The following is a 538831-nucleotide window of genomic DNA, read 5'->3' as shown; positions in this document are numbered from 1 at the left end:
GTCAATCACAAGGTAGCAGACTAGCTTTCGAAGCTTTTGGTTTTAGCGGGCTCAGCTAGTTTTATTACATTTTGCCAGCACAACCAACATTGCAGAGGATGCTGGGATGGGGTGGAGGAACAGATAGGGTTAATACTACCATCGGCAGAGCCTGCAACCCTAACCTTTGTATTGTGCTCATGGTATTATATGCAAAGTGCCTCAATGTCTATAGCAGAAGAGAGGATGGTGCCAGGTAGCGTTCCTACAAACAGTGCTGAGCCCGTTGTCAGCAACTTCCAACACAGATCCACCGGGTGCAGATCGGAGTACCCTCATAGAGGTGACTAACCCTGCATCTCCGCCCGCAGCACTGACCGGAGGCACCTCCTGCAGCATAACCTTGTTGTAGCATCCAGAGCAGTGCTGGCGTAACTGCTCATCTCTGCATCAGCCCCAGACACGGGTGCCGGACGGGGTCCCGACAGTCATGATCCCGACTGTTAAAACACTGACGACCGTCGGCTACTCTCCCTCGTGGGGGTCCACGACCCCCATAGAGGGAGAATAGAATAGGTGGCAAGCATAGCGAGCCACCGTGCCCGCAGCGTGGTGAGCCGGCAAGGGGCTTTGTTGTGCTGGCCACGCTGTCTGAGTCCGGCCAGTCGGGATCCCTATACCACACCCCCAGACACGATCATTCTAGAGGAACATTTCACAATGCAGTCTGGGAGCAAGACTGCGGAAGCACTTTCTGTGTTCCAAAGAAGCATTGCAATTAACCTTCACCAGGCAGCCCCCAGGAGCTCAGCTCCCCTGCCCGGGCAGCCCCCTTCCCCGTGCTCAGCGCCCGGGCAGCCCCACAGTGCAGTATGTAGTTACACAATAGCAGGGAGATGTAAAGCAATGTCAGGAGTTAGTTACGCTGTAGATATGGAATGACGTCTGCAGTACAACAATATCAAGATTTTAACTCTGGGTAACATTGCCAGTGGCAACAGAATACATGGGACGCCTCATACATCCTTGTATTTTACATATATAATAGTAGCAATACACTTGGCATACTCAGTACTGCTATACCTTCTGTTATGCTGCCACACTATAGACCACCTTCCATCCAATTAGTTGGGCTGATAATTTGGTCCTGTATTAGAGCAAATGACAATCAGCAATTTGCTCACAAAACCCATGAAACCTGGACAAACCCATTAAAAATCAAATAGATGCTGTGCGACGGCTGGACAGCCACAGCCCCTCACCTGTGCGACGGCTGGACAGCCACAGCACCTCCCCTGTGCGACGGCTGGACAGCCACAGCCCCTCCCCTGTGCGACGGCTGGACAGCCACAGCCCCTCCCCTGTGCGACGGCTGGACAGCCACAGCCCCTCCCCTGTGCGACGGCTGGACAGCCCCAGCCCCTCACCTGTGCGACGGCTGGACAGCCACAGCCCCTCACCTGTGCGACAGTTGGACAGCCACAGCCCCTCACCTGTGCGCCAACTGGACAGCCACAGCCCCTCACCTGTGCGACAGCTGGACAGCCACAGCCCCTCACCTGTGCGCCAACTGGACAGCCACAGCCCCTCACCTGTGCGACGGCTGGACAGCCACAGCCCCTCACTTGTGCGACGGCTGGACAGCCACAGCCCCTCACCTGTGCGACAGCTGGACAGCCACAGCCCCTCACCTGTGCGCCAACTGGACAGCCCCAGCCCCTCACCTGTGCGACGGCTGGACAGCCACAGCCCCTCACCTGTGCGACGGCTGGACAGCCACAGCCCCTCACCTGTGCGATGGCTGGACAGCCACAACCCCTCACCTGTGCGACGGCTGGATAGCCACAGCCCCTCACCTGTGCGACGGCTGGACAGCCACAGCCCCTCACCTGTGCGACGGCTGGACAGCCACTCACCTGTGCGCCGACTGGACAGCCACGGCCCCTCACCTGTGCGACGGCTGGACAGCCACGGCCCCTCACCTGTGCGACGGCTGGACAGCCACGGCCCCTCTCCTGTGCGACGGCTGGACAGCCACGGCCCCTCACCTGTGCGACGGCTGGACAGCCACGGCCCCTCACCTGTGCGACGGCTGGACAGCCACGGCCCCTCACCTGTGCGACGGCTGGACAGCCACGGCCCCTCACCTGTGCGACGGCTGGACAGCCACGGCCCCTCACCTGTGCGACGGCTGGACAGCCACGGCCCCTCACCTGTGCGACGGCTGGACAGCCACGGCCCCTCACCTGTGCGACGGCTGGACAGCCACGGCCCCTCACCTGTGCGCCGACTGGACAGCCACAGCCCCTCACCTGTGCGCCGACTGGACAGCCACAGCCCCTCACCTGTGCGACGACTGGACAGCCACAGCCCCTCACCTGTGCGACGACTGGACAGCCACAGCCCCTCACCTGTGCGACGACTGGACAGCCACAGCCCCTCACCTGTGCGACGGCTGGACAGCCACAGCCCCTCACCTGTGCGGCGGCTGGACAGCCACAGCCCCTCCCCTGTGCGACGACTGGACAGCCACAGCCCCTCACCTGTTTGGCATACACTCCACGGCGTGCTGCCCATGATGGTATGGGAAGATTAGCCTGTTGGTAGGCTAGATGAATTGCCATGCAGATCCAGCGAGCGAACGTCTGCTTGTTCACTGGCCAACCCTTTTTGTGGAAACCATGGAGCACAGTGGGCCTTATTCTAATCCACTCTTTCTGACAAAATCCTTCTTAGATGGGCAAAACCATGTGCACTGCAGGTGGGGCAGATGTTACTTGTGCAGAGATAATTAGATTTGGGTGGGATTTACTTCAAAGTGAGATCTATATTGCAGTGTAAAAATAAAGCAGCCAGTATTTACCCTGCACAGAAACAAAATAACTCACCCAAATCTAATTCTGTCTGCACATGTTACATCTGCCCCCCCTGCAGTGTACATGGTTTTGTCCGTCTAAGAAGGATTTTGTCAGAAAGAGTGGATTAGAATAACCCCCAGAGTCTGATGTTCTGACAGAAGCATTACGGTCCAGACAAATGGTCAGAGTCCTGACCACATCCAGCAAACGTTCCTCAGCAGAGAGATCCTCCAAGTTGAACACTGGAACCACTATCTCCTGATTGACGTGGAATTTGGAGACTACCTTCGGCAGGTGCGATGACCTGGTCCGTAACACCGCCCTATCTGGATGGAATATAAGGAACGGCGTTCTGCAAGAGAGACCCGACAAATCAGACACCCGTCTAGCAGATGCGATTGCCAAAAGCAATTGCGTTTTAGCAGTGAGCCACTTATAATCCACTGTTTGTAGTGGTTCGAAAGGAGACTTAGCCAGAGCCTGTAATACCAGGGACAATCCCATGGTGTTGTAGGAGGGACAGATGGCGGTTGAATACGTGTAACGCCCTGGAGGAATGTACGTATATCTGGAAGGAATGCTATCTTTCTTTGGAACCAAACAGATAATGACGAAATATGCACTTTAAGAGAGGCTAGTCATAAACCAATCTAGGAAAAATACCAGTGGGCGCCTTATGCACACAAATAGAACAATTTATTGAATGGACATATCATATAAAAAATTAAAACTAATTGGACACAGAATATACACACAGAAAAAATTAATTAATTATAAGATAAGCATAAAAAGGTTAAAAAACATGTGCAATAATAAAGTGCTGATTCAGTGTGGTATATAGTTACCAAGTCCCGGTAGGTGTTTTTCATATGCGCATATGAAGCCAGGTACTAGTGTCCCGATGTAGAAGGTAAAAATACCAGCTCTCTGTGGGAGTGAATGAATATTGTAGGATCTCACCACAGGGTTTTTGTAATCCACAAAGGATGTTCCTTACAGGGCTTTGTAGCAGCAGACAAAATTGCAGAGTCGATGCAGTCAACCCTTTTTGTGTCGATGGAGACGACAGCCGCAAATCTAACTTGCAGGTAAGATATCTTCAGCAGATCCCAGTTCGGGTAGATAACTGCGCCAATCCGCCACACGCCTAACAGTGTTAGATGGTAACAGAGCAGCTGCACCGGCCAGCGAGCCAAGTGCAAGCCGCTGGACACTATGGCGGGCGGAGACTTCCTTGTATATGGGTCTCGTGCGCTCTGCTGAGATCGTAGCAGCCGTGTGCCGCAAGGTGGTAGGGTGGCTGTGTGTCGTCTTCAGGGACACTCCGCTGTTGCGCTTGTGAGGTAGTGACAGGGACTGAGGTGTACTGAATGTCGTGGAGCTCAAATGAATGAGAAGTTCCTCCAGGTCCACTGTCTCAATGGCGGCAACAGGGATTCCTATTCAAGACGCGTTTCGCCGCGCTACAGCAGCTTTTTCAATTGAAAGAGAGGGAAGGGGCCACAGTTAAGTTGCAAGTATAAGGAGAAAAATGAGGGGGAAACAAGTACATTTACAGAGGAGAAAATCCTAATAGGACTATCAAAACTGAAATTGGATAAATCAATGGGGCCAAATGGGATACATCCAAGGATACTAAAACCATTAAACATGGGTCCTCAAACTGCGGCCCTCCAGATGTTGTGAAACTACAAATCCCAGCATGCCTTGCCACAGTTTTGCTATAGGGAGTGTTAAAACTGTGGCAAGGCATGCTGGAATTTGTAGTTTCACAACATCTGGAGGGCCGCAGTTTGAGGACCCATGCATTAACAGAATTATTCAACCAGTCACTAGCTACTGGAGTAATCACAGAGGAATGGAAAACAGTGAATATAGTCCACTGCACAGAAGTGGAAGCAAGGAAGAGGTAAGAAACTATCAACCAGTGAGCCTTACATCAGTAGTAGGGAAATTGATGGAAACACTCTTAAAACAAAGGGTTGTAGAATATCTCAAAACCCAAAACTTACAGGATCCGAAACAGCATGGGTTTACTGGGGGAAGATCATGTCACCGCGTTTCAAACAAAATTGTCCTCTCTCAAGCAGGGACCCATGGACAGTGGACCCATCACCAGAGCTAAAATCTACATTCAGCATCCAGGGACGCCGGTGGTTTTTCCATCAAACTGTTTTTGTCTACAGTTCTTGTGGACAATTTATTCTGGTGAGAGTCCATTGTGTGCACCCATATAGAATTTTTAGATTGTATTTTAATCTAATAAAATGGTATTTCACTATTGGAGGCATACTTCCATCTTTCTCCACATGTTGAATCATCTCCAAGGGAAAGAGGATCGTTTCTGGAGTTTCATTCCTCCCCCCATTCAGCCTTAAAATAAGTGGACAACTATATAGGGTACGGTTCCCAATTTGGGAATTCTTATTTTGGTCCATATATAATGTTATGGTATTACACTATGTATGGTCTCTTTTACATGTATATTGAGAGATACCAGTAAAACTTTATTGGACAGAGACAAATTGATAGTGAGGAGTGCCTGAAAACTGTCAGTATATTTTTTCTTTGAGTACATGTTTTATATGTGTGGTGGCATATTAACTGTATAGTTCTAGGCTGCCCTCAGTGCATTAATCTATTCCTAAAACCAAATCTCACATAGTACAAGGGAAAGGTGCCACGGGGCAACCGGGGGGACAAAGGGAGGCTGGATATGCAAGACACCCTGCAGGAACGTGGGGACATCCGGCAACAGCGACAACCGTCGTTGGAACAAGATGGACAAGGCTGAAACTTGAACCTTCGAGGAAGATAGGCACAACCCAGCCTCCAGACCATTCTGTAAGAAAGACAGAATCCGAGCTAGGCAGTAAGTCCGACAACAAAAAAAGTAAGCCTGCCAAATGCGATGATAAGCCCCTGCTGATGAAAGTCCAGGTGTAGACACGGACCCTGGGAGAGAAGGTTCGGGCGTAACGGAAGACGACTCACAGGGGCCACCGACAAGGCCTGTAGATCTGAGAACCAGACTCGCCTGGGCCAATGTGGAGCCACCAGGATCAACATGCCCCCTTCAGTTTTTGAATCACTCGCAGACGGAGGGAGAATGGTGGGAAAGCATACATTAGTGTGAACTGCCACGGGGCGGACAGAGCGTCCACCATGATGGCGCCTGGGTTGTGAGACCAGGACCCGTACAGAGGGACTTTGTGGTTGTGGCGAGAAGCCATCAGGTCCACCTCGGGTAAGCCCCACTGTCACCTGGAACACCTGCGGCTGGAGGGCGCATTTAAAGTCTGATGGCTGCGAGTGCCGCCCTGGTGGTTGATATAAGCCACCGTTGTCGCATTGTCTGACTGGACCTGCACCGGGCCACCTCTCAGCCAGGGTTCCGACAAGCAAAGTGCCCGGAAGACTGCCCTCAGTTCAAGGACATTGGTCGGAAGCTGGGCCTCTGGGGTAGACCAAAGGCCTTGGAATGACCTCTGGAAATTGACCGCTCCCCAACCGCGGAGGCTGGCATGGTGAGGAGGGTCCACTGGTGGATCCAGAATGGCCTCCCCACATTGAGGTTCTGGTCCAAGAGCCACCAGGAGAGTGATAAGGTTATCACCTGAGACCAGCGAGTGCGTAGGATCCTGACCACTTGGAGAGGACTGGAAAGTAACCCGGCGCCGTGGAGCAAGGGTGGACTGTAGGAAATCACTTTTAGAAACTGCCACCGTAGCAACCATCTTGTCCAGTTCTGGACCAAATAAGAGGGAACTCTCGAAGAGAAGGGCCTCCAGGGCTTTTTTAGAGTCTGTGTCTGCTTTCCAGGAGCGTAGCCATAGGGATCTGTGTGCAGCCACCCTGGAGGAGAGTGTGTCGGAATCAAGAGCCGCCTCGCTCAAGTAGAGTGCAGCCTGATGCACAAAGTTTATAGTAGGTAGCAGACTTCCTGCTGGTGCCCCCTCAGTCACCCCTGCCGCAAGGACAGCTGTCCATTTAGTGAGAGCATTAGCCACCCAGGCTGATGCCAGGGCAGGCCTGCCAGCTGCCCCAGCCGTGGTGTAAATAAGCTTCAGGAAGTTTTCCAACTTCCGATCAGCTTGGTCCTTGAGGGACGCTGTAGGAATGGTTCATTTCCAAGGGCCCCTATTCTTCTGGGACAGGGGGTAGAGGGAGGAAAATAATTTGTTCGCAACAAACCTCCATAAATAGCCTTAGTAAGGTTATCTGATTTGGAAAACAAGACCAAATTACGCTTAGGGTGTTTGAATATAGGGCCCAAATCAGTAGGCGGTTCAGCATGGTCGTCTAACTGAAGGACCTCTTTCACCGCTGTAACCAGGGCCGGCACATCAAGACAATATGGGAGGTCCTCTCTATCACAGGTGTCCCCTTCGTCAATTGCCTCAACAACCTCCTCTAAATAATCCTCATCTTGATAGTCTTCCTCCTCTGTGTCAGTGTCATGCAGGCGGGGCCCGGCTGTTTTGACTAAAGCCCTGCATCTATCTACAGGCAGTGAACCCGCCCGTGGGCATCCAATGCTGGGGGGACTCCACCCGCTGCAGATGAGGACATTACGGGCAGCTGAGACTTTATCCACTAGCTGCACCATCACCTGTACGAGAGATGCGTCCCAAGCAGGCTCCTGTCAGGAGGCCGTAGGCAGCGACACTGCATTGTAGCAGCTTGCGCATAAGCTGTCCTGTAAATAGTCCTGGGGAGATAGGACCGCATAACAGGCTGTGCATGACAGCAATGCTGGGACCTCCACCCTCTAACGATTAGGGCTCAATTCCATCAATCGGGATCCAATTCCGACCGATTGGATGCAGATTATATGTAGATTGGGCATGTTTACATCCAATTCCGATCCCAATCCAATGCACGTCCCCGCTGTCGTTTTACAGATCCTACCTGCTGCAGATAGGATCTGTAAAAGATCCATTCAACTGGATACAGATCGGATTGGGATCAGATTGGATGCAGATCGTGTGCTCCAACAGATCGTGCGACCATCACACAATCTGCTAACAATCAGGATCGTTCTGGTGTGTACGGGGCCCAAGACTTGCCTCTGTTGCACAGAATTAGGGAATTACAGGAGGGCTATATGGTACAGCATAACAGGCAGGTAAAGTGTTACACACCACAACAGGCAAGCATATAAAGGCATACAATGAAATAAAGAAAATGGCTATGGCTGGCTGGAGCACAAAAACTGTAACCTGTGTCCCACAGGAGAGGTACAGGAGACTTGCCCAAGTGTCCTGGCAGTGAAGGAGTGGAACCCTGGGTGGCTGAGCTCCTCCGTGTCCCTCCTCACGTGCATCCAGGAATGTCAGTGGCGGGAACTCTGTGCAGAGCACAGTTCCCTGCCTACTGTCCCTGGGGGAGGGGCTGGTGTGGGTGGAGCCTCCTGCCCCTGCTAACAAATGGGCACCAGAAAAAGCGTCCACACAAACAAGCAGTGGACCAGTGGTCTGCTTGCTAGCTCAGTCAGCGGTCCCCCCCCCCCCCCCTTGCCGGCTTGTAGAGGTCCCCGGTAGCAGCTGTGGCTCCCCAGTGCAGGTCCCCACCCACAAGTGGCAACGCATCTCTGGGTGATAGACACCCAGTGCTGCCCCTCTGTCACTGACCTATAGTAAGTGTAAAATCAGAATAAAAATAAATAGTGAAGTTAGGCTGCTAAATTAGAGCCCCTCTAGTGGGTGCATCTGGCTCCTGCCAGCAGTGGAAGTTTAACCTCTAGGGTGCTGGATGCTCTCTCCACTCCCCGTTGTAATGCCTGTGGCCCCTGACATCTTCCGAAGGTCTTTTTATTATTCTAATCATTTTTTAAAGTCAAAACTCTGGAGTAAAAAGTCTATAGCAGGTGAGGCTGTGCCTCCCCTGGCCACCTGTTATCAAAACTCAGTGAATCTCCAGCAGTGTATATTGCCGGCATGTACCCCATGCCTCATATTGTGTGCAAATCTAGCTCTGGCACTTGCCAGTGACTCCTCAGCCATTACCTTACCAAACGTCCCTGACTCAGTGATAGCAGCTAGGTACCAGGCTTGTACATACCAACACACCTGCATCCATCCTGCTCCTAACTGCAGTGCCAGGTTACAAAGACTTTCCTCATACACCGGGAAGCAATATAAGTGATGCTGGGGTATTTACGAACCATCCCAAGTGATTGCTATTCTCAGACACACACCACCACCCCTCCCAAGCACAACACAGAGCTGGGGTATCAGGAAATGCTTTATTTGAAGTGCTAAGAATGGAGGTTGGTGAAGTGGAATCAGATCTTGTTGAAAGCAGCGATGTCCATTGATTGTACGTAATCATCGAAGGCTGTGATCAACTCCTCTAGGTGGTCTGTGCTAACCTTGTCATCTTCCACTATGCTTTGGATCTGCAGCTTCTTGATGCCGTACCCAACCGGAACAAGCTTGGCTAGTAGCAAGAACAGGGTTACAGTTAGATGCAATCTGTATACGATGTGCAGTTCCAGACAGCAGACCATCAGGACACTCGCAGAGTCTGTGCATTAGAACAGTGGTTCCCAACCCTGGTCCTCAAGTACCCCCAACAGTGCACGTTTCGCAGGTCTCCACAAAGAATCACAAGTGCTGTAATTAGCTCCACCTGTGGATCTAATCAAATGTGCCTGAATAATGAGTGCACCTGCTCGGTGACCTGGAAAACGTGCACTGTTGGGGGGTACTTGAGGACCAGGGTTGGGAACCACTGCATTAGAACACAGGTTCTCCAAGTCGGTCCTCAGGACCCCACACAGTGCATATTTTGCAGGTCTCCTCACAGAATAAAGTAAAATAAGCTCCACCCATGGATCTTAAGATGTGTCAGTCAGTAATGAGTGCACTTGTCAGGTGACCTGGAATCCGTGAACTGTGTGGGGTCCTCAGGAAAGGGTTTAAGAACCCCTGCATTAGATCACATGGCACCATAAGGGCGCACAGACTCTACATTAGATCACATGGCTCCATAAGGGCGCACAGACTCTGCACATTAGATCACATGGCTCCATAAGGGTGCGCAGGACTATGAGCATTGTTGGGCACCAGGGTGCACTGTTCTGTACCCCTAGGTTTCTGGCTACACCATACAAGATAAAACCCTTTCCAGAGATCAGTGCTTAGACCAAGCCCGGCCACGGCCCTCGCCATTTCAGGCTGAAACCATTTCCTTCTACAAAAAGCTATATTAGTGTGGCAGTCAGAACACAGATATCCATCAGGGTAATCAGCCGAAAGATGGTGATCGGTTTTATTCATCAGCAAAGCCACAGTGTCCAGCAGGTAGAACAGGAGACACTTACATGAGCCCCACAACAAGCCGTCCATCTGAATACTACGGACACACTCCTCCAGTTTCGCCATGTCAGTTTCATCGTCCCACGGCTTCACGTCCAGAAGGATGGACGACTTCGCAATAAGTGTCGGTTCTGCCAGACAAACAATCAGATCAAACAGACTAATCATAAGCGTTATGCTGCGCAGCACTATACCGGCGTTATACGAAATGCGCTAACGTGTTACCAATTATTACATAACCCGGAAACTGCCATCCTCACATTATACAGCCAGAGCGCGCCATCCTCACATTATACATTATACAGCCAGAGCGCGCCATCCTCACATTATACAGCCAGAGCGCGCCATCCTCACATTATACAGCCAGAGCGCGCCATCCTCACATTATACAGCCAGAGCCCGCCATCCTCACATTATACAGCCAGAGCCCGCCATCCTCACATTATACAGCCAGAGCGCGCCATCCTCACATTATACAGCCAGAGCGCGCCATCCTCACATTATACAGCCAGAGCCCGCCATCCTCACATTATACAGCCAGAGCGCGCCATCCTCACATTATACAGCCAGAGCGCGCCATCCTCACATTATACAGCCAGAGCGCGCCATCCTCACATTATACAGCCAGAGCGCGCCATCCTCACATTATACAGCCAGAGCGCGCCATCCTCACATTATACAGCCAGAGCGCGCCATCCTCACATTATACAGCCAGAGCGCGCCATCCTCACATTATACAGCCAGAGCGCACCATCCTCACATTATACAGCCAGAGCGCGCCATCCTCACATTATATATATTATACAGCCAGAAACCGTCAGAGACAGCCCCCATTGTGAGGAGACCGCCTTCATTACTGTATATAGCCAGAGACAGCCCCCATTGTGAGGAGACAGCCATCATTACTGTACATAGCCAGAGACGACAGCGTATACATAGAAACTGTCGGTGCTACAGACCACCCCCATTCCGAGGAGCGGAGAAGAGGCTGCCACACACATTTCTGTACCACAGGAGGAATGCTGGGACGGCCACACTGTCAGCCCCAGACCAGTATCTGTGGACAAGACGGACAGCAGAACATGCAGCCAGCACTTACTCTTAGATTTCTTCGATGCGTATTGGGCCAAGCGTTCCTCTCGGATTCTCTTGGAGTCTTCACTTTCCTACATGAGAAATAAGAGTCAGGACAGCGACAAATATCCGTCATATAGAACCTATATAGATCTCAGGCCAGCTGGTGCGTTCAGAGAAGAACATATACATCACGTATCAGCCGAAAGATGGTGATTAGTTCAATCATCATAACCAGCCTGGCAGGACAGGGAAGTGCTCAGACTATAATGGTTGCCGTGGCCATGTGTCTGACTGTGGCACACACACACTTCCAGAGCATTCTACATCGGAAGGATTACCACAGCGATGCCCCTCCCACACAGCCTCGAAGATTAGATTCACTCAACTGCGATTGCCCATGCACAAGGCAACAAAATGTAGTTTAGCACCAATCAGATTACAGGACATGGCAAATAGTCTTATAATACAAAACAAAAATCAGCAAAAAGTAGAATTCCACAGCAAAACCTTTTAATGTCCTGGTAGTACACAGGTAAAGCTGTGAGTGGACTGGGCTGCCTGAAGGGAAGGGGCTGGGCATGCTCCTCAGACCGAGCAGGGTAGAACTAGGAAAGCAGACTGGGCTCTGTCACTGCTCTCTCTGCAGCCACTGTACGGCAGGTCCCTCACTGCTCTGCTTCCATATAAATGAATTAGCCCAGTGTGGGGGGAGTGCAGCCACTGAAAGGTGAAGGGGGGCTGGTCCTCCAATAAACTGTAGTACCCCAGTCCCACCCTGCCTGGGACACAGCTGGGGGTACTGAAATGAGGTTGACCAGACCCCCAAACCAGCCAAGACCACATTCTGCTTCCTTCCCCCAATAATCTAGTCACAAAGAACCATAACCTGGCCACAGTGTGGACTTGGCACCGGGGATTGTTGAGCCCTGAGATAGGACCAGACAGCCTTGCGGTACCTCTATGTTATTGTAAGGGTCGGTCCTGACAACACCCCGGGGTCTGTTAGAACATCCATAATCCAATTGCAGATGGGCCCATTAAATGCCCAGATCCCCGGGTGTGACAACTAAGCCATTTCACACTGGGCAACCCTGGTCCTTGCTTTGTGTGAAAGTTTACCCTGGTCTGACCCAGGACAGTCAGCAGTGGGAAATGGCCTGGAGGTGCTCATGACCAGAGGTTGGGCAGAGACTGGATTCACAGACCGCATACACATGTTTCGGCATCATTTGCAATAGATCATAGAGGTGGCAGCACTCAGAACGGGGGGATATTTATCAAAGCTTAGAGGAAGTGGAGAGTGATAAAGTACGGGGGGATATTTATCAAAGCTTAGAGGAAGTGGAGAGTGATAAAGTACCAATCACAGCCTGTAACATGGCAGCTACAAGCCAATTGGTTGGATCTTTGAGGGGATCTTCCCTAATCCCAAACATCATTTATGGGACACATCATTGGCTAACAGGCCTTACCTCCTCCTCATCAGAGCCAAACAAGTCAATGTCATCATCATCCTCCTCCTTTGCAGCTTTGGCAGAACGGTCTGTTGTGTCCTCAATATTCACCGGGCCATATTTCCCCAGAGGCTTCTTCACACCGGGCAGACTGCAAGCACAGGTCAGTAGCCATTAGTGATGGGGGAACCTGGTCCTACAGCTGGGCCCAAATATCCCCAATAGCCATGGTCTAGGACGGGCCTCAAGGCACACCAACAGTCCAGGCTTCAGCACAGATGGTTTCATCAGAAGCACTCAGGTACTAATTACGTCACCTGTGCTCAAGCCTGGATATTACCAAAACCTGTAGGTGTGCCTTGAGTACCGTGGTTGGGAATACCTGGTCTAGGACAAAGCCTCATTAGGAATCACCACGCTAAGGATCATCAGCCAGTGATCACCGCCACAATAACCCTGCGCTTATCCCGGCGCAGTAACCAAACATCGCCCATCTGCAAGAGGCGAAGCGCAGTATGAACCACCGCGGAGAATAGACCTGCGCAGTGTCTCCACGCCATTATCAGTGTCCAGCAATACACACATTCCCAGCCAGATCACTACGCCCCACCCCAGCATCTGGTTACATATTGCGCCCAGCCACCAAGATCCATTCCCAAGGCCACATGCCGGTGAGTTCAGACAGGAACATATACATCACTTATCAGCCGAAAGATGGTGATTAGGTTCAATCATCATTATCACCAGCCTGCGGTGCCACCCTGTGCCCTGACCTGTAACACATGCACTTACCTGGCTTTCTGCTTCTCGTAGGACTTAATGTGATTGTACCAGCGGAGCGCGTGGAACATCTCTGCAGGGGGAGCGCTAGCGAGCGCCTCAAATACAGCGACATCCGCCTGGGAGGGGACATACCTGGAACACAAGACGTCAGTCAGTGAGAGTGTACCGGGCCCACGGAATGCCAGTCAGTCAGTGAGAGCGTACCGGGCCCACGGAACGCCAGTCAGTCAGTGAGAGCGTACCGGGCCCACGGAACGCCAGTCAGTCAGTCAGTGAGAGTGTACCGGGCCCACGGAACACAAGACGCCAGTCAGTGAGTGTGTACCGGGCCCACGAGACACCAGTCAGTGTGTGCACCGGACCCATGCCACGTTAGAGGATACTACTATTAGCCTTTACTACATGGGATAAACCCAGGTTGTGTATACACACACACTGGCCTATTCTGCCACCACTGAGCCCAACTACCACCACCTGTACTACAGGAAATATCGGGCTAGAAGGCACCTTGCACTATAGTTACAGCAGCTGGTGCTACAGGAGACCCCCATGCAGCCAGGAACTATAGTTACAGCAGCTGGTGCTACAGGAGACCCCATGCAGCCAGGTACTATAGTTACAGCAGCTGGTGCTACAGGAGACCCCCATGCAGCCAGGTACTTTAGTTACAGCAGCTGGTGCTACAGGAGACCCCCATGCAGCCAGGTACTATAGTTACAGCAGCTGGTGCTACAGGAGACCCCCATGCAGCCAGGTACTATAGTTACAGCAGCTGGTGCTATAGGTGACCCCCAGGCTAGGAGGCAGCCAGGTACTATAGTTACAGCAGCTGGTGTTAGGAGACCCCCAGGCTAGGAGGCAGCCAGGTACTATAGTTACAGCAGCTGGTGCTATAGGTGAACCGCAGGCTAGGAGGCAGCCAGGTACTATAGTTACAGCAGCTGGTGCTATATGAGACCCCCATGCAGCCATGTACTATAGTTACAGCAGCTGGTGCTATAGGTGACCCCCAGGCTAGGAGGCAGCCAGGTGCTATAGTTACAGCAGCTGGTGATATATGAGACCCCCATGCAGCCAGGTGCTATAGTTACAGCAGCTGGTGCTATAGGTGACCCCCAGGCTAGGAGGCAGCCAGGTGCTATAGTTACAGCAGCTGGTGATATGAGACCCCCAGGCTAGGAGGCAGCCAGGTACTATAGTTTCAGCAGCTGGTGCTATAGGTGACCCCCAGGCTAGGAGGCAGCCAGGTACTATAGTTTCAGCAGCTGGTGATATATGAGACCCCCATGCAGCCAGGTGCTATAGTTACAGCAGCTGGTGCTATAGGTGACCCCCAGGCTAGGAGGCAGCCAGGTGCTATAGTTACAGCAGCTGGTGATATATGAGACCCCCAGGCTAGGAGGCAGCCAGGTACTATAGTTTCAGCAGCTGGTGCTATAGGTGACCCCCAGGCTAGGAGGCAGCCAGGTACTATAGTTTCAGCAGCTGGTGTTAGGAGACCCCAGGCACACGGGCAGTAGCCGGTAGTACATGGCCCTATACATACTATACTGCACCCGCGGCCATTGCACCGCCAGCCCGAGAGGGGGCACTGCGGGGCCGGGTGTATGTGCTAGGCCCCCGCCACGTGTCCCCGGCCTCCCCGCACATACAAGTGACACACGGCGGGTAACCCCGGGAATAATGAATGAATGACCCCCTCCCCCCAGGGTGGTAGTGAGGAGACACCCGGCACTGACCCCTCGATGTAGCTCTTGTCGGCCAGGAACTCGTTGAGCACTTTCAGGCCGGAGGCGGATCTCAGATCTCCGAAACCCATAGTGATGGCGGCTGCAGTGAGGGTGAGAGAGAGCGATGGGGCCTGGGCAGCGGCTCTTATACCCGTGACGTCTGACAAGGGCGGAGCCACACACGGGCGGAGGCCGCGGCCGCCATCTTTACTGAGGGCATATATTCCTGATGACCTTCAATTTACTTACTGCCGCTTTTCTGTCCTGTAATCCCGCAGTGTACCGGGGCGACTGAATAGCGGATTTACCGAATATTCCGTGCAGTGTCCGACTACGAGCCCCTCAACCGTAACCTCCGGGAATTACCGAACAGTCTCCGAACCGCGCAACCGCGTCCTCCGGAAATTGCCGAATGCTCTCCGGACCGCACAGCAGCCATCTCCGGAAATTGCCGAATGCTTTCCGGACCGCACAGCTGCCATCTCCGGAAATTGCCGAATGCTCTCCGAGTAGCGCAGCCGCCACCTCCGGAAATAACCGAATCCGCCATATTAGCAGAGGGAGAGAATAAGTGACTCGGTGTGCGGTGTAGGAGGCCGAATACCGGATCTGCCCGGAGGAAGGCCAGCGGGTGAGTCATGGGAGACCGGGCTGCCTTGTGGTCGCCTCTGTGTGCGGTGCGTAGCCGGGTGCCCTGGGAGGGTGCTGGGGGCACAGGGTGACTCTCGTGCCCTTGACCGTCGGGAACGAGCTGCGGCGGCGCTGGCCCTTATTCCCCAGTATCTCCCGATCTCCGACCCCGCTCCTCATACACCTGTCACTGCTATGGCGCACACATACTCCGCAGCGCTGTACAGAGACACCAGCCTGGCCCATGGAGCTTACACTCTATCCCCTGTCACACACACTGCCGGGCTGTTACTATTACTTCCATCAGTCACTGCTATGGCGCACACATACTCCGCAGCGCTGTACAGACACCAGCCTGGCCCAGGGAGCTTACACTCTATCCCCTGTCACACATACTGCCGGGCTGTTACTATTACTACCATCAGTCACTGCTATGGCGCACACATACTCCGCAGCGCTGTACAGAGACACCAGCCTGGCCCAGGGAGCTTACACTCTATCCCCTGTCACACACACTGCCGGGCTGTTACTATTACTACCATCAGTCACTGCTATGGCGCACACATACTCCGCAGCGCTGTACAGAGACACCAGCCTGGCCCAGGGAGCTTACACTCTATCCTCTGTCACACACACTGCCGGGCTGTTACTATTACTACCATCAGTCACTGCTATGGCGCACACATACTCCGCAGCGCTGTACAGAGACACCAGCCTGGCCCAGGGAGCTTACACTCTATCCCCTGTCACACACACTGCCGGGCTGTTACTATTACTACCATCAGTCACTGCTATGGCGCACACATACTCCGCAGCGCTGTACAGAGACACCAGCCTAGCCCATGGAGCTTACACTCTATCCCCTGTCACACACACTGCTGGGCTGTTACTATTACTCCCATCAGTCACTGCTATGGCGCACACATACTCCGCAGCGCTGTACAGACACCAGCCTGGCCCAGGGAGCTTACACTCTATCCCCTGTCACACATACTGCCGGGCTGTTACTATTACTCCCATCGGTCAGCTATGGCGCACACATACTCCGCAGCGCTGTACAGACACCAGCCTGGCCTAGGGAGCTTACACTCTATCCTCTGTCACACACACTGCCGGGCTGTTACTATTACTCCCATCAGTCACTGCTATGGCGCACACATACTCCGCAGCGCTGTACATAGACACCAGCCTGGCCCAGGGAGCTTACACTCTATCCCCTGTCACACACACTGCCGGGCTGTTACTATTACTCCCATCAGTCACTGCTATGGCGCACACATACTCCGCAGCGCTGTACAGAGACACCAGCCTGGCCCATGGAGCTTACACTCTATCCCCTGTCACACACACTGCCGGGCTGTTACTATTACTCCCATCGGTCACTGCTATGGCGCACACATACTCCGCAGCGCTGTACAGAGACACCAGCCTGGCCCAGGGAGCTTACACTCTATCCCCTGTCACACACACTGCCGGGCTGTTACTGTTACTCCCATCGGTCACTGCTATGGCGCACACATACTCCGCAGCGCTGTACAGAGACACCAGCCTGGCCCAGGGAGCTTACACTCTATCCCCTGTCACACACACTGCCGGGCTGTTACTATTACTCCCATCAGTCACTGCTATGGCGCACACATACTCCGCAGCGCTGTACAGAGACACCAGCCTGGCCCAGGGAGCTTACACTCTATCCCCTGTCACACACACTGCCGGGCTGTTACTATTACTACCATCAGTCACTGCTATGGCGCACACATACTCCGCAGCGCTGTACAGAGACACCAGCCTGGCCCAGGGAGCTTACACTCTATCCTCTGTCACACACACTGCCGGGCTGTTACTATTACTCCCATCAGTCACTGCTATGGCGCACACATACTCCGCAGCGCTGTACAGAGACACCAGCCTGGCCCAGGGAGCTTACACTCTATCCCCTGTCACACACACTGCCGGGCTGTTACTATTACTCCCATCAGTCACTGCTATGGCGCACACATACTCCGCAGCGCTGTACAGAGACACCAGCCTGGCCCAGGGAGCTTACACTCTATCCTCTGTCACACACACTGCCGGGCTGTTACTATTACTCCCATCAGTCACTGCTATGGCGCACACATACTCCGCAGCGCTGTACAGAGACACCAGCCTGGCCCAGGGAGCTTACACTCTATCCCCTGTCACACACACTGCCGGGCTGTTACTATTACTCCCATCAGTCACTGTTATGGCGCACACATACTCCGCAGCGCTGTACAGAGACACCAGCCTGGCCCAGGGAGCTTACACTCTATCCCCTGTCACACACACTGCCGGGCTGTTACTATTACTCCCATCGGTCACTGCTATGGCGCACACATACTCCGCAGCGCTGTACAGAGGCACCAGCCTGGCCCAGGGAGCTTACACTCTATCCCCTGTCACGCACACTGCCGGGCTGTTACTATTACTCCCATCAGTCACTGCTATGGCGCACACATACTCCGCAGCGCTGTACAGAGGCACCAGCCTGGCCCAGGGAGCTTACACTCTATCCTCTGTCACGCACACTGCCGGGCTGTTACTATTACTACCATCAGTCACTGTTATGGCGCACACATACTCCGCAGCGCTGTACAGAGGCACCAGCCTGGCCCAGGGAGCTTACACTCTATCCTCTGTCACGCACACTGCCGGACTGTTACTATTACTCCCATCAGTCACTGTTATGGCGCACACATACTCCGCAGCGCTGTACAGAGGCACCAGCCTGGCCCAGGGAGCTTACACTCTATCCTCTGTCACGCACACTGCCGGGCTGTTACTATTACTTCCATCAGTCACTGTTATGGCGCACACATACTCCGCAGCGCTGTACAGAGACACCAGCCTGGCCCAGGGAGCTTACACTCTATCCTCTGTCACACACACTGCCGGGCTGTTACTATTACTCCCATCAGTCACTGCTATGGCGCACACATACTCCGCAGCGCTGTACGGAGATACCAGCCTGGCCAAGGGAGCTTACACTCTATTCCCTGTCACACACACTCTCGGGCTGTTACTATTTCTCCCATCAGTCACTGCTATGGTGCACACATACTCCTCAGCGCTGTACAGAGACACCAGCCTGGCCCAGGGAACTTACACTCTATATTCCCTGTTGGAGTAACCCATGGAAGCACATTCACACACTGGCTGCACATACAAACTCCACACAGATGTGGCTAGTGTCAGGCATGGCATGGATCTCACCAGTGGACTGGAGACCTCTAGAGCGATGGTGGACCATGCCATCTGATAGCCTCTTGCAACTCACTGAGATCTGTAGGTGTATGATCTTGGGTGCTACTGGGCATCTCCACCACCTCAATACTCGGATGGGTTCATGTCAGAAGAACATGGTGGCCACACCATTCATCAGAACTCTTCAGGATGCTCCTCAGGCTAGTTCTGGACAGCTTGGGGCTGATGCCACCATGCATTATCCTGCTGGAATATTCCATAGCTGGGAGGAACATGAAGTCCATGTGGGGCTGCAAGTGGTTATCAAGCACCGTAATGTAGTGGTTACTGGTCTATGACGCGTTCCAGCAGACCCATCCTATGCCCCGTGCACACACCCTTATGGAACCACCACCAGCCTGCATGGTGCCTTGTTGACAACTAGGGTCCGTGGCATTTGGTGTCTGTGCCACACCAGAACCCTACCATAACCTGTAGTAACTGGAACCCCAACTCATCGCAATTGACCTGCTGGCCGTGGGTCTGGTGCCTCCTGCACTGACCTGCTGGCCGTGGGTCTGGTGCCTCCTGCACTGACCTGCTGGCCGTGGGTCTGGTGCCTCCCGCACTGACCTGCTGGCCGTGGGTCTGGTGCCTCCCGCATTGACCTGTGTGACCGTGGGTCTGGTGCCTCCTGCACTCACCTGCTGGCCGTGAGTCTGGTGCCTCCCGCACTGACCTGCTGGCCGTGGGTCTGGTGCCTCCCGCACTGACCTGTGTGGCCGTGGGTCTGGTGCCTCCCGCACTGACCTGTGTGGCCGTGGGTCTGGTGCCTCCCGCATTGACCTGTGTGGCCGTGGGTCTGGTGCCTCCCGCATTGACCTGTGTGGCCGTGGGTCTGGTGCCTCCCGCATTGACCTGTGTGACCGTGGGTCTGGTGCCTCCTGCACTGACCTGCTGGCCGTGGGTCTGGTGCCTCCTGCACTGACCTGCTGGCCGTGGGTCTGGTGCCTCCTGCACTGACCTGCTGGCCGTGGGTCTGGTGCCTCCCGCATTGACCTGTGTGACCGTGGGTCTGGTGCCTCCTGCACTGACATGCTGGCCGTGGGTCTGGTGCCTCCTGCACTTAGGGGTAGATGTATGATGCAGTGGTAATGGATGAGAACTGATAAAGTGTCTGGTACATTATCACCGGCCAATCAGCTCCTGATTGCCCCTTTTTATACCCAGCCTTTATCTTAACAGTCAGGAGCTGATTGGCTGGTGGTAAAGTATCAGAAACTTTATCACTTCTCCTCCCTTACCACCGCTTCATACATCTACCCCTCTGTTCTGGCCAGACGCTGCTGGTCAACAACATCAACGCACCTGTGGTCAGCCACTGTGCTGTCCACGGTGGGTAGTATAGCCTCCATGAGGAATTCCCATACACACGTTACATGTAGATGGCAGACAATAGCATGTCTGCACTAATTTCCGTCAGTCGGTGCCCCTATAAATCCCCATTTATGCCCTCATACGTCACATCGCCTTACAGTGCTCAGACTAACTCACCAGATTACAATTGACGCCGATCCAGCCAGTTCCAAGACATACAGTGGCGCCCCCTACCATCATCTTTCCATACTGCTATCCCATGACTTTTGGCACGTCAGTGTGTATAACATGATCTAGTATACAGCATTATATACTGTAACGCTGGAGGACGTACGCTCCTGTTTTATCATGTAATGTTCAGTAAGAAACCGATGCATGGGGACGACCAGGACGATTCTTCTCTGTGTGTAAATGATATTCTGTATATTTTCAGCGCCATGCTGCGATTTCCTGCTGTTCAGAGGGCTCTTGTACATGCCAGCCGCGCCGCCCAGGGGAATGGTGAGTATGGCTCATAGCGGATTACATGCATTCATCCTCCGTATAGTCATTCGCTCCTCAATAATAAACACCCCTCCGGAACATGCCGCCTCTATAGGACTAACGTTTACTTCTTATTAATAATATCTTCTGTTTATAATGTGCCACAAAGTGTATGTGTCTCTATCAATCAGAAAGCTAACGCTGCTTCTCGCATCTGTGGGGGAATTGAAGTGTGGCGTGCGCCAGGGGCCACAAGATGGCACCTGACATCTGTAAAGGCCCCCATCCACTAGTGCGAGGTATCACATGTGGTACTCAGTGATCTCATCCGGCAGCTTCCACGGGACAGGATCGCATGAGATACATTGTATGCAAAACAGCCAAATACAATGTGTCTCATGCAATCCTAGCATGAGACCCTACCACCAGTATTCATGGCAGTCTGTCAGATCTGCGATTGAGATGAATGGTGCATGGGAACGCGCCTTACATTGCAATCGCAGGAAAAGGACGTGTCCCTTTTTATGCGATCCATCACAGCAATGCATCAGGATTCGCATAAAACTGTCCGTATGGCACTAGTGGATGGAGGTCTTTATTATGTTCAGGCGCAGCTGCTGGCTGATACTAATGTTAGGATGTTCTGCCATTTTCCAAGCTGGTAATTACTTATGTATTCATGTATCTTTAATGTTGTGGCGCTCACTGGTAGTGCTACATCTGTTTATATCTAAATTGCAGTAATGCATCTATCTATAGTTAAATTGCAGTGCTGCATCTATAGCTAAATTTATATATCTATTTATCTATCTATTTATCTACAGCTAATTTGCACTGCTGCATATATTTATATCTAACATGCAGTGCTGTATCTATTTATTCTTCGGGACACGTCAGGGGCCACAGGGTTAACGCTGGGTAGTGGCGTGTGGAGAGAGCATTCCAGCACCAGAAAGGTTAAACTTTTTCCTGCCTCCCAGGCAAACCAGGCTCCTCCCCTCCTCTACCCCACCTCCAGGCCAGGAAGCTCAGTTTGTTTGGTGCTGGCAGCAGTCAACATGCACCTTTACAGAGGGGCTGCAAGCAGCCCTACTTCTTTATCTGCATTTTCCCCATCAGGCCAGAACATCGTTGTTGGTTTCTGAGGTTTTCACTGCAAAAGCCTCACTTTCAGTTTCAGGCTCTGCCTTACGGATTACCTACCGCCCTTCGGGTGTGTACGAAGGTTGTGGCAGTGATGGGCAGCAGGCATCGTACCCAGGGAGTCCGGATACTTCTGCACCTGTATGACCTGTTGTTTCTGGCACACCTAGCAGAAGTTCTCCAGGACCACCTGGCCACAGTGGTGACTGTCCTCTTAACCTCTCGGCTGGTTCATCAATTGGTCCAATTCGTTCATGCCTCCAGCTCAGTCTATTCTCCATCTGGGAGTCTGGTTAGATACAAACACATCAAGGTATCTACCTGCCAGAGGAACACCGAGGGACAGTGCAATCCCACGTCCGACTTCTTCTCTCCCTTAGACGGGTGTCAGTGCATGCCTGCACTAGGGTCCTAGGTTCGATGGTATTGACCTTCGACAAGACGGAATATGCCCAGTGGGTGATCCTCACCAAGTGGTCGGGATCCTACCAGAACATCCGGTCTGATGATAGCCTTAAACACGTCTCTTGCTTTACTGGTGGCTTCTAGGCCAGAGCCTGGGAAGACCATTTTGGATCCACCAGCGGACCCCTGGCTGGGAGGTCGCCCTCTGCATGTCCAGTCAGACAATGCAACAATGGTGCATTATATCAACCACCAGGGCGGCACTCGCCGCCTCCCCCCATTTTGCTCCTCTAGTGAGTGACCGCAAGTTGGAGGTGAAGGGCGGAACTATGAGCCTGGTGGCTCCACATTGTCCCAGAAGGTTCTGGTTCTCGGCCCTGTCAATGTCCCCTCTGATCCGTCTACCTCTACATCCAGACCTGCTCTCGCAGAGACCGTGTCTCCACCCAGTTTACAGCGTCTGATTTTGACTGGGTGGCTGTTGCGACCACCCTGTTAAGGGCCAGAGGCTTTAACTCAAGAGTAATCTCAACATTACTCAGGGCAGGCAAACCTTCTTCGGCAGGGGCTTACCATCACATCTGGCGGGCTTACTTTTCCTGATGTTGTGCTCGCCACTTCAATCCCAGGATTTACCGCCTGGCCAGGATTTTGTCCTTCTCACAGAAGAGCCTGGAGGCTGGGTTGCACTTCTCGGGTTTCGGCTTTGTCAATCTTGTTCCATAGGAAGTTGGCGTGTTGCCAGCTGTCCGCACGTTCCTGCAGGGCATCCTACATATCCAGCCTACCTATGTTCCCCCGGAACCCTTGTGGGTCCTTTCCCAGGTACTCGCTGCTCTTCAGACCCCACTGTTTGAGCCCTTATGGTTAGTGGACCTTTGTTGACTCACTTGGAAGACTGTTTTCTTGTTGGTGATTGCTTTGGCCAGGAGGGTGTCTGACCCTCAAGCCCTGTCCTGTGGGTCACCAAGAACCGCTCCGATCTTCCACTGGTTGGGCGGTTCTTTAAACCATTCCTACTCGCCTCCCTGCGGTGGTGTCCAGGTTTCACGTCAACCCCAGGAAATTGTGGTTCTGACTTGTCGAGGGCCGGATTCTTCTCCTAAATGGTCCTCCTTGGTTGTCGTCCGTGCATTGCACATCTACAGTACGTGCGCCACACAAAGTCTTTTCGCAAATCTGACGCTCTCTCTTTGTCCTCTATTGGTTTCAATAGAAAGGTTGGCCTGCTACTAAGCAGACGATTGCTCGCTGGATTCGCACATTCATCCAGCAGGCATACTTGGGCGCCTCCCTCCCGGTTCCTGCGGGGGTATAGTCACATTCCACTGGGTCTTTGGTGGCGTCTTGGGCTGTTCGGGGCGGTGCAACAGCTGAGCAAAGTTGCAGGGTGGCGACTTGGTCTTCATCCAATAATTTCTTGTGCTTTTACACATTTGATAAGTTTGCCTCCCAGAACTTGGCTTTTGGCCAGAGTATATGTGCAACAGCACAGGTGCGTTCCCACCCATAGGTGGCTGCTTTAGGACGCCCCAGCATTTGCTCTGTGGCCCCTGACGTGTCCTGAAGAATAAAATAAGATTTAGGTCTTACCTGTTAAATCTCTTTTTTTTTTTCGAGGAGGTCAGGGGCCACAGGGATCCCTGCCTGCTCTAGTTATGTTTACGCTAAAGGTTTGGTTACATAATTCCCTGTTGGGTGTAGTAACCCGTGTTCAAAATATGCTTCTGTATGATGTTTCTCTTCCTTCTCTCGTCTCCGGCCTTGGCTTGTTAAAAACTGAGCTTCTTTGCTTGGAGGCGGGGTAGAGTAGGGGAGGAGCCTGGTGTGCCTGGGAGGCAGGAAGAAGTATTCTGGCAACCTTTCGGGTGCTGGAATGCTCTCTCTCCCACTCACTACCCACTGTTGGCCCTGTGGCTCCTGACGTCCTCGAAGAAAGAGATTTAACAGGTAAGACATAATTTTATATCTAAACTGCTGTGCTGCATCTATTTATTTCTAAATAGCAGTGCAAGCTTTCACTTTCCACGTAGGCATTTCCTTTTCACGCACAGGTAATGGCATCCTCATAGGTTCAGATGATGCAAGGGTTGTTTTTGTGACTATGTTCTTCCATTATGCTGTATATATGATCTCTCTTTGTGTTTTAGTCCGGACGGCAAGCACTGCGGCAAGCAATTTGTTGGAGGTATTTGTGGATGGGAAGCCAATAATGGTGGAGCCTGGCACCACAGTGCTACAGGTACAGTTGTGCAGTTACATGAGCAGCTGCTGTTCGCTAGGAGTGTACATAACAGAATACAGGAGCGGAGATCGCTGCGGGTCACATGGGCCCGCCGCACATTACATGTACCGTGCACAGGAGCGGGGATCGCTGCTGGTCACATGGGCCACCGTACATTACACGTACAGTGCTCAGGAGCGGGGATCGCTGCTGGTCACATGGGCCACCGTACATTACACGTACAGTGCTCAGGAGCGGGGATTGCTGCTGGTCACATGGGCCACCGTACATTACACGTACCGTGCGCAGGAGCGGGGATCGCTGCTGGTCACATGGCCCGCCGTACATTACGCGTACCGTGCGCAGGAGCGGGGATCGCTGCTGGTCACATGGGCCACCGTACATTTCACGTACCGTGCGCAGGGGCGGGGATAGCTGTTGGTCACATGGGCCAGCCGTACATTACACGTACCGTGCGCAGGAGCGGGGATCGCTGCTGGTCACATGGGCCGCCGTACATTACACGTACCGTGCGCGGGAGCGGGGATCGCTGCTGGTCACATGGCCAGCCGTACATTACACGTACCGTGCGCGGGAGCGGGGATCGCTGCTGGTCACATGGCCAGCCGTACATTACACGTACCGTGCGCGGGAGCGGGGATCGCTGCTGGTCACATGGGCCGCCGTACATTACACGTACCCTGCGCGGGAGCGGTGATCGCTGCTGGTCACATGGGCCGCCGTACATTACACGTACCGTGCGCGGGAGCGGGGATCGCTGCTGGTCACATGGCCCGCCTTACATTACACGTACCGTGCGCGGGAGCGGGGATCGCTGCTGGTCAAATGGCCAGCCGTACATTACACGTACCGTGCGCGGGAGCGGGGATCGCTGCTGGTCAAATGGCCAGCCGTACATTACACGTACCGTGCGCGGGAGCGGGGATCGCTGCTGGTCAAATGGCCAGCCGTACATTACACGTACCGTGCGCGGGAGCGGGGATCGCTGCTGGTCACATGGCCAGCCGTACATTACACGTACCGTGCGCAGGAGCGGGGATCGCTGCTGGTCACATGGCCCGCCGTACATTACACGTACCGTGCGCAGGAGCGGGGATCGCTGCTGGTCACATGGCCCGCCGTACATTACACGTACCGTGCGCAGGAGCGGGGATCGCTGCTGGTCACATGGCCCGCCGTACATTACACGTACCGTGCGCAGGAGCGGGGATCGCTGCTGGTCACATGGCCCGCCGTACATTACACGTACCGTGCGAAGGAGCGGGGATCGCTGCTGGTCACATGGCCCGCCGTACATTACACGTACCGTGCGCAGGAGCGGCGATCGCTGCTGGTCACATGGCCCGCCGTACATTACACGTACCGTGCGCAGGAGCGGGGATCGCTGCTGGTCACATGGGCCAGCCGTACATTACACGTACCGTGCGCAGGAGCGGGGATCGCTGCTGGTCACATGGGCCCGCCGTACATTACAAGTACCGTGCGCAGGAGCGGAGATCGCTGCTGGTCACATGGCCCGCCGTACATTACACGTACCGTGCGCAGGAGCGGGGATCGCTGCTGGTCACATGGCCCGCCGTACATTACACGTACCGTGTGAAGGAGCGGGGATCCCATCGCACGTTAGCCTTGTGATGCATTGTAGATCCCATCATACAATAGGAACCTGCACTTCAATAAATGTTTGTGACATGCTGCAGATTTGTAACCTATGCAGTTTTTCCCTCACTCACAGGCGTGTGAAAAGGTGGGCGTGCAAATCCCGCGCTTCTGTTACCACGATCGGCTGTCGGTAGCTGGGAACTGTCGGATGTGCCTTGTGGAAATAGAGAAGGCCCCCAAGGTATGTAGCCCACCTGTGCACCAGTTATTGCTCTGATCTGTGATGTACTAGAAACTGCACTACGTAATTAGGAATTGGGGACAAAACTGACTGATTATTTAACTAAATGAATCCTTTATTAACATCACAACCCAACCCCTAGAGTCTTGTGCTGTATGTGTCAGTGGTGCACCCCCGAGTTGTAATACGTTTAATTAGGAAAAAGGAGAAAAAATAAACTCTGGTGGGGTGCACGCTTGATCCCCAAAATAAGATTACTGTAATGAAAATATGACATTATTTTTAATCATTTTTTTTAATGCTGTGTGTGTAATAATCTGAATTTAAACCATTGATTGTGAGGCTTTAAGGTTCAAAATTACTTCCAAATATCAAATTATACTTTTAATTGAATTGCCTAAATCCCTGCAAATTTATATTTTTTTATTAAAGGACTGGTATATTAGTTTTCTATTTATCAATAATTACCAAACTGACCATCATATCTCCTTAATATCAATACACCGTTGACATTATAGGTGTGTTACTCAATCAATTTGAGAAGGATTTCATCATAGGTATAAAAAAAAAAAACTTAAGAAAAAACAAACAAAGTATGTACAATATTTCCATATATCCAATTATACCACTCGCTTCTCACAATTATTATGCCTAATGCACCTGCAATTAGGGTGGCCAATCCCGGGATCGGGATCCCGGGATTTGGCCCCTAAAATGCTGGGATTTCAATCCCGGGATTGGAGTCTAATGCCGGCCAGCGTCTGAGCGTGTGCTCATACACTCCCCGGCTTCTCCCTTCCCCGGCAGTACATCCCTGCGCAGCGTGACGAGTACAGAGGTCACGCTGCGCAGGCCAAGCAGCTGCACAGAGCCAGTGTGGCTCTGTGCAGCATGCGTTTGCCCCTGCCCGCCAACCCGGCTGGCTCCCCAGAAGCCCGCCCCCCCCCCCCCCACCCCTGGCTCGCTGCCCGCCCCGCTAGCCGCTACCCGCCCATCCACCCACCCTCCAGGCCGGCTCCCCGCCCATCCATCCGGCCGGCTCCCCTAATGCCCGCCAACCCACCCGGCTGCCTGGCTCCACAGACACCCGGCCGGCTGCCCACCCACACACCCGGCCGCACCGCACCCCAGCCCACATGTAAGTAAATATGCGGGGCGGCCGGGGTGCGTTTTTTAAATTAGGGAAGCCAATCCCGGGATTAGGCATTTTTCAATCCCGAAATCCGGGATTGAAAAAATGCTCCGGGATTGGCTTCCCTACCTGCAATGCTTCGCCTGTGTGGTAATATTGTGCTGACTTCACTATGCTCACAAGGTAACAATTTGCAACACTATGAAGGCAAGTTTCACAAAGTAGCTGTTTAGCTGAATGCTTAGAAAATATAGGATTCTCTGAAGGGAAGTGGTTACAATGAGTTATCTACCCACTGTCACTTTAAATGTGGATCAATTTCACTGCATATCAAATTCAGACAATTATACAAGAGATATAGAGAGCGCTTTTTTATCACCTAATAGAACTTCCACCAATAGGAGTCATAAATAGTACAGTAATACAATACAATACAATGTGTAATCTTAAAACCAGAATGCTTTATTTGTGTTTCGAGAACCACATCTGGACATTGTATCCCTTTCGGAAATGTAGTATCAGTAACCCGACGCGTTTCGTCTTTTATAAAGACTTCATCAGGGGTTTTACACTAGTTATGATTTCAAACGCTTAAACATGCGTGTAACACCTTCAAGGTTGGTAGGTTGTGATACCCTTCCCCTCAGTAGGGCAGATTCCAAATATCAGATGTTACCCAAGTGGGGTAAAATATGTGCGAGGTGTCCACAACCTTCTTTGTGCCGCTATTACGGGTGCAGTAGCATGATGTTTAAATTTATAGGGACCATCCCATCTATAGGGAACTGTCAGCCAAATCTGTGCAGTGAAGTTGGCCTGGTTCGCAGTATCTGATCCACAGTATCAGATGTTCAATTGTAGAGTGGATATGACACGTATGGGTATCAGCTATAAATAGCTCAATTTCTGGTCTAAGTGCAAAGTGCTGGACAAGGCTGTCTGCAGATAAAAAAAAAAAAAAAATATATATATATATATATATATATATATATATATATATATATATATATATATATATATATATTTATACCAGTCCTTTAATAACATTAATATAAATTCTCAGGGATTTAGGCAATTCAATTAAATGTATAATTTGATATTTGTAAGTAATTTTGAACCTTAAAGCCTCACAATCAATGGTTTAAATTAGATGATCACATACACAGCATTACAAAAATATAAAAAATAATAATTTCATTATTACAGTAATCTTATTTTGGGGATCAAGTGTGCACCCCACCCGAGTTTCTTTTTTCCTGATCTGTGATGTAACCAGACGCGGTTCTGTCCTCCGTGACTCTTCTCTGCCATGTGATTGCTTATCGCTCAGGGGTCTGGGTTCTGGAATAGCTTCCATCAGTGTCACCCTGATAGCGGGAATGCCCATCTCCTATTGCACAGTGTAATACTGGAACGTATGCAAATAAAGAAATGAAAAGCTCTATAACGCCTTCTGCTTTCACAGCCTGTTGCTGCTTGTGCTATGCCAGTGATGAAAGGGTGGAATATACTGACAGACTCGGAGAAAACCAAAAAAGCCAGGTACAATAAGTTACAAGAAGTAATGCCAATGTCAATATAATCTACATCCGTGATTTTCAACCTTTTTACCTTGCGGCACACTAAATAAGATTTTTAAATTGCCAAGGCACACCATGAGATCCCCACAGGGCAAAACGCCAAACCTATTGGCCCCCATATAAAACAATCACACTGGGCCCCACAGTTAACAAAAATAAAATACATTGGCCCTTTACATGAAAAGAGGGGGCCAGTAAATAACAGTTGAACTGGTGGTGGCTGTAAACTGGTTTGGGCATCTCTAGATCTGGGGGCACACTATTGCCACGGCACAGTGGTTGAAAAACATCAGCAGGTACATGCACACAATGAGCGATGGCGGGGTGTTGCTGGGCCATGCTGCATTCCACAGCATCCCCAGATTTGAGCTGCAGGTACAGACGGGATAGGGAAAGGGTGATGTCGCTAGCAGGCTGTGGCAGAGCGCATTACCAGCCATGTAGCGGGTATAGAGGAAGTGTGATGTCGCTAGCGAGCTGTGGGAGCGCGCATTGCCAGCCATGTAGCGGATATAGGGGAGGGTGGTGTTGGTAGCGAGTGGCGGGAGCGCGCATTGCCAGCCATGTAGAGGGTATAGAGGAAGGGTGATGTTGGTAGCGAGTGGCGGGAGCGTGCATTGCCAGCCATGTAGAGGGTATAGAGAAAGGGTGATGTTGGTAGCGAGCGGTGGGAGCGTGCATTGCCAGCCATGTAGCGGGTATAGGGAAAGGGTGATGTCGCTAGCGGGCCGTGGGAGCGCGCATTGCTAGCCATGTAGCGGGTATAGGGAAAGGTGATGTTGGTAGCGAGCGGTGGGAGCGCGCATTGCCAGCCATGTAGCGGGTATAGAGGAAGGGTGATGTTGGTAGCGAGTGGTGGGAGCGTGCATTGCCAGCCATGTAGCGGGTATAGAGGAAAGGTGATGTTGGTAGCGAGCGGTGGAAGCGTGCATTGCCAGCCATGTAGAGGGTATAGAGGAAGGGTGATGTTGCTAGCAAGCGGTGGGAGCGTGCATTGCCAGCCATGTAGCGGGTATAGAGGAAGGGTGATGTTGGTAGCGAGTGGCGGGAGTGTGCATTGCCAGCCATGTAGCGGGTATAGAGGAAGGGTGATGTTGGTAGCGAGTGGCGGGAGCGTGCATTGCCAGCCATGTAGCGGGTATAGAGGAAGGGTGATGTTGGTAGCGAGTGGCGGGAGCGTGCATTGCCAGCCATGTAGCGGGTATAGAGGAAGGGTGATGTTGGTAGCGAGCGGCGGGAGCGCGCATTGCCAGCCATGTAGCGGGTATAGAGGAAAGGTGATGTTGGTAGCGAGCGGTGGGAGTGTGCATTGCCAGCCATGTAGAGGGTATAGAGGAAGGGTGATGTTGCTAGCGGGCTGTGGGAGCGCGCATTGCCAGCCATGTAGCGGGTATAGAGGAAGGGTGATGTTGGTAGCGAGTGGCGGGAGCGCGCATTGCCAGCCATGTAGAGGGTATAGAGGAAGGGTGATGTTGGTAGCGAGCGGCGGGCGCGCGCAATGCCCCAGCCATGTAGCGGGTATAGAGAAAGGGTGATGTTGCTAGCGAGTGGTGGGAGCGCGCATTGCCAGCCATGTAGAGGGTATAGAGGAAAGGTGATGTTGGTAGCGAGCGGTGGGAGCGTGCATTGCCAGCCATGTAGAGGGTATAGAGGAAGGGTGATGTTGGTAGCGAGCGGCGGGAGCGCGCATTGCCAGCCATGTAGCGGGCATAGAGGAAGGGTGATGTTGGTAGCGAGTGGCGGGAGCGCGCATTGCCAGCCATGTAGCGGGCATAGAGGAAGGGTGATGTTGGTAGCGAGCGGTGGGAGCGCGCATTGCCAGCCATGTAGAGGGTATAGAGGAAAGGTGATGTTGGTAGCGAGCGGTGGGAGCGTGCATTGCCAGCCATGTAGAGGGTATAGAGGAAGGGTGATGTTGGTAGCGAGCGGCGGGCGCGCGCATTGCCCCAGCCATGTAGCGGGTATAGAGAAAGGGTGATGTTGCTAGCGAGCGGTGGGAGCGCGCATTGCCAGCCATGTAGAGGGTATAGAGGAAAGGTGATGTTGGTAGCGAGCGGTGGGAGCGTGCATTGCCAGCCATGTAGAGGGTATAGAGGAAGGGTGATGTTGGTAGCGAGCGGCGGGAGCGCGCATTGCCAGCCATGTAGCGGGCATAGAGGAAGGGTGATGTTGGTAGCGAGTGGCGGGAGCGCGCATTGCCAGCCATGTAGCGGGCATAGAGGAAGGGTGATGTTGGTAGCGAGTGGCGGGAGCGTGCATTGCCAGCCATGTAGAGGGTATAAAGGAAGGGTGATGTTGGTAGCGAGCGGTGGGAGCGTGCATTGCCAGCCATGTAGCGGGTATAGAGGAAGGGTGATGTTGGTAGCGAGTGGCGGGCGCGCGCATTGCCAGCCATGTTGCGGGTTGAGAGGAAGGTTGATGTTGCTAGCGGGCTTTGGGAGCGCGAATTGCCAGCCATGTAGCGGTTATAGAGGAAGGGTGATGTTGCTAGCGAGCGGTGGGAGCGCGCATTGCCAGCCATGTAGAGGGTATAGAGGAAGGGTGATGTTGCTAGCGGGCTGTGGGAGCGCGAATTGCCAGCCATGTAGCGGGTATAGAGGAAGGGTGATGTTGGTAGCGAGCGGCGGGAGCGTGCATTGCCAGCCATGTAGAGGGTATAGAGGAAGGGTGATGTTGCTAGCGAGCGGTGGGAGCGTGCATTGCCAGCCATGTAGCGGGTATAGAGGAAGGGTGATGTTGGTAGCGAGTGGCGGGAGCGCGCATTGCCAGCCATGTAGCGGGTTTAGAGGAAGGGTGATGTTGCTAACGGGCTGTGGGAGCGCGAATTGCCAGCCATGTAGCGGGTATAGAGGAAGGGTGATGTTGCTAGCGAGCGGTGGGAGCGCGCATTGCCAGCCATGTAGCGGGTATAGAGGAAGGGTGATGTTGCTAGCGAGCGGTGGGAGCGCGCATTGCCAGCCATGTAGCGGGTATAGAGGAAGGGTGATGTTGCTAGCGGGCTGTGGGAGCGCGAATTTCCAGCCATGTAGCGGGAAAAAAGGAAGGTTGATGTTGCTAGCGGGCTGTGGGAGCGCGAATTTCCAGCCATGTAGCGGGTATAGAGGAAGGTTGATGTTGCTAGCGGGCTGTGGGAGCGCGAATTGCCAGCCATGTAGCGGGTATAGAGGAAGGTTGATGTTGCTAGCGGGCTGTGGGAGCGCGAATTGCCAGCCATGTAGCAGGTATAGAGGAAGGGTGATGTTGGTAGCGAGTGGTGGGAGCGTGCATTGCCAGCCATGTAGCGGGTATAGGGGAAGGGTGATGTTGGTAGCGAGTGGCGGGAGCGCGCATTGCCAGCCATGTAGAGGGTATAGAGGAAGGGTGATGTTGGTAGCGAGTGGCGGGAGCGCGCATTGCCAGCCATGTAGCGGGTATAGGGGAAGGGTGATGTTGGTAGCGAGTGGCGGGAGCGCGCATTGCCAGCCATGTTGCGGGTATAGAGGAAGGGTGATGTTGGTAGCGAGTGGTGGTAGCGCGCATTGCCAGCCATGTTGCGGGTATAGAGGAAGGGTGATGTTGGTAGCAAGTGGCGGTAGCGCTCATTGCCAGCCATGTTGCGGGTATAGAGGAAGGGTGATGTTGGTAGCGAGTGGCGGGAGCGCGCATTGCCAGCCATGTTGCGGGTATAGGGGAAGGGTGATGTTGGTAGCGAGTGGCGGGAGCGCGCATTGCCAGCCATGTAGCGGGTATAGAGGAAGGGTGATGTTGGTAGCGAGTGGCGGGAGCACGTGTTGCCAGTATCCTCCCTCTTCTACCTATACGTCACACAACGCTGAAATGCAGCTCCTCACTCCTGGGCATGCTGGTGTTTGTAGTTGCAGGTTATCCAAGCTGTCCGGGTTGTGTTGTATGTTTGCATTAGACCCTTGTTAGCGATGGTGTCCTGGTAGAACAGACGTCTGTGTGGTTGTGTCAGGAGTTACAAGGAAATAACTCACCGGCCTAGCCTTGGTCTCACCTGATGGAGGCAGCACTTTCCGATGTGTGACGACAAATACACACGCTTTGTATCCATCCAGACCTAGCGGTCGCAGTTATGTGTAGGCCACTTACAGGGGGTTATTCAGACCTGATCACAAAGCTGCTTTTTTTTTTTTTTTTAATGGACAAAACCATGCTGCACTGCAGGTGGGTCAGATCTAACATATGCAGAGAGACCTGGGTAACACCATGCTGCACTGCAGGTGGGGCAGATGTTACATATGCAGAGAGACCTGGGTAACACCATGCTGCACTGCAGGTGGGGCAGATGTAACGTGCAGAGAGAGTTAGATTTGGTGAGCCGCTTGCGATGAGGTGTGAATAACCCCCCTATGCATAGGCTGCAATTCAACATCTGTGGAGCGGTGATTACATCAATGTTTGTCAGCCACTACTGAGCCCACGTTACAGTGTGCCCCCATGACCCGGGCATTCCTGTATTGGCTGGAAGCTGTTACCAGGCACAGTAAGGTCCCAGTTATCTCTGTGATATTGCCTATTACTGCAGTCTGATTGTGTTACCTCCTGTTGTATCTCTTAGGGAAGGCGTAATGGAGTTCCTGCTTGCGAATCACCCATTGGACTGCCCTATCTGTGATCAAGGAGGAGAATGTGATTTACAGGTAGAGCAATGTGTATCTGATCTGTAATATATGTGCCCGGTTATACGCGGCCTGGTTTATGACGCCGCTAGGCCAGTGCGTGCCCGGTTATACGCGGCCTGGTTTATGACGCCGCTAGGCCGGTGCGTGCCGGATTATACGCGGTCTGGTATATGACGCCGCTAGGCCGGTGCGTGCCAGGTTACACACGGCCTGGTCTATGACCCCGCTAGGCCGGCGTGTGCAGGGGTTATACGCAGCCTGGTATATGACCCCGCTAGGCCGGTGCGTGCCAGGTTATACGCGGCCTGGTATATGACCCCGCTAGGCCGGTGTGTGCAGGGGTTATACGCGGCCTGGTATATGACCCCGCTAGGCCGGTGCGTGCCAGGTTATACGCGGCCTGGTATATGACCCCGCTAGGCCGGTGCGTGCCGGGTTATACGCGGTCTGGTATATGACGCCGCTAGGCCGGTGCATGCCAGGTTACACACGGCCTGGTCTATGACCCCGCTAGGCCGGCGTGTGCAGGGGTTATACGTGGCCTGGTATATGACCCCGCTAGGCCGGTGCGTGCCGGGTTATACGCGGCCTGGTATATGACCCCGCTAGGCCGGTGTGTGTCAGGCTATACGCAGGACGGTTGTAGTATTACCACACCAGCGTGCCCACCGTGTACATGAATGGAAGGAACTCCGTACTCAGAGTATATACTCTAGTATACACTGTCCGGTACCTTCTCCAAGTAACTATATGGATTCCCATGATTACAGTCATTGCATATAAACGTGGCTGATATCCGGCCACGGAAGGATAAGTACAGCCAGTTCCTGTTCATAGCTTCTGCCGTGGCCAACCCTTTTCCGTGGCTTTGATACATTCTCTTCTGCAGGACCAGTCCATGATGTTCGGCAGCGACAGGAGCCGCTTTACAGAGGGAAAACGGGCCGTGGAGGACAAGAACATCGGGCCGCTGGTGAAAACCATTATGACCCGCTGCATACAGTGCACCCGATGTATTCGGTAAATGTTATTACTGCGATGTTCTGCAGCTGTAGGGTAAATGTTATTACTGCGATGTTCTGCAGCTGTAGGGTAAATGTGGGCAGATGGATGTTATGGGATGAGCCTTCTGTATGTACATAGTGGGCAGCACATCTGTCATCGCTCTCTCCTGCTAAGCTCATTGGCCGGAGCGGTCCAGAGAGGAATCCATATTACCGTAGTGGTGCTGACCATTCTCTGGGGCAGGCGCGCTGTTGGACCCAAGGTGGCCATAATTGGTCTCTTATTGCGTCCGTGGAAGTAAACACGCATATTGGCATGTATGTAGAGTAGTGCGCGTCACGGTACGCAGCTGTCCGCGCTTGGCTTTGTAACCGTCACCTGCATATTTGCACCAGCGTTGTGCAAATGGTTGGATGTATAATGAGCGCCGTTTAACATGTGCAGAGAGCATTAGATTTCGGAGGGGTTTGAACATCATACTGATATCTATATTGCAGTGTAAAAATAAAGCAGCCGGTATTTCTCCTTCATCCACTAGGTGTCACTGGAGTTACAGTGGGGAATAGAAGGCGACCACGGGGACTTTAAATATTAAACAGTGTGGATAGCTCTTCCCCTTCTACCCTCATCCCCCAAGGCAGTCTTATATTGTGCCCTGCAGGAGCTGGTCACATTTATTAGCCCTCTTGGGTTTTAATTTTCTTTTTCTTACATTTTTTGACACTGAGGTGCTGCCGGGGGTCTCTATCGACACTGCGTGCAGCGCGCACCAGAGTACCCACTGCTGTAACCACCGTTACAGTGAGGACCGGACACCGTTGCGCGCAGCACGTGTCGCGGTCCTCCACTTGCTTGTCCACCGCTGGGCAGTGGTTAGTATACCCTGGCTCCCAGCTAAAAGGAAGTCCACACTAAAAAGGCAGCATTTTAGGCAGGCATTCAAACAGGCGCCATTGTAAAGGCTTTTGCTACCAGGTGCCCCAGTGGTTCCTCTAGCGGTGGCCATTTTCCAAAGCACATAGCCTTTCCTTTGTATTTCTTACTATCTTATACTAACCTGTCCGGAGGCACTTCTATATAGGTGACCTGCAGGAAGTGTAACTCTAAGGGGGTTATTCTGGTTCTGGTTATTCTGCACTGCAGGTGGGGCAGATGTAACATGTGCAGTTACATTTGGGTGGGTTTTATACTTCAAACGGATATCTATGTTGCAGCTTAAAAATAAAGCAGCCAGTATTTACCCTGCACAGAAACCATAAAACACCCAAATCTCACTCTCTGCACATGTTACATCTACCCCACCCGCAGTGCATATGGATTTGTCCATTAGAGAGTGATTGTGCCTTTCCGAGTGAATCAGAATAACCCCCTAAGTAGGGATGGCCATCGTTGCCATTGCCATCGATGGCAATTCTGCAACTGGCCATCGATGGTGCTAAACTATGCAATGGCTGACCATCAATATTTTTACATATCGATGGTCATCCATTGTGTTTGATTGGCCTGTGGGCCAATGAAAACACAGGGGCGGGGCTTCGCAGGTGTCAGGGGGTGGAGCTATGCTCAGTGTCCCGGCACTTTGAAAAAAATAAAAGAAATCAAAACATCGTTTTGCTGTTCCATCGATGGAGGGAAACTATCTGGTTCTCCCCCCATCGATGGCAAAAGTATTCGACATCGGCAATGAACCATCGATTATTTCGAATGGTCGATGGCCATCCCTACCCCTAAGTTCTGAGGGAGCTCTGCTCTGTGACACATGTGCAGCGGCCCCTCCTGTAACTTCACACCTCATGCTGAAGGAGCCCCGCTCTGTGACACATGTGCAGCGGCCCCTCCTGTAACTTCACACCTCATGCTGAGGGAGCCCTGCTCTGTGACACATGTGCAGCGGCCCCTCCTGTAACTTCACACCTCATGCTGAGGGAGCCCTGCTCTGTGACACATGTGCAGCGGCCCCTCCTGTAACTTCACACCTCATGCTGAGGGAGCTCTGCTCTGTGACACATGTGCAGCGGCCCCTCCTGTAACTTCACACCTCATGCTGAAGGAGCTCTGCTCTGTGACACATGTGCAGCGGCCCCTCCTGTAACTTCACACCTCATGCTGAAGGAGCCCTGCTCTGTGACACATGTGCAGCGGCCCCTCCTGTAACTTCACACCTCATGCTGAGGGAGCTCTGCTCTGTGACACATGTGCAGCGGCCCCTCCTGTAACTTCACACCTCATGCTGAAGGAGCCCTGCTCTGTGACACATGTGCAGCGGCCCCTCCTGTAACTTCACACCTCATGCTGAGGGAGCCCTGCTCTGTGACACATGTGCAGCGGCCCCTCCTGTAAGTTCACACCTCATGCTGAGGGAGCCCTGTTCTGTGACCATGTGCAGCGGCCCCTCCTGTAACTTCACACCTCATGCTGAGGGAGCCCTGCTCTGTGACACATGTGCAGCGGCCCCTCCTGTAACTTCACACCTCATGCTGAGGGAGCCCTGCTCTGTAACACATGTGCAGCGGCCCCTTCTATAAGTTCCCTCCTCATGCTGAGGGAGCCCTGCTCTGTGACACATGTGCAGCGGCCCCTCCTGTAACTTCACACCTCATGCTGAGGGAGCCCCCTCTGTGACACATGTGCAACGGCCCTTCCTGTAACTTCACACCTCATGCTGAGGGAGCCCCGCTCTGTGACACATGTGCAGCGGCCCGTCCTGTAACTTCACACCTCATGCTGAGGGAGCCCTGCTCTGTGACACATGTGCAGCGGCCCCTCCTGTAACTTCACTTCTCATGCTGAAGGAGCCCTGCTCTGTGACACATGTGCAGCGGCCCGTCCTGTAACTTCACACCTCATGCTGAGGGAGCCCTGCTCTGTGACATGTGCAGCGGCCCGTCCTGTAACTTCACACCCCATGCTGAGGGAGCCCTGCTCTGTGACGCATGTGCAGCGGCCCCTCCTGTAACTTCACACCTCATGCTGAGGGAGCCCTGCTCTGTGACACATGTGCAGCGGCCCCTCCTGTAACTTCACACCTCATGCTGAGGGAGCCCCGCTCTGTGACGCATGTGCAGCGGCCCGTCCTGTAACTTCACACCTCATGCTGAGGGAGCCCTGCTCTGTGACACATGTGCAGCGGCCCCTCCTGTAACTTCACACCTCATGCTGAGGGAGCCCCGCTCTGTGACACATGTGCAGCGGCCCACACTGTTTAATATTTAAAGTGCCCATGCTCCTTGTGGTCGCCTTCTATTCACCACGGTAAAGCTCCAGTGCCCCCTGTGGACTCTGAGAAAAGGATTTAATGGAAGTACGAAATCTTGTTTTACCCTGGACAGAAACAAAATAACTCGCTCAAATGTAAGTCTGCACCTGTTACATCTGCCCCACCTGCAGTGCAGCATGGTTTTTCCATTAGAGAGAGAATTTGCCTTTGCGAGTGAACCAGAATCAGGCCCATCCAGTCCATGATGTATATGTGTGTGTCCCTTCCAATGGAAACGATTTTCCTATATCTGGGACTACTCTCTTTTTGGGCATTTGCATATCATCTCCTGGGATTTACAGCATCCCTCTGCTGCGGTGTGTCGGGCACGCACATGCCATCCTGCGCATGTAGAGGAGGGTATCTATGTATAAGGTGGATCCCCCCCGTTCTGCAGTTATGTACATGTATTGTGATGAACCTCATACTTCCTAATCTGTGCTGCCCCAGGTTCGCCAGTGAAGTTGCCGGAGTTGACGACCTGGGAACGACTGGCAGAGGAAACGAAATGCAGGTTGGCACTTACATAGAGAAAATGTTCATGTCTGAACTGTCCGGGAACGTTATAGACCTTTGCCCAGTGGGGGCATTAACGTCCAAACCTTACGCTTTCACTGCTCGGCCATGGGAAACCCGGTACGTACATGTGTGGAGACAATTGGCTGTGGGGTCTGTCCCTGATGGAAGCCAAGTACACGTAACACTGTCATTTACCTCTGTGCACAGGAAGACAGAATCCATCGATGTTCTGGACGCTCTGGGAAGTAACATTGTGGTTAGCACACGGGGTGGAGAGGTGATGAGGATTTTGCCTAAAATGCACGAGGACATCAATGAGGAATGGATCTCCGATAAGACCAGGTATGTGTACCGCCGACACTGACGGTCCGGATGTTCTCTCCCCTGTGTTACAGTCGTGTCTGGGAACCGCAAAGTGCTGTCATTTCCTGTTATCAGAAGACTCATTTCTGTTGTGATGACTTGTTATGTATTAAGTGAAGGTTTCTGTCTGCGCAGATTTGCATATGACGGCCTGAAGCGCCAGAGACTGACGCAGCCGATGGTCAGGGATAATAACGGCTACCTGGTGCACGCCGCCTGGGAAGATGTGTTCAGTCACGTGGCTGGTGTGGTAAGGATCTGCACGAATCGGGTTTCCTGGGAACAGGGGCCATAATAAAACCTAAGGGGGGGGGGGGGGGTATGGGGTGATGCCGGGAGGATTGTGCATCAGTCTGCCGATACGGTGATATACAGAGGTCACTGCTCTATAATATACGTCTGTCATTCTTCTGCTCCAGCTGCAGTCTGCTCACGGTAACGATATAGCCGCCATTGCTGGGGGTCTGGTGGATGCGGAGGCGCTTGTAGCCCTAAAAGACCTGCTGAACAGTCTGAATTCCGATTCTCTTTGCACTGAAGAAGTCTTCCCGAATTCTGGAGCCGGGTAAGGTTCTGCATATAGTGAAACGTCCTATCTGGGGGACGCTGCAGACTGGGGGTGAAAGGGCTGAGGAGGAGGCGCTAAGTCCGGCAGTGACATGTTCCTTTCCCCACCGCAGCACAGACCTGCGCTCTAACTACCTGCTGAACTCGCGGATTGCTGGGGTGGAGGAGGCGGACGTTCTGCTGCTTATTGGTGCCAACCCACGCTACGAAGCTCCTCTATTTAACACAAGGATTCGCAAAAGGTTTGTGTCTCTGAGAACATCCACCTTCCACCTATTACTATGTATTAATCTGCCATTGTGGCCCAAGTTCCTTCTCCCAGGGTCCTATCTGCACCAGTAGTGACCAGGACAGGTGGCTCTGTGTGATGTCTATGAAGATTCCGGGAGGTGGTTAGTAGTGCATGCGAAAGCGCTCCAGTCATTAGGGGTGTTATGGGCGTATTCCTCCGGCTGCATTCACAGGCGCACCTATAGGAAGCCGTGGTCAGACAGAGACTATCTGCCATAGGGCTATACAAGTGTCAGCGGTGGTACAAGTATTACAACGTCAGTGGTGGTACCAGTATTACAGCGTCAGTGGTGGTACCAGTATTACAGCGTCAGTGGTGGTACCAGTATTACAGCGTCAGTGGTGGTAGCAGTATCACAGCGTCAGCGGTGGTAGCAGTATCACAGCGTCAGCGGTGGTAGCAGTATTACAGCGTCAGTGGTGGTAGCAGTATTACAGCGTCAGTGGTGGTAGCAGTATTACAACGTCAGTGGTGGTAGCAGTATTACAGCGTCAGTGGTGGTACCAGTATTACAGCGTCAGTGGTGGTAGCAGTATCACAGCGTCAGCGGTGGTAGCAGTATCACAGCGTCAGCGGTGGTAGCAGTATTACAGCGTCAGTGGTGGTAGCAGTATTACAGCGTCAGTGGTGGTAGCAGTATTACAGCGTCAGCGGTGGTAGCAGTATTACAGCGTCAGCGGTGGTAGCAGTATTACAGCGTCAGCGGTGGTAGCAGTATTACAGCGTCAGCGGTGGTAGCAGTATTACAGCGTCAGCGGTGGTAGCAGTATTACAGCGTCAGCGGTGGTAGCAGTATTACAGCGTCAGCGGTGGTAGCAGTATTACAGCGTCAGCGGTGGTAGCAGTATTACAGCGTCAGCGGTGGTAGCAGTATTACAGCGTCAGCGGTGGTAGCAGTATTACAGCGTCAGCGGTGGTAGCAGTATTACAGCGTCAGCGGTGGTAGCAGTATTACAGCGTCAGCGGTGGTAGCAGTATCACAGCGTCAGCGGTGGTAGCAGTATCACAGCGGCAGCGGTGGTAGCAGTATCACAGCGGCAGCGGTGGTAGCAGTATCACAGCGGCAGCGGTGGTAGCAGTATCGCAGCGGTGGTAGCAGTATCACAGCGTCAGCGGTGGTAGCAGTATCACAGCGTCAGCGGTGGTAGCAGTATCACAGCGTCAGCGGTGGTAGCAGTATCACAGCGTCAGCGGTGGTAGCAGTATCACAGCGTCAGCGGTGGTAGCAGTATCACAGCGTCAGCGGTGGTAGCAGTATCACAGCGGCAGCGGTGGTAGCAGTATCACAGCGGCAGCGGTGGTAGCAGTATCGCAGCGGTGGTAGCAGTATCGCAGCGGCAGCGGTGGTAGCAGTATCACAGCGTCAGCGGTGGTGGCAGTATCACAGCGTCAGCGGTGGTGGCAGTATCACAGCGTCAGCGGTGGTGGCAGTATCACAGCGTCAGCGGTGGTGGCAGTATCACAGCGTCAGCGGTGGTGGCAGTATCACAGCGTCAGCGGTGGTGGCAGTATCACAGCGTCAGCGGTGGTGGCAGTATTACAGCGTGGGGCCTCTCAGGCTTCACACATTTGGCTGCACGGATCTACCTCCGACAGATGATGCCGCATGTGAGAATCAGGCCCAGAATGTACAGGACTATCAAAAGGGTGACCGATGCACTGTGGCGTATATATCTTCTGCCCCCAGTCCCTGGTCCCCTGTCCTGGGGTATTTCCCCTGTGTATAGTCACCCTGTGACCACCTACAGGAACTGATCGTGTCCTTACATTATATATGAGACGTCTATATCTTCTGTCCCTGTCCTGGGGTATATCCCCTGTGTATAGTCACCCTGTGGCCACCTGCAGGAACTGATCGTGTCCTTACATTATATATGAGACGTCTATATCTTCTGTCCCTGTCCTGGGGTATATCCCCTGTGTATAGTCACCCTGTGACCACCTACAGGAACTGATCGTGTCCTTACATTATGTATGAGACGTCTATATCTTCTGTCTCTGTCCTGGGGTATATCCCCTGTGTATAGTCACCCTGTGACCACCTGCAGGAACTGATCATGTCCTCCTTCTGTTTAGTTGGCTGCACAATGACCTCCAGGTTGCTGTGGTGGGAAGCGCTGTGGATCTGACCTACACCTATGATCATTTGGGAGACTCTCCTCAGATAATTAAGGATATTGCATCAGGAAATCACCCGTTCAGTAAGGTGAGCCGCGCTCTATCACTCTGGTGGTGAAACGCTAACTCCCAGGCGCATTAACCATCGCGTTTTAGATTTATTCTATTTCCACTAGACGACTCTTATTTTCTGGGTGAATTATTAGACTGTAATGGGGGAATCCATTCTTACACGATAAAAATCACAAATTGTTTATAAAAAGAAAACAAATTGGACAAATAAGGGACCATAAAAGAGGTCATTGGGAGAACTCTCCAAGTTTTGACGATCTGACTCCACCATAGGCGCCCCTTTCTGCCAGTCAGACAGAGAGGCTGTGATTGGGTAACAGCGGAGGTCCTGGGAGGGGCTACATTGCGGGAAGACGAAACCTTGTTACGAATGCCTCGGTGGCCACAATAACGGGCTCCTGCTATATACTATATAGAGGCACAAAAACACCTGTTCTGTTATTGTAGGTTCTCAGCCAAGCCAAGAAGCCCATGGTCGTGGTGGGTAGTGGTGCCCTACAGCGCAAGGATGGGGCAGCTCTTCATGCTGCTGTGTCTGTTATTGCCCAAAATGCCAGGAACAGCAGCGGTGTCGCCGAGGAATGGAAAGTGCTGAATATTCTGCATAGGTAAGCGTTTCACCATATCTGCTGAGATTGTAAGCTCTTGTGGGCAGGAGGTCTCTCCAAGTCTAAAGGTCCCCATACATCAAGTCGGACCTACAGTAATTTCCCAGAGCTCCCTCGGCAGCTGCCCCGGAGAGCTCGCTTTATCCCATGTAATTCCCGTGGAGCTGCGGGGACAGGAGGTCCGGGCTGTGGGTGCAGTGTCGCAAGCAGTCCGCAGTGTTGGGGAAGCGCTGAGCGGACACTGCAGACAGTAGCGGCAGAATGGGAAAATAGGCCTGCCGCAGATTGGCTGAGAGAGAGCTCAGTGGTGGGACAACGAGACCGCTAATTGGCTGAGAGTGCGATTTTTGTTCATCTTTAAAAATCGCATCAAATCGCACATTTTGTGTTACATTCGCAAATGTAATAGGGTGCGATTTTTGGCTGGCAATTTCACTTCACATGCGATTTTGAGCGATTTTTGGTAATGGTAAAGTGCGATTTTTTAGTCATGAAAATGTGTGAATTCGATAAAATGTGCGATTTTGTGTAAAAAATAAATAAAAAAACATGCGTGACTGGGGACAAAAAATCTGGGGGTGCCCCGTATTTTGAAACAGCACCGGGCTCCAACAGCTCGAGGTGTCCTGCCACAGCCAGGGGCCACGCTTTACATTAGGTCCCCCGGCTGTACCATGAGCACCGTGACTGGTCAGCCTTGGACAGTGTACCTGGGCGCCGGCCTGATAGGGTTAAATCATTCATACATAACATTGCTTTATACAGGTGAATTGCAAATGCCAGCATGCAGGGCATTAATGGGCCCGCTGTGACTTGTAGTCCACCTGTAAAAAGAATGTTAAAATAAAGCGCACACACACACACACACACACACACAAAAGTACTTTGTTACACACACACACACACAGAAAAGTACTTTGTTACACACACACACACACACAAAAGTACTTTGTTACACACACACAGAAAAGTACTTTGTTACACACACACACAGAGAAAAGTACTTTGTTACACACACACACACAGAAAAGTACTTTGTTACACACAAACACACCTCACTTTTACACCAATATACTTACCGCACCAGGGTCCAGCGCTGCCTCCCTCCTCCAGAGCCGGCTCCCCCCTCACTGACAGCGGGGTGAGCCGGCTTCCTGCTGTGCTGGTAACAGCTTATATAGCGCTATATAGGCTGTTAGCGTGGTTGGCTCGATGCGTCTCTCTTACCGCGAATCGCACCCTATTACATGTGCGATTTTCGGAAACGGGCGATTTCAGCCGTTTTTTACCAGAAATCGCACGTCTACAAAATCACCCATTTTACATGGGGTGTCAAACACATCCGATTTGGGCCGATTTCATCAGTCTGAATCGAGGGCAATCATCCCAAATCGGATAAGTGTATGTGGGGCCGTTAGGACGAAGATGGGATCTTATTATGAACAACAAGACTCCTTGGGACACCTTGTGGAAGCGATGTCCCTCCTTGTTGGGCACCACAGAACATTGCTTCTTGCCATGGTGCCAGTTTTCAGGGAGCTGCAGTATTATAAGCGTATGGTAACCCCGCGTTATGCCTCCAACAGAGTCGCCAGTCAGGTCGCTGCCCTAGATCTTGGATATAAACCTGGGGTGGACGCTGTGCGGAAAAACCCTCCAAAGGTTCTCTATCTCCTGGGTGCAGATGCCGGCTGTATTACCCGTCAGGATCTACCCAAAGACTGCTTCGTTATCTACCAGGGTGAGTCTCTCTGTGGGTGGCGCCCGTGTCTCTGTGTGTGTGTTTGTGTGTCTCTGTGGGTGGCGCCCGTGTCTCTGTGTGTGTGTTTGTGTGTCTCTGTGGGTGGCGCCCGTGTCTCTCTCTGTGTGTGTAGCGGGCGTGTTTGTGTGGCGTGCGGGTTTCTGTGTGACATGTGTCCCTGTGCTGGTGTGCCTTTGTATGGCTTTTGTCCCTGTGCCAAGGGCGCAACTACCATAGGTGCAATGGATGCAGCTACTATGGGGCCCAGAGCTGAAGGGGGCCCATCTTTACTGTACTCATAATGTTTTCTATATACATTTATCACCATTAGTTGGTACATAGGGGCCCTTACAAACTTTTGCTATGGGGCCTACTAATTTCTAGGTACGGGTCTGCTCTGTGCTGGCGTGTCCCTGTGTGACGCGTGTCCCTGTGTGACGCGTGTCCCTGTGCGGTGTGTCTTTGTATGGTGTGTGTGTGTCCCTGCGCGGTGTGTCTTTGTATGGTGTGTGTCTCTGTATGACGTGTGTCCCTGTGAGGTGTGTCTCTGTATGACGTGTGTCCCTGTGAGGTGTGTCTTTGTATGATGTGTGTCCCTGCGCGGTGTGTCTCTGTATGGTGTGTGTGTGTCCCTGCGCGGTGTGTGTCCCTGCGCGGTGTGTGTCCCTGCGCGGTGTGTGTGTCCCTGCGCGGTGTGTGTCCCTGCGCGGTGTGTGTCCCTGCGCGGTGTGTGTCCCTGCGCGGTGTGTGTCCCTGCGCGGTGTGTGTCCCTGCGCGGTGTGTGTCCCTGCGCGGTGTGTGTCCCTGCGCGGTGTGTCTCTGTATGGTGTGTGTCCTTTGCAGTGTGTCTCTGTATGGTGTGTGTCTCTGTATGGTGTGTGTCTCTGCGCGGTGTGTCTTTGTATGGTGTGTGTCTCTGTATGAGGTGTGTCTCTGTATGAGGTGTGTGTCCCTGCGCGGTGTGGCTTTGTATGGTGTGTGTCCTGTGCGGTGTGTCTCTGTATGACGTGTGTCCCTGTGAGGTGTGTCTTTGTATGGTGTGTGTTCTGTGCGGTGTGTCCCTGCGCGGTGTGTCCCTGTGCGGTGTGTGTCCTGTGAGGTGTGTCTCTGTATGAGGTGTGTCCCTGTGCGGTGTGTCCCTGTGCGGTGTGTGTCCTGTGAGGTGTGTCTCTGTATGAGGTGTGTCTTTGTATGGTGTGTGTCCCTGCGCGGTGTGTCTCTGTATGAGGTGTGTCTCTGTATGAGGTGTGTGTCCCTGTGCGGTGTGTAGTCTCATACACCATATACAGACGGAGCCTCTCTTCGATTACGCCAGCTCGCCATGGTGAGGGTTTTAGTGCGACACTTTTCTTGTACTTTTACGTGCGTGGATGCACACCATACAATATCCATGCAATCCATATCGCCACCGCTCGGTGGCTAATTCTCCACCAATCTAACGGCGGTGGATTGATATACAGATGGAACCGCGCCATTCGCCAAGAACGAGACGCACTTGCATAGAGCCATCCTCATCTAGCCCTTTAATAGGATGAAGTGAGCCAGAGCTGTTGGACGTAATCCTATGCTAGTCCCCTACGGTATTGTAGGGGATTAGCTCGTTCGCCTCATTTCCGTGAACATCCAACTGTACTGTACAAGCTTGGTCAAATGGGGCGTGTAGTGTCCCAGCCCCCTAGGCAGATAATCATTTTTGGGCATTATGGCCCCATCTGCATGGGATCACTCTTTATATTGACTCATGAGCAGTGTCTGCTATCACCAGGTGGCATAGGCTAGTGGATAACTGCGCTGGGAACCAGTGTTCCATTACGGTGTCAAATGTAAAAATAATTTTTATTGAAACATTTATGAAAGTTATATGTAATAAAACTAGGCACACACAAAACAACTGTTTTCTTAAAACCCTTTTGGTGCGACTCCATGTTTAGTACTACAGTATATGCATTACTCGCGGTGTCTGTATAGCGCCTTCCCCAGCCAGATTGACTGAATCTACCCCACCTACAGGCCAGGTGCAGCCAACATGCACCTCAGAGAGGGGCTGCGAAGCAGCCTTGCTACTTTTTAAATCTTTAATCTTCTTTTTTATTAAATTCTATTTTATTACACTGACAAGGAGTCGGTGACAGGGCAGCAGCGCTGCTGCTCCATCACCTGTGCCCCGCAGCTTCCAGAGACCGCAGCCGCGACCGGACACCAACAAATGCGTCCTGTAATGCAGGCCTATCCCCAATTGATTACATACACAAGGGTTTATGCCAAAGCGGTCACAATGCGCAGGCGCCGCACACAGCTACACCCTCCTCTCAGTCCCTTACTCAGCTGATGGCGCAGCTAGTAGATAAGCTCTCCTCTGCACCACCCCTGCAGCCTGGTGGGCCATCCTTATCCTTGCTGTTAGCCCTCCCTGTGGTGGAGCCCCCTTGAGTGTGTGCTTTGTCTGCCTCTGTCCAGGGTATCCAGTAGTCTTTACAGGGTAGGACTGACAATCGCAAGGCTCCGGTCAATGCGACCCCTCCCTTCCCACCCCTCCTCCATCAGGGTACTGATTCGGAGGCGGATGACACGGAGGAGGAGGGACAGGGATGATGATGATGACGACCCAGCCAGGGAGGACTTCTCATCACGCATTGGTTACGGCGGTAAAAGATGTCCTAAATTTACAGGACCCCGCTGACCGACTAGGTCCTCCGGCCCTACTTTTAAGCGGACCCTGGCTGTATTCCCTAAGTCTAAGGACTTGGAGGATACCCTCTCGGAGGCCTGGGAGATACCTAATCGGAAGTTTGCGCTCCCCTAAGAGGTTTGCCACCCTTTATCCCCTCCCTCAGGAAGACCGGGTCCACTGGGAAACATGATCCTCTACTCCCTATTCCAACTGCGTCCCTTAAGGACTCAGCAGACCACAAGTTAGAGAACTTGTTAAAACTTATTTATACCACTTCAGAGGCAGTGACCAGGTCTGCCCTGGCTTTAGGCTTGGGTGTCTAAGGCCATGGTGGGATGGATTACCACCTTCGCAGCTACTTCTGCAGAGGGTGGGGGGGGGGGGGTGCAGATGGCATGTTGCCTACTATTGACATTATGCATCATCTGTTTGGGAGAGGCTGCACTGGATGTGTCTCTGTGGCTAGGCTCCTGGAAGGCGGACTCTGACTCTAAGGAAACCCTAGAAGCACTTCCCTTTGGGTCAAAAATGGACAAAATTGTGGATACGGTGGCTGCGTCCAAGGCAGCTTTCCTACCGTCCACCCCTACTCCACATCCCCATGTGACCTTCCAGTCCCTTTGTTTCCAGGGCAGGGGTAGGGGAGGGTCCTCCAAGGGCAAGCATCCTGCGACCTGATTTTAAGCCAGAGGATAAGCCTTCAGCATGACGGGGCGGCGCTCCTCCTGGGGGTTCTCGGGTGGGGGGGGTCGCCTGCTGTGGTTCTCAGACATCTGGCAGGAATCCACAACAGATGCATGGGTTCAGGATGTGGTCTTCCACGGCTACTCCATAACCTTTTGGCATCGTCCACCAGCTCATTCTTTTCCATGAGTTCCAGCCTCTTCTTGGTTCGGAAGCCCATTCCGCCCCATCCTTCATTTAAAACAGCTCAACAAATTTGTCTGAGTCCCAGAATTCAGGATTAAAACCTTACGTTCCATAGTTCTGGTTGTAAAGCCAGGGGACTACATGGCGTTCCTGGACATCCAAGATGCGTAGTCCATCAGACTAAAACATTGACGATTTCTGCGGTTTGCACTGCAGGTCCCGTTTCAGGCTCCGCCTTTCGGCCTGTCCGTGGCACCTCGGGTGTTTGCGAAAGGTCATAGCAGTGATGTGCAGCAGGCTGCACAATCAGGGTATCCGGATGCTGCCGTATCTGGACGACCTGTTGATCCTGGCTCAGTCGCCGGAGGTTCTCCAGGCTCCTTTGGCCATGGTGGTGACAGTGCTGGAACGTAATGGCTGGATGATAAATTGGCCCAAATCCATCATGCTTCCAGCACAATCCATGAACCATGTAGGTGCCCAGTTGGATACGGTTTGTCAGCGGATATATCTGCCAGAGGACCTTTGCGGGACTCTGCAGTACCGGGTCCAGCATCTTCTCGCTTTCTTAGGCGGTTATTCATTCATGCCTGCATGAGGGTCTTGGGCTCCATGGTATCGGCCTTCGACATGGCGGAGTAAGCATAGTTCCACTCGTGCCCTCTGCAGTGGGAGAGTTTCCCCAAATGGTCAGGATCCTACTCCAATATCCGGTCCTACCTGATAGTCTTGTCACCAGCTGCATGGATCAGGAAGCTGTCTCCTTGCTCATTTGCTTCTATCTACATAAATGTTTATATGTTTTTTTAGAAGTCTGTCTCCAGCTTAGATAAGTTTTATTTTATTTTATTTTATTATGTTTACCATGGGATTTTTATGTTGTGTAAGTGTTATTTAGCTAAGGCATTCACCATGTGACTCCACAGCTGGAGCACCAGCCATATTGAACACCGTATAAATATGGATCTTGTGGCAGCAATAGAACACCTTTGAAAAAGCCAGTTCAACTGGCGAAACGCGTCAGTCTGCCATTGACCAGCCTCTCCCTGGCATATGCCAGTCCACTGACTATTTCACAGCTGACTATTTACCAATCCTGGACCAGACCTACCAATCTCCATCATTAGGATCCTCTGAGCAATCTACCTTTTTTGGCTTCAAGATCCCCCTCTACTCCGAAGAGAAATCTCCACTCCAGGAAACTCCTTTCCTACAACCAGCACCCAGCGAGTGAGGATCTACAAATAGTGAGTGTTAGAGATTTGCCTCTGAGGGCATCCATCACAACCACAGGTCACTGTAGGAACGGGACTCTGGTACACACAACCTTTTCTTTATTACTGTGAGAAACTGGACATGACGGTACCATTTAATTCAGCCCAGTATTACATACATTTCTGCTATTATTGATGCCTTGCAAATGCTTATTTTTAGTATTTATAAATATTTTTAATTGTGTTTTAGAATTATGAATTTAATTAATGTTTTTAATATTATCCCATGGTATACAGTTTAATTTAATCTCTCCTCAATTTAGCGCTGTGTCATCCTATTTGCCTTCCATTTTTCTTGAGTGGGACGGACTATCCCATTTTTTTACAGCAGCTGGGAATTTCACCCATATTAGCACCTGGTCTTTCCCCTAGGGGTTATTTGTTGTTCGGCCGCACGGATCTCCCTGTCCTGATGGCTTCTAGACCAGAACCTCACAGCGGGGAGACTTGTTGTTTTTTTTTTTTTAGTTCACCAGTGGACTTGCCAACGATCTTTCCAGGGATTATGGAATGCACAAGAATTTTGGCTGTCGATCAGTGTCCTCGAACTGAGGACAATCTTATGGGCCCTCAGCCTGGGAGAACCTTGGCTCTGAGGTCACGCTGTGCAGTGGACCTGCAGTTGGACAATGCAACGTCGCTGGTTTATCTCAACCACCAGGGGGGCACTTGGAGTCTACTGTAGAGATCTCCCACATCTTTCAGTGGTCCAAGGGGAAGATCCCTGCTCTCTCTGCGATCTTTATCTCAATCGGGAGGCGGACTTTCTGAGCCGTCAGACTCTGGATGCCGGCGAATGGGCTCACCATCTGGAGATGTTCCAGATGTTGGTACACCATTGGGGCAGACCCAAGGTGGACTTGATGGCATCACGCCACAACCACAAGGTCACGCTATACGGGTTCAGGTCTCAAGATCCAAGGGCTTGCATGGTGGACACCCTGTCAGCCCTGTGGCCATTTGCTCTGATGTATGCCTTTCCCCCGATCTCGCTCCTCCTCCGAGTAATCCGCAAGCTGAAAGCGGAATGGAGCACATCGATCCTGGTGGCTCCACATTGGCCCAGACGGATCTGGTTCTCTAATCTGAAGGTGCTATCAGTAACCCCTCCGATCCTTCTACCTCTATGTCCAGACCTGCTCACTCAAGGTCTGTGTCTACATCCGAACCTGCAGCGTCTGGCTTTGACAGAGTGGCTGTTGAGACCTCCTTGTTAAGAGCCAAAGGCTTTATCTCATGGGTCATATCAACTATGCTCAAGGCCCGCAAGCCTTCTTCAGCTGGTGCTTACCATCGCATCTGGCGGGCTTACTTTTTCTGGTGTCGGACTCACCATTTTATTCCCAAGAGTTACCGCCTGGCCAGGATTCTGTTGATCTTGTAGAAGGGTTTGGAGGCTTGATTGCGCTTGTCTTCTATAAAAGTACAAGTTTCATCTCTATCCATCCTGTTCCGCAGGAGGTTGGCATTATTGCAGGATCTCAGCACCTTCATGCAGGGTGTCTTGTGTATCCAACCTCTCTTTGTTCCCTTGGTTGCTCTATGGAATCTTTCACTGTTCCTCAGGGCTCTTCAGGGTCCCCGTTTGATACATTATAGTCCGTGGATCTTTGTTGGCTTACCTGGAAAAGTTTTTCCTGTTTTCATTCAATTGCTTCGGCCCGGGGGGTGTCTGACCTGTCGGCCCTGTCCTGTCAGTCACCTTTCCTAATCTTTTAACCTGACAGGGTGGTTTTGTGACCCGTTCCTTTACACCTCCCCATAGTGGTGTCTATATGTCATGCCAACCAGAAGATTGAGGTCCCTGCCTCTTGGCAACTGGATGTCTTCCCTAGAAGTGGTCCGTGCTTTGTGCATCTATGTGCGTCGCACTAATGTAGGGTACACACCAGGACGACCACCGTCGTTCACGACCGATAGACGACCATGGAACGATTTCCCTTGGACTTCCCGGGAGCTCCCAGGCAGTCCCCAGCAAACGATTAGCAAAAATTGTGGTTTTTTGGCGGAACGATCTAGATCCGATCCCGATGCGCCCGCGATGGTCGTTAAGACGGTCGGATCGCTGGTTTTTGTTTTTTTGCAAGAACACCTGCGACCGTCGTCAGATTGGCCTTTGAAATTTAAATGAAGGGGCTGGACTAGCAGAGGGGATAGGAATAGCAGCAGCCATTTTAAACCAGTGTATTTCTGCTTTGTTACTAGTGAGGCTTGGTTTATACCTGCTGAACGCTGGACATAGCTATTTACACATTACTTTGTTTTGCCTGCCATTACAAAGTGTCTTTTAACCCTGCACTATGGAGAATGCAGTGATGGGTAGTCACCAGCAACAGTACCTGCTCTATTATGCAGTGTTGAAGCTCAGACGTCAGAGAGCCCAGCGCAGGAGAGAAAGATCATGCTGGACAAAGCAGTGGCTACTTCAGCGTCAGACTCGTTCGCACATGCCACTGCTCAGGGACATCAGGGAGAATAACCCAGACGATTTTCGTAACTTCTTGAGGATGGATGATGCCACATTCCAGGAATTGCTGCGTCTGGTGACTCCCCACATCGAGAAGCAGGATACCAAGTATCGCATGGCTATCCCTGCTGAGGAACGGCTGGTGGTGACCCTGAGGTTTCTGGCGACAGGACGGTCTCTTGCTGACCTAAAGTTTGGATCCCTCATCTCCCCGCAAGCTTTGGGCCTCATCATCCCGGAGACCTGCAAAGCCATTGTGAAGGTGCTGCAGTACCAGTATTGCAAGGTAAGGATGAAATATACACTGTACACTTTATTGTGCAAACAAAATATTTTTATTTATAATTTAGGCCTAGGACAGAAACAGGTTTTTTAGGCCTTTCATGGTTAAAACATGTAAAATAGTAAATAGATTGTGTCAACACAAATATATTATAATACCATATATAAAAGATATTGTACAAAAACACACACTATATATAAAGATTTAAGTATGTATGACCCAGTTTAAACTTTCCCAATAAGTACGGGCTACTGTGTGGCAGAGGATGTCTGCCGCAGATAAGTAAAGGCTGCGGCCCACATGGCGCATGGCGCAGATGCAATGGTCCCGGCCCCATTGATGTGCGCCATACGCCATGTGAGCAGTGGCCATCACATACCTGCAGCTGAGACCATGTCTGCCGCACAGTACCCCATACTATTGGCAAAGACAAAAGGGCAATAAATGGAGTTTGCTATCCAGATTGAGGATAATCCTGTTCTCCCTCTGGTAATGCAGGTACAGGTAGCAGCATATAAATAAACAAAAAAAACACACTCTGGTAACTTCTGGAACATGCCCTTACAACAGTAGGGATAAGGTACTGTGCGGCAGAGGATGTCTGCTGCAGATATGTAAAGGCTGCGGCCCGCATGGCGCAGATGCAATGGTCCTGGCCCCATTGATGTGCGCCATACGCCATGTGAGCAGTGGCCATCACATACCTGCAGCTGAGACCATGTCTGCCGCACAGTACCCCATACTATTGGCAAAGACAAAAGGGCAATAAATGGAGTTTGCTATCCAGATTGAGGATAATCCTGTTCTCCCTCTGGTAATGCAGGTACAGGTAGCAGCATATAAATAAACAAAAAAAACACACTCTGGTAACTTCTGGAACATGCCCTTACAACAGTAGGGATAAGGTACTGTGCGGCAGAGGATGTCTGCTGCAGATATGTAAAGGCTGCGGACCACATGGCGCATGGCGCAGATGCAATGGTCCCGGCCCCATTGATGTGCGCCATACGCCATGTGAGCAGTGGCCATCACATACCTGCAGCTGAGACCATGTCTGCCGCACAGTACCCCATACTATTGGCAAAGAAAAAAGGGCAATAAATGGAGTTTGCTATCCAGATTGAGGAGAATCCTGTTCTCCCTCTGGTAATGCAGGTACAGGTAGCAGCATATAAATAAACAAAAAAAACACACTCTGGTAACTTCTGGAACATGCCCTTACAACAGTAGGGATAAGGTACTGTGTGGCAGAGGATGTCTGCTGCAGATATGTAAAGGCTGCGGCCCACATGGCGCATGGCGCAGATGCAATGGTCCCGGCCCCATTGATGTGCGCCATACGCCATGTGAGCAGTGGCCATCACATACCTGCAGCTGAGACCATGTCTGCCGCACAGTACCCCATACTATTGGCAAAGAAAAAAGGGCAATAAATGGAGTTTGCTATCCAGATTGAGGAGAATCCTGTTCTCCCTCTGGTAATGCAGGTACAGGTAGCAGCATATAAATAAACAAAAATACACACTGTGGCCCTTGTGTGGCAGAGGATGTCTGCTGCAGATATGTAAAGGCTGCGGCCCACATGGCGCATGGCGCAGATGCAATGGTCCCGGCCCCATTGATGTGCGCCATACGCCATGTGAGCAGTGGCCATCACATACCTGCAGCTGAGACCATGTCGATGGTAAATGATAAAGTAGCCTATTTTTTAAGACAGATCCTCAAAAACAGGACACTCTGGATCTTCTATCAGTAAAGAACTGTAGAATTGACGGTACTGGGGGGGTTTAGAAGGCTGTGTAGGTGTTGACTGGGTATGTGTTGGAATTGTGCTCGACTGGCCTGCTACGGTGGCAGGCGGAGTAGGCACTGGTGATTCTAATGACAGTGGTGTGTCTGGTGCACTACCAATGCCAACTATTTTAGTGCCACTGTTGAGATACCCTAAACTGCCATTATACACCAACTCCATGCATAACTTTTCAAAAGTAAGTTGCTGGTCAGGAGCCATGTTGCGAACACACTCTGCCACATAAGTGAAGTAGTTGTCATGTTTGTCGGGGTTTCTTTGCAGGACTTGATGTGCCCGCATCATAAATTCTTCATGTGCCGCTGCTTCTCCTTTTTTTCCTTTGCCACGCATTTTTTTGGCACGGGGGAGTGGTGGAGTGGGTTCCAGGGTGGGTGGCGGAGTGCGTGCCGGAGTAGGAACTTCGTTCGATGTGCATGCATTCTCAGATAGGACAGATAGGTCTGGGGTTGCAGGTGGGTAGTCACCAAGCTGTAAAAAAATTGAACATGTTTACTAATCAATTCTATTTACTTCTAATTTCAGTTCCCTACCAGCGTGAATGAATGGAAAGTCATCGCAGAGGAGTTTGAACAGCGATGGAACTTCCCAAATTGCGGTGGAGCCATTGATGGCAAACATGTCCGCATAGCCCAGCCTATCAATAGTGGTTCCTACTATTTTAATTACAAGGGCTATTTTAGCATTGTACTAATGGCTGTTGTTAATGCGAACTATGAGTTTATCTTCCTGGATGTAGGAAGGAATGGCCGTGCATCGGATGGTGGCACTTTCAAGGACACAAAGTTCTACGAAAGGCTCATAGCGAACACCCTTCACTTGCCGTCTGTCCAGGAAACTAAACAGGGGCTTAACTTTGTTTTTGTGGCTGACGAGGCTTTTGGCCTGCACGAGCATGTCATGAAGCCATATGCGCAAAGGGGGTTGAACCATGACAAAAGGATCTTTAACTACAGGCTATCCAGGGCACGGCGTGTTGTGGAAAATGCTTTTGGCATCCTGGCAAGCCGGTTTCGCATTTTCCACACTGCCATTAACCTGAGGGTGGACAAAATTGACTGGGTTGTCACGGCGTGCTGTGTCCTGCACAATTTGCTCCGCAGAAAAGCCACACAGCAAAGGGCTACAGGCACAGCACTCCAAGAAGACCAAGAACTGCCAGAGGAGGTAGTGCAGATATCCTCCTTGCAAACCCCAACACAACACTACACAGGGAGTGCACGAGCCAAACAGGTGAGGGAACAGTACATGGCCTACTTTAATGGGGAGGGCGCTGTGGATTGGCAGGAGGAATCAATTAGATAGCCAAAAAAATAGACTCACCGATGCAGACTGCGAATTCTCCTCCTCCTCCTGCGCCGTGACTTCTTGGTTTTCATGTTCTACCATAAGGACTACTCCTGTCCTCATCGACTCCTGGCTGAGGGTGAATGTCAACCGGTCATAGTACCAGAGCGATGTTTGATACATCTCGTCGACTCCAGCACCAGACTTCTTTGCAGCCTCCATCTTCTTGTGTTCCTTTAAGAACACCGTGCGCATATTCTGGATGCGTTTCCTCACCCATTCAACATTGGCCTCTGGGTGAAATGGAAGACTGTAGCGTGCCAACTCCTCCAAGGCTTGGTTTCTTTTCATTTTGTTTGAATACTCCTTGGATTTTGTTCGCCACAGGCATTCGTGTGAACGATATTTTTCAATAAACCCTTCAAGAAACTCTTGTTCCTTTGCGTTGGACATTGGGACTGTAAAAAGATAAAACCATTTTAGTTGTTATAGTTATACCCATGTTTTGTTTCATATTTAAATTTTTATAGTTATAGTTACCAGTTTACCTAGTTCTTATGTTTTAAGTATTTAAAATGTTAATAAACTTTTATGAAAACCACTATACATTTTATTGTGCAGATTGCTATTCACACACACAGGTGAATGGGGCCTAGCAGAGAGGAGTGCATGGAATACTGCAATGGTGGACAATGGTTTATGTATATATATCTATATATACACAAACACACACACACACAGGTGAATGGGGCCTAGCAGAGAGGAGTGCATGGAATACTGCAATGGTGGACAATGGTTTATGTATATATATCTATATATACACAAACACACGCACACAGGTGAATGGGGCCTAGCAGAGAGGAGTGCATGGAATACTGCAATGGTGGACAATGGTTTATGTATATATATCTATATATACACAAACACACACACACACAGGTGAATGGGGCCTAGCAGAGAGGAGTGCATGGAATACTGCAATGGTGGACAATGGTTTATGTATATATATCTATATATACACAAACACACGCACACAGGTGAATGGGGCCTAGCAGAGAGGAGTGCATGGAATACTGCAATGGTGGACAATGGTTTATGTATATATATCTATATATACACAAACACACACACACAGGTGAATGGGGCCTAGCAGAGAGGAGTGCATGGAATACTGCAATGGTGGACAATGGTTTATGTATATATATCTATATATACACAAACACACACACACACACACACAGGTGAATGGGGCCTAGCAGAGAGGAGTGCTTGGAATACTGCAATGGTGGACATTGGTTATATGTATACACACACACATGGGGCCCACCCAAAAAAACAAAAGTGACATGGTCGGGTGCACGGTTGCCAAACCAGTGCTTTATACACACTATATACATTGGTGGCAACAGTGGGCATGCATAGAAGAGCATTGGGAGTGCAAACATACCAGGTTGTTGTTCTGGGAGATGAGACAAGAAGGAGAGTCCAACTGCTGCGCCAGCGCTGTTTGCTATGTGGAAAAACATGGCGCCGGGGGAGTGTTTAGGAAATGCCACTCAAATAGGCTGGATCAAACGACGGACGCACCGACGGACGGACGACGGAGGCGGCAAAAAACACTCACGATCTGCATACGATTGACGGTCGGTCGGCCTGGGATTGACGGATCCTACCTGCAGCACGTAGGACCAAAGATGCGACCAAACGAGCGGCGTGAACGCGCATTGGATCGGAATCGGATCAAATAAATGGCAAAAACACACGATAGTACACACAATCTGCATACAACCGGTCGGAATCGGATCTAAATTGACAGAATCGTGCCCTAGTCGTCCTGGTGTGTACCCAGCATAAGACAGAAATCAGTCTCTCTTTGTTCTCTATGGATTTCAAAAAAGAGGTTGGCCTGCTACTAAGGAGCTGGCTTAGATCTGTCATCAAGCAGGTTCCTGCCGGGGTCCGAGCTCATTCCACGAGGTCTGTGGGTGTGTCTTGGGCTGTTAGGGGCGGTGCAACAGCTGAGCAATTTTGCAAGGCGGCGACTTTGTCGTCCACCAATACCTTTCTGCTCTTCTACGCATTTGATACTTTTGCCTCCCAGGACTGCATTTTGGCCAGAGTGTACTGGCTGCGGCAAAGGCGCGTCCCCACCCTTAGGTGGCTGCTTTAGGAAGTCCCAGCGTTAGCCCTGTGTGGCCACTGACGTGTCCCGAATTATAAAACAAGTTTTATGTCTTGCTTGTTAAATTGCTTTCTTTGAGGATGTCAGGGGCCACTGGGATCCCTCCCTGTTGCACCTGCTTTAGTTGTGGGTTCCTCAGTTGAGTGACCTCACATGTTCAGAATGTGTTTGTGTGGTGGTTCTCTTCCTTCTGTTGTCTCCTGCCCTGACTTGTTAAAACCTGAGCTTCCTGGCCTGGAGGTGGGGTAGAGGAGGGGAGGAGCCTCCCTGCCTGGGAGGCAGCAAGAAGTTTAACCTTTCTGGTGCTGGAATGCTCTCTCACCACTCAAACTACCCAGCATTTGCCCTGTGGCCCCTGACATCCTCGAAGAATGAGATTTAACAGGTAAGACATGAATCTTGTTTTGTGTTCCAGTAGACTACTCTTTTCACGAAGGAGGAGGTTGGCGTGAATGCTAAGAAAGGGCCAGTACAACATTCAGTCAGTGTTGCTGGGGGAAGCCGCTATGGTATACTGTACATCTAAAGTAGAGAAAACATAGAGCACTACTCAGCACATGGAGACGCACGGAAAGCTTTTTAGGGAAGCAGGATTTTTCGTGTGTGCCTAGTTATATTAAATATAAGCCTAAATGTGTTAATAAAATAAAAATAGGCTTCAGGCTCTTACCAGCGTTGTGTATTTGCTCCGGGTAATAGAACCTCTTGGTTCCGGTGATTCTTATATTCGCTGGTGATTACAGTTAGGGGCATCACAGCTGTGGTCTGGACTCAGCTCTTTAACACATCATTGTTTACATCAAGGTCACCATGGAGACGTCGGAGCACCAATGGCAGACGTGATTCTACCAGGAGCTGCTTACACTGAGAAGTCTGCTACCTACGTCAACACGGAAGGCCGAGCCCAGAGGACATATGTTGCAGTGAGCCCACCTGGAATGGCGAGAGAGGACTGGAAAATCATCCGCGCCCTATCTGAGGTACTTTGCGGGGTCCGTGCTAACCTATCCGAGGTACTTTGTGGGAGGTCTCTGCTAACCTATCCGAGGTACTTTGTGGGGTCTGTGCTAACCTATCCGAGGTACTTTTTGGGGTCTCTGCTAACCTATCCGAGGTGCTCTGTGGGGGTCTGTGCTAACCTATCCGAGGTACTTTGTGGGTCTCTGCTAACCTATCCAAGGTACTTTGTGGGGTCTGTGCTAACCTATCCAAGGTGCTCTGTGGGAGGTCTCTGCTAACCTATCCGAGGTACTTTGTGGGAGGTCTCTGCTAACCTATCCGAGGTACTTTGTGGGAGGTCTCTGCTAACCTATCTGAGGTACTTTGTGGGAGGTCTCTGCTAACCTATCCGAGGTACTTTGTGGGAGGTCTCTGCTAACCTATCTGAGGTACTTTGTGGGTCTCTGCTAACCTATCCGAGGTGTTCTTGGGGGGGTCTCTGCTAACCTATCCGAGGTGTTCTGGGGGGGGGGGGGGGTCGCTGCTAACCTATCCGAGGTGTTCTTGGGGGGTCTCTGCTAACCTATCCGCTGTTCTCTGGGGGGGGTCTCTGCAAACCTATCTTAGGTATTCTGTCCCACGCGCTAATGTGTATAATGCAGAACGGGCCCCACGCGCTAATGTGTATAATGCAGAACGGGCCCCACGCGCTAATGTGTATAATGCAGAACGTGCCCCACGCGCTAATGTGTATAATGCAGAACGGGCCCCACGCGCTAATGTGTATAATGCAGAACGGGCCCCACGCGCTAATGTGTATAATGCAGAACGGGCCCCACGCGCTAATGTGTATAATGCAGAACGGGCCCCACGCGCTAATGTGTATAATGCAGAACGGGCCCCACGCGCTAATGTGTATAATGCAGAACGGGCCCCACGCGCTAATGTGTATAATGCAGAACGGGCCCCACGCGCTAATGTGTATAATGCAGAACGGGCCCCACGCACTGTGGATAATGCAGAACGGGCCCCACGCGCTGTGGATAATGCACAATGTTTATACTGCACCAATGTCCCCCAAATCTCCTTATGCTGTGCGGTTTCTGCTGCTGACGTGGGAGCCGGATGTGATGTGTGGGACCCCGGGGGCCCAGCTGTGCCACCTATTGTATATATGTTAGTGTAAGAGCTATCGCCTGTGTTGTGAGTCAGATGTCGCATTCTATGGTATTTCCCCCCTCTGTATTTGGCGTACAGTTGACTAGTTCAGCGCTAGCCGCCATTTTTCGGTTCGCCAGTATGGAGGGAAATAACTCTATTGCTTGTGTGGGTGGTACAGTGATTGGCTTCACGCTAGGTTGGATGCCAGTTACTGGGCTGTGGGATTTCTGTGTTCCTGGATGTGTGGTAGGGATACAGGGAAGTGTCATATTAATCGTCTCCCCCTTACAGATAGTAGGGGTAACGCTTCCATATGATGATGAGGACGGGGTGAGGAAGAGGTTACAGGAGGTGTCTCCAAACCTTGTCCGCTATGATGATGTGGAACAAGCAAATTATTTCAAGCAAGCGGCAGAGCTGTCGAAGGTACGATTCTAGCCCCTCCCCGGCCGCCGACACAGCCGTCCACCCTCCAGGTGTAATGCTCATTTGCTCTGATTTCAGCTTGCTAACCAGCAGATGCTGACGGACCCGCTGATCGCTCCGCAGCTGAGCATTAAGGATTTCTATATGACAGGTTGGCTGCACTTTCATGGTTTACATTTGTCACTTAGTTATTTTGTGCTTTGATAAATAAACCTGTGTGATATATACATATAGTAACCGGCTATGGCGGATCGTTCCGGCACCAGGGACTTGGCTACAAGTAGAAATATAACCCCAATCTTCTCTTGTTACATATTACGCCTGGCACGTGGGGTTAGAGGTCTATCGGGTGACCCCCTTATCTAGTGCTGCAGTAACCCGGGTCATGGCTTAGGGCTGATTGGCTGTGCCTGCAGAGGTCCGCCCCAAGGGAGTGTCTGAGTGACGTCCAGGGCAGGCAAAGGGTCGATGTAGATGGGTCTGACCTGGGAATAACCTGGGTCCAAGGTGCTGTGTAAACCGTGTCTGACCTGGGGATTTGGTGATTAAGTGATATCAGGTGGATTTTCTATACAATCCTTCAGATCACCCCACCTGCAGCCGAGCGGTTTTCCTATTTCACCTTCTCACTATCTGGTATCGGGAGCGTGCAAACCCGCAGAACCCCAACATTGGGCGTGAAGTATGTAGGTCTGTTACCTCACTAAACCTTGCGCCAGCTTAATTCCCCCCTAAATGTAGACCTGTGACCTTGGGCAATGGGTGTATAATGGTAGTTAGTTACCTTTGTATTACAATGCAGTGCAACATAAATAATATAATAAATGATCTGCTGTAGACTGAAGCCTCAGCTGGTTCATGTGGGCGGAGTTATGAAATGAGACGCATATTTGCATATTCCTGCCTTTAATGAATACTAACCTCTATAATCCCTCCGCAGATCCCATAACGCGTGCGTCGCAGACCATGGCCAAGTGCGTGAAGGCCGTCACTGAGGGCGCACAAGCTGTAGACGAACCCTCCATCTGCTGATACTGGTTTCCAGCAGGACCCTGAAGATCTGTATTCTGTTTGCTGCTGGATTATTTCAGGAATATAAGTAATCTTCCTGCGCTGTGGCTGTGATGCCCGCGTCTGCGCAATTCTGAGTGCCCGCTTTGTATCGGCTTGTGTGGAGGCACCTGTGATGGTTACTGTACCTTTAATGAATACTTACCACCCAGTCACGTGTGTACAGACTACTTGGAATCTTATTAAATGGTTTATTCCGTTTGCGCCTTATGTACATTCTCTATGGCTGACGTCTGCCGGTCATGTGTTTCCATAGGGTCCATGTAAATCCTGAGACTGCCCCATCGCGAGTGGATCTGCAGCAAAGTCTCACTCTGTTCTTGTACAGTCACATAAAGTCCAATTTCTACAGGTAATGAATGGGCGCGCCGCGTCCCATGTGGGCTCGCCGCGTCCTTTGGGCTTTCTCCGCGTATGCGGCCCAATCATCATTTTCTATTGCCGTATTTACATGTAAATACCAACTTCGACCCAATAATAGTAACACAAGAAATCTGCTTCTAGATTGGAGAAAATGGCACAAGATGCGACTTCTATAGAAGATTGGAGGTTGCTATGGGCAACCAATCAGGATTATGGGCCTGATTCTGGTTGGTTTGCAAAATCAAACTCCTCCTTTAATGGACAAACCATGCTGCACTGCAGGTGGGGCAGATGTAACAGGTGCAGATAGTTACATTTGGGTGAGTTATTTTGTTCCTGTGCAGGGTATATATTGACTGCTTTATTCTTACACAGCAATTATAGATTTCAGTTTGAACACACCCCGCCTAAATCTAATTATCTCTGTACAAGTTACATATGCCCCACCTGCAGTGCTATGGGAACGTCCCACCTATAACAGAACTGCCATCTTAGTAAATAAACACCTCAGAATGGGAGGAGTTAAGGTTTATATGTAGGCTCACCATACAATCCCTTTATACTGGGACACTCCTGCATTACACAGGTTCTGGGGCTGGCTGACTACATGCCACATAACCTGTGTAATGATATACGATATAAGGCACAGTACGGTAGACTGATATATATATGGGGATCAGCAGCGATTCTCGCTGAGTATAAATAGAATTCCCAGCTGTCCATTTGTATTGCCGGACGTCACCTGGCTCTTATCATGCTTGCCTACCCAAAATGTTTCTGCCAATGCCGGCAGTGTTCTCGGCGTACGGAGAGATGGCGGGGGAAGGACGGCTATGTCACCAGGCAAACACTTTCCATGTCCGAGCTATTTACACCGGAGGAGATTAAGAGGGAACACGATCACTGTGCAGAAATAAATGAGTGGTCCGTGCCAATGGACTCCGTGCCAACCCGTTCTATATATTGGTCCCCGCAGAGGTACAAGGTCACCCGTTGTGGCTGGAGCTCAGAGAAAGGTGTAACTAGAATACAGTGTAGTGTGACAGGAGCCAGAGCGGAAAAGTGCAATAGATTTGGGATGTGCTCTCGCTTAACTTTAAACATGTCAGCTATTGGCCTTTATATGCCACAGTTACCCTGCGTACAGAACAGCCCCGTGGTTTGTGCAGGTGTTTGCTGCTGAATGAGGCCCCTCCGTCTCTATTCTGGTGCTGCTAAAAACTCTCGAGTCCCCCTGGTGGTTTCAGGAGGAACCTAAGATGATGCAAAGCTCATCATTCCTCTGCTTGTCCGTACACCCTGGGCACCCTGTGACCCTTCCAGAGCTGCCCCCAATCTGCACCTTTCACTGCGACTCTTCCCTGACCATTACCTGGAAGCAGACCAGGCGCACCTCCGAGTCACATGGAACCGCTTGTCCCTAATTCTGCTGCGCTGGGTTGTTGCTAGAGTACTTGTCTGTTACGTTTCATTAAGCATTGTCTCTAGATTGTAAGTTCTTTGGGCCAGGAAGCCTCAGATTCCCACTTGTGTTTGACATGAGATTTACTATTAATCGTCCTTCTCTTGTCTGTAACATTGACAGTATATAGAGTCGGGCTGTTACATTGAGTGGTGTAAGTGCTGTGTACTCTGGCGGCACAGTATATGGAGTCGGGCTGTAACATTGAGTGGTGTAAGTGCTGTGTACTCTGGCGGCACAGTATATAGGTTCGGGCTGTAACATTGAGTGGTGTAAGTGCTATGTACTCTGGCGGCACAGTATATAGGTTCGGGCTGTAACATTGAGTGGTGTAAGTGCTGTGTACTCTGGCGGCACAGTATATAGGTTCGGGCTGTAACATTGAGTGGTGTAAGTGCTGTGTACTCTGTCGGCACAGTATATGGAGTCGGGCTGTAACATTGAGTGGTGTAAGTGCTGTGTACTCTGGCGGCACAGTATATGGAGTCGGGCTGTAACATTGAGTGGTGTAAGTGCTGTGTACTCTGGCGGCACAGTATATAGAGTCGGGCTGTAAATGGCCAGATCAGCGCATAGTGCGGGACATCTGCTGTGACTGATTGTGGGAGGATCAGGTACACAGAGACGTTATTACCAAGCTGACACCCTTTATCTGCATGTGATTGGTCCCATGTAAGATTCCCGCTGCGTTCCGTGCCCATTGCACTGATGTAACAAGTATTCCCTCACGCACTGTACATAACTGCGCAAATCCGCCCAATCTCTCCTGGTAGAGGGATTAGTGTCGCACGTTACATGAGCGTCACTTGTGTCAAACAAGTATGTTACACACCTTCTGGTCTTCATTTTTGTTGTTTTTGGAGGAGGGGGTGAAATGTGGAAACCTGACCCTACAGCATGATCCGTTAGTGTACGGTACTGGAGGAGCATGCACAATTACCGGTAAGCATTGCCTATATTTCTTCTTCCTACTTCATGGCAGCCTTTACAATGGGTTAACCCCTTCTTCCCAAGTATATTGGGGGGGGGATCTTAGAATGCACACCCAAGATACATGAGGTGCTATCATGCTGGGACTTGTAGTTCTGCAAAGAAAAATACATGGTGCAGATGCACACTCCATATTATTAATCAATAATAGAGGCTCTTGGTATATTAATTGGCCAAGAAATATTTGCCCACCAACCAGCTTCACGGTGGCCTCATTTCTGGTGGGTCCCTAATACTAAGTTTGAATCTGGGGCGCGGAACCCCGAAAAGGTTGGCATAGGCCGGTCACCCCAGGGCAGCGCACAAGTGAAAAACTAAGCTAAAGGTATAGACAGGTAGATTTTTCCTAGGATCCTTCTCCTCTTCCTCCTTCCTACATAAGCCAGCTCCTCCCTCTCCTCCCTTAGTCTTTTTCCTGTCTCCTCTGTTTAGACAGGTAGTCTAGTGTTAGTTTTTTTTTTTTTTTTGCGTACTTACGGCTGGCTGGTTTGCAGTCGTCCCTGGGCAGCAGGGGAATGGCAGAGCCTTGTATTCCCCTCATCTGGTATGGGCCGGCGGCGATACCTGAACAGGAAAGGCGCCGAAGCCTTAATGCAAGCACTATGGGCTGGAAGTGTGTTGGCGTCCCCCGCATGTTAGTTCCACAGCGTCTTGTGGCACACGGGAAGCGGCGTCCTGCCCGGCGGACGCGGCGCAATGAGGTCACGCTGCGTTCCAGGCGTGGCGCTATGACACTCAGCGTCCTGTGATGACTTCCGGCTGTGCTTCTGTATAGAAGCCGGAAGTCGGGTGCACGCTGCGCTGGCAGCAACTATATATATATATATATATATATATATATATATATATATATATATATATATATATATATCGCTGGTTTTTATACTAGCATGGCGTTTTCCGTGGATAGGAGTGAGATCGCTATATGAATACTATGGAAGAATCCTCTCAGAAGTTACCGACATTGCTGCCCAGGTAGGTCCTCACAGAGGACTGGTTATTAGCAAAAGAGTTTTTTCTATGATAGTTAGTAAGGGTTTTCTATTTCTTTATTTGTAGTGTGCCTCCTGCACCTAGGAAGAAGCTGTGAAAGAAGAGAATTGTGACTAAAGGCCGCCATACACTATGCGATTTGGCCCCGATTTCACCCGATCCAGATGGATCGGGCAGTGAAATCGGACCAAATCGCAGGTTTTGACACCCGGTCCGACCCGATGCGCGGTCCCGTGCGCATCGGGTCAGAGTCGGGACGTCGGACCGGCTGCACATAAGATGTGCAGCCGTGGGGACTCTGAGGACGCCGGCGAGGGAGGGGGGCGGCAGGGGGAGCCGGAGCAGGGAGCTGTCATGCTCCGTCCGGGTGGGGGGGGACACGCCGCTAGTAGTGCGGACGCTGCGGGGGACACAGGCGGCAGTGACATAGAGCCGGGCGGGGGGAGCCGGGAGCTGTCAGCACTGAAAAAAAAGCCCATACAATGAATGAGCAGCCTGTGATTGGCTGAGTGCTCTCTCAGCCTGTCAGCAATTGGCTGAGAGAGCGCTCAGCCAATCACAGGCTGTCCATTCATTGTATGGGCTTTTTTTTTTTTTCAGTACTGACAGCTCCCGGCTCCCCCCGCCCGGCTCTATGTTACTGCCGCCTGTGTCCCCCGCAGCGTCCGCACTACTAGCAGCGTGCGTCCGTCCCCCCAGCCGCCTTGCAGCATCCCCCGCCCGCCACCTCGATGTCCCCGGCCCCCCTGCTCGCTCCACATTGCAGCTCCCCGGGAGTTGCAAATGATACATCGCATGCGATGTATCATTTGCAAAACTTGGCACATCAAGTGCCAAATTGTGTGTCCCCCTCCCGGGGAGCTGCAGGAGGAAATCAGGTCCGACTTGTCCTTAGGACAAGTCGGACTAATGTATGGGGGCCTTTAGTCATGTTTATCATGTGATAAGGTGTTATCTGGAGATGCAGAAGAGGCATTATGTGTGGATTGTTCAAAGCAGGGAGATGCAGAACCGTCAGTGTCAGATCAGTTAAATAACATGATGGATTGGATGAAAAGGAATTTTGTATCTAAAGAAGAGTTTAATAACAAAAGGTCTAGGTCACAGACTAGCCTTAGCTATGATGAAGACGTAGCGCAAAACTTCTCTGATGATGATGATTCTTGTGTTTCTTGTGTGTGGAATCTGGAGAATTGGTCGAGGAGGACCGTCATTTCGATTTGGAAGTGGTGGAATTAGTCCTAAAGAACTTATATAAAGCATTAAATTATAAAGAGCCTGTCAAGTCAGAAAGTGATGCGTTGTTTGAAGATAGAGGAAAGAAGAAAAGGTGTTTTCCGGTGCACAAGGTTGTAAAAGATTATTATAATGAAAGAATGGCTCAATACGCATAAGAGAGTGGGTACGTTTAAGAGGGTACACCGTATGTATCCGGTACAGGATGAGGAATTCCTAAAATGGTGTGCCATCCCAAAGGTAGACGCAGCGGTAGCTGAACTATCTAATAGAACAACTATTCCACTAGAGGACGGTGCATCACTAAAGGATCCAATGGATAAAAGAATGGAGAATGCATTCAAAAGGCTGCATTTAGCAAGTTCCATATCCATGAAGTCTGGAGTTGCAGTTGCATCAATATCCAGAGCCCTTACATTGTGGTGTGGAGCATTACAGGATGACCTTCAGGAGAAAACTCCTAAGGATCAGATCATAAAAAAGTTAACGCACATACAAATGGCCGTCGAATACATGTGTGAGGCCTCATTAGATGTTATTGACTACGCAGCGAAAGCTGTTACATCAGGAGTTGTGGCTAGAAGAGCTTTGTGGCTTAGGGCCTGGGCGGCGGACTCCCATTCCAAAAAAAGATTGGCGATGTTACCCTATGAAGGCTCATTTTTATTTGGTACCAAGTTGGATGCCATGATACAGAGAATGTCTGGGGGAAAGTCAGTCAGGCTCCCACAGGACAAGAGAGGAAAATTTGGGAATGTGTACCCAAGACAGAGCTTCAGACAAGCGAGGTCATATAGACCAGGTCGCCCTTACAGGGACAGATGTGCTCCAGCAACCTCCAGAGCATTTTTTCGTCAGTCAGCTAGAAGAGGTTTTCAGAAGCAATGACTGTCCAGCCCCCATGGAATCCCTACCAGTAGCAGGGAGATTACAAATTTGTAAATATTTGGACCCAGTCGGTTCAAGACAAATGGGTTATAAACGTAATAAAAGAAGGATATCCGTTAAAATTCCTTACAAGGCCAAGAATGGGCCAGTTTTTGGTTTCAAGACTTCCAGTATCCAGAGAGGAGAAAGAAGCTTTAAAGGAAAGTTTAAAGGGATTGGTAGACAAGAGCAGTCGAGAAAGTCCCTCTGTCAGAAGAAGGTTCAGGGTTTTATTCCTGGTTGTTCGTCATAAAGAAGGTGTCCGAAGGAGTCCGAACTATTCTAGATTTGAGGAAACTAAACAAACATGTGGAAGAAAAAATTCCATATGGAAACGTCAAAAACAATCCTTATGTGTCTAAGGCAAAAAGATTATCTAGTATCCATAGATTTAAAGGATGCCTATTTCCATGTTCCCATTCGAGAAGCAGACATCTGAGATTTTGTATCTGGAAAGATCACTTCCAATTCACACGTTTGCCGTTCGGCCTGACATCATCACCAAGAGTGTTCGCGAAAGTTCTGGTAACCCTTATAGCATGTCTCAGAAGAAAAGGCATCATGATTTGGGCCTATTTGATCGATTTGCTAATATCAGGTCGATTTAAAAGAAGAAGCAGTAAAAGCATCAGAACAAGTGATACAATTTCTACAAGATCACGGTTGGCTCATAAATTGGGACAAAAGTCATTTAGTGCCGTCACAAAGTATACAGTTTCTAGGGATAAAATAGACACAATTAAATTCAAAATATCGTTATCCGGAAGAAGGTGCGAGAAAATTCAGGAATTACTTCAAGTGGTCCAGTCAAGTCGGAGACAGTCAAAGACTAAGGGAGGAGCTGGCTTATGTAGAAAGGAGGAAGAGGAGGATGATCCTAGGAAAAATATACCTGTCTATACTTGGGGAAGAAGGGGTTAACCCATTGTAAAGGCTGCCATGGTCTCGGCCATCGACATCGTACCTTGGGCAAGGTGGAAAATGAGGCCGTACCAGTGGGCTCTTCTAAAATATTTAAGAGGTCAGTTTGACATGAACAAACTAATAGAAATTCCTTGTTCAGTAAAATAATCACTTCTATGGTGGGAAAGCGATCGCCTGAGTCAAAGAACTTCTTCGTTACTAAGTCCCCAGTTCAAGGTCATCACAACGGATGCGAGCGCAAGAGGATGGGGAGCACATTTCTTGAACAAAAACTGTCAAGGGTTGTGGTCCCCACAAGAAGCAGAATGTTCGTCCGATCTGATAGTATTAAGGGCAGTATGCCGTGTGATCGAAAGTTTTCAGGAAGAAATCAGTGGGGCACATCTTCGTATCTTTTCAGACAACGTTACTACGGTAACGTACATCAACCGTCAAGGGGGTACAAGGAGTGCATCACTAATGTTAGAAGTAAAGAATATCATGGATTGGGCCAAGGACAACTTACTCTCAATATCAGCTCTTCATGTCCCAGGGAAGAAAAATCAGGTAGTGGACTTCCCGAGTCAAAACAGCATCATTCCAGGAGAATGTGAATTGGACAATGTGGTTTTTCAGAGTATAGTGGATCGATTCGGACAACTCGAAATAGATCTAATTGCGACTTACATGAACAAGAAACTTCCCCGTTTCTTTTCAAACTTACATGAACAAGAAACTCCCCCCCCCGTTTGCATTTTTCCACAGAATATTGAAGAAAGTCAGATGCGAACAAGCAGAAGTCATTATTGTCCTTCCATACTGGCCGAGACTGGCCTGGTTTCCGGTAGTGGAGAGCATGTCGGTGACATCCCCATTCGTGTTGCCCCTGATACCCAACCTCCTGAAGCAGGGACCAGTGTATTATCAAGAACCCGGAGGAATTACATTTAATGGCTTGGAGATTGAGAGGCAGATTCTGAAGAATAAGAATTTGTCATCGGCAGTAATCAACATCCTCCTGCAAGCAAGGAAGAAGGTGTCGTCAAGTATTTATTACAGAGTTTGGAGAATTTTTGCAGAATGGGCGAAAGACAAGTGTGATTTCTTGAAAGCTGGGATTCCTTATGTATTGAGATTCCTTTGTGATGGTTTTCACAGAGGTCTAGCAGTGGGGGAAGCGGTCAATTAGAATAAACTTAGGTCTACAGTCATTAGGTAGACCCCACTAAGTCGACTGGCAGGAAGGTCGACATGGGCCAAGGTCGACATGACTTAATTTCGAATTTGCATAAAGGTCGACATGAGGAAGGTCAACTGGTCATAAGGTCGACATGGGGTTTTTCAGTTTTTTGAGCCGACATGTGCCAACAATCGGTATTTCATGCCCTACCATCCACTAGGGCGTGGAGGAGGTTATTAAAGCTGTGGCGAGCGAAGCGAGCCACCGTGCCCGATGCATAGCGAGCGATGCGAGGTTCCGATTCTCATTGCCAACTGTGTCCATGTCGACACTCGGATAAAAAAAAAACCAGTAAAAAACCCATGTCGACCTTATGACCAGTCGACCTTCCTCATGTTGACCTTTATGCAAATTCGACCTTAAGTCATGTCGACCTTCCATTCAGTCGACCTAATGGGGTCGACCTAATGACTGTAGACCTAAGTTCATTCTGACAGATGTACCGATTCCAGCAGTGGCTACTTTAAAGGTCCATATCTCTGCACTAAGCGTCCTATTGGACATGAGACTTGCGGATCACGGGTTAATAAAACAATTCTGTCAAGCTATCAAGAGACTACGTCCAAGGATAAATTCAATTGTCCCTCAATGGGATCTTAATTTGGTATTGAATGCTCTCATGTTACCCCCATTCGAGCCTATGGATAGATGTAAATTAAAATTTCTAATGCTGACACTTGATTTTATAAAATTTTTTGCTAAGTAGTCTTGTTTTATACTATATATATAATTTTTGTCTTTTTATTGTTGACCTAAGCTAATTTTATTGGTATAAGAATGAGTTGTAAACATGACAAGCATACCATTAGGTGAGAGTGCACTTATGGTGCCAATTATTAATTGATTGACTCCAACTGTGTTCGATCGTTGATCGGGGCAGGAGGGAGGATAAAAGAGGTTACTGACTGTCGCTAGGCCAGCCCTCTGACGAAGTCGATGACGAAACGCGTTGGGGCGTGGCCTAGCGACGTCACTACTAAGAAAGGAGCAGCGAGTGTTGACCGGCTCCCTATCTCTGGTGCCTTGCACCCTGTCTACGTTCTATGTACTGCGGTTGTCGATACCGCTCATTCTGGTACGTTCACCCATCCCCTTTTTATGTATTGTTATACCCAATAAACACAATTTCTTTAAAAGCATACTGCACTATGAAGCACCTGTTTTCAAAGTTCTTCTAGATTCCCGACCTGCTTGGACCCAGGAAAAACACCAGTTTGGTGGAAAACAGTGCGGCCGGATCACAAAAGATCTGAGTGCTATTTATACCGAGTGGGAGATTATCCATTGGACTGTGATCTTACATTTGGATTGTGATCACACAGACATTGGGACGGTATTTACTTCATCCCCAAGGGACTATATACTTTTTGCGCATCGTTTTTTTTGTATATATATATATATCGATTCGGCACTCTATACTCCAATATACACCAGACCCCGGGTGCCGAGACAAATGAGTCAGATAATGGAAGAAGACTCGTCACTCCAAGGGAATTTTTCAGCCAATATATTAGGGCAAAATGCAAATATCAGGTGCACAGGTACAGATAGCCAACGTTTCAATACATAGGTATTGTTCTCAAGGCGCCATGTGCCCTGTTCAACTAGACAACAAACAAATACAAAGCCTGCACAGCGGCGGGACCACATATATACACTCACCAGCTCAGCCCGGGCCAATTCCACACGCAATGGTGTGCCATCCCAAAGGTAGACGCAGCGGTAGCTGAACTATCTAATAGAACAACTATTCCACTAGAGGACGGTGCATCACTAAAGGATCCAATGGATAAAAGAATGGAGAATGCATTCAAAAGGCTGCATTTAGCAAGTTCCATATCCATGAAGTCTGGAGTTGCAGTTGCATCAATATCCAGAGCCCTTACATTGTGGTGTGGAGCATTACAGGATGACCTTCAGGAGAAAACTCCTAAGGATCAGATCATAAAAAAGTTAACGCACATACAAATGGCCGTCGAATACATGTGTGAGGCCTCATTAGATGTTATTGACTACGCAGCGAAAGCTGTTACATCAGGAGTTGTGGCTAGAAGAGCTTTGTGGCTTAGGGCCTGGGCGGCGGACTCCCATTCCAAAAAAAGATTGGCGATGTTACCCTATGAAGGCTCATTTTTATTTGGTACCAAGTTGGATGCCATGATACAGAGAATGTCTGGGGGAAAGTCAGTCAGGCTCCCACAGGACAAGAGAGGAAAATTTGGGAATGTGTACCCAAGACAGAGCTTCAGACAAGCGAGGTCATATAGACCAGGTCGCCCTTACAGGGACAGATGTGCTCCAGCAACCTCCAGAGCATTTTTTCGTCAGTCAGCTAGAAGAGGTTTTCAGAAGCAATGACTGTCCAGCCCCCATGGAATCCCTACCAGTAGCAGGGAGATTACAAATTTGTAAATATTTGGACCCAGTCGGTTCAAGACAAATGGGTTATAAACGTAATAAAAGAAGGATATCCGTTAAAATTCCTTACAAGGCCAAGAATGGGCCAGTTTTTGGTTTCAAGACTTCCAGTATCCAGAGAGGAGAAAGAAGCTTTAAAGGAAAGTTTAAAGGGATTGGTAGACAAGAGCAGTCGAGAAAGTCCCTCTGTCAGAAGAAGGTTCAGGGTTTTATTCCTGGTTGTTCGTCATAAAGAAGGTGTCCGAAGGAGTCCGAACTATTCTAGATTTGAGGAAACTAAACAAACATGTGGAAGAAAAAATTCCATATGGAAACGTCAAAAACAATCCTTATGTGTCTAAGGCAAAAAGATTATCTAGTATCCATAGATTTAAAGGATGCCTATTTCCATGTTCCCATTCGAGAAGCAGACATCTGAGATTTTGTATCTGGAAAGATCACTTCCAATTCACACGTTTGCCGTTCGGCCTGACATCATCACCAAGAGTGTTCGCGAAAGTTCTGGTAACCCTTATAGCATGTCTCAGAAGAAAAGGCATCATGATTTGGGCCTATTTGATCGATTTGCTAATATCAGGTCGATTTAAAAGAAGAAGCAGTAAAAGCATCAGAACAAGTGATACAATTTCTACAAGATCACGGTTGGCTCATAAATTGGGACAAAAGTCATTTAGTGCCGTCACAAAGTATACAGTTTCTAGGGATAAAATAGACACAATTAAATTCAAAATATCGTTATCCGGAAGAAGGTGCGAGAAAATTCAGGAATTACTTCAAGTGGTCCAGTCAAGTCGGAGACAGTCAAAGACTAAGGGAGGAGCTGGCTTATGTAGAAAGGAGGAAGAGGAGGATGATCCTAGGAAAAATATACCTGTCTATACTTGGGGAAGAAGGGGTTAACCCATTGTAAAGGCTGCCATGGTCTCGGCCATCGACATCGTACCTTGGGCAAGGTGGAAAATGAGGCCGTACCAGTGGGCTCTTCTAAAATATTTAAGAGGTCAGTTTGACATGAACAAACTAATAGAAATTCCTTGTTCAGTAAAATAATCACTTCTATGGTGGGAAAGCGATCGCCTGAGTCAAAGAACTTCTTCGTTACTAAGTCTCCAGTTCAAGGTCATCACAACGGATGCGAGCGCAAGAGGATGGGGAGCACATTTCTTGAACAAAAACTGTCAAGGGTTGTGGTCCCCACAAGAAGCAGAATGTTCGTCCGATCTGATAGTATTAAGGGCAGTATGCCGTGTGATCGAAAGTTTTCAGGAAGAAATCAGTGGGGCACATCTTCGTATCTTTTCAGACAACGTTACTACGGTAACGTACATCAACCGTCAAGGGGGTACAAGGAGTGCATCACTAATGTTAGAAGTAAAGAATATCATGGATTGGGCCAAGGACAACTTACTCTCAATATCAGCTCTTCATGTCCCAGGGAAGAAAAATCAGGTAGTGGACTTCCCGAGTCAAAACAGCATCATTCCAGGAGAATGTGAATTGGACAATGTGGTTTTTCAGAGTATAGTGGATCGATTCGGACAACTCGAAATAGATCTAATTGCGACTTACATGAACAAGAAACTTCCCCGTTTCTTTTCAAACTTACATGAACAAGAAACTCCCCCCCCCGTTTGCATTTTTCCACAGAATATTGAAGAAAGTCAGATGCGAACAAGCAGAAGTCATTATTGTCCTTCCATACTGGCCGAGACTGGCCTGGTTTCCGGTAGTGGAGAGCATGTCGGTGACATCCCCATTCGTGTTGCCCCTGATACCCAACCTCCTGAAGCAGGGACCAGTGTATTATCAAGAACCCGGAGGAATTACATTTAATGGCTTGGAGATTGAGAGGCAGATTCTGAAGAATAAGAATTTGTCATCGGCAGTAATCAACATCCTCCTGCAAGCAAGGAAGAAGGTGTCGTCAAGTATTTATTACAGAGTTTGGAGAATTTTTGCAGAATGGGCGAAAGACAAGTGTGATTTCTTGAAAGCTGGGATTCCTTATGTATTGAGATTCCTTTGTGATGGTTTTCACAGAGGTCTAGCAGTGGGGGAAGCGGTCAATTAGAATAAACTTAGGTCTACAGTCATTAGGTAGACCCCACTAAGTCGACTGGCAGGAAGGTCGACATGGGCCAAGGTCGACATGACTTAATTTCGAATTTGCATAAAGGTCGACATGAGGAAGGTCAACTGGTCATAAGGTCGACATGGGGTTTTTCAGTTTTTTGAGCCGACATGTGCCAACAATCGGTATTTCATGCCCTACCATCCACTAGGGCGTGGAGGAGGTTATTAAAGCTGTGGCGAGCGAAGCGAGCCACCGTGCCCGATGCATAGCGAGCGATGCGAGGTTCCGATTCTCATTGCCAACTGTGTCCATGTCGACACTCGGATAAAAAAAAAACCAGTAAAAAACCCATGTCGACCTTATGACCAGTCGACCTTCCTCATGTTGACCTTTATGCAAATTCGACCTTAAGTCATGTCGACCTTCCATTCAGTCGACCTAATGGGGTCGACCTAATGACTGTAGACCTAAGTTCATTCTGACAGATGTACCGATTCCAGCAGTGGCTACTTTAAAGGTCCATATCTCTGCACTAAGCGTCCTATTGGACATGAGACTTGCGGATCACGGGTTAATAAAACAATTCTGTCAAGCTATCAAGAGACTACGTCCAAGGATAAATTCAATTGTCCCTCAATGGGATCTTAATTTGGTATTGAATGCTCTCATGTTACCCCCATTCGAGCCTATGGATAGATGTAAATTAAAATTTCTAATGCTGACACTTGATTTTATAAAATTTTTTGCTAAGTAGTCTTGTTTTATACTATATATATAATTTTTGTCTTTTTATTGTTGACCTAAGCTAATTTTATTGGTATAAGAATGAGTTGTAAACATGACAAGCATACCATTAGGTGAGAGTGCACTTATGGTGCCAATTATTAATTGATTGACTCCAACTGTGTTCGATCGTTGATCGGGGCAGGAGGGAGGATAAAAGAGGTTACTGACTGTCGCTAGGCCAGCCCTCTGACGAAGTCGATGACGAAACGCGTTGGGGCGTGGCCTAGCGACGTCACTACTAAGAAAGGAGCAGCGAGTGTTGACCGGCTCCCTATCTCTGGTGCCTTGCACCCTGTCTACGTTCTATGTACTGCGGTTGTCGATACCGCTCATTCTGGTACGTTCACCCATCCCCTTTTTATGTATTGTTATACCCAATAAACACAATTTCTTTAAAAGCATACTGCACTATGAAGCACCTGTTTTCAAAGTTCTTCTAGATTCCCGACCTGCTTGGACCCAGGAAAAACACCAGTTTGGTGGAAAACAGTGCGGCCGGATCACAAAAGATCTGAGTGCTATTTATACCGAGTGGGAGATTATCCATTGGACTGTGATCTTACATTTGGATTGTGATCACACAGACATTGGGACGGTATTTACTTCATCCCCAAGGGACTATATACTTTTTGCGCATCGTTTTTTTTGTATATATATATATATCGATTCGGCACTCTATACTCCAATATACACCAGACCCCGGGTGCCGAGACAAATGAGTCAGATAATGGAAGAAGACTCGTCACTCCAAGGGAATTTTTCAGCCAATATATTAGGGCAAAATGCAAATATCAGGTGCACAGGTACAGATAGCCAACGTTTCAATACATAGGTATTGTTCTCAAGGCGCCATGTGCCCTGTTCAACTAGACAACAAACAAATACAAAGCCTGCACAGCGGCGGGACCACATATATACACTCACCAGCTCAGCCCGGGCCAATTCCACACGCCGGCTGCATGACACGTTCCGTCTCCCTCCGGAGAACGGGGCGCCTCCTGCTGACGTCATCGCGTACCCGCTGCTAGGCAACGCTGCGGGACAAGACGCGTCACCGACGTGGGACTAGCCCACCAGTGCTGTAGCCAATGGGAACAGAATACACGTGCATAATGATGTATACAAAACAAATGAACCACAAACAACAATAAACATGTAACATATAAGAAATGACAGTTGAACTGGACGCAGACCGCTGAGGCTGCTGACTAAGCTGAATGGAATTTAAAGAAAAATGTTCCAATTGAGTCTATCGTTCAGTCCATGGGGTTTTACAGTCTGTAACTTGTGAATCCATTTGGATTCCAGTTTTAAGAGTTGACCATCACGATCACCACCCCTCAGGGATACAGGTATATGGTCAATCAGAATGAATTTAATATCAGACACTCCGTGATTTGCCTCCAGGCAATGTCTGGCCACAGGTTGGTCAGATTTTTTGCTTAGCCGTGCACTGTTGATAGCGGAGCGATGCAGAGCCATACGCTCCCTTGCAGTGCGGATGGTCTTTCCTACATAGCATAAGTTGCATGGGCAAAAAAGCAAATAGATGACGTGTGTGGTCTGGCATGTTAACACATGACGGATTTTGAACACCTGATCATTATGAGGGTGCTTGAAGGTTTTACATACAACGAGATTTTTACAAGTGGTGCATTTGATGCACCGGTAGCATCCAGGGGCTTTGCGTGGCTCCTAGCTTATTAACATCTTCATGTTCAGAGAAGAACATGACAAATTCTTGGACGTCCCTGACTTTAACCAATATGTATCATCATATGTCCGCTTCATCGATGATGTGTTCTTTATGTGGACTGGCCCTGTCACATATCTGACCAATTATGTTGCTAACATCAACTCTAGCCCCTCTCCCATAAAATACACAATTAATGTGCAGGAGAAGTGTATCAATTTTCTGGATGTTTTGGTGAAACAAGATGGATGTCATATCAGTACTGAAGTCTACTGTAAACCTACGGATCGGAATATGCTTCTTTTGTCATCAAGCCACCATCCCCCACCCCTCAAAAAGGGTTTACCCAAATCGCAACTTATGCGGGTTGTACGTATTTCCAGCTCTCCGGATGCAGCTATAGAGAGCACCAACCGAGTTGTGCAGCGGTTCGCGCAGAGAGGCTACAATATGAGGGCTCTCAGACAAACCCAATCTGAGGTCCTGGCTACACCAAGAGAAACCCTCCTGCAACCTAACATCAAACCCCATACCCAATTACTTCCTTGGAAACAACGATATTCTACTTCAAGCCCTGTGGTGCAGAGAGCCACGAATGCCCTGTGGCCCATAGTTAAGTCTGACAGGTCACTGCCAGGCCTCCAACAGCTTAAACCCATGGCTTGCTATACCAGGGGGCACAATATTAAAGATCTTGTTATGCGCACGGACATCACCGGCATTGGCTCTAACACCACTACCACCTTTCTACGCAAAGCCCCTGGATGCTACCGGTGCATCAAATGCACCACTTGTAAAAATCTCGTTGTATGTAAAACCTTCAAGCACCCTCATAATGATCAGGTGTTCAAAATCCGTCATGTGTTAACATGCCAGACCACATTTGCCCATGCAACTTATGCTATGTAGGAAAGACCATCCGCACTGCAAGGGAGTGTATGGCTCTGCATCGCTCCGCTATCAACAGTGCACGGCTAAGCAAAAAATCTGACCAACCTGTGGCCAGACATTGCCTGGAGGCAAATCACGGAGTGTCTGATATTAAATTCATTCTGATTGACCATATACCTGTATCCCTGAGGGGTGGTGATCGTGATGGTCAACTCTTAAAACTGGAATCCAAATGGATTCACAAGTTACAGACTGTAAAACCCCATGGACTGAACGATAGACTCAATTGGAACATTTTTCTTTAAATTCCATTCAGTTTAGTCGGCAGCCTCAGCGGTCTGCGTCCAGTCCAACTGTCATTTCTTATATGTTACATGTTCATTGTTGTTTGTGGTTCGTTTGTTTTGTATACATCATTATGCACGTGTATTCTGTTCCCATTGGCTACAGCACTGGTGGGCTAGTCCCACGTCGGTGACGCGTCTTGTCCCGCAGTGTTGCCTAGCAGCGGGTACGCGATGACGTCAGCAGGAGGCGCCCCGTTCTCCGGAGGGAGACGGAACGTGTCATGCAGCCGGCGTGTGGAATTGGCCCGGGCTGAGCTGGTGAGTGTATATATGTGGTCCCGCCGCCGTGCGGGCTTTGTATTTGTTTGTTGTCTAGTAGAACAGGGCACATGGCGCCTTGAGAACAATACCTATGTATTGAAACGTTGGCTATCTGTACCTGTGCACCTGATATTTGCATTTTGCCCTAATATATTGGCTGAAAAATTCCCTTGGAGTGACGAGTCTTCTTCCATTATCTATATATAGATAGAGCGATATATATATATATATATATATATATATATATATATATATATATATATATATATATATATATATATATATATATAGAGCAACAAGCCAATACAAGAACGTCACTCGTTCAATAAGGCAACAAGCCCACGAAAGCCAGGTAACTACCTGCAGCAGAAAAAATCTGCACTGAGGCGGGCGCCCAGTATCCCATATGGACTACGAGAAAAGGATTAGGTACTTATCTAATATCTGGACTCCCGTTTTTCTTATGAGACCGCGTCCCCCCGCGGGGCTCGCTGCGCTCACCACGCTTCGGGCACGGTGGCTCGCTGCGCTCGCCACACTATATAAAATCAACTCCATGCGTAGTTGGATAGTAGGTGTATGAAAAAATGGGGTGCATTTAACATGGGAGTCCAGATAATACATAAGTACCAAGGATTTACCGGTAGGTATTTAAAATCCTATTTTCTCTAACGTCCTATGGGATACTGGGGTTCAATACTAGGGGGAGGTCCCAAAGCCACCAGAACAGGCGGGAACGTGCGGAGACTGCTCTAACACCGCTTGCCCAAACTGGGAATCCTCCCTGGCCAGGGCATCAAATTTGTAGAACTTTTCAAACGTATGCTGCCCCGACCAAGTAGCAGCTCTGCAAAGCTGTAAGGCCGAGACTCCTCGAGCAGCCGCCCAGGAAGTCCCTACCGACCTTGTCGAATGCGCCTTCAATGAGGATGGAATCGTCAATCCAGCCATCCCATAGGCATGTTGGATAGTGATACGTATCCAATGGGCTATAGTCTGTTTTGATGCTGGAGCACCCTTCTTCTGTGCATCATAGAGCACAAACAGACCATCCGTCTTCCGGAACCTAGAGGTTCGCCTCACATAGACCTTCAAGGCATGAACAACAGCCAAAGAGGCAGGAATCTCTGGATGAGCCGAACTGGCCGGGACCACAATTGGTTGGTTAAGGTGGAAGGCCGACACAACCTCAGGCAGGAAATGCGGCTTAGTCCTCAACTCCACCCTGTCGCCATGAAAAGCCAAGTAAGGGCTCTTGCAAGAAAGGGCTCCAAGTTCGGATACCCTTCTGGCTGAAGCCAAGGCCAGCAGGACCACAGTCTTCCACGTAAGATACCGTAAATCTGCCTGATCCAATGGTTCAAACCAGGACTGTAAAAAGGATAAAACTACATCGAAGTCCCATGGCGCAGTGGGCGGCACAAAAGGGGGGTTGAATTCTTAGTACCCCTTGAAGAAAAGTCTGGACCTAAGGTAAGGATGCCAGTTTTCTCTGAAAAAAGGCCAAGACATGGACCTTTAAGGACCCTAGCCTAAGCTCCAAGTCCAAACCTTCTTGAAGAAACCGCAAGAAATTGCCCAGTTTAAACACCGCCGGTGGCAGGTCCTTTTCCTCACACCAGGCCACATATCTTCTCCAAATGTGATGATAGTGGGAGTCCGTCAACGGTTTCCTGGCTTGGGTCATGGTAGATATGACCATGGAATCCAGGCCCTTGTGTCTCAGGATCCGCCTCTCAACCTCCAGGCCGTTAAACGAAGCCGAGGTAAGTCCTGATAGCCGAACGGCCCTTGAAGAAGATCTTCCCTGAGAGGCAGACGCCAAGGGTCTTCCACCAGCATGGCCTGAAGATCCCCGTACCAGGCTCGCCGAGGCCAATCCGGTGCCACCAGGATTGCCTCTGCTCTTTGGTTTCTGATTCTTTTAACACCTTCGCCAGCAGCAGAAGCGGAGGGAAGAGATATACCAGCCGGTATTCCCAAGGCCAAGTTAGGGCATCCACTGCTTCCGCACAAGGATCCCTTGTCCGAGAGCAGTACCTGGAGACCTTGTGGTTCCTTCGAGAGGCCATGAGATCTATCTGTAGGGTCCCCCACAGACCTACAATGGCATCAAACTCCTCTTGATGTAGTTCCCATTCCCCGGGATGGAGGTCGTGGCGGCTGAGAAAATCCGCCTCCCAGTTGTCCACCCCCGGTATGAATATGGCGGACAACGCCAGAACGTTGTGTTCCGCCAAAGAGATGATCCTGGCAGCTTCTCTCATGCATGACATGCTCCTTGTTCCTCCCTGACGGTTTATGTAGGCGACCATGGTTGCATTGTCGGACTGTATCTGCACAGCCCTGCCCTGGAGCATGGAAGCAGCCGTCAACAGGGCGTAGTAAACCGCCTTCAATTCCAACCTGTTGATATGCAACTTGGCTTCCAACGGAGACCATCTGCCCTGAAGATGCACTCCTTGAACCACCGCTCCCCATCCTCTCAGACTGGCATCCGTGGTCAACAGAAGCCAATCCTGGATCTGAAAGCAACGGTCGGCTAGTAGATTTGTCGAATCTAGCCACCATTGGCCATCTTGTTTGTGCAGAAAGTATTATCATTCTGTGCATCTGGCAGGGACACCCCCTGACCACTTTGTCAGGATATCCAGCTGGAAAGTCCTGGTGTGGAATCTGGCATACTGTATGGCCTCGAATGAGGCCACCATCTTGCCCAACAGCCATAAGCAGAGGTGGACTGACACCTGTGAGCCTGCCAACACTTCCACCACCAACTGCTGAATCGCAGCCACCTTCTCCAGCGGGAGGAATGTCTTTTGCTCCGCTGTGTCCAGGATCATGCCATGCCGCTGGGACCAGGGATGATTTCTTTCGGTTCAAAATCCACCCGTGGTCCAAAAGAATCATCCTGGTCAGTTGGATTGCACTGCACAAGGCCCCTGCCGACCCCGCCATGATTAGCAGGTGGTCGAGGTATGGAATCACATTCACTCGATGCTGCCAGAGAAGGGAATTCATTTCTGCCATAATCTTCGTGAAGATGCGCAGAGCCGTGGACAGGCCGAAAGGCAACGCCCGGAACTGATAATGTTCCTTTCCCAGCACAAACCGCAAAAACATTTGGTGTGGGGGCCAAATGGGGACGTGCCGATAGGCGCCCCTGACATCTATGGAAGCCAGGAACTTCCCTGGTTCGAGACTGGCAATGACTGAATGGAGGGACTCCATTATGAATTTGAACACCCGGAGGTACGGGTTCAAAGCTTTCAGGTTCAGAATGGGCCTCACTGGCCCATCTGGCTTGGGCACCAGGAAGAGGTTTGAATAGTAACCCTGCCCCTGTAGTGGAACTGGCAGGATTACTTTGGACTGAAACAGTCCCTGGATTGCCCCTTGCAGGAGAATCCGGTCCTCTGCAGAGGCGGGGAAGGTCGACTTGAAGTACCTTCTGGGAGGGGTTCTGTCGAACTCCAGCTTGTAGCCCTGTGAAATAAGACTCCTTGCCCAGGAATCTAGGCACGAGGCATCCCACACCTGGCTGAAGTGCGACAGACGACCCCCCACCTCGAGAGCATCCCGCGGTGGGGAGACCCCGTCATGCCGACGGTTTGGAGGCGGCTGCAGTGGCAGCTCGGTCCTGTGCGCCAGAGGGGTTAGGCTTCCTGAACTTACCTCTTCCGCCTCTGTTGGCATTGGATGCACCTCTGGCCCTGGAGCGGAAACGAGTCTCAGGAAAGGACTGCTGGGTAGGAGAGGTAAATGGACGCTTTGGTGCAGGAGGGGCTGATGGAAGGAAAGTGGACTTACCCGCCGTAGCTTTGGAAATCCACTCATCCAGCTCACTCCCAAATAGTCTTTCCCCGGAGAAGGGAATACTCTCAACACTACGTTTTGAGGCCATGTCCGCTACCCACTGTCGCAGCCACAGGGCCCTTCGGGCTGAGACAGCCATGGCAGAATTGCGGGCATTAATGGCCCCCAATTCCTTCTGAGCCTCGCTGAGCCTTAGCTGTGTCCTGAATGTGACGCAGCTTTTCACCTAACTGCGCCACCGACCTATCCCCCAGCAAACCCTCCTGGATCGGGGCCGACCAAGTGTGAATAGCCTTAGCCATCCAACAACTGGCCAGTACGGGACGTTGAGAGGCCCCACTAGCCGTATACATAGACTTGAGTGTGGTCTCAAGTCTCCTGTCAGCCCCGTCCTTAAGGGTGAAGACACCCGGGACCGGGAGCAATACCTTTTTAGAAAGGCGTGAGACGGAGGAGTCCACAACAGGAGGCTCCTCCCACAATTTTCTACCTGCAGGGTCAAAAGGATACGCATTTGCAAACCTCTTTGTTAGTTGGAACCTCTTCTCAGGGTTCTTCCAGGCATTTTTTAAAACACCCTCTAATTCCGCCTGCTCCGGAAAACACACAGATTGTTTCTTTTGTGTCATAAAGAAGGAGTCGCCCTCCGTGACCTCCTCCAGAGGGAGCTCTAAAACCTCCCTAATGGCTCTGATCAAGGGTTCAGGGCCATGGACTGGTGCCTGTTCCTGTACAGGTTCCTGATCCTGCACCTCCTCCCCCTCATCAAGGATATCATCCTCATCTGTATCGGGGGCCACAGCCGACAATGGCCTTTTCTGAGGCTGGCTGGACTGGCTGGGAAAGGGGGTGATAATGTCCACCCTAGCTGACAGGATGGCTAAGTCCTTCTGCACCCTCTGAGTCTGCTGTGTATTAGCAGCCAGCTGGGATGAGACTGGATTGAGCAGCATTTTAATGCTGCTGGCCCATGGTCTCCCTGTGACACCCCACTGTATTGTGGGGGCACACCACTAGCCGGAGGGGTAGTCTCACTGGGCTGTGGAGACATACACGGTTCACAGGTAACCTGGGACTGAGGCAGGGATAAACTTGGTGCTGCATACCATGCAGGTCAATGTCTTCACCATTGTGAAGCTGGACCCTCAGCCACTCCACACACACACACACACACACACAGTCTTGTAAGTGTGTAATACAGAGGTTATGTGTTAAGCAGTTAAACAATCTTAACTAGCCAGTGTGGAAGAAAACAGAGCTACTTGGGAACCAGTGCACCCTGCAACCCGAGCTCACAGATTTGAGAGAGCTGGTTTGTACAGTAAAAACACAGTGATTCTATATTCATAAAAAACACAGTGTCATACAAGTATACATAAGCTAGGCAATGCAATGCAAGCGTTATATAGCGCTATAACTTGCTGTCTCTGCCGGCAGAAAGATCCAAGATCTACTCCACCGATGAGGAGCTGTAATGGCGACCTCTGCATGCAGGAAGAAGCAGGAAGTATGTTAAGGCGCACCCAGCAGAGCCTGGTCCTGCTCTGAGCTAAGCCCCGCCCCCAACACGGAGCTGGCGCTGTTAGCAATACAAAGCTGGCGTTATAGACTATATCTGTCCCTTTTGAAAAAACCAGATACTGCCATAGCCCTGGTGGTCCAGCGGCTATCTGTACATACCAGTAAATATATTAAAGATGGGGGGTTCGCGCGGTACCTGCGCGAGGTCTGCCGCTACTGCCTCCGCCACTTGTAATCTTCAGACCTTGCCAGGGGTGTGCGGCAGCTGGGGGGTTCTGCTCGCCCCAGCGCAATGCTGTGCGGTGACAGAAAACCCCACTCAGGACAAAGTCCTGCAGCAGGGCAGCTCTGCGCCTGAAGAGGCCGGTGACTGACCCTTCCCCTGGCACCCTCGAAGCAGGACTGCTGCCTAGGTCTATCAGCAGTGCCCCAAAATAACAAACTAAAACAAATTGTTGAAAAATCTCTCTGGAGTTCCCAGAAGTGCAGCCTCTCCTGAGGCACATTTTTCTAAACTGACTAGTGGAGGAGGAGATAGAGGGAGGAGCCAGTGCACCCACAGTGAAAGATCTTATGTGCCTGTCTCTCCTGTGGAGGATCTCTATCCCCATAGTATTGAACCCCAGTATCCCATAGGACGTTAGAGAAATACGTGCTAATACATAAGGAAGACATCCTCCCATGACCATAAATCCTGTGCCCACCTAGAGGGTGATGGTTGTATACAGTCCAGAGTTCAGGCTGTGTGAACTACATGTCCCAGTATGCCCCGAGCACCAAACTTTGGGCGTTATTCAGACCTGATCGCTAAGCTGATGATTTGAAGAGCCCTGCGTTCAGGTAGACGCCAAATGAAAACCTGACCTGTGCAAGCCGCATGCTCACCATGTAATGATTCTCCAGTGTGTGCAGTATGTGTGTAGCCCAGGACTTACTCAGCGGCTGTGATAGTTCCGCCCCTGATCACCCTGATTCTGACATCACATGACTTCCCCTTACACACCTGGCCAGGCCTGCATATTACCTTACACTCCCAGATAACAGCCGCTCACCATGTAATGATTCCCCAGTGTGTGCAGTCTGTGTGTAGCCCAGGACTTACTCAGCGGCTGTGATAGAATCAGGCTGATCGGGGGCGGAGCTGATGTCACATGACTTCCCCTCACACACCTGGCCATGCCCTTCATTATCCCTGACACTCCCAGATAACAGCCGCTCACCATATAATGATTCCCCAGTGTGTGCAGTGTGTATGTAGCCCAGGACTTACTCAACGGCTGTGATAGAATCAGGCTGATCAGGGGCGGAGCTGATGTCACATGACTTCCTTTATAACACCTGGCCAAGCCTACATTATCCCTGACACTCCCAGATAACAGCCGCTCACCATGTAATGATTCCCCAGTGTGCACAGTCTGTGTGTAGCCTAGGACTTACTCAGATGCTGCGGCAGAGTCAGTCCGATCGGGGGCGGAGCTGACATCACATGACTTCCCCTCACATACCTGGCCACTCCTGCATTATCCCTGACACTCCCAGATAACAGCCGCTCACCATGTAATGATTCCCCAGTGTGCGCAGTATGTGCGTAGCCCAGGACTTACTCAGCGGCTGTGATAGAATCAGGCTGATCAGGGGCGGAGCTGAGGTCACATGACTTCCTCTAACACCTAGCCACGCCTGCATATTCCCTGACACTCCCAGATAACAGCCGCTCACCATGTAATGATTTCCCAGTGTGTCCAGTGTATGCGTAGCCCAGGACTTACTCAGCAGCTGTGACAGAATCAGGCTGATCGAGGGTGGAGCTGTTTTCACATGACTTCCCCTCATATACCTGGCCACGCCTGCGTATTACCTGACACTCCCATATAACAGCTGCTCACCCTGTAATGATTCTCCAGTGTGTGCAGTCTGTGCGTAGCCCAGGACTTACTCAGCGGCTACGAGAGAATCAGGCTGATCGGGGGCAGAGCTGGCGTCACATGACTTCCCCTCACACACCTGGCCACGCCTGCATTATCCCTGACACTCCCAGATAACAGCTGCTCCCCATGTAATGGTTCCCAGTGTGTGCAGTCTGTGTGTAGCCCAGGACTTACTCAGCGGCTGTGATAGAATCAGGCTGATCGGGGGGCGGAGCCGATGTCACATGACTTCCCCTCACACACCTGGCCACGCCTGCATATTACCTGACACTCCCAGATCACAGCCGCTCACCATGTAATGATTCCCCAGTGTGTGCAGTGTGTGCGTAGCCCAGGACTTACTCAGCGGCTGTGATAGAATCAGGGTGATCGGGGGCGGAACTGATGTCACATGACTTCCCCCTCATACACCTGGCCACACCTGCGTATTACCTGACACTCCCAGATAACAGCCGCTCACCATGTAATGATTCCCCAGTGTGTGCAGTGTGTGTGTAGCCCAGGACTTACTCAGCGGCTGTAATAGAATCAGGCTGATGGGGGGCGGAGCTGATGTCACATGACTTCCCCTCACACACCTGGCCACGCCTGCATTATCCCTGACACTCCCAGAAAATGGCCCGTTACCATCACAAACGCCGGCTTCCTGTCAATCAAGTTGCAAACGGACAGCAATTGAAAATTTATCGCAGGATGGTCTTGCGCATGCATATTATTAATTGTACGCATGCGTGCTCTATCGATTATAACCCAGCCTGTGAATTTGCAGCTGTTTCATCAGGTCTGAATAACCCCCTTTATATTAGCAGGAATGATGGCATTCAGAAACAATGAGCCTAATTCAGACCTGATGTAATGAGCCACCATAGAGCGTCTGCTGCGCCCAGCTGTCACCAGATCAATGTATAGTGGAGCACAAAGGGCCATTATCATGTAAATGAGGGTTCCAGGTCAATCCCCGTCCCTGGTGTCTTCTGTACGTTTGCAAAGTGACATCTGCCCGACACCTGGCGTCAATGTCACCGATTCCAGCTGGACAGTAACCCAAAACACAGGTCTCAGCACAGCCCGTCATGTGCAGCACCAGAGCCAACTCCACCTGCACCCTCTGTATAAGGATCATTATTACTTGCTGTATACTACATTATATCTATCCTGCTGCCGCCACAGCACAGCCCGTCATGTGCAGCACCACAGGCAACTCCACCTGCACCCTCTGTATAAGGAGCATTATTACTAATAGCTGTATAATACATTATTATATCTATCCTGCTGCAGCCACAGCACAACCCGTCATGTGCAGCACCACAGGCAACTCCACCTGCATCCTCTGTATAAGGAGTATTTTTACTAATAGCTGTATAATACATTATTATATCTATCCTGCTGCAGCCACAGCACAGCCCGTCATGTGCAGCACACAGGCAGCTCCACCTGCACCCTCTGTATAAGGAGCATTATTACTAGATGTATACTACATTATTATATATATCCTGCTGCAGCCATAGCACAGCCCGTCATGTGCAGCACCACAGGCAGCTCCACCTGCACCCTCTGTATAAGGAGCATTATTACTAATAGCTGTATAATACATTATTATATCTATCCTGCTGCAGCCACAGCACAACCCGTCATGTGCAGCACCACAGGCAACTCCACCTGCATCCTCTGTATAAGGAGCATTATTACTAATAGCTGTATACTACATTATTATATCTATCCTGCTGCAGCCACAGCACAGCCCGTCATGTGCAGCACCACAGGCAACTCCACCTGCACCATCTGTATAAGGAGCATTATTACTAGTAGCTGTATACTACATTATTATATCTATCCTGCTGCAGCCACAGCACAGCCCGTCATGTGCAGCACCACAGTCAACTCCACCTGCACCCTCTGTATAAGGAGCATTATTACTAATAGCTGTATAATACATTATATCTATCCTGCTGCAGCCACAGCACAACCCATCATGTGCAGCACCACAGGCAACTCCACCTGCATCCTCTGTATAAGGAGCAATAATACTAGTAGCTGTATACTACATTATTATATCTATCCTGCTGCAGCCACAGCACAGCCCGTCATGTGCAGCACCACAGGCAACTCCACCTGCACCCTCTGTATAAGGAGCATTATTACTAGTAGCTGTATACTACATTATTATATCTATCCTGCTGCAGCCACAGCACAGACCGTCATGTGCAGCACCACAGGCAACTCCACCTGCACCCTCTGTATAAGGAGCATTATTACTAATAGCTGTATAATACATTATTATATCTATCCTGCTGCAGCCACAGCACAACCCGTCATGTGCAGCACCACAGGCAACTCCACCTGCATCCTCTGTATAAGGAGCATTATTACTAATAGCTGTATACTACATTATTACATCTATCCTGCTGCAGCCACAGCACAGCCCGTCATGTGCAGCACCACAGGCAACTCCACCTGCACCATCTGTATAAGGAGCATTATTACTAGTAGCTGTATACTACATTATTATATCTATCCTGCTGCAGCCACAGCACAGCCCGTCATGTGCAGCACCACAGACAGCTCCACCTGCACCCTCTGTATAAGGAGCATTATTACTAGCTGTATAATACATTATTATATCTATCCTGCTGCAGCCACAGCACAGCCCGTCATGTGCAGCACCACAGGAAACTCCACCTGCATCCTCTGTATAAGGAGCATTATTACTAGTAGCTGTATACTACATTATTATATCTATCCTGCTGCAGCCACAGCACAGCCCGTCATGTGCAGCACCACAGGCAGCTCCACCTGCATCCTCTGTATAAGGAGCATTATTACTAATAGCTGTATACTACATTATTATATCTATCCTGCTGCAGCCCCAGCGCAGTCCGTCATGTGCAGCACCACAGGCAGCTCCACCTGCACCATCTGTATAAGGAGCATTATTACTAGCTGTATACTACATTATTATATCTATCCTGCTGCAGCCACAGCACAGCCGTCATTTGCAGCACCACAGGCAACTACACCTGCATCCTCTGTATAAGGAGCATTATTACTAGTAGCTGTATGCTACGTTATATCTATCATGCTGCAGCCACATCACAGACCGCCATGTGCAGCACCACAGTCAACTCCACCTGCACCCTCTGTATAAGGAGCATTATTACTAATAGCTGTATAATACATTATATCTATCCTACTGCAGCCACAGCACAACCCGTCATGTGCAGCACCACAGGCAACTCCACCTGCACCCTCTGTATAAGGAGCATTATTACTAGTAGCTGTATACTACATTATTATATATATCCTGCTGCAGCCACAGCACAGACCGTCATGTGCAGCACCACAGGCAACTCCACCTGCATCCTCTGTATAAGGAGCATTATTACTAGCTGTATACTACATTATTATATCTATCCTGCTGCAGCCACAGCACAGCCCGTCGTGCAGCACCACAGGCAACTCCACCTGCACCCTCTGTATAAGGAGCATTATTACTAGTAGCTGTATAATACATTATTATATCTAGCCTGCTGCAGCCACAGCATAGCCCATCATGTGCAGCATCACAGGCAACTCCACCTGCACCCTCTGTATAAGGAGCATTTTACTAGCTGTATACTACATTATTATATCTATCCTGCTGCAGCCACAGCACAGCCCGTCATATGCAGCACCACAGGCAGCTCCACCTGCATCCTCTGTATAAGGAACATTATTAATAGTAGCTGTATACTACATTATTAAATCTATCCTGCTGCAGCCACAGTACAGCCCGTCATGTGCAGCACCACAGGCAACTCCACCTGCACTGTATGTATAAGGAGAATTATTACTAGCTGCATACTACATTATTATATCTATCCTGCTGCAGCCACAGCACAGCCCGTCATGTGCCGCACCACAGGCAGCTCCACCTGCACCCTCTGTATAAGGAGCATTATTACTAGTAGCTGTATAGTACATTATTATATCTATCCTGCTGCAGCCACAGCACAGCCCGTCATGTGCAGCACCACAGGCAGCTCCACCTGCACCCTCTGTATAAGGAGCATTATTACTAGCTGTATACTACATTATTATATCTATCCTCCTGCAGCCCCAGCACAGCCCGTCATGTGCAGCACCACAGGCAACTCCACCTGCACCCTCTGTATAAGGAGCATTATTACTAGTAGCTGTATAATACATTATTATATCTATCCTGCTGCAGCCACAGCACAGCCCGTCATGTGCAGCACCACAGGCAGTTCCACCTGCACCCTCTGTATAAGGAGCATTATTACTAGTAGCTGTATAGTACATTATTATATCTATCCTGCTGCAGCCACAGCACAACCCGTCATGTGCAGCACCACAGGCAACTCCACCTGCACCCTCTGTATAAGGAGCATTATTACTAGTAGCTGTATACTACATTATTATATATATCCTGCTGCAGCCACAGCACAGACCGTCATGTGCAGCACCACAGGCAACTCCACCTGCATCCTCTGTATAAGGAGCATTATTACTAGCTGTATACTACATTATTATATCTATCCTGCTGCAGCCACAGCACAGCCCGTCGTGCAGCACCACAGGCAACTCCACCTGCACCCTCTGTATAAGGAGCATTATTACTAGTAGCTGTATACTACATTATTATATCTATCCTCCTGCAGCCCCAGCACAGCCCTGCATGTGCAGCACCACAGGCAACTCCACCTGCACCCTCTGTATAAGGAGCATTATTACTAGTAGCTGTATAATACATTATTATATCTATCCTGCTGCAGCCACAGCACAGCCCGTCATGTGCAGCACCACAGGCAGTTCCACCTGCACCCTCTGTATAAGGAGCATTATTACTAGTAGCTGTATAGTACATTATTATATCTATCCTGCTGCAGCCACAGCACAACCCGTCATGTGCAGCACCACAGGCAACTCCACCTGCACCCTCTGTATAAGGAGCATTATTACTAGTAGCTGTATACTACATTATTATATATATCCTGCTGCAGCCACAGCACAGACCGTCATGTGCAGCACCACAGGCAACTCCACCTGCATCCTCTGTATAAGGAGCATTATTACTAGCTGTATACTACATTATTATATCTATCCTGCTGCAGCCACAGCACAGCCCGTCGTGCAGCACCACAGGCAACTCCACCTGCACCCTCTGTATAAGGAGCATTATTACTAGTAGCTGTATAATACATTATTATATCTAGCCTGCTGCAGCCACAGCATAGCCCATCATGTGCAGCATCACAGGCAACTCCACCTGCACCCTCTGTATAAGGAGCATTTTACTAGCTGTATACTACATTATTATATCTATCCTGCTGCAGCCACAGCACAGCCCGTCATATGCAGCACCACAGGCAGCTCCACCTGCATCCTCTGTATAAGGAACATTATTAATAGTAGCTGTATACTACATTATTAAATCTATCCTGCTGCAGCCACAGTACAGCCCGTCATGTGCAGCACCACAGGCAACTCCACCTGCACTGTATGTATAAGGAGAATTATTACTAGCTGCATACTACATTATTATATCTATCCTGCTGCAGCCACAGCACAGCCCGTCATGTGCCGCACCACAGGCAGCTCCACCTGCACCCTCTGTATAAGGAGCATTATTACTAGTAGCTGTATAGTACATTATTATATCTATCCTGCTGCAGCCACAGCACAGCCCGTCATGTGCAGCACCACAGGCAGCTCCACCTGCACCCTCTGTATAAGGAGCATTATTACTAGCTGTATACTACATTATTATATCTATCCTCCTGCAGCCCCAGCACAGCCCGTCATGTGCAGCACCACAGGCAACTCCACCTGCACCCTCTGTATAAGGAGCATTATTACTAGTAGCTGTATAATACATTATTATATCTATCCTGCTGCAGCCACAGCACAGCCCGTCATGTGCAGCACCACAGGCAGTTCCACCTGCACCCTCTGTATAAGGAGCATTATTACTAGTAGCTGTATAGTACATTATTATATCTATCCTGCTGCAGCCACAGCACAGCCCGTCATGTGCAGCACCACAGGCAGCTCCACCTGCACCCTCTGTATAAGGAGCATTATTACTAGCTGTATACTACATTATTATATCTATCCTCCTGCAGCCCCAGCACAGCCCGTCATGTGCAGCACCACAGGCAACTCCACCTGCACCCTCTGTATAAGGAGCATTATTACTAGTATCTGTATAATACATTATTATATCTATCCTGCTGCAGCCACAGCACAGCCCGTCATGTGCAGCACCACAGGCAACTCCACCTGCATCCTCTGTATAAGGAGCATTATTACTAGTAGCTGTATACTACATTATTATATCTATCCTGCTGCAGCCACAGCACAACCCGTCATGTGCAGCACCACAGGCAGCTCCACCTGCATCCTCTGTATAAGGAGCATTATTACTAATAGCTGTATACTACATTATTATATCTATCCTGCTGCAGCCCCAGCACAGTCCGTCATGTGCAGCACCACAGGCAACTCCACCTGCATCCTCTGTATAAGGAGCATTATTACTAGTAGCTGTATACTACATTATATCTATCCTGCTGCAGTCACAGCACAGACCGTCATGTGCAGCACCACAGGCAACTCCACCTGCATCCTCTGTATAAGGAGCATTATTACTAGTAGCTGTATAATACATTCTTATATCTATCCTGCTGCAGCCCCAGCGCAGTCCGTCATGTGCAGCACCACAGTCAACTCCACCTGCACCCTCTGTATAAGGAGCATTATTACTAGTAGCTGTATAATACATTATTATATCTATCCTGCTGCAGCCACAGCACAACCCGTCATGTGCAGCACCATAGGCAGCTCCACCTGCATCCTCTGTATAAGGAGCATTATTACTAGCTGTATACTACATTATTATATATATCCTGCTGCAGCCACAGCACAGCCCGTCATGTGCAGCACCACAGGCAACTCGGCCTGCACCCTCTGTATAAGGAGCATTAATACTAGTAGCTGTATACTACATTATTATATCTATCCTGCTGCAGCCACAGCACAGCCCGTCATGTGCAGCACAACAGGCAGCTCCACCTGCACCATCTGTATAAGGAGCATTATTACTAGTAGCTGTATACTACATTATTATATATATATATCCTGCTGCAGCCACAGCACAGCCCGTCATGTGCAGCACCACAGGCAACTCCACCTGCATCCTCTGTATAAGGAGCATTATTACTAGTAGCTGTATACTACATTATTATATATATCCTGCTGCAGCCACAGCACAGTCCGTCATGTGCAGCACCACAGGCAACTCCACCTGCATCCTCTGTATAAGGAGCATTATTACTAGTAGCTGTATACTACATTATTATATATATATATCCTGCTGCAGCCACAGCACAGCCCGTCATGTGCAGCACCACAGGCAGCTCCACCTGCACCCTCTGTATAAGGAGCATTATTACTAGTAGCTGTATAATACATTATTATATCTATCCTGCTGCAGCCACAGCACAGCCCGTCATGTGCCGCACCATAGGCAGCTCCACCTGCATCCTCTGTATAAGGAGCATTATTACTAGCTGTATACTACATTATTATATATATCCTGCTGCAGCCACAGCACAGCCCGTCATGTGCAGCACCACAGGCAACTCGGCCTGCACCCTCTGTATAAGGAGCATTAATACTAGTAGCTGTATACTACATTATTATATCTATCCTGCTGCAGCCACAGCACAGCCCGTCATGTGCAGCACAACAGGCAGCTCCACCTGCACCATCTGTATAAGGAGCATTATTACTAGTAGCTGTATACTACATTATTATATATATATCCTGCTGCAGCCACAGCACAGCCCGTCATGTGCAGCACCACAGGCAACTCCACCTGCATCCTCTGTATAAGGAGCATTATTACTAGTAGCTGTATACTACATTATTATATATATCCTGCTGCAGCCACAGCACAGTCCGTCATGTGCAGCACCACAGGCAACTCCACCTGCATCCTCTGTATAAGGAGCATTATTACTAGTAGCTGTATACTACATTATTATATATATATATCCTGCTGCAGCCACAGCACAGCCCGTCATGTGCAGCACCACAGGCAGCTCCACCTGCACCCTCTGTATAAGGAGCATTATTACTAGTAGCTGTATAATACATTATTATATATATCCTGCTGCAGCCACAGCACAGCCCGTCATGTGCAGCACCACATGCAACTCCACCTGCATCCTCTGTATAAGAAGCATTATTACTAGCAGCATAATACATTATTATATATATCCTGCTGCAGCCACAGCACAGCCCGTCATGTGCAGCACCACATGCAACTCCACCTGCATCCTCTGTATAAGAAGCATTATTACTAGCAGCATAATACATTATTATATATATCCTGCTGCAGCCACAGCACAGCCCGTCATGTGCAGCACCACAGCCAGCTCCACCTGCACAATCTGTATAAGGAGCATTATTACTAGCTGTATACTACATTATTATATCTATCCTGCTGCAGCCACAGCACAGCCCGTCATGTGCAGCACCACATGCAACTCCACCTGCATCCTCTGTATAAGAAGCATTATTACTAGCAGCATAATACATTATTATATATATCCTGCTGCAGCCACAGCACAGCCCGTCATGTGCAGCACCACATGCAACTCCACCTGCATCCTCTGTATAAGAAGCATTATTACTAGCAGCATAATACATTATTATATATATCCTGCTGCAGCCACAGCACAGCCCGTCATGTGCAGCACCACAGCCAGCTCCACCTGCACAATCTGTATAAGGAGCATTAGTACTAGCTGTATACTACATTATTATATCTATCCTGCTGCAGCCACAGCACAGCCCGTCATGTGCAGCATCACAGGCAACTCCACCTGCACCCTCTGTATAAGGAGCATTATTACTAGTAGCTGTATAATACATTCTTATATCTATCCTGCTGCAGCCCCAGCACAGTCCGTCATGTGCAGCACCACAGGCAGCTCCACCTGCACCCTCTGTATAAGGAGCATTATTACTAGTAGCTGTATAGTACATTATTATATCTATCCTGCTGCAGCCACAGCACAGCCCGTCATGTGCAGCACCACATGCAACTCCACCTGCATCCTCTGTATAAGGAGCATTATTACTAGCTGCATACTACATTATTATATATATATCCTGCTGCAGCCACAGCACAGCCTGTCATATGCAGCACCACAGGCAGCTCCACCTGCACCCTCTGTATAAGGAGCATTATTACTAGCTGTATAATACATTATTATATATATCCTGCTGCAGCCACAGCACAGCCCGTCATGTGCAGCACCACAGGCAGCTCCACCTGCACCCTCTGTATAAGGAGCATTATTACTAGCTGTATACTACATTATTATATTTATCCTGCTGCAGCCACAGCACAGCCCGTCATGTGCAGCACCACAGGCAACTCCACCTGCACCCTCTGTATAAGGAGCATTATTACTAGCTGTATACTACATTATTATATATATCCTGCTGCAGCCACAGCACAGCCCGTCATGTGCAGCACCACAGGCAACTCCACCTGCACCCTCTGTATAAGGAGCATTATTACTAGTAGCTGTATACTACATTATTATATCTATCCTGCTGCAGCCACAGCACAGCCCGTCATGTGCAGCACCACAGTCAACTCCAGGTGATTCATCGCGCCCTACGGGCGCACTTCACACCAGCGTAAGGGGCTGCGCCCCCTTAATTTGTGAACATTTGAGAAATATGGTTAGAATTGTATGTAAGATGCCTGTACTGCAACTTGAGTTATAGGTGAAATGTGTTAAATAGAGAGCATATGATGTGGAAGGGGGTGTGTATTGTTTTGTTTAATTAAAAAGCGGTTACAGAGTAAGATGTACATTATAGTGGATGGTACAGTAACATTTGTGGGTGTGTGGGGGGGGGTGTTGTTTAGGTGTGTGTGTGTGTGTGTGACACCCTGCTTCCACTTTGCTGCGAATCGCGGGAGTGGGTGCCCGCAAATTGCGGGAGTCCCACGAATCAGGGGGGGGGGGGGTGTCGTGGGTGTCCCTCGAATCGCGGGAGGGGGGGTCGCGGGGGGGTGCCGTGAATCGCGTGGGGGGGTGTGCGCGGGATGCCCACGAATTGCAGGGGGGTCATCGAATTTGCCTGGCAGCATGGGGAGGCAGAGGGTGTCTGGCACTGTGGGCTGGTTCTCTGTCACTATGGGCCTTATTTTGGTTCACTCTTTCTGACAAAATCATTCTTACATGGACAAAACCATGTGCACTGCAGGGGGCAGATGTAAAATGTGCAGAGAGAATTAGATTTGGGTGAGTTATTTTGTTTCTGTGAAGGGAAAATACTGGCTGCTTTATTTTTACACTGCAATATAGATCTCTGTTTGAAGTAAAACCCTATGGGCCTTATTTTGGTTCATTCTTTCTGACAAAATCCTTCTTAGATGGACAAAACCATGTGCACTGCAGGGGGGGCAGATGTAACATGTGCAGAGAGAATTAGATTTGGGTGAGTAATTTTGTTTCTGTGCAGGGAAAATACTGACTGCTTTATTTTTACACTGCAATATAGATCTCACTTTGAAGTAAAACCCCACCCAAATCTAATTCTCTCTGCACGTTACATCTGCCCACCTGCAGTGCACATGGTTTTGCCCATCTAAGAAGGATTTTGTCAGAAAGAATGAACCAAAATAAGGCCCATAGTGTGTGGGCGGAGTCAGAGGCTCCACCCAGCGTTATAGACACACTCACACATTGAGTGACAGATGTAGCCAAATATATGAGATTGTGGGAGCTGTAGGGTTTCTGAATGAGACAGAAGTTGTATCCCAGTGGGATTGTTATGGAGACACAGTGGGAGTGGGATGATTGTGGTACATAACTGCTCAGACCTTAATTTGCATTGACTGTAGCTGTAACTGTGGCCTGGAGCTGGAATGTAGTGGAAGCAGGGTTTCACATCTGGGGTTGACTCTGGCCTGGAGTGTAGTGGAAGCGGGGTGTCACATCTGAGGGGTGACTCTGGCCTGGAGTGTAGTGGAAGCGGGGTGTCACATCTGAGGGGTGACTCTGGCCTGGAATGTAGTGGAATCGGGGTGTCACAGCTGAGGGGTGACTCTGGCCTGGAGTGTAGTGGAAGCGGGGTGTCACATCTGAGGGGTGACTCTGGCCTGGAGTGTAGTGGAAGCGGGGTGTCACATCTGAGGGGAGACTCTGGCCTGGAATGTAGTGGAAGCGGGGTGTCACATCTGAGGGGTGACTCTGGCCTGGAATTTAGTGGAAGCGGGGTGTCACATCTGAGGGGTGACTCTGACCTGGAATGTAGTGGAAGCGGAGTGTCACATCTGGGGGTGACTCTGGCCTGGAATGTAGTGGAAGCGGAGTGTCACATCTGAGGGGTGACTCTGGCCTGGAATGTAGTGGAATCGGAGTGTCACATCTGAGGGGTGACTCTGGCCTGGAATGTATTGTAAGAGGGGTGTCACATCTGAGGGGTGACTCTGGCCTGGACTGTATTGTAAGAGGGGTGTCACATCTGAGGGGTGACTCTGACCTGGAATGAAGTGGAAACAGGGTGTCACAGCTGAGGGGTGACTCTGGCCTGGAATGAAGTGGAAGCAGGGTGTCACATCTGAGGGGTGACTCTGGCCTGGAATGTAGTGGAAGCGGGGTGTCACATCTGAGGTGTGACTCTGCTCTGGAATGTAGTGGAAGCAGGGTGTCACATCTGAGGGGTGACTCTGGCCTGGAATGTAGTGGAAGCGGGGTGTCACATCTGGGGGTGACTCTGGCCTGGAACGTAGTGGAAGCGGAGTGTCACGTCTGAGGGGTGACTCTGGCCTGGAATGTAGTGGAAGCGGAAGGTCACATCTGGGGGTGACTCTGGCCTGGAATGTAGTGGAATCGGAGTGTCACATCTGAGGGGTGACTCTGGCCTGGAATGTATTGTAAGAGGGGTGTCACATCTGAGGGGTGACTCTGGCCTGGAATGTAGTGGAAGCAGGTGTCACGTCTGAGGGGTGACTCTGGCCTGGAATGTAGTGGAAGCGAGGTGTCACATCTGAGGGGTGACTGGCCTGGAATGTAGTGGAAGCGGGGTGTCACATCTGAGGGGTGACTTTGGTCTCGAATGTAGTGGAAGCGGGGTGTCACATCTGAGGGGTGACTCTGGCCTGGAATGAAGTGGAAGCAGGTTGTCACATCTGAGGGGTGACTCTGGCCTAGAATGTAGTGGAAGTGGGTGTCACATCTGAGGCGTGACTCTGGCCTGTAATGTAGTGGAAGCGGGGTGTCACATCTGAGGTATGACTCTGGCCTGGAATGTAGTGGAAGCGGGGTGTCACATCTGAGGGGTGACTTTTACCTGGAGCTGGAATGTAGTGGAAGCAGGGTGTCACATCTGAGGGGTGATTCTGACCTGGAATGTAGTGGAAGCGGGGTGTCACATCTGGGGGTGACTCTGGCCTGGAGTGTAGTGCAAGTGGGGTGTCACATCTGAGGGGTGACTGACCTGGAATGAAGTGGAAGCAGGGTGTCACATCTGAGGGGTGACTCTGGCCTGGAATGTAGTGGAAGCGGGTGTCACATCTGAGGGGTGACTCTGGCCTGGAATGAAGTGGAAGCAGGGTGTCACATCTGAGGGGTGACTCTGGCCTGGAATGTAGTGGAATCGGGGTGTCACATCTGAGGGGTGACTCTGACCTGGAATGAAGTGGAAGCAGGGTGTCACAGCTGAGGGGTGACTCTGGCCTGGAATGAAGTGGAAGCAGGATGTCACATCTGAGGGGTGACTCTGGCCTGGAATTTAGTGGAAGCGGGGTGTCACATCTGAGGGGTGACTGGCCTGGAATGAAGTGGAAGCAGGGTGTCACATCTGAGGGGTGACTCTGGCCTGGAATTTAGTGGAAGCGGGGTGTCACATCTGAGGGGTGACTCTGGCCTGGAATTTAGTGGAAGGGGAGTGTCACATCTGAGGGGTGACTGACCTGGAATGTAGTGGAAGCGGGGTGTCACATCTGAGGGGTGACTCTGACCTGGAATGTAGTGGAAGCGGGGTGTCACTTCTGAGGGGTGACTCTGGCCTGGAATGTAGTGGAATGGGAGTGTCACATCTGAGTGGTGACTCTGACCTGGAATGTAGTGGAAGTGGGGTGTCACATCTGGGGGTGACTGGCCTGGAATGTAGTGGAAGCGGAGTGTCACGTCTGAGGGGTGACTCTGGCCTGCAATGTAGTGGAAGCGAAGGGTCACATTTGGGAATGACTCTGGCCTGGAATGTAGTGGAAGCGGGGTGTCACATCTGAGGGGTGACTCTGGCCTGGAATGTAGTGGAAGCAGATGTCACGTCTGAGGGGTGACTCTGGCCTGGAATGTAGTGGAAGCGGGGTGTCACATCTGAGGGGTAAATCTGGCCTGGAATGTAGTGTAAGCGGGGTGTCACATCTGAGGAGTGACTCTGGCCTGGAATGTAGTGGAAGCGGGGTGTCACATCTGGGGGGTGACTCTGGCCTGGAATGTAGTGGAAGCGGGGTGTCACATCTGAGGGGTGACTGGCCTGGAATGTAGTGGAAGCGGGGTGTCACATCTGAGGGGTGACTTTGGTCTCGAATGTAGTGGAAGCGGGGTGTCACATCTGAGGTGTGACTCTGGCCTGGAATGTAGTGGAAGCGGGGTGTCACATCTGAGGGGTGACTTTGGTCTCGAATGTAGTGGAAGCGGGGTGTCACATCTGAGGTGTGACTCTGGCCTGGAATGTAGTGGAAGCGGGGTGTCACATCTGAGGGGTGACTTTTACCTGGAGCTGGAATGTAGTGGAAGCAGGGTGTCACATCTGAGGGGTGATTCTGGCCTGGAATGTAGTGGAAGCGGGGTGTCACATCTGGGGGTGACTCTGGCCTGGAGTGTAGTGCAAGTGGGGTGTCACATCTGAGGGGTGACTGACCTGGAATGAAGTGGAAGCAGGGTGTCAAATCTGAGGGGTGACTCTGGCCTGGAATGTAGTGGAAGCGGGTGTCACATCTGAGGGGTGACTCTGGCCTGGAATGAAGTGGAAGCAGGGTGTCACATCTGAGGGGTGACTCTGGCCTGGAATGTAGTGGAATCGGGGTGTCACATCTGAGGGGTGACTCTGACCTGGAATGAAGTGGAAGCAGGGTGTCACAGCTGAGGGGTGACTCTGGCCTGGAATAAAGTGGAAGCAGGATGTCACATCTGAGGGGTGACTCTGGCCTGGAATTTAGTGGAAGCGGGGTGTCACATCTGAGGGGTGACTCTGGCCTGGAATAAAGTGGAAGCAGGGTGTCACATCTGAGGGGTGACTCTGGCCTGGAATTTAGTGGAAGGGGAGTGTCACATCTGAGGGGTGACTCTGACCTGGAATGTAGTGGAAGCGGGGTGTCACATCTGAGGGGTGACTCTGACCTGGAATGTAGTGGAATGGGAGTGTCACATCTGAGTGGTGACTCTGACCTGGAATGTAGTGGAAGTGGGGTGTCACATCTGGGGGTGACTGGCCTGGAATGTAGTGGAAGCGGAGTGTCACGTCTGAGGGGTGACTCTGGCCTGGAATGTAGTGGAAGCGAAGGGTCACATCTGGGAATGACTCTGGCCTGGAATGTAGTGGAAGCGGGGTGTCACATCTGAGGGGTGACTCTGGCCTGGAATGTAGTGGAAGCAGACGTCACGTCTGAGGGGTGACTCTGGCCTGGAATGTAGTGGAAGCGGGGTGTCACATCTGAGGGGTAAATCTGGCCCGGAATGTAGTGTAAGCGGGGTGTCACATCTGAGGGGTGACTCTGGCCTGGAATGTAGTGGAAGCGGGGTGTCACATCTGGGGGTGACTCTGGCCTGGAATGTAGTGGAAGCGGAGTGTCACATCTGAGGAGTGAGTCTGGCCTGGAATGTAGTGGAAGCGGAGGGTCACATCTGGGGGTGACTCTGGCCTGGAATTTAGTGGAAGCGGGGTTTCACATCTGAGGGGTGACTCTGGCCTGGAATGTAGTGGAAGCAGATGTCACGTCTGAGGGGTGACTCTGGCCTGGAATGTAGTGGAAGCGGGGTGTCACATTTGAGGGGTGAATCTGGCCTGGAATGTAGTGGAATCGGGGTGTCACATCTGAGGGGTGACTCTGGCCTGGAACTTCCCATGTATGTGCCCGCTGCCCATCACCCTGGCTGTACATGAGGGGGGCCAGTTATAGTACAGGTATAAGTGTGATGTGGGCATGAGGGGGCAGCATGGTGATGTGTGCCCTTACCTGGTGCCAGTCACAGGGTGAGGTAAGGTGTGCCCACTGCCCATCGCCCTGGCTGTACATGAGGGGGAGGGCAGTTATAGTATAGGAATAAGTGTGATGTGGGTATGAGGGGGGCAGCACGGTGATGTGTGCCCTTACCTGGTGTCAGTCACAGTGTGAGGTAAGGTGTGCCCGCTGCCCATCGCCCTGGCTGTACATGGGGGGGGGGGCAGTTATAGTACAGGTATAAGTGTGATGTGGGCATGAGGGGGGCAGCTATTGTACAGGTATAAGTGTGATGTGGGCATGAGGGGGCAGCATGGTGATGTGTGCCCTTACCTGGTGCCAGTCACAGGGTGAGGTAAGGTGTGCCCACTGCCCATCGCCCTGGCTGTACATGAGGGGGAGGGCAGTTATAGTATAGGAATAAGTGTGATGTGGGTATGAGGGGGGCAGCACGGTGACGTGTGCCCTCACCTGGTGCTAGTCACAGGGTGAGGTAAGGTGTGCCCACTGCCCATCGCCCTGGCTGTACATGAGGGGGGGGGGAGGTATAGTATAGGTATAAGTGTGACGTGGGCATGAGGGGGGCAGCATGGTGATGTGTGCCCTTACCTGGTGTCAGTCACATGGTGAGGTAAGGTGTGCTCGCTGCCCATTGCTCTGGCTGTACATGTGGGCAGATATAGTACAGGTATAAGTATGATGTGGGCATGAGGGGGGCAGCACGGTGATGTGTGTCTGTGCCCGTACCCGGTGCCAGTCACAGCAGGGCACACTGCCGTGTTGCGGACGGTTACGGGAGCGGCCTCGGTGCTATGGCCCCGGTAATGGTGTGGTAGGAGGCAGCTGGTGCCCAGCCTAACCCCGGTGCCGCCGCCGCTGCCCCGGCGTCACCGCCCCTCCCCCGCCCGCCTGCCGGTGATCGTGCAGCAGCAGCAGCAGCAGCACAGGGGGGGTCTGTGCGGGGAGGAGGAGACCAGAGAGGCGGCGGCAGCAGCAGCAGCACCCCCCGGTCCTGAGCAGCCGGTTGGGGAGGTTCCTGCCATCTGACAGCCACACAGAGGAGGGGGGAGACAGGGGAGAGGAGGGGAAAGCAGCACTGGCAGCTTGGAGAGGTAAGCGGACAGCACAGGGCCTGCGCCGCATCCCCGGCCTACAGTTGGGCATTAGGGCCGGCGTGCGGTGCGCCTCGGGCGGGCGCGCGGGGTACGGGAGCCCGGGGATGCGGAGGCCTCAGTAGGCCGGAGATAGCGGTTCCGTTCCTTCATCGCCCTGCGCCCAGCGGGAGTACGTGCGATACATGTGAGGGGCTCGGTGGGGAGCGGGGGCCCCGGTGTGAGGACCGGCTGCTGCCCGTGGCCCTGACCGGCGGCCGGCTAATGTCACCCCTCAGCTGCCGCCTCCCAAAGCCCTTCCCCTGCTCTGTGTGTTACATGTGTGTGTGTGTGTGTGTCTGTGTGTATATATATAATAACACACACCTTGCATTGCCCTGCTGCTCACCTCGGGCCCCTGTGGCCCCCAGCTGTCACAGCCTGTACTGCCCCAGCACATACAGTAGGTGACAGGAAGTCAACTTTTAATGTGATTTTAAATGCATTTATGCCACTATTATTTGATGGCATGATATATGTGCAATGTGTGTGTGCATGTGTGTGTATATGTGTGTATGTATATATATATATATATATATATGTGTGTATGCTGACTCCCCCTCCATGGCAGCTACAGTACATGGTGTGTTGTCACTTGTTCCTGATCATCATACATTTATTATCTATGTTCAACATAAAATGTTACACTGCTGGTATTGTGTGTGTGTGTAGATGTCACACCTGTATTCTTGCTGCGGTGTGTATAATAGTGTCAGATGGGGAGTACAGGATGGGACCTGGTGTCTATATGACAGGTACTGTGCTGCCATGGTTATCGGGTGGGGGGGGGGTGCATAGATGTCACGCTGGTGTTCTGGCTGCGGTGTGTATAATAGTGTCAGATGGGGGGTACAGGATGGGTCCTGGTGTCTATGTGACAGGTAATGTGCTGCCAGGGTTATAGGGGGGTGTATAGATGTCACACAGTGTTCTGGCTGCGGTGTGTATAATAGTGTCAGATGGGGGTACAGGATGGGTCCTGGTGTCTGTGTGACAGGTACTGTGCCGCCATGGTTATCGGGTGGGGGGGTGCATAGATGTCACGCTGGTGTTCTGGCTACGGTGTGTATAATAGTGTCAGATGGGGGGTACAGGATGGGACCTGGTGTCTATGTGACAGGTACTGTGCTGCCAGGGATATAGGGGGGTGTATAGATGTCACACTGGTGTTCTGGCTGCGGTGTGTATAATAGTGTCAGATGGGGGTACAGGATGAGTCCTGGTGTCTGCGTGACAGGTACTGTGCTGCCATGGTTATCGGGTGGGGGGGGTGCATAGATGTCACACAGTGTTCTGGCTGCGGTGTGTATAATAGTGTCAGATGGGGGTACAGGATGGGTCCTGGTGTCTGTGTGACAGGTACTGTGCTGCCATGGTTATCGGGTGGGGGGTGCATAGATGTCACGCTGGTGTTCTGGCTGCGGTGTGTATAATAGTGTCAGATGGGGGGTACAGGATGGGTCCTGGTGTCTGTGTGACAGGTACTGTACTGCCAGGGTTATAGGGGGGTGTATAGATGTCACGCAGTGTTCTGGCTGCCGTGTGTGTGTGTGTGTGTGTGTGTGTGTGTGTGTATAAGTGAATTGGCACACTGGTAACCTTGCTGAATAGTACAGGTTTTCCATGGATTGAGAGCATAATAATGACTATAATAATAATAATAATAATAATAATAATGATATTTATATAGCACTTTTCTCCCAATAGGACTCAAAGTGCTTCACACATTGTCTTTACAGCTCGAAATACAAAACAAGCTTAACAGTAGATGTCAGTAAAATGCTTGGGTAAATAAGTATGTCTTTAGTCTATTTTTAAAGGATTCTATAGTGGGCGCTTCTCGCACTGTGCGAGGAAGAGAGTTCCACAGAGTTGGAGCAGCAAAGTTGAAAGCTCGACCCCCAGATGAATTCAGGGAGATTCTGGGTACTGTTAGTAGTCCTTCTTCAGTGGATCGTAGTAATCGAGTAGGACAGTAGGGGATCAGCAGCTGTTGCAGGTATCTTGGGCCCTGGTCATGTAGAGCCTTGAAAGTGAGTAAGCCAATCTTGAAAACGATTCGCCATTTTACAGGTAGCCAGTGAAGGGCGTAGAGAATGGGAGTTATGTGGCAGGAGCGGGGCTGGTTAGTTAATAGTCTGGCGGCTGCATTTTGTACCAGCTGCAAGCGGTGCAATTCTTTTGCTGGAAGACCCAGGTAGAGAGCATTGCAGTAGTCTAGTCGTGATGATATAAATGCATGTATGACTTTAGGAAGGTCTTCTGAGGGAATTAAATGCTTGATTCTGGCTATGTTTCTCAGATGAAAGAATGAGGATTTGATTGTGGCTGACACCTGATGTTTAAGTGTCAGGCCATTATCCAGGACAACACCAAGATTCCGCACATGATCAGAGTTTTTTAGTGCTGTGCCATGGGGAACCAGTACTAGTGAGTGAAGGTTTATTCGGTACTTGTTTCCTAGCACTGCGCCCGTCGGGTCCCATCGCATACCATTAGTTAAGGTAGGTGATGGGACCCGATCTGACCCAATATAAAGGTTTTTAGAGGTTATTGTACAATTTTAAGATCGTATCGCATCGCATGCGATGCGACGCCATTAGACCCGATTTCACATTGTACAGCCCTGATGGCTGATTATTATGTTAAATGCACCCATAGACCCGATTTGTAATTGTACACCCACCTTGATGGTTAATTACTATGTCAAATGCCCCCCCATTGTTAACGCCACCCCAATATCAACGCCAACCCGAACCGTGGCGAGCGCAGCGGTACGCGTCCTCCGACCTTTTCATACCCCCACTATCCACGTTGGAGTGGAGTTGAATTTAGATAGCGGAATACATGTGAAGTAATCCACGTCCCCTCACTGCGCTCGCCACGCTTCGGGCTTGGTGGCTCGCTGCGCTCGCCACACTAGTAATTACCCATCAGAGTGGGTGTACGATTAACAATCAGGTCTGGGGGTGCATTTCATATAGGAATCAGCCATCAGGGTGGCTGTACAATTAAAAATCGGGTCGCATGCGATGCGACCCGATCTGATAGACCCGATGCCATAAGATTAAAATCGGTGGTGCTGTGCTAGGAAACAAGTACCGTTTATTCTTTTGAGGCCTTTTTAATCCGCTACCTATCTACCTGGTGCTTCACATAAGGAATTTCACACACTGCGTCACACTAGCAGGGTATTCTTAACACTGCTGAACCCTAATTGGAGAAATTGTTACCCCCGATGAAGTATTTTTAAAAGACGAAACACGTTGGGTTACATTATGACCTCACGCATATCAGATCTTTGAGAGGTTGTCAGTGCGCCAATTCACTATTTGTGTTGTATAATCTATGCTTTTTCCTCACCTTCAGGGAAATCTAGTGAATAGGCTGCCTACAATTGGATTAGCATGTCTTGGAATAATGTTGTGTGATACATCTATCTGTAATAGAGTTGAATCTGCGCTCTCAGTGTTGCACCAACAACAAGCAGCTAGTATATGTTCTTTTTATTTATTTATTTATTAACAGTGTCTTATATAGCGCACACAAATTACGCAGCGCTTTACAGAGCATAGTTATAATCAAAAACACATAACAAATTACAGTACAAGACAGTTTAGGACAAGTACATGGTTAATATGGATAGTTGCATCAGGGGACAGGACACTGAAGCAATCATCAGGGTGGCAGTGGTTTATATATTCTAAGAAAGGCACATGAGGAGAGAGGGCCCTGCTCGTGAGACCTTACATTCTAAAGGGGAGGGTTAGACAGACAGGGGTGACACAGAAGGGGGAGAAGTGGGCATAAACAGTAGGTTAGGGTGAGAGATGGTCAGGTTTTATGCAGGAGAGTGGGAAGATGTTCTTGCTGCAGATCTGATCTGTGTGCAGCTGAGCTGATGGCAGAGGGTTGCACTGTGGTTAGTATTGCTCACTATATTGGGGCAGGTGTACTAAGGCTTTGAGAGAGATAAATTACCAATCAATCGGCTCCCTAACATGGCAGCTAGAAGGTGATTGGTTGGCTTAGTACATAGACCTCACAGTCTCTTCTGATTGCGCCATGGAGATTATGTTGTATAAGTGCCGTTTATTGGCTGGAGTGACTAATGATGTCATTAGTAATTTCCTATGACCTGCGCTGTACAGCAGCTGAATACACATTGTATAATTATCAGTTCTATCTGTGCCAGGAGCGGCAGGTAACAGCCCTCTTCCAGGACGGATCTCAGTAACTAATGGTCCCCTCTAGGTTCTCCCCCTAGCGTACAGGTCACTACACATCGTATATAAGGCTGTGACGTCACTGTGCACAGCGTATATAAGGCTGTGACGTCACTGTGCACAGCGTATATAAGGCTGTGACGTCACTGTGCACAGCGTATATAAGGCTGTGACGTCACTGTGCACAGCGTATATAAGGCTGTGACGTCACTGTGCACAGCGTATATAAGGCTGTGACGTCACTGCGCACAGCGTATATAAGGCTGTGACGTCACTGCGCACAGCGTATATAAGGCTGTGACGTCACTGCGCACAGCGTATATAAGGCTGTGACGTCACTGCGCACAGCGTATATAAGGCTGTGACGTCACTGCGCACAGCGTATATAAGGCTGTGACGTCACTGCGCACAGCGTATATAAGGCTGTGACGTCACTGCGCACAGCGTATATAAGGCTGTGACGTCACTGCGCACAGCGTATATAAGGCTGTGACGTCACTGCGCACAGCGTATATAAGGCTGTGACGTCACTGCGCACAGCGTATATAAGGCTGTGACGTCACTGCGCACAGCGTATATAAGGCTGTGACGTCACTGCGCACAGCGTATATAAGGCTGTGACGTCACTGCGCACAGCGTATATAAGGCTGTGACGTCACTGCGCACAGCGTATATAAGGCTGTGACGTCACTGCGCACAGCGTATATAAGGCTGTGACGTCACTGCGCACAGCGTATATAAGGCTGTGACGTCACTGCGCACAGCGTATATAAGGCTGTGACGTCACTGCGCACAGCGTATATAAGGCTGTGACGTCACTGCGCACAGCGTATATAAGGCTGTGACGTCACTGCGCACAGCGTATATAAGGCTGTGACGTCACTGCGCACAGCGTATATAAGGCTGTGACGTCACTGCGCACAGCGTATATAAGGCTGTGACGTCACTGCGCACAGCGTATATAAGGCTGTGACGTCACTGCGCACAGCGTATATAAGGCTGTGACGTCACTGCGCACAGCGTATATAAGGCTGTGACGTCACTGCGCACAGCGTATATATGGCTGTGACGTCACTGCGCACAGCGTATATAAGGCTGTGACGTCACTGCGCACAGCGTATATATGGCTGTGACGTCACTGCGCACAGCGTATATAAGGCTGTGACGTCACTGCGCACAGCGTATATAAGGCTGTGACGTCACTGCGCACAGCGTATATAAGGCTGTGACGTCACTGCGCACAGCGTATATAAGGCTGTGACGTCACTGCGCACAGCGTATATAAGGCTGTGACGTCACTGCGCACAGCGTATATAAGGCTGTGACGTCACTGCGCACAGCGTATATAAGGCTGTGACGTCACTGCGCACAGCGTATATAAGGCTGTGACGTCACTGCGCACAGCGTATATAAGGCTGTGACGTCACTGCGCACAGCGTATATAAGGCTGTGACGTCACTGCGCACAGCGTATATAAGGCTGTGACGTCACTGCGCACAGCGTATATAAGGCTGTGACGTCACTGTGTATAGTAGTAATAAGGCTGTGACGTCACTGTGTATAGGTGCTTCTGCCTCCCTGTGTATGGCAGCATTATGTTAGGAGCCTCCTATAACTGCTCGGTATTGTGGGTAACCCTCTTGTCTTGTATCGTGACTGCGCACAGCGTATATAAGGCTGTGACGTCACTGTGTATAGTAGTAATAAGGCTGTGACGTCACTGTGTATAGTAGTAATAAGGCTGTGACGTCACTGCGCACAGCGTATATAAGGCTGTGACGTCACTGCGCACAGCGTATATAAGGCTGTGACGTCACTGTGCACAGCGTATATAAGGCTGTGACGTCACTGTGTATAGTAGTAATAAGGCTGTGACGTCACTGTGTATAGGTGCTTCTGCCTCCCTGTGTATGGCAGCATTATGTTAGGAGCCTCCTATAACTGCTCGGTATTGTGGGTAACCCTCTTGTCTTGTATCGTGACGTTACGGCCAGGTCGCATGCGCAAATGTCTACTTATATTATTAAAAGTTTGGGCAGATCACTGCTTTGCGCCAAGCAAACATCCCATATTATGCGCCAGGTGTCACTGCAATGCCAGGTGGCACATATATCAGCCAATTACAGAAGTGCCCATGTCACAGGGTTCCCAGAGAAAACCGGCAGAGCGAGAGATGCCGGCAGAGCGAGAGATGCCGGCAGAGCGAGAGATGCTCCATCCCGGGATAGTATAGCGTCGCTGATCCCGCCCTTAGCGGTAACTGTAGTTTTCTGATTCAGAGATGTGCGTAAACCTGGCGCCGGGCAGCATTCTGCCAAGCTGGGATTTGTAGGCCATCGTCTGCATCTTCCCACGCAGGTTTTCTGGTTCTGGACCTGTGGACATCCTACGTGACCTGACGGCTACTGTGATGATGGATGTCCACGCTAGTGGCTCACAGCAGTGCACAGGAGGCGTACTGCATCATTAACCGCAGCTGCTGCTCCGCGCACATGGCTTGTGGTCGTATGGCCAGCTTAGCCCTCTGTCCAGAACATTGCACACATGGGGTGACATTTAATAGGATGCGATTTTATTGCATTTTCCGAAATTGCACCATATCACACTTTATAAAATTGCATTATTCTGAATTCACGTATTTAGAGGTGCGACAGTGTGATGAGATGTGCACATCCCGTGCTTTTAGTACTAGACTGCATCGTATATATAGTGCTAAAAGTACGGAGTTTATCGCACCGTGTATGGGCACCTTAATGAGATGCGAATTTGCAGCAAAAAATGCAATAATGTGCAATTTTTAGTCATTACGGACATGTGTGACTTGGGGGACATGTGCGTGTGGTTTTTTTTTTAAACTGCGTGAGGTCCCCCCTCCTGAGCATAAACAGCCCCTCATTGAGCCGGACCTGGTTTAAAAAATACATGTGTGAAAAATACTGTCTTTCCCCCATATTTTGGAACCAGCACCGCGCTCCAACAGCCCGCGATGCCATCCCACAGCTGGGGACACTTTTTACATAAGGTCCTCCGGCCGTATCATGCTCACCGTGGCTGGTCAGCCCTGGACGGGGTACCTGGGAGAGTGGTTCCCGAATCCACCCCCAGTCTTCCCCTGTCGTGGGCTGATACGCGTGAAAAGTGAAATAAAAATCATTGCTTTTTACAGGTGAACTACAAATCCAAGAGGGCCTATTTATGCCCCGCATGCTGAGACTAATGTGGGGAGGCCTGCTGGGACTTGTAGTTCACCTGCAAAAAAACAATGTTGTTTTTTTTTTTACACTTTTATGCGTATCAGCCCAGCATCCACAGCCCTAGACGGGTGGACCCTTTTATTGGGGGGGTCCTCACTCTCCCAGGTCAGGTACCCCGTCCAGGGCTGATCAGCCAAGGTGAGCATGATACGGCCGGGGAACCGTATGTAAAAAGTGTCCCCGCCTGTGGCATTACATCACATGCTGTTGGAGCCCAGGACCGGTTTAACCAGGACCGGTCCAAGAGTCCGAGGCTGGTTTCAGAAATATGATGGGACCCCTATGCTTTTTGTCCCCCGTATTTTTGGAACCAGGTCCGGCTCAATGAACCCGGGGCTGGTTATGCTCATGAGGGGGGGGTGGGGGGGGGGGGACTCCATGCTGTTTTTTTATTTCATTTAACTTTGACCCATATTTTTACACAGAACCCTGCACAGATCTCAGTGATCTGTGCATGGTTCTGTCAAATTCATCTGTCAGAACCTGGTCTATTTGTTTGGTGATTTTTAGTAATGTTTACCAAAAATCGCATCCCATTATATTTGCGAGTTGTATACTTTATAATTGGAAAACATCTGGATGTGAATTGAAGTGTGACTAAAAATCGCCAGGCCAGAATGTGCGAATTCGCAGCAAAAAGTGTGATTTTTTTTCCTGTAATTCGCATCCTATAAAATGTGCTCTTTTTGGAAAAAGTGCGAAAATATCCGTTTTGTCACAATATCAGACCTTCTTTAATCTCCCTTCTGTGTGTCTCTGCTGTACATGGAAGCCTAATTATTGCTTCTCATTATCTATATATCCAGTGTTCATAAATCAAAGGTCAGAGGTGTGAGGTCAAGGGGCAATCAGTGATGGCTTTAATTGGGGGAGGGAGGGATGCAGCTGCTGGACATAAGAGTCTCACTGCCATAATGTGCACAGTTACTACAATACATCCTTTTATAATCCTTATGCAGTGATGGTACCTGTAGTTCACCAGTCTACCCTGACATTGCAGCGTTATCTGCGCTGCTTACCTTCCCAGACAGCTGTGTGGCCTCAGTGTGTGTTCCTGCAACTGTCTGACACAAAGCTCTAGCAGCACTTAGTCGGCTATTGAATGTAGGCATCCTAGTGTAAAGCCTGGAGGTAACAAAGGAAGGGTGCTTGCATCTGACTCTCAAGTGTCAGAGAGCTGCAGATGCCCTTTCTGTCCTTCTGTTGTAGGACAAACCAGCAAATCCTGCCTCATCTGCTGCAGCAGAATCTCCACCTGGGATGCTTTCTTTGTACCGCACAGAAACTTCCTGCCACCTTCTGCTTAGTGACCATGGTCATTTTCAGGATCCTTTCTGCTGTAATACCTACGGCGTGTGGCAAGAGGCTGTGAGTGGCCACAAGGACAGGTCAGGAGGCTGCGAGTGGCCACAAGGACAGGGCAGTAGGCTGCGAGTGGCCACAAGGACAGGGCAGGAGGCTGCGAGTGGCCACAAGGACAGGGCAGGAGGCTGCGAGTGGCCACAAGGACACCCCCCCACACACACACAAATACTAACCGCTTCCCCCATACATGTCTCACCTCATTACATCTATACATCTATACATACATACATACATACATGGCTCACCTCATTACATCTCTACATACATACATGCATGCATACATACATACATACATGTGTTGCCTCATTACACCTCTACATACATACATACATGGCTCACCTCATTACATCTATATATACATACATACATACATACATACATACATGTGTTGCCTCATTACACCTCTACCTACATACATACAAACATACTATACATACATACATGGCTCACCTCATTACATCTGTACATACATACATGTCCCACCTCATTACACCTCTACATACAGTATGTATATATGTATGTATATATATATATATATATATATATATATATATATATATATATATATATATATATAGATATAGATATATATCTATATATATCTATATATATATATATATATATCTATATGTTCCTTGGCACTCTGCATCCAATACTGGGAGTGAGTGACTGTACTCCTGGTGCCACTCTTAGGGTTAGAAGACTCACATCTATCGTACAACATCATGAAGACACTCAGGAGACTCGCAATTAGGTGAATAAATTGTAAAAAAAACTCACTATTTATTGTCAGTCAATAAATAAATATATATGTAAATACATGATTACTCATTAGAGGGGGTTGCACGGTTTCCCAACACTTTTCAAGTGAAATTAGGATTTTCTTACTAACCTTAGGGGACCTTCTCATTGAGTGGGACCTTCTCACAGAATAGCAAAAAGGCTGCATTGGCCAATGAAAGCGTCCCTTTCGTGTGTGTGATCATTATGCCCAGCACACATGTGGTTATTCTGTGTTGTCCTGTTTATTGTAACTCTTCATGTTCCCATAGGTCACCTCTTGGAACAATCCTGCGTGGAGGTGTCCTTGGGGGGGCGCATCACCGGTAACGCAGATAAGATGCATAAGGTTTAAAATCAGGTAAGCAGCGATGAGAGGGCATCAGTGTCCTATTGTGTACAGGGTTATTCCACAGGACCAGGTCCCCGCACAATCAGGCATATGTTAACTCAAACCATTGTCCTCTCTGTTTCTCCAGCTGATGTTCACCCGGCGCAGAGTCACGTGATGTATGAAGGCAAACACATACACTTCTCTGAGGTAGATAATAAGCCCCTATGCTCCTACAGCCCCAAACTCTGCAAGCAGAGAAGACTCAACGGCTACGCCTTCTGTATCCGACACGTTCTGGAGGACAAGACCGCCCCCTTCAAGCAATGTGAATATGTGGCCAAGTACAACAGCCAGCGCTGCACTAATCCCATCCCCAAGTCGGAGGACCGTAGGTACGTGTCACGCTGACTGCTGCTGGCAGACATGTCCTGCATGGGGGGGTGGATGGTGGAATAGGTTCTCAGAGTTGCCAAGATAAGGCAAGCTCCTTTATCTCAGAACTCGCCAGTCTATCAAGTAGATTTGTAATGTCCCATTTATCCAAAGCTGTCCAAAGCCGAAGTATGGTCCACACAGGGACCTCACTCAAGGCTGGTATGTAGAATAAGGCAGCAAAGGTCCGACCGACAGAACGGGAACCACTGGGTCACCTCTGTGTTTATTAGGAAAAGTAAGATTTTATAGATATTGAAAGTCAGGCTTTCCTGACCAGTATAATATCCCACAATAGAAGGGCTGAAGTGCTGTAGGCCATGTTATCTGGATTGCCCCTTGATTCCTGTTTCCTTCTATCCCTAGGTACTGCAACAGTCACCTACAAGTACTTGGCTTTATTCCCAAAAAGGAAAGGAAGAAAAAGAATGAAGCACTGGAGGAAGTGAAGGCCAGATCTCAGATGGAAACCGTGGCCTTTAGCCTCACCGTGCCCACCCTGGCCCTGAAGATGCCCAATGGACTAGACGGTATGTCCCTTTCTCCTCCCGGAGCCAGGCTCCCTCTCCACTACCTGGACACGGACTTAGAGGACTCTTTCACTTTTGAGGAAGAGGAGGAAGATCTGCGTAAAGGTGCCTCGATAAAGAAGAAGCTGCAGAGCAAGTTGGCCCAGAACCGCCAGCGGCAGAAAGAGACAGAGATTATAAAAGTTCATCATGAGCACTTTAGCCCTCACCCTGCACCTTCCCAGCTGCAACCTCTGTCGCTACAAGAGCAGCACATGCTGGTACAACCGGTGCCGACGTCGCTGAAATCTGCTGGCGTAACACAGAACATGGCCTGTACGTCACCTCAACCTCAAAATACCAGCTTACCAGTACAGGGAGCGTCGCCGGTAACGCACACACTAGCACAAATCCGGAATCTGTCTAATAAAAGACCTCTACCTGCCCCGTCACACCCGGACCGGATTCAGGTGACAGCCAGAGCCTTACCAACGTACTCGTCCTGTGTGAACCGCCTGCAGAGACTGATGACTCTGTGCACACAGAAACACCAGCTGGATAAAGATCTCTTTCCACATTTGGGTAAGTCCCCAGACCTGACTGTGTTCTCCGCATGTTTCCCATCTGTGTGCACATTGTAAATACGGGTACAGAACCGTAACTCGACCGCAAGGGCTGCTGCAAGTCTTCCAGGTGGAACTGGGAGTAATGATACAATTATATTGAAGAGTTTGATGGTGGCCATACACTGTGCGATATCACCGGGCGATGCGATGCGCGCTCCCGTGGGCATCGCATCGCACAGTGTATGGGCACATACTTTTCGTACTGCCCGCCCATCGCACCGTGTATGGGCACCTTTACATTCGGGAGGAAAGTGTATTTTCTGTTTTTGCATGTAGGCCACACCCCACCTTCACGTTACAGTGCACCTGCAGTGGTTTTGCCCAGTTGATCCCATGAATCAGGCCCTCAGTACATTAGCCTGTGTACCGCTCAGTATAGAATGCACATTGGCTGTGGGCTTCTTCCAACCAATCACGACGCCTCTGTGTCACTGAATTCTCACCATTTATTATACTGGGAAAGGGTTCTCCTTGGTGCAGGATGTCTTGCTATGAATCCTACCTATCACTTCTCATTGCTCAGTTGCGCTGATGCCCATGATATCAGTAATGCCACCCTGTGGTAGTCAGATAGATATTGGGTATACAGTGTGTGTGTGTGTGTGTGTGTGTGTGTGTGTGTGTGTGTGTGTGTGTTACCTGCTGTGTCATGATGCTGCTATAACAGTGGGACAGTTATCATCATTATGTTATCATTCTGGAAACATATCATTTGGTTTAAATCCTCACTCATTTCTCCAACTGTCTCTCTGCTGTCTACTCCTGGATGACCCAGCGCTTTTTTAGACTTAAAATATCAAAGACTAAGCTGACATCTTCCCACCCTCCAGCATAAAACCCGACCATCGCTTATCCTTACCTACTGTTTATGCTCACTTCTTTCCCTTCTGTGTCACCCCTGTCTGTCTAACCCTCCCCTTTAGAATGTAAGCTCTCGCGAGCAGGGCCCTCTCTCCTCATGTGCCTTTCTTAGAATATATAAACCACGGCCACCCTGATGATTGCTTCCTGTCCCCTGATGCACTGTCCATATTCACCATGTACTTGTCCTAAACTGTCTTGTCCTGTAAGTTGTTATGTGTTTTTGATTATAACTATGCTCTGTAAAGCGCTGCGTAATTTGTGTGCGCTATATAAGAAACTGTTAATACATAAATAAATGTGTTTGGGCATGGGAATGAAATAGTATTTCCCCACATCCGCCACTAGGTGGTGCCCAACCGAGCAATTCAAGCAAGTGCAAGAAGACATTTCAGCTTGAGTCCCCATAGGTGGTGGGCTCAAATGTGTGTGTTAAATAACAAATTTGAGCATCCAACCGTCGACTTTTGCGTTGCACCCAGCACTTTGGTTGGGTTAGCTATTTCCGCAGCTAAAATTGTTCTGTCAGGGCACAATCAGTGCGCTAAAATCCTTATTTTAAATTGTTCATCTGCATCGCACCATTGTTACTCTGTGTTCCGATGCTGCAGAATTGGAGCAGAGTATCATCCGCTCCCATACTTCCTGTCTTGGGAAGATCTCCGCCTTGTTACTTTGTGTTCCGATGCTGCAGAATTGGAGCAGACTATCACCCTCTCTCCTGCTTTGTGTCTTGGGAAGATCTCCACCTTGTTACTTTGTGTTCTAATGCTGCAGAATTGGAGCAGAGTATCATCCGCTCCCATACTTCCTGTCTCAGGAAGATCTCCGCCTTGTTACTTTGTGTTCCGATGCTCCCAAACTTCTTGTCTTGGGAAGATCTCCGCCTTGTTACTTTGTGTTCCGATGCTGCAGAATTGGAGCAGAGTGTCACCCGCTCTCCTGCTTTTTGTGTCTTGGGAAGATCTCTGCCTTGTTACTTTGTGTTCCGATGCTGCAGAATTGGTGCAGAGTATCACCCGCTCCCATACTTCCTGTCTTGGGAAGATCTCCGCCTTGTTACTTTGTGTTCCGATGCTGCAGAATTGGAGCAGACTACCACCCTCTCTCCTGCTTTGTGTCTTGGGAAGATCTCCACCTTGTTACTTTGTGTTCTAATGCTGCAGAATTGGAGCAGAGTATCATCCGCTCCCATACTTCCTGTCTCAGGAAGATCTCCGCCTTGTTACTTTGTGTTCCAATGCTGCAGAATTGGAGCAGAGTGTCACCCGCTCCCATACTTCCTGTCTCGGGAAGATCTCCGCCTTGTTACTTTGTGTTCTGATGCTGCAGAATTGTAGCAGAGTATCACCCACTCCCATACTTACTGTCTTGGGAAGAGCTCCGCCTTGTTACTTTGTGTTCCGATGCTCCCAAACTTCTTGTTTTGGGAAGATCTCCGCCTTGTTACTTTGTGTTCCGATGCTGCAGAATTGGAGCAGAGTGTCACCCGCTCTCCTGCTTTGTGTCTTGGGAAGATCTCTGCCTTGTTACTTTGTGTTCCGATGCTGTAGAATTGGAGCAGAGTATCACCCACTCTCCTGCTTTGTGTCTTGGGAAGATCTCCGCCTTGTTACTTTGTGTTCCGATGCTCCCAAACTTCTTGTTTTGGGAAGATCTCCGCCTTGTTACTTTGTGTTCCGATGCTGCAGAATTGGAGCAGAGTGTCACCCGCTCTCCTGCTTTGTGTCTTGGGAAGATCTCCGCCTTGTAACTTTTGTGTTCCGATGCTGTAGAATTGGAGCAGAGTATCACCCACTCTCCTGCTTTGTGTCTTGGGAAGATCTCCGCCTTGTTACTTTGTGTTCCGAATGCTGCAGAATTGGAGCAGAGTATCACCCGCTCTCCTGCTTCCTGTCTTGGGAAGATCTCCACCTTGTTACTTTGTGTTCCGATGCTGCAGAATTGGAGCAGAGTATCACCCACTCTCCTGCTTTGTGTCTTGGGAAGATCTCCGCCTTGTTACTTTGTGTTCCGATGCTGCAGAATTGGAGCAGAGTATCACCCGCACTCCTGCTTCCTGTCTTGGGAAGATCTCCACCTTGTTACTTTGTGTTCCGATGCTGCAGATTGGAGCAGAGTGTCACCCGCTCTCCTGCTTCCTGTCTTGGGAAGATCTCCGCCTTGTTACTTTGTGTTCCGATGCTGGAGAATTGGAGCAGAGTATCACCCGTTCTCCTGCTTCCTGTCTCTGGAAGATCATGCCCATGCAACAAACAGTACATAGGGAGAACGATCAGACCCCTCAAAACAAGAATGTATGAGCACATTCGTAATATTAAAAAAGGACTGGAACAACATAGTCTGTCACAACATTTCAATGAAACACACAATAGAGACCCCACAGGGATGACGTTCACCGCTATCACCCAAGTCCCACACAATTGGAGAGGGGGGGACTACTTCAAAAAAATAAACAAAGAAGAACTTAGGTGGATATACAAATTACAAACAATGAAACCCAAAGGACACAACATCGACTTTAATATAAGTGACGTGGTATAGATCAAGCACACCGCACTCTAGAGTGCACACCTATAAATATCTATCTTACATCCACATGTATATCTACACCTGTATACATATATATATATATATATTTTTTTTTTTACTATGCATCTCTCTTGTTTTATATATATAATTTTTAGTATTCAGCAATCATGTACTACTTACCATTCATTATCTATTTAGCATTTATTATTTATTTATTCATTTAGTTTACTCATTTCATTTACATTTCATTATCAAATGTATCATTCCCCCGCTATTATGGTTCATACCAATTCTATACTTAGTCCTTAAAACCTCCCCCATGCCAACTTTCATATAGTCACTTCCATCCCTAATCAACCTTTTCCATAGAATATACGATTCCCTTCATCAATCTACATACATTAAGATTGATGAATACAGCACTCCAACCCTAGCACTCCTGCCACAGCCACTCTCCTGAGAGTAACGGTAGAGACCTCACGTCGATGTCAGCCACTCTCTAATAATATACCAACATGCTGACACCTATAAATACAAGATTGGTTCACCCAACAACAGGAGTCGACACAGTCGACATGCACAAGCGGGTCTACCCGGTAAACCCCGCAAACAGAATACAGCTGGACAGTTCATGGTCTAGACGAGCGTAACAGCACAACAGCTGACAGGCAATAACCCCGCCCACCGGAGAATCCACAACCAATAGCTGAACAATAGGGCGGGTAGAAATACAGGAGCACCGTAGACCAAACCGCATCCTTGACAAAGGCACAAACGTGCCGAAACGCGTTGGACACTAGGACACTAGTCCTGCACCTACCCATCACCACATAAGTCTCCTCCAGGAGGAGTTGAGCGCACACCGCGACGGGACCCGCGACACCCCGGGTGACGCCGTCAAGCCGAACCCGGAAGTGCCCTTAGGAACTGAAGCAACGGTGTGGATCACACTGCCGGCTATCGCGTGGAAGTGAGGACGCCGGCGAACACCTAAGGAGAAGACGCGGATTCCATCCCCTGCAGGCAGCAAGTTCAGGTATCGGGTAAGTGCACGGTGCACCACCGGAGGGTTAGGGACGCCAGCCCCCGGTACCACCATACACTTGCCTTGACCACCAAGACTTTCTTTCCCCGCAAGTGACTTCCGTTGAGACCAGAGGTCTGCCAGCGCCCATTCAAAACCCTGATCTGCCTCCTGCAAAACCCTTTCCAAGCACCATCGTTAACAACAGACCCCGTGCATTGCCCAACCACGGAGGTCTGCTGAAAAACCTGACCAAGCTCCGCATCTAGGGAGAAACAACCCAAAACCCAATCTGCAGAAGACACGCAAGTGAGATCTGCAGCTTTGGAGGTCCCTGTGACAACCTATACAACAGTGAGATCTACCCCACCCCCAATCGATCCCGCACCCCTTAAGAGTGAATGCACAATTTTAAGTGTTCAATAAAATATTTGTTCACAATACAAACAGTTTTGCATTACATTATTGCTTAAAGTAACAAGAGGTCCACAATATTAAATCTACCAGCGAGTGCGCAATTCAACGAAATTGCAGTCTGGAAGATCTCCGCCTTGTTACTTTGTGTTCCGATGCTGCAGAATTGGAGCAGAGTATCACCCGCTCCCATACTTCCTGTCTTGGGAAGATCTCCGTCTTGTTACTTTGTGTTCCGATGCTGTAGAATTGGAGCAGAGTATCACCCACTCTCCTGCTTTGTGTCTTGGGAAGATCTCCGCCTTGTTACTTTGTGTTCCGATGCTGCAGAATTGGAGCAGAGTATCACCCGTTCTCCTGCTTCCTGTCTATGGAAGATCTCCGCCTTGTTACTTTGTGTTCCGATGCTGCAGAATTGGAGCAGAGTATCACCCGCTCTCCTGCTTTGTGTCTTGGGAAGATCTCCGCCTTGTTACTTTGTGTTCCGATGCTGCAGAATTGGAGCAGAGTATCTCCTGCTTTGTGTCTTGGGAAGATCTCCGCCTTGTTACTTTGTGTTCCGATGCTGCAGAATTGGAGCAGAATGTCACCCGCTCTCCTGCTTCCTTTCTTGGGAAGATCTCCGCCTTGTTACTTTGTGTTCCGATGCTGCAGAATTGGAGCAGAGTGTCACCCGTTCTCCTGCTTCCTGTCTTGGGAAGAGCTCCGCCTTGTTACTTTGGGACAGAATTCGGAGCCGCACCCAGGACAGCAGTATTGTAAACCAGGTGCAAAGTGCACCTAGACTTGCCCCGTAATGTGTCCCTATCACTGCCATCAGTGAGTATGGTGCAGGATCCTACCAGAATATTGTTGGCGTGTCTGATAAATATCCCTGCTTTACTTGCAGCTAGAGACTTATGTTTGTTTGGGATGCGGTCATTTGGTCTACTGCATTATGGTCGAATCCATTAGGTCGACATGGGAAAAGGTCGACATGATTCTAGTTCGAAAGGTCATTAGTTCGACAGGTCATTAGTTCGACAAGGTCATTAGTTCGACATTGTCTATGTCGACATTCACAAGGTCGACATGGAGTTTTTCACTGTTTTTTTGAGCCAACATGTGCCGACAGGCGGTATTTCATGCCCTACCATCCACTAGGGCGTGGTGGGAGAATAAAATAGTGTGCCGAGCGTAGCGAGGCACCGTGCCCAAAGCATAGCGAGCGATGCGAGGGGATGCAGTGCACTTTAAACTGTGTCCATGTCGACTGTGTTGACATTCAGGTAAAAAAACAGTGAAAAACCCCATGTCGACCTTGTGAATGTCGACATAGAAAATGTCGAACTAATGACCTGTCGAACTAATGACCTTTCGACCTAGAATCATGTCGACCTTTTCCCATGTCGACCTAGATTCATGTCGACCTTTTAGCATGTCGACCTAATGGATTCGACCTAATGACTTTCTACCATAATGCAATAGACCAAATGATCCCAACCCATTTGTTTCTACTATTTGGTGACATCTTGTGGCCTCTGGCAGTACTGCAGTTCTGTTTTCTGGGTCCCATTAAAATGACCTAACCACAACCTGTGCACCTTTCCCTCACATGTTCCATTGTATGTCATACACTGCAGTAATACTATGCGCACTGGGTGTCAGGTAAGGCAATTCTCACTGGTCGGTCAGGTCCCTACAGGGGAGCAGTGTCTTCTTCCCGCTGGGTATCCTCTGCTCCGCTCTCCCCCATGTGCCCCTCGTCTTCTCCCCGCTGGGTATACTTGGCTCCACTCTCCCCTGTGTGCCCCTCGTCTTCTTCCCGCTGGGTATCCTCTTCTCCGCTCTCCCCCATGTGCCCCTCATCTGCTCCCTGCTGGGTATCCCCAACTCTGCTCTCCCCGTGTGCCCCTCGCCTCGTCTTCTCCCAACTGGGTATCCTCTTCTCCGCTCTCCCCTGTGTGCCCCTCGTCTTCTCCCCGCTGGGTATCCCCAGCTCTGCTCTCCCCCGTGTGCCCCTCGCCTCGTCTTCTCCCCACTGGGTATCCTCTTCTCCGCTCTCCCCTGTCTGCCCCTCGTCTTCTTCCTGCTGGGTATCCTCTTCTCCGCTCTCCCCCCCCCCCCCATGTGCCCCTCGTCTTCTCCCCGCTGGCTATCCTTGGCTCCGCTCTCCCCCGTGTGCCCATCATCTTCTCCCCGCTGGGTGTCCTCTCCCCCGTGTCCCTCGTCTTCTCCCCACTCGGTATACTCGGCTCCGCTCTCCCCCCCGTGTGCCCTTGTCTTCTCCCCGCTGGGTATACTATGCCCCGCTCTCCACTTTCTCATCGCTGTATATTCTCCTCATAATGTTACCTATCCCTGCACATATTCTTGTGTATAGAACCTGCCAGAGCTGTAGAAAGCCGGTACCATTCCATGTGAGCATGTACACTAAAGGTGCCCACACACGCACCGATCCCGGCGGTGCGATGCTATGCGATGGGGTGCGCGCTCCCGCGGCACCTCATCACACAGTACAAAAAGTATGTGCTGCACATACTTTTTGTACTAGCTTTCTATCGCATCACATGCACATCGCATGCACAAGGCATACGATGCGATGCGATGTGTGCTAGTTAAGCACAGAACGCACGCCGGGATCGATGCGTCTGTGGGCACCTTAACTTACATATATCCATCAGGGGTGGTCACATTGCAGCTCTGATCTCCTCTCTGTCTTCTTCTCCCCAGGGCTGGACTGGTCAGAAGACAGCAGCGAGGAACAAGATGATTCTGATCAAACATCTCCGTACAGCCTTGCGTGCTCATTCCGGGAGAGTCTGCATTATGACTGCAAAAAGTATGCGACATGTCCCAGCTCAGCGTAGGAAGACCAAACCTGGCATTGCAAACGTATATTGTATCCCAGACTCTGCCTTATCAGTAGTCTATGGACTGACCGTCACACATGGATAACTGCTAGTAGGGCGTGTCCTGTCTAGCGTTAGGCTGTAGTGGGGCGTGTCCTGTCTAGCGTTAGGCTGTAGTGGGGCGTGCCCTGACTAGCGTAAGGCTGTAGTGGGGCGTGTCCTGACTAGCGTTAGGCTGTAGTGGGGCGTGTCCTAACTAGCGTTAGGCTGTAGTGGGGCGTGTCCTGACTAGCGTTAGGCTGTAGTGGGGCGTGTCCTAACTAGCGTTAGGCTGTAGTGGGGCGTGTCCTGACTAGCGTTAGGCTGTAGTGGGGCGTGGCCTGACTAGCGTTAGGCTGTAGTGGGGCGTGTCCTGACTAGCGTTAGGCTGTAGTGGGGCGTGTCCTGACTAGCGTTAGGCTGTAGTGGGGCGTGTCCTGACTAGCGTTAGGCTGTAGTGGGGCGTGTCCTGACTAGCGTTAGGCTGTAGTGGGGCGTGTCCTGACTAGCGTTTGGCTGTAGTGGGGCGTGTCCTGACTAGCGTTTGGCTGTAGTGGGGCGTGTCCTGACTAGCGTTTGGCTGTAGTGGGGCGTGTCCTGACTAGCGTTTGGCTGTAGTGGGGCGTGTCCTGACTAGCGTTTGGCTGTAGTGGGGCGTGTCCTGACTAGCGTTTGGCTGTAGTGGGGCGTGTCCTGACTAGCGTTTGGCTGTAGTGGGGCGTGTCCTGACTAGCGTTTGGCTGTAGTGGGGCGTGTCCTGACTAGCGTTTGGCTGTAGTGGGGCGTGTCCTGACTAGCCTTAGGCTGTAGTGGGGCGTGTCCTGACTAGCCTTAGGCTGTAGTGGGGCGTGTCCTGACTAGCCTTAGGCTGTAGTGGGGCGTGTCCTGACTAGCCTTAGGCTGTAGTGGGGCGTGTCCTGACTAGCCTTAGGCTGTAGTGGGGCGTGTCCTGACTAGCCTTAGGCTGTAGTGGGGCGTGTCCTGACTAGCCTTAGGCTGTAGTGGGGCGTGTCCTGACTAGCCTTAGGCTGTAGTGGGGCGTGTCCTGACTAGCCTTAGCCTATAGGTTGTGACACGGATCCTCTAGGTTTCTCCGTGCCATATACTGATAGCAGATCTTTTTTAGATCATTTTGGACAATCTAGTTTACAATTGGACACCCTTATAACATGCATGTACTGGCACTGGGGGGGGGTGACAAGTGGGTTAACCTGCCCATCGCTTTTTATGTTGCAGGGTTGTTAATCTCCTGCCCTCAGATACATATTTTGGAACATTACACAATAATCCTTACAGCAATTTACACAGGTATTACCCCAATTACTGCATCGAATGGATTCCTTGGGGGTGATCAAATTAGCCCCGATATTGGGCACTTATCTGGGAATATGCTTTTTGTGCCTCAATCACGTGAAGTATAATCCCCCTATCCAGCCTTCATAGCCGGGATCCCAGATCCCTATGTGTTTTCACCCAAAAACAGAATAAAAAAAACAGGCTACAATTGAATGACCAGCGGGATAATATCACAGTAATAACCATTTATTTTGGGTGACAAAATTGTTGTATTTAATTTCCATCCCCCCTAAATGTATCATCTGTTATTTGTTACAGTAGGAGTACCGGATTAGGAATAACTGGACCATACCTGTGCCAGCTGTATGTAATCTCTAGCTGAAGTCGCTCTTCATCCGCTAATACATAATAAGCAGATGAATCATGTCCTGCGGCACAATGCCTAGTACTGCTCCGTAGTGTGTTAGCTGTGGGCACAGAGCTGACGCTGCCCGTTTTGCCATGTGTGTGATTGCAGGTATGACGCGGAAATAGCGCACAGCAGGAGCTCCAGGGTTGCACAACTTTGCACTTACTTTCAACAAAAATACAAGCACCTCTGCCGCCTGGAGCGGGCGGACTCCTGCCAGAAGAAATACCGCCACACATTCCGGAGAGCGTTGCAGAAAGCCGCCAGCAGTGAGCCTGAGTGTACCGGGCAGATGATGCAAGATCTTCACCGGGCTGCACGCATGGGGACCAGGTGCGGGGATACTGCTGTACTACTGTACTGTATGCACTTACATGTAATGTGCACTGGGGGATATGTGCCGCTCTGACAGCCGCCCAGCGTGTGTGTGTGCGCATTGGGACCAGGTGCGGGGATACTGCTGTACTACTGTACTGTATGCACTTACATGTAATGTGCCCTGAGGGGCTATGTGCCGCTCCGACAGCCGCCCAGCGTGTGTGTGTGTGTGTGTGTGTGTGCGCATGAGGACCAGGTGCGGGGATACTGTTGTACTACTGTACTGTATGCACTTACATGTAATGTGCCTTGGGGGGTTATGAGCCGCTCTGACAGCCGCCCGGCGTGTGTGTGTGCGCATTGGGACCAGGTGCGGGGATACTGCTGTACTACTGTACTGTATACACTTACATGTAATGTGCCCTGGGGGATGGGGTTATGTGCCGCTCCGACAGCCGCCCGGCGTGTGTGTGTGTGCGCATGAGGACCAGGTGCGGGGTTACTGCTGTACTACTGTACTGTATGCACTTACATGTAATGTGCCCTGGGGGGTTATGTGCCGCTCTGACAGTCGCCCGGCGTGTGTGTGTGTGCGCATGAGGACCAGGTGCGGGGATACTGCTGTACTACTGTACTGTATACACTTACATGTAATGTGCCCTGGGGGGTTATGTGCCGCTCTGACAGCCGCCCGGCGTGTGTGTGTGTGCTCATGGGGACCAGGTCTGTTTTTATCTGTGTAAATCGTTACCATGTTGACCTAATGACCCTGTCAACCTTTTACAGCAGTTGACCGATGCCATGTCGGCCCTATGGAGTCATCCAATGCCTCACACCCCGGTCCTCTGTATACCACGGCCACTTATCCCTGCTTTGTAGTAAATGCGGAGATAACCTGCAGAATAAGGGAACGAGCCTGATGTGATCACATGTTATTACCGTGTTCTCTCCTTGTATGTTGTATTGACCAGCTGTGTGTTCTGTCGTTTCAGTTACCGACCCATTCAGCCAGAACTCAGAGAAACGGCACCAACGCTCTGCAGTGCAACTGTGCGGAGCGCAGCGTGTGCAAACAGAGCACTCCCGTACACCCGGCACTGCTTCCAGCGTATCCTTCCCAATAGAGGGGGCTGCAGAGAGGGATGGACCCTAACGTAGTTCTGTGTGAGCTGAGCCGCGGGCAGAACGGTGACTAGTGTCCTTCATATATATCCTACAACCGTCCTATCCCTGGCATTCTTACTGGTTCCCTTAGATGGGTGACCCTGTTACCAGACTGAACGCCGCAGGAATACCAGAAGAGAAATTAGATTTGTTTATAATGAGGAGCCTCCAATGCTGGTATAATCCAATTAGCCCCCAATGCCAGCAGGCATCAGGGGGTGTCTTTCCAGGCTCTGAGTACTGGATCCGATATGGTCTCCTGCCCAGCACCCGTTTGCTCTTTCTGCTGCTTAGTCCTCCGCTGATGTGTTTGGGTCATGTATATTTGCCATTGGCTGTGGGGAGCTGTCTATTGCCGTAACTAACCAATCATGTTTATTTTACTGATCACATGGTCCTTGGGAACTATGAAGCGGGATGCTGAGCACATGCACTGGAATGTGGAACCTCTGGAGCACATCATTCTTTGTTGTGCACTGGTTACCACATGAAAGGGCCTCTCCTAGTTTAACCATAGCGCTACTTAGTGCTCCCATTTCTTCTCATTCCCACAACGGTTTTCCTAGGAAAAACTCCCTATATTTGTTATGTGTGCTGAGCAGTAGGTATCCCCTGGTACGCCCCTCTCTAACCCACGCCTTGCCTGTATGACCCTACAGCAGCCACTGTGTACTCTAGGGTGACGCCCCTTTCAGAGTGTTTCCGTGGCGGACCACCCATCCATCATCCCTTGGGACATTGCTTATACACAGGACCTCTTGGTGACTTATACTAATAGTCACTGTATTTATCTAGGGCTGGTTCTCCACTAGGACTCAAAGTGCTGAACAGATGGAATGAATTTAATACAGGACAGGAACAACACTGAGGTCATAAGAGCTTTTCAGAAACAATACTTAAGGGAATTAAGGAAATGCTTCTGTAAACAGGAAAGTCTTGAGCCTGTTTTTGAATGATTCTGGAATGGGGAAGTGAGTTCCATAGAGTCGGAGCCGCATGGCTAGAAGCCTGTAACCCCCCCTCCCAAAAAAACAAAAACAAAGTGAATTACAGGTGATTCTAGGTACTGCTAAGAGTCCTTCATGTACAGATGGCAGTCCTCGGCTAGGACGGTATGGAATCAGATGCTGCTTCATGTACAGATGGCAGTCCTCGGCTAGGACGGTATGGAATCAGAGAGTCCTTCATGTACAGATGGCAGTCCTCGGCTAGTACGGTATGGAATCAGAGAGTCCTTCATGTACAGATGGCAGTCCTCGGCTAGGACGGTATGGAATCAGAGAGTCCTTCATGTACAGATGGCAGTCCTCGGCTAGGACGGTATGGAATCAGAGAGTCCTTCATGTACAGATGGCAGTCCTCGGCTAGGACGGTATGGAATCAGAGAGTCCTTCATGTACAGATGGCAGTCCTCGGCTAGGACGGTATGGAATCAGAGAGTCCTTCATGTACAGATGGCAGTCCTCGGCTAGGACGGTATGGAATCAGAGAGTCCTTCAAGTACAGGTGGCAGTCCTCGGCTAGGACGGTATGGAATCAGAGAGTCCTTCATGTACAGGTGGCAGTCCTCGGCTAGGACGGTATGGAATCAGAGAGTCCTTCATGTACAGGTGGCAGTCCTCGGCTAGGACGGTATGGAATCAGAGAGTTCTTCATGTACAGATGGCAGTCCTCGGCTAGGACGGTATGGAATCAGAGAGTTCTTCATGTACAGATGGCAGTCCTCAGCTAGGACGGTATGGAATCAGAGAGTCCTTCATGTACAGATGGCAGTCCTCGGCTAGGACGGTATGGAATCAGAGAGTCCTTCATGTACAGATGGCAGTCCTCGGCTAGGACGGTATGGAATCAGAGAGTCCTTCATGTACAGGTGGCAGTCCTCGGCTAGGACGGTATGGAATCAGAGAGTCCTTCATGTACAGGTGGCAGTCCTCGGCTAGGACGGTATGGAATCAGAGAGTCCTTCATGTACAGGTGGCAGTCCTCGGCTAGGACGGTATGGAATCAGAGAGTCCTTCATGTACAGGTGGCAGTCCTCGGCTAGGACGGTATGGAATCAGAGAGTCCTTCATGTACAGATGGCAGTCCTCGGCTAGGACGGTATGGAATCAGAGAGTCCTTCATGTACAGATGGCAGTCCTCGGCTAGGACGGTATGGAATCAGAGAGTCCTTCATGTACAGATGGCAGTCCTCGGCTAGGACGGTATGGAATCAGAGAGTCCTTCATGTACAGATGGCAGTCCTCGGCTAGGACGGTATGGAATCAGAGAGTCCTTCATGTACAGATGGCAGTCCTCGGCTAGGACGGTATGGAATCAGAGAGTCCTTCATGTACAGATGGCAGTCCTCGGCTAGGACGGTATGGAATCAGAGAGTCCTTCATGTACAGGTGGCAGTCCTCGGCTAGGACGGTATGGAATCAGAGAGTCCTTCATGTACAGGTGGCAGTCCTCGGCTAGGACGGTATGGAATCAGAGAGTCCTTCATGTACAGGTGGCAGTCCTCGGCTAGGACGGTATGGAATCAGAGAGTCCTTCATGTACATGTGGCAGTCCTCGGCTAGGACGGTATGAAATCAGAGAGTCCTTCATGTACAGGTGGCAGTCCTCGGCTAGGACGGTATGGAATCAGAGAGTCCTTCATGTACAGGTGGCAGTCCTCGGCTAGGACGGTATGGAATCAGGGAGTCCTTCATGTACAGATGGCAGTCCTCGGCTAGGACGGTATGGAATCAGAGAGTCCTTCATGTACAGGTGGCAGTCCTCGGCTAGGACGGTATGGAATCAGAGAGTCCTTCATGTACAGGTGGCAGCCCTCGGCTAGGACGGTATGGAATCAGAGAGTCCTTCATGTACAGATGGCAGTCCTCGGCTAGGACGGTATGGAATCAGAAGCTGCTTCATGTACAGATGGCAGTCCTCGGCTAGGACGGTATGGAATCAGAGAGTCCTTCATGTACAGATGGCAGTCCTGGGCTAGGACGGTATGGAATCAGAAGCTGCTTCATGTACAGATGGCAGTCCTCGGCTAGGACGGTATGGAATCAGAAGCTGCTTCATGTACAGATGGCAGTCCTCGGCTAGGACGCGATTGAGTCCTTCATGTACAGATGGCAGTCCTCGGCTAGGACGGTATGGAATCAGAGAGTCCTTCATGTACAGGAGGCAGTCCTCGGCTAGGACGGTATGGAATCAGAGAGTCCTTTATGTACAGGTGGCAGTCCTCGGCTAGGATGGTATAGAATCAGAGAGTCCTTCATGTACAGATGGCAGTCCTCGGCTAGGACAGTATGGAATCAGAAGCTGCTTTAGGGCCTTGGTCATGTAAGGTCCTGTGGTAACAGTTCACAATTCCCCTCTATCACCACCTGCAATAATCTGTTCTCTTCCAGATAGTGCTTCAGAGTCTTGTGAGAATGTGTTGGGGTCTGCGGATTAAAGGGAAAGCGCAGTACATGTGGGAGACTTAGTGGGTAATATACTATAGGGATGATGATGATGATACACTATTCATGTACTTCTCTGCAGGGTGTCTGTTTGTTGGCTTTTGTTTTGCTGTTGTACCTAGTGGGTACAAGGGGGGAAATGTAATGTATGAGGATAATTCAGTAAATAATGGAACAAGACCTCTCATTGTGTAAATGTATTCAGCTCGTACATATATACATATAGGGTTACATACTGTAGTCCCGTTCCAGCAGCACATAGAGGCATCTATTCCGGCACAGTAGAAATCCGTGTCAGCGCCTGGCACAGGACGGGACAGCTGCCGACCTTATCTGTCTCCCACCCAGCTGCTTTATTGGTCCAGAGAGATGGAAATACTTAGTGCCAGGTCAGGATGTTGGGCGGATGAACTTGCTTGGCCAGCCGTACCGCTGCTCATCCACAATATCTGTCCTACCATTATCAAAGGCCGTGCACCAAGCCTATTTCCGTCACATGACAGTATCGCCGTATACTTCCACAAGCTGGAGATGATTGTCAGCTGTGGATGTACCCTCTGACCGGACCACCAGTGTGTGACCACGTTTCCATCATCGTGCACCTGCCGAGGAACATTAGACATGTGAGTGGCCGGTACCACCCTCGTTTCGTCTGTGCTAATATGGCAATCATCGGGGTCCTTTTACATGAAGTACGGTCCAGATGAGGCGGAATTACCCAATTCACAGCGGTGGCAGATTTTAAACCCCTCACCCCCCAACGCACATACCTCCAGGGGCTTCTGCCGTGGGTATTTGCTTCTGCCACTGGTGCTTCGGCCATGGGTGATTGCTTTTGTCATTGGGGCTTCTGCCATTTGTGCTTTTGCCGGGGGTGAGTGCTTTTGCCGCCGGTGAGTGCTTTTGCCGCCGGTGAGTGCTTTTGCCGCCGGTGAGTGCTTCTGCATCTTCATTTAGAGTGGTAACAATCTGCTGTATGTGTAGTAATCTGTGTTATCCATAACCGCTCGGCAGATATCCTGTCCAACAGCTCTCAGCAGCTTTTCACCAGCTGCACAGCCAAGTTTGCAGACGGGCAGCAGTGCTCCGTTCCCGTATTTGACATCACACATCAGACGCCTCTTTGTGAAGAACATGCCAAGAAGATGGTAAGCAAGATTACTGAATCTTCCGGTGTGAGTGCATGCCCACCTGTCCTAGACTCGATCATCATTATTTTGGCCCCAATATATTTGTACATGTTAAATCTAGAGGAATGTTCTTCTATGTGACAGGTGGTAACACATATATCAGAGTCTCATCCCTCTCATGTCTCTATCAGGATAATTTCCTCAGAGGGGACAATTCACGTAAACTTCAACACCAGCAACAGAGGAAACCCAGAAAAAAGACTAAGCCCCCTGCGCTTACCAAAAAACACAAGAAAAAGAGGAGGCGGGGTCCCAGAAGGCCGCAGAAACCCATTCCACCCGCAGTGCCCCAAGGCAACCTTTGCATGCCCAGCAGCCTGTCACTGCCAGTAGCGGTCGCCAACATAAGGTCAGTATTGGGAGTGCATATCGGCGGAGAGCGGGACCAGTAGACCACCAGCATTTCTCTTCTCTCTGGGCTAAATAACATTATCAATACTAGAAATACGGTTTTCCCACCGCTGCCACCTTTACATTCCCGCTCCCTGTGTTCCTACCTCTGCCCCGCCTTTACATTCCCGCTCCCTGTGTTCCTACTTCTGCCGCCTTTAAATTCCCGCTCCCTGTGTTCCTACCTCTGCCCCGCCTTTACATTCCCGCTCCCTGTGTTCCTACCTCTGCCGCATTTACATTCCCGCTCCCTGTGTTCCTACCTCTGCCGCATTTACATTCCCGCTCCCTGTGTTCCCACCTCTGCCCCGCCTTTACATTCCCGCTCCCTGTGTTCCCACCTCTGCCCCACCTTTACATTCCCGCTCCCTGTGTTCCCACCTCTGCCCCGCCTTTACATTCCCGCTCCCTGTGTTCCTACCTCTGCTGCCTTTACATTCCTTCTCCCTGTGTTCCTACCTCTGCCCCGCCTTTACATTCCCTCTCCCTGTGTTCCTACCTCTGCCCCGCCTTTACATTCCCGCTCCCTGTGTTCCTACCTCTGCTGCCTTTACATTCCCTCTCCCTGTGTTCCCACCTCTGCTTTGCCTTTACATTCCCTCTCCCTGTGTTCCCACCTCTGCCGCCTTTACATTCCCTCTCCCTGTGTTCCCACCTCTGCCCCGCCTTTACATTCCCTCTCCCTGTGTTCCCACCTCTGCTTTGCCTTTACATTCCCTCTCCCTGTGTTCCCACCTCTGCTTTGCCTTTACATTCCCTCTCCCTGTGTTCCCACCTCTGCCGCCTTTACATTCCCTCTCCCTGTGTTCCCACCTCTGCCGCCTTTACATTCCCTCTCCCTGTGTTCCCAACTCTGCCGCCTTTACATTCCCTCTCCCTGTGTTCCCACCTCTGCCGCCTTTACATTCCCTCTCCCTGTGTTCCCACCTCTGCCGCCTTTACATTCCCTCTCCCTGTGTTCCCACCTCTGCCCTGCCTTTACATTCCCTCTCCCTGTGTTCCCACCTCTGCCCTGCCTTTACATTCCCGCTCCATGTGTTCCCACCTCTGCAGCCTTTACATTCCCTCTCCCTGTGTTCCCACCTCTGCCCCGCCTTTACATTCCCTCTCCCTGTGTTCCCACCTCTGCCCGCCTTTACATTCCCTCTCCCTGTGTTCCCACCTCTGCCCCGCCTTTAAATTACCACTCCATTTTCCCACCTTTGCCCTGCCTTTACATTCCCACTCCCTGTGTTCCCACCTCTGCCCCACCTTTACATTCCCGCTCTGTGTTCCCACCTCTGCCCCGCCTTTACATTCCCACTCCATGTTCCCACCACTGCCCCGCCTTTACATTCCCGCTCCCTGTGTTCCCACCTGTGCCCTGCCTTTACATTCCCGCTCCCTGTGTTCCCACCTCTGCACCGCCTTTACATTCCCGCTCCCTGTGTTTCCACCTCTACATTCCCTCTCCCTGTGTTCCCACCTCTGCCCTGCCTTTACATTCCCTCTCCCTGTGTTCCCACCTCTGCCCTGCCTTTACATTCCCTCTCCCTGTGTTCCCACCTCTGCCCTGCCTTTACATTCCCGCTCCCTGTGTTCCCACCTCTGCCGCCTTTACATTCCCGCTCCCTGTGTTCCCACCTCTGCCCCGCCTTTACATTCCCTCTCCCTGTGTTCCCACCTCTGCCCGCCTTTACATTCCCTCTCCCTGTGTTCCCACCTCTGCCCCGCCTTTAAATTACCACTCCATTTTCCCACCTTTGCCCCGCCTTTACATTCCCGCTCCCTGTGTTCCCACCTCTGCCCCACCTTTACATTCCCACTCCATGTTCCCACCACTGCCCCGCCTTTACATTCCCGCTCCCTGTGTTCCCACCTGTGCCCCGCCTTTACATTCCCGCTCCCTGTGTTCCCACCTCTGCACCGCCTTTACATTCCCGCTCCCTGTGTTCCCACCGCTGCCCCGCCTTTACATTCCCGCTCCCTGTGTTCCCACCGCTGCCCCGCCTTTACATTCCCACTCTACGTGTTCCCACCGCTGCCCCGCCTTTACATTCCCGCTCCCTGTGTTCCCACCTCTGCCCCGCCTTTACATTCCCGCTCCCTGTGTTCCCACCTCTGCCCCGCCTTTACATTCCCGCTCCCTGTGTTCCCACCTCTGTGAAAAAAATATATATTTTTAGATGCAAATGTTGGCTAACCTGCTTTGGAAATCCCACCGCCTCCACCCATGACTAATTAGGCATATGTACATTTTCAATTAGCTTAACTGGGGAAATTATTACATGTTATTGTGCTTACAAAATGTATGGCCTCAGATGTATTTTAAATGTGAACAAACCATTTGACACGAGCGTCCAGTACTTTGCTTCCGTCCATTTACAGCCTCCAATGTGTTCTTGCTAATGAGTGGGGTCCTGCAATGTCCTGCCACTCTTGATGTACTTTTCTCAGTTGGCTGTTTGACAGAAATGGCGCGATCGCGGCGAGCAGGGAGCACTGGCGTCTCTAATTGCAGTGTGCATTTCTCAGGGTGAAGTGTGTGAGTGTAATGATGCTACTTTGCCTTTTGCACACACTCCTAATTGAATTTCCCCTGTGTAGTGATGAAGGGCTATAAATGGATATCACACTCCTAGTACATTATGTAAAGTGCTTGGGATACAGTGTGAGATTGTCCTGTATTGGCGTGTAGCATCCTTCAGGTCGTTATTGGTTCTTGGTGGATGGATGTAGACCTCCGTTGCCAGATGCTTTTCATGAAGCAGACAATGATTGTGTTCTGCAAGAAATGATCCGCGAGTGATGCGATACCTTGGAAATTGGATAGAAAAGTGTATCATGCGAAGGCTCATATCTTGATAATATCATATTCATAACCAGTTGAAATGAAATGAAGCTGTATTTAAGGCACTTTTACATTATGTACTAACAGTTTCAATAGCATTTAGCATTTTATTGTCACCTGTCATTTTCATTAACCTCTAGGGAGATTTGTGTGTGTGTGTGTGTGTGGGGGGGGGGGGGGGGGAATGTCATCATCTAAAGCTACTTTCTGGATAGTTAGCAAGCCAAGTTTCCCATTACACTTTCATTCAGTTATTTGTGGTTGTGAAGTTCCCTGTGGGCATGTAAGGCTAATACTGTACCTAAGGGCATTAGGGCTCGTTTGCTTGCGGACAATCCTTAATTACCCGGTGACTAGGTAAGTAAGTAAATTTTATTGATATAGCGCACTTTCTCCAACAGGACTCAAGGCGCTTTACAGACATTAAAAATAACAATGCACATACTGCAATACAAAGGGTTATCAGTACAAGGAACAGGCAACAATGGCAGTACAGATGTACATCACACATACAGATATGCACAAGACGCATTCTAATAAGGGACATGGACATGGGGAACATATTTACCGAGCTGTGCAGTACCCAGGCAGCCATTCAGCGGCGCCACATGGTGATTATGTACTCTAATGAGGGACACAGACATGGGGAACATATAATTACTGAGCTGTGCAGCACCCAGGCAGCCAATCAGCGGCACCACATGGTGATTGCACAAAAGAACAGTACAGGGTACACAGAACTAGTCATAACACAAAGCACAATTCTTAGTACACAATACAGCTGAGATATAAGGAAGTGAATGAGAATAGATGCAGGTATAGATTGTAGATGAGTAAGAGAGCTGTGAGAACAGAAGGGAGGAGGTAATATTTCCGCTTTACCCTACCGCAATCTTTCTTGAATGGAGTGTGGACAGTTAGGACATACCGCTCCGTACAGTACCGTGGAGATGTTTATAGTCACTAGGAAAAGGTTGGACCAATTAGCGTACACTAAGCCTGGCTAGTCCCTACCAAGTAATCCAAGGGATATCTGATGGGGTTGTGGGATACATGACCTGTGTGGAATATTGAGCCATAGAGGGACAATCCGATTATCGTTGGGCCTGAAGGTCGCAGCCTAAATCTTCCCAGCTTCTTAATAAATGCTGAAAAGGTGAAGCCGTGAGAATTTCTATGTCATTATGTTTTGCAGGAGTCCATCCACACCAGAGCTCAGCGCAGAAGAACTACCTGATGACATCACTAGTGACATCACAGACATTCCTCATGATTTGGAACTAAATCAGGAAGATTTTTCTGATGTCCTCCCGCGTTTGCCTGATGATCTCCAAGACTTTGATTTCTTTGAAGGTGCCGTTGTGTTCTTTATTATCGGCTCCATGCCAATAGTCACTGTTTGTTGCCCTGTGTTTGGTTATCTCAACAACTAGTTACACAGATTGAAATTTTAACTTATGGGCCCCATACATCAGCAATCACAATTTATGGATTTCCAGATACAGGGATTTTTTGGCCAGATAAATGGATTTTACAATCTATCTGACTTTGCCCACACATTACAGATTTATTTCAGTGATCGGCAGATTTTTCCATCTAAAGATTGCATCTTCATATCTGGAAATTGCCCCAATCAATTGTCATTTCAGCTGTTCATAATGTAAATAGATGAAGACGACAAATTGGGAATGTCCACACATATAAAAAAGATCCGCAGATACAGATGGGGCAGGTCCCATCCTTGCTGGCGGGTCGCCAGAACGTACGCGCTGGCGACCCGCCAGCAGCCACGCCAGCGAGGAGACTGAGACGCGCAAACCCTGTCCGTCTCCTCCTCCGGGAGACGGACAGGGTTAGGGGGGGTGCGGGCATGCGGCGGGGACCCCGGGTTACCGCCGGCAAGGCGGCGGGGACCCGGGGGAACGGATGGAAGCGCCGTCGGAAGGGGACGCGCGCGCCGCTCGTGCGCGCGCGTCCCCTTCTCACCATCGCCATGGCGCTGGCGGGGGATGGCGGCTGGCGACGCCAGCGCCATCCCCTGCCAAGATGGGAGAAGACCCATCTGTAATACCAGATTATTAAACATGTTTAAAAACCTGATTAAGCAATCGATTGGCGATTTTGATTGGGATTGCCAAAACGGGGAGCCCACACATCTAAAATTAATTGTGGCAATCCTCTCCATATCTGAAAATTGTCACAATTAATTGCTGATGTATGGGGCCCTTCACGCAAACATTTGTGTGGGGTTTTTCTTAATGTTAAAACGCAATGTTTTTAATGTGGGTTTTTTTGCAGCCGTTGACAGGTGGTTGTATATCTGGTAGCAGGGTGTAAGTGTTACGTTAACTAAAGATATTTTGAAGACCAGGTAACAGATTAATGGTCCAAGACCGGTACACCATCGATAATCCGGCACCCTTGTTTCCAGTGCTGTGTTGTATGATCCATTCTTCCAGATTATCGGTGGTATTTGCCGCCCCCCTTATGCCTAAAAAACTGAATCTCCCTCCATCTGAATCCCTCCCACAACAACTGACCCTTCCTGCATACTAGCCCACCCCGTAGCACCAAAATCTCCCTCAGCCCGCAGCATAACCCACCCCAAAGACTCCAGATCACGTGCCGGATCATCGATGTTGTACTTGTACAGGCAGAATCATTAACTACTCATTGTTCTCATTTATCTTTGTACGCTCTATTACGAAGACATTTAATATCCGCATAGTTTCTGTTCTGAGCCCTTAAGCAAGTCTAGCTAATGCAGTGGTTCCTTTTGCAGAACACCGTGCCCCAGCGTCTCGTCTGTTTCTCACGGCACCTCTAGGCTGAGTGTTTCCTACTGATTAATGATGTAACATCTGCTTTAACCTCTTTCTTGTAGGTAAGAACGGAGAACTTCTCCCTACTACCGAGGAAGCTGAGGAGTTGGAGAGGGCCCTTCAAGCAGTCACATCTCTGGAATGCCTGAGTTCCATAGTGGTGCTGGCCCAAAGTGACAGCGCTACTAGTCAGGACCTCTCCGAACGTGGAATACCGTCATTCTCTGCAGGTTCTGGAGGCCCGGATATCCAGTCGCTGGGCCGCGGAGATCACACGGACCTCGGGGAGCTGCTGAATGGGCGTATGGTTCATGAAAACTTTACCAGTCTGGAACTGGACGAAAACCTCCTTGGTCGCGCCACCTTGTCTGGACCTTCTGCCCCTCTGAGCGGACATATTCAGAGGCAGTTCTCATCCTCCGTCAATATTGGCCTTACTTCTGCCACTCTGATAAGCCACAGCTCGCTTGAAGAGAGGCCTTTCACGGGTACATATCATGGATTACATGACAGCAGCCATGCTTCCCAGAGGCCTCTACCTGCAGAGATTCTGAGCAAAGCAGAAAATGTAATCACCTCAAAGCAGCAATACGGCAGCGACCATTCGCATTCGTCTCCCCATGGAAGCCATTATGACAGCGAGCATGTGCCGTCACCGTATAGCGACCAAATGACGTCCCCGCATGCCACTGCCTTTGGCGAAGGCTTATCCGTTACCTTTTCTTCAGAGGGTCCCATTATTACACAGCACTTGCTCACCACCCAGATGGAGGTACCTCTAAGTGGGGTGTTAAATCCCCGAACTCGCTGGGGAAACCTTCCTGTGAACCTTAGTGACCCATCCGCATTCAGCACCTTCATCAGCTCCGACGGGCACCTGCTCTCCACGTCCCTGTCCACCCCTCAAGCTGTCTCTCATTCGGAGGCTGCGCAGCCTACCTTCTCCACTGTGACCCCTAACAGCTCCAACATGCTTCCGGGGTTACCGCAGACCAGTTTCAGCGGCCTGAGCCCCCCACCCTCAGAACTCATGGATTCTACATCTCCCAAACAACAGCTCCCTCAGTTTATTGCAGCCTTTGGCCATCAGCTGACTTCTCATAGTGGCATCCCCAAAGACCTGCAACCTAGCCATAGCTCAATTGCTCCTCCTGCAGGATTCGCTGTCACAGGTGCCACCGCTATTAGTACCAACTCCTCCTCCCCTTTCACAAAACCCAACTGATCACCGCGAGATGTCGTCTGGGGAATGCTCCTTGTGTTACTCTCACCACGTTCCCCTGAGATATTCTTTTGTTCACTTTGATGATGGGATTTTGGGGAGGGGGGGGGGGGGGGGGTAGGTTGTCCTCTGCGGTGTCCTCCTTGTGCTTTGATAGCACTGGTGCTCCTATTATCCTTGTTTGTTGGCTTCCCCCATCCTCTCCCAGGAATGGCGTTGGGTCCTTACACGTGTACCGCGTGACTTCCGATGCCTCATTTCTGTGTGTTCTGACCCCACATAGTGTATATTTATAGGTCGGTGTGTGCAGGCAGGAAGTGTGCAATACCTGACACTTGTGTGTAATGCAGGATGATCCTAGAGATGAAGCTAATCTTCTATTGTATTGTGTGCATGTATGTATGTGCCTGTATGTATGTGCGTGTGTGTTCTAGAGTATGGAAAAGTTCCACGGATCAGGCTTTGGGGAGGGGGAGGCATCAGCAGAAATCTTGTTCCATATTTTGCAATTCCATGTTTTTTTTCTTTTGGGCTTTTCACTTTATTCTGTGATGGTCACGTGAGCTAAACCATCGCGGTGACAATTCGGATATTGAGGACTCCGGTGATTGGCGAGTAATGTTCTCCATTATGGTACACCTTTGTATTTGTCTCCCCTATCTGGATATTGCGTATCGGCCCTCGATGATTTGTGGTAAATAAGATAATCATGCTACTGATTGTGTTGAACTAATCTTTGCAAGAACTGCATCATGGTAGGTGATTTGGCCCTTTGTAGCTGGGGGTTATGCATGTGGGTAGAGGGGTGGGGGGATTTATATATGGAAGGGGCAGGAGCCTGGGGCATTTGGGCTGCTTTCTGTCGCAGACATCTGTGATCACCAGTTTGTATTCAGCAACCTAATTCCATTGCTTATTGTAGGAACAGCGGTCTTGTACAGACTGTATTATGTGTATAGTTTGTGTCTCACATTGTCCCCTGGATGGTTTATATTACAGAGCTGCTTTTATAAAGACCCCAGTGGAAGATCAACATCAGATCTTTCCAGCCTAGCAGAGTAATCAGTACGGCGAGCCCCCTATACATAGGCAGCAGAGTAATCAGTACGGCGAGCCCCCTATACATAGGCAGCAGAGTAATCTGTACGGCGAGCCCCCTATACATAGGCAGCAGAGTAATCTGTACAGCGAGCCCCCTATACATAGGCAGCAGAGTAATCAGTACAGCGAGCCCCCTATACATATGCAGCAGAGTAATCTGTACAGCGAGCCCCCTATACATAGGCAGCAGATTAATCAGTAAGGCGAGCCCCTATACATAGGCAGCAGAGTAATCAGTACAGCGAGCCCCCTATACATAGGCAGCAGAGTAATCAGTACGGCGAGCCCCCTATACATAGGCAGCAGAGTAATCTGTACGGCGAGCCCCCTATATATAGGCAGCAGAGTAATCAGTACGGCGAGCCCCCTATACATAGGCAGCAGAGTAATCAGTACGGCGAGCCCCCTATACATAGGCAGCAGTGTAATCTGTATGGCGAGCCCCTATACATAGGCAGCAGAGTAATCTGTACAGCGAGCCCCCTATACATAGGCAGCAGAGTAATCAGTACGGCGAGCCCCTATACATAGGCAGCAGTGTAATCTGTACGGCGAGCCCCTATACATAGGCAGCAGTGTAATCTGTACAGCGAGCCCCCTATACATAGGCAGCAGAGTAATCAGTACAGCGAGCCCCCTATACATAGGCAGCAGAGTAATCAGTACAGCGAGCCCCCTATACATAGGCAGCAGAGTAATCAGTACGGCGAGCCCCCTATACATAGGCAGCAGAGTAATCTGTACGGCGAGCCCCCTATACATAGGCAGCAGTGTAATCTGTACAGCGAGCCCCTATACATAGGCAGCAGGGTAATCTGTACAGCGAGCCCCCTATACATAGGCAGCAGAGTAATCAGTACAGCGAGCCCCCTATACATAGGCAGCAGAGTAATCAGTACGGCGAGCCCCCTATACATAGGCAGCAGACTAATCTGTACGGCGAGCCCCTATACATAGGCAGCAGAGTAATCAGTACGGCAAGCCCCCTATACATAGGCAGCAGTGTAATCTGTACAGCGAGCCCCTATACATAGGCAGCAGAGTAATCAGTACGGCAAGCCCCCTATACATAGGCAGCAGAGTAATCTGTACGGCGAGCCCCCTATACATAGGCAGCAGAGTAATCAGTACGGCGAGCCCCCTATACATAGGCAGCAGAGTAATCTGTACGGCGAGCCCCCTATACATAGGCAGCAGTGTAATCTGTACAGCGAGCCCCTATACATAGGCAGCAGAGTAATCTGTACACCGAGCCCCTATACATAGGCAGCAGTGTAATCTGTACAGCGAGCCCCTACACTTGGCTTTTCTATGTGGCTGCCTTGTTTTCTGCCTGATCCGTTTATTTGGTTTGTGCCAGAAAAAATAGAATCTGTGCAGGAAGCCACAGCCAGACATTATGTGCCGTGGCAGAGCCACGTACTACCAGGGCAGTTTATTTAATAGCAAGAGGTAATAACCGCTTGGGCATTTGGGTTTGCAGGCATGTTCCGGATTATGCTGTGACCATTCATTGGCTATGGCCAGTCCTCCTTTAGTCATGTGCGGCTAGAAGTGATCATTGTTCTGCGACGGTCAGTTATACGGGGAATCGGCTACCCTGGTAAAGAAGGGGCGGGTGGCCAGATGCAGGTGGCATGGGGGCGGGTGGCCAGATGCAGGTGGCATGGGGGTGGGTGCCCAGATGCAGGTGGCATGGCAATGTTTCCTTCTTGGGTGGCTTTTCCTGGTTATCAGGGACTCTGTATTGCTATTAAAGGGACCAGACTCCGCAGTGCTCTAGACCGTGTTTGTACCAATGTTCTTGTGTCATCACATTCCCGATGCACAGGCAATAGGCGCACATATGCCCGAGTGACGTAGTCTTACCCACATCTATGCTACCAGCTACAACTGGATTGTTATTGGGTGTCACATAGACAGCTCAGTGAGAACGTGTCCATGCAGTCCTGGGCATAAGGGAAACGCTATATACCAATTTGGTGATTGGAAGTTATTGAATGGGTAAATACATAAATATACCCCAATTAGCCCAAACATTTTCTTTTATTTAATAATGGGGTATAATACTATAGTGATGCCCTCCTTGTGACCGTTACTGTCCCCATCTATATAGTGGTGCCTGTACTCAGAGACCTTTGTAGGTTATGTACCCATGGTAGTAGTGCAGCTTATAGGATTCCCAGGTCTTATGGAAAGGAGGAAAAAAAAGTTGTTGTGTTTTGTACAAATATGTAGATGTGACCAAAAAGAAATCCCCCCCCCCCCCCTACTGGCCAAACTTTACCTCTGATGTCATGTTCCCTCCTATTGGCCGAGCTTTTCTTCTTATGTCATGCCCCCCTCCTGACCCCACTGGCCAAACTTTACCTCTGATGTCATGTTCCCTCCTACTGGCCTAGATTTCCCTCTGATGTCATGTTCCCTCCTACTGGCCGAGCTTTCCTTCTTATCTCATGCCCCCCTCCCGACCCCACTAGCCAAACTTTCCCTCTGATGTTGTGTACCCCACTACAGGCCGAGCTATTCTTCTGATGTTATGGTCCCTCCTACTGGCCGAGCTTTCCTTCTGATGACATGTACCCCCCCCCCCCCCCCCCCCCCCCTACTGGCCGAGCTTTCCTTCTGATGTCATGTTCCATCCTACTGGCCAAGCTTTCTCGTTGATGTCATCTTTCCCCCTATTGGCTGAGCTTTCCTTATGATGTCATGTTCCATCCTACAGGTCGAGCTTTCCTTCTGATGACATGTACCCCCCCTTACTGGCCGAGCTTTCCTTATGATATCATGTTTCCCTCTATTTGCAGAGCTTTCCCTCCTTGATGTTCATATTGCGTTCTCTCGGCTAAATATTGGTGGATGTAAGGAATGTATGGAGGTTGACCAGTTGGTGTTGCAATCTCATTTGCTGTGCATATAGCACTGTGGCTTTTACACCTTAGTCAGTGGATATAAAATCCTCATTGGCAGATATTCACAATTTCATATTCTCAATATGAAAAGTGCGACTGCAGCAGCCAATTAATGAAATGTTATTTGTTTTTTTACTTTAAAATAAAAATTGCAAATTGAAATAATTTATTGAATTAACCTCTACTGTAGAATGAATTGATATCGACCCTCCTTTACTGTACTGTCGGACGTCCAATGTCCTCCCGTATGAACCCATCTGAATTATCATGGTTTGGTAGTTTTTACATATATATTGAGCGGATGTTATACTGTTATATCGAACACTTGATGTGTTTTTCCTCTATGATAACATTGTCTTTCCCGTCTGTAAGCGATAACGGAGTTAGCGGTTCGTAACAAAGACTAACAGAAATGTACTTGGACAAATGCCCCAAGAAACCAATAGGAATCTGTCTTCTATGAGTAGTGAAAAATTATGAAATCCTTTAATTGATTTGTACTTCAGTGAAAATTAAATAATTTTTAAAGGCTCTTGCAGATATTGTCCTCTAGCAGGCAGGACCTAATGGCGTCCAGCAATGCAGGCAGGAGTTAATGGCGTCCAGCAATGCAGGCAGGAGTTAATGGTGTCCAGCAATGCAGGCAGGACCTAATGGTGTCCAGCAATGCAGGCAGGACCTAATGGCGTCCAGCAATGCAGGCAGGACCTAATGGCGTCCAGCAATGCAGGCAGGACCTAATGGCGTCCAGCAATGCAGGCAGGACCTAATGGCGTCCAGCAATGCAGGCAGGACCTAATGGCGTCCAGCAATGCAGGCAGGACCTAATGGCGTCCAGCAATGCAGGCAGGACCTAATGGCTTCCAGCAATGCAGGCAGGACCTAATGGCGTCCAGCAATGCTGGCAGGACCTAATGGCGTCCAGCAATGCTGGCAGGACCTAATGGCGTCCAGCAATGCAGGCAGGACCTAATGGCGTCCAGCAATGCAGGCAGGACCTAATGGCGTCCAGCAATGCAGGCAGGACCTAATGGCGTCCAGCAATGCAGGCAGGACCTAATGGCGTCCAGCAATGCAGGCAGGACCTAATGGCGTCCAGCAATGCAGGCAGGACCTAATGGCGTCCAGCAATGCAGGCAGGACCTAATGGCGTCCAGCAATGCAGGCAGGACCTAATGGCGTCCAGCAATGCAGGCAGGACCTAATGGCGTCCAGCAAGGCAGGCAGGACCTAATGGCGTCCAGCAAGGCAGGCAGGACCTAATGGCGTCCAGCAAGGCAGGCAGGACCTAATGGCGTCCAGCAATGCAGGCAGGACCTAATGGCGTCCAGCAATGCAGGCAGGACCTAATGGCGTCCAGCAATGCAGGCAGGACCTAATGGCGTCCTCTGTTCCTGCCCTCCATACTGCTCCCTGGCTAAGGGAGCTATGTTACTGCGCCAGCCAACTTGCAGACAGTGTAGATTTACGAAGGTTTTAAGTGGTGCTGTTGTACACTTTGGGGTCGATCCTATTCATTGTGAGGGGTGCGAGGTGCCATTGCTGTGGCGTGATTTTGCACCCTTCGCAGGGTGGTTTCAGCCTGAATTCGCACAAAATAGCTCACTGTAAAGTGTGGTCGCTGCGCAATGATTAGCACTCGCAAAATGGATCTCAATTAATAGGATAGATCCCTGGTATCTTTGTGCAGGTGGAAGGTACCGAGGATGAGCTCCCACAACACAGGAACATCGCTATAGACATTTTTTCTCTTAAATTAGCAGCTCAGGAAAAGGGATCTAAACATTGTACTCTTACATACATACATACATACATACATACATACATACATACATACATACATACATACTAACATACACACACAGTCAAAAGTTTTGTTTTTATTACCCCAGTTAGTGTAGTGTGACCCCCCTCCCACCGCGCTCTACACCAGTTAGTGTAGTGTGACCTATCGCTCTGCACCAGTTAGTGTAGTGTGACCCCCCTCCCACCACGCTCTACACCAGTTAGTGTAGTGTGACCCCTCCCTCTGCTCCCACCGCGCTCTGCACCAGTTAGTGTAGTGTGACCCCTCGCTCTGCTCCCACCATGCTCTGCACCAGTTAGTGTAGTGTGACCCCTCGCTCCGCTCCCACCACGCTCTGCACCAGTTAGTGTAGTGTGACCCCCTCGCTCTGCTCCCACCGCGCTCTGCACCAGTTAGTGTAGTGTGACCCCCTCCCACCGCACTCTACACCAGTTAGTGTAGTGTGACCCCCTCCCACCGCGCTCTGCACCAGTTAGTGTAGTGTGACCCCTCGCTCTGCTCCCACCGCGCTCTGCACCAGTTAGTGTAGTGTGACCCCTCGCTCCGCTCCCACCACACTCTGCACCAGTTAGTGTAGTGTGATCCCTCGCTCTGCTCCCACCGCGCTCTGCACCAGTTTGTGTAGTGTGACCCCCTCCCACCTCGCTCTACACCAGTTAGTGTAGTGTGACCCCCTCCCACCGCGCTCTGCACGTTAGTGTAGTGTGACCCCTCGCTCCGCTCCCACCGCGCTCTGCACCAGTTAGTGTAGTGTGACCCCTCGCTCCGCTCCCACAGCGCTCTGCACCAGTTAGTGTAGTGTGACCCCCTCGCTCCACTCCCACCGCGCTCTGCACCAGTTAGTGTAGTGTGACCGCTCCGCTCCCACCGCGCTCTGCACCAGTTAGTGTAGTGTGACCCCTCGCTCCGCTCCCACTGCGCTCTGCACCAGTTACTTTTACCAATCATATACCACGTGGATGCTGAATGATGAAGCTTTTTTTATTGACTATTGTACCTGTCCACCGTAAGTCCTGTCGATCTATTGACCATGGTGAAATAATACATGTTGACCATGTCTGCCTTTTTAAGGACGTCCTATCATCCGCATATCATTTTCCAATGTAAATCGTGATATTTATGAGAATATCCCATGATCAGTTCTATGTGCCAGATACACAGGGAATGTGGCAGTGCGCAGGGTAAACCATGTTACATCTGAGTGCTGTCTTTGTAGTGGGTCTGTCACATCTGTAGCTCTCGCTTTGCACCACCCATGTTTTCTGTTGCTCTGACATGATAGGTTTATGCTGCCACCTCCTTTTAATAAATATATACATTGTATAATGAATTGAAAAGTTTAAGTGAACGGATCTCATTTTAAGTGTTCTTGTGAATAGTACTGGTAAATACATTTTGTAGAGAAGATCTATATATATATATAGAGAGAGAGTGTAAGAGAACCTAAATCCTGTGTAAACCAGGTGGGTAGTTCCAAAACAAAGCAAACCTAAAGTGAATAAGTTTTATCTGCGTCTGGAATAAACATCCACGTGATTAACGTTTTATTTGTCCTCTTTGTGGAAACGTTGCATTATCAAAGCCTTTTCCAAAATGAGGACTGCAGCACTAACCTGGAGTACGCCTTCATTTCTGTCCCAATTCATCGGCACCAGAGGAGAACTGTGCACCATAGCAGTGAGTTACTGGTTTGGTCAGAATCCCTCGGTCTGCTGTTCTGACTCGCAGCTCGATGTTTGCAGGATGTTGCTGGGTACAGCGCCGAGCTGCCGGGATGTGACTGGGTACAGCGCCGAGCTGCCGGGATGTGACTGGGTACAGTGCCGAGCTGCCGGGATGTGATTGGGTACAGCGCTGAGCTGCCATGATGTGGCTGGGTTGCGGTATTATAGTATAACAATGTTCTGCCTCTTCCTAGGGTTTTGGAGGTCCAACGTTTGTGCCCCAGTAGCTGCTGTAGAATTTGGTGTCTCTCAGGGAATCCCCTTGGTGGAAACCAGGGCAGTTACTATGTTCAAAAAATCTTTGAATGAATTTTCCTATGGCGTGCCTGTGTGTGTGTTGTGTGTGTGTGTGATTGTGTGTCTGTTGTGTGTGTGTGTGTGGCGGTTGTCTGTGGTTGTCACTCCATTCAGTTTTTCAGGTTAACTTCCTATATTGTTTTTTTAATCTTGTCAGTTTTAATGTTTTATTTAAGGATGTCCCCTTCTATGTTCCCCTGTCTTGAACTTTCTGAATACCTAAATTAGATTTTAAGAGAAAAAAGATATATTAATTTATGCTAACATTGCCTCGTAAATTATACATTTTATACTAAAGCTGTATTGAGTGTATTGAATTATGTTGCATTTGTGTATTTGATAACTATATTAAAATATCTATAAACAAGCTTTTTATTTTACTTTTGAGATATATAAAGAAAAAAAAAAAAAAACTTTTTACACTGGAGTTGCGGTATTGCCGTGTCATTGTGTAACGTCCTCCTTGCTACCGTGCAGATCTGTTGGGGGAGGGAGTCTGCCCTCTCTGCTATGCTGGGATATACAGCTCATTGCTATTAGGAGTTTAGTTTCTATATAGACAGATACAGTTCCAGGTACATGTAATCTTGGAGCTCAGGGAAGATGTATTGTTGTCCCAGCTGACATGGGGGAGAGATATCAAGTGTATAGAGGACTTCTAGCAACTAGTCAGGTGCTACCTATATACAGTATTTATCAAATACATGCTATAACATGGTAGCGTCTGATGGGTTGTTATGGGCAATGTATACACCTGTAGTCTTTATGTTTGAAGCATCTCTCTTAAAATTAGAAATATATTGATAATTTGATTTAAAAAAGTGATCCATTTTCACCCGAAGCTCCAACCATTTAAAATGTGTGTGTGTGTGTGTATGTACAGTATGTGGGTGTGTGTGTGTGTATATTATATATTATGAAAAAGGAGAGATATAGAAGTGCGGTCTTATATTTTCACCAGAAATAGTACACAATAGTAAAATCAAATATGTGTATAATTAACATCAGTAAAAAAAAAAAAAAATTTCCTCAGATTGGTGATTCTCATAAGATTTCAATATTTGATCCAACTCCTGACTTAAAAAAGCAGAAATGACCCTACGCGTTTCGTCCGATGAGGACTTCTTCAGGGGTGACCAGGATCAAATTGGATAATGTAAAAAGACTAATTCTCCTTGATGGTTATAAATGATGTATGGGATATACGGACATCAAACTATGGAGTATAGTGTTTGGTCATATAGAATGATGTAGCTTTTGTAGAAACCAGATGTCAAGACCGGCTTTAGATACTGATTAAACAGCTGACGACTGATGTTTCTTCACAGCACCAGTCAGAGCTGAATGTACCATTAAGTACTAGTGCGGTCAGCTGTTTAATCAGTATCTAAAGCTAGTCTTGACATCTGGTTGCTAGAAAAGATACATCATTCTATATGACCAAATACTATACTCCATAGTTTGATGTCCGTATATCCCATACCTCATTTATAACCATCAAGGAGAATTAGTCTTTTTACATAATCCAGTTTGATCCTGGTCACCTCTGAAGAAGTCCTCATCGGACGAAACGCGTAGGGTCATTTCTGCTGTTTTAAGTCAGGAGTTGGATCAAATATTGAAATCTTATGAGAATCACCAATCTGAGGAAAATTTTTTTTTTTTTACTGATAATACACAAATTTGATTTTACTATTGTGTACTATTTCTGGTGAAAATATAAGAGCGGACTTCTATATCTCTCCTTTTTCCATTTCTATCCTATTATTTTGTAGCCCAAGAGTTATTAGAGACTACTTTTAATGTGTGTGTGTGTGTGTGTGTGTGTGTGTGTGTGTGTGTAAAGTGGTGCTAATTTGTGTGTAAATTCATTGTGCAACAAATTCTAGATGTGCCAAATCCTGACATATCCAACATGGCCTCAGTGTGAGATTCCACTTCCCCAGATCTCTTATAAAGTAACCTAATAGAGAGGTGTTTATGACCACTACTTCTTAGGTACCACAGAAGGCTGCTGTAACACCATACAAGTGTCTGGGGTACAGACTAGAAGGGGCTCCTGTAGCTTACTGCTCCTATACCTCCCACAAAGGGAGCAGGAGATGGATTTACTTAAAGCATTGATCCCACATACAAGATTTGTTGATTTGAACAGCAAGTTAATTACATTTTTCAAGCATGCGTTGGGTAGTTCATTCCCTAGGCTTTCCTCCTATACATTTTCATTTGCCAATAAATTTGATATACAGTACAAACAGAATTGCATGGCAGAGAGGAGGTGGAGGCTGTCACAGTTCAGATAGAGCTCAGAGGGGTGTTGCAAAGCATATCTGCTTGCTATATTATGTGCCATGTGACACTGGTTGCCATGGTAATCCAGAATCCTAAATCCTTAATAGTAGGAAAATGGTAAACATTACATTCTTATATACTCCCATTTTTGTCTCGGGATTGCTGCTTTAAGATTTAAATGAGAATTGCAATCTGAGAGACCAATAATGCAAATGATTTTTACTAAAGGATTCTGTATGTGCCATTGTAATTTGGTTTTATTTATCGAATGTCAGCGGGAAAGGAAAATCCTGTTTATTATTATCCGGCGAAAGGATCGGCCTTTCTGATTTGGTGTCTGATCTCATAGCTGCATGGTAGCAAGGATGTAATAATGGGTATGTGTAACACGTTTCTGTGATGATTGGCATGTTATCCCTTCAATGCCAGTTGTAGCCCGCTGCACCCTTCTTCTTTTTTTTTTTTTTGCTGTGCATCTGGGCACCCCTGGGAACACGCGGCTGGTGAACATGTAGGTTTATGTGCTGATACTTTGACTTCTAGTAGAAAACTAATTGGCTTACAGTCTTTAAACAAATTGTCAATTATATTTTGATGTAACCTCTTAACTGTTAGTGTCCAGTGGATTTTCTTTTCTGTTCATATAAACCTTTATGTGCGCGTATTATTGCCATCGGTTGCTGTTGTATGACTTAAGACAGAAAATCAAAGCACCTATTACACAATGGCAGAAACAAGCAAAAACAAAATCCTTCATTTCAGACTCCGGACCACTGATGCTTCAGTCTGGTTACCCCCTGGCATTGCTTTAAGCAGTGTTGGCGTATGTCAGTCTTGCAATGAATAATTGAGGAAGCTTTGAATATTGGGGGCCAACGTGGTGACTGGTGAGACCCAAGTATAACCAATGGAGTCTAATACCATACCAGTTCGATGCCAGTGGGTAAGGACCCTAGGTCCACTAAAAGTCATGGTGCATATATTGTCTTGTGTTCCATTCATTTTATAATGTGGGTTTGTGGTGTTTTTAAGCATTTTGAATGGTTCACCTCCATTCTGCTTGAATTGGCATATTAACATTGTTTTCTAAGAAGGCAAATTGCTTGCATCCGATTGCGTTCTGCGCTCCTGGTGTAAAACGCTGTTCTGCATTTCACCATCTGCACTCATGGCAATGTAGAGACAATGACTATGAATGGGGTCCTCCTTCCACCTAAAGCGCCTGCCTGCACAAGGAAATATACCGTATCCTTCCCGTAGACAGCTTTGTCATGCAAGTTACTCAGCATTTCACAACTATCCTGGCAGCGAATGTAACCGCTTTCCATTTCAATGAAAACAATTTGCATACAAAAAAGAATCTTTTGTTATCTGGTCTTTTGTTTGTTTAAGGGTTTTGTATACAGAAGTTTACATTTTTATGTATATTTTTTCTTGTGTAAGAAATAAAGGAAAATGGGTAAGAAAAAAAAAAAAACAATCCCCAATGTAATATGTGTATAAACATGTGTATTATCTGTATATAGTGTGACAAAATGATTCTTTTCTTTTTGGATGTATTAATAAATCTTGCTGTGAAGTTACATCGGCTTGAGTTGGTGTCAAACATGCATTAAGCACTGGAACTGGATTAGGCATGTGCAGTAGTGACCTCTAGGAACACACAAAGCAGGGTCACGGCCAGACCCTAGCCACGCCGAGAGGTTCTGTCTGGCCCCTGGGTCTTCCCCAGAGGTAGGTTATCTGTAGCCGGGAACCCGCAGGTGGCGGCAATAGGAGCAAAGTGATATACAAGCTGAGGAATGGCCACAATTGGGACAGCAATAACCCCGGCATAGCCATGGGTCCTAATATACTGCCACCAAATGTTGTACATAGTGAGCTGGAAATAGGAGATGCAGATTGTCTTTTGGGACCACGGGCGACTGTTGGTAACATGGCGGAAAGTTGTGAGCCATTGCCAGCCACGGTTGGTTCGGTTATAATAATTCTCCAGCTGCAGTTTATAAAGGGCTGCTTAACCCTTCGTATTGCACAGGAACAAGAAAAAAAGAAAAACTGCGCTAGATGGATTTAAATATTAATTTATGTTAATTTATTCAAAGTATCATTCACTGGCCAGTGAGAACATATAAAAAAATGTTCAATGGTAAAATATTTGGACGGTGCACTTAGCACTAGACAGACGAAGATGAAGATTATCCTAAAACAGGCATGCCCAAAGTCAGGCCCGGGGGCCAATTGCGGCCCATCCTGTCATTTCAAGTGGCCCACAGCGGGCAGAGCATCAGATGTGGGAAGCACAGCACAGGACACTAAAGGTGAGCGAGCGCGCCTTTTACTTGCTGTCTGCTGCAGTGAGGAGGTGTCGGCCGTCACAGTCAGATGTGTTTTGGGTCCTACCCCTGCTGCTGCACTTGAGTATCACCCTACTGTACAATCACAGTGACAGCAGTGTTTGGGGAGGGGGGCAGCAAGAGGGAAGCTTGCTCCTGTAACAATGGAGAGCGGAGGAGGGCGGAAGCGGGAGCCCAAGCATCTCCTGTCCTTCCAGTGCCTGCAGGGGCAGGCTGGGGGACATGCAGTGAATGGGGGCAGAGTGGGGTACATAGTAAATGGGGGTCATACAGTCAATGTGAGTCATACAGTGAAGAAGGATCAGGCTTGGGGACATACAATGAATGGAGGCACTGATGGACATTAAGAGAAGGGGGGCAGGCTGGGGGACAGGGTGAATGGGTGCAGAGTGGGGAACATACAGTGAATGGGGGACATACAGTGAATGGGGGCAGGCTGGGGGAAATACAGTGAAGGGGCAGGCTGGGGGACATAGAGTGAGTGGGAGACCATTCTGATGTGATTAATGATTCAAAGAACGTCAGGCTGAATGGTCGGCCCCCACACATTTACACTTCACCAAATCTGGCCCTCGTCGCAAAAAGTTTGGACACCCCTGTCCTAAAAGGACCATACTAACTGACTTGTTAATTCTAATGACAACAGCACTAAAGACTGTCTAACAAAAAGGACTACTAATGTGACCGACTCCAACAGCGTTCCACCTATACTAATATTATATAGGACTTTTCTGTTAAAAGTTGTTTGTCTGTGTCTAGTGCTAATTGCACCGTCCAAATATTTTACCATTGAAAACATTCTTTGGTACTTGTTTCCTAGCACGGCGCCCGTCGTGGGTCATCGCATGCCTTAAGTTAATGTATGCGATGGACGCGACCGACACGATTTTTGGGCTATTTTTAGCATTTTCCCCGACAATTAAAAAATCACGTCCATCGCATGCCTTAACTTAAGGTATGCAATGTGACGACGCGATTTAACATTGACTGCGCTCGCCACACTTTATAAAATCAACTCCACGCCTACGTGGATAGTGGGGGTATGAAAAGGTCGGAGGACACGTATTCAATGTTAAATTACTATGTAAAATCAGGTCCATTGTATGCCATTATAATGGCATACAATGCGACCGATGCGATGGACCCGATTTTACATAGGGAACAATGTTAAATGTGCCAATGGACCCGATTTTTCATTGTATACCCACCCTGATGGGTAATTTGTATGTAAAATGCCCGTCATCGTTAACGCCACCCCACGATGAACGCCAACCCGAAGCGTGGCGAGCCCACGAGGGGCGGCGGTACACATACTCCGACCTTTTCATACCTCCACTATCCACGTCGGCGTGGAGTTGATTTTATATAGTGTGGCGAGCGCAGGGAGGGGATGCGTAATACCTGTGAAGTTATGCGCGGGGCTCGCTGCGCTCGCAACACTTCGGGTTCGCTGCGCTCGCCACACTTTATAAAATCAACTCCACGCCTACGTCGATAGTGGGGGTATGAAAAGGTCGGAGGACACGTACCGCGCCCCTCGCGGGCTCGCTGCGCTCGCCACGCTTTGGGTTGGCGTTAATCGTGGGGTGGCGTTAACAATGGGGGGGGGGGGCATTTGACCCATCAGGGTAGGGAAACAATGAAAATTGGGGCCTGGGGGGCATTTAACATTGGGGCCAATGTAAAATCGGGTCTCAGGGACCATTTTACATTGGTTCCAATGTAAAAAATTGCGTCGATCGCTTCACATGCGATTTCGTTGCATGCGATGCGATCGACGCAATTTTTTAACACCCGATGGATACAATTTTTATCGCTGGAGCCGTGCTAGGAAACCAGTACCAATTCTTTTTATATGTTCTCACTGGCTAGTGAATGATATTTTGAATACATTAGCACATCGGCTTAACTATAGCACCGCAGCCCCCGCGCGCAGGGGGGGGGGGGGGCTGCGGTGCTATAGTTAAACCCCCCCAATCCCCCGCAGACTTAACCTATCTCGCTGGTCCTGGTGGCTCCGTTCTTCTGCTGAGGACCACCACAAAATGGCCATTCCATATAGCCATATAGCACACAGTTCTCTGAAACTGTCTGCTGTATGGGGGCGGCCATTTTGTGGTGGTCCTCAGAAGAAGAACGGAGCCGCCGGGACCAGCGCAATAGGTAAGGCTGTGGGGGATTGAGGGGGGTTTGCATGGGCGGAGGGGGGGCGCCCAAAACTTAGCTACGCCACTGCATTAGCATATGATTAAATCTGTCTAGCGCAGTTTTTTTCTTGTTCCTGTGCAATAGGAAGGGTTTATAAACTGCAGCTGGAGAAACCTCAGCAGGAACCAAGCGCCTGACTTTGGTGAGATTGTCTCCATGTGATCAGTAGCCGATTTTGTTTTTACATTGTAACCCTTGTAATCATGCATCTGATTGGTCCATTTTGTTAGCTGTCAAACTTCAAATACTTGTATCCTTATTATAATCCTTGCTATAAGGTTCACGATCATCATTGTGGTGAGTGGTCTCTGGAGGTGACCACTTTATAGGCCACGTGGTGGAGAAGCCCTAGAGCTGTCCGAAATGTGAGAAATTCCCAAAATCCCAGAATTGTTAGTACATGCGTAGTTGCATACATATATCTGTTTCGCAATCTGATATATACTGTAGGCCTGTTTATTATTCGCTACCTATGGTCACTATGCAGTAACAGACCCAAATCGCTGATGGTGATATAATGTCATTGCAAATATGTGTTACCCAGTGCAACCAATCCGATTCTACCTATCATTGCATGTACTGTACTAGATATGAGAGCTGGAATGTGATTGGATGTTATGAGTCACCAACAGAAGAGCTCTCGCACCAGTATGGGGACAAGTGTAGTCCTAAGATCCTCAACTCCGTATTACTGTGTGTCTATATATAGTTCTAATATCGAGGACTGGGAGGTGCTCGAGGACTGGAAGTATAACCTTGAACACCCAGCAAGACGAGCGCTCTTCTAGGTGCACTGAGGACTGGGAGGTGCTCGAGGACTGGAAGTATAACCTAGAACACCCAGCAAGACGAGCGCTCTTCTAGGTGCACTGAGGACTGGGAGGTGCTCGAGGACTGGAAGTATAACCTAGAACACCCAGCAAGATGAGCGCTCTTCTAGGTGCACTGAGGACTGGGAGGTGCTCGAGGACTGGAAGTATAACCTAGAACACCCAGCAAGACGAGCGCTCTTCTAGGTGCACTGAGGACTGAAAACGTACAGTCAGAAAATAGAACTTATTGTTTCATAAAACTAGTAATGTCCTGGTGACCTATCTAAAGAATATATAGAAAGTGATCTAATATATACAGATATGGATCAGCTAAGCACAGCCACATAGGGTAGAAAGCCCTTAATATAAGAGAATAGATTTCAGTGTGTCCTTGCTGGGTATGTAAAACAAACAAATGTCACTGTAATATATTATGGCATCATATGTACTACAAGAAATCTGTGTATAATAAATTCTGTGTGACACACCCCGAGCCGCACCATTCAATACCCAGGAGATCGTCCTATGGGTGGAAGCTTAACAAACAAGTTATACATTGTAACATACAAATCCCTGCAGGGAACTAATACAGGTTGAGTATCCCTTAACCAAATATCCGTTATCCAAGTTATTCCGAAAACCACAGTCTCCAACTATTACTGAGGACATGATCTGTAACTGGCACTAAATATGTGTAAGAAAACGATTGCTTGGTACATACCTGAGAGAGGACCAAACTTTGTTTCATGCACAAATAAAATATATTTGTGTGTATTTCATGTGTTCGATGTTATACATACAACATAAATGCAAGATACCTCATTCAAATAAAAAATCCAAAATATGGAATAATCCTTTATCTAAATTTCTTCTGGTCCTGAGCATTTTGGATACTTAGCCTGTACTGAGCTGAAATTCTGCTGGCCACAGATTTTTTGAATCCCTATGAATATAAATGGCAATAAATTCTGAACATATGTGGATCCAAACTAAAGGCTGTCTGTACGGTCACACTGGGCGACTTTGAGCTGAAAGCCGCCCAGTGTGTACGGAGCAGCGATGAGCGCTGAATCGCGTTCCTGTATTATCACTGGCCTGGCCGCTTATCTGCTGGTATTACCAGCATATGCGCAATGGGGTGGAGGGCTTTCCGTGGTGGCCATAATATAGGCAGTGGCCCTATACGATTTTAAAACACTTTTTCATTCCCTTTCTATCACTATCTATATATTTTTTATATATTTATATAGTAAAAGTTCTATTTTCTGACTATTTTTTTCAATCCTCAGTGCACCTACAGAGCGCTTTCTTTTCTGTTGTTGGGTGTTCTAGGTTACACCTATACTAGTTCTCTTTTATCCATGCTTTCAACTGCTACTTTTTAGGTACAGCCGACTATACTTCTATACACCCCCAGTCCCTATATGATCCTACCTCCAATCTGTCTTCACAGCTCCCTCTCTGCAAGTTTGAATCACATCAGTGCCTGTGCAAAAATTGATTTCACTTTCTGTTATGACATCTTTTAGCACACAGAGGAGTAATTTAGTCCATCAAATGGCCTCTAGTGGTCAGTAGGCAATACTTCACCTCATAGAGGTATAGAAGTACTTTCCTTGTGACTTACCTCTCCCTCTTGTTGCCTGGAAGTCTGCTCAGCACACAAGCTGCCATACATTCAGTGTAAGCACAGGACGGTGCTGTGGCTGCTGTTCCTCCTCTGTGTGTCCAGTCTGCCGGTTCCTTATTGCAGCAGTTATCTGTCCTAGCAGACCTGTATCTGAACTATAGAGATCATAAGGGTACTTCTTGTCTAACGCTGCGCCCCAGGTTCCTCCATTTTTGGCTACTGGCCACCGCCATGTTGCCAGTGATCAGCTGATGTCTATTCCTCCAACCACGGACTTCTGTCGTTGTTTTCCACAGCCGTGAGGTAGGGGAATAAACAGCAAGCCCTTGGGCCCAGCAAGCTGCTCAGACTAACATTGCAGTAACGATCCTAGGCTCGAGCACTGCTGTAGTCCACCTGCTTTCCAAGGGCATCTGCTGGTGTTTAGCCAAACTCTCTAGTTCCAAGTGTATTCTGCCTCAGTGGTGTAACAGTAGCCCCGCAGATCCCATGGTGGCAGGGGTTGGGATCATTTGGTGTACAGCATGTTGGTCGACATGGGTCTAGGTCAACAGTCAAAAGGTCGACATGGGGTTTTTCACCTTTTTTTTACCCAAATGTCGACACAGTGTGCACCGCATCCCCTCGCAATGCTTCGGGCACGGTGCCTCGCTGCGCTCGGTACACTATTTTATTCTCCCACCGCACCCTAGTGGATGGTAGAGCATGAAATACCCATTGTCGGCGGCTCAAAAAACAGTGAAAACCCCATGTCGACCTAATGACCTGTTGACCTTGACCCATGTTGACCTAGAACCATGTCGACCTAATGGTGTAGACCTAGTGCTTGTGGACCATCATGCGGTAGACCAAATGACCAATCCCAGTGGCAGGGAGGTGCTAAGAAAGTGTGGGAGCCGGAGGTCTGCGGGGCTATGGTTACGCCGCTGGGACCTGCTGCGTCTGCGGTCCCGGCTCTCCTCCTAGCTCCTGCTGCTAATGAAAACTGACACTCACAAAATGGTTGCCCCCATACAGCAGACCATTTTTTAGAAGTGACTATACCAGCACCAAGGAGGTGAATCTGTTTATATACACCAGACCAGCTACTCAGCAATACTGTTATCAGGACCCGTGGACTCTAGAGATAGCTGCTACACGAGTGCTCACAGGCACCAGCAGCTGGGAGGACATGGACAGCTGACATCACCATAAAGGTCTGTGTGATATTCTGGTACCTGCAAATTGTCTGGCCAGAGCTTTTATTAACACTACCTGTCTGTGGAATAAATCCAATGCATTGGGACTGCAGTACAACTAATCCAGATAGTTGGCAGATAATACAGAGCCAACCGGAGTCGCTGCTTTCATGCTGTACTAACTTATACCCCTTTTAGACCCAAACGCCGGGTCGCACCCGGATTTTTGGACCCTGGTTGAAGCCGGGTGCGACCCGGCGTTTAGGGGCATTTACACCGGACGGGCTTGAACGCCCGCACCCCCCTCCCGCCCCTTCCCGGCGCTTGAAGATGACAGCGCGATGTCATCTTCAAGCGCCGATCGACGCCGCCGTACCCGGAACGCTGCTGGGGGCGGCCCAGCACTAAGGTAAGCTGCTAGGCTGCCCCCAGTCCCCGCGCGCACCCCCCCCCCCCACCATTGGACAGGAGGTGAATGGATGCCGCACACAGGCATCCGTTCACCTCCCTCCCCCGCCACCGCTGCTGTCTGCAGAGTATAGCAGACAGCAGCGCCGGCTGTCAGTGTCAGACTGACAATCCCGTCCAACCTGCGGACGCTGCGGTCCGCAGGTTGGACGTTCCCCATTCATGTAAATGGGAGCCGGGTCATCCGACCCGGCGTTCCCATTTACACCGCCCTCTACCCAGGTCCTAGCCGTTTTCTACCCAGGTCAGGACCTGGGTAGAAGTCCCGTGTAAAGGGACACGGCGTTAGGGATTTACACCGCCGAAGATCCGGGTCTGACCCGCCGCTGACCCGGATTTTTCGGCGGTGTAAAAGGGGTATTACTGGACACTGGGCCTTATTCAGATCTGAGCTCAGTACAAATTTGTTCGGAAAAAGGGCAAAACCATGTGCACTGCAGGTGGGGTAGATGTAACACGTGCAGAGAGAGTTATAGTGTGTACACACGGTAAGATATGCCTTCCGATGACGATATAGTCAACATCGTGTCGGCATCGCGATCTCGATGCGCGTTCACGTATCGTAAGACAGATAGTCCTGGCTGCATTGACTATATGGTGCAGATCTCAAAATTGTGCCACTGCAGGCATGCCGTGTGTTGCAAATCCCGATACGATCTGATCGTATCAGGACTCGCATAGCACGGCATATCTCACCGTGTGTACACACCATAAGATTTGGGTGAGTTATTCTGTTTCTGTGCAGGGTAAATACTGGCTGCATTATTTTTACACTGCAATTTTAGATTTCAGTTTCAGCACACCCCACTCAAATGTAACTCTCTCTGCACAAGTAACATCTGCCCCACCTGCAGTGCACATGGTTTTGCCGGTAGTATCTGGGCTGCCGATTTTGTGATTGTATGCCTTACCTTAAGGCATACAATCAGATGCGATGCGATTCGATGCGATTTTGCATAGGATTCAATGTTAAGAAGGTCCTGTTCATTTCCCCACTATCCAAGTGGGCATAGAGTTGATTTTATATAGCGTGGCGAGCGCAGCGAGCCACCGAGCCCGAAGCGTGGCGAGCGAACGCATATTTCTTAAAAAGTATTCTGTGTCCCCTCGCGGGGCTCGCCACGCTTCGGGCTCGGTGGCTCGCTACGCTCGCCACAGGTTTATATCCAACTCCATGCCCACTTGGATAGTGGGGAAAGGAAAAGGACCCCTTTTTCCCATTGAATTCTATGTTAAAATGGACTCAGACCATTTTAACATTGAATCCTATGGAAAAATCTTGACCATCGCATACGATGCGATCCGATCCGATTTCTAAATCGGACGCCCAGATACTACATAAGTACCGTTTTGCCCATTTTCTCAAAGAAATTGTACTGAGCTCAGATCTGAACAAGGCCCATTGTTCTAATATTAACAAAATGCAAAAATGCTACTATCACTAACAGAATACTAACTAATGAGCTGGCCTGCTCCTACAGATTTCGTTATAGATTTTGTATATTTTATTTAATATTATTTATGTATAATTTATTAAGTGTTTATTGTTTCCATATGTGTGCATTTACAAAAATATAACTTGTATCCCCAGAGCAGCCAGATCTTTTTTGAGGATGCTAAAAGAGGTGGTGGCTGCCTTCTCTAGCATCCTTAAAAATGGTCTGCTATTAGGGGCAGCCATTTTGTGACGGTCAATTTTTATTAGCAGGAGTTCGAGGAGCACCGGGACCACAGACAAGACCAGCGGCAGACGCAGCATGCGGAGGGGTAAGGCAGGGTTGTGGAGGGTCAACTCTACTTTGGAGGAGGGGGGGGGGGGGGGGTGCTGCATCAGGGAGGATGCCACACTCCTACTTACTGGGTTTAGCCCAGTTCCAATGTATCCTTTACAGATTGAGCTCAGCAGGATTGGATAGTGCTGTAGAAATACACAGCATTCGATGGAACACTGAACTATGGTGCCACACTCTAACAGGCAGGAAACGAGCAATGAATAGTGGCCAGGGAGAGACTTGTATATGTTTTCCTGGCTGCTGATTGGATACTTGAGTTATGCACTGACCAAAATATTCTTATTACTCGGAACAGTCTCCTCAATGCTTCATCCCCCTGTCCCACCGCTACCCTTCTCTGTCCTGGTCACTGCCTGGTGTAACTGGCCACTCTGTGGCTGCTGGGACTTCCTGTGACTTGGTGTGTGCGTTGGGCATGATTGTGGCATGGCAAGGGGTGATGGTAGACTGCGCTTCCTAGTCCCCACATCCACCCCGGTGTGTGCAGGGCTGGCAACAGAACTCTTGGGGCCCCAAGAGATATAAGTGTATGGGGCCCCAAGAGGTCCTTACCTTACCCTGCGACCTGTGCCCTGTCACACTGACATACTCCCTCAGCCTGCGACCTGTGCCCTGTCACACTGACACCCTCCCTCACCCTGCGGCCTGCGCTCTGTTACAATGACATGCTCCTTTACCCTGTGGCCTAGACTCTACCCCACTGATGCACACCCTCACCCTGCAGTCTATCACACTGACGCTCTCCCATACCATGCGACTTGCACTATAGTAACATGATGCGGTCCCAACCCAGTGGCCTGCCCTCTATCACACTGACGCATTCTTCATCCCACAGCCTGCGCTCTATCACACTAATGTCCTCCCTCACCCTACAACCCACAGCACTGCCCTTTACTCATAATGACCCTCACCATGACAGAGTTACCCACCTCCCAATGGTACACACTTACCCACCCTCCCCTGAGACGCAATTACCCACTTCCTATTGTACACAGTTAAATCCCCTTCCATGTAACCCACAGTTCCCTCCCTCCACAGCCATGAGACAGTTAAATTTTACACGGAGACTCACACAGTGATGATGGCCTGAACCTCTGCTGTACACTGCTGCTCAGCGCTCCAGGGGAAGTTTGGGTAGTCAGCTCAGTTTCGTTGGGGGCAGTATACATAGCATCTTCCAGCACCTTCTGTCTATGTCAGCGCCGCAGCTCCCCCTGCCTCCTCCAGCCAGCCAGTGGTCACAGCGCCGGCTCTGTGTAAGTGGCGGCAGGGAACTGCTGTCCGGTGGCTGGGAGGAGACTTTCCCCTGCCACTGTATCCCAGCATCCAGCTCCCGCTGTGGACCTCCCCTCCTCTCGGCCGCAATTGCGGAGGAACACGCACCTCCGGTACTCCCAGGCAAGCTCTGCGGCCAATCAGTAAGTGTTTACGGGGCAGACTAAATCTGCACCTGGTCCCCGGGGGCCCCTCTGACCCTCGAGGCCCATCACAGGGGTCCCCGTTGACCCCCCCCTGTCGCCGGGCCTGGGTGTGTGTATGTATATGTATATGTGTATATATATATATATATATATATATATATATATATATATATATATATATATATATATATATATATATATACTAAAAGAAGAGAGGAGAGCGCTCCATAGTGCAATATCATAAAACTTTTATTTTTAAGAACATGGTATTTCTTCAAGAAAAGGCAGGTATATAATAACGTACCACAATAAGCGGTATACCACCGCAAGATATTCGCGTAGAACGTGTATACTCAACACAAATGTAGGAGAGGTTACACTCGGGCTTTTCAGCTTCTAGACACGGCTGGTGGACAGACTGCAACGCTCTCCTCTCTTCTTTTAGTGTTTCTACACCTGTGAAATTCAGGTGATTGAGAGCTGCCAGGACAACTGAGATTCCTTCGGTGCAAACAAGCTGAAAATGTGGGACTTTACTTATCTGTCCTCATTGTGTGGATAATTTCGACAATATCCACAGCCTTCAGGTTTTTCAATTGATTGCGCACTTATTTTCCCTTGCTATATATATATATATATATATATATATATATATATATATATATCCTATTGTGGCATGGACAAGGCAAATCACCAAGAGCCTGGGGCACAATGGGTAGAGCTGGGGTAACTGCAAATGTGGGGGTGCTTGGGCAATATACAGAGATGGGGTAACTGCATATGTGGATGTTGGAGGATCCTGGGGCAATAGGCAGAGCTGGGGTAACTGCACATGTGGATGTTGGAGGATCCTGGGGCAATAGGCAGAGCTGGGGTAACTGCACATGTGGATGTTGGAGGATCCTGGGGCAATAGGCAGAGCTGGGGTAACTGCACATGTGGATGTTGGAGGATCCTGGGGCAATAGGCAGAGCTGGGGTAACTGCACATGTGGATGTTGGAGGATCCTGGGGCAGAACTTCACTCTCACGGTGAAGAAACCTCTTCTTAATTCCATATGAAATTTTGTCTCTTTAATTCTTAGTGCATGCCCACGCGTCCTAAGTACCAGTGCATGCCCACGCGTCCTAAGTACCAGTGCATGCCCACGCGTCCTAAGTACCAGTGCATGCCCACGCGTCCTAAGTACCAGTGCATGCCCACGCGTCCTAAGTACCAGTGCATGCCCACGCGTCCTAAGTACCAGTGCATGCCCACGCGTCCTAAGTACCAGTGCATGCCCACGCGTCCTAAGTACCAGTGCATGCCCACGCGTCCTAAGTACGGCCCTGTTACTGAATAAGTCATCTCCAAGCTCCTTATGATTTCCCCTCCTGTCTATGAACATACTGATTATATCACCTCTCAGTCTACGTTTTTCAAGTGAATACATGTTCAGCCTGGTAGCCTATCTTTATAATCTAAGACCCCTTATTAATTTAGTTGCCCTTCTCTACACCAATTCCAGTTCATTTATGTCTTTTTTAAGGTGAGTGCCCAGAACTAAATGAGGCCTTACCAACGATTTCTAAAGTGGTACTATCACATGGGCATCTCTTTACCCGGTTGCAACTGTCCCAGTCCTGGTACCTGGGCACCGGATTGGTGACTATTAATGCAAATATCTGCGTGAACTGCTTAAAAACCAGTTCTGATAGCCCTGCTGTTAATTGTTCCTTTTGCATCTTGTTGTCTGGAGCTTCTTTCATTTTGAACATTGTCTGTTTTTACGTCTGTTGTTTTATTTGTATTAAGACTGGCTGCACTCCTTCTTTTGCATATTTTGGAGCATCATATCCATCAGATGCGGCTTGATTGTTGATGTGAAAGCATGATGGAACTACGCATGTGACAATGGAAGTATAACCTTATGTTTTTATCTACCACCCCTTTATAAGATTGCTAATTACAATTCTTTTCTCCACTTGGGGCGCCATTTGAAGCTATATTTCTCCTTTTCTGTTCACACTGCAAGTTTAACTAAGTCATTTGCGGTGCCTCCACATCCCCTTCTGAGTTAATTACCTTGCTCAGTTTTGTGTCATCTGCAAAAATTGCAATTCTACTTTGCAGGCCATCACCTATATCGTTTATGTAGGACCCAATACTGGACCCTGTGGGACACCACTTTCTACCTTTCTCCAGTTTGAAAATTTCCCATTAACCACTACTCTTCCTGATCGTCTAATCCAGTAGTTCCCAAACTTTTTGAATCACGGCACCCCGGAGTATCTTTTTTTTTCTTTTTTCACGGCGCCCCTAGGATAAAAAAGTTTGGTATTGAGAAATTTAGAAAACAATATTATATAAATTGTATTTATATGTCATCCTTAGGTTTAATTATGAGGTGAGGGACAGGATTCACTTATGTTTGTTCACATAGTTTATGATTTACAGCCACGAGCACTGGTTTTGACTATTTCAATGACTATAAATAATTTGCATTGCTCCTGAACCACTAACTCGAGGCACCCCTGCAAGGGTCCAGAGCAGTGTTTCCTCTAAGCTGTGCGCACGTTCGCGCGCACACAACTCAACGAGTGTGCACACAGACATTACAACAGAGCAGCAGTGGTCCCTTTTTGCAGTTGTGGACTCAATTAATGTGTGTTTCACCCATTAACTACATTGTGTGCTGTGTTTTGAATATTTAAATGTTTAATATCATTTTGAAGTAAAGTTAACACAAATGCTGAACGTCATTTTCCAGTTATATATAAGCGACGCACAAAAATTTTAATTTCCTTCCAATGTTGCACAGCCAAAATCTTTTGCCACACACAGCCTTCGTAAAATTAGAGGGAACATTGGTCCAGAGGCACCCCAGGGTGCCTAGGCACACAGTTTGGGAACCACTGGTCTAATCAATTATTTATCCAAGTACAAATTTTCTTTCCCCATCCCTATTTCACCTACTTTCCATAACAGCCTCCTATGTGGTGCCTTGTCAAATGCCTTTGCAAAATCAAGAAGGATTACATCCACTGATTTCCGTAAGTCCACATTCGTGCTGACCTATTCATAGAAACTAATTAGGTTTGTCTGGCATGATCTATTTTTAATGAACCTATGCTTTGCCTTACATATTACCTTGTTTTGTTCTAAGAAGTCATGAATGCCATCTAAATCATAACTGCACATGTGGATGTTGGGGAATCCTGGGGAAATAGGCACAGCTGGGGTAACTGCAGATGTGGATCTTGGGGGATCCTGGGGCAATAGGCACAGCTGGGGTAACTGCACATGTGGATATTTGGGGATACTGTTGCAATAGGCAGAGCTGAGGTAACTGCACATGTGACCAATATCAGGTGTTCTCCCAGGAAGTCACTATGGAGCCACGCTGACCTTAATTTTGGTCCCTATGTGCATATCAAGGTTTCTTTGCATCCAAACATACTTCATCCACTAGGATAGTTTACCCACTTTAGGGTTAATCCCTATTTTCACATAAAGGTATCTTTATACTTCATTTGTCTTCACACATGATAAATGGCTCACATAAGGAAACGTACAGACCTGGGAATATAACGCTATGTGCACATACAGGTTTCTTTGGGCCGAGTGTGGTATGGAGGTCCGAGACCGACAGTCAGTATCCTGACATCATAATACTGACTGCCGGTGCTCCCACAGGGAAGTGAGTGCAAAGAAGTCCCTTACAGTCTCCTTGTGCTCACCACGCTGGACCGCCAGGGAGGAATAGCCCCTGCCAGTCGGGATTCTGATGTTGGAGTACTGACTGTTTTAATCCTGACTATTGGGCAATCATCTGGCATCCCTTTGGACCCGAGCCCTTGTCCACACCAAGAAATCAACACATCCAATTCTCCATAAAAAAGGGGGCTTTATTCTTGAAAATTTTCCATAAAATAAAACATTCTTAAAGCAGAAAGACGGCCTCCACAGGTAGGACCAATACAAAGCTCAACAGTATTATTATTTATTTACAGTTTCGGTACTTGTGTATTATCTGGGCGCCCTATTTTTTTTATCGCACCTTAAAATCGCGTTGTATCGCATCGCATACAATCATATTGCATGCGATGCAATGCGATTTGATGCAATTTTTATATGTACAAGCACCCAGATGCCTGTTTTATATGTTGAATGGCCCCCCAGACCCCATTTTTAATTGTATACCCACCCTGATGGCTAAATGCCCCCCATTGTTAACGCCACCCCACTATCAACGCCCACCCGAAGCGTGGCGAGCGCAGCGGTAAGCGTCCTCCAACCTTTTCATACCCCCACTATCCACGTCGGCGTGGAGTTGATTTTATATAGTGTGGCGAGCGCAGCGAGCCACCGAGCCCGAAGCGCGGCAAGCGCAGTGAATTACATGTGAAGTAATACGCGTCCCCTCGCTGCGCTCGCCACACTATGTGAAAATTCAACTCCACGCCGACGTGGATAGTGGGGGTATGAAAAGGTCGGAGGACGCGTACCGCTGCGCTCGGCACACTTCGTGTTGGCATTGATAGTCGGGTGGTGTTAACAATGGGGGGCATTTAGCCATCAGGGTGGGTATACAATTAAAAATGGGTTCAGATTCCGCTATAGCGTCTTCTGTAGAACAGCAGTTTCCGTTAGTTTCTTATATAGCGCAGCAGATTCCGTTACAGCATCTTATATAGCGCAGCAGATTCCGTTAGTGTCTTATATAGCACAGCAGATTCCGTTACAGTGTCTTATATAGCGCAGCAGATTCCGTTACAGTGTCTTATATAGCGCAGCAGATTCCGTTACAGTGTCTTATATAGCGCAGCAGATTCCGTTACAGTGTCTTATATAGCGCAGCAGATTCCATTACAGTGTATTATATAGCGCAGCAGATTCCGTTACAGGGTCTTATATAGCGCAGCAGATTCCGTTACAGTGTCTAATATATCGCCGCAGATTCCGTTACAGTGTCTTATGTAGCGCAGCAGATTCAGTTACAGCATCTTATAGAGCGCAGCAGATTCCGTTACAGTGTCTAATATAGCGCAGCAGATTCCGTTACAGTGTCTTATATAGCGCAGCAGATTCCGTTACCCATATAATAGGGAAGGGACTATAACTCTAGAAACCATATTCTAGGGCAGGGACTATAGCTCTAGAAGCGATATTCTAGGGAAGTGCTATATGTCTATAAGTAAGGAATAGGATTGGCAGGGTACCTCGGACGTGGCATCTGATGCTTCACTGTAGGTCTGGTCATCTTCAGCCTGGCTTGTCGCATCACCTGTGCTAGCCTATTTTTTTATTTTTATTTTTTATATATATATTTTTTTTTTTAATTTTATTTTATTTTTAATAATTTTTTTCCACTCCATATTTTATTTTTATTTCTAATAATTTTTTCCATTCCATATTTTCTATTTCATTTTTCTATTTTCCATATATTCTCCCCATATTTTTCCCCTTTTTTATGATTGATCTTCCATTTCACATAATTTAATAACAATTTTTTCCATTCATAATTGCCAAGTAAGTCTTATCCATTTTTCCCATTTTTAGACAATAAAAGGACTCAATCCTATGTTGATCATCTATTCAAATTCCCGTCCATATAAAACAGTCAGGATTAAAGACAACAAAATTCTCTCTCCAAAGAGAACGGATGTGACGTGTCGACTCCGATGCTAAAGACATCATCCACAGCGGTGAATTCCCTTCCGCCCATAGATGAAGCCGGCACGGACAACCGGATGTGACGTATCGTCAGTGCCGCTACAACAAACTTCCGGCAGCGGCTAATAAACTTCTGACAGCGCCGCAAACTACGAAACCACCGTCTGACTGCTGGGGAAACCTATTTGATTTATAGTTACATCCAGGGAGGTGGCATAACATTTGGGAAACCTAAGAAACCTTTTACAAGTGTTTTTTAATACCTATAATTTTCCGTCCATTCTACTTCCGGGTCACGCAAGTCGGAACCGGAAATAGAATACAGCATAAATACGTGATTGTGAAATACACTAGTCTGGATCCTGAAGAAGAGAGCAGGACTCTCGAAACATGTTGGCCCAGACTTAGTGTATCATCCTGACGACATAGCAGTGTGTAAGGTGGAATAGACCATCCTGTGTATACTGGTGAGTGTTATCCAGTTTGACCCCACCATTCATCACGTGGAAATGCATTCCATCCTCCACTCCTTGTTGTCTTTTATATTTTATTGTTGATGTTTTTATTACCTATCAATTAAAGAGAACAAAAGAAACCTTGATGAGCTTAAGTCATCCTTACGTCACGTGAGTACGGGTACGCCACCCTATTGATTGATTTAAAGATAAAAATGGACTATAGCTCTAGAAGCGATATTCTAGGGAAGGGACTATAGCTCTAGAAACCATATTCTAGGGCCGGGACTATAGCTCTAGAAGCGATATCCTAGGGCAGGGACTATAGCTCTAGAAGCAATATTCTAGGGCAGGGACTATAGCTCTAGAAGCGATATTTTAGGGCAGGGACTATAGCTCTAGAAGCGATATTTTAGGGCAGGGACTATAGCTCTAGAAGCGATATCCTAGGGCAGGGACTATAGCTCTAGAAGCAATATCCTAGGGCAGGGACTATAGCTCTAGAAGCAATATCCTAGGGCAGGGACTATAGCTCTAGAAGCAATATCCTAGGGCAGGGACTATAGCTCTAGAAGCAATATCCTAGGGCAGGGACTATAGATCTAGAAGCGATATTCTAGGGAAGTGCTATATGTCTATAAGTAAGGAATAGGATTGGCAGGGTACCTCGGACGTGGCATCTGATGCTTCACTGTAGGTCTGGTCATCTTCAGCCTGGCTTGTCGCATCACCTGTGCTAGCCGTATGTCTATTTGCCGGTAGCTCCGCACCCTGGCTGGGTGCCTGTACTGGGGGTCCCCTGTCTGTTGGGGCTGGTGGTGTGGGACTTCTCTCTTCATGTCTCTCTACTACATAGGAGTCCTCACTCTCCTTATCTGTATCATCTCTCTCCTCTTCCTGCACCGCCTGGACAGATTCCTGCACTTCATGGACGGTTTCTTGTCTCTGCACCTGTATTGGGGGTCTTTTTGGGTAAGATATGTCTTCTGCTTTCTTATCTTTGGGTTGCCCTGTAACATAGAGCAAATCACCATCAGAGGGAGCAGATCTAGGATTACACAAACTACAGTAAAAGGAGCGAACGGCGAATAGCCAGGAGAGACCATAAACTATAAGTCTGTGCTACCAAGGCCATTGTCTAGCTGTTATCAGGATGGGGGCAGGGAGGTAGCAGGAACAGTATAGGGGGAATGAAAGATAGAATCAGGTAGTAGGCGCCTCCCCATGGGAGTCGACCCATACTTAAGGACAGGACAGGTATGGGGGAGGATCAGAGAGAGCAAGAGGGCATGCAGTAAGGATTGTCTTTATCCAGCAAGAACATCCAGAATCCCAGATAGTGAACCAGAAATATTAGGATAAGTATCTGGGGTTAGTTATTTGGGGTATATCTGGGGATATTTATTTGCAATTGTATTCCTTCTTATTCTTTTACTTAATTCCATATTAGGCACCCTGCTACCCTGCTACAAACTCCCAATGTCTCTGTTACTTTATGAATTCAATCTTTAATGCAGCAAGAATTTGATCACATGTTTATATTATGCCGGGTAACTTTCCCCTAAGGAATAAACGCACCTAAATCAATGCACAGTAGTTTAAGGCCAAACAATTATTATTATTATTATACTTGCTGCAGCCTTTAGAAAAACAGCAAAGAATTAGGCCCAAAGAATTCAGGCAAGTTGCAAACAATGTCCCCTTTCCCCCCTCCCCCTAATTAAATTACTGAGGGCTTGTTTACATAGCATAGCATGCAGAGATCATGACAATACCTTCATCTACCCACCCACCAGGCAGAGCATGCATTGGCTGCCCAGCAATGTAAAACATATTATTATTATAGTATTATTTATAAGGCGCCACAAGTGTTTTGCAGCGCCGTACAAACATGAAATGTATGATTACAGAGCTGAGTTATTTCAGATCACATGTATGGGGGAATTACATAGTTTTAAGTAACATAATATAATATTGTGCAGCACTGTTATTAGGATATGGCAAAGCATAAGTTTAGATAGGCAGAATGCAAATATGGGAACACATGGTTTTGTTTTTGAAGTTAATATAATGCAATATAAGGCAAGAAAATTCATTATGTGGTGCAATTTTCAGCGTGCAAGGCATCATAGGGGTATAATAGACAGTATGATAAAGATGTTGATGATTGGGGGAATGATAAATGGTAACAGGTTACATTAAGCTGCAGTCAGTAATATAATATGGTGTCACATACAAATTAGTAAATTCATTGTTACATGCGTGTATGTATAATAATAATAATAGTACAGGAGATCAATAAGTGAATTCATTACGGTTGTGCATAAGCATTTTACTTCATATTAGACTTTTATATCTTTGGCAGATCCAAACTTACTGTTATTTCATGAAAAGCACTGGGTTAATCTGCTGCTGTATACAAAATCTGTTGCTGTTTAGAGTTTTGTTAAGTCAATTAATGTATAAGAAGTAATGAATATAATTAGGGCACAGGGGTGGAACCATAGTTCTCACAGCAACTAAGTTTGCAAGTTAAGTTTTTAAGGGGTACATGCTTGGCCTTAGAAGGGAAGTAATACTGCTGACGCTGGGTGCAAAGTAGATGGGCCCTTTAGCAGATTATACATTAAAAAAATAAAATGGGTGCACACATAACTGCACAGTACAGGTAACCGCTCAGTGCACGTTACCAATTAGGCGGAATGTGCTGGAAATTCGGAAAAGGAATAAGCAAAGCAGAATAATCACAGTAAAATGAAAGTCATTTTGTGTAACATGGGTGGTAAACAGCTTAGTGAAATGTCCAATGCCAACGGGGCTTCATGGGATGTTACAAATTTCCATGGGGGTAGCTATTCAGTCACTTATATACGGATAGAGGCAGGGCAGGAAAGGGAAAAAGGAGAATGCAGGAAGCTGGCATTATAGGATTATTGCTCAGGTTTGGGAGGCTGCATGGTGCAACGTATTTACACACAGAACAAACTAACATGCTTTATGTCACCTCGCAGTGCAACCCTTCCTCTTCCACCTGCAGATGCCTAATGATCGGAGGAGGTGGGCAGGCTGATGACCCTGACGGACGCTGAGCTACGGCAATGCCGAAAGCGTAGTATGCAAACGGACTCTTTCTTACAGGAATGAGTTCTATTGTGGTGGCAAAATGATGGTATAACCAGGTTCCAATGGCCCATACATTGTATGTGCATAAAGTAGCAAGAGCCTTACATTTGCCATAGCGAAGAAAGCAACAGTGCAGCGTCGCTTACCAGTCTTTTGAAGAGGCGCTCAAAATAGTGCGCAGCTGCGGGGTACGGGCCCATTTGGGGAAGATATCGAATCAGCATTTAGGCTCCTCCCCCTTCACCCACATAGTCACGGATTCATGGGACTAAAGTTCAAGGGCAGTTATTATGTGGATCTATGCTTACCCATGGATGGCGCCATTTTTGAAAAATTCAGCATGTTCCTGCACTGGTGCGTTGAGGTGGGGACAGGCTGCAGGACATTTGCGCACCATCTGGATGACTTTCTAAGGGTCGGCCAGGCGAACACTGACACATGCAAGCGTCTGTTAAAATCCACGTAGGCGCTGTTCCGCACTTTTGGGGTTCCCATAGCAACGGAGAAAACAGAGGGGCCTATGAACAAACTGTTGTATCTGGGAATAGAAATAGATACCACCGACAGGCTGTGTAGGTTACCAGAGGACAAGGTATTGTCAGATTGGCATTATGAGGCAGATTGGGGAGCATGCCAGAGCAGACAACATTACACTAAAACATCTCCAATCATTGCTGGGGTCACTGAATCATACCTCCCAACTTGTGTCCGGATGAAGCGCGAGCGCCCGAAAAGGGGGCGGGGCGTATGCAAATGAGGGCGTGGCTTATGCTAATTAGCCGCGACCTCATTTTCATACGAGAATAGACGCTGTGCGCATGCGCACAGCGTCTATTCTACTAGATTGGGGGGTCTCCCAACTGCCACCCCCCGCAGCGGGACAATGCCTGCCGCGGGTGGGACGTCGGTACAGGACCCGAAAATCGGGACTGTCCCGACGGAATCGTGACAGTTGGGAGGTATGACTGAATTTCACATGCAGGGTTATCCTAATGAGCAGAATCTTCTGCCGACCAGGGCTGGCAACAGAAATCTTGGGGCCTGGTACACTGATATATCTATGGGGCCCAATACCCCGCCCCCTTGAGCAGAACATTGTTAGTATTATGCATATTAAACATGTTTTTTATTGTTACAAAGGAAATAGAATTAATATTCACTAATATCGGAGGGAGGTTCCAGTCAAGTACCCAGGAATCCGGGCAGGTGCCTTTTAAACCATTGCTAGGCACTGCACTGACACAGCCATGCTTATAGCCCCTGAGTCCCTCAGAACCTTGGGGTCCCTCACAAGCTTGGGACCCGGTACATGTGACCCCCTTGACCCCCCCTGTCGCCTGCCCTGCTGCCGACAACTGGAAAGGGCCACAGCAGGGGTAAGAAAGATGCATCATTTGATTAAGCTGACAACAGAAATCAGAGAAGGAAAGTTGATGTGGGAAACATTTCTAAGGGAATTTAATGGTATTCGCATCTCTCCGGCACCGCCTGTGGCGAGAAAGAGGCTGCAGCTGTACACCGATGCAGCAGGGTCTTGTGGTTTTGGGGCATATTTTGTGGGAGAATGGTGCGCATCCCAGTGGCCGCAGAGCTGGGTCGGAGCAGGGCTGACAAGGAACATGCTGCTGCTAGAGCTGTTCCCGATCATAGTAGTGTTGGAGTTGTGGGGTAACAGGTTAGCCAACAAGGAAATAACCTTCTGGTGTGACAACATGGGGGTGGTTCAAGCAGTCAACAGGCAGAGTGCCTTCTCCCCACTAGCGATCAATCTGATCAGGTATTTGGTATTGGTTTGCCTGCGGCACAACATTAACTTTCGCGCCAAGCACATCCCAGGGGTAGATAACATCAGAGCGGAAGTTGGAAGCCTTTAGGGAAGCAGCACCACATGCACAGCCGCAAGGTTTAACATGTCCACCTCATTTATGGAAGGTTGTCAAGATGGCGTGAACAAGCTGGTGAAAGACTCGTTAGTGCCTGCGGCAGGGAGAAGCTGCAGCACATGGCGGCAGTAAAGGGCGCATGCAAAGAGCTTGTCAAGGCAGCGATGCTCAGAGAGGCATTCACAACACCCTTCAGGAACAGGGGTCTCCAGCGGTCTGTTTTACAGGAGGAAAATGAGGACTCCCAGAACAGGGTCCAAGGGTGAGATACGGTGGGGAAGCATTTCAGTTCAGGAGCAGAGAAGAGCTTGCAGATGGTTACTATGTAGGTTCTAGATTAATAGGGCGAGGGAAGGTCACGGTGAGGTGGCGGGCTATGGTTCTAGGAACCTAGCGTTGGCGGAAGTACTGTGGGCCAGCCAAAGTTTGGCGCCAGGAAACGGAGGCACCCCAGAAGAGGGGGTGCAAGATCCAAGGCCTGGCGTCGAGGGGGCAATTGGGGGGCCCCGGGCGGGTACAGGTTTCAGTTGCGAGAAGGGGCCCCCCTCCCTGGGCGGCTTGATTCAGTTACGTTGGAGGGCTGGTGGACCGCAGTGCTATCTTTGCCACCTAAGCGAGTAAGATTATATTTGTAATCTGATTAATAAATGTGACCTTTAATTCGCCAAAATAAATGACTCAGTTTGATTATTCCAGGTGAAGGGAAAAGGGAGGGGCGGTATCAAGGGTGGGTTTCTTAGTCTGTTAGGGTTAAAAGAATGGCGGGAGCATCAGACGCTCAGAGGTTTAAAAGGAGCGAACTGCGAATAGCCAGGAGAGACCATAAACTATAAGTCTGTGCTACCAAGGCCATTGTCTAGCTGTTATCAGGATGGGGGCAGGGAGGTAGCAGGAACAGTATAGGGGGAATGAAAGATAGAATCAGGTAGTAGGCGCCTCCCCATGGGAGTCGACCCATACTTAAGGACAGGACAGGTATGGGGGAGGATCAGAGAGAGCAAGAGGGCATGCAGTAAGGATTGTCCCACCCACCCACCCTCGGACGAAGAAGGAGCAACATCCAAACAGCATCTAGTTACAGTAGAGATTGTCTTAACAGAAACGGAAGTACTGCGGGCCAGCCAAAGTTTGGCGCCAGGAAACGGAGGCACCCCAGAAGAGGGGGTGCAAGATCCAAGGCCTGGCATCGGAGGGGGAAATTGGGGGACCCTGGGCGGTGCTAGATACAGCAGAGATTGTCTTAACAGAGGCGGAAGTACTGCGGGCCAGCCAAAGTTTGGCGCCAGGAAATGGAGGCACCCCAGAAGAGGGGGTGCAAGATCCAAGGCCTGGCGTCGAGGGGGGCAATTGGGGGGCCCCGGGCGGGTACAGGTTTCAGTTGCGAGAAGGGGCCCCCCTCCCCGGGCGGCTTGATTCAGTTACGTTGGAGGGCTGGTGGAACGCAGTGCTATCTTTGCCACCTAAGCGAGTAAGATTATATTTGTAATCTGATTAATAAATGTGACCTTTAATTCGCCAAAATAAATGACTCAGTTTGATTATTCCAGGTGAAGGGAAAAGGGAGGGGCGGTTTCAAGGGTGGGTTTCTTAGTCTGTTAGGGTTAAAAGAATGGCGGGAGCATCAGACGCTCAGAGGTTTATGCCAATCTAATATGACAGAGCAGCATGTTTGGTGTATTGGTAGCATTATAGCCTCATAGCATTGAGGTCTTGGATTCAAATCCCAGCAAATTAGATTCTCCCTATGCTTGCCTGGGTGACTGATACGCTCTCTGTAATGTGTGTGTACATGTTATAGGGAATATAGAGTGTAAGCAGCACTGGGGCAGGGACTGATGTGACTGATACACTCTCTGTAATGTGTGTGTATATGTGATAGGGAATAGAGTGTAAGCAGCACTGGGGCAGGGGCTGATGTGACTGATACGCTCTCTGTAATGTGTGTGTATATGTGATAGGGAATATAGAGTGTAAGCAGCACTGGGGCAGGGGCTGATGTGACTGATATGCTCTCTGTAATGTGTGTGTACGTGTGATAAGGAATATAGAGTGTAAGCAGCACTGGGGCAGGGGCTGATGTGACTGATACGCTCTCTGTAATGTGTGTACATGTTATAGGGAATATAGAGTGTAAGCACCACTGGGGCAGGGGCTGATGTGACTGATACGCTCTCTGTAATGTGTGTACATGTGATAGGGAATATAGAGTGTAAGCAGCACTGGGGCAGGGGCTGATGTGACTGATACGCTCTCTGTAATGTGTGTACATGTGATAGGGAATATAGAGTGTAAGCAGCACTGGGGCAGGGGCTGATGTGACTGATACGCTCTCTGTAATGTGTGTACATGTGATAGGGAATATATAGTGTAAGCAGCACTGGGGCAGGGGCTGATGTGACTGATAGGCTCTCTGTAATGTGTGTGTACATGTGATAGGGAATATAGAGTGTAAGCAGCACTGGGGCAGGGGCTGATGTGACTGATACGCTCTCTGTAATGTGTGTACATGTGATAGGGAATATAGAGTGTAAGCACCACTGGGGCAGGGGCTGATGTGACTGATACACTTTCTGTAATGTGTGTGTACATGTGATAGGGAATATAGAGTGTAAGCAGCACTGGGGCAGGGGCTGATGTGACTGATACGCTCTGTGTAATGTGTGTGTGATAGGGAATATAGAGTGTAAGCAGCACTGGGGCAGGGGCAGGGGCTGATGTGACTGATACGCTCTCTGTAATGTGTGTGTACATGTGATAGGGAATATAGAGTGTAAGCACCACTGGGGCAGGGGCTGATGTGACTGATACACTCTCTGTAATGTATGTGTACATGTGATAGGGAATATAGAGTGTAAGCACCACTGGGGCAGGGGCTGATGGTGACTGATACGCTCTCTGTAATGTGTGTGTACGTGTGATAGGGAATATAGAGTGTAAGCACCACTGGGGCAGGTGCTGATGTGACTGATATGCTCTCTGTAATGTGTGTGTACGTGTGATAGGGAATATAGACTGTAAGCACCACTGGGGCAGGTGCTGATGTGACTGATACGCTCTGTGTAATGTGTGTGTGATAGGGAATATAGAGTGTAAGCAGCACTGGGGCAGGGGCTGATGTGACTGATACGCTCTCTGTAATGTGTGTGTACATGTGATAGGGAATATAGAGTGTAAGCACCACTGGGGCAGGGGCTGATGTGACTGATACACTCTCTGTAATGTATGTACATCATACTTGCCTACCTGACCCTCTCCATGCGGGAGAAAATGATCTGTTTTTGGTCTTCCCTGGTAATGTATGATTGCCATCACCTGTGAGGAGCTAGGTAAAGGTGGTTCACCACAGGTGATGGCAATCCTACATTACAGGGAAGCCCAGGAGTTAGGGTTCCCAACTCATCCCTTTAATCATATTAATTACACAGGTTATGTGGCTGGCTTTCACCTGGTTTTAAACTGCCACAGAACCTGTGTAATTTGTGTCCCGGATTAAAGGGATGAGTTGGTCACCCTACCAGGAGTAGAGCATTTTCATGGAGAGGGTCAGGAAGGCAAGTATGATGTACATGTGATATGGAATATAGAGTGCAAGCTCTGGGGCAGGGACTGATGACTGCGTGTCTGCATGACTACACTTCTGGCGGGGCCGGGGATGGTCGCACACACTTGAGCTCCTGGCTCCCATCCCTGGAGCTCCCATACCCGCCTCCCCCCCCCCCCCCCCCCGGAGAAGCGGAGAGGGGGGAGACCTGACTCCAAACGAGGTAGAGGAGGAGAGTGACGGAGGACAGAGGGAAGCGGACAGACGAACACCGGCACGGCGCCTCCATCCAGCCTGCAGATGGGGGCACTCCATTACCACGCGGTCGGAGGTGAGGGAAGCGGACGATCCCGGCGCAGTGGCAGAAGCAGCCTGCGGTCCCCAGCTCAGTGGCAGTGACAGTCGCCCTCCGTTGTGGAAGCCCCCACCCCGGCCAGCAGCCAGAGCAGTACGGAGGATTAGGAAGTGGATGCCAGGCTAGCAGAACAATGACCACGGCCCCCAAGCCTCAATGAAAGTAATGGACGCCTCTGGCGAAGTTAGAGGTTCCCTAGCCCCCAGGCCTCACTGACTCTCCCCAGGCCTCACTGACTCTCTCCCCCAGGGTTGCCTACCCTCCCGGAATGGCCGGGAGGGTCCCGGAAATTGGGTCCCCCTCCCGTCTCCCCGGAAAGGGGGGCAACCCTCCCGCATAAACCCCAATCCCCGCCCCCTGCTGTGCAATGCCTGAAATACCGGCATTGCACGGCGGGGTGTGTGGCTAAAATGACGTGATCACTGTAGGCACGCCCCCCCCCCCAACAGGAAAGCTCTATGTGGCTCTGCCCCCAATCTGCGTCTTTTTAGCTCCCGGCGATAGCCCCGCCCCCCTGTACGGCTGGGTATTATCTTCTTTCAATGAGCATCCCAGGAGCTAGTCATGCACAAAACAAACTATTCATGCATATAGTTCTGGCGACTAGAACTTGTATTGCTAGCCACTGGAAATCATCGATTTTACCAACTTTGGCAGAAATAACTGAAAAAATATGGTATGTTCATTCAATGGAGTATATAACCAGCATTTTGAAAGGATCGTCTTCAAAATGTATTAAAATATGGAGCCCATGGACCACATATTTCAATGTCCCCCCAATGTTTCATTAAATTGATAATATTCTCAAATATCTATGAATGATTAACATATGCCAACCGGGTTGGTTCCCTTTCCCTATCCTTTCCTTCCCTTTCATCCTTCTTTCTCCTTCAATTTTTTTTTTTTTTATTATTTTATTTTAATTTGTATATATATTTTAGTGTCTATATATATATATATATATATATATATATATGATAGAGTCTTCTGAAATAATAGAAAACTATATACATTTAGAGTATAAATATGAATTATTAGAAGCTACTAAACAGATAAGCTTTTATTTTAATGTATTTAATAAGTAAATATCTTGGGTCTAATGTGCTCTAAAAATATTACTTCTGAATTTGAGCATTTGTATAAATGAATTACTTGCTTTTTATTTGTATTCAATGAATTATCTTTAATAAAATATATTTGACTCACAACAGAGCTGGCTGCCCAAAAGCATACCTCCCAACTGTCACGCTTACCGCGGGAACGTCCCGGGGCCGCCATTGTCCCGCGGTGGGGGGGACAGTTGGGAGCCCCCCCAGCTTGCCGAGATAGGCGCACAGCGTCTATTCAGTGCCGACGAGCGGCGAAAACGGGGGCTTGGCCGGAGTTCGCGTCACCCGGTGAGGCCACGCCCCCTTTCCTCGAGGCCCCGCCCCCTTTGCCGCTCGAACGTTCCGACCTCCCAACTTCAAAAGTTGGGAGGTATGCCAAAGTCAGCAAGTATGTCTCCCTCCCCTCCAGGTGCTCCCTTGTGATAACTGTACTGCTTATATTGTTACCCACCTGGCTGCTTCAACGACCAGTGGCGCCGCTGATGGCTGCCTAGGCGCTGTGCAGCTCGGCGGGCATGTGGTTCCTGCATGTAATGAATGCAATGTGTCCTCCCCCCCCCCCTTGATGCTGCACTGTAATCCACAAAAAATTCCTAGTGTGCGCAAGCATACATGTTGATTCTATTCTATGTGTGTTCTTGGTATGTGCTGAGGCAGCAGAACACACATGTACATAGGATTACAGCTGGGAGGCCACAGACGGTGCCCCGCACTGCAAACACCCCCATGTCACTCTTCCCTCAATAGGCTCAATGTGCTGTTGGTGCTGGCCTGCTGCCCCAGCAGCTCCTACGTCACAGAACGTCATCAGTGTGGGCGGGACTGGAAGTGACGCTGCACCGGAGACAGGAAGCTATCACCGCCTGAAGGGAGAGAGAGCAAGAGCGCGGCTGGTAGCGCCGACACACCGCGGGGACCGCAGCCAGCATGTCTGACCAGGTAACAGGGTCCTGGGGGGAGGAGCGGGAGCCCCACAGCCATTCATATGCGGCTCTGCGGGGCCACAGCACTTACATAACAGTGGGACGGCTGCTGCTGCGGCGGCGGCGGCGGCACTACATCTCCCAGCATTCTACTGGCCTAGTGTTTATATACTGCAGGGCTGCTCTCAGGGTTACACGTACAGCAGACTGCCTTCCACCGGTCAGTGCTGGGTAGCTGCGGGGTTACATGTACAGCAGACTGCCTTCCCTCGGTCAGTGCTGGGTATCTGCGGGGTTACATGTACAGCAGACTGCCTTCCCCCGTGCAGTGCTGGGTATCTGTGGGGTTACATGTACAGCAGACTGCCTTCCACCGGTCAGTGCTGGGTATCTGCGGGGTTACATGTACAGCAGACTTCCCCTGGTCAGTGCTGGGTATCTGCGGGGTTACATGTACAGCAGACTGCCTTCCACCGGTCAGTGCTGGGTATCTGCGGGGTTACATGTACAGCAGACTTCCCCTGGTCAGTGCTGGGTAGCTGCGGAGTTACATGTACAGCAGACTTCCCTTGGTCAGTGCTGGGTATCTGCGGGGTTACATGTACAGCAGACTGCCTTCCCCTGGTCAGTGCTGGGTAGCTGCGGGGTCACATGTACAGCAGACTGCCTTCCCCTGGTCAGTGCTGGGTAGCTGCGGGGTCACATGTACAGCAGACTGCCTTCCCCTGATCAGTGCTGGGTAGCTGCGGGGTCACATGTAAAGCAGACTGCCTTCCCCCGGTCAGTGCTGGGTATCTGTGGGGTTACATGTACAGCAGACTGACTTCCCCTGGTCAGTGCTGGGTAGCTGCGGGGTTACAGGTACAGCAGACTGCCTTCCCCCGGTCAGTGCTGGGTAGCTGCGGGGTTACACGTACAGCAGACTGCTTTTCCCCCGGTCAGTCCTGGGTAGCTGCGGGGTTACACGTACAGCAGACTGCCTTCCCCGGTCAGTGCTGGGTAGCTGCGGGGGTTACACGTACAGCAGACTGCCTTCCCCCGGTCAGTGCTGGGTAGCTGCGGGGTTACACGTACAGCAGACTGCCTTCCCCCGGTCAGTGCTGGGTAGCTGCGGGTGTAAGGGGCTGCGGGTAGGATCAGTGTGCTGTGGGCATGAAGACTAGGCTGAGTGGTGTAAGGTGCCAGGGGGATGCAGGCAGGATTAGTGTGCTGTGGGCATGAAGACTCAGCTGAGTGGTGTAAGGTGCCAGGGGGCTGCGGGTAGGATCAGATTGCTGTGGACATGAAGACTAGGCTGAGTCGTGTAAGGTGCCAGGGGGCTGCGGGTAGGATCAGTGTGCTGTGAGCACGAAGATACAGCTGAGGGGTGTAACCTGCCAGGGGGCTGCGGGTAGGATCAGTGTGCTGTGGGCACGAAGATACAGCTGAGGGGTGTAACCTGCCAGGGGGCTGCGGGTAGGATCAGATTGCTGTGGGCATGAAGATACAGCTGAGGGGTGTAACGTGCCAGGGGGCTGCGGGTAGGATCAGTGTGCTGTGAGCATGAAGATACAGCTGAGGGATGTAACCTGCCAGGGGGCTGCGGGTAGGATCAGTGTGCTGTGAGCACGAAGATACAGCTGAGGGATGTAACCTGCCAGGGGGCTGCGGGTAGGATCAGTGTGCTGTGGGCACGAAGATACAGCTGAGGGGTGTAACCTGCCAGGGGGCTGCGGGTAGGATCAGTGTGCTGTGGGCACGAAGATACAGCTGAGGGGTGTAACCTGCCAGGGGGCTGTGGGTAGGATCAGTGTGCTGTGAGCATGAAGATACAGCTGAGGGATGTAACCTGCCAGGGGGCTGCGGGTAGGATCAGTGTGCTGTGAGCACGAAGATACAGCTGAGGGATGTAACCTGCCAGGGGGCTGCGGGTAGGATCAGTGTGCTGTGGGCATAAAGACTAGGCTGAAATATAGTCAATGTTTCAGGGGATAGTGCTGGTGTGTGTTGGCCCAACTAGTGAGAGATATGTGGGTGCAGTTACTTCTCTACACGGTAGGTACAGTGTGCTGGCGCTGTTGTTGCGGCTCTGGCGCAGGCGTCGGACAGCGTCAGTAATCGCTATTGTGGAGAGCGAGGCCTATGTGTGTACGGACTCTCGCTGTATGACGGTTACCTGTATGGAACTGCAATAATTGGATGAGTCTGAAGCGTAATTGTGACATCACTGTCACCTGGGGCAATATGGGCGCTGAGCGATTTTGGCTTATTGCTCAGCGACCCTATCGCACAGTGTACCTTTTTTTTTCCGGCGACTTTTCACTTGTGACTGAAGGCGCCTGTGACCAGCGACCGTTTAGGGTTGGCTGCGAGAGCGTGTGCTATCACCCCATGTGTACAGGGCTTTAGGGACGGTTCTGCAAAGGTAGCGCTAGGTATGTTATATGCATATATGATCTTGTCCCATATACCATTGGCACCATTTGCTTATTGGATGAGCTAACCTATGATGTCTATCTATGAAGATGAAAATACTACTTTGTGATTGCCTATGTGTTTGTGCATGTGTGAGAGAGATGTAGCTTTACTTGCTGCCAACAGATGGCAGTGTTTCGGATGTTTTGTGTCTTAGTCTCCCTTAGTGTTCCCGATTGGGTGCATCTGCGTTTATACTGCCCAATTGCACTTGCGTAAAGCGGCTGAACTTGTGGTTATATATGGCACACTGCTGAGTGGCCGCCATCTGCGCCTCCGGAGGGCGCGAGCAGAAATAGTCCACCCCGATTGGCAAAACAAATGGCGTCCCCCTCGGTGTCCAGCTCTCGGTAGCGTGTCGTCCTGACCCCCAGCCACTTCTTGTAAATGTTCCTGCCCTGGTATACAGGATACAATATGGAGGCCTCCCGGGTTGCTGTAGTCCATGTGGGTTACATTTGCCCCTGTAATGTGTCCTCTTGCAGTCGCCCATTGTACACGGCTGTGGTGAGGAGCTGACACTCCATGCGCTCTGTGTGTTGCAGTCGTTATAGTGCAGCCTTCAGCATCATCTGTCCCCATACAGAATATTATTCCTCATCTTTTCTGCATGATGAACCTGCTGATTCCACATTCTGTCTGCTGCTCGCACTGCGCAGGGCTGAATCAGCAGCACTGGGTAGGAGAGGACATTAAGGAGCGTGAACAGACTGTATAACAAGGGGCATTTGGCTTCTCGTATCCGGAGGAGGAGGGGAAGGGTTCATGTAACGGCTGCAGTCTGCAGAATAATGTGGTGGTAAGGAGCCCGCACTGTAACCTGGAGTAGGTTCATGTAACGGGCTGCAGTATGATGTGGTGGTAAGGAGCCCGCACTGTAACCTGGAGTAGGTTCATGTAACGGGCTGCAGTATGATGTGGTGGTAAGGAGCCCGCAGTCTAACCGGGAGTAGGTTCATGTAACGGGCTGCAGCATGATGTGGTGGTAAGGAGCCTGCACTGTAACCTGGAGTAGGTTCATGTAACGGGCTGCAGTATGATGTGGTGGTAAGGAGCCCGCAGTGTAACCGGGAATAGGTTCATGTAACGGGCTGCAGCATGATGTGGTGGTAAGGAGCCCGCACTGTAACCTGGAGTAGGTTCATGTAAAGGGCTGCAGTATGATGTGGTGGTAAGGAGCCCACAGTGTAACCTGGAGTAGGGTCATGTAACGGGCTGCAGTATGATGTGGTGGTAAGGAGCCCGCCGTGTAACCTGGAGTATTGTCATGTAACGAGCTGCAGTATGATGTGGTGGTAAGTAGCCCGCAGTGTAACCGGGAGTAGGTTCATGTAACGGGCTGCAGTATGATGTGGTGGTAAGGAGCCCGCAGTGTAACCTGGAGTATTGTCATGTAACGGGCTGCAGTATGATGTGCTGGTAAGGAGCCCGCAGTGTAACCGGGAGTAGGTTCATGTAACGGGCTGCAGCATGATGTGGTGGTAAGGAGCCCGCAGTGTAACCTGGAGTAGGTTCATGTAACGGGCTGCAGTATGATGTGCTGGTAAGGAGCCCGCAGTGTAACCGGGAGTAGGTTCATGTAACGGGCTACAGTATGATGTGCTGGTAAGGAGCCCGCAGTGTAACCCGGAGTAGGTTCATGTAACGGGCTGCGGTATGATGTGCTGGTAAGGAGCCTGCAGTGTAACCGGGAGTAGGTTCATGTAACGGGCTGCGGTATGATGTGCTGGTAAGGAGCCCGCATTGTAACCCGGAGTAGGTTCATGTAACGGGCTGCAGTATGATGTGGTGGTAAGGAGCCCGCAGTGTAACCGGGAGTAGGGTCATGTAACGGGCTGCAGTATGATGTGGTGGTAAGGAGCCCGCAGTGTAACCGGGAGTAGGTTCATGTAACGGGCTGCAGTATGATGTGGTGGTAAGGAGCCCGCAGTGTAACCGGGAGTAGGGTCATCTAACTGGCTGCAGTATGATGTGGTGGTAAGGAGCCCACAGTGTAACCGGGAGTAGGTTTATGTAACGGGTTGCAGTATGATGTGGTGGTAAGGAGCCCGCAGTGTAACCGGGAGTATTGTCATGTAACGGGCTGCGGTATGATGTGGTGGTAAGGAGCCCGCAGTGTAACCCGGAGTAGGGTCATCTAACTGGCTGCAGTATGATGTGGTGGTAAGGAGCCCGCAGTGTAACCGGGAGTGGGTTCATGTAACGGGCTGCAGTATGATGTGGTGGTAAGGAGCCTGCAGTGTAACCGGGAGTAGGATCATGTAACGGGCTGCAGTATGATGTGGTGGTAAGGAGCCCGCAGTGTAACCGGGAGTGGGTTCATGTAACGGGCTGCAGTATGATGTGGTGGTAAGGAGCCCACAGTGTAACCGGGAGTATTATCATGTAACGGGCTGCAGTATGATGTGGTGGTAAGGAGCCCGCAGTGTAACCGGGAGTATTATCATGTAACGGGCTGCAGTATGATGTGGTGGTAAGGAGCCCGCAGTGTAACCTGGAGTAGGTTCATGTAACGGGCTGCAGTATGATGTGGTGGTAAGGAGCCCACAGTGTAACCGGGAGTATTGTCATGTAAGGGGCTGCAGTATGATGTGGTGGTAAGGAGCCCGCAGTGTAACCGGGAGTAGGTTCATATAATGGGCTGGATTTAATAACTGGTTGACCCTCCTTTGGCAGCAATAACTTCTACCAAACATTTCCTATAGTTGCATATCAGGCCTGCAGGAGGAATTTTGGACTATTCCTCTTTACAAAACTGTTTCAGTTCAGCAATAATCTTGCGATATCTGGTGTGAATCGCTATTGAGGTCAGGCAACAGCGTCTCAATCGGGCTGAGGTCATTACTCTGATTGGGCCACTCCAGAACACTTTGCCAGTAGTGCTGTGGAACATCCAGGTGCTCTTTTGCAAACTTCAAACGTACAGCAATGTTTTTTTGTGGACAGCAGTGGCTTCCTCCGCAGTGTCCTCCCATGACCTCCATTGTTGTTTACATATCGAAGAGGTGTTAGAATGTGCCAGAGATCTCTGTAATGCTGTGCACACACGGTACAATTTGACATTCGATTTTGAATATATAGTTAAATTCGAATCGGGATCGCATAGACATCAAATGGAGATAGAACATGTTTTTAAGCTTTCTGTCCCGATTCGATGCCGATGCGCGCTCCTGGTCAGCTGAAATCATAAGCCAAATAGACAGTACAACAATGACTATATAGTGCAAATAGAATGTAGATATTATGAATTGTATGCAAATAGCACATGAGTTAGCAAAGATTGCATAGCAATCGGATCTTAAGGTGCGCATACATGGTGCGTTTTGCGGATGCGATGCATGCTCCCGCTCACATCCCAATTGCACAGTGCTGTATATACTTTTTGAACTAGCTTCATATCGCATTGCACGCAAATCGTAATGCGATGTGGTCCAAAACGCATCCAATTATTGTAATGTGTATGGGCACCTTTTAGTTACATAGCAAAGGAATCACACTGTGTGTACACACCATAAGACTGTAGCTGACACTCTAGCATTCTGCGCTGTACTCTTGCAGTCATCTTTACAGGACGGCCACTCCTAGAGAGTAGCAACAGTGCTGAACTTTCTCTATTTATAGACCATTTGTCTTACCGTGGAATGATGAACATCTAGGCTTCTAGAGATACTGTTGTAACCCTTTCCAGCTTATGTCAGTCAACCATTCTTAATCATAGGTCTTCTGAGAGCTCTTTTGTGCGAGGCATGGTTCACATCAGGCAATGCTTCTGGAGAATAGCAAACACAAAACTGATGTGTTTCTTTTTTATAGGACAGGGCAGCTTTAACCCCTTCCCGACATATGACGTATATATACGTCATATGTCGGTTGCGGGGGAATCAAGCGAGCTGGCTTGAAAGAGAGCAGGTAATGGCTGTATATTACAGCCAGGTCCCTGCTCTCACGGCCACGAGCGGCGAGTTCGCCGATCGTGGCCGTTTAACCCTTTAAGCACCGCGGGCAAAGCGACCGCAGTGCTTAAATAGCTGATCGGAGGGGGGGCGCCCCCCCTCCGGCGCCGATCGGGGCCCCCCGCAGCGAGATCGGAGGGTGCCGATCGGTTGCCATGGTAGCCAGGGGTCTAATGTAGACCCCTGTGCTGGCCGTGTCTGCATACCTATCATATCCTGCCTGAGGCAGGATGTAATAGGAAGTGCATAAAATCACTACGTTCAGCCATAGAGCTCTATGGCTGAACCTAGTACAGGCGATCGCGCCCCCTAGTGGTCAAGTACACTAGGGGGCCTTGTAGTAAAAGTAAAAAAAAAAAAAAAAAAGTTTAAAAATAAAAAAAAAAAAAAAAAATATTAAAAGTTCAAATCACCCCCCTTTCCCCATTTCCCAAATAAAAATAAATAAAAAATAAAAAAATAAACATATTTGGTATCGCCGCGTTCCTAAAAGTCCGATCTATTAAAATATAACATTAGTTATCCCGCACGGTTAAAGGCGTAAACGGAAAATAATCCCCAACGCCAAAACTACGTTTTTTGGTCGCATCGCCTACCCAAAAAAAAATAGCTAAAAGAGATCAGAAAGTCGCCCATATCCCATAATGGTATTAATTAAAAAGTACACTTCAGCCCGCAAAAAATGAGCCCTCACCCAGGTCCGTAGGTGGAAAAATAAAAAAGTTATAAGCCGCAGAACATGGCGACGCGACGCAAATTCGAAAAACCGTAACATTTTCTATTTTTTTTTTTTATATAAGTTTGGTATCACCGGAATCGTAACGACCCATAGAATAAAGATAACCCATCATTTTAAACGAACTATGAACTCCAAAAAAACCGTAACCAGCGCAAAATTGTGGAATTGCGTTTTTTTTTCTTTTTACCCCACATTGAATTATTTCCTGATTCCCCAGAATATTATACGGTATAGTAAATGGTACCATTAAAAAGTACAACTTGTCCCGCAAAAAAAAAGCCCTCATGTGTCTATATAGCCGGAAAATTAAAAAAGTTACGCTTATTTGAACGCAAGGAGGAAAAAAAAAAAAAAAAATTACCATAAAAGGCAATGTCGGGAAGGGGTTAACCAACATCTCCACTCTCGTATCATTGATTTGACTCCAGGTGGGCTGACTACTGATTCCAATTACCTATACTTTGTCCACCCTGCATTGTGAATGTTTACATGGTGTGTTCAATAAAAACATGAGAACATCTAATTGTGTGGTATTATTTTAAGCAGACTGTGTTTGTCTATTGTGACTTTGATGAAGATCAGAATACATTTTATGACCAATTTATGCAGAAATCTAGGGAATTCCAAAGGTTTCACATCATTTTCTTGCAACTGTATCTGCAGAGGTGGGAACCAATCACCTGGTGGACCTGTACAGACTGTGGAGTAGATTTATTAAGCTCGGTGAAGTGATAAACTGTCTGGTTTTTATCACCGGCCAATCACCTCCTACCTGTCATTTTTCAAACCAAGCCTGTAACTTCACAGTAAAGAGTTGATTGGCCGGTGATAAAAACCAGACACTTTATCACTTCACCAAGCTTAATAAATGTGCCTCTGTGTTCCCAATCGTAACACAAATCATTTCCAAAATGTTAAATGTTTTTTTCTTTTCACAGGAAACTAAACCATCCAGCGAGGACTTGGGAGATAAGAAGGAACCTGGGGACTATATTAAACTAAAAGTAATTGGCCAGGTAAGTGAGCGCTGAATTATAAGATAAAGTGAAAGGACTGTACATAATAGGCTGCCAGACGCAGGAGGTGCGGGATGTAGTGCCAGTCTGACCAAATTTCTAAAGCTGTAATCGCATACATTGCACCTCAGGATGGTCCATTTACTCTGCAAAACAATCCTGGGTATGCCATGTATAAGGGTATTAGCCCAAAGCATGTGTCCTATTACTCAGCACAGTCCCTGGACTGCAGGGTGGGCACACGGTGCCACCGTAGTGACGTCTGCCAGTGCTGTTGCCACTCATGTAGCGCTCTGTGCGGATACTATCGTGTGCTCGGTGTGAGGAGGAATATGCGCTGTGCAGACCTTTAGCACACTGTGAGGATGCTATCGTGTGCTCGGTGTGAGGAAGAATATGCGCTGTGCAGACGTTTAGCGCGCTGTACGGATACTGTTGTGTGCTCGGTGTGAGGAGGAATATGCGCTGTGCAGACATTTAGCGCACTCTGAGGATACTATCGTGTGCTCGGTGTGAGGAGGAATATGCGCTGTGCAGACGTGTAGTGCTGTGCGGATACTGCCGTGTGCTCGGTGTGAGGAGGAATATGCGCTGTGCAGACCTTTTAGTAATACATTTTACAGGGTGTAGTGGCATTGCAGATGGGCACCCCCTCTTCCAAACCCCATAAAATCTGCATTCTCTGCACCCTGTGTAGTTAGGGGGTCCAGCCAAGGCTATGCCCTCTCCTGTCTATATCCTATCCATCCGGTTATGTGTCCCCTTCTGTCTTTCCATTTTTCTTTGCCGTCCATCCATCTGTGCCCCCTTTCGTCCTTACGTCCGTCCATGCCCCCCCGTTACAGTGTCTTATTTAGCGTAGCAGATTGCGTTAGGTTCTTATTTAGCGCAGCAGATTCCGTTACAGTGTCTTATATAGCGCAGCAGATTCCGTTACAGTGTCTTATATAGCGCAGCAGATTCCGTTACAGCATCTTATATAGTGCAGCAGATTCCGTTACAGTGTCTTATATAGCGCAGCAGATTCCGTTACAGTGTCTTATATAGCGCAGCAGATTCCGTTACAGTGTCTTATATAGCGCAGCAGATTCCGTTACAGCATCTTATATAGTGCAGCAGATTCCGTTGCGCTTTACAATAGTAGACAGTGATAAAACAAACTGGGTAACAACAGACAGACTTGGAGGTAGGAGGGCCCTGCTGCAAGCTTACAATCTATAGGGATATAGGAGGGAAACGCAAGGACAGGCACAAGTAATAGCAGAGCAGTCCCACCAAGTTACAAGTCCAGAAGGGAAGCTATATAATACATAAGAGCCTCAGAGGGTTATGGGTGATACGTAAATATGATAGGCTTGCCTGAAGAGGGGAGTTTTCAGGGAACACTTGGAAGTTTGGTGGCTAGTGGAGAGTCTTATTGTGCATGGAAGGGCATTCCATAGGGTGGGAGCAGCCCAATGAAAGTCCTGTAATCGTGAATGGGAGCTGGTGATTTGTAGAAGAGAGACGCAGATCTTGTGCAGAGTGTAGTGGTCGAGATGGGAGATATTCTGTGATAAGTGCAGAGATATATGCTGGTGCAGTATGGTTAATAGCTTTATATGCGAGTAGAAGTGTTTTATATTGAATACGGTAAGATACAGGTAACCAATGGAGGGACTGGCAGAGCGGATCAGCAGACGATGAGCGTCTTGCAAGGAAGATCAGCCTAGCAGCAGCATTTAGAATGGATTGCAGTGGTGAGAGTCTGTTCTTGGGAAGACCAGTTAGGCGACTATGCCTCCTGACCATCTGTGCCCCGTACCATCTGTGTCCATGCCCCCTCCTATCCATCCATTTATGCTTCCTGACCATCTGTGCCCCCTGCAGTCTGTGTCCATGCCCCCTCCCAACCATCCGTTTTTGCCCCCTCCAGTCTGTTCACCTGTCCGTCAATGCCCCCATATTGGGGGCCATCTGTCTTTCCATCTATACCTCTAAACCAGTGGTGTCAAAGTCATGGCCCTCCAGCTGTTGTGGAACTACACATCCCAGCATGCCTTGCCAAAGATTTTATATAATGGATTGCTAAAACTGTGTCAGGGCATGCTGGGACGTGTAGTTCTATATGGCCATGAGTTTGACACCAATGCTCTACACCATCTATACCTCCAACTGTGTGCAGCCAGCACAGCTCCAAGCAGGAAACCTCCCTCTGGTAATATCCTCCAACTATTTAAATAAACTTAGTTTTTTTTGCTTAGCACAAATCTGTGAATGTGTATGTGCTCCCCATGGGAGATCTGGACGCAGGGAAATCTCCTACCCTAAATCGCTTAGCACACATCTCTACCTGTGTATGCCCCTTTAGGCTTAGGGCATACTGACAGAGTATCAGAGCCAGCGTTTCTCTTCTAGATCAAGCCCAAATAAACTAATCCTGGGGTGTACATAGTAAAGTCCTCCTTGTTGCAATTGTTCTGTCTCATTTCCCCTTGTTTCTCAGGAGATATATGTAAACAACAAGAGCGGAAATAAATCCTAGTGTAATACGTCCAAAACAAAAAAGAGTTCAGCATCTTCTGTGTGAGCTGTGCAGTATTCTGCATACTGTAGGTGCTTTGTGAGCTGTGCAGTAATCTGCATACTGTAGGTGCCGGGTGCTGTGTGAGCTGTGCAGTAATCTGCATACTGTAGGTGATGTGTGAGCTGTGCAGTAATCTGCATGCTGTAGGTGCCGGGTGCTGTGTGAGCTGTGCAGTAATCTGCATACTGTAGGTGCCGGGTGCTGTGTGAGCTGTGCAGTAATCTGCATACTGTAGGTGCCGTGTGAGCTGTTCAGTAATCTGCATACTGTAGATGCCGGGTGCTGTGTGAGCTGTGCAGTAATCTGCATACTGTAGGTGCTGTGTGAGCTGTGCAGTAATCTGCATACTGTAGGTGCCGGGTGCTGTGTAAACTGTGCAGTAATCTGCATACTGTAGGTGCCGGGTGCTGTGTGAGCTGTGCAGTAATCTGCATACTGTAGGTGCTGTGTGAGCTGTGCAGTAATCTACATACTGTAGGTATCGGGTGCTGTGTGAGCTGTGCAGTAATCTGCATACTGTAGGTGCCGGGTGCTGTGTGAGCACCATCCTCAGGCCTCCTACCACTTGTAGGCTCTATTTTCCCATCCAATGAGCAGGTGTATTCTTACCTGGGCACGTGTGTGTGTGGGTGTGGGTGTCCTTCCCTTCCTTATATATACTGAGCTATGCCACTCATGTAACCCAACACCACTCATCTGTTCTCTTTCAGGACAGCAGTGAAATTCATTTCAAAGTAAAGATGACGACGCACCTGAAAAAGCTGAAAGAGTCATATTGTCAGAGACAGGTAAACGCAGTGTCATTGTATGGAGAGACCGCTCTCTAGGGGCAGGGTCCCTGTATGCTAGTAATGTGCACCAACTGGGACCCGGGGACCGTATGTAACCCTATATCACAGCCGCGTCCTCTGCTAGTAATGTGCACCAACTGGGACCCGGGGACTGTATGTAACCCTATATCCCACCAGCGTCCTCTGCTAGTAATGTGCACCAACTGGGACCCGGGGACCGTATGTAACCCTATATCACAGCCGCGTCCTCTGCTAGTAATGTGCACCAACTGGGACCCGGAGACCGTATGTAACCCTATATCACACCGCGTCCTCTGCTAGTAATGTGCACCAACTGGGACCCAGGGACCATATGTAACCCTATATCCCACCAGCGTCCTCTGCTAGTAATGTGCACCAACTGGGACCCAGGGACAATATGTAACCCTATATCCCACCAGCGTCTTCTGCTAGTAATGTGCACCAACTGGGACCCGGGGACAATATGTAACCCTATATCCCACCAGCGTCCTCTGCTAGTAATGTGCACCAACTGGGACCCGGGGACCGTATGTAACCCTATATCACAGCCGCGTCCTCTGCTAGTAATGTGCACCAACTGGGACCCGGGGACAATATGTAACCCTATATCCCACCAGCGTCCTCTGCTAGTAATGTGCACCAACTGGGACCCGGGGACCGTATGTAACCCTATATCACAGCCGCGTCCTCTGCTAGTAATGTGCACCAACTGGGACCCGGGGACCGTATGTAACCCTATATCACAGCCGCGTCCTCTGCTAGTAATGTGCACCAACTGGGACCCGGGGACCGTATGTAACCCTATATCACACCGCGTCCTCTGCTAGTAATGTGCACCAACTGGGACCCAGAGACCGTATGTAACCCTATATCACAGCCGCGTCCTCTGCTAGTAATGTGCACCAACTGGGACCCGGAGGCCGTATGTAACCCTATATCCCACCAGCGTCCTCTGCTAGTAATGTGCACCAACTGGGACCCAGGAACCGTATGTAACCCTATATCACACCGCGTCCTCTGCTAGTAATGTGCACCAACTGGGACCCAGGGACCATATGTAACCCTATATCCCACCAGCGTCCTCTGCTAGTAATGTGCACCAACTGGGACCCAGGGACAATATGTAACCCTATATCCCACCAGCGTCTTCTGCTAGTAATGTGCACCAACTGGGACCCGGGGACAATATGTAACCCTATATCCCACCAGCGTCCTCTGCTAGTAATGTGCACCAACTGGGACCCGGGGACCGTATGTAACCCTATATCACAGCCGCGTCCTCTGCTAGTAATGTGCACCAACTGGGACCCGGGGACAATATGTAACCCTATATCCCACCAGCGTCCTCTGCTAGTAATGTGCACCAACTGGGACCCGGGGACCGTATGTAACCCTATATCACAGCCGCGTCCTCTGCTAGTAATGTGCACCAACTGGGACCCGGGGACCGTATGTAACCCTATATCACAGCCGCGTCCTCTGCTAGTAATGTGCACCAACTGGGACCCGGGGACCGTATGTAACCCTATATCACACCGCGTCCTCTGCTAGTAATGTGCACCAACTGGGACCCAGAGACCGTATGTAACCCTATATCACAGCCGCGTCCTCTGCTAGTAATGTGCACCAACTGGGACCCGGAGGCCGTATGTAACCCTATATCCCACCAGCGTCCTCTGCTAGTAATGTGCACCAACTGGGACCCAGGAACCGTATGTAACCCTATATCACACCCGCGTCCTCTGCTAGTAATATGCACCAACTGGGACCCGGGACCATATGTAACCCTATATCACAGCCGCGTCCTCTGCTAGTAATGTGCACCAACTGAGACCCGGAGACCATATAGAACTCTATTATTGTGTCCGCTATATGTCCTTATATCTGGAAATTGGGTTTGCATGGCACTGCCCGTATCACAGCACTGAGACCAAACCAGTGTTCCTATGAATTGCTGAGAGTAACCATTGCTCCTTCGCAGGGTGTTCCGATGAATTCGCTAAGGTTTCTGTTTGAAGGGCAGAGGATCTCTGATCACCAGACTCCTAAGGAGGTGCGTATTCTGCATGCTTGATGGTCACCGCACATTAGGTATACAGCATATGGTGTAATTGTGTTAGAGATGGTCTAACTTATGACATCACAGGACCTAGATAAGAAATAGGGACTGTTAACTCTCGGCATATAGTGACATTATGAATCCCATAGCAGGGCTCCATAATCCCTGCAGTATGAACCTCTATCACATGGGGATCTTGTCGTCACTGATAGTTATGTGTAAACCTTATGAGAGGTGGGAAAGGCCTCCGGGGGGGGGGGGGGGGGGGGGATGGGGCGGCGGCACTGGTAGACAATGGGCTGCAGAGGGTGCTGTTATAGGAATACATGTGTTTGCTGCCGCTTCCTCCCCCTCTATATCCCACTATGCACATCCACCTCAGCATTCTGTTGTGCCCTAGGTGGGCGCTATATTTCCCTGGTTTGTATTTATGCTTCTGCTGTGACTGCAGCTTTCAGGACACTTCTACTGGAGGGGCGCAGGTCGGAGGACATGCACAAAATGCCCAGCCCACAGATGGGGCCAGCATGGCCATGATTCAGGCTCCCTATGTTCTAGGGTGATATCGGTTCTAGAAACTGCGTAATTCTTGGTGTCCCAAGACATCAAGGATGCCTACTTGCGCATCCCTATTTGGCCACCTCACCTACCTATGGTTCGCAATCCAAGACCGGCACTTCCAGTTTCAGACCCTGCCCTTTGGCCTATAGTCTGCGCCACGGATCTTCACAAATGTCATCACATTGATGATGGAGCTTCGGGCACAGGTTATAATGGTAATACCTTACTTAGACAGTCTCCTCCTGAAAGCAGCTAAGCCAGAGATTCTGATGCACAACATCCAGTTGGTCCCTCAGGTACTACAGCACAAACGGGTTTCGGTCCATCTTTACACCTACCTTCTAGGCAAGATGGTGGCCATGTTCGAAGCGGTTCAGTACAGCAGGTTTCGCTCCCTCCCTTTCCAGCTATGTCTTCTCCGTTAGTGGTCCGGGTCTCACCTGTTTCTCCAACAAAGGTTTACAATGTTGCCAAAGGGTCACCTATCTCTGATTTGGTGTCTCACATCTGCGAATCTCCAGGGGAAGCACTTCGGCATCTGGGACTGAACCCTTCTCACCACGGACGTAAGTTGGACTGCTTTTTTCAAGGTCAATGGACATCTCAGGAGGCTCTTCTCTCCATCAATGTCCTCGAGCTTCAAGCAGTTTTCTATGCACTGGTACAGTCTCAGGCCCTTCTTCAGGGCTGAGCTATCAGAGTGCAGTCCGACAATGCCACAGCAGTGGCCTACATAAACAAGCAAGGAGGTCGCATGGCCGTGAAAGAGGGAAGTCAGACTCTGCCCTGTGAAGGCCCATGCCGAAGTTATTTTGCCGGTCTTCATACCAGGCGTAGAGCACTGGGAGGCAGACTACCTCAGTCGGCAGGACGTCCACCAGGGAGAATGGTGTCTTCATACTCAGCTGTTTCAGAGGCTGGTGAGGTCGATGGGGGTGTCCTCAAATCAACATGATGGCATCTTGCCACAATCAATTGCCTCTTTATTGTGCTTGCAGAAGAGATCCAGGGGGCATGGCGGTGAATGCCCTAACCGCACCTTGGTGTTACCGGTTCATCTTATCTTTTTCTTCCATTCCCGCTGTTGCCTCGGAATTCTCCAGCGCATACGCAGGGCGTGGGTGACAGTTCTGCGTGTAGCACTGATTTGGCCACGCAGAACTTTGTAGACCAACCTCTTGTCTCTTCTGATAGACGAGCCATGGCCTCTACCGTTGCAGGATAACCTGCTGTCTGAAGGCCCATTAGTTTATCCAGACTTAGGGCATCTTCATTTAACGGCATGGTTGTTAAGAGGTCCATTTTAAGGAAAGCTGGATTCTCTCTGTGGTGATCGCTACCATGATGTGCGCCAGGAAACAGGTTAAGTCCGCCCATTACCATCGTATATGGAGGGCGTATGTTTCCTGATGTTAGAGTCGTCAGGTCTCTCGGTCTACGTTCAAGGTAGCCCGGCTCTTCCTCTTCTTGCAGAAGGGGCTCTCCGCGGGTTTACGCCGTGGGTTTCTAAAAGTGTAGGTATCTGCCCTTTCGGTTTTCTTCCAACAGAGTCTGGCTTTGTTACCCCAGGTACAAACCTTCTCCCAGGGGGGGTTTTGCAGATTCAGCCACCATTCCTTGCTCACACGACTACGTGGGATTTGGATCTTTTTCTCATTGTCCTCCAATCTGGTCGTTCTGAACCTCTGGAATCTGTGGACATAAAATATCTCACATGGAAGACCGTTTTACTGCTCGTTTGGCGTCCGTCCAACCTAGTCGTCCTCCTTACCTGGTATTTCATGAGGACCGAGCAGAGGTTCGCACCAGTTTGTCATTCCTCCCTAAGGTTGTGACAGCTTTTCCTATCTATCAACCGATTGTGTTTCCATCTTTTCGTGAGGAAGACCCTGACTCCAAGCTGCTGGATGTTGTGCGGGCACTCTGCGTTTATGTTGACAGAACGGCGGCTTCCAAACAGATTTTGTCTGTGTTTTCGCCTGACCATACTCCAGGCTTATGTGGCGGCCTTTCACCTCCACCTTCTTCCATTTCCGCACATTTAACTCACTCTGTGGGACCCTCTTGGGCGGCTGCCCGTGGGGTGTCCATTTAGCAGCTCTGCCATGCTGCTACTTGGTCGTGGTGGAAGACTTTTGTTTGGTTTTACTGCTTTGACACCATTGCGACCTCTGCTTCCCAGTTTGGTTGCTCAGTAGTAGGAGATCCCAGCGCCTTCCCTCCCATAGTGAAAGCTTTGGGAGGTCCCCACTGTAAAGCACTCCAGTGCCACCTAGTGGTTGAAGGAGAGAACCAGATTTTGTACTTACTTTAAATCTGTTACTCCAAGTATGCAGGTGGCATCAGACGCCCTTCCTGCGCTGTTCTTCAATTTGTTCTTGGTAACATCCAGTCCTGCCAGAGATTCCTCTTGTGTGTTTGGAACTCCCGTGTGTGTGTGTGTGTGTGTGTGTGTGTGGTTTTCGTCATTCATTTGTTCGCATGACTTTTCTATTATGTTGTGTGATGTTAACCTCCTCTCGGAAGTATATTTTCTTCCTGTTCCCCCAGGGCACAATTGCTCAAGACTGCCTTGGGGGCAAGTAGAAGGGGAGGAGTTGGCCACACTTTAAATATTAAAGTGCCTATTCCACACTGTAAAGCACTCCAGTGCCACCTGTGGTTTCTTAAAGTATTTAACGGGGGTATAAAATCTTGTTTTCTACTGAACCCAGGAGACAAAAGTCTAGGGTCTTTGGGAATCTCAGTGAAGATGCGCCATTCACCCGAAAGAGCTTGTTCTGGAAGTTCCCATGTGGGGATAATAGAGGAGTGGGTAACCTGACCCCATGACTGCCAGAAAACTGACATCCCACTTAAACCTGTGTGTGGTGTTGACCTATTTTCGGTAGTTTAATGACCAGCAGACCGCTTCTTTGCCTCAATGAAAGGGAAGTAGAAATAGGCTACATCCTAGACCTGCATTCTGGTGTATTTTCACCATACTTCTTCCAGCGGCAAGACCAGATATGGAGCCCTGCAGGGATCTGTTTACTTCCTACTGACCTTGGGAGTGATTCCAGTGATGGGCTTGAACTGCCATCTGGTCTTGGTCCCACACTGATACTCTACTTCCATCAGAAGTTCAGGATGGAGTCACTTTCTAGTGCCAACAGTTCCAGATAGAAGAATAAGCTAATTGCTACCTGGGTGTGACGGTCATCCCAGACCTTCCACATCTAATGTCCAACATCATCCCGCCACATTCCTTTCCCACTGTTCCACCCTTTCTCTGTTCTTTCATATGTCCAGTGAAAGGTCTTTTCTGCTCCTCCCATGCAGCTGTGGTTCCTTTCTATATGGTGGATGCGTGCCACAGCATGGACCTGCTGAGGTATGACCGCTAGCAATCAAGCGGTGTCTCGGCAGATCAGAGAATACTTCTTGGGGTGGTGTGACATGGTGAAGCAAGTGTGCAAAGCAGCCACAGAGTCTCATGTACAAAGTTCTACATGGATTTTTGGAGGTTTCTGTGCAGCTATTGCTGGTGATGTGTGATCTGTCCCCTGTCAGGATTCCCCCATTGGGATGCTGGTATCCTGAATGTCGGTCATCCGTGTGTTTCCGTATTGCTGGGTACTTCCCTAGTGTCATCCTTGGAATGTCTCCATTGTCTAAAGTGTTGCTTAGATCAAGTGCTAACGAGAGGAATTGCCCTACTGACTTAAATGTTTCTTGTGAACTGTCCCGGAAATCTTAATTCCTTACCTCTCTGGGGGAATTTCAAAACCAGAGAGTATTAAGCATTGAATGTAATGTGTCAGACAGACATAACTGTTATAAACGGGAACCGGTTAAGGAAAGAGAAGGAAAATATTGGCCCACTAAATAAATAAGTGGGTTTCCCTGGTAATAGAATGAAAAGAGAAAGCAGAATGAATTTAATTTCTATGGTTAGGAGATAAAATTTGTAATTTGATAAAAAAAAATTGGTTGCACAATCGAGGGTAGAGAGTGGTGGTAAATGGCATACATTCCAGCTGGGGTAAGGTCCAAAGTGGAGTCCCGCAAGGTTCAATATTGGGACCCTCCTTGTTTAATATATTCATTAATGATATTGGAAGTGACATAGTGAGTAAAATTGCAATATTTGCAGACGACACTAAATTGAGTAAGGAAATTAACTCAGGAGAGGATGTGGAAACACTACAAAGTGACTTAAAAAACTGGAAAGGTGGGCGGAAAGGTGGAAAATGCAGTTTAACTTTGATAAATGTAAAGTAATTCATTATGGGAACAAGATGAACAAGCTACTTATAGGCTAAATGGAGTTATTATAGGGAATTCTGCTGTAGAGAAGGACCTGGGGGTCATCATAGATGAAAAAATGGGGAAATAGTGCACACTGCTCAAGTGCAGCAGCAAAATAAAAACTGGACACTGGCCTCCATTAAAAGGGGCATGGATTCAAGGGATGCCAATGTGATAGTGCCTCTTTACAAGGCATTGGTGAGACCACATTTAGTCTCATGTTTACACTGTTGCTGCTGTAACAGAACTTAGGGGAGGGATCCATCACAACCTGCGTCATCTACTTAGGGCAGGCATGTCCAAACTACGGCCCTCCAGCTGTTGTGAAACTACAAGTCCCATCATGCTTTGCCACGGTTCTGGACATGCCTGTGTAGTTTCACAACATCTGGAGGGCCACAGTTTGGACATGCCTGTTTTAGGGCTTTCATTGTTAGCATTGTGTTTGCTGGCAGTGATAGGCGGGGGGGGGTTTGCATAGACTTAAAAGATCTTATCAGATACTGCTCAGAGCCTACCCCGTGTCTCAGGAACAGTGTCCAGCTTCCCCTGTGCATTATTACACTGTATCTTAGCAGCAGTGTCCAGCTTCCCTTGTGCATTATTACACCGTATCTCAGGAAGAGTGTCCAGCTTCCCCTGTGCATTATTACACCGTATCTTAGCAGCAGTGTCCAGTTTCCCCTGTGCATTATTACCACGTGTCTCAGGAGCAGTGTCCAGCTTCCTCTGTGTATTATTACACCGTATCTCAGGAGCAGTGTCCAGCTTCCCCTGTGCATTATTACACCGTATCTTAGCAGCAGTGTCCAGCTTCCCCTGTGCATTATTACACCGTGTCTCAGGAAGAGTGTCCAGCTTCTCCTGTGCATTATTACCCCGTAACTCAGGAGCAGTGTTCAGCTTCCCCTGTGCATTATTACACAGTGTCTCAAATGCAAATGTAGTTCCACTGCACAAAAGCGGAAGCAAAGAAGAAGCGAGTAACTACAGACCAGTGAGCCTTACATCAGTAGTAGGGAAATTAATAGTGGAATATCTTAAATTAAACAACTTACAGGATCCAAAACCGCATGGTTTTACTGCAGGGAGATCATGCCAAACAAGTCTCATTGACTTTTTTGACTCCGTGACCAAAATACTAGATGAAGGGGGGGTCTGTAGATGTGGCATATCTAGACTTTAGTAAGGCATTTGACACTGTCCCACATCGCAGGCTGCTAAATAAACTTGAAAGTGTGGGATTGGATTATAAAACAATTAAATGGTTGCAGGATAGGAAACAGACAGTTGTAGTAAATGGAGTGCATTCTATGGAGGGGCATGTTACCAGTGGAGTACCCCAGGGATCTGTACTTGGACCAGTGCTCTTTATTATCTTTGTTAGTGGCATTGCAAATGGTATTGAAGGGAAAGTATGCCTTTTTGCAGATGACACAAAGATATGCAACAGAGTAGACACACCAGGAGGGGTGAATCAAATGACTGATGATCTAAGTAAACTTGAGAATTGGTCAAGAGAAGGCAACTACAGTTTAATGCTAAAAAATGCAAAATTATGCACTTGGGACTCAAAAACCCAAAGGCTCAATATAGTATCAAGGGTACTATAATGGAAACTACTGAGGAGAAAAGAGATCTAGGAGTCACTATTTCAAGTGACTTAAAGGCAGGGAGGCAATGTAACAAAGCAATGAGGAAGGCTAGTCAGATGCTTGGTTGCATAGGGAGAGGAATCAGTAGCAGAAAAAAAGACGTAATAATGCCACTTTATAGGTCATTGGTACGGCCTCATCTGGAATACTGTGTCCAGTTCTGGAGACCATATCTTCAGAAGGATATAAATACATTGGAGAGTGTACAAAGAAGGGCAACTAAAATGGTGCATGGCCTACATCACACAACTTACCTAGATAGACTAAAAGATCTTAACATGCATAGTTTGGAGCAGAGAAGGGAAAGGGGGGACATGATAGAAATCTTCAAATATATCAAGGGTTTTAACATAGTACAGGAGGGAAATTTTCTTCAAAAGAAAGGAAGTAATAAAACACGAGGACATGCACTGAAACTGGAGGGAGGTAGGTTCAGGGGAATGGTTAGAAAGAATTACTTCACAGAAAGGGTAGTGGATAAGTGGAATAGCCTCCCATCAGAGGTGGTAGAGGCTAAGACAGTAGAACAATTTAAACATGCTTGGGATAGGCATATGAATATCCTTACAAAGAAATAAGGATTAAAAAGGGTTGAGTTTACCTGAAGGGTAAAAAAAGGGGCAGACTAGATGGGCCAAATGGTTCTTATCTGCCGTCAAATTCTATGTTTCTATGTCTCAGGAACAGTGTCCAGCTTCCCCTGTGCATTATTACACTGTGTCTCAGGAACAGTGTCCAGCTTCCCCTGTGCATTATTACACTGTGTCTCAGGAACAGTGTCCAGCTTCCCCTGTGCATTATTACCCCGTGTCTCAGGAACAGTGTCCAGCTTCTCCTGTGCATTATTACCCCGTAACTCAGGAGCAGTGTCCAGCTTCCCCTGTGCATTATTACCCCGTATCTCAGGAGCAGTGTCCAGCTTCCCCTGTGCATTATTACCCCGTATCTCAGGAGCAGTGTCCAGCTTCCCCTGTGCATTATTACCCGGTATCTCAGGAGCAGTGTCCAGCTTCCCCTGTGCATTATTACCCCGTATCTCAGGAGCAGTGTCCAGCTTCCCCTGTGCATTATTACACCATATCTCAGGAAGAGTGTCCAGCTTCCCCTGTGCATTATTACCCCGTATCTCAGGAAGAGTGTCCAGCTTCCCCTGTGCATTATTACCCCGTATCTCAGGAGCAGTGTCCAGCTTCCCTGTGCATTATTACCCCGTAACTCAGGAGCAGTGTCCAGCTTCCCCTGTGCATTATTACCCCGTAACTCAGGAGCAGTGTCCAGCTTCCCCTGTGCATTATTACCCCGTATCTCAGGAGCAGTGTCCAGCTTCCCCTGTGCATTATTACCCCGTATCTCAGGAGCAGTGTCCAGCTTCCCCTGTACATTATTACACTGTATCATAGCAGCAGTGTCCAGCTTCCCCTGTGCATTATTACCCCCTATGTCAGCAGCAGTATCCAGCTACCCCTGGATCCCCGGATCTCAGGAAGAGTGTCCACTATCTCCCCCCCCCCCCCCCCCCCCCGCCGCATTATTACCCCGTATCTCTGGAGCAGTGTCCAGCTTCCCCTGTGCATTATTACCCCGTATCTCAGGAAGAGTGTCCAGCTTCTCCTGTGCATTATTACACCGTATCTTAGCAGCAGTGTCCAGCTTCCTCTGTGCATTGCAATGACACCTGTCTTCTCTTGCAGCTGGGCATGGAGGAAGAAGATGTCATTGAGGTTTATCAGGAACAGACTGGGGGCCACTCGTTGATTTAATTATTTTTTTGCGCAATCTGTTTTTTGCCATTTTGGATTTTTATTATTTTTATTTTGTAATAAGACGTTTATCACCCATTCCCCTCTCCGTACTGTTTCTTTTCGCATTGTAATCGGCTCGTTGTCTTCACTTCAACATCAATTCATATCAGCAGCTGCACTATGTACTAAGAGAAGACTCCACCAGTAGCGGCACCACAAGGATCCAGCTTGGGGCCTAGATGGTAATGTTGTGACTGGAGGAGAGAACTTACTGGTGACTTTGGATTTGCTTCCCTTTCAGCAGAAATGATCATGGCATCCTTGTTCATTAATCCAGTCCCTGCCTAGGAGATGTACCAATTGTGTTTTAGACGTGGTCATGCTACAAAATTCCCTATGTAAAAAAAAAAAAAACAATGTTTGATGTATCTTATTTTTGTGGGGGCATGGGTTTTAAATAAAAAGAAAATCCTAGTCTGTATTGGATTATTTAAGAAAAAAACTAGAAACGTATTTATAGAAGCAAAGAACACATTTGTCTTTTTATTTCAATCATTCTGGTGCTGTAGGACAGGCCTGGCCACACTGTGGCTCTCCAATCATTAGGAAACTACATAGCGCACAGCTGAGGTTAGAGGTCAATGCCAGGCGGAGAGTATTTCAGGCGGAGGTGTGATGTGCTGGGGATGATTAGGGCTTTGTGGGTGAGTGATTGGTATTGTATTCTGGAGATTTTGCAGAGCCAGTGTAAAATTGTGTGCTGGTGACAGTAATGCCCCTTTCAGGCCGCACTAAAAAACTGGTATTTTGCCGATTTTTAACAGTTTTGAAACTGTAATGTGTGCGGTCTGAAAGGTGCAAAGTGATTTTACCGTTTCCCAAAAAACGTTTTTTTGGAAACTGTAAAAAAGCAGAGTCCTACCCGTTTCAGACTTTTGTTTTTTGTGTCAAAACGGATCTGAAACGGGATCCCCCCCTCCCCCCTGGGCAGGGCAGGGAGGGGAATAATCGCGCTGGGGGCAGGGGGTCCCTACAGTATGTTATATCAGTTGCGGGGTCCCGGCAGCTACTAGTTCCCATACACTGCAGGGACCCCGCCACTGATATAACATACACTGCAGGGATATGTGCTGTGGGGGCTGGAGGACAGAGACGGAGTTCTGTAGATAGCCGGCTCCTGTCCTGCTCCCAGGCTCACGTGGGGGGGGGGGGGGGGGGGGAGGGGATGGGGAAGACGCTGCCCGCGGGTGCGGTGTGAAAGGGGGTAAACTTCCTCTGACCCATTTTAAAAACGTTTAAAATACCTGGTCTAAAGCAGGTTTTGCTGTCTGAAAGCAGCATAAGTATGGAGACTGGGCGGAACCAATGTAGGGCTGTGTGCAGGTGACAGTAAGTATGGAGACTGGGCGGAACCAGTGTAGGTCTGTGTGCAGGTGACAGTAAGTATGGAGACTGGGCGGAACCAGTGTAGGGCTGTGTGCTGGTGAAAGGAAGCATGGAGACTGGGAGGGAACCAGAGTAGGGCTGTGTGCAGGTGACAGTAAGTATGGAGACTGGGCGGAACCAGTGTAGGGCTGTGTGAAGGTGACAGGAAGTATGGAGACTGGGTGGAACCAGTGTAGGGTTGTGTGCAGGTCACGGTAAGGCTGGAGCTAGTGTAGGGCTGGTGACAGTAAGTATGGAAACTGGGTGGAACCAGTGTAGGGCTGTGTGCAGGTGACAATAAGTATGGAGGCTGGGCGGAACCAGTGTAGGGCTGTGTGCTGGTGACTGTATGGAGGCTGGGGCGGAACCAGTGTAGGGCTGTGTGCTGGTGGCAGTGAGTATGGAGACTGGGCGGAACCAGTGTAGGGCTGTGTGTTGGTGACAGTAAGTATGAAGGCTGGACGGAACCAGTGTAGGGCTGTGTGTTGGTGGCAGTAAGTATGGAGGCTGGGCGGAACCAGTGTAGGGCTGTGTGCTGGTGGCAGTAAGTATGGAGACTGGACGGAACCAGTGTAGGGCTGTGTGCAGGTGACCGTAAGTATGGAGACTGGGTGGATCCAGTGTAGGGCTGTGTGCAGGTGACCGTATGTATGGAGACTGGGCGGATCCAGTGTAGGGCTGTGTGCAGGTGACGTAAGTATGGAGACTGGGCGGAACCAGCGTAGGGCTGTGTGCAGGTCACGGTAAGGCTGGAGAAGAGGCGGAGCTAGTGTAGGGCTGGTGACAGTAAGCATGGAGACTGGACGGAACCAGTGTAAGGCTGTGTGCAGGTGACGGTAAGTATGGAGACTGGGCGGAACAAGTGTAGGGCTGTGTGCAGGTGACGGTAAGTATGGAGACTGGGTGGGACCAGCGTAGGGCTGTGTGCAGGTGACGGTAAGTATGGAGACTGGGCGGAACCAGTGTAGGGCTGTGTGCTGGTGACAGGAAGTATGGAGACTGGGTGGAACCAGCGTAGGGCTGTGTGCTGGTGACGGAAAGTATGGAGACTGGGCGGAATCAGCGTAGGGCTGTGTGCTGGTGACGGAAAGTATGGAGACTGGGCGGAACCAGCGTAGGGCTGTGTGCAGGTGACGGTAAGTATGGAGACTGGGCGGAACCAGCGTAGGGCTGTGTGCAGGTGACGGTAAGTATGGAGACTGGGCGGAACCAGCGTAGGGCTGTGTGCAGGTGACGGTAAGTATGGAGACTGGGCGGAACCAGTGTAGGGCTGTGTGCAACTGATGGTAAGTATGGAGACTGGGTGGAACCAGTGTAGGGCTGTGTGCAACTGACGGTAAGTATGGAGACTGGGTGGAACCAGTATAGGGCTATGTGCTGGTTACAGTAAGTATGGAGACTGGGCGAAACCAGTGTAGGGCTGTGTGCAGGTGACAGTAAGTATGGAAACTGGGCGGAACCAGTATAGGGCTGTGTGCAGGTGACGGTAAGTATGGAGAAGAGGCGGAGCTAGTGTAGGGCTGGTGACAGTAAGTATGGAGACTGGACGGAACCAGTGTAGGGCTGTGTGCAGGTGACGGTAAGTATGGAGACTGGGCGGAACCAGTGTAGGGCTGTGTGTTGGTGACAGGAAGTATGGAGACTGGGCGGAACCAGTGTAGGGCTGTGTGCAGGTGACGGTAAGTATGGAGACTGGGCGGAACCAGTGTAGGGCTGTGTGCTGGTGACGGTAAGTATGGAGACTGGGCGGAACCAGTGTAGGGCTGTGTGCTGGTGACGGTAAGTATGGAGACTGGGCGGAACCAGTGTAGGGCTGTGTGCTGGTGACGGTAAGTATGGAGACTGGGCGGAACCAGTGTAGGGCTGTGTGCTGGTGACGGTAAGTATGGAGACTGGGCGGAACCAGTGTAGGGCTGTGTGCTGGTGACGGTAAGTATGGAGACTGGGCAGAACCAGTGTAGGGCTGTGTGCTGGTGACGGGAAGTATGGAGACTGGGCGGAACCAGTGTAGGGCTGTGTGCAGGTGACAGTTGTATTGCAGTATTTGGGACAGTTAAAATAAGATAGATGGAAGGCCCCGATAGGAGGAGGTGATCTGCCCCAAAGCTAGATGTAACCAGACAGTATACAGCAGAGCAGATGTAGTGTCTGAAAGATTGTCCTCTAGACAGGTGCTATGTTAGGAGGGCGGCGATTTCCTGTGGCATCAGGTGCTATGTTTGGAGGGCAGGGATTCCCGGTGCCAGCAGGCATCTTGTTTGGAGGGTGGTGCTTCCCAGTGGTCGTAGGTGCCATATTTAGAGGGTGAGACTTCACTGTGGCAACAGGCGCTATGTTTGGAGGGCAGGGATTGTCAGTGGTAGCAGGTGCCATGTTTTGAGGGTGGGGCTTTCTTGTGGCAGGGGGTGCCATTTTATGATGGTGATACTTACCTGTGGTATCAGGCACTAGGGGGTTATTTTGGTTCACTCTTTCTGACTAGTTCCTTCTTAGATGGACAAAACCATGTGCACTGCAGGGGGGTAGATGTGCAGAGAGAGTTAGATTTGGGTGGGGTTTTACTTCAAACTGATATCTATATTGCAGTGTAAAAATAAAGCAGTCGATATTTTCCCTGCACAGAAACAAAATAACTCATCAAAATCTAATTCTCTCTGCACGTTTTACATCTGCCCCCCCCTGCAGTGCACATGGTTTTGTCCATCTAAGAAGGAATTTGTCAGAAAGAGTGATCCAAAATAACCCCCTATGTCTGGAGGGCAGGGATTCCCTATGGCAGCAGGCACCATGTTTGGAGGGAGGGGATTCCCTGTGATGGCAGGCACCATGTTATGAGGGCAGGCGCTATGTTTGGACGGTGGGGCTTCCCACTGGTAGCAGGCTCCATGTTTGGAGGGAGGGGCTTCTCTAGCAGCATGCACCATGTTTGGAGGGAGGAGATTCCCTATGATGGCAGGCTCCATGTTTGGAGGGAGGGGCTTCTCTAGCAGCAAGCACCATGTTTGGAGGCAGGGGATTCCCTATGATGGCAGGCATAGACTATCTGCATCCTGACCTGTATACCTGCACTGTGTCTATTGTTAGATTATGTCCTGCCTCCTAACAACCAATAAAATGTAATGTGGGCAAAATAACCCTCGTCCTGATCTGCCCAGGATTGCCCACTTTGGGTCAAACACAGACCCTTGTTAGGTCCTCAAATTGTCACTGCCCTGCCAATATTGGGACCTTCTAGACATGGCCTTGCGCCATATTTGGATGAATGGTTCCCCCTCCCCCAGAGCTGTGTATGGGCTAAGTGTAACAAAGTATTTATACATCGGGGAACCCTCATGTCTGGGGGTTACTGGGACAGAAAAAGCCAACAAAACTTTTGTACTAATATTTATTGGGTTTGTGGCCAGTGCCGGTGCTGCTGAAATACGGGTAGCATGCCGCCACTGTAGGTCATTGTGTATGGGTGGCGCGCCGCCACTGTAGGTCATTGTGTATGGGTGGCGCGCCGCCACTGTAGGTCATTGCGTATGGGTGGCGTGCCGCCACTGTAGGTCATTGCGTATGGGTGGCGCGCCGCCACTGTAGGTCATTGTGTATGGGTGGCGCGCCGCCCCTGTAGGTCATTGTGTATGGGTGGCGCGCCGCCCCTGTAGGTCATTGTGTATGGGTGGCGCGCCGCCACTGTAGGTCATTGTGTATGGGTGGCGCGCCGCCACTGTAGGTCATTGTGTATGGGTGGTCATGGTGAATGATTAGTGTGCTATTACTGGTTATTGTGTGTGGATAGTGTGCTGGTTATACAGGTCAGAGGTGTCTATGAATGCAAGGAGTCATCTCAGTGGTTTGTAAACTGATTCTACAATCTGAACAATTGGGATATTGTTTGTTTCATTTTCTCCATGCAGCAAAACCTCAGTTCTATGCGTTCATTGGCTGGGAGCAGACTGTTGCTGGCCGGGCGGTGGAGAAGACGGATGCTGCCGGGCGGTGGTGAAGCCTGATACTAGCCAGGCGGTGGAGATAGTGGACCAATATTCCTATAGATCATTCTGCTTCCCTTTGCTAGAAGACATTCTGCTCCATATTGATCATTTGCTGCCATCTTTCTAGTTCATCTATTACTCGGCTTCTACCGGGAGAGGCAGACCGAGCATCTCCAGAAACTCATAATAAGAGAAAACCCAAGGCCTGGAAACACCTTGTGTCTGATCCATGCCAAGAGATTCCTTCAGAAGCCCTCGATTAAACTGCAGCTGTTGCTCCAGCGCCGCCGTTTGTCTGTGAGGATAGAGATGAGAGAGGTTGTGACAGTGGAGTGACATATCTATAATATACCAATAACGGTGTCACTGGAGAGTCATGGTTACTATTGGCTACGCCAGGCAGCCTCTGACCGCTTCTTGGTTTACACAGAGAGCAACCTTGTGCCCAATACCTTCTAATCAGACGTGCCACGAGCCAATCACAAGCACTTTTCTATTCACCCGCAAATACCAACACACATTTAGCCCCCAAATGTCTATGTCTAACAATATGCAGACTGCTAGGGAATAACAATAATAGATCAAGTAATGTTCATTTATTGCAAAGTAAAAAAAAATGAAAATGGCATATATAATTGTGGGCATAGGGAAGTCACCCTAAATGCTTAAACCTCGTATAAGCACTGTAGATTCCTGGGAGGTTAATGAGCCGATTGCACATAGTGCTATATGATGGGGGAGGTGCTGATTCCGGGGAGTGGAGGTGTAGTTGTACTGTGCTCTGTCCAGCATGCGACACGGTGATGCTCTGTGAGGGTGTGCTGGACCTGTCTCAGACACGCTGACATTATGTGAGGGTGTGCTGGACGTGTCGGATACACTGATAGATGGACACGGTGATGCTCTGTGAGGGTGTGTTGGACATGTCTCATACATGCTTACATTATGTGAGGGTGTGCTGGACACTGACACGCTGACGCTCTGTGGGGGTGTGCTGGAAATGACGGATACACTGTCAGACGGACACGCTGGCGCTCTGTGGGGGTGTGCTGGACCGTGGATACACTGACAGGCTGACGCTCTGTGAGGGTGTGCTGGACATGACGGATACACTGTCAGACGGACACGCTGACGCTCTATGAGGGTGTGCTGGACATGTCGGATACACTGACACGCTGATGCTCTGTGAGGGAGTGCTGGACATGTCGGATACACTGACAGGCTGACACTCTGTGCTGGACATAATGAATACACTTTCAAACGGGCACGCTGACGTTTTGTGAGGGTGTGCTGGACATGACGGATACACTATCAGACAGACACGCTGATGCTCTGTGAGGGAGTGTTGGATACACTGCCAGACGGACGCGTTGATGTTCTGTGAGTGTGCTGGACATGTCGGATACACTGACAGGCTGGCGCTCTGTGAGGGTGTGCTGGACATAATAAATACACTGTCAGATGGACACGCTGATATTCTGTGAGGGTGCGCTGGACATGACGGATAAACTATCAGATGGACTCGCTGACGTTCTGTGAGAATGTGCTGGACATGACGGATACACTATCAGATGGACTCGCTGACGTTCTGTGAGAATGTGCTGGACATGACGGATACACTGTCAGACGGACGTGCGGCCGTTTTGTGAGGGTGTGCTGGACATGTCAGATATACTGACACGCTGACGTTTTGTGAGGGTGTGCTGGACATGTGCGAATTTACTCAGCATTGATCAGGTGTACATCGGCCCACAGTGACATTATGTGAGTATGTATTGGATACGTCAGATACACATACAGTCAGACACGCTGATGTTACCTGAGGGGGTACTGGATACATTGGCAGTCAGACATGGTGACATTACGGGAGTGTGTGCTGGACATATTGGACACGCTGACCTCACATGTGTACTGGACAGTGAACTATCCCACGTATCGGCACTCACCTGGCCAATAGATAAGCTCTTCTCTGAGCTTCCTCCATTATAGTCCTTGCTTCTTCCTCTGCCTTCAGTCTCCTCTCCTCTGCTTCCCGTTGGTCTTGTTCCTCCATTTCCCGTTTCCGCCTATTGTATTCCTCCCTCTCATCCGCTGCCATTTCCAGAAGTTTGAGGCGTTCTTCAGCTTCTAATCGCTCCAGTTCCTTTTGCCTCTGGTGTTCTAATGCTGCGAATACAAATATATGGTTTAAGGTTCTAGTGGAGCAGCTCTGTTATTATTTGTGCCCCAACATGCTGCATTCTCAGTTCTCCAATAGCTGCACATCTTAGGGGGTTATTCCTTCCAGAGCTGTGCCATCCTCATTGTCTTCCCCACCAGCCTATTCCCAGCTGACATGCCTATGGCCGCCATCCTCATTGTCTTCCCCACCAGCCTATTCCCAGCTGACATGCCTATGTATGCCAGCCTCATTGTCTTCCCCGCCAGCCTGTTCCCAGCTGACATGCCAATGGCCGCCATGCTCATTGTCTTCCCCACCAGCCTATTCCCAGCTGACATGCCTATGGCCGCCATCCTCATTGTCGTCCCCGCCAGCCTATTCCCAGCTGACATGCCTATGGCCGCCACCCTCCTCTTCATCCCCACCAGCATATTCCCAGCTGACATGCCTATGGCCGCCATCCTCATTGTCTTCCCCACCAGCATATTCCCAGCTGACATGCCAATGGCCGCCACCCCCCTCTCCTTCCCTGCCAGCATATTCCCAGCTGACATGCCTATGGCCGCCACCCCCCTCTCCTTCCCTGCCAGCCTATTCCCAGCTGACATGCCTATGGCCGCCACCCCCCTCTCCTTCCCTGCCAGCCTATTCCCAGCTGACATGCCTATGGCCGCCACCCCCCTCTCCTTCCCCGCCAGCCTATTCCCAGCTGACATGCCAATGGCCGCTATCCGCATTGTCTTCTCAGCCAGCCTATTCCCAGCTGACATTCCTATGGCCGCCACCCTCCTCTCCTTCCCCACCAGCCTATTCCCAGCTGACATGCCTATGGCCGCCACCCCCCTCTCCTTCCCCACCAGCCTATTCCCAGCTGACATGCCTATGGCCGCCACCCCCCTCTCCTTCCCTGCCAGCCTATTCCCAGCTGACATGCCTATGGCCGCCACCCCCCTCTCCTTCCCCGCCAGCATATTCCCAGCTGACATGCCAATGGCCGCCATCCTCCTCTCCTTCCCTGCCAGCCTGTTCCCAGCTGACATGCCTATGGCCGCCACCCCCCTCTCCTTCCCTGCCAGCCTATTCCCAGCTGACATGCCTATGGCCGCCACCCCCCTCTCCTTCCCTGCCAGCCTATTCCCAGCTGACATGCCTATGGCCGCCACCCCCCTCTCCTTCCCCGCCAGCCTATTCCCAGCTGACATGCCAATGGCCGCCATCCTCATTGTCTTCTCCGCCAGCCTATTCCCAGCTGACATGCCTATGGCCGCCACCCCCCTCTCCTTCCCCACCAGCCTATTCCCAGCTGACATGCCTATGGCCGCCACCCCCCTCTCCTTCCCTGCCAGCCTATTCCCAGCTGACATGCCTATGGCCGCCACCCCCCTCTCCTTCCCCGCCAGCCTATTCCCAGCTGACATGCCAATGGCCGCCATCCTCATTGTCTTCTCCGCCAGCCTATTCCCAGCTGACATTCCTATGGCCGCCACCCCCCTCTCCTTCCCCACCAGCCTATTCCCAGCTGACATGAATATGGCCGCCACCCTCCTCTCCTTCCCCACCAGCCTATTTCCAGCTGATATGCATATGGCCGCCACCCTCCTCTCCTTCCCCACCAGCCTATTCCCAGCTGACATGAATATGGCCGCCACCCTCCTCTCCTTCCCCACCAGCCTATTCCCAGCTGACATGAATATGGCCGCCACCCCCCCTCTCCTTCCCCACCAGCCTATTCCCAGCTGACATGAATATGGCCGCCACCCTCCTCTCCTTCCCCACCAGCCTATTCCCAGCTGACATGAATATGGCCGCCACCCTCCTCTCCTTCCCCACCAGCCTATTCCCAGCTGATATGCATATTAATGCACTAGTAAAGCCGTGTACACACGGCTGCGATAGGGCTCAAATCGCTGGGAATATGGTCACTGGCGACCGTATTGACAGTGATGGGAGTGTGCACCAGCGATAAATCGCCGGGTGCGCGCTCCCGTTTTCAGCCCCGTTCTAATCGCTGGTCGCAGGAGCTTGCGACCAGCTGATTACCTCTGCGGCACCGCCGGCAGAGGTTCCCTTTCATCAGCAACCATCTCTGGTCGCTGATGAACAGGAGACACTGAGCAATATATCTCCCCCGTGTGTACGCACCTTTAGACAGGCTTTTTCCAGTGTGTTACTTCTTAACAGAAGTTCCCACACACAGAGTGCAGCAGAGGCTGACAGAAGCGCGTCCTGTCAGCTCTCTGTGTGCAGAGGGAGACTGTCTGTTCCCTCTACACAGCGCTTAAACCTCTTTTAAAATAGGTTTTTCCTGGGCTCTGGGGGTCCCGGAACCGGCTCCCTTTTAGAGGGGGATCATGGGGGGGATGGGCTCCCCACGATGGCGGCCGCCATCTTGCAGGGCTTACAGACTGAAATCCCCTAGGGGAGGGGAAGTCTGTCACAGGAGTCCAGCGGTGCTGGACGCTTCCAAGTGATCCCTAGAAGAAGGGGAGGCACTGGGAGGAAGGAGAAGACAACAGTGGGAGCGGCTGAAGGGGGTTAGGCGCCAAAAGGCTGATCTTCCCTGCTGATGCAGAGACTTGGTCTATTCCTGCTGTGTGTGTTAACGCCCTTTTCTCTCCATGCTGCGGAGCTGAAACAAGGTTTCTCAGATATAGCACAGAGGAATATCTTCTCCTTGGACAGCGCTTTCCCCTGCTGATCGCGTTGGTTTTCTGGCAGCGTTTGCAGACAGGATAAGTACATTGTTACACAATTCTGTACATTTGCCTGACATTGTGCACTGTGCTTTAGTCATGACTGAAGGATGTACTGCTGTTGCCTTAGGGGAGAGAGCGCCTGTCATGTTAGTTAACTGAAAGTTCTGTGGGGGTTAATTTAACATGTGAACAGATGGACCAAGGGGATTTGTGCCCCTCATGTGAGTCAAGCCCAGAGGCCTGAGCAATCTGAGCCTGCATGGGCAGCTGTGTTGGGGAGGTCTATGGATGCCTTGGTTAAGGCTTTAAACAGGCAGAGTGAGAGTTCAGGAAAGTCTCCTGCCCGTCTGTCTTCCTCACAGACTTCACTGGACTCTATTACCCCATCTCAGGGGGACCCTATTTTGGTGCAGTTTATGCAGGATACTGCACAGGGGGTACATAAACATAATGTGTTTATGGAGCAGTTTGCTAAAAACTCTGATAGTGTTGCTCATAGACACCCATTATCCTCTTCTCCCCTGTTCAATGTGGATTCTGATGAGGAGGGTGTATGTGAAGAAGAGGTGCTCTGGAACAGAATGAGGAGGATGTTTCTGTGCCGGGGGAGCAGCTTTTAAGGATCCGGTTGATAAAGTGGAAGGATGCCTTAAAGCGATGTTTGAATGTGTGGGTTTCACTCTTCGTTCCATAGTTGCGTCGGCTTGGGTTCCAAGGCGATGATTAAGTGGGCTGAGGCCTTGGTAGGTCAGCTTCAGCCTAAATCTGAGGCTTTCCTTTTGGCAGACAAGCTTAGATGCGCAGCGGAATATATTTGTGAGGCTGGGGACGAAGGCGCCAAGATGGTGTCAAAGGTGTCTGCTACATCTGCTTCAGCGAGGCGTGCTCTTTGGCTTAAGTCTTGGGAAGCGGATAGCGAATCAAAGAGGCTTGAGGCTTTGGCCTTTAAGGGTGAACTCCTGTTTGGCTCAGAGCTTGAGGATATTGAGAGAAGCCACAGGGGGTAAGAGTACCTTTCTCCCCACTACGTCAAAGCCTGCCAGTTTAAAATTTGGAGTTTTAAAACCATCTTTTCGTTCTTCCTTTCAGGGTGGAGCTTCCAGTAGAGGAAGGTTCACAGCCAGTAAGGGAAAGGGGCCCAGATCACGTTTCGGGGCCGTCTCCAAGAAAACAGTGTCTAAAGGAGAGGATAAATCCTCTGCATGACGGGGCGGAGACTCCCCGTTCTGGGCTCAAAGTGGGGGGTCGCCTCCTGCAGTTTGGGGACAGGTGGAAGAGTTCCACCATGGATCCTTGGGTCTATTCTATTGTCTCCCAGGGCTACAGGATAAATCTAAGGGGTGGCCCTACAAAAAGATTTATTCCTACTCCCTTGCCTCGAGAAGCAAGGATGCGCTCTTCACTGTTGGTATCGGCAACGTCTCTCATAGACAAGGGTGTGATGGTCCGGGTACCTCAGGGGGAGAGGAAAAGAGGTTTTTATTCGACCCAATCTAAATTTGAAATCTTTAAATCTACATCTGTGGGTGGACCATTTTCGCATGGAATCCCTTCGGTCAGTGCTCTTTTAAGTATAGAGCCAGGGGAGTTTCTAGCATCTGTGGACATTCAAGATGCTTATCTACATGTACCTATTTGCAAGGAACACTACTGCGCTTTGCAATAGGACAGTTACATCTACAGTTCCAGGCCCTGCCACTCGGGCTGGCCATGGTCCCGAGGGTCAGAGGAGAAGCTCCTGGAACATCTAAAGATTGCGTCTCAGTTTTTGCAAGATCAGGTTTGGGTGGTAAATCTACCCAAGTCTCATTTGATTCCAACACAGAGACTTCAGTTTCTGGGGGTGATCCTGGATACCCATCTACACTGGGTATTTCTTCCAGAATCTAACGCAGTGGTTATCCGGCTACTAGTGCTACAGATCCTGCGTTCACCGTGCCCTACGGTTTGGCAGGGAGTACAGCTTCTAGGCAAGATGGTAGCAACTTTTGAGACGCTACAATTTGCGAGGTTTCATTCGAGGATTTTCCAGTGGAATATTCTAGCATGTTGGTCAGGGAACCCGAAAACCATGAAACCGGAAAGGCTGGGGGGCAGTGGCCCTTCACCTGAGGTTGCAGGGTCAATGGTGCATGGAGGAATCCAGCCTGCCGATCAATATATTGGAGCTCCAAGCGGTTTGGAACACTCTTTTACAGGCGGAGGATCTTCTGAAAGGGCTTCCTGTACGTGTACAGTCAGACAATGCCACGGCTGTGGCTTACTTAAATCACCAGGGCGGGACTCGCAGCAAGATGGCTATGCAGCAAGTCTCGTGGATTCTCAGGTGGGCAGAAAAGAACATCCCTGCCCTGTCGGTGGTTTTCATTCCAGGAATCCGGAATGTAGAAGCGGATTTCCTCAGCAGGGCCGATCTGATGGAAGGCGAGTGGATACTTCATCCAGAAGTGTTTCAGAGTCTAGTGCAGGCATGTCCAACGTTGGCCCTCCAGATGTTTTGAAACTACACATCCCAGCATGCTTTGCAATAGTTTTAGCATTCTCTAATAGCAAAACTGTGGCAATGCATGCTGGGATGTGTAGTTTCAAAACATCTGGAGGGCCAACGTTGGACATGCCTGGTCTAGTGGATCATTGGGGACTACCAGAAGTGGATTTGATGGGGTGCAGTAAAGACACAAATAAGCTATTTACAAGACACATTCTACAAATAATAGACCAAACTGATTGGAATCCATAATACACCTTGTGCACAAGTGATGTGAAATCCTTATACACATGTATCGATCATGATCTAGGCTGCCAATACACCAGGGAATTTCTTTCAAATGAAACAGACTTACCAAATAAACAGATTAATTTTCTAATTGAACAAATCAATTTCATTCTTCACAACAATTACTTCTGGTACATTAGTTTATTTACATAAAACAAGCGCTCTCTTTTCCCAATTATATCCTAGCAACTGTCAGGTTCACAGGTTTAGTTCTCGGACCAGGGACCCAGGTGCTTGGGCAGTGGATGCCATGACCGTTCCTTGGCACTTTAAACTGGTATATGGTTTTCCACCATTCCCAATAATTCCACGGGTGCTGAAGAGAATAAGGTCTCAGAAGGTACAAGCTATTCTGATTGCACCGGATTGGCCCAGGAGGTCCTGGTACTCAGACATACTGAGGTGGTAGAGGGACTCTTGGCGTCTACCGCTTCGTCCGGATTCATTAAAACAAGGACCGTTTCTTCACCTGGATGTAGCTCGTCTAACCCCTTCCCGACATTTGACGTACATTTACGTCATGGCCGGGATGTACTTCCCGACACATGGCATAAATGTACGTCATGACTTTAAACTGTCACTGCGTCTCGAGACGCAGTGACAGAGGGACGATGTCTGCTGTCCCTGACAGCAGACATGTCCCTGCATGCCCAGGGGGGGCTGCGATGTCGCCCCCCCGTCGGCGATCGCTGTGATTGGCTGTTCAGTGTGAACAGCCATTCACAGCGTTTTCCTGTGTTACCAGCGAATCAGACGCTCGGTAACACAGGTGTCAATCACCGCCGGGCGTCAGGGGGCATGAGGGGGTCATCGGTGACGATGACACCTCACCCCACCCTCACCCCACCTGCCCCCAAGGCTGTGATTGGTCCGTGGGACCCACGGACCAATCACAGCCAAGGCGCGACATTTAAACTAACGGTGACTGCGCTGCAGACGCCATTCCGGTCTGGAATAGCGTGCAGAGCGGTCACCGTGCCTATCTGCCGTGATACTGACCTGATCCTTGCAAATACCTTACCTGATTACCTGATCACTGCTTGTAGCGTGCTGGACGCTTCCTGGATCTGACTTCTTGGGACTTCCTGCTGCTGCTGCAGTGTGATAGAGAGATAGAGAGAGATAGTGACAGAGAGAGCTATATTTTGTGTCTGCTACCCCCCCTTTTTGGGGGTGCAGGGTTTTTTTATATATAAATAACTGTCAGTGCTGCTGCTGCAGTGTCATAGAGTGATAGATAGTGAAAGATAGTGATAGATAGTGAGAGATAGTGAGAGATAGAGAGATTTGTGTCTGCTACCCCCCCTTTTTGGGGGTGCAGGTTTTTTTTTTATATATATAACTGTCAGTGCTGCTGCTGCAGTGTCATAGAGTGATAGATAGTGATAGATAGTGATAGATAGTGATAGATAGTGAGAGATAGAGAGAGATAGTGACAGAGAGTGATAGAGAGTGTATATTTTGTGTCTGCTACCCCCCCTTTTTGGGGGTGCAGGTTTTTTTTTATACATATAACTGTCAGTGCTGCTGCTGCAGTGTCCTAGAGTGATAGATAGTGATAGATAGTGATAGATAGTGATAGATAGTGATAGATAGTGAGAGATAGAGAGAGATAGTGACAGAGAGTGATAGAGAGTGTATATTTTGTGTCTGCTACCCCCCCTTTTGTGCTGATCAGTATATCTGTGCTGATCAACAACTTTTTGGGGGCGCAGGGTTTTTTTTTTTTATATATATACCTGTCAGTTGCTGCCAGTTGCACTGTCAGTTGCACCAAAGGTTGTGCACCTGCTGCCCCTCACTGGTAATCAGTGTTGCATCACTGATCACCTTTTTTTTTTTTGAGGCTGCTGTGGGTCTTTTTTAAATTTTTTTTTTACACACACTGTGATTTTGTGGGTGTCCTGTGGCCACTGTGCGCTGATCAGTGACGTACATCACTGATCAGCTTTTTCGGCACAGGGTTGATCTATTTTTTTATTTTTTTTTATCAAATTCCTGTTGCCTTTGAGCGCTGTTCAGTGACGGACGTTACTGACCAACATCTGTGCTCAATTTTTGGCGCAGGAGCTTTTTTTTTTTTTTTTTAACCCCTTCAATTTTTTTTTTTTTTAATTGGGTTCAAATTCCTGTATAAAGTATTTTTTTTTTTTCTGCACTACATACACACTACACACTACATACCCCCCGGGTTGAAATAAAAAATGGCATCCCAAATGTCATCCCAAATGTCATCCCAGTCATCCAGAAGAATGTATTCAGCGGAGGAGGCATATGCCATGCTTGCCTCTGATTCTGACACAGCCAGTGAGGCAAGCGGGGAATTTGAAGGATTCATCTTAAGCTCCTCTTCCTCCTCTAGTGATGAGGGACCCCCTCAAAGACGCCCCCGTAGAGCAGCTGAGACCCCCCCCCCCAATAATTGATCTCGTATGGACCCCACCACCAGACAATTTTGAGCCCCAGGTTCCTGAGTTTTTGGCCATGCCAGGAATCCAATTTGATTCCACAGGTCTCAGAGAAATTGACTTTTTCAAATTATTTTTCTCTGATGATTTTATAAATTTAATTGTGGACCAAACTAATTTATATGCCCAGCAGTTTATTGCTCAAAACCCCACGTCATCATTTGCTAGGTGGACCCCTGTAGATGCAGTAGAGATGATGACGTTTTGGGGTCTGGTGTTTCATATGGGCATAGTAAAAAAGCCAGAAATTAGGCAATATTGGAGTACAGATGTTCTGTACAGCACCCCATTTTACCGTATGGCCATGCCCCGGGCTCGATTTGAGACGATCCTTAAATTTTTGCATTACAACGATAATGCACAGTGCCCACCCAGAGATGATCCCACCTTTGACCGGCTATTCAAAGTCAGGCCGGTCATTGATCATTTCAGTGCCAAATTTGAAGAGATGTACATCCCAGATAAATTCATTTGCATAGACGAGTCCCTTATACATTTTAAAGGAAGGGTTAAATTCCGCCAGTACCTTCCCAGTAAGAGGGCAAGGTATGGCATAAAAATGTATAAGCTGTGTGAAAGCACCTCAGGGTACACCCACAGGTTTAGGGTATATGAAGGGAAGGATTCAAGAATTGAACCGCCAGAATGCCCCCCCTCCCTCGTAGGTGTTAGTGGAAAAATTGTCTGGGATTTAGTGCACCCCTTCCTGGATAAAGGTTATCACCTCTATGTGGATAACTTTTACACCAGCATCCCCCTGTTTAAGGCCCTTGGTTCAAGAGGTACAGCAGCTTGCGGTACTGTGCGCAAGAACCAAAGAGACCTCCCAAAAACGCACATTGCCCAAGTAATGAGAAGGGGTGAAAGCAGGGGAATATGCACCGAAAATATGTTGTTGGTCAAATATAAGGACAAGAGGGATGTCCTTATACTGACAACAATTCACGGAGACAGTACCACCTCCGTCCCTGTACGAGGTACCAGTACCCACACCTCCAAACCTAATTGTATCCTGGATTACAATAGGTACATGGGCGGAGTGGATCTTTCAGATCAGGTACTGAAGCCGTACAGTGCCCTGCGGAAAACAAAAATCTGGTACAAGAAGCTGGCCGTGTATATCATCCAGATGGCACTGTATAACGCTTACGTGCTATTCCGTTCTACCGGCCAGAGGGGGACATTTATGCACTTTCAAGAGGAAGTCATAAAGGGCCTAGTATTTGGGCAGAGGGCCCCAGTACTTCTAGTACTGGCCCCCGTATTGTACCAGGGCAGCATTTTCCTGATGAAATCCCCTCCACTGGAAAAAAGGGCAGGACACAAAAAAGGTGCAAAGTTTGCTATAAAAAGGGAATAAGAAAGCAAACTATTTTCCAGTGTGACACTTGCCCCGACAAACCCGGCCTATGTATAAAGGAGTGTTTTAAAATATACCACACATCTATGGATTTTTAGGTTCATCATTTCACCGTGCTTCGGGGGTCTTGCTAATGCCACATAGCACCCACCATTCATTCCACCAGAATCTGAGCCGCAAAATCCAAAAATCACTCCTTCCCTTCTGAGTCCTGCCATGCACCCAACTGGTATTTTTTGGTCACATGTGAGGCATTGCCGTACTCGGGAGAAATTGGGGCACAGATTTTGGGGTGCTTTTGCTCCTTCATACCTTCTGAAAATGAAAAATTTTGAGCCAGAACTGCATTTTTGTGTAAAAAAAAATGTAATTTTTCATTTTCACTGCCCAGTTGTATCAAAATTGGTCAAACCCCTGGGGGTTTGAAATGTACATTATACCCCTAGATGAATTCCCTGAGGGGTGTAGTTTGCAAAATGGGGTCACTTGTGGGGGGGTTCCACTGTATTGGTGCTTTGGGGGTCTTGCTAATGCGACATAGCACCCACCAACATTCCACCAGAATTTGTGCTGCAAAATCCAAATATCACTCCTTCCCTTCTGAGTCCTGACACTTTTTGGTCACACATGAGGCATTGCCGTACTCGGGAGAAATTGGGGCACAGATTTTGGGGTGCTTTTTCTCCTTCATACCTTCTGAAAATGAAAAATTTTGAGCCAGAACTGCATTTTTGTGTAAAAAAATGTAATTTTTCATTTTCACTGCCCAGTTGTATCAAAATTGGTGAAACCCCAGGGGGTTTGAAATGTACACTATACCCCTAGATGAATTCCCTGAGGGGTGTAGTTTGCAAAATGGGGTCACTTGTGGGGGGGTTCCACTGTATTGGTGCTTTGGGGGTCTTGCTAATGCGACATAGCACCCACCAACATTCCACCAGAATTTGTGCTGCAAAATCCAAATATCACTCCTTCCCTTCTGAGTCCTGACACTTTTTGGTCACACATGAGGCATTGCCGTACTCGGGAGAAATTGGGGCACAGATTTTGGGGTGCTTTTTCTCCTTCATACCTTCTGAAAATGAAAAATTTTGAGCCAGAACTGCATTTTTGTGTAAAAAAATGTAATTTTTCATTTTCACTGCCCAGTTGTATCAAAATTGGTGAAACCCCTGGGGGTTTGAAATGTACACTATACCCCTAGATGAATTCCCTGAGGGGTGTAGTTTGCAAAATGGGGTCACTTGTGGGGGGGTTCCACTGTATTGGTGCTTTGGGGGTCTTGCTAATGCGACATAGCACCCACCAACATTCCACCACCAAAAATCACTCCTTCCCTTCTGAGTCCTGCCATGCACCCAACTGGTATTTTTTGGTCACATATGAGGCATTGCCATACTCGGGAGAAATTGGGGCACAGATTTTGGGGTGCTTTTTCTCCTTCATACCTTCTGAAAATGAAAAATTTTGAGCCAGAACTGCATTTTTGTGTAAAAAAATGTAATTTTTCATTTTCACTGCCCAGTTGTATCAAAATTGGTGAAACCCCTGGGGGTTTGAAATGTACACTATACCCCTAGATGAATTCCCTGAGGGGTGTAGTTTGCAAAATGGGGTCACTTGTGGGGGGGTTCCACTGTATTGGTGCTTGGGGGGTCTTGCTAATGCAACATAGCACCCACCAACATTCCACCAGAATCTGAGCTGCAAAATCCAAAAATCACTCCTTCCTTTCTGAGTCCTGCCATGCACCCAAATGGTATTTTTTGGTCACATGTGAGGCATTGCCGTACTCGGGAGAAATTGGGGCACAGATTTTGGGGTGCTTTGTCTCCTTCATTCCTTGTGAAAATGAAAAATTTTGAGCCAGAACTGCATTTTTGTGTAAAAAATGTAATTTTGCATTTGCACAGCCCAGTTGTATCAAAATTGGTGAAATGTACACTATACCCCTAGATGAATTCCCTGAGGGGTGTAGTTTGCAAAATGGGGTCACTTGTGGGGGGGTTCCACTGTATTGGTGCTTGGGGGGTCTTGCTAATGCGACATAGCACCCACCAAAATTCCACCAGAATCTGAGCTGCAAAATCCAAAAATCACTCCTTCCCTTCTGAGTCCTGCCTTGCGCCCAAATGGTATTTTTTGGTCACATGTGAGGCATTGCCGTATTTGGGAGAAATTGGGGCACAGATTTTGGGGTGCTTTTTCTCCTTCATACCTTCTGAAAATGAAAAATTTTGAGCCAGAACTGCATTTTTGTGTAAAAAAATGTAATTTTTCATTTTCACTGCCCAGTTGTATCAAAATTGGTGAAACCCCTGGGGGTTTGAAATGTACACTATACCCCTAGATGAATTCCCTGAGGGGTGTAGTTTGCAAAATGGGGTCACTTGTGGGGGGGTTCCACTGTATTGGTGCTTTGGGGGTCTTGCTAATGCGACATAGCACCCACCAACATTCCACCACCAAAAATCACTCCTTCCCTTCTGAGTCCTGCCATGCACCCAACTGGTATTTTTTGGTCACATATGAGGCATTGCCATACTCGGGAGAAATTGGGGCACAGATTTTGGGGTGCTTTGTCTCCTTCATTCCTTGTGAAAATGAAAAATTTTGAGCCAGAACTGCATTTTTGTGTAAAAAAATGTAATTTTTCATTTTCACTGCCCAGTTGTATCAAAATTGGTGAAACCCCTGGGGGTTTGAAATGTACACTATACCCCTAGATGAATTCCCTGAGGGGTGTAGTTTGCAAAATGGGGTCACTTGTGGGGGGGTTCCACTGTATTGGTGCTTGGTGGGTCTTGCTAATTCAACATAGCACCCACCAACATTCCACCAGAATCTGAGCTGCAAAATCCAAAAATCACTCCTTCCTTTCTGAGTCCTGCCATGCACCCAAATGGTATTTTTTGGTCACATGTGAGGCATTGCCGTACTCGGGAGAAATTGGGGCACAGATTTTGGGGTGCTTTGTCTCCTTCATTCCTTGTGAAAATGAAAAATTTTGAGCCAGAACTGCATTTTTGTGTAAAAAATGTAATTTTGCATTTGCACAGCCCAGTTGTATCAAAATTGGTGAAACCCCTGGGGGTTTGAAATGTACACTATACCCCTAGATGAATTCCCTGAGGGGTGTAGTTTGCAAAATGGGGTCACTTGTGGGGGGGTTCCACTGTATTGGTGCTTGGGGGGTCTTGCTAATGCGACATAGCACCCACCAAAATTCCACCAGAATCTGAGCTGCAAAATCCAAAAATCACTCCTTCCCTTCTGAGTCCTGCCATGCGCCCAAATGGTATTTTTTGGTCACATGTGAGGCATTGCCGTACTCGGGAGAAATTGGGGCACAGATTTTGGGGTGCTTTTTCTCCTTCATACCTTCTGAAAATGAAAAATTTTGAGCCAGAACTGCATTTTTGTGTAAAAAAATGTAATTTTTCATTTTCACTGCCCAGTTGTATCAAAATTGGTGAAACCCCTGGGGGTTTGAAATGTACACTATACCCCTAGATGAATTCCCTGAGGGGTGTAATTTGCAAAATGGGGTCACTTGTGGGGGGGTTCCACTGTATTGGTGCTTTGGGGGTCTTGCTAATGCGACATAGCACCCACCAACATTCCACCACCAAAAATCACTCCTTCCCTTCTGAGTCCTGCCATGCACCCAACTGGTATTTTTTGGTCACATATGAGGCATTGCCATACTCGGGAGAAATTGGGGCACAGATTTTGGGGTGCTTTTTCTCCTTCATACCTTCTGAAAATGAAAAATTTTGAGCCAGAACTGCATTTTTGTGTAAAAAATTTAATTTTTCATTTTCACTGCCCAGTTGTACCACAATTGGTGAAACCCCTGGGGGTTTGAAATGTACACTATACCCCTAGATGAATTCCCTGAGGGGTGTAGTTTGCAAAATGGGGTCACTTGTGGGGGGGTTCCTAAATTTTAGCATCTTATGGTGCCTAGAAACCTACATGGTGCCTAAAAAATAATCTCATAAAAAGGAGGCTCCAAAATCAAGTAGGTGCTCCTTCTATTATGAAGCCTGTGGTTTGGTCAACGTGCACACTAGGGCCACATATAGGATATTTATGAAAACAAAAGAATTGGGGGAATCAATTTTTAGTCACATTTCTCTAGTAAAATGTACTGTGTTTCTTAGAAAAATGTATTAAAATTGCAAATCTGCAAAAAAAATGAAATTTTGAAATTTCACCTACACTTTGTTTTAATTCCTGTGAAACACCTAAAGGGTTAACAAACTTCCAAAATGCTGTTTTGAATACTGTGAGGGGTGCAGTTTTTGAAATGGTATCATTTATGGGGGTGTCTCACATACAAGTCCCTCAAAGTCACATCAGAACTGAACTGGTCCCTAAAAAAATCAGTGTTTGAAATTTTCTTGAAAATTTGAGAATTTGCTATTCATATTGTAAGCCTCCTAGTGTCCAAAAAAATTAAAAGGAAGTTGAAATAATGATGGAAACATAAAGTAGACATATGGTCTATGTTAGTTATTAACTATTTTGAGTGGTATGATTATTTGTCTCACAAGCAGAAAATTTAACATTTTGCAAATTGCAAAATTTTCCATTTTTTCACGACATTTTGGTATTTTTCACAAAAAAACACAGACTGTATCGACCCAAATTTACCACTAATTTGAAGTACAATGTGTCACGAAAAAACAATCTCAAAATCACTGGGATAAGTAAAAGCAAAAAAAAGTTATCCCCACTTAAGTGATACATGTCAGATTTGAAAAAAAGGGCTCTGTCAGGAACGCAAAAACTGGCTCTGTCAGGAAGGGGCTAAATTTGACGGCTTGGCTTTTCAAACCTCCTTGTTGAAAAAGAAGGGGTTTTCGGATGCAGTTATCCAGACCATGCTGAGGGCTCGTAAAGCCAGTGTCAGCTGCTAATTACCATTGGGTGTCGAAGACTTACATCAGGTGGTGTGAACGTCAAAGGGTGCATACTTCTAGGTTTAAGATATCCAGACTCTTGGAGTTTCTTCAGGATGGATTTTCGGCGGGGCTGAGCCTACAATCCTTAAAGGTGCAGCTTTCTGCGTTATCAATTTTCTTTCAAAAACGTGTGGCTTTGTTACCTGAGGTTCAGACCTTTTTACAGGGTGTAACGAGACTTAAGAACTGTCAGTCTGAGCGTACCCTCCCAAAGGACCGGCTCGTGAACGTCCCAAGGTTAGCTGTGTCACCAGGATGGACGATTTTTGTAAGAACTTACCATTCGAACACCTTTCTCTGAGTCCATCCTGGCGACACAGCGATCCCTCCCTTACACTCAGTAAGTTATACCGTTCATGTGTGTCATGTTAATGGTTATATGGATTGTGCATAAGATGTTCAGGCATTGTACTGAGTTGTGTATCCTAGTGGGGTTTTGAAGTTTGTACTGAAGCATTATGGGATGCAATGGGAAGGAGCCTGCTTTCCAAAAAGAAGTCAGCATAGGTGCCTTTGCTCCTGCGGACCCTACTATATCCCAAGGTTAGCTGTGTCGCCAGGATGGACTCAGAGAAAAGGGTTTGAACGGTAAGGTCTTACAAAAATCCCCTTATATGCTCTGCACTAGAGGGGTAAGCAGCTCTTATATAAAGGAACTTGATGTAAAAAGGTGTTAAAGAGCGCTAAATATTAAGTAATGAGTGAACACCTTTTGGAGATAAGTGAGAACAGGTTCTCACTGCTGCACCAGGAATCTTTTCTCACTTATCTCCAAAAGGAGTGTAAACATTGTTTTTATTAAAAAAAAAAAAAAAAAAACACACATTTTATTTAACATTGTATTTTATTTTTCAGGTGTTCACTGATTGAAATACCCCCTTTAACCCCCTTTTTACATCTTGATTCAGACCTGTTCATTAATCTGTAAAGTTGTGGATGACAGCGAGTATTTAGCCGCCACCCAGACAGACAGAGAAACGCTGTGTAAATTTGCAAATGTGTTGCAGATCGCTTTCCATACGCAATTCCCGAAATGTCAAAAGGTTTTTGCAGTCTGTGCAAATGGAAGTAGCTCTGAGGCTGCAACTTATCTGTGACTAAAACAGGATGAACGAGGCAACGCTGACATTATAGACCCTGCGGCCGGTTACCAACCCCAAATGCCATTATCCTGGCAGTAATACTGCGAGAGGGTTGAGTTTCCCCTCGCACATGTGTACGGTATGCATGGGCTGTCACTGGACTTAAGAGTTCTCTAATTAGTGATGCATGCTGAATCAGGTGCTGTGTGCGCCACTGTACCCAGGATAGGAATGAATGGACCAGTAGTGGCCAGTTGTTAGGAGAGTGTCTTAGTGGTGAAGCACAACAATGATTAGTTACTCGTGTGTATATGTTAAGGTCTATACACACTGGGCAATTATGGATGGCGATGATCGCTATCATCACTGGGGGGAAAGCCGCTCAGTGCATACACACTGAGCAGCTTCCCCCCTGCCTGGTGCCGTCAGCGCGGGGCAGCTAGGAGCTGGTGGTTTATCTGAAAACAATGAGAAAGCTGCTCAATGAAACTAGTAATGCCCCTCAGGTGCTGCAAGGGAGGGGGTTCAACCCCAGCACAGCAAAAGGGCATTAGTAATAAGATTTGAAAAAACAACATAATAGAAGGTAATTCAGAGATCTTCATTACATATAGTTTGCAGATCTGATAAGCTTCCGGGCCTCGTCAAGGCTTCTCTGATACCGGAAGTTAGTACATCTGGTCTTCAGCCGTCTGCCGGTGCTGCAGATCTCTGCATAGCCCCATATTACACCTACAATGCCATCATCCAATTCCATTACCACCAGTTACCCGCACATCTGTGCCTTGGCACTGGAGCATCCGCCACATTGTATTTTTCGGTTACCTTTCCTCTCCGTCTCTTCCTGCTGCTTCCGTCTCTGTATCTCTTGCAGCTTCCTGCGGTGTTCCTCTTGCTGCTGCCTCGCTCGTTCTAGTGCCTGCTGTTCCAGCTGCATCTTCCGGGCAGCTTCCTGTGCTTGTCGTTGCTTCTCTTCCTCCTCCTGCTGCTTTCTCAGGCTGTAACAGCGCATGATCACCATCAGCAACAGCGCATGCTCAGCAATACCAACAGGACATTTTACACGTTAGCAACAGCGCAATTCCGTAACAGTGCGTGCAAACCACAAGCAACAGGAGATTCTACGTATTAGCAACAGCGCATTTCCATAACAGCGCATGATCACCATCAGCAACAGCGCATGCTCAGCAATACCAACAGGACATTCTACATATTAGCAACAGCGCAGGACATTCTACATATTAGCAACAGTGCAATTGCAAACCCATTTGCAGCTTATATGCAAATATAAGGAACATTGGGTCTAAGGGTTGACCTATAGCAGTGATGGCAAACCTTGGTATTCCAGCTGTTGCTGAACTACACATCCCAGCATGCCCTGCTAAAACTGATGCAGGGCATGCTGGGATGTGTAGTTCAGCAACAGCTGGAGTGTGAAGGTTAGACATCACTGACCTATAGCTATCCAGACTTCACACAGCAGTAGCAAAACGGTCCTTTCCAGTCATTCACTTTCTTATTGCGGCAGAACCTTGACACATGCCCAGTCTGTGTATTATACGGTCAGCGTCATTGTTGTGCTATACCACAAAACAAAGCTTACTGGTGATCTGGGAAACAGGTCCACAATGGTCCAGACAGAAAGAAATACAACAAAGTACTGTTTTCACTTATATTTAACACTGCTAATGAAATATTTCACAATGTATTGGTGACCCGTACAGTTGGGGATGGTCTACTGATAAAAGTAGACTACTGTCTCATAAGGAGAGACATTGATGTCCCCATAGGGAAACAGCTCACACGTTCCCAATAACGGTAGGAATATGTAATGAAAACTATCACAAAATTGTGTAGCAGCGGTTTTTTAATAAACACAGAGTAAAAACATGAAAATCTGAAGGCAGACAGGACTCCCCAAACAGGGTGGTCCACCAAGGAAGTAGACAAAAGAGCATCACACACAGGTGTCCCAGATTGTCCTTTTAATCCCTCAGGGTCGAGTTCCTCTTCTGCATTTTGCCATCTTTTTCATTACATATTCCTACCGTTATTGGGAACGTGTGAGCTGTTTGCCTATAGGGACCTCAATGTCTCTCCTTATGAGACAGTAGTCTACTTTTATCAGTAGACCATCCCCAAAGGTACGGGTCACCAATACATTCTGAATGATTTCATTAGCAGTGTTAAGTATATGTTACAGTACAGTACTTCACTATTTTGATGTATTTTTTTCGGTTTTTATTTTTGGGCCCAATCAATTTGGACCATTGTTTCCCAGATCACCAGGGACACACTAAGCTTTTTTATGGTATTGTATTTGAGGAATGTGAGGTGTTACATTCATCTTCAAGTGTCTCAGAGCTGCTTAGTGCACCATTTACGTTTCTTATTTTTTCTTGCCATTCTTATACTGATAACATCTCCTCTGCCTGGTGCCGGAACACTGCTGTGTAAGTGTACTATACTGTAAGCACCATACTGATCACATCTCCTCTGCCTGGTGCCGGAACACTGCTGTGTAAGTGTACTATACTGTAAGCACCATACTGACCACATCTCCTCTGCCTGGTGCCGGAACACTGCTGTGTATGTGTATTATACTATAAGCACCATACTGACCACATCTCTGCCTGGTGCCGGAACACTGCTGTGTATGTGTATTATACTGTCCGCACCATACTGACCACATCTCCTCTGCCTGGTGCCGGAACACTGCTGTGTAAGTGTTTTATACTGTCAGCACCATACTGACCACATCTCCTCTGCCTGGTGCCGGAACACTGCTGTGTAAGTGTTTTATACTGTAAGCACCATACTGACCACATCTCCTCTGCCTGGTGCCGGAACACTGCTGTGTATTATATTATATTGTCAGCACCATAATGACCACATCTCCTCTGCCTGGTGCTGGAACACTATTATACTGTCAGCACCATACTTACCACATCTCCTCTGCCAGGTGCCGAAATACTGCTGTGTAATTGTATTATATGGTTAGCGCCATACTTATACTGACCGCATCTCCTCTGCTCTCCTCCGCTGCTCATTTTCCATCTCTTCCTGCATCTTTTCCATCCTCTCCTGCTGTTCTCTCTCCAGCAGAAGCTGTTCTTCGCGCTCCCGCCTTTTCCGTTCCACCTCCAGCCTCCTCCGCTCAGCTTTCTCGGACAGTGCCCGTGCTCGGGATGACCTCCGCTGATGGACTGAGCTACCAGCAGCCTGGAAATCCGCCATCTACAAGTGCAGATACTAAAGTCATACTGACTGTGATATGGCAACAGGAACACTGTGCTGCCCTGTAAGACCATGGACCTCCGCAGAGCGCACACAGCACACTTGCACTGAAAGGTTGTGTTTGGGATCAGTAAGATACACGCCGTTTTTCCTGCTGTACCCCAATATGGGTAGGAACTCCCAGTTTCTGTGTATTACTGTCTAGTAAAAACACGAAACAAGTCTGGTATCAGGTGATGCATTTGGCACCACTGTAGGGTCTACTGGGGGGGGGGGGGGGGGGGAGCGTTCGACAGGGCGGCAGTAAACTGCTTGCTAGGCTCCGAGCACATGCAGGTCTGAATCAGCCTCAGTAGCTCTAGATGAGATATTCTAGGGCAGGGACTATAGCTCTAGAAGCCATATTCTAGCGATATTCTAGGGCTGGGACTATAGCTCTAGAAGCGATATACAAGGGCAGGGACTATAGCTCTAAAAGCGATATACTAGGGAAGGGACTATAGCTCTAGAAGCCATATTCTAGGGCAGGAACTATGTATCTCTAGAAGCGATATTCTAGGGCAGGGACTATAGCTCTAAAAGCCATATTCTAGGGCAGGGGCTATAGCTCTAAAAGCGATATACTAGGGAAGGGACTATAGCTTTAGAAGCAATATTCTATGGCAGGGACTATAGCTCTAGAGGCCATATTCTAGGGCAGGTACTACAGCTCTAGAAGCGATATTCTAGGGCAGGTACTACAGCTCTAGAAGCGATATTCTAGGGCAGGGACTACAGCTCTAGAAGCCATATTCTAGGGCAGGGACTATAGCTCTAAAAGCCATATTCTAGGGCAGGGACTATAGCTCTAAAAGCCATATTCTAGGGCAGGAACTATAGTTCTAGAAGCGATATTCTAGGGCAGGGACTATAGCTCTAGAAGCCATATTCTAGGGCAGGGACTATAGCTCTTGAAGCCATATTCTAGGGAAGGGACTATAGCTCTAGAAGCCATATTCTAGGGCAGGGACTATAGCTCTAGAAGCCATATTCTAGGGCAGGGACTATAGCTCTAGAAGCCATATTCTAGGACAGGGACTATAGCTCTAGAAGCGATATTCTAAGGAAGGGACTATAGCACTAGAAGCCATATAATAGGGAAGGGGCTATAGATCTAGAAGCCATATTCTAGGGAAGGGCCTATAGCTCTAGAAGCGATATTCTAGGGCAGGGACTATAGCTCTAGAAGTGATATTCTAGACCTGGCTCTCCACCTCTGATTCTGTCTCCAGCTGCTCTCTCCCACGGTGGCCTCTCCTTCTCTCACACCCCCAGGCCTGACTGTTGCCAAGGTGGCGGCGTGGGTTTTCTCCTCTCAGCCTACTGCACCTACAGTGTCATTCACCCTGAACCCTCTCTTCTCCTCCTTTGAGTCTCACTCCATCCATCTGTACTACCCCTACCACCTCCATGTCGCTGCAATCTACCGCCCCCCTGGCCCTATCTCCCAATTTCTTGACAACTTTGCCACCTGGCTCCCACATTTCCTCTCCTCTGACCTATCTTCTGTCATTCTAGGTGACTTTAATATCCCCTTGGATAACCCTGCTGATGCTGGCACTTCCAAACTCCTCTCTCTCTGCTCCTCTCTTGGCCTATCTCAGTGGACTACCTCTCCTACCCACATCCAAGCACACTCCCTCGATCTCGTCTTCTCCCGCTCTTTCTCCCTTACTGACTACACTGTCACGGTTTTTCCTCTTTCTGACCATCTCCTCATCTCCTTCTCCCTCACTGCTTCCCCCTCTCCCACCCCCCCTCCCAAGTGCATTGTCACACGGCATAACGTCAACACACTTGATATTGCTGCCTTCTCGGACACCCTGTGTCCTCTTCTCGCCCCAATCGCCGCCATGTCATGCCCGAACCTCGCTGCCTCCCTCTATAATGACACCCTATCTTTGGCATTGGACTCTGTTTGCCCTCCCTCCTCTATCCCCCTTCGATGCTCCAACCCCCAACCGTGGCACTCGCCTATCACCCGATTCCTTAAAAAGTGCTCTCGCACTGCTGAGCGCTTCTGGAAGAAATCACGCTCCCTCGCGGATTATCTCCATTTCAAATTCATTCTTTCCTCCTTCAGCTCTGCCCTTGCTCTGGCCAAGGAATCCTACTTTAAGTCCCTCATCCTTTCCCAATCATCCAACCCCCGCAGGCTCTTCGCCACCTTCAACTCCTTGCCCCCCCCCCCATCCTCCAGCTCTTCCATCCTCCATCGTAGCCGCTGATTTTGCTACCTACTTTTCAACCAAAATCTCCTCTCTCAGGACTGCCATCACTGCTGCCATGACCTCACCCTCTCCCTCCTCCCCTCTTACATCTCCACTCCCCTCCTTCCCACCCCTGTCCACATTTTACCCCACCACTGCCGCTGAAGTCCATTCTATCCTTCAATCCGCTTCTGCCTCCACCTGCCCGCTTGATCCTATCCCCTCCAATATTATCCCACGGTCTACTCTCACCTCTTTAATCTTTCCATATCCTCTGGGATCTTCCCCTCCTCCTTCAAAAACGCTCTTGTCTCCCCAATTCTAAAAAAAAAACTAATCTGGACCCCAACTCTCTGTCCAACTACAGGACCATTTCCCTCCTCCCTTTTGCCTCCAAATGTCTGGCCTATAATCATCTCCAAAGCCACCTTACTGCTAACCAGGGCTATTTTTCAGCAGGCTCCAGCAGGAACTGAGGCCCTTATTCTAGTTCACTCTTTCTGACAAAATATTTCTTAGATGGACAAAACCATGTGCACTGCAGGTGAGGCAGGTGTTACTTGTGCAGAGATAATTAGATTTGGGTGGGGTTTTACACCTGCCTCACCTGCAGTGCACATGGTTTTGTCCATCTAAGAAATATTTTGTCAGAAAGAGTGAACTAGAATAAGGGCCTCAGTTCCTGCTGGAGCCTGCTGAAAAATAGCCCTGCTGCTAACTCCATTCTAGACACCCTCCAATCTGGGTTCCGCCCTTTACATTCCACTGAAACTGCCCTGACCAAAGTCACTAATGATCTACTATCGGCTAAATCCAAAGGCCTCTTCTCTATCCTCATCCAACTTGATCTGTCGGCTGCCTTTGACACTGTTGACCACCCTCTCCTGCTCAACACCCTCCGCTCCTTTGGCATCACTGGCACGGTCTTCTCCTGGTTCACCTCATACTGTACCTCTCCTTTTCTCCCTCTACACCACCACATCAGCTCCTATGGTTATGGAAACCACCTTTATGCTGATGATACCCTAATCTATCTCTCCTCCCCCGACCTATCCCCGTCACTCCTGTCCAAGGTCTCTGAATGCCTCACGGCCATCTCAGCCTGGATGACCCAACGCTTCCTGAAACTAAACATGGCTAAAACTGAGCTTCTAATCTTCCAAACCCCGAACATCCCCTCTTCTCCCACTATCTCCATCAGCATTGGTGAAACCGAGATCCCCTCCACAGACCAAACGCGCTGCCTCGGTGCCATCATTGACTCCTCCCTCTCTCTCACCCCCCACATTTGTGCTCTCTCACAGTCTTACTGCTTTCACCTCCGCAACATCTCGCGCATCAGACTATTCCTCTCCACTGACTCGACCAAAATTCTCATTCACTCTCTTGTCATCTCCCGCCTTGACTACTGCAACATCCTTCTCTCTGGGCTACCTCTCGCCCGCCTTGCCCCTCTCCAATCCATTCTTAATGCTGCTGCTAGGCTCATCTTCCTCTCCCGCCACTCTACCTCTGCCTCCCCCCTCTGTCTATCTCTTCACTGGCTCCCCATTCCTTTCCGAGTTCTCTTTAAACGCCTCACCACCACCTACAAGGCTCTCTCCTCCTCCACCGCTCCCTACCTCTCTTCACTGATCTCAATCCACACTCCCTCCCGTCCTCTTCGCTCCATCGCTGACCGCCGACTGACCTCTCACCTAATCACCTCCTCCCACTCCCGTGTCCAAGACTTCTCTCGCGCTGCCCCCCTGCACTGGAACAACCTCCCGCCACCATCAGGCTTTCTGATTCCCTTACCTCCTTCAAGCGCTCCCTCAAAACCCATTTCTTCCGACTAGCCTATCCCTCCTCCTCCTAACCTCTTAAGCTCCTCCTATCCTGCCTACCCTACCCCTCCATCTGTTCCCATCCATTCCTACTTTTGTTTTTCGTTCGTCCACCCACCTCCTTTTAGTCTGTTAACTCTTATGAGTAGGGCCCTCCATCCTCACGTACTCACCCTACCTCTTTACCTCACCAGTGCTCCTGCCCTGTTCTTCCCTTTCTCTATTTCATCTTCAGTCTCCTCAACAATTTTGATACCTACTTCACAACTGATGCAGAATTTAGTTCTACCAGCTATACCCCTATTTATGCTGTATTTTATCAACACACCCTGTACGTTACCTTGTAATTTGTTTTTTGTTTCCTATCTGCGGCACTACGGACACTTTGTGGCGCCTTATAAATAAACAAACAACTACTACTAGAGAAGAGACTATAGCTCTAGAAGCGATATACTAGGGAAGGAACTATAGCTCTAGAAGCCATATTCTAGGGCAGTTACTACAGCTCTAGAAGCGATATTCTAGGGCAGGGAGTATAGCTCTATAAGCCATATTCTAGGGCATGGTTTAGAGCTCTAGAAGCCATATTCTAGGGCAGGGACTATAGCTCTAAAAGCCATATTCTAGGGCAGGAACTATAGCTCTAGAAGCGATATTCTAGGGCAGGAACTATAGCTCTAGAAGCGATATTCTAGGGCAGGGACTATAGCTCTAGAAGCCATATTCTAGGGCAGGGACTATAGCTCTAGAAGCCATATTCTAGGGCATGGACTATAGCTCTAGATGCCATATTCTAGGGCAGGGACTATAGCTCTAGAAGCCATATTCTAGGGCAGGGACTATAGCTCTAGAAGCGATATCCTAGGGCAGGGACTATAGCTCTAGAAGTGATATTCTAGGGCAGGGACTATAGCTCTAGAAGCCATATTCTAGGGCAGGGACTATAGCTCTAGAAGCGATGTCCTAGGGCATGGACTATAGCTCTAGAAGCGATATTCTAGGGAAGGGACTATAGCTCTAGAAACCATATTCTAGGGCAGGGACTATAGCTCTAGAAGCGATATCCTAGGGCAGGGACTATAGCTCTAGAAGCGATATTCTAGGGAAGGGACTATATGTCTATAAGTAAGGAATAGGATTGGCAGGGTACCTCGGACGTGGCATCTGATGCTTCACTGTAGGTCTGGTCATCTTCAGCCTGGCTTGTCGCATCACCTGTGCTTGCCGTATGTCTATTTGCCGGTAGCTCCGCACCCTGGCTGGGTGCCTGTACTGCGGGTCCCCTGTCTGTTGGGGCTGGTGGTGTGGGACTTCTCTCTTCATGTCTCTCTACTACATAGGAGTCCTCGCTCTCCTTATCTGTATCATCTCTCTCCTCTTCCTGCACCGCCTGGACAGATTCCTGCACTTCATGGACGGTTTCTTGTCTCTGCACCTGTATTGGGGGTCTTTTTGGGTAAGATATGTCTTCTGCTTTCTTATCTTTGGGTTGCCCTGTAACATAGAGGAAATCACCATCAGAGGGAGCAGATCTAGGATTACACAAACTACAGCATGCCAATCTAATATGACAGAGCAGCATGTTTGGTGTATTGGTAGCATTACCGCCTCATAGCATTGAGGTCTTGGATTTAAATCCCAGCAAATTAGATTCTCCCTATGCTTTCCTGGGTGACTGATACGCTCTCTGTAATGTGTGTGTACATGTGATAGGGAATATAGAATGTAAGCACCACTGGGGCAGGGGCTGATGTGACCGATACGCTCTCTGTAATGTGTGTGTACATGTGATAGGGAATATAGAATGTAAGCAGCACTAGGGCAGGGGCTGGTGTGACTGATACGCTCTCTGTAATGTGTGTGTACATGTGATAGGGAATATAGAGTGTAAGCAGCACTGGGGCAGGGGCTGATGTGACTGATACGCTCTCTGTAATGTGTGTACATGTGATAGGGAATATAGAGTGTAAGCAGCACTGGGGCAGGGGCTGATGTGACTGATACGCTCTCTGTAATGTGTGTGTACATGTGATAGGGAATATAGAGTGTAAGCACCACTGGGGCAGGGGCTGATGTGACTGATACGCTCTCTGTAATGTGTGTACATGTGATAGGGAATATAGCGTGTAAGCACCACTGGGGACAGGGGCTGATGTGACTGAAACGCTCTCTGTAATGTGTGTGTACATGTGATAGGGAATATACAGTGTACGCAGCACTGGGGCAGGGGCTGATGTGACTGATACGCTCTCTGTAATGTGTGTGTACATGTGATAGGGAATATACAGTGTAAGCACCACCGGGGCAGGGGCTTATGTGACTGATACGCTCTCTGTAATGTGTGTGTACATGTGATAGGGAATATAGAGTGTAAGCACCACTGGGGCAGGAGCTGATGTGACCGATACGCTCTCTGTAATGTGTGTACGTGTGATAGGGAATATAGAGTGTAAGCAGCACTAGGACAGGGGCTGATGTGACTGATACGCTCTCTGTAATGTGTGTGTACATGTGATAGGGAATATAGAGTGTAAGCAGCACTGGGGCAGGGGCTGATGTGACTGATACGCTGTCTGTAATGTGTGTTCATGTGATAGGGAATATAGAGTGTAAGCACCACTGGGGCAGGGGCTGATGTGACTGATACGCTCTCTGTAATGTGTGTGTACATGTGATAGGGAATATAGAGTGTAAGCAGCACTGGGGCAGGGACTGATGTGACTGATACGCTCTGTGTAATGTGTGTGTACATGTGATAGGGAATATAGAGTGTAAGCACCACTGGGGCAGGGGCTGATGTGACTGATACGCTCTCTGTAATGTGTGTGTACATGTGACAGGGAATATAGAGTGTAAGCAGCACTGGGGCAGGGGCTGATGTGACTGATACGCTCTCTGTAATGTTTGTGTACATGTGATAGGGAATATAGAGTGTAAGCACCACTGGGGCAGGGGCTGATGTGACTGATACGCTCTCTGTAATGTGTGTACATGTGATAGGGAATATAGAGTGTAAGCAGCACGGGGCAGGGGCTGATGTGACTGATACGCTCTCTGTAATGTGTGTACATGTGATAGGGAATATAGAGTGTAAGCAGCACGGGGCAGGGGCTGATGTGACTGATACGCTCTCTGTAATGTGTGTACATGTGATAGGGAATATAGAGTGTAAGCAGCACGGGGCAGGGGCTGATGTGACTGATACGCTCTCTGTAATGTGTGTACATGCGATAGGGAATATAGAGTGTAAGCAGCACGAGGCAGGGGCTGATGTGACGGATACGCTCTCTGTAATGTGTGTGTACATGTGATAGGGAATATAGAGTGTAAGCACCACTGGGGCAGGGGCTGATGTGACTGATACGCTCTCTGTAATGTGTGTACATGTGATAGGGAATATAGCGTGTAAGCACCACTGGGGACAGGGGCTGATGTGACTGAAACGCTCTCTGTAATGTGTGTGTACATGTGATAGGGAATATACAGTGTAAGCACCACCGGGGCAGGGGCTTATGTGACTGATACGCTCTCTGTAATGTGTGTGTACATGTGATAGGGAATATAGAGTGTAAGCACCACTGGGGCAGGAGCTGATGTGACCGATACGCTCTCTGTAATGTGTGTACGTGTGATAGGGAATATAGAGTGTAAGCAGCACTGGGACAGGGGCTGATGTGACTGATACGCTCTCTGTAATGTGTGTGTACATGTGATAGGGAATATAGAGTGTAAGCAGCACTGGGGCAGGGGCTGATGTGACTGATACGCTGTCTGTAATGTGTGTTCATGTGATAGGGAATATAGAGTGTAAGCACCACTGGGGCAGGGGCTGATGTGACTGATACGCTCTCTGTAATGTGTGTGTACATGTGATAGGGAATATAGAGTGTAAGCAGCACTGGGGCAGGGACTGATGTGACTGATACGCTCTGTGTAATGTGTGTGTACATGTGATAGGGAATATAGAGTGTAAGCACCACTGGGGCAGGGGCTGATGTGACTGATACGCTCTCTGTAATGTGTGTGTACATGTGACAGGGAATATAGAGTGTAAGCAGCACTGGGGCAGGGGCTGATGTGACTGATACGCTCTCTGTAATGTTTGTGTACATGTGATAGGGAATATAGAGTGTAAGCACCACTGGGGCAGGGGCTGATGTGACTGATACGCTCTCTGTAATGTGTGTACATGTGATAGGGAATATAGAGTGTAAGCAGCACGGGGCAGGGGCTGATGTGACTGATACGCTCTCTGTAATGTGTGTACATGTGATAGGGAATATAGAGTGTAAGCAGCACGGGGCAGGGGCTGATGTGACTGATACGCTCTCTGTAATGTGTGTACATGTGATAGGGAATATAGAGTGTAAGCAGCACGGGGCAGGGGCTGATGTGACTGATACGCTCTCTGTAATGTGTGTACATGTGATAGGGAATATAGAGTGTAAGCAGCACGGGGCAGGGGCTGATGTGAGGGATACGCTCTCTGTAATGTGTGTGTACATGTGATAGGGAATATAGAGTGTAAGCAGCACTGGGGCAGGGGCGGATGTGACTGATACGCTCTGTGTAATGTGTGTACATGTGATAGGGAATATAGAGTGTAAGCAGCACTGGGGCAGGGGCTGATGTGACTGATACGCTCTCTGTAATGTATGTACATGTGATAGGGAATATAGAGTGTAAGCACCACTGGGGCAGGGGCTGATGTGACTGATACGCTCTCTGTAATGTGTGTGTACATGTGATAGGGAATATAGAGTGTAAGCAGCACTGGGGCAGGGGCTGATGTGACCGATACGCTCTCTGTAATGTGTGGACATGTGATAGGGAATATAGAGTGTAAGCACCACTGGGGCAGGGGCTGATGTGACTGATACGCTCTCTGTAATGTGTGTGTACATGTGATAGGGAATATACAGTGTAAGCAGCACTGGGGCAGGGGCTGATGTGACTGATACGCTCTCTGTAATGTGTGTGTACATGTGATAGGGAATATAGAGTGTAAGCACCACTGGGGCAGGGGCTGATGTGACCGATACGCTCTCTGTAATGTGTGTGTACATGTGATAGGGAATATAGAGTGTAAACAGCACTGGGGCAGGGGCTGATGGGACTGATACTCTCTCTGTAATGTGTGTACGTGTGATAGGGAATATAGAGTGTAAACAGCACTGCGGCAGGGGCTGATGTGACCGATACGCTCTCTGTAATGTGTGTACATGTGATAGGGAATATAGAGTGTTAGCATCCATTGGGCAGGGGTGGATGGGACTGATACGTTCTATGTAATGTGTGTACATGTGATAGGGAATATAGAGTGTAAGCACCACTGGGGCAGGGGCTGATGTGACCGATACGCTCTCTGTAATGTGTGTACATGTGATAGGGAATATAGAGTGTTAGCATCCATTGGGCAGGGGTGGATGGGACTGATACGCTCTCTGTAATGTGTGTGTAGCATCTGACCTGTTCCTGCTGCATGGAGGTGTATGTACTAACCTGTGGTAAGTGGACAGCGTTTCATGTTACCTGTGTAAAAGAGACTACACTGAGGGTAACTCTGTGCCCCTCCTGGGATTCTGCCTCAGGCATCTGTGACTTACCTACAACAAATGCAGCTTTTCCATTTTCTGCCCCTGTGCCCCGATTGTCCCTCTTGGTCAATTTGGCCTCCGGCTTCTCTGCTTTTTTTGCTTTCTCGGTTTTTGTTTTTCCCTTTCGCCTCTTATTCTCTTTTTTCTATGAAGACAGAAGAATAACCACATCACAGCACGAACGCGCCAGAAGACTGATACACCCTAGTCAGCAGGAAGGTGCTAGGGGACTGTTACACCCTAGTCAGCAGGAAGGTGCTAGGGGACTGTTACACCCTAGTCAGCAGGAAGGTGCTAAGGGACTGTTACACCCTAGTCAGCAGGAAGGTGCTAGGGGACCGGTACACCATAGCAGGAAAGTGCAAGGGGACCGGTACACCCCAGTAGGCAGGAAGGTGCTAGGGGACCGTTACACCCTAGTCAGCAGGAAGGTGCTAGGGGACCGGTACACTGTAGCAGGAAAGTGCTAGGGGACCGGTACACCCCAGTAGGGAGGAAGGTGCTAGGGGACTGTTACACCCTAGTCAGCAGGAAGGTGCCAGGGGACCGGTACACCATAGCAGGAAAGTGCAAGGGGACCGGTACACCCCAGTAGGCAGGAAGGTGCTAGGGGACCGTTACACCCTAGTCAGCAGGAAGGTACCAGGGGACCGGTACACCTTAGCAGGAAGGTGCTAGGGGACCGGTACACTGTAGCAGGAAGGTGCTAGGGGACCGGTACACCCCAGTAGGCAGGAAGGTGCTAGGGGACCGTTACACCTTAGTCGTCAGGAAGGTGCTAGGGGACTGTTACACCCTAGTCAGCAGGAAGGTGCTAGGGGACTGGTACACTGTAGCAGGAAGGTGCTAGGGGACCGGTACACTGTAGCAGGAAAGTGCTAGGGGACCGGTACACCCCAGTCGGCAGGAAGGTGCTAGGGGACCGTTACACCCCAGTCGGCAGGAAGGTGCTAGGGGACCGTTACACCCTAGTCAGCAGGAAGGTGCTAGGGGACCATTACACCTTAGTCAGCAGTAAGGTGCTAGGGGACCGTTACCAGAGCTGGATTAACAATGGGCCTGATGGAGCTATAGTTCTAGGCCTACTCTCCAATGAGACCAGCCCCGCGTCGCTAGCCCACTGGGAACCGGAGATACCGCAAGGCAAACCTGGAACGTTTTCCCCATAGGATAACATTGGACCCGCTAATTCCGACCTCCACCCGGTTCCAACGGCTGCCAGTTCCCCCTACAGCATCACAGAAACTCGAGGTTGATCTCAGTCTAACCCAAATCGCTGGGCCTTCAATCTGATACCTGGCCTATATGGGTTCATTGGTTCTAGCGATATTGCAGGTAAAACTATTTATTTTTTTCATTTCTGAAATGTAATTTCATGGCTGTTCATGTTGTTTGAGTACAGATTTCTCTAGACCCAAACGGCCCAGTTTCACGGGACCAAAATCATTCGAAGGCTACATGTAAATGGGTCAGTTGGTTCCGAAGATATAGCTGGTTGTTTAAAGGGGGGCGGGTGGTTTTCTCTCCCCCTCACACCAGAAAATGCAGGGACTAGGCTGGTGTAAAAGGGGCCAGTCCGAGAATGTCCCTGCATGATCCTGGGACCATATTCCCTGCATTTTTTGGTATGAAAGGGGTATTATTTCAAATAGTTGGGACCTGCAGTGCTCTGAATACAGCAGGGCAGCCCCCTACTCTCTGCCCAGCTGTCAATGGCTGTCATTTCTGCCCGGCGGCGACTGTCCCCCAGTTACCGCGAGCATGTATTCCCCCTTGGCAATGAGCATGTAATCCCACATGGCAACGAGCATGGAACCCCTGGCAATGAACATGTAGGTAAGCAACACTTATGTAGCATAATTTTTAATAGGCATTATGGTGTTTGGCATAATACGTAATGGAGATTATGGTGTGAGGCTTAACATGTAATGGGCATTATGGTGTAAATTTTTAATGTGCGCCATATTGTGCATTATTGCTCAATCTGTTTGGTATAGTGCAGGCATGTCCAAACTATGGCCCTCCAGCTGTGAAACTACAAGTCCCATCATGCATTGCCACAGTTTTGCAATTAGGGAATGCTAAAACTATGTCAAGGCTTGCTGGGACGTGTAGTTTCACAACAGCTGGAGGGCCACTGTTTGGACATGCCTGGTATAGTGTGTATTTTGGCTCAATCCATGTGGCAAAATGTGAATTTTGCCCTAATCTGTGTGGCATAATGTGAATTTTGACTCAATCTGTGTGCCATAGTATGAATTTTTGCTCAATCGGTGTGAATTTTGTCTCATTCCATGTGGCATAATATGTAAGAAGCAAGTACAGTATAAGGGGTTACTATTGTGTTGCATGAATTGTATAAGGGGTATATGGTGTGGTAAACTTAGGTTACCACATAAAAGGTGCTGACATATTGTCTACCAAGTTTCAGTTTTCAGTATTTTTTTATGACTGGAGTGCCGCCTCACCCCGCAAGTATCTTAGGACATCAGCATCCTGCGGGTGCACCTTTGGAGGGCACCCACCAATATATCTCCCTGCATTTTTCCTATGCCAGCCCCCTGCCTTTTCCAGGCATATATAATTAGTTGAAAGTATTTACACAAATACAGACACACCCATGAGCAGACCACCCAACCAGAACACTGGTCACGCCACCCACATTATTAGGTGCTGGCCACAACCCCTATTATTGCGCATAATAGGCCCTTGATCATTTTCAGCTTCAGGCCCATTTAGACCTTAATCTGGCTCTGACCGTTACACCCTAGTCAGCACAAAGGTGCTAGGGGACTGTTACACCCTAGTCAGCAGGAAGGTGCCAGGGGACCGTTACACCTTAGCAGGAAGGTGCTAGGGGACCGTTACACCTTAGCAGGAAGGTGCTAGGGGACCGTTACACACTAGTCAGCAGGAAGGTGCTAGGGGACCATTACACCTCAGCAGGAAAGTACTAGGGGACTGGTACACCCCAGTCAGCAGGAAGGTGCCAGGGGACCATTACACCTTAGTTGGCAGGAAGGTGCTAGGGGACCGGTACACCCCAGTAGGCAGGAAGGTGCTAGGGGACCGTTACACCTTAGTCGGCAGGAAGGTGCTAGGGGACCGTTACACCTTAGTTGGCAGGAAGGTGCTAGGGGACCGGTACACTGTAGCAGGAAAGTGCTAGGGGATCGTTACACCCTAGTCGGCAGGAAGGTGCTAGGGGACCGTTACACCTTAGTCGGCAGGAAGGTGCTAGGGGACCGGTACACCTTAGTCGGCAGGAAGGTGCTAGGGGACCGTTACACCTTAGTCGGCAGGAAGGTGCTAGGGGACCGGTACACCTTAGTCGGCAGGAAGGTGCTAGGGGACCAGTACACCCCAGTCGGCAGGAAGGTGCTAGGGGACCGTTACACCTTAGTCGGCAGGAAGGTGCTAGGGGACCGTTACACCTTAGTTGGCAGGAAGGTGCTAGGGGACCGGTACACTGTAGCAGGAAAGTGCTAGGGGACCGTTACACCCTAGTCGGCAGGAAGGTGCTAGGGGACCGTTACACCTTAGTCGGCAGGAAGGTGCTAGGGGACCGTTACACCTTAGTTGGCAGGAAGGTGCTAGGGCACCGGTACACTGTAGCAGGAAAGTGCTAGGGGACCAGTACACCCCAGTCGGCAGGAAGGTGCTAGGGGACCGTTGCACCTTAGTCGGCAGGAAGGTGCTAGGGGACCGTTACACCTTAGTTGGCAGGAAGGTGCTAGGGGACCGGTACACTGTAGCAGGAAAGTGCTAGGGGACCATTACACCCTAGTCGGCAGGAAGGTGCTAGGGGAACGTTACACCTTAGTTGGCAGGAAGGTGCTAGGGGACCGTTACACCTTAGTCGGCAGGAAGGTGCTAGGGGACCGTTACACCTTAGTTGGCAGGAAGGTGCTAGGGGACCGGTACACTGTAGCAGGAAAGTGCTAGGGGACCAGTACACCCCAGTCGGCAGGAAGGTGCTAGGGGACCATTACACCTTAGTGGGCAGGAATGTGCTAGGGGACCGATACAACTTAGTTGGCAGGAAGGCGCTAGGGGACCATTACACCTTAGTCGGCAGGAAGGTGCTAAGTGACCGTTACACCTTAGTCAGCAGGAATGCCCTAGGGGACCGTTACACCTTAGTCAGCACAAAGTGCTAGGGGACCATTACATCTTAGTCATCAGGAAGGTGCTAGGGGACCATTACACCTTACTCAGCAGGAAGGTGTTAAGTGACCGTTACACCTTAGTCAGCAGGAATGCCCTAGGGGACCGTTACATCTTAGTCAGCAGAAAGCTGCTAGGGGACCGTTACACCTTAGTTGGCAGGAAGCTGCTAGGGGACCATTACACCCTAGTTGGCAGGAAGGTGCTAGGGGAACGTTACACCCTAGTCAGCAGGAAGCTGTTAGGGGACCGTTACACCTTAATCGGCAGGAAGTGCTAAGGGGCCATTACACCTTAGTCAGCAGGAAAGCCCTGGGGGACCATTACACCTTAGCACGAAGGTGCTAAGGGACCGTTACACCTTAGTCAGCAGGAAGCTGCTAGGGGACCGTTACACCTTAGTTGGCAGGAAGCTGCTAGGGGACCATTACACCCTAATTGGCAGGAAGGTGCTAGGGGAACGTTACACCCTAATCAGCAGGAAGCTGTTAGGTGACCGTTACACCTTAATCGGCAGGAAGTGCTAAGGGGCCGTTACACCTTAGTCAGCAGGAACGCCCTGGGGGACCGTTACACCTTAGTCAGCACAAAGGTGCTAGGGGACCATTACATCTTAGTCATCAGGAAGGTGCTAGGGGACCATTACACCTTACTCAGCAGGAAGGTGCTAAGTGACCGTTACACCTTAGTCAGCAGGAATGCCCTAGGCGACCGTTACACCTTAGTCAGCAGAAAGGTGCTAGGGGACCATTACACCTTAGTCAGCACGAAGGTGCTAAGGGACCGTTACACCTTAGTCAGCAGGAAGCTGCTAGGGGACCGTTACACCTTAGTTGGCAGGAAGCTGCTAGGGGACCATTACACCCTAGTTGGCAGGAAGGTGCTAGGGGAACGTTACACCCTAGTCAGCAGGAAGCTGTTAGGGGACCGTTACACCTTAATCGGCAGGAAGTGCTAAGGGGCCGTTACACCTTAGTCAGCAGGAATGCCCTAGGGGACCGTTACACCTTAGTCAGCACGAAGGTCAGCAGGAAGCTGCTAGGGGACCGTTACACCTTAGTTGGCAGGAAGGTGCTAGCGGAACGTTACACCCTAGTCAGCAGGAAGCTGTTAGGGGACCGTTACAGCTTAGTCGGCAGGAAGTGCTAAGGGGACGTTACACCTTAGTCAGCAGGAATGCCCTAGGGGACCGTTACACCTTAGTCAGCACAAAGGTGCTGAGGGACTGTTACACCTTAGACAGCAGGAACGCCTTAGGGCACCGTTACACCTTAGTCAGCACAAAGGTGCTAGGGGACTGGTACACCTTAGTCAGCAGGAAGCTGCTAAGGGACCATTACACCTTAGTCAGCAGGAAGGTGCTCGGGAACGTTACACCTTAGTCAGCACAAAGGTGCTAGGGGACCGTTACACCTTAGTCAGCAGGAAGCTGCTATGGGACCATTACACCCTAGTCAGCAGGAAGGTGCTAGGGACCGTTACACCTTAGTCAGCAGGAAGGTGCTAGGGACCGTTACACCTTAATCAGCAGGAAGGTGCTAGGGACCGTTACACCTTAGTCAGCACAAAGGTGCTAGGGGACCGTTACACCCTAGTTGGCAGGAAGGTGCTAGGGGAACGTTACACCCTAGTCAGCAAGAAGCTGTTAGGGGACCGTTACACCTTAGTCGGCAGGAAGTGCTAAGGGGCCGTTACACCTTAGTCAGCAGGAATGCCCTAGGGGACCGTTACCCCTTAGTCGGCAGGAATGTGCTAGGGGACCGTTACACCTTAGTTGGCAGGAAGGCGCTAGGGGACCATTACACATTAGTCGGCAGGAAGGTGCTAGGGGACCGTTACACCCTAGTCGGCAGGAAGGTGCCTGGGGACCGTTACACCCTAGCCGGCAGGAAAGTGCTAGGGGACCATTACACCCTAGTCGGCAGGAAGGTGCTAGGGGACCATTACATCTTAGTCAGCAGGAAGGTGCTAAGGGACCGTTACACCTTAGTCAGCACGAAGGTCAGCAGGAAGCTGTTAGGGGACCGTTACACCTTAGTCGGCAGGAAGTGCTAAGGGGCCGTTACACCTTAGTCAGCAGGAATGCCCTAGGGGACCGTTACCCCTTAGTCGGCAGGAAGGTGCTAGGGGACCGTTACACCTTAGTTGGCAGGAAGGTGCTAGGGGAACGTTACACCCTAGTCAGCAAGAAGCTGTTAGGGGACCGTTACACCTTAGTCAGCAGGAAGTGCTAAGGGGCCGTTACACCTTAGTCAGCAGGAATGCCCTAGGGGACCGTTACACCTTAGTCGGCAGGAAGGTGCTAGGGGACCGTTACACCTTAGTTGGCAGGAAGGCGCTAGGGGACCATTACACCTTAGTCGGCAGGAAGGTGCTAAGGGACCGTTACACCTTAGTCAGCACGAAGGTCAGCAGGAAGCTGCTAGGGGACCGTTACACCTTAGTTGGCAGGAAGGTGCTAGGGGAACGTTACACCCTAGTCAGCAGGAAGCTGTTAGGGGACCGTTACACCTTAATCGTCAGGAAGTGCTATGGGGCCGTTACACCTTAATCGTCAGGAAGTGCTAAGGGGCCGTTACACCTTAGTCAGCAGGAAGGCCCTAGGGGACCGTTACACCTTAGTCAGCACGAAGGTCAGCAGGAAGCTGCTAGGGGACCATTACACCTTAGTTGGCAGGAAGGTGCTAGCGAAACGTTACACCCTAGTCAGCAGGAAGCTGTTAGGGGACCGTTACACCTTAGTCGGCAGGAAGTGCTAAGGGGACGTTACACCTTAGTCAGCAGGAATGCCCTAGGGGACCATTACACCTTAGTCAGCACAAAGGTGCTGAGGGACTGTTACACCTTAGACAGCAGGAACGCCTTAGGGCACCGTTACACCTTAGTCAGCACAAAGGTGCTAGGGGACTGGTACACCTTAGTCAGCAGGAAGCTGCTAAGGGACCATTACACCTTAGTCAGCAGGAAGGTGCTCGGGACCGTTACACCTTAGTCAGCACAAAGGTGCTAGGGGACCGTTACACCTTAGTCAGCAGGAAGCTGCTAAGGGACCATTACACCCTAGTCAGCAGGAAGGTGCTAGGGACCGTTACACCTTAGTCAGCAGGAAGGTGCTAGGGACCGTTACACCTTAATCAGCAGGAAGGTGCTAGGGACCGTTACACCTTAGTCAGCACAAAGGTGCTAGGGGACCGTTACACCCTAGTTGGCAGGAAGGTGCTAGGGGAACGTTACACCCTAGTCAGCAGGAAGCTGTTAGGGGACCGTTACACCTTAGTCGGCAGGAAGTGCTAAGGGGCCGTTACACCTTAGTCAGCAGGAATGCCCTAGGGGACCGTTACACCTTAGTCAGCACGAAGGTCAGCAGGAAGCTGCTAGGGGACCGTTACACCTTAGTTGGCAGGAAGGTGCTAGCGGAACGTTACACCCTAGTCAGCAGGAAGCTGTTTGGGGACCGTTACACCTTAGTCGGCAGGAAGTGCTAAGGGGACATTACACCTTAGTCAGCACAAAGGTGCTGAGGGACTGTTACACCTTAGACAGCAGGAACGCCTTAGGGCACCATTACACCTTAGTCAGCACAAAGGTGCTAGGGGACTGGTGCACCTTAGTCAGCAGGAAGCTGCTAAGGGACCATTACATCTTAGTCAGCAGGAAGGTGCTCGGGACCGTTACACCTTAGTCAGCACAAAGGTGCTAGGGGACCGTTACACCTTATTCAGCAGGAAGCTGCTAAGGGACCATTACACCCTAGTCAGCAGGAAGGTGCTAGGGACCGTTACACCTTAGTCAGCAGGAAGGTGCTAGGGACCGTTACACCTTAATCAGCAGGAAGGTGCTAGGGACCGTTACACCTTAGTCAGCACAAAGGTGCTAGGGGACCGTTACACCCTAGTTGGCAGGAAGGTGCTAGGGGAACATTACACCCTAGTCAGCAGGAAGCTGTTAGGGGACCGTTACACCTTAGTCGGCAGGAAGTGCTAAGGGGCCGTTAAACCTTAGTCAGCAGGAATGCCCTAGGGGACCGTTACCCCTTAGTCGGCAGGAATGTGCTAGGGGATCGTTACACCTTAGTTGGCAGGAAGGCGCTAGGGGACCATTACACCTTAGTCGGCAGGAAGGTGCTAGGGGACCGTTACACCCTAGTCGGGAGGAAGGTGCCTGGGGACCGTTACATCTTAGTCAGCACGAAGGTCAGCAGGAAGCTGCTAGGGGACCGTTACACCTTAGTTGGCAGGTAGGTGCTAGCGGAACGTTACACCCTAGTCAGCAGGAAGCTGTTAGGGGACCGTTACACCTTAGTCGGCAGGAAGTGCTAAGGGGCCGTTACACCTTCGTCAGCAGGAATGCCCTAGGGGACCGTTACACCTTAGTCAGCAGGAAGGTGCTAAGGGACCGTTACACCTTAGTCAGCAGGAAGGTGCTAAGGGACCGTTACACCTTAGTCAGCAGGAAGGTCAACAGGAAGCTGCTAGGGGACCGTTACACCTTAGTTGGCAGGAAGGTGCTAGCGGAACGTTACACCCTCGTCAGCAGGAAGCTGTTAGGGGACCGTTACACCTTAGTCAGCACAAAGGTGCTAGGGGACTGTTACACCTTAGTCAGCAGGAAGCTGCTAAGGGATCATTACACCTTAGTCAGCAGGAAGGTGCTAGGGACCGTTACACCTTAGTCAGCAGGAAGGTGCTAGGGACCGTTACACCTTAGTCAGCAGGAAGGTGCTAGGGGACCGTTACACCTTAGTCAGCAGGAAGGTGCTAGGGGACCGTTACACCTTAGTCAGCAGGAAGGGTCTAGGGGACCGTTACACCTTAGTCAGCAGGAACGCCCTAGGGGACTGTTATACAATGGTGGATTTTCTATCCATACTGCTTGTACTAATGTTTTTTTTTAGAAGAATTACATTTAAAAAATAAAACACCCTGCTGCCTATTGTTTCATATGTTGCAATGATCACAATAGTACACATTTTTGTATAGAACAAGGGCATGAAATATATGCAGAGCAGAGTCCGGCTTTCATGTGCAATTCCATGTACACAAATATTAGAGTTTCCACAGGCGCTATTACAGGTTACATGAACAATTCTAACCCCCGTTAGTGATGTCACACTCAGCTGTTCCTTTCAGGGGTTAAAGTTTGTTACAGGCAACAGAGACACGGGAGGGAAGGGGTGGGCATACCTCCCAACTGTCACGATTACAGCGGGACAGTCCCGATTTCCGGGTCCTGTCCCGCTGTCCCACCCGCGGCAGGCATTGTCCCGCTGCGGGGGGTGGCAGTTGGGTGACCCCCCAATCTAATAGAATAGACGCTGTGCGCATGCGCACAGCGTCTATTCTCGTATGAAAATGAGGTCGCGGCTAATTAGCATAAACCACGCCCTCATTTGCATGTGCTATGCCCCCTTTTCGGGCGCTTGCGCGAGTGTCCCTATTTCTTCAACACAAAAGTTGGGAGGTATGGGGGTGGGGCTTATTTAGTGAGGACACCATACTTACAGTTAGAACCGTGAGGTGACAGTACTGCACTACTGCCCACCATGCCTTATATCTGCTTGGCTCCGCTGAGTGCACACAAGAGATGAAATGAGGTTGATCAGCGAGGTTGATGATTTATTTAAACCTTATAAAGATTATTTTATTTTTTGTTAGTACAGTTATTTGTTGTGTTCTGTTACAGGGGAGTACGGATTGGTTCCTGTGATGCACCTCAGGGGAAGCTGATAGACGCTGGGAACCCATCTCCATTCATACACCCTCCCGCCCTCTACGGTCAGCTGACGACTGTCGTCTCTCCTCCACCCTGATCACTGTTTCCCATGCTAGAGTACAGGACTTTGCCCGTGCTGCACCCCTTCAGTGGAACGCACTCCCTCGCTCCATTAGACTCTCCCCGATCTTGCAAAGCTTCAAACGGGCACTGAAAACTCACCTATTCATCAAAGCGTACCCTTCCACTGCATAAACCAGCTGGTTCTCCTACCCCTTGCCTGTTTACATCCTGCTATCTAACCACCACCCACTCGCTTGCACCTCTTGTAATCTGTCTGTCTCCCCTTCCTACTAGATTGTAAGCTCCTCCGAGTAGGGCCCTCTTCCCTCCTGTTGTCAAAGCCCACTTCTCTTCACATTTCACTCACAGCTCTCCTTTACTCCAACACTCAGTGACCATCTTCGTCTGCATACTCCTCTCCATCATTGGCCTCAAGCCTCTAGTTGTATGTTGATTGAGTCCTCACTACTTATATCCAAGCTGTAATGTGTATTGATCTGTGGCGCTCTTTATTTGTACTGTATTTTTGTTATTTATTCAATGTTATGCCAAGTTTTGTTTCCCTGTATTGTTCCTTTGTACGGCGCTGCGAAACACTTGTGGCGCCTTATAAATAAAATTATAATAATAATAATAATAATTAATCAGAGCCGGCCCTAGCCTAAATGACGCCCTAGGCAAGATTTTGGCTGGTGTCCCCTAGCACCGCCACTAGTTCCGCCTGTGACCCTGCTCCCCTTTCCCAGCACCATCAACCCTCATCATAGCAGTCATCATTTTGGTGCTCCTACCAGCAATATTTTAAATAGAAACAGTGCACACATTCGGTGCGCAGCCTATACAGGGGTGTGTTCCTGCTGGGAAGGGGCATGGCCACACAATAGTACCCCCAATTCAAATGATGCCACACAGTAGTGCAACTTTATTCACATTATATCATGCGATGGTGTCCCTTATTCACGTTACATCACACAGTAGTACCACTTTACCTTATATACATTACTCCTCACATTATTCACATTATACCCTTAGAAAAAAATCCTGAGAAAATATTGTATTTTAAGCACCTCCATGGCCACACTGCAACCCAGCACAAAGCAGTGTATGCTGGGCAGAGGAGAAGAGCTGCAGCTGCTGCTGTCACTTAAGGGAAGGGGGCCTGGGGCCCCCACTGGGCCCTTCCATCAGACTTTGGCCTGGGTAATATGTACCCCCTACCCCTTTCTCTCGGCACCCCTGATAATACCACACAGTAATGCCTGTTACACATGACACACATTATTAATGTCCTTATAACCATAATGCCTCTTACACATTATGCCAACCTTTAATAATGCCCTTCATACACATAATGACACACATAATGCCCCTTACACATATGTTGCACATTATGAATGCCCTTATACACATGACACACATAATGTCCCTTACACATGTCACACATTATTAGTGCATTTATACATGACACACATAATGCGCCTTACACATCTGCCGAACACTACTGCACAACCAACCCACCCGCAGACAGCACTCGCACAGCCGCTAACACTGTGACCTCTGCCTCTGCTTGGATACAGATGTTTCCTCATACATCTTGCCTCAAAAGGCCATGCAGCTCCCGGACAGTTCTGCTAACGTTGGGTGCCTTTTTTGTTGAAAATTCGTCTTATATGCATTGTTATGACCAGCACACACAAGGAGCTTCCAATGAGCAAAATGATATGCAGCATGCCTATATTCTGTGTGCGACTGTGGCTGTACCTGCATACGGAATGCAATGTTACAGTGATTTCCATGAATACACTATTTCATATGCAGATACAGCCTCACTCACACACAGAATATAGGCATGCTGCATATCATTTTAATCAGCAGAAGCTGCTGGTGCCCATAGGCATTCCAATTGCCTAGTTTGCCTATGCCTAAGGCCGGCTCTGTCATTAATACAATGTGTCTATATCGGCATGTAACTGGTGATCTGACACCGCTGTGAGACTACTCACCAGGGCTTTGCTGCTATCTGCCGCCAGTGCGTCCTCCTGTCCCGGTACATGGCGCTGTGCGGGGTGGCTGTTGTTGTCTGTGACGTCAGGTTGCCCTTCTGTCTCCTCTCTGGGGTCTTTTTTCACACCTGGGACTCTAAGAAAATGTTGCTGGTTATAAAGAGACTACAACACAGAGATGCGCAGTGCTACTGGCAGAGCGACATGTGGTACAGGCATGGAGTATCCACCCCTGTACGTCCTATAGCAGGGGCAGCCAACTCCAGTCCTCCAGAGCTACCAACAGTTAGCGTTTTCCAGGTCTCCTCACAGAATCACAAATGAAGTAATTAGCTCCACCTGTGGATCTTTTATAATGTGTCAGTGAGTGATGGGTGCACCTGTGTACCTGCCGGGTGAGCTGGGAAATGTGCATTATTGGTAGCTCTCAAGGACTGGAGTTGGCTATCCCTGTCCTATAGAATGCCCCCATATTCTGTAGCCATGTACAAAGCTAGAGAGCCCTCTGGGGCTTCGGGACGGATGCGGCACAATTTGTCTACAACAAGAAGATAGACAGCCATTAGTTCGACAACTCAATAGGTCGACATGTCATTAGGTCGACATGCCATTAGGTCGACATGCCATTAGGTCGATAGTGTCTAGGTCGACGGTCAAAAGGTCGACAAGGGGTTTTTTACTGCTTTTTTTTTACTCAAATGTAGACACAGTCGACATGGACACAGTTTGATGTGAACCGCAGCCCCTCACATCGCTCGGCACACTATTATAATCTAACTCTACGCCGTAGTGGATGGTAGGGCATGAAATACCGCCTGTCGGCACATGTCGGCTCAAAATACAGTGAAAAAACCATGTCGACCTTTTGACTGTCGACCTAGACACTGTCGACCTAATGGCATGTCGACCTATTGAGTTGTCGACTAATGGCTGTCTATCTTCTTGTTGTAGACAAATAGTCCGGATCCCCTTCGGACATAAGAGACTGATAGAACCAAACACAAATCACAGCATTACTGATCTCCTCTAGTGATTTATGTCGCTATATCATTGCCACCTGGGGAACATCCCGCCCACGCAGTGGTCACATGACGGCTATTGGGGTCACTTACATTTCGGGGTGTCTCTTTTCAGGCTTTGCTTTTTGTTTCTCTGCACCATCTGAGGTTTTCTGCTTTGTGTTTGGTTGTTTGCTGGAGCCTGTAAAAGGAAAGGCTGTCTCAGTACATTATGTCCAGGCCCCGGTGCGGTGTAGGCCCTATATGTCCAGGACCTATATGTCCAGCCCCGGTATGGTGTAGGCCCTGTATGCCCAGGCCCCGGTAGGGTGTAGGCCCTGTATGCCCAGGACCCGGTGGGGTGTAGGCCCTGTATGTCCAGGCCCCAGGGGGGTGTAGGCCCTATATGTCCAGGCCCCGGTGGGGTGTAGGCCCTATATGTCCAGGCCCCGGTGGGGTGTAGGCCCTGTATGTCCAGGCCCCGGTGGGGTGTAGGCCCTGTATGCCCAGGCCCCGGTGGGGTGTAGGCCCTGTATGCCCATGCCCCGGTGGGGTGTAGGCCCTGTATGTCCAGGCCCCGGTGGGGTGTAGGCCCAATATGTCAAGGCCCCGGTGGGGTGTAGGCCCTATATGCCCAGGCCCTGGTGGGGTGTAGGCCCTATATGCCCAGGCCCCGGTGGGGTGTAGGTCAGGGACGTGCAGTCAGGGGAGGCAGGGGAGGCAGAGCCTCCCCTGTCATAATGATGAAAATAATAAAAAGAAGATATTTATATATCTTCTTTTATTATTTTCATCATTTCTCCCTCTCAGGCTGCCTCCCACCCTCTTACACTGCTGCATGTGAGGGTGGGAGGCAGCGGGAGAGGTGCCTCCCGCTGTTTACATTGAAACACCGGGCAGCGGGGGGCGGGAAGGGGTGGGCAGGGGGGCAGGGTGCAGCAATGGGCTGTAAAAGCCCATTGAAAATGAATGGGGAAGCGGCACTTATACTGGTGCCGCAATGACAGCGGCACCAGTATAAACGCACGCCCCCAGATGTGATTGGGCCAGCAGATCCAGTGCTGGATCCGCTGTCCAATCACACATGCAGGACCCGTGAGACGATGCAGCAGCGCAGGGTGCGGGCAGCGGGGAGTCCGGCACCTGTTGGAAGACGGACTGCCGTTGACACCGGCGTGGAGAGGACCGGCCGCCGTCACCGCCGTGGAGAGGACCAGCCGCCGTCACCGCCGAGAAGACAGGTGAGTTCGCCGGGTGGAGGGAGGGCAGGTGGGGCGCGCGTGTACCGGCGGCGGGGGGTCCTGTAGTGATAGCCTGTAGTGATAGCCACAGCCACGTCTGTCAGCATGTCCCACTCAGACCACCCCAGCAGCAACGGGGTTAATTCGGCGCGCGTGTACCGGCGGCGGCGGGGGGGGGGGGGGGGTGTTGTCCTGTAGTGATAGCCTGTAGTGATAGCCACAGCCACGTCTGTCAGCATGTCCCACTCAGACCACCCCAGCAGCAACGGGGTTAATTCGGCGCGCGTGTACCGGCGGCGGGGGGGTCCTGTAGTGATAGCCACAGCCACGTCTGTCAGCATGTCCCACTCAGACCACCCCAGCAGCAACGGGGTTAATTCGGGGGACTCAGACACCTGCAGTGCTTTAAACAGAGAAATGTACGTATGAGACTACCCTGTGCCTTCCATCCCAGACGCTTCATTTCCATATTCACAGCCAGGCTATGGAAATTAACCCCGTTGCTGCTGGGGTGGTCTGAGTGGGACATGCTGACAGACGTGGCTATCACTACAGGACTGTTCTGCACCCCCCCCCCCCCCGCCGGTACCAGTGACGTGCGGTGAGGTCAGTGCCTCCCCAGGCAATGACCTCACCGCACGTCACTGGTGTAGGTCCTATATGCCCAGGCCCCGGTGGGGTGTAGGTCCTATATGTCCAGGCCCCAGTGGGGTGTAGGCCCTATATGCCCAGGCCCCAGTGGGGTGTAGGCCCTATATACCCAGGCCCCAGTGGCGTTTAGGCCCTTTATGTCCAGGCCCCGGTGGGGTGTAGGCCCTATATGTCCAGGCCCCGGTGGGGTGTAGGCCCTATATGTCCAGGCCCCGGTGGGGTGTAGGCCCTATATGTCCAGGCCCCGGTGGGGTGTAGGCCCTATATGTTCAGGCCCCAGTGGGGTGTAGGCCCTATATGTCCAGGCCCCAGGTGGGTGTAGGCTCTATATGTCCAGGACAAAAGAAGGAAGCAATAGTCTGCGCATCCAAACAGATGCTGCAGGGAACCCAGTAGTACCACCTACTACAAGATATATACTGGAGGAAATAAAAAAGGGTGGGAACCCTGTGCTTCCTATTAGGGTAAACAAAGTTGTTTATGGGAAATGTTCTCCTTTTCCTGATCTTCTTCTGAATGGGAATAAATGTTGTTCTTTCGCTCAAGTTCCTCAGTAAGGATCACCTCGGGAAAAGAAGAAAAAATCTAATGGTGCAGATTTCCTGGATACTTAGTGCACACACAACGTTTTAATAACACAAATATAAGGGTACTTGTACCATGTGTGGGCCTCTCCTATAGGCCAAGAATTTCAGCATAGATCTGGGGTCACTTGTATAATTCAGGAAATCGTTTCCTTTTTAGGTCCTGTTTTTCCTTTTTCCTCAGAAATATATAAGGGAAACACTCATAGCGTAACCAACCAATTTATTAATAAACACACAATATAAATCAACAAACAAACAAAGCCTGGTACCGTGTCTGGCCTTTCACCAAAGGCCGGTTTAGGAGCATATGGGGGGGTCAGATGTAATAACCCGGGTGGACCCCTGCATAGGTTCTCCAAAAGCTGGTCCTGGTGTCTAGATCTCCAGGCAGGTTCCCAGGTGCCTCAAAAACACCAACGCGTTTCGACTGTTAAGAGTCTTCCTCAGGGTGTGTAGAGGCAAACACACTTTACCTGTTTATATACCTAGGTGAGGACCTCCCACCTAGTTTGTACTTCCTGGGTTACGGGCTTACCATCTACTAAATTTTTTTACAGAAGAAATGTGCTAACATTCAGCCCAGAAGGTCACTATTTCAATTACATGATGGACATAAGGAAAAGCTTAAAATAAATACATAAAAAAACCGTAGGAAACCCTCATCACAGGGTTATACATCCGCCGGAAGTGGTCATGCGTTCCAGCGCAGTGGAACGCAAGGCCTTTATTTGGAGTTCATATTAAAAAACACTATGGTGCTTGTATGGATAATAAGTATAACATTAATTTGTGCTGATGGAGGCTCCAAACGGGGGTGATTAATTTGTCCAAAGACACCGCTGGCTATTAGGTCCTGCAGCCGCGGGACCGGAAGTGACGTCTGCGTTCCATACATCGCAGCGTCTGGAACGCATCGTCTAAAAACACCGCTGGCTATAGTGTCCTGTAACCGCGGGACTGGAAGTGACGTATGCGTTCCATGCGTAGCGCCGCCTGGAACGCATCGTCTGTTACTTCCGGGATACATGCATAATCTGGTACTCCGTGTCTCTGCACAGCTCCAGAGGCAGGGAGTTGGATATGTAAGATCCCCATTGGTTAATCCCTCGATCTCCCCTGCATATTTATCCTTAAGTATTACTAAAGTGCTGCTTGTCAATAATTATAAAAGGCATTTTAAAATAGCATTAACAAACATTAAAAGACATGAAAAAAAACGTGATAAAAACGTGATAAAAATTATTATTAATATGCTGCTTGTCACGTTTTTATCACGTTTTTTTTCATGTCTTTTAATGTTTGTTAATGCTATTTTAAAATGCCTTTTATAATTATTGACAAGCAGCACTTTGCTTTGCTTTGTTTGTTTGTTGATTTATATTTGTGTTATTAAAACGTTGTGTGTGCACTAAGTATCCAGGAAATCTGCACCATTAGATTTTTTCTTCTTTTCCCGAGGTGATCCTTACTGAGGAACTTGAGCGAAAGAACAACATTTATTCCCATTCAGAAGAAGATCAGGAAAAGGAGAACATTTCCCATAAACAACTTTGTTTACCCTAATAGGAAGCACAGGGTTCCCACCCTTTTCTATATGTCCAGGCCCCGGTGGATTGTAGGCCCTATACATTCCTGCAGCCCTTTGCTTTTAGTCCCGCTGGCAGTTCTGCATCTACACTGCTGGCAATCAAAGCTCCTGTGAGGTTTTATTTTGTTAATTTTAATTTCTCTATCCTCCTCCTGTACTGTAATAAACACAGCAACATGTACAACACAAGGGGATGTGCTGCTTTATAGTGATAGCTCAGGGTTGCCGACTTTCTTATTCTCCTCTCCAGGAGAAGCCCGGAGAGGAGAATTTCATTAGCCGCTCAGGGGGCGGGGCTTAAGTGTGACATCACTAAGCCCCGCCCCCATGCGGGCAAACCAGCGAATTCAGGGATCTCCGTGGAGGGGGCGGGGCTAAAATGATGCGATTGTGTCATTTTAGCTCCGCCCCCTCCTCTGAGACCCGAGGATCCGGCGGACAGCAGGGGTCCCCCCTGAATCCGGGAGGGTTGCCCACCCTTCCGGGAGGGGGACCCGAATTTCGGGAGACTCCCGGAAATTCCGGGAGGGTCGTCAACCCTGAGATAGCTAATAACAACTGAATAAGGGAGGGAGGAAAACAGGGGAATGTCTACTTACCTTGCCCCTGTCCCCCACTAACCCTCCCTCCCCACAGCCTTACCACTTCCCTCACACCGCAGCCTACCTCTCCCGCCCTGCAGCCTAACCCTCCCACCCTGCAGCCTAACCCCAGGGCAGCCGAGAGGGGGGGGGGAGCAGGTAGTAATTACCCAGGCTTGCTGGAGGGGCCCTGGTCCGACCCCTTTCTTCCCCCTCCGTCCCTCCCAGGCAGCATGTGCTGTGCTGATAGCAGGCTCAGCATGAGCATCTCACTGACAGTGTGGGCGGGATGCTATATAGCAGAAATGCGGTAAAAACCCCGTTTTCGGGGTTTCTACCGCATCTCTATATGCTATATGGCGCCTCCGCAGTGTCAGCGCTGCGGAGGGAATCGCCAGCTAAAGCTGGCGAATCCCTGCAGAAGCCTATGGGCTTCTTACCGCAGCGCTGTTTGAGGGATCCGTCACGGATCCCTCCCAGCGTGCCCTGCGGCCGGCGCCGGGGTCTGCGCATGCGCAGATGGACTCCCGGGTCACAGACCCGGAAGTCCAGCGCCGGCACCGCATCGCAAGGGACAGCTCTTACCGCAAGAGCTGTCCCTTGCATGAATAACGGCATATGTTATAGCATATGCCGTTACTAATAATGCGGTAGCCGGCGATAATGGGCGCGGATGTTACAACATCCCGCCCTGTGTGAGCTCATACTGAGCCTACTGTCAGCACAGCACATGCTGTAGGTGTGTGCTGCTGCTGCTGCTAAGTTTAGAGTTTTTAGCGGTTTCTTTCACCCTCCTCTAAACATTTTGGGGGGGTGGCCTAACCACAGCCTAACCCTCCCGCCCTGCAGCCTAACACTCCTGCCCTGCAGCCTAACACTCCCATCCTGCAGCCTAACCCTCCCACCCTGCAGCCTAACCCTCCCGCCCTGCAGCCTAACTCTCCCGCCCTGCAGCCTAACCACTTCCCTCACACCGCAGCCTAACCCTCCCATCCTGCAGCCTAACACTCCCGCCCTGCAGTCTAACCCTCCCGCCCTGCAGCCTAACCCTCCCGCCCTGCAGTCTAACCCGCCCTGCAGTCTAACACTCCCGCCCTGCAGCGTAACCCTCCCATCCTGCAGCCTAACCCTCCCGCCCTGCAGCCTAACCCTCCCGCCCTGCAGCCTAACCCTCCCGCCCTGCAGCCTAACACTCCCGCCCTGCAGCCTAACACTCCCGCCCTGCAGCCTAACCCTCCCATCCTGCAGCCTAAACCTCCCGCCCTGCAGCCTAACCCTCCTTTCTTCTCTGCCCCCTGATACTTATGTCAGTGTCCTCTGCTGATGCAGCTATGTGTATGTACCCCGTACTTGTCCTCTATGGTATTCAGCTATAAGTCACTGTCTCTTGGGTTATATACTCTGTAATAGGGTGCTGCAGATCCCTTGTTCTCTGCCCCCTGATACTTATGCCAGTGTCGCCTGATGATGCAGCTATGGTTATGTGCCTTGTACTTGTCCTCTATTGTATTCAGCTGTAAGTCACTGTCTCCTGGGTTATATACTCTGTAATAGGGTGCTGCAGATCCCTTGTTCTCTGCCCCCTGATACTTATGTCAGTGTCCCCTGCTGATGCAGCTATGGTTATGTGCCTTGTACTTGTCCTCTATTGTATTCAGTTGTAAGTCACTGTCTCCTGGGTTATATACTCTGTAATAGGGCGCTGTGGATCCTTTGTTCTCTGCCCCCTTATGCTTATGTCAGTGTCCTCTGCTGATGCAGCTGTGGTTATGTGCCCTGTACTTGTCCTCTATTGTATTCAGCTGTAAGTCACTGTCTCCTGGGTTATATACTCTGTAATAGGGTGCTGCGGATCCCTTGTTCTCTGCCCCCTGATACTTATGTCAGTGTCCTCTGCTGATGCAGCTCTGGTTATATACCCTGTACTTGTCCTCTATTGTATTCAGCTGTAAGTCACTGTTTCCTGTTGATGTAATAGGGCACTGCGGATCCCTTGTTCTCTGCCCCCTGATACTTATGCCAGTGCTGCCTGATGATGCAGCTGTGGTTATGTGCCCTGTACTTGTCCTCTATTGTATACAGCTGTCAGTCACTGTCTCCTGGGTTATATACTCTGTAATAGTGTGCTGCGGATCCCTTGTTCTCTGCCCCCTGATACTTATGGCAGTGCTGCCTGCTGATGCAGCTGTGGTTATGTGCCTTGTACTTGTCCTCTATTGTATTCAGCTGTAAGTCACTGTCTCCTGCGTTATATACTCTGTAATAGTGTGCTGCGGATCCCTTGTTCTCTGTCCCCTGATACTTATGTCAGTGTCCCCTGCTGACGCAGCTATTAGGGTTACCACCCGTCCGGGATTACTCCGGACAGTCCGGTAATTGAAACCGGCGTCCGGAGTCCGGAAGGGTGGCTGCCCCGGACTATATATTGTCCGGGAATTGATCCACGGCCGGCCGGCACCGCCGATATTACTGATGCAGGCGGGCGGCCATCTGATCCCCACACAACAGGATGACAGACACTGCACATACCCTGGAAGCCGGCGCCGGGGGGGGTGGGAGGGCCGCGGGGTGGTGACACACGTCGGACCATCCCATTACTCCTCCTTCAGACAGTGTCTGTGATGTAAGTCGCCGCGGCACTTGCTGGGAGGAGGAGGGAGGCGGGACACAGTCTGAGTGTCATGTCCTCCTCCTCGTATGTCCTCCAGCTCCTCCTGCGGGCTGCGCGGCGCTACGCCGCTACGTGACGTGACTGACACACCTGACCTGACACTTGAGTGCGGCGTGCCTGTGTCGGGTCACGGACGGCGCGGTGAGTTGTGTGGTGCATACTGTCATGTCCCCCACATTGCCGCTGGTCTACCCCTCCTCCACGGTGGGTCTGTGGGGATCAAATGACGCAGTGAGTTGTGTGGCGCAGACTGTCATTTCTGTCATGTCCCTGTCAAAGTTCAACTTCAGCAGTTGCACCGTGGCTGCCTGCCTGCTGTGTGTGTCCCTCCTGCACAGACTGTCACACTGTCCCCAGACGGGCAGTCCTCTTCTGCGCACTATGCCAGTCACCACCTGCTGGGCGATGTGCCCGCTGGCCTCAGGCCCCCAGCCAACCTCCCAGGCCCAGCCAGCACAGCAGCAGCTACACTAAATTTACTACTGTGGCCACTTGCCACGCTGGCCCAATACAATATTATGTTGATCATCACTATGGCCCCAGGCCCCCAGCCAACCTCCCAGGCCCAGCCAGCCCCAGCACAGCAGCTACTCTAAATGTACTACTGTGACCACTGGCATTTGGCATTTGCCGTCCCCCTTGGCAACGAGCATTTGCCCTCCACTGTGGCAACAGGCATTTGCCCTCACCCTTGTCAACGAGCATTTGCCCTCCACCTTGGCAACAGGCATTTGCACTCCCCCGTGGCATCAAGCATGAAGGTCCTGGCATCGAGCATGAAGGCTCTGGCATCGAGCAAGAAACCCCAAGCAATTAACATGGAGGTAGGCGGTATTTATATGGCATAATATGTAATAGCCATTACAGTGTATGGTATACCTGTATGTAAAGGGCATTAGGTTGTGTTTGGGATAACGTGTAATGGGCATTAGAGTGTGTGGCATAATGTGTAATGGGCATGTAGTATACTTATGTAATGGTTGTGTGGGACGTATGATAGGTATTCTGGTGTGTTTTTGGCTTGAGCACTGTCCCTGTTGTCCTTAGTTTAAAAAAATTGTTGAGCCCTGGCATAACTCGTAATGAGCATTATGGCCTCTGGTGCGCACTGTCACTTTTATCCTTCTTTTAAGAAAATTGTTGAGCCCTGGCAAAACGTGTAATAGGCACTATGGCATGTGGTATAATATGGATGTTTGACGTGTAATAGGCATTATGGTGTAAATTTTTGGGCGCGCCTCCGGCGCGCGCTGTCCATTTTGCCCCTATTTTTCTTTTTGAAATTGTCCACTCATGGCATAACGTGTAATGGGCATCACGGTGTGTGCCATAATGTATAATGGGCATCAGTGTGTGGCATAGCGTATAATGGGCATTACAGTGTGTGACATGACGTGACGTAACGTAACGTGTATGTGGCATTACCATGTGCAAAATCAAGAATAGATTTGAAGCAAATGTAAATAAACAACAACCATAAGGGGAGTCAAGGGGCGGTGCTGGGGGCGGGTCAATGGGTGGGCTGTGGGTGTGTCAAGGGGCGGGTCACTGTCCGGGAATCGCTCAACACAAAGGTGGTAACCCTAGCAGCTATGGTTATGTGCCCTGTACTTGCATACTTGCCTACTTTTGAAAAGCAAAATGAGGGAGATTTTAGATGCTAGCAAAATGCACCGAGCGCAGCGTCGCGCACCATTAAAGAGGTGTGTCATTTCAACCAAAGGGTGTGTACAGTGACACATATGGGCGTATCTATTTCCACCCAGGGGTGTGTCCTGCAGTGGCTGGTGAAAAAAAATATGAAAAGCCGCATACCACCAGAGCAAGTTTGTATATGGCAACCTACAAACAGAAGCTGTACAATTGAAACAGCAATCATGTGTGGTTGCAATGTGTTCAATGGTCATGAAATATTCTCATATAAATAAGTTCATGTTTTCAGTCAGGCTGAAAAATTATAATAGAAAAGCATATGGGCACAGAAAGACATAGCAGCATACCTCCCTAGTTTGGCATTACATAAGTCGTAATCTGCTGCGCCGAAGGCGCGGCCAACTTGAAAAGGAGTGTGGCTCTGATTAAAGGGGCGTGGTCTAAGGACAGGGCGGGGCCTAGCAGCACAACCCTGTTTTGTCACTTTATGGGGCTTGCCAAGCGCTCCCTAAGCAGCCCCTGGCTTTCTCCCTGCACTGGAGATGCCAGCTGAGATCTCCAGCTCCCACAACTGCCCCCAGCCCGCTGGACACTGCCACCCACAGGAGGAACTGCAGGACAGTCTCCAATTAGTGGGAATGCCCCGCAGTAATTACTACAGTTGGGAGGTATGTAGCAATATTACTACATATTTATTAGCCCAGGACACACGACCTGACCCACCATACCACAGTTGTGTAATTATGGCCGCCAGGGCTTAGAAGGGCGGGACTGTCAGTGCAGCTAGGGAGACTGCAGGCAGGGCTGCCATCAGAAATTGTGGGGTCCGGGACAGACACAATAGGCAGGGCCCCCAGCTCCCCACCATAATACTCATTACATATTATACCACACGCTTTAATGCCTATGACACAGTATGCTACATGCTGTAAATGGCAATTACACATTATACTGCACACCGTAATGCCCACAACACATTATGCCACACACCGTAATGCACATTACATATTATACCACGCGCTGTGAGGTGAGGAGACAAATCAGCAGAAAGTGAGACCCCAGATTTTTCTTTTTAAGTGTGCATTTAAAAAAAAAAACAAAAAAAAAACAGCAGGATCTCTGCACATTTCCATAATTTACTGGAATTCAATTGTACACAGTGTTCTGTTGCAAAACACCATATCAATGCCAGTATTGTAGCACTGTTTAAAATATCGCCCAGCATGTACAGTACAAACGATATACGTTCCCGCTGGTTTTACCGACCACCCGTTGTCATCTGTACATGCAGCTCAAATGACAAGTCATCAATGACTACATGCACATAGCGGAGACCCGATGACATTCGTGCATATGCACTACATGGTTGGCCCAGCAGATTAGAGGGAAATGATGATATCGCACAGGAGCGAATCGTAAAGTGTATGCACCTTTATAGGTGACTGAAATCTTGCAAAGTCTGCACTACAATAACCAGCCAGTCTGTGCACAAAAAGATGTGTACACTACACACAGCACTGACTTAGCAATAAACGCATTAGTTGTAGGAAATGCAGATCTACTCCGATGCAATGATCTCGGGAGAGGTACTGTATATCCTACACCTGATCCTATAGAAGTGCCCTCCATTTACCACTGCACCAAGTATGCTGCTCATGGACCAAGCCTTGTAAAGATGAAAGGTTGTGCACAGCTTCTAGCTGTACACAAACTTCATTCTATAAAATGAAAATACAGAAGCCAACTGTTGTGTACGGCTAAGCTTACCAGCTCCCCTCCGCCATGAATTGTAAACACAGCCACACAAGTGCTGCTTATCCGCACATACAGTAAGCTGTGGGCACATCTGTACATGCTAGCAACAAGCCTAGCCGTGCCATGTGCACGTCACCTGTATACACACACATGCTGCTACCCGCTGTCCCTCCGCAGATATAACTAGTGAACACAGCGGCACTATCTGCGTTCCCAGCTGCAGCCACCCCAGGACAATGCACATACCTAGAGCAACAGCCCCAAAACGCACCACCCTATCAGCAACTCTAAATCTGCCATCTTCGCGCTTCCTGCTTCTACCGACAGCTGACAGACCCTGTGAGGGGTGCAGGTAACAGTCAATAGAGGATATGAGGGGGAGAAGGTGATGTGATGGGGGACGAGAGGGGCTAAGGTGACGTGGGGGGAGGCAGTGAGGTGAAGGGGCAATGGGTTGAGGTGACAGGGGCGAGAGGAGGCTGGTCTAGTTCTTACCAGTATTGTTGGGCCTCCTGTTCACTGGCGCTGCGGCAGTGTATATATGACAAACATGTGAATGGTGCAGGGGGTAGCTTGCTGGGCCGACCCCCCGCTCCCCCCCCCCCAGCAGCCGGGCACCTGGGTCTGGGCAGCGCGGGTGGGCAGTGGTGTCCGGGCAGGAAGGAGGTCCCTGCGGCGCATGGACAATTAGTGGCGGATGGGAACTAGTTCCCATCCACCGCAGGGACCCCGCCGCTGATTGCCCATACGCCGCAGGGACCTCTGCCCACCCGCACTGCATGGACCCCACTGCCCAGGTACCACCTTCCTTCCAGGGCCCCCACAGACCTTAATTTGTCAGAGTCTGCTATTTACTGTGCAGGGCGGCAAAAAACGGGCAGGGCAGAATTTGTCGGCTTTTAAAGGGGCAGGGCGCAGCACCCTGTGAAATAAGCCTAGCGGGAACACTACATATATGTGTGTGTGACGTCATAGATGATGTGACGTCATAGATGATGTACAGTCTCATCTCTAAAGTGATCATAATATATAGAAAACATTACAGAACATTGCTATGGTCAGAAAAAAAGTATAAACATAATATTGATATAACATTCAAAATAAGAAGAAATATATTGGTATCACAACTTTAATAATCCGCATTGAGAAGGTCAGTGTTGCTGTAATGCAAATAATGTTACCTGTTTTATGGCTGGCTGTGAATGTTGTGTTGCCTGTAACAATAAAGATAACCAGTAAATTGTTACTATCTTTCAATAGTGTCACCTAATTGCTTAAAATGTATATAAAGAGGATTTGGATACTAATTGTGCAGACTTAGTCTATACACGGCCGTAATGCACTAAATCCAAAATGGCCGATTAACCCTTGTTATGCTGTACAAAAAAACTTTTTTTGGGAAGCAGGAATTTTATTATACAGACCTTGTCTATCCATGACCATTCTATACTTAATATGTGTACTAATTAAAGATGGCCGATTAACCCTTGTGCTGAAAAGAATTTTAATGACATTAAACAAAACATCAAAAGGAAGGAGTTCAAGCTTAATAAATGAGAATATTTATATAATTAATTAGGTACAGCTCCTGGTGGCTGGAGTAGTCAGTTTCATCTAGATTATACAGGACAATCAAGGTTTTATTTATTTAAGAAGGGAAACCATAACGACCTGACTATGCTGTGACCTTACTACATACAGGTATAACCAAAAAAGTGTAGTGCTTAGGATGGACATATCAATTTGTGGCTAGGACAATTATTTATTTTAAATAGAAACTAGTGAAAGATAAATATATATATTTCTCTATTTATAGTGAGGTGCAGTGTGCGTGGGCTGGGTTTAAGCACAGTTCAGTGTACGTACGTATGTATGAGACAGTAGAGTAAGACACAGCAGGGAGAAGGAGGAGGGACGGAGAGAACAGCCCAGCAGCTTGCGGAGCAGCAATGAGACTCAGGAGCCAGAGAGGAGATGTGGACAGGAGCCGGACAGTGTGAAACCGCCCTTATACTTACTGCAGCTGCCGCTCCTGACACTCGCGCTCCCGGCCTCCAGGCTCACATGCCACAGTCCTCCTCTGCCGCTTCAAAGCTCCCGCCCACAGTCCTGCTGCCGCACCACACAGATTCACTGTGTTCTTCCTTCCCACGGCCTGCACTACCCACACAGCCCCGCGTTGCTGTCATAATGTGTCATAACGTCGCGCACTCAGGCCCCGCCCTCGCAACATCCCGTTCGCGCATGCGCAGTTGCGCACTCAGGTTTTTTTTTTTTACAAAGGGGCCAAAAAACCGGGAGAAACCAAGGGATTTGCGGGGGAGCGGGAGAAGGATTGAAAAAACGGGAGACTCCCGCTAAATGCGGGAGGGTAGGCAAGTATGCTGTACTTGTCCTCTATGGTATACAGCTGTAAGTCACTGTCTCCTGGGTTATAAACTCTGTAATAGGGTGCTGCAGATCCCTGGTTCTCTGCCCCCCTGATACTTATGGCAGTGTCCTCTGCTGATGCAGCTATGGTTATGTGCACTGTACTTGTCCTCTATTGTATTCAGCTGTAAGTCACAGCCTCCTGGATTATATAGTGTGTAACTGGGTGCTGCAGATCCAATGGGAAGCCATATAAATAAAGGATAATAATACTTGTTAGGATGGTGACTTCCTGCTTGCTGCTGCGTTGTTCCTGGGCTGTAGGTGGCGCTGGTGCCACATCTCCCCTCTGGCTTGCCTGTAATTGTAGTGTGAGTGTATCTGCAGCAGGTGATGTCTGGTCTGTGTGTGGTGTCACAGTTGGTGACTTTGGCATTAGGTCTGTGGTATCTGAGGGAGTATAATGGCAGAAGTAAAACACAGAGAAGACTGTTCCTCCCATGTGAGCAGGGCCCTCCCTCCTTCGTAATTACGTAATATGCTAATTATAATTCTGCTTATGCTTAAAGTTCTTTTACATAAAGACTTGTCTGAGACCACATTAATAGGTTTCACAACTCCAGTCCTCAGGGACCTGTAGCAGGCCATTCTTTCATGATCCATGACAACTGCAGTTGGCGGCGGTAATACCCAGTCATTCTGCTGGACCCTTAAGGACCCCATGCACTATGCGATTTGGGTACAATTTCACCCGATTCGGATGAATGGGGCCGTGAAATTCACCCAAATTGCACATGTAGACAACCCGTCCGACCTGATGCGCGGTCCCGTGTGCATCGGATCGGAGTAAGGAGGTCGGACAGATATATCTTATGTGCAGCCCAGATCCGGGTGGAGGATGGCAGCGGGTGGGGGATGCCGTCAACCAGAGATCCGGGCGTAGGGAGCAGGAGGAGCAAGGAAGCCGGGCAGGGGAAGCGCCAGCTGGAGCACTTACAAATGAATAGGAAGGCACTGATTGTCTGAGACCTCTCTCCAATCAGAGGCTGCACATTCAATTGTATGGGCTTTTTGTTTTAAGTGCTCCCGCTGGCACTGCCCAACAGCGGCTTCCCCTGCCTGGCTCCCTAGTTGCCTCCGCCTCCCCCCCTGCTCGGCTCACTGGTCGCGGGCATCCCCCACCCGCTGCTGTCCTCTGCTCCCTGGTCCCCTCGCCGGCATCCGCTGCCTCCCCCCGCTCCCTCCGCCTGCAGCTCCCTGCAAGATGCATGTGATAAATCGCATGCTCCCGGGACAATCAGGTCCAACTTTTCCTAAGGACAAGTTATGTATGGGGAACCTTTAACCTCCGTCAGAGCTCATCCTTCCCAATGGAGAGAACTAAGATAGCCCACTTTCATTTCACCAGTAGACTGATACTGTGCATCACAATCAGTAGTGTGAGTCTGTGCCAGGGGACACCCAGTACACACCTGATACAGTGCGTCACAATCAGTAGTGTGAGTCTGTGCTGGGGGATGCCCAGTACACACCTTATACAGTGCGTCACAATCAGTAGTGTGAGTCTGTGCCAGGGGACACCCAGTACACACCTGATACAGTGCGTCACAATCAGTAGTGTGAGTCTGTGCCAGGGGACACCCAGTACACACCTGATACAGTGCGTCACAATCAGTAGTGTGCGTCTGTGCCAGGGGATGCCCAGTACACATCTGATACAGTGCGTCACAGTCAGTAGTGTGAGACTGTGCCAGGGGATGCCCAGTACACACCTGATACAGTGCGTCACAATCAGTAGTGTGAGTCTGTGCCAGGGGATGCCCAGTACACACCTGATACAGTGGGTCACAATCAGTAGTGCGAGTCTGTGCCAGGGGATACCAGTACACACCTGATACAGTGCGTGACAATCAGTAGTGCAAGTATGTGCCGGGGGACGCCCAGTACACACCTGATACAGTGCGTGACAATCAGTAGTGCGAGTATGTGCCGAGGGACGTCCAGTACACACCTGATACAGTGCGTGACAATCAGTAGTGCGAGTATGTGCCGGGGGACGCCCAGTACACACCTGATACAGTGCGTGACAATCAGTAGTGCGAGTATGTGCCGGGGGACGCCCAGTACACACCTGATACAGTGCGTGACAATCAGTAGTGCGAGTATGTGCCGGGGGACGCCCAGTACACACCGGATACAGTGCGTGAAATCAGTAGTGCGAGTATGTGCCGGGGGACGCCCAGTACACACCGGATACAGTGCGTGACAATCAGTAGTGCGAGTATGTGCCGGGGGACGCCCAGTACACACCTGGAACAGTGCGTGACAATCAGTAGTGCGAGTATGTGCCGGGGGACGCCCAGTACACACCTGATACAGTGCGTGACAATCAGTAGTGCGAGTATGTGCCGGGGGACGCCCAGTCCACACCTGATACAGTGCGTGACAATCAGTAGTGCGAGTATGTGCCGGGGGACGCCCAGTACACACCGGATACAGTGCGTGACAATCAGTAGTGCGAGTATGTGCCGGGGGACGCCCAGTACACACCTGATACAGTGCGTGACAATCAGTAGTGCGAGTATGTGCCGGGGGGCGCCCAGTACACACCTGATACAGTGCGGGACAATCAGTAGTGCGAGTATGTGCCGGGGGGCGCCCAGTACACACCTGATACAGTGCGTCACAATCAGTAGTGCGAGTATGTGCCGGGGGACGCCCAGTACACACCTGATACAGTGCGTCACAATCAGTAGTGCGAGTATGTGCCGGGGACGCCCAGTACACACCTGATACAGTGCGTGACAATCAGTAGTGCAAGTATGTGCCGGGGGACGCCCAGTACACACCTGATACAGTGCGTGACAATCAGTAGTGCGAGTATGTGCCGGGGGGCGCCCAGTACACACCTGATACAGTGCGGGACAATCAGTAGTGCAAATATGTGCCGGGGGGCGCCCAGTACACACCTGATACAGTGCGTCACAATCAGTAGTGCGAGTATGTGCCGGGGGACGCCCAGTACACACCTGATACAGTGCGTCACAATCAGTAGTGCGAGTATGTGCCGGGGACGCCCAGTACACACCTGATACAGTGCGTGACAATCAGTAGTGCAAGTATGTGCCGGGGGACGCCCAGTACACACCTGATACAGTGCGTGACAATCAGTAGTGCGAGTATGTGCCGGGGGGCGCCCAGTACACACCTGATACAGTGCGTCACAATCAGTAGTGTAAGTATGTGCGGGGGGACACCCAGTACACACCTGATACAGTGCGTCACAATCAGTAGTGTAAGTATGTGCCGGGGGACGCCCAGTACACACCTGATACAGTGCGTGACAATCAGTAGTGCGAGTATGTGCCGGGGGACGCCCAGTGCCCAGTACACACCTGATACAGTGCGTGACAATCAGTAGTGCGAGTATGTGCCGGGGGGCGCCCAGTACACACCTGATACAGTGCGTCACAATCAGTAGTGTAAGTATGTGCGGGGGGACACCCAGTACACACCTGATACACTACTGATTGTGACGCACTGTAAGTATGTGCCGGGGGACGCCCAGTACACACCTGATACAGTGCGTGACAATCAGTAGTGCGAGTATGTGCCGAGGGATGCCCAGTACACACCTGATACAGTGCGTGACAATCAGTAGTGCGAGTATGTGCCGAGGGACGCCCAGTACACACCTGATACAGTGCGTGACAATCAGTAGTGCGAGTATGTGCCGAGGGACGCCCAGTACACACCTGATACAGTGCGTGACAATCAGTAGTGCGAGTATGTGCCGGGGGACGCCCAGTACACACCTGATACAGTGCGTGACAATCAGTAGTGCGAGTATGTGCCGGGGGACGCCCAGTACACACCTGATACAATGCGTGACAATCAGTAGTGCGAGTATGTGCCGGGGGGCGCCCAGTACACACCTGATACAGTGCGTGACAATCAGTAGTGCGAGTATGTGCCAGTACACACCTGATACAGTGCGTGACAATTAGTAGTGTAAGTATGTGCCGGGGGACGCCCAGTATACACCTGATACAGTGCGTGACAATCAGTAGTGTAAGTATGTGCCGGGGGACGCCCAGTACACACCTGATACAGTGCGTGACAATCAGTAGTGCGAGTATGTGCCGGGGGACGCCCAGTACACACCTGATACAGTGCGTGACAATCAGTAGTGCGAGTATGTGCCGGGGGGACGCCCAGTACACACCTGATACAGTGCGTGACAATCAGTAGTGCGAGTATGTGCCGGGGGACGCCCAGTACACACCTGATACAGTGCGTGACAATCAGTAGTGCGAGTATGTGCCGGGGGACGCCCAGTACACACCGGATACAGTGCGTGACAATCAGTAGTGCGAGTATGTGCCGAGGGACGTCCAGTACACACCTGATACAGTGCGTGACAATCAGTAGTGCGAGTATGTGCCAAGGGACGTCCAGTACACACCTGATACAGTGCGTGACAATCAGTAGTGCGAGTATGTGCCGGGGGGCGCCCAGTACACAACTGATACAGTGCGTGACAATCAGTAGTGCGAGTATGTGCCAGGGGACGCCCAGTACACACCTGATACAGTGCATCACAATCAGTAGTGCGAGTATGTGCCGGGGGACGCCCAGTACACACCTGATACAGTGCGTGACAATCAGTAGTGCGAGTATGTGCCAGGGGACGCCCAGTACACACCTGATACAGTGCATCACAATCAGTAGTGCGAGTATGTGCCGGGGGACGCCCAGTACACACCTGATACAGTGCGTGACAATCAGTAGTGCGAGTATGTGCCGGGGGACGCCCAGTACACACCTGATACAGTGCGTGACAATCAGTAGTGCGAGTATGTGCCGGGGGGCGCCCAGTACACACCTGATATACAGTGCTTCACAATCCGTACTGTGCGTCACAACCGATAGTGTGAATTTGTGCTGGGGACCCCAGTGAACATCTGAGGTTGAGCGTTCCTATCGCCAATGCATCTATTCTGACTATTTCCTTAGATTTTATGTTCCCTTTTTCACGACTCTCACGAGTATTAGAAGTGAATGATGTTTATTACCTGGTGAGGCCTCAGATTTCTCGCTCTCAGACGTCCGCTCACTTTTGGTCTGCTATGGAGAAAATGATATATCTATAAAGATGAATTCACATGAAGTATTCCCCCCTCCCCATCATTACTGGTACAGGGACCCTGTGTGATAGGACGGAGCATTGTCCCCAGCTGAGGGGCTTTGGTGTACCCCTTGTTCTGAGGAAGCCGCTGACACTCACTACAGGCGGGGAAATGTAACTATCTAATTGCGCCATGTTTCTGGAAGTATCTCTCTACTAATTGCACTAGGAAGCTGCCGTTGAAAACCTCCAGAGAAATCTGTACCAAAGGATCAGCACCAGCAGCTGGGAGGCAAAGTGACTGTTTAGCGGTACAATAGTAATGTCCGTCCAGACAATGATGTGAGTCAAACTACTTACTGTCATATCAATTCATCCTAACTGCGAAGGACGATTCCTTTAATCCCTACTAACCATTAAGCAGGTTACTAACCAACATTAGGGACAAACCTTACCAAGACGGTTACTATAAGTATATGTGAACTTTTGAACCAGTGAGGGGCAAAATAGTAAAGGGCTCACCACTCCTGCTGCAGGGTTACCAGTAAAATTAGACCAAGACTACATTTCATTTATTTACATACAAACTGGAGGAAGGGTGTGTGGCCACCTCTTTTCCAAAGTAATTGGAGATTGGACTCAGAAGCCGTGTCATGAACCGGTCGGGGCTCGTGAGCTCATTAAGTGCGGCATTTGCATTTGAAAGCTGTTGTGAATCCACAACATGCGGTCACAGAAGCTCTCGATGCTGGTGACACCGGCCGTCCTTCGGCTGCAAACACTCAAACATCCATCAGAGATAGCGGGAACCTTGGGAAAGGCCAGATTACCAGATTGGTACATTCTGAGAAAGAATGCTCAGGATAACACAAGAAAGCCCAGACATCCACAGAAGACAACACTGGTGGATGATCGCAGGATCCTTTCCATGGCAAATAGAAACCCCTTCACAATGCAGCTTTCCAAGAGGTAGGGGTATATATCTAAGTCTGCCATAATTCAGATGCATGTGAACTAGAAAAGGTCAGATTATACTTTGCCAAAATCGGGAAACCGGATGGTGTATAAAAACGGCTGCAATTCCTAAAGGTTTCATACAACATTTATTTAACCCTTACATTAAAGCCAAAAATCTGCATTTCAACTGCATCGTCATTGTTTAATTTCAAATGAATTTTAGTAGCGTACAGAGTCCAAGATACCGTAGACTGGGAGGAATTGTCACATTCTCTCTGAGCTCTTCTACTCAGCCTGGGAGACAGGAGGGTGAATTTAGGGATCAGGCCGCTCCTAGGCACAACCTGACACTCCCCCCCCCCCCTATTTTCACATTCACATATTCATTGTTCAGGCTGAACTTTGATTATATATATAGATAATCAAACTTCAGCCACAGCGGTACACACCTTTTTTTTTTTCATTCTGTAGTGCAGTGAACTCTACTCGAGAGGGAGGGAGGGCGCCGGCAGCCGCGAGCCTGGAGCTGAGGCACACAGCCACACACACAGTATGACGCCCACCCTGCACGCCCATTGACACAGCAGCCAATAGCGGCAGGGGGGGCAGTGGCTCAGCTGAGCTCAGCATCAGCACACTGAGCTAGCTGAACTTCAAGTTCCGGACCAGACGGTGACATCGCTGTGGCAGTAGTCGGACTGCAAACACACGTGAGAGGGCAGTGGTGAGTGACAAGCGGCACCGCCGCCGATCATGACACCAGCAGCGCTGCTCATCATTTGCCAATGCCCGCTCCACTTGGCCAGGCTGCTGCACTGCCGGCCATCTGATCTCAATGTTGCCCGCTGCCACCCATACATTGTGCCTCACGGGCCTAATGGGAAATCCGACCCTGCCTGCTGGCTGGGAGTAATCATGTCCACTCTGAGCACTTCTACTCAGCGTGGGAGACAGGAGGCCCTGCTGGCTGGGAGCAATCATGTCCACTCTGAGCTCTTCTACTCAGCCAGGGAGACAGGAGGCCCTGCTGGCTGGGAGTAATCATGTCCACTCTGAGCACTTCTACTCAGCATGGGAGACGGGAGGCCCTGCTGGCTGGGAGCAATCATGTCCAGTCTGAGCTCTTCTACTCAGCCAGGGAGACAGAAGACCCTGCTGGCTGGGAGTAATCAGGTCCACTCTGAGCACCTCTACTCAGCCTGGGAGACAGGAGGCCCTGCTGGCTGGGAGTAATCATGTCCACTCTGAGCTCTTCTACTCAGCTAGGGAGACAGGAGGCCCTGCTGGCTGGGAGTAATCATGACCACTCTGAGCTCTTCTACTTAGCCTGGGAGACAGGAGGCCCTGCTGGCTGGTAGTAATCATGTCCACTCTGAGCACTTCTACTCAGCCTGGGAGACAGGAGGCCCTGCTGGCTTGGAGCAATCATGTCCACTCTGAGCTCTTCTACTCAGCCAGGGAGACAGGAGGCCCTGCTGGCTGGGAGTAATCATGACCACTCTGAGCTCTTCTACTTAGCCTAGGAGACAGGAGGCCCTGCTGGCTGGGAGCAATCATGTCCACTCTGAGCTCTTCTACTCAGCCTGGGAGACAGGAGGCCCTGCTGGCTGGGAGTAATCATGTCCACTCTGAGCACTTCTACTCAGCGTGGGAGACAGGAGGCCCTGCTGGCTGGGAGTAATCATGACCACTCTGAGCTCTTCTACTCAGCCTGGGAGACAGGAGGCCCTGCTGGCTGGTAGTAATCATGTCCACTCTGAGCACTTCTACTCAGCCAGGAGGCCCTGCTGGCTTGGAGCAATCATGTCCACTCTGAGCTCTTCTACTCAGCCAGGGAGACAGGAGGCCCTGCTGGCTGGTAGTAATCATGTCCACTCTGAGCACTTCTACTCAGCCTGGGAGACAGGCGGCCCTTCTAGCTTGGAGCAATCAGGTCCACTCTGAGCACTTCTATTCAGCCTGGGAGACAGGAGGCCCTGCTAGCTTGGAGCAATCAGCTCCACTCTGAGCACCTCTACTCAGCCTGGGAGACAGGAGGCCCTGCTGGCTGGGAGTAATCATGTCCACTCTTCTACTCAGCCAGGGAGACAGGAGGCCCTGCTGGCTGGGAGTAATCATGACCACTCTGAGCTCTTCTACTTAGCCTGGGAGACAGGAGGCCCTGCTGGCTGGTAGTAATCATGTCCACTCTGAGCACTTCTACTCAGCCTGGGAGACAGGAGGCCCTGCTGGCTTGGAGCAATCATGTCCACTCTGAGCTCTTCTACTCAGCCTGGGAGACAGGAGGCCCTGCTGGCTGGGAGTAATCATGTCCACTCTGAGCTCTTCTACTTAGCCTGGGAGACAGGAGGCCCTGCTGGCTGGGAGCAATCATGTCCACTCTGAGCTCTTCTACTCAGCCTGGGAGACAGGAGGCCCTGCTGGCTGGGAGTAATCATGTCCACTCTGAGCACTTCTACTCAGCGTGGGAGACAGGAGGCCCTGCTGGCTGGGAGTAATCATGACCACTCTGAGCACTTCTACTCAGCCAGGGAGACAGGAGGCCCTGCTGGGTTGGAGCAATCATGTCCACTCTGAGCTCTTCTACTCAGCCAGGGAGACATGAGGCCCTGCTGGCTGGTAGTAATCATGTCCACTCTGAGCTCTTCTACTCAGCCTGGGAGACAGGAGGCCCTTCTAGCTTGGAGCAATCAGGTCCACTCTGAGCACTTCTATTCAGCCTGGGAGACAGGAGGCCCTGCTAGCTTGGAGCAATCAGGTCCACTCTGAGCACCTCTACTCAGCCTGGGAGACAGGAGGCCCTGCTGACTGGGAGTAATCATGTCCACCCTGAGCACCTCTACTCAGCATGGGAGACAGGAGGCCCTGCTGGCTGGGAGCAATCATGTCCAAAGATAGACGCAGGGAGAACAGAACGGGTTTTTGGGGCACACTTTAAATAATGGATAAGTGAAAGAATTGTGGAGAAATGGGTGAGATAAAATCTAACCTTTATTAATTGATACTAAAAATATATACATGCACACGTCAATTTTAATGCAAGGGACAAATTTATATGCACAATAGCAAGTGAATTAGAGGTGTAGTAATGGATTATATAATAGTAAAATACAAAATGCAACAAGGGTTGTTACACAATATCCGTCAAGTAGGCGAAAATGATTTGCAGGGGTTTAACCAGACAAAAAGCTAATTTTGAGCAAGACAACAATAATAATAATAACATGCATAACCAATGTGCCAATATGATTGATTAATTTGACTGAGTCTTGCTGCGGACCCTCAATTGATAACATACAATAAAATAACCCTTCTATAATCACATGGGTCACAGGTTAAGTTGTTTTCGGTGGAGTAGAGTTTGTAGAATGAAGAGAAAGGGGAGAATGCTCTTCGTGTGCACTCGCTGCTTCTGCTGTCTGGATGTTAATACAGCACTGGATATTCCCTGGTGGTCTCCCAAGAGGTACTGATCCAGCCAGTCACTGCTTAGCTGCTGAGTTCGGATGGGATCAGGCGGCACAGCGATGTATGGCAGTATATATCGTCAGATGAGAGAGCCTCAAATGTTACTGGGAGCCAGATGTCACTTCTGCTTTCCACCTGGTGTGACCCAGGTGAATGAGAGAGTGAGCGAGTCCAGGTGAGAGATGGTGATAAGGTGGAAATAGGCAGAGGAGGAGAAAAATTATGCACAGGTACACTGGTACACTGAATATATAAATGGATGGTTATATGTGCCCACTGCTAGAGTTTTACGGGTTCTGTAGTTACTGTACCAGTAATGGGAAATACTGTGCACTGTACCACATGCAGGGGTGAGTAAGGTCTTTATGAACCGTGGGTTAATGTATGTGCACACTGGTCACAGAGTCATTAGTAGCAGCATACATAGTAGGATATAACATTTGCTTGTATCGGCACGGAATAAAGAAAATTGAAAATATGGAAAAAATATATATAAACAGTTGGTCCCCTTTTGAGATTAAAGATTGATCACATTGACGTCAATGTGATCAAGCCCAATCGGGGCGAAACACGTGTCTCCGACGTCAGGGCTTTTCCAGCCACACGGAGCCCTCCTCCACTCTCTCTCCGGCAAGTGCGGTTTAGCAGCTCCGACGGTGGGAAACGGTCCATGGACAGACTGCATGTCTGTGACTGAACCCCGACGGTTTGCGTAAAGGTATTTAAACCCTGTCACTGTATTTATATATTTATATATCCATGTGTTCACGGACAGACTGCGTGTCTGTTACGTGACTCCACGGCTACCGCCACCTTACATTGAGCCGGACGCTCACGCCTCACCTGACTGTCACTGTAACGAGCAGCTCGCGGTGTTTTTGGTCTGAGCGTTACCCATTTAGACATACACCCTTCTCACAGGTTAGCTGCTAGACTGATTTGCCATACCCACATGATCCTGGGGTTTTTGACCCCAACCCACGGACGGCAGTCGTCCGGCGGCTTGCATTGATTATACTGGCACCAGTCGCATTTCTCTAGAGTGTAACTAATTGACCTACAGGCACCGGTACCTGCTGCCAGTTATTACCAAAATTATCATCTAAACTGGTACTCTTCTAATCTAACCTAAATTACCTTTGCGCATAGCATTCAAAAGGTATATAATAGTGGGTCCTAGCACCACTCTTAGAACCTAGATTAGATACTGTGAATTTAGATCATCCCAACTGTGTATTTTTCCCTGCATCAGGTGCCAACCACCTATCATACTATTTACACTAAATCTTTAATCTCAAAAGGGGACCAACTGTTTATATATATTTTTTCCATATTTTCAATTTTCTTTATTCCGTGCCGATACAAGCAAATGTTATATCCTACTATGTATGCTGCTACTAATGATTCTGTGACCAGTGTGCACATACATTAACCCCCGGTTCATAAAGACCTTACTCACCCCTGCATGTGGTACAGTGCACAGTATTTCCCATTACTGGTACAGTAACTACAGAACCCGTAAAACTCTAGCAGTGGGCACATATAACCATCCATTTATATATTCAGTGTACCAGTGTACCTGTGCATCATTTTTCTCCTCCTCTGCCTATTTCCACCTTATCACCATCTCTCACCTGGACTCGCTCACTCTCTCATTCACCTGGGTGACACCAGGTGAAAAGCAGAAGTGACATCTGGCTCCCAGTAACATTTGAGGCTCTCTCATCTGACGATATATACTGCCATACATCGCTGTGCCGCCTGATCCCATCCGAACTCAGCAGCTAAGCAGTGACTGGCTGGATCAGTACCTCTTGGGAGACCACCAGGGAATATCCAGTGCTGTATTAACATCCAGACAGCAGAAGCAGCGAGTGCACACGAAGAGCATTCTCCCCTTTCTCTTCATCTACAAACTCTACTCCACCGAAAACAACTTAACCTGTGACCCATGTGATTATAGAAGGGTTATTTTATTGTATGTTATCAATTGAGGGTCCGCAGCAAGACTCAGTCAAATTAATCAATCATATTGGCACATTGGTTATGCATGTTATTATTATTATTATTGTTGTCTTGCTTAAAATTTGCTTTTTGTCTGGTTAAACCCCTGCAAATCATTTTCGCCTACTTGACGGATATTGTGTAACAACCCTTGTTGCATTTTGTATTTTACTATTATATAATCCATTACTACACCTCTAATTCACTTGCTATTGTGCATATAAATTTGTCCCTTGCATTAAAATTGACGTGTGCATGTATATATTTTAAGTATCAATTAATAAAGGTTAGATTTTATCTCACCCATTTCTCCACAATTCTTTCACTTATCCATTATTTAAAGTGTGCCCCAAAAACCGGTTCTGTTCTCCCTGCGTCTATCTTTAGACACCTATCCTAATTCAGTTATTTCGCTGAACTCTCTTTGGGAGCACCGCCAACCTAGTACCATATACGAATTTTTCTAATAATAGGTCAAATGTTGGTCATCATTAATTCTTTCCCTATATTTTTCTCTAAATAAACTCTGCCTGTGACACTTCACCCAGTTATTATCAATAGCAATCATGTCCACTCTGAGCTCTTCTACTCAGCATGGGAGACAGGAGGCCCTGCTGGCTAGGTTGATTGTAATATCCGCTCTGAACTCTACTTCTTGGCCTGTGAGACAAGAGACTATGCTGGCTGGGAGGATCGTAATGTCCGCTCTGAACTCTCCTACTCGGCCTGTGAGACAAGAGACACTGCTGGCCGGGAGGATCGTAATGTCAGCTCTGAACTCTTCTACACGGCCTGTGGGACAGGAGATCCTGCTGGCTAGGATGATTGTAATGTCCGCTCTGAACTCTCCTACTCGGCCTGTGAGACAAGAGTCCCTGCTGTCTTGGAGGATCGTAATGTCCGCTCTGAACTCTCCTACTCGGCCTGTGAGACAAGAGACCCTGTTGTCTGGGAGGATCGTAATGTCCGCTCTGAACTCTTCTACACGGTCTGTGGGACAGGAGACCCTCCAGGCTTGGATAATAATCAGAACTATTTCCATAACAAATAACATTAGTGTTCTATGTCCTGTGGGTGTCATCTGGCTCCAACATCCATCTAGACACTACGAGGATCAGACTATGGCCACACATAACCTATTATAAAGTACTTTACTCATCCTGCGTCCTACATACAGTGGGACAAATGTAATAGGGTGTGAGAATCAGAAAGTGAGAGATTTTGGGAGAGTTTTCCCATTTTGTTAAAGCGGCAATCATTTACATTGAAAATCAGGTTGGTATTACCATATAATTGATTGCCGCTTTAAAAAATTGGCCCAAAATGTCAATTTGTTAACCTTTTTGACATATTGGGGTATCTTATTCCATTTGAAGGATGTGAGTTGCTGATGCTGGTAACTCCTTGTGCTATGCTCTTCCAGAGGTGAGGTTGTGCTAACTCACAGGTGCAAGAACTTCACCTGCAATTGGATTCCTCCCCTTTGAATAAAAAGTCATAATGTTCTGTCTCTGTGTTATCAACATTACTTTTAACGTTACATTATGTTTGTATACAATAAGTTATGACTGGAGAAGAGGAGATGCACTTAGCTGCAGGCATTAAATGCTGCCTTGTGGCTAGTCGCAGGTTAATCGTGGGCCTATAATTGTTTGGGCACCTTAACCGGGACCAGAGATCACTTTGTACAACCAGTGGCTGACTGAATCACCACCAAAACCCAGGTCTTGTTTTAGTGGCGGCAGAATCTGGTGTGTAATAGTAAGCAGAGTACATACTTCTCAGGGACTGTAGTTACTGTTAGACAGACTGGCTGGCAAGTGTAGTACATAGTTCTCAGGGACTGTAGTTACTGTTAGACAGACCGGCTGGCAAGTGTAGTACATAGTTCTCAGGGACTGTAGTTACTGTTAGACAGACCGGCTGGCAAGTGCAGTACATACTTCTCAGGGACTGTAGTTACTGTTAGACAGACTGGCTGGCAAGTCTAATACATACTTCTCAGGGACTGTAGTTACTGTTAGACAGACCGGCTGGCAAGTGCAGTACATACTTCTCAGGGACTGTAGTTACTGTTAGACAGAACGGCTGACAAGTGCAATACATACTTCTCATGGACTGTAGCTACTGTTAGACAGACCGGCTGGCAAGTGTAGTACATACTTCTCAGGGACTGTAGATACGGTTAGACAGACCGGCTGGCAAGTGCAATACATACTTCTCAGGGACTGTAGTTACTGTTAGACAGACCGGCTGGCAAGTGCAATACATACTTCTCAGGGACTGTAGTTACTGTTAGACAGACCAGCTGGCAAGTGTAGTACATACTTCTCAGGGACTGTAGTTACTGTTAGACAGACCGGCTGGGAAGTGTAGTACATACATCTCAGGGACTGTAGTTACTGTTAGACAGACTGGCTGGCAAGTGCAGTACATACTTCTCCGGGACTGTAGTTACTGTTAAGACAGACCAGGTGGATATGTTAGGTTTTCATTTTGGACTTACCAGATTTGGCAATTGCACCTCTTCTTTTTTTGGTGTATTTCTCCCACCAGCCTCCCTCTGCACCTGCTGAAAAGTCATGTCAGTGGAACATGTTACATGCATGCTCTTATGCCGGCATAACATGTTACACACACACGCTCTGTTATTTCAGCATAACATGTTACATGCACACTCTCTTATACTAATGGAACATGTATCACTGTCTTATACTGGTGACATGCGTTACCCAGTAATTACCCAGCTCTCATATATTCACCCATACTTCTCAGGAACTGTAGTTACTGTTAGACAGACCGGCTGGCAAGTGGAGTACATGCTTCTCAGGGACTGTAGTTACTGTTAGACAGACCGGCTGGCAAGTGGAGTACATGCTTCTCAGGGACTGTAGTTACTGTTAGACAAACCGGCTGGCAAGTGGAGTACATACTTCTCAGGGACTGTAGTTACTGTTAGACAGACCAGCTGGCAAGTGGAGTACATACTTCTCAGGGACTGTAGTTACTGTTAGACAGACCGGCTGGCAAGTGGAGTACATGCTTCTCGGGGACTGTAGTTACTGTTAGACAGACCGGCTGGAAAGTGGAGTACATGCTTCTCAGGGACTGTAGTTATTGTTAGACAGACCAGCTGGCAAGTGGAGTACATACTTCTCAGGGACTGTAGTTCAGTTAGACAGACTTGCTGGCAAGTGGAGTACATACTTCTCAGGGACTGTAGTTACTGTTAGACAGACCGGCTGGCAAGTGGAGTACATACTTCTCAGGGACTGTAGTTACTGTTAGACAGACTTGCTGGCAAGTGGAGTACATACTTCTCAGGGACTGTAGCTACTGTTAGACAGACCGGCTGGTAAGTGCAGTACATGCTGTGAGGAAGCAAAGTATAGGGCCTGCCTGTACATTTTAGAAATGAGTTACTCTATGGCCCAAGATTTGTATTCTTAAATTAAAGCCCTCAGTCGGCAGAGTTCACAAACAGGAAGCCTTTCAAAAGCAGACAGTAAGGAAGTGTTCCTTTTAGAAAAGCCTTCCTCCTTCCCCTTTGTAAAGATTGACAGCATGGTCCACCAATCCGAAAGGAGAAAATGGAAAGAACCAGCAAAGGTGGATTGTGGGAGAGAGAAAGTGGAAGAAGAGGTGACTGTAGGGATGCCCATCGTTGCCATTGCCATCGATGGTTGCTATCGATGGCAATTCTGCAACTGGCCATCGATAGAGCTAAACTATGCTATAGATGACCATTGAAATTTTTACATATCGATAGTCATCCATTGTGTTTGTTTGATTGGCATGTGGGCCAATCAAAATACGGGGGCGGGGCTTCACGGGGGTCGGGGGCGGAGCTATGCTCCGTGTCCCGGCACTTAAAAAAAAAAAAGCAAAACATCGTTTTGCTGTTCCATCGATGGAGGGAAACCATCTGGTTCTCTACCATCGATGGCTAAAGTATTCGACATCTGCCATGAACCATCGATGATTTTGAATCATCGATGGTCGATGGCCATCCCTAGGTGACTGTGTGAGGTGAGGTGCACAGCTATAGTCACTGGAGGTTGGGGTGCCGTCCCCTTGCTGAGTAATCAGTGAATAGCCATTCTGTGTGCCTGCTAAAGCTGTCAGTGCTGCTCAGGACTGTAGGAGATACACTGATACACTGTATAGCAGCAGCTTGAGGAGACTTTGCTGAACTGTGAGTGGACTTTGTTAGTATACCGTAATCCTGCTGCTGCTGGTTACTGGATTTCTTGGTCTCCCTTAATAAAGTACAACTTAGGGATGGCCATCGTTGCCTTTGCCATCGATGGTTGCCATCGATGGCAAAAGTGCAGCAGCCCATCGATAGTGTATAACCATTCTATGGATAACCATCGATATTTTTGCATATCGATGGTCATCCATTTTCTCTGATTGAGTGGCCTGTGGGCCAATCAAAATGCAGGGGCGGGGCTTTGCTGGTGTCGGGGGCGGAGCTATGCTCCGTGTCCCGGCACTGTAGGGAAAAAGCAAAAACGAAACTATTCGTTTTAAGCTTTACATCGATGGTGGGAAACCATCTGGTTCTCCCCCATCGATGGCAAAACTATTCGACATCGGCTATAAACCATCGATGATTTCTAATCACCGATGGTCGATGGCCATCCCTAGTACAACTTGTTTTCATTGTTACCGACTCTGCTGTGTGATCCCTGAACCCCAGGGTACACAGGTCACCCGGTATCCTCACATTTACCGGCAGCGGAGGGATATCACACAGTTTCTGCAGATATTACAAGGTACTGGATAGAAGCAACAGTAACACTGCAGAATATCAGGATGGAGCGTCAGCCAGAAGTTGTGGTCAGCAATCAAGGGGAGAACACAATGAGAGAGCAGGAGAAGTTTTACCATACAGCACGGAAACCTCACCTGCAAGGATTTTGCAGGATGAAAGGTATTAGTTACATTTGATATTGCAAATGGAATTGAGGGTAAAATGTGCCTTTTTGCAGATGACACAAAGGTATGCAACAGGGTAGACACACCAGGAGGGGTAAAACAAATGATTGAGGATCTAGGCAGATTAGAGAAATGGTCAAGAGAATGGCAACTACAGTTTAATGCCAAAAAATGCAAAATCATGCACTTGGGTCTCAGAAATCCAAAGACTCAATATAGTATAAATGGCACTATAATGGAAACTACTGAGGAGGAGAGGGATCTAGGTGTCACTATTTCAGGGGACTTAAAAGCAGGTAGGCAATGTAACAAAGCAATGAAGAAGGCAAGTCAGATGCTTGGTTGCATAGGGAGAGGTATCAGCAGTAGAAAGAAAGAAGTAATAATGCCACTGTATAGGTCATTGGTACGACCTCACCTAGAGTATTGTGTTCAGTTCTGGAGGCCATATCTCCAGAAGGATATAAATACATTAGAGACTGTACAAAGAAGAGCAACTAAAATGGTGCATGGCCTACATCACAAAATGTACCAGGAAAGACTAAAAGATCTTAATATGTATACTTTAGAGCAGAGAAGGGAAAGGGGGGACATGATAGAAACTTTCAAATATATTAAGGGCTTTAACAAGGTACAGGTGGGAGACATTCTTCACAGGAAGAGGAGCAACAGAACACGAGGACATGCACTGACACTAGAGGGAGGAAGATTCAGGGGAAATGCGAGGAAGAATTTTTTCACAGAAAGAGTAGTAAATAAGTGGAATAGCCTACCATCAGAGGTGGTAGACGCAAATACAGTAGTACAATTTAAACATGCTTGGGATAAGCATATTGATATCCTTACAAAAAAATAAGGATCAAATATGGTTTGAGGTAACATGTTTAAAAAAAAGGGGCAGACTAGATGGGCCTAGTGGTTCTTATCTGCCGTCAAATTCTATGTTTCTATGTTACTAGGCGCCCTATGGGTGCTCTTCTCACCGTTTTAAGGGGCTCCGGGAGAGGGGTGCGGGGTGGGTGGTGACAGGGACGGGGGGTTCTGGACGGGGACTTGCTCAGTGATATACCTGGGCGGGGTAGGTGTTTAGCGGTGGTGGTGGGAGAAGGGAGTGGGGTGGGGGGGGGGGGTGACTGGGACAGTTGGGTCTGGGTGGGGACTTGTTTCAGACACACACACGTACCTGGCTGGGTCAGCTTTTAAGCGGCTGCGAGGTGGAAGGTGACAGTGGACGGTGACAGGGACGGTTGGTTTTGGGCGGGGACTTGCTTAGTGATATACATGGCCGGATATAGAGATGGGCAGAATGGGTCACTAAAAAGAGCTGGGATCAAGTGATCAATCTGTGCGAAGATCCGGATCTTTTAGGCGGATTACCGGCTGACTTTTAAAAATGGGGTAATTGGATAATAATGAAGCATTATTTGTTGTACAATGTTTTATTGGCGTAAACGGTAAAAGCAACTGGTTTTTTTTTTTTTTAAACAGTGAGCTGAACAAATAAGAACATACATGACCGAGCAAAACACTAATCCATGGCTGGGTGCAGAATCGCCATCGATTGCAACCATCGATGGCGTCTGCACCGATGGTCATCCCTAGCAGCAGCAGCCTTGTGATTGTTTCTTTCACTTGCAGTCACAGCACTGTACTCAGTCTCCGGAGTCAGTACATCTCAGCTGCCACAGGTGGCAGTGCTGAGCTCAGGCAAATGCATTGTAATGGAAAACTAAACTGAAAGAATGAAGGATCACCTGTTTGGGAGCGGTGGCTCACTCACTCGTTTATCAGATCCGTCCAAAAGATCCGCTTCCTGCGCGAATGCCGCATCTGTAGTACCCGGGTAAGCTGTTTGGCGGTGGTGGGAGAGAGGGGTGGGGAGAGGGGGACTTGCTGAGCATAGGGGGATTGTAGCGACGGGGCAGCTCTGCCAGCTATGTGTTCAAAAGCCATAGCAAGTTCCCCGGCACCATGATGAGAACAGGGGAGGAGGGGGCAGGCGGGGTCGGTTCTCTGCAGGGAGTGGCAGCGGGACCGTGATTGTAAGTGTCCCCAGCCGCAGGTAGGGTAGGCGCAACCTCCGCACAGTAGTTTATCTGCCTGCAGGAAGTGGGGTGCAAATGGATCCCCGGTCGCGGCCACTGCAGGCTAGTTTGTAGGAAGCTGCCGCATGGAGTCCTGTTTGTCATTCTGGGACTGTGTGTGGGCGGAGTAAAAGAGGCTCTGATTGAGCCTTGACTCTGCCCAGCGTTATAGACACACTCCCAGAATGATTGACACATGTAGCTAAATAAATAAGAGATGAAGGGACTGAGACCTGGGAGACACTGGTGCTGAGGTTGTTGGAGTGGAATCGGGCGCACCCAGAGGATCCCAACCACCTGAGTGATGATGAAGAGGTGCCGACAGGCAGTGGTATCAATGCATCCAGTAAGTTACCAGAGTCCACCATTGTTACTCCTGCTGCATTACAGAGCTGGCTGGGGGCACTTGGTGATGGTGCGACCCCACAGGAGAGAGCTGGGGTAATCCAAGCAATACTTGGGGTACAAATTCCTACTGGCGGTGGAACTCCAGAGCCACCCCAAAGTTCTGGCCAAAAGAAGCAACACTTGGGATTTAAGGATGTTCCCACATTCCGGGAGAATGAAGCAGACATTGACACTCACCTCCAGATCTTTGAGAATCTCATGGAGGTGCACGGAATAAAGACAGATGAATGGCCAAAGTACTTGGGGCCAAGTCAGACCGGCTGGCAAGTGCAGTACATACTTCTCCGGGACTGTAGTTACTGTTAGATAGACCGGCTGGGAAGTGCAGTACATACTTCTCCGGGACTGTAGTTACTGTTAGATAGACCGGCTGGGAAGTGCAGTACATACTTTTCAGGGACTGTAGTTACTGTTAGACAGACCGGCTGGCAAGTGCAGTACATACTATTCAGGGACTGTAGTTACTGTTAGATAGACCGGCTGGGAAGTGCAGTACATACTTTTCAGGGACTGTAGTTACTGTTAGATAGACCGGCTGGGAAGTGCAGTACATACTTCTACGGGACTGTAGTTACTGTTAGATAGACCGGCTGGCAAGTGGAGTACATACTTCTCAGGGACTGTAGTTACTGTTAGACAGACCGGCTGGCAAGTGCAGTACATACTTCTCAGGGACTGTAGTTACTGTTAGACAGACCGGCTGGCAAGTGCAGTACATACTTCTCAGGAACTGTAGTTACTGTTAGATAGACCGGCTGGCAAGTGGAGTACATACTTCTCAGGGACTGTAGTTACTGTTAGATAGACCGGCTGCGAAATGCAGTACATACTTCTCAGGGACTGTAGTTACTGTTAGACAGACCGGCTGGCAAGTGGAGTACATACTTCTCAGGGACTGTAGTTACTGTTAGACAGACCGGGTGGATATGTTAGGTTTTCATTTTTGGACTTACCAGATTTGGCAGTTGCACCTCTTCTTTCTTTGGTGTATTTCGCCCACCAGCCTCCCTCTGCACCTGCTGAAAAGTTAGGTCAGTGAACATGTTACATGCATGCTCTTATGCCGGCATAACATGTTACACACACACACACGCACTTTTACTAATGGAACATGTATCACTGTCTTATACTGGTGACATGCGTTACCCAATAATTACCCAGCTCTCATATATTCACCCAATTTCCTGGCTCACAAGAGGTCTTGTTCCTATGACTTATAGATTAATGTCTGAGTCTTGCTATAGTATATAATTCCTGCCAGCACTGAGCAGCCTTCTCCACCAATATAACAGACAGACGCAGCAATAATGCACTAAAACGAATCCGTGGTTCCGACCCTGCGGGATACTACTACAGATCCTGCTGGTTCTACAGCCACTAGTTACAGTGTAAATGGAAAACCGTATTAGAGCATCCAATCAAAATGATTTATTAATATTAAGTATAATTAAATTGTATTTAAACTTTAATAGTTTGCGGTGTTTGTTCCCAATTGTACAATGCTATGGCATTTGCAAGTGCTTTAGAATTAAATAGTATATTCAATGGGGGCGATACATTGTACCAGCAACTAGAATGCTCTTGTAATAAGTAATTCTGAAGAGGACACAGTACATACGTGGTTGGTCTCTGTCAGCTCCTGCTGTGGACTCTCGTAGCCTCTGCGTGGGGACTGAGGGGATTTCTGCAAGTACAGAAACAGGCCGGTTAGGTATGAGGCCCTGCGCATACAGACCACCCAACCCTGCACATACAGACCACCCCAACCCCGTACAGTATGAACAGACCACCTGACCCCTTACTGTATGTACAGACCACCCAACCCTGCGACCACCCAACCCTGCGCATACACCCGACCCCTTACTCTATGTACAGACCACCCGACCCTGCGTGTACAGACCACCCGACCCCTTACTGTATGTACAGACCACCCGACCCCTTACTCTATGTACAGACCACCCGACCCCTTACTCTATGTACAGACCACCCGACCCTGCGCGTACAGACTACCCGACCCCTTACTGTATGTACAGACTACCCGACCCCTTACTGTATGTACAGACCACCCGACCCCTTACTGTATGTACAGACCACCCAACCCTGCACGTACAGACTACCCGACCCCTTACTGTATGTACAGACCACCCGACCCCGTACTGTATATACAGACCACCCAACCCTGCACATACAGCCCACCCCAACCCCGTTGTACATGTACAGACCAGCATGTACAGACCACGCGACCCCGTGCAGCATGTACAGACCACGCGACCCCGTGCAGCATGTACAGACCCCGCGACCCCGTACAGCATGTACAGACCCCGCACAGCATGTACAGACCCCGCGACCCCGTACAGCATGTACAGACCCCGCGACCCCGTGCAGCATGTACAGACCCTGCGACCCCGTGCAGCATGTACAGACCCCGCGACCCCGTACAGCATGTACAGACCCCGCGACCCCGTACAGCATGTACAGACCACGCGACCCCGTACAGCATGTACAGACCACGCGACCCCGTACAGCTTGTACAGACCACGCGACCCCGTACAGCTTGTACAGACCACGCGACCCCGTACAGCATGTACAGACCACGCGACCCCGTACAGCATGTACAGACCACCTGACCGTGCGCGTACAGACCACCCGACCCCGTACTATATGTACACACCGCCCGACCCCGTAGAGCATGTACAGAGCACTTGACCCCGTACTATATGTACAGACCACACGACCCGTACAGTATGTACAGACCACCCCACCCGTACAGTATGTACAGACCACCCCACCCGTACAGTATGTACAGACCACCCCACCCGTACAGTATGTACAGACCACCCAACCCTGTACTGTATTTACAGACCACCCAGCCCGGCGTACTGTATGTACAGACCACCCGACCCCGTACTGTATGTACAGACCACCCGACCCCGTACTGTATGTACAGACCACCCGACCCCGTACAGCATGTACAGACCACCCGACCCCGTACAGCATGTACAGACCACCCGACCCCGTACAGCATGTACAGACCACCCGACCCCGTACAGCATGTACAGACCACCCGACCCCGTACAGCATGTACAGACCACCCGACCCCGTACAGCATGTACAGACCACCCGACCCCGTACTGCATGTACAGACCACCCGACCCAGTAATGTATGTACAGACCACCCGACCCAGTAATGTATGTACAGACCACCCGTCCCCGTAATGTATGTACAGACCAACCGACCCCGTACAGTATGTACAGACCAACCGACCCCGTACAGTATGTACAGACCAACCGACCCCATACTGTATGTACAGATGACCTGCACATTAACCTGGTAATATAAGAAACCTCTCTCTCTCTCTCTCTCTCTCTCTCTCTCTCTCTTATCCCTCAGATCCCACAAAAAAAAGGAAAACAATCTCCCACAATACCTACAAAAGCCCAATCTATTACAGAGCAGGCAAGTTTCGGGTTAATGCTTGTCTGGGACAATCTGGGAATTTCTAACTTATACTTTATCTCTCTCCTACATTTTCCTCTCTCCCATCTTTTTTCCTTTCTCTTTCCCCTTTTCCCCTCTTCTCTCCACTTAATCTTCTCTCATTACGGGGGGGAGACACACTATTACCTATATTGCCTATTCATTATAATTGTGTACAAAGATTACTGCGTCCATTTCTCTACGTACAGGAATCACTAATAAGAGACACGTCTGAATACTAATTCTAGTACACCCGGCTGCAGTATATGACTGGCGTATTCTGAATGCCAGTATCTGAATGTATATTTTACTCTTTATAAGATACACCTATATTTTTTCACCAACCTCTCAAAATAATATACATTATTGACCGACTATACTATGTGTATCTTGTACTCTTGGACTTGGTCACCCAGCGATACTTGATGTTGTATATGTCAATTGCATTACAAGTTAGTATGCTTCCAAACATCTGATGATTTATTAGACTAATGGTGTGTACACACGGTGAGATGTGCCATGAGATGCGATCCCCGATACGATCAGATCACATCGCATTGCGCGGCGCATGCAAGCTGCATACAAGTCTGACTATATAGTCTATGCAGCCAAGACTTTCCGCCTTGCGATATGGGAGTGTGCATCGGGATCACAAGGGTAAAAACCCTTGCGATCTGCATGTGATGCCGACACGATGTTGACTATATCGTCAACATTGGGAGGCATATTGTACTGGGTGTACACACTATAAGTAGTCAAAAGCACCTCACAATAAATCTGCTTTACTAAACTCAAATGACCAGTCTGAAGATTATTCGATACTAGACTTTTTATAGACAGTGTGCAAACTGTTTTTTTAAACAAATGATCATTTTTCTCCTATTGGAGATCAGGGGCAGATTCTAATGAAATTCTGGACATTCTCTCGTATCCCAAATAACTCAAGCAGCGTACTATGCAAGAAATATTATAGACTATTACAGTCATTCTTTCTGTTTATGTGTGTCAATGTCTGTTTGTCTGTCTAGTACCTATTTTAAAAATGTACCATTAAAAGTTACATTTTAGTACACAATAATCAAATCAGGGCACTTTCCCAGCCCCGAGAAATTGTTATACTAGCACTCATCTCATCTCAGGAGAGGTTCCTAGTCATTTGATCTCCTGCTATGTCCCATCACATACCATAAAATAGTTAAAAATCATATAAGACTAATATTTAAGATTACTTTTATGTAATCATTTTTCAAAGAGTGCCCCAACAAAAAAGAGAGTCTTTCTTCTTCTTTATTTCTTAAATATAAGAACTCTGCCCACACAACCGTGCTCTCCTGCAGTATGTGGGTTACCCTCTGACCAGCGAGAACTTGATACATGTGTCCGGCAGGTGCTAGGTGTGAGCATCTGGTCGCACTCTGTAGAGTCAGTATTACTCCCAATTACCATCAGGTAATGGGGCAAAGTAACTGGTTTGTGCTGGTCCCATTGATTGTGCTCTGTGATTAACAGCAACAGAAGAAGAGGAGACCCAGACATACATGTAAGCTAGATATGTGTGCATACAGGCAGTGGTGCACGTAAGGGGGGTTTCTGAGTACCCAGAACCCCCCTCCAGGAGTCTAAGGGCCATAGGCTGAAAGTTAAGGGTCCCCCCTCTTCCCATGGGTACAAGAATTTAAAAAATCAGCCCTTGGCTGAAGTCAGAGATATTTGACTTCAAAGCAGTGGTCCCCATCCAAGCCTGTTAATTGCTCTTCCCAGTCAGATATTTCAGGTTCTGTCTGACAAAGTTTTTCTAAGGATATATTCCAAAAGCTGGGACTCCCCCCGTCACCACACACACCGGTGAGTGTAATACCATCACCACACCACACCGGGGAGTGTTACACCATCACCACACACACCGGGGAGTTAAATACCGTCACCACACACACCAGGGAGTGTAATTCCGTCACCACACACACGGGGGAGTGTAATACCATCACCACACACATCGGGGGGTGTAATACCGTCACCACACACACCAGGGAGTGTAATACCGTCACCACACACACCGGGGAGTGTATTACCGTCACCACACACACCAGGGAGTGTAATACCGTCACCACACACACGCACACACACACCGGGGAGTGTAATACCGTCACTACACACACGCACACACACACCGGGGAGTGTAATACCGTCACCACACACACCGGGGAGTGTAATACCGTCACCACACACACCAGGGAGTGTAATACCGTCACCACACCACACGAGGCAGTGTAATACCGTCACCACACACACAGGGGAGTGCAATACCATCACCACACGCACACACACACCGGGGAGTGTAATACCGTCACTACACACACCGGGGAGTTTAATACCGTCACCACACATACCGGGGAGTTTAATACCGTCACCATACACACACCGGGGAGTGCAATACCGTCACCACACACACACATACCAGGGAGTGTAATACCATCCCTACACACACACCGGGGAGTTTAATACCGTCACCACACATACCGGGGAGTTTAATACCGTCACCATACACACACCGGGGAGTGCAATACCGTCACCACACACACACACCGGGGAGTGTAATACCATCCCCACACACACACCGGGGAGTTTAATACCGTCACCACACACACCGGGGAGTTTAATACCATCACTAAACACACCGTTGAGTGTAATACCGTCACCACACACACGGGGGAGTGTAATACCATCACTAAACACACCGTGGAGTGTAATACCGTCACCATACACACACCGGGGAGTGCAATACCGTCACCACACACACACACCGGGGAGTGTAATACCATCCCCACACACACACCGGGGAGTTTAATACCGTCACCACACACACCGGGGAGTTTAATACCATCACTAAACACACCGTGGAGTGTAATACCGTCACCACACACACGGGGGAGTGTAATACCATCACCACACACACGGGGAGTGTAATACCGTCACCACACACACCGGGGAGTGTAATACCGTCACCACACACACCGGGGAGTGTAATACCGTCACCACACACACCAGGGAGTGTAATACCGTCACCACACACACACTGGGGAGTGTAATACCGCCACTACACACACACACACACACCGGGGAGTGTAAAACCGTCACCACACACACACACACACTGGGGAGTGTAATACCGTCACACCACACACACAGGGGAGGGTAAAACCGTCACCACACACACACACACACATCGGGGAGTGTAATACCATCACCACACACACGGGGGGAGTGTAATACCGTCACCACAACACACTGGTAATATATAATATGATACATACATGCACACTGTATGACATGTCCTGGGCTTCTGGAAACATACCTGCAACCCCCAGGGGGATGGAAGCTCCTCTGCAGCAATATGGTTTGGGGAATCTCTGGTACTTGAGATGGACAATTTCTCTGCGTCTATGTCTGAGGATGTGCATTCCATGTTTTCCTGTGGTAATTAAAACCAACACTTTCCATTAATGTCACAGAGTAAATTTACTGTATATTTAATATTAAAGAGCAGCTGAGGAGACCATGGAGTCTGATAAACATTACCGGGGCCCATCTACACATCCCTGCACCAGCGGCACTGACCGGGGCCCGGCGCTCTGGTTACAGTATAACACGTTATTCCTGTGCCAGCGGCACTGACCGGGGCCCGGCACACAGGTTACAGTATAACAGGTTATCCCTGTACCAGCGGCACTGACCGGGGCCGGGCGCTCTGGTTACAGTATAACAGGTTATCCCTGCACCAGCGGAACTGACCGGGGCCCATCGCTCAGGTTACAGTATAACACGTTATCCCTGCACCAGCGGCACTGACCGGGGCCCGGCGCTCAGGTTACAGTATAACACGTTATCCCTGCACAGCGGCACTGACCGGGGCCCGGAGCTCAGGTTACAGTATAACACGTTATCCCTGCACAGCGGCACTGACCGGGGCCCAGCGCTCAGGTTACAGTATAACACGTTATCCCTGTACCAGCGGCACTGACCGTGGCCCGGCGTTTAGGTTACAGTATAATACGTTATCCCTGCACAGCGGCACTGACTGGGGCCCTGCGCTCAGGTTACAATATAACACGTTATCCCTGCACAGCGGCACTGACCGGGGCCCGGCACTCACACATTATCCCTGTACCAGCGGCTGTGACCGGGGCCCTACGTCAGCGGCACTGACCGCCATGCACTATGGATCTCAGACAATCTTACACCAGTAACAGGTTTCTGGCATTTCATAGACATTGAAGTATTTTGGGTCCTGCAGCAAATTCAGGAGCCCATCCCTGTCTGTGGCCCCTGGGTTTCCTCCATCCAACATAAATCAATTGTTAAAAGTAGGAATATCTCTCGGCCCTTAGTAGGGACCACGACTCCCATCATCTCATTCCGCTGAATGCTTGTGGTAATGTGTTACTCCCGGTTACCACACTCTCAGCCTGTCCATATCATACCTGTGGCAGCGTTACAGTCATGGTCGCTCTTACATCTCTCCTGTCATTGGCCTGTGCGCCCTTCTGCTGCCCACTCGTCACAACCATCTTCTCCTCGCTGGGGCTCTTCTCATTGGTCGGCTGCTAAATCGCAAAACACAATCTCATTACACTATGCGGGAAAGTACAAGAAGGAGCTTCCACAATCGGCCAGACAAATACAGTAAGTGACTTATGTGTATGTGTATCTAGAATACAAATGGTGGGACCTATTAATTCAGGACACTGTATGTAATGTGACCATGACAAGTAATATTGCTATAAGGTCACATAAACCTATCTGGTCACCAGACAAATCTATAGCACCCACTACACACTGCACTGCCATACAGGCAAACAAGAGAAAGGAAAGCGGCACTGGTATGGGGACCCCTAGGGCACTGATGCTATGGCACCGATATGGGGACCCCTATGGCACGGATATGGGGACCCCTAGGGCACTGATGATATGGCACTGATATGGGGACCCCTATGGCACTGATGATATGGCACTGATATGGGGACCCCTATGGCACGGATATGGGGACCCCTATGGCACTGATATGGGGACCCCTAGGGCACTGATGATATGGCACTGATATGGGGACCCCTAGGGCACTGATATGGGGACCCCTAGGGCACTGATGATATGGCACTGATATGGGGACCCCTATGGCAGGGATATGGGGACCCCTAGGGCACTGATGATATGGCACAGATATGGGGACCCCTATGGCACAGATATGGGGACCCCTAGGGCACTGATGATATGGCACTTATATGGGGACCCCTATGGCACTGATATGGGGACCCCTATGGCACTGATATGGGTCACCTATGTCACTGAGAATATGTATTTATTTACAGTGTCTTATATAGCGCAGCAGATTCCGTTACAGCATCTTATATAGCAGCAGATTCCGTTACAGTGCCTTATATAGCGCAGCAGATTACGTAACAGTGTCTTATATAGCGCAGCAGATTACGTTACAGTGTCTTATATAGCGCAGCAGATTCCGTTACAGTGTCTTATATAGCGCAGCAGATTACATTACAGTGTCTTACAGTATATAGCGAAGCAGATTCCATTACAGTCTTATATAGCGCAGCAGATTCCGTTACAGTGTCTTATATAGCGCAGCAGATTCCGTTAAGTGTCTTATATAGCGCAGCAGGTCCCGTTACAGTGTCTTATATAGCGCAGCAGGTCCCGTTACAGTGTCTTATATAGCGCAGCAGGTCCCGTTACAGTGTCTTATATAGCGCAGCAGATTCCGTTACAGTGTCTTAAATAGCGCAGCAGATTCCGTTACAGTGTCTTATATAGCGCAGCAGATTCCGTTACAGTGTCTTATATAGCGCAGCAGATTCCGTTACAGTGTCTTATATAGTGCAGCAGATTCAGTTATAGTGTCTTCTATAGCGCAGGAGATTCCGTTACAGTGTCTTATATAGTGCAGCAGATTCCGTTACAGTGTCTTATATAGCGCAGCACATTCCGTTACAGTGTCTTATATAGCACAGCAGATTCCGTTACAGTGTCTTCTATAGCGCAGGAGATTCCGTTACAGTGTCTTATATAGCGCAGCAGATTCCGTTACAGTGTCTTATATAGCGCAGCAGAATAACAGTGATGTCATGTATGGGAATAACAGCGGAGGTGCATTAGCCCAGTACATCCTGACAGGATGGTCCCGTCCGGAGATAACCGTGGAGGTGCATTACCCCAGTACATCCTGACAGGATGGTTCCGTCCAGAGATAATGGCGGAGGTGCATTACCCCAGTATGTCCGGAGAGGATGGTCCCGTATGGGAATAACAGCATAGGTGCATTACACCAGTACATCCTGACAGGATGGTCCCGTCCAGGAGATAGTGGTGGAGGTGCATTACCCCAGTACATCCCGACAGGATGGTTCCGTCCGGAGATAACGGTGGAGGTGCATTACCTCAGTAGATCCTGACAGGATGGTCCCGTATGGGAATAACAGCAGAGGTGCATTAGCCCAGTACGTCCTGACAGGATGGTCCCGTATGGTAATAACAGCATAGGTGCATTACCCCAGTACATCCTGACAGGATGTCATGTATAGGAATAACAGTGGAGGTGCATTACCCCAGTACATCCTGACAGGATGTCATGTATAGGAATAACAGTGGAGGTGCATTACCCCAGTACATCCTGACAGGATGTCATGTATGGGAATAACAGCGGAGGTGCATTACCCCGGTATATCCTGGGGAGGAATCGGTACATCTGTCAGACCAGACTTTGGTCTACAGTCATTAGGTCGACCCCGGAAGGTCGACTGGCCCCAAGGTCGACAGTGTTAAAGGTCGACATGGGTCAAAGTCGACATGGGTCAAGGTCGACATGGGTCAAGGTCGACATGGGTCAAGGTCGACATGTATGGGAATAACAGAGGAGGTGCATTACCCCAGTACATCCTGACAGGATGGTCCCGTATGGGAATAACAGCATAGGTGCATTACCCCAGTACATCCTGACAGGATGTCATGTATAGGAATAACAGTGGAGGTGCATTACCCCAGTACATCCTGACAGGATGTCATGTATAGGAATAACAGTGGAGGTGCATTACCCCAGTACATCCTGACAGGATGTCATGTATGGGAATAACAGCGGAGGTGCATTACCCCGGTATATCCTGGGGAGGAATCGGTACATCTGTCAGACCAGACTTTGGTCTACAGTCATTAGGTCGACCCCGGAAGGTCGACTGGCCCCAAGGTCGACAGTGTTAAAGGTCGACATGGGTCAAAGTCGACATGGGTCAAGGTCGACATGGGTCAAGGTCGACATGGGTCAAGGTCGACATGGGTCAAGGTCGACATGTATGGGAATAACAGAGGAGGTGCATTACCCCAGTACATCCTGACAGGATGGTCCCGTATGGGAATAACAGCAGAGGTGCATTAGTCCAGTACATCCTGACAGAATGGTCCCGTCCGGAGATAACGGTGGAGGTGCATTATTACCCCAGTACATCCTGACAGGATGGTTCCGTCCGGAAAAAATGGTGGAGGTGCATTACCCCAGTACGTCCGGACAGGATGGTCCCGTATGGGAATAACACAGCAGAGGTGCATTACCCCAGTACATCCTGACAGGATGGTCCCGTCCAGGAGATAACGGTGGAGGTGCATTACCCAAGTACATCCTGACAGGATGTCATGTATGGGAATAACAGCGGAGGTGCATTACCCCAGTACATCCTGACAGGATGTCATGTATGGGAATAACAGCGGAGGTGCATTACCCCAGTACATCCTGACAGGATGTCATGTATGGGAATAACAGCAGAGGTGCATTACCCCAGTACATCCTGACAGGATGGTCCCGTATGGGAATAACAGCAGAGGTGCATTAGCCCAGTACATCCTGACAGGATGGTCCCGTCCAGGAGATAACGGTGTAGCCGATAGCGATTGGCTCGAGGGCACAAATTGTCAACACCCAGTGCTCATTAATTAGCCTCACCCAGGGGAGTCCAGCCCCCTCATGGGGCCCTCCCCGCCGCATAATTAAGCCTCAATGCCACTAACCTCGAGGACCCCCCTCCGCCACCAAGCACGGGGTTAAGCCCTTGACCCCGGGCGACCCCCCCACATCCGGAACGCTGTTTCTATCCCTTCCTGTAGTCCCAAGGACCAAACATCGATCCCTACAGCGTTCAAATGCACACCGTCTCCTCTCCAAAAAGCACCGGCACCAGACTCAAGTTCCCTGTGCCTCACCACTACCGCGCCGTTTCTAGCCATAAAACGCCCAATTGCCCTGTTGACTTTTATCCGTGCCTTATTGATCTTGTCAGCCGACCTTGCATCCCTCCAATAACGGACCATTATCAACTCCCTAAATGGTCTGCTCCCAAGGTCATTCCCTCCCACGTGCAACACTAATATGTCGGGAGCCCTATCGAGCCGAACAAAACGGTGAAATTCCTGTAACATTCCACTCCATACCATACCGCGCTTCCCCAGCCATCGAACCACTGCCTCCTCTCTATCCAAACCTAGCTGGCGGCCGTTCGGTCTGACATCAGCCCGCAAAGCTCCCCAAAAGACATATGAATGTCCTAAAATCCAAATCAGGCACGGGGGATGCCCTAAAATTAGAAAGAACACAATCAGCCTCAACAATCCCCTAAACGAACATATGAACGAAAACGAGACGATTCCCATCGCCCAATGCGCTTAATCAGCTCATCTCCCAAACCCATCCTAGCAGCCTCAGTTGCGGCCCCGATGCGGAAAGAGTGACCCGCGTATTCCTCCCCCTTGAGGCCCAACGTCCGCAGGACTGCTCTAAACACGCTTGTGAACTGGAACCGTGATAAAAAGGACCCATTCGCATGCATCAGCAAAGGATCCCTTTCTCTGCCCACTCTGACCTCCTTAAATATCCTCAGCCGTGCTACCGGGCACATATCTGAGCCTGGTACAGAGAAGAGAACTACCTTCTTCCCCCTCCCTAATTGATCCGTCTTAGACCTCCTCACCACTAGCTCCACCCTATCCGAGTATAAATCCACATCCTCCCCTAACAAACCTCCCGGCCTGGAGACGCTTGGACTCACGAGTTCACCAATCCGCAGTGCCCCGAAGAAGGCAAGCGAAAAGGCTACCCCGAACAACCTTTCCTCGAAATTGGAACTACAGACCTCACCCAACTTCCTGCCCATATTCTGCAACAACTGGAAGGACACCGGCCTTCTCTGATCCTGTACTACATGTCCTTTTCTCCAGCCTTTTAAAGCCTGCGCAATCAGGAAATTCTTTGTGACATCAGGCCTCCCACCTGCACGAAACCCAAAAGCTAAGCCCGCCATACAGCGCGTGATCTTAGCCACTGACCAACCAATCTCCTTACAATGGCCTATGTATAGCAAGACAGCCAACTCGTCATCATCCTCTTTCAAACCTACTACCTCACGCCATTCTAACCAGCTCCGCCATTCCTGATTGTATGCCGACCATGTATTTGGGGCCAAGGATTCCCTGATGAGCTGATCGACTACCCGTCCAGCAGAGCCCAGAGCCGACTCGGGAACCCGGTCCCCTCCCTGTCCGCCTCTGGCGCCAACTCCCGGAATCGTTCCCACTGTGAACGAGATAAAGAATCCGCAATGCCGTTAGAGACACCGGGAACGTGCCTAGCCACAACCCACAAATTCAAAGCCAGACATTCCAATACCAACTGCTGCAAAATAGTAACCACCGGCGGTGAAGATGCCGACAATTGATTAATAGCCATGACCACCCCCAAATTATCGCAGTAAAAACAAATCTTCCTATCGCGGAACAGCTCACCCCAAACAACAACTGCAACCAAAATAGGAAACAATTCCAACAATGCTAAATTTTTAACCAAGCCTCTCTGCACCCAATACTCCGGCCACCGGCCCACACACCAATGTTCCTGGCAATAAGCCCCAAAACCGCCACTCCCAGCGGCGTCTGTGAAAAGGTCTAGCTCTGTAGCCACGCACGTGTCTGACATCCACAACGCCCTGCCATTAAAGGTTTCCAGAAAAGATGCCCACACCCGCAAGTCCCCTTTCAACTCACTACCTAATCTGACAAAATGATGAGGAAGAACCACCCCTGCTGTCGCTGCTGCCAGCCTCCTGCTGAAAATGCGGCCCATCGGCATAATGCGACACGCAAAATTCAACTTACCCAGCAAGGACTGTAATTCCCTCAATCTGATTTTCTTCAACAGCAACGCCCTCCCTACCTCGGCCTTCAAACCCAGTAACTTTTCTTCAGGCAAGCGACACTCCATATTCACAGTATCAATGACAATACCCAAAAAACTGATCACAGTCGCAGGGCCCTCCGTCTTTCCCGGAGCAAGCGGGACCCCAAAGTCTGCCGACACCCTTTCAACAGTCCTCAACAATAAATCACATACACCGGTCCCCCCGGGACCAATACATCAAAAATCATCTAGGTAATGAATAACTGAACTGCACCCAGAGACATCCTTAACCACCCACTCCAAAAAGGAACTAAAGGCCTCAAAATAAGCACACGACAAGGAGCACCCCATCGGTAAACAACGATCAACAAAAAAACTCCCCATCCCAACAACATCCCAACAAGCGCAAACTGGTTGGATGAACAGGCAGCAACCGGAATGCCGATTCAATATCAGTCTTTGCCAACATGGCCCCTTTCCCAAACCGCTTCACCCACTTAACGGCCGCATCAAAGGATGTATAAACCACCGAGCAGATGTCGGGGTCAATGCCATCATTGACCGACGCCCCTTTTGGGAAGGATAAATGGTGTATCAGACGAAACTTGTTCGCCTCCTTTTTTGGCACCACCCCCAACGGAGAGACTATCAAATCTGGCCACGGTGCCGCCCTAAACGGTCCAGCCATACGACCCAGCTGCACCTCCTTAAACAGTTTTTCCTGCACCACTTCAGGATGCTCCCTAGCAGACTTCAAATTCCTCCTAAAACTTCCTGACACCTGCACGTCAGAAGGTATCTTAAAACCTTCCCTAAACCCCTCCTCCAACAAGGCGGCTGTCCGCTGGTCAGGATACCTACGCAGATAACCCAGCATCCTTTCCAGCCGAACTGGTGTCGCCCCCTTTTGAACTACTGTCTCGGGACTTCCCTCTGAAGCATTTATTTGCCCCATGGTTCCCTCCACATGATGAACATTCATGCTTGAATTTGCATTTTGCTCCAAACCGGCATGACCCGTCGTTGAAGGCAAAGCAGAGTCCCTTCTGCATGGCCGTCCCGCTTGTGGCCTCTCTCGGCCCCCCCCCCATCCCCACGAAAGGGCTGCCCACTTTTTATGGGGGCCGTTACCTTTAACCATAAAGCAATATCCTTATGATCCCAACGAATGTTGGGGCGAACCGCCTTCCTCTGCCTAAACTGCTCATCATACCTGAGCCAGGCCATGCCCCCGTACACACGGTATGCCTCTCCTATCGCATCCATGTAACAGAATAAGCCTGAACAATTGTCAGGTGCCTTCTCCCCAATCACACTAGCTAAAATAGCAAATACCTGTAACCAATTTGTGAATGACCGCGGTATCAGCCGATACCGCCGCCGTTCCTCCTCCTCCTTTTTCTCCTCCTTGCGGGGCCTATACAGGTTAAAACGCTCTAAGGGTAGTAATGAAAATATATCCACATATTCCCCTTTCCAAATCTTCTCCCTCACCTCCTGCTTCAGGTGGGCCCCCAATGGCCCCTCAAAACATACATACACCTCCCCTTTCGCAGTGTCACTAAGCCTCCCACTCTCATCCTGCGTCACCACACTGCCCCCTTCAGCCCCTGCCCTGCTGCTGCTTTGCTCCCCGCCGGATACCAGCACCACGCTGCTCCCCGGCACCCCACTGCTAACCGGCACCCCACTGCTAACCGTCACCCCACTGCTAACAGGCACACTATTACTGACCGGCACACTAATGCTAGCTGGTGTGCCCGAATTCTGCGGTGCCCATGCTGCCGCCGGGGACGGCCCCGCCCCCTGCCGCAAACCCACCAGCCAATCTGCAAAACCACTCAATAATTCGGTAAAGCCCCTACTCATTTCCCCCTGGGGGGCTAACCCTCCCCCCCCCTGACTTTGTGCTAAAGCATTAATAGACATAGAGACAGACTCACCAGGCTGCCTGGGGGCTGTGAACCCAGCAGCCGCAGGTCCAGTGTCCTGACGGGTCCCAGATGAAGAAGGACCAGGTATCTCTCCATCGTCTGCTGACGCTGCCATCTCTCTTCTCCTGTCATCCCGACCTTCAGGTATAGCACCAGCCGGCGTGACCGCGTTGGAGGCGGAGCCAGCTGTGCGTCTCTCGCTCCGTGTACCAGGCCTGCGGTCCGCAGCCTGTACTTCTGCCCCCCTGGCACGACTCACCCCGCGCTGGGCAGCAGCATGCCCCGCATGCCCCGCCGCTCCAGGTCCAGACCCACGTGACGCCGGATCTTCTTGCACGTGGGGGGGGGGGGGTTCCCCCCGCGCGGAGGGTTCCGCCTGCATGTTGGATTCCTCCCAGACCTGGTCCTGCGGGCGGAAGGTGCCCGGCCCGCAGCCTGGCCTGGAGGGTCCCTGACGGGGCTCCTAGAACGGCGCTGAACCCTGGGGGACACGGATGGGCTGAAGCGCTCCGGAGGCCTGGACCTCCGAGGCCGTGCGCCCGCTGGAGCAGCCTCCTGCGTTGCTGCTCCCAGTCCCCCCAGCAGACCTGACATCTGCTGCTGCAGCCACTCTGTCCCTCTGGTGCCTGCTGCCTCCCTGAGGGCAGCCAGCGCTGCAGATACCTCAGCATCAGCGTTTGGGGAAGCCATGGGAGATGCAGTGCTGCTTAGCTGTTCAGAAAAATCTCCCAGTGACCCCTATTTCCTGCCTGCACTCTGCTTATATACCCTTACTACACCCCGTTAAGCCCCTCCCCCTATGACCCTCTCCTTAGACACCCCTTCTATGACTGTTTAGCTAGTCAGCTCCCTACAAACCCTGTCAGGGGAGCCTACCCCCAGGCTTTGCCTCCAGTCCGGCTCCTACAGTTCAGCGACTGGCTGTAGTGTGCAAATAAAACATATATGTCACTACATGCTACACGCTACATGTAGCAGTTCTGGGCAGCAATGTGGGGGCTTTACTGTAGAGATCACCACTGTGGACAATTCAAATCTAGTACCCATCTAAATCGGTTGCTATGGGTTACCACCATCCAGCAGCGGGAAATGCGTCGTACTAACAGCTTAGAGGAATATGATGTATACTTCTCCCAGGGAAGAAGCCTTTCCTGTATCTTGCACATTAAATGGTATTTGCCCCTTTTGTCCATGGTGACACATTATGACATAGGCCATTAGCAGGCGCGCGTGCTGCGGCCTGGCGGATGGGATGATAGAAGACGCTCTGCACCTATTTCTTACCTAAGGACATCAAGGCTGGAATTGTCTGCGAGGTGGTAAATATTCATAAACAGTGCCTGTGCGCTCAGCGGGAGCGGGATCACACAGAGATGAGAGAGCAGCGTTTCCCTATGCTCTTTCATCCACCAGAGACATAGCAAGCGGCAGCGCAGCACTCCTGTGATAGCGACGCCAGGAACTGTGCGCTGCACTCATAGGAGGTTATTCTGGTGGATTCGCACGCAACCAACCGAACGGCACCCACACGCACACAGGCAGCCAAGGCACGTCTATGACACATGTGAACACGTTCCTTCAGAACATCCGGCTACGGGGAGTGGCCTCAAACTGCACACACACATGCATGTACGGTTGAACAAAGCACACATGCACATTGCGGGCGGTACGCATGCGTACTAAGCTAAAACTCGCGCTCGGTGCAAATTTGCGCCAGGCCAAGTCAACCAGAATAAGGTCCATAGGCCGCAAGGGATACGGACATTTGGTCTACAGCATGATGGTCGACAGTCATTAGGTCGACATGGGAATAGGTCGACATGGGTCTAGGTCGAAAGGTCATTCGTTTGACAATGTCTAGGTCGACAGTCAAAAGGTCGACATGGGGTTTTTCACTGTTTTTTTTAGCCGACAGGCGGTATTTCATGCCCTACCATCCTCTAGGGCGTGGTGGGAGAATAAAATAGTGTGCTGAGCGCAGCGGTGCACTTGAAACTGTGTCCATATTTACTGTGTTGGCATTCAGGTAAAAAAAAACAGTGAAAAACCCCATGTCGACCTTTTGACTGTTGACATAGACATGATTAAACTAATGACCCGTCGAACTAGAACCATGTCGACCTTTTCCCATGTCGACCTAATGACTGTAGACCAAATGATCCCAACCCGGCCGCAAACTGTGTAATACAACCTACAGTACAGTCTCTCTCTGTATATTCTGAGAGCAGGACACCAGGCACTATTATTACAGGATCCCTGATATGTTGGGTGGGCTCGCTGGCCTGGTACACTATACTATATAATGGGGTCTGGGGTAATCACTGACTGCAGCCACCACAATGGTGATCTCTACAGTAAAGCCCCCATACACTGCGGCGACACCCGGGACCTTCCTTGTGCATGCGATTTAGCACATGCAAGGGGTATGGATCATTAGGTCGACAAACACTGGGTCGACACCATTAGGTCCACCGGGGTCTAGGTCGACAGGTTATTAGGTCGACACAAGCATTAGGTCACTTTTTTTTACCCGAATGTCGACACAGTTGACATGGACACTGAAACACAGCACGGCGTCCCCTCACATGGCTTACTGTGCTTGCCATGCTTCGGGCACACTATTTTATTCTCCCATCACGGTAGGGCATGAAATACAACCTGCCGGCACATGTCAGCAAAAAAAACTGTGAAAAACCCCATGTTGACCTATTGACTGTTAACCTTGCCCATGTCGACCTCATGCTTGTGTCGACCTAATGGTGTCGACCTAATGACCGTATACCCATTCAATCCCAGGAAAGCCGGCAAGTAGCAATAAGAGAGATTGTTCTGCAGCAGGGGTGACTCAGGGGGTCTGGGGGGATGCGCATAGGACCCAGCATTACATCGGACCCGCTGCCAGTCACCTGCAATTTGGGGTCTTTTACTGTGATTACTGCAATCACAGAAAAAGACCCAAAATTGCAGGTAAATCACCTATTGGAGTGGGGCCCAGTGAGCAATGTACAGTCATGCAATGTGCACACAGTATAAATACAATGACATTCTCCTGTCTTTCTAACAGACTCCTATGTATCCTGTATATCACTTATTATAGTGAGAAGAAAGAGATGGGGACGTAGGTACCGGAGATTACAGATAAATGCCAGTTACTGGGGAGGGACAGGGATGAGATGGGGACGTAGGTACCGGAGATTACAGATAAACGCCAGTTACTGGGGAGGGACAGGGATGAGATGGGGACGTAGGTACCGGATATTATAGATAAACGCCAGTTACTGGGGAGGGACAGGGATGAGATGGGGACGTAGGTACCGGAGATTACAGATAAACGCCAGTTACTGGGGAGGGACAGGGATGAGATGGGGACGTAGGTACCGGATATTATAGATAAACGCCAGTTACTGGGGAGAGACGGGGATGAGATGGGGACGTAGGTACCGGAGATTATAGATAAACGCCAGTTACTGGGGAGGGACGGGGATGATATGGGGACGTAGGTACCGGAGATTATAGATAAAGGCCAGTTACTGGGGAGAGACGGGGATGAGATAGGGACGTAGGTACCGGATATTATAGATAAACGCCAGCTACTGGGGAGGGACGGGGATGAGATGGGGACGTAGGTACCGGAGATTATAGATAAACGCCAGTTACTGGGGAGGGACGGGGATGAGATGGGGACGTAGGTACCGGAGATTATAGATAAAGGCCAGTTACTGGGGAGAGACGGGGATGAGATAGGGACGTAGGTACCGGATATTATAGATAAACACCAGCTACTGGGGAGGGACGGGGATGAGATAGGGACGTAGGTAACGGATATTATAGATAAACGCCAGTTACTGGGGAGGGACGGGGATGAGATGGGGACGTAGGTGCCGGATATTATAGATAAACGCCAGTTACTGGGGAGAGACGGGGACGTAGGTACCGGAGATTATAGATAAACGCCAGTTACTGGGGAGGGACGGGGATGAGATGGGGACGTGGGTACCGGATATTATAAATAAACGCCAGTTACTGGGGAGGGACGGGGATGAGATGGGGACGTAGGTACCGGAGATTATAGATAAACGCCAGTTACTGGGGAAGGACGGGGATGAGATGGGGACGTAGGTACCGGAGATTATAGATAAAGGCCAGTTACTGGGGAGGGACGGGGATGAGATGGGGACGTAGGTGCTGGATATTATAGATAAACCCCAGTTACTGGGGAGGGACGGGGATGAGATGGGGACGTAGGTACCGGAGATTATAGATAAAGGCCAGTTACTGGGGAGGGACGGGGATTCGGTGGGGATGTAGGTACCGGAGATTATAGATAAAGGCCAGTTATTCGGGAGGGACAGGGATGAGATGGGGACGTAGGTACCGGAGATTACAGATAAAGGCCAGATACTGGGGAGGGACGGGAATGAGATGGGGACGTAGGTACCAGACATTATAGATAAACGCCAGTTACTGGGGAGGGACGGGGATGAGATGGGGACGTAGGTACCGGATATTATAGATAAATGCAAGTTACTGGGGAGGGACGGGGATGAGATGAGGACGTAGGTACTGGAGATTATAGATAAACGCCAGTTACTAGGGAGGGATGGGGATGAGATCGGGACGTAGGTACCGGAGATTATAGATAAACGCCAGTTACTAGGGAGGGACTGGGATGAGATGGGGACGTACCAGATAAGACACGTGCCAGATTCTCTGTCCTGTCAGTCACCAGATAAGTCACACACTGGATTCACTGTCCTGTCAGTCACCAGATAAGTCACACGCTAGATTCACTGTCCTGTCAGTCACCAGAAAACACGGCGGTTTCTTTGTCCTGTCAGTCACCGATAACACCTTGGATTCTTTGCCCTGTCAGTCACCAGATACTGACATGCTGGATTGTCTGCCATGTCAGTCACCAGATAAGACACATGCAGGATTGTCTGCCCTGTCAGTCACCAGATAAGACACATGCAGGATTGTCTGCCCTGTCAGTCACCAGATAAGACACATGCAGGATTGTCTGCCCTGTCAGTCACCAGATAAGTCACACCGGATTTGCTGTCCTGTCAGTCACCAGATAACACGCCGGTTTCTTGGTCCTGTCAGTCACCAGATAACACGCCGGTTTCTTGGTCCTGTCAGTCACCAGATAAGACACACGCAGGTTTCTTTGTCCTGTCAGTCACCGTATAACACCTCAGATTCTTTGCCCTGTCATTCACCAGATAAGACACATGCATGATTGTCTGCCCCGTCATTCACCAGATAAGACACATGCAGGATTGTCTGCCCTGTCAGTCACCAGATAAGACACATGCAAGATTGTCTGCCCTGTCAGTCACCAGATAAGACACATGTAAGATTACTGGAAACATGACAACTCTATAACCGACTAATGTGTGATCAGTGTCTGAGTGTACAATGTATTCTTACAGTACTTACAGGGGACGCATACATGAGACACTGGACACTCACCTCAGCATTGCTTCTGTGCATGGCGGTCTCTGTGTCACAGTTCTTCTTTCTTTTCTACCAGATATAGAACAGATATAGAACATTATCAGTTACAACAACAGGAGGAGCACATATAGATTACAGGTGTCTATGTTGCACGGTGCTATAACTACATTATAAACGTGTCCCCCTTGTGGTACAAGTCGCGCTGAGCTCCATGTGACTCTGTGGCGCTGGGCATCTTTTTCTGTTAATTAGCATCTTATTTAGAGTGAATAGGATGCACAAGCCACTTCTACTGGGTAAAATGATATGTAGCATGCTTATATTTGGTGTGTGTGACTACCACAGCGTCTGTATTAGTAAAAGAATGTTACAGTGTTTTCCAGGGAAGTAAAAGAAAAAAATATGCGCTGAAGGACTATTTAATGCGAAAGGAGACGTGACGTACGTGGCTACATTTGTATGACAAGACAATGAAAACAGACTTTATTCTGAGAGTCATTGTCCTGTCATCATGGCGGTGGAGGGGGGGGGGAGGGGGTGTGGGAGTCACAGCTCAGGGGGTATCCCAAATCCACATGATGCTGTGGAAAACATATACAAGCGAAAAGGGTATAAAGCTGCTGCTTTATAGTGGGGGACTGTGGGTGGTCCGTGTGTGTGTGGAGACCTCCCAGGAGCCGGAGTTACCTTTTGGTGGTCAAAAATGTGTCAAACTCTGCTACTTACAGAACCAGCAGATCTCTGTCCTCTGCTGTAGGGAGGAGAGGTCCCTCTCTCTGATGTAGGTAGGTTAGGACTGACTGCCTCTGAAACACAAGACAGCATAAATACATACAGACATTTATACTATGTATAGTGAGAGATAGCAGAGCGGGCAGGAAATATCACCCTCCCAGCGCTGGATCTTATGGGACATATATATATATATATATATATATATATATATATTACACATACATACAGTGACAAGGATCACAAACAGGGTCTCAGATGCTGACTTTGTTGTTAATTCTCAACAGCAGGTGACATTCATATGCAGTTGGTATCACAGGCAGTAACATACAGGCTCTCTGAGCACAGCAGACTCTTAAAAGGCTCCCATGGGCCCTATACTATAACACCCCTGGCCTATCACTTTGGTTCCACAGTTGAGAGCAAGGTGACTCTGCCCTGGAAACTCTTATATTAGGAAATCCCAGGTGCTGCTGATTACACCTGGGATTCTGGTACTGCTACCAAAACCTGGTCTGGATCCTCACATTCCTTTCATGTGAGGGAATGCTGACTCTGCCACACTCCTCCCCCTTAGCTTCAACCACCCTGGTGCAGCTACACAATTTTCAGGCGAGCTCTCTGCCTCGCCCACCTCTATTTGTGACATCCGCCTGGGTACAATACAGTCTGCAGTGCATTGCTGGTATTAGTATGGTACATTACAATGCATGCACTAGCAACATTTGGTACTCTTTACTTAGAAGGGCGCCCACGATTTTGATCGTGGGCATCGTTAGTAAAAAATCTTGGGCATCTCGGGCATTGAATGCACTAAAAAATCGGGTGCGATCAACCGACGAGATGCCCGAGATTTCCCATAGGGAACAATGTTAAATGTCTCAATTGACCCAATTTTCCTGTTCAATGCCTCAATTGACCCGATTTTTCCATAGGAAACAATGTTAAATGGGCCACAGAGGACAAATAGGCACCCTGAAGTGTATAATGGCCACCCGAATTGTTAACGCCACCCTACAATCAACGACAACCCGATGCGTGGCGAGCGGCGGCGGTACGCGTCCTACGACCTTTTCATACCCCCACTATCCACGTCGGTGTGGAGTTGAGAATAGAAAGTGTGGCGAGCGCAGCGAGCCACCGAGCCCGAAGCGTGGCGAGCGCAGCGAGCCCCGCGAGGGTACGCGGACAGCTGTGAAGCCCGCGAGGGGACACGGATACCTGTGAAGGTATCCGCTGCGCTCGCCACGCTTCGGGCTCGGTGGCTCGCTGCGCTCGCCACACTGTATTCTCAACTCCACGCCGACGTGGATAGTGGGGGTATGAAAAGGTCGTAGGACGCGTACCGCCGCCGCTCGCCACGCTTCGGGTTGACGTTGATCGTGGGGTGGCGTTAACAATTCGGGTGGCCATTATTCACTTCAGGGTGCCTATTTGGCCTCTGTGGCCCATTTAACATTGTTTCCTATGGAAAAATTGGGTCAATTGAGGCATTGAACAGGAAAATCGGGTCAATTGAGACATTTAACATTGTTCCCTATGGGAAATCTCGGGCATCTCGTCTGTCGCATCGCACCTGATTTTTTAGTGCATTCAATGCCCGAGATGGCCGAGATGGGCGCCCTTCTAAGTAAAGAGTACCCAACATTTACTATAATATATATATATATATATATATATATATATATATATATATATATATATATATATATATATATATATATATATATATATGGGATGCGGTCATTTGGTCTACTGCATTATGGTAGAAAGTCATTAGGTCGAATCCATTAGGTCGACATGCTAAAAGGTCGACATGACTCTAGGTCGACATGGGAAAAGGTCGACATGATTCTAGTTCGAAAGGTCATTAGTTCGACAGGTCATTAGTTCGACAAGGTCATTAGTTCGACATTGTCTATGTCGACATTCACAAGGTCGACATGGAGTTTTTCACTGTTTTTTGAGCCAACATGTGCCGACAGGCGGTATTTCATGCCCTACCATCCACTAGGGCGTGGTGGGAGAATAAAATAGTGTGCCGAGCGTAGCGAGGCACCGTGCCCGATGCATAGCGAGCGCAGCGAGCGATGCGAGGGGATGCAGTGCACTTTAAACTGTGTCCATGTCGACTGTGTTGACATTCAGGTAAAAAAACAGTGAAAAACCCCATGTCGACCTTGTGAATGTCGACATAGACAATGTCGAACTAATGACCTTGTCGAACTAATGACCTGTCGAACTAATGACCTTTCGACCTAGAATCATGTCGACCTTTTCCCATGTCGACCTAGAATCATGTCGACCTTTTAGCATGTCGACCTAATGGATTCGACCTAATGACTTTCTACCATAATGCAATAGACCAAATGATCCCAACCCATATATATACACACACACACATATATATACAGGGTATTCTAGTTCACGCTTTCTGACAAAATATTTCTTAGATGGACAAAACCATGTGCACTGCAGGTGAGGCAGGTGTTACTTGTGCAGAGATAATTAGATTTGGGTGGGGTTTTACACCTGCCTCACCTGCAGTGCACATGGTTTTGTCCATCTAAGAAATACTTTGTCAGAAAGAGTGAACTAGAATAATGGCCTCAGTTCCTTGTGGAGCCTGCACAAAAATAGCCCTGCATATATACACACACACACACACACACACACACACACACACACACAGTCAGGTACATAAATATTGGGGCAGCGACACAATTCTCATATTTTGGGGGGCTCTATACACCACCACAATGGGTTTGAAATTAACCAAACAAGATGTGCTTTAACTGCAGACTTTAATCTTTAATTTGAGGGTATAAACATCCAAATCAGGTGACCGGTATAGTAATTACAACGGTTTCTATGGGCGGTATTCAATGAGCCTGATTCGCCAGGTTTTTATGGCGAATTTGTGCTGTTTGGCGAATTTCTGTCAAAAACGGTGAATCACCCTATTCAATGACCACATGGCGAATACATTTGAAGGTTTTTTTCGCCATGATTCACCGAGTAGCAATCGCTATCTTTTTATGGTGAAGTGGAATGTGAACTTTTAAAATAAAGTGTTTTGTTTTTTACATTTGGTGTCAAAAAATCAGGAATTTTATTCTGAGGAGGGGCATGCTATTTTTATTCATGTGCTGTAAGCACATGAATATATATTTAATTTTAAAAATAATATTTTTTTTTTTTTTTTTTTTTTTTTTACACAGCATCCAGCAGGTGGCGCCAGAGCGGAGCCGCTCATTACATATTCATATATTCACTGCACGATCATTACGATCCTGTGTAGTGAATATACGCTCGCCTGCTGGCACCCCCGGGGGGGCAGCCTGTGCTGCCTGGCACCCGGGGAGCACACCTAACCCCCCACAAAGGTCTGGGCTAGGCAGAGAGACTACCATCTCTCTGCCTGGCACCGTCCTGAGGCTCCCTGCGGCAATCGCCGCAGGAGCTCATATTCGCCAGTCAGGGGCTCGCTGCCCCTGACTCGTTGAATACCGGAGCCCGCCGGCTCCGGAACGTGGCGAATGTGCAGCGAATCCAAAAAAGGATTCGCTGCACCTCGCAGGTATTCACATTGAATACCGCCCCATATGTGCAACCCACTCTTTAAAGGGACCAAAAGTAATGGGACAAATTAAACAATCCTAAATCAAACTTTCCCTTGTTAATACTTTGTTGCAAATCCTTTGCAGACAATCACAGCCTGAAGCCTGGAACACATACTGTACACATCACCAGATGCTGGGTGTCATCCCTGGTGATGCTCTGCCAGGTCTTCAGTTCCTGCTTGTTCTTGGGGCATTTCCCTTCAGTTTTGTCTTCATCAAGTGAAATACATTCTCAATAGGATTCCGGTCTGGTGACTGACTTGGCCATTGCAGAACATTCCACTTATTTGCCATAAAAAAACCTCTTTGGTTGCTTTTGCAGAATGTTTCAGGTCATTGTCCATCTACGCTGTGAAGCGTTGTCCATCTGCGCTGTGAAGCATTGTCCATCTGCGCTGGGAAGCGTTGTCCATCTGCGCTGGGAAGCGCCGTCCAATGAGTTCTGAAGCATTTGACTGAATACGAGCAGATAATATTGTCGGAAACACTAGAGAATGCATCCTGCTGCATTTGTCAGCATTCACATTATCAATAAATACATGGGAACCAGTTCCATTGGCGGCCATACATGCCCACGCCATGACACTACCACCACCATGCTTCTCTGATGAGGTGGTACGTTTTGGATCATGAGCAGTTCCTTCCCTTCTCCATACTCTTCTTTTCCTATCACTCTGGTACTAGTTGACCTTTGTCTCATCTGTCCATAGGATGTTGTTACAGAACTGTAAAGGCTTTCTGAGATGTTTGGCAATCTCTAATCTGCTCTTCCTGTTTTGGAGGATCGCCAATGGTTTACATCTTATGGTGAACCCTCTATGTTCACTCTTGGGGTCTCCTCTTGATTGTTGACTTTGACACATATACACCTACCTCCTGCAGAGTGCTCTTGATCTGGCCAACTGTTGTGAAGGGGTTTTTCCTTCACAAGGGAAGTAATTCTTCGGCTATCCCCCACAGTTGTCTTCCGGGTCTTTTGGTGTTGCTAAGCTCTCCTGTTTGGACACACCTGATGTTTTTGCCATCTCTCTGATGGGTTGGATTTTCAGCCTAATGACAGCTCTTTGGATCTTATATTGAGAGTCGACAGCCAAAGATTCCAAATGCAAACATCACTCCTGGAATCAACTCCAGACCTTTTACTGCTTAATTGATGATGAAATGATGAGGGAATAGCCCACACCTGTCCATGAAGTAGATTTTCAGTCGTTTGTCCCATTACTTTTGGTCCCTTAAAAAGTTGGAGGAACATACAGAAACCTTCGTAATTCCTACACCGTTCACCCGATTTGGATGTATATACACTCAAATTAAAGCTGAAAGTCTGCAGATAAAGCACATCTTATTTGGTTTATTTCAAATCCATTGTGGTGGTGTATAGAGCCCAAAATAGAGAATTGTGTCGATGTCCCAATATTTATGGACCTGACTATATATATATATATATAGTATATAATATAACATATATGTAATTCCTGTCACAGTCTGGCAGCTGATCCCTAGAAGAGGGGGAGGGGCATCGGGCAGAGTACCCACTTGGGGTGAAATGTAATAGGGTGTGATTTTTAGACATGTGCGATTTTGGTCAAAAATGGCCGAAATCGCACATTTTCCGAAAATCGCACATTTAATAGGTTAAAAATCGTGGTAAAAATCGCACTTTTTACCGCAAAATCGCACATTTTAAAGATGCGTTTTTCAGTCACACTGAAAATCGCATCCAGATGTTTTCCCATTGTAAACTATAGAACTCGCATATGTAATAGAATGCGAGTTCGAAAGTCGCATATGGGACCTTACCAAAAAACGCAAAAAAAATAGACCAGCTTCTTGCTGGCGATTTTTACAGAACCATGCACAAATCTGTGTGATCTGTGCATGGTTCTGTCCAAAAAAAGGCTAAAAGTTAAAGTAAAAAAAAAAAACGGCGTGGGGTCCCCCCTCCTGAGCATAACCAGCCCCGGGCTCAAAGAGCCAGTCCTGGTTTCATAAAATCAAAGGAACAATCAAGTTGGGGTTCCCCGGATTTTATTAAACCAGCACCAGGCTCAAGGGCCGGTCCTGGTTCCCAAAATACGGGGGACAAAATGACTGGGGGTCCCCCGTATTTCAAGAACCAGCACCGGGCCCAACCAGCCAGCAGGGTAATGCCACAGCCGGGGGGGGACTTTTTATACAAGTCCCCCCGGCCAAAGCATTCAGCCCTCTGACCGGTCAGCATGGGCAGGGGTCCTGGGGGAGTGGGGACCCCCCAAAGAAGGGGTCCCCCCCTCCAGAACTTACCAGCCCATGCTGAAGCCCGGGGCTGTCCTCGATGCCCCTGGGCTGTGAGAATCGAGCTGATTAATGGTGTAAAAAAATAGATAAAATTGTGTATTGCTGTGGAACTATGAGTCCCAGCAAGCCTGCACCACATGCAGGGACTTGGAGAACCACAAGTCCCAGCATGTGGGGCAATAAAGGGCCCGCTGGGACTAGAAGTCCCACAGTACTACAAATAGTTAAAAAAGTACACAAACACACTGACAGTACAACTTTAATACACACCAAGCCCATTCATCCATACTCACCTATGTTGACACGAAGCTTCGGTCCCCTTGTCCAGTAGAATCCACAGGAGGCTGTGGAGAGAAATCATACTCACCACAGACGTCTTCAGCGCTTCCCCGGGAGCCCTGCAGCATTTTTCCCACGATCACCGTCCTCCGGTGTTCTGTTTACATCTGGGGCTCCGCCCCCCGACCGGGACTTAGGCCCGCCCATCAGCCAATCGTGGTCCTTGAAAACCGGCATGCCGGTTTTCAAGGACCATGATTGGCTGATGGGCGGGCCTAAGTCCCGGTCGGGGGGCGGAGCCCCAGATGTAAACAGAACACCGGACCGTGGGAAGAATGCTGCTGGGCACCCGGAGAAGCGCTGAAGACGTCTGTGGTGAGACGAGGCTGAAGTTGGCTTCTTATTCGGCCAGCTTCTTATTCGAGCTCCAGCTTCTTATTCAGAACAATCACTGTTACAAGGGTTAATGAATCATGGACCACAAATTTGACTGCAGAAATCAACACAGGGGGGGTCACGTACATATGACCCACTAGCAATTTCTTTTGACCAACAAGGTTTTGGGCAGAAATTGGGCACTAAAGTGGGCATGGGTCCCAGAATTCATCATTTTGAATAAGTAGCTGGTGTCCTGCAAGGGTTAAACAGCGTTGGTCAACAAATATTACATTGAAAACCCGCACAAGGGGGTCACTTACATATGACCCACTTGTCATTTCTTTTGACCAACAAGGATTTGGGCAGTAATAGGGCACTAAAGTGGGCATGGGTCCCAGATTTCATCATTTTGAATAAGTAGCTGGTGTCCTGCAAGGGTTAAACAGCGTTGTTCAAAAAATTTTACACTTAGAATCCACACAGGGGCGTCGCTTACATATGACCCACTTGCTATTTCTTTTGACCAACAAGGATTTGGGCAGAAAATGGGCACTAAAGTGGGCATAGGTCCCAGATTTCATCATTTTGAATAAGTAGCTGGTGTCCTGCAAGGGTTAAACAGCGTTGGTCAAACAGTATGACACTTGAAACCTGCACAGGGGGGTCAGATACATATGACCCACTTGCAATTTCTTTTGACCAACAAGGATTTGGGCAGAAATTGGGCATGAAACTGGGCATAGGTCCCAGATGTCATTATTTTGAATAAGTAGCTGGTGTCCTGCAAGGGTTAAACAGTGTTGATCAAAACATATTACACTTGAAACCCACACAGGGGGGTCACCTACATATGACCCACTTGCAATACATTTGACCAACAATGATTTGGGCAGAAAATGGGCACAAAAATGGGCATGGGTCCCAGATATCATTTTGAATAAGTAGCTGGTGTCAAAAAATATTACACTGGAAACCCGCAGAGGGGGGTGACTTACATATGACCCCCTTGCCATTTCTTTTGACCAACAAGGATTTGGGCAGTAATAGGGCAGTAAATTGGGCATGGGTCCCAGATTTCATCATTTTGAATAAGTAGCTGGTGTCCTGCAAGGGTTAAACAGCGTTGGTCAAAAAATATTACACTGAAAACCCGCACAGGGGGGTCACTTACATATGACCCACTTGCCATTTATTTTGACCAACAAGGATTTGGGCAGAAAATGGGCACTAGGGTGGGCATAGGTCCCAGATTTCATCATTTTGAATAAGTAGCTGGTGTCCTGCAAGGGTTAAACAGCGTTGGTCAACAAATATTACACTGAAAACCCGCACAGGGGCGTCACTTACATATGATCCACTTGCTATTTCTTTTGACCAATAAGGATTTGGGCAGAAAATGGGCACTAAAGTGGGCATAGGTCCCAGATATCATTTTGAATAAGTAGCTGGTGTCCTGCAAGGGTTAAACAGTGTTGGTCAAAACATATTACACTTGAAACCCACACAGGGGGGTCACCTACATATGACCCACTTGCAATTTCTTTTGACCAACAAGGATTTGGGCAGAAAATGGGCACAAAAATGGGCATGGGTCCCAGATATCATTTTGAATAAGTAGCTGGTGTCCTGCAAGGGTTAAACAGCGTTGGTCCAAAAATTTTACACTTGGAATCCACACAGGGGGGTCACTTACATATGACCCACTTGTCATTTCTTTTGACCAACAAGGATTTGGGCAGAAATAAGGCACCAAAGTGGGCATAGGTCCCAGATTTCATCATTTTGAATAAGTAGCTGGTGTCCTGCAAGGGTTAAACAGCGTTGGTCAAAAAATATTACAATGGAAACCCGCACAGGGGGGTCACTTACATATGACCCACTTGTCATTTCTTTTGACCAACAAGGATTTGGGCAGAAATAGGGCACTAAAGTGGGCATAGGTCCCAGATTTCATCATTTTGAATAAGTAGCTGGTGTCCTGCAAGGGTTAAACAGCGTTGGTCAAAAAATTTTACACTTGGAATCCACACAGGGGGGTCACCTACATATGACCCACTTGCAATTTCTTTTGACCAACAAAGATTTGGGCAGAAAATGGGCACAAAAATGGGCATGGGTCCCAGATATCATTTTGAATAAGTAGCTGGTGTCCTGCAGGGGTTAAACAGCGTTGGTCCAAAAATTTTACACTTGAAATCCACACAGGGGGGTCACGTGCATATGACACACATGCAATTTCTTTTGACCAACATGGATTTTGGCAGAAATAGGGCAGTAAAGTGGGCATGGTTAGCAGATTTTATCATTTTGAATAAGTAGCTGGTATCCTGCAAGGGTTAAACAGCGTTGGTCAAACAGTATGACACGTGAAACCTGCACAGGGGGGTCAGGTACATATGACCCACTTGCAATTTCTTTTGACCAACAAGGATTTGGGTAGAAATTGGGCACGAAACTGGGCATAGGTCCCAGATGTCATTATTTTGAATAAGTAGCTGGTGTCCTGCAAGGGTTAAACAGCGTTGGTCAAAACATATTACACTTGAAACCCACACAGGGGGGTCATCTACATATGACCCACTTGCAATTTCTTTTGACCAACAAGGATTTGGGCAGTAATAGGGCAGTAAAGTGGGCATGGGTCCCAGATGTCATCATTTTGAATAAGTAGCTGGTGTCCTGCAAGGGTTAAACAGCGTTGGTCAAACAGTATGACACTTGAAACCTGTACAGGGGGGTCACTTACATATGACCCACTTGCCATTTCTTTTGACCAACAAGGATTTGGGCAGTAATAGGGCAGTAATAGGGCATAGGTCCCAGATTTCATCATTTTGAATAAGTAGCTGGTGTCCTGCAAGGGTTAAACAGTGTTGGTCAACAAATATTACACTGGAAACCCACACAGGGGGGTCACTTACATATGACCCGCTTGCCATTTCTTTTGACCAACAAGGATTTGGGCAGAAAATGGGCCCAAAAATGGGCATGTGTCCCAGATATAATTTTGAATAAGTAGCTGGTGTCCTGCAAGGGTTAAACGGCGTTGGTCAAAACATTTTACACTTGGAATCCACACAGGGGGGTCACTTACATATGACCCACTTGCAAATTCTTTTGACCAACAAGGATTTGGGCAGAAATAGGGCACTAAAGTGGGCATGGGTCCCAGATTTCATAATTTTGAATAAGTAGCTGGTGTCCTGCAAGGGCTAAACAACGTTGGTCAAAAAATATTACACTTGAAATCCACACAGACGGATCACGTACATATGACCCACTTGCCATTTCTTTTGACCAGCAAGGATTTGGGCAGAAATCAGGCACTAAAGTGGGCATTGGTCCCAGATTTCATCATTTTGAATAAGTAGCTGGTGTCTACCAAGGGTTTAACAGCGTTGGTCAAACAGTATTACACTTGAAACCCGTACAGGGGGTCACTTACATATCACACACCAAAAATTTTCTTTGACCTACAGGCATTTTGGCATCAAAATAGGCAGTAAAGTTGGCATGGGCAACAGATTTGTTTGAATGGACAAAGTAGCTGTAGTTTGCAAGGGTTAAACACGTCTGGTCAAATAATGTATACCATACATTTATGTATAATCAGTTTAAACTTTATATACTTTAATATAAGTCAGTGGTGCAAGTAATGGGGTACCGCGTGGTACGGCGTACCTGTAAGAAATATATTGCAGATCGCCATACCACTTCCCCCTGACCCAATCAGGAGCAGCTCCTATTGGCTGGTGACCCGGCGCTATATTTCAAATAACCATGGACCTGATCAGAAGACATCCCAGCTCGTGACATGTCCGGCTCGTGAATCACGAGCCAATCAGAGCTGCCGGCACGTCATTTTAAATAGCTGCGCCGTGGAGTCGCAGACAGATGGACCTGCTCTAAGAGAGACATCCGGGTTTCCACTGCTCTGCCCGGCTGTCGCCTTAACCACACAGTGGCGCAATGTATTTTACCCCTGGCACTGTGCATGTTACCCCTGGCACTGTGCATGTTACCCCTGGCACTGTACATGTTACAAGTGGCACTGTACATGTTACAACTGGCACTGTACATGTTACCCCTGGCACAGTGCATGGTACAATGCATGAAACCCTGGCATAGAGGAAGAAAACCCTGGCAACAAGCAAGAAACCCCTGGCACTGAGCATGTAAACCCTGGCAATGAGCAAGAAACCCCTGGCACTGAGCATGTAACCCCTGGCATCGTGCAAGAAAACTCTAGCAATAAGCATCTAACTCCTGGCATTGTGCCAGAAAACCCTAGCAATGAGCATGTAGGTAAGTGGCACTTATGTGGCATAATATCCAAGAGGCACTACCATGTAAAGCCATGCCCTAAATTTTAGCGGCGCGTCTTTGGTGCACACTGTCCTGTTTTTTGGGGTATTGGGTTGTTTTGCACTGTGGGGCATAATTTGCAATAAGCGTGGCATTATGTGGCCCGCATTATTCTTGGTACTCTTTACTTAGAAGGGCGCCCATCTCGGCCATCTCGGGCATTGAATGCACTAAAAAATCAGGTGCGATGCGACAGACGAGATGCCCGAGATTTCCCATAGGGAACAATGTTAAATGTCTCAATTGACCCGATTTTCCTGTTCAATGCCTCAATTGACCCAATTTTTCCATAGGAAACAATGTTAAATGGGCCACAGAGGCCAAATAGGCACCCTGAAGTGAATAATGGCCACCCGAATTGTTAACGCCACCCCACGATCAACGTCAACCCGAAGCGTGGCGAGCGCAGCGAGCCCGCGAGGGGCGGCGGTACGCGTCCTACGACCTTTTCATACCCCCACTATCCACGTCGGCGTGGAGTTGAGAATAGAAAGTGTGGCGAGCGCAGCGAGCCACCGAGCCCGAAGCGTGGCGAGCGCAGCGAGCCCCGCGAGGGGACGCGGATACCTTCACAGGTATCCGCGTCCCCTCGCGGGCTTCACAGCTGTCCGCTTACCCTCGCTGCGCTCGCCACGCTTCGGGCTCGGTGGCTCGCTGCGCTCGCCACACTTTCTATTCTCAACTCCACGCCGACGTGGATAGTGGGGGTATGAAAAGGTCGTAGGACGCGTACCGCCGCCCCTCGCGGGCTCGCTGCGCTCGCCACGCATCGGGATGACGTTGATCGTGGGGTGGCATTAACAATTCGGGTGGCCATTATACACTTCAGGGTGCCTATTTGGCCTCTGTGGCCCATTTAACATTGTTTCCTATAGAAAAATCGGGTCAATTGAGGCATTGAACAGGAAAATTGGGTCAATTGAGACATTTAACATTGTTCCCTATGGGAAATCTCGGGCATCTCGTCGGTTGATCGCACCCGATTTTTTAGTGCATTCAATGCCCGAGATGCCCGAGATTTTTTACTAACGATGCACAGGTACGTGAGATAGGGCATAAATTTAGAGATTGCAGGGGGTGACAAACACCCTACCACCCACCCCGGCTGTGACATATTGGGGGGGGGGAGGGGAGGGGGAGAGGAGGTGGGGAAGTGTGTTCCACCACATCACCAGGACCACTTTAAGCATTGGTGTGGGGCATAATGTGAAGTGTACAAAAAAGAAAATACAATAGACTGCGCTAATTAATATAGGAAAGGTGTTAAAGAAATGCTAGTAACCTGAAGGTTGAACATGATTTAATGAAAAATATCAATAAAGATATATAGCAGCTCAGGTTAAAATCAACAGTTTTACATACATTGTGCACATATAAAAATAGGATAAAAAATATTTGGAATGAAAAAAATGGGGGAAATTTAAAATTCTTAAAGTGACTGAAAATTGTGTCCATACGGTACCGTATATTTTGGAAAGAGTCCCGCTGGATGGGGGGCAAGGATTGTTAAGCCCACTTGGATCCGTTCCTATTTTGCCTCAAATGTAAACGACCTGGAAGGCAGGGGGAGGGATAGGCAGCTTGATGTTTAGGGAGTAAGTGGAACTCCTGCTGTTCCTCAGATGCCAGGGGAATAACCTGGTTGTGAATGGTCTCCCCAAATAGATGCCAAGGTAAGGTCTGGAGGCTGGTCCGGTCTCTCAGGTGGTAAAAGCTTTGTGGTCTTGTGGTAAAAATCAGTCACTTTAAGGGTTCACCAACGCGTTTCGCTCTATGGTAGAGCTTTTTCAAGGTGTGTGCATGGCTGCATTCAGAGGGTTTAAATACCCTTCTCTGTTTATGAGGGGGCGGTTACTTGGCAAAAACAATTAATCAATTAACAACAACACATATAAAAATATACATACCTAATATTACCTATCGTGAGCAGGAGACAGGAGTATTCATATAGGATGTAAATTAGTGGAAAACGAGTTTTATAAATGCGTTTTTATCCTTCAGAAAGGATCTATCATAGTTTTCATTATACTATCGTTTCCGGATGTCCGGGAGTGACGTGCTTCCGGTATTTGGAACGCACGTCACTTCCGGTATCCATAGCGCTGGACCGCAAGCGAGTGAGTCCAGCGGTCAGCTGGGTGGGAGTGTCCGGCTTATTGATGTGGGGCGCGCTTCCGGAAATACGGAGCGTGTCTTCTAATACACATTTGCCATCCCCACATTTGTTATGGATAATCTCGGCGGCCATCTTTGAGAATTTGGATAGTGTCGTGAGCTTATATAAGATCGGCCATGTTTCTGGTTTGAGAAGGGGGATTTCACCATTTGTATATGGGATCGCTTTATTTAGGGTGACTTAAATGGCGGCGGCCATTTTATTGGTTAGACACAGTATTTTATACTCATTCTGACAGTATTAAACACTGCTAAACTATAATAAATAATAAATAATACTAAACAATAATAAATAATAAGGAGATATGTACAAAGTAATGATAAATAATATACAATGAATACATAATACAATACAATGAATACATAATAAAATGATGAATTAAAGTAGCGATATTAATATGGGTAACAATGATGCATGTGATATGCCTATCACAATAAGTATTTCCAAAACATCATGAACAATACTTTAGATAGTCTGAAAAGATTATCAACAAAACATATTAACCCACATTCCTCAGATAGTTCTTTTATTGCATTTTCAAAAATTCTTCTAAAAAGATTAGACCTAATAATGTGAAGTGTGCAATACTGTGAGGGACATAATGGGGGAAATTTACTAAGGCTAATACACCTAAAAAATTTGTATAGTAAAATACAAATTTTTAGGAGTATACGTATTTTCAGGATTTACTATCCTGAAAATACGTAAATTTGTATTCGTATTTATGGCACATTCGTATTTGTATTTACAAATACGAATGTATACGCCATCGGAAAATACGAATAGGAATCACCATTCAAATGAATGGTGATTCCTAATTTACTATTTACGTAAAATATGGCCACTAATTAGCGGTAAACGGCCGCTAATTGCCGACCAAATACGCCAGGAAAATACACTTAATTTTCCTGCCGTATTTGGCAGAAACCTGCATGGATCAGTCCCGTGAGCCCCGTGAGTATAATTTGCTTCCACAGGTCTCCCCTTGGAAGAGCAGTGGAAACCCGGCTGTCTCTCTTAGAGCAGGTCCATCCGTCTGCAACTCCACGGTGCAGCTATTTAAAATGACGTACCGGCAAGTCCGATTGGCTCATGATTCACGAGCCGGGAATGTTACGAGCCAGGTCCATGGTTATTTGAAATATAGCGCTGGGTCACCAGCCAATAGGAGCTGCTCCTGATTGGCTGCCGGGCCGTGATCTCCTATTGGCTGGCAATATTTCAAATAGCCGTGGACCTGCTCAGAAGACAGCCAGGCAGCCCACCACTCTCTGCCCGGCTGTCATATCGCTTCCGTTCTGTCAGGTGAGCCGGCATGCAAAAGCATCGGCTACGGGTCGGGAGGAAGTGGTATGGCGACCTGCAATATATTTCTTACAGGTACGCCGTACCACGCCGCACCCCATTACTTGCACCACTGATTTATATTAAAGTATATCAAATTTAAACTGATTATACACTAATGTATGGTATACATATTACCAGACCCGTTTAACCCTTGCAAACTACAGCTACTTTGTCCATTCAAACAAATCTGTTGCCCATGCACACTTTACTGCCTATTTTGATGCCACAATGCCTGTAGGTCATAGAAAATTTTTGGTGTGTGATATGTCAGTGACCCCCTGTGTGGGTTTCAAGTGTCATACTGTTTGAACAACGCTGTTTAACCCTTGCAGGACACCAGCTACTTATTCAAAATGATGAAATCTGGGACCCATGCCCAATTTACTGCCCTATTACTGCCCAAATCCTTGTTGGTCAAAAGAAATGGCAAGTGGGTCATATGTAAGCGACCCCCCTGTGTGGATTCCAAGTGTAACATTTTTTGACCAACGCTGTTTAACCCTTGCAGGACCCCAGCTACTGATTCAAAATGATGACATCTGGGACCCATGCCCATTTTAGTGCCCTATTTCTGCCCAAATCCTTGTTGGTCAAAATAAATGGCAAGTGGGTCATATGTAAGTGACCCCCCTGTGCGGGTTTTCAGTGTAATATTTTTTGACCAACGCTGTTTAACCCTTGCAGGACACCAGCTACTTATTCAAAATTATGAAATCTGGGACCTATGCCCAATTTAGTGCCCATTTTCTGCCCAAATCCTTGTTGGTCAAAATAAATAGCAAGTGGATCATATGTAAGTGACGCCCCTGTGCGGGTTTCCATTGCAATATTTTTTGACCAACGCTGTTTAACCCTTGCAGGACACCAGCTACTTATTCAAAATGATATCTGGGACCCATGCCCATTTTCTGCCCAGATCCTTGTTGGTCAAAAGAAATTGCAAGTGGGTCATATGTAGGTGATCCCCCTGTGTGGGTTTCAAGTGTAATATGTTTTGACCAACACTGTTTAACCCTTGCAGGACACCAGCTACTTATTCAAAATAATGACATCTGGGACCAATGCCCAGTTTCGTGCCCAATTTCTGCCCAAATCCTTGTTGGTCAAAAGAAATTGCAAGTGGGTCATATGTATCTGACCCCCCTGTGCAGGTTTCAAGTGTCATACTGTTTGACCAACGCTGTTTAACCCTTGCAGGACACCAGCTACTTATTCAAAATGATGAAATCTGGGACCTATGCCCACTTTAGTGTCCATTTTCTGCCCAAATCCTTGTTGGTCAAAAGAAATGGCAAGTGGGTCATATGTAAGTGACGCCCCTGTGTGGATTCTAAGTGTAATATTTGTTGACCAACGCTGTTTAACCCTTGCAGGACACCAGCTACTTATTCAAAATGATGAAATCTGGGACCTATGCCCAATTTAGTGCCCATTTTCTGCCTAAATCCTTGTTGGTCAAAATAAATAGCAAGTGGGTCATATGTAAGTGACCCCCCTGTGCGGGTTTCCATTGTAATATTTTTTGACCAACGCTGTTTAACCCTTGCAGAACACCAGCTACTTATTCAAAATGATGACATCTGTGACCCATGCCCACTTTACTGCCCTATTACTGCCCAAATCCTTGTTGGTCAAAAGAAATGGCAAGTGGGTCATATGTAAGTCACCCCCCTGTGCGGGTTTCCAGTGTAATATTTTTTGACCAACGCTGTTTAACCCTTGCAGGACACCAGCTACTTATTCAAAATGATATCTGGGACCCATGCCCATTTTTGTGCCCATTTTCTGCCCAAATCATTGTTGGTCAAATGTATTGCAAGTGGGTCATATGTAGGTGACCCCCCTGTGTGGGTTTCAAGTGTAATATGTTTTGACCAACACTGTTTAACCCTTGCAGGACACCAGCTACTTATTCAAAATAATGACATCTGGGACCTATGACCAGTTTCGTGCCCAATTTCTGCCCTAATCCTTGTTGGTCAAAAGAAATTGCAAGTGAGTCATATGTATCTGACCCCCCTGTGCAGGTTTCAAGTGTCATACTGTTTGACCAACGCTGTTTAACCCTTGCAGGATACCAGCTACTTATTCAAAATGATGAAATCTGGGACCCATGCCCACTTTACTGCCCTATTACTGCCCAAATCCTTGTTGGTCAAAAGAAATGGCAAGTGGGTCATATGTAAGTGACCCCCTGTGCGGGTTTCCATTGTAATATTTTTTGACCAACGCTGTTTAACCCTTGCAGAACACCAGCTACTTATTCAAAATGATTAATTCTGGGACCCATGCCCACTTTAGTGCCCAATTTCTGCCCAAAACCTGGTTGGTCAAAAGAAATTGCTAGTGGGTCATATGTACATGACCCCCCTGTGTTGATTTCTGCAGTCAAATTTGTGGTCCATGATTCATTAACCCTTGTAACAGTGATTGCTCTGAAGAAGAAGCTGGAGCTCGAATAAGAAGCTGGCCGAATAAGAAGCCAACTTCAGCCTCGTTGTGGTGAGTATGATTTCTCTCCACAGCCTCCCCTCTGGATTCTACTGGACAAGGGGACCGAAGCTTCGTGTCAACATAGGTGAGTATGGATGAATGGGCTTGGTGTGTATTAAAGTTGTACTGTCAGTGTGTTTGTGTACTTTTTTAACTATTTGTAGTACTGTGGGACTACTAGTCCCAGCGGACCCTTTATTGCCCCATATGCTGGGACTTGTGGTTCTCCAAGTCCCTGCATGTGGTGCACTCTTGCTGGGACTCATAGTTCCACAGCAATACACAATATGATTTTATCTATTTTTTACACCATTAATCAGCTAGATGCCCACAGCCCAGGGGCATCGAGGACAGCCCCGGGCTTCAGCATGGACTGGTAAGTTCTGGAGGGGGGGGGACCCCTTCTTTGGGGGGGGTCCCCACTCCCCCAGGACCCCTGCCCATGCTGACCGGTCAGAGGGCTGAATGCTTTGGCCGGGGGGACTTGTATAAAAAGTCTCCCCCCGGCTGTGGCATTACCCTGCTGGCTGGTTGGGCCCGGTGCTGGTTCTTGAAATGCTGGTTTAATAAAATCCAGGGAACCCCAACTTGATTGTTCCTTTGATTTAATGAAACCAGGACTGGCTCTTTGAGCCCGGGGCTGGTTATGCTCAGGAGGGGGGATCCCACGCCTTTTTTTTTTTACCCAAAATCGCATATATGAAAATGCGCACATTTTCATGACTGAAAATCGCCCAAAATCGCGGCAAATCGCATTTTTTTCCTGCAAATTCGCATCACATTACATATGCGAATTCGCGGCAAAAAACGTGATTTTTAAAGGTGCGATTTCTGGCGAGTTTGGAACTCGTCCAAAAATCGCAAACAATTACATTTCGCCCCTGGTGTTTCCCCTGCCCCCCGGTGGGCCAGTCCATTGTATAACAGGCATTGCCAATCCTGATGAGATGTGGAGACTGAGCTGCAAAGTTTCATGGGTTATTCTGGTTGATTCGCAAGGCTGCCAATTTGCAGCGTGTGTTCTCACATAAACATAACAAACATGCATTCGCAGCCTGCGGGGGGAACACTCACATCATTCGACCATCGAATGATATGGAAGGCGCACGCACATCTAAGTTTGCTCAGGGCAACCTTAGATGTGCTTGTACATTCTGAGGGAAGTGGGCAAGCAGCGGACATCCGGTGATGTCAGCTAGCCGGTGCCCACGTCACCGGGTGATAACCAAGGGACACATATATGCAGTAAGGTCACATAGCAGCTCTCCTAAATGGTTAATGGTAATCACGGTGCTCAGTGGAAACAGCTGTCGGAACAGCTGCTGCTCACACGGAATAAACACCTTTCATTGCCGGTGCTGGTTCTGATTCCTTCCGTACCGTGGAATTCACACAAGCCACGTATCTATGTGTTTCGTCATTGGACTTCGTCAGTGTGGTGGACTTCGTCAGTGTGGTGGACTTCGTCCGTGTGGTGGACTTCGTCCGTGTGGTGGACTTCGTCCGTGTGGTGGTCTTCGTCAGTGTGGTGGTCTTCGTCAGTGTGGTGGTCTTCGTCAGTGTGGTGGTCTTCGTCAGTGTGGTGGTCTTCGTCAGTGTGTCAGTGTGGTGGACTTAGTCAGTGTGGTGGACTTCGTCAGTGTGGTGGTCTTCGTCAGTGTGGTGGTCTTCGTCAGTGTGGTGGTCTTCGTCAGTGTGGTGGTCTTCGTCAGTGTGTCAGTGTGGTGGACTTCGTCAGTGTGGTGGTCTTCGTCAGTGTGGTGGTCAACGTCAGTGTGGTGGTCAAAGTCAGTGTGGTGGTCAACGTCATGTGGTTGTCTGTGTGACGCCCAGCCTTGCTATAAGCCAGAACAGATCATTTACATACAAGGGAACTGATGAAGTGCAATGTGTGTGATGGGTCCGATGGTCACCTCTTCATTCCTGAGCCGCAGCGTTACTTGCCGACATCAAAAGCTCCGTAGCCTAGAGAACCGCAATTGAATTTGTGAAGAAATGTGAATTAGGCCCAATGAGCGCTATGAAGCCTTTGGGCCAGATGTACTAAGCTTGAAAAGTGATAATGTGGAGAGCGATAGACCACCAGCAAATCAGCCCCTAACTGTCATGTTAAAGGCTGTGTTTGAAAAATGCCAGGTAGGATCTGGTTGGTTGGTGGTTTATCTCTCTCCATTTTATCACTTTTTATGGCTTAGTACATCTGGTCCTTTGTGTTTGAGGCCTCTCGATGTTTCCCAATGTGCTGGAATACAATAATCCAAAGCAGATGCAGGTTATCACGTTCTCCAGCTCCACCCTGCCCCTGCTGTACTGGTATCTGTTCTCTGTCACTTCTCCGCAGGAAGGACTAACCCGAGCAGCCATAGACCTCTCAGTATGCAGCAGCAGCACCATTAGGTGACCTGAACAAGGAGCAGACACGGCTCCGGTAACTGGCACAGGAACATGACGTTCTCTAGATATTAATGGGCTCGGACAAGGTGCATAAGAAACATCAAAGGATAGATCTGTGCATGTCTGATATTGCTGGGAGGAGAGAGATGGGGAGAGAGAGTGAGAGAGAGAGAAAGAAAGAAAGAAAGAAAGAAAGACAGACGGGAGAGAGAGAGAGACATACGGGAGAGAGACAGACAGGAAAGTGGGGAGAGAGAAAGAAAGACAGACAGGAAAGAGAGGCGAGAGAGAGACACAGATAGAAGAGTGGGGAGAGAGCGAGAGACAGGGGGACTGATAGAGACACGGGGGAACAATAGAGAGATGGGGGAATGATAGAGAGACGGTGAAGGGAGCGGAATGAGACAGAGACACAGGGAGGCAACAAGAGAGAGAGACACGGAGGGAACTAGAGAGCAAGAGAGAGATGGAGAGAAAGGGGGAGGGGGGGGAATCGGGGGGAAAAGGCTCCATGTATCACAATATAAAAAGTTTAATAATGATCAAAAAGCCTAGTGGGTATATCAGTAATAAGGACATCAGTGTTGGTGCCCATGCGTGATCGGGTATATCAGTAATAAGGACATCAGTGTTGGTGCCCACGCATGAGCGGGTATATCAGTAATAAGCACATCTGTGTCGGTGCCCATGCGTGATCAGGTATATCAGTAATAAGGACATCAGTGTCAGTGCCCACGCGTGAGCGGGTATATCAGTAATAAGGACATCAGTGTCGGTGCCCACGCGTGATCGGGTATATCAGTAATAAGGACATCAGTGTCGGTACCCACGCATGAGCGGGTATATCAGTAATAAGGACATCAGTGTCGGTGCCCACGCGTGATCGGGTATATCAGTAATAAGGACTTCAGTGTCGGTGCCCACGCGTGATCGGGTATATCAGTAATAAGGACTTCAGTGTCGGTGCCCACGCGTGATCGGGTATATCAGTAATAAGGACTTCAGTGTCGGTGCCCACGCGTGATCGGGTATATCAGTAATAAGGACATCAGTTTCGGTGCCCACGCATGAGCGGGTATATCAGTAATAAGGACATCAGTGTTGGTGCCCACGCGTGATCGGGTATATCAGTAATAAGGACATCAGTGTCGGTGCCCACGCATGAGCGGGTATATCAGTAATAAGGACATCAGTGTCGGTGCCCACGCGTGATCGGGTATATCAGTAATAAGGACATCAGTGTCGGTACCCACGCGTGATCGGGTATATCAGTAATAAGGACATCAGTGACCGTACCCATTTTGCACCGGTTATGTTCCTTTTACACAACAACAGTGGCAGATAAGTATGTGGTTGGCTGAACGTCCATATACACGGCAGCTGTCCTTGCCACGCCTGTGAAACACTTCTAGCATACCCATAAGGTGCGTAATTTTAGCTCCGCCTGCCCCATTACCATATTTCTGGTTTTGTTCTGTGACTCTGTATGTACATCCCTGGATGCACTAAAGGAGAAATCTCAGTTTTCTGGGTACGTGTGGAGGGTTGTACCAGGAACAGCTGGCAGTACCCTGTAAAAGCCTATGGGATTCTCTCCACAACGCTGTCAGAGGAATTCCACATGGATGCCCCACGGTGTTACCCTGTACATGCATATAGATGGACTCTCAGGGTCATTAAACCACAAGTCCAGTGAAGGGCGGCTCTTATCAGGCAAGTCCTTTGCAGCACTAAGTGCGATGTGTGGCGGGATGCGCCCGCGAGGTGCAGTGCATCCTGTCGAAGCATAGCGCAGTGCCACTTTCTGCTTGGTCTTATCGTCTAGACCTCACAATCTGATATTTTACATATATGTTTTACAGCTCAGAAGGCCTGGTACACGAGGGAATCCTCCTCCATCCCCCTCAGCTCCCCCATATCCTCTGTGCCCCATCTTCTACTCTTCTGCCCACATCCAGGCACATCTTCAAGAGTTCTCCCTGACTCCTAGGAGTGCAGAAAACCCTCCCAGACCCACCTGCTTCCCTAGTAAAGTGGGCGTGACAGGGATGTGTCTACACCACATCCTTCACTAGACCCTCATATCCCCCCTCCCCCCCTTGAAAGGACCTAAGGTCTACAATACCTGAACAGAGACCCAGTCTTACTTACACCATCACAGTATTGTACCAACCAGAGACTTCCTGGGGCACAAATAAGTAACTTACAGTCTGCCAATGTGCATCAGAGAAGACCTATAGGGGGCAGCAGTTATACCATGGAGCCCTCACTGTGTGTTACCTATCTGCCCTCTGCAGGGTCTCTCACCTGTCTCAGGGTCCGGCTGCCTCTCCGACCACTCCTCCTCACGCCCTGCAGGTCCCACTGGAAGACATTCTATAAAAGGGGATAGAGATACCATTTATGTGTCATTAAATGCACAATGGCTTGGCATGAGTCACGTGACACAGATCACACAAGGTATGGGCACAACGTGACAGTCCTCTACACACAATGGGTTCTTCTTAGTACCATGCACAGGGCAAGGCAGCTTGTATGCGGTGTGCCTCCCGCAATGCGATTGCATGGCTATTATGCTGTATCTGTGTTGCTGACTGCTCAGTCTTTCTGTCCACATAGCAGGCCGCTCATTTGCAGAATGACATCACAGAGTCCGCACATAGCAGGCCGCTCATTTGCAGAATGACATCACAGATTTTGCACATAACAAGCCGCCCATTTTCAGAATGACATCACAGAGTCCGCACAGAACAGGCCGCCCATTTGTAGAATGACATCACAGAGTCCGCACATAGCAGGCCGCTCATTTGTAGAATGACATCACAGAGTCCGCACATAGCAGCCGCTCATTTGCAGAATGACATCACAGAGTCCGCACATAGCAGGCCGCTCATTTGCAGAATGACATCACAGAGTCCGCACATAGCAGCCGCTCATTTGCAGAATGACATCACAGAGTCTGCACATAACAGGCCGCTCATTTGCAGAATGACATCACAGAGTCTGCTCATAACAGGCCGCCCATTTGTAGAATGACATCACAGAGTTTGGAGACGGGTCACAGAATACGTTCACCTTAATACATTTTTATATATAATGTTACCTTCTTTTTCTTCCTCAGCAATGAAATCAAAGCGGATGGGAATATCTGTGTCGCGAGTGGAACCCATCAAGGAGAGGCACACGATCTCCCCATTGGGGCTCATTATCAGGCTGCCTACAGAACTGCCCTTACAGCACTCTGGAATAGAAGAAGCATGAGGTAAGTAGTGAGAGTTCCAGCAGGCAGCCCACTACACATACAAACATAGCAGAGGAGAACTACATACAACAGGAAACAAAAATATATGGCAACAGGGAGAGTGCAACCATCCTACACAACGGTTTAGCTTAGCAGACATCTAATAGGTTCCTCCTGATACCTCTTCTACTCTAACTCCTCATCTGTATCCATTATACTATCTTGCTGCCTGTGGCTCTACCAGCGCAGGCCGGGTGTAAGGGTTTGTTATGCAGAATTACAGATCATACAACATAAATCAGAAACATCCCAATTTGTATGTTCCCCCAGTCTGGCTTCTGCCAATGATGCCGTGGGCACTACAGTCCTGATTGTGGGAACAGTGGCATTATACTGTGTGAAATATGATCAAACTGTTGGGATAAAAATGTACAGTAAGCTTTCACGAGCAGGACCCTCTCCACTCGTGCGTCTCCTAATCTTACTTAAACCACCTTCTATTCCATACTCACTCCGATGGTATCTAATCCTGCAGGACACAATCCCCGCCCACATAGAGGCAGGACCCAATCCCGGCCCACAGAGACACAGGACCCAATCCCGGCTCACAGACACGCAGGACCCAATCCCGGCCCACAGAGACGCAGGACCCAATCCCGGCCCACAGAGACGCAGGACCCAATCCCGGCCCACAGAGTCGCAGGACCCAATCCCAGCCCACAGAGATGCAGGACCCATTCCCGGCCCACAGAGAGGCAGGAGCCAATCCCGGCCCAGAGAGAGGCAGGAGCCAATCCCGGCCCAGAGAGAGGCAGGAGCCAATCCCGGCCCACAGAGACGCAGGACCCATTCCCGGCCCACAGAGACGCAGGACCCAATCCCAGCCCACAGAGACGCAGGACCCATTCCCGGCCCACAGAGACGCAGGACCCAATCCCGGCCCACAGAGAGTCAGGACCCATTCCTGGCCCACAGAGAGGAGGCACCTATTCTCGGCCCACAGAGACGCAGGACCCAATCCCGATCCACAGACACGCAGGACCCAATCCTGGCCCACAGAGACGCTGGACCCATTCCCGGCCCATAGAGACGCAGGACCCAATCCCGGCCCACAGAGACGCAGGAGCCAATCCCGGCTCACAGACGCAGGAGCCAATCCCGGCTCACATATGCAGGACATCAGCTCTTGGCACCCTGCAAAGCTCCGTACACTTCATCCACTTACCTGTAAGTTCTTCTGGGAGTAATCCTCGAATGACGCCAGTTGGCAGACCCTTGGAGATCGTGGCACTGTTAGCATTGCTGGACTTTAGGTTTGCCATACTAGACTGGTTCCCGGGCCCCTTCTTTCCATTTATAGGGGGTAGAGAGCCCAGTGGTGGGGCCTCAGGCATTGGCAGAACATCACCATCTTAGGACAAGAGAACTTCATATTAAGTCAAGTTAGAGGTCAGTTTTCCTGCACCCGCTATTGACCAATCACAGTCTACGCCCACCAGTGACACACAAGACATGTATGTAAATATGATGTCACCATATTGCCATATAATGACAGCTGTCTGACCAGTATCAGTGATGTCATTTCCATAGTGTTCCAGCATAACACACATCCAGTTACATCTCTGCCGTGATGCGGATGCAACAGATCAGATCAAGACCAGCCAATCACCTCACACCATAGGAGAATGGTCACCATAGGCCACATACCAAGAGGCGCCGGATCTGGTCCGTCTGTAACCTCAGGAGATATCCGGACTTCCGTGGATGCATTATTGCTTATTTCTAGTACTTACCTGCTAATTATTCTGCTGTGTACATTCCAGTGACATTATTTGGTAAAGGAGCTGACACTTTATATGCATGTAGTAGTATCTACTGAACCTCGAGAGGACCCAACGCTGTGACTCTGAGTAGGCATCATTTCAGCTACATGTGGTGCTTAGGAACACATAAGGGCGCCACCCTCTGGGGAAAGGGAATATCTCATTTAGCCCATCCTTCAGGCATTTCATTACATCTTCCTTCTCCGACTCTGTACTGAGCACTCTCTCTACTTTCTCTCATCTGTGTTTGGCATCATATAGTGGCTAAAAAAGGTTTCTTAGCGCTCAATCCCAACGCACGCAACCCACACCATACCGAAGGCACACAACCCACAACGCACGCAACCCACACCATACCCAACGCACGCAACCCACACCATACCCAAGGCACACAACCCACAAAAAAACGCACACAACCCACAGCGCACACACCCCACAACTCACACAACCCACACCATATGCAACCCACAATGCACACACCGTATGCAATACACACACCGTATGCAATACACACAACCCACACCACACGCAATGCACACAACCCACAATACACACAACCCACACCCCACAACGCACACACCCCACAAACCACATGCAACCCACACCATACGCAACCCACAATGCACACCGCACATACCGTACACAATGCACACAACCCACACTGCACGCAATGCACACAACCCACAACACACAGCCCACACAACCCAAAATGGACACAACTCTTCCATGCTCTACAGATTGTTAAGTAGTTTAACATATATTGTAGACTACTAATGCAACCAGACCCTGCTTTCATGATGGCTGCTGATAAGTCTCCAGACTATGAAGACCACACGTGTACCTTTTGGATCAGACGTGATCTAAAAGTGCACAACCTGCATGACAGTGTGGAAACCCTGTTCCTCCTAGGTTCCTCATATCCTGACTCCCTCTGATAGGGCTGACTGGTCCTCCAGAAATCTTTTCCTGTCCCCTTAGCTGTGTAATCAGTCCTCCTTTACGCTGTCAGATTGAGGCCTGTTGGGTCTCCTCAGGGGAGGAAGCTTCCAACCACTTACGGAAGAGATCCCACATTAGACTTATTCTTGGATGTAGCGTTTGCTTAGGACTAGGTCTAACGGTGCCTATAATAACCCTGAGGCTCACATCAGATGCAGCTCTCCACCGATCCATGGACAGGTCTCCATCATCTCATTCCTCGAATCTCCAATATCTGAGATTTCTTCTTGCCATTAATCAGCATCTTCAGAAGGATAAAGCTTGGAGAACTGACATACCTGGATTAGGGCACCTTCCTAGCAGCCTCCATCTTCTTAGTGCTGACCATACTCTGGTCATCTGTGTTTGCAGCCTCCAAACCTGCCATATAAGGTGCACCCTGATCAGTCTTAGAACACCTCATCATCTAGGAGTCCAGTAATGTCACATTGTCACCTTCTCTTCTTCTGAGTCCACCAAAGACTTCTGCACCAGATCGGACTCTCCATGCCTATCCTGATATATTGCATTTTGCTGTATATGGGACACACATATCAGGGGCCACAGCCTTTCTCTGTATTTATCACAGGCATGATGTAATGACCCATGGTTCCTCTCCTTCCTCAGTATCTGCTCCCAATCTACAGATATGGACAAACTGGGCTCACTAAACTACAGGAGAAACAACTAGAGAGGCCACGCCTAATTTAGCGACCAGAGAGGCACCGCCTAATTTAGCTACAAGCCAGAGAGGCCACTTCTGATTTATCGACCAGCCAGTGAGGCACCGCCTGATTTAGCTACAAGCCAGAGAGGCCACTTCTGATTTAGCGACCAGCCAGTGAGGCACTGCCTGATTTAGCGACCAGTCAGTGAGGCACCGCCTGTATTAGCGCCCGGCCAGAGAGGCACCGCCTGTATTAGCGCACGGCCAGAGAGGCACCGCCTGTATTAGCGACCGGCCAGAGAGGCACCACCTGTATTAGCGACCGGCCAGAGAGGCACCACCTGTATTAGCGACCGGCCAGAGAGGCACCACCTGTATTAGCGCCCGGCCAGAGAGGCACCACCTGTATTAGCGCCCGGCCAGAGAGGCACCACCTGAATTAGCGACCGGCCAGAGAGGCACCGCCTGTATTAGTGATTGATCAGGGAGGCACCGCCCGTATTAGCGACCGGCCAGAGAGGCACCGCCTGTATTAGCGACCGGCCAGAGAGGCACCGCCTGTATTAGCGCCCGGCCAGAGAGGCACCGCCTGTATTAGCACCCGGCCAGAGAGGCACCGCCTGTATTAGCGCCCGGCCAGAGAGGCACCGCCTGTATTAGCGCCCGGCCAGAGAGGCACCGCCTGTATTAGCGCCCGGCCAGAGAGGCACCGCCTGTATTAGCGCCCGGCCAGAGAGGCACCACCTGTAATAGCGCCCAGCCAGAGAGGCACCGCCTGTATTAGCGACCGGCCAGAGAGGCACCGCCTGTAGTAGTGATTGATCAGGGAGCGATATCTAGAAAATCGTGCACAGTGCTTGTGACATGCATCACATGACTAATCTATACACTACCGGTGTGCCACTCACTAGTGTAGTAACTGTGAGCCAGTAGTGATTGCAGAGCTGAAAAACACCAATTCCTCACATTTCTCACCTGTCGCCGACATATTTTGCTTTGAGATATGGTTAAAACCACAAATTCCAGAATCACTCGTACAGTAACTGTGCTGGTGTTGCTTCCCTGATTCAGCCTGGTGGATGTTTTGTTAATAAATACATGAGGAATTGGAGCGTGGTTTCATTCACTCTCATCTTCTGCGGCTGTTGTACAAGGGGCGCGTGTCACTGAGGGCAGTATAATATCTCCCATTGCTGCTGTAATAGGGGACAGTGACACTGAGGGCAGTGCAGGGGTGTACGTGACAGACTGAGGGCGCTGCAGGGTGTAGGTGACGGACACGTCATATATCCCCTGTGGCTGGTGTACTAGGGGACAGTGTCACTGAGGGCGGTGCAGGGTGTAGGTGACGGACAAGTCATATATCCTCCGTGGCTGCCATACTAGGGGATAGTGTCACTGAGGGCAGTATAATATCTCCCATTGCTGCCGTAATAGGGGACAGTGACACTGAGAGCAGTGCAGGGGTGTACGTGACAGGCACGTCATATACCCCCTGTGGCTGCCATACTAGGGGACAGTGTCACTGAGGGCGCTGCAGGGTGTAGGTGACTGACAGGTCATGTATCCCCGTGGGTTACATACTAGGGGATAGTGTCACTGAGGGCGCTGCAGGGTGTAGGTAATGGACACGTCATATATCCCCGTGGCTGCTGTACTAGGGGATAATGTCACTTAGGGCGGTGCAGTGTGCAGGTGACGGACAAGTCATATATCCCCCTGTGGCTGCTGTACTAGGGGACAGTGTCACTGAGAGCGCTGCAGGGTGTAGGTGAGAGACACGTCATATAATCCCCGTGGCTGCCATACTAGGGGATAGTGTCACTGAGGGCAGTGCAGGGTGTAGGTAACAGACACGTCATATATCCCCCTGTGGCTGCCATACTAGGGGACAGTGTCACTGAGGGCGGTGCAGGGTGTAGGTGACGGACATGTCATATATCCTCCGTGGCTGCCATACTAGGGGACAGTGTCACGGAGGGCGGTGCAGGGTGTAGGTGACAGACACGTCATATATCCTCCGTGGCTGCCATACTAGGGGATAGTGTCACTGAGGGCAGTATAATATCTCCCATTGCTGCCGTAATAGGGGACAGTGACACTGAGGGCAGTGCAGGGGTGTACGTGACAGGCACGTCATATACCCCCTGTGGCTGCCATACTAGGGGACAGTGTCACTGAGGGCGCTGCAGGGTGTAGGTGACTGACAGGTCATATATCCCCTGTGGCTGGTGTACTAGGGGACAGTGTCACTGAGGGCGGTGCAGGGTGTAGGTGACGGACACGTCATATATCCTCCGTGGCTGCCATACTAGGGGATAGTGTCACTGAGGGCAGTATAATATCTCCCATTGCTGCCGTAATAGGGGACAGTGACACTGAGGGCAGTGCAGGGGTGTACGTGACAGGCACGTCATATACCCCCTGTGGCTGCCATACTAGGGGACAGTGTCACTGAGGGCGCTGCAGGGTGTAGGTGACTGACAGGTCATATATCCCCTGTGGCTGGTGTACTAGGGGACAGTGTCACTGAGGGCGGTGCAGGGTGTAGGTGACTGACAGGTCATATATCCCCTGTGGCTGGTGTACTAGGGGACAGTGTCACTGAGGGCGGTGCAGGGTGTAGGTGACTGACAGGTCATATATCCCCGTGGGTTACATACTAGGGGATAGTGTCACTGAGGGCGCTGCAGGGTGTAGGTGACGGACACGTCATATATCCCCGTGGCTGCTGTACTAGGGGACAGTGTCACTGAGGGCAGTGCAGGGTGTAGGTGACGGACACGTCATATATTCCCTGTGGCTGCTGTACTAGGGGATAGTGTCACTGAGGGCAGTGCAGGGTGTAGGTGCCAGACACGTCATATATCCCCCGTGGCTGCTGTACTAGGGGACAGTGTCACTGAGAGCGCTGCAGGGTGTAGGTGACGGACATGTCATATATCCCCCTGTGGCTGCCATACTAGGGGACAGTGTCACTGAGGGCAGTGCAGGGTGTAGGTGACGGACACGTCATATATCCTCCGTGGCTGCCGTTCTAGGGGACAGTGTCACTGAGGGTGGTGCAGGGTATAGGTGACAGACACGTCACATATACCCCGTGGCTGCGGTACTAGGGGACAGTGCCACTGAGGGCGGTGCAGGGTGTAGGTGACAGACACGTCATATATCCCCCGTGGCTGCCGTACTAGGGGACAGTGTCACTGAGGGCGGTGCAGGGTGTAGGTGACGGACACGTCATATATCCTCCGTGGCTGCCATACTAGGCGACAGTGTCACTGAGGGCGGTGCAGGGTGTAGGTGACGGACACGTCATATATCCCCCGTGGCTGCCGCACTAGGGGACAGTGTCACTGAGGGCGGTGCAGGGTTTAGGTGACGAACAGGTCATATATCGCCCGTGGCTGGTGTACTAGGGGACAGTGTCACTGAGGGTGGTGCAGGGTATAGGTGAGAGACACGTCATATATCCCCCGTGGCTGCCATACTAGGGGATAGTGTCACTGAGGGCAGTGCAGGGTGTAGGTGATGGACACGTCATATATCCCCCGTGGCTGCCATACTAGGGGATAGTGTCACTGAGGGCAGTGCAGGGTGTAGGTAACAGACACGTCATATCTCCCCCTGTGGCTGGCGTACTAGGGGACAGAGTCACTGAGGGCGGTGCAGGGTGTAGGTGATGGACACGTCATATATCCTCTGTGGCTGCCATACTAGGGGACAGTGTCACGGAGGGCGGTGCAGGGTGTAGGTGATGGACACGTCATATATATCCCTGTGGCTGCTGTACTAGGGGACAGTGTCACTGAGGGCGGTGCAGGGTGTAGGTGACAGACACGTCATATATCCTCCGTGGATGCCATACTAGGGGACAGTGTCACTGAGGGCGGTGCAGGGTGTAGGTGACAGACACGTCATATATCCTCCGTGGCTGCCATACTAGGGGGCAGTGTCACTGAGGGCGGTGCAGGGTGTAGGTGACAGACACGTCATATATCCCCCGTTTCTGGCGTACTAGGGGACAGTGTCACTGAGGGCGGTACAGGGTGTAGTTGATGGACACGTCATATATCCCCCTGTGGCTGCCTTACTAGGGGACAGTGTCACTGAGGGTGGTGCAGGGTGTAGGTGATGGACACGTCATATATATCCCTGTGGCTGCCGTACTAGGCGACAGTGTCACTGAGGGCGGTGCAGGGTGTAGGTGACGGACACGTCATATATCCCCCCGTGGCTGCCGCACTAGGGGACAGTGTCACTGAGGGCGGTGCAGGGTTTAGGTGACGAACAGGTCATATATCGCCCGTGGCTGGTGTACTAGGGGACAGTGTCACTGAGGGTGGTGCAGGGTATAGGTGAGAGACACGTCATATATCCCCCGTGGCTGCCATACTAGGGGATAGTGTCACTGAGGGCAGTGCAGGGTGTAGGTGATGGACACGTCATATATCCCCCGTGGCTGCCATACTAGGGGATAGTGTCACTGAGGGCAGTGCAGGGTGTAGGTAACAGACACGTCATATCTCCCCCTGTGGCTGGCGTACTAGGGGACAGAGTCACTGAGGGCGGTGCAGGGTGTAGGTGATGGACACGTCATATATCCTCTGTGGCTGCCATACTAGGGGACAGTGTCACGGAGGGCGGTGCAGGGTGTAGGTGACGGACACGTCATATATCCTCCGTGGATGCCATACTAGGGGACAGTGTCACTGAGGGCGGTGCAGGGTGTAGGTGACAGACACGTCATATATCCTCCGTGGCTGCCATACTAGGGGGCAGTGTCACTGAGGGCGGTGCAGGGTGTAGGTGACAGACACGTCATATATCCCCCGTTTCTGGCGTACTAGGGGACAGTGTCACTGAGGGCGGTACAGGGTGTAGTTGATGGACACGTCATATATCCCCCTGTGGCTGCCTTACTAGGGGACAGTGTCACTGAGGGTGGTGCAGGGTGTAGGTGATGGACACGTCATATATATCCCTGTGGCTGCCGTACTAGGGGACAGTGTCACTGAGGGCGGTGCAGGGTGTAGGTGACGGACACGTCATATATCCTCCGTGGCTGCCATACTAGAGGATAGTGTCACTGAGGGCAGTGCAGGGTGTAGGTGACGAACAGGTCATATATCCCCCGTGGCTGGCGTACTAGGGGACAGTGTCACTGAGGGTGGTGCAGGATGTAGGTGACAGACACGTCATATATCCCCCTGTGGCTGCTGTACTAGGGGACAGTGTCACTGAGGGCGGTGCAGGGTGTAGGTGACAGACACGTCATATATCCCCTGTGGCTGGCATACTAGGGGACAGTGTCACTGAGGGAGGTGCAGGGTGTAGGTGACGGACACGTCATATATCCTCCGTGGCTGGCATACTAGGGGACAGTGTCACTGAGGGCGGTGCAGGGTGTAGGTGACGAACAGGTCATATATCCCCCGTGGCTGGCGTACTAGGGGACAGTGTCACTGAGGGCGGTGCAGGGTGTAGGTGACAGACACGTCATATATCCCCCGTGGCTGGCGTACTAGGGGACAGTGTCACTGAGGGCGGTGCAGGGTGTAGGTGATGGACACTTCATATATCCCCCTGTGGCTGCCATACTAGGGGACAGTGTCACTGAGGGCGGTGCAGGGTGTAGGTGATGGACACTTCATATATCCCCCGTGGCTGCTGTTTTAGGGGATGGTGTCACTGAGGGCGCTGCCGGGTGTAGGTGACAGACAGGTCATATCCCCCGTGACTGCTGTATTAGGGGGGCGGTGTCACTTTCCCTATCTACATAAGATTATGATGCAGGGGTGAGACTAAGATATCAGCGCAGTCCTCAGAGCAGCGTCACAAGCTGCTGATACGCCATATGTATAACAGTAGTGGTGCAGCCACTGTTTAGGAGTGACACGTGTGTCTGTTTAGGAGTGACACGTGTCAGTTATGGGATCCGTACATTATTCAGGGGATAATAAAGCTGCACTACAGGCAGTGAGACGACAGCAGGTATCACAGTACAAGAGTGAATGCTCCACCTTCAGCTCTAGAATAGACAGAGAGGAGCCTACCACGCTGCATGCAGTGCCACTACTCGTGGCCTTCCACAAACCTATTGTGGCATGTGTAGCCTTCAGCCTTCCCACACGCTGCCACTTGGGGAGGGGCTTCCGCTCATTTACCGGAAGAATGGAGGAGCTACCTGTGACGGTTTCCACATTCCAGGCAATGTCCAGCTGCAGAGATTGGACTCTTCGCTCTGCCCCTTGCGCCGGGTACACCTGCTCCTCCTTATCGCCATCCTGGCTCCGCCACACATCCCGCACGGGTTCTGAAACACAAGGTGGTGATGGAGAAACATTTTACTGATTACCCTTCGTATGGTGGGTGATTTACATGCTGGAATTCCCAGGTCCCTCCTTGTGTTCGTGCAGGAACACAGGTCATGGTCTCCGCTGATCCCACACTGATTACATCTCTGTCAGGAAGGGTCAGGAGATGACACAGGAGAAGTGCCCACTTAGGCAGATCCACCAATAATCAGGATCTATATTCTAGAAGAGCCCTTTGTCCTGCATTCCGTGTGGGAGTCGGAGCTTCCCACAGGTGTGTGGTCTGTCCTGTGGCAGAACTTGCTTGGCTAATAGACATGAGATGCAATGGACGGGCTAGAACACAGAGCTGTGTGGACTGAGAGACCACCCGCCACAGGCAGAACTAGCCGCCCGCCACTCCATCAGCGAATGATCGAGACAATAAAACATGGGGCTTATTATCTTTAGCAGCATTGTTTCTAGATGTCCAGGAAGAACAATCAGAAAATATCCATTTGCAATGAAATCTGTTTTTCAAATGTTCTGATGTCCTGGAAATGTGTAGCCCAGAACAAACGAGTCCCCGCCATAGGTACATGTCCCCCATTGCGGCACAGCGCAGAGTATTTTTACTTTTCTCCCTGGGCCCTATGGCAGTGGTTCCCAAACTGTGGGACCCCAGGGTGTCTAGGCTCCCTGGGGTCCCACAAGGCTCCTGTAGGGGTGTCTCAAATTGGTGGTCCAGCTCAAAACCACGTGTGTACTGCACCACTACATACAACACACACCAACGCCTGAGGCAGAGGAACAGATGTGCCACGTGTGTACAGATAGCGCCACTGCATACTACACACAGCGACACCTGAGGCAGAGGAATAGACGTGCCACATGTGTACTGCACCACTACATACAACACACAGCAACGCCTGAGGCAGAGGAACAGACGTGCCACGTGTGTACTGCACCACTACATACAACACACAGCAACGCCTGAGGCAGAGGAACAGACGTGCCACGTGTGTACTGCACCACTACATACAACACTCAGCTTATACTGCACCTGTGGAAATGTCAGGACGCTCAGCGTTCATGTTCCCATCGATGTTTGTCGTCACCTCCTCTGCATTTACTTTCTGATTCTCGAAGTGGACTAGCAGGGGAATGATCAGGAGCTCCTTGGGTGGGTCACTGGCCCAGCGTCGTCGCCTCCTCCTCTGCGGAACTTTGGGAGACTCCTCAACAATTGGGGGTAACTTTAGGAATTCCTGCATCTGAATAGCAAAGACACCAAAATATGGGAATCATTTGTATAAAAGGAGTTTTACTAATTAGTTTCATCATTGTGCTGCATAATGATAAGAGTACTGACGACCTGACCTGACTGATGTGCTAAGCCCTGGCGAGAGATAAAGTACTGTCCAATCTGCCACGTTTGCAGGCTGGGTTTGAAAAATGACAGTTAGGGGTTGATTGGCTGGTGGTTGCTCTTTCACCAAGGCTTATGTCATTTGTATATATTCTGATCACTCTGTTTCAGTAAATTATTCTCATTATGAGGCTGGGAAGAGTTGTGCCTCATTACGGGATCAAACATGGAGGATTACATACAAGCTTACCGCAAGATGCATTGTCATGGCTGGGAAGCATAGCAGCGCCTACCGTTGTCCAATTATACTCAGCCTGAAGCTGTTGCTATACTCTAACACATACAAGGGCAGTGTGCCATGTAACATACAGCTACTTTATAACTATAGGACAAGGATATGCTGAAAAATAGGGATTTTGTACTTACCATACATCCTTTTCTCAGAGTCCACAGGTGTCACTGGAGTTACACTGGGGAGCATGGGTACTTTAAATAAAAGATTAGAGTGGCTAACTCCTCCCCTTCTACTTCCCCCTCCAGGTCAGTCAGAAAGGTTGTGCCCGCAAGGGAGCAGGAAGATAAAACACACTTCCGAAGAGGAGGTTAATACCACATACATCATTCAATACGAGAAGTAAAGAAGAAAGCCAGTGAGTAAACACTGAAAGTTCAAACATACATAGTCAACAGACAATGTAACATACTAACATAACCAACGTAACCCTAGCAGGGAAACTCCAAGGTAATGGTCCTTGTAGGAAATAAGCCCGAAGGCAACAGAAGAGAACAGCGCTGTGGTGGGCGTCCAGTGACACCTGTGGACTTGGAGAAAAGGATTTACGGTAAGTACAAAATCCCTCTTTCTCCTTCATCCACTAGGTGTCACTGGAGTTACACTGGGGACGTCCCAGAGCCTTCAACCCGTGTGGGTGAGCACTGAGAACCCCTTAACACCCTGCGGCCAAACACTGAAGCAGGAGCCGCAAAGGTATCAAACCTCTAGAACTTAACAAAGGTTCGACAGCCTGACCAGGTAGCCGCTCGGCAGAGCTGCTGGAGAGAAACCCCTCGGGCAGCCGCCCAAGAGGATCCCACCGACCTGGTTGAATGCGCCGTTATGCAAGCAGGAGGAGTCCGAGAAGCGGTGACATAGGCCTGACGGATAGTCAACCGAATCCATCTGGACAGCATTTGCTTTGAAGCTGGCCATCCACGACGCACAGGGTCGTAGGTAACAAAAAGCGAATCAGACTTCCTGATGGGGGCTGTGCGGGCTACATAAATCCTCAGAGCCCTAACCACATCCAAGGATCTTGCTTCAGGTGAGTCCTCTGGAAAAGCGGGAACCACAATGGGCTGGTTCAAGTGAAAGGCCGATACTACCTTAGGAAGGAAGGCCAGGCTAGTACGGAGCTCCGCTCTGTCAGTATGGAATTGAAGAAAAGGCGGGGAGTGACAAGAAAGAGCCCCCAATTCCGATACCCGTCTGGCAGATGCCAGAGCCAGCAACAGTACAACCTTCCATGTGAGGTAGCGAAGGTCCACCTCCTCCAAGGGCTCAAAAACAGAGGTCTGAAGGTACTGAAGCACCAAGTCCAGGTCCCAGGGAGCCATTGGAGGGCGAATGGGTGGCTGCAAATGAAGCACCCCCTGGAAAAAGGTTTGCACTTCCGGAAGAAAAGCCAACTTCTTCTGAAAAAAGATGGAGAGCTGAGACCTGTACCTTTAAGGTATTCAGCCTCAGCCCCGCAGTCAAACCTTCCTGCAGAAAAAGGAAGAGTATTGCCTTCTTGAACAGGCACGTGGAAACACCACGCCTCTCGCACCAAACCACATATGAACGCCATATACGGTGGTAGTGTGCTGAGGTGACCTCTTTCCTGGCACATAGCATGGTGGGTATAACCGCACGAGGTATACCGGCCCTCCTCAGGATGGACTTTTCAGCAGCCACGCCACCAAATGAAGACAACCTAAATCAAGGTCCTTGGCTGAGAAGGTTGTCCTGAAGAGGCAGGGGCCACGGCTCGTCTATTAGCAGTGCTGTCAGATTGGTGTACCAAGACCGACAAGGCCAGTCTGGTGCCACCAACAGAGCCATGACTCCCTCTCTCCGGATCCGTTGAAGCACTCGGGGTATCAACGGGAATGGAAAGAGGAACACATGCTGGAAAGGCCAAGGAGCTACCAGCGCATCCACCCCTTCTGCTTGAGGATCTCGCGTTCTCGTGAAGAACCGGGGGAGTTGAAAGTTGTGGCAGGACACCATCAGGTCCACTTGGGGACAACTTCTGAAAGACTTGAGGGTGTAAGCACCACTCTCCCATATGTACGTCCCGCCGAATGAGAAAGTCGGCCTCCCAGTTCTCCACTCCTGGAATGAACACGGCCGACAGGGCCATGCCCATGGGCCTGAACAAAATCAGGATCCTGCTGACCCACTTCATGACTGCGCAACTGCGGGTGCCTCTCTGCTTGTTGATATACGCCACCATCGTGGAGTTGTCGGACTGGACATGAACGGCCTTGCCTTGGAGGAGAGGTCTGGAGAAGAGCGTACTAGACTGCTCGGAGCTCCAGAACATTGATCGAAAGGAGACTCTCCTGTTGTGTCCATAACCCCTGGAACTGATGGTCCAGGGTGAAAGCTCCCCAACCGCGGAGGCTGGCGTCTGTGGTGATGAGGGTCCAATCCCAAATCGCAATCCTCCTTAACTGTTGTAGGTTGGCGGTGTTGAGCCACCAGAGCAAGGACAGGCGAGCCCGAGGGGACAGGGTCACCCTCAGCTGCAGATGCAGGTGAGAGCCTGACCATTGATGGAGGAGCGATAGCTGGAAGGGGTGAAAGTGAAACCGGGCGTATTGTATCGCCTCAAAGGTAGATACCATCTTCCCCAGCAGTCTGGTGCACAGGTGCACGGACACCTGTCTGCGACGCAGGACAAGCCTGACCAAGACCTGTAAGGACTGGATCTTGTCCGCCGGCAGAAACACCCGCATCTGACTGGTGTCCAGGATCATCCCTAGAAACAAGAGACGCTGAGTGGGGTGAAGCTGTGACTTGGCGAAGTTGAGAATCCACCAGTGGGATGTGAGGATCTTCTGTGTGAGAAGAATGTGCTCCAGCAGGGTGTCCCGGGAATGACTCTTCAACAGAAGGTCGTCCAATTAGGGGATGATAGTAACTCCCTGCATGCAGAGAACCTCCATCATGACTGCCATCACCTTGGTGAAAATCTGAGGTGTGGACGAGAGGCCAAACGGAAGGGCCTGAAATTGCCAATGCCGTTCCTGCACTGCGAACCGAAGATATGCTTGGGGGCCAAATGGGAATGTGCAAGTAAGAGTCCTTGATATCGATGGATACCAAGAACTCTCCTTCTTCCAAACCCTGGATCACGGACTGCAGGGACTCCATCTTGAATCTGACGACGTGCAAGTATGGGTTCAGACCCTTTAGATTGAGAATAGGACGTACCGAGCCATCCGGCTTTGGTACGAGGAACAGACTGGAGTAGTAGCCCCGGGTACGCTGATCTACAGGAACTGGAACCACTACTCCCATGTCCTGTAGTTTGGTGATGGCTGCCAATAACTGATGTCCTTTCTCTGGAGGAAGAGGAAGTCCGGTTTTGAAAAACCTGTTTGAGGGAGACAGACTGAAGCGAATCTTGTACCCTAGGGTCACAAGATCTCTTACCCAGGCGTCCTGACAGGACTGGAGCCATATGGTACCGAAGTTCCGCAGATGAGTTCCCACCCTGGGATCCCCCAAGTGGGACGGTGGACTGTCATACAGTAGGCTTGGTTGCCTTGGGGTCCAGTGTGGCTGTGGAAGCGCCTCTGCCATGACCTCTGGTCCCCCTGTGGGATGGAGCACCTCCTCTGGATCGACCTCTGAACCTGCTTGAGGGATGAAAGGCACGAAAGGAAGACAGTACAGTTCTGCGAGACGGGGGTGGAGCTGCCGAAGGGAGGAAGTGTGACTTCCCACCTGTGGCCTGGGATATCCATCTATCCAGTTCTGGTCCGAACAGGAGCTCGCCATTAAAGGCCATGGATTCCATCGCCCTCTTTGATTCCGCATCCGCCTGCCACTGGCAAAGCCAGAGGCCTCTACGGGCTGAAATGAACAGTGCAGACCTCCCAATGGGGACACCTCCCAATGGGACTGCCTTGAGTGACTGGCAGGTCGGACTTCCAATAGGAAGTCACTGCCAGTCACATTGAAGCCAGAGCTGTCTCACAGACTGCATCTGGCTTCACTTAGGCAGAGAACAGTGGTGGATTTTACCTGGGGGGAGAAGAGGGGGGCTGCAGCTTATAGGGAAAAACCGCCACTGATTATTACAATGCATGCTTGCTTTGGGGAGGGGTGTAATCCTACTCAGCTGCTGCAGAACCTCTTGTAATCCTGTTACTGGACAGTCACAGAGCATAACTAGGAAAGCAGATCCTCTACAGCAAAGCTTACCAAATTCCAGGTGCTGCATTCCAGTCACCTGTGCTCAAGTAGGGATGTTCTTAAAACCTGGACTGTAATGGTGGAGTTTGGTAAACTCTGCTGTAGAAGTCATACAATGGCAGAGACACGTATGTATGATATAGGTGACCGGTGGTAACGGGAGAGAGCATGTGACACATCTCACAGTAATGTCCCTGCAGTTAGTGTACGGACCTCACCTTACTGCTTGGATCTTTCAGAATGTCTGGTTCTGGAACAAGGGATTGGGAGATCGGTGGCAGGAATCCTCCACCCGGAAGAGGTTGGATGGGATCATTCAGCTGCTTCAGAGACTCTTGTTTGGCTGCGCAGGAAAAGATCACCCAGTTACAAAACATCCAGTAATGCACTGCACTGAGCTGAGCCAGCAATACCTGTGTAGGTTACATCTATGCAGGACTACCATACCTGTGCATGATACGCATGGGCAGGACGTACCTGTGTAGAACACACCTGTGTAGGTCACATATATGCAGGACTACCGTACCTGTGCATAATACGCCTGGGCAAGACGTACCTGGGCAGGGTTACCTGTGTAGGTCACATCTATGCAAGACTACCGTACCTGTGCATGATACTCATGAGCAGGATTTACCTGTGCAGGTCACACCTCTGTAGAATTACAATACCTGTGCAGAATGCACCTGTGCAGGACACACCTGTGCATGATGTACAGGGCTACCTGTGTAGGTCACATCTATGCAGGACTACCGTACCTGTGCATGATTTACCTGGGCAGGACGTACCTGTGCAGAACACACCTGTGTAGGTCACACCTCTGTAGAACTACAATACCTGTGTATGATTTACCTGGGCAGGACGTACCTGTGCATGATGCACCTGTGTAGGTCACACCTCTGTAGAACTACCATACCTGTGCATGATTTACCTGGGCAGGACGTACCTGTGCAGTACATAGAATCCTATTCAGGTTCGTACGCTGCGGCTGTTGGTTTGCATGGAGACCAATGTTGTGTCACTGCGCATTTCTGCTCATGTGCATACGCAGGGTGCAAGCACCCACTGCGAATAGTCGCATCGCTGGGGGCACGCACCCAGGACAGTGGGTGAGGGGCGGAGAGGGGCGTGGGCAGCTCCATTATCATTTGTGAATGCCCAACATTTTATGGGCGTTCTAATGCTAATGAGGCCGTGACATGGGCGCCGGGGGCGGGCAGCTGATGTTACCGGATGTCAGCTGTCTGCCCACTTCCTTCAGTGCACCCTTACATATGCGTGCACGTTCCACATCATTCGATGGTCGCCGACCATCGAATAATGTGGGTGTTCCCCTGAACTCTGCGAATGGATGTTTATGTAAAACATCCATTCGTAGCCAGTGCGAAGGTACCCGCCTTACAATGGTGGCCTGTTGGTGGTGACTCTTCTGGCTGGCGGGAATATAAGTAATTCCGTTTTGGAAATATTGAGTTTGAGTTGGCGAGAAGACATCCAAGATGAGATGGCAGAGAGACAGAGAGACATTCAGAGACTCGGCCCAAAACCACTGGTGACAACTCTCGGGTTCATAGATTTGAGTATCATCCGCATATAAGTGATACTGAAATCCGAAGGAGCTGATTAGTTTGCCAAGAGATGAGGTATAGATGGAGAAAAGCAGAGGACCTAAGACTGAGCCTTGCGGAACTCCTACTGACAGACGTAGTCAGAGAAGCGAACACTGAAAGAGCGATCAGATAGGTAAGATGTGAACCAGGAAAGGGCTGTATCATTAACACCTAGGGAGTGTAGTGTATGAGAAGAATGTGATCAACAGTGTCAAACACAGCAGAAAGATCTAGAAGAATAAGTAGTGAGTAAGGGATGCAGTTACAATCCCGGCGTTCAAAATCCCGACACTTTCTCCCTCTATGGGTGTCCACAACAGCCATAAAGGGAGAATAAATTAGTGTGCCAAGTGTAGTGAGGCACAAGGGCCCGCTGCGTGGCGAGCGCAGCGAGCCCGTAAAGGGGGACGATCCACGTCCCCCCCTTGTTGGGATTTTGGCGTCGGGATTTTGAACGCCGGGATTCCGACCGCCGGGATTTAGTACCAATCGCGTGAGTAATGACCTTTAGACTTACCAGATCATTCACCAATTTAGTCAGTGCTGTCTCAGTGGAGTGTTAAGAATGAAAGCCTTATTCAAATGGGTCCAATAAGTTGTAGGAGTTAAGAAAGTGTGTGAGGCAAGTCTTTCCGGTAGCTTGGAGAGGCATGGGAGCTGAGAGATAGGACGGTAGTTAGAGATAGAGCTAGGGTCAGAATTGTGTTTTTTCAGAATGGGGGTAATCCCTGCACAGAGATGGAAAAGTACCAGTAGCAAGAGAGAGATTGCAGATTTTAGTTAAGGTTGGTATAAGGACAGGAGATAGATTTTTAATGACTTGTGCAGATATAGGATGAAGAGGTGAGGTAGTAGAGTAGGAGGATAAAAAGAGTGTGGATACTTCCTTTCCATTTGTGGGCTCAAATGAAGAGAAAGTGCCAGAGGGTTCAGGTGGGGAAGTAGGGTTGGCCCCTTTCACACCAGAAAAGTCCCTGCATTTTCTGGTGTGTGAAGGGGGCGGGGAGGAGGCGAGCTGGCGGCGGGCAGCCGGGGATCCATACAGGCGACGGGCGCAGATGACAGGTCAGACCAGGGGTGCAGATGATGTAGCTCTCCGGCGGCAGTTAGGGCACCAGAAAGTTGCATCATCTTCATCTGCCGCGTTTCCTGTCAATTTCGCCCGCCGCCTGTGTGGATCCCCGGTCTGACAGCACACCAAGGACCAGCAACCTGGGTAAGTACCCCCTATCCCTTTCACACCAGCCAGGTCCATAGCAGGATTGGAATCCCGGCAATTTTTCCTGGGATTTTGTCCCAGGAGCTTTACACACCTGCGCTAGTCGTGGGTTGTTCCTGGGCCCAACCCGGGAAAATAGGCTGGTGCGAAAGGGGTATTAGAGGTTGTGAAAGAGCACACCATTTCATCTCTGATGTTATCAATCTTGTCCTTAAAGTAGGAGGCAAGTTCTTGTGCACTGATGGTAGCCGGTGGGGGAGGAGGGGGAGGGTACAGAAGAGAATTAAATGTGTTAAAAAGTTGCTTAGGGTTGGAGGCAGGAGAAGAGATGAGAGATTGGAAGCATGTTTGTTTGGAAGTGTCCAAAGCAGTGCAGTAGGTGTGGTAGATAAACTTATAGGTGAGGAAATCAGTCATATTAAGCGATTTACGCCATTGAGACCTGTTTTACCGGGCCTGAAGATATGAGTGAGGTGGAAATCACCATGTGACAGTGCCGTAGGGGAATCTGTGTCTGACTGTGTGACACTGTTACCAGGCCTTGAGGTGTGAGTGAGGTGGAAACCGCCATGTGACAGTGCTGTAGGGGAGGCCATGTCTGACTGTGTGATCATGTTCAGGTCCACCGACATGGGTACAGCTGCCCACAGACCCCCGCACCCAGCCACCCGCACCCAGCGGCCAGGCACGCACAATACACAGTGCAACCTTCAGAGTGCCGAACCTAGGACACAGAGTGGCTCGGCGCTCTGCAGGCTGCACGGTGTGAGGTGGAGACCACCGTGTGACAGGGCTGCAGGGGAGGCCATGTCTGACCATGTGACCATGTTACAGTTACTAGGCCTGGAGGTGTTAGTGAGGTGGAGACCACCATGTGACAGTGCTGCAGGGGAGGCCGTGTCTGACTGTGTGATCCTGTTACTGTTACCAGGCCTGGAGGTGTGAGTGAGGTGGAGACCACCATGTGACAGGACTGCAGGGGAGGCCATATCTGACCATGATACAGTTACCAGGCCTGGAGGTGTGAAGGCCAGAGGTATCAAGCTTCAAAAAGTGATAAAATGGAGAGTGATAAACAACCAGCCAATCAGCTCCTACCTGTCATGTTACAGGCTGAGTTTGAAAAATGACAGGTGAGAGCTGATTGGCTGGCCGTTTATCACTCTCCATTTGATCACTTTTTAAAGCTTGGTACATCTGACCCTGAGTGAGGTGAAGACCACCATGTGACAGTGCTGCAGGGGAGGCCGTGTTTGACCATGTTACAGTTACCAGGCCTGGAGGTGTGAGTGAGGTGGAGACCACCATGTGACAGTGCTGCAGGGTAGGCAGTGTCTGATTGTGTGACCATGTTACGGTTACCAGGCCTGGGAGTGTGAGTGTGGTGGAGACCACCATGTGACAGTGCTGCAGGGGAGGCCGTGTCTGACTGTGTGACCATGTTACAGTTACCAGGCCTGGGGGTGTGAGTGAGGTTGAGACCACCATGTGACTGCTGCAGGGGAGGCCGTGTCTGACTGTATAACCATGTTACTGTTACCAGGCCTGGAGGAGTGAGTGAAGTGGAGACCACCATGTGACAGTGCTGCAGGGAAGGCCGTGTCTGTCTGTGACCATGTTACAGTTACCAGGCTGGAGGTGTGTGAGGTGGAGACCACCATGTGAGAGTGCTGCATGGGAGACCGTGTCTGATTGTGTGACCATGTTACCAGGCCTGGCGGTGTGAGCGAGGTGGAAACCACCATGTGACAGGGCTGCAGGGGAGGCAGTGTCTGTCCGTCTGACCATGTTACAGTTACCAGGCCTGGAGGTGTGAGTGAGGGGGAGACCACCATGTGACAGTGCTGCAGGGGAAGCCGTGTCTGACCATGTTACAGTTACCAGGCCTGAAGGTGTGTGTGAAGTGGAGACCACCATGTGACAGTGCTGCAGGGGAGGCTGTGTCTGACTGTGTGACCATGTTACAGTTACCAGGCCTTGAGGTGTGAGTGAGATTGAAACCACCATGTGACAGTGCTGCAGGGGAGGCTGTGTCTGACTGTGTGACCATGTTACAGTTACGAGGCCTGGAGGTGTGAGTGAGATTGAAACCACCATGTGACAGTGCTGCAGGCGAGGCCGTGTCTGATTGTGTAAGCAATGTTTCTGTAATAGCCATCAGGTTGAAGTTGTGAGATATGAAGAGGTCGTGGATGGATGTCAATTTGTTGCAAACAGAGCGTGCATTCAATAGGACACATTTACGTTGTTTGGTGGGAGGCATGTGATATTTATGAGGTTAGCTGGATTTCTAAGACTTAAGCTGTGTACACACGGGGGCGATAGGGGCTGAAATCGCTGGAAATATGGTCGCAGGCGACCATATTGCCATTGATGGGAGTGTGCCCCAGCGATAAATCGCCGGGTGCACGCTCCTGTTTTCAACCCAATTCTAATCGCTGGTCAGAGGAGCTTGCTCCTGCGACCAGCTGATTACCTCTGCGGCACCGCCCGGCAGAGGTTCCCTTTCATCAGCGACCATCTCTGGTCGCTGATGAAAAGGAGAAACTGAGCAATATATCTCCCCCGTGTGTACAGGGCTTTAGAACCAGTTAAATCTGAGTGGGACAGGTGGTTGGGGCCTGGGTTTGGTGAGATGTCACCAGCTAATAAGATTAGAAAGGAGAGGTAGATATTGATAGATAGATATAGGTGGATGTTTTGTGTTATTTTGTATTGGTGGTGGGATATGGACGTAAAAGTACATGTAGAGAAGTAAGTAAAGAGCTCATGAGTGTTTAGAAGAGGGGAGTAAATAATGGAAGAGGCAATGTGCACAGAGTGGTGTGGTTGAAGTTTGGTGAGTATTCCATGGAATGAAATGAGAAGTAACAGTTGGGTGAGCATGATGGGATTGTGTGTATGTTAGAGACAGGGTTAAGTAGAATGGATCAGTATAGTAATATTGTGTGAGTATTGGATTTACCTTGCTTGATGTTCTTTTAAGCATACTTGCCTACCTGACCCTCTCCATGAGGGAGAAAATGCTCTGTTCCTCGATTTCCCTGGTAATGTATGATTGCCTTCACCTGTCGTGAAACGCCTTCCCTATCAATTACCTAGCTCACCACAGGTGATGGCAATCATACATTACCAGGGAAATCGAGGAACAGAGCATTTTCTCCCTCATGGAGAGGGTCAGGTAGGCAAGTATGCTTTTAAGAGTAATTCCCACTTTGTAATTTCTCACTTGGTATATTTCTAACTAGACAACTGCCCTCTGACTATGGCCCTTATTCTAGTTCACTCTGACAAAATCATTTTTAGATGGACAAAATCGTGTGCACTGCAGGTGGGGCAGATGTAACTTGTGCAGAGAGAATTAGATTTGGGTGGGGTTTTACTTCAAAGTGAGATCTATATTGCAGTGTAAAAATAAAGCAGCCAGTATTTACGTTGGACAGAAACAAAATAACTCACCCAACTCTAATTCTCTCTACACATTTACATCTGCCCCCCTGCAGTGCACATGGTTTTGTCCATCTAAGAAGGATTTTGTCATAAAGAGTGAACTAGAATAAGGCCCTATATGCAGATATATAGCAGGCCTGATTGGGAGAAGGTACAGTTGAGGTTACACTAGGCCAAGTATACTCTAAAAAATTACATCTCACTGAACAACAGCTTCAAACAGGTAACCCAAAGGCTCAAAACACATCCAATACAACACTGGTTATGCAATGGGCATAACACAGGTTAGCAGTTATGGTGATTTCAAGATAGAATTGTAATTCCATGGGTTGCCTACCTGACCCTCTCCTTCAGGGAGAAAATGCTCTGTTCCTGGACTTCCCTGGTATTGTAGGATTGCCAGCACCTGTGGTGACACCTTTCTTATCAGTTACCTAGCTCCCCACAGGTGCTGGCAATCATACATTATTCATACCTCCCAGCATGCCCCTCTCCAGGAGGACACAATGCTCTGTTACTGGACTTCCCTTGTAATGTATGATTGCCAGCACCTGTGGTGACACCTTTCTTATCAGTTACCTGGCTCCCCACAGGTGCTGGTAATCCTACATTATCCATACCTCCCAGCATGCCCCTCTCCAGGAGGAGACAATGCTCTGTTCCTGGGCTTCCCTGGTAATGTAGGATTGCCAGCACCTGTGGTGACACCTTTCTTATCAGTTGCCTAGCTCCCCACAGGTGCTGGCAATCATACATTATCCATACCTCACAGCATGCCCCTCTCCAGGAGGACACAATGCTCTGTTCCTGGGCTTCCCTGGTAATGTAGGATTGCCAGCACCTGTGGTGACACCTTTCTTATCAGTTACCTAGCTCCCCACAGGTGCTGGCAATCCTACATTATCCATACCTCCCAGCATGCCCCTCTCCAGGAGGACACAATGCTCTGCTCCTGGGCTTCCCTGGTAATGTATGATCGCCAGCACCTGTGGTGACACCTTCCTTATCAGTTACCTAGCTCCCCACAGGTGCTGGCAAACATACATTATCCATACCTCCCAGCATGCCCCTCTCCAGGAGGACACAATGCTCTGTTCCTGGGCTTCCCTGGTAATGTAGGATTGCCAGCACCTGTGGTGCCACCTTTCTTATCAGTTACCTAGCTCCCCACAGGTGCTGGCAATCATACATTATCCATACCTCCCAGCATGCCCCTCTCCAGGAGGACACAATGCTCTGTTCCTGGGCTTCCCTGGTAATGTATGATTGCCAGCACCTGTGGTGACATCTTTCTTATCAGTAACTTAGCTACCGACAGGTGCTGGCAATCCTACATTATCCATACCTCCCAGCATGCCCCTCTTCTGGAGGACACAGTGCTCTGTTCCTGGACTTCCCTGGTAATGTTGGATTGCCAGCACCTGTGGTGACACCTTTCTTATCAATTACCCAGCTCCCCACAGGTGTTGGCAATCCTACATTACCAGGGATGTACAGGAACAGAGCATTGTGTCCTCCTGGAGAGGTTCAGGTAGGCAACCCTGTGTAATTCACATACATAGAATATTACAGCAAAGGGCTCATAGGAGTTTATGCAGAGCGATGTATGAGTACAGTAATTAGAATATCCTTTGGCCAGTCCGATACCACGTGCGTGCCTCTGCCACAGTGTGTGTACATGGAAGGGCTTGCTGGTGATACACTTTGCGTAAGTACATAACATTGTATAGTGCAGCCAGAGGCGTACCTAGATATTCGTGGGCCCTATAGCAAAAATTTGTAAAGGCCCCCTATTTAGCAACTGATGGTGATAAATGTATGTAAAACATATTACTTAGACAGCAAAGATGGGCCCCCTTCAGCTCTGGGCCCCATAGCAGCTGCACACCTTGCACCTATGGTAGTTACGCCCTTGAGTGCAGCCATTTATCCAGGTACTGTAAATATTACTGGTGTTATTCTAGCACCCTGCATGTTTCTAAAGCCATGCACCTGGTCTTTCCTGCCTGGGGCATCGCTGTCTGCCTTGGTGCTTCTAGCACAGTCTGGTCTGTATTGAGATAAAGATCAGACTGTGCTAGAAACACCACAGTAGAGAGTGACAACCCAGGCAGTAAAGAGGAACTGCAGGTGCTAGAAGGAAAAATTGGCCTAATTCAGACCTGATTGCAAAGCATAAAAATATACCCAGTGATTGTAGGTGGTGTAAAATGCTGCCCAAAATGTACACCTTCAAGATGTCACCAACACCTTAACACAAAAAGGAGCATAAATAAAAGTGGATAATATTCTTCAAAGGCACATAGAAGCAATGTTTTGTTTTTTTATCTGCTGTTTCTTTTGTGACACCTGTGTATACGTGTGTGGTGGATGTTGTACCACCGCCGGGAGTATCGAGTGGCGGCTACTCCTCTGTGGGATATTACATGCGCTTATTACTGTATCTGGGTGCATGTGGTACTATGGCAGGGCCAGGTGCATGTAGTGGTGGCTACTCCTCTGTGTAGTATAGTACATGCGCTTATTACTGTATCTGGGCGCATGTGGTACTGCGGCAGGGCCGGGGGCATGTACTGGTGGCTACTACTCTGTGTAGGATATTACATGCGCTTATTACTGTATCTGGGCGCATGTGGTACTGCGACAGGGCCGGGTGCATGTAGTGGTGGCTACTTCTGTGTAGGATAGTACATGCGCTTATTACTGTATCTGGGTACATGCGGTACTGCGACAGGGCCGGGGGCATGTACTGGTGGCTACTACTCTGTGTAGGATATTACATGCGCTTATTACTGTATCTGGGCGCATGTGGTACTGCGACAGGGCCGGGTGCATTTAGTGGTGGCTACTTCTGTGTAGGATAGTACATGCGCTTATTACTGTATCTGGGTGCATGTGGTACTATGGCAGGGCCAGGTGCATGTAGTGGTGGCTACTCCTCTGTGTAGTATAGTACATGCGCTTATTACTGTATCTGGGCGCATGTGGTACTGCGGCAGGGCCGGGGGCATGTACTGGTGGCTACTACTCTGTGTAGGATATTACATGCGCTTATTACTGTATCTGGGCGCATGTGGTACTGCGACAGGGCCGGGTGCATGTAGTGGTGGCTACTTCTGTGTAGGATAGTACATGCGCTTATTACTGTATCTGGGTACATGCGGTACTGCGACAGGGCCGGGGGCATGTACTGGTGGCTACTTCTCTGTGTAGGATATTACATGCACTTATTACTATATCTGGGTGCATGTGGTACTGCGACAGGGCCGAGAGAGAGAGAGATTTGAGCTTATTTTAAAGCAGAGGACAAAACGCACACAGGTGTGTGTATGTATATATATATATATATATATATATATATATATATATATATATATATATATATGTGTGTCTGGTGTCAGAGGGTTACTCACTGTGAGGGTACTTCCATCGTCCTGCGAAGGATCCCCCATAGAACGTGGTGTGAGGCTTCCCGTGGGGGGATGAAGCGTTGTCCTTCCCTAAGTAGACGTCTGTGGGGACCGAAGTCTCTGTGTTGGACTGCTCATCTCTGCCTCGCGCATGGTGCTGTACTGCCCCCTGCACTAGGCCAAATGTGGGGAATAAGAGAAATATGTTACATAGGGGGTTTATTCTAGTTCATTCTTTCTGACAAAATCCTTCTTAGATGGACAAAACCATGTGCACTGCAGGGGGGCAGATGTAACATGTGCAGAGAGAATTAGATTTGGGTGAGTTATTTTGTTTTTGTGCAGGGAAAATACTGACTGCATGATTTTACACTTCAATATAGATCTCACTTTGAAGAAAAACCCCACCCAAATCTAATTCTCTCTGCACAAGTTACATCTGCCCCACCCGCAGTGCACATGGTTTTGTCCATCTAAGAAGGATTTTGTCAGAAAGAATGGACTAGAATAACCCCCATAGCGCCTTTCTCCCAATGGACTGTGGGACAGGTCTGGCAGACAGGAAATACCAGGACAATGGGGACCCTGTATATGGTAAGGTTACTGCTCATTGCACAATAATCAGGGTGTCTCTGTATGGTCATGGCCTGGGACACACTAGATCCCATCAGGAGAACATGATGACATCCGATTACATCCTAGATGGCAGGATGCAGAGTGATGGTGCTGGTCGGGATACCGGGCGACATTACTACATGTACAGCAGCACCGCCTTGTTGTGTGTGAGCGGCACATTACCGTGGTTGCGTTACCCCGATCCTTCCTCCTATATAAGATGCCAGATGCAGTGTATTCCGAGCTTGGTTGGGGTACTTCAGACTTCGTTCCATGTGTTCCAAGTATTCCCACATCATAGCCCAGCTCCCCTTCATTGCCAGTCTCCTCCGCTACAGGGGTGCAGTGCCCTAACCAGGGGAAGACAACACAGCGCAGGACCTTCATCAGAGCGTCTGACATTTATAGTAATAATATTTATCAGCCATCAGAAATGCTGTATGTTATTCACAGGGCAGCCGAGAGGTGTGTCGGGCCCCGGTATAATTCTGTGGGCATGGCCTAATCGCACCCACCCAAAATGTTTACATACCCTCCAACTGTACCGTTTTTTAATGGTCTGTACCGGCTAAATCTAACTGTACCAATTGTACCGATTTCTGACAGAAGGCTCCTCCGACTCTGGGAATTGTAGTCTTCATCTGTTTGTTACACTGCCCTCCGGCTGCTCCTAGTGGCCTGCCAAGACTACATTTCCCAGGTTGCACTGCAGGGAGACTCGGAGACTCAGTGGGACGGCAGTCCTCCCCTTGCTTAGGGATTTCTCCCCGGAACCCCTGCACCTTGTCTTCGTTCCCAGGGGAGTGCAAAGCCAGTGCAAACCACAGAGCACAGAGGCGCCGCTCACAGTATTTGAGCTGATGGGCGGCTGAGGAGGCCCCGGGGGGGCAAAGAAAGCAGGTGAGCTAACATGATACCCAGGTCATACTGGGGCCCCGGGTATATGATCTTAATTGATGCCAATACATATTCGGAGAGGGGATTTGGCCACACCCCTTTCTGCTGACCATGTCCATTTGACCACGCCCCCTTTCTGAATGTGCACCGATTTCTGCCCTCCAGATGTTGGAGGGTATGTGTTTAAGGTGGGTGATAAAATTTGAAGGGGGCATGTTATTGCACACCCCAGCACCTCAGCAGCAGCACACACCTACAGCATGTGCTGTGCTGACAGCAGGCTCCGCATGAGCTCACACACTGTCAGTGCAGGGTTGCCGACCCTCCCGGAATTTGCGGGAGTCTCCCGAAAATCGGGTCCTTCCTCCCGGCCCCCGGAAGGGTGGGCAACCCTCCCGGAATCAGTGGGACCCCCACTGAGCCCCCGATCGCGGCATTTATATGCCGCAATCCGCGGGTCTCAGGGGAGGGGGCGGAGCTAAAACGGCACAATCGTGTCATTTTAGCCTCGCCCCCTCCATGGATATCAGTCATTTCTGCTATTTGATGTAATGGGGGCGGGGCTTAATGACGTCACAGTTAAGCCCCCGCCCCCAAAACTCGTACTGCAAGATTCCTCTCCGGGCTTCTCCCGGAGAGGATTTTTATAAAGTCGGCAACCCTGTGTCAGTGTGATGCTCATGCTGAGCCTGCTGTAGGTGTGTGCTGCTGCCCGGGAGGGATGGAGGGGGAAGGTATGGGGGGGGAGGGGGGCCGGACCAGGGCTCCACCAGGCCCCTTCAGGAAGTAGGGGAAGGTAATTATTACTCCCCCCCTCTCGGCGGCCCTGGTTATTCAGGATCAGCATGGGACATGATACAAATACTTGTATATACTGTATATATAGGCCTATGTGCCATGGTTTGGCAGTGCCAGTAGATAGATGGAACACAAGAAATCAGCGGGTGCATGTCGGTGAATTGGGAGGTGTTTGAGAAGGGGGTGACCCAGAAGAATGACACTGGGGAGGATAAGAGATCTATATACCTGTACTGCTGAATGCATCACCATTAGGCCAGTGGGGAAGAGAGCTGTAGACAGGCAAGCGATTATATTTGGGGGGGCTGTATGACAAGTCGGGGTGCCGACCGCTGCTGTCCCCCGCGCAGGCTATGAGCTGCTGCAGCTGCACAGAGTCTCTGAGGCTACCTGAAAACAGAAGAAGGAGAAGCGAAAGTTGGTCACAGAGAACTTTCCGTGTCCGTGTATTGGACCACACTCTGTGTAGAACATCTCCGGTCTTGTGGAGACCACCAGCACTGTACGGGGGATCCCCTCATCTGCAAGTAACACACAGAATGTTGGGGAAGTGCCGGAAATCTTTCAGGGTAACTTTATGAACTTTGGTCGCCGTCTGTATAGCTGTGTTTCCATTTAATGTAGTTCTGTCTTGTAAAAACTCCATTATCTGGTTCTGAGATGACCACCACCATGTTGTGTCCATCCCATAAAGAGCCACAGATGTGAGAATAAACATCCTTCCAATAACCTACAGCACTGTGTTATCATCTGTAAGACGGCATTGTGGGATGTGATTATATAAGGACAGGATCCGAGATTGTGCAGATATCAGAACGAATCGCAGGGCAAAAACCATGCTGCAGTGCAGGGGGGCAGATGGAACATGTAGACGTAGATTTGGTTGAGGTATATTTTTTTCTGTGCAGGGTAAATACTGGCTGCTCTATTTTTACACTGCAATTTACATCCCACCCATATCTAACTTTCTCTGCACGTGTTACATCTGCCCCACCTGCAGTGCTGCATGGTGTTACCCAGCTCTCTCTGCACGATACATCTACTCTACCTGCAGTGCCGCATGGTGTTACCCAGGTCTCTCTGCACACGTTACATCTGCCCCACCTGCAGTGCCGCATGGTGTTACCCAGGTCTCTCTGCACACGTTACATCTGCCCCACCTGCAGTGCCGCATGGTGTTACCCAGGTCTCTGCACACGTTACATCTGCCCCACCTGCAGTGCCGCATGGTGTTACCCAGGTCTCTCTGCACACGTTACATCTGCCCCTCCTGCAGTGCCGCATGGTGTTACCCAGGTCTCTCTGCACACGTTACATCTGCCCCTCCTGCAGTGCCGCATGGTGTTACCCAGGTCTCTCTGCACACGTTACATCTGCCCCACCTGCAGTGCCGCATGGTGTTACCCTGGTCTCTCTGCACACATTACATCTGCCCCTCCTGCAGTGCAGCATGGTTTTACCCAGGTCTCTCTGCACATGTTACATCTGCCTCCCTGCAGTGCACATGGTGTGACCCAGGTCTCTCTGCACCTGTTACATCTGTCCCCTGCAGTGCATAGCGGAGTTGTATTCCTGCCAGTGTCACGGTTGTATCGGGGGAATTGTGTCTGCTGGCTCATTACAACAGGTGGTCAGATGGTGGTAGCAGTGGCGGTCACACCGATACCTCCGGCTGCACGTAGTGTATATGGGGCCCATTTATCATGATCGCATTTACAATTACGGAATATTACCGCCAAGGATCGCGTTGTAAAATGCGATCATATCGGGGGAATGTATCATTTTTAAGGGACAGGGCTCCGACAGGAGCCCGTCCCTGCGAAGCCCTAACCCGGAAGCCGGGAGGTCAGCGCATGCGCGGTTATACGCTGACCCCCGCCGACCCCTCTTTACGCAGTGTAGCTATAGGCTACAATGGGTTATCGCCACATTACAATGGCGATAGCCCAGAAGTGCAAGAGAAATTTGCCTTAGGCGCTGGGGATGACTGTGATGTAACTCGATGCCCAGCAGCCACCACGTAGGAGGGTTGCCAACCTCCAAAATTACAGAAACCAAAAACAGAAATGTGGGGCGCTCTTGGGTATCGGGATGAAAGGAAGTTGATTCAGCACAATGTTTAAAAAAGTATCACAAATTTATTACACAATAATGCATGTAAGACACATACCAAATGGTACTAAATGACTCTAAACATATGAAAAAAATATAGGAAATAAAAATAAAAATAAAAATGAGACTTAAAAATAAAAAATGAACAAAAAAATGAAAAATAACAAATTAAAAAATGAAATAAAAAAGAATTACAGAATAAATAAAAAATTTAAAATTTAAGATTGGACTTTGCAGGTAATAGATGTCAGCACATCCAACTGTTTAAGGTGCAATTGATAACCTAGCGCAATCCACCAGTGTGGATTTGATCTCCTTTACCCTTTGATGGGGTCTGGCAAGTGGGTATATGTGAAAATATACTGGATGCAGTTCCTTGTAAAGGTTTATAAGTCCAGTTGTTTAATTGAGACCGGTATTTATATAAAGCGCTAGTGTGCACACTCAGTTTTCATCAAACTTAGCTTTGCAAAGCAATGATACAATTGAAGCGAGATTGGGAGCAAGGACTTCTGTTTGTTGTTGTTGCATGTGAAACAGTGTCCGTCCTGTCCCCTTTCAAGCTCTTACCAGTGGTTGATCAGCTGGCGTATTTTTCAATGTTGCGCTGAGTGGAAAGAACAACACTCCAGCGCCCGCTCTCTCCGTCCTCCGCTCGGCTTTTAGGTGTATAGCGCCGGTCAGCTGGAAGTGGTATCTGGCAGTGACCGCTTTCTCCTGCCTCTTTCTCCGCTTAAGGAATCACACGGCGCTCTGCCACAGCGTCCGTGGACAGTGATGTATTGGCGGCTTGGAGGGGGTGTCAGCAGTCGGCTCAGCGTCAAGCAGGTACTGTGGAGATAAGAGCGTCTATCCTGGATAATACTGGAACGCGTTTCGCCGCGCACTGGGCGGCTTTGTCAACCAAGTGTGAGGTGTATCCTCACAGGTCTGTTTAAATGCTGGTCTCTTAATGCAGCTCAGGTGTCTCTCATTATCTAATCACCTATGTGGTTTCTCAAGCTGTATTTCTCCCTTTAGGAGTGCATAGTATTGTTTCTTATGGGTGAAGTTCTGTATCCCATTAATAGCAAGTGCGGTTTTTCAATATTATTGGACTAATAATTGTGACAATATATAAAATATGCAAATCTTTAAAATAAACAATGAATAATAAATAATGAAAAATAAATAAAGAATGGAACATAAAAATAAAAAAATAAATAAAAATAGAAATAGAAATAAAAATAAAATAAAAATAAAAATAAAGTATAATCTATAGATGTAGGTAATGAACACTAGAAATTAGAGAAATATATATATGTATAGAGACAAATAAATAAGGAATAAATGTATAAATAATAATATTAATAATAGTAGTGGTACATAGTAATAGTAGATGGAAATACACCTTTTTACACATGCAGAATTAAATAGTTCAATTTCTGGACCAACAGATAGTTGGTGCTTCTTGTATGAGCCGCTTTATCGGCTTTCCTTTCTTTTAACTTTTGCGGACAGACATGTGGTGTTCCCTTATCTAAATACAAATATGTACATCCTTAAGTGAAACCAAATGTCTCAATATATCTTGTGTATGCAGTCCACCTACAATCTTATAGTGTCGACAGACTGCATGTCCACAATTAGTTAAGGACATTACTTCTTTAAGGGAAAAAACCCACTAAATAAACGCAATGAGTCGCGTCAGGTTATTGCAAGATAATCTATAAAAATGAGAGGTAGACAAATAATCCTATACATCTAAGCATATAGTAAGAACAGAAAGACAAAGATAGCAGGTGAGATAAGATTAAATATATGCAAATCTCACCTTACCTAAATAAGGGGAGAGAGAACAAATCACTAGTATGTTCAAGTGACATGTAATAGTTCTTTACTCATCTAATATCTCAGCTATTGCGCCCGTACATGTGTGTGCTTACATATCATACACACTCACATATAGGGGCACATGCTGATGGAAGGGAGAACAAATGGGACCACAAGGATGATTTTATACTATCCAAATTAATATATAAATAAATAAATTCATACTGTATACTGATCATTGATATAAATTAAATAATTGGGTGAACTAGGGAGAAGGAAGTTTTATGGAATAGAGAAGGAGTTCAAAACCGGGCAGAACGATTCAGAGTATGCATATCAAAATAAGAGACCCATAGTTGGTTCAGATGGTAAGCCGAATGGTGGATACTAGCTCAAATGAACTCTAGATCTATGTTTTCATTCAAGCCTTGGGGTTTAAGTGATTGTAGTTTCAGGATCCACGCCGCCGTGGATCCTGAAACTACAATCACTTAAACCCCAAGGCTTGAATGAAAACATAGATCTAGAGTTCATTTGAGCTAGTATCCACCATTCGGCTTACCATCTGAACCAACTATGGGTCTCTTATTTTGATATGCATACTCTGAATCGTTCTGCCCGGTTTTGAACTCCTTCTCTATTCCATAAAACTTCCTTCTCCCTAGTTCACCCAATTATTTAATTTATATCAATGATCAGTATACAGTATGAATTTATTTATTTATATATTAATTTGGATAGTATAAAATCATCCTTGTGGTCCCATTTGTTCTCCCTTCCATCAGCATGTGCCCCTATATGTGAGTGTGTATGATATGTAAGCACACACATGTACGGGCGCAATAGCTGAGATATTAGATGAGTAAAGAACTATTACATGTCACTTGAACATACTAGTGATTTGTTCTCTCTCCCCTTATTTAGGTAAGGTGAGATTTGCATATATTTAATCTTATCTCACCTGCTATCTTTGTCTTTCTGTTCTTACTATATGCTTAGATGTATAGGATTATTTGTCTACCTCTCATTTTTATAGATTATCTTGCAATAACCTGACGCGACTCATTGCGTTTATTTAGTGGGTTTTTTCCCTTAAAGAAGTAATGTCCTTAACTAATTGTGGACATGCAGTCTGTCGACACTATAAGATTGTAGGTGGACTGCATACACAAGATATATTGAGACATTTGGTTTCACTTAAGGATGTACATATTTGTATTTAGATAAGGGAACACCACATGTCTGTCCGCAAAAGTTAAAAGAAAGGAAAGCCGATAAAGCGGCTCATACAAGAAGCACCAACTATCTGTTGGTCCAGAAATTGAACTATTTAATTCTGCATGTGTAAAAAGGTGTATTTCCATCTACTATTACTATGTACCACTACTATTATTAATATTATTATTTATACATTTATTCCTTATTTATTTGTCTCTATACATATATATATTTCTCTAATTTCTAGTGTTCATTACCTACATCTATAGATTATACTTTATTTTTATTTTTATTTTTATTTTATTTTTATTTCTATTTCTATTTTTATTTATTTTTTTATTTTTATGTTCCATTCTTTATTTATTTTTCATTATTTATTATTCATTGTTTATTTTAAAGATTTGCATATTTTATATATTGTCACAATTATTAGTCCAATAATATTGAAAAACCGCACTTGCTATTAATGGGATACAGAACTTCACCCATAAGAAACAATACTATGCACTCCTAAAGGGAGAAATACAGCTTGAGAAACCACATAGGTGATTAGATAATGAGAGACACCTGAGCTGCATTAAGAGACCAGCATTTAAACAGACCTGTGAGGATACACCTCACACTTGGTTGACAAAGCCGCCCAGTGCGCGGCGAAACGCGTTCCAGTATTATCCAGGATAGACGCTCTTATCTCCACAGTACCTGCTTGACGCTGAGCCGACTGCTGACACCCCCTCCAAGCCGCCAATACATCACTGTCCACGGACGCTGTGGCAGAGCGCCGTGTGATTCCTTAAGCGGAGAAAGAGGCAGGAGAAAGCGGTCACTGCCAGATACCACTTCCAGCTGACCGGCGCTATACACCTAAAAGCCGAGCGGAGGACGGAGAGAGCGGGCGCTGGAGTGTTGTTCTTTCCACTCAGCGCAACATTGAAAAATACGCCAGCTGATCAACCACTGGTAAGAGCTTGAAAGGGGACAGGACGGACACTGTTTCACATGCAACAACAACAAACAGAAGTCCTTGCTCCCAATCTCGCTTCAATTGTATCATTGCTTTGCAAAGCTAAGTTTGATGAAAACTGAGTGTGCACACTAGCGCTTTATATAAATACCGGTCTCAATTAAACAACTGGACTTATAAACCTTTACAAGGAACTGCATCCAGTATATTTTCACATATACCCACTTGCCAGACCCCATCAAAGGGTAAAGGAGATCAAATCCACACTGGTGGATTGCGCTAGGTTATCAATTGCACCTTAAACAGTTGGATGTGCTGACATCTATTACCTGCAAAGTCCAATCTTAAATTTTAAATTTTTTATTTATTCTGTAATTCTTTTTTATTTCATTTTTTAATTTGTTATTTTTCATTTTTTTGTTCATTTTTTATTTTTAAGTCTCATTTTTATTTTTATTTTTATTTCCTATATTTTTTTCATATGTTTAGAGTCATTTAGTACCATTTGGTATGTGTCTTACATGCATTATTGTGTAATAAATTTGTGATACTTTTTTAAACATTGTGCTGAATCAACTTCCTTTCATCCCGATACCCAAGAGCGCCCCACATTTCTGTTTTTGCGATAGCCCAGAGGTGCGATGTTGATACATTGGGCAGCTTCGCATCCCCCATAGAAACCTATGGCTGAATTCGTAGCCTTGTGAGTCTACCAAACCCCGCCCGGCGAACGTCCGCCCCCTCAAAGTGCGGCTTCGCCCGAACAGCTACGAATGGATGTTTTGCATAAACATCCATTCGCATGGCTCGGGCAACCGCCCACATCTGTCGATGGTCACTTTTCAGTTGCGTATATATGCGTGCACGCTGGCGTGGATACGGCCGGGCAGCTTACATCCGGTGATTGTCAGCTACCCGCCCCCCACACCCGCGCCACTCCCTCATTACCATGAGAACGCCCAGCGTTCTCATGGGAACGCCCATGGAACGCTGGGCGTTCCCATATGGTAATGGAGCAAGCCCGGCGCCCCCCGCCCATCTCTCCCCCCCCCCCCCCCACGCCGGCATGGGTACGTGCACCCGGCGACCCGAAAGGTCGCCGTGGGTGCACGCACCATACGCCTGCACATGCGCAGATACCCGCCTGCGCAGACGCACTACATCGGTACTGCGTGCTAATGCATGCAGTACCGAACGGATCTGAATCAGGCCCTATATGCTCTCAGTACTGAATCTGCCCCTATGTGCTTTGTTTTTTATTTGAGTCCTGTTGGAGAAAGAGCTCTACATAAATATTATTGTAACTAGGTGATTCATCGCGCACTACGGGCGCTCTTCACACCGGCGTAAGGGTTGCGCCCCCCTTAATTTGTGAACGTTTGTATTGTGAGACATATGGTTAGAATTGTATGTAAGATGCCTGTATTGCAACTTGAGTTATAGGTGAAATCTCATATATTTGGCTACATCTGTCACTCAATGTGTGAGTGTGTCTATAACGCTGGGTGGAGCCTCTGACTCCGCCCACACACACTCACATAGTGACAGAGAACCAGCCCACAGTGACAGACACCCTCTGCCTCCCCATGCTGCCAGACAAATTCGCGGGCCCCCCACGATTCACAGCACCCCCCCGTGAACCCCCCTCCCGCGATTCGCGAGACACCCGCGACCCCCCCTCCCGCGATTTGCGGGCACCCCCCTCCCGCAATTCGTGACCCCCCCCCTCCCGCAATTCACGCCACACCCCCCCCCAGCCCACCTCCCGCAATTTGTCCGCGCCCCGCGCGCCACTCCTGTGATTCGCGGGCCACAAACCCCGCGCGATTCGCCACAAACCCCACGTACCCCCCTCCCGCGATTTGCGGGCACCCCCCTCCCGCAATTCGCGACCCCCCCCTCCCGCAATTCACGCCACACCCCCCCCCCCCAGCCCACCTCCCGCAATTTGCCCACGCGCCACTCCTGCGATTTGGAAGGGGGCGTGTATTGTATTGTTTTGTTTAATTAAAAAGCAGTTACAGAGTAAGATGTACATTGAGCAATCTCCCTCATTAGTCTAGCAATCTCCCTCATTTCACCTAGCCCACATTACACTTACATTTTTGGGGAACAAAAGGAATTAGGGTGGGATGTATTAATATACATCGCCGCCCTTCGCCTGACAGCCGCCGCGATGCTGCCACATATGTACTAACATATGCGGCTAGCATCAGGTTGCGGTGATGGAGACCCCCGCGATACCTGTGATATGGTCTGCGGGGGTCTCCGTCACATCCCAGCAGCTGCCAGTGTCCCCCTGCGTCTCCTCCTCCCCCCCTGCAGCCGGATGTCCTCCCAGCTGTGACACCTGCTGGGGGAGGAGGAGATCAAAGGAGGACGGGAGGGGGGGGGGGGAGGGCGCGCGGACGGCGAGCGGCGATAGAAGCCCATAGGCTTCTATAGGGTATCGCCACCCAGGCGAAGACGGGGCGGACTGGTATTAGTAAATAGGAAAATGCGATAAAACCCCCTTTAGTACGTCCTGCCCTTAGAGACAGATATTTACAATGAATCATCAGTGCCATTTCCCCATAGCTCTTACTAATTGCTTTGGGGCTCATCTATATTTGGATATAAGTAATTTTAAAAGATTCGTCTCGGATATAGCAGTACACACCCATGCTTCTAGATGCCACGTTCACAATTGCTTTTCACAATCTCTCCTTATATGGAACTAGACACGCCCTTAGGGTGGAGCCTGACACGCCCCCTCAATGGAGCGCTGTACAAAATTCTCTTGCTAACTATAATCTCCCTGAAATTAGGTTTCAAAAGTAGGCAAGTATGGTGTGGGGGGAGTGTGTGCGTGTTGTTTAGGAGTGTGTGTGCAATAGTATAGTAGGGTGTTTTTGAGTCAGCGGCTCCCCAATGGCGGAGGTCACGACACAGGAAAACAGGAGGCTGGGTAGTGTTATGGATGTGTGGGCATAAGGGGGACTAAAGAGGAGGGTGGGGGACACTGTGCAGCTTCTGCCAGTGGGTGAGGGTCCAGCATGGCAGCACAGGAGTACAGGGCGGTGGCCCTGAGTCAGTGTCTCCTCCTACTGGGTGGGAGTTAGGGTGCATGAGAGCAGGAGGCTGGGTGGTAAAGCATGATAGGGGAATGTGGGCAACACAGGGTGAGTGGGTCCCCACTGGCGGAAGTTACGGGGCAGGAGGCAGGGCAGTGATAGAGATGTGTGGGCATGAGGGGTAGTAAAGGTTTTTGGCTTTTGCAGAGTAGGGATGGGCATTGGTGCAGACGCCATCGATGGTTGGCATTGATGGCGATTTTGCACCATGCCATCGATAGTAGTAACATATTACTTGGATAACCATCGATTGTTGTAGCTATCGATGGTCATCCAATATATCTGAAACTTGATCGGTTCTCCTTTGCCATTGATGTAGGGAAACCATCTGGTCCTCCCACATCGATGGCAAAAGTATTCAACATCGGCCATAAACCATCGATGATTTGAAATCATTGACAGTATGCAGCTCCTGGCAGTGGGTGAGCGTTTCCTCCCACTGGGAGGGAGGATGGGGGTGCATGAGAGCAGGAGGCTGTATAATAGTGGTATGTGGGCAAGACATTGATAAAAGTTGTGGCGCTGGTGCAGAGGACCGTGGGGTCCGCGAATTGCGGGAGGGTGCGGGGGTCCGCAAATTGCAGGGGGGGGGTCCCCAAATTGCGGGAGGGGGGTTGTGGGGGTCAGAGAATTGTGGGGGTCCGTGAATCGCGGTCGGGGCGTGGGGGTGCCGTGAATCAAAGGAGGGGGGGCGCAGGGGATCCCCCATTGTCACGGGGGTATGTGAAATGTAGGAGCGGGGTCGTGGGAGTCTGCTGGGGGGTGAATTGCCAGAAAGGGGTCAGGCGGGTCTGCAAATTGCGGGAGGGGGGGGGTTTGCGCGGATCTGCGATTAGCAGGAGGGGGCGGGGTCTGCAAATTGCGGGAGGGGGCGTGGGGGTGCCTTGAATCGCTGGAAGGGGGGTCCGCAAATTGCGGGAGGGGGGTTGTGGGGGTCCGTGAATCGCGGAGGGGCACGGGGGTGCCGTGAATGCAGGGGGGGGGGGCGCGCGGGGGTCCGCTAATCGCGGGAGGGGGGGTTGTGGGGGCTGCAAATCGCGGGAGGGGTGGTGGGGGGGGTCTGCAAATCGCGGGAGGGGGTCTGCAAATCGAGGGAGGGGGTGTGTAAATCGCGGGGAGGGGGGGTGTAAATCGCGGGGAGGGGGGTTGTCACGGGGGGTCGCGAATCGTGGGAGGGGGCGCAGGAGGTGCCATGGGGGTCCGCAAATCGCAGGAGGGGGGCGCGGGTGGTGCCGTGAATCGCGGGAGGGGGCGGGGTCAGCAAATTCCGGGGGGGTGGCGCAAATCGCGGGAGGGGGGACGTAGGGGGGGGCTAGAATCGCGGGGGGTGCCGTGAATCGCGGGAGGGGGCGGGGGTTTGCAAATCGCGGGAGGGGGGGTCGCGGGGGCCCCGCGAATCACGGGAGGGGTCACAGGGGCCCCGCGGGAGGGGGGTCGCGGGTGCCCGGGGGGAGGGGGGTGTGTTGGTTGCTGGCAGAGGGGGGGGGGGTGCGGGAGTAATGATGGATGGTGGCCGTGTACTGTAGCCCTGGCTGTGCGGGGGGGAGGTGATGTGAAGGAGGTGGGGTGTGTGGAACGTTATACACATAGAACACTTTTGCCTGGGGGGGGGGGGCGGGTTTGTGTATCCCGCTCGGCGGGAACGTTATATACACAGGTGATTAGGGACAGATCTGGCTAAATATATAAGAGATTATATTATGTGAATGCAGAATTACCAGCATAGAGAACCCTGAAAATGTGGTTGGGGCCCAATTCAGATGACCGTGTACTCTCCAGAAGACAAGCGTGGAACTAGAGGGCGACATGAAGCCCATGAGAATCTTCCCCACGCAGCTCATCGCTCACCTGCTTGCTGCAGCCGGTAAACTGCGTCTGGATCCCATGTTTGGAAGAGACGAGTGAGATATCTCTTGGGTGAATATCCAGGCCGGATCTGTCTTTCACACGGAATATCCTCTTCATTTAGAAAACGTAAGTATGGCTGCCAATGGGACTGCGAGGGGTCATTCTGAGGGAAGAGGAAATGATGTACACTCATACAGACAGCGATTTTATATACAGAATCACAGTGGCTCAGACACACCTGACACCATACCTCCCAACTTTGGTCGCTTAGCAGGGGGGACGTGGCCTAATTTGGGGGCGTGGCCTATGCTCGCGGCTCTTCCGCGAGGCCACGCCCCCATTTTGCCGCTATGGGGGCATGACCCAGAGGCTCTGTGAGCCTCTAGCCATGCCCCCAGCCCCCTGGCTGCGGGAATAGACGCTGTGCGCATGCGCACAGCGTTTATTCCCCGCTGCTTAGCAGCTGACAGGGGGGACTCCCAACAGCCCCCCACACCGCGGGACACTGCCGCCCGCGGGTGGGACAGCGGGACAGGCCCTGACAATCGGGACTGTCCCGATAAAATCGGGACTGTTGGAAGGTATGTGACACTATCAAACACTATGGAACATTACACACGTCACAGACGAATTTGCACAATTCTCCAAAATCGCCAACTTAATGGGATGCAAATTTTAGTCACAAATTTGCACATTTATTAGAAAGTATACAACTTGCAAATTTAATGGAATGCGATTTAGGGAAAACTTTACCAAAAAAACTTTAATGCCCTGCATGCTGGGACTTGTGGTTCTCCAAGTCCCTGCATGTGGTGCAGGCTTGCTGGGACTCATAGTTCCCCAGCAATACACAATAGTTATTTCTATTATTACACATTTATCAGCCCAACGCTCAAGGGGCATCGGGGACAGCCCCGGGCTTCAGTCTGGGTAGGTAAATTCTGGAGAGGGGGACCCCTTCTATTGGGGGTCCCCACTTCCCCATGATTGCTGCCCAGGCTGACCAGTCAGGTGATAAATGCTTTGGTTTGTATAAAAAGTCTCCCCCCCCCCCCCGGCTGTGGCATTACCTGCTGGCTGTTTGGACCCGGTGCTGGTTCCTGAAATACAGGGGACCCCTACTCGTTTTGTCCCCCATATTTTGGGAACCAGGACCGGCCCTTGAGCTTGGTGCTGGTCTTTTTTATAAATAAAGCGCACATTACCGTGACACGTCCTCAAAATCGCACATTTTCATGACTAAAAATTGCACGATATCGCATTTTTTTTGCCCGCAAATTCGCATCTCATTAAATAGTTGAATTTTTCCCAAAAAATGCAATTTTGAAAAATGTGATAAGGTGCGATACTAAAAATTACAAACGAATAAATCTCGCCCATAATCTTTTTACACAACATTTTTTATATGAATTTATATAACAAATGTGAGCGACGCTGGTATTTTTAGAGGATATTTTGAACATCTGTCACAGAGATGTTGGCACTTAAATGGTTAATATACATATTAAAATAACAGAAAAATTTTATGAAAATATTTTTTTCTAACCGAGGAATCAGACGTATAAGAAACAATGCAGAGGTGACATCATTAAGCCCTCGTGGGGAAACCGTATCGAGGAGAAACATCCATTTAGCCTCGCAGTGTAAAAGGCAGGTAGTCCGAGCACCTCCATGCGGTCATTTGGTCTACAGCATTATGGTCCACATGGTTCTAGGTCGAAGTGGGAAAAGGTCGACATGGTCCTAGTTCGAAAGGTCATTAGTTCGACAGTGTCTAGGTCGACAGTAAAAATATCGACATGGAGTTTTTCACTGTTTTTGAGCCGGCATGTGCCGACAGGCGGAATTTCATGCCCTACCATCCACTAGGGTGTGGTGGGAGAATCAAATAGCGTGCCGAGCCTAGCGAGGAGCCGTGCCCGAAGCATGGCGAGTTCGGTGAGCGATGCGAGGGGATGCGGTGCGCTTTAAACTGTGTCCATGTTGACTGTGTTGAAATTCAGGTAAAAAAACAGTGGAAAACCCCATGTTGACCTTTTGACTGTCGACCTAGACAATGTCGAACTAACGACCTGTCGAACTAACGACCTGTTGAACTAATGAGCTTTCGACCAAGAACCATGTTGACCTTTTCCCATGTCAACCTAGACCAGGGCTGGGCAATTGCGGCCCTCCAGATGTTGATAAACTACACATCCCAGGATGCTTTGCATTAGTTTTGCTATGTGGCCATACTGAAACTGATGCAAGGCCCAGCCCTGACCTAGACCCATGTCAACCTTTTCCCATGTCGACCTAATGGTTTTGACCTAATTACTGTTCCCCATAATGCTGTAGACCAAATGATCCCAACCCATGGGGTGAGGCAGCACAAAAGCAATCATTCTATAACGTATACACCAGTGGTTCCCAACCCTGGTCCTCAAGTACCCCCGACAGTGCACGTTTTCCAGGTCACCCAACAGGTGCACTCATTATTCAGGCACATTTGAAAAGATCCACAGATGGAGCTAATTATAGCACCTGTGATTCTGTGTGGAGACCTGCGAAACGTGCACTGTTGGGGGTACTTGAGGACCAGGCAGTGGCGGGCTGGGCCGGGGGTCAGGGTGCCATGTGCCCCCCAGGCCGGTAAAGTCATGCAGCACTTGGGCAGCCCACTGCTGCTGTGTGTATACCTGACAGCCAGGAAGGATGATCCGGCTGTCCGGGTCAGGCTGCTGATGCTGCACGGGGTACGTACTGTACTTGCTGTGTCCACCACAGGGGGCTATGTGAGGGGCGGAGCTTAGCGGGTTGTGGGGGCGGAGCTTATCGGTTCCTGGGCGGAGCTTAGCGGCCCGTGAGGGGGGGGCTTATCGGGTGGAGGAAGGGGGGCTGCTCAGCTTGTGTTGGAGCACTGCCTGACTGGCTGTGCTCAATGAAGCATCTGCCTCCTGATCCTGACAGCCGAGAAGGATGATTCGGCTGTCAGGCTGCGGATGCTGCATGAGGGACTGAATTCTGTGTCCATCATCACACAAAATGGGCTCCATGAGGGTCGGAGCTTAGCGGTCAGTGAGGGGTGGAGCTTAGCAGGCCATGAAGGGGCGGAGCTTAGCGGGTGGAGGAAGGGGGGTTGGGGATGCCCAGCTTGTGTTGAGAACTGCCTGAGACTGACTGGCTGTTGCATGCAGGCACAAGCCTTTCTACAGTTCTCCTCCCCTTCCTTTCCACACAAGTCATCAGTGTTAAGTTCCACCCCCAAGTACAACAGAGGAGCTGATGATGCTGCCAGGGCTGTAACTACCTTTGTGTGCCAATGGTGCCTCGCCCACAGCGCATTAGCACTGGCTGTGCACCATCTGGCAGAACCACTCTCCCTCTGCCCACTGCTGCCCTGTATGCTGTGTGTGGTGGCGCCATGTACGGGGACCCTGCCGGACCTCCGCAGCCATAAGTTACTTGCTGTCAGGCTATAGGGCACCCTCTCTTCAAGGAGGAGCCACAGACTGCCAGACCCCAGTAGCCGGGACAGCATCCTGACCGCGCTCTCCCCCATTAACATGGAGAGGCAGAAGAAGATCAAGCAGTTGCGCATTATACACTTGGAGGAGAAGTTGTGGGACCTGAAGAGCAAAAAATGGCGGCGCCCTGCAGAAGAAGCAGCTGAAGGACTGGGTGCAGGCGCTCCCCATGCACAGTGCCAACTGCTGCTGGGGGGAAAGGGACACTCAGTTTTCTGAGAGCCCCAGCACAGCCTGTCCCGGTGTCTACCAGCACCCCACTCAGGTAACCCCATCCTCCAAAATGACCTCCAATCCCTAAGGGGGTAGAAGAGAGGGACAAGAAGCTCAGCCCACTGATGTTGCAAAGATCTGAACCTACTGAAGGGGGTAAGAACTGATGTTTGAGGGGGGCCAAGAACTACGGTGTGCGGCATAATGTGTAATAGGCATTACTGTGTGACATAATGTATAATGGGCATTACGGTGTGCGGTATAATATGTAATGTGCATTATGATGTGTGGCCTGATGTGTAATGGGAATAACAGACACTGCTGTGTGGTGTAATGTGAATTGGTACTGATATATGGATTCGGCCCTTCCCCACGAAGTCTTGGCAAAGTTTTGCTCAATATTTAGCATATGCTTTCTGAACGCTCTGGCCCTATTCTCGGTATAGGGGGCACCAATTAAAGTGGCATGCGGAGGAGTTTGACTGCATAATAGTGGCATGTGGAGAAGGTCATGTCATGTGTGCTATAACCAGCGCTATTGATGCTTACAACAATCCTTAGCATGTATGACAGCAGATAACATAGTGGAACATCTATGGTATCTGCAAACATCTATCCATTTTGCCGTCACCATACTATTGTATGGCGACAGAAGATAATTCAGATTTATCACAAAATGATAAGCGCACTTTTGCTGCTTATGGCTTTTCACATATGGGCAGGAGATGTGTGGTACCCCTTTTATTCCTGTACCCCCAGGTTGTTAACATTGCAGCCAATGCTGCCAGAACAGGTCCTTTCCCCTGTCAGCAGGGCTGTGAGGGGTTAACAGAGTCAGCTAGTGTCCCAGCTCCCCTGCAGACAGGAAACTGGAAGGTCAGAGGTGATCCCAGCAGCAGTGTGAGAGGGAGTGTGGAGAGAGGAGAAAGCCCTGTGAACGAGAGCTGCAGCAACCCCAGTGTCAGAGAGAAAAGGAGAGTACTGCATAAAGACAGAGGGAACAAGTGCACTGAGGCATGTGAAAGAAGTCCCAAGTGTGAGGAGAAGGAAGAGAGAGAGGGAGCAGACTGCAGCACCCAGAAGAGGGTCCAGACAGCATGCAGCAGTATAGCCAGAGATTCATGTGGCAGAAGCCAGCAATATAGCAGGTACTACTTTGCCTCATACTGACAGCCCAGTAGCGCACGCAGGGGGGGTTCTGAGTACCCAGAACCCCCCTCCAGGAGTCTAAGGGCTGAAAGCTGAGGGTCCCCTCTTTCCATGGGTATAAGAATTTTTAAAATCGGCCCTTGGGAACCGGAGATATCTGACTTCAAAACAGTGGTCCCCATCCAAGCCTGTTAATTGCTCTTCCCAGTCAGATATTTCAGGTTCTGTCTGACTTAGAGTTTTTCTGAGTATATATTCCAAAAGCTGGGACTCTCCCCCTTTGAGGGACACTAGCATTTTGTCTCTAGTGTTCCCAGAACCAGAGATATCAGTCTTCCAGCATCTGGTTACTGCTCCAGCTCCACACACCTGGTATGTAGTTTTATATACTCATTGGCAGATTGCTCTGCCTCCTGAACTCTGATCCCCTAGTCCTTTTGGTAGGTGGGATTCTCTAGTTTTTAATTCCATTAAAATCTAAGAAATCTGTTTCTGCAAACTGGAGATATCTGCAGTCAAGCAAGCTGTCCTCCCACCAGAAAATTATGAATAATAAGCCCACTCCACTATACACCCCTCCTCTGCGTATTAAACATCCTCTACCACCCTGGAAGTTATGTATCAGGGCCCCTTCATTCAGCCCAATGCCCCCTTCTCCCACCATCTGTGCAGTAAAGGGGAAATTAGTGGAAATTACTGATCCAGGCCCTACATGCTGAGTGGTTGATATAATACCCCCTACCACCCGCGGGACATCAAAGCTTCCCCCACCCCTACCGCTGGAGGATCCGTAGGGGCCCCAATATATTGCTATGCCCAGGGATCTACACTGCTGTTATGTATGTATGTATGTATATATATATATATATGTGTGTGTGTATTATTATTATTACTATTATTTATATACATTTGGTCTATCTATAATACTTTAACTGACCCGACATATACTGGGTCACCTAAGTGTCCATCTCCGTGCTTTGCTCCGCCCCTCTGGAAACCCCCTTCTGAAAATCCTGCGTTTGCCAGTGCAGCCACCTACACCATCATATTACCTAGCAGGGACATTCCCCAGGATACCCCCCACTATTGCCTATAGCAAGGAAACAAGACACTATAAGGGCCATAAGGCCTCCTTACTGAAAATGGGCATTTGACTCTTCCCTGCACAACTTTGACCTCTGCATATAGTCAGCCCTGTTACTGAGTGGGGACAATAGCACATTCACAACCGTCCCGTGGACATTTTGCTGAGAGCTGAGGTATATTTACTGTCATGGTTTATGTGAACTGATATCCTGCTGGGCTTATTTTCCCTGTTGTTTTATTTGATATAAGTAAGTAGTGGCCGTCGCAATCCATATTATTCTGAGATTCCTGAGCGATAATTGTTCCTATTAAATGCTGTATTGTAAATGTGTACATAGTCTCGGAGCTCCGAATAGCAGTGTAGTATTTTAGTATGTATTTTTGATTCTAATAATCCTTCCTTTATAGCAGCACGTAGTTTCTTCACTGGTAAATAAACCTTTTGAGCTGCTAACCATAGTAGTGTCACTTTTGTGGGTTCTCTTGGGTTGTGCCATCCCCGTCACAGGGTCTTCCTAGGAGGAGGCCGTGAAGATCTGAAGCCAGCAAGTCCAGAGTCCAGGTACGCATCACACCACACCGTGGGCCTTATTCTGGTTGGAGCGTCCGGGCCGTACGCGTACGTCCCGGGGTTTTTAACGATCTGCGCATGTGCAGATACGCTAATGCGCCGGCGCGAACACTCCACAACGCTTACGACCGGTGTCTCAACGTGCGAAAAAACCTGTACGCGAGTGTACGGGTAATGGGGCGGCATAGGGGCGTGTTGATGGGAGCGGCCGAAATAATGAGGGAAAATGGGCGTAAATATGGGCGTACACGGGGGTGTGCACCAAAAATGAGCGGTGCTACTACCGCACGATCGACTAAGGCACCGTTCATTTCGGACACCAAACAGGCGGCCGCCAACCGCCAGCTCAAACCACCCCTACAGATACCGCATGCCAGCGTGCGCCTGAGTTGGCTAATTAACGCTGATTACTACTCAAACACATACACCTGAATGTAATAAGCAATGCTGCAGTCTATTAACTCCAAACCATGATTTCACTGCCTGCAAGCCACACATACAGCACGCAAACACATTGGAAGCTTATGTTTCTATACTTCTCCACATTTAAAGGTTTGTTTAATTTAAGGTAAGAATCTTTTTATACGCTAAGGTAGGTATTTGCTAAACAGACACATTCACTACGTGCTTTCATAGACTTTACGCAGTAGCACACTCAATCTACACAAGTCGACATGTGTCAACGTGTTCACTCTAATACTAACATAGGTTTTGTATTTAGGATACAATAACATAAACCACATCTAACACCTACAAAGGATGTTTCAGCAATGTTTGAAGCCCATGACCACTATTTTCCACACAATCTTTGTATAGTACCCAAAATAATGACCTGTACCACTATCTCATCTGCTATGATTTGGATTTGACTACACTCTGGATGTAAGATGCCACCAATCACATTATTGCACTCTCATCTCTCTAACAAAGGATTCCTACATCTGCTTATGACACTGTCAAATCATATATATTTAAAAAGTTATGCATGTTTGTTCACAAGCTAATTTATCATGTTTGGCCCATTCACACATCTTTTTTTAGGGAGGACACATATGCATTCCTACACAAATGTACCTTTTCACCCTTGTTTGTCTGCCTCACCCACTCCATGAGGAAAGCATTGTTCTGGACCTGCTTTTACCTACTACTGTAGGAGCTACCTCACCTGCACACAAACTGCTTTCTCACCTATTAAGTTGCTCTGCACATGTGCTGACACAAACTAATTAGCAGGGAAAAGTTGGATAGGAACATGGGAATGGCCATGGAGAGGGTTACACATGGGAAACTTCGACCACACTTCAACAAATGTTCAAAAATACCCTGGTCAGTAAGTACACATAAATCTAGTATTTGTTTCACACAAGAAATTACACATACCACAATTTTGATTTAATTTGTAAAATAAATTTATTTGCTGTTCAGCATCACAGCTTGACACTTTAATGTGAGAAATCAAATAAACAAATAAAATAGACACACAAATAATAAAACAGCCAGAACAAGAGGTTGCATATCTCCAAACATGTGTTACCCTGCAAATGCAATGGTGAAAGAAATGGGGACACCAGAATACGTACTGCAACAACCAGGGTGAATACTAAGCAAGATACACACCACCAAAAAAAAATATCCTGCATTTGTAGAGGTCAAAATACGAACTTTCATGCCCATGGCACGCAAATGGATCGATGGGCAACTCAGGAAGCGGATGTCCAGTGCAATTTAAACCTTTGGGCTCCAACCACAGAGGAAGTGAACCAGGTCTCATTTGGGCCCTTTTTTGCCCCTTTTAGATGGGGCCTTGGGGACAGGGGCCTTTGGCTCAGCTGGCTTTCGGCGTCTTCCCCTAGTCGACACAGGAGGGTCAGCCGAGGTGGAAGGTTGGGGAGCAGCTTGGGGTGGGGCAGCAGATGGGGGATTGTCCCTTAGGGACCTGGCGGTGGACAGCTGCTCCGCAAGAAGTTCATTCTGGCGGCTGAGGTGTTGGCCAATGCTTAGCATGCCAGCCGCCAGAGTTTCATTAATGCGGTTCAAGGCCTCAACCTGCAGCTGGTTTGTGGCCTTCCACTCCGCCAGAAAATCCGCCACCTGCTGCTGACGGATCGCAGCATCCACCCCTTGCTGCTCGATCCTGTCCAGCGTCACCAACAGGCTCTCACTCCATGTCTCCTGTGGCTGGGGCTGGGGGCGACGTCTTGGTGGAGGCTGGACCACTTGCTCCACCTGTGGCTCTGCAGTGGAAGATGCTGCTGGTACATCCTGACTTTCTGCTAGGATAAGAATTGAAAACAATGTCACCATCACATACGCAATAAAAAATATCTTTCTAAATACAATGCATTACTGTGACTTACCATCAAAAGCAGCAGCAAAGACCTCCGCCGGGAGCTCACTGTCCATATTGGAGATCCCCCTGATCTCCCCCACATCGATCACGTCACAGGAGTCCAGCTCCAGGGGGGTATACTCCAAATGGTCAGGCATAGGACCGCTCCCGGTGGACATGCTGTGGTTGTACCGGTCAGTCATCTTCCTCTTCAGTGCACTTTTGAAGTCAGTCCACCTACAAGTTTAAAAATACAAATATCACCATGAGATATGTGCACCACTGTGCTACGTGTAGGGTTACCACCTAGTCCCTTTAATTCCGGACACATGTTACTTACACAGGTTCTGTGGCAGTTTAAAATTAGGTGAAGTGGAGTCTTGAAGTCAGCCAGCCACAGAACCTGTGTAATTAATATGTGTCCGGAATTAAAGGGACTATGTGGTACCCCTAGCTACGTGACATTTCCTAGTGTGGGTGATCTTATGTTTTTTTGCCATGTGTGGCCAAATATTTCTTTGATGGACAAAACCATGTGCACTGCAGGTGAGGCAGGTGTAAAACCCCACCCAAATCTGATTATCTCTGCACAAGTAACACCTGCCTCACCTGCAGTGCACATGGTTTTGTCCATCTAAGAAATATTTGGGCAGAAAGAGTGAACTAGAATAAGGGCCTCAGTTCCTGCTGGAGACTGCTGAAAAATTGCCCTGACAAACACACTAACCTTTTCTTCACCGCGTCCCAAGTTCTGACCACTGGTGACACCTGGTTCACTTCCTCTGTGATCTTGTCCCAAAGGTTTCTCCTTGCACTGGCACCCGGCTTCCTGGTTGCCAATTCAATCCATTTGCGTGCCCTGGGCACTAGAATTCGCATTTCGGCCTCTACAAATGCAGGGTTTCTCTTTCTGGTGGTGGTATCCTGCTCAGTCATCACCCTAGATGTTGCAGCACGTTTTCTGGTGGCCCCAGTTCTCTCACCATGCACCTGCTGGGTCACACCTGTTTGGAGAGATGCAACCTCTTGTTCTGGCTGGTTGCTTGGCCCTGGTGGAGCTGGTGGAGGTTCACCAGGGCCTGTTACTGAGGGGCCCGCTTGATCTTGCAGGCGACTCCTCTCTTGGGCCCTCCTTCTCCGCTCCTGTTCCCTCTTGTTGAGTGCATCAAGCAGGGATTGTGCTGTAGCTCTCTGCAGAGCGTCCTCTGCTGCAGAATCGTCTGAGTCAGACATGTTTGCAGCAATTGTGGGCTGCATCTGACTGAATATTTATATGTTAATCTCCCGCCATGAACAAGGGGGCGTATATTTTTTCCCGCAATGTAGATGCAAATTTACGCCGATATTTCCCGCCGATAATTCCCGCTTAAATTACGCAGGTCTCAACGCACCTGATCAATCACCTGTAAATGCACATACACAGGTTGGGGAGCATTGTGGGCTACATCGTGAAATGTGTGCACCTGTCATTCCAATGATGAGTGTTGTCAGCTGGTATCTGTTGGAGTTCGTGTATGCCTTGTGAGTCACATTTCAAAACATCACGTTACAATGCTTTCCTTACATATGTAATGTGTATGAAATTGTCATACAGCAACATGTCGCATTGTGGCCCTTTAAGCAGCGTAGTTATGACTACAGGGTTGCGTGTATTATTTTCCGCCTACTGTATATACAGTACTCCTCTCCATGCATATCGGTGCATCGTGCCCCCTTTAAGCAGCGTAGTTATAAGTAGAGGGTTGCGTGTATTATTTTCCGCCTACTGTATATACAGTACTCCTCTCCATGCATATCGGTGCATCGTGCCCCCTTTAAGCAGCGTAGTTATAAGTAGAGGGTTGCGTGTATTATTTTCCGCCTACTGTATATACAGTACTCCTCTCCATGCATATCGGTGCATCGTGCCCCCTTTAAGCAGCGTAGTTATAAGTAGAGGGTTGCGTGTATTATTTTCCACAAACTGTAAATACAGTACTTCTCTCTTCATTGAATTTATGCTGTTGGTTGTGGTGTGTGTATATCGGAACGGTCCGCGTAAGTTTCTATTCGCATCCAGTTTGTTACTGTAAGAGGGATTAATAAAGTTAATACCAAACAAACAATTTTTTACACCAATCAGCAAGCACCAAAAGTGATATATGTACCTGCAATTAATAACTGCGCCATTGCCAATATGACTTCCAACAGAGCTAGGCCATTTTCCACCCCTGAGCTGTTGGCCCTGGTCGACGTTATGGACCGTCACCTGGGGCCCAGGGGCCCATATGTTAGTAATGCCGACAAGCGGCGGGCGTATACTGCTGCCCGCCGCCTGATCTTCTCTACGACCGGCGTCCGCAGAAGCCTGGGGCAGGTTGAGCGGCGCTGGTCAGACCTGCGCCGGCGGCAGACGGTTCTTCTCAGCAGCCTTCGCCGCCATATTGCCCGATGTAAGTTTTGATTACTAGTATGTCAGCGTTTTTTAGCAATGTTTTGTGTACTTTTTATAAATATGTTTCTGAGTATGGGGGGGTATATGGGGGGTATATGGGTGTATATGGGTGTATATGGGTGTATGGGGGTGTATATGGGGGTGTATATGGGGGGTATATGGGGGGTATATGGGTGTATGGGGGTGTATATGGGGGGTATATGGGGGGTATATGGGGGTATATGGGTGTATAGGGGGTGTATAGGGGGGGGGTTTAAGTAGTTGATCAGTTTTTGGGTGTAGGATATCAAATAGTTTGCATGATAAATGTCTGAAATATCACAGCAATGATAATTTTGAAGGTTATGAGCATGACTAATGTGAATTTTTCTTTCCCCCTTTTTTATGAAACCCAATCTTCGATTTCTATGCCATCAACATGAACATTTCAGCACGGGCAAGGGCACGTATGGAAGCCCGGGAGCAGGCAGCCCGGGACCAGGCAGCCCGGGACCAGGCAGCCCGGGACCAGGCAGCCCGGGACCAGGCAGCCCTGGAGGAGGAAGAGGAGGAGGAGGAAGAAGAGGAGGAGGAGGAAGAGGAGGAGGAGGAGGAGAAGAAAGAGGAGGAGGAGGAAGAGGAGGAGGAGGAGGAAGAAGAGGAGGAGGAAGAAGAGGAGGAGGAAGAAGAGGAGACACTGGGTGCAGTTTGGACCCACACCATTTCCCCATCCCCTTCCCCCTCCACAACCCCCACCCCCTCCACAACCCCCACCCCCTCCACAACCCCCACCCCCTCCACAACCCCCTCCCCAACCCACACCCCCTCCCCAACACTGGAGACAATGGGTGCAGTTTGGACCCACACCATTTCCCCATCCCCTTCCCCCTCCACAACCCCCACCCCCTCCACAACCCCCACCCCCTCCACAACCCCCACCCCCCCCCTCCCCACCCCATTTCCTACCCCCCTACACCTCTCCACCACCCACCCCCAAACCTCTCCACTCCCCAGTCACACCCACTACCTCGGTCCAAACTCCAGGACCATCCTCCTTGCTCCTGCCCCCCCCAACCACTGCACAGCCAACCAGCGGCGCCCAGGATGGCTCAAGTAGCCGTAAGTAAATAATGTGTCTAATGTTGACCTACACATTTCTACACATAAACAATCACAACAACCACATATGTGTATCCAACATCAACATTAGTTGCAACATATCACTGCAGGCCGACCATGAGGTGTGTCCTGTCCTTCTCCAGGAACAAGGCTCCCCTTGGTGGTTTTTTTGAGTGTGGCCATGCCTCACCCCTTGAATAATTGACATAACAGTACATCCAATGAGATATCCGACATTAGTGGTGTGGTAGTTATGTGGCTCCAGGTGTTGGGTAACTCCAGTTCCCAGCATGATGTGCAACACAGGGCCGGATTATAATGGAGGCGCAAGGGGTCAGTGCCCCTGGGACCCCCTCTAGCTAGGGGCCCCCTGTGGTTGTCATTTTTTTTTTTTTAAAGAAAATGTTTAAGTTATGTTGTTTTTTTTTAGCTAAATGTTTTGGGCATGGGTGGGGTAGTGCTGCAGCTTCACCTATCTGCCAATGTGACAATGATTTATGGTGCTGAGCATCGGGAGGCAAGGCACACTGATTGCACAAGTGTGCAGTGCATTTCTGGGAGTTGACTAAGTCCCATGACACTTTGCACCAGAGGACAGAGGCTGAGAAGTTTGTGCTGAGCTCTGATTGGTGGAGCTCATTACATGCTTCTCAGGTCCATGGAGAACAGCAGCAGCAGCTTAGTCATAGGAGGGTTTTTAATCAGAGGCAGCACTAGGACTGTGAGGTCTCCTCCAGAGTAAGGGGCAGAGGGACAAACACAGGCTTTTCATGTGGTGTGTGTGTATATATATATATATATATATATATATATATATATATGGTGTCTATTATTATTCCGAGTGCCGCCAACCCCCTGTCTATATATATATATATATATATATATATATATATATATATATATATATCCCCTGCAGGTAACCATTGACCAAGTTTATTCTGCCTTTACTCTATGTTTTGACAGTATAATATTCGCCCATGCAGTGTGCGGCCAGTAATGACAAGTGCAAGGGGGCCCCCCGCTCTAAAGTACCCCGGGCCCCCCAAAGGCTTAATCTGCCACTGGTGCAACTTAAATGTAGAGATTGTTTTGGTAATAGTGTGTGAGGCCATGCGGATGCATGCTTTACAAACATAGCTGTAGGCCTATAATTTGTACAGCAATGTCCTAAATTTAAAATAGTAAGGAGTGCTTAAGCCACAACAATGTCATAACCCTTAAATAGCACAGGCTAATTGTGAGGTTAGAGGACAGTCCCCCAAAAACAAAGTACCAATTGGGATACAGCATACATTCATTGATGAAGGAGTAATTGAATTAATGTTATTTACTATGTACAGTATGTGTGTGTTAACATATTTTTTTTTAGTACTGTGTTTACAGCAGACCCATCTTCAATGTAGTTTCTAAATGTATGTGGCCTTCACACATAACTCTGAACTTTTTATTATGTACAAATACAACAAACATTTGTGTATGTTATATATTAATTTTTTGTTTTATCCCTTCATTACAGACACTGAACAGCAGCAGGAGGAGGTGGCAGCCCTCATGCGGGAAATCATGCTGACCCTTGTGTACCTCCAGCTCCTTTTTGGCCTTCTGGAGGCCCGCCTTTAATTTTTTATTTATCCCCCCCCCTTTTTATTTTTGTATCAAATAAAAGTTTGATTACAGTTCGAAATTGCCTGTGTTTTTAATAATAAATATGTTAGAGGGCGTGTAAGGGTAGGTACATACAGATGTGTACTGTAAGTTATACTTGTAATTTGAGGTGAGGGGTAATGATTGATGTGTGAATGTGTGTGTTTTTGAGTAAAATAACACATAGTGAAAATGCATGAATGTTTAATGTTGTTCGATTAAAACATCACACATAACATCAGGGTAGGTATACATGTTACACATTTTGGACAAAGTAATTACGTACATAATTTAGTACATATACAGAAACACCAACATAACTTGATTTAAAAGTAACAGCAATATGGGGACACATAGATAGTGATTAAAATGCCACATTAGAACATAACAAATATACATGTAATGTGGGTTCAAATGTAGTTTTATTAGGTCTTTATTAAGGTAGACAATTGAGTTAATAGAAAACAATAAGTGAATAACAAATAGATTAATTAATCAATTGTCAGATTAGTAGTTGAGAGGCAAGATTTGCAGGTCCATATATGTGAAGGGTATGCCAGCGTGCACGGACGTACGCTCACTCTCACGAGCGGTGACATAAGCTGAGTTTTCCATTGAAAACAATAGGGACCCGTCCGTGCAAACTGGCGTACGCTCAGATCTCCGCAAGAAGTCGGTGGGGAGACGGAGGAAAGACGGCCGTACACGGCGCCGTACGCTCAGTTGTACGCCTGTTGTCGGAGTGCAAGGGCTGGCCTGTCCGCGTACGTTGCCGTACGCTCATTTGTACGCCACTCCCCTTCTACGGTATTTCTGCCCGTACGTAAGCGGCTGATTTGTGGGTGGACTTAGCCCTAACGGCCGCGTACGGCTAGCGTGCGGTAATGGCGAACGTACGCACGTTTGGCCGCTCCGACCAGAATAATGCCCCGTGTCAGTGAGCCTGTCACAGATGTGGGCTGGTAGAGAAGCCAGGGCCACTTGCTTGTGTATGGCCCCCGGGCTGAAAGTTGCCAGCCAGCCCCTGGGACCAGGGTTGGGAACCACTGGTATACACGATGAGCTGTGTTCTGCCTGTAGGAAATGACGGACTATGGCTTGTTCAATGTTCAATGCAATGTACCTGCTGCACCAGGGCCGGTGCTAGGGTGTTCGGTGCCCTCCTGCAAACAATAAATGTGTGCCCTCCGATACTTTACTAAGGGACAAAGCACACAGTGTCTTATATAGTGCACCAGATTCCGTTACAGTGTCTTATATAGCGCTGCAGATTCCGTTAGTGTCTTATATAGTGCAGCAGATTCCATTAAAATGGCATCCAACCAAAGATGCGATTGGGAGCTCAAAATGAGGCTTGGATACGGCACTAAAGATGGCCGCCGGAGTCTATAAATGATGGAAACGAGAATGAGGCTTGGTACACAAATGCGGAAGTCCGCGCTGGAAAACCGCGCGAATGGACACCGCTTAAAAGAGGAGAGGCAGACGCTATGGAGGCACCCAGCTGATGAAGCTGCTGATACAACATTAGGCGGAGAAACGCGTATTGGGAGCCAAGCGTCAAGCCCGGAGAACAGCCCAGTGCCGCTGCTGCAGTGGTAACATTCCGTTTACAAGTTGGTTCACTCACTGGACGGACACCACCTGAAGCCGGTCCCTCTACAAAGAGGTGGACCATCCACAAGGATTACAAATTATTTTCCAACTCGGCTCAGATAAAGGGAGGAAGTCCAGTTGTGATCTTACATCTAAACCCTGCAAAACACTTGCATCTAAAGCATACGGCCATACGGACTGTTTTTACATTTAGACATTGCAAATTTGCTAATTGGAGCCATATTAGGCTGGTGTCTGCTTCACAAAATACAGGGTAACTCTACAACTGAAAACATTTACTTCACTGCATGCCATAGCATTGTATGCAATCTATGGTCAGCTGTGCTAATCAGCGTGCACTCACATATATGTAGGGTTTATAAATTACTATCTGAGCAACACCAGTAAGCTGGTATTAACTATTGCAAGTCTAATATAACTCTTGGCCTATAGAACTGTTCAAATACACCATGTACTATAAACTATTGCTCTGCTTCGCTCTCCATGGTTTTCTCTCAAAATCAGTCTCTTCTCTCTCTCTCCCTGAAGCTCAGCCCTCTATACACATTTCTGCCTCCATTATCCACACCCCTCTTATTAACACTCATGAGATTTTTACATATCTCTCTACATTGACAATAACATCCACAAACTGTCGCCAGAAACAACATTCACAAACCACCTGCAGCTACACCTATCTCTCTCTACTGCTTCTATTAGCTGGTGACATTTCACTTAATCCAGGCCCCAGCTGCTTGCCCCGCTCGCAGGCACCTAACTCTCAGGAACATAGTAATCCAGCTAACCTCATAAACATCAAATGCCTCCCTTCATCCCCCAAATCACTAAAATGTGCATTATGGAATGCACGCTCTGTTGGCAACAAATTAACATCCATCAACGACCTCTTCATTTCAAACAACTTCAACCTGCTGGCTATAACAGAAACATGGCTCTCACAATCAGATACAGCCTCCCCTGCAGCCCTGTCACATGGTGCTCTCCACTTCACACACACACACCCAGGCCTGGTGACAGCAGAGGAGGTGGGGTTGGAATATTACTATCCCAATCCTTCACATGCAAAGTTATACCACAGGTTCCATCACTCACATTCACATCATTTGAAGTACATTCCATCAGAACTTACACTCCTTTCTCGCTGCGTGTTGCAGCTATCTATCGCCCACCTGGGCAGCCAACACGATTTCTGGAAGATTTTTCTGCCTGGCTCCCTCACTTCCTTTCTGCTGACATCTCAACCATCATCATGGGTGACTTCAACATTGCTATTGATAGCCCAAAATCTGCTGCTCATGCCTCCAAACTACTCTCTCTAACCTCCTCTCTCGGCCTCTCCCAATGGACTGACTCCTCTACTCATCGGGATGGCCACTGTCTTGATCTGATATTCACTAAGCTGTGCTCAGTGTCGGAATTCACGAATTCTCCTTTCCCTCTCTCAGATCACAACCTTATCACCTGCATGCTGTCCTCTAGTACTTCTAACTCAAAAACACAGAAATCCTTTAATCCACCTCAAGCCCGCAGAAATATTAATGATATTAATTTTCAAGTACTCTCCTCCTCACTGCAACAACAGCTTGCTCCTATTTCTGCATTCACCACTCCTGAGATGGCGGTATCACACCTAAACCTAACCCTCAAAACAGCCCTGGATGAAGTGGCTCCAGTTACCCACCACACTCCACGTAGGCCTAGACGCCAACCGTGGCACTCTAAATTAACGAGACACCTACAAAATATCTCACGCAAAGCTGAGCGTAAATGGCATAAATCTCACAGTCCAATGGATTCTTTACATATAAGAATATCTACCAGTACTATAGTTATGCCCTGGAAACTGCCAAACAAACATATTTCCAAACTCTCATTTCTGCTCAAGCTTCTAACCCAAAACGACTTTTTAATACATTTAAATCCCTTCTCAACCCTCCCTCACCCAAGCCACCAACCACTATCCATGCACAAGATCTTGCTTCCTACTTCAGGGATAAGATTGACAAGATCAGAGATGAATTGGTATGCTCCAACTCGGTTGGTGATATGCTCAATTCCATACCTGAGCCCTCTGAAGTATCGGCACTTTTCTCTGCCTCCCACTCTACTACCTCTCCTCTTGACCCTATACCCTCGCAAATAAGTAAATCTCTGTCTCCTGTGCTCATTCCAATCTTAACTAAAATCTGTAACCTCTCTTTCTCTACTGGTGTCTTTCCTTCATTGTTCAAACAAGCAGTTATTACTCCGATTCTGAAAAAACAGAATTCTGATCCAAGCTCTCTCTCAAACTACCGTCCCATTTCTCAACTTCCATGCACCTCCAAACTACTTGAAAGACTTGCTTATACTCGCCTCACACACTTTCTTAACTCGCACAACTTAATGGACCCGCATCAGTCAGGCTTTCGTGCCCAACACTCCACAGAGACAGCACTGACTAAAGTTGTGAATGATCTGGTCACTGCTAAGTCTAAAGGCCACTACTCACTACTAATTCTTCTAGATCTCTCTGCTGCTTTTGACACTGTTGACCACACACTTCTCATACAAACACTACAATCCATAGGTCTTAAAGACACAGCCCTCTCTTGGTTCTCATCCTACCTCTCTAACCGCTCCTTTAGTGTTCGTTTCTCTGATTCTACCTCCTCTTCGCTACCTCTTTCAGTTGGAGTACCTCAGGGTTCAGTTTTAGGTCCCCTGCTTTTCTCAATCTATACCTCATCTCTTGGCAAACTAATCAGCTCCTTTGGATTTCAGTATCATCTGTATGCGGATGATACTCAGCTCTACCTATCCTCCCCGGACCTGTCCCCATCTGTATTGAGCCTTGTCTCTGAATGCCTTTCTGCTGTTTCATCCTGGATGTCATCTCGCCACCTCAAACTTAATATCTCAAAAACAGAATTAATTATATTTCCGCCAATAAATAGTAATTACCAACCTGATATCTCTATCGCTGTTGAGAAGATGACAATCACTCCTACCTCTCAAGCTCGCTGCCTAGGTGTTATCCTTGACTCAGAACTTTCCTTTGTACCCCACATTCAATCTGTCTCAAAATCATGCCACATGCACCTAAAAAACATATTTAAAATTCGCCCTTACCTTACACAAGACACTGCAAAAACTCTAATCCATGCTCTCATCATCTCACGCATTGATTATTGCAATAGTCTCCTTATTGGCCTTCCCCAATACAGACTCTCACCACTACAGTCCATTATGAATGCAGCTGCAAGGCTAATCTTCCTAGCCAGACGTTCATCGTCTGCAAAGCTACTCTGTCAGTCACTTCATTGGTTACCTGTATTCTACCGTATTCAATACAAAATTCTTTTACTTACACACAAAGCCATAAACCAAACTACACCAACATACATATCCTCTCTTATCTCAAAATATCATCCAACACGACCTCTACGCTCCTCCCAAGATCTGCGTCTCTCATCCACACTCATTATCCTTCCCATTCCCGACTGCAGGACTTTCTTCGGGCTGCACCCACTCTGTGGAATGCCCTCCCAAGCACAATAAGACTCTCCTCCAGTCTCCAAACCTATAAGCGTTCCCTGAAGACTCATCTCTTCAGGCAAGCTTATCAAATTCCAGAACCAGTCATAAAACCTTGCGTTCCGGTGGAATCGATGCAATAAAGAATACAGTATCTATCCTTATGTATCAATGCCTATTTCCCTATAGATTGTAAGCTTGCGAGCAGGGCCCTCCTACATTTTGACTGTCTGTAAATACCCTGTTTTGTTTCACTGTCTGCTATTGTAAAGCGCAACGGAATATGCTGCGCTATATAAGAAACTGTTAATAAATAAATAAATAAACTATAAAAGCCTCTATAATGAAAAGCCTCTGTGTTATAATGAACACCTATTTCTCAATAGAAGCCTCTGTCTATACAAGACTTTTTAAGCCATACCCAACTGTGCATAGAACAGCAAATATTATATGTCATATGTTGTATGTCATGTTTGTTTATGAAATGTATTTTTAAATGATGAAATTATGTTTTTTAATAAATGTATACCAATTAATCCAGACATCTGACTGGGTAAATTATTATTTTTGGCTAAGCAGCGCCACCTAGGTGTACCAGCATATTGCTGGATACCCCAAAACCCACAGCCATGAAATTACATTTCAGAAATGAAAAAAAAAAAAAAATGGTTTACCCGCAATATCTCTAGAACCAATGAACCCATATGGACCAGGTATCAGATTTAAGGCCCAGCGATTTGTGTGCGACTGAGATCAACCTCGAGCTTCTGTGATGCCGGAGGGGGAACTGGCAGCCGGGGGGGAACCGGGTGGAGGTCGGAATTGGCGGGTCCCATGTTATCCTATGAGGAAAACGTTCCAGGTTTGCCTGGCGGTATCTCTGGTTCCCGGGGGGCTAGCAACGCGGGGCTGGGCTCGTTGGAAAGCCCTGGCCCTCAGCTAAAATTGGGCCTATTTGGAGAGTGGGCCTGGAGCTGTAGCTCCATTAGATCCATTGTTAAAAATTACAACCAAAAATTTAGTGGCCCTAGGGACACTTAGTAGCGCTAATCGGGCTAGATCCTAATTCTCCAAATATTCATTACTCCTTACAGAGAATAAATTCATGAACACTTATTTCCCCCACTTTGATCAAACATAAGGGGTAATCCAACAATTAAATGTAATAAAGATTTTTAGCTGTGCAGGATTTTTGCTGCTTCCTAATTAGGGAGTGTTAATCCCTTAGGGTACAGAGAATGAAGAGATAGTGTCAGATACCTAAGTATCTGTCACTTTAAGAAGCGCAATCCTGCTCAGGAAAAAATTAGAATGTCCTTACAGTTTTAGAAATATATAAATCAATTTATTAAAAAAGTATATAAAGTGGAATCAATCCACACAAAAATTCATATAACAATACAATTGTGCACAATTTAACAGACAGACATGACAAACGACATATAACATATATTGCAATAAAAAAGCTGAATTTGCTGGGATTGCCGTTTTTCTTGTGAATATTAGAGTCACTGAATCAGGAATGAAAAATGAGGCTTAATAGAGGCAGTGATAAAATCTCATAGTTACCAGTCCTGCATGAACTTTCTGTGGTGGATAATCAAGGTCAGTCTCTCCAACTGGTATATTACCAGAGATGTACTCCGGAAGAAGCTGTGTTGGGAACCTTCACCTGCTGGACCAGCCAGCTAGGTAGTATTTGTAATCCACGGGTTAAAAGTGCGCTTGCAGAATAGATACAGGACCGGCAAAGATAGGGCTCAAAAACGCGTTTCTCCGCCTGCTCGTGAAGTCGGCGGCTTCCTCAGTCTGAGCCCTCTGATCACAGCTTAGCTGTTTTATAGCAGCACTGTTCGCGCCATTCATTTAGCCCGCACTTCCGGGTTGCGCGTCAAGCCTCGTTTTCATCTGCTTGTATTTATAAGCTCCCGCGGCCATTTTGTTTTTGTGTGTCTCAAGCCTCGTTTTCACTCATGGAGCGTTATGTAAGATATCCTCGTTTTAACTGCCATGTAAGCCTCATTTGCATAGCCCATTAAAGAGCTCACCTTTCCAAAACAACAATCATAATTCATATGCCCAAATTGAGATTCATCATGCCTCATTTTAATTTTAATTTTGTACGCCTCATTTCTTTGTTTATTTCATTCCTTAATACCAGCAATTGATCATATATAGTGACTCGCAATCCTTAAGGGGACATACACACATATAACGTAATGACACTCAAAAAATTCATAATAACAATTATTATATCAAATTAATGAATAATTAATATAAACATAAATACACAATAATAATTCCATACATAAAAATCATATAATAATAAATAAATAAATAATATATATAATAAGGAATTCATATAACTTTATTGAGAATACATGATAATAATTAGAATGGGTGAGAATTGTATCATTGACTAGACCCAATTGGGGTATATCTAAATGGCATGCATGGACATCCAGCCCTTATCGATCATGGGCAATTGGGACCCAAAAGATTAAACATAATCAATTAATACATGTTGCCAATTAATGAATAAATAATATTAAATAATAAATATACTAACAATTCATATTATGCGATAACCCTCCCCCTCCCTCCATTCCCATGAAACCCACCCCCCTATCATACCTTAAAAATAATAATAATAATAATAATAAACCCCCCCCCAATTATCCCACCCCCCAATAATGTAGTATAATGTAATGTAGTTCACACTACCCATGATCATTTTGAATAATGCCATCCTCGTGAGTCACAAAAATAACCATAGCATATATTCACCCCAAGAATTTTTGAATGATGCATGATTAATACTATACTAATAATAACCCCATATAGAGGATATGGAAAGGAGCAACAAAGAAAATAAACATATACATATTCATGGTCCCATGGACAATAGTCCAATTCTATATCCCATTTAGTTCTATGGTATCATTCAATCCCAAAGGGTTCAAAGTTTTCAAACAGAAGATCCAGTACGCTTCCCTCCTACACAGCCGTATGTATCTGTCACCCCCTCGTGGTGTACTTAGGATGTGTTCGATCCCTACCATTTTCACCCCTTTCATGGAGCCCTTTTGACAATTTGCCATGTGTCTATAAAGACTATTGTTTCTGCTCATCTTGACAATATTTCTTTGATGCTCCATGTATCTAACATGGAGGTTTCTAATGGTGCGGCCTACATACTGCAGACCGCACCCGCAGGTTAGGAGATAAATTATATAGTTTGTTTTACAATTTAAAAAGGTTTTGATTGGAAATGTTTCGCCAGAAACATAGGATGAAAAGTTAATAGTTTTCTTTTCGGCTGTTATACAGGAGCTACAGGTACCCCCCACCCCACCGCCTCCACATCTGTGGTAACCCTCGGGTTTAGGCGGAAGCCAGGTTGGTTTAACAGCGCCTTTCTTTTCTTTTCTAAAAAAACTTGGTGCTAACTTCTCTTTTAAATTTCGTGCCCTTCTGAACACCACTGTATTGTCAAAATTAATTTCTTTATTCAGAATTTCGTCTGACTTCAAAAGATACATATTCTTGTTTATAATCTTTTTAATTTCCATAGCCTTTGTATTAAATTGTGTTACAAAAACAGTTTTTCTATCTTTATTACATTTAATTTTTTTAAAGTTTTTATTTTTGGTTTCTTGTGTTCCTACATCCAATCCCAGCAGTGTATCCCTTTCAAAGCCCTCTACTTCCTTTAGGGATTCTTGCAGTAGAAGAGGAGGGTAGCCCTGCTCAAGGAAAGACTGACGAATCCTATCACTTTGTTTTTCAAAAGCTTCTTTAGTGGAGCAATTCCGCTTTATCCGCATGAATTGGCTCTTCGGAATGTTAGATTTCCATTTTTTGTAATGATTGCTTTGAAAATTAAGATATCTATTTTGGTCGACACTTTTAATATATGTCTCTGTATGTACTTTCCCTCCTTCTGTGGTGAGGGCGATATCCAGGAAATTCATTCTACTTTGATGAAAATTGCTAGTAAACTTTAACCCATAATTATTATTATTTAAACCATCAGTGAAGTGTATAACGGAATCAAGATCCCCATCCCAAACAAAAAATAAATCATCAATATAACGTCCATAAAGGACCAGGTTCGACCCGAGCTCCGCCTCCCACACATGATGTTGTTCGAACTGCCTCTATTAAGCCTCATTTTTCATTCCTGATTCAGTGACTCTAATATTCACAAGAAAAACGGCAATCCCAGCAAATTCAGCTTTTTTATTGCAATATATGTTATATGTCGTTTGTCATGTCTGTCTGTTAAATTGTGCACAATTGTATTGTTATATGAATTTTTGTGTGGATTGATTCCACTTTATATACTTTTTTAATAAATTGATTTATATATTTCTAAAACTGTAAGGACATTCTAATTTTTTCCTGAGCAGGATTGCGCTTCTTAAAGTGCCAGATACTTAGGTATCTGACACTATCTCTTCATTCTCTGTACCCTAAGGGATTAACACTCCCTAATTAGGAAGCAGCAAAAATCCTGCACAGCTAAAAATCTTTATTACATTTAATTGTTGGATTACCCCTTATGTTTGATCAAAGTGGGGGAAATAAGTGTTCATGAATTTATTCTCTGTAAGGAGTAATGAATATTTGGAGAATTAGGATCTAGCCCGATTAGCGCTACTAAGTGTCCCTAGGGCCACTAAATTTTTGGTTGTATTTTTTACTTTGTGTTCAAGTGGCAGCAGGGTCGTGCTATATCCTAAAAACTCTATAATGTCAAATTTGAAATGTATAAGTGAGAGATTGGAAAGAAGAAATCTTTATCTAAAGGACCCAATGGGGATACAACAAGTAAAGTCAGCTGATACTTCAGATGGCATGCATGGTTTATTTAATAAACTTGAAAATCTTTGTATGGACGAGACCAGACACTGGTGGGACCAGGTTCTGCTCCAGAAATATCTGGACCAGAACCTGATCCCACGTGGTCTAAGGATTTTAAAAACGTCTACCTTCAAGGAGGATATAAAGTTTTCGGAGGAATGGGAGGGTGTCTTGGACAGTTGTTCAAAAAATCTCATGAGACTATTGGTTAGGTACAGAGAGGATAAGGTTAGTGAGATCCAACAAGAAATTGAGAAGGTACATGAAAAATTAAAAACACATGCAGGTGATCCAGACTTTCCCAAAAGGGATCAACAAGTGAATAAAAATGTAGAAGATTTCGAAAAAAATCTGATCCAGAGAAAGAACACAAAATTAGATAGAGACAGATCTGATTATGCTACAGGGACAGTACATACGTATAATAAAAACAAAACCGGAAGGCCTTGGGATAGTAACAAATATGGTAGACAGTATTACCAGAGAGACGGGAGTAATAACCGCCACTATGGTAACAATTTAGAATACAGAAATAAACAATCAGTGTACCCCAAACCCCAACGAAGAGAACAGAGAGAGGAGAGATATCAAATAGATACTCATAACCGGTTTACACCTCTAGAAGGCTATGGAACACCTGAAGGTCCAAGATATGTATCTAAATATAACAATAAAAAACCATATTATAATCGAGAGGGTCCAGGCTCTAGAAACGATAGATCAGGTAATGGTCAAGCGACTCCCCCAAATCATATAGAAAGGGTTTTTTTAGGGGATCCCCCCAGGACAAACTATCAAAAACACCAGCAAGAGAACCTAACAAGGTCAAACAAAAGATCAAGAGACGAAGATTTAGGGGCAAACGGGGAGGATGGAAATTATCCAGAAAACACCTTAAAAAGACGATAAAAAGCAAAGGAAAGGGCATTTTCAACCTCTCTAGGAAAGTCCTTAGTGAGGAGGAAATAAGCCTTTTGGAAAAGGGGCTAAACTTCGCCCCGGCAAACAAGCCCAACTTGTTTGAGCTGTTTGTCGATTTAAATCGTTTCGTGAGGAACCTCAGTCAAAAAAGATATTTTGTACTTAAAAATAATCAGACTAATACAGTAGATAAAAATAAGGATATACATTTAGATGAGGAAGACCAGATTCTGGTGGATATACTCAATTCCCTATCAGCAGAAAATGTACCGTATAGTCTTAGTATTCCCATTTTTGATATAAAAGGAAATTCGCCTGTTGTTAATAATAAAAAAATCTTTAAGAAAAAATCGGATTTTTATCCTTTACAGTTTAGAGGTCCATTCTTGGAAAGCTTTTATAAAGTTACAATGGAACAACTGAGAGAACTTTGTGTAAAATCTGAAAAAACCCCATTGCGGGATAATCTTTCAAAGAAAGAAAGATTGGCCCTAAAATTGATATTAGAGGACCCTAGTGTCACCATTAAACAGGCGGACAAGGGGGGGGGGTCGTGCTCATGGAGACTGACGAATACTTAAAGGAGGCATACAGACAGTTAACGGATGTGAAATATTATACTAAATTGCATAGTGACCCTACCAAGCTTTATCTGTATGAATTGAGTCATCTTCTCGATGAAGGGCTGTCAGTGGGGGCGATATCCAGGGAAACACATGGTTTTCTTTCTGTATCTTATCCTATCACACCCACTTTTTATTTTCTCCCTAAAATTCATAAGACACTGGAGAATCCACCAGGTCGTCCGATAATCGCAGGAATCGGTTCTATGACTAATAACCTTTCATTTTTTGTGGATAGTTATCTACAAACATATGTTCATGAATTACAATCATATATTAAGGATACGACACAATTTTTGAAAATGGTGAAAGATCTACAATGGAAGGAGAGCTATTATTTTATAACTAGCGATGTAGAAGCGCTATATTCCAACATTGATCACGAATTAGGCATTAAGGCTGTGAAACAATATCTGTTGGACGATCCTGAGATCTCGGACGACCTGGTGGATTTTATCACACAATCTATTCGGTTTATTTTGACACATAATTATTTTATCTTTGATGCACATTTTTATTTACAGTTGTTGGGCACAGCCATGGGGACCAGGTTCGCCCCGAGCTTTGCAAATCTGTTCATGGGACAGTTCGAACAACATCATGTGTGGGAGGCGGAGCTCGGGTCGAACCTGGTCCTTTATGGACGTTATATTGATGATTTATTTTTTGTTTGGGATGGGGATCTTGATTCCGTTATACACTTCACTGATGGTTTAAATAATAATAATTATGGGTTAAAGTTTACTAGCAATTTTCATCAAAGTAGAATGAATTTCCTGGATATCGCCCTCACCACAGAAGGAGGGAAAGTACATACAGAGACATATATTAAAAGTGTCGACCAAAATAGATATCTTAATTTTCAAAGCAATCATTACAAAAAATGGAAATCTAACATTCCGAAGAGCCAATTCATGCGGATAAAGCGGAATTGCTCCACTAAAGAAGCTTTTGAAAAACAAAGTGATAGGATTCGTCAGTCTTTCCTTGAGCAGGGCTACCCTCCTCTTCTACTGCAAGAATCCCTAAAGGAAGTAGAGGGCTTTGAAAGGGATACACTGCTGGGATTGGATGTAGGAACACAAGAAACCAAAAATAAAAACTTTAAAAAAATTAAATGTAATAAAGATAGAAAAACTGTTTTTGTAACACAATTTAATACAAAGGCTATGGAAATTAAAAAGATTATAAACAAGAATATGTATCTTTTGAAGTCAGACGAAATTCTGAATAAAGAAATTAATTTTGACAATACAGTGGTGTTCAGAAGGGCACGAAATTTAAAAGAGAAGTTAGCACCAAGTTTTTTTAGAAAAGAAAAGAAAGGCGCTGTTAAACCAACCTGGCTTCCGCCTAAACCCGAGGGTTACCACAGATGTGGAGGTGGTGGGGTGGGGGGTACCTGTAGCTCCTGTATAACAGCCGAAAAGAAAACTATTAACTTTTCATCCTATGTTTCTGGCGAAACATTTCCAATCAAAACCTTTTTAAATTGTAAAACAAACTATATAATTTATCTCCTAACCTGCGGGTGCGGTCTGCAGTATGTAGGCCGCACCATTAGAAACCTCCATGTTAGATACATGGAGCATCAAAGAAATATTGTCAAGATGAGCAGAAACAATAGTCTTTATAGACACATGGCAAATTGTCAAAAGGGCTCCATGAAAGGGGTGAAAATGGTAGGGATCGAACACATCCTAAGTACACCACGAGGGGGTGACAGATACATACGGCTGTGTAGGAGGGAAGCGTACTGGATCTTCTGTTTGAAAACTTTGAACCCTTTGGGATTGAATGATACCATAGAACTAAATGGGATATAGAATTGGACTATTGTCCATGGGACCATGAATATGTATATGTTTATTTTCTTTGTTGCTCCTTTCCATATCCTCTATATGGGGTTATTATTAGTATAGTATTAATCATGCATCATTCAAAAATTCTTGGGGTGAATATATGCTATGGTTATTTTTGTGACTCACGAGGATGGCATTATTCAAAATGATTATGGGTAGTGTGAACTACATTACATTATACTACATTATTGGGGGGTGGGATAATTGGGGGGGGGTTTATTATTATTATTATTATTATTTTTAAGGTATGATAGGGGGGTGGGTTTCATGGGAATGGAGGGAGGGGGAGGGTTATCACATAATATGAATTGTTAGTATATTTGTTATTTAATATTATTTATTCATTAATTGGCAACATGTATTAATTGATTATGTTTAATCTTTTGGGTCCCAATTGCCCATGATCGATAAGGGCTGGATGTCCATGCATGCCATTTAGATATACCCCAATTGGGTCTAGTCAATGATACAATTCTCACCCATTCTAATTATTATCATGTATTCTCAATAAAGTTATATGAATTCCTTATTATATATATTATTTATTTATTATTATATGATTTTTATGTATGGAATTATTATTGTGTATTTATGTTTATATTAATTATTCATTAATTTGATATAATAATTGTTATTATGAATTTTTTGAGTGTCATTACGTTATATGTGTGTATGTCCCCTTAAGGATTGCGAGTCACTATATATGATCAATTGCTGGTATTAAGGAATGAAATAAACAAAGAAATGAGGCGTACAAAATTAAAATTAAAATGAGGCATGATGAATCTCAATTTGGGCATATGAATTACGATTGTTGTTTTGGAAAGGTGAGCTCTTTAATGGGCTATGCAAATGAGGCTTACATGGCAGTTAAAACGAGGATATCTTACATAACGCTCCATGAGTGAAAACGAGGCTTGAGACACACAAAAACAAAATGGCCGCGGGAGCTTATAAATACAAGCAGATGAAAACGAGGCTTGACGCGCAACCCGGAAGTGCGGGCTAAATGAATGGCGCGAACAGTGCTGCTATAAAACAGCTAAGCTGTGATCAGAGGGCTCAGACTGAGGAAGCCGCCGACTTCACGAGCAGGCGGAGAAACGCGTTTTTGAGCCCTATCTTTGCCGGTCCTGTATCTATTCTGCAAGCGCACTTTTAACCCGTGGATTACAAATACTACCTAGCTGGCTGGTCCAGCAGGTGAAGGTTCCCAACACAGCTTCTTCCGGAGTACATCTCTGGTAATATACCAGTTGGAGAGACTGACCTTGATTATCCACCACAGAAAGTTCATGCAGGACTGGTAACTATGAGATTTTATCACTGCCTCTATTAAGCCTCATTTTTCATTCCTGATTCAGTGACTCTAATATTCACAAGAAAAACGGCAATCCCAGCAAATTCAGCTTTTTTATTGCAATATATGTTATATGTCGTTTGTCATGTCTGTCTGTTAAATTGTGCACAATTGTATTGTTATATGAATTTTTGTGTGGATTGATTCCACTTTATATACTTTTTTAATAAATTGATTTATATATTTCTAAAACTGTAAGGACATTCTAATTTTTTCCTGAGCAGGATTGCGCTTCTTAAAGTGCCAGATACTTAGGTATCTGACACTATCTCTTCAGATCCATTGTTAATCCGGCCCTGGGTGGGTGTCACACACGATTTGTGTGTGTGTGTGTGTGTGTGTGTGGGGGGGGGGTGTGGCACCCTACAGCGGGTCCCACTCACTCAGATGTGTGAGATTAACCCCACCGCTGAGAGGGGGTTAATCTCCCTCCCAATCCCCATGGGCGCCAGGAACCCGGAGGAGGGACTCACCCGGGTGATGCAGAGCGGGAAGGAGGTCAGCGGGGATTGGAGGGCGGTGACGCCGGAAGCTGGGGAGAGAGAGGGGTCGTCAGGAGCGCGGGAAGTGAACTACCCGGCGTCAGGGGAGCAGCCGGCGGGTATCCCAGTGCGCGCGGCTTTGAAAGACGCAGATCCAGCACCAGAGCCCCAGGGCGTGCAGCCGAGCGCTGATGCCCGGAGGAACAGCCTCCGTGTGGAATCCCCAGCACCCGGGGAGAAGGGAGAGAGAGTGGGACTGGGCACAAGCGCGGCTCTGTCCGTTGACAGAGGACAGGCAGCCGCTGACCTTCACGCCGCGCAGCGGGACTCCAGTTCCCCGGCGGTGATTGACAGGGGGGCGGAGCATCTATACTGGCAAGTCAGACAGGATGAGACACAGAAGTTGTCGCCCAGGTATGCAGGGGACGGAGCGGCAGCACAGCAGAAGGACCCAGACGGCCTGCCCTTCAGAGAGCAGCCTCCTCATGTCCTGTGGCCACCCGGAGAAACAGTGAGTTTGGTCCTAGTGACCACAGTGCGGGGTGAAGCACACCCTATGGTACAGTACCCCTTTGATCCCTGTGGGTTGAAGGGACCCGAGTCAGGTGCAGTAAGAGGGACCAGCGCAGCTAAGTCCCGGAAGGTTAGTCTCAGGAGAGAGGGACAGCAGTCACATCCCAAGAGACACCCGGAGATATGGTCATGGGCCAGAGCAGGCAACCCCGTGCAAGACCTCACCTACCCCTCTAGTACTGCCGCTACTGGTTCAGGGGCAGGCCAGGACGCCCCGCCCTAATCTCTTTAAGGGGAAGCTCAAGCCAGATTGAGCCCCTCCTCATATGGTGCTGGCTACTTATCCGTAGGAAGGCCGACAGGAGTATTGTGCCGGCTACTTATCCATAGGAAGGCCGGGCTCCTGGAGAGACATCCCCTTGAGAAAATTGTACATTTATGCCTGTATACAGGGCGAGCCCTAGACACGGGTTCAGGACGCTAGTTGGGTACCGGTACCATTAGTCCATTTAGGGTTAGGTATAGTACACCTTAGTAGTAGTATAAGTAGAAATATAGGCGTAAATTGTTCGCATTAGTGCGTTAAAAGAAATGATTATGTTGATTAGCCCAGTATAGGCTATTCGTTAGTTCAATCCAATGTATGCAAGATTGATACATTTATTGTTGTAAGATCGCATTGGTTACCTTTTTTACTGCAGCGATTTGTACGGCTGCCCTAGGGGAAGCGGTAGACATGATGTTTGCCTGCGCTGAGTGGCGAGTAATAAAATGTAACCTAGTTAATTGCATTTGCTCCCTCGACTCTGTATTCACTATTGTTGTCTAATCCCCTGGATCAACAGTACTAAACCCGTGCGGGTACCACAAGTGGCGTCATACGAACAGGATCCAGGGTACAATTAGGAAGCAATAAAGGATGGAAGAACCAGCGGCACCAGTGGTACCAGCGCCACCGAACGCAAATGCAATGCCAGGAGGGGAACCCCAACAAGAACAGCCCGCACCACCGGGAGTCACATCCATCACGCTCCCATACTACTTCGGGGCCCCATGGATGCCGACCTACAGCGGGGATGCAAACAAATCATCAATGGCGACATTCGCACAGTTTAAAAACAAAATAGGATCGATGCCCCGGCTCTACATCCTTCAAGAGCAACAGACGATAGAAATATTGATAGGACAGCTGACTGGGTCCGCCCTACGTGAGGTGATGTCATGGCCCCCAGAACATAAACAGACAGTGGAACAGATTCTAAAGAGATTATCTACCATGTTTGAAACAAGAAATCTCCCGGAACTGAAAATGAAACTATATGGGAGGAAACAGCAACCAGGAGAAACACCACGGGACTACGCCCTCAGCCTGCAGGAGGCTTTGAGGGAAATACAAGCCATCGACCCGGAAGAAGCTAAAAACGCAGACGAGACACTGGCCATCCAACTTACAGAAGGGGTGGTGAAGGAAAGTATGCGTGTGCACCTGAGGTTACTCCGTTGACAGATGCCTGGGAAATCGTTTAGGGACTTCAAAGAAGCTGCCATCGCAGTAGTTGGCACCGAAGTCAAGCGAGACGATGAATACCCTGAGTTATTGGGTTCGAAGGAACAGCAGGACCTGCATGGGCCCACCACCACCAGCCAGGAAGGAGCCAGGACAAGCAAAGACATGGCTGTACAAGGCGGACAGAACCTCCTAGAAGACAAACTCCAGACGCTGAGCAGACAGATAGAACAGCTGATGGCAGGAATGGCAGACATGAAAAGGGAGATGTATCAGAAGAACAGATCACCGACCGGCGATGATAGAGAGTCGGGGTGGAGAACCGAATGGCGTAGAGAAGCCAATGGAACCACCCAAAGTAGTCAGACAGGCGACTGACAGATCAGACTGAGAAGCGAGCCCTGCAACACACCATCTGCTTCCAGAGGAGCCAGGCGGGGAAGAAAGTGCTAGCTACACAGGTACAAGGAACCGTCAAGTGGTTTAATGCCCGAAGTGGATATGGGTTCATTAACAGGAATGACACGGAAGTTGATGTCTTTGTCCATCGGACTGCCATGATGAGAAACAACCCCCGGAGGTTCCTGCGCGGTGTCGAAGATGGCGAGATGGTGCAGTTTGATGTGGTGGAAGGACAGAAGGGTGAGGAGGCAGCAAACGTTACAGGAAGGCGGTTTGCTCCTGACCGACGTTTGTTCCGCAGGCGTCCACTTCCATCCTTCTACAGATGCCGCTTTGGTAGGAGAGGCAGAACAACAAACCGGGAGCACTTAAGCTTAACAGTGTCGCGTGAGGACACGGCCATGAAAAGTGGGGGTGAATGTGGCACCCTACAGCGGGTCCCACTCACTCAGATGTGTGAGATTAACCCCACCGCTGAGAGGGGGTTAATCTCCCTCCCAATCCCCATGGGCGCCAGGAACCCGGAGGAGGGACTCACCCGGGTGATGCAGAGCGGGAAGGAGGTCAGCGGGGATTGGAGGGCGGTGACGCCGGAAGCTGGGGAGAGAGAGGGGTCGTCAGGAGCGCGGGAAGTGAACTACCCAGCGTCAGGGGAGCAGCCGGCGGGTATCCCAGTGCGCGCGGCTTTGAAAGACGCAGATCCAGCACCAGAGCCCCAGGGCGTGCAGCCGAGCGCTGATGCCCGGAGGAACAGCCTCCGTGTGGAATCCCCAGCACCCGGGGAGAAGGGAGAGAGAGCGGGACTGGGCACAAGCGCGGCTCTGTCCGTTGACAGAGGACAGGCAGCCGCTGACCTTCACGCCGCGCAGCGGGACTCCAGTTCCCCGGCGGTGATTGACAGGGGGGCGGAGCATCTATACTGGCAAGTCAGGCAGGATGAGACACAGAAGTTGTCGCCCAGGTATGCAGGGGACGGAGCGGCAGCACAGCAGAAGGACCCAGACGGCCTGCCCTTCAGAGAGCAGCCTCCTCATGTCCTGTGGCCACCCGGAGAAACAGTGAGTTTGGTCCTAGTGACCACAGTGCGGGGTGAAGCACACCCTATGGTACAGTACCCCTTTGATCCCTGTGGGTTGAAGGGACCCGAGTCAGGTGCAGTAAGAGGGACCAGCGCAGCTAAGTCCCGGAAGGTTAGTCTCAGGAGAGAGGGACAGCAGTCACATCCCAAGAGACACCCGGAGATATGGTCATGGGCCAGAGCAGGCAACCCCGTGCAAGACCTCACCTACCCCTCTAGTACTGCCGCTACTGGTTCAGGGGCAGGCCAGGACGCACCGCCCTAATCTCTTTAAGGGGAAGCTCAAGCCAGATTGAGCCCCTCCTCATATGGTGCCGGCTACTTATCCGTAGGAAGGCCGACAGGAGTATTGTGCCGGCTACTTATCCGTAGGAAGGCCGACAGGAGTATTGTGCCGGCTACTTATCCGTAGGAAGGCCGACAGGAGTATTGTTCCGGCTATTTATCCATAGGAAGGCCGGTCTCCTGGAGAGACATCCCCTTGAGAAAATTGTACATTTATGCCTGTATACAGGGCGAGCCCTAGACACGGGTTCAGGACGCTAGTTGGGTACCGGTACCATTAGTCCATTTAGGGTTAGGTATAGTACACCTTAGTAGTAGTATAAGTAGAAATATAGGCGTAAATTGTTCGCATTAGTGCGTTAAAAGAAATGATTATGTTGATTAGCGCAGTATAGGCTATTCGTTAGTTCAATCCAATGTATGCAAGATTGATACATTTATTGTTGTAAGATCGCATTGGTTACCTTTTTTACTGCAGCGATTTGTACGGCTGCCCCAAGGGAAGCGGTAGACATGATGTTTGCCTGTGCTGAGTGGCGAGTAATAAAATGTAACCTAGTTAATTGCATTTGCTCCCTCGACTCTGTATTCACTATTGTTGTCTAATCCCCTGGATCAACAGTACTAAACCCGTGCGGGTACCACAGGTGACAGAAACTCACCTTTTAAAAGCCATAAGGTACTTGGCAGGTGAGCACTACACCAAGAAAAAAAAACAAATGTTAATTTTAGCTATGATGTGTAAGCCATTGCCAGGTTCCTTGGTGACCAGTTGTTAGTGTAGTGGTGTGTGCACACGGGGGCAATATGGCTTCCGATGTTCCGGAAGCCATATCGCATATTAATTGTCGGCTTTTTAGGGCTAACGAGCCCGATGCGCTGCCGATGCGCGCTCCAGAGTGAGCGCAAATCGGCAGCGATATAGTGAGGGCAGGCAAGACTATATAGAGCAGATCTGCGCTATAAAGTCTAAATTGTCCCTCTGCAGCATGCCGTGCGATGCGAGTCCCAATACCATCTGATCGTATCGGGACTCGCATAGCACGGCATATCTGCCGTGTGTACACACCATAGGACTTGCAGTGAAATGGGGTCCCTTGGCGATGGGCTGCAAGCTTAAATGCATTGATCAATTCATTAACTAAAACCCCATTATTTATTTATTTGGTTATTTGTATATTAAGGTGAGTTAATTATAGCGAGTGTTGAGCCCCCAGCTAATCTTTCATCGGCACCCAAAAATAGTCGATGATAATTCCTGTCTCTCCTGAATTCATAAATCCATAAACAAACTTTTTATACATAAAACATTTAATAAAATATAAATTTAAAACAAACTTTTCATGTCAATTTCTTGTCATAGACGTAATCTTTACACAGCACTCCAGTGTAATGGTTTAAAACTTAAGCTTTATTCCCAGCAACATTTCAATGCCTTGCCGGCATTGTCATCGGCCTGAAATACAGGGGGCTCAATACTCCATTACACTGGCTATGCAGACAGGAGCAGCACTCCAGTACTGTCAGTCTGTGACTGTGTGAATAACGCAGGGCAGCACTCCAGGACTGTCCGCCTGTGACTGTGTGAATAACGCAGGGCAGCACTCCAGGACTGTCAGTCTGTGACTGTGTGAATAACGCAGGGCAGCACTCCAGGACTGTCAGTCTGTGACTGTTTGAATAACGCAGGGCAGCACTCCAGGACTGTCAGTCTGTGACTGTGTGAATAACGCAGGGCTGCCGACTTTAATATTCTCCTGCCCGGAGAGGAGAATTTCAGCAGCTGCTCGGGGGTGGGGCTTGAGCGTGATGCCACTAAGCCCCGCCCCCATGAAGGTAAACAGGTGTATTCGTATATCTCCGTGGAGGGGGTGGGGCTAAAATTATGCAATTTTGCCATTTTAGCTCCTCCCCGCCTTTAAATGCCGCAATCGGGGGTGCAGCGGGGGTCCCCACTGAATCTGGGAGGGTTGCCCTGCCCTCCCTTCCGGGAGGGCTGGGAGGGCAGGGCAACCAGGAGACTCCTGGCCATTCCAGGAGGGTAGGCAACCCTGGAATAATGCTGGGCGGAGTCATAGGCTAACAGCCTATCAGCGCCTTTGACTCCGCCCACACACAGTCACAGATTGACAGAGAGGCACCATAGTAGGGATGGCCATTGTTGACTTTGCCATCGATGGTTGCCATTGATGGCAAAAGTGCAACTGACCATCGATAGTGTATTCAATGGATGACCATCAATGTTTTTGTATATCGTTGGTCATCCATTATCACTGATTGAGTGGCCTGTGGGCCAATCAAAATGCGGGGGCGGAGCTATGCGCCGTGTCCCGGCACTTTAGGGAAAACGCAAAAACAAAACTATTCGTTTAAGCTTTACATCTGTAACCCCTGGTTAAAATGCCTGTAGTCAAAACTCATACCCTATGTTAAATACCAGTAAGCATATGAATTAACTAAATGTAGTGTTCTGTATGGCTATGTTTTTAAAAATGTTTATTTATATTTTGGTGTGTTGGTGACACTGTATATGTCAGATTTCATCGATGGCAGTGGACTTAATTGTTGAATGCTATATACACAGTTCACAGATGTTGATGTTAAAGAGAGGGCGTAGTGATATACAGCTGGGAGTGATTTGCCCTGTCAGAGGAGAAGGGGCAAAGGGAAAGAGAAAAGAGAGGAGTACAGGATGAGGTACCTGTGAGGACTCTATGGAAAGACTGTCCTGTGTATAAGAGGGAGAGCTGTGAGGTACCTGTAAGTGAGGGACAGAGACCTGTACTTTCACTAGGAGGAAGATGGGGCATTCCTGTGTGCCTGCAGATGGAGCTAAACCTGGCTCAGTTGGCTCAGAGTAGAAGATGGAGGAGCCAGGATAAAGTAGCCAGCCCTTAACATGAGAACTCATTGGAGGATGCTGGACAGAGGGACAGAGGAGGGAGAGTGGTGAGTTATACCACCCTCACAGTCCCATATAAGGCTGAAAAGGTGACACCTGGGGCGAAATGTAATAGGGTGCGATTTTTAGACTAAAAAAAAATCGCACCAAATCGCACCTTTAAAAATCGCGTTTTTTGCCGCGAATTCGCATATGTAATGAGATGCGAATTAGCGGCAAAAAATGCGATTTGCCGCGATTTGCCGCGATTTTTAGTCATGAAAATGTGCGCATTTTCAGTCATGAAAATGTGCGCATTTTCATAAATGCGATTTTGTTCCAAAAAAAAAAAGTTTAAAAAAAAACGGCGTGGGGTCCCCCCTCCTAAGCATAACCAGCCCCGGGCTCATTGAGCCGGACCTGGTTCCAAAAATACGGGGGACAAAAAGCATAGGGGTCCCCCGTATTTCTGAAACCAGCCCCGGACTCTTGGACCGGTCCTGGTTCCAAAAATACGGGGGACAAAAAATCTGGGGGTCCCCCGTATTTTGAAACCAGCACCGGGCTCCAACAGCCCGCGGTGTCATGCCACAGCCGGGGGACACTTTTTATACAAGGTCCCCCGGCCAAAACATGAGCACCGTGGCTGGTCAGCCTTGGACGGGGTACCTGGAGGAGTGGGGACCCCCCCAATAAAGGGGTCCCCCCCCCCCAGGCTTCACCCGTCCAGGGCTGAAGCCCGGGGCTGTCACCGGCGTCCGTGGCCAGTGGACGCCGGCCTGATAGGGTTAAATTCATCATACATATCATTACATTGCTTTTTACCGGCGAACTACAAGTGCCAGCAGACCTCCCCCGCATGCTGGGACTTGGAGAACCACAAGTCCCAGCATGCGGGGCATTAATGGGCCCGCTGGGACTTGTAGTCCACCTGTAAAAAGAATGTTTATAAAAAAACACACACACAGAGAAGTACAAGTTTATTACACACACACACCTCAATTTTACACCAGCGCTACTTACCATTCCTGGATCCAGCGCTGGTCTGGCTGCTTTACAGCCGGCTCCCCCCGAACTGACAGGCAGCGGGGAGAAGCGGCTGTCTCCGTCGCTTCTAACAGCCTCTGTAGCGCTGTCCGAGTGCTACAGAGGCTGAGAGCGTGATTGGCTGAGCTATGCGTCTCCATGGAGACGCATACTGTAGCTCAGCCAATCACGCTCTCAGCCTCTGTAGCACTCGGACAGCGCTACAGAGGCTGTTAGAAGCGACGGAGACAGCCGCTTCTCCCCGCTGCCTTGTCAGTTCGGGGGGAGCCGGCTGTAAAGCAGCCAGACCAGCGCTGGATCCAGGAATGGTAAGTAGCGCTGGTGTAAAATTGAGGTGTGTGTGTGTAATAAACTTGTACTTCTCTGTGTGTGTGTTTTTTTATAAACATTCTTTTTACAGGTGGACTACAAGTCCCAGCGGGCCCATTAATGCCCCGCATGCTGGGACTTGTGGTTCTCCAAGTCCCAGCATGCGGGGGAGGTCTGCTGGCACTTGTAGTTCGCCGGTAAAAAGCAATGTAATGATATGTATGATGAATTTAACCCTATCAGGCCGGCGTCCACTGGCCACGGACGCCGGTGACAGCCCCGGGCTTCAGCCCTGGACGGGTGAAGCCTGGGGGGGGGGGACCCCTTTATTGGGGGGGTCCCCACTCCTCCAGGTACCCCGTCCAAGGCTGACCAGCCACGGTGCTCATGTTTTGGCCGGGGGACCTTGTATAAAAAGTGTCCCCCGGCTGTGGCATGACACCGCGGGCTGTTGGAGCCCGGTGCTGGTTTCAAAATACGGGGGACCCCCAGATTTTTTGTCCCCCGTATTTTTGGAACCAGGACCGGTCCAAGAGTCCGGGGCTGGTTTCAGAAATACGGGGGACCCCTATGCTTTTTGTCCCCCCGTATTTTTGGAACCAGGTCCGGCTCAATGAGCCCGGGGCTGGTTATGCTTAGGAGGGGGGACCCCACGCCGTTTTTTTTTTATAAAAACACTTTTACACATTTTTATTAACAGAACCATGCACAGATCTCAATGATCTGTGCATGGTTCTGTCAAAATCGCCTGTCAGAACCTGGTCTATTTTTTTTGCGATTTTTGGTAACATTGACCAAAAATCGCACCCTATTACATTTGCGAGTTGTATACTTTATAATGGGAAAACATCTGGATGCGAATTGAAATGTGACTAAAAATCGCACTTAGAAAAGTGCGATTTCGCGGTAAAAAGTGCGATTTTTTACCGCGATTTTCAACCTATTAAATGTGCGATTTTCGGAAAATGTGCGATTTCGGCCGTTTTTGACCAAAAATCGCACATGTCTAAAAAATCACACCCTATTACATTTCGCCCCTGGAGTCAAATAGCAGATATATTGCAGAAGGGGATAATACAAGGGGAGTGACAGCCTCCTAACAGTAATGTTTCCCAAGCCTTTACCAGAGATAAAGATGGTTATTCATGCACCAAGTTGAGCACAACTACAGAAAGCTAATTTACAGTGACCGTAAAACACTGACAGAAACGTTATAGCTGCGCACAGAGAGAGGTAATGTACACTGACAGACGTTGTAGCTGCGCAGAGAGAGAGGTAATGTGCAGTGACAGAGCGTTGTAGCTGCGCACAGAGAGAGAAGTAAGTTACACTGCAGCAGTAGAGACTCTTGGTTGACAGACCTCAGGGCTAATCTGTCTACAGCGCATTGGTGAGAATACATTTGTTACCAGCTATCTGCATGGGACACGTAACTAAGGGAGGATAATTACAGTCACAGGGAGAGAGACAGATTTGAGCAGTAAAGTATTATATTGTACTGATGGTACTCAAGGAAGAAAGTGGATTTGGCTCAATTTCGAACACAAGTTACCTCAGAAAAGTCTGCTTATTACACTGAGATAGTGACATTATTTATTCACAACTATAACAATACTGAGGGAAAGCACTAAGTAGTTCTTTCTAACTACTATTCTGATCCCAAGAGAGAGTGACAGCTTCAATGATATTAGTAGCCTACATGTAGGATACAATATTGCAAAGAGGAGAATATTGCCTTTGGTATTAGAGACCCTGTGGTGGATTACAAATACTTCATAGAAGTTATACTCCTATTATTCCCGTACTCACCTTACAGGACTCAGGTGGGCACAGTAGTGACTTAGGAAATCCAGCAACAAATATGTGGAACACTACAAAATAATCCAAGCGCTTATATTTTTTAGAACTAGTGTACACTTGCAAATACTAATATTATTGCGCAATAATAATTCTAGGTTAATTAATATCTATTTATTGGTGTTGGAAACTGTTATATTTCCATTGTGTCTGAAGTGAAATGTGTTATATGTTTTAGCACACTACCTTAGAAATGTATAATCTTTTATTTACAAGGAGGCATCTCTGAAATATACTAAGCCGGAATACTCTGCTAAAGTTCCAGTCAAATAAAACGTTGGTGGAGGTTGATGCCCTTGTCTCAGCTATGTTTGATGTGTGTATTTATTTATGTCAATGATATTATGATTATGTAAACGAGTTGTAACTTTAGGGGTTACTTAATCTGTCTGAGGGTGATTCCCCAAGTTCGCCCTAATATCATCATCTAAATATTTAGATAGTCATACCCTATAACACCAAATCTTGGGGTGGAGGCACTTGATAGCACCTACACATACATACTGCAGACGACAGTCAGACATTAGAGTAATCTACATTCCTATAAAGGAGGGTTACACATCAATGGTGGGAAACCATCTAGTTCTCCCCATCGATGGCAAAACTATTCGATATCAGCCATAAACCATCGATGATTTCTAATCGTCGATGGCCATCCGTACATCCTAGTGGCTGGGGAAAGTTACAACCAGACACCCTACTGCCACTCCCTGCCTAGCCCCGCCCCCTCCCGTCCTGCAGTCGGGGAATGTAATGTGCCTTGGCCCGGCTGCCACTCCCCACCTAGCCCTGCCCCCCTCCCTCCTACAGCCGGGGAATGTAATGTGCCTTGGCCCGGCTGCCACTATACTGTGATATCATTTATTGCAATACTTAGGCAGCACACAGCCATATTACACAGCTTAGTAGCTTAGTACAGCTACACTGAGGGCCGACTTCTCCAGCACAACTGCGGCCCCGCCCCCACTTACATTCCCTTCAGCAGCCTGACCAGTGACTTCACCCCTGCTTCCTCTCATTGGCTGGGCCCAGTGCATGTGACTGACTTCTGCTGCATTCTGCTGTGAAGGGGCGGGGCTGTAACTCTGCACATGCAGCAGGAGGCCAGGGACAGAAGGTCCTGGTAAGTGTCAGCTGTCCCCCTCTCCTCCTCCCAGCCCAGCCACGGCGCACACATGCTGCAAGCTGCATTGCACCCCTCCTGACTCCATCCCTACAAGTGTGTTGTGCCTGCTTCCCCCAACCTCCCCTTTTGTCTGAAGCTGTGGGTATCTCCATCTGCCCCAAACATGTTTGTGACAGTGCACCCCCCCCCCCCTGTGTGACACTGCAGCCCCCCTCTCCTGTGACACTGCAGGCCCCCCCTCCTGTGCGCTGCACCCCCTCCTGTGTGACAGTGCGCCCCCCCTCCTGTGTGCCAGTGCGCCCCCCCTCCTGTGTGCCAGTGCGCCCCCCTCCTGTGTGCCAGTGCGCCCCCCCTCCTGTGTACCAGTGCGCTCCCCTCCTCTGTGCCAGTGCGCCCCCTTCCTGTGTGCCAGTGCCCCCCCTTCTCCTGTGTGCCAGTGCCCCCCCTTTTCCTGTGTGCCAGTGCCCCCCCTTCTCCTGTGTGCCAGTGCGCCCCCTTCCTGTGTGCCAGTGCGCCCCCTTCCTGTGTGCCAGTGCGCCCCCCCTTCTCCTGTGTGCCAGTGCGCCCCCCCCTTCTGTGTGCCAGTGCGCCCCCTTCCTGTGTGCCAGTGCGCCCCCTTCCTGTGTGCCAGTGCGCCCCTTCCTGTGTGCCAGTGCGCCCCCTTCCTGTGTGCCAGTGCACCCCCTTTCTCCTGTGTGCCAGTGCGCCCCCTTCCTGTGTGCCAGTGCGCCCCCTTCCTGTGTGCCAGTGCGCCCCCTTCCTGTGTGCCAGTGCGCCACCTTCCTGTGTGCCAGTGCACCCCCTTCCTGTGTGCCAGTGCACCCCCCCTTCTCCTGTGTGCCAGTGCACCCCCCCTTCTCCTGTGTGCCAGTGCGCCCCCTTCCTGTGTCCCCGTGTACCCCCTTCCTGTGTGACCGTGCGCCCCCTTCCTGTGTGACAGTGCGCCCCACCCCTCTCCTGTGTGACAGTGCGCCCCACCCCTCTCCTGTGTGACAGTGCGCCCCCTCTCCTGTGTGACAGTGCGCCCCACCCCTCTCCTGTGTGACAGTGCGCCCCACCCCTCTCCTGTGTGACAGTGCGCCCCACCCCTCTCCTGTGTGACAGTGCGCCCCACCCCTCTCCTGTGTGACAGTGCGCCCCACCCCTCTCCTGTGTAACAGTGCGCCCCACCCCTCTCCTGTGTGACAGTGCGCCCCACCCCTTTCCTGTGTGACAGTGCGCCCCACCCCTCTCCTGTGTGACAGTGCGCCCCCCCTCTCCTGTGTGACAGTGCGCCCCCCCCTCTCCTGTGTGACAGTGCGCCCCACCCCTCACCTGTGTGACAGTGCGCCCCACCCCTCACCTGTGTGACAGTGCGCCCCACCCCTCTCCTGTGTGACAGTGCGCCCCCCCTTTCCTGTGTGACAGTGCGCCCCACCCCTCTCCTGTGTGACAGTGCGCCCCACCCCTCTCCTGTGTGACAGTGCGCCCCCCCTCTCCTGTGTGACAGTGCGCCCCACCCCTCTCCTGTGTGACCGTGCGCCCCCCCCCTCTCCTGTGTGGCACTGCGCACCACCTCCTGTGTGACACTGCCTCTTTCCTCTGCCCATGCCTCCAACACTTATGTGCATGTCAATTGCCTTTTCTGTGTGTCCCCTCCTCCTCTGTGCATATCCCATCCTGTTTGTGTGTGTGTGTGTGTGTCAGTGTCATTCATTTATGTGCGTGTCCCTCTATTTCACCTCCTGTGGGTGTGTTACCAGTGTGAGAGGAGAGCACCACTGTGCAGATCACCTCCTGTGTGTGCGTTACCAGTGTAAGAGAAGAGCGTCACTGTGCAGATCACCTGCGTGTGTGTTACTGGTGTGTCAGAGAGTAGTGCGCCACTGTGCAGATCACCTCCTGTGTGTGCGTTACCACTACCAGTGTGAGAGGAGAGCATCACTGTGCAGATCACCTGGGTGTGTGTTACCGGTGTGAGAGGAGTGCGTCACTGTGCAGATCACCTGCGTGTGTGTTACTGGTGTGTCAGAGAGTAGTGCGTCACTGTGCAGATCACCTGCGTGTGTGTTACTGGTGTGTCAGAGAGTAGTGCGTCACTGTGCAGATCACCTCCTGTGTGGGCGTTACCAGTGTGAGAGGAGCGCGTCACCGTGCAGATCACCTGCGTGTGTGTTACTGGTGTGTCAGAGAGTAGTGCGCCACTGTGCAGATCACCTCCTGTGTGTGCATTACCACTACCAGTGTGAGAGGAGAGCGTCACTGTGCAGATCACCTGCGCGTGTGTTACCAGTGTGAGAGGAGAGCATCACTGTGCAGATCCTCCTGTGTGTGCGTTACCGGTGTGAGAGGAGAGCGTCACTGTGCAGATCACCTCTGTGTGTGCGTTACCAGTGTGAGAGGAGAGAGTCACTGTGCAGATCACCTGCGTGTGTGTTACCAGTGTGTGAGTAGCTTGTCACTGTGCAGATCACCTGTGTGTGTTACCAGTGTGAGAGGAGAGCGTCACTGTGCAGATCATCTGTGTGTGTGTTACTGGTGTGTCAGAGAGTAGTGCGTCACTGTGCAGATCACCTGCGTGTGTGTTACTGGTGTGTCAGAGTAGTGCGTCACTGTGCAGATCACCTGCGTGTGTGTTACTGGTGTGTCAGAGAGTAGTGCGTCACTGTGCAGATCACCTGCGTGTGTGTTACTGGTGTGAGAGGAACGCGTCACTGTGCAGATCACCTATGTGAGAGGAGCGTGTCACTGTGCAGATCACCTGTGTGTGTGTTACCAGTGTGAGAGGAGCGCGTCACTGTGCAGATCAACTGTGTGTATTACCAGTGTGAGAGGAGAGCGTCACTGTGCAGATCACCTGCGTGTGTGTTACTGGTGTGTCAGAGAGTAGCGTGTCACTGTGCAGATCACCTGCGTGTGTTACTGGTGTGTCAGAGAGTAGTGCATCTCTGTGAAGATCACCTGCGTGTGTGTTACTGGTGTGTCAAAGAGTAGTTCGTCACTGTGCAGATCACCTGCGTGTGTATTACTGGTGTGTCAGAGAGTAGTGCGTCACTGTGCAGATCACCTGCGTGTGTGTTACTGGTGTGTCAGAGTAGTGCGTCACTGTGCAGATCACCTGCGTGTGTGTTACTGGTGTGTCAGAGAGTAGTGCGTCACTGTGCAGATCACCTGCGTGTGTGTTACTGGTGTGAGAGGAACGCGTCACTGTGCAGATCACCTATGTGAGAGGAGCGTGTCACTGTGCAGATCACCTGTGTGTGTGTTACCAGTGTGAGAGGAGCGCGTCACTGTGCAGATCAACTGTGTGTATTACCAGTGTGAGAGGAGAGCGTCACTGTGCAGATCACCTGCGTGTGTGTTACTGGTGTGTCAGAGAGTAGCGTGTCACTGTGCAGATCACCTGCGTGTGTTACTGGAGTGTCAGAGAGTAGTGCATCTCTGTGAAGATCACCTGCGTGTGTGTTACTGGTGTGTCAGAGTAGTGCGTCACTGTGCAGATCACCTGCGTGTGTGTTACTGGTGTGTCAGAGAGTAGTGCGTCACTGTGCAGATCACCTGCGTGTGTGTTACTGGTGTGAGAGGAACGCGTCACTGTGCAGATCACCTATGTGAGAGGAGCGCGTCACTGTGCAGATCAACTGTGTGTATTACCAGTGTGAGAGGAGAGCGTCACTGTGCAGATCACCTGCGTGTGTGTTACTGGTGTGTCAGAGAGTAGCGTGTCACTGTGCAGATCACCTGCGTGTGTTACTGGTGTGTCAGAGAGTAGTGCATCTCTGTGAAGATCACCTGCGTGTGTGTTACTGGTGTGTCAGAGAGTAGTTCGTCACTGTGCAGATCACCTGCGTGTGTATTACTGGTGTGTCAGAGAGTAGTGCGTCACTGTGCAGATCACCTGCATGTGTGTTACTGGTGTAAGAGTAGTGCGTCACTGTGCAGATCACATGCGTGTGTGTTACCGGTGTGAGAGGAGAGCGTCACTGTGCAGATCACCTCCTGTGTGTGTGTTACCAGTGTGTGAGTAGCGCATCACTGTGCAGATCACCTCCTGTGTGTGCGTTACCGGTGTGAGAGGAGAGCGTCACTGTGCAGATCACCTTTGTGTGTTACCAGTGTGAGAGGAGAGAGTCACTGTGCAGATCACCTGCGTGTGTGTTACTGGTGTGTCAGAGAGTAGTGCGTAACTGTGCAGATCACCTGCGTGTGTGTTACTGGTGTGTCAAAGAGTAGTACGTCACTGTGCAGATCACCTGCGTGTGTGTTACTGGTGTGTCAGAGAGTAGTGCGTCACTGTGCAGGTCACCTGCATGTGTGTTACTGGTGTGAGAGGAGTGCGTCACTGTGCAGATCACCTGCGTGTGTGTTACTGGTGTGTCAGAGTAGCGTGTCACTGTGCAGATCACCTGCGTGTGTGTTACTGGTGTGTCAAAGAGTAGTACGTCACTGTGCAGATCACCTCCTGTGTGTGTGTTACCAGTGTGTGAGTAGCGCATCACTGTGCAGATCACCTCCTGTGTGTGCGTTACCGGTGTGAGAGGAGAGCGTCACTGTGCAGATCACCTGCATGTGTGTTACCAGTGTGAGAGGAGAGCGTCACTGTGCAGATCACCTCTGTGTGTGTTACCAGTGTGAGAGAAGAGCATCACTGTGCAGATCACCTGCGTGTGTGTTACCAGTGTGAGAGGAGAGCGTCACTGTGCAGATCACCTGCGTGTGTGTTACCAGTGTGAGAGGAGAGCGTCAGTATGCAGATCACCTGCGTGTGTGTTACCAGTGTGAGAGGAGAGCATCACTGTGCAGATCACCTCTGTGTGTGTTACCAGTGTGAGAGGAGAGCGTCACTGTGCAGATCACCTGCGTGTGTGTTACCAGTGTGAGAGGACAGCGTCACTGTGCAGATCACCTGCGTGTGTGTTACCAGTGTGAGACGAGAGCGTCACTGTGCAGATCACCTGCGTGTGTGTTACCAGTGTGAGACGAGAGCGTCACTGTGCAGATCACCTGCATGTGTGTTACCAGTGTGAGAGGAGAGCGTCACTGTGCAGATCACCTCTGTGTGTGTTACCAGTGTAAGAGGAGAGCTTCACTGTGCAGATCACCGTGTGTGTTACCAGTGTGAGGCGTGCGTCACTGTGCAGATCACCTGCGTGCAGGGCCGCCAAGAGAAATCCTGGGCCCCGGTACAACAACTTCCTGGGGCCCCCATGGACGGAGCCTCCGCACACTCTACGGACCCGTTGTTACGCCACTGCTTCCAAGGTGGATACACGTACAACAATTTATACTGTAATGCCTATTACACATGTCACACACCCATTACATATTATACCACATGCCATAATGCTCATTACACGTTATGCCACACACCGTAATGCTCATTGCATATTAAGGGGTTAACATACTCTGCCAGGGGTTAGCATTCTCTGCCAGGGATTAACCTGTCTGCCTTGATTTACATGCTCTGCCAGGGGTTAACATACTCTGCCAGGGGTTACATGCTCTTTGCAAAGGATTTACACATACCCTCCAACATGGCCCATTCCATTAGTTATAAAATGCTCTGTTCCTGGACTTCCCTGCCAGTGGCAGTTACAGATGTGAGCCTGCAGCACAGTCCAACATACCTCCCAACTGTCACGATTACAGCGGGACAGTCCCGATTTTCGGGTCCTGTCCCGCTGTTCCACCCGCGGCAGGCATTGTCCCGCTGCGGGGGGTGGCAGTTGGGAGACCCCCCAATCTAGTAGAATAGACCGCTGTGCGCATGCGCACAGCGTCTATTCTCGTATGAAAATGAGGATGTGGCTAATTAGCATAAGCCACGCCCTCATTTGCATACGCCCTGCCCCCTTTTCGGGTCCCTATTTCTTCAGGACAGAAGTTGGGAGGTATGGTCCAATATTCAAAAAGGGGGGGTCATATATACTGCCACCCCAAGCATCACTGTCCTGGACTCACTGGCAGTTGATGTGACTGCCCCTCTTTGAATTTTGGACTGTGCTGGAGTCCAACCTCTGTAACTACCACTGGCAGGGAAGTCCAGGAACAGAGCATTTTGTACCTAATGGAATGGGTCATGTTGGGGGTACTTGCCACCAAATAAAAAAAAACCTGTGTGTCCAGACCAGGGCCCCCCCTGACAGGCTCGGGCCCGGGTCCGGGTAAATTGTACCTGCTCCCCCCCTCTCTCGGCACCCCTGCCTGCGTGTGTGTGTGTTACCAGTGTGAGAGGCATGCGTCACTGTGCAGATCACCTGCGTGTGTGTGTTACCAGTGTGAGAGGAGAGCATCACTGTGCAGATCACCTATGTGTGTTACCAGTGTGAGAGGCATGCGTCACTGTGCAGATCACCTGCGTGTGTGTTACTGGTGTGTCAGAGAGGAGAGCGTCACTGTGCAGAACATCTGCGTTTGTGTGTTACCAGTGTGAGAGTAGGGCGTCACTGTGCAGATCACCTGCGTGTGTTACTGGTGTGTCAGAGAGGAGAGCGTCACTGTGCAGATCACCTGTGTGTGTGTTACTGGTGTGTCAGAGGAGAGCGTCACTGTGCAGATCACCTGCGTGTGTGTTACTGGTGTGTCGGAGAGTAGCGTGTCACTGTGCAGATCACCTCCGTGTGTGTTACTGGTGTGTCAGAGAGTAGGGCGTCACTGTGTAGATCACCTGCGTGTGTGTTACTGGTATGTCAGAGAGGAGAGTGTCACTGTGCAGATCACCTGCGTGTGTGTGGTACCAGTGTGAGAGGAGCGCGTCACTGTGCAGATCACCTGCATGTGTGTTACCGGTGTGAGAGGAGAGCGTCACTGTGCAGATCACCTGCGTGTGTGTTACTGGTATGTCAGAGTAGTGTGTCACTGTGCAGATCACCTGCGTTTGTGTTACTGGTGTGTCAGAGAGTAGCGTGTCACTGTGCAGATCACCTGCGTGTGTGTTACTGGTGTGAGAGGAGTGCGTCACTGTGCAGATCACCTGTGTGTGTGTGTTACCAGTGTGAGAGGAGTGCGTCACTGTGCAGATCACCTGTGTGTGTGTGTTACCAATGTGAGAGGAGAGCGTCACTGTGCAGATCAGCTGCGTGTGTGTTACCAGTGTGAGAGGAGCGCGTCACTGTGCAGATCACCTGTGTGTGTGTTACCAGTGTGAGAGGAGAGCGTCACTGTGCAGATCAGCTGCGTGTGTTACCAGTGTGAGAGGAGAGCGTCACTGTGCAGATCACCTGCGTGCGTGTTACCAGTGTGAGAGGAGAGCATCACTGTGCAGATCACCTGCGTGTGTGTTACTGGTGTGTCAGAGAGTAGCGCGTCACTGTGCAGATCACCTGCGTGTGTGGTACTGGTGTGTCAGAGAGTAGTGCGTCACTGTGCAGATCACCTGCGTGTGTGTTACCAGTGTGAGAGGAGAGCGTCACTGTGCAGATCACCTACGTGTGTGTTACTGGTGTGTCAGAGAGTAGCGTGTCACTGTGCAGATCACCTCCATGTGTGTTACTGGTGTGTCAGAGAGTAGGGCGTCACTGTGCAGATCACATGCGTGTGTTACTGGTGTGTCAGAGTGGAGAGCGTCACTGTGCAGATCACCTGTGTGTGTGTGTTACTGGTGTGTCAGAGAGTAGCGTGTCACTGTGCAGATCACCTGCGTGTGTGTTACTGGTATGTCAGAGAGGAGAGTGTCACTGTGCAGATCACCTGCGTGTGTGTGTTACCAGTGTGAGAGGAGCGTGTCACTGTGCAGATCACCTGCATGTGTGTTACCGGTGTGAGAGGAGAGCGTCACTGTGCAGATCACCTGCGTGTGTGTTACTGGTATGTCAGAGTAGCGTGTCACTGTGCAGATCACCTGCGTTTGTGTTACTGGTGTGTCAGAGAGTAGCGGGTCACTGTGCAGATCACCTGCGTGTGTGTTACTGGTGTGAGAGGAGTGTGTCACTGTGCAGATCACCTGTGTGTGTGTTACCAGTGTGAGAGGAGTGCGTCACTGTGCAGATCACGTGTGTGTGTTACCAATGTGAGAGGAGAGCGTCACTGTGCAGATCAGCTGCGTGTGTGTTACCAGTGTGAGAGGAGCACGTCACTGTGCAGATCACCTGTGTGTGTGTTACCAGTGTGAGAGGAGAGCGTCACTGTGCAGATCAGCTGCGTGTGTTACCAGTGTGAGAGGAGAGCGTCACTGTGCAGATCACCTGCGTGCGTGTTACCAGTGTGAGAGGAGAGCATCACTGTGCAGATCACATGCGTGTGTGTTACTGGTGTGTTAGAGAGTAGCGCGTCACTGTGCAGATCACCTGCGTGTGTGGTACTGGTGTGTCAGAGAGTAGTGCGTCACTGTGCAGATCACCTGCGTGTGTGTTACCAGTGTGAGAGTAGCGCGTCACTGTGCAGATAACCTGCGTGTGTGGTACTGGTGTGTCAGAGAGTAGTACGTCACTGTGCAGATCACCTGCGTGTGTGTTACCAGTGTGAGAGGAGAGCGTCACTGTGCAGATCACCTGCGTGTGTGTTACTGGTGTGTCAGAGAGTAGCGTGTCATTGTGCAGGTCACCTGCGTGTGTGGTACTGGTGTGTCAGAGAGTAGCGTGTCACTGTGCAGATCACCTGCGTGTGTGGTACTGGTGTGTCAGAAAGTAGCGCGTCACTGTGCAGATCACCTGCGTGTGTGTTACCAGTGTGAGAGGAGAGCGTCACTGTGCAGATCACCTGCGTGTGTGTTACTGGTGTGTCAGAGAGTAGCGTGTCACTGTGGAAATCACCTGCGTGTGTGTTACCAGTGTGAGAGGAGAGCATCACTGTGCAGATCACCTGCGTGTGTGTTACCAGTGTGAGAGGAGAGCTTCACTGTGCAGATCACCTGCTTGTGTGTTACTGGTGTGTCAGAGAGTAGCGTGTCACTGTGGAAATCACCTGCGTGTGTGTTACCAGTGTGAGAGGAGAGCGTCACTGTGCAGATCACCTGTGTGTGTGTTACTGGTGTGTCAGAGAGTTGCGCGTCACTGTGGAAATCACCTGCGTGTGTGTTACCAGTGTGAGAGGAGAGCGTCACTGTGCAGATCACCTGCGTGTGTGTTACCAGTGTGAGAGGAGAGCGTCACTGTGCAGATCACCTGTGTGTGTGTTACTGGTGTGTCAGAGAGTAGCGCGTCACTGTGGAAAAAACAGTGCGTTAGGCTGTAGGGTGGGGCGAGTTAGGTTTAGCCAGCGGGGTCCAGAGTTAGGCACTATTGAGGAGGGTAGGCTGTTGGGGGGAAGATACTGTCATCTACTACAAGCCCCAGCATGGACACTGCCAATCACTACACACAAAAGCAAGGCCACTGCCAACCACTACAAGCCTTAATGTACCCAGTGCTAACCACTGCAACCCCCAGCATGCCCCCCATGCCCATTCACAACTACTATAAGCTCCAGCATATTCTAACGGCCACTACAAACCCCATCATGCCCACCGTACCCACCCAAACAACCCACACACCCATACCTCCCCCACAACACCACCATCTGTCCCACACCTACAGCACCCCCACAACTGCTCTTCACTCAACCACTACACCCCACCAACCTACACCACCCATACGGGGCACCCCCGCACCTGAAACTCCCATACCACACCCAATCAAACTCCAACACACCGGCAACTCCACCAACCCCACATCCACCTCGGTAAACACCACACCTCACGCACCCCCAGTATTTCCCCACGCACCCTTTCTGCACAAACCATATTTCACGCAATAAAGGCTGCAACAGTTAATGGGGGTAGAGCACCTTACAACGGTGTGAAGAGCGCAATGAATCACCTAGTGTATATGTGTATGTATGTATGTATGTATGTATGTATGTATGTGTATATATAATATATATATATATATATATATCAATCCAATGACCCCACAGACGTGGGAATAAACAGCACTCAAGGAGACTTTGGTAAATGCCAAAAAACGTGTAATAACGAAGGAGGTGTGTGGGGGACGTTTCGGGGTATAAGCCCCGTCCTCAGCCCCAAACCTACAGCCAGGCTGTAGGTTTGGGGCTGAGGACGGGGCTTATACCCCGAAACGTCCCCCACACACCTCCTTCGTTATTACACGTTTTTTGGCATTTACCAAAGTCTCCTTGAGTGCTGTTTATTCCCACGTCTGTGGGGTCATTGGATTGATATGTATTTCTTCTCTGGCACCTGGAGCATTTGCCTATGAGACACTAGGAGTGCCGGCAGCATTGGATGGCTATATATATATATATATATAGCAACTCCGTAGACCCGTCACTCGGACCCTCCAAGGGTTAACTTGCTCTGGTGCCTTCAGTATAGACAAACAGCCCAATGCATAACACTCCAATAAGCAGCGGCACTCAGAGACTTGTAGACGGTGAAAAAAACGTGGATTTATTGTCTACATGTTTCGGGGTACTTCCCCGTCTTCAGGACAAAAGCAAAGTGTACACACAGTGAAATATATACCCCACACAAAACTCACCCCTCCCGCTGTCTTCCCGCACTTCCAGAGACGCCTCCCTCCGTCACCGTACATTCACCCTCTGTGCGGCAGCCGGAAGTCGTCGCGTCGCATTCAGTGGTTGCCAAGGCGACCAGAGGACTCTCACTCCCCCGGAACGCCCAGCCCCATCCTGTAGCTTCGCGTCCCCGGAAATATCCAGTGAAGGCAGGAAGAAGACGCGAAGCTACAGGATGGGGCTGGGCGTTCCGGGGGAGTGAGAGTCCTCTGGTCTCCTTGGCAACCACTGAATGCGACGCGACGACTTCCGGCTGCCGCACAGAGGGTGAATGTACGGTGACGGAGGGAGGCGTCTCTGGAAGCGCGGGAAGACAGCGGGAGGGGTGAGTTTTGTGTGGGGTATATATTTCACTGTGTGTACACTTTGCTTTTGTCCTGAAGACGGGGAAGTACCCCGAAACATGTAGACAATAAATCCACGTTTTTTTCACCGTCTACAAGTCTCTGAGTGCCGCTGCTTATTGGAGTGTTATATATATATATATATATATATATATATATATATATATATATATATACCAACCTTTGAATAATAAAGGAGGCCTACTTAACATTACCGGTAGGACCCTCAGAAAGTCCATTAAAGGTAGAAAGGTAGAATACAGGTCCTATATTAATACTACTGTAACCTCAAAAAATGGTGAAAGGTCTGATCGTCCATAAGGTCATAGGAAGATACTTCTCTTCAATTCGTCTGTTCCATGATATTTAAGTCCATCATATCAGTTTATGTATGTATGAAATTGTCTTTCCTTTCTTGAATACTTATGTGTGTGTGTGTGTGGGGGGCTCTGTTTCCTATGTGTGGTGGGCCCCTCTGTGTGGGGGCCCTTATATAGGGGGGGGGGGGGTCAGGTGACTGCCCTGGCTGCCTTGTCATTCATCCTGCACTGGTTTATATATATACAGACAGACAAGGGCTCTCGGCTGGAGATGCAGCCGGCTCTCAGCCACACACATGGATTAGGCGGAATGGAGACTCCCTATTGGGTTACATCTGCATACGTCCCACATATAGGCCACAAATAGTCCCACAATAGAGGAGTAGAGTATAAAATACACATATTTACCCGCTTCCTCCCATAAGCCAGAATAGCACCAGTCAGATCCTGCAGAGTACTGAGCTGAAGCTGGAACGTCTTCCTTTTGGTACCACAGATTTTATGGACCCGTCTGGTCCGTGCCACGTGCCACGCCGGCAATGCCAAGTCCTCCGAGTAGAGAACCAGAGCCCCTTTTCTGGTGATATAGGTCTTTGGAGTGGGAAACTCCCAGTAGTGATAGGAAGCATATTTATCACTGAGAAATCTCCTGATGCGAAAATCCTGCCGTGACTTCCAGTTGAAGTAATCCTAGAACGATGAACAGACATAGATCGGACACAGCTGTCTACCGTGGCACCAGTGTCTCCTAAGCACAGCGTCCGTGGCAGAAGGGCCGCTAGATACTGAGCCAGTACAGCCTGTCCTAAAGGCCCTGTCCTAGTATCCCTGTCCTAGTGGCACAGTCCTAGTGTCCCTGTCCTAGAGGCACTATCCTAGTGTCCCTGTCCTAGAGGCACTATCCTAGTGTCCCTGTCCTAGAGGCACTGTCCTAGTGGCAGCTGTGCCCAGGCCACCTAGTGTCCCTGTCCTAATGTCCCTGTCATAGAGGCATTGTACTAGTGTCCCTGTCCTAGAGGCATGTTCTAGTGTCCCTGTCCTAGTGTCCCTGTCCTAGAGGCATTGTCCTAGTGGCACTGTCCTAGTGTCCCTGTCCAAGAGGCGTTGTCCTAGAGGCACTGTCCTAGTGTCCCTGTCCTAGAGGCACTGTCCTAGTGTCCCTGTCCTAGTGTCCCTGTCCTAGATTCCCAGTCCTAGTGTCTCTGTCCTAGATTCCCAGTCCTAGTGTCTCTGTCCTAGTGTCCCTGTCCAAGTGGCCCTGCCCTAGTATATCTGTCTTAGATGAACTGTCCTAGTGGCCCTGAGCTAGTATCCCTGTCCTAGTGGCCCTGAGCTAGTATCCCTGTCCTAGTGGCTCTGAGCTAGTATCCCTGTCCTAGTGGCCCTGACCTAGTGTCCCTTTCCTAGTGGCCCTGAGTTAGTATCCCTGTCCTAGTGGCCCTGAGTTAGTATCCCTGTCCTAGTGGCCCTGATCTAGTGGCCCTGTCCTAGTGGCCCTGTCCTAGTATCCCTGTCCTAGTGGCACAGTCCTAGTGTCCCTGTCCTAGAGGCACTGTCCTAGTGGCAGCTGTGCCCAGGCCACCTAGTGTCCCTGTCCTAATGTCCCTGTCATAGAGGCATTGTACTAGTGTCCCTGTCCTAGAGGCATGTTCTAGTGTCCCTGTCCTAGAGGCATTGTCCTAGTGGCACTGTCCTAGTGTCCCTGTCCAAGAGGCGTTGTCCTAGTGTCCCTGTCCTAGAGGCACTGTCCTAGTGTCCCTGTCCTAGAGGCACTGTCCTAGTGTCCCTGTCCTAGTGTCCCTGTCCTAGATTCCCTGTCCTAGATTCCCAGTCCTAGTGTCTCTGTCCTAGATTCCCAGTCCTAGTGTCTCTGTCCTAGTGGCCCTGCCCTTGTATATCTGTCCTAGATTAACTGTCCTAGTGGCCCTGAGCTAGTATCCCTGTCCTAGTGGCCCTGAGCTAGTATCCCTGTCCTAGTGGCCCTGAGCTAGTATCCCTGTCCTAGTGGCTCTGAGCTAGTATCCCTGTCCTAGTGGCCCTGAGCTAGTATAACTGTCCTAGTTGCCCTGAGCTAGTATCCCTGTCCTAGTGGCCCTGACCAAGTGTCCCTTTCCTAGTGGCCCTGAGTTAGTATTCCTGTCCTAGTGGCCCTGAGCTAGTATCCCTGTCCTAGTGGCCCTGAGCTAGTATCCCTGTCCTAGTGGCCCTGAGCTAGTATCCCTGTCCTAGTGGCTCTGAGCTAGTATCCCTGTCCTAGTGGCCCTGAGCTAGTATAACTGTCCTAGTTGCCCTGAGCTAGTATCCCTGTCCTAGTGGCCCTGACCAAGTGTCCCTTTCCTAGTGGCCCTGAGTTAGTATTCCTGTCCTAGTGTCCCTGATCTAGTTTCCCTGTCCTAGTGGCTCTGATCTAGTATCCCTGTCCTAGTGGCCCTGAGTTAGTATCCCTGTCCTAGTGGTCCTGAGTTAGTATCCCTGTCCTAGTGGCCCTGAGTTAGTATCTCTGTCCTAGTGGCTCTGTCCTAGTGCCCGCTGTGCCAGGCCACCTAGTGGCCCTGAGCTAGTGGCCCTGTCCTAGGGGCCGCTGTGCCCATGCCACCTAGTGGCCCTGACCTAGTGGCCCTGACCTAGTGGCCCTGTCCTAGTATCCCTGTCCTAGTATCCCTGTCCTAGTGGCCCTGACCTAGTATCCCTGTCCTAGTGGCCCTGACCTAGTATCCCTGTCCTAGTGGCCCTGACCTAGTATCCCTGTCCTAGTGGCCCTGACCTAGTATCCCTGTCCTAGTGGCCCAGACCTAGTATCCCTGTCCTAGTGGCCCTGTACTAGTTGCTGCTGTGCCCAGGCCAGCTAGGGTCCCTGTCCTAGTGGCCGCTGTGCCCAGGCCACCTAGTGGCCCTTTCCTAGTGGCCCTGTCCTAGAGGCCCTGCCCTAGTGGCTCTGAGCTAGTATCCCTATCCTTGTGGCCCTGTCCTAGTATCCCTGTCCTAGTATCCCTGTCCTAGTGTCCCTGTCCTAGTGTCCCTGTCCTAGTATCCCTGTCCCAGTGGCCCTGATCTAGTGGCCCTGTCCTAGTGGCCCTGTCCTAGTATCCCTGTCCTAGTGGCACAGTCCTAGTGTCCCTGTCCTAGAGGCACTGTCCTAGTGGCAGCTGTGCCCAGGCCACCTAGTGTCCCTGTCCTAATGTCCCTGTCATAGAGGCATTGTACTAGTGTCCCTGTCCTAGAGGCATGTTCTAGTGTCCCTGTCCTAGAGGCATTGTCCTAGTGGCACTGTCCTAGTGTCCCTGTCCAAGAGGCGTTGTCCTAGTGTCCCTGTCCTAGAGGCACTGTCCTAGTGTCCCTGTCCTAGAGGCACTGTCCTAGTGTCCCTGTCCTAGTGTCCCTGTCCTAGATTCCCTGTCCTAGATTCCCAGTCCTAGTGTCTCTGTCCTAGATTCCCAGTCCTAGTGTCTCTGTCCTAGTGGCCCTGCCCTTGTATATCTGTCCTAGATTAACTGTCCTAGTGGCCCTGAGCTAGTATCCCTGTCCTAGTGGCCCTGAGCTAGTATCCCTGTCCTAGTGGCCCTGAGCTAGTATCCCTGTCCTAGTGGCTCTGAGCTAGTATCCCTGTCCTAGTGGCCCTGAGCTAGTATAACTGTCCTAGTTGCCCTGAGCTAGTATCCCTGTCCTAGTGGCCCTGACCAAGTGTCCCTTTCCTAGTGGCCCTGAGTTAGTATTCCTGTCCTAGTGTCCCTGATCTAGTTTCCCTGTCCTAGTGGCTCTGATCTAGTATCCCTGTCCTAGTGGCCCTGAGTTAGTATCCCTGTCCTAGTGGTCCTGAGTTAGTATCCCTGTCCTAGTGGCCCTGAGTTAGTATCTCTGTCCTAGTGGCTCTGTCCTAGTGCCCGCTGTGCCAGGCCACCTAGTGGCCCTGAGCTAGTGGCCCTGTCCTAGGGGCCGCTGTGCCCATGCCACCTAGTGGCCCTGACCTAGTGGCCCTGACCTAGTGGCCCTGTCCTAGTATCCCTGTCCTAGTATCCCTGTCCTAGTGGCCCTGACCTAGTATCCCTGTCCTAGTGGCCCTGACCTAGTATCCCTGTCCTAGTGGCCCTGACCTAGTATCCCTGTCCTAGTGGCCCTGACCTAGTATCCCTGTCCTAGTGGCCCAGACCTAGTATCCCTGTCCTAGTGGCCCTGTACTAGTTGCTGCTGTGCCCAGGCCAGCTAGGGTCCCTGTCCTAGTGGCCGCTGTGCCCAGGCCACCTAGTGGCCCTTTCCTAGTGGCCCTGTCCTAGAGGCCCTGCCCTAGTGGCTCTGAGCTAGTATCCCTATCCTTGTGGCCCTGTCCTAGTATCCCTGTCCTAGTATCCCTGTCCTAGTGTCCCTGTCCTAGTGTCCCTGTCCTAGTATCCCTGTCCCAGTATCCCTGACCTAGTGGCCCTGTCCTAGTGGCCCTGAGTTAGTATCCCTGTCCGAGTGGCCCAGAGTTAATATCCCTGTCCTAGTGGCTCTGAGTTGGTATCCCTGTCCTAGTGGCCCTGAGTTGGTATCCCTTTCCTAGTGGCCCTGAGTTAGTATCCCTGTCCTAGTGGTCCTGAGTTAGTATCCCTGTCCTAGTGTCCCTGATCTAGTTTCCCTGTCCTAGTGGCTCTGATCTAGTATCCCTGTCCTAGTGTCCCTGAGCTAGTATCCCTGAGCTAGTGTCCCTGTCCTAGTGGCCCTGTCCTAGTGGCTCTAAACTAGTATCCCTGTCCCAGTGTCCCCTGAGTTAGTATCCCTGTCCTAGTGTCCCTGTCCTAGTGGCCCTGAGTTAGTATCCCTGTCCTAGTGTCCCTGAGCTAGTGTCCCTGTCCTAGTGGCCCTGAGCTAGTATCCCTGTCCTAGTGGCCCTGAGCTAGTATCCCTGTCCTAGTGGCCCTGAGCTAGTATCCCTGTCCTAGTGGCCCTGAGCTAGTATCCCTGTCCTAGTGGCCCTGAGCTAGTGTCCCTGTCCTAGTGGCCATGAGTTAGTATCCCGGTCCTAGTGGCTCTGAGCTAGTATCCCTGTCCTAGTGGCTCTGAGCTAGTGTCCCTGTCCTAGTGGCCATGTCCTAGTGGCTTTGAGCTAGTATCCCTGTCCTAGTGTCCCTGAGTTAGTATCCCTGTCCTAGTGTCCCTGTCCTAGTTGCCCTGAGTTAGTATCCCTGTCCTAGTGTCCCTGAGCTAGTATCCCTGTCCTAGTGGCTCTGAGCTAGTATCCCTGTCCTAGTGGCTCTGAGCTAGTATCCCTGTCCTATTGGCCCTGATCTAGTATCCCTGTCCTAGTGGCTCTGAGCTAGTATCCCTGTCCTAGTGGCCCTGATCTAGTATCCCTGTCCTAGTATCCCTGTCCTAGTGGCTCTGAGCTAGTATCCCTGTCCTAGTGGCCCTGAGCTAGTATCCCTGTCCTAGTGGCCCTGTCCTAGTATCCCTGTCCTAGTATCCCTGTCCTAGTGGCCCTGTCCTAGTGGCTCTGAGCTAGTATCCCTGTCCTAGTGGCTCTGAGCTAGTATCCCTGTCCTAGTGGCTCTGAGCTAGTATCCCTGTCCTAGTGGCTCTGAGCTAGTATCCCTGTCCTAGTGGCCCTGTCCTAATGGCTCTGAGCTAGTATCCCTTTCCTAGTGGCTCTGAGCTAGTATCCCTGTCCTAGTGTCCCTGAGCTAGTATACCTTTCCTAGTGGCCCTGAGCTAGTATCCCTGTCCTAGTGGCCCTGTCCTAGTATCCCTGTCCTAGTATCCCTGTCCTAGTGGCCCTGTCCTAGTGGCTCTGAGCTAGTATCCCTGTCCTAGTGGCTCTGAGCTAGTATCCCTGTCCTAGTGGCTCTGAGCTAGTATCCCTGTCCTAGTGGCTCTGAGCTAGTATCCTGTCCTAGTGGCCCTGTCCTAATGGCTCTGAGCTAGTATCCCTTTCCTAGTGGCTCTGAGCTAGTATCCCTGTCCTAGTGTCCCTGAGCTAGTATACCTTTCCTAGTGGCCCTGAGCTAGTATCCCTGTCCTAGTGGCTCTGAGCTAGTATCCCTGTCCTAGTGGCCCTGAGCTAGTATCCCTGTCCTAGTGGCCCTGACCTAGTGGCCCTGAGTTAGTATCCCTGTCCTAGTGGCCCTGAGTTAGTATCCCTGTCCTAGTGTCCCTGAGCTAGTATCCCTGTCCTAGTGGCTCTGAACTAGTATCCCTGTCCTAGTGGCCCTGAGCTAGTATCCCTGTCCTAGTGGCCCTGACCTAGTGGCCCTGAGTTAGTATCCCTGTCCTAGTGGCCCTGAGTTAGTATCCCTGTCCTAGTGTCCCTGAGCTAGTATCCCTGTCCTAGTGGCTCTGAACTAGTATCCCTGTCCTAGTGGCCCTGAGCTAGTATCCCTGTCCTAGTGGCCCTGAGCTAGTATCCCTGTCCTAGTGTCCCTGAGCTAGTATCCCTGTCCTAGTGGCCCTGATCTAGTATCCCTGTCCTAGTGGCCCTGATCTAGTATCCCTGTCCTAGTGGCCCTGATCTAGTATCCCTGTCCTAGTGGCTCTGAGCTAGTATCTCTGTCCTAGTGGCTCTGAGCTAGTATCCCTGTCCTAGTGGCTCTGAGCTAGTATCCCTGTCCTAGTGGCCCTGTCCTAATTGCTCTGAGCTAGTATCCTTGTCCTAGTGGCCCTGAGCTAGTATCACTGTCCTAGTGGCCCTGAGCTAGTATCCCTGTCCTAGTGGCCCTGAGCTAGTATCCCTGTCCTAGTGGCCCTGAGCTAGTATCCCTGTCCTAGTGGCCCTGAGCTAGTATCCCTGTCCTAGTGGCCCTGAGCTAGTATCCCTGTCCTAGTGGCCCTGAGCTAGTATCCCTGTCCTAGTGGCCCTGACCTAGTATCCCTGTCCTAGTGGCCCTGACCTAGTATCCCTGTCCTAGTGGCTCTGATCTTGTATCCCTGTCCTAGTGGCCCTCACCTATTATCCCTGTCCTAGTGGCCCTCACCTATTATCCCTGTCCTAGTGGCCCTCATCTAGTATCCCTGTCCTAGTGGCCCTGAGCTAGTATCCCTGTCCTAGTGGCCCTGAGCTAGTATCCCTGTCTTAGTGGCCCTGATCTAGTGTCCCTGAGCTAGTGGCCCTGATCTAGTGTCCCTGAGCTAGGATCCCTGTCCTAGTGGCCCTGAGTTAGTATCCCTGTCCTAGTGTCCCTGAGCTAGTATCCCTGAGCTAGTATCCCTGTCCTAGTGTCCCTGAGCTAGTATCCCTGTCCTAGTGGCCCTGAGCTAGTATCCCTGTCCTAGTGGCCCTGATCTAGTATCCCTGTCCTAGTTGCCCTGATCTAGTATCCCTGTCCTAGTGGCCCTGACGTAGTATCCCTGTTCTAGTGGCTGCTGTGCCCAGGCCTATCGTATCCCCTGGCATCTGACAAGTACTAGATGGATGCTTTAGCCCCACATCACTGTAGCCTGTAGACTAGACATCGCATTGCCCGGCCTGCCGTGTGGTCAGCGCACATTCGGAGCCTCCCTCCCTAGTACCCTGCTGAGCGCATCGCAGGGACGGACTCCTTACACAGGAACATAAATGCCGCAGATAGGATCTCATACTACATTGTATGTGTGATCCCTGGTAAATGACAGTTTCTGTAACTGAATAGGAGTTGCACCGAATCCCAGTGACACAGAGATAACACTGCAATACTTGGGGGAATATGTGCGAGTGATCTCCAAAATGGGGCCGGGTACCCCTACATGTACCCCTCAGTGGGCAGTACTTACGCTGTTCCTTATACAGTATGGCAAATACAGGCAAGTGGAACAGAAACTTCTCACAGCGATCATACTGAACTAAAATGCCATCAAAGCACTACAAATCCATATTCCCTTATATATTATTATACGGTACTTTATATCCTTCCCATATATACTGCCGCACTGGGCGAGTTATTCTCCACTTACCTCTGGCTCATAGCAGACCTCCAGCTTCTCCTGCAGTGGCTTCACCACCTGGGCACTGCCCCGGCACAGCAAGGACAGAGATGCCATGTGTCATCACATTCCCGCAGGGCTCCCGGGGGCCCAGCTCAGATCCAGGGCCCCTGACAATGCCTCCTGAGTCCAGAAACAACCGTCCAATGATTAATACCCAGAGCCATAGGTCAGTATACTCCGTGCTGTGTAATGCCTATATGACCAGAACTAGGTACGATGTAACACATACATGATCAGTGCTGTGTAATACATACATGACCAGTGCTCGGTGCTGTGTAATACATACATGATCAGTGCTGTGTAATACATACATGATCAGTGCTCAGTGCTGTGTAATACATACATGACCAGTGCTAGGTGCGGTAACACATACATGTTTTATAATAATACTTGTGATCAGTGCGCATCAATTATGAAAGTGCAGCCTGCTATATTCCCATAGGAGGGATACCGTCCCCCTTAAAATGTGATTGTAGTGTTAAAGTAACACATACATGATCAGTGCTCAGTGCTGTGTAATACATACATGACCAGTGCTCGGTGCTGTGTAATACATACATGATCAGTGCTGTGTAATACATACATGATCAGTGCTGTGTAATACATACATGACCAGTGCTCGGTGCTGTGTAATACATACATGATCAGTGCTGTGTAATATATACATGACTGGTGCTCAGTGCTGTATAACACATACATGACCAGTGCTCGGTGCTGTGTAACACATACATGATCAGTGCTGTGTAATATATACATGACTGGTGCTCAGTGCTGTATAACACATACATGACCAGTGCTCTGTGCTGTGTAACACATACATGACCAGCGCTCAGTGCTGTGTAATACATAGATGACCAGTGCTCGGTGCTGTGTAATACATACATGATCAGTGCAGAGGAATACATACATGACCAGTGCTAGGTGCGGTAACACATAAATGATCAGTGCTCAGTGCTGTGTAACACATACATGATCAGTGCTGTGTAATACATACATAACCAGTGCTGTGTAATACATACATGACCAGTGCTCAGTGCTGTGTAATATACACATGACTGGCGCTCAGTGCTGTATAACACATACATGACCAGTGCTCGGTGCTGTGTAATACATACATGATCAGTGCTGTGTAATACATACATGACTGGCGCTCAGTGCTGTATAACACATACATGAACAGTGCTCGGTGCTGTGTAACACATACATGACCAGTGCTCTGTGCTTTGTAACACATACATGACCAGCGCTCAGTGCTGTGAAACACATACATGACCAGGGCTCAGTGCTGTGTAATACATACATAACCAGTGCTGTGTAATACATACATGACCAGTGCTAGGTGCGATGTAACACATGACTGGTGCTCAGTGCTGTATAATACATACATGCCCAGTGCTCGGTGCTTTGTAATACATACATGATCAGTGCTGTATAACACATACATGACCAGTGCTCGGTGCTGTGTAACACATACATGACCGGTGCTCAGTGCTGTGAAACACATACATGACCAGCGCTCAGTGCTGTGTAATACATACATGAAAAGCGCTTGGTGCTATGTAATACATACATGGCCAGTGCTCAGTGCTGTGTAATACATACATGAAAAGTGGTTGGTGCTGTGTAACACATACATGGTCAGTGATCAGTGATATGTAACACATACATGACCGGTGCTCTGTGCTGTGTAACACATACATGATCGGTGCTGTGTAACACCTACCTTGCAGATCAGGGCTCCTCAGTGCTGTGTGAGTGCAGGGACATACAGGAGTACATGCTATCAGGACTCGGTCCCTCCCATTGACCACACTGTGTTGTCTGGCTGGTTGCTAGACTGCACTATTGGGACATTTCTGGGGCTTGCCATTGTTCTGAGATTGTTTGTGTGGTTCCCCTGGCAGCAGCAGCCCCGGGGGGCACTGAGAATGCCAGCAGTGAGGGTGGCTCTGAGGACGGGTGCCTATATACACACAGGTATATACTGTATACAGCGCTCGGTGAAATCAGCAGAAGGATTAGGAATTAAGGTTATTTCTCACCCTGTATGTTTCTGGGGCTTGCCATTGTTCTGAGATTGTTTGTGTGGTTCCCCTGGCAGCAGCAGCCCCGGGGGGCACTGAGAATGCCAGCAGTGAGGGTGGCTCTGAGGACGGGTGCCTATATACACACAGGTATATACTGTATACAGCGCTCGGTGAAATCAGCAGAAGGATTAGGAATTAAGTTTATTTCACACCCAGTTGTGCAGCTTTGCCACTTACGCTGGGTTTGGACATATTCACATGGCTGTGATAGTGTGATTGATGTGTAGCCCTACACATCCACACACGCATCGCACACACACATCGCACACACACATCACACACATTCTGTCCAGTGTTCACTGCACGGCGAGATCACGGCTGTACACATCCATACACACATGTAGCCGTACACATCCATACACACATCGCACATACACACACACACATCGCACACATTCTGTCCAGTATTCACTGCACGGCGAATGCACAGCTGTGATAGATGTGTAGCCGTACACATCCATACACACATCGCACATATACACACACATCGCACACATTCTGTCCAGTATTCACTGCACGGCGAGCTCACGGCTGTGATAGATGTGTAACCGTACACATCCACACACACATCACATACACACACATACACACACACACACATCACACACACACACCTCGCAAACATTCTGTCCAGTATTCACTGCACGGCGAGCTCACGGCTGTGATAGATGTGTAGCCGTACACATCCACACACACATCGCACACACACATACACACACATCGCACACACACATCGCACACATTCTGTCCAGCACAGCACAAAAATCTAGCAGCTGCTGCATTTTGGTGGATCTTTCAAAATGCCTAATTTAATGTTCCGTATGTGTAACGGGTTGGGATCATTTGATCTACAGTAGATGGTCGACAGCCATTAGGTCGACATGTGAAAAGGTCAACGTGGGTGAAGGTCAACATGGTTCTAGGTGGAAAGGTCATTAGTTTGACAGGTCGTTAGTTTGACAGGTCATTAGTTTGATAATGTCTAGGTCGACAGTGAAAAGGTCGACATGGGGTTTTTCACTGTTTTTTTTTCCTAAATGTCAACACAGTCGACATGGACACAGTAAAAGTGCACCACATCCCCTCGCCACACTAGTGGATGTCAGGGCATGAAATACCGCCTGTCGGCACATGTCGGCTCAAAAAACTGTGAAAAGCTATATAAGAAACTGTTAATAAATAATAAATGCCGACCTTTTGACTAATAAACTAATGACTTGTGGAACTAACGACCTGTCGAACTAACGACCTGTTGACCTAGACCCATGTCGACCTAGACCCATGTCGACCTTTTCCAACGCCGACATAATGGTGTCGACCTAATGACTGTCTAAAAAATGACCGCATCCCATCTCACACATGTTACGCCATCATTATGTATACAGACAGGTGAGTGTACAGAACGGGACTGCAAACGGGTTGGGATCATTTGGTCTATTGCATTATGGTAGAAAGTCATTAGGTCGAATCCATTAGGTCGACATGCTAAAAGGTCGACATGACTCTAGGTCGACATGGGAAAAGGTCGACATGATGCTAGGTCGAAAGGTCATTAGTTCGACAGGTCATTAGTTCGACAAGGTCATTAGTTCGACATTGTCTATGTCGACATTCACAAGGTCGACATGGGGTTTTTCACTGTTTTTTTACCTGAATGTCAACACAGTCGACATGGACACAGTTTAAAGTGCACTGCATCCCCTTGCATCGCTCGCTGCGCTCGCTATGCGTCGGGCACGGTGCCTTGCTACGCTCGGCACACTATTTTATTCTCCCACCACGCCCTAGTGGATGGCAGGGCATGAAATACCGCCTGTCGGCACATGTTGGCTCAAAAAACAGTGAAAAACTCCATGTCAACCTTGTGAATGTCGACATAGACAATGTCGAACTAATGACCTTGTCGAACTAATGACCTGTCGAACTAATGACCTTTCGAACTAGAATCATGTCGACCTTTTCCCATGTCGACCTAGAGTCATGTCGACCTTTTAGCATGTCGACCTAATGGATTCGACCTAATGACTGTCGACCATAATGCAGTAGACCAAATGACCGCATCCCCTGCAAACAGAGGGTGACAGGAAGCCTACATAAGTGACGGGGACAGAAGCATTCAGCAGCTCATTCATGAACACATACAGTATACGCTACTTCATCCATGTCTGCAGTATGTGCTCTGTACATTAATACCTTAGTATCTATCATTAGAATATTCATGTTCCCTACAACACTACTTCATCCATGTCTGCAGTATGTGCTCTATACATTAATACCTTAGTATCTATCATTAGAATATTCCTGTTCCCTACAACACTACTTCATCCATGTCTGCAGTATGTGCTCTGTACATTAATACGTTGGTATCTATCATTAGAATATTCATGTTCCCTACAACACTACTTCATCCATGTCTGCAGTATGTGCTCTGTACATTGATACGTTGGTATCTATCATTAGAATATTCATGTTCCCTTCAACACTACTTCATCCATGTCTGCAGTATGTGCTCTGTACATTAATACCTTAGTATCTATCATTAGAATATTCATGTTCCCTACAACACTACTTCATCCATGTCTGTAGTATATGCTCTGTACATTAATACCTTAGTATCTATCATTAGAATATTCATGTTCCCTACAACGCTACTTCATCCATGTCTGCAGTATGTGCGCTGTACATTAATACGTTAGTATCTATCATTAGAATATTCGTGTTCCCTACAACACTACTTCATCCATGTCTGCAGTATGTGCTCTGGACATTAATACGTTAGTATCTATCATTAGAATATTCGTGTTCCCTACAACACTACTTCATCCATGTCTGCAGTATGTGCTCTGGACATTAATACGTTAGTATCTATCATTAGAATATTCGTGTTCCCTACAATGCTACCTCATCCATGTCTGCAGTATGTGCTCTGTACATTAATACGTTAATATCTATCATTAGAATATTCATGTTCCCTACAACACTACTTCATCCATGTCTGCAGTATGTGCTCTGTACATTAATACCTTAGAATCTATCATTACAATATTCATGTTCCCTACAACACTACTTCATCCATGTCTGCAGTATGTGCTCTGTACATTAATACCTTAGTATCTGTCTGTTGCCTTGTGTTATGCAGCACCTTGTGTAATACAGCGCCGTCTGATACAGTTCTGTGTCTGATACAGTTCTGTGTCTAATACAGTGCCCTGTCTGATACCGTTCTCTGTCTGATACCGTTCTCTGTCTGATACAGTGCCCTGTCTGATACAGCTCCCTGTCTGATACAGGGCGTAATACTCTAAACCAGAAATAACGGGGTATTTACTGCATTTCCATACCTCCCAACTGTTGAAGTTCTGCAGGCGGGACGATGCTCCTGCGCGCCGGAGGTGCGTCGAAATTTTCTGGGTGTGGCCTAATTTGGGGGCGTGGCCTATACTCGCGGCTCTTCCACGAGGCCACGCCCCCATTTTGCCGCTTTGGGGGCATGACCCAGAGGCTCTGTGAGCCTCTAGCCATGCCCCCAGTCCCCTGGCTGCGGGAATAGACGCTGTGCGCATGCGCACAGCGTTTATTCCCCGCTGCTTAGCAGCTGACAGGGGGGATATCAGGACAGGCCCTGACAATCGGGACTGTCCCGATAAAATCGGGACTGTTGGGAGGTATGCATTTCTGTATTCTCTAACCCTCCTCCACAGTGTCAGCACTGCGGAGGGAATTACAGCAAAAGCTGGCGATTCCCTGCAGAAGCCTATGGGCTTCTTATCGCAGCGCTGTGTGAGGGATCCGTCACAGATCTCTCCCAGCATGCCCTGCGGCCGGCTCCAGTGCTCTGTGCAGATGGACTCCCGGGTCTCAGACCCAGAAGTCCAGCGCCGTGGTCACATCGCAAGAGCTGTCCCTTGCATTAATAATGTTAGAGCATATGTGGTTATTAACAATGCTGTACCTGGTGAGGAGGGTGGGGGGTGTTAGAGGGATGAGGATGTTAGAACATCCCGCCCACAGCTCCCTGTCTGAGCTTTGTCCATTTCCATATTTTGGAAGCAAACTACTGAATTACAAATTACATCCAGTACTAGATTTCTAATCCATCCAATAGATGAAAGTTGCTCTAGTGTTTGGCCTGCATAACCTACATGTACATACAGTAGGGTGCTAAGAGAGGGCACAGCGGGTACTAATTTCCCAGGCCCACCCATTCTGCAGGGTGTACTGCCACTTTGTATTTGTAATTGCTTTTCTTTCTGAAGGGGCATGGCCACACCTCCCATAATGTGGCCACACCTCCCATAGTGTGGCCACACTGTCACTGCAATCGTTTTTTTTGGCCAAACACTGCTTCACAGAGGGAGCTGTGTGCATCAGTACATTGGTCCTATGGAGGATGAAACCATTTTTCAACAACTAAGGCCTCTTCTCTTCTTATTCTTCTCAGCAAAGGTTCTAGATAATTTTTGCAGTAATGTTGATTCACTGTTCCAACGTCTGGTACCCAGACTGCAAAAATAACACTCTTCGTTCCAAAGAAATCAAATAACAAGGCTTTTAATTTGCTGTGACGTGCTTTTTTATTCTTGGCGATGATTGTCCTTTCTGGTGCATGGACTGAAGTTTTGTCTCAGGATCATAGTGGAAGATCCATGTTTCATCTGTCGCAGTTGAGTTGCATCAACACAACTTTAGAGTATTATGGCCGCTATTTGCATTCACATATCTACGTAAAGTGCTCACGAAGTGAGAGAGAGAATATGCGCTTGTCAATGGCAGTTATGTTACACATAGTCTTATACTCATACCCACATAATAATAAAATATAATCCTTTAGCTTAAAAATGTACTACACATAGTTTAATGTTAAAACATTCTTTTTCCGTGGTGTTTAGTATCAGTGAGTTTAGCGTCTCACGCGCAGCGTTCTGGTGTTTAGTATCAGTGAGTTTAGTGTCTCACACGCAGCGTTCTGGTGATTAGTATCAGTGAGTTTAGCGTCTCACACGCAGCGTTCTGGTGTTTAGTATCAGTGAGTTTAGCGTCTCACACGCAGCGTTCTGGTGATTAGTATCAGTGAATTTAGCGTCTCACACGCAGCGTCCTGGTGTTTAGTATCAGTGAGTTTAGCGTCTCACACGCAGCATCCTGGTGTTTAGTATCAGTGAGTTTAGCGTCTCACACGCAGCGTTCTGGTGTTTAGTATAAGTGAGTTTAGCGTCTCACACGTAGCGTCCTGGTGTTTAGTATCAGTGAGTTTAGCGTCTCACACGCAGCGTTCTGGTGTTTAGTATCAGTGAGTTTAGCGTCTCACACGCAGCGTCCTGGTGTTTAGTATCAGTGAGTTTAGCGTCACACACATAGCGTTCTGGTGTTTAGTATCAGTGAGTTTAGCATCTCACACGCAGCGTTCTGGTGATTAGTATCAGTGAGTTTAGCGGCTCACACGCAGCGTCCTGGTTTTTAGTATCAGTGAGATTAACGTCTCACACGCAGCGTCCTGGTGTTTAGTATCAGTGAGTTTAGCGTCTCACACGCAGCGTTCTGGTGTTTAGTATTAGTGAGTTTAGCGTCTCACACGCAGCGTTCTGGTGTTTAGTATCAGTGAGTTTAGCGTCTCGCACGCAGCGTCCTAGTGTTTAGTATCTGTGAGTTTAGCGCCTCACACGCAGCGTCCTGGTGTTTAGTATCAGTGAGTTTAGCGTCTCACACGCAGCGTCCTGGTGTTTAGTATCAGTGAGTTTAGCGTCTCACACGCAGCGTCCTGGTGTTTAGTATCAGTGAGTTTAGCGTCTCACACGCAGCATCCTGGTGTTTAGTATCAGTGAGTTTAGCGTCTCACACGCAGCGTTCTGGTGTTTAGTATCAGTGAGTTTAGCGTCTCACACGTAGCGTCCTGGTGTTTAGTATCAGTGAGTTTAGTGTCTCACACGCAGCGTCCTGGTGTTTAGTATCAGTGAGTTTAGCGTCTCACACGCAGCGTCCTGGTGTTTAGTATCAGTGAGTTTAGCGTCTCACACGCAGCGTCCTGGTGTTTAGTATCAGTGAGTTTAGCGTCTCACACGCAGCGTTCTGGTGTTTAGTATCAGTGAGTTTAGCGTCTCACACGCAGCGTTCTGGTGATTAGTATCAGTGAATTTAGCGTCTCACACGCAGCGTCCTGGTGTTTAGTATCAGTGAGTTTAGCGTCTCACACGCAGCATCCTGGTGTTTAGTATCAGTGAGTTTAGCGTCTCACACGCAGCGTTCTGGTGTTTAGTATCAGTGAGTTTAGCGTCTCACACGTAGCGTCCTGGTGTTTAGTATCAGTGAGTTTAGCGTCTCACACGCAGCGTTCTGGTGTTTAGTATCAGTGAGTTTAGCGTCTCACACGCAGCGTCCTGGTGTTTAGTATCAGTGAGTTTAGCGTCACACACATAGCGTTCTGGTGTTTAGTATCAGTGAGTTTAGCATCTCACACGCAGCGTTCTGGTGATTAGTATCAGTGAGTTTAGCGGCTCACACGCAGCGTCCTGGTTTTTAGTATCAGTGAGATTAACGTCTCACACGCAGCGTCCTGGTGTTTAGTATCAGTGAGTTTAGCGTCTCACACGCAGCGTTCTGGTGTTTAGTATTAGTGAGTTTAGCGTCTCACACGCAGCGTTCTGGTGTTTAGTATCAGTGAGTTTAGCGTCTCGCACGCAGCGTCCTGGTGTTTAGTATCTGTGAGTTTAGTGCCTCACACGCAGCGTCCTGGTGTTTAGTATCAGTGAGTTTAGCGTCTCACACGCAGCGTCCTGGTGTTTAGTATCAGTGAGTTTAGCGTCTCACACGCAGCGTCCTGGTGTTTAGTATCAGTGAGTTTAGCGTCTCACACGCAGCATCCTGGTGTTTAGTATCAGTGAGTTTAGCGTCTCACACGCAGCGTTCTGGTGTTTAGTATCAGTGAGTTTAGCGTCTCACACGTAGCGTCCTGGTGTTTAGTATCAGTGAGTTTAGTGTCTCACACGCAGCGTCCTGGTGTTTAGTATCAGTGAGTTTAGCGTCTCACACGCAGCGTCCTGGTGTTTAGTATCAGTGAGTTTAGCGTCTCACACGCAGCGTCCTGGTGTTTAGTATCAGTGAGTTTAGCGTCTCACACGCAGCGTCCTGGTGTTTAGTATCAGTGAGTTTAGCGTCTCACACGCAGCGTTCTGGTGTTTAGTATCAGTGAGTTTAGCGTCTCACACGCAGCGTCCTGGTGTTTAGTATCAGTGAGTTTAGCGTCTCACACGTAGCGTTCTGGTGTTTAGTATCAGTGAGTTTAGCGTCTCACACGTAGCGTCCTGGTGTTTAGTATCAGTGAGTTTGGCGTCTCACACGCAGCGTTCTGTTGTTTAGTATCAGTGAGTTTGGCGTCTCACACGTAGCGTCCTGGTGTTTAGAATCAGTGAGTTTGGCGTCTCACACGTAGTGTCCTGGTGTTTAGTATCAGTGAGTTTAGCGTCTCACACGCAGCGTCCTGGTGTTTAGTATCAGTGAGTTTAGCGTCTCACACGCAGCGTCCTGGTGTTTAGTGTCAGTGAGTTTAGCGTCTCACACACAGCGTCCTGGTGTTTAGTGTCAGTGAGTTTAGCGTCTCACACGTAGCGTTCTGTTGTTTAGTATCCGTGAGTTTGGCGTCTCACACGTAGCGTCCTGGTGTTTAGTATCAGTGAGTTTGGCGTCTCACACGTAGTGTCCTGGTGTTTAGTATCAGCAGGGCTATTTTTCAGCAGGCTCCAGCAGGAACTGAGGCCCTTATTCTAGTTCACTCTTTCTGACAAAATCTTTCTTAGATGGACAAAACCATGTGCACTGCAGGGGCGCAGTTTTAAAATGTGCAGAGAGAATTAGATTTGGGTGAGTCATTTTGTTTCTGTGCAGGGTAAATACTGGCTGCTTTATTTTTACACTGCAATATAGATCTCACTTTGAAGTAAAACCCCACCCAAATTTAATTCTCTCTGCACAAGTAACATCTACCCCACCTGCAGTGCACATGGTTTTGTCCATCTAAGAAAGATTTCGTCAGAAAGAGTGAACTATAATAAGGGCTTCAGTTCCTGCTGGAGCCTGCTGAAAAATAGCCCTGAGTATCAGTGAGTTTAGCGTCTCACACGCAGCGTCCTGGTGTTTAGTATCAGTGAGTTTAGCGTCTCACACGCAGCGTTCTGGTGTTTAGTATCAGTGAGTTTAGTGTCTCACACGTAGCGTTCCTGTGTTTAGTATCAGTGAGTTTAGCGTCTCACACGCAGCGTCCTGGTGTTTAGTGTCAGTGAGTTTAGCGTCTCACACGTAGCGTTCTGGTGTTTAGTATCAGTGAGTTTAGCGTCTCACACGCAGCGTTCTGGTGTTTGGTATCAGTGAGTTTAGCGTTTCACACGTAGCGTTCTGGTGTTTAGTATCAGTGAGTTTAGCGTCTCACACATAGCGTTCTGGTGTTTAGTATCATTGAGTTTAGCGTCTCACATGTAGCGTCCTGGTGTTTAGTATCAGTGAGTTTAGCGTCTCACACGCAGCGTCCTGGTGTTTAGTGTCAATGAGTTTAGCGTCTCACACACACAGCGTCCTGGTGTTTAGTATCAGTGAGTTTAGCGTCTCACACGTAGCGTTGTGGTGTTTAGTATCAGTGAGTTTAGCGTCTCACACATAGCGTTCTGGTGTTTAGTATCATTGAGTTTAGTGTCTCACACGTAGCGTTCTGGTGTTTAGTATCAGTGAATTTAGCATCTCACACGCAGCGTTCTGGTAAGTTTAGCGTCTCACACGCAGCGTCCTGGTGTTTAGTATCATTGAGTTTAGCGTCTCACACTTAGCGTTCTGGTGTTTAGTATCATTGAGTTTAGCGTCTCACACTTAGCGTTCTGGTGTTTAGTGTCAGTGAGTTTAGCGTCTCACATGTAGCGTTCTGGTGTTTAGTATCAGTGAGTTTAGCATCTCACACATAGCGTTCTGGTGTTTAGTATCAGTGAGTTTAGCATCTCACACATAGCGTTCTGGTGTTTAGTATCATTGAGTTTAGCGTCTCACATGTAGCGTTCTAGTGTTTAGTATCAGTGAGTTTAGCGTCTCACATGTAGCGTTCTTGTGTTTAGTATCAGTGAGTTTAGCGTCTCACACGCAGCGTCCTGGTGTTTAGTATCAGTGAGTTTAGCATCTCACACGCAGCATCCTGGTGTTTAGTATCAGTGAGTTTAGCGTCTCACACGTAGCGTTCTGGTGTTTAGTATCAGTGAGTTTAGCGTCTCACACGCAGCGTCCTGGTGTTTAGTATCAGTGAGTTTAGCGTCTCACACGCAGCGTCCTGGTGTTTAGTATCAGTGAGTTTAGCGTCTCACACGCAGCGTCCTGGTGTTTAGTATCAGTGAGTTTAGCGTCTCACACTTAGCGTTCTGGTGTTTAGTATCATTGAGTTTAGCGTCTCACACTTAGCGTTCTGGTGTTTAGTGTCAGTGAGTTTAGCGTCTCACATGTAGCGTTCTGGTGTTTAGTTTCAGTGAGTTTAGCGTCTCACGCGCAGCGTCCTGGTGTTTAGTATCATTGAGTTTAGCGTCTCACACGCAGCGTTCTGGTGTTTAGTATCATTGAGTTTAGCGTCTCACACTTAGCGTTCTGGTGTTTAGTGTCAGTGAGTTTAGCGTCTCACACATAGCGTCCTGGTGTTTAGTATCAGTGAGTTTAGCGTCTCACACACAGCGTCCTGGTGTTTAGTATCAGTGAGTTTAGCGTCTCACACGCAGCGTCCTGGTGTTTAGTATCAGTGAGTTTAGCGTCTCACACGCAGCGTCCTGGTGTTTAGTATCAGTGAGTTTAGCGTCTCACACTTAGCGTTCTGGTGTTTAGTATCATTGAGTTTAGCGTCTCACACTTAGCGTTCTGGTGTTTAGTGTCAGTGAGTTTAGCGTCTCACATGTAGCGGTCTGGTGTTTAGTTTCAGTGAGTTTAGCGTCTCACGCGCAGCGTCCTGGTGTTTAGTATCATTGAGTTTAGCGTCTCACACGCAGCGTTCTGGTGTTTAGTATCATTGAGTTTAGCGTCTCACACTTAGCGTTCTGGTGTTTAGTGTCAGTGAGTTTAGCGTCTCACACATAGCGTCCTGGTGTTTAGTGTCAGTGAGTTTAGCGTCTCACACACAGCGTCCTGGTGTTTAGTGTCAGTGAGTTTAGCGTCTCACACGTAGCGTTCTGGTGTTTAGTGTCAGTGAGTTTAGCGTCTCACATGTAGCGTTCTGGTGTTTAGTATCAGTAAGTTTAGCGTCTCACACGCAGCGTCCTGGTGTTTAGTATCAGTGAGTTTAGCGTCTCACACGCAGCGTCCTGGTGTTTAGTATCAGTGAGTTTAGCGTCTCACACGCAGCGTCCTGGTGTTTAGTATCAGTGAGTTTAGCGTCTCACACGTAGCGTCCTGGTGTTTAGTATCAGTGAGTTTAGCGTCTCACACGTAGCGTCCTGGTGTTTAGTATCAGTGAGTTTAGCGTCTCGCACGCAGCGTCCTGGTGTTTGAAGGGAAATTCGCAGGTTATGAACCATAGAAATAACAATAAAGGTATTGCCACGTGGAAAGGGGACATACGATAACCAGTTTGAACCAGCTGCACAGCAGGACCCCTAGGGCAGGGTGACGAGCATAGAACAAAGACCCAGCTGTGCATCTGGACTAAGCCAACCAGAAGAGGTGAAAGCTGACCCCCGACCAATGGAAGACCTGCTCCCTGGGCCAGGAGCTCAGTATGCTGTGATCAGTCCTGACTACAGTCTCCTGATCCCGGATGCGCTGCGAATGATGACGGTAACTGTTCTCTTTGTATTGGTGTAGTCGTATAAACTAAACGGCTGATTGTACTTACATTCGCTACGCTCGGCACGCCGCTACGCTCACCACGCCCTAGTGGATGGTGGTGAAATACCGCCTGTCGGCACATGTTGGCTCAAAAAAAAAAAAAAAAGTCGACCTTTTGACTGTCTTCCTTCCCCATGTTGGCCTAATGATCCTGTTGAACTAATGACCCTGTCGACATTCCTGCATGTCAACCTAAAGTCATGTCGACCTACCTGCATTTCGACCTAGTGGTGTCAACCTACTTGGTGGTGAGCCAATGACTGTATCCCTCTGAGTTATTTTGTCCTACTCCACCTTATTTGCCACAGCAGAGGCCATTTTGTATAATGCTGTTGTATAGATGTACCACACTTAAGTGTGCGTTTGTGACCTACCTTGGGTAGCTGAACCCAAACATCCACCTATTGCTGCCTATAGAAGTGTTGCAAAACATGCCGGCTTTATAAAGAGAGGGAAAAGCGAGTCATTTGGAGCCATATTGGGCTGAAGCTCAGAGATATCGCACCTTTATTCCTGTCCCTTTCCTATGAACTTGCTTTGAAGATGTCACAAAGACACAGAACATTTAATTTACATGGAGAGGTCTGAATACAATCAGATTCCATTCACACCAGAGGAAATGGAGTTAAAGACGTCGGCTTCTTTGCCTCTGCTACCAGAGATCTGATCAAGGCATCTGCTTCCCTGGAAATCGCCTTCTCTGGATCAATCACAGCCTTTTCTTCTAAAGAAGGTTCCCACTGTGACTCCCTCCACCGCTCCTAATCGGGACAGGAGGGTGCAGCCCAAATAACCCTTCAAATGCTGCGGTTCCACATGATAGATGTCTCCATTATATCAAACGTTCTGCAGAAACATAACACTTTACGGCTGAGACTTACATAGTGGGGGATATTCTGGTTGACTCGCAAGGCTGCGAATTCACAGACTTGCGAGTCCACCAAACCCCACCCGGCGAATGTCCGGACGCCCGCCCCCCATCGCAGTGTGGGTTGGCACGCACAGCCTAAGAAACATCCATTCACAGGCTATGGGGAACACTCACATCTTTCGATGGTTGCCAACCATCGAAAAATGTGGAAGGTACACGCATATAAAAGTGACTTTGGTGAATGGTAATGGGGCTGCCTTCTACGCCGCCTCACCCCCACGCGTACGGTGCGCGCAACTGGCAAACCGAATGTTCGCCATGGGTGCACGCACCTTGCATCTGCACAGCAACGCTCCTGCGTATGCGCAGACGCATAACATCGGTCCTCATTCTGAATAAGGCCATATCTGTCCATATCTGTGGTTCAGATTATAATATATTTATATGCGCCATGTTATACTAAATGTGTGGTGGGGGCACCAGTGAGCTCAAAGAGGGCCCATTGCAACCATGGGATGAGGCTGCAGGTAGGAAGGTGAAAGCTGCGAGGGACGGTAAGGGGGTAGCTGCAAGTAGCGAGGGTGAGGCTGCAGGTAGCGAGGGTGAGGCTGCAGGTAGGGAGGGTGAGGCTACAGGGAGGGAGGGTGAGGCTGCAGGTAGGGCGGATGAGGCTGCAGGTAGGGAGGGTGAGGCTGCAGGTAGGGAGGGTGAGGCTGCAGGTAGCGAGGGTGAGGCTGCAGGTAGGGAGGGTGAGGCTGAAGGTAGGGAGGGTGAGGCTGCAGGGAGGGAGGGTGAGGCAGCAGGTAGGGAGGGTTAGGCTGTAGCGAGGGTGAGGCTGCAGGTAGGGAGGTTGAGGCTGCAGGTAGCGAGGGTGAGGCTGCAGGTAGCGAGGGTGAGGCTGCAGGTAGGGAGGGTGAGGCTGCAGGTAGGGAGGGTGAGGCTGCAGGTAGCGAGGGTGAGGCTGCAGGTAGGGAGGGTGAGGCTGCAGGTAGGGAGGGTGAGGCTGCAGGTAGCGAGGGTGAGGCTGCAGGTAGGGAGGGTGAGGCTGCAGGTAGGGAGGGTGAGGCTGCAGGTAGGGAGGGTTAGGCTGCAGGTATGGAGGGTGAGGCTGCAGGTAGGGAGGGTGAGGCTGCAGGTAGGGAGGGTGAGGCTGCAGGTAGGGAGGGTGAGGCTGCAGGTAGGTAGCGTTAGGCTGCAGTTAGGGAGCGTGAGGCTGCAGGAAGGGAGGATGAGGCTGCAGGTAGGGCGGATGAGGCTGCAGGTAGGGCGGATGAGGCTGCAGGTAGGGCGGATGAGGCTGCAGGTAGGGAAGGTGAGGCTGCAGGTAGGGAGGGTGAGGCTGCAGGTAGGGAGGATGAGGCTGCAGGTAGGGAGGATGAGGCTGCAGGTAGGGAGGATAGGCTGCAGGTAGGGAGGGTTAGGCTGCAGGTAGGGTGGTTGGAGCTGCAGATAGGAAGGATTAGGCTGCAGATAAGGAAGGTTAGGATGTAGGTAGGAAGGGCTAGGGTGTAGGTAGAGAGGGCTAGGCTGTAGGTAGGTTGGGTTAGACCAGTGGTAGCTAACTCCAGTCCTCGAGAGCTACCAACAGTTCACATATTCCAGACAACTTAACTGCTGCATATGTGCAATCATTACTCACTAACACATTTTAAAAGATTCACAGGTGGAGATAATGAATTCACTTAAGATTCTGTAAGGAGATCTGGAAAACATTAACTGTTGGTAGCTCTTGAGGACTGGAGTTGGCTACCCCAGGTTTAGGATGTAGGTAGGAAGGGCTAGGCTGTAGGTAGAGAGGGCTAGGCTGTAGGTAGGTTGGATTAGGCTATAGGTAGGGAGGGTAAGGCTGCAGGTAGGGAGGGTGATGCTGCAGATAAGGAGGGTTAGGCTGCAGACAAGGAGGGTAATGCTACAGGTAGGGAGGGCTAGGCTGCAGGTAGGGAGGGTGGGGCTGCAGGTAGGGAGGGTGAGGCTGCAGGTAGGGAGGGCTAGGCTGTAGGTAGGGAGGGTGAGGCTGTAGGTAGGGTAATGCTGCAGGTAGGGAGGATGAGGCTGCAGGTAGGGAGGGTTAGGTTGCAGGTAGGGAGGGTGATGCTGCAGGTAGGGAGGGTGAGGCTGCAGGTAGGGAGGATGAGGCTGCAGGTAGGGAGGGGTTAGGCTGCAGGTAGGGAGGGTGAGGCTGCAGGTAGGGAGGGTTAGGCTGCAGGTAGAGAGGGCGAGGCTGCAGGTAGGGAGGGTGAGGCTGCAGGTAGGGAGGATGAGGCTGCAGGTAGGAAGGGGTTAGACTGCAGGTCGGGAGGGTGAGGCTGCAGGTAGGGAGGGTGAGGCGGCAGGTAGGGAGGGCGAGGCTGTAGGTAGGGAGGGTGAGGCGGCAGGTAGGGAGGGTGAGGCGGCAGGTAGGGAGGGCGAGGCGGCAGGTAGGGAGGGCGAGGCGGCAGGTAGGGAGGATGAGGCTGCAGGTAGGAAGGGTTAGGCTGCAGGTAGGAAGGGTTAGGCTGCAGGTAGGTAGGATGAGGCTGCAGGTAGGAAGGGTTAGGCTGCAGGTAGGTAGGGTGAGGCTGCAGGTAGGGAGGGTGAGGCTGCAGGTAGTGAGGATGAGGCTGCAGGTAGGGAGGATGAGGCTACAGGTAGGAAGGGTTAGGCTGCAGGTAGGGAGGGTGAGGCTGTAGGTAGGGATGGTAGGCTGCAGGTAGGGAGGGTGAGGCTGTAGGTAGGGAATGGATGGTAGGCTGCAGGTAGGGAGGGTTAGGCTGTAGGTAGGGATGGTAGGCTGCAGGTAGGGAGGGTGAGGCTGTAGGGAGGATGAGGCTGCAGGTAGGGAGGGTGAGGCTGCAGGTAGGAAGGGTTAGGCTGCAGATAGGGAGGGTGAGGCTGTAGGATGGGAGGATAAGGCAGCAGGTAGGGAGGGTGAGGCTGTAGGTAGGGATGGTAGACTGCAGGTAGGGAGGGTGAGGTTGCAGATAAGGAGGGTGAGGCTGCAGGTACGGAGGGTGAGTCTGAAGGTAGGGAGTGTTAGGCTGCAGGCAGGTAGGACACTTTTTTAATTGCTCTTGCCACTGGCGCGCTCAGTATCTGTGGTAGGCTAGCAGTGTGGTGCTGGCTGATGTCACTGCCCAGCATGGTATTAGTGTGGTGCTGTCTGATGTCACTGCCAAGCAAACTGCTTTCCGAATGAAGGAAGCAGGAGAGGAAGACTGATTCGCCACCATCAGGAGCCGTCCTCAAGCTGTGGTAAACTGCCAATCATGATCTCTCAGTAACTGGTCCCCTAATGTATTGCTAATTAAAATTACAGCTTAATTTTTTACTTTCCTTAAAACAAGTTGGCAGATGAATTTTCTACCCTTTATCAGAATAAATGCACGTGTACACAAACTTACTAGTCAGCCATTCTATCTCCAAATGTTCCAGCAACTGGAGAATTAGGCAACGATGAAAAGAACGAGAGGATAAGCTACATCCTGCAATTAGCAGCTGCCATGCAATCATGGGTGGTGCATGTAGACGTGAGCTGCTACCATCTGGCCAAACGCGTACAGATGCTGAAAACAGATGAAGTTTTATACGACTGAGGCCATTTGGAGCCTGAAGACACAAGCAGAAAACAAACACCTCTGAGCAGGTCCCACACTCACACTTCAATCCACAGAATGTTCTGCTGTCCAGTGACGAGCCCAGTGCATCCTACTGTGGTTCTGGGACTTATACTAATGTATATCACTAGGCTATATGTTCTGTCAACATTATTGCTGAACAATTTCCCTTGAGCTTTCCAGTGTCCTGGACAATCAATATTGTGCATACATTGGGCGGGATTCACTAATAACCCCCGCTGTACATCGCCAGCATTCACATTGTTAATAATCGCATATACATTAACATATGCGATTATTAACGCGAAGGCCGGCGATGTGCAGCGGGTCTGCCCCCTCCCTCCCTGCACCCTTACCCGCTGTGTGGGTGCTCCGTTTCCTCCTCCCTGCACTCAGAAGAGGTGCAGGGAGGAGGAGGTCACTGGTCCAGGCAGCACAGCAGGAGGCTGCCCAGACACAGGTGAGGTGGGTGCGGCGCGGGGGACACGAAGGGAAGCCCATAGGCTTCCATGGGGTTACGCCATCTAGAACTGGCGTAAACCCCCCCCTGCAGTGAAGCCCCAGCGGCGGGGCTTTGCTGCATATGGAAATGCGGTAAAAACCCCGAAAACTGTGTTTTTACTGCATTTTCAGTTTGGTGAATCTCGCCCACTGAGTGATATAATGAACTCTCTACCTAGGCGAGTCTAGTAATATGCAGCTCTGACTACACTGACTATATCTCTTCACTTATCTCAAAATGGGCGGGATGTTATAACATCCGCGGCCCCCCTTCGCCGGACATCGCATTTTTAATAACGACATATGCTGTAACATATGCCGTTATTAACACAAGGGACAGCTCTTGCGATAAGAGCTGTCACTTGCGATGCGGTGCCGGCACTGGACTTCCGGGTCTGTGACCCGGGAGTCCATCTGCGCATGCGCAGACCCCGGCGCCGGCCGCAGGGCACGCTGGGAGGGATCCGTGACAGATCCCTCAAACAGCGCTGCGGTAAGAAGCCCATAGGCTTCTGCAGGGATTCGCCAGCTTTTGCTGGCGCTTCCCTCCGCAGCGCTGACACTGCGGAGGCACAATATAGCATATAGAGATGCGGTAGAAACCCCGAAAACGGGGTTTTTACCGCATCTCTGCTATATAGAATCTCGCCCAATATATCCCCACCGACCTCTTCGCTCTGCACAAGATCTGCGTCTCTCATCCACACTCATTACTCGCTCCCACTGACACTTGCAGGATTTTTGTCGCTCCGCAGCATCACCCCATGTGTAGACCCCATTAGCCTTGAAATGTGATAAACCACCAACCAATCAGTTCCTAACATTTTTTTAAACCCAGAACGGGATGCTCTTAAACGAAAATGTGGTAAAACCCCCGTTATCTTGTTTTTTACCGCATTTTCAGATGCTCAATTGTCTCTCAGTCAGGGCAGAGATGCAGAGGGTTTCACCAGCTTTTGCTGGGCTTCTTTCCGCAGCAATGAGTGAGGATTTCGTCACTCCCAGCATGCCCTGCGGCCAGGCAGTCACTGTGACTCCTTGGTATCAGACTCAGAAGTCCATCACCGGAGCCACACTGCAAAAAGTCTGCTTAGTATTACTAATCACACACGTTAGAGCAGGCATGTCCAAACTGTGGCCCTCCCACTTTTGTGAAACTACACATCCCAGCATGACTTGCCATAGGTTTAGCATTCCCTAACGGCAAAACTTTGGCAAGGCATGGTGGGACTTGTAGTTTCACAACAGCTGGAGGGCCATAGTTTGGACATACCTGCGTTAGAGCATATGCGATTAGTAAAAAATGCAGTAACCGGCGGAGAGGAGCAAAAAGGGGCGGCATATGTTATACCATCTCGTCCCCAGCCTGTAACATGGCAGTTAGGAGCTGATTGGCTGGCACTTTATCAAGATTAGTACATCTTAATTTACAGTAACCCAAGACCGAGCCACCTTAAAAATTAAACCCTTTTTATGATTGGCTAAGAATTCAAAGGCATACAACCTAAGTGTCCTGCTGTATAACGCCCATTGCTGCATACTGTACATGTTACCATCATACCTGACATATGATATTACATGGTAACTGGGTGCTGTAGGCCCGATTACTCCTGAGCCCTCAGATAACATTACCACGTGTGCCCCATAGACACGGATAGTGTGTGTGTGTGTAATCTTATGCAGAGACAGATAACGGATACCTAAAAGTCGGCTTTATTTAGTGTTCTGTACACAAGATAAATTTGAGGCTTGGAAACATATAAATACATATATATATCTTCATACAAAAAGGTGCAGTTATTTACAAATCAAAAATATATAACAATGTCGTCTTCATTTACTGAGCGGGTGACATACACAGAATATAGTCTCATACATAGTATCGTACTTTCCAAATACACATTATTCAGCAATTGGGCAGAGCTAACACCCCGATCCCCAGGAAGGGGGATAAAGGAAAGAGGGAGATTTAATACTGGAGATAACCATATCCTACAAGAGGCGCAGCCAGAGCGTAATAATGAGATTACTGCAGACATTTAGCCTGTGCCCGGCTGTGGGTGCCACAGACACTGGGGCATTGCTAGTTATTGCTGGAAGACAATGAACACTTAGGAATATTAAGGCATTTCGCCGCCCATGTAACAGGATGAGTGGCCGTTGTGCATCTGAGAAGGCAATGTGGCATTTGTCTATGGAGGGGACGCTTCACCCCATCTGCATCTGGGGACTTGTATGTGATGCTGGCCCCTGTACAACACAAGACTACAATGGGGAATGCAGCCGGTAATCATTGTATAGGGAACATTACATGGACTGGGGAGAAATAACTCTGCTGTTGACATTGCAGTAGGGGGCAATAGGCACCAAAAGGCATTATTTGCCCAGCTGCTGACTTGGAGAGGTCTCACTCTGGGGAACTTTAATTAACTGCCTGTAGGGTGCTTAAGGGACCCAACTAATTAGCAATGCACAGGGCAGTATCTGCTGGGTAAACAGAAGAATCCTACACCAGGCAGCTGGGTAAATGACAAATGCAGGAATGTCAGCTCTGTGTAATGTTATTGTGCAGCTACTATTAACCCCGTCCTCACCGGGGCACAGCAATAAAAGGAGAATGGTGTGCACACACAGGCACAATCTGCAGGAGATTTTCACTATATAGTCAGTATAGGAATCCAGCTGTGATCGGGTCACAGGGGAATATCCAGCCGCAGACAAGTGACCGGGTCACAGGGGATTCCAGCCGCAGACAAGTGACCGGGTCACAGGGGATTCCAGCCGCAGACAAGTGATCGGGTCACAGGGGATTCCAGCCGCAGACAAGTGACCGGGTCACAGGGGATTCCAGCCGCAGACAAGTGACCGGATCACAGGGGATTCCAGCCGCAGACAAGTGATCGGGTCACAGGGGATTCCAGCCGCAGACAAGTGACCGGGTCACAGGGGATACCAGCCGCAGACAAGTGACCGGGTCACAGGGGATTCCAGCCGCAGACAAGTGACCGGATCACAGGGGAATCCAGCCGCAGACAAGTGACCGGATCACAGGGGAATCCAGCCGCAGACAAGTGATCGGGTCACAGGGGAATCCAGCTGCAGACAAGTTAAAATAACCTGAACTAGATAACATTGTCCTCAAAGAGAATACCCAGTAAATTGTAAGGACTGAACCGTCCAGGAGACGTCTGCAGCACAATTGGGTGGGGGCTGCAAATCAATGAAGCCCAGATGCAGAGTCCCAATGGAGTAGTAATCCCAGACACAGGGTAGAATAGAAGTAATGATTGCTGAATAATATGGGTGGGTCTGTAGAGAAATTATCCTCAGATGCTGAGTACCATGGGGGTAAAGTCAGTGAGGTCTGGAGTCCCATAGGAGTAGTGATCCAGATGCTGAGTACCATGGGGGTAAAGTCAGTGAGGTCTGGGGCCCCATAGGAGTAATGATCCAGATGCTGCATACCATGGGGGTAAGCCAGTCAGATCTGTGGAGCCCCATGGGGGGGGGGGGGGGCATCAGCAGTGATCCAGATGCCGAGTACCATGGGGGTAAGTCACTGAGGTCTGTGGAGCCCCATGGGAGCAGTGATCCAGATGCTGAGTACCATGGGGTAAGTCACTGAGGTCTGTGGAGCCCCATGGGAGTAGTGATCCAGATGCTGTATACCATGGGGGTAAAGTCAGTGAGGTCTGGAGCCCCATAGGAGTAGTAATCCAGATGCTGCATACCATGGGGGTAATTTACCGAGGTTTGTGGAGCCCCATGGGAGTAATGATCCAGATGCAGAGTACCATGGAGGAAAGTCAGTAAGGTCTGTGGAGCCCCATGGGAGTAGTGATCCAGATGCTGAGTACCATGGGGGTTAAGTCACTGAGGTCTGTGGAGCCCCATGGGAGCAGCGGTCCCCAGACGATGGTCTCCCGGGGATGCAGTCCCTGTAATCCCGGGGATCAGACCGCCGTCTCCCCCTTGCTGCCGTTGCTGAGCCGGTGGTAGAAGCGGCGCCAGGACTGCAGCGTCTTCCCGGACCAGATCCAGAAGCTGGAAGTGATGCCCACGATCATGGTCATGAGATACTTGATCATGAAGACGGTGAAGTCTGGCCCGGGGGCCGTCGGCTGCTGCCCGGGGCTGGGGCAGGGGATGGCCAGGCTCTTGCAGCTCTGCATCAGCCAGCTCCGCTCCCAGCTCTCCCGGAAGGCCTGCTCGTAGAAGCCGCAGGCCAGCACGATGGTGGCGGGCACGGTGTAGAGCACGCTGAACACCCCGATGCGGACCATCAGCTTCTCCAGCTTCTCCGTGTGGCCGCCGTCGTGCTTCATGATGGTGCGGATGCGGAAGAGCGACACGAAGCCGGCCAGCAGGAAGGACGTGCCCAGGAACAGGTAGAGGAAGAGCGGCGCCAGCACGAAGCCCCGCAGGGCGCCCACGCTGCTGATGCCCACGTAGCAGACCCCGCTCAGCACGTCCCCGTCCACCAGGCCCAGCGCCAGCACCGCGATGGTCTTCCCGGCCGGCACTGCCCAGGCCGCCAGGTGGAAGTACTGCGAGTGCGCCTCGATGGCTTCGTGGCCCCACTTCATGCCGGCGGCCAGGAACCAGGTGAGGCTGAGCACCACCCACCAGATGGAGCTGGCCATGCCGAAGTAGTAGACCAGCATGAAGAGGATGGTGCAGCCCTCCTTCTTGGTGCCCTGCGCCAGCGTCCGCCAGCCGTCCTCCGACATGCGCTCCAGGCAGGCGGCCCGCTCCCCCAGCAGGAAGCCGGCGCCGTGGGCCAGCGCCACCATCAGGTAGCAGCCGGACAGGAAGACGATGGGCCGCTCCGGGTAGCAGAAGCGCCGCATGTCCACCAGGTAGGTGAGGACGGTGAGCAGCGTGGAGAGGGCGCAGAGCGCGGCCCAGGCGCCCACCCACAGCCGGGAGAAGCGCACCTCGTCCTCCGAGAAGTGCATGAGTCCGTGCGGCCGGCCGGGCTCGCAGGGGGCGCCGCAGTCCTTCTCGCCCAGGAAGCGGTAGCCCAGGTAGGGCGGCACTCGCAGCTGGCGGGGGCAGGAGAGGAGCTCTCCCCGGGGAGGAGGAGGGGGCCGGAGGGTGAGGGTGTCCGGCAGCGTCGGTCTGGCGGTGCCGCCTCCTCCTGCTGCCCCCGGCGGAGGGGTCTCCGAGCTGTTCTGTCCCACGCAGATCTCGCCGGCCCCGTGCACCGGAAAGTTCTCGCAGCGCAGCCGCTCCGGCCACTGGAAGCCGAACTTGTTCATGAGCGCCTCGCAGCCGTGCCGAGCCCGTTCACACAGCGACCTGCACGGGGGGATGGCCGCCTCCAGCACCGTGCACACCGGCGCGTACATGGAGCAAAGGAAGAAGCGCAGCTCCGGGGAGCACTGCACCTTCACCAGCGGGTAGAACTGGTGCACCTCCAGCCCCGCGTCCTCCTGGCTGCTGTGCCCCAGCAGGTTGGGCAGGATGGTCTGGTTGTAGGCGATGTCCGTGCACAGCGGGATGGAGATGGGCTGGCAGAAGCCGTGCTCCGGCACCGACAGGCCCTTCTCCCCCTGGTACTGGGCGGCCGCGGAGCCGGGGGGCAGGAGGAGGAGGACCGGGAGCAGCAGCAGCAGCAGCATGGTGCCCGCCGACAGGGCTTTCTGCCGGGGGACTCTCAGCGCCGTGTGCGCAGCCGGCTCCGGGGATGAAGCGCTGGGTAAGCAGGAGGCTCTGAGCACTTGGTATGCTGCCGGCTCCGGGGATGAAGCGCTGGGTATGCTGCCGGCTCCGGGGATGAAGCGCTGGGTATGCTGCCGGCTCCGGGGATGAAGCGCTGGGTATGCTACCGGCTCCGGGGATGAAGCGCTGGGTATGCTGCCGGCTCCGGGGATGAAGCGCTGGGTATGCAGCCGGCTCCGGGGATGAAGCGCTGGGTATGCTACCGGAACTTAGTAGTTAGTAGTAGAACATTGCGAGAGTTAGCGGCGCTCTCCTTATAAGGGGGCGTGACTTTGGGGCGGGGTCATACTAATCAGCGCTGACCCCCATTCACAAAGCGGCGCCAAGAGACTTCCTCCAATAGGGGGTCTTGGTTTCCTTCACAGGCCCCTCCCCTTTTGTCGGGCTGGATGGGGGGCTGGGGAGTGAGCTGGGCTGGGATGTTTAGAAGGGAACAAAGCGAGGGGCTCCTATAGGGGGGAGGGCGAGGTCCCGGCCGGGTGTAGTAGTCAGCCCCAGACCGGTGCAAAGCTCTGCCACAGCTTCCTGATAGTGTTTTACTGCAGCCCCCGATTACCCCAGCACTGAGAGATCCCACCACAGTAACACTGTACCCACTAGTGAGCACTTCTCCCCCCCCCCCCCCCTGATACTCAGCGCTGTCCTGTCATACACTCAGATCCCACAGTAACACTATACAGACATGTGATGGTAGAGTGTCAGCTCTCAGGGTCAGGTCCTCCCCCCCATACTCAGCGCTGTCCTGTCATACACTCAGATCCCACAGTAACACTATACAGACATGTGATGGTAGAGTGTCAGCTCTCAGGGTCAGGTCCTCCCCCCCATACTCAGCGCTGTCCTGTCATACACTCAGATCCCACAGTAACACTATACAGACATGTGATGGTAGAGTGTCAGCTCTCAGGGTCAGGTCCTCCCCCCCATACTCAGCGCTGTCCTGTCATGCACTCAGATCCCACAGTAACACTATACAGACATGTGATGGTAGAGTGTCAGCTCTCAGGGTCAGGTCCACCCCCCCCCCCCCCCCCCTGATACTCAGCGCTGTCCTGTCATACACTCAGATCCCACAGTAACACTATACAGACGTGTGATGCTAGAGTGTCAGCTTTAAGGGTCAGGTCCCCCCCCCCCCCTGATACTCAGCGCTGTCCTGTCATACACTCAGATCCCACAGTAACACTATACAGACGTGTGATGGTAGAGTGTCAGCTCTCAGGGTCAGGTCCCCGCCCCCCCCCCCCCCCCTGTCATACACTCGGATCCCACAGTAACACTGTACAGACGTGTGATGCTAGAGTGTCAGCTCTAGAGAGCGGCCAGCGTGTCACATATATGGTTCCCCTATTATCGCACCTGTCCGGCTGCACGTAGGATGTGACGGGAGACGTCCCCTATACTGTGAGAGATCAGCCAGCGTGTCACATATATGGTTCCCCTATTACCGCGTCTGTCCGGCTGCACGTAGGATGTGACAGGAGACGTCCCCTATACTGTGAGAGAGCGGCCAGCGTGTCACATATATGGTTCCCCTATTACCGGACCTGTCCGGCTGTACGTAGGATGTGACAGGAGACGTCCCCTATACTGTGAGACAGCGGCCAGCGTGTCACATATATGGTTCCCCTATTACCGGACCTGTCCGGCTGCACGTAGGATGTGACGGGAGACGTCCCCTATACTGTGAGAGAGCGGCCAGCGTGTCGGATATATGGTTCCCCTATTATCACACCTGTCCGGCTGCACGTAGGATGTGACGGGAGACGTCCCCTATACTGTGAGAGATCAGCCAGCGTGTCACCTATATGGTTCCCCTATTACCGCACCTGTCCGGCTGCACGTAGGATGTGACGGGAGATGTCCTGTATACTGTGAGAGATCAGCCAGCGTGTCACATATATGGTTCCCCTATTACCACGTCTGTCCGGCTGCACGTAGGATGTGACGGGAGACGTCCCCTATACTGTGAGAGATCAGCCAGCGTGTCACATATATGGTTCCCCTATTACCGCGTCTGTCCGGCTGCACGTAGGATGTGACAGGAGACGTCCCCTATACTGTGAGAGAGCGGCCAGCGTGTCACATATATGGTTCCCCTATTACCGGACCTGTCCGGCTGTACGTAGGATGTGACAGGAGACGTCCCCTATACTGTGAGACAGCGGCCAGCGTGTCACATATATGGTTCCCCTATTACCGGACCTGTCCGGCTGCACGTAGGATGTGACGGGAGACGTCCCCTATACTGTGAGAGAGCGGCCAGCGTGTCGGATATATGGTTCCCCTATTATCACACCTGTCCGGCTGCACGTAGGATGTGACGGGAGACGTCCCCTATACTGTGAGAGATCAGCCAGCGTGTCACCTATATGGTTCCCCTATTACCGCACCTGTCCGGCTGCACGTAGGATGTGACGGGAGATGTCCTGTATACTGTGAGAGATCAGCCAGCGTGTCACATATATGGTTCCCCTATTATCGCACCTGTCCGGCTGCACCTAGGATGTGACGGGAGACGTCCCCTATACTGTGAGACAGCGGCCAGCGTGTCACATATATGGTTCCCCTATTACCGCACCTGTCCGGCTGTACGTAGGATGTGACGGGAGACGTCCCCTATACTGTGAGAGAGCGGCCAGCGTGTCACATATATGGTTCCCCTATTACCGAACCTGTCCGGCTGCACGTAGGATGTGACGGGAGACGTCCCCTATACTGTGAGAGAGCGGCCAGCGTGTCACCTATATGGTTCCCCTATTACCGCGTCTGTCTGGCTGCACGTAGGATGTGACAGGAGACGTCCCCTATACTGTGAGAGATCAGCCAGCGTGTCACATATATGGTTCCCCTATTACCGCACCTGTCCGGCTGCACGTAGGATGTGACGGGAGACGTCCCCTATACTGTGAGAGAGCGGCCAGCGTGTAACATATATGGTCCCCCTATTACCGCGTCTGTCCGGCTGCACGTAGGATGTGACAGGAGACGTCCCCTATACTGTGAGAGATCAGCCAGCGTGTCACATATATGGTTCCCCTATTACCGCACCTGTCCGGCTGCACGTAGGATGTGACAGGAGACATCCCCTATACTGTGAGAGATCAGCCAGCGTGTCACATATATGGTTCCCCTATTACCGCACCTGTCTGGCTGCACGTAGGATGTGACGGGAGACGTCCCCTATACTGTGAGACAGCGGCCAGCGTGTCACATATATGGTTCCACTATTACCGCACCTGTCCGGCTGTACGTAGGATGTGACGGGAGACGTCCCCTATACTGTGAGAGAGCGGCCAGCGTGTCACATATATGGTTCCCCTATTATCGCACCTGTCCGGCTGCACGTAGGATGTGACGGGAAACGTCCCCTATACTGTGAGACAGCGGCCAGCGTGTCACATATATGGTTCCACTATTACCGCACCTGTCCGGCTGCACGTAGGATGTGACAGGAGACGTCCCCTATACTGTGAGACAGCGGCCAGCGTGTCACATATATGGTTCCCCTATTACCGCACCTGTCCGGCTGCACGCAGGATGTGACAGGAGACGTCCCCTATACTGTGAGACAGCGGCCAGCGTGTCACATATATGGTTCCCCTATTACCGCACCTGGCCGGCTGCACGTAGGATGTGACAGGAGACGTCCCCTATACTGTGAGACAGCGGCCAGCGTGTCACATATATGGTTCCCCTATTACCGCACCTGGCCGGCTGCACGTAGGATGTGACAGGAGACGTCCCCTATTCTGTGAGACAGCGGCCAGCGTGTCACATATATGGTTCCCCTATTACCGCACCTGTCCGGCTGCACGTAGGATGTGACGGGAGACGTCCCCTATACTGTGAGAGATCAGCCAGCGTGTCACATATATGGTTCCCCTATTACCACGTCTGTCCGGCTGTACGTAGGATGTGACGGGAGACGTCCCCTATACTGTGAGAGATCAGCCAGCGTGTCACATATATGGTTCCCCTATTACCGCGTCTGTCCGGCTGCACGTAGGATGTGACGGGAGACGTCCCCTATACTGTGAGAGATCAGCCAGCGTGTCACATATATGGTTCCCCTATTACCGCGTCTGTCCGGCTGCACGTAGGATGTGACAGGAGACGTCCCCTATACTGTGAGAGATCAGCCAGCGTGTCACATATATGGTTCCCCTATTACCACGTCTGTCCGGCTGTACGTAGGATGTGACGGGAGACGTCCCCTATACTGTGAGAGATCAGCCAGCGTGTCACATATATGGTTCCCCTATTACCGCGTCTGTCCGGCTGCACGTAGGATGTTACAGGAGACGTCCCCTATACTGTGAGAGATCAGCCAGCGTGTCACATATATGGTTCCCCTATTACCGCGTCTGTCCGGCTGTACGTAGGATGTGACGGGAGACGTCCCCTATTCTGTGAGAGATCAGCCAGCGTGTCACATATATGGTTCCCCTATTACCACGTCTGTCCGGCTGTACGTAGGATGTGACGGGAGATGTCCCCTATTCTGTGAGAGATCAGCCAGCGTGTCACATATATGGTTCCCCTATTACCGCGTCTGTCCGGCTGTACGTAGGATGTGACGGGAGACGTCCCCTATACTGTGAGAGATCAGCCAGCGTGTCACATATATGGTTCCCCTATTACCGCGTCTGTCCGGCTGCACGTAGGATGTGACGGGAGACGTCCCCTATACTGTGAGAGATCAGCCAGCGTGTCACATATATGGTTCCCCTATTACCGCGTCTGTCCGGCTGCACGTAGGATGTGACAGGAGACGTCCCCTATACTGTGAGAGATCAGCCAGCGTGTCACATATATGGTTCCCCTATTACCGCGTCTGTCCGGCTGTACGTAGGATGTGACAGGAGACGTCCCCTATACTGTGAGACAGCGGCCAGCGTGTCACATATATGGTTCCCCTATTACCGCGTCTGTCCGGCTGCACGTAGGATGTGACGGGAGACGTCCCCTATACTGTGAGAGAGCGGCCAGCGTGTCACATATATGGTTCCCCTATTACCGCGCCTGTCCGGCTGCACGTAGGATGTGACGGGAGACGTCCCCTATACTGTGAGACAGCAGCCAGCGTGTCACATATATGGTTCCCCTATGTATATACTCCACAGCTGGAGCTGTGACAAGCACAGACATAATGACAAGAGATTGATACTCCACAAATGGGATCACTTCTAAATATTTGCCAACACCCAATACAAGACGTTATTACACATAGGAAGCGTCTGTCGAGTCTTTGAAATAAGTGATTGTCATAAGTTTGCAGCTGTCGCGTCTGTTTTGCTTTTCATTTAATCTTTAATGACATCGTTTGAACGTATATTTCTCACAGTGTCTCCATGGACAACGCTGATTTACAGGGGGAATCTGACTATGATGGCGTTTTATTTCACATGCGATGTTACCACGAGCAACCAATCAGATAGTTTTAATTATCTTCTAGCAGATGCTAAATAAATAGGAAGTAGATTCTGATTGGTTGCCCATAGCAACATCCTACGTGAAATAGATTTCCCTTCTTAGTAAATCCCCCCCCCCCCATAGTAACACGTTTGCAGTACAGTAACCCTTTAAGTGCCAACGTTGCTGTGAGCGACCCTCAAAATGGCAGCGCCGCTGACAGCGACGGTTCTTTTAGTATAAATAAATACAAGTACAGCCGAGTCAATTCATTCCAGTTTAGTTAAATATTGCTCCCAAGAAAAGAACAGTCGCTGTGGGCGGCGCTGGCGATTTTTAACGGATATTTTGAGGGTCGCTCACAGCAACGTTGGCACTCAAAGGGTTAATATCCCTGAGATTCTGAATGATGGTTGCATACCTCCCAACTTCTTGGGAGCCGGAGGAGGGACAGGGGACTGCGTGCAGTAGGCGCACCTGAAAAATTCGGGGGCGTGGCCTAATTCCGGGGCGTGGCCTATACCACGCCCCCGGTTTGACGCATGTGCACAGCGTTTATTCCCCGCTGCTCACCAGCCGACAGGGGGGACTTCCAACAGCCCCCCCCCCTCGCCGCGGGACACTGCCGGCCGCGGGAGGGACGCGGGAATGTCCCCAAAAACCAGGACATTCTCGCGGTTTTCGGGACTGTTGGGAGGTATGTGTTTGGGGATTGGAATGAAATTTAATAAGGAAAAAAAGATTCTATTTCCGACCGTTAGCAGCCAGCGTTATCCTTCCCGTATACAGTGACTGTCACCTCCCCAGCCCCTGGTCATATACAGGTAGCAGCCAGCGTAATCCTTCCCGGATACAGTGACTGTCACCCCCTCAGTCCCCAGTCATATACAGGTAGCGGCCAGCGTTATCCTTCCCGTATACAGTGACTGTCACCCCCAGCCCCCAGTCATATACAGGTAGCAGCCAGCGTTATCCTTCCCGTATACAGTGACTGTCACCTCCCCAGCCCCCGGTCATATACAGGTAGCAGCCAGCGTTATCCTTCCCGTATACAGTGACTGTCACCTCCCCAGCCCCCGGTCATATACAGGTAGCAGCCAGCGTTATCCTTCCCGTATACAGTGACTGTCACCTCCCCAGCCCCCGGTCATATACAGGTAGCAGCCAGCGTTATCCTTCCCGTATACAGTGACTGTCACCTCCCCAGCCCCCGGTCATATACAAGTAGCAGCCAGCGTTATCCTTCCCGTATACAGTGACTGTCACCTCCCCAGCCCCCGGTCATATACAGGTAGCGGCCAGCGTAATCCTTCCTGGATACAGTGACTGTCACCCCCTCAGCCCCCGGTCATATACAGGTAGCGGCCAGCGTTATCCTTCCCGGATACAGTGACTGTCACCCCCTCAGCCCCCGGTCATATACAGGTAGCGGCCAGCGTTATCCTTCCCGGATACAGTGACTGTCACCCCCTCAGCCCCCGGTCATATACAGGTAGCGGCCAGCGTTATCCTTCCCGTATACAGTGACTGTCACCTCCCCAGCCCCCGGTCATATACAGGTAGCGGCCAGTGTTATCCTTCCCGTATACAGTGACTGTCACCCCCCCAGCCCCCGGTCATATACAGGTAGCGGCCAGCGTTATCCTTCCCGTATACTGTGACTGTCACCCCCCCAGCCCCCAGTCATATACAGGTAGCAGCCAGCGTTATCCTTCCCGTATACAGTGACTGTCACCCCCTCAGTCCCCAGTCATATACAGGTAGCGGCCAGCGTTATCCTTCCCATATACAGTGACTGTCACCCCCAGCCCCCAGTCATATACAGGTAGCAGCCAGCGTTATCCTTCCCGTATACAGTGACTGTCACCCCCTCAGTCCCCAGTCATATACAGGTAGCAGCCAGCGTTATCCTTCCCGTATACAGTGACTGTCACCTCCCCAGCCCCCGGTCATATACAGGTAGCAGCCAGCGTTATCCTTCCCGTATACAGTGACTGTCACCTCCCCAGCCCCCGGTCATATACAAGTAGCAGCCAGCGTTATCCTTCCCGTATACAGTGACTGTCACCTCCCCAGCCCCCGGTCATATACAAGTAGCGGCCAGCGTAATCCTTCCCCGATACAGTGACTGTCACCCCCTCAGCCCCCGGTCATATACAGGTAGCGGCCAGCGTTATCCTTCCCGGATACAGTGACTGTCACCCCCTCAGCCCCCGGTCATATACAGGTAGCAGCCAGCGTTATCCTTCCCGTATACAGTGACTGTCACCTCCCCAGCCCCCGGTCATATACAAGTAGCAGCCAGCGTTATCCTTCCCGTATACAGTGACTGTCACCTCCCCAGCCCCCGGTCATATACAAGTAGCGGCCAGCGTAATCCTTCCCCGATACAGTGACTGTCACCCCCTCAGCCCCCGGTCATATACAGGTAGCGGCCAGCGTTATCCTTCCCGGATACAGTGACTGTCACCCCCTCAGCCCCCGGTCATATACAGGTAGCGGCCAGCGTAATCCTTCCCGGATACAGTGACTGTCACCCCCTCAGCCCCCGGTCATATACAGGTAGCAGCCAGCGTTATCCTTCCCGGATACAGTGACTGTCACCTCCCCAGCCCCCGGTCATATACAGGTAGCGGCCAGCGTAATTCTTCCCGGATACAGTGACTGTCACCCCCTCAGCCCCCGGTCATATACAGGTAGCGGCCAGCGTTATCCTTCCCGTATACAGTGACTGTCACCTCCCCAGCCCCCGGTCATATACAGGTAGCGGCCAGTGTTATCCTTCCCGTATACAGTGACTGTCACCCCCCCAGCCCCCGGTCATATACAGGTAGCGGCCAGCGTTATCCTTCCCGTATACGGTGACTGTCACCCCCCCAGCCCCCGGTCATATACAGGTAGCAGCCAGCGTTATCCTTCCCGTATACAGTGACTGTCACCTCCCCAGCCCCCGGTCATATACAGGTAGCAGCCAGCGTTATCCTTCCCGTATACAGTGACTGTCACCTCCCCAGCCCCCGGTCATATACAGGTAGCAGCCAGCGTAATCCTTCCCGGATACAGTGACTGTCACCCGCTTAGCCTCCGGTCATATACAGGTAGCGGCCAGCGTTATCCTTCCCGGATACAGTGACTGTCACCTCCCCAGCCCCCGGTCATATACAGGTAGCGGCCAGCGTAATCCTTCCCGGATAAAGTGACTGTCACCCCCTCAGCCCCCGGTCATATACAGGTAGCAGCCAGCGTTATCCTTCCCGGATACAGTGACTGTCACCTCCCCAGCCCCCGGTCATATACAGGTAGCAGTCAGCGTTATCCTTCCCGTATACAGTGACAGTCACCCCCTCAGCCCCCGGTCATATACAGGTAGCGGCAAGCGTTATCCTTCCCAGATACAGTGACTGTCACCCCCTCAGCCCCCGGTCATATACAGGTAGCAGCCAGCGTTATCCTTCCCGTATACAGTGACTGTCACCTCCCCAGCCCCTGGTCATATACAGGAAGCAGCCAGTGTTATCCTTCCCGTATACAGTGACTGTCACCCCCTCAGCCCCCGGTCATATACAAGTAGCAGCCAGCGTAATCCTTCCCGGATACAGTGACTGTCACCCCCTCAGCCCCCGGTCATATACAGGTAGCAGCCAGCATTATCCTTCCCGTATACGGTGACTGTCACCCCCCCAGCCCCCGGTCATATACAGGTAGCAGCCAGCATTATCCTTCCCGTATACAGTGACAGTCACCCCCTCAGCCCCCGGTCATATACAGGTAGCAGTCAGCGTTATCCTTCCCATACACGGTGTCTGTCACCCCCTCAGTCCCCAGTCATATACAGGTAGCAGCCAGTGTTATCCTTCCCGTATACGGTGACTGTTAACCCCCCCCCCCCCGGTCATATACAGGTAGCAGTCAGCGCTATCCTTCCCGTATACAGTGACTGTCACCCCCTCAGCCCCCGGTCATATACAAGTAGCAGCCAGCGTTATCCTTCCCGTATACAGTGACTGCCACCCCCCCAGCCCCCGGTCATATACAGGTAGCAGCCAGCGTTATCCTACCCGTATACAGTGACTGTCACCCCCTCAGCCCCCAGTCATATACAGGTAGCGGCCAGCGTTATCCTTCCCGTATACGGTGACTGTCACCCCCTCAGCCCCCAGTCATATACAGGTAGCAGCCAGCGTTATCCTTCCCGTATACGATGACTGTCACCCCCTCAGCCCCCAGTCATATACAGGTAGCGGCCAGCGTTATCCTTCCCGTATACGGTGACTGTCACCCCCCCCAGCCCCCAATCATATACAGGTAGCGGCCAGCGTTATCCTTCCCATATACAGTGACTGTCACCCCCTCAGCCTTCGGTCATATACAGGTAGCGGCAAGCGTTATCCTTCCCGTATACAGTGACTGTCACCCCCTCAGCCCCCAGTCATATACAGGTAGCAGCCAGCGTTATCCTTCCCGTATACGGTAACTGTCACCCCCTCAGCCCCCAGTCATATACAGGTAGCGGCCAGCGTTGTCCTTCCCGTATACGGTGACTGTCACCCCCCCCCCCCCCCAGCCCCCAATCATATACAGGTAGCGGCCAGCGTTATCCTTCCCATATACAGTGACTGTCACCCCCTCAGCCTTCGGTCATATACAGGTAGCGGCCAGCGTTGTCCTTCCCGTATACGGTGACTGTCACCCCCCCCCCAGCCCCCAATCATATACAGGTAGCGGCCAGCGTTATCCTTCCCATATACAGTGACTGTCACCCCCTCAGCCTTCGGTCATATACAGGTAGCGGCAAGCGTTATCCTTCCCGTATACGATGACTGTCACCCCCTCAGCCCCCAGTCATATACCGGTAGCGGCCAGCGTTATCCTTCCCGTATACAGTGACTGTCACCCCCTCAGCCCCCGGTCATATACAGGTAGCGGCCAGAGTTATCCTTCCCGTATATGGTGACTGTCACCCCCACAGCCTCCGGGTCAGTGTACTGTGCAGACCATTGATGAGTTCCAGCTGTCTTCCACTCCTCTGCTAACCAGATTACCTGCCATTGTCCTATTGTTCTCATTATCTCCTGGAGAAAGGTGAGACCCTCTATGTGTGTGGGGAGATGGAACCTTTTGAACCTGATGTCTTTGGAGGAGGGTAATGAGACACCAAATACACAAGTCTGCTGCTCCCACTGTTCTGGTAATTGTTTAATATTGGAGAGAGCTAGGGTTACCACCCGTCCAGGATTACTCCGGACAGTCCGGTAATTAAGCCTGGTGTCCGGAGTTCGGACGGGTGGTGTTCCCGGACTATACATTGTCCGGGAACCGCGCCATCTCTTGGTGGGTGAGAGAGGCTGCCGGAGGAGACGTGTGCGGGCGGCAGGCTGCACATGGCAGATGCATGTCCCACATGGAAGCAGAAGCAGCGGCAGCAGTGCCCTGCACCTCTGAGCCCTGACCGTCCTCTCCTCCTCCTTCGGCAGCCATAGCAACAGGCAGCCAATCGCAAGGCTGCCTGTTGCTGCTTACAGTCTCGGAGCCAGGCCCAGACAGGAAGTGAATTCCTGTCTGCTCTGAGGCTGAGCACGGCCTAGGAGGGCCCCAGGAGGAGCCAGCATCACAGCCAGCATCATAGAAGGCAGCAACGGCAGCCGGGGGTAAGTTACTTTAAATGGGGGGGGCTGAAATATTAAAATAAAAAACGGGAGCTGGAGGCACAGAAGCATTTTAATATATTAAGAGAGGGGGGGGCGAAGAAATACATTTAAAATATATTGGGGGCACAAACCCTAACCCTCTCAGCCTAACTAACCATACACCCCCTCCCCTGCAGCCCAATTGTAACTATGCACCTCCCACCCTTAGCCTAAACTAAATTATACACACCCCTAAGTATACATCCCCCATAGACTAACCCTATATATACACCGACTCCACAGCCCAACCATTCACCACCCACCTGCAGCCTAACCCCACCCATCCCCCCTCCCCACAGCCTAAACCTAACCATACACACACCCTGCAGCCTATAACCCTAACCATACACACACCCCGCAGCCTATAACCCTAACCATACACACACCCCGCAGCCTATAACCCTAACCATACACACACCCCGCAGCCTATAACCCTAACCATACACACACCCTGCAGCCTATAACCCTAACCATACACACACCCCGCAGCCTATAACCCTAACCATACACACACCCCGCAGCCTATAACCCTAACCATACACACACCCCGCAGCCTATATCCCTAACCACACACACACCCCGCAGCCTATATCCCTAACCATACACACACCCCGCAGCCTATAACCCTAACCATACACACACCCTGCAGCCTATAACCCTAACCATACACACACCCTGCAGCCTATATCCCTAACCACACACACACCCCGCAGCCTATAACCCTAACCATACACACACCCTGCAGCCTATAACCCTAACCATACACACACCCTGCAGCCTATAACCCTAACCATACACACACCCCGCAGCCTATAACCCTAACCATACACACACACCCCGCAGCCTATAACCCTAACCATACACACACACCCCGCAGCCTAAGGTGTATTGATTGTTTTGTTGGAGTCTTGCTACGGACCCTCAATTGATATCATACGATAATTTTAACCCATATATGGTTGTAAGGGTTACAGGTTTAAGTTCTTAATGGTGAAGCAGAGTTTGTAGATGAGAGGAGAGGTGGAATGCTCTTCGTGTGCATTTGCTACTTCTGCTGTCTGGATGTTAATACAGCACTGGATATTCCCTTGTGGTCTCCCAAGAGGTACTGATCCAGCCAGTCAATGCTTAGCTGCTGAGTTCGGATGGGATCAGGCGGCACAGCGATGTATGGCAGTATATATCGTCAGATGAGAGAGCCTCAAATGTTACTGGGAGCCAGATGTCACTTCTGCTTTTCACCTGGTGTGACCCAGGTGAATGAGAGAGCGAGCGAGTCCAGGTGAGAGATGGTAATAGGTAGAAATAGGCAAGAGAGGAGGGAATAATGCTCAGATAATATTGGTATATGTACCCACTGCTGGAGTTTTCTGGGTTCGTAGTTACTGTACCAGTAATGGGAAATACTGTGCACTGTACCACATGCAGGGGTGAGTAAGGTCTTTATGATTCATGGATTAGTGTATGTGCACAATGGACACAGAATCATTAGTAGCAGCATACATAATAACGTATAACAAGTGCATATACCGACAAAAATCAGAGGAAAAAAAAGATCTCATTAAATGGTTAAATATTTAAATTAGGGTACTGGATGATTGGCAACAGATGTACTAGCAAGTATTTAGTTAGTGGTTCCTAGTTTGTAACATAGGGCCTTATTTTGGTTCACTCTTTCTGACAAAATACTTCTTAGATGGACAAAACCATGTGCACTGCAGGGGGGCAGATGTAACATGTGCAGAGAGAATTAGATTTGGGTGAGTAATTTTGTTTCTGTGCAGGGAAAATACTGGCTGCTTTATTTTTACACTTCAATATAGATCTCACTTTGAAGTAAAACCCCACCCAAATCTAACTCTCTCTGCACATTTTGCATTTGCTCCCCTGCAGTGCACATGGTTTTGTCCATCTAAGAAGGATTTTGTCAGAAAGAGTGAACCAAAATAAGGCCCAATGTACTGCGGCCCACTAATTAATATTAGTTAGATGTTATACGTGATTGGTTAGGTTTGAATCATACCAATTTAAATAATATTGAAAGATGATGAGTGACCGCAGGTGACAGCGTTTGCAGGATAAATAATAACAAGGCTTTTAGCAAGATGCGACTTATGCCCGTATTGAGTGAAAGTCACCAAAAGATTGCTGACCGTATGCTGGGGTCAAAGCCCAGGTTACGGTGAGTATAGCAGATAGTGCAAAAACTAACCTGTAATTAGGGGTATGTATTAATCAGCGCTTAGATCTAACGCTGCGGGCGGCTCGTTTAAGAGTGCCCAGCCGGGTGAAGCGCAAGTGTCCGGCTCTGTGGCGGTATCAGCGCGGTCACGTAACAGACACAGAGTCTGTCCGTGAGAGAGATTCTCTGTAGTAAGGTTCAAAATACCTTTGAGTATCGCGGCGGGGTTCAGTCACAGACGCAGAGTCTGTTGAGGAAGTGTTCCCACCGTCTAAACTGCGACCACCGCACTCGCCAGAGAGGGACTGGAGGAGGGCTCCGTGTGGCTGGAAATGCCCTGACGTCAGGAGACACGTGTTTCGCCCCGATTGGGCTTGATCACATTTACACACACCGTGCAGCTTATAACCCTAACCATACACCCCCTGCAGCCTATAACCCTAACCATACACACACCCCACAGTCTGTAACCCTAACCATACACACCCCCCCGCAGCCTATATCCCTAACCATACACACCCCACAGCCTATAACCCTAACCATACACACCCCCTGCAGCCTATAACCCTAACCATACACACACCATGCAGCCTATTACCCTTACCATACACACACCCCACAGTCTATAACCCTTACCATACACACTCCCCGCAGCCTATAACCCTTACCATACACACATACCGCAGCCTATAACCCTAACCATACACACACCCTGCAGCCTATAACCCTAACCATACACACAACCTGCAGCCTATTACCCTTACCATACACACACCCCGCAGTCTATAACCCTAACCATACACACACAGCACAGCCTATAACCCTAACCATACACACACCGTGCAGCCTATAACTCTAACCATACACCCCCTGCAGCCTATAACCCTTACCATACACACACCCCGCAGCCTATAACCCTTACCATACACACACCCCACAGCCTATAACCCTAACCATACACACACACAGCAGCCTATAACCCTAACCATACACACACCCTGCAGCCTATAACCCTAACCATACACACACCCCGCAGCCTATTACCCTTACCATACACACACCCCGCAGCCTGTAACCCTTACTATACACTCACCCCGCAGCCTATAACCCTTACCATACACACTCCCTGCAGCCTATTACCCTTACCATACACACACCCCGCAGCCTATAACCCTTACCATACACACACCCCGCAGCCTATAACCCTAACCATACACACACCCCGCAGCCTATTACCCTTACCATACACACACCCCGCAGTCTATAACCCTAACCATACACACTCCCCGCAGCCTATAACCCTTACCATACACACACCCCGCAGCCTATAACCCTAACCATACACACACCGTGCAGCCTATAACCCTAACCATACACACACCCTGCAGCCTATAACCCTAACCATACACACACCCTGCAGCCTATTACCCTTACCATACACCAGGGCTTCCCAATCTTTTCTGAATCACGGCACCCTAGAGTATCAGAATTTTTTCGCGGCACCCCTAGGCCAAAAAAAAATAATATGAGATTGGGTTTATATTTGATTCTTAGGGTCAGTTATGTGGTAAAGGGCAGGATTTGCTTCTGTTTGTACACATTTTATGATTGGCAGCCCCCAGCACTGGTTTTGCTCATAAATAATTACCCATTGATAATTTGAATTGGTCCTGGACCACCAACCCAGGGCACCCCTGCAAGTGTCCTGAGGCACCCCAGGGAGCCACGGCACACAGTTTGGGAACCACTGCCATACACACAACCCGCAGTCTATAACCCTAACCATACACACACAGCACAGCCTATAACCCTAACCATACACACACCGTGCAGCCTATAACCCTAACCATACACCCCCTGCAGCCTATAACCCTAACCATACACACACCCCACAGTCTGTAACCCTAACCATACACACACCCCGCAGCCTATAACCCTTACCATACACACACCCCACAGCCTATAACCCTAACCATGCACACACACAGCAGCCTATAACCCTAACCACACACACACCCCGCAGCCTATAACCCTAACCATACACACACCCTGCAGCCTATAACCCTAACCATACACACACCCTGCAGCCTATTACCCTTACCATACACACACCCCGCAGCCTGTAACCCTTACCATACACACACCCCGCAGCCTATAACCCTTACCAAACACACTCCCTGCAGCCTATAACCCTTACCATACACACACCCCGCAGCCTATAACCCTTACCATACACACACCCCGCAGCCTATAACCCTAACCATACACACACCCGCAGCCTATTACCCTTACCATACACACACCCCGCAGTCTATAACCCTTACCATACACACTCCCTGCAGCCTATAACCCTTACCATACACACACCCCGCAGCCTATAACCCTAACCATACACACACCGTGCAGCCTATAACCCTAGCCATACACACACCCTGCAGCCTATAACCCTAACCATACACACACCCCGCAGTCTATAACCCTAACCATACACACACAGCACAGCCTATAACCCTAACCATACACACACCGTGCAGCCTATAACCCTAACCATACACCCCCTGCAGCCTATAACCCTAACCATACACACACCCTGCAGCCTATAACCCTAACCATACACACACCCTGCAGCCTATAACCCTAACCATACACACACCCTGCAGCCTATAACCCTAACCATACACACACCCTGCAGCCTATTACCCTTACCATACACACACCCCGCAGTCTATAAACCTAACCATACACACACAGCACAGCCTATAACCCTAACCATACACACACCGTGCAGCCTATAACCCTAACCATACACCACCTGCAGCCTATAACCCTTACCATACACACACACCCCGCAGCCTATATCCCTAACCACACACACACCCCGCAGCCTATAACCCTAACCATACACACACCCTGCAGCCTATAACCCTAACCATACACACACCCTGCAGCCTATTACCCTTACCATACACACACCCCGCAGTCTATAACCCTAACCATACACACACCCCGCAGCCTATAACCCTAACCATAGACACACAGCACAGCCTATAACCCTAACCATACACACACCCCACAGTCTGTAACCCTAACCATACACACACCCCGCAGCCTATATCCCTAACCACACACCCTGCACCTATAATCCTTTTCCATACACACCCACCCCGCAGCCTATAGCAGCACTTATATGTAATAGGCTATACGGCATGTGGTATTATATATAATGGGCATTACAGTATGTGGCATTATGTGTAATGGGCATTACGGTGTGTGGCATAACATGTAATGGGCATTATGGCATGTGGTATACAATGTAATGGGTGTGTGATGTGTAATCGGCATTACGGTGTCCATGTTGTCCCTATTTTTAGAAATTCTTTTTAGTCCTGCCATAATGAGTAATAAGCATAATGTGTAATGGGCATCAAGGTGTGTGGCATAACATGTAATGGGCATTATGGCATGTGGTATACTATGGCATGTTGTATACTATGTAATGGGTGTGTGACGTGTAATCGGCGCGCACTGTCCATATTGTCCCTCCTTTATAAAAAACTTGTTGAGTCCTGGCATAACATTTAATGGGCATTGCGGTGTATGGCAAAACATGTAATAGGCATCACGGTGTGTGGCATAACGTGTAATGGGCATTACTGTGTGTGTGATGTAACATGTAACTGGCATTATGGTATGCAAAATCAAGAATGAAATTGAAGCAAAGGTTAAAAAAAATCAACATAAGGCGGTTCAAAGGGCGGGGCTGGGGGCAGGTCAGTGGGTGGGCTGTGGGTGTGTCAGGGGGCGGGCCACTGTCCGGGAATCTCTCAACACAAAGGTGGTAACCCTAGAGAGAGCTGTTACAGGATTGTGAGAGATCATTATTAGGAAACCCTTGTGCCTATAGATCCAGGCTGGGCAGGGATTCTGTACTGGCCGTGAGCACATTACTGTGATTTCCCCAGAGAAGGAGACGCTGTCAGACCGTCGCCTTAGCCGTATTGATTACAGGACTAAAGAGTCCATTCTCCTGATTACATTTTCTCTGATATAGTTAGTGGTTTCTTCCCTGTAATTAGCCGTCTCTACGTCTATAGGATTCCACTTAACAATAATCATTTCCCTAAAAAAAGCTGTGACAGTAGATAAAGGCTGAGATTGTGCCCCAGGCTATGCACACGGCATAAGGTCCATACACACTAGAAGATCATCTTTCCAATCTGGCTGGTTGGAATGAAAATCTGGAAATTTCAGATGTTGGTACTTGTGTAGTTTCACGGCGGCAGCCTAAGCTACATTGTCAGCATAGCCCAATGGCAGCCCTGCGTAGTCAGCATAGTGTCCCTGCAGCAGCCCTGCGTAGTCAGCGTAGCGTCCCCGCGGCAGCCCTGCGTAGTCAGGGTAGCGTCCCTGCAGCAGCCCTGCGTAGTCAGCGTAGCGTCCCTGCAGCAGCCCTGCATAGTCAGCGTAGCGTCCCTGCAGCAGCCCTGCGTAGTCAGCGTAGTATCCCTGCAGCAGCCCTGCGTAGTCAGCATAGTTTCCCTGCAGCAGCCCTGCGTAGTCAGCGTAGCGTCCCTGCAGCAGCCCTGCGTAGTCAGCGTAGTATCCCTGCAGCAGCCCTGCGTAGTGTCCCTGCAGCAGCCCTGCGTAGTCAGCATAGTGTCCCTGCAGCAACCCTGCGTAGTCAGCATAGTGTCCCCGCGGCAGCCCTGTGTAGTCAGCGTAGTGTCCCTGCAGCAGCCCTGCGTAGTCAGCGTAGCATCCCTGCAGCAGCCCTGCGTAGTCAGCGTAGCGTCCCTGCAGCAGCCCTGCGTAGTCAGCATTGTATCCCTGCAGCAGCCCTGCGTAGTCAGCATAGTGTCCCCGCAGCAACCCTGCGTAGTCAGCATAGTGTCCCCGCGGCAGCCCTGTGTAGTCAGTGTAGTGTCCCTGCAGCAGCCCTGCGTAGTCAGCGTAGTATCCCTGCAGCAGCCCTGCGTAGTCAGCGTAGTATCCCTGCAGCAGCCCTGCGTAGTCAGCGTAGTGTCCCTGCAGCAGCCCTGCGTAGTCAGCATAGTGTCCCCGCAGCAACCCTGCGTAGTCAGCATAGTGTCCCCGCGGCAGCCCTGTGTAGTCAGTGTAGTGTCCCTGCAGCAGCCCTGCGTAGTCAGCGTAGCATCCCTGCAGCAGCCCTGCGTAGTCAGCGTAGTATCCCTGCAGCAGCCCTGCGTAGTCAGCGTAGTATCCCTGCAGCAGCCCTGCGTAGTCAGCGTAGTATCCCTGCAGCAGCCCTGCGTAGTCAGCATAGTATCCCTGCAGCAGCCCTGCGTAGTCAGCGTAGTGTCCCTGCAGCAGCCCTGCGTAGTCAGCATAGTGTCCCCGCAGCAACCCTGCGTAGTCAGCATAGTGTCCCCGCGGCAGCCCTGTGTAGTCAGTGTAGTGTCCCTGCAGCAGCCCTGCGTAGTCAGCGTAGCATCCCTGCAGCAGCCCTGCGTAGTCAGCGTAGTGTCCCTGCAGCAGCCCTGCGTAGTCAGCATAGTGTCCCCGCAGCAGCCCTGCGTAGTCAGCATAGTGTCCCCGCAGCAGCCCTGCGTAGTCAGCGTAGTATCCCTGCAGCAGCCCTGCGTAGTCAGCGTAGTATCCCTGCAGCAGCCCTGAGTAGTCAGCGTAGTGTCCCTGCAGCAGCCCTGCGTAGTCAGCATAGTGTCCCCGCAGCAACCCTGCGTAGTCAGCATAGTGTCCCCGCGGCAGCCCTGTGTAGTCAGTGTAGTGTCCCTGCGGCAGCCCTGCGTAGTCAGCGTAGCATCCCTGCAGCAGCCCTGCGTAGTCAGCGTAGTGTCCCCGCAGCAGCCCTGCGTAGTCAGTGTAGTGTCCCTGCGGCAGCCCTGCGTAGTCAGCGTAGTATCCCTGCAGCAGCCCTGCGTAGTCAGCGTAGTATCCCTGTAGCAGCCCTGCGTAGTCAGCGTAGTATCCCTGTAGCAGCCCTGCGTAGTCAGTGTAGTGTCCCTGCAGCAGCCCTGCGTAGTCAGCGTAGTGTCCCTGCAACAGCCCTGCGTAGTCAGCGTAGTATCCCTGTAGCAGCCCTGCGTAGTCAGTGTAGTGTCCCTGCAGCAGCCCTGCGTAGTCAGCGTAGTATCCCTGCAGCAGCCCTGCGTAGTCAGCGTAGTGTCCCCGCAGCAGCCCTGCGTAGTCAGCGTAGTGTCCCTGCAGCAGCCCTGCGTAGTCAGCGTAGTGTCCCTGCAGCAGCCCTGCGTAGTCAGCGTAGTGTCCCTGCAGCAGCCCTGCGTAGTCAGCGTAGTATCCCTGTAGCAGCCCTGCGTAGTCAGCGTAGTGTCCCTGCAGCAGCCCTGCGTAGTCAGCATAGTGTCCCTGCAGCAGCCCTGCGTAGTCAGCATAGTGTCCCCGCGGCAGCCCTGCGTAGTCAGCGTAGTGTCCCCGCGGCAGCCCTGCGTAGTCAGCGTAGTGTCCCCGCGGCAGCCCTGCGTAGTCAGCGTAGTGTCCCCGCGGCAGCCCTGCGTAGTCAGCGTAGTGTCCCCATCAGGCAGCGTAGTCACCGTACTGTCCCCGGGAGCTGCAGCTCTGTCCCCGGCATCCCTGGCAAGCCTAGTGAGCGCCTCTCACACAGCGCCGGTAACCGCCAGATCCCCTGTGCTGGTGTACGCCGGCAGAGAGGCGCTCCATCTGTCTGAGATGCACGAGCGTCTCATACGCTTGTGTGTCTCAGTAATTCTTGCGGCAGGGTACGGCCACCCTGCCAATGTCAGCTTCAGGGAGACGGGGTTAGGGTTGGTAGCGCGTGCATCCTGTGCACAAAGGGGGGTGCGGACGCAAGTGTGTCTTATACACAATAAAGGACGCATTTGCCAGTGCTCCATGTTACATACAGGCAAATGCCTCCTTTTCAAACCCCCACTATCCACGCCAGCCCGAAGTGTGGTGAGCACAGTGCGTCCCGACCTGTTCATAACCCCCACTATCCACGTCGGCGTGGAGTTGATGTTATAAAGTGTGGTGAGTGCAGCGAGCCACTGAGCCCAAAGTGTGGCGAGCGCACTCGGATTACTTGACATGTATTCCGCGTGCGCTCGCCACGCTTTGGGCACACTTTATATAATTGACTCCACGCCAACGTGGATAGTGGGGGTATGAACAGGTCGGGAGGACGCGTAACACGTCCCCTTGCGGGGCTCGCTGCGCTCACCATGCTTTAGGCTGACGTGGATAGTGAGGGTGTTTAAAGAAAACTTTCACACCTGGCATATCATACATCTGAAACAGTAATGATGACATGTGTTAACTGGTAACTGGATTTTAGTGAACAATAAAAAAGAAAAACCAATGAACTATGTTCAATAATAGCAAATAACAAGTCCAAGAAACTATAAAAACAGTAATTCTCCACTTTCTGCATTCCCTTCAAATGCAGCTGATGTTGATGCAGCTGCGTCAACATTTGTATCGGATGATTTGTCGGCCGTTGGGACCAGAGTTAGTGCGTGTAAAATGCGCAGGAAAGCGTTCTCTGCACCAAAGGTTTTGTGCCAAATAAACTCCTGCTGGTAGGAGTCAAGGTATTGGCGCACAGTGCCCCTCTGTCTCTTGTTCCTCCACTTGCATGAGTCCCAGAACCTTTCAATATTTGGGGTATGAACCCCAGTGTCTGGGTTCACGAAATTGTAGCGGTGGTTGATGCACATATGATGGTACCCCTCAAGTTGTTGTGTGTTGTACGTGCGCCAACAGTCTGAGGATATGGTGGTACCCAGTTCAATATGCGTCTGGATGGTGGACATCAGGGTGCTGGCGTCACAACTGGCCACTGGTGTTACGAAACATTCACCTGTCTCACGGGATATGCCACCAAAGAGCCACTGCTGAGGCAGGGCGCGTCCAACATGATTTTTGCGCTGGACAAATAGACTTTCATCCACCTCAACAATTTTGCCAGGTCCGCCAATCCGGCATTGGGGCTGCGACATCAAATCAAGGGTACACGCCTCCCGCATAAGGTTGTTATAAATCACGGTGGTTTTGTTGGAAATCATGAGGTGGCGCTCACAAAATGTAATGCTTGTCAGCTCCTCTGCCCAAGGAAATATGAAGCACAGAAGGGTCAGAAATATCAGGTGACATCCGCGAAACCATTGTGCGGCCCGGAGACTGACCTTCTAGCCACAGCTTCTTATGTGGCAGCACCACATACGCTCCTTTACATTAAGACTCATAGGATGCCCGTGGACACAGGTCTGTGGGGTAGATTTAGTAATAGGTGATCAGGGGAATATGCGCTATCCCCGTGCGTTACTGCAGGGGATAGCGCTTCCCCTGATCTATGACTCCCGCGGCGCGGCGGTGTGGGGCATTAGGCATAGCGCAGCTACGATATTTCATAGTGAGCATCCAGAAAAATGCAGATGTACCTAGGAAAACGCTGGGAGTGCCTAGGAAAATTCTGGGAGTGTCCGGTAAAACGCAGACATGCCTAGGAAACCACTGGGGGGGTCCAGCAAAACACAGATTTGCCCAAGGCGGGAGGGGGGGGAAGCGGGTACTAATTACCCGGGCCTAGGCTTTCTGGAGCGGCCTGGCGGGGGCCCTGGTCCGACTCCCCCAACTTCCCATACATCTCTCCCGAGCAGCAGAACACACCTACAGCATGTGCTGTGCTGACAGCAGGCTCAGCATGAGCGTCTCACTGACAACGTGAGAGGTCATGCTGAGCATGCTGTCAGCACAGCACATGCTGTGGTAGTGTTCATTCTAGCACCCACTAGCTTTGAAAACCCATGCAGTTCCTCTTCCCTGCTTGGGGTGTCACTGTCTGCTGTGGTGCATTTCAGCAGAGCCTAGAGAGAGGAGGGGCCTGGAGAGAGGTGGGGCCTAGAGAGAGGAGGGGCGTGGAGAGAGGAGACTGCACACCCTCCTCTTCTCTTAAAGTGCCAGTTTATAAATCATTTGATGGTGAGCCTGTCCCTACGGGTTTGGGACATATTCGCTCAGCTGTGAATAAATTAGCCATGCTACCAGCGATGGACTGGGCCGCCGAATCGGTCCTGGCATTTGTGCACGCGCGTTGACCTTTGTTGAGCGACTCACATTTGTGCGCTGCCTCTCTTGGCTTGCAGGAGAGAGGGGAATAGCAGCATGTAATGCCCCCTCTCTCCTGGACCCCAGCGGCACACAGAGAGAGCCCCCCGCCGCAAGTCTGGCTGGTCTCTCTGTGCACCAAATGGGAGGCAGCGCCTCCACCTCACGGTAATCAATCTGCCCACCTGGCATTTGAAGTGCCAGATGGCCAGTCCGACCCTACGTTCTGCAATTCCTCCGGGTGTGGTCGTGTTGTCGACCAGACTAAGGTCGACAGTCATTAGGTCGACACAGTTGGGTCGACAGGCAGCAAGGTCGACAGGGTTCTAGGTCGACATGGGTGAAGGTCGACAGGTGTCTAGGTCGACATGGGACAAGGTTGACATGGGTTTAGGTCGACAAATGCATTAGGTCGACATGTTTTTTTCCACTGTTTTTTTACCTTGTCCCATGTCGACCTAAGTCGTGTTGATAATACGACCGTATCCCATTCCTCCCTCCAAACCCACCTTGCAGAACCCAGGCTGTGTCCTATTGCTGAGCTCTCAGTGCTGCCACTTGTCTCCTGCTCAGGCAGCCTGGTGGGAAAGTGCTCCCAGGACATAATGACTCTGTGACCTACAGGTCAGAGGTCGCCGACAGACGGGGAAGGAGCTTTGTTCTTTACAGTCGCCTCTAAAAGCCAGACCTCAATAGCACTTTCCTGGCATATGCTGCTTGGCGTATTTAGTCTGGAATAAAGGACCATTCAGAGGCCTTAGCTAATATGTTATGTGAGAGAGCGAGAGAGAGGGAGAGAGAGAGAGAGAAACCAGCTAATATGTTATGTGAGAGAGAGCGAGAGAGAGAGCAAGAGAGAGAGAAAAAGCTAATATGTTATGAGAGAGAGCGAGAGAGAGAGAGAGAGAGAGAGAGAGAGAGAGAGAGAGGGGGGGAGAAACCAGCTAATATGTTATGTGAGAGAGAGAGAGAGAGCGCGCGAGAGAGAGAGAGAGCGCGAGAGAGAGAGAGAGAGAAACCAGCTAATATGTTATGTGAGAGAGAGAGAGAGAGACACCAGCTAATATGTTATGTGAGAGAGAGCGAGAGAGAGAGAGCGAGAGAGAGAGAGAGAGAGACACCAGCTAATATGTTATGTGAGAGAGAGAGAGTGAGAGAGAGAGAAACCAGCTAATATGTTATGTGAGAGAGAGAGAGAGAGAGAGAGAGTGAGAGAGAGAGAAACCAGCTAATATGTTATGTGAGAGAGAGAGAGAGAGAGAGACACCAGCTAATATGTTATGTGAGAGAGAGAGAGAGAGAGAGAGAAACCAGCTAATATGTTATGTGAGAGAGAGAGAGAGAGAGAGACACCAGCTAATATGTTATGTGAGAGAGAGCGAGAGAGAGAGAGAGACACCAGCTAATATGTTATGTGAGAGAGAGCGAGAGAGAGAGAGCGAGAGAGAGAGACACCAGCTAATATGTTATGTGAGAGAGAGAGAGAGAGTGAGAGAGAGAGAAACCAGCTAATATGTTATGTGAGAGAGAGAGAGAGAGAGACACCAGCTAATATGTTATGTGAGAGAGAGCGAGAGAGAGAGAGCGAGAGAGAGAGAGAGAGACACCAGCTAATATGTTATGTGAGAGAGAGCGAGAGAGAGAGAGCGAGCGAGAGAGAGAGAGCGAGAGCGAGAAACCAGCTAATATGTTATGTGAGAGAGAGAGAGCGAGAGAGAGAGCGAGAGAGAGAGCGAGAGAGAAACCAGCTAATATGTTATGTGAGAGAGCGAGAGAGAGCGAGAGAGAGAAACCAGCTAACATGTTATGTGAGAGGAAGAGAGCGAGAGAGAGAGAGAGAGAAACCAGCTAATATGTTATGTGAGAGAGCGAGAGAGAGAGAGAGAGAGAGAAACCAGCTAATATGTTATGCATACCTCCCAACTTTTGAAGTTGGGAGGTCGGGACGTTCGTGCGGCGAAGCCGCGCGCGCTCCCGAAAAGGGGGCGTGGCATCGAGAAAAGGGGGCGTGGCCTCACGGGGTGACGCGAAATCCGGCCACGCCCCGTTTTCGCCGCTCGTCGTAATAATGGGGCAGATGTATGAAGGGTCGTTATGGGGGAGAAGGGGTATCAGCGCACGTTATGTGCACTGATACCGCTTCTCCCCCATGTATGAAGGAGGTGAGATGCGGTAAAGGACAGGGGCGCTATGCGCCCCTGTCCATATCGGCGCTGCTATCAAAATGATAGCAGGCCGAATGTATGAACGGTCAGCATCGCTGACCGTTCCGCACGAAGCCGGGTTTGGCTTCGCCAGCATCAGGCTGGCGAAGCCCTATCTAAACAGCAGGGACAGCACTGTCCCTGCTGTTAGGTCTGGGCTGCGCTGGGGATCTCGCGTGAACAGCGAGATCCCGCGCATGCCCAGTGCGGCCGGCCGGGGGACAGGAGATAGCGCATCAGTATTAACTGATGCGCTATCTCCAGAAAGGGACATCGCCGAAGGGGGGAGTTAACGCTCCCCTGCTTCGGCGGGCAAGATGTTAATACATCTTGTCAATGTCCCTTCCTGCTTCGCCTCGCTATTGAGGCGAAGCAGGAAGTATCATAGCGGCGCGATAAGCGCTGCTATGATACATCTGCCCCATTATCGTGGTTTATATCTCCCAACCGTCTCGGGAAGCCGGGACTGCGGTAAGCAGTACCGGGACGACGGGACATCGGCCGTAAATCGAGAATGTCCCGCCGAATCCGGGACGGTTGGGAGGTATGGTTATGTGAGAGAGCGAGAGAGAGAGAGAGAGCGAGAGAAACCAGCTAATATGTTATGTGAGAGAGTGAGAGAGCAAGAGAGAGAGAGAGAGAGAAAGCGAATATGTTATGTGAGAGAGTGAGAGAGAGCGAGAGAGAGCGAGAGAGAGAGAGAGAGAAACCAGCTAATATGTTATGTGAGAGAGAGCGAGAGAGAGAGAGAAACCAGCTAATATGTTATGTGAGAGGGAGAGAGCGAGAGAGTGAGAGAGAGAGAGAGAAACCAGCTAATATGTTATGTGAGAGAGAGCGAGAGAGAGAGAGAAACCAGCTAATATGTTATGTGAGAGGGAGAGAGCGAGAGAGTGAGAGAGAGAGAGAGAAACCAGCTAATATGTTATGTGAGAGGGAGAGAGCGAGAGAGTGAGAGAGAGAGAGAGAGAGAGAGAGTGAGAGAGAGAAACCAGCTAATATGTTATGTGAGAGGGAGAGAGCGAGAGAGTGAGAGAGAGCGAGAGAGAGAGAGCGAGAGAGAGGGAGAGAGAAACCAGCAGTGACGTGCGGTGAGATCAGTGGCTGGTGAGGCATCCCATTTAATGGCTGACCCAGTGCAGATGGCCTCACCTCTTATATGACAGCTGGAGTCACCATCCACCTCGACCAGCGCCCAGTGGGGATCATTTTACCAGTGTCCGGAGTAGGGCTTAAAGTGGTCCTCGAGAGGTGGTGGAACTCATTCTCCCTGACCATCCCCCACACCCTTTCCATTAGGTAGACCCAGGACAGATGCAAGGATGTTTGGTGCCCCCACCTTCCATCATCTTTAAAGGAACAGAAGGCAGCGCAAAGAAAGGAGTTGGCCACACAATAGCATAATAATGCCCACAGAATTGTGCCCCTAACACATAATAAATAATGCCCATGTTATTGTGCCCTTACACATAATTATACCCACAGTATTCCCCCACCCCCCCCCCCCCCCACACACACACACACACACACACACACACCCTATATCCCTCTTCCCCCACCTCACAGACCCATTTACCCCATACAGTCTGGACCTGGGAAGTGACCTTCTTCGTTTTCCAGATGAGGCCGGATCTCCTGCAGCAGCCGAATGCCAATGGCCACCTCCAAGCCAAGCATCAGCAAGGTCAGCTCCACATGTGGAATCCCTGGCAGGGTGGGGTGCTGGGGCTGACACAGCCACAGAGCAGGTGCTGTAGCGTGATGTGCCGGGGAGCTGATATATGGGGCTCCAGGGAGCGGGTGCCGTTATGGGTGGCCAGGAAGCTGGATGGCTGAGCTGGAGGCTGGATGCGGGTCTGAGCGGGAGGCTGGAGGCGGGGCTGAGCGGGAGGCTGGAGGCGGGGCTGAGCGGGAGGCTGGAGGCGGGCAGACGGGGAGCTGAGCGGCTAAGTACGGCACTAACCGGGTGATGTGGAGGATAGGATTGTGCGGCTGTGCTAAGCGGGGAGCTCGCTTTAGGGACTCTCAGATCGTCCCCCTGTTGCCGGGCCTGCCAATCACATCTGCCTCAGTGACAGGGGCGTACTTTCCTATAGCCGGAAAGCAGGTCCCTGTCACCGAGGCACTTCTATAGGTGCCACTTAATCAGTTTTTTTTAAAGGGTTTTAAATGCCTGCAGCTTGGCCCGGCCCCTTGCCCGCCCCTACTTCTGCTGGTTTAACATTGACAGAGGAAGGCACCGCTCTTGGTGCCTCCAAAATCAATGAAAAAAATATGTATGTAGTAAAATAAGAATAATATAAAGCAAATACTTATGACACAGTATATGTGTCATAAGTATTTTCTTTGTATTTTTTTTATTATTTGAACCATTAATGACAGGGGCGGCACTGCCTCGCCTGCCTCCCCTGACTGCAAGTCCCTGGAAACCAGCTAATATGTTATGTGAGAGGGAGAGAGAGAGGGAGAGAGACAGAGAAACCAGCTAATATGTTATGTGAGAGAGAGAGAGAGAGCGAGAGAGAGAGGGGGAGAAACCAGCTAATATGTTATGTGAGAGAGAGAGAGAGCTAATATGTTATGTGAGAGAGTGGGAGAGCGAGAGAGAGAGAGAGAAACCAGCTAATATGTTATGTGAGAGAGAGAGAGAGAGAGAGAGTGAGAGAATGAGAGAGAGAGAGTGGAGAGAGTGAGAGAGAGAGGGTGGAGAGAGTGAGAGAGAGGGTGGAGAGAGTGAGAGAGAGAGAGAGGGTGGAGAGAGTGAGAGAGAGCGAGAGAGAGAGTGTGAGAGAGCGAGAGTGAGAGAGAGCGAAAGAGTGAGAGAGTGTGTGAGAGAGCGAAAGAGAGAGAGTGAGAGAGAGAGTGTGAGAGAGCAAAAGAGAGTGAGAGAGAGAGTGTGTGAGAGATAGAGAGAGAGAGAGCATGGGACCGAAATGTCGACCTGTACCCACTGTTATGCACTGAGTAAGGTGATATGTCTGAGGGGAGCAATCATAAAAAGAATTGCACAAATAAAAATAAAAAAGGAAAGAAAATGTGGAGGCAGAGAGAGTGAGCAAGATGCTGGAGGGAAAATACTGGCAAGAAAAAACAGAAGTAGCCAAAACAGAGTGGCTGGATGCCAATTCAGTGTGGATGGATGAAGTCCAAAAAAGAGCAGTGAAACCCTTCATGGCCCACAATAAGTACATACTGTATGATAGACCAGGAAGCTTCCTGGCAAAGTTGGCTAAAGGAGATAAAAAATCAAATAAAATAACGCAAATAATACATGGAGATGGGGGAATGGCTAACTCCACACCCGAGATTGCAGATGCTTTCCTCAGCTATCTTAAAAAAGTGTACGCATCTACACTAGGGGACAGAGAAAGGGACGTGGGAGAATTTTTGAAGGAGGTAGAACTACCAAAAATAGGAGAAGAAGAGAGGATAATGTTAGAACAACCGATCACACTAGAAGAAGTAATTATATCTGCCCCCACAGGTAAAGCGCTAGGGAGTAATGGTTTACCATCGGAGGTATACAAAAAGCACTGTAATATAGTGGCCCCAAAAATGGCTGAAATGTTCAATAGAAGCTTACAAGAGGGGACAATTCCTGAGTCAATGAGAGAAGCAATAATTGTACTAATATTAAAAGAAGGCAAAGACCCAAAATCTTTAGAGGCCTATAGACCAATCTCCCTGATCAATACAGACGCTAAAATCCTTGCTAAGATATTGGCATGGAGATTGGAGAGAGCAACGATAAATTTGATACATGAAGATCCGACTGGGTTCCGTAAAGATATGTGAATCTGCAAATAGAACAAGAACACAGCTGCGAGGCAGCCATAACCTCACTGGGTGCTGCCAAAGCGTATGACAGCATAGAGTGGGGGTATTTATGGGAAGTGTTAAAAAGATTCAACCTAGGGGAAACATTTATAAACTGGATAAAAACCCTGTATGTCACCCCCAAAGCTAGAATACAAGTAAATGGGTATGTAACCGAAAAATTTGAACTAGCAAGGGGAACGAGGCAGGGGTGCCCGTTATCCCCAGCCCTGTTCAACCTTGCGATAGTGCCATTGGCATGTGCTCTCAGACAGAACCAGGGACTGGAGGGCCTGTCGCAGGGGAGAACAGGGGGGAGAAACCAGATGATCTCGCTCTATGACGATATGTTGATCTATATGAGAAATAAAAAAGTGGAACTGCCAATAGTATTGGAGTGCTTGGAGGAATTTGGGAAAAGATCAGGTATAAAGATTAATTGGAACAAATCTAACATAATACCATTTAGAGGTAAATACACTCGGAATAGTGAACAGGAGGAGTCATTGAAATGGGTGGATAGTATGAAATATCTAGGGGTCCACATCTCAAACAATGCGGAAGAATTTGTTAAATTAAACAGAACCATTGATCAGGTGGTATCAAGGGAAAACCAAAACGTGGGGGAAATTACCACTAACGGTAACTGGTAGAATTAATTTAATAAAAATGCTCTATGCATTCCAGCAATCACCCACATATATCCCAGGGAAAACGTTTAAAAGAATAGATAGCATAACATCCTCTTTCGTGTGGGGAAATAAGAGGGCAAGAATTAGAATAGATACACTGGTAAGAGATAAAAAGCAAGGGGGGTTGGGACTACCTCACTTTAAAATGTATTACTTTGCGGCGCAATTATGGCATCTAAAAGAATGGATGAGAGAAGAGGGGGAAACCAACATAAAGGAATTAAGTAACCAGGCGAGGGCAGGATATACCCCAGAGCAAATACTGCTGGATAAATGGGGGGGGGACACGAATAAACCCATAATTAAACAAGCTAAAAAAAATCTGGGAAGCAACAAATAAAATAATGGAGGGGGAGGGAATTGATCCAGAAACCCCAATATGGGCCATAGGAAAAAGAGGGAGAGAAAGTGACGCCAGGGTAAAAGAGATTAAAATATGTTGGGGTAGATACGGAATAGGAAGTGTCCAACAAATGTATGAAGGGGGAAGAATAAAATCATATGGACAATTGGAAAAAGAATATAAGTTGGCAAAAAATATGTTCTTCCGGTATCTGCAATTAAGAAATGCTTTAAATATGGTACATGGGAAAGAGGGGGTGATAATAGAGGAATTAAAGGTAAAACAAATGCTAGACCCTAGTAAGAAAACGAGGGTGTCAGGAATATACAGTATAAGATCTTAATGGGGCACCTCCAGAATCCCCAGATGGAAAAAAAGAGAAGACATTGGAGCGAGGACATAGGAGATATAACAGATCAGGAATGGGATAGAATGCTGGCTTCACCGTCAAGGGCGACGGCGTCAATTAGATATCAGCAAATACAGCTATTTATCCTCCATATGATTTGGGAATGCTATCATATACAGAGATTATGGCAACAAGTGGGATAGAGAATTAGGCAAATAGGTGTCACAAGGTTCACGATAAATGAAAAAATAGCATTAATGAATGAGGTTTCACACGTAAACACAAATAAATGTCAGGCACAATGTATAGGAACAGTGGCGTAACTAGATACATGTGGGCCCCATAGCAAAAGTTTGTAAGGGCCCCTATTTATCACCTAATGCTGAAAAATATATACAGCACATGTAACCTTGACAGGCAAAGTGGGCCCCTCTCCGCTCTGGGCCCCATAGCAGCTGCACCCCCTGCACCAATGGTAGTTACGCCCTTGTATAGGAAATTTAATGACAGTAGTTAAAGTGTTGATAGCAAGAAAACGGCTGGCACATGACAGTACTAACACAAAGCAATGGACAAACTTAGTAAACAGCACTATTAACCACGAAATGTATCTATTAACCACGAAAGATACATGTACACAAAAAGAGGGAAATTAAATTCCATCAAGTATGGGACATATGGTTAAAATCGAAGTATTACAATGGTGAATAACACAAAGTATGTAAATTAAATAAGATAGGACAGGAAATAAATAGGAGGAAAGGTAATGTAGATGAATCCGGGGGGGGGGGGGAGGGGGGGGGATAAGGTGGGATTTCTTCTTGTTATGTGATTTGTTATGTATTTATGTTTCTTGTAAATGTTAAAATGTTATAATTATTGCACTGATTGGAGAGGTGCCTAAAAGAACGTGATATTATATAAGTGTATAAGAACGTTAATATTTGAAACAAAGTATGTAATTTTATATTTGATATGAAAAAGAACAAAAATAAAGACTATATTTAAAAAAAAGAGTAAGGTGATATGTCTTATCAAAAAAGCTACAAGCAAGTCCGGTGAGTGTCTGCAAATTTTTCTTGTGGATTTGGAAGTACCAAGATTGTGGAGACTTTCTGGCATGTGGCACCCTGCCTGTTGGCATTTGGATTGGAGAGTGCTATCTTTACAACACGTATATAGATATAGAGAGAGAGGTACATGTTGTGTGTGTATATCTAGATAGATAGAACCCCTAACTCACGCCTGGGTGCAAGGGGTGAGGTGGGGGTACTGCTGGCGTCCGGTTCTAGGAGAATTGGCAACTTTCCCGGGGGGCTGGGAGGGTTGCCCAACATTTGGGAACATCCTGGCCATTTCAGGAAAGTGCGCCAGGTTGCAGGCGATTATTCACAGCACAGGAGATGGATAGCCAGGCTGCAGGCGATTTTTCACAGCACAGGAGGCGGATAGCCAGGCTTCAGGCGATTATTCACAGCACAGAAGATGGATAGCCAGGCTGCAGGCGATTATTCACAGCACAGGAGGCGGATAGCCAGGCTGCAGGCGATTATTCACAGCACAGGAGGCGGATAGCCAGGCTGCAGGCGATTATTCACAGCACAGGAGGCGGATAGCCAGGCTGCAGGCGATTATTCACAGCACAGGAGGCGGATAGCCAGGCTGCAGGCGATTATTCACAGCACAGGAGGTGGATAGCCAGGCTGCAGGTGATTATTCACAGCACAGGAGATGGATAGCCAGGCTGCAGGCGATTATTCACAGCACAGGAGGCGGATAGCCAGGCTGCAGGCGATTATTCACAGCACAGGAGATGGATAGCCAGGCTGCAGGCGATTATTCACAGCACAGGAGGCGGATAGCCAGGCTGCAGGCGATTTTTCACAGCACAGGAGGCGGATAGCCAGGCTGCAGGCGATTATTCACAGCACAGAAGATGGATAGCCAGGCTGCAGGCGATTATTCACAGCACAGGAGGCGGATAGCCAGGCTGCAGGCGATTATTCACAGCACAGGAGGCGGATAGCCAGGCTGCAGGCGATTATTCACAGCACAGGAGGCGGATAGCCAGGCTGCAGGTGATTATTCACAGCACAGGAGATGGATAGCCAGGCTGCAGGCGATTATTCACAGCACAGGAGGCAGATAGCCAGGCTGCAGGCGATTATTCACAGCACAGGAGATGGATAGCCAGGCTGCAGGCGATTATTCACAGCACAGGAGGCGGATAGCCAGGCTGCAGGCGATTTTTCACAGCACAGGAGACGGATAGCCAGGCTGCAGGCGATTATTCACAGCACAGAAGATGGATAGCCAGGCTGCATGCGATTATTCACAGCACAGGAGGCGGATAGCCAGGCTGCAGGTGATTATTCACAGCACAGGAGATGGATAGCCAGGCTGCAGGTGATTATTCACAGCACAGGAGATGGAAAGCCAGGCTGCAGGCGATTATTCACAGCACAGGAGGCGGATAGCCAGGCTGCAGGTGATTTTTCACAGCACAGGAGATGGAAAGCCTGCAGCTATCAGCTAGGGTGTCCCATAGATCCTATTCTACCTGTGTGCTGCATGGCTGCATCTGTGGAAAAGGCAGGAAGTCCACATGACCCCGAGCAAGTCACCTTATGGACCTGGACCCTGGGGACAGCATAACATACAGGATTATCTCCCAGAGATTCCCATTCTCACATTACCCTATGGCTGTATCTTGGGGCAATGAGAAATGGCAGCACAGGAGTAGTGAGCTCATTTATGTCTAATCTCGGCTTTTTCATATATTCACATTTATTAATATAAAATATATTCCAGTTATTGTGACATTTAAGCAGCCCCTATAAAACCTATTGATGCTACTTTTCCATCCCAATACCGTTTTCCACTGACATCCTTATTCAGAAGAACGTGCACCTACCTGGAATTCTTGTCAGTGGAAACCGTGACAAGTTACAGTTTCCAGGTTAAGTGACCTGGGTTTTTCACCCTGGCCACAAGCAGAGTTTTTAACAGGACTTTTTCAACTCGGGCAGGGGTGGCGGGTCTATAATGCTGGCACCTCCTGCTTCTGGCCCACCGCTGCCCACCCCTGTTACCCGCTCAACTGCTGCTGTCCAAACATACATTCCAATAATACTTTGTTTTTACTGTTGGTGCTCACAATGGCGGTTTTGTAAGCAGTCATTCTTATATCATCCTTGCCTGCTCTCCCGGAATGGCCGGGAGGCTTCCAATATTCAGGTTCCCCTCCAGGGCCCCCCGAGAAGGTGGGCAAGTCTCCAGCATTGGCCACGCTGCCCCCGCAGCCCTCCTTCCCCGCTGTGCTACATAGTGATTTTCGCAGGTCCGTGGCGAGGGGCAGGGCTAAAATGACGCAAATCACATCATTTCGCATCATTTTAGCCCCACCCCCAAACCGCGGACCCGTGAATTGCCTCCTTTGTCTGCTATGGGGGCAGGGCTTGGTGCCGTCCGCCTCATCCCGCCTCCTTGACATGCTGCTGTCTGGTCTCCTCTCCGGGCTCCTCCTGGAGAAGAGAATAATTATGGGCCCCATTTACCATTGATCGCATTTACAATACGATCTGGGTGGAATATTACTGGCCAGGATCGCATTGTAAAATGCGATCATTTCACCCCAATGTATTACCGGCCAGGGGGCAGGGACAGGACTCCAAAAAGAGCCCATCCCTGCGATGCCTGGACCAGAAGCCGGGGGTTCTGCGCATGCGCGGTTACACGCTGACACACACACCACCACCCCCCGCGTGACCCCGCTGACCGCACTGCCGCTCGGCAGTGCAATGTGTAGCCATAGGCTACAATGGGTTATCTCCATATCAGAATGACAATAGCCCAGGGGTGCGAAGCCGGGCTGCCCGATGTTGGTACATCGGGCAGCTTCGCATCCCCCATAGAATCTTATGGGGGATGCGGCCGGTGGCGCTGCAGGGGGATCGCAGCAGGGATAGGAGATTCCTGCTGCGGTCCCTGTGATACATTAGGGGGATACATTAGGGGGATACTTGCGGTCAACCCCTGAAAACTGGTGTTTTAGGGGATTTAGCAGCAAATATTATTTGATAAATGAGGCCCTATGTGATGTCACTTCCTTCTGCATGCAGTCATGCTTATATATTGTCCTGGGCTCCTGATTATGTGACGGCGCTTCCTCCAGATTGCAGTCATTTTTATATATTGCCCTGGGCATCTGATTATGTGATGTCACTTCCTCCTACATGCAGTCATGCTTATATATTGTCCTGGGCCCCTGATTATGTGATGTCACTTCCTCCTAATTGCAGTCATGCTTACATATTATCCTGTGCACCTGATTATGTGACGGCACTTCCTCCTGATTGCAGTCATGCTTATATATTGTCCTGGGCCCCTGATTATGGGATGGCACTTCCTCCTACATGCAGTCACGCTTATATATTGTCCTGGGCTCCTGATTATGTGACGGCGCTTCCTCCTGATTGCAGTCATGCTTATATATTGTCCTGGGCTCCTGATTATGGGATGTCACTTCCTCCTGATTGCAGTCATACTTATATATTGCCCTGGGCTCCTGATTATGTGATGTCACTTCCTCCTGCATGCAGTCATGCTTATATATTGTCCTGGGCTCCTGATTATGTGATGGCGCTTCCTCCTACATGCAGTCATGCTTATATATTGTCCTGGGCTCCTGATTATGTGATGTCACTTCCTCCTGATTGCAGTCATGCTTATATATTGTCCTGGGCTCCTGATTATGTGACGGCACTTCCTCCTGATTGCAGTCATGCTTATATATTGTCCTGGGCTCCTGATTATGTGACGGCGCTTCCTCCTGCATGCAGTCATGCTTATATATTGTCCTGGGCTCCAGATTATGTGACGGCGCTTCCCAGGGGCGGGCTGGGCCGGGGGCAGAGTGCCACATGCCCCCCAGGCCAGTATGACTGTGTTCTGGCTGGGCCGGCTGTGTGCATCTTGCACACACCGCCACAGCCATCACCGCCGCAGCCGCCGGCCACCTCCGTGTCCAGCAGCTTCCTGGCTGCACAAATGTAAGGTGACGGCCTCTCCAAAAATGGCCGCTGCCTTATAGGAGACAGACACTAGAGGTACTGCTATACCTCTAGTGTCTGTCAGAACAGTGTGGCCAGCGCTACCCAGAAGTGCGGATTCGGGTAGTGCTGGCACGCTATTTAAATGGATTGGAACCCCTTGGCAACGAGCATGTACCCTGGCTCCCCCCTATATATATATCACTCCCCATGGCAAAAAGAATGAAACCCGTGGCAAGAACCATGTAACCCCTGACAATAACCGATATTCCTCTCACAATGAGCATGTAGGTAAGCAGCAGTTATATGGTATAATATGTAATGTTATTGTAATGTTATTATGTGTAATGGGCATTACGACGTGTGGCATTATGTTTTATGGGCATTACTTTGTTGGCATTATGATGTGTGGCATATTTAATTGGCATTATGGTGTGTGTCATTATGTGTAATGGGCATTACGGTGTGTGGCATTATGTGTAATGGGCATTACAGTGTAAATTTTTGCAACGCGCCTTTGGCATGCACTGTGACCATTTCTGGTGTATGTGTGTGGGGTGAAGAATTGTTTAATCTTTGCTGCATACTAGAGGGGAGGGGGTAGGGTGGTGAAACGATGGCGATGGTGATGGGCCATTTGCTTGTGTTGCCCCCCAGGCTAAAAGTTGCCAGCCAGCCCCTGGCGCTTCCTCCTGATTGCAGTCATGCTTATATATTGTCCTGGGCTCCTGATTATGTGACGGCGCTTCCTCCTGATTGCAGTCATGCTTATATATTGTCCTGGGCTCCTGATTATGTGACGGCGCTTCCTCCTGATTGCAGTCATGCTTATATATTGTCCTGGGCTCCTGATTATGTGACGTCACTTCCTCCTGATTGCAGTCAAGCTTATATATTGCCCTGGGCTCCTGATTATGTGACGGCGCTTCCTCCTGCATGCAGTCATGCTTATATATTGTCCTGGGCTCCAGATTATGTGACGGCGCTTCCCAGGGGCGGGCTGGGCCGGGGGCAGAGTGCCACATGCCCCCCAGGCCAGTATGACTGTGTTCTGGCTGGGCCGGCTGTGTGCATCTTGCACACACCGCCACAGCCATCACCGCCGCAGCCGCCGGCCACCTCCGTGTCCAGCAGCTTCCTGGCTGCACAAATGTAAGGTGACGGCCTCTCCAAAAATGGCCGCTGCCTTATAGGAGACAGACACTAGAGGTACTGCTATACCTCTAGTGTCTGTCAGAACAGTGTGGCCAGCGCTACCCAGAAGTGCGCATTCGGGTAGTGCTGGCGCGCTATTTAAATGGATTGGAACCCCTTGGCGACGAGCATGTACCCTGGCTCCCCCCTATATATATATATATCACTCCCCATGGCAAAAAGAATGAAACCCGTGGCAAGAACCATGTAACCCCTGACAATAACCGATATTCCTCTCACAATGAGCATGTAGGTAAGCAGCAGTTATATGGTATAATATGTAATGTTATTGTAATGTTATTATGTGTAATGGGCATTACGACGTGTGGCATTATGTTTTATGGGCATTACTTTGTTGGCATTATGATGTGTGGCATATTTAATTGGCATTATGGTGTGTGTCATTATGTGTAATGGGCATTACGGTGTGTGGCATTATGTGTAATGGGCATTACAGTGTAAATTTTTGCAACGCGCCTTTGGCATGCACTGTGACCATTTCTGGTGTATGTGTGTGGGGTGAAGAATTGTTTAATCTTTGCTGCATACTAGAGGGGAGGGGGTAGGGTGGTGAAACGATGGCGATGGTGATGGGCCATTTGCTTGTGTTGCCCCCCAGGCTAAAAGTTGCCAGCCAGCCCCTGGCGCTTCCTCCTGATTGCAGTCATGCTTATATATTGTCCTGGGCTCCTGATTATGTGACGGCACTTCCTCCTGATTGCAGTCATGCTTATATATTGTCCTGGGCTCCTGATTATGTGACGTCACTTCCTCCTGATTGCAGTCATGCTTATATATTGTCCTGGGCTCCTGATTATGTGACGGCGCTTCCTCCTGATTGCAGTCATGCTTATATATTGCCCTGGGCTCCTGATTATGTGATGTCACTTCCTCCTGCATGCAATCATGCTTATATATTGTCCTGGGCTTCTGATTATGTGATGTCGCTTCCTCCTGCATGCAGTCATGCTTATATATTGTCCAGGGCTCCTGATTATGTGATGGCGCTTCCTCCTGATTGCAGTCATGCTTATATATTGTCCTGGGCTCCTGATTATGTGATGTCACTTCCTCCTGCATGCAATCATGCTTATATATTGTCCTGGGCTTCTGATTATGTGATGTCGCTTATATATTGTCCTGGGCTCCTGATTATGTGACGTCACTTCCTCCTGATTGCAGTCATGCTTATATATTGTCCTGGGCTCCTGATTATGTGACGGCACTTCCTCCTGATTGCAGTCATGCTTATATATTGTCCTGGGCTCCTGATTATGTGACGGCACTTCCTCCTGATTGCAGTCATGCTTATATATTGTCCTGGGCTCCTGATTATGTGACGTCACTTCCTCCTGATTGCAGTCATGCTTATATATTGTCCTGGGCTCCTGATTATGTGATGGCGCTTCCTCCTGCATGCAGTCATGCTTATATATTGTCCTGGGCTCCTGATTATGTGATGTCACTTCCTCCTGATTGCAGTCATGCTTATATATTGTCCTGGGCCAGTGGTTCCCAAACTTTTTCAAATCACCGCACCCTAAAGCATCAGAATTTATTTCACAGCACCCCTAGGCCAAAAGTTTCTTATTCAGAAATGTTGAAAAAAAATTAAGTAAATTGTTTTATATGTCCTACAAAGGTTTAATTATGGATGAGGGACAGGATTAGCTTCTGTTTGTCCACATATTTTATTATTGGCAGCTCACCAGTAATGTTTTTGCCTTTTACGTTGACCATAAATAAGTTGAATTGGTCCTGGTCCACCAATCCACGGCACCCCTGCAAGTGTCCCGAGGCACCCCAGGGAGCCACGGCACACAGTTTGGGAACCAGTGTCCTGGGCTCCTGATTATGTGATGGCACTTCCTCCTGCATGCAAATGGTCGCCAACCATCGAATGCTTTCTCCCCAGCACACAAGGCTGCGAATGGATGATTATGCAAATCATAATCGAGTGCCAGGGGGGGCGGGAGCAGCCATGCGGGTGGCGTATGGGGTCTTGCGAGTCAACCAGTATATGGTCCTGGAACCGGAGTGGCTTCTGCTACTACTAGAGTTGCCATCAGTGCTGGTGAGTCCCAGTCTGTACAGTAATGTATTCCAGCCATTAGCATATGTCCATCAGAGGGGAACACAATTAGCATAGAATGCTGAGCTGCATTACAATAGGTGTTTGTGGAGAAGGGCAGGGGTCCATACAGAGCTGTTTGTGCACTGGGAGGAAGGTTTACCCCTACAGGGAATGGCCCTGGGACCATCCTTCCCTGGGAATTCTCTGAAATGAGAGCCCAACAAGTGATCACAGGGTGCCAGATAACCTCACATAACCCCATCCTAAATTCCCTGCCATAGCAAATCAGTCAGTGTGTCCATTCATTAGCTAAACAGCAGCCAAAGCTCATCTGCAATTCCTACCCCTTCCCCAGCTGCCCACCCCTGTGCCTGTCCTATTGACCTCATTTACCTGCTCAGAGATGTGGGACTGCAATTATGTCACCTGAGCTCTATGACGTAATACATAATACTCTAATATGAAGGGGCAGTGCGACCCCCCCTCACGGCTTTTGGGAATAGCCCCCTCTAAATTAATCTACTCCTGGTCATGCAGATGCTCTGGAACATGCTAGATAAGTGGGGAAGGGGTGATCACACATGCATCTCATATGGGGGATGCGTCTGTGGGCGGAGTAGATATCGGACATTCCCACTGTGGTCCCACCATCATATATAATATCTGTGGCCTTATTCTAGTTCACTCTTTCTGACAAAATCCTTCTTAGATGGACAAAACCATGTGCACTGCGGGTGGGGCAGATGTAACTTGTGCAGAGAGAATTAGATTTGGGTGAGGTTTTACTTCAAAGTGAGATCTATATTGCAGTGTAAAAATAAAGCAGTCAGTATTTACCCTGCACAGAAACAAAATAACTCACCCAAATCTAACTCTCTCTGCACATTTTACATCCCCCCCCCCCTGCAGTGCACATGGTTTTGTGCATCTAAGAAGGATTTTGTCAGAAAGAGTGAACTAGAATAAGGCCCTTTCTGTTTTCTCGGAATTAGCTGCAAATATTGAATAAGAGAGATGACATTAGTGACTCTGTGTCCAGATAGCAGTGAACGCAGCAAACACAAATTGGACTTTCCCACACAATCCAGGAGTGTAGGCAACTCTGAAATGGGGCTGACCCTCAGGATTTACTGTGGGCAGGATTCCCCCTAAGTGCACCCTCAGGGGTTACTGTGGGCAGGATTCACCCTAAGTGCACCCTCAGAGATTACTGTGGGCAGGATTCTCCACTAAGTGCACCCTCAGGGGTTACTGTGGACAGGATACCCCACTAAGTGCACCCTCAGGGGTTACTGTGGGCAGGATACCCCACTAAGTGCACCCTCAGGGGTTACCGTGGGCAGGATTCCCCACTAAGTGCACCCTCAGGGGTTACCGTGGGCAGGATTCCCCACTAAATGCACCCTCAGGGGTTACCGTGGGCCGGATTCCCCCTAAGTGCACCCTCAGGGGTTACCGTGGGCAGGATTCCCCACTAAGTGCACCCTCAGGGGTTACCGTGGGCAGGATTCCCCACTAAGTGCACCCTCAGGGGTTACCGTGGGCAGGATTCCTCACTAAGTGCACCCTCGGGGGTTACTGTGGGCAGGATTCCCCACTAAGTGCACCCTGATGGGTTACCGTGGGCAGGATTCACCCTCAATGTACCCTCAGGAGTTACTGTGGGAAGAATCCCCCCTAAATGCAACCTCAGAGATTACTGTGGGCAGGATTCCCCGCTAAGTGCACCCTCAGGGGTTACTGTGGGCAGGATTCCCCCTAAGTGCACCCTCAGGGGTTACTGTGCGGGCAGGATTCCCCACTAAGTGCACCCTCAGGGGTTACCATGGGCAGGATTCCCCCTAAATGCACCCTCAGGGGTTACTGAAGGCAGGATTCCCCCTAAGTGCACCATCAGGGGTTACTGTGGGCAGAATCCCCCCCCCCCGCTAAGTGCACACTCAGGGGTTACTGTTAGCAGATAGCTGGGGCAGAATTACCCCCTCCGCGTAGCACCCATCACCTCACTACATGCATGCACCCTGTCATTATCCTACATCTTGTACCCTTGTGCCATCACTTTTGACAACAAATAGTTAAAATCTGACTCTCCCCAGTGCAGTAACCTGAGAATTGTTTGCAGAAGGTCTGGGGAGTTACATAGCTGAGATGCAGTGGAATGGAAAGGACTCCAAGAACAGACTCTTCACATCTACATTGCTGAAATGTATGTTCCATATCAATAGCTACAGCATAGCTGCCGACCCTCCTGCATTTTGCAGGAGACTCCCTGAAATAGCAGCAATCTCCCACTCTCCCTCATTTCACTGTTACATTTTTTTTTCTTTTGGGGGGGTATGAGAGACAGATACATTTACATTGAATTATCAGCACCATTACCCAGCACCTTACTTCGTAGCTCTTACTAACTGCTTTGGGGATCATCTACATTTTGATATAAGTAATTTTACAAGATTCCTCTCAGATGTAGCAGTACACACCCACGCTTCTAGGTGCCACGTTTACAATCTCTTTTCACAATCTCTCCATATATGGGACTAGACACACCCTTTGGGTGGAGCATGACACGCCCCTCAATGGGGCACTTTGCAAAACTCTACTACTAACTATAATCTCCCTGAAACTAGTTTTCAAAAGTAGGCAAGTATGAGCTACAGTGGTGTAAAACTGCTTAATCCTTTAATTGCCACAGGGGGCGAATCACTCGTCCCCTGATCTACCTCATGCAGAGACCTGGATGGCTACTGACAGGTTAATGTATGTGGAAAACATCTGTAAAGTAATGAAGAGACCAGGGGGAGAGTGTCCTCATACAAGAGAACAATATGTATTGTATTCATGTTGCCAAATGCTTTCTATACTCTCCCCCAATCTAAGGATATGATGTAACCCATACTATGTAAGGGCCTTATTCTGGTTGGAGCGGCCGGGCCGTACGCGTACGTCCCGGGGTTTTTCATGATCTGCGCATGTGCAGATACGCTAATGCGCCGGCGCGAACACTCCACAACGCTTACGGCCGGGGTCTCAACGTGCGAAAAAACCTGTACGCGAGTGTACGGGTAATGGGGCGGCATAGGGGCGTGTTGATGGGAGCGGCCGAAATAATGAGGGAAAATGGGCGTAAATATGGGCGTACACGGGGGTGTGCACCAAAAATGAGCGGTGCTACTACCGCACGATCGACTAAGGCACCGTTCATTTCGGACACCAAAGAGGCGGCCGCCAACCGCCAGCTCAAACCACCCCTACAGATACCGCATGCCAGCGTGCGGCTGAGTTGGCTAATTAACGCTGATTACTACTCAAACACATACACCTGAATGTAATAAGCAATGCTGCAGTCTATTAAGTCCAAACCATGATTTCACTGCCTGCAAGCCACACACACAGCACGCAAACACATTGGAAGCTTATGTTTCTATACTTCTCCACATTTAAAGGTTTGTTTAATTTAAGGTAAGAATCTTTTTATACGCTAAGGTAGGTATTTGCTAAACAGTTAGACACATTCACTACGTGCTTTCATAGACTTTACGCAGTAGCACACTCAATCTACACAAGTCGACATGTGTCAACGTGTTCACTCTAATACTAACATAGGTTTTGTATTTAGGATACAATAACATAAACCACATCTAACACCTACAAAGGATGTTTCAGCAATGTTTTAAGCCCATGCCCACTATTTTGCACACAATCTTCAATTGAGTTAATAGAAAACAATAATTGAATAACAAATAGATTAATTAATCAATTGTCAGATTAGTAGTTGAGAGGCAAGATTTGCAGGTCCATATATGTGAAGGGTATGCCAGCGTGCACGGACGTACGCTCACTCTCACGAGCGGTGACATAAGCTGAGTTTTCCATTGAAAACAATAGGGACCCGTCCGTGCAAGCTGGCGTACGCTCAGATCTCCGCAAGAAGTCGGTGGGAAGACGGACGAAAGACGTCCGTAAACGGCGCCGTACGCTCAGTTGTACGCCAGTTGTCGGAGTGCAAGGGCTGGGCCGTCCGCGTACGTTGCCGTACGCTCATTTGTACGCCACTCCCCTTCTACGGTATTTCTGCCCGTACGTAAGCGGCTGATTTGTGGGTGGACCTAACCCTAACGGCCGCGTACGGCTAGCGTACGTTAATAGCGAACGTACGCACGTTTGGCCGCTCCGATCAGAATAAGGCCCTAAGTGTGGGGGGACGGGACACTGACCTTGGAATGCTCCAAATCCATTTTTCCAGTGTCACCTCCCACAGAGTTTCTGCCACACGGCGTCAGAAGAAGTTGTGTTTTTCATGAGCATCATATAAATGCTTTTTTTTAAAGTAGCGCAACGTGTTAGCTTATATGATTTACTTAAACTGAACAAAACGCCCACCAATTATCCATATGCAAACCGAGGCTTGTGGTAAAGATTGTGTGTCACATTGAAATTGTGGGGAAAATTGAGAAAGTTGTTCAAACTGACCATCGCCCCATAATCCGACTGACAGCAGACACAGAAACCTCTACACAGAGACTGGCGTCAAGATCTTCATCACGGGTACATCCACACAGAGACTGGCATCAATATCTTCATCACGGGTACATCCACACAGAGACTGGCATCAATATCTTCATCACGGGTACATCCACACAGAGACTGGCATCAAGATCTTCATCACGGGTACATCCACACAGAGACTGGCATCAAGATCTTCATCACGGGTACATCCACACAGAGACTGGCATCAATATCTTCATCAGGGGTACATCCACACAGAGACTGGCATCAATATCTTCATCACGGGTACATCCACACAGAGACTGGCATGAAGATCTTCATCACGGGTACATCCACACAGAGACTGGCATCAATATCTTCATCACGGGTACATCCACACACAGACTGGCATGAAGAACTTCATCACGGGTACATCCACACAGAGACTGGCATCAATATCTTCATCACGGGTACATCCACACAGAGACTGGCATGAAGACCTTCATCACGGGTACATCCACACAGAGACTGGCATCAAGACCTTCATCACGGGTACATCCACACAGAGACTGGCATCAAGACCTTCATCATGGGTACATCCACACAGAGACTGGCATGAAGAACTTCATCACGGGTACATCCACACAGAGACTGGCATGAAGAACTTCATCACGGGTACATCCACACAGAGACGGGCATCAAGTTCTTCATCACGGGTACATCCACACAGAGACTGGCATCAATATCTTCATCACGGGTACATCCACACAGAGACTGGCATGAAGAACTTCATCACGGGTACATCCACACAGAGACTGGCATGAAGAACTTCATCACGGGTACATCCACACAGAGACTGGCATGAAGAACTTCATCACGGGTACATCCACACAGAGACTGGCATCAATATCTTCACCACGGGTACATCCACACAGAGACTGGCATGAAGAACTTCATCACGGGTACATCCACACAGAGACTGGCATCAATATCTTCACCACGGGTACATCCACACAGAGACTGGCATGAAGACCTTCATAACGGGTACATCCACACAGAGACTGGCATCAATATCTTCACCACGGGTACATCCACACAGAGACTGGCATCAAGTTCTTCATCACAGGTACATCCACACAGAGACTGGCAAGAAGAACTTCATCACGGGTACATCCACACAGAGACTGGCATCAAGACCTTCATCACGGGTACATCCACACAGAGACTGGCATCAAGACCTTCATCATGGGTACATCCACACAGAGACTGGCATCAATATCTTCATCATGGGTACATCCACACAGAGACTGGCATCAATATCTTCATCACGGGTACATCCACACAGAGACTGGCATGAAGACCTTCATCACGGGTACATCCACACAGAGACTGGCATCAAGACCTTCATCATGGGTACATCCACACAGAGACTGGCATGAAGAACTTCATCACGGGTACATCCACACAGAGACTGGCATGAACAGCTTCATCACGGGTACATCCACACAGAGACTGGCATCAAGACCTTCATCACGGGTACATCCACACAGAGACTGGCATCAAGACCTTCATCATGGGTACATCCACACAGAGACTGGCATGAAGAACTTCATCACGGGTACATCCACACAGAGACTGGCATCAAGACCTTCATCACGGGTACATCCACACAGAGACTGGCATCAATATCTTCATCACGGGTACATCCACACAGAGACTGGCACGAAGAACTTCATCACGGGTACATCCACACAGAGACTGGCATGAAGAAGTTCGTCACGGGTACATCCACACAGAGACTGGCATGAAGAACTTCATCACGGGTACATCCACACAGAGACTGGCATCAAGTTCTTCATCACAGGTACATCCACACAGAGACTGGCATCAATATCTTCACCACGGGTACATCCACACAGAGACTGGCATGAAGAACTTCATCACGGGTACATCCACACAGAGACTGGCATCAATATCTTCACCACGGGTACATCCACACAGAGACTGGCATGAAGACCTTCATCACGGGTAAATCCACACAGAGACTGGCATCAATATCTTCACCACGGGTACATCCACACAGAGACTGACATGAAGAACTTCATCATGGGTACATCCACACAGAGACTGGCATCAAGACCTTCATCACGGGTACATCCACACAGAGACTGGCATCAAGATCTTCATCATGGGTACATCCACACAGAGACTGGCATGAAGACCTTCATCACGGGTACATCCACACAGAGACTGGCATCAGGACCTTCATCACGGGTACATCCACACAGAGACTGGCATCAAGACCTTCATCACGGGTACATCCACTCAGAGACTGGCATGAAGAACTTCATCACGGGTACATCCACACAGAGACTGGCATGAAGAACTTAATCACGGGTACATCCACACAGAGACTGGCATCAAGACCTTCATCACGGGTACATCCACACAGAGACTGGCATCAAGACCTTCATCACGGGTACATCCACACAGAGACTGGCTTCAATATCTTCATCACGGGTACATCCACACAGAGACTGGCATGAAGAACTTCATCACGGGTACATCCACACAGAGACTGGCATGAAGACCTTCATCACGGGTACATCCACACAGAGACTGGCTTCAATATCTTCATCACGGGTACATCCACACAGAGACTGGCATGAAGAACTTCATCACAGGTACATCCACACAGAGACTGGCATGAAGAACTTCATCACGGGTACATCCACACAGAGACTGGCATGAAGAACTTCATCACGGGTACATCTACACAGAGACTGGCATCAAGAACTTCATCATTGGTACATCCACACAGAGACTGGCATCAATATCTTCTTCACGGGTACATCCACACAGAGACTGGCATCAAGGTCTTCATCACGGGTACATCCACACAGAGACTGGCATGAAGAACTTCATCACGGGTACATCCACACAGAGACTGGCATGAAGAACTTCATCACGGGTACATCCACACAGAGACGGGCAGGAAGAACTTCATCACGGGTACATCCACACAGAAACTGACATGAAGAACTTCATCACGGGTACATCCACACAGAGACTGGCATCAATATCTTCATCACGGGTACATCCACACAGAGACTGGCATGAAGATCTTCATCACGGGTACATCCACACAGAGACTGGCATCAAGACCTTCATCACAGGTACATCCACACAGAGATTGGCATCAAGACCTTCATCACGGGTACATCCACACAGAGACTGGCATGAAGAACTTTATCACGGGTACATCCACACAGAGACTGGCATGAAGAACTTCATCACGGGTACATCCACACAGAGACTGGCATCAATATCTTCATCACGGGTACATCCACACAGAGACTGGCATCAATATCTTCATCACGGGTACATCCACACAGAGACTGGCATCAAGATCTTCATGTGACACAAGTTTGTGCTGAGATGGTTCCAGGCTTCCCACTACCGCAGAACCATAATCCAGAGTGAACAGACATTTCGGAACAACTTGAAGTGGATTTGCCCTTTTTCACCTGTGGTGAACCTGGATCTTCCAATACTGAGACACAGTCGCACTGGGAAACACTATCACCGCCAAGAATGATGATTGTGCTCTAGAAAATGGAACAGTGATTAGCAATACTACAGAAATGTTCTAGAAACTTTGCGGGAAAGAATCAGAAGAGACCAGAGTTCTGGGGAAATGGTTTCCTCTTCCACCAGGACAGCGCACCAGCCCACACAGCTCTGGCATACATGACCCTGTGTACATGTACCCACACGTGGCACGCACTGCTGAGTCAGGTTATGTGCATTTACCAAATAAAATACAGATGCAAAGTAAAAGCTCTGGTAATACAAACATTGACATTGGCTGATTGACAGGCAGAAGCACTCATATTGATGGGCGGGGCAGCCAGAAAGGCCTTGGCCGCCACGGTCAGCCTGAATAAGCCGAGGTCTATTTATTGGCTGTTACAGATGAGCAGATCTAAGATGTTCTATCCCAGACTGTGCACATGCAGCGGGGCGGTGTGTATACACATTGCGAGCAGTTAGTATGTCTGATCCGTGCTGAATGAGGACCTATATACAGTACATGGCCTGGTGACAAGTGGGTGTCCTTGGCCTGTACCACCCATGGCGACATGTCTGCAGGGCCGCCAAGAGAAATCCTGGGCCCCGGTACAACAACTTCCTGGGGCCCCCACGGACGGAGCTCCCGCACACTCTACGGACCCGTTGTTACACCACTGCTTCCAAGGTGGATACACGTACAACAATTTATACTGTGATGCCTATTACACATGTCACACACCCATTACATATTATACCACATGCCATAATGCTCATTACACGTTATGCCACACACCGTAATGCTCATTGCATATTAAGGGGTTAACATGCTCTGCCAGGGGTTAGCATTCTCTGCCAGGGATTAACCTGTCTGCCCTGATTTACATGCTCTGCCAGGGGTTACATGCTCTGCCAGGGGTTAACATGCTCTCTGCAAAGGATTTACACATGACCTTAAGAAGGGGGGGTCACATATACTGCCACCCCAAGCATCACTGTCCTGGACTCACTGGCAGTTGATGTGACTGCCCCTCTTTGAATTTTGGACTGTGTTGGAGTCCAACCTCTGTAACTGCCACTGGCAGGGAAGTCCAGGAACAGAGCATTTTGTACCTAATGGAATGGGTCATGTTGGGGGTACTTGCCACCAAATAAAAAAACCCTGTGTGTCCAGACCAGGGCCCCCCTGGCAGGCCCGGCTAAATTGTACCTGCTCCCCCCCTCTCTCGGCACCCCTGCATGTCTGTTGTGTTCCTGCTTATGGGAGGCAGATACTACAGTCTGTGTCTGAGGTCATGCCCTGATAACCAGTGTATTAGCACTATCAGAGTATGGGGTAATAAGACGATTTATGGCACGGCAGTGTCCTCGTTGACCAGTCCTAAGATGACACATAGGCCATGTGTACATAACACATATAGCAAGTAATAGTATGTGGATTTTATTTTGGGCAGTGATCAGTGAACAGCAATTATTAATATACAAAGAACTTGTGCAATGCAAATTCCCCGGCCCTCATTAGGGGTGTAATTTACTGTGCCGGCAAATGAATGGAAATATATCCCATTACACATGTCCCAGGTACGGCCTGAGCAAGGTAATATCAGGACACATGACTACACATATGGGAGCAAGTACCATCAGACACGCTGCTGCCTGACTACTGAGATCCTGGTTGTGGGGGAAGAGGCGGTGTAAGATTGGGGGTGGGGTGGGGGGGTCATTTCCTCTGACGTGCCTGTGACCTGGCAGAGTCTGGTTCAGGGGAGAATTTGTTACATTATGTGCTGCTGCAGAGGGCTCCCAGACTGACTGACCCACATCATGCTATACATAAAGCCGACTGTGAGGTGTGTAATGTGGATTCATGTGTAACTGTGGCTACAACAGGATCCCATCAGTGCACTGTTCTGCCCAGGTGGAGAGCGGAGGAGCCAGGAGGACGGGTCATCATCTAGGCCCCTGATTCTGGCCTATACTCTGGCAGCGACGCAGTCCTTCCATTCCTTTTATAGAGGAATCTGACCTCTGCCCCAGAGAACTGCATAAAAAAGGTGCTTGTCCCTTTTTGGATGTGCACTTAGGGATGGCCATCGGTGCCTTTGCCATTGATGGTTGCCATTGATGGCAAAAGTGAAACTGGCCATCGATAGTGTAAAACTGCAATGGGGGACCATCAATAGTTTTACATATCGATGGTCATCTACTATATTTGAGTGATCGGCCTGTGGGCCAATCAAAACATGTGGGCAGGGCTTCGCGGGTATCGGGGGCGCTTTGAAAAAAAAAAGAGCAAAACATCGTTTTTGCTGTGCCATTGATGTAGGGAAACCATCTGGTTATCCCCCATTGATGGCAAAAGTATTCAACATCGGCCATAAACCATTGATGATTTTGAATCATCGATGGCCATCCCTACGTGCACTTGCCATGCGCTCGCGTGGGAATCGGGAGAGGCCGCAGCTCCCACACCACGGTCAGAGCTGGCAACAGAAATCTTGGGGCCCGGTACACTGATATCTCTGGCGGGCCCCCTAACTCCGCCCCCTTGAGCAAAACACTTTTAGTATACTGCATATTGAATGTGTTTTTTTATTGTTACAAAAGAAACATAATTAATATTCACTAATACCGGAGGAGCGTCCTAGTAAGTACCCTTACATGAACCAGGGGGTTGCCTTTATAAACCATTGCTAGGCACTACACTGCCGTAGCTATGCTTTCAGCCCCTGAGCCCCTCAGAACCTTGGGGCCCCTCACAAGCTTGAGGCCCAGTACAGGTGTCCCCTTTGACCCCCCCCTGACTACGGTCTCCTTGCAGCTTCTCCTGGACCCAATAAGTAGATGTCGGCATCCAGTGACATTACCCCCTCCCTTAGGGGTGGGCAACAAAAAAGGCTTGTTTGGGAGTTCTTTATGGAATTTTGTAAGAGGTTAAGGTGCAGATTTTACCCAACATCGTTCCTCAGTGTCATGGCCCTTCCAATCCACCAAAAACTGGACTGAACCTCAAGAAATTCTGGAATCTAGAATTTGTTTCACCACAAATTCTTCTTGTTTATCCACCAATAGCTGAAGGAGGACTACCGGAAGGCGAAAAGCGATTAATGACTAGGGGTTTTAGAAAAGAGACATGGGACACGTAAAGTCTTGGGAAGTTTGAAACGATAAGCCACTGAGTTGATCACTTGGAGAACTGGGACAGGACCAATAAATTTGGGTGCAAATTTCATGGTTGGAACATTCAACCGGACCAACCTTTATCACCTGGATTCGCACCAGGAAAAGCTGACCTTTTCTTATCTGCAAAGAATTTATATTGAAATGAGATTTTACATAGGCGTTTCCTACCATTTTTCCATGTGTCAAAGAAATTGGTCACGGTTTCTTGAACTGCTGGGAGTAAAGTTGACTGAATAGCAACAAGTTTAGGTAATAGCGGGTGTTGCCCATATTGGATAAAGAAAATGGAGAATGAGTTTGAAGACTCATGATAAAGATTGTTATGAGAAAACTCCGCCGACGGCAATAAGCTAATCCAGTCATCCTGTTTGGCAAAGATGTAAATACGAATGAATTTCTCCAAATCTTGGTTTACCCTCTCCGTTTGGGCATTTACATAGTGATATCCAGAATATTGAAGTAAACTGGTGAGCGCACGACATAGAATCTGATTATGGGGCAAATTTTTAGTAAATTTACCCCATAGTATCTCCACGCAGTTCTTAGTATCTCCAAGCAGCTCACAGTATCTCCACATCATTCATCGCATCTCCACTTTACCCATAGTAATGCCACTCATAGTATCTCCACGCAGCTCATAGTATCTCCACCTCATTCATAGCATCTCCACATCATTCATCGTAACTCCACTTTACCCATAGCATCTTCATGTTGCACATGGTATCTCCACGCAGCTCATAATATCTCCACCTCGTTCATAGTATCTCCACATCATTCATTGTATCTCCACTTTACCCATAGTATCTTCATGTTGCTCATGGTATCTCCATGCCACTCATAGTATCTCCACGCAGCTCATAGTATCTCCACCTCATTCATAGTATCTCCACATCATTCATCGTATCTCCACTTTACCCATAGTATCTTAATGTTGCTCATGGTATCTCCACGCAGCTCATAGTATCTCCACGCAGCTTATACTATCTCCACGCAGCTCATGGTATCTCAACCTAGTTCAAAGTATCTCCACATCACTCATAGTATCTTCATGTTGGTCACAATATCTCCATGCAGTTCATAGTACCTCCATGTAGCTCACAGTATATCCACACTGCTCATAGTATATTCACCTTGGTCACAGTATCTCCATGCAGTTCATAGTACCTCCATGTAGCTCATAGTATATCCACACTACTCATAGTATCTCCACGTAGCACATAGTATTTCCATGCAGCTCATAGTACCTCCACATCACTCATAGTATCTTCGCCTTGGTCACAGTATCTAGTTCATAGTACCTCCATGTAGCTCATAGTATATCCATGCAGTTCATAGTATCTCCATGCAGCTCATAGTACCTCCACACAGTTCATAGTACCTCCACACAGTTCATAGTATATCCATGCAGCTCATATTATCTCCACACTGCTCATAGTATCTTCACGTTAGTCACAGTATCTCCATGTAGCTCATAGTACCTCCACATCACTCATAGTATGTTCACCTTGGTCACAGTATCTCCATGCCGCTTATAGTATCTCCACGCAGCTCGTAGTATCTCCACACTACTCATAGTATCTCCATGTAGCACATAGTATCTCCATGCAGCTCATAGTACCTCCACGCAGCTCATAGTACCTCCACATCACTCTACACTCTAAATCTACAGTCCGGAGCTTGTAGTGTCCGGTCTAGGGGGTGTCCCGTCCTGGGGGTGTCCTGTCCTGTGGGCTTCACGTGACAGCTGTCACCAGGGAGAGGAGGAGGGGAGAATAAAGCCTCCCTGTATGGACCGGCCATGTATCAAAAACCGGAACGGTCCGGACCACACAGGGAGGCTGTAATCTCCCCTTCCCCATGTCCCTGGTGACAGCTGTCACAGGCATCCCCCTGGACAACACACCCCCTCGGACGTGACACCCTCTGAACCGGACACTACAAGCTCCGGACTGCAGATTTTGATGTCCGGTCCGGGGTCTTGTCTGGGTCCGGCTTTTACATAGTCCCCAGATTCTCCAACCTGGCCAGCGGGGAATCAGGATATTGCACCAATATATCTTTTAACGTATGGGTGAAGTTATACAAGATTATGGGTTTTTGTTTTTATATATCTTCTGTAGCTTTGACCAAGGATATCGAGCAGCAAGATCCCTCTCCTGTAAAATAAGTCCCATATGCGTAATATGCCAATCATGCATTGCATAAACTAACAGAACCATTCTCCATAAAACAACACTTGTCATAGTTTGGTACGAAGGGGTCAGCTCGTACTCTCTATTGATAATAATGCGGATTGGGGTCTGCAGGGCTAGTTAGCATTCAGAAGGGGGTCTCCTGTATTAGGCTGTTAGCACATAGCAGGAGTACTTACAATTATGCAGAAATTGCTGTTTCTACATCATTCTTTGAAACAAATGCTGGAAAAGAACAAAATGAATTAGCTTGTAAATGGCTAATTTCCATGTACACAACTACACAAGTGTGTAGTCTCCTTATTACTGATAGATTTGTGAGGATGATTGATTTAGTCACACATAATAGCATCAAATTGTTTTGTGTATTCTTAAATGATTCTCATGAGATCTAATTGTCGGAGAGTGAAGACAATGCCCAGAGTTGGTGGCGTTATCTCCTCTGTATTCGGCTCATTAGCAGTTCTTTAGACTGTTTCAATATTTTACAATAGAGATTAGGAAGACAATGGGCAGGTCTGCCGCTCATTTACAAATCAATAGGCCCCATGGAAACACACACACCTCATTATCATCAATGAATATTCACTAACTGAGAAACTTGCCATTAATGAGGCTTTTCACACAAAAACTTAATCCAGCTAGAAATTGTTTCAAAGTTTTGAGTGAAAGTCGGTAAAAGTCTGAGCATCGGCACAAGCAGAGAACATCAGCAACTAATACCCCTTTCACACCGCACTTGTTAAACGGTATATTGCAGTTTTTTTCCCATTTCAAAATGTTTAAGGCTGCAGTGGGAAAGCACCAGAGTTAATTTACCGGGTAAAGATAACCGGTATTTCAAAACGTTTAAAAAGCAGAGTCCTACACGTTTCAGAGACGGTTTTTATGCAGTGAGAATGACTCTGAAACGGTATTTAGCAAAATGAACAGATTACAGACCCGTGATAGGCTGTCCCCTGCATTCTGCCACGAAACATGTTCAGGGGATTAAACGGGTTGACTGATGTGAATGGTATTTAAAACGGTAATCTACTGCAATGTGAAGGCTCAGACCCGTTTTAAATACTGTTTCAAATTACCGGTTTTTAAAACATTTAGGCAGTGTGAAAGTGGTATTATAGTAACATATTGCCAAAAATGGAGGTCTGTTATTATTTACATCAGAAGTGATTTGTAGAGGAAGCACCCTTCTCTTGTATCTATGCCACCTGGTGATCTAGAGAAGTTTTACATTCAGATGCTGCTCTAGTGACTTCTTCCGGTCCTGGAAGTGCTGTGACAGTTATTTCCTGATGCAGACCTGTGATACTGCAGTGTCACAGTGAGTATTTCTCCTCCTACCCCTACACCAGCCTAGTGCCTAACCTTAACTCCTGTAGCCTTACCCATGCCCTAGTGCCTATCTCTAACCCTCCTCTCCCATAGCCTAACCCTCCTCCTAGTGACTAGCCCAAACCCTCCTCTCCCATAGCCTAACCCTCCCCCTAGTGACTAGCCCAAACCCTCCTCTCCCGTAGCCTAACCCTCCCCCTAGTGACCAGCCCAAACCCTCCTCTCCCGTAGCCTAACCCTCCCCCTAGTGACCAGCCCAAACCCTCCTCTCCCGTAGCCTAACCCTCCCCCTAGTGACCAGCCCAAACCCTCCTCTCCCGTAGCCTAACCCTCCCCCTATTGCCTATCCCTAACCCTCCTCTCCCATAGCCTAACCCTTCCCCTAGTGACCAGCCCAAACCCTCCTCTCCCATAGCCTAACCCTCCTCTCCCGTAGCCTAACCCTCCCCCTAGTGACTAGCCCAAACCCTCCTCTCCCATAGCCTAACCCTCCCCCTATTGCCTATCCCTAACCCTCCTCTCCCGTAGCCTAACCCTCCCCCTAGTGCCTATCTCTAACCACCCATATCCTAGTGCCTATCCTTAACCCTCCTCTCTCATAGCCTAACCCTCCCTTTAGTGACTAGCCCAAACCCTCCTCTCCCGTAGCCTAACCCTCCCCCTAGTGACTAGCCCAAACCCTCCTCTTCCATAGACTAACCCTCCCCCTACTGACCAGCCCAAACCCTCCTCTTCTGTAGCCTAACCCTCCCCCTAGTGACTAGCCCAAACCCTCCACTTCTGTAGCCTAACCCCCCCCCTAGTGACCAGCCCAAACCCTCCTCTTCCGCAGCCTAACCCTCCCCCTAGTGAATAGCCCAAACCCTCCTCTTCTATAGCCTAACCCTCCCTCTAGTGACTAGCCCAAACCCTCCACTTCTGTAGCCTAACCCCCCCCCTAGTGACCAGCCCAAACCCTCCTCTTCCGTAGCCTAACCCTCCCCCTAGTGACTAGCCCAAACCCTCCTCTTCTATAGCCTAACCCTCCCCCTAGTGACTAGCCCAAACCCTCCTCCTAGTGACTAGCCCAAACCCTCCTTTTCCGTAGCCTAACCCTTCCCCTAGTGACCAGCCCAAACCCTCCTCTCCTGTAGCTGCACTTTACAATTGTTGACAGTGATAAAACAAACTGGGTAACAACAGACAGACTTGGAGGTAGGAGGGCTCTGCTGCAAGCTTACAATCTATAGGGATATAGGAGGGAAACACAAGGACAGGCACCAGTAATAGCATAGCAGTCCCACGAAGTAACAAGTCCAGAAGGGAAGCTATATAATACATAAGCGCCTCAGAGGGTTATGGGTGCGGTATATAAATATGATAGGATTGTCTGAGGAGGTGAGTTTTCAGGGAACGCTTGAAAGTTTGGAGGCTAGTGGATAGTCTTATTGTGCGTGGAAGGGCATTCCATAGGGTGGGAACAGCCCGATGGAAGTCCTGTAATAGTGAATGGGAGCTAGTGATCCGTGCAGAAGAGAGACGCAGATCTTGTGCAGAGCGGAGTGGTCGAGATGGGAGATATTTTGTGATAAGTAAGGAGATATATGCTGGTGCAGTATGGTTAATAGCTTTATATGCTAGCAGAAGTGTTTTGTATTGAATATGGTAAAACACAGGTAACCAATGGAGGGACTGGCAGAGCGGATCAGCAGACGATGAGCGTCTTGCAAGGAAGATCAGCCTAGCAGCAGCATTTAGAATGGATTGCAGTGGTGAGAGTCTGTTCTTGGGAAGACCAGTTAGGAGACTATTGCAGTAATCAATGCGGGATATAATGAGTGCATGGATAAGAGATTCAGTAGTGTCTTGTGTGAGATACGGTCGTATTTTGGATATGGTTTTTAGATGCATGTAACATGATTTGGAGAAAGATTGAATGTGGGGAAGAAAGGACAGTTCAGAGTCGAGGATGACCCCTAAGCAACGAGCTTGTGGGGTAGGGTTGATTGTCGAGTTGTCAACAGTTATGGAGATATCAGGATGGTGACTGTTCGTGGCAATATAATTAATTCCATTTTGGAAATATTGAGTTTAAGGTAGTGAGAAGACATCCAAGATGATATGGCAGAGAGACATTCAGAGACTCGGCCGAAAACCACTGGTGACAACTCTAGGGTTGATAGATAGATTTGAGTATCGTCCACATTTAAGTGATACTGAAATCCGAAAGAGCTGATTAGTTTGTCAAGAGAGGAAGTATAGATGGAGAAAAGCAGAGGACCTAAGCAGGGCTGCCACTAGAAATTATGGGAACCGGTACTGATTTCTAGGCTGGGCCCCCAGGCCCCCCCCCACCCCCTCTGTTGATGGCAGGCTATGCAGGGCCACCCCCCACCCCCCCACATACATACATACATACATACATACATACACGCACACACACACTGCATACATAAATACAGTATTCTCTCTCACACAAGCACATAGATATCATACATACACACACACTACATATACATACATACATACATACACAGCATACATAACACACACACACACACACAAGACACACTGCATAAATTCATACATACACACACTACACACAGAACATATAGATATACAGTACACACTTACTGTGTACAATGCGGCAGCAGGGAGACCAGGCCGCCCGGGTGTCCCCAGATGCTCAGCTGGTGGGCTCCGGGCGAGAGGCTGGCGGCTCCGAGTGACAGGGTGGACCCTCCGGGTGATGCAGCTCCCGGCACAGGCCTGTGCGCGGTCCTCCAGCTTCACAGCGCACATGACAGGAGCCGCTGCCGGCCAGAGGAGGAGGGGTGAGCGTGAGCCTGGAGTGCCGGACATTACAAAGTGACTTCTGGGAGGGGGGTGGCCCAATCCAGCTCTATCTAGCGAGGGCAGCTCAGTGGGGGTGTGGTGGGCAGAATGAATGGCCCGGAGCCCCGGGCCCTTCACTGGCCGGGCCCGGGACAGCTGTGCCCGCAGCACCCCCCTGTTGGCGGCCCTGGACCTAAGACTGAGCCATGCGGAACTCCGACTGACAGAGGTAATGAAGAGGAGGTAGAGTCAGAGAAGCGAACACTGAAAGAGAGATCAGATAGGTAAGATGTGAACCAGGAAAGGGCAGTATCATTAACACCTAGTGAGTGTAGTGTTCGTAAGAGAAAAGTGTGATCCACAGTGTCAAACGCAGCAGAGAGATCTAGAAGAGTTATTAGTGAGTAGTGGCCTTTAGACTTAGCAGTTACCAGATCATTCGCCACTTTAGTCAGTGCTGTCTCAGTGGAGTGTTGGGAACAAAAGCCTGACTGCGCACCACATGCTCTGGCGCTCAGGGATTCGGTTGTTCGGGTGCATTTGGACGTGATCGTGTGTAAGCGTGTAGATATACAGTACACACTTACTGTGTACAATGCGGTAGCAGGGAGACCAGGCCGCCCAGGTGTCCCCAGATGCTCAGCTGATGGGCTCCGGGCGAGAGGCTGGCGGCTCCAAGCGACAGGGTGGACGCTCCGGGTGATGCAGCTCCCGGGTGCGTTTGGACGTGTTCACGTGATCGTGTGTAAGCGTATTTGGGCAAATTCGGGCATTTAGGCATTCGGATGCGTCGTGCACTCGGGTAATCGGGTGAATTTGGGCATGCTCAGGTGCGTTCTGGCATGTTGGGATGCTCAGCTGTCCAGGCCTGGTTTGACGCTCATCTGTTCAGGCGTGATCAGCTGTTCAAGAAAAAACAAAAGTATTTCTGAGCGCAGATTGTGAGATTATGCACTGCAGCTGTCTCAATTAAGGGGAATACCAGACCCCTTATGTATGGACAAGCAAGAAAAAAGAAACAATGGAGGCAGCGCTGTGCAAAATCAGAATACACTTATTTATTAAAAATAATTTATAAATAATAACACTTTAAAATGGTTAAATACCATATATAAACAATTTTAGCAGCCAGAATAATTCCTACAGCAAAATAAACAGAATATTCCCCATATTATTGGGTTTAGTAGGTAAATGGTTAATTGCATGCATGCACGGATTGGGTTTAGAGGTTAATTTCTTCTGTGATCACTGTATATAGGTTAGTATATTAGTTACAACTCAGTCCAGTCCCACCTATGTGCACAAGGTACTTAATGGGTTTTTTTTTGTATACTTTTACTGGTACTTTTCCAGAGGATTTGGCCATATCAAAGGTTTTTCCACCGGATCTGTATAATGGCTGCCAAACAAAGTCCCCGCTCTCCTCTACGCGTTTCTCCGCCTAAACGAATCTCAGCGGCTTCCTCAGGAGGTGTATAAGGTTCTCAATGTCTTTACTGAGTTTTATAGCGCCCGCTTCCGGCTGCGCATGCGTCGTGTCGTTGGATCCAAGCCTCGTTATCATTGCGCATTATCGCGCTTTCGTACGGCCGGAACTGACATCACGCTGGGTTGTTACCTTGTCCTCTATGCGTTCCACACAACTTATTCATATCCGCATTTTGCGTTCCATATCGCTGGCTTGATGTTTTCTGCAGCTTAGCAGCGTATGTGTGGATTTTATAGCAGGTCATTTCAGTAACCATCATGCGTTCCATATCGGCGGTTCACATCCGCATTATGCGTTCCATATGTTTAGCTTGATAATATTGGAACTTGACAGCGTTCTTTAGTCAGATTATAAACTCAGACCTTTTAGTTTTTAAACCTTTTCAGTTTGATACTATAGAATTAATAAGATGCATCTTCTGTGGGGGGGTGGGAAGGGTAGGGTTGAGGTCATTATGATTATTATATATATTTTTCAATTATATTAATTATTGGTGTAGGGGATACATTGCCCGTATGGGGTTTATTAGCTCTATCTGGAGGGGGGGGGGGGGGTAGGGGAGGGGGGGGTTGGATTATATGGGGATCATATGTGAGTGTTTCATCAGTTTGATGGAGGGGGGGGGGGGGGAGTGAGGGGAGGTGGGTGAATGTGGGAGAGGGGAGGGTGGGTATTCTCCTTATGGATAGTTGTGTATTATACCCATTATGGATGTACATATATCAAAATATCTATGTGTACAAATTATTTATAGTTTCAGCTTAATATTATTATTATTCATATCTATGTTTAACTGTGAATGAGAATTTGCATATCTTTATCCATATATTCATTTCAAATGTCTATGTATTTCACCAATAATATATTAACCTACATATGTAAAAAAAATGTAAAATGTAAAAATTAATTAGGTCCGCATACCAAAATATAAAGAACCCTAACAAATGAAAAAGAAAAATATAAAATATACTATATGACACCGTATTATATATTAATCTATGAAATGAAATTTGATGAGGTTACTAGAAATATGTAAATATGCACTATATAATTTTTTTTTATAAAGTACATGTCTCGCTGATATATATATATATTATATATTTTTTATGATAACATACTGTGTGTGATATTCTATATGTTTTGTTTAATAAATAAATATTATATATATAAAAAAAGTCCCCCAAACTGAAAATAAGAGGTTATACTAACTACCGTTATAAAAGGTCTGAGTTTATAATCTGACTAAAGAACACTGTCAAGTTCCAATATTATCAAGCTAAACATATGGAACGCATAATGCGGATGTGAACCGCCGATATGGAACGCATGATGGTTACTGAAATGACCTGCTATAAAATCCACACATACGCTGCTAAGCTGCAGAAAACATCAAGCCAGTGATATGGAACGCAAAATGCGGATATGAATAAGTTGTGTGGAACGCATAGAGGACAAGGTAACAACCCAGCGTGATGTCAGTTCCGGCCGTACGAAAGCGCGATAATGCGCAATGATAACGAGGCTTGGATCCAACGACACGACGCATGCGCAGCCGGAAGCGGGCGCTATAAAACTCAGTAAAGACATTGAGAACCTTATACACCTCCTGAGGAAGCCGCTGAGATTCGTTTAGGCGGAGAAACGCGTAGAGGAGAGCGGGGACTTTGTTTGGCAGCCATTATACAGATCCGGTGGAAAAACCTTTGATATGACCAAATCCTCTGGAAAAGTGCCAATGGTCGGAGTGTGACACCGAGGTCTAGGAGCCACTTGCCCTATCCAACAGCTGGAAAACTATAAGTATACAAAAAAAAACCCATTAAGTACCTTGTGCACATAGGTGGGACTGGACTGAGTTGTAACTAATATACTAACCTATATACAGTGATCACAGAAGAAATTAACCTCTAAACCCAATCCGTGTATGCATGCAATTAACCATTTACCTACTAAACCCAATAATATGGGGAATATTCTGTTTATTTTGCTGTAGGAATTATTCTGGCTGCTAAAATTGTTTATATATGGTATTTAACCATTTTAAAGTGTTATTATTTATAAATTATTTTTAATCAATAAGTGTATTCTGATTTTGCACAGCGCTGCCTCCATTGTTTCTTTTTTCGTGATCAGCTGTTCGCAGCTCAGCCCAGAGAATTTCCAGGCATTCCACCGAATTGGTTAACATTTTTTCAGAAATCTTAAGATAAATCTTTGTCTATGTCATTTTTGAGGCTGTACCACCCCCACTATCAACGCGAACCCGAAGCGTGGCGAGCGCTGCGAGCCCGCGAGGGGCGGCGGTACGCGTCCTACGACCTTTTCATACCCCCACTATCCACGTCGGCGTGGAGAATAGAAAGTGTGGCGAGCGCAGCGAGCCACCGAGCCCGAAGCGTGGTTCGCGCAGCGAGCCCCGCGAGGGGACACGGATACCTTCACAGGTATACGCGTCCCCTCGCGGGCTTCACAGGTGTCCGCGTCCCCTCGCCATGCTTTGGGCTTGGTGACTCGCTGCGCTCGCCACACTTTCTATTTTCAACTCCACGCCGACGTGGATAGTGGGGGTATGAAAAGGTCGTAGGACGCGTACTGCCGCCCCTCGCTGCGCTCGCCACGCTTCGGGTTCACGTTGATAGTGGGGGTGGTACAGCCTCAAAAATGACATTTGGGGGCCATTGAACATGTTTCATACTAATTTCAATGCATTTGGATGCTTTTCTGTTAAAAAACGCATGCGATTTTGTAAAAACGGCAAAAATCGCATCCAATCGCATGCCACTATATATGGCATGCGATGGGAGCCGTGATAATCCACAAGTACCCTATATTCATCTAAAAAGCAACATAAGATGCCCAATTTATACCAATAGAGATTGGAGAGACCAGATATATAGCGGAGAGTTCTCCTTCTACTCATAAAGCATGCAGGATTGAATTGTTGCAACATTGACCAGTGCTTTTATATATATTTGTAATCTTCATTTTTATATGACATTTATATTTGTGTATTTAATAAATGGTTACATTTATCTGGATATTAGTGGTTCTTTCAGTGAAGCCCCCTTTTTCTACCTTTGCGCGAAATCTTCTGTCCAACCTCTCTAATACCTAAAACACCGCTCCCACAGCCTAACGGTTACATGTCGACCTTTTTGTTTGTCCGTATTTTAAATGTCGGCTTTTCTACTGTCAATATTTTAAACATATCTTGATAATGAATGTTGGTGTTTCGTCGCTGTCGGGATTTTGGCTGTCGGTCAATGGGTGTCATGATTATGACCGCAGCTATAGTGTCCTTTGGTAAATCGACTGCTGCCCCTACACAGACGTTACGTGGTTATTTCTGTCATTTGTCCTAACCCAGAGAACATGGCTGCATGGTTGTTACACGGTTGGATGAAGCCGAGGCCTCTCTTTCATTGGGTGCAGGTGTCCTCAGTATTACATTTGCCTTTGAAACTAATTTGTGAAGTGAGAAATCCCAGGTTTTGTGAAGCCGATCCCTTAAATGCTGTAATAACACATTAGTGCGGCTGTCTAGATTACACCAACAGAGCTGAGAGCAGTCAGCCATGGGCAGATCAGCTATGTACAGTACAGGTTATACTGAGGGCTGCACACAATCAGCATCTTGTCCTATAATGAGCCACTTACATAACGCTGACAGTGTGCTAAATCCCAGAACCTGTCTGACTGCCCTCCTATAATCCCACCCTGATATTACTGGATAAGCTATATATTGGATAAGTAACATTTCAGAATACACTTAATAGTTATTTTTCCATGTATTTAATAGTATACATAGTATTATCCATCTGGAAACGCATTACTGTATGGCAGTGATTCACACAGCGCAGCGTCTCCATTACTCCCGGCTTGTATGTGATGATTGTGGGGCATACTTGCCTACCTGACCCTCTCCATGAGGGAGAAAATGCTCTCTTCCTGGGCTTCCCTGGTAATGTATGATTGCCAGCACCTGTGGTGACACCTTTCTTATCAGTTACCTACCTCCCAACAGGTGCTGGCAATCATACATTATCCATACCTCCCAGCATGCCCCTCTCCAGAGGACACAATTCTCTGTTCCTGGGCTTCCCTGGTAATGTAGGATTGCAGCACCTGTGGTGACACCTTTCTTATCAGTTACCTACCTCCCCACAGGTGCTGGTAATCATATATTATCCATACCTCCCAGCATGCCCCTCTCCAGGAGGACACAATGCTATGCCCCTGGGCTTCCCTGGTAATGTATGATTGCCAGCACCTGTGGTGACACCTTTCTTATCAGTTACCTAGCTCCCCACAGGTGCTGGCAATCCTACATTATCCATACCTCCCAGCATGCCCCTCTCCAGGAGGACACAATGCTCTGTTCCTGGGCTTCCCTTGTAATGTATGATTGCCAGCAACTGTGGTGACACCTTTCTTATCAGTAACTTAGCTCCCCACAGGTGCTGGCAATCATACATTATCCATAACTCCCAGCATGCCCCTCTCCAGGAGGACACAATGCTCTGTTCCTGGGCTTCCCTGGTAATATAGGATTGCCAGCACCTGTGGTGACACCTTTCTTATCAGTTAGCTTCCCACAGGTGCTGGCAATCCTACATTACCAGGGAAGTCCAGGAACAGAGCATTTTCTCCCTCATGGAGAGGGTCAGGTAGGCAAGTATTTGTGCAGCGAGGAGTGCGCAGCGCTGTGACGGCACCCAGCCCCACCAACGTAGAGGGAGAGAGGGAACTCCGGCAGTGATGGACAGTGCCCGGAGCGGGTCCACGACTCCCTATCCACTTCCCCCCCTTGTCGGCATTGCAGCAGTCGGGATTCCGGTGTCGGTATTTTGACCTTCGGGATTCCGATCGCCGGGATTTCATACAAATCCCAATGGGAGAGGCAGAGGATGACTGGGGAGAGACAGAGGATAATAGGAGAGGCAGAGGATCAACGGGGAGAGGCAGTGGTAATAGGAGTGTCAGAGGGCACCAGGGAGAGGCATAGAGTGACTGCAGAGAAGCAGTGGGTAATGGGAGAGGCAGAGGATGACTGGGGAGAGACAGTGGATAATAGGAGAGGCAGAGGATCAACGGGGACACTATACCTACATACAGGGTGATTTATATACCTACATACAGGGTGATTTATATACATACATACGGAGGGATTTATATACATATATACGGGGTGATTTATATACAGGGTGATTCATATACCAACATACAGGGTTATTTATATACGGGGTGATTTATATACATATACACAGGGTGATTTATATACCTACATACAGGGTGATTTATATACCTACATACAGGGTGATTTATATACCTACATACAGGGTGATTTATATTTCAAGGGAAAAAGGGGAAGGGATGGTGACCGGTGCACAAGAGGTAGAAAATATATTTAAATTTTTTGAGGAGAAATGAGAAAGGTCCACAATCGAGAATAATTGGAGGGGATAATAGGTCTCCCTGTTTTTTTACACAATTTTTCAAGTGGAGGTGCGCCCTGGAGAGTAAATGGGTTACTAAAGGAAGAGAAAAGAAAAAAGACTCTCTCTTTGTCGGGGCACTCTTGGATTGTTAAGGTTTATACAGTAATGATAATATCACATATGTGGGTAGTGAGTCAACCACACAGACCACTTGCCAGTGTAATGCCCAGAAAAAGGGGAACACTTTATTATCTAGCACTTACAGCCAGACACTTCCCCTTTTTCTGGGCATTACACTGGCAAGTGGTCTGTGTGGTTGACTCACTACCCACATATGTGATATTATCATTACTGTATAAACCTTAACAATCCAAGAGTGCCCCGACAAAGAGAGAGTCTTTTTTCTTTTCTCTTCCTTTAGGGTGATTTATATACCTACATACGGGGTGATTTATATACCTACATACGGGGTGATTTATATACCTACATACAGGATGATTTATATACCTACATATAGGGTGATTTATATACCTACATACAGGGTGATTTATATACATACATACGGGGGGATTTATATACATATATACGGGGTGATTTATATACAGGGTGATTCATATACCAACATACAGGGTTATTTATATACGGGGTGATTTATATACATATATACGGGGTGATTTATATACCTACATACAGGGTGATTTATATACCTACATACAGAGTGATTTATATACCTACATACAGGATGATTTATATATGGGGTGATTTATATATGTACATACAGGGTTATTTATATACGTACATACAGGGTGATTTATATACCTACATACAGGGTGATTTATATACCTACATACGGGATGATTTATATACCTACATACGGGGTGATTTATATACCAACATACAGGGTGATTTATATACCTACATACGGGGTGATTTATATACCTACATACGGGGTGATTTATATACCTACATACAGGGTGATTTATATGCATATATACAGGGTGATTTATATGCCTACATACAGGGTGATTTATATACCTACAGGGGCGGATTGGCCCACCGGGAAACCGGGCTGTTTCCCGGTGGGCCGGCATATTTGTAGTGGAAAAGGGCCGCCCTCCCTCCTTAACAGGGCCGGCCGCGGCATCTCCGTGCATTTTGCCCTGTTTAAAGATGGCCGCGGCCGGCCTCGAGTTGTGGCATAGTCAAAATGGCCGCGGGAGGGCTGGTGCGCATGCGCGGGTGCACGCAGCTCCTCCCGCGGTTCAGCCTCACCTGTCCGACCGCTCTGCCGCCTGTCTGTTCAGCCACCAGCGAATCGATCTGTCCGCTGGTGCTGCGGCTGCCGCTGGGGCTCTCTGCTCTGCCCCTAATAAAAATGGCTGCTGGATGAGAAATAGGGCTGCTGCGCATGCGCAGCAGCAGCTCCTCCTCCCACACTGCCCACAGTACTTTGCGGGGTAAATTCAACTCCAGGAGCTGCCTCAGTGTGACAGTGTCACAAAACTGTGCCTCTGAAATAAAAGCTCAGCAGTGGACCAGCCCAGCACTAGCACTGTATATAGTAAGTGCATACATCAATGCATGTGTGTGTGCTGTGTATATCTATGTATTTATAGTATGCTATACTTGAGAGTATTCTCTCTCTCTTTCTTTCTCTCTCTCGTTCTCTCTCTTTTTCTCTCTCTCTCTCTTTCTCTCTCTCTCTCTCTCTCTCTCTCTCTCTCTCTCTCTCTCTTCTCTCTCTCTCATATATTGTTATTCCACTATTTATTGCTGAGTGCCATTGCTTCTGCATGCTGAATATTGCGCTAATGGCCAGGACCTCAGATCTGTTGTATATGAGGGCTGCCATCTCTCTCTTTCTGTGTATGTGTGTATATATATATATATATATATATATATATATACACTGCGAGATGCCAGCACCCACTTGAATCACCAATTGCTGCCGCGGTGCCGGTAAAAATATTCACATGCGTGTCCAATGGACACTGCACCCATCGGACTTGTTGCAAAATAATGTCACACGAACACTGCCATTTCAAGCGACGTTTCAGGACTTTTTATTGTCCCGTTCTCAGTTTGTAAGTTTAGCCTGAGGACGGGACAATAAAAGTCCTGAAACATTGCTTGAAATGGCAGTGTTCGTGTGACATTATTTTGCAACAAGTACGATGGGTGCAGTGTCCATTGGACACGTGTATGTATATATAGAGAGAGAGAGAGAGAGAGAGAGAGAGAGAGAGAGAGAGAGACCGAGACCGGCACTCTCAGTGATCCTCCTTGAGCCAAATGCCCAGGTGCCCTGCCTCACATGGACGGCAGGTCAGTGCCGAGTCCCTGCAAAATATATATGTATGTATATATATATATATATATATATATATATATATATGTGTATATATGTATATATATGACACGTCTGTATTTTCATATGGGGCCTATGTGTGTGTCTGTGTGTGTTTTCTCATGTGAAGGTTATTGTGTGATTTTTCTTATGTCAGTTTTGTGACGCCTTGGTGAGGGGCGCTGGCACGGACATTTATACCAATGCCAATTTCCCTTTTTCACAGCCAGCATTGCAATATTTATTAAGACTCCATGTTAAACTTATAACAGAGGAGGTTATTCTGGTTGGTGCGGTTCTGTCCGCGTGCGGTCGGTCCGCCAATGTTTTGTGTTTTCGCATGTGCAGAGGCATATCTGCACATGTGCGAATGGGACGTACGTCCAAATTCCACATGAATTGTGTACACTACGAACAGGGGGAGGAGAGGGGCGTGAAGGGCTGTTTGGGCTCATTACCATATGTTTACACCCCGCGTTTCATGGGCGTTCCCATGAAAACGCTGGGCATACGTATGGTAATGCGGCCGTGACGCACGTGTAGGGGGCGGACATATGACATTGCCGGATGTCAGCTGCCCGCCCAGATCCCTGCTTTTGCACGGAGAAATGCCCGAGTGGTCTGAGCTCGCGGGAGCTGCCTGACCGCTCGGTCCTGCATTCGATGGTATGCGACCTCCAGTATGTACCATATCTGCCAGGTTTTATGCCCTCCAAAGTTTTGCACAAAATAAACAAATTAGACATCTACTGTATTTTACATATATTGTGTTAAGTGTCTGCGGTATTTTGAAGTTTTGTGCCCCCCTTAATGGGTATCATGGTGTTTGTGGTATATGTATAATTGGCATCACAGTGTGTGGCATATGTATAATATGCATTATGGTGTGTGGCATATGTATAATGGGTATCATGGTGTGTGTGTGGTATATGTATAATTGGCACCACGGTGTGTGGCATATGTATAATGGGCATTACGGTGTGTGCCATATGTATGATGGGCATCACTGTCCACCCCTCCTTGCATCCTCCACCACTTTGTGACTCCCTTCCCTGCATCTTCTGCCACTCTGCATTCCCCCTCCTACCCTGCATCCTGTGCCACCATGCCCCCCTCACACTCTGCGTCCTGTGCCACCCTGGGTAAGTCCTCACTCCCTTCGTTCTCAGCCACCCTGCATCTCCCCTCGCAGCATTCTACGCCACCCTCCGACCCCCTCCCTCCCTGCATCCTCTTCCACCCTGCCACTCTACTCTCACCCCTCGTCACCCCCTTCATTACCAACCCCTCTCTCCCTGCACCAACCCCCTCTCACCCTGTGTCTTCTCATTCCGTTGCATAATGTGAACTTTAGCTTTTTTTTTTTTAACTCATTCTGTGTGGCATTTTTTGAATTTTGCATAAGGTGTACAGGTTTTTCGATAGAAAAAAGGACCCTCTTGTTATGGTGCATAATGTGCTCAAGGGAGTTGGCCCATACTCAGTGTCCCACGGCGCGGGAGGGGACGACGACAGTTGGGAGACCCCCTGCCACCCCCCTCCCCCCCGGTCTCTATCTCCCCAGCCCCACAGGCTGCAGAATAGACACTGTATGCATGCACCTATTCTGCAGCCTGAGGGGCGTGGGACATAGCCAGCAGCTCAGAGAGCCACTAGTCATGGACCCACAACGTCAAAATTTGGGCGTGGCCTCGTTGGAATAGGCCACACCCCATATTGATAGGCCACGCCCAAAAAAAAAATCGGGCGCGCCTCCGGCGCGCAACAAGCCACTCCCCCTTTAGGGCTGCTTCAAGATATTTCCCGGGCTGGTTTTAATTCCCAATCCGCCCCTGTATACCTACATACAGGGTGATTTATATGCATATATACAGGGTGATTTATATGCCTACATACAGGGTGATTTATATACCTACATACAGGGTGATTTATATACCTACATACAGGGTGTTTTATATACCTACATACGGGGTGATTTATATGCCTACATACAGGGTGATTTATATACCTACATACGGGGTGATTTATGTACCTACATACAGGATGATTTAGGCAAAACGAGGGCAGCATAGGCCAGAGTGCAGTTAAGAGCCCGGGGATTTGGGGGTTAAACGCAGATGCATATGCAGCACAGAGCAGTGTGTAATTCTTAGGCAAGTTAGCATGTGGTGCATCTGGGCCAATCAGCACCAAGAGGGGAGGTAGCTTAAGTGGGGTATATAGGGTCCAGCTTAGGGGAGGAACTTCCTCTTGGAATCCGGATCTACACAGTGCAGCACGCGAAGCTAAGTACCATTTACCTTGTTGTAGGCCTGTATACATCGCGCAGCTGCAATCATGTCCGGCCGCCCCAAGAGATCTGCACCACCTCCACGGTGGCTGGCAGACGCAGCCCGCCCGCTGGTGACGGTGCCAGCGCGCGGCGGAGGCAGGGGAGGCAGCAGGACGGCCGCGCCCGCGTCATCGCGGGTGCGCGCGCCGTCTCCTGCACATTCTTTTACTGGGGGGGCATGTTTCCCCCGCACAAGGAAGCGTCTCCCCGACTCAGCAGGGCTCTGCTGTGAGCGGGGAGCACGCTGCACCCTCAGCGCGTTCAGGGCACCCAGCAGCGAGTAGCGCTGCTGGGGACAGCGCTTTGGCGCCATCTGCTGGCGTCGTGACGCCAGCGCAGGCTGTTCAAGCTTCAATAGACACCCCGCGCGCCTCAGGCAGCGGGGTGAGCGATGGTGGGGCTTCACACAGCGGGGGGGATGGGGGGTGCCCCCCAGGACTAGTACCCCCTTAGGGCAGGGTCCAGGGAGCCCTCTGCAGGTTATAACAGGGGGCCCCACATGGAGCCCTCTGCGGATGAATGCAGGGGGTCAGCGCGGCGCAGGTCAGGGCCCTTTGGCCTCCCTGACAAACATCATGGCCCCAGTGAGGGGGCCGCTCATTCCCTTGGGCTGGGACGGTGGCCGTGGGGACGCTTTCGTCGGCGGCCGGGTGGATGGCGGTGCCGCCCCCTTTTAGGGTTGGCAGGCCCCGCATCAGCAATGGCACCAGGGCAAGCAGCCATTCCCTTCGGCCCCTCAGGGCTTCGCCGGGGCCCCGGCGGGGCAGGGGGGACACCAGGGGTTTGGCCACGCGGGGTTTGGTGCGGGTCAGCAGGCATATATGCAAGCCCCCGTGCAGCAACAACAGCAGTGGGCTTTTCCCGGTCCGAATGCAGGGGGGTACCCCATGCCCAACCCACAGTACGGGCCCTACCCAGGGAACCAACCGGCCCCTTTCCCTTACTTCCCCCAAGCAGCAGGGGCAGCTGGGGGGGTTTCCCGGGGGGTATTTCGGGGGAGCATGGCAGGGTGCTGGTGCACCTCACCCACAGGGCCCGGGTGGGCAACAGCAGGCTTTTCAAGGGGCGGCTTACACTCACCCCAACATGTACGCCGAGGCTCAACAGGTCAACCAGGTTTATGCGACTGGGGGCCCGGGGAGCTCTGGTACAGCAGCGGGAGGGTCAGGGAGGGTGACGGGTTCAGGATATGGTCCTAACACTGCCCCTTTATCTCCCGAGGTATCCTCTGTCGGTGGCGGGAGTGTCGTTTTCGGTGGGTCGTCCCAGGAAGAGGACTCAGAACGGGCCAGGAGGGCTCCGGAGTCCAGGCCAGCAACACCGGTGGCGGCTCCAGCCATAGCCAGGGTCCCAACACCCGCTCCCAGGAGGACCGAGACCCCGACATCCATAGGCGAATCTAGAATTATGGTAATGGGTGGTCCCAGATCTAGACACAATAGCAGGGGGACCTTTGCGCGGTGCAACAAAAAAGGGGCGTGACCTCCTGGGAAGGAGGCGTGGCATCACAAAAAGGGGTGTGGTATTACACTTTAGACCATACACATTTTAGCAAACTCCGTAATTACACATAAGGCCACACACCATAATGCCCATTACACATTGTGCCACACATCATGATGCCCATTACATACTATATAACAAACCGTAATGCCCATTACATATTTGCCACATAAGTGCTGCTTACCTACATGCTCATTGCTAGGGGGTTCTTGCTTGATGGCACCATAGTACCCATTACACATGATGCCGCGCACCATAGTACCCATTACACATGATGCCGCGCACCATAGTACCCATTACACATGATGCCGCGCACCATAGTACCCATTACACATGATGCCGCGCACTATAGTACCCATTACACATGATGCTGCACACATAATGTACCTTCCACATGATGCTGCACACAGAATGCCCCTTACACATGATGCTGCACACAGAATGCCCCTTACACATGATGCTGCACACCGTAATGCCCCTTACACATTAAGCCACACATTATGCGTAATGCCCCCACATACCCCCACTTGTAGCATCCCTTAAGCAATGCCCCCAAAAGTCCCACTTACTGTAAACTTTTATATGTGCCTTCTCTGCTGCTGCAGGGAGAGATGGAGAGGGGTGCAGCTGCATCTATGGGGAGAGGAGCAGAGCGCAGTGCAGAGCACGCTCCCACTCCTCTCCTGGTGTCCCCTCTAGCCGAGTGGACATTTGAAATATTGTGCGCGCTGTTGTTGTGCGTGACGTCGGGGGAGCATGCCGGGCGCCGGCACCACATGATTAAAAGGGGGGGGGGGGAGTGGGCTGAGGTGAAAGCGGGGAGAAGAATTGGAGCATAAGCGGCAGGGGTGACAGTCATTGACAGCTGGGCAGAGAGCAGGGGGCTACCTAGCTGTATTCAGAGCACTGCAGGTCATGGCTGTTTGAAATAATACCCCTTTCACAACAGAAAATGCAGGGATTTACCCGGGAATATGGTCCCAGGATCATGCAGGGACATTCCCAGGCTGACCCCTTATACACCAGCCTAGCCCCTGCGTTTTCTGGTGTGAGGGGGAGAGAAAACCACTCCCCTCTCCCTACCCCCCTTTAACCAACCAGCTATATCTTCGGAACCAACTGACCCATTTACATGAGACCAGTATCATATTGAAGAACTTTTGAGTTGGCTTCGAATGATTTTGGTCCCTAGGCTGTTTGGTTTCAGAGAAATCTGCCCTCAAAGAATATAAACAGTCATGAAATTATGGCTATCCCTGGAACCAAATAACCCATATGGATCCAGCCTGGTATCAGTTTGAAGGCCCAGCGATTTGAGTTCGACTGAGATCAACCTCAAGTTTCAGTGATGCCGAAGGGGGAACTGGCAGCCGTTGAACTGGGTGGGGGTTGGAATTAGCGGGACCCATGTTATCCTATAGGGAAAACGTTCCAGGTTCGCCTGGCAGTATCTCCGGTTCCCAGGGGGCTAGAGACACGGGGCTGGGCTCGTTGGAAAGCCCCATCCCTCAGCTACAAAATGGGCTAATGGGTAGTCCTGTGCACCCCTGGACCACCCCCTAGATTCGCCTATGCCGACATCCACGTCGAGAGCAGAAGCATCCACTCCCGCAGGGCCGGGGGCCGCAACACGGGTGGATCCCGTGGTTCAAGGCAAAGCTTCTGGAGACGGTGAGAATGACAATACTTCAGAGTGTGCATCCTCTTCCTCCCACTCGTCGGCTAGTAGTGACGAGTCTGGGTCCCCCAAGCGCCCACGCAAGTTTGCAAAAATGGTTGCGCGCGCGGTTGCGAAAAAAGTGGGTGCCGCTAAGCGGTCTAGGAAAGAGGCGGAGCCAGAAGTAGCTACCACGGCAGGCGATATGGTCCATTGCACCAACACCGCCATGGCCAGGGGCCTGCGTAAGGGTATAAAGGATAAGATAAAAAGGGGAAAGTTTGTCGATTTCTTTACACTGACAGTCGACATGAAAATTTTTTTTGAAGCAGCCAAAAAGGCGGGAAGTGGTAGTGAGGCGGCCTTTAAAGGCTTCCACAATTGGCTGAAAGGTTTCTTAATCTTCTCCTCTTGTTACCCGAGCACGAGGCCCGGGGAGCACGTGAACGTCTTGCGCTACCTGTTCCTGGTGAACGAGACGTTCACGGATTATAAGGGGCAGGCGTGGCGGAACTATGATGAGAAATTCCGCCTCGCCCATGCCGGGTCGAGGGTCATGCCCATGGGCTGCAAGCACGTGGAGATATGGCTCGAGGTCATAGGCAAGGGGCAGCATAGCTCGGACAGCTCAGGCAGGAAGCCATTTCCTGCGGCCAAACCCGGTTCCAAAACCGGCGGCAAAGGGAAGTGCTTTGCATTCAACGAAGGCAAATGTGACAGGGGCGCCAAGTGCCGTTTCCGTCACGACTGCAGTAACTGTGGGGGGGGGGGGGGCACCCCTCCAAATCTTGCAGGTCAGCGGGCAAGGGCGGGGACCACGGGGACGCCGGCACTGGCGGAAAGTAAGGCCCCTTCCCCAATTGTGGTAGAGGCCCTGGCTCGCAGGTTAATGGCGTACCCCAACAGGGCTGACGCACGGTTTTTATTAGACGGGTTCAGTTTTGGTTTCCCTCTCCCCATCCCTGACGGAATCAGAGTTTCCTGCATTAGGAACCTCAAGTCCGCCAGGGATTTTCCCGATGTGGTCCGCCAGAAGGTCCAGGCTGAAGTGGCCCTGGGCAGGATGGCGGGTCCCTTCCAAGGGAACCCCCTTCCTGACATGTGTTTTTCCCCTCTCGGGGTGGTCCCTAAGAAGACCCCGGGCAAGTACAGGTTGATACAGCACCTGTCACACCCCCATGGCGCGTCCATAAACGACGCCATCCCGGATGAGTTTTGTAGTGTGCAGTACCAGCTATTTGACGAGGTACTGGACATAGTCCGGGGTTTCGGCCAGGGAGCCCTTATGGCGAAGCTGGATATCGAATCCGCTTTTAGGCTCCTCCCATTACACCCTAAGTCCTTCAGGTTCATGGGTTTCAGGTTAGATGGTGGCTCTTACATAGACAAGTGCTTGCCGATGGGCTGTTCTGTCTCCTGCTCCTACTTCGAGAAATTCAGTACGTTTTTGCACTGGTGCATACAGAGCAGTACAGGCTGTGCGGGCGTAGCCCACTACCTGGATGACTTTCTCTTTGTGGGACCAGAAGATGACAGCACATGCGCCCATATATTGTCCCGGGCGGTTTCCCTGCTTGAGGAGCTGGGGGTCCCTATAGCGGCAGACAAGACGGAGGGCCCCACTAGGGTCCTATCTTACCTGGGAATAGAGATAGACTCGGCCGCGGGGTGCTGCCGCCTACCTGAGGATAAGGTGACAAAGCTTCAAGGGTTAATAGTTGAGTGCTTGCAGAAGAAGAGGATACAGCTGAGACTATTGCAGTCCCTGCTAGGATCCTTTAATTTTGCATGTCACATCATTCCCATGGGTAGAGTATTCTGCCGCAAGCTTGAGAGGGCCACGGCGGGGGTGCGAGACCCTCACCACACGGTCAGGCTGTCACGGGAAATGCGAGACGACATGGAAGTGTGGTCCACATTCCTGGGGCAATTTAATAGAGAGCTAATATGGCCCACGGAGCCCGAATCTAGCAAGGAACTGCAGCTCTTTACTGATGCTGCTGGCTCCACGGGATTCGGGGCTTATTTTCAAGGGGAATGGTGTGTCTCACGGTGGCCACAGTCATGGATTGACAGGGGTTTCACGGTCAATCTTCTGCTGCTGGAACTGTTCCCCATCATCGTATCGGTGCAGTTGTGGGCAGCAGAATTGGCGAATCGGAACATAGTGTTCTGGTGTGACAACCTGGGGGTGGTACAAGCAATCAACAATCAGAGGGCGGCTTCCCCCGAGGCCCTCAGGTTGCTGCGTTACCTCGTGCTTCATTGCCTGAAGAACAACATCCATTTCAGGGCTAGACATGTCCCCGGCATAGAGAACACTATTGCTGACGCCCTGTCTAGATTTCAGTTTACAAAGTTTCGGGAGCTTGCTCCCGAAGCGTCACCCCTGGGGCTTAGGTGTCCAAATCTTGTATGGCAGATCATAGAATCGGCATGAAGGGTTTGGCACTGCTGTCACTGGCACCCTCAACCCGCAGGGCTTACAGGGCGGCCTGGAGGGACTGGGAGGAGTTTCAGTCTGCGCCTGACGCTAGCGGTAAGTCGGTCGAAGACCGGTTACTCGCATTTGTATGGGGCCATTATGTAAGAGGCAGGTCAAAGTCGGCTATGGCGGCGGCTTTGGCTGGTATAGCTTTCCACAGCAGGCTGAGAGGGGAGCAGGATCCCACAGGGTCTTTTGTGTTGAGTAAGGCTTTGAAGGGCTGGGCTAAGCAGCGACCAGTGCCTCCTGACGCTCGGCGGCCTATAGATGAGCGCATGCTAGGAGAATTAGTAGCATGTCTGGATAGAGTGGCGGATAGCGCCTTTGAGGCTGCGCTCCTGAAGATCGCCTTTTCATTCGCCTTCTTCGGGGCATTCAGGATCGGGGAGCTGGTAGCTGCGAGCAAGAAGGCCCAGTCTGGTCTTAGGTATGAGGACGTGGTTCTCCATGAGGACCACGTCCTGTGTAGGATACAGAGATCCAAAACAGACCAGCTGGGGAGGGGTAGTTGGGCCACCCTGCGATCCAGTGTGGACCAAGCCATTTGTCCTGTAGCATTGTGCAGGGACTATGTGTCTCTCAGGCCGGTTGCAGCCATGCAGTTTTTGGTGCACGCGGATGGCTTGCCCCTCACCCAGTTTCAGTTCGGGGCTGTATTTAGACGGTGCTTGACCGGCGTAGGCCTGAAGGCTCAGGATTATGGGACACACTCCTTTCGCATAGGGGCCGCAACATGCGCAGCGGCGGCGGGGCTTCCACCCTCTGCCATACAGAAGGTAGGGAGGTGGAAGTCATCGGCTTATAAGAAATACATAAGATTAGATAAGATAGATAAGGTAGATAAGTTGTAGAATGCGCCTGTTGCGCCAGCCCAAAAACGTAAGTTTACAATCGGTTCTGGAACGGCTAGCGTTCGGGAATCGACGGTGTGGAGTGAATTTTTTACTTTTTCCTCTGAGGTAGAACTAATTCAATTCGGCTGTCACCAAAGTTCACCGGAGGTTTTTTAAGTTTTTCACCTTCACTTGGGCTGTATCATGTATTCTGGTTGTGTTACAGTGTATATTATATTGATGTTAACGTTAGGTTTTTTCTTTTTCAGCCTCTTCCCTTTCCTCACCACATCAGGGGATAGTTTGGGTAGTGGGTCACTCATATATTTTTTGGGCGGCCAGGCATCCCATGGCCGCCAGGGCTTTAGGCCTGCTACGAGCCGACTCAGTACAGTGGTTTGGGGTTAGGGGACTTCAGTGGGGTGGGCTTTACAGCCTACTGGTTTCCAAGGCCCGCAGCTCAGGGCCCCCCAACACATTGATAATACATCTGGGGGGCAACGACCTGGTTAAAAATACGGGGCTCTCCCTCATTTGCAGCATAACGGCAGACCTAGAGCGCATTGCGGCCCTTTGGCCAGGTGTGCTGATAGTGTGGTCTGACATTGTCCCCCGGCTTCAGTGGCGGGGCTGCAGGAATGCAGTTGCCATAGATAGGGCAAGGCGGAAGGTGAACCACGCTGTTTCCAGGAGGGTACTCGCCATGGGGGGTAGAGCAGTGCGGCACCCCACGATAGTCAGGGAGTCGGCCCACATGTTTAGGTCAGATGGGGTACACCTGTCTGACGCGGGCATGGAAGTTTTCCTGGGCGACATCTTTTCTGGTGTAACTCGGCAATAGGAAGGCATTAGGTCTAGTTGAGGGGTGGCGGGCCTGGTCCCGGGCGACCTTGTGTTAGGTCTGGGGAGCCTTGGCAGTGGCGAGAAGGCGCTCTCGACCAGCAGTCGGGTGAGATGTCAGGTGGTCACCGTGCGGTATTACCCCCCCCTTGCCAGGACGGTGGGCGAGTCCCGAAATGAGCGGGGACGGTGGGCACTTCCTTGAGGTGTCCGCGCCCTACCTTAGAGGGGGCGGGGAGCCGTCACGGTGCAGGCTGTGCCTTACGTAAGGGGTGTGTTTGTTAGATTGGAGCGATGCAGTCGCTGCCATTGACATACACCTCTGACTGGTGCTGGTCTCAAGTGCTGTCTTGGCCATCCCTTTGATAGACTAACAAGGGTCATACCACCTAAATAAATAACTTGACCATTTTCAACTTATGCCATGGTTGTCTGAGTCTTATTTTTAGATAAGGTGTCCGCGTGAATTATTTCTAGGAAGTAATGTAAGGGTAACAACAAAGGGTAACCAACATAATCCCTTGGGCGCCTTATATACCTACATACAGGGTAATTTATGTGTATATATATATATATATATATATATATATATATATATATATATATACAGAAGCTCCGCACAGCTCTGCAGTGTAGTCTGGGGTGTTACTGACAGGGTTCTGATGGGTGTTATGATTCAGAGTGTTGTGCAGCAGAGGGGTGTTGTGCAGAGGGGTTTGTGCTGTGCAGGGCTGGGGTTTGTACTGGGTTATTGTACTGGCCATGTGTTAGGCAGGCTGTGTCAGTGCGAAGAGGGGTGTTGTGCAAAGGGGTGTTGTGTTGTGCAAAGGGGTGTTGTGCTGTGCAAAGGGGTGTTGTGCAGAGGGGTGATGTGCTGTGCAAAGGGGTGTTGTGCAGTGCAGAGGGGTTTGTGCTGTGCAGAGGGGTTTGTGCTGTGCAGAGGGGTTTGTGCTGTGCAGGGCTGGGTTATTGTATTGGTCGTGTGTTAGGCAGGCTGTGTCAGTGAGCAGAGGGCAGAGGCTGGACAAAATCCCGGTTAGTATGTCTACTACCCCTTTTAGACCAAAACGCCGGGTCACACCCGGCTTTTTGGACCCTGGTTGAAGCCGGTGCGACCCGGCGTTTAGGGGCATTTACACCGGACAGGCTTAAACGCCTGCACCCCCCTCCCGCCCCTTCCTGGCGCTTGAAGATGATAGCGCGATGTCATCTTCAAGCGCCGATCGACGCCGCCGTACCCGGAACGCTGCTGGGGGCAGCCCAGCACTAAGGTAAGCTGCTAGGCTGCCCCTAGTCCCCGCGCGCACCCCCCGCCATTGGACAGGAGGTGAATGGATGCCGCACACAGGCATCCGTTCACCTCCCTCACCCGCCGACGCTGCTGTCTGCAGAGTATAGCAGACAGCAGCGCCGGCTGTCAGTGTCAGACTACGGGGTGATTTATATACCTACATACGGGGTGATTTATATACCTACATACGGGGTGATTTATATACCTACATACGGGGTGATTTATATACCTACATACGGGGTAATTTATATACCTACATACGGGGTAATTTATATACCTACATACGGGGTAATTTATATACCTACATACGGGGATATATATATATATATATATACATACATATATATATATATATATATATATATATATATATATACAGAAGCTCCGCACAGCTCTGCAGTGTAGTCTGGGGTGTTACTGACAGGGTTCTGATGGGTGTTATGATTCGGAGTGTTGTGCAGCAGAGGGGTATTGTGCAGAGGGGTTTGTGCTGTGCAGGGCTGGGGTTTGTGCTGGGGTTTGTGCTGGGTTATTGTACTGGCCATGTGTTAGGCAGGCTGTGTCAGTGCGAAGAGGGGTGTTGTGCAAAGGGGTGTTGTGCAGAGGGGTGTTGTGCTGTGCAGAGGTGTGTTGTGCTGTGCAGAGGGGTGTTGTGCAAAGGGGTGTTTTGCTGTGCAGAGGGGTGTTGTGCAGTGCAGAAGGGTTTGTGCTGTGCAGAGGGGTTTGTGCTGTGCAGGGCTGGGTTATTGTATTGGTCGTGTGTTAGGCAGGCTGTGTCAGTGAGCATAGGGCAGAGGCTGGACAAAATCCCGGTTAGTATGTCTAATACCCCTTTTAGACCAAAACGCCAGGTCGCACACGGCTTTTTGGACCCTGGTTGAAGCCGGTGCGACCCGGCGTTTAGGGGCATTTACACCGGACGGGCTTAAACGCCTGCACCCCCCTCCCGCCCCTTCCCGGCGCTTGAAGATGACAGAGCGATGTCATCTTCAAGCGCCGATCGACGACGCCGTACCCGGAACGCTGCTGGGGGCAGCCCAGCACTAAGGTAAGCTGCTAGGCTGCCCCTAGTCCCCGCGCGCACCCCCGCCATTGGACAGGAGGTGAATGGATGCCGCACACAGGCATCCGTTCACCTCCCTCACCCGCCGACGCTGCTGTCTGCAGAGTATAGCAGACAGCAGCGCCGGCTGTCAGTGTCAGACTGACAATCCGTCCAACCTGCGGACGCTGCGGTCCGCAGGTTGGACGTTCCCCATTCATGTAAATGGGAGCTGGGTCATCCGACCCAGCGTTGCCATTTACACCGCCCTCGACCCAGGTCCTAGCCGTGTTCTACCCAGGTCAGGACCTGGGTAGAAGTCCCGTGTAAAGGGACACGGCGTTAGGGATTTACACCGCCGAAGATCCGGGTCTGACCCGGATTTTTCGGTGGTGTAAAAGGGGTATAATTCCCAGGAATAACCCTGCAAAATACCCGTGTGCAATTACACGGGCATAACACCCGGGAATTTCACTCTCACCCATCACACTGAGCCACAACACGGGAAATTACTGCTTGCCCTGGCAGAAAAACATGTTTTTGTGTCAGGGCGAGATTTACTAAAGGGAAAATGCCGTAAAACCCCTGTTTTACGGCATTTTCCTATGTATCAATCCCCGTCCGCCCCGTTTTCGCAAGGCTGGGTATCGCCACCCCCTGGGTGGCGATACCCTATAGAAGCCTATGGGCTTCTTTCGCCTCCCGCCGTACGACGTCCGCGCGCCCCCTCCCGTCCGTGCGAGGAGACGCAGGGGGACGCTGCCAGCCGCCGGGAGGTGACGGAGACCCCCGCAGCCCACATCACAGGTATCGCGGGGGTCTCCGTCACCGCAACCCGATGCTGGCGGTGGCTGCAGTGCAAAGGGTGGCGATGTGTGTTAATACATCCCGCCCTCAGAGAGAAGGGGGTATAAGCCTGCCAGAGAATGTGAATTCGGCCAGACACAACTATGACACCAGTTCTAGTAGCTTCTAGTTACTTGGCCCCTCCCCCCCAGCTGATCGCTTGGTATAAGCTGCCTGCATTACAAAGGTCCCAGCACAGGGGGGGGGCAGAGTGAGCTGTTTACTTTTGCATATCACAGGGGATAAGGTCATTGAGATGCAAATCGCTCAGTCCACATCTCCCCATCTGGGTGGCATTACTGACCAAACAGCATTCACGGCAGCTTCACAAACACTCAGAAGAAATAGGGTTAATGTTATAATCTTGTTATACATTTCCCCAGCTGCGGGAGAAATAGGGTTAATGTTATAATCTTGTTATACATTTCCCCAGCTGCGGAATATGTCTGACATGGTGTCTAATGTATGTAACATGTTCAGTGACGGAATATAAAAAGGCTGTAAAATCTCATCCCTATAATTATGGATTCAGGGGCGTAGCTAAGGGTTCATGGGCCCTGGTGCGAAAGGTCAGCTTGGGGCCCCCCTACATACAACAAAATTAAAATCTCGGTCTGTTTATATTTTAATACATAACCCTCTATACCCACCACGCACCCTATTCCACCCACATACCCTAAAATCCTTTTCTCCCATATACCCTATTCCCCCTCTTCATCCCACATACAGTATGCTCCATGTTCCTCTCCTCCATTACTGACCCAACATAAAACCCATATACCGCTACCCCCCACACATCCTGCACTTCAGTCCCTGTTACCCAAAATACATCCCATAACCCTTTATCCCCACCAAAAATACCCTATTCAACCTTCATACACCCTATAATCCTTTACTACTACCATATACACCCTAGCCCCCCTGTTCATTTCAAATACACCCCCCCCCCCCCCTCACATCCCACACCTGGGTGGTGACCTCTTTTATGCTTGAATGCAGGACCTCTTACCAGTGCATCTGGGGGACCCGGGCAGGATGTTGTTAGCTAACTGGCTGTCACTCTCTCCTTCCCGAAGGGTCACTTTCCTGGCGCTGCGGCGCAGGCTGGGCTTCTTCCTGCACTCCCGGCGCAGGCTGCCCACCCGGCGCAGGCTGCCCAATCACAGAGCTCAGAAGTCAGCCGCCCGTCCCAGCCGCTGGCGCTGGAGATTCAGTGACGGCTGTCTTCTGAGCTCTGTGATTGGGCAGCCTGCGCCGGGAGCTGCCTGTCACAGGCGGGAGCAGTGCAGCGGATTGGACACAACAAAGTGCCGAACCGTCACTCGTCGCCCTGCCGCATAACATCGCATTAGCCCACAGTGAACACCCGGTAAAGCTGCCGAAGTGCTGCCCCTAGGCGGCTCTGGGCACCTCTCCAACAGTGGCGGGGGTTGGGCCCCCTGGCTCAGGGGCCCGGTCGCAGGTGCGACCGCTGCGACCCCTGTAGCTACGCCACTGTATGGATTCTTTATAATGAATTATTATTATACAATGTGGACATGGGAGATGCCATAGTCCGTTCCCCAGAGAAGATAGACGGAAGATATCCTGTATTTGCTGCATATACGCATCACACCTGAAAGGGAAATATTAACGGGAACTGGTATAGAAATGGTGGGTGCGCCCAATGAAACGCTGGGAGTGTCCGGGGAAAATACAGGCGTTCTTATGCCCACTAGGAGAGGATGACGCCAGCTGCCGGCAAATGACTAAAGGTGGCCATACACACGCAGATTTATCTTCAGATCTGTCTGGTTGGAACAAAAACATGGTTATGGATGAGAGCAAATGACAGTTGGCCATTTGCTTGGAAATGCTGGAAAACTGACAAACTGTCACTCATCCATAACCATGTTTTTGTTCCAACCAGCCAGATCTGAAGATAAATCTTACTAGTGTATGGGCACCTTAAGTCCTGGGCTACGCAGCGGCAGCAAACAGCAAGGACCAGAGGAAAAGTGGCTGGATGCAAATGAATGTGCAAGGCGGGATATCGAGGGGTAGGTCGCGTATACAGGTGATTTTTGAAAAAAGATTAATCCCAACAACCTCAAGCGCTCTTTTCACCTGCTGCTGCTAAACAGAGCCGGCCCTAGCCTAAATGACGCCCTAGGCAAGATTTTGGCTGGTGCCCCCTAGCACCGCCACTAGTTCCGCCTCTGACCCTGCTCCCCTTTCCCAGCACCATCAACCCTCATCATAGCAGTCATCATTTTGGTGCTCCTACCCGCAATATTTTAAATAGAAACAGTGCACACATTCGGTGCTCAGCCCAAACAGGGGTGTGTTCTTGCTGGGAAGGGGCATGGCCACACAATAGTACCCCCAATTCAAATTATGCCACACAGTAGTGCAACTTTATTCACATTATATCTTGCGATGGTGTCCCTTATTCACGTTAGATCACACAGAAGTACCACTTTACTTTATGTACATTACTCCTCACATTATTTACATTATGCCCTTAGAAAAAAATCGTGAGAAAATATTGTATTTTAAGCACCTCCATGGCAAAGCAGTGTGTACTGGGCAGAGGAGCAGAACTGCAGCTGCTGCTGTCACTTAAGGGGAGGGGGCCCAGGGCCCCCACTGGGCCCTTCCATCAGACTTTGGCCTGGGTAATTTGTACCCCCTACCCATTTCTCTCTGTACCCCTGATAATACCACACAGTAATGCCCCTTACACATGACACACATTATTAATGTCCTTATAACCATAATGCCCCTTACACATTATGCCAACCTTTATTAATGCCCTTCATACACATAATGCCCCTTACACATATGTTGCATATTATTAATGCCCTTTTACACATGACACACATAATGCCCATTACACATATGTTGCACATTATTAATGCACTTATACACATGACACACATAATGCCTGTTACACATGTCTTAAATTATTAATGAATTTATACATGACACACATAATGCCCCTTACACATATGCCAAACACTATTGCACAACCAACCCACCCGCAGACAGCACTCGCACAGCCGCTAACACTGTGACCTCTGCCTCTGCTTGGATTCAGATGTTTCCTCATACATCTTGTCTCAATAAGCCATGCAGCTCCTGGCCAGTTCTGCTAATGTTGGGTGCCTTTTTTGCTAAAAAATCATCTTATTTGCATTGTTATGACCAGCACACACAAGGAGCTTTTAATGATTAAAATGATATGTGGCATGACTATATTCTGTGTGCGACTGTGGCTGTCCCTGCATACGGAATGCTATGTTACAGTGATTTCCATGAATACACTATTTCATATGCAGATACAGCCTCACTCACACACATAATATAGGCATGCTGCATATCATTTTAATAAGCAGAAGCTGCTGATGCCCCTAGGCATTCCAAATGCCCTAGGCAATTGCCTAGTTTGCCTATGCCTAAGGCCGGCTCTGCTGCTAAACCCAGATAAGAAAGTTCAATCCCATTTTGTTTTCCGTGAGACCTTGCTGACCTGCAGGCACTAGCAGGACAAACGGGAGGGTGACATGTGCGCTACAAAATCTAAATAGCCGTGCACCTAGCTCGGAGACATCAGCCACTATCCCAAACACACAGAGGTAATCTGAAGGATAGCCGCAGTGGCAGTGCGGTGTCCAGAAAAGGAGTCCTAGGGTGAGATTTAATAGGATGAGAGATTCAGAAAGTGAGAGATTTGGTAAGAAATCTCCAGTTTTTTTAAAGCGGCAATCATTTACACTGCAAAATCACACTGGCTTTGCCGTGTAAATGATTGCCGCTTTAAAAAAACTGGAGATTTCTTACCAAATCTCTCACTTTCTGAATCTCTCATCCTATTAAATCTCACCCCTAGTGTGAGATAGAGGATTTATAACATTGGTGGAGAGGAGAAAAATTGCATCCCCTAGGAGGTCCGGTAAGCTCATAATAATTTTGCTTGTTCAAGTGGAAAGAACTGTTTTTATATGTGTATAGCATTTTTTGCATTTTTTATTATTTTTTTTTCTTAAGGAGGAAATTTTTTTCCATGATCTGTTTGGCGGAAATAAAGTATTTGCTGTTTTTAAGAAAAGTGCAAGGATCTTTCCCCCACCCAGAGCTATGCCCCCTACTAATATCTCTATCAATGTTAACACCAGCATCATCTCCCCTGTTCCCCAACTCCGCTGCCTGGGTGTCACTCTTGACTCCTCCCTCTCCTTTACACCCCACATCCAAGCCCTGGCTCATTCTTGCCGGTTCCAGTTACGCAACCTTGCTTGCATCAGGCCCTTTCTCTCACAGAGTGCAACTAAGCTGATCATCCACTCATTGGTCATCTCACGGCTCGACTACTGTAATGCTCTCCTCACCGGCCTCGCTCAATACCAACTGGCTCCTCTCCAATCTGTCCTCAATGCTGCAGCCAGGCTTATCTTCCTCTCCCGCCGCTCTAATTCTGCCACTCCCCTTCAACAAAATCTGCACTGGCTTCCATTCCCCTACATAATCCTCTTCAAACACCTCACACTCACATACAGGGCCAACTCTAATTCCATGGCTCCATATATCTCTAAAGGCCCCCATACACTATGCGATTTTGGTCCGATTTCATCCGATTTCGGCACTTGGTGCCGATAATCGGATGAAACGGCCCAAAATCGTATGTGTATGATATCTGATCCGATCCGATGCGCGGTCCCGTGCGCATCGGACCGGATCAGGGAGGTCGGACGGTCTGTACATACGATCAAGTCCGACCTCCCTGTATGCATATGCCTGCCACCTGACAGGCATATGCATGCAGACACCGGGCGGGCAGCGGGTCTCTGAGCACCGGCTGACTGACCTGGCCGGGCGGTGGTGCGTGCGGGCAGCGGCCAGCGGTGGTGGGGGCGGGCGGCGGGTGCGGTGAGCGCTGCTGACCTGGCCGGGCAGTGTACTTACACATAGCAGCAGCGGGGACGGGCAGCGCAGTGGCGGCTATTATATTTTTAAAATACTTGTCAAATGACCGGCCGCTCTCTGATTGGCTGAGAGCTCTCCGGCCAATCAGAGAGCGGCCGGTCATTTGATAAGTATTTTCAAAATATAATAGCCGCCACTGCGCTGCCCCTCCCCGCTGCTGCTATGTAAGTAAGTACACTGCCCGGCCAGGTCAGCAGCGCTCACCGCACCCGCCGCCCGCCCCCACCACCGCTGGCCGCCCCCACCACCGCTGGCCGCCCCCACCACCACCGCTGGCCGCCCCCACCACCGCAGCCGCCGCTGCCCGCCCCCACTACTGCCGCTGCCCGCCCCCACTACTCCTCACCGCCCTGCAGCTCCCCGGGTTTTTTTTAACATGGGATAAATCGCATGCGATTTATCCCATGTAAAAAATGGCACATCAAGTGCCAAATTGTATGTGAGCCTCCCGGGGAGCTGCCGGGCGGCTCGCAGGTAAATTGGGTCCGACTTGTCCTAGGACAAGTCGGCCTAATGTATGGGGGCCTTAACCTCATCTCCATTCATACACCCTCCCGCCCTCTACGGTCAGCTGACGACTGTCGTCTCTCCTCCACCCTGATCACTGCTTCCCATGCTAGAGTACAGGACTTTGCCCGTGCTGCACCCCTTCAGTGGAACGCACTCCCTCGCTCCTTTAGACTCTCCCCGACCTTGCAAAGCTTCAAACGGGCACTGAAAACTCACCTATTCATCAAAGCATACCCTTCCACTGCATAAACCAGCTGGTTCTCCGACCCCTTGCCTGTTTACATCCTGCTATCTAACCACCACCCCCTCGCTTGCACCTCTTGTAATTTGTCTGTCTCCCCTTCCTACTAGATTGTAAGCTCCTCTGAGTAGGGCCCTCTTCCCTCCTGTTGTCAAAGCCCATTTCTCTTCACATGTCACTCACAGCTCTCCTATACTCAAACACTCAGTGACCATCTTCGTCCGCATACTCATCTCCATCATTGGCCTCAAGCCTCTAGTTCAGTGATTTTCAACCTTTTTCAGGTCGCGGCACACCAGACAAGACTTCAAAATTGCCAAGGCACACCAACATTTTTTAATCAGATATTCCAGATATTTTGCATACCATAATGCCAGTTACATGTTATATCACACACATTAATGGCCATTACAAGTTATGCCACACATCGTGATGCCAATTACAAGCTATGCCATATACCGCAATGGCCATTACACATTATGCCAGGACTCAACAAATTTCTTGCAAACGAGGGATAATATGGACAGTGCGCGCCGAAGGCGCGCGCCAAATTTTTTAACATAATGCCAACACACCGCACACCCATTATATAGTATACCACATGCCATAATGGCCATTACATGTTATGCCACACACCGTAATGCCCATTGCACATTTTAGTGAACTTTGTAATTCTGATTACACATAAGCCCACACATGATGCCCATGACATACTATGTAACACTCCGCAATGCCCATGACATACTATATAACACTCCGCAATGCCCATGACATACTATATAACACACCGCAATGCCCATGACATACTATATAACACACCATACACATTTGACACATAAGTGCCACTTACCTACATGCTCAATGCCAGGGGCTTCACGCTCGATGCCAAGGTGGACTGAATTTGCTCGTTGCCAAGGGGGACAGAACTGTGCAGTGGCCCACTCCTGGCTCCCGTCCGCTATTTGCAATTCAATGCACCGCCAGTAGTGTGCAGCAGGGAGGGAGGGTGGGAGCAGTAGGGTGGGAGGGTATCTGCAGTGGGGTGGGAGGGTGGCTGGGAGGGTATCTGCAGTGGGGTGGGAGGGTATCTGCAGTGGGGTGGGAGGGTGGCTGGGAGGGTATCTGCAGTGGGGTGGGAGGGTGGCTGGGAGGGTATCTGCAGTGGGGTGGAAGGGTGGCTGGGAGGGTATCTGCAGTGGGGTGGAAGGGTGGCTGGGAGGGTATCTGCAGTGGAGTGGGAGGGTGGCTGGGTGAGTGCAGGAGGGTGGGAGAGTGGGTGGGAGTACACCATACTAAGTTAGCCAGCCGATGGTTAGCCGGCCCGCTCACCTCACTCCCCCCCACCTCCTCCTCCCAGTGTGCGTCCGTGTGCAAACCCCCCTCCTGCCTATGCTTACACGCCGACGACCCCTCCCCCCTGTCAGTGTGCGTCCAGTGTGCCGCTCACGGCTCCCCCGCTATGTACGGGAGAGAGACGTGCTGTGCTGATATGTAATATTCATATCTCCCGCTGCTGGACCACTAGCCAATGGGCGCTCGCGGTCCAGCAGCCACCAGTTGATTGGCTGCTGGACCGCAAGCGCCCATTGGCTAGTGGTCCAGCGGGATATATGATTATTGCATAGCAGCACAGCACGTCTCTCGAGTCCCGGACAGTGCACAGCGGGGGAGCCGTGAGCGGGCGGGCAGTGCGCACATGGACGCACACTGACAGGGGGGGCGGATGATGCCGAGCCGCCTGCCCGTCCCCACTGTCAAAGTGAAACTCCGCTGGTGTGTCGCCGTGACCCGAGGCATGGCGGCACACCTGTCAGCTGGCCGCGGCACACTAGTGTGCCGCGGCACACCGGTTGAAAATCACTGCTCTAGTTGTATGTTGATTGAGTCCTCACTACTTACATTTAAGCTGTAATGTGTATTGATCTGTGGCGCTCTTTATTTGTACTGTATTTTTGTTATTTATTCAATGTTATGCCAAGTTTTGTCTTCCTGTATTGTTCCTTTGTACAGCGCTGCGAAAAACTTGTGGCGCCTTATAAATAAAATTATAATAATAATAATCATATATATTTTCTCTCAGAACTGTTTAATATTCCTCTGCATACCCAATCTGAGAAAAGGTGGATTAATGGATCTGAGCGCAAATTAAAAGGTGTGCAGCTAGGTTACTGTAATGACGGTGTTTTTGACAACCACCACCAAAAAATACAAAGTGATCAAACAATATTACAGAACCACTAGCGCTCCCTCCTGTTCACAATAGGTGTACATAGAGTATAAATCAGGGTTGCCGACCCTCCCGGAATTTGCGGGAGTCTCCCGAAAATCGGGTCCTTCCTCTCGGCCCCCGGAAGAGTGGGCAACCCTCCCGGAATCATGGGGACCCCCACTGAGCCCCCCGATCGCGGCATTTATATGCCGCAATCCGCGGGTTTTAGGGGAGGGGGCGGAGCTAAAACGGCACAATCGTGCCGTTTTAGCCCCGCCCCCTCCATGGATATCAGTTATTTCTGCTATTTGATGTAATGGGGGCGGGGCTTAATGACGTCACAGTTAAGCCCCACCCCCAAAACTCGTAATGCAATATTCCTCTCCGGGCTTCTCCCGGAGAGGATTTTTTTAAAGTCGGCAACCCTGGTATAAATACGTGTCCCAGTCAGGTAAAAATCCAGAGACTTCAGATGCTGGAGGAACCTGAAACAATATAAATTGCCTCCAAACACTCTCATAAAGAGGTGTAACGTGAATGGAGACAGTTCAGACAAATTTGGTGCAATACGTCTGGTATCAAACAATGAACAATTTATTCGGTTTAAAAACACTCACAAACATATGAGGTAAAATGGCATGTAAACAAATCCCACAAGGCAACAACAGCTGGGCTAGCTTCCCGTACAGTTCTTCTCACCAGCCAAAGATGTAGCGCGGTGACAGGTTGAAAGGGTCCGATAGCCGGCTCAGGACACCTCGACAACAACGGGGATGCAGCAGCGGAAGTCCACAGTGGGGGATCCAAAACACTTAACGCGTTTCGGACGCTCTGGTCCTTCGTCAGAAGTGTGTTGATTAGTGTCCTGGACTCTATATTTATACCCTTAGTGATGCAGCGGCAATATCCGGTTTGTTTGGTTTATATCCTCTGCATACCCTACAAAAAATCTGGGACAAACATTTACCAGCGCTGCAGTCAGCCCTTAATTACATTGCGTATACAGATGAATTTTGCCCTGAATCAGGCCCATTCAGTGCATACTTGCCTACCCTCCTGCTTATTGCATGAGCCTCCCGCTCCCCCGCAAACCTGGCCGCACCTCAGTGGGCTCCATGTATCAGCCCTGCTCACCTGCTCCTGTCACCGGCTTCCCTGATGCAGCCGGCCCCGCCCACCACACTCACACAGCGGGCTCCGTGTATCAGCCCTGCTCACCTGCTCCTGTCACCGGCTTCCCTGATGCAGCTGGCCCCGCCCACCACACTCACACAGCGGGCTCCGAGTATCAGCCCTGCTCACCTGCTCCTGTCACCGGCTTCCCTGATGCAGCCGGCCCCGCCCACCACACTCACACAGCGGGCTCCGTGTATCAGCCCTGCTCACCTGCTCCTGTCACCGGCTTCCCTGATGCAGCCGGCCCCGCCCACTACACTCACACAGCGGGCTCCGTGTATCAGCCCTGCTCACCTGCTCCTGTCACCGGCTTCCCTGATGCAGCCGGCCCCGCCCACCACACTCACACAGCGGGCTCCGTGTATCAGCCCTGCTCTCCTGCTCCTGTCACCGGCTTCCCTGATGCAGCCGGCCCCGCCCACCACACTCACACAGCGGGCTCCGTGTATCAGCCCTGCTCACCTGCTCCTGTCACCGGCTTCCCTGATGCAGCCGGCCCCGCCCACCACACTCACACAGCGGGCTCCGTGTATCAGCCCTGCTCTCCTGCTCCTGTCACCGGCTTCCCTGATGCAGCCGGCCCCGCCCACCACACTCACACAGCGGGCTCCGTGTATCAGCCCTGCTCACCTGCTCCTGTCACCGGCTTCCCTGATGCAGCTGGCCCCGCCCACCACACTCACACAGCGGGCTCTGTGTATCAGTCCTGCTCTCCTGCTCCTGTCACCGGCTTCCCTGATGCAGCTGGCCCCGCCCACCACACTCACACAGCGGGCTCCGTGTATAAGCCCTGCTCCTGTCACCGGCTTCCCTGATGCAGCCGGCCCCGCCCACCACACTCACACAGTGGGCTCCGTGTATCAGCCCTGCACTCCTGCTCCTGTCACCGGCTTCCCTGACGCAGCCGGCCCCGGCCACCACACTCACACAGCGGGCTCCGTGTATCAGCCCTGCTCACCTGCTCCTGTCTCCGGCTTCCCTGATGCTGGCCCCGCCCACCACACTCACACAGCGGGCTCCGTGTATCAGCCCTGCGCTCTTGCTCCTGTCACCGGCTTCCCTGATGCAGCTGTCCCCGCCCACCACACTCACACAGCGGGCTCCGTTTATCAGCCCTGCTCCTGTCACCGGCTTCCCTGATGCTGGCCCCGCCCACTACACTGACACAGCGGGCTCCGTGTATCAGCCCAGCTCTCCTGCTCCTGTCACCGGCTTCCCTGATGCAGCTGGCCCCGCCCACTACACTGACACAGCGGGCTCCGTGTATCAGCCCAGCTCTCCTGCTCCTGTCACCGGCTTCCCTGATGCAGCCGGCCCCGCCCACCACACTCACACAGCGGGCTCCGTGTATCAGTCCTGCTCTCCTGCTCCTGTCACCGGCTTCCCTGATGCAGCCGGCCCCACCCACCACACTCACACAGCAGGCTCCGTGTATCAGCCCTGCTCCTGTCACCGGCTTTCCTGATGCTCCTGTCACCGGTTTCCCTGATGCAGCTGGCCCCACCCACCACACTCACACAGCGGGCTCCGTGTATCAGCCCTGGTCACCTGCTCCTGTCACCGGCTTCCCTGATGCAGCTGGCCCCGCCCACCACACTCACACAGCGGGCTCCGAGTATCAGCCCTGCTCACCTGCTCCAGTCACCGGCTTCCCTGATGCAGCCGGCCCCGCCCACCACACTCACACAGCGGGCTCCGTGTATCAGCCCTGCTCACCTGCTCCTGTCACCGGCTTCCCTGATGCAGCCGGCCCCGCCCACTACACTCACACAGCGGGCTCCGTGTATCAGCCCTGCTCACCTGCTCCTGTCACCAGCTTCCCTGATGCAGCCGGCCCCGCCCACCACACTCACACAGCGGGCTCCGTGTATCAGCCCTGCTCTCCTGCTCCTGTCACCGGCTTCCCTGATGCAGCCGACCCCGCCCACCACACTCACACAGCGGGCTCCGTGTATCAGCCCTGCTCACCTGCTCCTGTCACCGGCTTCCCTGATGCAGCCGGCCCCGCCCACCACACTCACACAGCAGGCTCCGTGTATCAGCCCTGCTCTCCTGCTCCTGTCACCGGCTTCCCTGATGCAGCCGGCCCCGCCCACCACACTCACACAGCGGGCTCCGTGTATCAGCCCTGCTCACCTGCTCCTGTCACCCGCTTCCCTGATGCAGCCGGCCCCGCCCACCACACTCACACAGCGGGCTCCGTGTATCAGTCCTGCTCTCCTGCTCCTGTCACCGGCTTCCCTGATGCAGCTGGCCCGCCCACCACACTCACACAGCAGGCTCCGTGTATAAGCCCTGCTCACCTGCTCCTGTCACCGGCTTCCCTGATGCAGCCCGCCCCGCCCACCACACTCACAAAGTGGGCTCCGTGTATCAGCCCTGCACTCCTGCTCCTGTCACCGGCTTCCCTGACGCAGCCGGCCCCGGCCACCACACTCACACAGCGGGCTCCGTGTATCAGCCCTGCTCACCTGCTCCTGTCTCCGGCTTCCCTGATGCTGGCCCCGCCCACCACACTCACACAGCGGGCTCCGTGTATCAGCCCTGCGCTCTTGCTCCTGTCACCGGCTTCCCTGATGCAGCTGTCCCCGCCCACCACACTCACACAGCGGGCTCCGTTTATCAGCCCTGCTCCTGTCACCGGCTTCCCTGATGCTGGCCCTGCCCACTACACTGACACAGCGGGCTCCGTGTATCAGCCCAGCTCTCCTGCTCCTGTCACCGGCTTCCCTGATGCAGCCGTCCCCGCCCACCACACTGACACAGCGGGCTCCGTGTATCAGCCCTGCTCTCCTGCTCCTGTCACCGGCTTCCCTGATGCAGCCGGCCCCACCCACCACACTCACACAGCAGGCTCCATGTATCAGCCCTGCTCCTGTCACCGGCTTCCCTGATGCTCCTGTCACCGGCTTCCCTGATGCAGCTGGCCCCACCCACCACACTCACACAGCGGGCTCTGTGTATCAGCCCTGGTCTCCTGCTCCTGTCACCAGCTTCCCTGATGCAGCTGGCCCCGCCCACCACACTCACACAGCAGGCTCCGTGTATCAGCCCTGCTCCTGTCACCGGCTTCCCTGATGCTGGCCCCGCCCACTACACTGACACAGCGGGCTCTGTGTATCAGCCCAGCTCTCCTGCTCCTGTCACCGGCTTCCCTGATGCAGCTGGCCCCACCCACCACACTCACACAGCGGGCTCCGTGTATCAGCCCTGCTCACCTGCTCCTGTCACCGGCTTCCCTGATGCAGCCGGCCCGCCCACCACACTCACACAGCGGGCTCCGTGTATCAGCCCTGCTCCTGTCACCGGCTTCCCTGATGCTGGCCCCGTCCACCACATTCACACAGCGGGCTCCGTGTATCAGCCCAGCTCTCCTGCTCCTGTCACCAGCTTCCCTGATGCAGCTGGCCCCACCCACCACACTCACACAGCGGGCTCCGTGTATCAGCCCTGCTCTCCTGCTCCTTTCACCGGCTTCCCTGATGCTGGCCCCGCCCACCACACTCATACAGCGGGCTCCGTGTATCAGCCCTGCTCACCTGCTCCTGTCACTGGCTTCCCTGATGCAGCCGGCCCCGCCCACCACACTTCGAGCTCCGTGTATCAGCCCTGCTCACCTGCTCCTGTCACCGGCTTCCCTGATGCCACCGGCTCCGCCCACCACACTCACACAGTGGGCTCCGTGTATCAGCCCTGCTCTCCTGCTCCTGTCACCGGCTTCCCTGATGCAGCTGCTTCTCCGCCCACCACACTCACTGCGGCTTCCCCGCCCACCACACTCACACAGCGGGCTCCGTGTATCAGCCCTGCTCCTGTCACCGACTTCCCTGATGCTGGCCCCGCCCACTACACTGACACAGCGGGCTCTGTGTATCAGCCCAGCTCTCCTGCTCCTGTCACGGCTTCCCTGATGCAGCTGGCCCCACCCACCTCACTCACACAGCGGGCTCCGTGTATCAGCCCAGCTCTCCTGCTCCTGTCACCGGCTTCCCTGTAGAGATAGGTCATTCGCGAACGAACCGGATCTTTTGAACGGATCCCATTCAAGAACGAATGAGTCGCCGATCCCAAAAACGTGATCCGTTTCAGTTTACAATGCATTTCCCTGGTCTCAGTGCTGCCACCTGTGGCAGCTGAGATGTACTACCTCTGTAGACTGAGTACAGTGCTGTGACTACAAGTGATAGAAAGATTAGCTGCTGCTGCCAGGGATGGCCATCGGTGCAGTTGCCATCGATGGTGATTCTGCACCCAGCCATCGATCAGTGTTTTTACCCGGTCATGTATATTACCCCTTTTTTTTTTAAAGCGAGCCGAGGGCTTGCCTAAAAGATACGTATCTTTTCACTGAGAGATCGGCTGGATCCCGGCTCAGCTTAATGATCCGTTTTGCCCATCTCTACTTCCCTGATGCTGGCCCCGCCCACCACACTCACACAGCGGGCTCTGTGTATCAGCCCTGCTCTACTGCTCCTGTCACCGGCTTCCCTGATGCAGCTGGCCCCGCCCACCACACTCACACAGCAGGCTCCGTGTATCAGCCCTGCTCTCCTGCTCCTGTCAACGGCTTCCCTGATGCAGCTGGCCCCGCCCACCACACTGCAAGCTCCCGCCCAGGAATATGGAACAGGTGGGTGCTGCGGTGTACTGGGGGCTGTAATATGAGGAGGGGAATGTGTACTTTACGTGTGTGTGTGTGGGGGGGGGGGGTGTTCTGTTTATAATGTAATATGGGGGGCTGTGTATAATGTAATATGGGGTGTGTTGTGTATAGTGTAATATAGGGGTGGTCTGTGTATAGTATAATATAGGGGGACTGTGTATCATGTAATATGAGGTGTGTTGTGTATAATGTAATATAGGGGTGGTCTGTGTAATATAGGGGGACTGTGTATAATGTAATATGGGGTGTGTTGTGTATAGAGTAATATAGGGGTATATATAGCAGGGCCGAAACTAGGGTTTCTGGCAGTGGCGTAGCTACGTTTTGGGCGCCCCCCCGCCGTTAGGTGGGGGGGCGCCCCCCCCTCGCCCCCCCCTCGCCGCCCAGCCGAGCACCCCTACCCCGCCGAGCACCCTTACCCAGCCGCCCATGCATTGCAAACCCCCCCTCAATCCCCCGCAGCGCAGACTTACCTATCGCGCTGGTCCCGGCGGCTCCGTTCTTCTGCTGAGGACCACCAGAAAATGGCCGCCCCCATACAGCAGACAGTTTCAGATAACTCCAAAAGGTATGTGTAGAGCGCCAAATACAGTTGTATCACAAGATTTTTAAAAAATGAATAAATTTCATCAATTGGGTATCACAAAGTAAAAAACATTTAATAATCACATTAACTAAAAAACATATACAGTAGTATGCACATTAAGTTAAAAAGACTGGTAATTGAGCTTTTGGAAAAAATAGGCATACAGTATACCACTTGTCATATAAATGAATAAATGATAGGATACTTAAGTGAGTCCCGCTTGTTCCAAAGTCATGCTACTTGGTGATTTGGGTTGGTAGAAGTCCCAGTAGGGAGGGCAAGATGGGGTGGGTGAATACCTCACTGCAGGGATGGTAGGGCTCCAGACATTAGCAGGTGGGAATCCCCAAATTGTAATCCAGATTGGAAGGATCAGTATGGATTGCTGGGTCCGTAGTTGGGTTAGTAGCTGGTTCAAGGGGTGGTCAGAAGTATCCAGATGGTAGTCAGAATTTGCAGACAAGGGTTAACGTCTGGAGCCCTACCATCCCTGCAGTGAGGTATTCACATCTAGCCCACCAGTGGAACTAAAAGATCAAGGTCTCCAGCAGGATCAACTATATCCCACAAATACAAGCCAATCCGGATTTCCACCATCCCCCACCCCATCTTGCCCTCCCTACTGGGACTTCTACCAACCCAAATCACCAAGTAGCATGACTTTGGAACAAGCGGGACTCACTTAAGTATCCTATCATTTATTCATTTATATGACAAGTGGTATACTGTATGCCTATTTTTTCCAAAAGCTCAATTACCAGTCTTTTTAACTTAATGTGCATACTACTGTATATGTTTTTTAGTTAATGTGATTATTAAATGTTTTTTACTTTGTGATACCCAATTGATCAAATTTATTCATTTTTTAAAAATCTTGTGATACAACTGTATTTGGCGCTCTACACATACCTTTTGTTGTTGTTTCCTACACCTACTATAGGGGCCTGAACCCCCCTACGTGTGAGCTGCCTAATAACAAGACACCCCATCTCCCCAGCGCCTTTATCACCTGGTGGTGATTAAATCTTTTTCTTAGTTTCAGATAACTGTGTGCTGTATGGGGGCGGACATTTTCTGGTGGTCCTCAGCAGAAGAACGGAGCCGCCGGGACCAGCGCGATAGGTAAGTCTGCGCTGCGGGGGATTGAGGGGGGGTTTAACTATAGCACCGCAGCCCCCGGCGCCCCCACATGCACAGCGCCCCCCCCCCGCGGTGGCGGGGGCTGCGGTGCTATAGTTACGCCCCTGGTTTCTGGTGCCCGGGGCAAGACATACCTTTAGTGCCCCCTCCCCCCAAATTTTTATATATATATATTTTTTTTTGTTGTTGTTCAGAAGCAGGCACACATTTGGCATTTGGTTTTGCACAGAAAGAAAAACATTAATCAGAAGCCATTTATGTGCTTACAGACAGCAGAAGGGTGACATTAAACAGGGACAGTGCGCGCCGAAGGTGCACGTTAAAAATTTAGGGCATTTTTTTTTTAGCCGGGGGGGGGGGTGAGTGGTGTGGTCACATAGTAGTATCAATTCACATTTAAGAACACACCATAATGCCCAGTACACATTCCAGCACACACCGTAATGCACACACCGATCAGGCCTTCCTACGGAGCAATAGGGACTGACCCTGAGGGGTTTATGGCCACCAGGGCCTGAATCACAGTTCTGTGGATGATCACTGGGGAGGAAGGGGTTAAGGCCCCTCTGCGCCCCTGTCACGAGCCGCCACTCTCTCCGTCCATCTGCTACCCTGTGGGGGGTGATCATGGGAATCTCCGCGGTCATCTGCCCTTGTTGTGTGGGACGCCGGAGCACACCCTGTCCGGTGTGTACCCGTGTCCAGTCTGCGGGAGGCTGGGACCGGAGCTGTCACTCGGCTGGGCCTGGAGCGGTCGGCGCTTCTCCCTGAGCTGTTCAGCTACCCCTCCACCCTGCCCCTGCTGCCGGTCTTCCGGCGCAGCTCTCTCCCACTGCTCTAGGTCTCCTTGTGCCACGCTGTGTGCTCCTCCCGGGGCTCCACGCTGCAGCTTCTCTCCTGTCCTCCGGCTCCTTCCTCCAACACTTCCTGGCTCTCCTCGTGCCAGACCTCCCAGCCAATCCCAGCCCGGCTTCCTCTCTCCTCCCCAGGTGAGTCCCGCCTCTTCTCCTCCGGTGCCCGCAGTGATGGGGGGTTTATTTAACCCCCTCACTGCAGTGGGGTCAGTATCATGGGCACAGTTTAGTGGGACCCGCTGCCGGGTGCCACACTAGCGCCCCCCGCCTCCAGCGCCCGGTGCGCGTGACCCCCTAGCCCCTCCTAGTTACGGCCCTGTATATAGGGGACTGTGTAATATGGGGTGTGATGTGTATAGTGTAATATAGCGGTGGTCTGTGTAATACAGGGGGGTTGTGTATAGTGTAATATAGGGGTATATATAGGGGATTGTGTAATATGGGGTGTGATGTGTATAGTGTAATATAGGGGGGCTGTGTATAGTGTAATATAGGGGGGCTGTGTATAGTGTAATATAGGGGGGCTGTGTATAATGTAATATAGGGGGGCTGTGTATAGTGTAATATAGGGGGGCTGTGTATAATATAATATGGGGGGCTGTGTATAGTGTAATATAGGATGTACATCCCGATTCAAAAACCCAGTGGGGTTTTGAAACGTTGATATGGAATAAACACCAGCTTTTCACCATATAACAAGTCCGTGGAGTGCTGCCTGGTTTCTTATATTGGAACCCCTGCAGTGGTGTATACTTGTTTGGGAAGGCACCTCGGCCATTTACCTTCTCCCCCTGGCTTCAGGGGGCTGCAATACTGAGTGCCGGTTCACATGTGTTATATATATATATAAATAAATAAATTAGAGAGAGAAAGAGAATGGTAAGCCTATCGAACACCCTAATTATTTTATTTATTAACAGTTTCTTATATAGCGCACACAGATTCCGCAGCGCTGTACAGAGTATAGTTGAACATTCACATCAGTCCCTGCCCCAGTGGAGCTTACAATCTATGTTCCCTACAACATGTACACGCACACACAGACATTCTAGGGTTAATTTTGTTGGCAGCCAGTTGACCTACCGGTATATATTTGGATTGTGGGAGAAAACCGGAGTACCCGGAGGAAACCGACGCAAGTACGTGGAGACTATACAAACTCCGCACAGTTAGAGCCATGGTGGGGATAGAACCCATGACCTCAGCGCTGTGCGGCAGTAATGCTAACCATTACACCATCCGTACTGCCCCGTATATATATAATACATGGTGGGAATAGAACCCATGACCTCAGCGCTGTGAGGCAGTAATGCTAACCATTACACCGTCCGTACTGCCCCGTATATATATAATACATGGTGGGGATAGAACCCATGACCTCAGTGCTGTGAGGCAGTAATGCTATAACCATTACACCATCCATACTGCCCCGTATATATAACACATGGTGGGGATAGAACCCATGACCTCAGTGCTGTGAGGCAGTAATGTAACCATTACACCGTCTGTACTGCCCTGTATATATAT

The 538831-nt window shown here is 49.5% G+C and overlaps 6 protein-coding genes, 1 non-coding gene and 2 pseudogenes across 15 annotated transcripts; 4 read left to right on the top strand and 5 right to left on the bottom strand.

Moving 5' to 3' along the window:
• Positions 1-9065: 9065 nt before the first annotated feature.
• Positions 9066-15368, bottom strand: EEF1B2 (eukaryotic translation elongation factor 1 beta 2). The gene is made up of 6 exons (XM_083154107.1): positions 15213-15368; positions 13483-13605; positions 12709-12841; positions 11259-11325; positions 10165-10290; positions 9066-9278 (listed from the first exon to the last, which is right to left on the bottom strand). The coding sequence occupies exons 1-6, from the start codon at positions 15290-15292 to the stop codon at positions 9124-9126; spliced, it is 684 nt and encodes a 227-aa protein (XP_083010233.1). The 5' UTR covers positions 15293-15368; the 3' UTR covers positions 9066-9123.
• Positions 11398-11470, bottom strand: LOC146025490 (small nucleolar RNA Me28S-Am982). Its single transcript, XR_014454153.1, has one exon. It is a non-coding gene; the product is annotated as a small nucleolar RNA Me28S-Am982 (small nucleolar RNA).
• A 243-nt stretch (positions 15369-15611) lies between the features above and the next one.
• On the top strand, positions 15612-61051 carry NDUFS1 (NADH:ubiquinone oxidoreductase core subunit S1). 2 transcript variants are annotated; one of them, XM_083154105.1, is made up of 19 exons: positions 15634-15834; positions 20848-20915; positions 24596-24687; positions 26426-26533; positions 29131-29207; positions 33807-33888; positions 34760-34890; positions 38582-38767; positions 38858-38992; positions 39149-39263; positions 39433-39578; positions 39694-39822; positions 41949-42078; positions 42510-42670; positions 44257-44411; positions 58060-58235; positions 59647-59781; positions 59860-59932; positions 60722-61051. In XM_083154105.1, exons 2-19 carry the CDS (start codon positions 20852-20854, stop codon positions 60811-60813), a joined length of 2187 nt encoding a protein of 728 aa, XP_083010231.1. In that variant the 5' UTR covers positions 15634-15834; positions 20848-20851; the 3' UTR covers positions 60814-61051. The 2 variants fall into 2 exon arrangements, with proteins under 2 accessions (XP_083010232.1, XP_083010231.1); XM_083154106.1 differs by lacking the exons at positions 59647-59781; positions 59860-59932; positions 60722-61051 and adding exons at positions 58304-58336; positions 58504-58578 and having other exon boundaries at positions 15612-15834; positions 58060-58268.
• Positions 61052-100864: 39813 nt separating this feature from the next.
• INO80D (INO80 complex subunit D) lies at positions 100865-143633 on the top strand. The gene is made up of 11 exons (XM_083154103.1): positions 100865-101072; positions 111009-111097; positions 111216-111462; positions 111869-112593; positions 120181-120289; positions 122152-122376; positions 123354-123469; positions 127986-128119; positions 128293-128510; positions 132577-132734; positions 134266-143633. The coding sequence occupies exons 3-11, from the start codon at positions 111245-111247 to the stop codon at positions 135426-135428; spliced, it is 3066 nt and encodes a 1021-aa protein (XP_083010229.1). The 5' UTR covers positions 100865-101072; positions 111009-111097; positions 111216-111244; the 3' UTR covers positions 135429-143633.
• Positions 143634-174330: 30697 nt separating this feature from the next.
• On the top strand, positions 174331-196790 carry SUMO1 (small ubiquitin like modifier 1). Its single transcript, XM_083154102.1, has 5 exons — positions 174331-174485; positions 182554-182631; positions 185908-185985; positions 187991-188062; positions 196266-196790. Exons 1-5 carry the CDS (start codon positions 174474-174476, stop codon positions 196332-196334), a joined length of 309 nt encoding a protein of 102 aa, XP_083010228.1. The 5' UTR covers positions 174331-174473; the 3' UTR covers positions 196335-196790.
• KIAA2012 (KIAA2012 ortholog) lies at positions 196345-421447 on the bottom strand. 8 transcript variants are annotated; one of them, XM_083154093.1, is made up of 31 exons: positions 421323-421447; positions 419567-419719; positions 412079-412360; positions 360231-360393; positions 349392-349553; positions 347652-347818; positions 346857-347022; positions 337386-337510; positions 332397-332607; positions 331225-331353; positions 322798-322983; positions 321435-321572; positions 320639-320707; positions 298994-299073; positions 298283-298336; positions 285130-285252; positions 284004-284120; positions 278792-278857; positions 278127-278192; positions 272247-272312; positions 263259-263310; positions 258457-258633; positions 256995-257027; positions 245201-245288; positions 244089-244224; positions 232153-232288; positions 227697-228040; positions 222254-222471; positions 220060-220232; positions 203668-203887; positions 196346-202016 (listed from the first exon to the last, which is right to left on the bottom strand). In XM_083154093.1, the coding sequence occupies exons 2-31, from the start codon at positions 419651-419653 to the stop codon at positions 201857-201859; spliced, it is 4194 nt and encodes a 1397-aa protein (XP_083010219.1). In that variant the 5' UTR covers positions 419654-419719; positions 421323-421447; the 3' UTR covers positions 196346-201856. The 8 variants fall into 8 exon arrangements, with proteins under 8 accessions (XP_083010227.1, XP_083010219.1, XP_083010222.1 ...); XM_083154096.1 differs by having other exon boundaries at positions 263259-263307; XM_083154097.1 differs by having other exon boundaries at positions 278127-278189.
• LOC146025360 (5S ribosomal RNA) lies at positions 267695-267811 on the bottom strand (annotated as a pseudogene).
• LOC146025359 (5S ribosomal RNA) lies at positions 269471-269587 on the top strand (annotated as a pseudogene).
• Positions 421448-439386: 17939 nt separating the features above from the next.
• Positions 439387-443242, bottom strand: FZD7 (frizzled class receptor 7). Its single transcript, XM_083154092.1, has one exon. The coding sequence runs from the start codon at positions 443106-443108 to the stop codon at positions 441438-441440; it is 1671 nt and encodes a 556-aa protein (XP_083010218.1). The 5' UTR covers positions 443109-443242; the 3' UTR covers positions 439387-441437.
• Positions 443243-538831: the final 95589 nt, after the last annotated feature.

Source organism: Crinia signifera, chromosome 7 (assembly GCF_055691185.1).
Source record: "Crinia signifera chromosome 7, ASM5569118v1, whole genome shotgun sequence".
NCBI classification, from domain to species: Eukaryota; Metazoa; Chordata; class Amphibia; order Anura; family Myobatrachidae; genus Crinia; species Crinia signifera.
This window is presented reverse-complemented; position numbering and strand designations above follow the sequence as displayed.

What these genes read in the sequence shown, in the direction of transcription:
- EEF1B2 (XM_083154107.1), bottom strand. Translation starts at nt 15,292, where the DNA reads ATGGGTTTCGGAGATCTGAGATCCGCCTCCGGCCTGAAAGTGCTCAAC. An exon ending in TACGAGAAGCAGAAAGCCAG is followed by an intron (nt 12,842 to 13,482) that starts GTAAGTGCATGT and finishes CTGTGCTTGCAG; the next exon opens with TCTGCCCGGTGTGAAGAAGC. An exon ending in CGCATCGAAGAAATCTAAGA is followed by an intron (nt 10,291 to 11,258) that starts GTAAGTGCTGGC and finishes TTTGTCTGGCAG; the next exon opens with AACCGACACTTATTGCGAAG.
- NDUFS1 (XM_083154105.1), top strand. Translation starts at nt 20,852, where the DNA reads ATGCTGCGATTTCCTGCTGTTCAGAGGGCTCTTGTACATGCCAGCCGC. An exon ending in TTCCCGAATTCTGGAGCCGG is followed by an intron (nt 39,579 to 39,693) that starts GTAAGGTTCTGC and finishes TCCCCACCGCAG; the next exon opens with CACAGACCTGCGCTCTAACT. An exon ending in TCATCCGCGCCCTATCTGAG is followed by an intron (nt 58,236 to 59,646) that starts GTACTTTGCGGG and finishes TCCCCCTTACAG; the next exon opens with ATAGTAGGGGTAACGCTTCC.
- INO80D (XM_083154103.1), top strand. Translation starts at nt 111,245, where the DNA reads ATGTATGAAGGCAAACACATACACTTCTCTGAGGTAGATAATAAGCCC. An exon ending in AGATCTCTTTCCACATTTGG is followed by an intron (nt 112,594 to 120,180) that starts GTAAGTCCCCAG and finishes TCTTCTCCCCAG; the next exon opens with GGCTGGACTGGTCAGAAGAC. An exon ending in GTAGCGGTCGCCAACATAAG is followed by an intron (nt 128,511 to 132,576) that starts GTCAGTATTGGG and finishes TATGTTTTGCAG; the next exon opens with GAGTCCATCCACACCAGAGC.
- SUMO1 (XM_083154102.1), top strand. An exon ending in AACTAAAAGTAATTGGCCAG is followed by an intron (nt 182,632 to 185,907) that starts GTAAGTGAGCGC and finishes GTTCTCTTTCAG; the next exon opens with GACAGCAGTGAAATTCATTT. An exon ending in ATCACCAGACTCCTAAGGAG is followed by an intron (nt 188,063 to 196,265) that starts GTGCGTATTCTG and finishes CTTCTCTTGCAG; the next exon opens with CTGGGCATGGAGGAAGAAGA.
- KIAA2012 (XM_083154093.1), bottom strand. Translation starts at nt 419,653, where the DNA reads ATGGCATCTCTGTCCTTGCTGTGCCGGGGCAGTGCCCAGGTGGTGAAG. An exon ending in AGGTCTGCTATGAGCCAGAG is followed by an intron (nt 412,361 to 419,566) that starts GTAAGTGGAGAA and finishes TCATCGTTCTAG; the next exon opens with GATTACTTCAACTGGAAGTC. An exon ending in CATCAGATGCCACGTCCGAG is followed by an intron (nt 222,472 to 227,696) that starts GTACCCTGCCAA and finishes CTGCACTTGTAG; the next exon opens with ATGGCGGATTTCCAGGCTGC.
- FZD7 (XM_083154092.1), bottom strand. Translation starts at nt 443,108, where the DNA reads ATGCTGCTGCTGCTGCTGCTCCCGGTCCTCCTCCTCCTGCCCCCCGGC.